The sequence below is a fragment of the Scyliorhinus canicula genome, chromosome 21 (genome assembly GCF_902713615.1).
Source record: "Scyliorhinus canicula chromosome 21, sScyCan1.1, whole genome shotgun sequence".
NCBI lineage: Eukaryota > Metazoa > Chordata > Chondrichthyes > Carcharhiniformes > Scyliorhinidae > Scyliorhinus > Scyliorhinus canicula.
The window spans coordinates 27,200,778-27,777,493 of record NC_052166.1 but is presented as its reverse complement, the minus strand read 5'-3'; the positions used below and the strand labels follow the sequence as shown (position 1 = coordinate 27,777,493).

At 46.0% G+C, this 576,716-nt stretch overlaps 1 protein-coding gene across 5 annotated transcripts; it reads right to left on the bottom strand.

Annotated features, from left to right (window-relative positions):
- Window positions 1–143,911: 143,911 nt before the first annotated feature.
- brinp1 (bone morphogenetic protein/retinoic acid inducible neural-specific 1) lies at window positions 143,912–549,205 on the bottom strand. 5 transcript variants are annotated; one of them, XM_038782649.1, is made up of 9 exons: window positions 548,751–549,205; window positions 435,256–435,523; window positions 287,902–288,092; window positions 264,728–264,784; window positions 257,958–258,070; window positions 216,153–216,258; window positions 170,794–171,030; window positions 166,593–166,815; window positions 143,912–149,648 (listed from the first exon to the last, which is right to left on the bottom strand). In XM_038782649.1, the coding sequence occupies exons 2-9, from the start codon at window positions 435,471–435,473 to the stop codon at window positions 148,508–148,510; spliced, it is 2,286 nt and encodes a 761-aa protein (XP_038638577.1). In that variant the 5' UTR covers window positions 435,474–435,523; window positions 548,751–549,205; the 3' UTR covers window positions 143,912–148,507. The 5 variants fall into 5 exon arrangements, with proteins under 5 accessions (XP_038638577.1, XP_038638578.1, XP_038638574.1 ...); XM_038782646.1 differs by lacking the exon at window positions 548,751–549,205 and adding an exon at window positions 546,394–546,620 and having other exon boundaries at window positions 148,508–149,648; XM_038782647.1 differs by lacking the exon at window positions 548,751–549,205 and adding an exon at window positions 544,249–544,434 and having other exon boundaries at window positions 148,508–149,648.
- Window positions 549,206–576,716: the final 27,511 nt, after the last annotated feature.

Below are 576,716 nucleotides of genomic sequence, written 5' to 3'. Positions count from 1 at the left end.
TTTGCAGCGGAAGATCGGTGGAAGACAAAATTCAAATAGTCAACCAATAAAGAGGCTCAAATCACACAGCATCATAAAAGTGAGGAGTGATTCAAATAGGGTTATTCAGCATCACACTAATACCAGCACTAAACATAAAGGTACCTCAAGTCCTTTACTCTCAAAAACCACAAGGGCCACATGCCAGTTGTTTCCAATTGAATCCTGTCATTATGCTACTCAAATTACAAAACAGACAAGACTAATAGAAGTAGGCATTTATATTTAGGAATTAGAGTCACAAAGAAGCTTTGTTGCTGCAATTATATTATGTTTATGATACAATTCATGATTTGGCACAGAATCTTATTTATTTCACAAACAAACCAGATACACTCCCTGACTTGCAATATAATCACAGCTCAATCATGGTGCATTTTGAAAGCTAATTATGATGTTGCTCAATGCATTAAATTGTTACTAACCTATGCCCCCTCCGCATATATCTTGGTATTTGAGGGGCTCATTAAATGGTGAATTGTCAATTTGATCAGTCCACATGTTATGATAATATAATTCATGCTACTAATCAAACCTCAAAAAGCAAACTGTATCCTTGAGGAAGAAATGAGACAAAGGGAAACTTTAGATAGAAGATGAGATTGTCAGAAATAGAAGCAGGAGAAGACCGGAAACACCCGTCAAACCTGAGCTGCCCATTTATTATGATCATGGCTGATTTTGGGCTTCAACTTGACTTTCCTATTGCAGTCGCTCATCATGGGACAACCCTTTCACAGAGACTAAACCACTGATGCTTCACTGCACAGTCATAACTATGGGTATCAAAATTACACACACCATTCCAGGTGTCATCTCAGCAAAGCCCCATACAATTACAGCAATACTTTCTAATTTGTGCTCTCCAATCCTCTTCCAATAAAGGCCAACATGATACATGCCTTCCTAATTGCTTGCTATATCTTCATGCTTGTTTTTTTTGTCCTCTGTACAAGGATCCCCAAGTCTCTCTGAACATCAACATTTACAAGTTTCACATCTTAAAAACATCTGCTTTTAAATTCTTCCATCTAAAGTGAATAGATTCACATTTTCCCGCATATACTCCATCTTCCTTGTTGTTCATGCCCTTAATCTGTCTTTATCTGTTTGCAACCTCTTTTTGTCCTCCTCACAGCTTGCATTCCCACCTACCTTTATATTGTCTGCAAACTTAGATACATTGTGGGCAGCACGGTAGTATGGTGGTTAGCATAAATGCTTCACAGCTCCAGGGTCCCAGGTTCGATTCCCGGCTGGGTCACTGTCTGTGTGGAGTCTGCATGTCCTCCCCGTGTGTGCGTGGGTTTCCTCCGGGTGCTCTGGTTTCCTCCCACAGTCCAAAGATGTGCGGGTTAGGTGGATTGGCCATGCTAAATTGCCCTTAGTGTCCTAAAAAGTAAGGTTAAGGAATGGGTTACGGGTATAGGGTGGATACGTGGGTTTGAGTAGGGTGATCATTGCTCGGCACAACATCGAGGGCCGGAGGGCCTGTTCTGTGCTGTAATGTTCTATTCTATTACTCTCTGTCTCTTCATCAAAGGCATTAATGTAGATTGTAAATAGCTGAAACTTCAGCATGATCCATGCGGCACGCAGTAGTCAGCTTCCCAAATTGAGAATGCCCAATTTATCCCTTCACTCTGCTACTTGTCTATTAACCAATCATGTACCCCAGCTAATATGTCACCTCAACTCCATGAACACTTGCTCAATGTATTGACCTTTTGCATGGCACCTTTATATCACATCCACTAGTTCCCCTTTATCTCCCCTACTAATTTGATCCTCAAAAATCGTAACATAAATTTGTCAAACACGTTTCCATTTTGTAAAACTTGTTGCCTTGTTCCCATTGTACTATGATTTTCAAAGTGCATGGTTGAGACTTCCTTAATGATAGAAGGAATTCATTCCTTCTATGACTGATGTTGAGCTAACTAGTGTTTGGTTCTCGTCTTCTCTCTCCATCCTTTCTTGATTAGCGGTTAAATTATAATCTGCTGGGACTATTCCAAAATCTTGGGAATTTTGGAAGTTCACAGCCAGTGCATCCACTTTGCCTCCAACGATCTCACTTAGGACACCAGGATGTAGACCATTAGGTCTTAGGTATTTGTTACATTTTACTCCCTTGCATTTGTCCAGAACATTTTCTCTTCTGAGATGAATTATCATAATCTCCTCATTCTTATCAGCTCCTGGGTTACCCTCCATTTCTGGTATGTCTTCCACTGTGAAGGCAGTCGCAAATATTTGTTCAATTACTCTGTCATTTTTTCACTCCCTATGAAAATCACCCCTGTCTTTGCTCTGAAGGGGCCATTATTTCATGTAGCAACTCTCCTCTTTAGGAGGTCTTGTGGTTCAGTGGGTAGCGTCCCTACCTCTGAGGCAGAAGCTCTGGGGACTTTGAAGGTCAAGGAAGACACATTCATAACCCAGCCAACAGATTCTGTGTCCACATGCAAAATCCTTCCCACATGCCAAATGCAGTAAGAGTGGGAGAGATTCCTGGTCAGCCACGCTTGGTGTGGAGTGGAACCCCTCAAACTATAAGCCATTGGTGAAAGACTAGAAACATGTTCTTGCAGTGGAAACAAATGAAAGTTTGTTTTGTGAACCACTAGTTGCACGAAGAGTAACAACAACTCTTTTTTTTAATATACCTGCAGAAGTTCTTACAATCGGATTTGGATTTGTTTGTTTATTGTCACGTGTACCGAGGTACAGTGAAAAGTATTTTTCTACGAGCAGCTCAACAGAAAATTAAGTACATGGGAAGAAAAGGGAATAAAAGAAAATACATAACATGGGAAAATACATAATAGGAAACACATAATAGAAAATACATAATACACAATCTGTTTTTATATTCCTGGTAGTCTCCTCATATTCTTTTTTCTCCTCTTTTATCAATCTTTTAGAGAGTTTTTTTCTGGTTTCTAAAATGCTCCCAAATCTTAGACTTAACGCTATTTGTTGCAATATTATAAACCTCCAACTTTAATTTAATACGGTCCTTAACCTCTTGAATAAGCCATGGGTAGCTTTTTCTTGCTGAATTTTTGTTTTTCAATGGAATGTGTCATGTGAGTGTCCCTTTAAGAAAGGTTTGGTCTTACCACATGACTAGTAGCATGGCTTCGGTGATGTCATTGTGGGTGGAGCTGGGCTGTGGCTGTCAGGTGAGAGGGGATTTTAGCGTTTGGGTGTCAGTTGTGGTTTGTTGCTTTGGATTGCAGAAGAGAAGCACTGTTTCCTTGTTTTAATTTTAAAGCTGTTCCAGGGAACTGAAAGCACATTGGGCGTGGCAAACTGCCTTGGTAACTTTACTTTCTGGAATAAGTTTTAAACCTGCTGGTTGGAACTGGATCAGAATCTGAGGGGAAGGACCAGTCCCATTCAAGTGAGATTACAGTGTGCTGGGCCACATCCTTGAAAGGGGTTTTGGTTTATTGGATTTTGTATTGAATTGGAACAGCTACTAAGCAGGATTCATTAAGAGTTATATACATAGATTACTGTAGCTGTGGTGTTTTCTTAATGTTGATAACAAATCCTTGCTGTGTTTTACATATGGCAACTACATTCTTATAATAAACTTTGTTTTGATAAAAGCCCCTAGGATGTCTAATGAATTACACCTGGAGTTGGAGGTATTGTGCTCATCCTAGCCAAATTCAGCATACAAGTTATAGGTCAGGTGAACTTCATAATACACATTGGAGTTTCTCAGCCCTGGCCCAAAACAAAGGTCTTTTTGTTGAATCTTTTAAATTGTCCCTTTAAATCACAGCATCACTACTGTGCAGAAGGAGGCCATTCAGCCCATTGAGTCTGCACCAACCCTCCGGAAGAGCACCCTAGCTAGGCCCGCTCCCCCCCCTATCCTCATAACCCCACCTAACCTTTGGATATTAGAGAAAATTTAGCATGGCCTTTCCACCTCACCTCCATATCTTTGGACTGAGGGAGGAAGCCGGAGCAAAACATCTCTCACTGTTTTATTTATTGCCATGCATCTTTTCGTCCATTTACCTGATCAGTCTTAACCAGCTCTCCCCTCATACCTATGCAATTAGCTTTGGTTCGGTTTAAGAGCCTGGCTTGTGACTGCAGCATGTTTACAAGTGTATTGCTCAGTAGTTTGGTTGGGTGCCTCATAAGCTTGGAGATGGATCCACCACATGTCACATGCCCAGCTAATCAAGCAAAAGAAACCTTCAAAACACTGTCAAGCTAACATTGGAAAAACTCAATTTCCATGAAGCTAATGTTTATCATTTCTGTCTGTCAGCATCAATCACAAACCCATATTGTCTCTTTGTTGTCACCGACGTAATGGTGCGCTGATAAGAGACAATTAGAATCTAACATCTGCTCTCAAATATAACCCTTTTCTCACAAATTCCTCAGGTTGGTTTAACAGTGCATGTGCTTCAGATCTTAATACCTCAAGTCTCTGTGTGCTGTTCAGTATAATTGTCCTCATTTCCCACTAATAGATATGCTTTAAATTGCCTTTTACTGAAATAATAAGTGACCTTTAAACATAAAGAAAAGAGAATAGATGACTTTTTTGTGGCAGCTATGTTCAGGTAGTGACAAATGGTTCTATTTTTATCTTTTGACAGGTGAATGATTGCTTGCGTATTAACCCAATAATATTTACAGATGGCCTCCTAACAGATAAGGAAGGACCTTTGTGTTATTGAGGCTTTCAAGAAACATAATGAAGTACAATAAAAAAAGAACCACTGCCAGAGAATTTTTATATTACTCACAATTTTCATTTCCTCTTCCATTTAAATTATTTTTGAGGCCTTTATCCTCCACTGCAAACATTTATCAGCGTCTCGCCATGCTTCATAACCTTTAGTAGTGTCACACGTAGGCTTACATTAACAGTGAAATGAAGTTACTGTGAAAATCCCCTAGTCACCACACACCAATCCCTGTTCGGGTACATCTTTCGGGACTTGTGGGAGAAAACCAGAGCACCTGGAGGAAACCCCCGCAGACACAGGGAGAATGTACAGACTCCGCACAGACAGTGACCCAAGCCTGGAATCGAGTCCCGAGCCCTGGCGCTGTGAAGCAACAGTGCTAACCACTGTGGGAAGGTACACAAACAGGGTATGCTACTATACCTGGTACAAACCGATAGCATTGACAGGGTTTGGGCTGGCAAGTGGGAGGTGAAGGCCATAATATCCAAATTTGCCTAACTTTATGCCAGCCTGAAAAATGAGAATGTGAATGTACACCATTTTGCCATGCAGACAAAGATCTGAAAGAGCAGCAAATTAAATACTTGGTTCTCAGCAACCTGTTCTTGTGTACTGCCGAACACATCAAAGGGAGAGGGGCGATGATGAGGAACAATCGTGGCAGGAAGAAATTGAGGTCAAAAGGGAATGTTTCAAGGAGAATGAAATGCTGTTGGTAAGCAAATTACAAATTGTAAATTATCAGTCTCTAATAGCTGAAGGCTTGTGGAATGGGATAGATGATGGTGGATTGGGGGGTGAATTGAATGTGGGTGGTTGGGACAAGAGCTTCCATCACTCTGGGTTAGCACATATTCTGCATTGGAAGTGATGTAATAGAGCACCTCGAGAAAAAAAATGGAACCTGAACAAGTTGTTACAGTACCCAGAGCAGATCCCAATTTATATCAGGAAACCAGAGGAGCCCCCAATTTTTGTTACGATACCCAGACCAGACTCCAATTTATATTCGGAAACTGGAGAGACCCCAGCCATTTTTATTGTTGCAAATTGTGAGGAAAGGATACTTCACTCCAGGAATGATTCCACTGACAACCAGGGACCTTGGGCTGGATTTACCCAAAATGGGACTATGTCCCCACGCCGGCGTAAAAACGCTGATGTTTTACTCCAGAGATTCCTGTAAAAAGTACAGCTAATTCAATGCCCTGTAGGGGGCCAGCAAGGACCCAAAGCAAATCTCGCAGCTTTAGCTGTGGATCTGGGACCCCGCACTTCTGGTTTGGAGTCTGCGCATGCGCACGATGGTGGCCTCCAGCGGCTGCGCCGAGCTCCATGGCGGACTCAGACCATGAAGCCAGACGCAAAAATTAGACCCCCTCCCGATCGGTCGCACGCCCGAGCATCTAGAGAGCCCCCCTCCCTCGGTGTCCGATCCCCCTGACGCCCACCAGGGCGGCCGTGGACTGAGTTTGCAGCCGCCACGCCAGCATCCCGAATGGCAATAGCGGGTTATTTCCATGCCGTCGGGAACTCGGACGGTCAGGTGCGGAGGATCGCTGGGCAGGCCTCTGGCAATGGGCCCCCAGCCGCGTGGCGTACTCCGCGATTCCGACAATTCTCGGGTCCCTGAGAATCGCCTGACTGGCGCCGGGCCCTATTTTGGCGTGAAAGTGGATTCTCCGCCCCTGTGCCGAATGCGATTTCGGCACGGGGCTGCGGAGAATTCAGCCCATTTTATATTAAAACAAATTTTATTATGAATACAGGATTAACTCCATTAACATCCAAAAATAAAGCAGCTTTTCAATTAACAGTTAAACAGTTCTGAAACAAATGAAGGGCCGGGAGTCTCTGAAATCCTGGCCAAGTGTTGATGCCGGCGTCAAAAGCGAAGCGAGCGACGCCGGCGTCAACGAGCCTCCAGGCCCAGTCATTCTCCTCTTCCTCGGGGGCTAGAATGGCGCTGGAGTGCTGTACGCTGCTCCAGCATCGAAAGCCGGCTCTACACGGCCGGCTGTCTCTGCGCCGGTGCAAGCGAGTGGTTGCCACCTCCGCGCCGGCCCCCGGGCAACATGGCGGAGCCCTGTAGGGGCCCGGCGCGGAGGAACATTGGTCCCCCCCGGAATGTGCAGACACGCCGATCGATAGTCCCCGATCGCGGGCCTGGCCACTGTGGAGGCCCCCCCCACCACCCGGAGTTGGATCCCCCACCAGGACGGCGAGGTCCCACCGGGTGGGACCATATGTAAACCACGCGGGCGGGACTCAGCTGAACTCGGCGGGCACTCGGCCCGTCGAACACGGAGACTCACTGTGGGGTCCGCTTTCAACGGCCCCCGACCTGCGCCGCGGCGATCGAGAGGCGCAATTGGCGACCAGAGAATGAGCGGCCCGCCTTCGGAGCAGCGTGGACAGATTCTCGCCCCGGCGATTCTCCGACCCGGCGCGGGCTCGGAGAATCCCGACCAAGGTCTTTGAGTTTACTTTCCCATTTCGAAACTGTCCAATAAGCAAAATCCACACATATAACTCAAACCCCACTTAGTAATACACTTGACACTCAGTGGCTTTCAGATTTATACACAAAGTCCTTGGGAGAGAAGCTTTCAGAAGTCAGAATGAGAAACATACTTCCTTTCCTCAGAAACCAGAGAACTGTAAAAATGAAACTTAGAACAACAGACACGGGGCAGGGCTGAAAACAAAACTCAAAGCAGACCTAGCCCCTCCCATTAGTGACGTCACAGCAAGCCTAACTATTAACTCCCTTAATCACAGCTTTGGCAGACATATAGAGTGTGATTTAACTAAATGGGGACAAAGTCCCATAGCGTGCTGGTTCAGGCTTGTGTTTCCCTGCGCTCGCACTGTTTTCTAAGGAGCTTGGCTTGCGGAACTCCTCAGTGTAGCAAGGAATCGGGACGTCATTTTAAAATGGTATCCTGATTTCTGTGGCCCCCCAAAACGACCCCTGACCCCCCCAAGTCCCAAAGCACTATGGGAAGGTCCCCGGCAGCACCCCCCCCCCCCAAACCTCTGAACACCCACCTATGGCACCCCCAGCCCGATCGCAGCCGTGCAAAAAATGGCAACTTGGAACCTTGGCAGTGCCAACCTGGAACTCTGTCAGTACCCTTGAGAGCTAGGTGTGCCACCTGGGCATCTTGTCAGTGCCAGAATGGCACCTAGGCGCCACTGCCAGGGTGCCAGGATGGTAGATCTAGCATGCCCAGGTGACAGAAACTGTGCCCAGGGTATCACGCTGTCCAAATGACATACACGTGGGGCATCCAATCCCTTGGTACACCCCCACAAGCATTGTTCCATCTGGTCCCCGTTTCCAGAGACCAGTACTGACTGGCACTTGCCCGAGGTGCTTCTCGGAAGTGAAAGAGATTGATCCCACGCCCCGGTAACTCAGGAATCTGCACATTCAAGCGATACTTGCTGTCTCATTTTAATGTGCAGATTTGCTAAAGAGTGAGCCCGCCCACAGCGGGCGGGATTCACATTGCAACGTCTCACGAGATCGCGTTAGATCTCGGCAGGGATTGCGAGAGGGGTCTCCCGGCTCTTATTGGCCACACTGTGCCGCGGCGAGCTGCTTTTCAGCCTCAGCATGGCTGTTCAATCGTGTCCATAATCTGGATACCATAACCAAATTTCTTTTAATAACATGACCGCAACAGACACATATTACAATAAATATATATAAATGTCCTACATTCATCATACATTTTACGACAAAACAAACCATAATTTGAAAATGGAAGGCTCGGTGATTATGAATAATATTTAGGATCAGAGTACTGAATTATTCAACACTGAATATAACTCTAGGAATGAATACCTGATGGCTTGTTAATTTAACTATCATCTGATTGTAAAGTTGTATTTACCTTATGCCGGTTCTGATTCACATTAAAACAAAGGATACAAAAAGTGAAATCCGGTTGGTAATTTTCTCATTTGGGGCTCATTTGGTAAATTAGGTCATTTTAGTTTTTGGCATCCTCGTGGTGACACAGTAGCTCAGCTATTCAAACATTGACTGTTGGGTGTAAATCTTGCTTTTAACTTCTTTACTCTGGTTTCAATGAGAAAAACGTGAAACTCAAGATCCCAGAACATTGACAGTTTTGAGTCATTTTTCTGTTAACTACGTAATTTCAGCTCACAGGATTTAACTCCTGTTTACAAATACTCTAGGACTCCATCAAGCTTTCATATCTCCTAGCTAGATCTGAAACTGAAGTGTTTTTAAAAGATTTTTGAAAATGTCCCATCGCAGATTATTATTGCAGTATTTATAAAATATTTTGCAAAAAAGAACCTTTCAAATGCTGCATCTCCGAGGAGGTTCATTGTAAAAAAGCCTATATTTCCTGCATCAGTTTTTCAGCTGACGAACATTAAATGGTTGAACTTCCTCTGTGTGCTATTTTTGAACACTGAGAACCTCTTGCATCAGATTCCTTTATTAACATAAACCCATTTATTTGAACTTGATTAACTACTTCACAAATAGAATACATGGGAATTTGTCATAAACCAGTGTGTTAAAAGTAGCGGATGGAGGAATTTCAGCCTTCAGCCCCTTAAAATTTGGAAATGGTTGCACAGCGACAAAGGTTGCACATCTACCAAGGTTGCACAGCGACCAAGGTTGCACAGTGACCAAAGGTTTGGATTGGATTTGTTTATTGTCACGTGTACCGAGGTACAGTGAAAAGTACTTTTCTGCGAGCAGCTCAACAGATCATTAAGTACATGGGAAGAAAAGGGAATAAAAGAAAATACATAATAGGGCAACACAAGATATACAATGTAACTACATTAGCACTGGCATCGGATGAAGCATACAGGGTGTAGTGTTAATGAGGTCAGTCCATAAGAGGGTCATTTAGGAGTCTGGTGACAGTGGGGAAGAAGCTGTTTTTGAGTCTGTTCGTGCGTGTTCTCAGACTTCTGTATCTCCTGCCCGATGAAAGAAGTTGGAAGAGTGAGTAAGCCGGGTTGGAGGGATCTTTCATTCTGCTGCCCGCTTTCCCTAGGCAGCGGGAGGTGTAGATGGAGTCAATAGATGGGAGGCAGGTTCGTGTGATGGACTGGGCGGTATTCACGATTCTCTGAGGTTTCTTGCGGTCCTGGGCCGAGCAGTTGCCATACCAGGCTGTGATGCAGCCTGATAGGATGCTTTCTGTGGTGCATCTGTAAAAGTTGGTAAGGGTTAATGTGGACATGCCAAATTTCCTTAGTTTCCTGAGGAAGTATAGGCGCTGTTGTGCTTTCTTGGTGGGTGGACCAGGACAGATTTTTGGAGATATGCACCCCTAGGAATTTGAAACTGCTAACCATCTCCACCTTGGCTCTGTTGATGCTGATAGGGGTGTGTACAGCACTTTGCTTCCTGAAGTCAATGACCAGCTGTTTAGTTTTTCTGGCATTGAGGGAGAGATTGTTGTCGCTACACCACTCCACTAGGTTCTCTATATCCCTCCTGTATTCTGACTCATCGTTATTTGAGATCCAGCCCACTATAGTCGTATTGTCAGCAAACGTGTAGATGGAATTGGAACCAAATTTTGCCACGCAGTCGTGTCTGTACAGGGAGTAGAGTAGGGGGCTAAGTACGCAGCCTTGCGGGGCCCTGGTATTGTGGACTATTGTGGAGTAGGTGTTTTTGTTCATTCTTACTGATTGTGGTCTGTTGGTCAGAAAATCGAGGATCCAGTTGCAGAGTGGAGAGCCAAGTCCTAGGTTTCTGAGCTTTGATATGAGCTTGGCTGGGATCATGGTGTTGAAGGTTGCATATCGACCAAAGGTTGCACATGGACCAAGGTTACACATGTACCAAGGTTACACATCAACCAGTGTTGCACGACGTTGTGTTGAAAAGACGCGAAACAAATAATTTTCAAAAGAAGTCACATCAAATTGCCAGCACAATATTTGCGAAAAACATCATATAGTTTGCAGCCATGCAAAGAGAGTGAGTGGGAATGAAATTGGCTTCAGACAGTTGTTGATTGATAATGCTTAAATAACACGTAAAATTTCATTCCGCAGATTATTGAGTATTGAGCTCTGAAAAGTCAATATCTCGTATGCATCTCCTGTCCTATCCCAATATTAACAATCCCAGGGCGTATAATAATCCAATTGCTATCTAAGAATTGCTTGCTCAGAGATCAATACAATCATTTATACACAGGCCAGACAGACCTAATTGATCCATATTGGCATGAAATATTGAACTGAACTTTACTGACTTTCAATAAGTTCCCTTTGCCTGAAAGGAAAAGTAATGAATGTTTTCCTTTTGTGCATGAAAGCAAAAAGTGACATTTCAGAACATGCAGGTAACCTAATGGGCACAGAGTGGTCAGCATGTATATTATAGAATTTACAGTGCAGAAGGATGCCACCTGGCCCATCGAGTCTGCACTGGCCCCCGGAAAGAGTACCCCACAGACCACCCCCAACCCATCCCTCTAACCCAGCAACCCCAATTAATCTTTTTTTTACACTAAGGGCAATTTAGCAGGCTCAATCCATCTAACTCGCACATCTTTGGACTGTGGGAGGAAACCGGATCACCCAGAGGAAACCGACACCCACACGGGGAGAACATGCAGACTCCGCACAGACAGTGACCCAGGCCAGGAATCGAACCTGGGACCCTGGAGCTATGAAGCAACTGTGCTAACCACTATGCTGCCGTGTTGCCCTATATAAGAGGCAGGTTTTTCCTTTGTACTTCACAGTGACAGTATCAAAGGCATTACTGATTTTAAAGCAGTTATAGATATCAGCAGCATGGTGGTTAGCACAATTGCTTCACAGCTCCAGGGTCCAAGGTTCGATTCCCAGGCTTGGTTCACTGTCTGTGCGGAGTCTGCACATTCTCCCCGTGTGTGTGTGGGTTTCTTCCGGGTGCTCCGGTTTCCTTCCACAGTCCAAAGACGTGCAGGTTAGGTGGATTTGCCATGCTAAATTGCCCTTAGTGTTCAAAATTGCCCTTAGTATTGGATGGGGTTACTGGGTTATGGGGATAGGGTGGAGGTGTGGGCTTGGTTAGGGTGCTCTTTCCAAGAGCCAGTGCAGACTCGATGAGCCGAATGGCCTCCTTCTGCACTGTAAATTCTATGTTACAGTACACAATATTCTATGATAACACAATAACTTATATTTATACAGCACCTTCAACAAAATTAAACATCTCAAGGTGTTTCACAGAAGCATTAGAAAACAAAGTATGACACCAAACCATGCAAGCAGATATTAGGTCAGATGGCAAAAAAGCTTGGTCAAGATGATCGTTTTTAAGGAGTGTCAGAAAGGAGAAAAGTGAAAGATATTGGGGGTCGGGTTTACCGGAGTTTAGATAATGGAAGGCACGGTCACCAATACTGGAGTGATTAAATGGGGGATGCTGAAGAGGCCATGGTTAGACAAGTGCAAATATTTCAGAGGGTTGTGGGGCTGGAGGCGAATGGAGAGATAGGGACAGGCGGGGCCATGGAAAGATTTGAAAATAGGTCTGGGAATTTTAAAATAAAGACCTTGCTAAACTGGGAGCCAATCAGCAAGCACAGAAGTGACAGGTGGACAGGAATTGGTGTGAGTTAAAATGTATATATATATATTTTTTTTTTATTTTTTTATATTTCCAATCAAGGGGCAATTTAGCGTGGCCAATCCACCTACCCTGCACATCTTTGGGTTCTGGGGTGGTGAGACCCACAGAGACATGGGGAGAACGTGCAAACTCGACACAGACATTAACTGGGGCGGGGTTCGAACTTGGGTCCTTGGTGCCGTGAGGCAGCAGTGCTAACCACTGCGGCTCTGTGTCACTGTGCCACCTGGTGTGAGTTAAAATATGGGCAACAGAGCTTTGAATGATATTATGTCCACAAAAAGTAAGATATCGCAGACCAGCCAGGAGTACATTGGAATAGTTAAATCTAGAGGTAAAAAAGGCTTCAGATGAGTTTCAGCAGCAGAATTTAACCCTGAAACGTGTGGTGATGCATCATGGGAGGACTAACAAGGCAAGGGAGTGAACAGTAGGATACAAGGAAGTACGGAGGACCAGAGAGATATTGGGGTGCATGTCAAATTGGTGTGAATGTAAATGCTTGTGTTTTACCATGTCTCCGTACCTTTTTAGTAGTTAATAAACTTGCTCTGTTTTAATGCATGAAATACCTGGTTAAATTGGCTCATTTTTAAACAGAACTATTGTACCTGGAAAAGGTATCCAGGAAAAAGGGAACTTTGTTGGATTAAACCTTGTTGCTCCGAGCAGGGTTGAATGAAGATGTGGAGCCAGTCAGCTCTCATCACCTGGGTATGTCACAATTTAAGGTACCCCGGGCGGACAGTGACAAATTGAGGGGTCTTGCCTAGATCAATACATTTTGGGGAACGTCAACTGGGGTGGTCCTAACAATACATTACAAGTAAGTACAGTCACCATGGCCCCAGATGACCAAAGACAGCTTTCTCCTTTGAGGAGACGAGCTGACTTAGGCATTGCTAAAACTGACTCCACTTCCCAGGATGGGATCAGCCATGATCACATTGTGGGTTTTGGGCTCGGGAGGCTAAATTGCCTACTCCCGCTCCTAGTTCATGTGTTCCAGGGAGGAGATGCGCTGGCTGTTTCACAATCCAGCTCTTGGTCTGTAGCATTGTACGTAGCAGATGAGGAACATATCAGCCACGATAGAGTGGGGGAGCAGACCCGATTGGCCAAATAGTCTAATTCTGCGCCTATTTCTTACGAACTTATGAACATCACAAAGGCAGAACATGAGGCTTGTTCTTGGGGCTGACATTGTCAAGATAAGGCGGCAGCAATTCAGCCATTGGAGAGGGACCCTTGTGTCTACAGTTGAATTAATGTATTCCCAGAGTGCAAAATGCACCTCAACACTGTAATAATGTATTGACTGCGTCTCATAATCTCCACTACATTGTTCCTTATTGTCCTCAAATATGCAAAGTTGCACACCAGAAGTAAATAGCTTCCACCAGCTAATGATAATTATGTTAGTGCAGAGTAGGTAAAGTCAGGTACGCAGCATATCTTTGTAATTGTTTCATTACAATCAGTTAATGGACCACTGCTCCGTTTCTCCAATATTCAATATTGGATGGGCATCACTGTCCCCCAATTAAACGTTGGGAAGACTGAAGCCATTGTTTTTGGAGCTCATATTTCCCTTATAGTTACCAACACCTTCCATCTCCCTGGCCACTAAGGGAGTCTCATAAAGACCATTCAGAAACTTGGCATCAAACTTGAACCGGAGATGTAATTCCACTATTCTCCCCGTGTCTGCGTGTGTTTCCTCCGGGTGCTCCGGTTTCCTCCCACAGTCCAAAGATGTGCAGGTTAGGTGGATTGGCCATGCTAAATTGCCCCTTAGTTTCCAAAAGGTTAGGTTGGGTTAAGGGGATAGAGTGGAGGTGTGACCTTAAGTAGAATGCATTTTCCAAGGGCCAGAGCAGACTCAGTGGGCTGAATGGCCTCATCCTGTACTGTAGATTCTGTGCTTCTATGATAGTAGATTCAGTTTGAATTTCTTGATCTCACCAGGCAGTGTCTTCCTGGTAATTTTCACTGTCTTTAGTCATTCTGTAGATCCTGAGTGTGCATTTGGCTGCATTTGTGCGTTCACCCATCTTTGAGGTTTGAGAATTCTGGCCCAGCACTTCTATGCTGTGTGGCCTTTCTTGCAACAATTATGACATTTGTTTTCTTGATACTAACATTCCTGTGGAGAAAGTCCCACCTCGGCACACCTCTGGCATGCTTGCATGTTGAGGTATTTTCTCAGTATTCATTTTGTTTACTTTGGCGCCAGCTCCAATTTGGCAAGCTTCTTCAGCATAGACACTGCTCGCTCAACAGAATGTTTGACTGTTAGAGAGCTTTCTATTCACAATCGCAGTTGAATCGCCTCATTTCTGAATATGCCCACAACTTTTTGTCTGGCAGTGTGTCCTTAAATGTCATTCCAAACTCTCAACTGTTTGCTCATTTCCATAGCACGGCTACAAATTATTGAACATTTTCACCTTCTTCTTGGTGACGTTGATGAAATGATCAATGGTTTGGGCGAGAAGTATTCATTCAGGGTCGTAATCAATTCCTCATCAGTTTTTGTACCAGGCTTTACAGCATGGACAAGATTATGTAACAGGGTGAGGGTTTCCGTATTATTACACTCAAGAAAGTTGCCGCATTAATTTCATCCACTATTCTGTTTGCAACAAGGTATTTTGGAAATCTCTCTTCATAAGATGTCCAAGCTTCCACATTTTTACCACATTTTCCCACCATCACAGTTACCTGATCTTAAGTTGTAAGTTCTTTAACTTTTCCTCTTGGGCGGCACAGCAGCATAGTGGTTAGCACTGTTGCTTCACAGCACCAAGGCCCCAGGCTCGATTCCCGCTTGGGTCCCTGTCTGTGCAGAGTCTGCATGTTCTCCCCGTGTCCGCGTGGGTTTCCTCCGTGTGCTCCGGGTTCCGACCACAAGTCCCGAAAGATGTGCTGTTAGGGAATTTGGACATTCTGAATTCTCCCTCAGTGTACCCGAACAGGCATTGGAATGTGGCGACTAGGGAATTCTCAGTGACTTCATTGCAGTGTTAATGGAAGCCTACTTGTGACAATAATAAAGATTATTATTATTATTTGGACTGTGGCTTTAAGAAGAAGATTTTTTTATTTGCAAAATCTCCAAACCAATCTACTTCAAAACCAAAATATTTCAGCTGTAATTCTGCTTAACCTTGGTTATTTTTGCAGTTTTATTTTCATTCGAAGCTGTTTTTCCCAAAAGCAGAATTTCCTATCTCTGAGATTAAGGATCCGACTTGTGAGCTCACCACTTGCGAAGGCACGCAGCTGGAAAAGATTCCACATGCTTCAGCGACTAAGCTCATCTGTTGCACAGCCTTATTTTCTCTCTTTGCTCATTTTCCAGGAGGTTTTGAGTCCACCAATTGCTTGAATCTTCCAGTACCCTCACCCAACAATACCGTCGATGCGCTGACTGAGAAAAATGTTCTTTTCCCGCCACAAATCTCCAAGCGCTCCTGTGGTCACGTACACCAAAGTAAGGAATGGCCCGGAGTGCTTTCTGTCAATTTTAAAGTTAATGCACACCCTTAGCAAAGGCTAAAAACTGTTTCCAAAGGCCAGATTTACCGCACTTCAATCGATGGTGGAGTGGTCTCCTGAAAATCCATCCTTGACTCAAGGTTCAAGTCTGAGTTATTTCTTCAGACTATTTTTACTGGAAAACCATCCTCGACATCAGTTTTGGCTTCACTGTTGTATTTTGGGGTGTTCTGTTCTTCTTTACAGTAAACACAAAGGATAAAAAGGATGCTACACCGTTTATTGAACCAGCCAGTCAGACTTTATTGGAGAGGTGTTGCTTGCTCACAGTCCAGGTGAAAGAGAGGGGAAATATCCCAAGTGCCTCTGATGTTGTCACCACCTAATCATGTGACACGCTGCACAATGATGTATTGGTTTACAAAATATAACAACCAGCAATGTGCATTTGCATAAATAAAACTCATGTCAAATGTTTAATAACACCTCTGTGAAGTGCCTTGGGGCCTTTTCCTCTATCCCAGGCACTATATGAATGCAGGTTCTGGTTGGTTTGTCAGGCAACATTGTGCTTGATCTTTAGCAACACAGGAACCATTGTGGCCCATGGGTGAGTTCCAGTTCATTCCCAATGATCACCATTCCTGTTCAGCACCATCAGTCATGACTTTGGTAAGAATGTTAGACCAAGTCCTCTGAGAAGCTTTACACACAGCACCGAACCTGTACCTCGTTGCAGCTTATTTCCCAATGTCAGCCAGCATTTATTCCACTGGTAAAACTTGCTTTGCCAATTACAGTTGCATGTACTGATAATAGATTTTGTTTGTAGCTGTACCATCAAACCTATGTCAAGTATTTTTTCTCTGGCACTCGCCTTAGCACCTTTATGTTGTCGAAGCGTACGGATGAAACAAATTTGAGAGGTTGAGAGAATTTTACTCTATATTTAACTTTGATATCCCAGACCAGGAGGAGCTCTGTCATTGAGTTGAAATATTAACACTGTTCCCCACAGGTTGAGGCTGACCTGCTGAAAGTTTCTGGCATTTTCTGTTTATGTGCCGCAGAGTGCTTGACATTTGAAAGAACAAGAATAGCCCATGCGAAGGGATTGAAGGAAAAGAGACAACTTAAATGTGGTGAATTATAAACACTAATAATCCACACTGTATTGTACAACATGTGTTGAGCCTGTACCTTGTACGAGATCATGTGTAGTTGCGCGGCTCTACCCATAGGGGGAGATGAGGAGCTTGTACTGGGCTCCACCCTTGGCTCCGCCCATGGCTCCACCCATGGCTCCTCCCCCTAACCGAAAGTATAAAGGCTGCTGTTGTGAGCCTGCCTGCCAGTTCATCTAGCTCTATTGTAAGATGATTAAAACCACTGTTCGCTTCTAACCACGTGTCGCGTGAATTGATGGTCTCATCATTAAATTAATTCCAAGAAATGGAATGATTTTTCATTGTTTATTTTTGAAGCAAAGCAAAGCATAGAACATAGAACATAGAACAGTACAGCACAGAACAGGCCCTTCGGCCCTCAATGTTGTGCCGAGCCATGATCACCCCACCCACGTATCCACCCTATACCCGTAACCCAACAACCCCCCCCTTAACCTTACTTTTATTAGGACACTACGGGCAATTTAGCATGGCCAATCCACCTAACCCGCACATCTTTGGACTGTGGGAGGAAACCGGAGCACCCGGAGGAAACCCACGCACACAGGGGGAGGACGTGCAGACTCCACACAGACAGTGACCCAGCCGGGAATCGAACCTGGGACCCTGGAGCTGTGAAGCATTGTCTCATGTTTTTACCATTAGGACTGTGGATTGCATTCAAGTCCTGTGGCTCCAAGGTTTTGTGAAAGTAGGGATCTGAGTGAAGTAGCAAGGTCAGACTGACCGCACTCCAGACCTTAACTCTAAACTTCAATAACAAGATGATATCTTCTCATCACAATTTTTGTTCCCATTGCAAAGTTGAATTCTTTAATGCATCGATCCCATGCAAAAGCTAAACCGAGTAATTGAAATAGTTCATCATCTTCATGCTGCTCCTACCCTTCGAAATGCGAAAACTTCTTGCCAGCAAGTTTTGCATAACTTCCTCCTCGCCACTCTCATCAATCTCACAGTTCGACAGATGTTTTTGGTGTCATCTGCGACTTTCCGCACAGATAATTTGCTACAACCCACGATGTAACCCATCAAGTTTGGGCTGCGCTCCAGCTGAGGGGCATCATGTTTCCCGTCCTTTCCATAATAACACACTGCACACTTTTCACTCCCCAGCATGGTTTGAAACACTGCAGTCCATCAAAGAGCTAAGCAGCAGGATGACTGAAATATACTCTTGTTCCGCAGCAACCTCTGTATAAAACTAATTGGAGTCTTCCCCTTCCTCTTTCGCAGAGCAGATGATCGAACACACATGGAGCCCTGAAAATCGTGATGAATGGTGGAAAGACACAGAAAATGCCAGAAGGGTGGTTCCAGCAATATCAGCAAACAGAATTGTTCAGTTCATAAAGCGTGAAGGACAGTGAATGGTTCAACAGCGAAACCAATAGTGAGCATTTGTCAGCTAATACTTTGTTTGGTTACTTTGAGCTAACATTGGGAATTGGTGACCTTAGCACAATGATGGATTATCATTTACCTTTAGCTTTCCAAAGTGCTGCATGCAGTTTTACCTTCTGCTTTTGCGCGATAGCACAGTGGTTAGCACAGTTGCTTCACAGGTTCGATGACCACTTGGGTCACTGTCTGTGCGGAGTCTGCATGGGTTTCGTCCGGTGCTCCGGTTTCCTCCCATACCAAAAGATGTCCTATTAGATGAATTGGAAATTCTGAATTCTCCCTCTGTGTACCCGAACAGGCACCGGATTGTGGCGATGAGGGAATTTTTACAGTAACCATTGCAGTGTTAATGTAAGCCTACTAATGCATAAAGATGATGCAACATGATGTTCCAAGCATCCCCGTTTCTTAATACGGATTCTATCCCTGGTTGTAAATCTTATAAAACAACCAAAGTTATTTTGAGATATGATGCAGGTATTCCTGGATGAATGTCAAGGAAGTGGAAAGGAACAATCAGCATCAGGATGAACATGTCATGTTTTCATCTGCAACTCCTCTAGTAGCTCAGTTGGGAAAGAGTCAAACTCAGCCATGGGACGCGGGGTGCAGTGGTATCATCGCTGAACTGGTAACCCAGAGACCCAAGGTAATGTGCCTACCACAGCAGATGGCAAAACTTTAATTCAATAAAAATATGGAACTAAAAGTTTAATGACAATTATGAAACTGTTGTCGATTGTTGTAAAAGCGTATCTGCTTCACCAATGCCGTCCTTAGCTGGTCTAGCCTACTCCAACAATGTGGTTGACTCTTAAATGCCCTCTGTCATGGCCTCGCAAGCCACACAGTTGTACAAGCGTGGCACAGTGATCAGCTGTGCTGCCTCAGAATTCCAGGGTCCTGGGTCCAATTCCAGCCTCGGCTGACTGTGTGGAGTTTGCACTTTCTTCCCGTGTCGGCATGGGTTTCCTCCGGGTTCTCCGATTCCTCCCACAGTCCAAAGCGCAGGTTAGGTGGATTGGCCATGTTAAATTGCCTCTTAGTGTCCAAAAGGTTAGGTGGGGTTACTGGGTTACGGGGATAAGGTGGAGGCGTGGGCTTAAGTACGGTGCAGGATTGATGGGCCGAATGGCCTCCTTCTGCATTGTAAATTCTATGGGCGCGATTCTCCGTTCCCCAGGCCGGGTGGGAAAATCGCGGGAGGGCCGCTCTGGCACCCCCCCCCCCCCCCCCCCCCCCCCCCGTGATTCTCCCACCCCCCCCAAAAATGGTGAGTTTGGGGCCTGTGGGGGGGGGGGGGGGGGGGGGGGGGGGAGAGGGGATTGAGCACCACGGCCGTTCTCGGGAGGGGACTGGTCCGCGATCGGTGCCCATCGATCGTCGGGCCGGCGTCTCCAAGAGACGCATTCTTTCCCCTCCGCCGTCCCGCAAGATCAAGCCGCCACGTCTTGCGGGGCAGCGGAGGGAAAGACGGCAACCGCGCATGCGCGGGTTGGAGCCGGCCAACCTGTGCATGCGCGGCTGACGTCATTAGGCGCCGCTGGCCGTGTCATTCTTGGCGCGCTGCCTTGACGCCAGCATCAAGGCCCGGCGGCCAAGTTTGATGTGGCATATCATATCCCCTGTTCTTCCATTACTACCATGCCGGTGGATCAATCCTGGTTCAATGAAGAGTGTAAGAAGGCATGCCAGGAGCAGCCCCAGGGTTACCTCAAAATGAGGCACCAACCTGGTAAAGCTACAACACAGAACTACTGACCTGCCAAGCAACAGAAGTAGCATATGAGAGACGGAGCGAGGCGATCTGACAACCAGCGGATCTAAGCTCTGCAGTAGTGCCAAATCCCAGCCATGGATGGTGATGTCAGGCAATGACCATCTCCATGAAGTGAGAATCTGACCATCGTCCCTTGACATTCAATGACATTACCATTGCTGAATTCCCTACTATCAATATCCTGAGAGTTACCTTTGACCAGAAACTTAATTAAACCGGCCAAATAAATACTGTGTCTACAAAAGTAGGTCAGAGGCTAGGAATCCTGTGATGAGTAACCCACCTACTGACTCCCAAAGCCTGTCCCCAATCTACAAGGCACAGGAGTGTGATGGAATACTCCCCAGTTGCCTGGATGAATGGAGCTCCAACAACACTCAGAAGTTTGACACCAACCAGGACAAAGCATCCTGTTTGATTGTCATTGCTTGTACAAACACTCCTTCCCTCCACCACCTATACACAATAACAGGACTGTGTCCCATCCAGAAGATGCTCTTCAGGAATTTACCAAAGATCCTTAGACAGCACCTCCCAAACCCATGGCCACTACCATCTTGGAGGACAAGAATAGCAGATACCTGGGTACACACCACCTGGAGTTTCCCTCAAAGCTGCTCAATATCGGGACTTGTAAATATATCGCCGCCCGTTCACTGCCATCGGGTCAGAATCCCGGAACTCCCTCCCTATCAGCACTGTAGGTGCACCTACACCACATGGCTGCAGTGGTTCAAGAAGGCAGTGTGGTGACATGCATCACTGTAAATACACAAGGGGTTAATGTAAATACATGTAGACTCGCTGGACACTAGAGGGAGCAGCAGAGACATGACACACAGACACTCAACCAATAGAACAGTTAGATAGGACATGACCAATGGGCATTCACGATACACACAGAGGTGGCACGACCACAGGAGGGCATCACACCAACCCATATATAAAGGACACAACACACATGATGTTCCTCTTTCCAGTGGAGACAGTCAGTGAGTAGAGACACAGGGTTGATTCAATATTACACCCACCACGTGGATTGTAGCAGACTGCTTAGTCAGTCTGAGTAGCTATAGAAGGATTAACAGTAGTGGCGAACCCGAGCAGGAGAAGTGTAAATAGTTTAATAAACGTGTTGAAGTTATCTCCACGTCTGAACCTTCCTTTGTCAAGTGCACCACATGGAAGCCGCTTATGCTACTCCAAGAGCATAACACGACATGCAGCTCACCATCACCTTCTAATGAGCACTTAGCGATGGGCAATGAATGTTGCCTAGCCAGCAATGAAAAAAAAACAAAAATCAGGAATGTGTTAACCCATGTTGATTTCACTTATTTTGTGCTGTGGCAATGGTAACCAGTTGAACAGAGCACTGAGGGAGTGCTGTAATGCCAGGCATGCCCTCTTTTGTTCGAGGCAAGAACATCTCTTCCCTCTCAGGTGGATGTAAAAGATCCCGTGGCACCAGAGCATGGAGGTTCTCCCTGATGTCTGAACCAACATTGTTCTTCAACTAACATCCCCAAAAGAGATGATCTGATCATTTATCCCATTGGTATTGGCAGCTTGCTGTGGACAAATTGACTGCTCTTTTTCTTACATTGCAACTGTACATTCCCTCAACTTCAAACTTACTCCAATGACAGTAAAGTGTCCCATGTACTGGAACTGCATGTGTAAATAATAGAATCCCTTTAGTGGAGAAGGAGGCCATTTGGCCCATTGGGTCTGCACTGACATTTTGAAAGAGGACCCTACCTAGGCCTACTCCCCCACACGATCCATGTAACTCTGGACACGAAGGGGCAATTTAGCATGTCCAATCCGCCTAACCTGCACAACTTTGGACTGGGGGAGGAAGTAGGTGTGCCTAGAGGAAACCCACGCAGATAGAGGGAGAACATGCAAACACCACGCAGACACTCACCCAAGGCCAGAATTGAACTCTGGCGCTATGAGGCAGCAGTGCTAGCCACTGAGCCACCATGCCACCCATATATCAATGATTTGTTTCGAGGGCTGGACCGAATTAGCAGATGGTGCTAAAATAGGAGGCTGTGCAAATAAATCTGAGGGGCTAATTTAGCTGCAGGGGCATATTGATAAGATGGGGGAATAGGCAAAAAATATTGGGTGGAATTTGAAGTAATTACTTGTGGGTGATACATTGCAGTTATAGGAATGTAATGTGGGTGACTTGTTGGAGTAGGAGAGACGGTGGTAGATTCGTTAGAAGTGATGCGAATACAGGATTAAATTTAAAAATGTTAGGGCAGACTGCAGGAGAAAAGCTTTTTGGTTGTGAGGTTGTAAAATATTCTACCAGAGTAAGTGACTAAAGCAGAAACCTTAGCAATTTTCAGGACAACCTAAAGGGGTGGCTGGAGGAAAGTGGGCAAATGGGAAAAATGGATATGGTAACAGGGTTGACACGTGGAATTAAACTTTGTGGCATTCCGGACAGTTTCTCAAAAATGGTAGTTTTGATGGAGGACCACACGGTGCCAAAACCTGCTGACGTTATCTCCATATTTCATCCGACAAGAGTGGGACGAAGAGACTTTCAGCTGTTACTGAATTGTATTTGGGTCATGAATTGGTTTGAGTCATTCAGGTACTTCTGCATGTAGACAGGCATTGTACTAAAACTCATAAGTATTATTAATGTAATTGAATTATTTATTAAGTGCACAAAACTTAATTATTTGCCACATTGTTGCAGCAATGAACACAATTTTCCAATGTTCATTCTGCAACAGCCGAGTATTCTTCCCATTTTCGCTTCATTGTTTTTTTGCAAAAGCAGCTAGACTTTATCTGCTTGGAATGAAAACACGAGGGATGTCATTTATCTGCGCGTTGAGCGAATTGAAGCTGTTCTTCATATTGGACAAATATCTATAAGATCAAAACTTTCAAACCAGTTAATCGACTGTTATCAGCCATCTGAAAATGGAGGTCTAATTTACTTTGTAATTGGGATATGTAACTTGTGACTAATTAGCATAATTCATTAATATTAGCATAATAAATCTTATCTGGTTTGTAAAGATAGACATTATGGTTTCCGTTTTACAGCAAAAATCTATTGTGAAATTTCCATGACCTGTATGAGTATGTTGCATGAAATTAGTACCATTCAGTCATGCACAATTACATGATGCTGAGACAGTAAAAGTAGTGCAAAGAAAGCATGTGGTAGGTATATTTTGTTGGGGTTCGATGTACTCTACAATTAAATTAACATAACGGGTATATGAAACTGCAATCCTTTACTCCCAGTGGTGATCCACACTCACAGGAAGTGAGTGTTGGAGATTCGGCTATCATGTTGTAATGTTAACCATCTGGCCTGCGCTTACTGTGGACGGAGTTCTACAGTAGAGGCAGTACGGCCTTGAGGAAGTTTCCCTTTCATGTCTTCCTTTGAATTCCTGTTGTATATGCAGCACATCTTGAGGGTAGAATTTCCAGATCTCGGACGAAAGAACGATTCGCATTTACTTAGGCTTTCAGGGTCTTTGGATATTCCAAAGTGCTTTCCTGTCAATGGAGTAAGTTTGAATTGAACAGTTGCAATGTCGAAAAAAGAGCAGCCAATTTGTCCACAGCATGCTCCCACATATACCAATGGGATAAATGATCACATCATCTGTTTTGGGACGCTTCTACCAACTTCGGTCCACTCTGCAAGACTGCACTTAACTTGCACTTCCTGGGCGGGATTCTCTCTTCTGACAGCAGAGTGTTGATGCTGTTGTAAAAACTGGAGAATTTAACGACGGCATCATCGGACCGCTAAGTGTAGTGAACCTCTGCCCTACAGGAGGCCAGCACGGCACTGGAGCGATTTACGCCGCTCTAACTGCCGATACCGGTGTCAAATGGGCGCCACGGGTCTGCGCATGTGCACTGCGATCAGCGCAAGTGCCACATGCGCGGTAGCTTCCTTCTCCGCACTGGCCCCGACTCAACATAGCGTAGGGCTACATGGGCTGCGCGGAGCAAAAGAGGACGGCCCATCAATCAGTACACCCCAATTGCGGCCAGGTCACGGTAGAGGCCGCCATCGACAGGATAAGACGTGTAAGACCAGATGTGAACAGCGCCGGCGGGATGCGGGTTTTTTTGGCGGCCACTCGGCGCATCCTGGGCGGAGAATCGCCGGGGGGGACCGCGTAGAGCGGCCCCCGACCAGCACCACGCCAGCGCCAAGGGCGCCGATTCTCCGGTCACTGGAGAATCGGCGGACGGACGTCGGGGCGGCGTCACGCGAATCGCGCCCAGCCCGGCGTTTCTCCAAACCGGCGTGGGCTGAGAGAATCCCGCTGCCTAGTTCTACCTTGCTAACCAGTTCAGCCGATCCTTTTCCCTAATCCCATACTCCTTAAACATTCCCAAGAGTTTTCTGTACAGTGACTTAGTTGGAGCTAAAAGACCAATAGGATATCCAAAGCTCCACTTCAAAGAACATATGCAAACTTCTTGAAGGCTCTGGAGGTTGATTTTCATACTCGGGAGACATGAGCCAACAACAGAGGGAAACGGTGACATCATTTGTGGGCTTGCATGCACCAGTGACTACAACAACTTGAGTACAGGTGTCAACAACAAATATATTTTTCTTCTGGCTGTTGGCCCTGATGAAAAGTTAAGGAGAAAAATAAAAAGGCACAGTTTGCACATCCCTGCTGATGCATTTTCCAATGCGAAACCAAGTTAGAAACCCAAAGGATCTAAGCACAATCCCCAGGCTGTGCTCAGTTAGGTGACCTCTGGTGGAATGACTTTGGAGGTGATATAACAGGCCTGGTCAATGTGGGCCACAAGTCTGCTAGGACAAAGGACCCTGAACCCTCTTTTGAAATTCTTCATGGTTGAAACCATCTCAGGAATATGCATACTTTTCTTTTCTTTAAATCTGAAGTGTAGAGGTGGAAGTCACATACCCCTTTCCCTCAAACAGAAAAACTGGATCACCCAGATGAAACCCACACAGACACGGGGAGAATATGCAAACTCCACACAGAAAGTAAGCCAATGCCAGAATCAAACACGGATACCTGGTGCTGTGAGGCAGTAGGGTAACCATTGTGACACCGTGCCACCCTGGATCTTCTCAACCAGCGCCTACAAGACTAATTTGCCTCTGCTTGCCCATCGCATCATGGAATTCATCTCTATTGGAAGTAGATTATCCAGCATCAGTTTCAGCCTGCTGACCACTTTGAAGAAATACGCCATTTAACTTTTGATCCTGGACACTGGATTCACGTGAAACAATAATTCTTATTTTCTCTGCGGTCTTTGCCCTGTGCTTCTTTCTTTCTCTTATTCTTTATTTATTGTTTGAATATACCAGGGGCTACGTAGCAACACCCCCTCCCATATTTTGAGTGGGTGCAAAATAAACTAATCATTTTAGTTTACCCTATCTCGAGTTTGCTGTGGGGTTAGTAATAAAAATTGGATCACACCGAAACTAAGGGATTGGAAAATAAGCCACTGCTTATCAAGGGGGAAATAAAAATCAAAATATATCTCTGTTTAAAGAAGGTGGTGAGAGGAGAAATTAGCTTTGTCTAAGTTAAACCCTTTGTTTCCAGAACAGTATTTTTAACGGTCTTGTATTAGTTGTGAAAGCTCATAATTAAATCCCTCTGCCACTTCACAGCCCTCCCCTCCATAACTGCCCCCTCCCCCCTGCCTCTGTACAGCCACCCATTTGATCTAATTAACATCACCCCACCTTATCATTCCCACTTTTATTCAGTATTTCGTTTTCCCCAAGCTTTTCTGAAGTGCCCTTGGATACTTTTGTAGATTAATGCAAGTTGTTAGGCGAGAGCAGAATTGTCCTTGACTGCTGTCATCCATTATCCATCATCCAGTTCACCTTTGGAGCCTCAGAATCATAGAATTACTGAGTCATGGAGAAGATTCAACTCATTGTGCCTGTCTCAGTTTTTGAAAGAGCTATCCAATCAAGCCTATTCCGTTAACCCTGCCCGCAATCCTGTGTCTTAATCCCCTGCCAAGTGTTGATTGAAATCTCTTTTGAAAGCGACGATTGAATGTGCTTCCATGAAATCACTACAGTGCAGGAGGAGGCCTTTTGGTCCATCGAGTCTGCACTGACCATCCAAAAGAGAACTCCACCTAGGCTCAATTCCTCGTCCGAACTCCGTAACCCCATGCATTGTTCATGGCCAATTCACCTAACCTTCACATCTTCGGACACTAAAGGGCAAGTTAGCATGGCCAATCCACCTAACCTGTAAGAAACGGGAGCCTCCGGAGAAATACAATGCAGGTGCAAACTCCACACAGACCCACAGACCGGCACCCAAGGTCAGAATCGAACCCGGTTCCCGAGTGCTGTGAGGCAGCAGTGCTAACCACACCGCCACCGTGCCGCCCTTTCAGCCCATGTTCCAGATCAGAACGGGGCAGCAGGGTAGCATGATGGTTAGCATAAATGCTTCACAGCTCCAGGGTCCCAGGTTCGATTCCCGGCTGGGTCACTGTCTGTGTGGAGTCTGCACGTCCTCCCCCTGTATGCGTGGGTTTCCTCCGGGTGCTCCGGTTTCCTCCCACAGTCCAAAGATGTGCGGGTTAGGTGGATTGGCCATGCTAAATTGCCCGTAGTGTCCTAATAAAAGTAAGGTTAAGGGGGGGTTGTTGGGTTACGCGTATAGGGTGGATACGTGGGTTTGAGTAGGGTGATCATGGCTCGGCACAACATTGAGGGCCGAAGGGCCTGTTCTGTGCTGTACTGTTCTATGTTCTAACCCGCGGTGCAAATAATGTTCTCATATCACCATTGGTCCTTTATGCAGATACTTTACATTTGTGTCTGAATGTTCCAGTAACCATTCCATCTGTCACTGCAAACAGTTTCTCCCTATTCATGCTGCCAAACTCTTCCTGGTTTTGAACACCACAGTACAAAATTCCCATAACCTTATTTGCTTTAACGAGACCAATTCCAACTTTTATAGTCTGACCACGTCATTGAAGCTCCTGATGTCTGGTACCATTCTAGTCATTCTCTCCTTTTTCCATAAGGTTTTGATATCCTTCCTTAAGAGTAATTGGACACAATTCTCCACTTGAAACCATAATTGCTGGTATGGGATTGGCATAACCTCCTTCTTTTTGTACTTCATGCGTGGTTTTATAAAACTAGACCTCCTTTTCACAGGCCTTATAAACTTGTCACGCTGTCAATGATTTCTGTATGGACAACGCTTTTTCTGAACTCGTGTTTAAAATTTTCCCATTGAATTAACATTACCTTTCCTCATTCTTCCTCTGAAAAGGTATCACTTTACATTTTTCTGTACTAAACTGCATCCGCCATGTGTTTGCCCACTTCAGTCTCTGTCTTGCTAAATGTTTTCACTATCTTCCTCCCATTTATCGCATTTCAGAGTTTTCTGCCATCTGCAAATTTAGAAATTATATCCTGTATACCGAAGTCCATACCATTAATGAATATAAAATATAATAGCGGTTCTAATACCCAACACATGGGGACCACCACTGTACATTTTCCTGTTGTTCAAAAGGCTTCAGTGCTGTTATTTTGATCTCTGGGGATTCTGTACCATGTTGCCACTGCCCCTTTAATTACATGGGTTTCAATTTTGCTAACAAGCTTGAAATGTGGGATGTTAATCTAACACCTTCTGTGTGTGCAACATCAAAACCAGTCCTTCATTGCTCCTGTTCTTTACTCCTTACAAGCAGCAAGGTACTGAGGGACTATTGATGGCTGGGGAAATGTTAACCGGCAAAAGGCAACTTTGCAGGGGAGGACGATGGCCTCTTTCATTTCAAGTAAAGATGCTCAAAAGATAGAGAACTCCATGCAATTCATTAAAAAGAAATCTCTACTCCAAAGGGTGCTAAGAAATGCTTCTATGCCACGGAACAGAAGCAAAGTCAGATAATGGTCTTCATCATAGAATAGTTACAGCACAGCAGGAGGCCATATAGTCCAACGTGCCTGTGCTGGTCCTCTGCAAGAGCAATTGACCTATTGCCACACGCCTGCCTTTTCCCCATAGCCCTGCAAATATTTCCCAGTCAGATTTTAAAAAATGTATTCTTTCACAGGGTATGAGTGTCCCTAGGTACCCATGAAAACCATGATTGAATCTGCCTTAACCATACACTAAGAAAATCATCCCAGATCCTGACCATTTGTTTTGTTTTATTCCTAATGTCGGCGTTACTTCTTTTGCCAAACACCTTAAGTCGGTGTCTCCTGTCACTCAATCCTTCCTCCAATGGAAACTGCTTTCGCCCACCACCCCCATCTACTCTGACCAGACCCCTCGTAATTTTGAGCACCTTTATCAAATCTCTTCACAACCTCCTCTTGCCCAAGGAAAACAGACTTTCACCAATACATCAACGGAAAGGAAGTTCTTCATCCTTGCAAATATTCTCATGAACCTTTTCTGCATCCTTCTCTAATGTCTTTGTATTCTTCCCAAGTATTCGTATTAATGGCATTGGGAGTACGGTTTTAAAATTCCTGGGTTGTCTGCTTAAAAATTGCACTTGCCCGGACACCTGGACAAGAGCCAGATAATGAACAACCCTGGAATGCTGGAAAAAAAACTTCTCTTCAAGTTTCTCCTCGACAGGAAGAAACTCTTTCACAGCTAGTTATGAAACAGGAGAAACACTGTTTTTAAAAAAAAAATCTAGAAATAAATAGTTTCCACACTGGCCTTCACAAGTTTAAACTTGAATAATAAATTCTGACCTGATCCTTCTTTAGATCTTGGGCAAAAGCTACTGTAGGTGTACAGAAGTCCCATAATGTTGAGAAATAGACTGGAAAGGGTTCATTTTTCTTCCTCTTTCATCTGTGTTCGGACATATTTGTCCATGAACAGTTGTTCTCAGCAGACTCTGGTGACAGTGGAAGGTTTAATGAAAAAAATCTTGCGTATCTAGTCTTCTGAAGGGACAATAAAAGACAAATAGCAAGCAGTGCATTAGTGGAATTGGACTGGATGACACACATCCTTCATACCTTCAGCAAACAGCAGGCTCATCATATTACAGAAACTTCAGCATGTCGACTTCAGCAAAAGGATGACCTTACACTGCATCAGGAAAAGTTTCCCAAACCTACAATAACCTTTCCCGTTCTCGTGCTTGCTTTCTGTTTAATACAAAGTGCGGCTGAACCTGAGAAAATAAGGCTGTGTGCTTTCATCCCTACATTTGCGGTGTGTGATGCTTATAAATCATTTAAAGAGTGGAGGCAAAGATTTTTAATGCATAGTCTGTTGAATCGTACAGGGCTTTTTCAGAAATCCCCAGAAATGATTTCAAGTTTAAATCATTGCGGGGCGGCACGGTGGTCAGCATTGCTGCCTCACAGCACCAGGGACCCGGGTTCAATTCTGACCTTGCCCGGCTGTCTGTGTGGAGTTTGTACTTTCACCCCGTGTCTGTGTGTGTGTTTCCTCCGGGTGCTCTGATTTCCTCCAACTGTCCAAAGATGTTCAGGTGAAGTGGATTGGTCATGCTAAATTGCCCTTTATCGTCCAAAGGTGAGCAGGTTAGTTGGGGTTATAGGAATAGGGCAGGAGAGTGGGCCTAGGCAAGGTTCTCTTTCAGAGGGTCGGTGCAGACTCGATGAGCCGAACGGCCTCCATCTACACTGACCGGATTCTATGGTTCCATGAAGAGGGAAAATGATGAGTTCCCAGGTGATGTGCGGACCTGCACATTGTGGGGAGAGGTACTAGTGCAGACTTTGCTGGATAAGAGCATTTTGTGATGTATAAACACAATAGCTTGAAAATGTTTTGGCCCGTTTTGAGCTGTTAATGCTGTGATGAATGCAACATGGCTTCTGGGGCCTTGATAAGTGATGGGACCAACATTGCATCTCTTTAGCTAATGGGAATTAAGGATGGAGAAACAACCCGAGGAATGGCCAAAAAGGAAATGGGGTAAATTAAAGTCCAGTCAGGCACAGAAAGTGGACTTAGGAGAGGGACAAAAGATTGGATCAGATTAGAAAAAAGAGGTAGACAAAACAAAAAATAAAATAGTTTAGAAAGTCCTCATTTATAATTTCCCCGTTTAGCGTTTGTGGTATTATCGTAACTGTAGGAACTGCAAGAGCTAATGATGTGTCTCAAGTAGCCACTAGAGGGAGCTACAGTTACAACTATATAAGGAAGTGATGCTAAGCCTGTGGGAGAGTGTGTGCAGGAGTTAGCTAGAGAGAGTTAGAAGTACATAGTGTAAGTGAGAAGAGATCATAGTTCATATCAGTAGTGAGATTAGTTGTAGATGAATGTAGTTTAAATGTTATTAATCAACTGTGTATTCTTTAGGAGTATGTGTCGAATACAAGTTAGTAGTGTTAATAAATTTATAGCTTTGTTTAATTTGAAGCTATTTTGTGGTATTTATGAACACCACACCAACGATCCTGAAATAAGCAACACAAAGAACACCACAGTGTTGTTTTGCTTTCTTGTCAGTAGGTTAATGGGGCCTGCAATCTCATTGAGCATTACAAGATTCTTTTGAGTACATTTTCCCTCATGGCCCGCATGGTGCCATTTTGGAGCAACCTCTTCCTGCCCCCGGGTCCTCCTGGTTGCTGCAAATCCCCACACTTCCTAAAACTTGGAGGTTCCTCCCTCTCCCTCACCCACCGTAATTCCCACTCCCTGAATCACCCTACTCAACCTGTATTCCCAATTAAGGGCAAAATCGATCCGTTGTGAAAGCGTGATCCCGAGGTTTCAGAAATGCTGAGCTGAGGTTGGTGCAATCCATGTTTTATTTAAAATGTATTTCTGCCTCCCCTGCTCTCCTCCCGAGCCCATGTCCTCAGTGAGGGTTCAGGAGAGGGAAGCGGCGAGCAGGCATATTTAAAATAAAAACATGGATTGGAGCAACCTCAGCTCGGCACTTCTGTATCATTGGGACACGCCCTTCCATAACATCGGAGTTCTGGCTTCGGATCTGGATCGGGAACTTCAACAGGACCACAGGTTCAGAAGAGGGAGATGGTGAGAAGTATTGTTGAGGATTGGGAGATTCATAGAATTTACAGTGCAGAAGGAGGCCATTTGGCGCATCGAGTCTGCACCAACTCTTGGAAAGAGCACCCTACCCAAGCCCACACTTCCACCCTATCCCCATAACCCAGTAACTCACCCAACACCAAGGGCAATTTTGGACACTAAGGGCAATTTAGTATGGCCAATCCACCTAACCTGCACATCTTTGGACTGTGGGAGGGAACCGGGGCACCCAGAGGAGTCCCATGCACACACGGGGAGAACGTGCAGACTCCGCACAGACAGTGACCCAAGCCGAAAATTGAACCTGGGACCCTGGAGCTGTGAAGCAATTGTGCGAACCACAATGCTACCATGCTGCCAGCAAGAGGGTGGGTCAGGGAGCTGGGTAGGCCAAAATCTGGAGGTTGGGAAGGGGGAGAGACTACAACCCAGAGGAATGAAGAGGTGGAGGATCTGCAGCAATCAGGGAGCTGGAGATTCAGAAGCAGGATCTGTAGCAAGCAGGAGGGACTGTATGCAGAAATTTACATTTTTATTTTTATATTATTAAACTTACCGTACTTATTTTTAAAAAATCTACCAATGTAGGAATTTAACAATTTAAAATATTTCAACTTAGAGAATGTAATATTTTACTTTGTTTTTTGTTTTAAAAGGAAGGTGCTATTGAACCTAACTGTAGTTTTAACATTGATTCTATGAGGACCAATGTTTCACTTCAAGTCACTTCACTTAAAGTGGTAATTTTCTGGAATGCAACCATAATGCTTCTCTAACAACCTTTTGATCTGTGGACATGAGGTTCCGGAGTTTAAATCATCCCATTCCCGGACCAAAGAGGTTCAAGAAGCATTTCCATGAAGGTTTCCATAACAAGTTTCAATGCAACAACTTCATGAAACCCAAGGGGGCAAAATATTGACAGGCCAGAGTTTTATGTTCAAAGTTCAGCCCCTCTCTCAGAAACACTTCACATAACGCAAAAAGGTGTCTACCCCCCCGTCCCCCATGTCATTGCACACTCATGCGATAAACCCCATCAGCACGCAAGAGTCAGAACCACACCCAGTGACAATCAAGAAGCAAATTCAAATAAATTAACCACCCATTGAATGGAATTTTACCTTGCCCATCTGCCTTTATGGTTGGCAACTGGGCTGATTGGTCAGACGGCGTTTATGTTTCAACTGCAACCTCAGTCCAGGGCGTGATGAAAGGTCAAGCACCTAATATATATATATATTGTTTTTTTGGTTTTTTTATTATAAATTTAGAGTGCCCAATTATTTTTTTCCAATTAAGGGGCAATTTAGCATGGCCAATCCACCTAACCTGCACTTCTTTGCATTGTGGGGGTGAAACCCACGCAGACACGGGTAGAATGTGCAAACTCTACACGGACAGTGACCTAGGGCCGGGATTTAAATAAATAAAATAAATAATCGCTTATTGTCACAAGTAGGCTTCAATTAAGTTACTGTGAAAAGCCCCTAGTCGCCACATTCCGGCGCATGCCGGTACTGGAATTGAACCCACGCTGCTGCATTGTTCTGCATTACAAGCCAGCGGTTTAGCCCACTGTGCTAAACCAGCCCCAAACCAATGTTTCACGTAGTGTTCTAATAACCAATATTTCATTTGAACCCGGGTCCTCAGTGCCGTAGGCAGCAATGCTAACCATTGTGCCACGTGCCGCCCCTTGGGTCCTAATATATTGACACACATGTCTGGGGACTGAGGTCTATGTATGATTGTGCTGCCTGGACACTTACAGCATCGATTTTCCATTAATATTTGTTATTCATGGGTCTCCCTGAGGCAGCTCCACAGTAGCTGTCCCTTCCAGGGAAGAACACTGGAAGTGCCAGCCCACACCCTTCCTTTTATCATCGATCAGCCCTCCCCATCTCTGTTCAGCCTTTCACAGTGAGTGTTTCACCCCATCTGGTCATTAGTCAGCCATTCGGCATGAAATCGCACTCTGGGGCTGACCGCGAGCGTGTTTCGCGTCCACATCTGGGCCCTCCAAGTGCGCATGGCAGACGGGTGCAAAATTCACACCTGATTTCAAGAGGCTAACGGCAAAGTTTCCAGAAACCGTGGGGTGATTTGCAATTCCTGGGATGTTCCACCCCCCCCCCCCCCCCCCCCCCCCCCGCCCCACCCCCCTCCCGGACCAGGTGCTGCAGGATTTATGCAATAACAATGTTGAATACCATTAAACTCCCCCTTACTTTGGTTGCAAATTTTGGCCCATTATAGTAGGGCAAAGCAAGGAAATGGAATGGCCAACACCTCTCTGATATAGTGAGGCACCATCGTTACAAACCAGGCACGTTCTCGCTTTTCAGTTTTTTCCTAATCAAGGTTTTGTTTTATTGAGGTCAAAACTGTTCTGCTAATGATAAAAGGGAGAATCCTCCCAGGATGAAGGGAAGAACAGAGTCTGTCGAGAAAATGTCAAACCAAAGTAAATGACAAGGGCTATTCATCCTATTCTGTGATTGAGATTCATAATATAGAACAATATAATTTTCAAGATGAAGGTTTTAAGCAGGTCATTATCTATACTCTAGACAGAAGATGATTAAAGAGAGGCGGGGGGAAGCTGATCAAGGCCTATGAAATATTAAATGGTTTAAATAAGGCAGATCCAGAATATAGTTAAAAATTAAATAGGATCGGAGGATCAGAAGTCAGTGGAAATAAAATTCTAATGATGAAAAAGATGATAAATACTGAGAATAATTGGGTGGGCAGAGAAGTAAAGATTGGCTAAGGGAGTTGAAAAACTCAGAAGATGAACTTCAGTGGGGTAAATGATATCTAATTATTAACTTACCTTGTGCAGTTTTAGATGGACAGAAAAGGTTATGGTTTGATCATGAAAAGATATTTGGGATAATGAAGCCGCAGGAATGAATCTGAAATTGTCAAGCATTGCAAGGACGAGCTGCAAAGGTAATGTTTCTGTATGAACTGCCTGTAATTGGTCTACTCTGACTGCTTATTTTCAGCTCCATAACATCAGCACCTTCTGGCCAGCTGCTATTCGACTTACCCATGTCTTATTGCCTCCCTCCCATCCACCACACTCTGTGAACTACAACTCTGTTGCTCATGTCCTGTCCCGCATAAATATCATCCCTGCTCTTGCACACATGCACTGTCTTCCAATGTAACACTTTGTGTTCAAATCTCTCCATGGCCTCTTCTGTAGTATTTTGTAAAGGTAGGCTTGCAGTCCGTGAAGGTACAAGAGCTTTATTGGAAAGTTGTTTACGCTACAGGCCGTTAGGTTAAACTTTCTGTTTGCCCGCGCAAAATGTCGATGACATCATCGATGCATCATGTGATCAGACTCTTAAAGTGACCTTGTTCCAACAAGGAACAAAAATGTACACCAACACATCCCTCCCCCTTTACATTAGAGGTTCCTGAAATGAAACACAATATAACATTAACAAACCAAATCTACAATATGAACAATTAATAAACACAACAATCAGAAGACATCGATTTCTGTGTGGTTGTTGGCGAATCTCAGGTGCCTTCATCTTCGTGTTGACTGCAACCTCTGGAGTTGACGTCGCGTTCAGAGGTTGTCTTGGTTTTGAAGTGTCCTTAACTGGGCAATTTGGCAGTTTTTTGTGGACACGGTTGACTCTGTCTCTGGCAAAGGAGTTTTAATTGCTAGAAGTTGAACAGCGTGTCTTCTCCACACTATTTCGTCCCGAGTTTGAATGGTGCAGGAGACCAGTCGTGTCTCTGCCAAGCCAATGGCAGTCATCCACGTCTCGTATACTTCCTTGCCAATACTTCCTGACCCTTGTGAAAAACACAGCATTTAGTCCTGTCACAAAACCTGACTTTGCTGTTTCCTCTCATCAGATTATTTCGTCTTAGACAAATTCAACGAGTCAAACGTTGTGCTTAACTGATGTTTTACCACAAGTAATGCCAGAGAATGTTTTCTGTGGCATGGTGGCACAGTGGTTAGCAATGCTGCCTCACAGTGCCAGGAACCCGAGTTCGATTCCGACCTCGGCTTACTGTCTGCCTGGAGTTTGCACTTTCTCCCCGTGTCTGTGTGGGTTTCCTCCAGGTGCTCCGGTTTCCTCCCACAGTTCAAAGATCTGCTGATTGGGTGGATTGGCCATGCTAAATTGCCCCTTAGGGTGGGGTTGCAGGAACAGGGCGGAGGATTGGGCCTAGGTCGGCAGGTCTTTCGAAGGGTGGGTGCAAACTTGATGGGCCAAATGGCTTCCTTCTGTACTTTAGGGATTCTATGATTCTATGAGCTTTGGATGGCTAACTGTGTCATATTCCTGCATGTCATCAGGAATTGGCTTAGCCATTTAGACAATTATCCTTGCTCACGAGTTACCTTCAATAAATGGCAGGATGATAAAGAGCGAATCGGATATGTTGGAATCCGTTCTCCTTTAGATTATTTGTGAATTCTTGCAAAATGAACTGTGGCCCATTGTCGTCAACAAGTTGTTCATGAATCTTGCAACAATCTCACTCAATCTTTCGATTGTTCTCTCTGCGGACATAGCCTTCATAATGGTGACTTCAGGCCATTTTGAGTGCATGTCTAATACAATAAAAAAACATTCTCTTTCAAATAAATCTATATGAACTCTTTGCCATGGCCCTTCTGGCCATTCCCATGGATTTAATGGTGCTAGTGGCACCTTTGCACCAGCCAGTTTCCAACTTCTTTAGTTCTTGCCCCAGGCTGTTGATCTGTTCTTTTTTTGACAACTGTTGCACCTCCAAGCTGCATAGCAGGGCATGTCATCTGAATCTTGTGGCACAGCCTCCGCAGTGCCTTCTCCAGATTGTGCCATGCCTCTGTCAAACCATGCGCCTCTCTCTTCGAGCTTTCATTCTCACTTCATTCATCTTCGGTTTTTAGATCTTGTTTCTGGAATGTAACTTCTGAACTCTCCAGCAGAAGCTGTTGCTCTAGAGGATTTCCAAAAGGGTTTGAGCCCTTCTCATGATGCCGCTGTTTACGATCAGCAATCTTTTTGTTCTTGTTGACTCTTGATGCTTGCAGGGAGGCAGCAGCACATTTATTCCAATCTGAATGTTTTTTCCAATAAACTCAAGGGTTTCCTTATCGTCAGGGGGTTTGTTCACCCCCACAACCCAAAAATGTGCAAGCTAGGTGGATTGGCCATGCTAAATTGCCCCTTAATTGGAAAAAATGAATTGGGTACTCTAATTTATTTTTTAAAAATTATGTGCATCTTCCCTAAACGCTTCACCCTTTGTTTCTTGATCCTGAACTACATTTGTTCCAGTATTACTGTTCTTTGTTGTTTAGGGTTTTGACCAAGGTTGGTATCATGACCAGTACAGGCTTGGAGGGCTGAAGGGCCTGTTCCTGTGCTGTTCTGTTCTTTGTTCTTTGTACACTGAGATTTTGTCGTCTTGGTCCCAGCACTGCTAGTCTGAGCCTTGAACGCAGCTACTTTCAGAACTTTTTTAGCAGCTGCTACTTTCCGTTCCTTTAGGCTTTTGGTTGCGCCTGCTCCAGACTCCAATATGAGACTCACCTCACAGGGTTTAGCTTGATTCTCTTCAGCCAGGTTCTCCCCATTAGGGCTGGAGAGAATCAAAGTGCAGGGACAAGTCTGACATCAATGCAGCCTCTCAACAGCACTACTTCTCCAGTTTAAGTGTTATCTTTGAAGGCTTTAAGGCAATACATCCCTGCTTCTCTTGGTAAGCAGTTTCTGGTACCAATGAAATGGCTGCGCCTGTGTCAACTTCCATTTTCACCAGGTGTCTGTCCAGTAGTGGGACGGACCCATTAATGGTTCAGTGCACCTGCAATAACCAATATATTCGCCATCTGACTCTGATTCTAGTCTTTCTTTGCAACTTTTTTTGAATCACGTGGATTTCCTTCCCTCTATTCGGTCTATCACTTTATACAGTTGTTCCTTGCTTTTCATCATTCTTGTTTGGAGCTTGTTCTTCTCACCAGAATTTTTCAGTATTTTTTACCTTTGCACTAGCGGTCTGCTGCGCTGTGACCATTCGCGGCAATTGTGAACCTGTGTCTGTGTTCGGGGCCAAGCCAATGGATTTTCATACTCAAACATAATTATTGGATTTCTTTATCTGCTAATTCCATAGGGATCAAAACTTCTAAAGTCTTCTTTAGGTTTACCTTGCTGTTTGTTGACAAACTTTTTTGGACAGCTTCACTTCTTAAGCCACACACTAGTCGGTCTCTAATGGTGTCATTCATAACATTTTCAAATTCACATTATTCAGCTAACTTCTTCGCAGTAACGACAAATTGGGTGATTTATTCACTTTCTTGTTGGTTACGTTTATGGAACCTGAACCTCGCAGTGTTGACCAAAGGTTTAGGTGCAAAGTGGTGCTGCAATATCTTCACAATCTCATCACAGTGTTTCGAGCCTGGTTTTTCTGGCTGTCCCTGACTTTGTAGGAGGTTGAAGGTTTTTCTTCCCATTGCACTCAGGAACGTTGGGACTTGGGCAGCTCAATGGTGCAGTGGTTAGCACAGTTGCCTCACGGCGCCGAGGTCCCAGGTTCACTCCCAGCCCCGTGTCATTGTCCATGTGGAGTTTGCACATTCTCCCCGTGTTCGCGTGGGTTTTGTCCCCACAACCCAAAGATGTGCAGGGTAAGTGGATTGGCCACGCCAAATTGCCCCTTAATTGGAAAAATGAATTGGGGACTCTGAATTTATTTTAAAAAAAGGAAAGTTGGGACTACTAGATCCGACTCAATTCTGTTTGTTTGCACAAAATAATTGAATCATTTAGAACATGCGCCTAACCGCTAGGTGCTCTCAGCATATGGTCCCATGGCGCCAACGATCCCTGCCATTTTGACTATGGAAAGGGCTTGTGTAAGCACAATGTGCCACAAAATGTTTAGCACAACTTTGCTTTTCTTTTTTTCTTCAAACAATGTGTCCTCAAGCTCAGCCTACTTCCTTCTGAATTTGGAACACCCCCAGCTCTAAACTATTGCTGGTGGGTACATTACTACTCATAGTAGAAGGAACACTGTTTCAGAAATTTCCAGGCCCAGAACATGGTAAACTTCTTTCTGATCTTGTTTTCTCCAAAGTCTGTGTTTTAATTGCTGTTCCTTCGATAGCTGCTCCCAATATTTGGCACCCTTCCATTGCCAGCATTAGTGTCGCAAAGTTTCTTAGCTTCTTAATTCTTTTCAGATGTCTGCTCATGGATCAACCTTTTTTTAGATCAACTTTTCTTCTTCATGAGTTTGCCAATGTGGTTCCGGTCTCCTCGCCACTACTTTTCTTTGTGGTCATTTTAAAGGATGGGCTTGCAGACCACAAAGGTACAAATCCCGCCTACGGGTTTACCGGTGGCATGGAGTGGTCACAATGGGAAATCCCATTGACAAGCGGCCGAGAAACACGTGGCTTTCGGACTGGCAAATTCAGCACAAGAGCTTTATTGGAAAGGTATTTACTCAACAGGATGCAAAGATAGATTGCCCGTTTGCCCACACTAACAGTCAATTATGTCATCAATACCTGATCAGACTCTTAAAGTGACCTCATTCCAACTAGGAACAAACATGAATACACAACATTTTCCACCTCTCTTCCAGCCTGACAACACTCTCAGAATGCTCCATTCTTTAAACACTGACCTTGTGCACATCTTCCACCGGCAGCTATGCCTCAAGGTTCTAAGCTCTGCCATTCCCCCCTCAGCCTCCCTAACCCTCATGTCTTCTTTCAATACCTTTCGTGCTGCCAATCACACTCCACCTACTATTTGACTACATGAAAGGCAGTAGAACAGAAATCCTCATTACATTTTTTTGAAGAAAATACTTGGATACAAACTTGTACTCCTCTAATGTCCAGGGACACAGACCACGAGCTGGAAAGCGTGATTTAGCCAGATACCTTATTTCCAACTGACACAAATGCAATGGTCAAATGGCCTCCATTTGTGCCATTAAATATCCATATTTTAATCTCCCGTTGCTCAGCATCCAAATTTGTCTGATTACAAATCTGTGAACCACCCACAGAACATTATATATGTTAGAGATATGCTATGAATGCATGTTGCTATAATTGTTGCTACACAGTTTACAGCAATAAAACCTAGGTAACCACTGAAGTGTCCTTGTGTGCAAAGTAGTCAAAGTCACATTTAATGCTTCTTTCCCAGAGGAGTTTTGGCTCCACACTTATTTGGCTTACTGTACTCTCCAATCAATTTAATAAACAATACAGTGCTGGAAAGAAATATCATATCCTTGCTCAATTTAGTCATCCACCACAAGAGCATACATGGTTTGGGCAGCACGGTTGCATTGTGGATAGCACAATTGCTTCACAGCTCCAGGGTCCTAGGTTCGATTCCGGACTGGGTCACTGTCTGTGCGGAGTCTGCACATCCTCCCCGTGTGTGCGTCGGTTTCCTCCGGGTGCTCTGGTTTCCTCCCACAGTCCAAAGATGTGCAGGTTAGGTGGATTGGCCATGCTAAATTGCCCTTAGTGTCCAAAATTGCCCTTACTGTTGGGTGGGGTTACTGGGTTATGGGGATAGGTTGGAGGTGTTGACCTTGGGTAGGGTGCTCTTTCCAAGAGCCGGTGCAGGCTCGATGGGCCGAATGGCCTCCTTCTGCACTGTAAATTCAATGATAAGCATACAGACATAATTTGTGTAGCCAAAGAGAATTAGATGTTCAATGGTTATAAATTCTGCATGGGTTAAATGTACCTGTTGCTGATCTACGAATCAGATGATTTTATAATGATCAGCTGAGAATAATGAACAATTGCAGAATGTATTTATTGACATTGAACAGACATCAAATTAAAAGCCGGTCCAACAAATGCTCTCTCACTCCTTCGCTAGCGACAATTAAGTGACCTTGACAATTCCCTGTGATTCAGACCAGCAAAAGCAAAACAAATGCAAAGCAATGAAATCATTTTGGATTCCAGAAAATAAAAATACAGCTGGTGACAAATTAGTTATCTTATTTATTCAATTGAAATGAAATGAAATGAAAATCCCTTATTGTCACGAATAGGCTTCAATGAAGTTACTGTGAAAAGCCCCTAGTCGCCAGATCGAACCGTGCTGGTGGCCTACTTGGTCTGCTTTAAAAGCCAGCAATTTAGCCGAGTGAGCTAAACCAGCTCCCCCACAGATACACAGCGGCAGCAATGTGTACATGATGTACCACTGAAACTCACAAAGGCACCTTAGAGTGTGCCTTCCAAACTTGCGATCACTATCACATCAAAGGACAAGGGCAGCAGATGCTCAGAACCTCACAATGGGTGGAACGGTAGCACAGTGGTTAGCACAGTTGCTTCACAGCCCAGGGACTGAGGTTTGATTCCCTGCTCGGGTCACTCTCTGTGCGGAATCTGCACGTTCTCCTTGTGTCTGCATTGGTTTCCTTCAGGCTCCCGTTTCGCCCCACAAATCCCCAAAATGTGCTTGTTAGGTGAATTGGACATTCTGTATTTACAGTGTTAATGTAAGTCTACTTGTGGCACTAATAAAGATTATTATTATTAAAGAAGCTGCAATTTCTCCCCCAAGCCGCATACCATCCTGACTCGGAACTATATATTCATCCCTTTACTGCAGCAGGTTAAAACCTTGTAACTCCCTTCCTATCAGCAATGTGGGAACACCCCATTGACTGCAGTGGTTCTAGAAGGAAACTCACCAGCACCTTCTCAAGGACAATTTGCGATAGTCAATATATTCCTGCCTAACCAACGATTAATTTAATTTTGTTCTTTCATTTCCGTCCTCGGTGGATTTCGTACAGCTGCGCAAGCACCGATTCTGAACGAGACACTGAAGCACATCAACGACCAGGACTCTTAAAAAGCCACTGAAATGAATTCTGCCTCGTGTTTATTGGTGAAGGACAATGGGAGATATTTACCTCTAATTTGTTCTAGCTCCTCCTCCCAACCTAATTGGCTCTGAAAAGTCTATTGTCCCCTTCCATATGATCAGATTGGCCGTGGAGGTTGTCCGCATCAATCAACGAGTAGAAAAAGCGATTTTTTTTTCCCCTTCTGAAATGGAGGCAGATTGACACATGGGCTGAAAAGCTGTCCGCTTCAAAGGTTGACATCCATGAGGAAATCGATTTAATGTTGTGCCAGAATGGTCAATTTATCACCTCAAATTGCCCTCATCTATATTATTTCAGCCTCACTTGACACACTCCAACTGTATGCAGCACATATTTGAAAGGACAAAAATCTATAAACTAATTGGATGTTTTCCGATTCAGCGGACCTAGTTGAAGAGTTTTGCAAGTCCAACATCACTCAATAGGGAAAACCTTGTTTTAAAAATAAACGACGAATGGTGTGTGGTGAAAATTTCACAGGCCCAATGTTACACTCAACTAAATTGCTTGCAGCATGATTAACCTAAAAATTTCCCTTCCTGTGTCCAGCACTGATGTTTGAATGTGATGTTCGTTATTTTCAATATCTCCTTCAACACAGTGATGGAAAATTCTGGAACAGTCCAACTAGCAGTTCGGCCACATCTACAGTATGAAGAACTGTAAATATATTTAAGGTTTCTGCCCTTAATTACCAGTTATGCATCTGTTCAGGTGAGGTATTTTCTGGCGTAAGTGAATGATCCGGCCTTACCTGATGATTCTTACCAGAGCATCCATCAGAAACATTTGTTTCTCCCTTCACAATTGTTGTCCTGTTCAGGACAAAGCAACCCACTTGATTGCTACCCCTCACACAAACATTCAATCCCTCCACCACCGACGAACCATGGCAGCCGTGCGTACCATCTACAAGAAGCACTGCAGTAACTGGCAAGGTTCATTAGCCAGCACCTTCCAAACCTACGACCACTGCCATCTAGAAGGACAAGTGCAGCAGATACATGGGAACTTCACCATCTGCAGGTTCCCCTCTAGATCAATCACCACCCTAACTGGGAAATATATCGCCGTTCCTTCGCTGTCGCTGGGGCAAAATCCTGGAACAGCGCTGTGGGTGTACCTATACCTCAGGGACTGCAATGATTCAAGAAGACAGCTTACCCCACCTTCTGACGGGCAACTCGGGATGGGCAATAAATGCTGGCCTGGCAGCAATGCCCACATCTTGTAAAATAAATTTTAAACAATCTTCCAGTGTCCACAACAACAACCCTGATTTATATAGCGGGTTGACCTTCCCAGCTCTTTCTGTCGGCAGGATCTTCCGGTCCCATCAAAGGTGACATCCGTAGTGGGTCCCTCCAGTGGCAGGGTGGGCACACAACACAATGATATAGCCACTGGTGGGACTGGGGAATCCAGCTTGTAGCGAGCCAACTGCACCACCGGAACACATACTGCGGAGGGTGGGGGTGGCACCAGAATATCCCACCCAGTGTCTTTCACATAATGAAAAGTCCCAAGACGTTTTGTCACCTGCACTCCCAAATACCTCAAGTGGGTTGGCACCACCCAAAATGGCAACATCACCAGCCCTCCTCCCGCTCCCGGAGGAGACACTACAAAACACTCACTTTGCCCCAAATTTAGCTTGTACTCTCAAAAAAATCCCAAATCTCTTAACCAACCCCATTATATCCCCCACTGAAGCACCCGTATGGATAAATACAGCAGAAAATCATCCGCATTTAAGGACCACCAATGGTCTCCCCACCCCCCACCCCACCCCGCCTCCCAACTTATCCCCTTCCATTTTTATGAGCACCTCAGTGCAGTCGCCAAGGGCTCTGTTGTCAGCAGAGGGGACATTGGACACTCCTGCCTTATTCCCCAATACAAAGGAAAGTACCCTGAGTTCCTCTTGTTTGTACGCACTCTCCTCATCGGGTCCTTGTACAACAACCCCACCCACACCACAAACTTAGGCCCAATCCCAAACCTCTCCAATACCGCAAACAAATAGCTCCACTCCACGCAGTCAAACGCCTTCTCTGCATTCAATGCCACCAGCACTTCCACCTCCTTCCCTTCCACCAGTGAAAGCACCACATTCAACAAGCGCCACACAATAGACGACAACTGTCTTCCCTACACAAACCCCGTCTGTCCCTACCCAATCACTTTCAGGAGGCACCCCACCAACCTCACTACCAACACCTTTGCCAAAATCTTGGCATCCACGTTTAATAACAAAATCGGCCGATATGACCCACATTCTACTGGGTCCTTGTCCTTTCTCTAACAGCAAAGAGATGGATGCCTGTTCCATCGTCCCCGGCCAGTACCCGCTTCTCCACTGCATACTTAAACATCTCCACCAACAGTGGCGCCTACGTATAAGAACAAAGAAAAGTACAGCACAGGAACAGGCCCTTCAGCCCTCCGGGCCTGTGCCGATCATGATGCCCGGACTAAAAAATAACATTCTGCCCTTACTCGGTCCGTATCCCTCCATTTCCTCCCTATTCATGTATTCATCCAGATGCTTCTTAAATGTGCCTGCTTCACTTCATTCGCTGGCAGCGCGTTCCAGGCATCCACCACTTTCTGTGTGAAAAACCTACCCCGCACATCTCCCTTTAACTTTTCCTTTAACTTTTCCTCACTAACCTTGAACCTGAGCCCCCTTGTAATTTACACTTCCACCCTTGGAAAAGGCCTCTGACTATCCACCCTGTCTATGCCTCTCATAATTTTGTAGACCTCTATCAGGTCTCCCCTCAGCCTCCGTCTTTCCAGTGAAAACAATCCTAGTTTATTCAACCTCTCCTCATAGCCAACACCCTCGAGAACAGGCAACATTATGGTAAACCTTCTTTGCACTCTCAGCAAAGCGTCCACGTCCCTCTGATAATGTCTAAGAAATCCCTATAAAACTCCACCGGGAAGCCATCTGACCCCAGTGCCTTCCCAGTCTGCATCTTCCCTATCGCCACTCGCACTTCCTCCACCCCCACTGGCTCCTCCAGTCCTGATCCCTCCTCCTCTCCAACTGTCCCAGAAACTCCCTCATGTCTGACTCATCCTCCAAAGGGTCTGACTTATACAACTTCCTGTAAAACTCCTCAAAAATCTTATTCACCTCACTGGTGCAACCACCATCTCCCCGCCCTATCCCGAACCTGAACAATTTCTCTCGCGCCCACCAGCCGGTGGAGCTGGCCCGCCAACAAGTGACTGGCCTTTTTCCCATAATCATACCCAACACGATTTGCCCGCCTCAACTGCCAAATCGCCTTTCCCGCAGACAACAAGTCAAACCTCGCCCACAGCTCCTTCCTCCTCACCAGAAGCTCTGGTGTCGGATCCTCTGCATGCCTTCCATCCACCTGCAAAATTTCCTCTATCATCCATTCCCTCTCATCTATTACCTCCCTGTCCACCTGCGCCGTGAACGATATAACCTCATCCCTCACTGCAGCTTTCAAAGCTTCCCACACCACCGACAGCGACACCTGCCCCTGTCACAGTGTAATTCGCAATTACACTGCCCATTTTGGTGCAAAGGTTTGGGTCCACCAACAATCCTGCCTCCAGGCCAGTCTTTATACTGGCACCTTTCCCAGCACCACATCCACCCAATGTGGGGCATGGTCCGAGATTACAGTCACAAATCCTCTGCCTGTCTCACCTGCCCCAACAGCGCCTTTCCTATCACAAAAAAATCTATTATTGACTAGATGTTGCGCACCGGCGAAAGAACAAATAATCTCTTGGTTGTAAGGACCTCCACAGGTCCACCCCTCCCATCTCCTTCATAAATGGAGCCAACACCCTCCCTCCCCGCCCCCCCTCTCCCCCACCCCCAAGGGTTAAGGACCGAAGCGTAGACCTGTCAACCTTTGGGTTCAACACCGTATTCAGGTCCCCCTCTAAAATAAACTGGTGCACCTCCAAATCCAATATGGCCACCAACATCCTCATCATGAATCATACATCATCTTGATTCAGGATGTATACACTAACCAGCACCACAAACCTTCCTCCAGTGCACCTGTCACTATTATATTCCTAACCCATGACCCGCCACCACTTCCTCCATCTGAAACTTCACCCACCAAGATTACTGCCCGCCAGGCCCTGCTAGCAAAGTCCAAGTGAAATACCTAGCTCACCCAACCCTTCTGCTTGGTCCTTCACCCTGAAATGAGTCTCCTGCAGCAGCGCCACATCAGTTTCAAACTCTTCAGATGCGAGAAAACTGTCACTTGCTTCATCGGTCCCCGCAATGTTCTACGTCAGCAGCCCCCCACCCCGCCTCTCCTGTCAGTTATTTCTACTAAAGGCCCCATCCTACTCCTAGATGTCGCCATCCCCTACCCCTATCCGAAACCCACTTCCTCTCAAAACCACTTCTCCCCTACCCCCCACCCCTAATCATTGACACCTTCCAGGCCCAAGGAAACCTGTTGATGCAGGTTCCAACGATCGCCCCCCCCCCCCCTCCTCCCCCTCCCCCACCTTGCTCCCTTTCCTAGCCAGCCTGGGTTTACTGGCGCGGTGTCCGCTGCCAGAGCCCCCTTCCCCACACCAAAGAAACACACCAACATCAATGCCCCCTCCACCCAACCATTCCAAACTCCCAGCATACTTCAGTACAATAAGCCCCTAATCCCCAAAACCCCCCAGAAATACAAATAGAATAGAATAGAACAGTACAGCACAGAACAGGCCCTTCAGCCCTCGATGTTGTGCCGAGCAATGATCACCCTACTCAAGCCAACATATCCACCCTATACCAGTAAACCCCCCCCCATTAACCTTATTTTTTAAGACACTAAGGGCAATTTAGCATGGCCAATCCACCTAACCCGCACATCTTTGGACTGTGGGAGGAAACCGGAGCACCCGGAGGAAACCCACGCACCCACGGGGAGGACGTGCAGACTCCGCACAGACAGTGACCCAGCCAGGAATTGAACCTGGGACCCTGGAGCTGTGAAGCATTTATGCTAACCACCATGCTACCGTGCTGCCCTCAATCTCAACCAATGTCACAAAACCATCCCAACCCAAACACCCCTTACACAAAAACACATACAGATAAACCACCATAACGAGACAGAACAACATAACAGAAAAAGCGGAACAAAAACAGTCAAAGTCCAAATTCAGACCAGTTCCAAATGCTCATTTGCCTTGGTTTCGGCTGGAGTGGTCGGTGGACCTTATCCAAATCGTAGAGGGAGTGTTCCTCCCCCTCGCCCATCAGCTTGCCGAGCATCTCTGCAAAGGACTGTAAGCCTCTGGCCCTCCTGCCCCTAAGGTAAACCCACGTTCCTCAAATTCTGGCTTTGTTACCTGTTCTCCAGATCCTCCACTTTGACTCTCAGCTCTCTATTACTCGCCAGCACCCTCCGCAGCTCCTCACCCATCGAGTGCAACTGGTCACTATGCTGCAACAATGCCTCCTCCACCACCTTCATTTTCACTCCGTGCTCCTGCACCGCCATTGAGACTTTGTCAGAGCCTCCATCATCGGGGCAAGGATCTCACCCTACCACTCCTTGAGCGAGGTCATTATCTCCGCCCGCTGCCTGTTAAAATGTTTCAGAAACAGTAGCTCAAACTCCACAACTATCACCTCGGCCATCTTTTCCACTGTAATGGGCGTGGCTCCACCCGGTGAGTCTTCTCCAGCCATCTTTCATCCCACTGATCGCCTCACCACGCTCGACAGCGGACTCTCGCTCAATTCCTCTTTTCCCGGATTCTTTTTTCCGATCTTTGACATCCTGGAAGTGCTTCGGACTTTCCTGCAAATCTTCACATAAAACTTTCCCCTGGGTGCAAAGGGCTGAGTAACAACGACTCTGGCAGGAGCCAACATATGTGCGACCTCCACCTATATGCTGGCACTGGAAACCGTATCCTTTTTGTGTAAGTAAGGTGCAGGTTCCTCTTTAATTTTAATCCACGTTACCATGGCAAAAAGCAAAAGTTTGCCAAAATGGGGACGGGTTTAGGCATTACTCGAGGTAGTTTGCTTAAGGGGCGTAAATGCCTGACAAGGAAATATGCAGTGCCCGGTCTGGTGCTGTGTGGAGATGCATTATGAGTAAACTGTTATGAAAAGATCGAGATCACAGTCACCATAACAGGATGGTATGAATTGCATATCGAACCAAGACAATTGCTGCATTTAGTCCTGTTCTGAAACTGCTGGAGTAAAACAAAATATGTTGTCACAATTCGCCTGAAATCTATCAAGTCGGATATAAAAGCACCAAATGATCTTTAAGAAATTATCCGTGTCCAGTAGCAGTAGTAAATTAGCAATATTTAAACATGTGCCAGCACTATTCCATTGTTATGTGTGCTCTACATTGAGTCTTCATTCAAGATTATCTTTCTGACAGACTCTGAAAATGCATCAGCAAAAAGAGAGAAAACAAAGGCAACTGGCCAACAGGAAGATGACGATCGCATATTCCATTAGAAGCCAACGGACTCACACAACTCTGCCACATCGTTCTGATAGTACCATCTTGAAAGCCTGTGCTTTTAATGCATGTTGTGTTCAACTCAAAACTCCCCTTTCCTGTGATTGACAGGGGCCTTGACCATGCCCATTCTATTTGCTGGGCACCTCTTCCCTCTTTTCTGCCCTCCCAGAAATATGGGTTTCTCATGCCCACATCTACCACGTCACAACCATCCACATCCAACCAGCAACCCTCTGTCATTTCCACCAACTCCTGATGTTGCTTCCCCTTTCTGTCCCTTTTTCAGCATATTGATGAGAACATTCCCCTTGCAACACGCTGATCCAGTCCTCAGCCACCCCAAAATGCGTCCCAAACATTCCTTCCAGATGAAACAGTTATTTATCTTAACTTTTTTCAATTGAATGTACTGTACTCACTGCTCACAATGTGACCTCCTCTACAATGGGGAAACCATATGCTGGCAGTCTGATGGCTTTGCACAGCATGTCCTTCCAGTCCACCAGGATGACTCCAAATTTCCATCTGTCTGTCATTTTAATCCTTCACTCTCTTCTGCCCCTGACTTCTCTTTTCTTGGCCTCTTGCACTGCTCTAATGAAGCTCAATATAAGCTGAAGGAGCAGTGCCTCACTTTTCAATTAACAACTTTATAACGTTCTGGATAGAAGAGTAATCTCAACAATTTCAGATCATGACCAGCTGGCATTTTGTCAAACAATAACTAAAGTGATGCATAAGTTATTTCTATTTATTCCTTCACACTGCGCTACACACATCTTTTGTTTCTTTACTTGCCTGATTTCCAAATTTTATTCAATTAATTTCACCTTTTGTGCTTCCACTTGACATAGGCCTTGTTCCCGCCAATGCTACCTTTTCCCTGCCTTTGTATTTGCTCAGACCATAGGACCGTAAGACATAGGAGCAGAATTAAGCCATTTGGCCCATCGAGTATGCTCCACCATTCAATCATGGCTGATATGTTTCTCATCCCCTTTCTCCTGCCTTCTCCCCATAACCCCGATCCCCCTTAAAACCTGTCACATGGAATTACTGCAGTGCAGAAAGAGACCATTCAGCCCATCCTGCATCGACTTGCTGAAGGAACACCCCACCTAGGCCCACTCCTCCACCCTATCCCACGATTCCACCTAACCTGTCCATTCATGGACACTAAAGGGCAATTGAGCATGGCCAGTCCACCTAACCTGCACACCTTTGGACTGTGGGACGAAACCGGTGCACTAGAAGGAAACCAACGCAGACACGGGGAGAACGTCCATAAGCCACGCAGACAGTCACCCAAGGCCTGAAACCAAAGAGAAAATGCTGGAAAATCTCAGCAGCTGGCAGCATCTGTAGGGAGAGAAAAGAGCTAACGTTTCGAGTCCAGATGACCCTTTGTCAAAGCTTTGTAATTTGCTTTCACCCAAGGCCTGAATTGAACCCGGGTCCTTAGCGCTGTGAGGCAGCAGTCCTAATCATTGTGCCACTGCGCCGCCCATACCTCTAACCTCTTCCAATTCTGACAAAGGTAATCAACCTGAAACATGAACTCAGGGCCCGATTCTCCGCCCCCCACGACGGGTCGGAGAATAGTGGGAGGGCCTTCCCGACATTTTTCCCGCCCTCCCGCTATTCTCCCCCTCCCCCCCCCCCCCCGCCCAACTCCCGACACGAATCGCTGCCGCCGTTTTTTTACGGCCGGCAGCGATTCACAGCTGTTCGATGGGCCGAAGTCCCAGCCCTTTACGCTGTTTTTACGAACGGCAAACACACCTGGTCTGGCCGTTCGTAAAAACGGCGGGAACAACTCGCTTTTTATAACCATGGCACCGATTGGCAAGGCAGTACCACGGGCGTGCCAAGGGTGCCATGGGTCCGCGATCGGTGGGCACCGATCGCGGGCAGCGGGCCCGATGCCCGCGCACTATTTGTCCTTCCGCCGCCCCGCAGTATCCATTCGCGGGGCGGCTGAGGGGCATCCCGGCCCGCGCATGCGCGGGTTTCGCGCAAATATGCGATGACGTCATCCGTGCATGCGCGGGTTGGAGTCTTCCAATCCGCGCATGCGCGGCTGATGTCATATAATGCGTCAGCCAGCGCTAACTCCGGCAAGCGGGCTTAACGAAATTCGTTAAGCCCGTGATGCCGGAGCTTGCGGCGTCGGGCTGCTAGCCCCGACCGGGGACCAGAATCGGTTCCCGGTCGGGAAGGGGCGCGCTGGCGTCAAACCCGCCCGGGTTTGACGCCAGCCTTACGATTTCTCCCGTTTTGGGAGAATCGCGCCCTCAGTTTCTCCTTCCACAGATGCTGCCTGACCTGTGATTGTTTACTATTGAAGATAACCATCACTGTGAGATACTTGTTTAACATAAAATGCTGATAACTTGACATGACGCCTTATTAAAAATTCTATTTCAGCCCAAGAAAAGAAAGTGTGAGGAGAGACGTCAGCGAATGCCATCCAAAGTAATTTGGAACATTATGCGTTCGTCTGACAGCTAAGTCCTTGAAAACTTGAGAGCATGCTTATTCTAACATGTAAATCTCACATTTGTTCCTTACAGCAGTGGACTTACATGTCTGAACACTGGAATTAGCCCCAGTGAAGCTGATATTATTACAATTATCATCCTGGTACCAAACGAGAATTTTAATGTGCCCAGTGCTGGAGATTTATTATGGAAGTGATTGATGAGTGAGTGAAGAAATTAGACTGTTAATGATATTACCACTGTCTTTGTTATTCAAATGAATGTTGCACATTTCTGGCTCAACCTGTTACAATTCATTGATAAGACAGCTTTTAAAACATTCCTGTATTAAAGCCAATGCAACCATAACCTCTAATGACAACATACAGTGAATGAGGCTAAATGAATTGACAAGCAATTAAGGTGCAGGTTCTACAGGTCATTGATTTGAGTCGAATATTTTCCCTATCTTTGGGGAACTGAATTACCTTCATAGCTTTGAAAAAGAATGGATTTTGTTTTCCGTTCACAGAAAATCTAATTCTCTGTACATTCAAAATGCTTATTATAAAATACATTTTTTGACATTGGGTTTATGCTGGTTCGCAATGTTTGAAAAGGTACATCTAACCAAGCAGGTCTTTAAAGGTTTACACCAGTAACCACAGACGAACATGAGAAAGGTCAAATCCCTTCTGTCACATTGATCTCACTGCCACTTTTGAAAATGAACAAAGCCCTTTGTGGACATCACTGACCTGAGGTTCATTGGTACTACTGAGCTCAGCACAATGTTATTCACGGGGTGAAATCGTCTGCAGTGCAACAAAATATAAAAGAGTAGTAAATTCCGACAGCGTTATATGAAACTTCATGATTTATAAGACATTTATGGCGTATTTTATTGTGAGGCTTTCGGCACCAGACCATCATCTGTCTGCATGGTATGGAAGCAACCAGACTATTTAGAAGCGACGGGCGAATAAGAGGGAGACTGGTGGCACAGATTGCACCGAGAAGTGCAGATTCGTGAAATATCTCAAGGAACTGCAAGAAGTGATCCTACATGGCTTGAGTTTGTATTAATGTGTGCAATTCTGCGGGTCAGTTAGCTGCGGGCGTAGTGGCCGCAAAATAATGTGAGTGGCCAAAATCGGGATTTATGCTGCCAGGATTTTGGAACTCCATGTTCCCGGATCCTCCCGGATGAAGCGATCATGTTCATGCCCAGGAAGAACAAGAACTTGATTTGGAATTAACCTGAATGCATTTCAATTTAGTTACCCAAGTTATAGTTGTCTTTTCAGTCCTCTTTCAATCTTCTCGTCCAATAGCATGATGTCAGGTGGGCGCGAACCACTACTGCGTTTTAAAAATGGGACCAAGCGCTATGACCTCCGAGAGGGACGGAGGAGAGAACCTCTCTTCACCTTATACCGATGTGTACAAGGGAACAGTGTCTCTGGGCAACTGTAGAAGGCATGGTTGAGGGTGGGGAGGATGATGAAGAAGGGGTGGTTGGTTTCCTCCTCCAGGATGGGGGTGGCGGCTGCTGTGTGTTGTCCTGAAGAATTCTGGCAGTCTGCTTTATAAACTGTGCACAGTCATAAATGAGACTTCTGCCTGTGTGGTCAGGAAATGAAAATGAGTGTTTTGTTTACAACTGTTAGTGACATGGGTATGGGGCATCTGTGGGTGTGGGGCTCATGTAGAGGGAGGAAGAGTGCGATGAGGCCACAGGAGGCCAGATGAAGGGGCAGTTTGGATGAGACCCCAAAAGAGAAGGCAAGATGGTAACCAGCCTGGGGGAAGAAGGAGGAGGTGGGCAAGCATTTGGAGATTATGCAGGGATGCCCAGGAATCTTAACTGAAAAGGCATTACAGCAAAGAGATCACAGGATGACACAGGCTGCTTATGGACAGTGCCTATTAGTGTCGCCTATCTCAGCTACAGAGAATAATTATGCCCTCTAATGTTCCTGAGAGTCACACTCGACAAACTAATTGGCCATCAGCAGTTAATCCTCAGCAATGTTAACTGTCAGCATTCTCAAGGTCAAGGAGAGGGGGGAAACTCATGTATCAAGGAATAAACGGTGGGTGCAGTGAATTGAGAGGGAATGTGTGTGCATAATAGTAGGAATCCAGCACCTGCCACAGAGAAAACAATGGCCATCAGTGAATACATAGGGGTCCAGTTGAACCTGCCCATGAGGAATGGGAGACTATTGAAACAGCCTGTCAGAACTCCTTGTGATGCACATATTAGCAGAGAGAACAAACAGAACGAATTCCACAGGTGACTCCGGAGGGTAAGGTCATTGAATGGGGCTGGTCAAGCGATGAGTTTGGAAGGGCAACAGACATGTGAGTGAGCACTGGCCACTGGAGAAGTTGATGGAATGGCAGCTACCAGAACCAAGAAGGGAAGGGACATTGAAAAGGTTTGAAGACAATCGGCTGGATCACCAACCTGACTTTCTCTTTCTGTCTTTCATCCCTCAAGTTCCGACAGATCTCGGGATGGAACCGAGATTCTACTAATAACTGCGCTGGAGGAGCATAGGCTCCAACAGACATGAGTAGTCGCACCCAGGGAGAACCAAGCGGCAGGAGGCCAGGGGCATACAGGGCAGGCTCAAGGGTCGGCAGCAGTTTAGGTCGAAGGCGAAGGTGAAGGAGGCCGAGAATTTACAGGACCCAGGAATCGTTCATGGAGCTGTCGGACAACTTGTGTCGCCGGAGACTGAGCCTCACAAGGAAGACAGTACGGCACTTGTATGACATTCTTCCAAATGTGGCACCACGAGGAAGAGGAGGGAACCCACTCACTGTGGCAGTGATGGTCATGGCGGCCCTCAGCTATTATGCTGGAGGATCGTTGCTGCGCTCAGCTGGTGACCTTTGTGGCGTCGCGTAGTCATCCGCGCAGAAATGCACAAATACATCACAATCACACTGACATCACAAATACACTCTATGCCAGGTCATCAACTATTAATATTGACCTGGACCAGACCCATCAGAGCGAGAGGGCTGTGGCATTCATTTCCATTGCTGGTCTGCCACAGGGACAAGGAGCCATCAATGGCACTCAAGAAGCTTTTTCTCCCGTGGCATCAGGGACTCCTGTATATTAACAGAAAGAAGTTCCACTTCCTTAATGTGCAGCTGCTGTGTGACCACCAGATGAACATCATGCATGAGTGTGCATGTTTTCCAAGGAGTGTGCATTGTAGCTTCATCCTTGGTCAGTCTCCAATCCCTAGGATTTTTGAGGGTCACCCCGGGCTGCGGGGATACCCCGTTGCAGACAGGGGTACTCATTAAGATCTTGGCTGATGATGCCTGTGTGGAGGCCTGACACCGAGGCTGAGTCCAATTACCAGGCTCACAATGCCACCCAGTCTGTGATGGAGCGGTGCATCTGGCTGCTGAAGATGCATTTCTGCTGCCTTGACAAGTCTGGTGGAGCCCTGTTGTCCCGAGAGCGTCTCCCACTTCGTTGTTGGTTATGGTGCCCTTCATAACAGCGCAGCAGCGAGGAAATCTCCTCAATGAAGAAGACCAGGAGGAGCAGAAAGTCTCCCCTGATGTGGAGGAAGTCCAGGAGAGATTGGACGGAGAGGCCGAAGAGGAGCCACGGGATGAGGACTAGGTGGGGCCAAGGGCTTTTAGATTTAGATTTAGAATTTAGAACAGTACAGCACAGAACAGGCCCTTCAGCCCTCGATGTTGTGCCGAGCAATGATCACCCTACTCAAACTCACATATCCACCCTATACCCGTAACCCAACAACTCCCCCTTAACCTTACTTTTTAGGACACTACGGGCAATTTAGCATGGCCAATCCACCTAACCCGCACATCTTTGGACTGTGGGAGGAAACCGAAGCACCCGGAGGAAACCCACGCACACACGTGGAGGACGTGCAGACTCCGCACAGACAGTGACCCAGCCGGGAACCGAACCTGGGACCCTGGAGCTGTGAAGCATTGATGCTAACCACTATGCTACCGTGCTGCCCACGGTTCACACCTGAGGGCCATCATGTTGTCTGACAACTCTATAACCTCCCCCACCGAACCCCCCAGCCCCAAGACCTTCATGACCACCCCCCCCCCCCCCCCCCCCCCCCCCGCCCCCACTACCCTCCAGGACCAAGGGTGGAGGTGTGGAACAAAAACATCTGATTAGGCTGCTGGGCCTGTGGAGTTCTTGTGTCTCTTAGTATGTCAATGCAGGAGGGTGATGGCAACCCACAGTGGGGAAAGCTCTAACGCTCCTCAGCTTTTGCATGTGTCTGACTCCTGTCTGTCTGCTGCCAGCTTGTGTGTGAGTCATGGCCACTTCCCTTTGTCCTGTTGCTCTAGAGGGTGATAAGAGGGTTGAGTTTAGAGTTCACTGAGTAATGGTAAAGTCTGTCCTGGATGTATGTTATTCTCTGTTTGAGCGGACCTTACGATTTGCCTTACATTGACAGACTGAGAAAAGCTGCATCCACATGAGGTGAAGATCTAACCCAGAGGGAGGAGGTTAAAGATAGTGAGGCCCTAAACATGTGAACAACAAGCGTTTTAATAAAGTAACGTGTGCTTTTGAGACAAATGATTTTGACCTCATGCGCAATCAATAATTACTGAAACGAGGATGTAGTCCGAATTGAAGGCTTTAATCAACAAGATGTTTCCCCAGCAGCTCGAGTACAGAAAGAGGCTGGCTGCTGGGTAACACAGGTTCTTATACCCCGCCTCACTGGGCGGAGCTACCTTACATTCCGACCAATGAAATGCAAACACTTGGGCCAATGAGCAGCGAGCCTTCTCTACCAATGGTAGCTCACACTCCCAGGTACCGTAGTACCTCTAGTCATACCACCACATGACCCACAACTATCAGTGCCTTATTTCACCGGTATCCACTCTGTGCACCTAAAACTCCTTCATCTTGCAATCCCTTCCTTCTAGACTATGTCGAGGTGTATTCCCAGGATGCACATCGGTTGTGGAGACCTGTTGCCTTCCACACCCTGTTGCCTGAGATGCCCTTGGCGAGCATCGTCTGGAGGGCATTGACCTGGAGGGACTCGGTTGAGGTTCAGGTGACAATGATGTTGTTTCGTCACCGTGTGCTGCCCCTGAGAAGCACCAGTATCAGGAAGGGATGGATTTAGAAGGACTGGAGTATGTCAAAGTCTCCTGGGTGGAAGGGCCCAGAATGTGCTCCAGTGTTTCCTCCTCCCTTTGGGTTGGCCTGTGTGCCACACAACATTGGCAATATCTCCTGTGACTGAAGGCTTTGGGACTCCCCAATTTGGCCGTGCTGACAACCCCTTTTGCTATTAGAGCATAGAACATACAGTGCATTCGGCCCATCGAGTCTGCACCGACCACTTAAGCCCTCACTTCCACCCTATCCCCATAACCCAATAACCGTTCCTGAGTTAGTCTCAGCTCTGCCTTTGTATCTTACGTAGCTGAGGGATGAAGGTGTTCAGAGGTACAAGTCTCTGGCTGGGGCATAGCTGTGTTCTAGGAACGAGCAGAACTCTGACTGTCTGATCTTTGGGATGTTCCTGACATCTGATATGCATCAGAGGTGTGATTCTCACCAGATAATGACCCAGAGCTTGCCTGCTAAGTTCATCCACCGAGATGCTATTTAGGGTGGTGGTGGCGGGGGAGGTGGGGGGGGGGGGGTCTGCTCTGCTTGCAGATCGATGAGGCTCACCAGTTGATGTTCACCAGGGCATGGTTTTAATACAAGTCCTGATCTAGGGTTTGAACAATCAATATTTCCCTTGAGACTGGTCATCTGGATGAAGGTGCAACGGCACCTCACTTCCCTGTTGCAGGCCAACCTCACTCTTCTGGTCCTCCGCTGTGAGCTTTCTGGCCCTCTCCCCAAAAGGTGACAGCATCCTTAAATCTCACCGCTCGCTTTCTCTATTTGTCAGCGGTTATGGGCTATCTTTTCCTGCAGGGGCACAAAAGGGGCTTTTGTGAGCCAGACGCCTGGTGGGACAGACGTCAAGAACAACCTCTTTGACCAAGATTTGGCCAACTGTCCGAAACACTCCTGCTTTGGTTCTGTGATTGATAATACTCCGTGATGCATTTTGAGACCCCCTTGTATCAGTGAAGAAGTTGCTCAGATTGCCGCTGTTGTTGATCCAACATAAGAGTTACCATGGAGAGGCGGTGGCATAGTGGTATTGTCACTAGTCTAGTAAATCAGAGACCCAGAGTAATGCTCTGGGGACCCAGACTCAAATAGCGCCACTGCAGGTGGTGAAATATGAATTCAATAAGTCTAATGATGACCATAAAACAATTGTGGATTGTCGGGAAAACCCATATCTTTCACTAATGTCCTTTAGGGAAGTAAACCTTACCCCAGTCTGTCCTACATGTGACTCCAAACCCATACGGCAATGTGGCTGACTCTTAACTGTCCCCCCAAGAGCAATTAGGGATGGGCAATAAATGTTTGCACAGCTTGCGATGCCCACATCCCATGAACAAACAAAAAATAAATAAAAACTAACCTTGTTCAGATGAAGGTAGCACTGGTCAAGTTAAAATTTGAGTCGACTTTTCTCCCTATATTAGTGAACCTTTGCAACTTTTAAAAAGCACAAAGTATTTTTTTCCTGCACAATCCACAGGGCTTAATAACTGCACATTCAAATACTTAATATAAAGCAGTATTTAACACCTGTACAGGGCACTCATGGTTCCTACTGTAGCAAGAATAATTTGAACTTACCATTGTCACACTCTTTTGGGAGATATTTGCCAACATAGAATCAGACATTGCTCTCTGGTACAATATGTAATTATCCTGAAGGATCTGGAATTGCTTCTGAGAAATGTATAAAGTCAAGTCTTTACTCAACCCTCATGAATTACTCAGTGACATTTTTTAAAAATCAGATTGAATTTTTTATTTTATCAATGTGCTTGAGAATATTCCATCACAACAGTCTCAAACTTCTGCCATCCTTTGCATGCCGGGGTGTTTCCGAATATCTCGGCTGAAAGGCCTCTCATCTGAGGCTCCCAAACCAGCGGGAATATTTGGTCCCCTTGATATCTTGAAGACTAAACCGACCTTTAACCTTTTAAATTCTAGTGAAATGACTGCTTCTTTGTGTAACCTCTCCTTGCAAGCTCCTCATAAACTTGAAGCTCACGGCATAAAATAGGACCGTGGGGCAGAATGGATACAAAGTTGGCTGAGTGACAGGAAACAGAGAACAGTGAGACTGTTTTTCAGACAGGCGGAAGGTATATGAGGGCTCTCCCAGGCTTTAGTATTAGAAGGACTGCTTTTCTTGGTCCAGCACGGTAGCACAGTAGTTAGCACTGTTGCTTCACAGCGCCAGGGTCCCAGGTCCGATTCCTGACTTGGGTCACTGTCTGTGTGGAGTCTGCACGTTCTCCCTGTGTTTGCGTGGGTTTCCTCCGGGAGCTTCGGTTTTCTCCCACAAGTCCCGAAAGACGTGATGTCAGGTAATTTGGACATTCTGAATTCAGGCGCCAGAATGTGGCGACTAGGGGCTTTTCACATTAACTTCAGTGCAGTGTTAATATAAGCCTACTTGTGACAATCAAGATTATTGTTATTATACTAATGCCCGATAGTTGCGTGCACAAGACACAATTTCGAATTTGCAGGTGACTTGGGAGTATTGGCACATGATGTATTAACCTCCTGTTTGGAGGTTAGTAACAGGCTTAAAGAGAACATGGGTAGGTTTGTGTAATGGGTGACGAACAAGCAGCTGTTGAAATTTAATAGAGAAACATGAAGTGATAAATTTTAGCAGGGATGAAAAGGAAAGTCAATATTTCTAAAGGGGTTAAAGGGCCAGAGGGATCTGGGGATGTATGTGCACAAATCATTGATGGTTGCCACATCAAGCTGAGATTGGTTAGAAAGCATGTGGGATCATGGACTTTATAAATAGGGCCACCAAGTACCAAAATGAGGAAGTTACGGTGAACATTTATGAAACATTACTTCAGCCTCAATTGGAATATTGTGTCCAATTCTGTGCGCTACATTTGAGTGTGTCCCTTGGAGAGGGTGCAGAAAAGGTCCACAAGAATGCTTCCAGAGATGAAGGGCTGGATTCTCCGCTCCCTGATGCCGAAATCGCGTTCGGCGACGGGGCGGGGAATCCGTTTTGGCGCCGAAATCGGGAACAGCGGCGTTTTTATGATTCTCCACCCCCTGAAGATCGGTGTACTGGAGGAGTATGCTGCGCTTAGTATCCACCGTCTCAGGCCATTGCCTGAGGCTCGCTCTGCGATGCCCTATTGCCGACCAGCCGATTTCCCCACGGCGTGTGTCATGTGTGTTCTCACCATCCTGGATCCTTGCGTGGTGGCTGCGGACTCAGTCCGGCACCGCCACAGTCGGGGGAGGGCCGATCGGTGGGAGGGGGAGGCTTCATTTGGGGCTGGGGGCAATACAGGCGGGTGGTCCAGGGCATGTGAGCGGTCAGAGGGGGGCATTACTTTGGCAGTCCAGGTCTGTGGGCTGAGTCCGCCATGAAGCACGGTGCGGCCGCTGCAGGCCACCGCCGTGCGCATGGACGGCCTCTAAACCGGAAGTGCTGGGGACCGCATCGGCAGCTAGAGCTGCGCGCTCTCCTGCTAGCTCCCAGCAAAACGGGGATTCGGTGAGCTTTTGACGCCATTATCCTGGCGTAAAAAAACACCGTTTTCACAACGGCGTCAGCACGTAGTCTCAAAATCGGAGAATCCAGCCCAAGGGACATCAGCTGCACGGATAGATTGGGATTAGAAAAGGGAAAGATGAGGGGGAGATTAATAGAAATGTTCCATGACCCACAGCCCGCCTCTGATCTGTTAAGTGCCACAGGGTGCGGTGGGCCTTCCATTAAAAGGGTGACCCATGTGGAGGACTCGCTGGCTCCCTAGTGTTGCTCTGTTTACTTGCTATAAATATAGCAGTCAATGTGGTCTCCTTTCTTAATCGTAATTATGTGTACAGTTTCAGAGTCGCCAGGTATCGCTCGATACAGCCACAAGGTTCAACCTGAATACCGATCAAAGAGCCAATACACCAGTTAGTTAGTTCAAAGTCAATACTAATTATTTACACACACAGTGAGATCTACTCATGCACAACAGTACTACAAACTAAACTATCTCTATCGCTAACACTGATACTCAACTTCAGGTGCCCACTTAGTCAGAGGAACAATGGCCGTTGTTCGGATCTGAGGCTGTTGGGTTCGAAGAGGTAACAGGTGTACAGCTAAGGTCGTCCGTCTGGTAGCGAGCGTTGACCTTGAACTTACTTGCTTCTGGTGATGCTGGTGGATGGGTCTCCGCTTGAGAGCCGAATCCAAGAGGCTGAATCTCTGGTGGGGGTTCCTTCTTATACTTGGAGGGGCTTCGCGCACTTTTAGGCGGGCCTTAAACTTGGCCCCAATTAATTGGGCAGCTACTTGATCATTGCCATCGATCTAAACCAATAAAGGGGTTGGTGCCCTGATGGCTGGGCATGTCCTAGGTGGCCGTTGGCCTTGCTTTGTTTGTGTCTTTTGGTTGGGGTAGTGGTGCCAGAATGTCTGCAATAGTATCAGCTACCTGAGCATTAGTCCTTTGATCCTCGGAGATGGGCCGTCAATATATTAATCGACCGAGAGTTTTGATTCTGTCTGCTGACTGCTTCCCAAATATACATTCAGGCTTTGTGCCTGCTTGTTGTTTAGTCCTGTCCACATTTCCCTATAGTCTCTGTGAGTGTCCATTTTGTGTTCTGAAAGTGGCCATCCCAAATGGCTACACTAGCCAATGACCAAGATCCTCGTCACTTCCATAGGATTCTGCCTGAGTCGCTGAGATGGGCTTGAGCCTGCTTGCTTGCTGGACATATAGTATTATTGAAGGTTTGAAGTCATAAGTGTTTAATGATGATGCAAACTGCATTAGTAACGAGTAAAATGTTTGTTTTAGCTGAATGCACAAAATAAACTTCAGCATCGCCTTTAATGAATATAAGCTGTGGACAGTTAACATCTCACATCAGACCCCTGGGATCATCAGTTAGAAAAACAGTTGTAACTAATTTGCTGTTTCCTTGGATATTTTTCTGGTAAATGTAGCATAAAGGGTTAACACCTGTGTTTCTAATGTGACTAGAACTCAGAGACAGATGCTTCTGGAAGGAGCCTCATGCTCATCTGTTTCTGTACATAGGTGTAAATAGTTAATAAATGTTTGGAAGTTTCTGCACTCCTTGCTTCCAGCAGCCCATGTTTTTTTTACATTTTTTATATTCTCCTCTTTTTTCACATTTTCTCCCAAATTTACACCCAATAATAAACAATAATCAGTAACGAATGTAATGTCAATCTCCAAATCAATAACAACGATTCCACCCTCCCACCAAACCCCAGAAATTGGCCCGCATATTAACAGAAACAAATGACAAAAAGGAATCGGGAATCACCCATAGTCACCATTAACACATACAGTCCCCCTCCCCCCCATCCCTCCCAGCCCCCAATGTTCGATGTGATCCAATACTCGAAAGTGCATAATGAATAACGCCCTTGAATTGTAGAACCCCTCCATCCTTCCCCTCAGTTCAAATTTGACCTTTACAAGCGTAAAGAATTCCAGCAGATCCCCCCGCCATGCCAGAGCACAAGGTGGCGAGGTTCGCCAACCTAACAGGATCTGCCTTCGGGCGATCAACGAGGCGAAGGCTACAACATCTGTCTCCACACCCGTTTCCAACCCTGGCTGGTTCGATACCCCGAATATGGCCTCCAGAGGGCCCTGGCCCAGTTTCACATGCACCACCTTAGAGATTACACTAAACACATCCTTCCAGTAATCCTCCAGCTTTGGACAGGACCAAAACATATGAACGTGGTTTGTGGGACCTCCCCCGCAACGTTCACACACAACTTCTACCCCCTCAAAGAGCCGGCTCATCCTCGCCCTGGTCAGGTGCGCTCTGTACACCACCTTCAGCTATATCAGACCCAACCTCGCTCATGAGGTGGAGGCGTTCACACTCCGGAACACCTCACACCAGAACCCCTTCTCCATACCCTCTCCCAACTCTTCCTCCCATTTTGCCTTGATCCCTTCCAGTGGCGCCTTCTCCTCCAAAATAGCCCTGTAAACCGCTGATACTACCCCCTTCTCCAGTCCCCCTGTCATCAGCACCTCCTCCAGCAATGTGGAAGCCAGCTCTACTAGGAAGCTCTGTATCTCCTTTCTGGCAATGTCTGAAACCTGCAAGTATCTAAATATTTCCCCCTAATCCAGCCCATACTTCGCTCCCAGCTCCTTCTATCCCGCAAAACGACCCCCAAGGAATAAATCTTTCGGTGTTTTAATTCCTTTCTCCTCGGGGGCGGGATTCTCCGCCCCGGCCGGCCGCCGAAATTGCGCCGCGCCGGTCGGCGCCCCCCCCCCGGCAATTCTCCGGCCCACGTTGGGCCGAAGTCCCGCTGGTTCTCTGCCAGTCCCGCCATCGTAAATTGGACTAGGTCCCTTACCGGCAGGAGCTGGCAGCGCGGGCAGGCTCCGGGGTCCTGGGGGGGGGGGGCGATCTGGCCCCGGTGCGTGCCCCCACGGTGGCCTGGCCCGCGATCGGGGCCCACTCTTTTCCCACACTCCGGCCATGTCAGCCTCCGCCATGGCGGACGGGTAGGTGACCCCCTCCCCTGCGCATGCGTGGGGATGACGTCAGCAGCCGCTGACTTTCCCTTGCATACGCAGACCTGCGCTGGCCTGCGGAGTCCCTTCGGACCCGGCTGGCGAGGCGCCAAAGGCCTTCCACTCCAACCCGCCGGGGCCCCCCGCCCCGCTGGATATGGGAGAATCCCACCCCCCCCCTCTGAAAATTTGCATCCCACTTCCCTGGCTCAAATGTATGGTTCCCCCGAATCGGTATTTCCCTTGACCCTGCCCGCAACCCGAAGTGCTGTTGAAACTGTCACCAAATTCTCAACAAAGCTATTACTACCGGGCTCCCTGAGTATCTCCCCGGGGCCGTCGGGAGCGGCGCTATCGCTGGGGCCTTTAATCATGACCCTCTACACAAACCATCTTCCATTTTGACCCATTGGGAGTCAACCCCTCTGACCCAGCTCCGTACCTTCTCCACATTTGCCGCCCAGTAATAATACATCAGGTTCGGAAGACCCAAATCCCCTGCCTGCCTTCCTCTCTATAGTAACACCTTTTTAATTCTGGCCACCTTCCTTCCCCATATGAACGAGGTAATCATTTCTTCAATCTCTCTAAAAAATGCCTTTGGCAGGAAAATCGGCAGGTATTGAAAAATAAACAGGAATCACGGCAGCACATTCATTTTAATCGCCTGTACCCGACCCGCCAATGACAGAGGGAGACCATCCCAACTTGCCAGGTCAGCTTTCACTCTCCCCACCAAACTAGAAATGTTGTACCTACAGAGCCCCCCTCAATCCCAGGCAACCTGCACCCCCAAGTATCTAAAGTGAGTCCCTGCCTTACAGAATGGCAACCCCCCACCTCTGCCCCACCCCCGGCCGTGACACCACAAAATATTCACTCTTGTCTAGATTTAATTTGAACCCTGAGAAAGACCCAAACACCCGAAGCAACTCCAGTATTCCCCCTATTGACACACTTGGTTCCGACACATACAATAACAAGTCATCGGCACATAAGGACACCCTATCCACTAACCCCCCCCCCCCCGCATTACCCCTTTCCATACCCCCGAACTTCTTAATGCGATGGCCCATTTCTCAATCGCGAGTGCAAACAGCAGGGGGGACATCGGACATCCCTGCCTAGTCCCACGGTGGAGAGGAAAGTATCTCGAGCTGATGTTATTTGTGCAGACACTGGCCCTCGGCTCCTTATATAATAGCTTTACTCAGTCCACAAATCTAGGTCCAATTCCAAGCCGCTCTAAGCACTGCCATCAAGTACCCCCATTCTACCTGGTCAAATGCTTTCTTGGCGCCCCCTTCCCTATCGCCTCCTCAAACATCCCCACCATCAGAGGTACCAGCTTATTTTTGAATTTTTTTTACAATATTCCACCAGAAACCCATCCGGCCCTGCCACCTTCCTCAATTGCATCCTCCCAATCACATTTTTATCTCCTGCTCCATTATCGCCTTCTCTAATGTAGCCCTCCCCTAACCTCGGGTACTCCAGCCCATCTAGAAATTCCTGCATCTCCCGGCCTCCCCCAGGTGGGATCTGACCTGTACAATCTCTCTTAGAATTCCTTAAAGACTTTGTTAAACTGATCTGGAGCTACCACCAACTTCGCTGCCCTGTCCCGCACCTGGACGAGTTCCCGTGCCGCAGCCTCTCAACGGAGCTGACCCGCCAACATACGGCCCGGCTTCTCTCCATGGTCATAAACTCGCCTCAATTGAAGTGCTGATTTCCTGGTAGATATTCGGTCAAAGCTCACCTGGAGTTCCTTCCTCTTTTCCAACTGCGTTGGGTCCCTATCTTCTGCACACCTCCTGTCTACCTCCAGCATCTGATCTGTTACCCTCTGACATTCCAACCTCTCCTCTTTGTCTAGCCTAGCCTTGAACGAGATCACCTCACCCCTCACCACTGCCTTTGAAGACTCCCAGACAACCTTCTTTGACACCTCACCCCTGCAGTTAAAACGTACATATTCCTCGATGACTTTTTCAATTTTGTCACAAAACCTTCAGTCTCCCAACAGTCCCACTTCTAACTTCCACCCTGATCTCTGTACCAGCCTCTTCTTCAATACCATATCCACCCAATGCGGAACATGATCTGATGTTGCAATTGCTGAGTACTCCGATCCGTTTACCCCAGCCAGCAGCACCTTCCACACCATGAAAAAGTCAATCCGCGAGTACACCTTATGGACCACAGAGAAAAACGAGTACTCCTGCTCCCTTGGGTGCAGAAACCTCCAAGGGTCCACCCCTCCCATTTCCACCATTAGCCCAGCCAACGCTTTCGCCCTCCCTGACGGGGGCAGCGAGCGCGGCCGTGACCTGTTCAATTTTGGCTCCTGCACCAAGTTCCAGTCCCCTCCCACTATCAGTTTGTGTGTGTCCAAGTCAGGGATGGCCCCACACACTTTCTTTGTGAATCCCACATCTCCCAGTTGGGACCATAAACACTTACCAGAGCCACTAGCCTCCCCTCCAGCGCCCCTATCACAATCACGTACCTACCCCCCTGATCTGCAACCACCTTCTCCATCTGGAACCATACCATTTTGCTGACCATTACCGCTACCCCTTGAGCTCTTCCGTCAAATCCAGAATGAAACACCTGACTAACCCAGCCCTTTTGAAGTCTCACTTGGTTCTTCACGCTCAGGTGAGTCTCCTGCAGAATTGCTACATCTGCCTTCCAACATTTGAAATGCGCAAGCACCCTTGACCTCTTTGTTTTGTTATGCTCTTGACGTAGCATAAGCTGCTTCCTTGATGTGCACTCTGACAAAGGAAGGTTCAGACTTGGAGATAGCTTTAACACATTTATTAAACTGTTAACGATTCTCCTACTTGGATTCGACTCTCCTGTTAATCCTGCTGTAGCTACTCAGACTAACTAACCAGTCTGCCACAATCCATGTGGTGGGTGTGATATGTTTCAATCAACCCTCTCTGTATTCACTAAGTGTCTCCACTGGAAAGAGGAAGATCATGTGTGCTATGTCCTTATATATGGGTTGGTGTAATGCCGCCCTGTAGTAGTGCCACCTCTGTGTGTGGCTTGAATGCCCATTGGTTGTGTCCTATCTTACTGACCTATTGGTTGACTGTCTGTGTGTCATGATGTCTCTGGTGCTCCCTCTAGTGTTTATCTAGTCTAAGTGCATTTACATTAACCCCTTATGTACTTACAGTGATGCATATCACCACACTCTTGACTGGACCTCCCAGCCCCCTCACGTTCCACGTGACTATCCTAACTGGGGGGGTCTCTTGCCCGCCCCCCTCTCACCTACTTATCCACCATCATCATACCACTGGGCCCTGCCCCATGAGCCTGACCCGTCCCTTTTCATTATTAACATCAAACTCCCTCCCCCCCTCCCCGAATCCCCCCCCCTGCACTTCCCCTTGAGAAAATCTCCACCAGTATCGATCCTCACCCCCCCCCCCCCCCCCTCCCCCCCCCACCTACTCGCCTCGTAGGCCCATCGAAACCTGATAACCAGGCGCCAATGTCCGCAGCCCTCCTCTCTCCTCACCTCCATCCACTAGCCAAATTTAGTTAGCTAGTGCGGGTAGTCCCCCTCTCCCCCAAAAAAGCACACTGTCCCCTCCACCCAGTCCCAGAAGAAAAAGAAAAACAATCCAACCCATGCAATTTAATGAAATAACATAGCCGTTGCAACAAAACAAAGAGGAGCAAAAATGCCAATCAAACCAAACAAAAACTTAAACTCCATAACAATGTGAAGTCAAGTAATTTACAATTCAGGTCAGTGAAAAGAAAGTTATAAAATTTATACATTTTTCAGCTCCCCAATCATAGTCCACGATCTCTCTTCCAACTCCGCTCCTCACTTCTGTCCCAAGCCTTTACCTTCACGAATGCCTCAGCCACCTCCACCGTTTCAAATTTAAAATCTTTGGCGTTGTACGTCACCCTCAGCTTTGGTGGGTATACCATACCAAATCACAGCCCCTTGTTGGACAGTGCTGCCTTCACACGGCTGAACGCCACTCGTCTCTTTGCCAACTCCACCATCAAGTCCTGGTAAATCCAAACTCTAGCACCACCCCATTGCACTTCCTGCTTCTGCTTCGCCCAGTTTAACACCTTCTCCTTCATGTGGTATTAATGGAAGCAGATAATTACTTCTCTCGGAAGCTCATTTACTTTGGGTTTCGGCCTTAACAACCGATGAGCTCGCTCTAGTTCATACCGGGGGGGTCTTCACCCTCCCCCATCAACTCCGCCAGTCTCTTATCCTTTCCACTGAATACTTTATTCAGTTGGCCTTGAGCCCTCTGCCTCTTCAGGTAAGCCCACAATTCTCAGATTTTGCCACCTTAAGCGGTTCTCCAAGTCCTCGAGGTTTGCTCGGAGTCATCTGTTGACCTCCACCACCCACTGTAGTTCGTCTCCCATTGAGGTGAGGTGGTCGCTGTGCTGCAACATGGCCTCATCCAATTCCTTCATCTTTTCACCCTGTTCTCTCACCTCAGCAGATGTCTTTGCCACATCCACCCTCACAGGGGCGATTGCCTCCTTCACCAATGATCTCAGTGCGACCACCATCTCCTTCCTCAAAGCCTCCATGTGCCTCGCAAACTGCTTCTCCAGCTCCACAGCCTTCACCTCGTCATCCTTTCCACTGTAGGCAGTGCGGCCCCATCACGCGGTCCGACATGTTCCATCTTGTAAGCGCTTTTACTGGTCCTCTCCTTTGACGACGAGCCCGCGTTTCCTCCCTCCTTCACAGCTATATTTGGCATCCCTTAACCACTTAATGGGCGTGATTCTCCGAGCCCCGCGCCGGGCTGGAGAATCGCTGCAATCGCGCCACGCCGCCCCAACGCCGGTGCCCGATTCTCCGAGGTGCGGACAATCTGCGCCATTTGCGGCGGTGCATTTGGCATGGCGCCCGTCACAGGCCGCTGTCCTAGGCCGGGCCGCCGATTCTCTGGCCCGAACAGGCTGACCGGCTACGCGGAAACGGCAGAGTTCTGCCGGCGCCGTTCACCCCTGGTCGCTGCCGGCGGGAACTCTGCCTGAAGGGTTGGGGAAAAGTGCTCCTTCACCGGGTGGGGGGCTCCAATGGGGTCTGGCCCGCGATCGGGGCTCACCAATCGGCGGGCTAGCCTCCCCCCCCCCACCCCGGGCCAAATTTCTTCTGCTTCCGGCCCAAGAACCCCTGCGCCATGTTGCATCAGGGCCGGAGCATTGAAGAAGTCCCCCGTGCATGTGCGGGTTGGCGCGGCCCAACTGCGCATGCGCGTTTTTGCACGGCGCCCATTTGGTGCCGGGAAGGGAGCTGGAGCGGCGTGAACCGCTCTAACGCCGTGCTAGCCTCCTGTGGGGGACAGAATCAGTCGTCCCTGTGCCCGTTTTGCGACGTCGTGAAAAGCGGCTGCGTTCACGATGGCGCAAGCACTCAGTCTCCATTTTGGAAAATCGCCCCCAATCTTCTTCTTTCTTCAATCTCGAGATAAATAATAAAATAATATTTTTATTTTCTTCTTTCTTTGATCCCACTCCAGTAAACCCCAACTCAAAAATGTCAGTCTGGTAGTTGATTGCTGCAGCCTCCAGCAGCCCATATTAAACATGCCTAGGGACCATTTCTGATGATGCTTCAGTAAATAAGACTTATATTTTGGTTAAAATCTTTCCATTGTAATAAAACAATTCCAATTTATTGGATTGAGAAAATATGAAGCAGTCTGAATTTACCTACTTTCCATTCAGGGCAGATTTATGGCAGGACAAGGCTTAAGAAACTGCAAAAGGTTTCTATTTGTATATCACCTTTAATATAGCAAATGCGTAGGATCACATACCTGTCCTCCTAAATTCATCTTTAATTGAAACCTTGGGTGGGATTCTCCGGCCTCCCAGCCGTGTGTTTCTTGGCAGAACGCCATTCGCTGGCGGCGGGATTGTCTGCTCCCGACGCTGTCGATGGGATTTCTCATTGAAGCCCCCCATGCCGCCAGGAAACCTGCGGGTGGCAGTGCGCTGTCGACTTGATCGGAGAATCTCACCACTCGCGAACGGCCGTGGAATTCCGACGCTTGTTTGTGGATCTTCCCAAATGTCAGTTGCAGCATAATGGGGGCAGGGAGAAGAATTGAAGGTTTGACAAACATCAAGAGCTCAGTCTGGTCATAGCCAGGAAAACTGTACCAAATAACAACATCATTTATGTTTATCCTTGAAAGAGCACCTCATGGGGGACAACTCGCACTCCTTGGAGCAATTGTACCACCTCCAAGGTAGGTTATAATCAATCGGTCATCTTAAATTCAGACAAAAGCATTTATGTGCAATGAATTGGATGAACAATTTTAAGGAATAAATTTTGTGGTCAGGCGTTAAACTGATAAATGCTTTGGATAATAGAATGTGAAAGGGTGGGGAATCGCACCACTCGGTTTGTAACAAACTCTTAAATTTGGACTGTCTGAACAAAAATACTTAGCTATAAGGGTTCTTATCAAATTCATTTCATAGAATCCCTGAAGTGAAGAAGGAGGCCATTCTGCCCTTCGAGTCTGTACTAAATCTCTGAAAGTACACTCTATGTAGGCCCACTACTCGCCCTATCATTGTAACCTCACCTAACCTGCATGTCTTTGGACATTAAGGGGCAATTCATCATGGACAATCCACCTAATTTATACATCCTTGGACTGTGGGAAGAAACCGGAACACCCGGAGGAAACCCACGCAAACAAGGGGAGAATGTACAAGTTCTACACAGTCATCCAAGACTGGAATTGAACCAGGGTGCCTGTACTAACCACGGTGTCACTGTGCTGCTTTCATAAGACTGAAGTTGGGAATTGCTAAATAGACTAATAAAGATACACAGATTGTTTATAGAGTGAAAGAATAGGCTTGTGAGAATATTTAATCACCTGCCAGCTTTGATATCTCACATTTAAATGCTATGGATCTATGGCAAATGAATTGTTGAGTACTTCTGCAGCTTTTTACCACATGCTGTGCAGTAAATGGAGGAAATGAGATGATGGATTAATTGGCTCACGGTTTAAATTAGTTGCAGAATGAATGGAGAATGTTTGCACAGCAGATTAGTTTCTATGGTAGTAAATCAGCCAGACATTTAGTGGGGATGACCTCCTCTTGGACCAGTTGAATAGGATCTTTCAAACCTGGAGTCAAATAGGTCTGTGCAGACCTCTGTCCTCTCAAACACTGTTTCAATTGGAGTGGCCAAACACCACTTCCACACCAGTCCTGATAGGGAAGGAAGCGGAGATTTTCAATTGGTGGATTTGTGTCTCCAACATAGTAAAAATGTCCCTTTATGTGCGGTACCACAAGGCAGAGTGGTCTGAACTTTAGATAAAAATGTTCTTTCTGCACCAGTGTTCCATGTAAGCCAGAACGAACCATTTATAAATTAATCCCATGCTATCTTGTAATCAATCACCAGGATGTTACCAGCTCAGCTTCATCCTCTGAGGCCCCTAAAAGATCTTTTTTTAAAGATGAATTTTATCTAATTTATGGTCAAAGAAACATACTATGCAGAATTTACATTACGAGGTTGCAGGGTAAAAGAGCAATAGCCAATACTTTTCAGTAAAGTGATGGATGGGGTCTTCAACAATGCTAAATAGTACTCTATGATGAATGTGGAAATTTTAGATATATTGTATTATAGGAATTTGGTGTAGTAAGGGTTGAATGCCTGGGTTAGAATATGGTTGACTGCCGCAGTCATTTTTTTCAGAGAAATCCTAATTTTAAATGCAAGTATATTTCAGGAGCCAGAGGTGCAATTAACCATCAAAAAAGCTTATGTTAATGCAATTTTGTTTTGATTAAGGGAATTCCCTGGGGAGTTAAATAGTTTTCAGTTTGGTGAAATGATGTTATTGCTGGGTGGAGCTAAGGTATCAGGTTTTTTTGAGAAAGCAGTTCAGTTCTGGATGAATCTGGGACCACAAGTCATGCTTTGCTCTCTGCAGCTTAGTTAAAAAGAGATTAGTGGCAGCATGGTGGCACAGTGGTTAGCATTGTTGCCTCATGTCACCGAGGTCCCAGGTTCGACCTCGGCTCTGGGCCACTGTCTGTGTGGAGTTTGCACATTCTCCCCGTGTTTGGGTGGATTGCATCCCCACAACCCAAAGTTGTGCAGGGTAGGTGGATTGGCCTCGATAAATTGCCACTTAATTGGAAAAAAGTGAATTGGCTACTCGAAATTTATTTTAAAAACGCGAGATTAGCAGTATTTAAAGCAGTGCAGACCTGTCTGAGGACGTGGGAGCTGAAACAAGCTTTTGAAGGCAGACATCCAGAGTTTTCACATGGGTCTGACCAGAGTTAGATCTGTTCTGTAAAACAATGTCAAAAGGCCTCTTTCCCATAGGATAACTCTGTAAAGCAAGTATTCATCCGTGCCATTGGTATTTAAGGTGGATTGAGAGCTGAGATGGATGTTTTCTTATTGTTTCAGTGGAATAAAGATAGCATTTAATGTATTGTATTCACTGTATTGAGTAGTACTGTTTAAGGGATGATTATAAACTATTTTCAGCTATGATCCTAAGGATATTCCAATACTTTATTCGTAATAAAGTTTGTTTGGGGCGGCATGGTGGGGCAGTGGTTAGCACTGCTACCTCACAGCGTCGAGGACCTGGGTTCAATCCCAACCCCGGGTCACTGTCCGTGTGAAGTTTGCACATTCTCCCCATGTCTACATTGTTCTCTCCTCCCCCCCCTCCTCCACAATCCAAAGATGTGCAGGGTAGGTGGATTGGCCACACTAAATTGCCCCTTAATAGGAAAAAAAGAATTGGGTACTGTACATTTATTTTTAAAAAGTAATAAAGTTTGTTTTAAAATATCACATCCTTATTTCTTCATGCATTCACTCCTGGAGTGACGTATCCCTTACTCACAGTCTTTCAAAATTAAAATAACTTCCTGGGGTTTCAATCAAGTATCCCAGCCACTGTTGGGGTTTGGTCTTAGATCGTAATAATTCGCCCATTACTGCCTCACGGCACCGAGGACCTAGGTTCGATCCCGGCCCCGGGTCACTGTCCATGTGTACTTTGCACATTCTCCCCATGTCTGCGTGGGTCTCACCCCGACAACCCAAAGATGTGCAGGATAGGTGGATTGGCTACGCTAAATTGTTCCTTAATTGGAAAAAAAGAATTGGGTACTCTAAATTTATATTTAAAAAGTATTAACTCACCAGCAATAACCTGCTCACTGATACTCAGATTGGGCTCTGCCAGGTCATGCATCTCCTGACCTCAGTACAGCCTTGGTTCATACATGAACAAAAGAGTTGAATTCAAGAACTGAGGCGAAAGTGATTCTTCTTTACATCAAGGCAGCTTTTGACTGAAAGGGTCATCAAAAAGCTCCAAGAAGATTGAAGTCCATGGGGATCTGGAGAAAATTCTCCATTGATTGGAGTCACAGATGGCGCAAAGGAAGATGGTTGTGGCTGTTGGAAGTTAATTGTGTCAGCCACAAGACAGCACTGCAGGGGTTCCTCAGCCCCGAACATATTCATCTGCTTCATCAATAACCTTCCCTTCATCGAAGGTCAGAAGCGGGGATGTTTGCTGATCATTGCACAAGGTTTTGCGAGTCTTCGGATACTGAAGCAGTCTGTGTGCATATGCAGCGAGACCTGGCCAATATTCAAGCTTGGGCTGTTAATTGGCAAATAACCTTCATGCCACACAAGTTCCAGTCAATGACCATCTCCAACAAGAGAGAATCCAACCATCTCTCCTTGACATTCAATGTCAGTAACAACATCAATATCCTCGGAGTTACCATTCACCCAAAACAGAACAACCATATAGATATTACGGCTACAAGAGCAAGTAAGAGGCTATAAATTCTGCAGTGAGTAACTCACCTGATTCCCCTAAACCTGTCCACCATCTACAAGTATGATGGAATACTCTCCATTTGCAACTCCAACAACACTCAAAATGCTTGACACTCTCTGAGACTAAGCTACACGTTTGATTGGCAGCCCATCCACCAGCTTAGACATTCACTCCATCTATCATCAAAGCACAGTAGCAGTAGGGTGCACCATATACAAAATGCAACATGCCATGGCTCCTTCGACAGCACTTTCCAAACCTGTGGCCACTGCCATCTGGAAGGACAAGGGCAACAGATGCATGGGAACTTCACCACCTGCGAGCCTCCCCCCGCCCACCCCGCCTTCCAAAATCACACACCATCCTGACTTGGAAATATATCACTGTTCCTTCACTGTCACTGAGTCAAAACTAATGAAACACCCTCTCTAACGGCACTGTGGGTGTTCCTACACCACAGGGACCACAGCGATTCGGGAAGATGGTACCTCACCACCTTCGCAAGAGCAGTTAAGGATGGGCAGAAAGTGCTGGTCTAGCCAGTGGTGCCTGACACCCCCTAAGCTAATAAATTAAAAAAGTATGAAATAGTCTAGGCAGCACTTTAGATTTCTTCACTATTAATCATCAAGATGGATGGTTTAATATCTGTATCCACTGCACAAAATGAAGCTTCAAGGTTTATGCTAAGGTCACTCAGTCCTGATTATTGAAGAAATGTTAATGAGGAATATTTAAGAAGAATCACGTCTTTAAAAAAAAGGGGCATGATTTCAGCTCTTGAAATAACTTTTTTTTTTAAATGAACAGTAATTTTAAGTGCTAGATGCACTGTGCAATGCTGACACAGGATGAGGTTACTGATTCCATCACTACAGTCACCTCCATTTATTAGCCTGTTTTTTTTTGCAAGATAAATAGGGTTGCGTTAAAGTTTGATTGAATTGCCGGAATGGTCACGTGTTCACACTGTAGGCTGTAATTGAGAATAGGTTTTTTAATTGAAGTTGTCAACCCCCAATTCTGCCCTTCAATCAAGCTGTGAGTCTTCAATTATAAGCCTCTGGAGTCCCACTTGTCCATTATTGCTTGAGCATTAGCCTTTGCCAATATTCAAATATTCCATCTATCCCAGAAAACTTTTGCATACATGCACTTCATCATTATTTCTTGTCAGGCCTGTTAGCTGCAAGTATTCCCACCACTTCATATTTGAGCAATGCAATCAAAATTTACACATATTTAAAACAGCAGTCACTTCAGGAGCTTTATCGTTGTTTTATTGCAAAACAAAATCATGTAATTTTATTGCGCTCAGTTCATTCATTTGGATTCCATAGTTATGATGCAGTGGCATTGTAATCCCTGACAGATTTCATGTGTCCTTGGTTCATGTAAGGGACACTGCTCACCACACTGCTCACTGGTGGGGGGAGCGTGGGTAAGGGAATCTGTGAAGTTTTTTACCGCAGAGGGCTGTAAAGGGTCGTTAAGTATGTTGAAGGCTGAGACAGGCAGATTTTCAATCAGTAACGGACTCAAGGATTATGGAGATAAGGTGGGAAAGTAGAGTTAAGGAGTAGCATATATGATTTCATTGAATAGCGGAGTAGACTTGATGGGCCAAACGGCCTACTTCGTACTATGTCTTATGGAGAACCACAGATAGGTGTAATGGAATTCAATATCACACCTTTTTTCTTCCCTGCATGGAAAGGAACTATGTTGACGAGATTACGCCTTCCCTCAAAGAAAAGCACTAGTGAGACTCTGATGGAGACTGAAGTCTAAATTCACCTGTTGACATTATGGCTTTTCGATTTGAAAAGTGCATCTGCAAACACTGCGATCCTTGCTGGGAGAGGGTTGATCAACCATGATCCTATTGATAGGTGGAGCAAGCTCGGGAGCTGAACAGCCTACTCCTGTTTATGTTTCTTATGGTCTTAGGAGAGTGGGGAACATTAGCAACAAAGCAGCCTCAATGAGGTCAGAGACAACTTCATCATCACTTCAAAAGAGTCACACAGAGGGCAGCACGGTGGTTCAGTGGTTAGCATTACTGCCTCATGGCACCTAGGTCCCAAGTTCGATCCCAGCTCTGGGTCACTGCCTGTGTGGAATTTGCACATTCTCCCCGTGTTTGCGTGGGTTTCACCCCCACAACCCAAAGATGTGCAGGCTAGGCGGATTGGCCACGCTAAATTGCCCCTTAATTGGAAAAAATTAATAGGGTACTCTAAATTTATTTTTAAAAAGGTTCACACAGTATACCTATTGAGGCTGATATGCAAATAACCACACTGGCCAAGATGAGTTAACAACGCAGACTGTGCATTGAACAAGTATAATGCCTTGCCCATCACAGTATTGGCGAAGACCAAATGTTTAATACAGATTACAGCTTAACAACAATCTAGAAACATCATTATTATTGTTACCTCCAGATGGGCAGAAGATTTTTTTTAGTGAAACTGGACCTTTAGGAGTGAAGCAAAAAACAACCCTATTCTACAGCACAGATGCCTGGAGGAGGCAACAGAAAAGGGATAACGATACCACTTGGGGAAAAAGGGCTTTTTTTTCAATATAATATTACATAAAGGACATTTCTAACTTAAAAAAGCAGAATGAACCCAAGTTTCCAGTGGCCCGCAATTTTACTTTTCCAACATGTGCTCATGCTGTCATCACTATCCTTGGCCTGCTGCAAGGCTCTGTTAAGATCAATTTCAGCTGGAGGAAGTGCCTCTTATGTCAATCGGGCACTTTACAGCCTCAACGCCAAAGTTCAACAATTTCAGACCCCCATCCCCCACCATTTTATTTCCTCCAATATGCATATTTCATTTTTTCTTTTTGTTTTCTTTCACACAGCAGCAAGCTCACTCCAAGTGCACCTTGGGTTTCTTTTCCTGTCCCATCACCATTCCCATGGCCCAAGACCATAAGAAATGAAAGAGAGCCGTGATCACAAACCAGCCCATCACGCGAACCCGCCTCCCTCCATTGACTCTCCCGCTGCCTTGGGAAAGCGGGCAGCATAATCAAAGACCCCTCCTACCCAGGTTATTCTTTCCTCCAACCTCTTCCATTGGGCAGGAGATACAAAAGTCTGAGAACACGCACTAACAGATTCAAAATTAGCTTTTTCCCCGCTGTTACCAGACTCATGAATGACTCTCTTATAGGCTGAACTGATCTCTCTACATCTTGCTATACTCCATATGTTTCATCCGATATCTATGCCTGTAAACATACATTGTCAATTTATGGTATGTCCTATGTTTTACATGCATGGAATGATCTACCTGGTCTGTGTGCAGAACAATAATTTTTACTGTACCTCGGTACATGGGACAATAAATGTATATCTAATCTTGAAGACCAGATTTTCTGCCACTCAATCTCACCTGTCTTCCATTCTATCTCAAAGCTTCCTTTTGTCCTTGCCCCGCTCACCCCTTCCTCAAAGCCTGCAACATCTCTTGCTTTACCCAGTTTCGATGAAAGGTCATTGACCCAGAACATTAACTCCTGCTTCCCTCTCCACAGGTGCAGCCTGACCAGCTGAGTATTTCCAGCTTTTTTTATTTTTTTTATTTCAGATTTGCCGAATCCCCAGCATTCTGCTCTCCAGTACAGCAAAATAATTCCATTTCAACAAACGCCGTGGAGAGTAGGCAGCTAAAAATAAATGAGTGTTCTCTGTCACCTTAACCTAATGCCTTATCTGAACCATTGTAATGCATTAAGCAGCAGGTTGTACCAGCTTACAAAGGACACATGCCAAGGACTCTCCCAGAGGGTTCTGCAATCTTCTATCGAGAACACGAGGACAAAAGAAAAAGCATTATTTATTCTTAATTCATATGTACTGCATCAAAATCCTTTGCATCACTTCCCCAAAACAGCAGGAGTGCTTTCAACTTATGTCAAAGACCAGTTTGCCTGTTAGATGTCTGTTTACAAGTTTTATTTGTGCTAAATTCAATTTGCACCATAAAGTTTACAATTTAACTCATAACCACTTTTGAATACTGCTATAACCTGCACAGGTCTTATTGTGGGGGAATGATTAACAACCCCATGGACCGTGTAGAATACAAGTTCACCCAATAAGGGGGCTGGGGACCTCAAGCAATACCTGGCTATGTATAAATAGAGTTGGGCAGTAAGGCACCGTCTATAAATAAAGTAAGAGTTTGTTTCTACAAACTCGGTGTGGAGTCTTTGTGGCTTTATAAAAGTTGAGATAAGGATACAGACGGGATAGCTGTTGCCGCTGCTAAGCCAGCTCCCCGCCTCTATCGGATACATGTTAGAAATTTTATTTCACCATGCCTCTTTTCGGACATTTAGACGTATTTGATGTCGATAGGAAGATTGGAATCAGTACGCACAGAGGATATGTTCCTTTTTACGATCCAACAATATTACATAAGTTTGTAGCCTTCGATGAGCTTGTAGCCTTATTAGGCCAGCACTTGTATCTGACCCTGCAGCAAGCCACTCAAATTGCACTGTGCCAGGAAAGTACAGGGCGAGAGGATGGAGGTGAAAGCCCTAGGGCCAAGGTGCCCCTCCCCAGACTGTCACTGTGCCCTGGACTGAGCAGCGTAAAAGCCCAACATGTTGGCCGAAGGAAAGGTCTTCCTGGCGGGAGACTTCCCGGAGTCCATTGAAGGGGAACCTGGTTGATGTGGGGGGCTTCTGGTCGCCGACCATGGTGTGAGTACAGGCCACGAGTGACTAAGACACCCAGACACCCCAGTAGAGGTAGATGTCAGGCCAGGGCCTAGATCTTAAATCTGGATGAACCGGGAGAGGAGAATGATTGCATGCAATTGCATTGCATGGCAACCACTCTAGTGGCCCCCCATAAAGATTACATCGGAAATAAATGGGCACTTGCTCAGTATGGAATTAGACACCGGTGCAGCGGTCTCTGTGGTCAGTCTGTCGACGTTTGACCAAATAAAGCGGGGCATTCAGAAATTATAATGAACAGATACCCAGGCCAGACTGGCCATCCACATGGGAGAACTATTGGTTATCACTGGCATTATTATGACCCTGGTGGTTTCTGGGCATCATTCAGTGCATCTCCCACTTATTGTGGTCAAGGGCCAAGGCCCAAACCAGTTGGGCCTTAACTGATTGCGCCATTTGCAATTGCATTGGCAACACATCCTCCATATGGAGTCAGGAGGCCTGGGTTAGGTGCTGGGCAAGGACCCCAAAGTGTTTCAACCCGCTCTTGGGAAGATAAAAGGGGGCCGTAGCTCCCACACAGGTTGTACTGAAAGCCCCGCCACAGTATTTCAGGGCTCCCCCAGTTCCCTATGCCCTGCTGGAAAAGGTGGAAACCAAGGTCAATCAATTGGAGACCATGGGTATCCTTCGGCCAGTATGGTTCACTGATTGGGCAGTGCCAGTGGTACCGGTAATGAAGCTGGACAAAACGGTCTACTGATGCGGGTATTACAAGTTGCCGGTAAACACAGCCTTGCAGTTGGACCATTATCCCATGCCCCGCAGTGAGGATATCTACACAAAGCTTGCAGGTGCCCATTCGTCCGCGAAACTAGAAATGAGCCATGCACATTTGCAACTCGAGTTGGATCCGGCTTCCTGCAAATATACAGTGGGCTAAACAGCTGGCTTGTAATGCAGAACAAGGCAGCAGCGCGGGTTCAATTCCCGTACCAGCCTCCCCGAACAGGCGCCGGACGGTGGCGACTAGGGGCTTTTCACAGTAACTTCACTGAAGCCTACTTGTAACAATAAGCGATTATTATTATTATTAAGTTACCATCAATGTATCAATGTGTACAGGGGCTTATATGAGTTATCACGGATGCCTTTTGGAGTGTCCTGTTCCTGCGCAATACTTCAGTGTGTAATGGAAAACATACTGCGAGGGCTGCCACATGTGGCAGTTTACTTAGACGGTGGTCACTGGTCACTACGATCTCAGAGCAGGATCACTTGGGCAACCTGGAAGCAGTGTTGAAAAGGTTTTCTGAAGCTGCTGTCTGCCTATGATCATCGGAAGGGGTGGGCTACCGCCGCTATTGAGTGGGCTGCGAAGGTTTGCACCCCTTCGCGGAGAAGGTACGTGCCATCCAGCAGGCCCCCACCCCAACGGACACCACAGAACTTTTCTTTTCTTGGACTCATTAACTATTACGGCAAGTTTATCTTGAATATTGCAACCACATTGGCCTCCTTGCACCTCCTTCTGAAGAACAATCATTTGTGGCCATGGGGCCAGCTGCAGGAAACAGCTTTATGCCAGGTGAAGAAACAGTTGTTGTCTTCCAGGTTACTGACCCATTACCATCCCGCCAAACCCTTGCTCATCCATGTGTTGCTTCCCCCTATGGGATTAGGGCCATTTTGTCCCATTGGATAGAGGATGGAAGGGTCGTCCAATCGCTTTTGCCTCATTGGCTGCAGTGGAACAAAAGTATGCGCAGATCAAGAAGGAAGGTCTGGCAGTGTTCTTCATAGTAAAATTTTCACCAATACGTCGACTGCCACCGCTTCACTATTATTATGGACTACAAACCTTTGCTTGGAATTTTCAAGGAGGGTTCCACCATTGCCTCCCTGCGGATCCAGCACAGGGCCCTGTTATCAACTGCCTTCCTTCGAACATGGGCGCGAATGCTGACACGCTGAACCGTTTGCCTTTACCGACACCAGGATGGTCGCAACTCTGAAATTCACAGACTCCTTGCCTGTCACTCCTTGCTGTTTGCATGAATGGCCCCAGACAGATCCGATCCTATCAAAGATTCGGCACGTGGTGATATACCAGGCAGCACCGACAGCTTCTCGGCGAGTTTTCCGTCCAAGCTGTCCAAGTTCAGCGTGGAGGATTGTATCCTGCAGTGGGGTACTCGCATCACCATCCCTGTCAGATGTCAGGAGTTGATTTTAAAGGACCTACACAATGGGCATCCAGGCATGTCCAAGATGAAAATGCTGGCACAACGTTACGCATGGTGGCTGCATCTAGATGCAGACATTGAGAAAATGGTCAAACAATGCTCTGTTTGCCAGGAGCATCAAAGCTCCCACCAGCCAGGCCCTTTCCTCATTGGAAAGGGCCAGGACGGCCATAGGCATGGCTGAATGCTGCTTTTGCCGGTCCTCTTGTTCCTTTTTAGATTGACATCTATTCAAATGACCAGAGGTGCACAGGATGGCAACAACCAAATCCCGGCCAAACATTGAGAAGTTAAGAACATCGTTTTGCACTCATGGCATCCCTGAAGAACTTGACACAGGTAATGACACTCCATTTACAAGTACAGAGTTCACCGGGTTTCAGAAAACAAATGGGATGTAGCATATTCGGACTGCCCTGTACTACCCAGCTTCTAATGGCCAAACATAGCGAGCAGTGCAGATGTTTCAATGGGGCCTTAAAAAAGTCTTCTGGTTTGATGAACATTAGGCTGACTTGCTTTTTCTTTTACTGGACTAGCCACACATTAACTGAAGTGGCCCCCGCTGAAACGCCAATAGGCTGGAGACTTTGTAGCTGCCTTAGCATGTTCGTCACAGATATAGGTGCGAAAGTGTGTCACAACCAGGAGCAGTAAAGGCGTTACCCCATTCGACATCGACAGTCCAGACACTTTGTACCAGGTGACTCAGTGATTGTTCAAAACTTTGCTTACAGCGCCCAGGACATTATCCTCTGCCAAACTGGGCTGATTTCTTATCAGGTGATTAAAGCCAAGGGCGGAGCATGCAAAAGCACCTTTACATATTTGGTCTAGGTGACCACTTCTTTGCAGTATTCCTCATACCCGGAAGCTTCTTCTCAAACGTATTTGCTGCCTAATGAGGCTACAAGGGTGCCCCAAGGGTGTCAAGATTCTGACATGACTGAGGACGTTGGCTTGTTCTGCGAGATGCAGGAGCCTCTGATGAGCAGCCTTCGGAGTCGCAGCCTCAGGCATTGTGACAATCAGAAACGGCATTCACCTTCTAGAAGCACACTGCCTGACCCAGTATCTCAGGTGCACGATGGCCAGCCATCCGCCAAGAGAGTCCGACGCCCTCCTTCACCATGGTCTTCGGAGGATTCTTCGGACTTTGGGGGGAGAGATGTTATAACCGGGCTACGAGGTGGGAATCATTAACACCCCCATGGGCCTTGCAGAATATGAGCTCCCCCGATAAGCGAGTGGGAAGGGGATGTCTAACAATGTCTGGCCATGGATAAATAGAGTCGGCTAGTAAGGCACCGACTAGTGAAGACCCAGTGGGGAGCTGCTGGAGCTGTATGTAATAGTAGTTGTAAAATAAATTAAGTTTTCATTTCTATAAACTCGGTGTGGATTTTTCGTGGCCTTAAATAAAAAACTGTGTAGTATTCAATCCATTCCAACTCATAAATTAATTGCAAATGAGGCAGATCATTCAACCCATCCTAGTTCACGCCTTCACAAAAATCTTATATTCGCGCCCATTATATAATTTATGTAACCTGGAAATGCACCAATTTCTGGACCCACTTGCACAATTTGTTCGAGGTGTCAGAGCTCTATTTTTTGCAGGCTCTACTGCAGCCAAACCAGCAGTCCTGTGGATACTGAAAGCCCACACTTGTCCCCCTCTCAATCACCTTCTTTGTAGAACTGACCTGTAGACATCAGATGACGCTCTTGCATCCCAAAATTTGTCAGATCCTGACCAGCAGGCTTGGGTTGTGAGGGAGTCACCTGCAAGTGGCATTAAATGTTTGATGATTGACTTTGCATCTAAGAAACTCAAGTCAGTGCACCTTCCAAAATGATGAGAGTAGAAACTGTGGGAGAGGGAAGTGATTTGGTCTTCCCGGTGCACAGGTCACTAAATGCTTGCTAACAGGTACAAACATTCAAAGCATCTTCATCTCAAGGGGATTGGAATACAAAAGGACAGAAGTTATGATTTAGTTATACAAGTCTCTGGTCAGATCTTAGGACATAGAACATACAGTGCAGAAGGAGGCCATTCGGCCCATCGAGTCTGCACCGACAAACTTTAAGCCTTCACTTCCACCTTGTTGGACACTGAGGGCAATTCAGCATGTTCAATCCACCTAACCTGCACGTATTTAGACTGTGGGAGGAAACCGGAGCACCCGGAAGAAAACCACGCAGACACGGGAAGAATGTGCAGACTCCGCACAGATAGTGACCCAGCAGGGAATTGAAGCTGGGACCCTGGCGCTTTGAAGCCACAGTGCTAACCACTGTGCTACCATGCTGCCCATCTTATTATAGAATTATAGAATCCCTACAGTACAGAAGAAAACCTATCTGCCATCAATTCTGCACCGAACTTCTAAAAGAGCACTGTACCTCGGCCCACGCCCCACCCTATCCCCGTAACCCCACTTAAACTTTTTGGACACTAAGGGGCAATTTAGCATGGCCAATTCACCTAACCTGCACTTCTTTGTGATTGTGAGAGGAAACAGGTGCACCCGGAGGAAACCCACGTAGTCATGGGGAGAACGTGCAAACTCCACAGAGTCACCCAAGTTTGGAATCGAATTCGGGCCCCAGGTGCTGTGAGACAACTGTGTTAACCACTGTGCCACCCCTCGTCTGGATTCAAAGAGACTTTTGGATTTAATAGCTTTGAAAGTAGATTAGCCATGGCAATATGCCTTAAATTATTAAATGATGAGAATGGGTTGCATAAAATTGACTTGTGTTTAGGACAACAACATGCATTTATACAATAGAAGCAACACACTATGGACGCTGGAAATCTGAAACAAGAAGAAAAAATGATGGAAAATCGCGGCAGGTCCAACTTGGTTGGTTTCCACTAGAGTGAGAAGTGACATGATTACAGTATATAAAATACTGAATAATCTTGACAAGGTGGACATGGAGAGGATGTTTTCTCTTGTGGGTGAGTGCAGAATTTGGGAGCATTGTTTAAAAATTAGGGGTCACCCTTTAAAGACAGACGAGGAGAATTTATTTTCTCTCAGAGGGGTTGTGTGACTTTGGAACTCACTGCCTCAGAAGGCAGTGGAAGTGGTAGCACTGGGTAATTTTTAGGCAGAGCCAGATAGATTCCTGATAGGCAAAGGAAGAAAACATTATTGGGTGTAGATGGGACTGCGGACTTGAAAAAACAAACTGATTGAATGGGGGAGCAGGCTCGAGGGGCCGAATAGCCTACCGCTCCTATTTCATGAGAGAGATCAAACCATAAAGGGATTATTAACATGATGTGAATTATAAATTTGACCTGTTGAGGGACTCAGTGCCAATGTAGGTTGGCGAACATAATGGCTGATCGATGAGCTGACTTGGTTTGGGAAAGAATAGGGGCAGCACAGTTTGGATGAGGTTAAACTTTGTTTTCCTAGAATGGGAAATCAGAGAGAAGCACGTTGAAATGATCGAGTCTAGAGACTAAAAGGACAGGGTTGAGAGGATAAGGTATTTGCAGCATTCTGAAGTTTCATGCCATGCTTAAATTTACAACTATTTAACCATAGTACTCAATCAGCCAAACAAATTGCAAGATGTTCACCGATCTCTCTTGTGGGAGAAGGATGTACATAATCAGATGCACCAAAAGAGGAGAGGGGAGAAACAGGTTTGGCTAGATGTCCAAGTCCTCTTGAAGGAGCTAGTGATTGCCATTACAGTAGTCCCCAGTTATACCGCGCTCCACAATACCGTGGTTCGCGATATACGACGGGGGGGGGCTTATGGACCCCAACTGTCAGCTTCCCTCTCCGGATCAAAGTGAGCCGGCCACTGAAGTTGACACTGCCGGCTGATTGGAGGGAGATTCAGTGAGAGAGGAGCAGCTCACACAGCGTCCGGAAGTGGATAGTGCAGAGCTACAGCTGCCTCAACCCTGCACAGCAGACAGGTTCTTTAAACCGGTGGCGGTCAGAACATATTTTGAAATCCTTTCCTCCAGTTTGGTGAAACCCACCAGAGTTCCTGTGGGTTTCCCTCTGGAATAACTCCTCATTCTGTGGCAACCAGGGAGCTTGTTTTAATTAGATCCACGATGGGGGTTTTAAATTTATTTAAAAATCTATGCATGCGCTTCCCATTGTGAGTCTACGGGGGTCTGACCTCTCCCCCCACCCCCGTAGACTCACAATGGGAAGCGCATGCATAGATTTTTAAATAAATTTAAAACCCCCATCGTGGATATCCGCGGCTCGGATGCAACGCGGGTGGCTGTCTTGGACCCCAACACCCGCGTTATAACGGGGGACTACTGTATTAGAAAAGCCAGCACATACACACACACTCTTGTCTCAGCAGCACGATAGCATAGTGGTTAGCACAGTTGCTTCACAGCTCCAGGGTCCCAGGTTCGATTCTCGACTGGGTCACTGTCTATGCAGAGTCGGCACGTTCTCCCCGTGTCTGCGTGGGTTTCCTCAGGGTGCTCTGCTTTCCTCCCACAGTCCAAAGATGTATGGATTAGGTGGATTGGCCATGCTGAAATTGCCCTTAGTGTCCACAAAATAGTTAAGTGAGGGTTACTGGGTTACGGGGATAGGCTAGATACGTGGGCTTCAATTGGGTGCTCTTTGTAAGGGCTGGTGCAGGCTCGATGGGCTGAATGGTCTTCTTCTGCACTGTAAATTCTATGAACCTCTCGGGTTTCCAAATACAGGCACATCCCACTGGGATGAGGATTCCTTGTTGGATATCGATAACCAGACTGTATTTCAGGCAAAGCAAGAGTGCGCGAACTGGACAGCTTCATCCTTCTTGGTTTGTTCCCAACGGAAACCAAAAAATAATAAGCTCAAAATGAAAAGCTCATCTTCGTCGGGTGATTGTCAGTAAATCACCAGGGCCTTTGCTTTCTACCCAACATTTAAAGTACTTACAGTTCAAATAAGTACATAGCGCCCCTCCTCGTGTATTGCTGTTCATTTAGTTGCAGTCATGTGATTTCCTGGGGCAAGCATGCTTGCTCACAATTTGAATTTATAACCTTTAAAAATACATCCAGATCAGTTCCCAAATAAATGTCCTGACCTTCCAATGTCTTTCCTTTTTTGTTTGGAAAACACTTGTAGTTCTTAGGGATGTGGACTTCTAACACATTTCAGCTACCCAGGAAGAGCAATGTGGCCAGGCTGTGGACAAACAGCAAGAAGAGTTTCATGGTGAAGGAAAAGCATCATCAATTGATATCAGACTCGCAACCAGCCGTGATCACTAATGACAAACATCTTCAGCTCGGAGGGACAGATGCATAAATGTTCATCACCACAGTCAGTTTCACCGCCATTAGCAAGGTGCTCCCTGCCCGACTTTGAGATTGCAGATGGCTGCAGCAGGTGGCAAATTTCAGTAAGGACCTACTTACTGAAGCACAGGTGTCTCAGATGTTGTTCCTTGCTCAGGGCCAGGTCGGAGAATTGCCGCCTCGACATCGTGAGTGAATACGGCCTGCTGTTGAGAGCTCTTTAATCCCTTCCTCCTCCTTCCAATACCCGCCCTGCTCTGCATGGCCTCTACTCAATCCCCCAGTCATGCTGTATTGTAAGAGGAATGCCTGCTGATGTACCAATTACTGAGGGCAACTGGTTTGTGCGAAAAACCTTGAAGTCAGAAAGAAGTCTTTCAGTCCTTCAGACTTCTGAAACCTGAAAAGATTGTGGAAAGTAGCCAATACTTGTCGAAGGCAGTCAGAAGAATTAATCAGCAACTAACTTGTAAGTATTTGATTATCCCTTAAAATGACATTGGTTGAGGTGTTGGGTGGGGTGGAGGTGGGGGAGGTTTTCTTGCTGCTTAGCGCATGTTTAGTTGTTGCATGAAAACATGTTGAGAAGGTGTTTCCACTTGTGAGAGAGCCTAGAACTAAGGGACATTATTTATAAATCAGGGGTCTCCCATTTAAATTGAGATGACTATTTTCTTTTCTCTCAAAGAGTTGTTAGTCTATTGAGTTCTTGACAGCAGTGGAGGCTGGGTCATTTGAATATCTTTAAGGCTGAGTTAGACAGATTTTTGATTAACAAGGGAGAGAAGAGCTATGGGGCTGCAGACAGAAAAGTGGAGTTGAGGCCACAATCTTATTGAATGGTAGAGCAGGCATGAGGGGCAAACTGACCTACTCTTGTTCCCAATTCTCATAGTCTGTTTTAAAGTTAAGGGAGGTTGTCAGCTGGAGTTCTAGGCTCAAAATTGGCATTGCTGAATCAAATCAGTCTTTCATGCTGAGTGATTTTGCGATCTACCTGCTCTGTATTTCAGGCAGACATTAGTTCCACACACATACACCCTCTCACCAAGATGGTATCTGGTGCCATTCACAGCAGAAATAGGCACACTTGCATCCAATGCGAGTTGGATCGCTGAATAGCTGCTACTGAGTCCACTTTCATGCTCATCTTGTCCACATGTTGTGATAAACACCGAGTGAGTTTTGTGACAACGAAACTTTGCAAGGAGGTGACCTGGAAGCAGCTGACTAAGGAAGAGACTGCCATTAAAGGCTTGGATTTTCATCCCTGAAGCGGGTAGGAGGAGTTGCGAAATTTCCCAGCTCAGCACACCCACCTCAGGGGTAAGTGCCCAATATACATTGCAGGGTTCATTGATTCTAGAATGAGTGCGGTGGGTCAAAGGACATCGAAGTGTCACACCTAGCGGCACGTGGCACAGTGTTTGGCACTGCTGCCTATGGCGCTGAGGACCCGGGTTCGGATCCCGACCCTGGGTCACTGTTCGTATGGAGTTTGCACATTCTCCCCGTGTCTGCGTGGGTTTCACCCACACAACCAAAAGATGTGCAGGTTAGATGGATTGGACAGGCTAAATTGCCACTTAATTGGGAAAAAAAATAATTGGGTACTCTAAATTTAAAAAAAAAAGGAAGTGTCATACCTTCACAGAGGGACCATGAGGGACCAAAGGGAGTGCGTGGAAGGGCAGAGCTTGGCATAAAGAGGCATGAGGAGGACGATTTGAACTTATCTTTTATAAGGTCCCGTCGCTCATGCAGACTCTGGCTCATGTTAACTCTGTGGGGCCATGGGCGACAAATCTTTAAGAACCTGGCCCGACTTTCGGAGTCTTTGGTCAGAAAGGTTTCACCACACACTGTGGAACATTAACTCCACAGCATTAGACTCCTTTTTTGCCCCACAATATTTTCCTGCCCAGAAGCCAGCCTGTTTGAAAGACCTGGGGCGGGATTCTCCAATAATGAGGCTAAGTGCTGACGCCATCGTAAACGCCGGAGCGTTTTAAGACGGTGCCATCTGGACGCTAGGAGCAGTGATCCTGCGCCACACAAGGGGCCAGCACAGCACTGGTGCACTTCACGCAGCTCCAGCTGCTGATACGTGCCCCAGCATGGCCGGCCCGGGTCCGCGCATGCGTGTGGGTTGCCGTCTCCACGCCGGCCCCCGGGCAACATGGCAGAGCCCTACAGGTGTATGGCGCAGAGGAACATTTCCCCAACCCCGGAATTAGCCTGCCCACCAATCGGTAGCCTCCGATCGCGGGCCTAGCCACCATGGAGGCCGCTCCCTGGAGTCGGATCCCCCCTGACCCCCACCAGGATGGCCCCAGCAGCCAGAACGCCGAGGTCTTGCCGGATAGGATCACATGCGATCGACGGCGGCGGGACTCAGCCAAACTCAACGGACACTTGGCCCGTCGAGTGCAGAGAACCACCGGCCGGCGCCATGCGACCAGAGAATTGGCAGCCCGAGATCGTGGGATTCGCACCCCCCCCCCTCCCGGCGATTCTCCAACCCAGCGCGGGATCAGAGAATCCCGCCCGAGGCTCCCGTTGGTCAGAGAATGCTTCAGAGGAGGCCATATGAGCGCAAGCAGGTGAAGCAGGGACAAGTTCTGCCAAAGGGCCTGTTTTCACGCTGTAAATCTCGATTACTCTATGACTCTAAAGCGATTGTGTTGGGGGAGATACGATTCACATTTCTCAGGAGGCGGGGTGAGGAATGGTGCTTTCTTTGGATACTCCAGTGTCAGTCAGCCCAAAGGTGTTCGGGTGTTAGCAGTTTTCAACAGAAGCTGATCGTTTGTTCTTCAGTAATAACATGCAACAGGCGTTCACACTTCAGAAAATTCCATGAAAGATATTTTGATCTTCTGTCACTCAGCAAGATTAATTGTGCTCATTATGTTCCCAAGATCAGGAGATTGATGGGAGATATCCACTTTTTGCAATAAATATTAAAGACTTTGAGCGATCTCCTAAAGGTTGCCTAATCTATTCGGACGTTGGAATAAAGAATGATAGGAAATGATATGCCCTCCTCCGCAGACCCAGTTCATCAGCTTTCAAACTCAATGAGTAACAGTAGGGAGCATATAGCAAACAAAGAAAATTTATGATGTGGAGATGTCGGCGTTGGACTGGGGTGGGCACAGTAAGAAGTCTTACAACACCAGGTTAAAGCCCAACAGGTTTGTTTTGAATCACTAGCTTTTGGAATATAGCTCCTTCCTCAGGTGAATGAAGATGTTCCAGAAACATATATATATATATAGACAAAGTCAAAGATGCAAGATGATACTTTGAACGTGAGTCTTTGCAGGTAATTAGGTCTTTACAGTTCGGAGCAACTGGAGCGAGGGATAATCACAGGTTAAAGAGCTGTGAATTGTCTCAGGCCAGGACAGTTGGTAGGATTTCAAAAGCCCAGGCCAGATGGTGGAGGGTGAATGTAATGCGACATGAATCCAAGGTCCCGTTGTGGCAGTACTCATGTGTGCGGAACTTGGCCATGAGTTTCTGCTCGGCGATTCTGCGTTGTCGCGCGTCCTGAAGGCTGCCTTGGAGAACGCTTACCCGGGGATCAGAGGCTGAATGCCTTTGACTGCTGAAGTGTTCCCCGACTGGAAGGGAACGTTCCTGATTGGCGATTGTCTGCGCGAGGTCCGAAGATTTATGGCACTGCAGGTGGTTATATGACTAATCCTGTCCGTACTAGTTGAAAATGAGCTATTGAGCCTAATCCCACTTTACAACCCTTGTTCTGTAGCCCAGTTAAGGCACTTCAAGTGCACATCCAAGTATTTTTTTTAAATGCCCAAAGGGTTTCTGCCTCAAAGGCCCTTTCATGCAATTCATTCCAGACCCCTGTCACCCATGGGTGAAAACATTTCTCAGATTGCCTCGAATCCTTTGATTGATTATTTTTACCCCCTGATTATTGACCTCTTTGGTAATAGATCCTTCCTTTCCTCTCTACCTAGGCCCCTCTTAATTTTACAGTCCTCGATTAAATCTCCTCTCAGTCTCCTCCAAGAACAATCCCGATCCATCCATTCTTTCCTCATTGCAAAAATATTTCCAGTCCTAAGCGACATCATTATAAATCACCTTTGTACCCACTTTAGTGCAAATACATCCTTCCTGTAATGACTAGAACTCTAGACATTGCTCTTGCTGTAGTCTAACTACTATTTTATACAGTCTGTATTAACCTCCTTGCTCGTAACTTTATGACACAGTCAATAAAGTAAAGTATCCCGTATGCCTCAATTTATCTACTTGTACTGCTACCATCAGGAATCCTTGGATATGCATTCCAATGTCCCTCTCTATCTCAGCACCTCAGTATCCTGCGATTTTTTTTTCTCCCTTGCATTGTTTGTCCTTACGTACCCTCACACTTCCCCAGATTGAATTCCATTTGCCACCTTTTTTCCCACCTAACCAGCCACTGATATCTCCCTATAGCCTTTGCAGTTTCTTTCCTTCGCTATCAACCAATTTTTGTATCGTCTGCAAACTTCTAAACGTGCTCCATCCATTTGAGTCTAAATCATTCACACACAAAAGGGGATCCAGTGCTGAGCCCTGTAGATCTTCACTGGAAACAGCATTCCTTCAAATAAACACCCACCCACGATTATTCCTTTGCTCCCTGCTCCTGAGACAAGTTCAGATTATTTTGCCGTTTGCACTTGGATCCCATGAGCTCATAGATTTCTGACCAACCTGCCACATGGAACCTTGCTATGCTCCATGTAAATTACACGACCCTCACTGAACCGCCTTGTTAGCTCCATATAACACTCAATCAAGTTGGTTTGACATGACCTTCCCTTAACAAATCCATGCTGGCTGACCTTGATTGATTCAAGCCTCTCTGAAGGACAATTTGTACCGTTATTCAGAATGTTTTTCAATAGCGACTGGCCTATAATCACTCTGGCTTTCGCGCCCTCCCTTTGTAAACAACACGATTCAGCGGACAAAAGTTAAAATCCGCTTTTGGGCGCGTTTGACAGGATGTTTCTCGGCGGTCTCGTTGGTGAGATCATGGCCTGCATTCTACAGCACTTCGTGCCAAATGTGAGCACCCACATGAATCTCACCATTCCTGGATCCATGGCTGTCTGATTGACCCAACTCAGCTGCTTACCACTAACAAGGGGGAGCTGCTTTTAAGTGCTCCCTCACCACTCTCCCCCAGTCTACACACAAGCATGGCAGACCTGCTCTTCACTTTGATGATGCTGACCTGATCAGCCTTCTCAGCACCATAGAGGGGGGGAGAGGCTGTTCCCCAGAGGAGGTCAGAGTACCAACATCAGAGTCAGCAATGCCATCTGGTAGGCAGTGACAGCTGCAGTGAATTCGGGCAGCATGACCAGGAGGACCGCCTTCCAATATGGGAAGAAGACAAACAACCTCTAATGAGCTGCAAGGGTAGCTTACCACCTCTCTCCTGGCATCAGTTCCGCCTGCCACCCCTACAATTTTCAACCCCTTCCTACCTCCTACTCAATCAACTAGCTGACACTTCGCACCCTCCCCATATCCAATTTTCAGGCTTGTTCCTCAGAACCCCCTGGCACCCACCAGCACAAACTCTTTATGCCTAGGTGTGGTACTACACATGCTACCTGCTGGAGATCTCCAACCCATCAAGTGTGAGAGCTTACATCCCGGGACCATCAGATCCTCCAAACGTTCCCCACCTTTTCTTTGACTGTCCCACCTTCTCTCAGAGTGCCATCTAGCAATCCAATTCTTTTGGCAAACCTTTCTCTGCATACTCATCTCTGGCCACCACAGGAGTCCTTCGACTCCAGACTCTGTGAGCAACATTAGGAGGGTTGGGGCCAGCTGCCCTCCGCTCATCCTGACACTTACCCTTTGGACGCGAAAGTATCTGCAGTGGTGAAGTCCTGCTCTTTACCGTTTTTTTGTTGGCAGCTGTTGCTACGGTGCTGACAATCATTGAGTTCAGGTACATTGTTCAGGCATCAAGATTTGCTGGACATGCAGTTCATTAATCATCCTCTGAGCCATAGCACCTGTGCCTTTGAGGATGCACTTGAGAGTTCAGGAGCATGAAGTGCTCTCACAATTCACAAGGCTAATTCCTCATTTGAAATAGCCTCCAGCTGTGAAGCTAGAGGCTACTCACGGTCAAAAGGGGTGAAATTGACTTTCAGGAGAGACACTCTAGCAGAGCTGTTTGTTTGTTCAGACAAACAGGCTGCAGCTGTGGTTGCCTGTTATGGGTCTCCAAAATATTTTTTCTTTTTTTAATAAATTTGGAGTACCCAATAAATTTTTTCCAATTAAGGGGTAATTTGGCATGGCCAGTCTATCTAGCCTGCACATCTCAGGGTTATGGGGGCGAAACCCACGCAAACACAGGGAGAATCTGCAAATTCCACACGGACAGTGACCCAGAGCCGGGATCGAACCTGGGACCTTGGCGCCGTGAGGCAGCAGTGCTAACCACTGCGCCACCGTGTTGCCCGGCTCTTCAAAATATTTGAAGATGGCTTGGAGGTCTCACAATGCAAAGCCCCTCACCTCCCCCCCCACCCCCGATCCAGGAGCGACCTCTGACCTGTACACTTCCAGCCCCTTCAACTCCCCCTAAAGTATTCCCCACGCACCTGAGCAGTGGTGCAGCAGCTCCAGTGCCCTTGATCTGCATATCGGAAAATGGAAAAGGCTGTTCACCTCCTCACTTCTCCTCAGTAGTTATTGTGCCAGCTTCACGTTTTTAAAAGTAGTGCAAAACGATATTTGCCTGACTTCCCACTGGGGAGCCGAGACATTCCTGGGAGGTCGCTGCATTTGACTTCAAACTCATTCATGAGATTGAAATGAATGCAAATTAGGGTTAAAGATATTGTCGCCATTTTTGGACGAGATTGGAACTCACAATTGGGAGCAGGCCGTGTGAATGACAAAATGATTCGCACCTGGTGCAAATCTCCAATTTGCTCTCTTCGACTATTCACCCGGATGGCTGAAGGGCTCGGACCGGGCCAGGCGCAACGAGATCTCTGAATCGCATCCGACAGCATTAACAGTTCTCCAATCCTATGACACCATGCCTGTAGGCAGAGAGGATTGAAAATAATGTTAATTTCTTCCCTTGCTTCTATTAGTTGCCTGACATTTCATCCCAGACCTGATGATTTATCCACTTTCAAGGATGATAAACCCCTTAATATTCCTTCCTCGTTTTGCATAACCCATTCAATATTTCACTCCTCCTCCTTAACTACAATTCTTAACCCTCTAGCTTAACCCTCTTCTGGAAATACAGGTGTAAAGTATTCCTCAAGGAACATGCCCACATCTACCGCCTCCATATTGAAGTTACCATTTTGGACACTAATCAACCCTACTCTTTCCTCAGTTATCTTCTCATATTTATATGTTCATCAAACATCAGTTCTTTTCATAGAATCATAGAATTTACAGTGCAGAAGGAGGCCACCCCGGCCCATTGAGTCTGCACCGGCCCCTGGAAAGAGCACCCCACCCAAGGTCAACACCTCCACCCCATCCCCACAACCCAGCAAGCCCACCCAACACCAAGGGCAATCCTTGCCAGTGTGTTTTTCAAACCTTCTCTTTGCTACTGAATGTCCCTCCTGAAACCACACTTGCATTTTTTATACTCCTCTTGGCTTTCTGCAGTATTGAAATAATGGCATCCGACATGAGCTTTCTGTCTTTTTATCTTTACCCTACTCAGAATACTCTTTGGCATCTATGGGTCTGGGGAGGGGTGGGAGGGCGGGGAGGGGGAGGGGGGGCGGTGGAGTGGGGTGCAGGTTGTGGGGGTGGGGTGGTGGAGCACAGGGGTTCACATTTGGGTGTGCCGACACTTAGTGGGAACATATTTGTTCTGAATTCACTCTGTCTCCTCAAATGCCTGCTTCTCACTGCTCGCACATTGATTTACCTTCTGGTAGCAGTTTCACTGCATCTTTGACAATAAAAAGCATCTCTGCTGAGTAAAATTGGCCTTTCCCCAATTTTAAACATTTACTCTGACTGTCTGTACTGTAGTGAGGACCGAAAAACTCGTACCAAGCTTTGGACCTTACCTATTGAAGCTTATGGTTTGGTTCAGTCAGAGATGAGGAGCGTGGTTGATGAAAATTCGCTTGTTGTTGTGCGTCTACCACCTGGTTTCTCCTCAAGAATTTCATGTTATTTTTGAAATGTAATCAGGCATATTCTTCTCTAAACATCAGAACTAATCTTTTGTGATATAATGGTGTGAACAACTCCATTTGTTTAACTCCAGAGTCAGAAAAAGCACTCAGGTTTTCTGTGGTCAGGAGACTTAGCGGTTAATGGAATTATTTTTATTTGTGAGGAACTGATTCCTATCTACATAATTCAAGGTGCAAATTAATTTATGAGTTCCAGGCATGAAGGGAACAGGGGAAATAAATGAATTATTTAGAATTGCCTGGCCCAACTCCACTGTGTACTAAAGACAAATGAGGATTTGTTTTTGTAAACTGACCTTTGTTCAACTTGACTTTGCATTGTGTGAGCATCCACACAGGTCTGGAGCTTCTTTGATTTATTGCCAAGTTAAAAAGAGGATTGACTCAAAATGAGCTAAAGCCCAGCAGGAAATATCTACAGTTGGAACTGGACATCAGGCAAAGCCGACGCCTCGACATTTGTTCTCAACTATGAGCCAGAGCTGGTGAACCATCCCGACAGCGGTGTTCAAGGTATTCTGTGCATAAATTAAAGGGCTGTTTAATGATACAATGTACTTCTACATGGCTCCTTTATCTGCTGCATGCAGGTTCAAGAGTAACTTGAGAAAAAGAGAGGTGTCTTATCCCTGTGCCAGATGCAAGGACCTTAAATGTTGGGCATTCTCAGCTGAGTTCCAAGATGACAAAATTATACTGAGCCATAAAACTGGCCATAATTCAGTGCCAGTTTAGTCTTGTTTGAAGAATCCATGAAAGTAATTTACTTAAAGGAAGCAAGATAGCTATGGGGAACTATGAGCTCAAATAGAAATTGCTGCACACTATATTAGAGATGTGCAATTAATTATACCATTATAACCGGAAAGATTGTTATCAAGGAACTGACTTGACCAATCGTCCTCCCCTTATGAGCACCTCCGAAACAGATTAACTGATCAAGCATTCATTGCTATTTGAGTAGTTGCACTGGGGGACCTCCCTGGGTGCTGTTTCAAATGGTCCAAGGCTCATTTAAATATGTTGATCCGGATCACAGCCAGTGAGGGCGCAATCCAGTTTGCGACGTCTTGCGAGACGCCATTATAGTCTTGAGACATTTCGAGCATCATGAATCACGTGAGAGGCCTCTCGAGACAATCAATGGCCTCATCCCGACTCTAAGTCTGCTGCGACAGGGCCATTGAGTCGCGCTCATTGACACGCACTCATTGACTAGAATGGGCGCCGCTGTGCTGTATGTTCTATGTAATTCTAGATAAAGAAACATAATTTTTTCTTTGCAAAGAATAGCATTCAGACGCCTCATTGAGAAACTGGAGAGCTAGCTGCATCCTGCAGCAAATTTATGGTAGATCTGACCAGAGAAATTAAATGGATAATGTCAATGAACGGTGCACCAACCATCAGCCTGACCCGCTCTCAGTTCACCCCCGATTTTCTCTCTCCACTGATGCTACCATACCTGCTGAATATTCCCAACATTTTCTGTCTGTGTTTCGAATCTAATTTGAGTTCTGTGATATCTGTGATTCATGTTGGAGCAGGGCAAATATGTACTAGATAATTGGAGCACCTGGATTTTGACTTTGTAAGTAATTGAAATTCTTCATGCACCCCTCAGATCAGGAAACTACCAGGTCAGAGAATGCCGTTACATTTCATCCAGTACAGAGAATAATCAGCACAGCAAGAGGACATTGAGTCCAATCTGACCAACCACGCAGGCAATGTTGCTGGGGTAGGCCTCTTGCACTGGAGTACATTCATTAACTGCTGCAGCACCTTTTGCATGAAAGGGATAAATGTTAATTGCACATGGGAAAATAATTGCAATCGCCAGTGAGTTTATGTGCCTCATAAATATTAACATTCAGTTTGTCGTGTCACAGAGCCAGGTCAAAGGTTGAAATGAGGGTCGAGATTTTGTGTTGCGAGTCCGCCCTGCTACCGCTTCAAGCGAGGACGGTAAATCTGGTGCACTGTTTGCTGATGGCAAAATTCTCTGCTCCCACTGCTGTTAATGGAAATTCCCATTGAAGCCACGCTGCACCGCCAGGAATCCCGCAAGCAGGGGTACGAGAGAATCCTGCCACCAGCGAATGGCCGGAGGATTCCAGCTGAGGTCCAGCGCTGTTCCAATCTGTGTCTCTTGTTCGGTCAGTTACTGCGTTCTGACCAGGTGAGAAGTAGTGAACTGGTTCCCCTCTATTCAACCTCCTCTGTTGTTCACAACAGAGGTTTAAGTCCATTTTTCTCGAGGATATGCCTTTTTCCAATCCAAATGTGCTTAACTATTTAAGCTGTGAGCGATTCATATCCAATCAAACAATAGCCGTGATTTCCCGGACCCATTGTGGCTGGACCCCGCCCCGTGAAGTTCAGTAGCCTAGCCAATATCCCAGTGCCTTTCGACAGGACCAGACGATCATTGCGGTGGGCGGGGCTGGAAATTTCCAGCCCATGTGTTCTTGAGTTGAAGAAAATGTAAATCTATAAATCGCGAAAAATATAGCAAAATGTGACATCAAGTATTCGGCCTTCATGCAGCCAATCGCACACATGTGAGACACACGTACACTCATCAGAGCAAAGAGAAGGGAGAGTTCAAAAGCAAAAAAGTAAAAGAATCTATAGCAAAGTGTTTTTTGATTGTCCTTGAGGTGTCGATTTTTAAACACTGCCTCCAGTTTGGATTTGTTTGTTTCATAGTTCGGTCACATATAAAATATGTCATTACGCGATCTCGGTTCACTGGTAGATTTTTAGTAACAGTGGCTTCTGCATCAGGTAATACACTTATTCCAACGGGAGGGAGGGAGGGAGAGAGAGAGGGAGGCCAAAACTGTGACCATCACTGTTAATGCAAGCAGTGTCACGATGTGAAGATGGATACAATGTAGGAAGACATTAAATTACCTTACTTGTGGTGGGATGGGCAGTGGCCTGCGATGGAGTGGAAGGCAGTCGTCATCACATGGTAAAAATTATGAAGGAAATGAATAACAATAAGGCACATTTGGAAAGGAAAAGCTGGACCCAGTGGAATTGTAAATGGTTACAACAGAATGGTGGAGGAGGGAAGAATGAAAAATCCAGCAAAGCAGAATAGGTTGCTTTGTACCGGGAATGTCAGGGAAGAACGGTAGGTAGACACCATGGGTGCCAAGCCCCTTTGGCCATGTACCTGTAGGGGATCCTAAAATAATAGCCCACAACATCTTTCACTTCAACTAACTCTGCTGCAGTGAATTCCCAATGAGCAGCTCCTGTAGTCTGAAAAGGAAAGGGAGTGGTGGTGAAAATCTAAAGTTGCTGGAAGGTTGTAAAATTGTTTTGTTCGAGACAATGAGGCATCCTTCTGACTTTGCAGTAGAAGGAGAGATACCATCAGGGTTCCGTGACTGAATATTTCATTTTAATAGAGTAACTGCATTCTTTCATTCAGTGCACTTGTATTCCATTTATAACCTGTTGTGGATGCAGCAGGAATCTCACAGGAGTCCAAGCTGTGCGCAAGATTTATGAAACAATCTGATAATAACATCTGCGAGGTGACTGGTGCAGTCTTTGGGGAATGTGTCACATGCACTTTATGGAGAGTTGGAAAATGAGATTTCATTAAAAGCAAATCAGTCAACTGCACAACTATTAACTATTGCTATATATTTTTTTTTCAAAATCTGCACTCAAATGTCATTCTATTGGCACATTAGGGAATTCAGAAGCCATAGGCTGTATCTTCAATTGTTGCACTCAAAGTTGTATCCAAACAATCACCACAGTGGAGAAGGAGACTATTCATCTTATTGAGTATGCACTGACGCTCTGAAAAAGCATTTTATGTAGGCCGTCTCTCCCGCTCTATCCTCGTAACCCCACCTAACCTGCACATCTTTGGACACTAAGGACAGTTTTATCATGGCCAATCCACCTAACTTGCACATCTTTCCACTGTGGGAGGAATCCAGAGCACCCGGAAGAAACCCACGCATACACGGGGAGAAAGTGCAAACTCCACAGAGGCAGTCAACCAAGGCCAGAATCAAAACCGGGTCCCTTGTCCTGAGGGTCAGCAGTGCTAACCACTGTGTTACCGTGCCGTCATGTACATGACATCAAACTTGTGAAAAATAAGTGATCAAAAAAAAAAAATTACCTTGAACATTGAAGGACTAGTTAGTTCAATTTTAAATTTAAACATAATGGGATTCTCTGAGCCTTCGTGCCAAAATCGCATTTGGCGAGGGGCGGAGAATGGGGTCTCAGACCCGCGATTGGCTCCGACTCCGGGACGCGATTCTCCGGCAACCAGAGAATCGCCGCCAATGGCGCACACGTGTTCGACGCGGCACCGGTCGGTAGCCGTTGAAACAGGCCCCACGCGATTCTCCGTGGTCAACCGGCCGCGTTCCCGCTGAGTTCCGCCAGTGTGGTTTCCGTATGGTTTCACCCAGCAGGAGCTCGGACTCGCGTCCGCGGTGGCCATCCTGGGGGGGGAGGGGGGGGGGCGGGGGGGATCAAACTCCGGGGACAGCCTCCACTACGGCCAGGCTACTGATCGCCAGCCGCGTGATCCAGGGGGGCCTATCTTCTTCCGCGCTGGCCCGCTGTGTGGCACTGCCATGTTGGGCGGGGCCGGCGTGAAAACGGCTGGCGGAACATGTGTGGAACCGCGGCCAGAAGTGCAGGGCCCCGTATTGGCAGCAGGAGCTGCGCAGTGCACGCCGGGGCCCTGCCATCCCTCTTGAAGTCGGAGAATCACTCCTTTTTGACAAAAATCTGGAGTGATTCGTGCCCGTTTTCCGGCAGCTGTGGGGACATAGCCCCATTTTCAGAGAATCCCGCTCCATGTTACTGAGGAGCCATAAGAGAAAAATATTTAGAAGATGCACTTTATAGTCACACATCCTTCAAGTTCAGTCCTTTTGGTTTGGGAAACATAAAAAATACAATTCAGGTTTCTTAAAATTAATTCTGTTGGTTAAATTTACATCACATTACACTTAGCAAAAATGATTGTTCTTTGAAAATGAGATGGTGCAATCAAATTGAGACTGCAGTAACTGGGGAAAAAATAGCATCTTCCAATAACAAATCTTTGAATCATACCAGATGAATGAACACATCCATAGCACCTTGTAATATTGAGATATCCCAGTGCACTTTACGCAGTAAATTATTATTGAAGTGTAGTGTCTGCTGTTATACGATCAAGTGGGGTACCATTAATGGTTCACAAAATCCTACAAACAGTAATGAGATGACTGGTCGGTTCATGGGTTTTTTATTTGCAATCTGGAATAATGTGGCCCAGATGAACAACAAAGGTTTTCTTTCCATTACTAAATGTAACAGGATGACTTTCATTAAGTATTGCTACGCCACCATGGTCTAGTGCGGGATCAATTCCACCCCTACTTGATCCAGAGTCACAGCACAAGTGAATTAAAAAAAAATAAGTTTAGAGCACCCAATTATTTTTTCCAATTAAGGGGCAATTTAGCGTGGCCATTTTTGGGTTGTGGGGGTGAAACCCACGCAGACACGGGGAGAATGTGCAAACTCCACACGCACAGTGGCCCAGAGCCAGGATTGAGCCTGGGACCTCAGCGCCATGAGGCAGCTGTGCTAACCACTAGGCCACCGTGCTGCCCACAGCACAAGTGAATTAACCAATAATTCTTTTAAAAATTACCAAAGCCCTTGGCTGCCCAATAATTTCACTCACCAGGTTTGTAAATGTGGACGCAAAGTTGTTTGTATATACAAGAACTGTAATGAAATAGGCAGCAAAAAGAACTAGATAACTATTACCAAATCCCACGTCCCTCTTTATCTTCCCCCCCCCCCCCCCCCAACCCTCTACATACAAGACAGACAAATACAGAGGGGTGGAAAGGAGTAAAAAATAAAACAGAAATAAAAGGAAAAAATGGTCTTTGTTTCAGATGGTGGTTTCTTTACTCCTCTTCAAACCTTGCGTTCAGTTTGTGGTTTTATTGTAGGTTCATTCAGCTGTCTGTAGTTTCAGAAATACCGCACTTACAGAGCCTTCTGGAGAGAGAGAGAGAGAGCAGGTTCTGGTCTATTTTTTCAGCCTGTAATGGTTTTCCTGCAGATAGATTAATTCACGTCCTTTGACAATTCAGAAATACAGCCCTCACTGCTGTTGTGGCGAAATCACAGAAGGGGAGAGAATCATAGGACTTTTCTCTGTGCTGCCAGGATCATACTGAAACTCCTTGGGACTCTGAAAATCATTCCACTGGGATATCCATTTGTTAACGGACAGAGTACGACCTCTGGGCCAATTTATTGGCCACCAGCCAATCAAGTAATTCGAGTTCCACCCTTTCTCTCTCTGCTGCCAACAAGTCTGGATCTCCTGTTTAAATCAGCAAAGACTAACAGTGTTCTCTCCTGTAACCTGAATTCTGCTGCTTGCATTAAAGGTACATGTTTATTAATCATCCATGGATCAAAAATAAAAACGGCCAAATAAAAGAAAGGGGAAATAACAGTCTGGACCCTTACTGTGGGAAGATAATTTCCATCGGGTTCTCTGGAATTCCCAATGCAAATTCAATGAAAGGCCCTTGGAGAAAGTGTAAATGAATTATTTTAGTCATTAACATAGTTTCTCCGGATGGAAACCTGTCAACCTTCCACTTGAGATTTCCATTCCCTACAGAAATTCCTGGAAAACGTCACTTTAGAAAATGATCAATGTCAGCTATTCCAGCTGATTTTGCATCCTATGATAGCAGTCATGAAACTGGTGAATTTGTGGTTTGTGGGCTAGCGACAGGAAAAGTGACCATTAAAGCTTCCAGGTTCTTTTCCAAATCCTGGTTCACCCGTACATTTCAGGGAAGGGAACAGGCCATTTTTGCATGTTCCCAGTGGTGGGAATATTGAGAACCAGATGTTCCTGGTGGACTGTGATTGCAACGAGGAGAACCAAAAGCAACAATGGGGGGCAAACATATTATCAGCAGCGATTGGTAAGGATCTGAAGCGTACAGCCTGAGAGTGTGGCTGTGTGGTGCAGTAAGGTTAATTGTGGCTTTCAAAAGCCAATTGGATAATGATGTGAAGAGAAACATTTGCACGGTTACAGAGAAAACTCAGGAGAGTGAGGCTAGCTAAACCTCTGTTGCAGAGAGCTGAGATGGACACGACAGGCCAAATGACTTCAGTCTGTGCTGTAACCATTCTACAGTTCTGATCTGCATGTAACTCCAGCCGTACATGATCAATGTTATTTTCACTTTCACTGCTTGGAGGGTAATCCAACAAATGATCTATTATTAATATGACCTTTATCATTTCCATTTATTTCAATAAAAATGTAATATCATGAAATGGACGCACAGCCAAGTTTACAAGTCAAGCACTGAGTTTGAAAATGACTCTCTATATGGGTGACTTTGATCGTTATATTAGCTGCTCTTGTAAGCCATTCAATTGTTAGGATACTTAGGAAGGCAGATAAAGCCGCTATCCCAGTGTTGCTTACATTCTGGAAACAAGCAGAAACATACTACAGAGAATCTGTACCCGAAATTCCTGTTCCATATTTCTTCCTTACGGAAACATCCTCCCTCCAAATCCTGGTCTTACAACTTGCAAGAACCTCAAACCTGTCAGAAAAGCGCAAGAGCTGCTGCTCTTCCAGTGCTATTTCCAAACCTGCCTCACTCACTGCTGAACCTTCCTGTCCGTAACCACAGATCAAACCTGAAGTACTAAATGATGTGACTGTTTCCTCGAAGAAAATTTACAGGTCATTCTCCTCCTCCCTTATGCATTGCCTTGTCCGCAGCTTGGAATCCAGCTCAATCAACTCTGAGCCAATGTTCTTTGAGATGCAGAACCTTCCTGTGGATGTGGTTACTTTGGAATCCCACATACTGCAGCTGCAACACACCATCAAGTGTTGAGGCTGGAAGGCTGTGAAGTGCCTGGTCAGAAGGTGAGATGATGTCCGCATGGTATTGCAATGTGCTTCAGTGAAGAAATGTTGGACGGCAAGGACAGAGAGGCCAAAGTAGATGGGAATGAAAAATTTTAGTGGCGAGTCTAAGGAAGCTTGGAGTCACACACACAAAATGAAAGTGGATACATGGCTAAACGATGGTTGAAATGGTACTTGGTCTCCCCAATATACCCGAGTCCCCATGTGAGTAGGGAATGCACTCTGCTACGTTAGATGTTTCACCAGGAAGGAATGTTTGGGGCACAGAACAATGGAAGGGAGGAGGGACCTTAAAGGCTAGTTGTTTATTCATATAATTAATTCAAATATTGACACAGGTGCCAAAAAGGGCACAGGATGAAGTGTGTCGCCAGATAGTATCCCAGACACTGGGCGGGATTCTCCGACCCCCCCGCCGGGTTGGAGAATCGCCGGGGGGTGGCGTGAATCCTGCCCCGCCGCTCCAAAGCCGGCTGCCGAATTCTCCAGTGCCGGTTTTTGGGCAGGGGCGGGAATTATGCCGCGCCGTCGGGGGCCATTGGCAGCGCCCCCCCCCCCCCCCCCCCCCCACCCCAGCAATTCTCCGGGCTCCAATGGACCTATTGGCCGCCCGTTTTGGCCAGTCCCACTGGCATGGATTAGACATGGTCCATACCGATGGGACCTGTCTTGGAGGGCGGCTAGCGGAGCCCTCGGGGGGCGCCACAATCTGCGGTGGGCCTGAGCTGTGGGAGCACTCTTTCGCTGCGCGCCAGCCTGTGTAAGTCTCCGCGATAGCCAGCGCGGAGAAGAAACCCCCTGTGCATGCACCAGAACACGCTGGCGGTCCTGTGCATGTGCCAACTCGCGCCGGCCAGTGGAGGCCCTTCGGTGCGATTGGCACCGCGCCGACCTCTCCAGCGCCGGCCTAGCCCCCGGAAGTGCGGAGGATTCCGCAACTTCCGGGCGGCCAGATGCCGGAGTGGTTCATGCCGCCCTTTGGAACCGGTATGGGTCGCCCCGCCGATTGTGGGAGAATCCCGGCCACTATCTGCAGCACGCAGCATCAGTCAAAACACATTCAAGGATACAGGAAAGGAGATGCCATCACTATTCTTTCCATTAATTCTCAGACTATGGATATTGCTTGTGGGGCTGATGTTTATTGATCATCCCTAGCTGTTCGTGAGAAGTTTTGATGCAACTGAGTGACTTGCTCTGGCTGATCAGAGGGCAGGGAAGAGTCAACCATATAGTTATGTAAGTGGAGTCAGATATGGAGCAGACCAGGTAAGGAGAGCAGGCTGCCTGGCAACAACCTGAAAATCAGTCAATTATTTTTAAATAACCGGTACCAGCAGATCGTCTGTCCATATTCCTGAACTTGCAGGGTGGCATTTGAACCCATTTTATATGGATTATTAGTTCAGGACTTTGGATAACTTATTTATTACCACACTTATTTACTACACTTATCATAGCCATCATAAAATATTTACAAAACAAATTCTCAGGACATTTGCATTGATCAAGTAAATGTCAAGCAAACCAAACGCTAATTACAATTGAGCTACTTTGATGATAGGACCGGACATCCTTTAATTTAAAGTTCTACAGATTGAGCAAGCCTCATCTGAAATTCCGAAAACCAAAAAATTCCAAAACCGCACTTTTTTGTGCGCTGACGTGGCATCAGGAATGGGAAATCCCACAAGGCTCCTGGTGAGCAGTTCCCAACACGTGTGGCACATGCACAGTTCCCAACGCGCGCCGCACCTGTGCAATATATTCCGAAAGCCCCAAAAATTCCAAAATCCAATACACACTCGGCCCCAAGCATTTCGGATAAGGCATGCCCAATCTATAATTCATAATCCTAAACTAATAACACTGACAGGATCAGGTACTAACAAGCTAAGTTCAGAGGCATTTTTCCACAAATAGTTTAATATTGTTTTAACTAACTCAAACTGGACATCCCATTTTATATTATGGCACTCTTCAAAATTCAACTATTTTGACAGGTTATTTAGGAAAGCCACCAACAGACCTTCAATCATGAAATAATACATTTGCATACGCTAAAGATGTAATATTAATGCCTTGCTCCAGGGGGTCTTGAGATTTTGCGGAATTGTATTCTTGAACTGTATGTATAATCGCAACTCAAATTATAGCCTTGTCTGACAACTGCTTCTGGGCTTTTTCTGAGTCGTGTTAATTTTACTGATGATGGCCAAGTCATCAAGGGAAAGAAGGAAAGCTGGCCAGAGAATGAATCAGTTCAAATTTGTCTTGAGCAGTCAGTCACGAGACAGCAGTAATGTTGTCCGTGGAAATTCATTCTTGGATTTTGTAGTATTGGTGGGGAATATTACCTGAGGGCGAGGGATCTAACCCAGGGCAAAATATAAAGCAATTAGTGAGGGAACATAACCAATTTGCTGTGAAAGGCAGGACCAGCCTTATCATAGAAACTCATTAGGGCTAAAATTGATCTAATAGTGCCTGTTGTTTGGCCTAATACTGTGGTGAAATAGAATATCTTGGCAGTGGGATCACTTGTGCCAAACCGGAACAGGCTTTGGACCTGCTGCCAATTCTGTGTAGCTTTTTATTGATGTCATCCCAGTTGCTAAATCTAACTTTGAACCTGTTGTAGACCTATTATACGCCTCAACTACCCAGTATTACCTCACTTCCTAAAGGTGTTGATTCCATTCTGGGTACAATTCCAAGGTTGCTGGTTACCTTCCAACAAGCCATTACATGTTGATTACTCAGTCTGGGGACTCTCACAATCTATATTTTTATAGATGGTGATTCCATGGAAGTTTAAAAGCTGGACGAAGACCCTTTTAACCTATGGCTGTCTGTGACCCTCGAACAAAAAAACGGCGCCATGGCAGTATCGGAGAAAGTGCCACCTCGTTATCTCTGAAGAGACCCAAACAACCCCTTGTGGCCTGAGACCAAATTTAAAGAGAATGATACAAAGGCCATCTGCATTTCCTAATCCCGGCCTGACCAATCAGAGCCAGTTCATCTTCCAAAACAAAAGACCCTGCAACTTTCCACTCAAGATTTAATGTTTGGGACATTAACAAGCTCGGGGACCCCAGACAAAGGGATACACACCCTTTGTCAAAGCAAAGTGGACAGGTGGGAGTAATGTGACATGAGCCCCTAGCTGAGGGAACCATTAAATTGTCTCGTGGTACTGCGAAACCTCAGTCTGCCATTTTTCTATCTACCTAGCAGCAGCACAGAAGAAAGGATTTGATCAGGCTGAACATCTGGCCCCATCTGCACAGTACCATTGTGTGCCATTGCCTCCAAGACTGATTCATCTCTGAGGCCTATCTCATCATGGAAGTCAGCTCCAATGGAAAAGCCTGCTGACCTCTGTGAAGGCTTTGATTCTGGACACGTGTGAAACAATAATTATTTTCTCTGTGATCTTTGCCCTGTAAATCTCTCTTCATCTAGCTCTCTTTTCCTGTATGAATGCCCAAGGGTTTATGCAATGACTCACCCCACTCCTGTAATTTGAGTCTGTACAAATAAACTAACCCTCTGAATTCATCTAATCTCAACTTTTCTGGGGTTCTTACTCGAAAATTGAATCGAACCAAAACTGAGGTGTTGGGAAATACACCATTGCTTAAAATGGATAAACGAACCAAAACACCTTTCTGTTGATGAGCAGGTAATGAGACAGAAATTGGGACTTTTTAAATTTAGCCTCCTCCTGTCCGTGACATTTCTCCCCATTAAATCTTTCCCACCTAAAGCTCCTCACATTGACAGTGGAATGAGAATGTTGCTGAATGGAGATCTGGAGATCTGACTGGTTTTGCCTTCTTTAATGTGGGTCTTTGAGATTATCTATAGCAACTCCTTTCAAATCAGAGAATTGGCCATTGTTGCCTTGCTGAAATTTAGACAGCACCTGATCAGCTTCTCCGACACCTTCTCGCAGCTCAAGCGAGGGCTATCAATCGGAGTGGAGTAATTGCAGATGGTGTGTGTGGGGTGGTGGTGGTCGAGATGGTGGGTTGGTGAGGAGCTCTTTGCCTGTGTAACCATACTCAGTGAGCTTTGGGTACTGGGCTTTCAGCCCTCACAGTCCTCTGTCCTCCTCCTGTAGTAATGTAAATCCGAGAGAAATGGCACGAGCTGTGTCATTTCAATTTGTGTTACAAAGGATTCAAAGGATAGCCACCATGGAAGCTATGAAACAGGATCCTGCATCCCAATGGCATCAAAACTTTATAAAAATTAATGGAAAGTCTTAGCTCAGACAAATAATTGCTTTACTGTGGAACCTCACAGCTGGCACTCCATTCACGGGGATACTGCTGAGAGCTTAACTAGCTCCTGGTCTCTAATCAGCTGATTAGAAAATGAAAAATTTTAGTGGCGAGTCTAAGGAAGCTTGGAGTCACACACACAAAATGAAAGTGGATACATGGCTCCAGATATGAAGGAGCTCTTCCTTTCCTCGTGGCTTCTTGAACTCTGGGGTGCTGTCCAGATAGTCCGCATGTCTTCTGTGGCAATTCACCAACTCCACTGCCACTTTCCTGTCCAGACCGCAACTTCTGTTAGGTTACCAAATGAGAACACCAAACATTTTGTTCAATTAGTAAACCTGTGAGAAAAAGAAACTTCACCACTGTAGTGATGAATCTGACCAATGGGTATCTTTTATGTTGAATCAAACTATAATTTAAACACAGAATTAACCACATTAACATCAAAGAAATAGCTTTTCAATTAACAGTTAAACAGTTCTTAAATAAAAGGAAAAACCCATTTACAACTGCCACTAATTCCAATTAAGCAACCCAATGCACTTCAAATACCACTAAAAAATAAAGTTATCAAAACAGGCTACTTGCTTATCTGCATAGATACTTTTGGAGATAGACCCTTTCAAGACCCAATCCAGGAAACTTTTGCTCAACCTAATGCATTTGTCAAAACCGCTGTTCAACTTAAAATTCTATAACAGACTATAAAACTACAGACAGATCTAGCTCCTCCCATTAATGACATTATCTGTATCCCACTAAGTTCCATGACCTGCTTATCTAGGATTAAATACAAACCCTCATAAATTATCTACACTCCAGGGAATCTCCAGCAATTGTAGTGCTTTTCCATTCGCCTTTTATCTATAATCAAGTAAGTGGTTGGAATAAATGATTACCTCACCATCAATTACAGTTTTAGTAGGCACATTGCCTTGATGTATTTCAAACCAAGGTATTTAATAACATTACTGTCACATATATGAAATGTAATTCATCACAATTTCTAGCTTCATCACGTATGGCCTCGGCATTGTGGAAGAAAACAACTTGTCAGCAAGGCAGACGCAAAACGCCCTTTGGCCTCACAATTCAGTGACAGCTTCCTGCATTTTCTCTCCCAGGTTTCTGAGAAAATGTGAGAGCTTTTCTTCCTCAGGACTGAGGGAGACCATCTACACGTCTACCCGAGCATGCCTGGATGGAGGTCACAAAGGAAGTCAGTAATTGTGGGGTCGGCCTGAAAACCTAGCTGCAGTGTCGCAAGCGGCTTAAAGACACACTGCTCTCAGCCAAGATGAGAACCACATTTTGTGTCACCGAGGGAGTCAGCAGCTGGATAAAGTGTGAGAGTACAGCAGCTGGGGACGGAGAGCCCATCAAGTCATTAGCAATGGGTGAGGAGTGAAGCAATTCCTCTGGAAAGCAATGACTGCAGCTCTGCCGGTGGATGCGAGCCTGGCACTGCCAACCTTCGCAACGTTGCTAAACAAGGTGTGACTCGATGCAATGTGCATGCCATTGGCTATAGATGCAACAGCAAATATGCAAAGTGATTTGGGCTGGAATTATTTTACAGCTTCCTGGACGTGGGATGAAGACAGAAAGTATCTGTACAATTCCCATGGCATTTGCACAATGTCTGCTGCACCCTGGCTGTTATTATAACAAGAATCATTTCAAACTTCTGGGAACCACAAAGCACAAGTCATTCTGGAAACGTGACCAGAGTCTTCACATGGCTTGCCATCTGCCAATCGTAAAACTAAGGCCCAGTCTGATGACAGCGGGTGCATGATCCAATGGGTATCTCATTTGATTTTACCATGCCCACGCCACCTCCAATGCTGTCAGCTTCTACACTGTAAAAACCCAGCTTTTCAATTGGCTATGTGGCTATGAATTAAATGCACAGTTAATCACAACAAAAATAGACACAGCACATGTTCAAGTTGACAAGAATGCAGAATAAAGCAGAGAAGGAGCTGTCATGTGATAAATAGATTCAGTCATGGCCTGGAAAAATACAGTGGCTAGATTTCAAACTATTCTGCAAACAATTGTAGATTCCAAAGCTGCAGGAGATTTATGTTGCTTTATTTGTTGACACCGCAGCAAGTGTGGCACTCACCCTCTTCTGTAAATCACTTCAGAGATACACAGAGCCCCATTCATCACAGCAATGCAAGCAAAGTCATCTAACAAACCCCCGGAATGAAAAACAGCTCAGGCAGCTGAGTAGCTGCACGGCCAGGCATGAAAACTAATTTAGAACATTTCATCGCGATACGTTCTCCCACGAATTGGAATTCATTTGCAAAAGGCTCTGAAGGCATTGGTCACTGAGATTTAACTTTTTCAGGAATTGACCCAGTCTAATTTCCAAACCAATTGTTTTTGCTTTGCATGATGTGTGCAACTTGAACCCTCATGAGATATATGTTGGCTACATGATGGTTGGAAAAGCATTGTTGGGTGACAAATGGTGAAATGGACAGCTTGGGGCTGTTGCACACAGATACAAAGTGGAAGAAGTATAGGCAAAGAATTTAGCTTACTGGTGGAGAGTGTGATCAGAGCATGTCTCATTAGTTTGTGGAGCTTATATACAGATACAAGCAGAGCTTGCATTTATTATATATAAATGGTAATTAACAGAACTATTCAGGAAATAGTGTCCAAATATTAACTTTATTAGGAATACCACAGCAAATCAGCATGTGACAAATATATTGAGGCTGTTTCCTGGGACGTGTACTACTTCTTTGTAATAGCCATTAAAAAGATTTATTATGGTCCCAGACCAGGCCTGGCAGTTTCTATGACACTGGACAGAAATCCCAATGTTTTATTTAATTTGCAAGACTATGAGGAAAGGAAACTTTGCTCCAGGAGTAATTCCTGCAGAAATAGGGATATGGGGCGCGATTCTCCGACCCCCATGCCAGGTGGGAGAATCGCAGGAGTGCTGGGCGATTCCCACCACGCTGCCCTGGTACCCGCACGCGATTCTCCCACCCCTCCCCCCCCCCCAAAACGGCGTGCCGCGTTTTACGACAGGCCGCTCGGAGTGTCGCCGCTCACCGTTTCTAACAGTCAAGCGGAGATTCTCTGGCCCGGATGCACCGAGCGGCCTGCCCAATACGACAGGTTCACGCCGGCGCCAACCACACCTGGTCGCTGCCAGCGGGAACAGCGCGCGAACGCTGCGTGTGCGGCCTGGGGGGGAGGGAGGATCGAGCACCGGGGGGGTGCTCAGTGGGGGTCTGGCCCGCGATCGGTTCCCACCGATCGGCGGGCCAGCGTCTCTAAAAGACGCACTCTTTTCACTCTGCCGCCCCGCAAGATCAATCCTCCATGTCTTGCGGGGCGCCCGCGGGGAGGACGGCAACCGCGCATACGCGGGTTGGTGCCGGCCAATCTGCACATGCGCGGGTGACGCCATTTAAGTGCTGCCGGCCACGTCATTTACGCGGCGCCGCTTTGACGCAGGCGCCAAGGCCCGGCGCGCGTAATTGAAGTGGCGCCGCTCCTAGCCCCCTATGGGTGGGACAATAGGAGGCGAGGAGTGGCCTCCGACGCCGGAGTGAAACACTATGGTTTTCACTATGGCGTCGGCACTTCGTCTCCCGTTGGAGGAATTGCACACATGGTATATTAACCTTTTTACTCACACAGTATTACTATCTTTAACCTCATAAAGAAAATAGCTGACAATTACCAGTTAAACAATGTTTAAAAGTTAAATTAAATACTAATTCCTGACTGTTATATGTTAGCTCCACTCAAGCACAACCCATCTCAGGTCAGAATCTACTTTTAAATCTTGTTGACCAACCCAGAAATACTTGCTGTAAAGAGATGTTGTGGATAAATTGCTGTGAGAGAGAGATCCGTCAAGAAACCAACTTGCAGATTCTTGCTTGAGTCAAACCATTGTTTAACCTGCCAGCCATTTCAGGTACTGCTATTCTATTCACAGGCATTGTACTGCTTTAGCGAAAGATTCATCCGTAGCTCATCATCAAGGATGTAGATGATGGAAGACCATCCTGCACAAACCACACAAACAATATACACCACCCCCCTTTCTCCGTCCCGGAATGGCAGGTCTTCCCCTAATGCAAAATGCAGTTAATAGCAGGAAAGTCTGACACTTAGTGCTTTCCAATTCAATAGGTCTGACAGGTAGTACCACTGCAGTTGGCCTCAGTGCATTTGGGCAGGGGGAGAGAAATGCTTCTACTTATTGCAAGCTCTACAGTGGCTCCTGCTGCAAGGGGTGAATGCCATATTTGCACATGATCAGAGCAGAAAAGCAACAGACTGGTGAAACCAGACTCAAAAACTATTGCCATTTTCTAAGTATCAAGCTTGGCATTATTTTTTGCGCAGTCCTAGATGAAAAAGAAACCCTTTCTGGCTTCCCCTTCTCTCAACTTCTACTGGGACAAGACACAAAGGAGGATTTCTCAAAGCATTTCAAGGTGACTGTCATTTACTGGAAAATAGCCACTTGGTAACTGGTTTTCAACCTGATGATTGGTATTCAGAGCAAAAACTGTCCGAGAGCTCCATGCTGTCAGGGTTACTCAGGGTCACCGCCAGCCAAATGTATTGGAAGGAAGCAGCTCATGAAATTGGCTGCTTAATAACGGGATTCAGGTCTTGTTGTTAACCTGAAGGCAGGCAAACACAAGAAGTCAAGTCAATCCATAGTGGTCCTGTCCAAATGATAACAGCCCTCTCAATGCTAATGATAGACTGCTTGTTCTTCTGCTTGAGCACGGTTTCAATTTAATAATAATAATCGCTTATTGTCACAAGTAGGCTTCAATTAAGTTACTGTGAAAAACCCCTAGTTGCCACATTCTGGCGCCTGTTCGTCAAGGCCGGTACAGGAATTGAACCTGTGCTGCTGGCCTTGTTCTGAATTAAAAGCCAGCAGTTTAGCCCACTGTGCTAAACCAGCCCCAATTTTACCCAGGCTGTCAACATACCAAAGGCCAAAAATCATTACTGTGCTCAAATCAAGGATACTGCCTCGGAGGCCATTCAGCACATTGTGCCTCTGCTGACTCTTTGCTAGTCGATTAATCCCCCCTATGCTCTACTTTTACCAAAAGGCATCGTTTTAATTTTATATTCAAGTATTTGGGGCAACACAGGTGGAGAAGGTAGTCAAGAAGGCATTCGGCATGCTTGCCTTCATTGGCCGAGGCATTGAGTATAAAAATTGTCAAGTGATGCTGTAGCTGTATAGAACCATAGTTAGGCCACACTTGGAGTATACTGTTTAATTCTGGTCACCACATTACCAGAGGGATGTGGAAGCTTTAGAGAGGGTGCAGAAGAGATTTACCAGGATTTTGTCTAGTACGGAGGACATTATCCATGAGGAGAAGTTGAATAAACTCGGTTTGTTTTCACTGGAACAAAGGAGGCTGAGGGGCGACCTGATAGAGGTCTACAAAATTATGAGGGGCATAGACAAGGTGGATAGTCAGAGACTTTTTCCTAGGGTCGAGGGGTCAATTACTAGGGGGCATAGCTTTAAAGTGCAAGGGGAAAGGTTTAGATTTGACGTACGAGGCAAGTTTTTTACACAGAGGGTCGTGGGTGCCTGGAACTCGCTGCCGGAGGAGGGGTGGAAGCAGGGACGATCGTGAAATTTAAGGGGCATCTTGACAAATACATGAATAGGATGGGACTCGAGGGATACGGACTCCGGAAATGTAGGAGATTTTAGTTTAGACGGGCAGCATGGTTGGCACAGGCTTGGAGGGCTGAAGGGACTGTTCCTCTGCTGTGCTTTTCTTTGTTCTTTGTTTGTTCTTTATCCAAATCTCATTCAAAAGTTATTCCTCCTATGAGATTTTCTCCCAGACAATGATCTCCTTACCGTGGGAGTTCCCGAGGGCCTTCAAAATGAGATCTCACCTCCAACAGTTGCTGGCTGGAGGCTGGCAACCCTTAAGATCCATCAGCCCCATCTGAAACTGTGGCCACTGCTGGTTCTGCAGGCAGTCCGGGTAAAAGGCCAGCCATGGAGACCCAGGAGGAGAGGGAGTGGGGCTCTTTTCCCTGAATAGTCAGGCAGAACCTAGTGAGGGGAATCAATTTGGAAGGCAGGAATTGTCTTTCCGTGTGGGGTGACCTTTACCATTGCTGGTGCCTTTTGGTAGTTGCAGGGTCCTTGAGCACCACTCACGAAGACATGATTGTCAGAAATATGAGTCAGCTTGCCCATTTTATAAAGGACTTTCAAGCAGCAGCATCGCTTGTGCTTTGAGGAGGCAACAACTTCAAAAGGTTAAATGACTGGTTTACTTCTGATATCTCGCTTTTCAGCAATCTCCGTGTCAGGGAGAAATCAGTTTTGTTGAGGTTGCAAGTCCAGGATAGTTGTGTATTGGAAATAATTTTGCTCCTGCCAAACAATTCCACTTTTCTTGTGTGTTCTCCAGCCTCCTGACCCAGCTGAAGAAAAATCTGTTTATGACCATTGCAATACGATGCAGCTTCTATCAATTTTACCTAGCTATTGTGACATTATGAGAAATGTGCAGAACTGTAAGGGTTAATGTTATGTCCAAATAAACCACTAGTGGGAGCTAGATGCATAACTGTACAAAGCATCGTGCTAAGCCTTCTGGGAGAATGTTGAAAAGAAGGCTAGAAGAAAGACTAGGACAGCTAGTGTGAGTGAGAGCAGATCGTAGTTATTGTATTAGTGGAGAAATTAGTGGTAGGTGAGTGTAGGTTGTATTTTTATTGTCAATTGTTTATTATATAGAAGCAAGAGGTCGAATTCAATTAAGTGGTGTAAATAAATCTTTAGCTTTGTTTAATACAACAGCTAGTTGTGGTCTTTGTGAACACTATGCCAAGAGCTTTGGTCTTACAATACATTTTACATCGCATTTGGCCGCAAGGAGGGGTTTCAGGCTGTCTGGGCTCTTGGGGTGCATGAGTGGTCATTACCACATATAGGAAACTGGTGGCACTTTCTGTTATACAGAGACATCGCGCCATGAAGGATGAAACTTAATGTGATGAATCAGGAGCGTTATGGAAACTTTTAAGTTCTTCCAGAGTTTCAAAAACTTATCCACGAACTGGAGAGTAAATTACTGCTTTTGAAGGTCAAATTATAATTTGACTGCACATCTGGGACTGAACAGTTGCATCATTTTCTGCCCGTAAAGAACTTACCTACAGTCACAAATTGGATCAAAATAAATGTAAAAGCGAAAGCAGAGAGGCTGGATACAAAGCAACTTGAGAATGAAACATTGTACACAGAAAAACTGTATATATTACATCAATAAATCGGTTACATTTTAAAATATGTAATAGACATAGAATTTACAGTGCAGAAGGAGGCCATTTGGCCCATCGAGTCTGCACCGGCTCTTGGAAAGAGCACCCCACCCAAGGTCAACACCTCCACCCTATCTCCATAACCCAGTAACCCCACCCAACACGAAGGGCGATTTTGGACACTATGGGCAATTTAGCATGGCCAATCCACCTAACCTGCACATCTTTGGAATGTGGGAGGAAACTGGAGCACCCGGAGGAAACCCACGAACACACGGGCAGGATGTGCAGACTCTGCACAGACAGTGCCCCAATCCAGAATCGAACCTGGGACCCTGGAGCTGTGAAGCAATTGTGCTATCCACAATGCTACCGTGCTGCCCTAATAGTGAATAGTAATAGTGAAACGTTCATTTGTTTGTTTTCACCATAGCCTGAGTTGAACTTTGGTTTTGTCTGGCTTCATCTCTGGCTTTCTTCAAATCTCCTCAGTTAACATCTCATCGTTATACACGCATCTGATTTTTCTCCTTCCTGTACTGTTTTTCCCCTCAATTTATCCTTCAATCGTTTCCAGGACAAGGCTGTTTGTTGGATTTTCGTTTCCAATAACTGTACTTAATTCTCTTTCTCCTTCCAGCAGTACTTAACAACTCTTTTAATTCTTTAACTCTTGATCTAACCCACTCATTTGTCTTTCCATCCGATCAGCTGATTGAACATACAACACTAAATCCATATCCATCCTTCTCTGAGCATCTCCATTATACACATATCCATTCTCCTCTGAGCAACGTCCAATGTACCCATATTCTCCTCCTTTGAGAATCTCCACGATACCTATATCCATTCACCTCTGACCATCCTCCACTGTACTCATATCCATCCACCTCTGACCATCCTCCACTGTATCCACATCCATCCTCATCTGACCATCCTCCACTGTATCCTATCCATCCTCCTCTGAGTATCCTCCACCGTACCCATATCCATCCTCATCTGACCATCCTCCATTGTACCCATATGCATCATCTGTTGAGCACACTCCACGGTACCCATATCAATCTTTGCCTGAGATTCCTTTCTCAAACTGAAATTGGTTTATATACCCATCATATTTTATGGAGACATCCACTCTTGGCAGTGTAGATATGGCACAATAATTCTCAAGACGATCTCAAGTAAGCTGATATTCGGGCCTTTCCTAAGGGTAAGAGTGGAATATCAGGATAGAACAAATGGCTTGCATTCTGCATTACCCACTCAAGTGATGCACCATAGAAAGCATCCTATTTGGCTGCATCCCAGCCTGGTATGGCAACTGCTCGCCCCAAGACCACAAGAAACTTCAGATTCGTGAACACAACCCAGTCCATCACACAAACCTGCCTCCCATCCATTGACTCCATCTACATCTCATGCTGCCTGGGAAAAGTGGGCAGCATAATCAAAGACCCCTCCCACCCGGCTTACTCACTCTTCCAACTTATTCCATCAGGCAGGACATACAAAAGTCTGAGAACATGCATGAACAGACTCAAAAACAGCTTCTTCCCCGCTGTTACCAGACTCCTAAACGGCCTTTAATGGACTGACCTCATTAACACTACACCCCTTTATGCTTCACCCAATGCTGGTGTTTGTGAAATTACCTTGTGTTGCCCTATTATATATTTATTTTATTTTATTTTCATGTACTTAATGATCTGTTGAGCGGCTCGCATAAAAATACTTTTCACTGTACCTCGGTACACGTGATAATAAACAAAATCCAATCCAAGTGGAATGCTCCAATTTTCAGTACAGCACTGGCAGTCAATTCATAGGAAATCGACCAAGGTCCAATGTATTAGGTACCATGGAGGTTGAAAGAGCATAAAAGAAAATGGAAGACTTGCATGTGTATGGAACCTTTCACAATCTCAAGATGTCCCAAAGCATTTTACAGCCAATGAAAAGTGCAGTTATTGTTTTAATGTCGGAGGCATGGCAGCAGTTTGGCGCCTCCCCTCACAACCTGCAAAGAGATAGTTGCTGCGTTTTTGATGTTGGTCACGGGATTCACAATGGACAAGGATTTGACCATTCTACTTGACCTTCTTCAGCAGTATAGAAAGAACATATACACGCTTTGTACCATTGCAGGAGTACTAATGTGAATTAAAGGCATATAGGGGGAATGCGTGAAGGTGGAATTGAGGTAGAAGGCCAACATGATGGCGGAGCAGGCTTGAGAATTTAAATAACCTATTCCTAGTTCCAATGTTCTGATGCTAGGTGTAGACTATTCAGACACTTGAGTACATTTTTCCATTTAAGGAGACTTTAGTTGATATCTATCCGAGCTCCATCCACCCAACATAGCTCCATATTCCCGTATACCCTTCCCCAATAACAAAAAACAAATCACTGAGGTTTAAAATTAATTGATGTCGGGGAAGAGTTGAATAATTATGTTCCCTGATCTTGGTGCCACAGTTAACTTTAAAGGTATTCCATGGTCATTTGTACTTGTATGTGACTGTGCGTACGTCTTACCCTTGGGAGTCAATTTTAAGTGACCCAGCAACAAGCCTATCATTTTTAGGAAGGAAACAGTTCATTTTTTAATACTCTTGGGCTGCTGGTTACTTAAGAAACTATGTATCACTCGTACTCTCAAAATCAGACCACAACTAGATAGAGAAGATAAAAGCAAAATTTATAGAAATAGTTGTTGGTAACTTAAGCATTGCTGGAAATGGAACATTTTTTATGCTTTTCATCTTACTGTCATCAGGACACTTTCAAGAGTACAATGCAAGGAAAATCAGCAAACCTATATTGTAGGAGAGGAGGTTGGCAAGTGGATTCTGATGGGTATAGGCATTTCCATTGAGAATGCACCAGTTGATGCTGATAGACAATTAACTGGCAATAATTTGTTTGGAATTTAAACCAGGCAGCGTGGCTCTGATTGGTTGAGGTATTACCCTGTGGAATGAACCTAAAATGGCTGTCACTTCTGTCTAGCTGAAGCAGATGCAATGTGTGCACATGTTCTTTCTGTCTGTAGAAAAAAAGACCCTGTTTGTAATTTTTTTAGCTTGCAGTACATGCAAATTCACCACACTGCAAGCCCCATTGACAATCATAAATTGGTTGTTGGCATAATTGTTTTCAATAGGAGGATTATTCAGCAAATGTTGTCAAATCACAGAATCACATCTAATGCTGACACTGTTTTGGGTTTTGCAAGCATGGGTTGATAAGGTACAATCTGTACCTTACCCATTGTAAACAGTGAAAGGGGCATGCTGTTTTATACAATCTGCAAGTCTTTGCGATGTACGGCCTACATACTTAGCTATATTACACTTGTGATAGCAGAACGTTTTGGCTTGATGATGGCATCCTATATGAATACCACTTGCGCTGCAATATGAAACAGCTAACGTTACCTGTTTCTCACACTTTTGAGATACCCTCCCCTTCTAGAGTAGTTGGAGATAGACTGAATACTTTTCAGGGCCGAAAGCGACAGCCTTAGGCATGTTAGCGAGCTTGTGCAATATACAGTGCAAAATAATTTGATCAGAATGTCCATTATCCCATAGGATTTCTTTGATATGCTCTATTTTAGCATCAAGGTTGCATGGTGAGCAATTGGCTTGAACCCTATTTACGATGCTGCCAATAAGATCAATATTTATAGCGTGTGGAACTGTAAAAATCTTAATGCATATACTGACCAATGAAGGTAGACTCTTGGTATTGAACCCCATGGCAAATTTCTCAACTATTATGTCAAAGAAAGGGAGTTCATTTGACTGCTCCATTTCAAAGGTGAATTTGAGGGCAGGACGGAACCCACAGACATATGTAAGGAAATTATGTGTAGCTGCAGATTTACATACAGCAAATGTATCATCCACATATGGGCGGCAAGGTTGCACAGTGGCTAGCACTGCTGCCTCACAGCACCAGGGACCTGGGTTCAATAACAGGGTTGGGTGACTGTCTGTGTAGAGTTTGGACTTTCTCCCCATGTCTGCGTGGTTTTCCTTCGGGCTCTCCAGTTTTCTCTCACATTCCCCAAAAAATGTGCAAGGTAGGTGGATTGGCCATGCTAAACATTAGCTTTAGCGTCCAAAGATGTGCAGTAGGTGGGCTTATGGGGTGACAGGGATCAGGGAGGGGGAGTGGGCCTAGGTAGGATGCTCTTTCAGAGGGTCGGTGCAGACACAAAGATGTAAACGGTCTCCTTCTGCACTGTGAAGTACATGCCCAATATGTTAATATGACCCTGGCATCGGGAATATTTAATCAAGAAGTGAATCAACGCAGCAGCTCATCACATCAGCAACGTTCGGCATCTCCTGCTGTCCCATAAATCTCACATCTTCACATGAAATAAAACTTTCTGTAATTGAAGAATCACATGCTATTCACGTCATTTTTAATCGTCAGGATTATCATAGATGTCAATTTAAGGTCAGTATCAAGGACAATCCTTTGTGTGATCAGATGCGTATTGAATTTTATTTTGTTTCACATTAATTCGAAAATAAAATTACCTCGAGAAAATACTTCTTTGAGCAATTTATTTGGGAAACGCTGGTTTAAAAAAATGCAAGAAAATGATGTTTATAAAACCTAAACTTTGATTGATGATAACTGTTTCCAAACTGATGTAGCTCTGCTGCTCAATGCATAATTAAAGAATGATTACAGGGCACTATATATACACATTCACTGAATGCAAATCACCATGCACAGTTAATTGTTGCAGACAGCTACTGCACAAGAAAGAGATTCCTCATCATACTTACTGGGTCTAAATTGGCAAATGATCTACCAGTTTACTTGGTTTTATTGTAAATGAGTTCTGAGCCTCGCTCACTGAATGATCAGTGAACTCAAAACTTGTCACTGCCAAATTGGCCAATGGCAGGTTGCATTCTTGAGTCAGAAGGTCATAAGTTCAAGTCCCACACCACAAGCTTGAAAGCATAATTCAGGCTGATGTATTGCTACAGCACTGAGAGAATGTTGCACTTTTAGAGGTGCTGGCCGTATTTAACCAAAAGGTTGCTAAGCGTTGATGTGTTAGGCAGGCTGGTTCGATGTGGACTGCACTCGATGCAGGGAAGCTGGAAGCAGACGTCTAACACTGGAGAAAATCCAACACTGTTTTATTCAACGATAGAACTGATATACATGTTGAGCTGTGGGTCGACACAATACTGAAGTGACTGGAGACCTTGTACTACCCTGACCAGACTTACCGCATGGTGTTTGCACTGGCTAGCTCGTGGACTCTGTCTGTCTCAGTGGCTGGGTCCAGAAAGAGCGGGAAACCTAGTGCCCTCTGGCTTTATAGTGGTAGTGTCCTGTCTGGTGATTGGCTGCACTGTGTTGTGTGCTTACTGATCGTCCTGTGTGTCAATCACAGCCTGTCTGCACCTCATTATATACATGAGTGGATATTATGACAAGCGTCACTTTGGGCGAGTTTGGCGTAGTGTTTCCATTGGTGTTTTACTGAGATCCACACTGCTATTCAACAACACTTAGTCATTTTCTGGACCTTGGGGAATTTTTCCCCAGTCAAGCCCACATCTAGAAATTTTTTCAACACTGGGGAGATGAACTCACCAGTGAGATCGGCTCCTCAGAGATCGGGCCACCATTTTGAAAGGGTGTCCCAATCTCTAAGGGCGGGACTCTCCGGCATAGTCGGCCCAGAGACTCGCTCGGGGTTAATGGATTTCTCCATTGTCGGCGCCTCACCCGTGGTGTTCTTGCAGCTGGCAGGACAGAGCTCACTTAGGGTTCCCCTATACCCTCCACCCATCGGTAATATCACCCCCCTCACAGCAGTTGCACCACCCACCCCTCCCAAGTGAGGAAACCCCGCTGTGGGGTCACTGAGGGTCACCCTTTTCAGACCTCCCTGCCCCACCTTTTGGTCTCCCCCTTTCAGGACCCCCACCCTTAACCCCTCAACCTTTATGAGGCCCCTTGATACCCACCCTTAAATCCACTCACCCTTCATACCCCCACAAATCCCTCCTTTCATGGGGCATGGCCTCGATCAGGCCCAGACCCTTGGCAGTGCCTCCCTGGCACCTGTTGCCTGGTACCTGGACACCAGGGTGGTAGTACTAATGTGTCAGGCTGGCAGTGCCAAGGTGCCAGCGGGAAAGCCAAAGGGCCATCCTACCCTGTCTCTGACCATCTAGGGGATTTCAATGGCCTGGGAAACACCCTAGATGCCATTACACCTGGTCCACATTTGTGTGGACCAGTACCAAACTGGTCCAGGCATCGTTGGAGGCTGTTATTTCCTGGGCTTCGGGAGAATCTGGCGCAGACATATTTACATTAGCTCTATTGCTCATTTAAATAAGCTGATCTGGAACTTGCCCAGCGAGGGGGAGATCCAGATCGTAACTTCTCGTGAGGTTTAGATGACTCTCGCGAGACATCTCAAACATGGCAAATCTCGCGAGATTGAGCGGCCTGCTCGCGTGACCAATGTCGAGCGCGACAAGGCCAGTAAATTGCGCCCGCTGTCTTTCAAACATTGCGCCCAATGTCCAATTTGTCCTCTCACATTGCTGTAAAAAGATCCCATGCTACTGGTTGAAAAATTTAAAATGCAGGGAAGTTGCCAGCTAAGAATGAAAAAATGCTGGAAACACAGAGCAGGTTGAGGCAGTGTCTGTGGGGAAACGAACATGAGCTTACATTTCAGGCTGCTGATCTTGCATCAGAAGTGGAAAAAGTTAGGCGTGAATAGGTTTTCTACAGTCGAAAGAGGGGAGTTTAAGAAAAGAAAAAAGGGAAAGTAATTCGGTAAGGTGGAAATCAGGAGAGATTAAATGACAGAAAGGTTGGGTGTGCAAAGGGCAAGCAAAATGGGGGCACGGGTTACAGCAGTGTTTTTCAAACTTTTTTGCCCGGGACCCATTTTTACCAACCAGCCGACCTTCGCGACCCACCATTTCCGCTTACCTTTAATTTGCTGGTGAGTCTGCTTGGTCCTCACAATCTCACTTGCTTTGTTATTCAATGTTACATTTTTGATAATGACTTCAGCTGATGATTTAAGATCTCACTGCTCCGTTGAAAAAAATAAAGAGGTTTGTCCATGAACTTGTCATGTTTAGTCTTCAAATGTCTTTGAAGTTTTGAGGGTTTTAAACTTTCATTTGCCGATGCTTCCCTGCATATAACAGACATGAACTGGTCAGCAGTGGGACAATTAATAAACCTACATCTCAAGTAATTATCTTTATACTGCTTTGTTCCTGTTTTCAGCTTCTTCGTGGGTTGTTCATCAGAGGCACTGGAGTTCACACCAGCACTGCTGGCAGTTAAAAAATGGAGGAATCTCTCTCGCACCCAGAACACATGACATCACACGGGGCGCGTGACCTGCTCTCTGCCGCCGCTTCCGGTGAGAGGACTCCATTGTTTGCTGCAAAAACCTGGCCCTGGACAGCCCACTCGTGTCAGGAGGAGGCAGTCAATCCGCTGGGCTCCAGCCCTGTGCACGCATGTATGGGAAGGCCAGTAATCTCAAAGTCCATCCCAGCCGGCATTTTTAAAAGCGTTTGGGATACCACAACCCTCCCGAAGCCTGGCTCACCATCCGTGGGTCATGATCCTGAGTTTGAAAACCCCTGTCTAAAACAGTCGAACGTAATGTTGAGTCTAGAAGCCTTTAAAGTGCCAAATCAAAAGATGAGGTACTCTCTACCTTACGTCAAGCTTCATTGGAACACTCCAGGAGGCTGAGGGCAGAGAATTCCGAGTGGGAGTAAGGTGTGTGGTGGTACATGCATATCTGTATACAGCTGTATAAATGTATAAAGATGTTTATCAATATATGTAATCATGGGTATGACTTCCTGCCAGCGGGTGGCACCAGACATGCATCACTTGACTGAAGTGACTCAGAAGTTGGTAGTAGGACAGTCACACTTAGAGTTGCTCCCTAGGAACTTGAGTAACTTTATTTGTATATAGATCTCTTTGTTATCTTTCCACGTGTTTGACAATAAATCATTGTTCTGGTTGAATACGTATGTGTTCTGTATGTGTCTTCATCATCGGGGGAACCACGGAACACAACAAGGTGCAGAATTAAATTGACAGGTGACTGGAAGCTTGGTTGCGGCATGTTCCAAAAGCAGTTACTCAATCTGCGCTTTGTCTTCCCAAGGTAGAGGAGACCACATTGCGAGCAACATATGCAGAATACTAAATTTAAAGCCCAACATATAAATCACAGTTTCTCCTGGAAGAAATGTTTGGAAATCTTGGACCTGAAGGAGGGAGGAGGTAAAGCTGAAACTCCTGTACCTGATGAAAAGTCCTGAAAGACGCGTTTGTTAGGCAATGTGGACATTCTGAATTCTCCCTCCGTGTATCCGAATAGATGCCGGAATGTGGCGACTCGGGGCATTTCACAGTAACTTCATTGCGGTGTTAATGTAAGCCTACTTGTGACAATAAAGATTATAACAAAAGGTGTCAGAGTAGAGACAGGATATGTTGGGGGTACTGAGCAGTGGACCAGGTTGCCATGGAGGGAATGGTCCCATCAGAATGGTCCCATAGTTTTGGTGATGGGATCATGTTGGGAGGTAACAGAAAAGGCAGAGGATCATCCATTGAATCCGGAGGTTGGTGAGAGGAAGATGAGGACAAGGGAAGCTTTGTTCAGTATACGTATCTTATTCAATACAATTAAGACTGGACACATGCTAATGTCTGAGCAGTAGTAAGAAAGTGCAACAGTATTACCATAAAACTCTGGGTTGAAGTGTCACCAGGTAAATACTCTGTAGTCAACCCCCAAGTACCATAGCATCAGTCAATGTAAATCATAAAACCGCAGCAAACTTTTGTGCTCCGGGATTCCCTTGTTATAATTTCTTCAGACAGAAAGTCTAAAGAGACAGGTTTACCTAGTCATTACTTTTCTATAATTGAATAGACCAATTATGAAAGACATCATTGAACCATCTGTGCCCACTCTAGCCACAACAATTTTGGCTCCCATGCCAAGCAGTGAAAACATGGTGCCCTCAACATCTTCTGTCATCCAGGACACATGCAGTGTGGTTCTCTCTGTCCTCTGTTGTTTTGCTGTTCCCACCCAGCAGGTTGTCTGTTCCAACACTTGTTGGACTACTACTGAAGGTTGCTTTCTTTAAAAATCATTTGACCCCATTAAACACATTTCAGGCCAGTGAAGACGCAAATTCCCATCCAGTCACCGCTCATCTATTTCTATTCACAGTGTGATAAAACAGGATAATGAATATGTTTCAGCATTGAAATTAAACAGGTATAGTGGCCTGAATTCTCCGACCATTGGATTTCACTTTTCCTGTCGGCAGAGCACACCTGTTCACTGGTTTCACAATGCCACGGGGTGGCTTTAAGGGGAAATCCCACTGATAAGTGTTGGGTTCTACACTCTCGCTGGCAACATATGGCACATCACCGAGAAGCACGTGACTGGGGGACCAGAGAATCCCATCCATAATTAAGTTAGCTCCCATTAATTGGCAAGGATGTTGGGATTTCCCAGAATTCTTACAAGTGAGCATCTTCATTTTGGTGGATTTTAAATAAATTATAAAAGATATGTCTGCTGACTGAAGAGTTGTGCGGTTGGAAAGGTGAACAAACTAGCTGAAACAATTTCTGAAGAAATACAGCCAAGGTTTCTGCATGGGTCTGACAGGAGTCAGATCTTTTCTTTGAAGAAGTGTCAAAAGGTCTTTCTTTCTCAGAGAGCATCTCAATACAGCAGGGTTTCCTGAATGCTAGCTGAGATGGAGGTTTTTCTTGTTGTTTAAGTGGGAGTAAAGATAACAGTTAAGGATATTGTCAAGGAGGAGCGCAACAGACACCTACAGATGCTGAAAGATGCCCTCGTACGAACGGGATATGGCGCTCGACTCATTGATCGACAGTTCCACCGCGCCACAGCAAAAAACCGCACCGACCTCCTCAGAAGACAAACACGGGACACCACTGACAGAGTACCCTTCGTCGTCCAGTACTTTCCTGGGGCGGAGAAACTACGACATCTTCTTCGCAGCCTCCAACACATCATCAGCGAGGATGGACATCTTGCCAAGGTCATCCCCACACCCCCACTACTGGCCTTCAAACAACCGCGCAACCTCAAACAAACCATTGTTTGCAGCAAATTACCCAGCCTTCAGAACAGCAACCACAACACCACAAAACCCTGCCAGGGTAATCTCTGCAAGACATGCCAGATCATCGACATGGACACCACCATTACACGTGGAAACACCACCCACCAGGTACGCGGCGCATACTCGTGCGACTCGACCAATGTAGTCTACCTCATACGCTGCAGGAAAGGATGTCCCGAAGCGTGGTACATTGGCGAGACCATGCAGACACTGCGACAACGAATAAACGGGCATCGTGCGACTATCAACAGGCAGGACTGTTCCCTTCCAGTTGGGGAACACTTCAGCAGTCAAGGACATTCAGCCTCTGATCTCCGGGTCAGCATTCTACAAGGAGGCCTTCAGGAGACGCGACAACGCAAAATTGCTGAGCAAAAACTTATAGCTAAGTTCCGCACGCATGAATGCGGACTCAACCGGGATCTGGGATTCATGTCGCATTACATTCGGCCCCAACCAACAAGCCTGGACTTGCAGAGGCCTACCGACTGAACTGGCTTGGGACAATTCACACCTCTTTAACCTGGAGTTACCTCTCTCTCTGCATCTTTGATGATTTGATTGCCTGCAGGTGCTCGCATTCCGGGGCATCTCTGACTGTGTCTATATAAACATTTCTGGAACAAGCCTTTCCATTCACCTGAAGAAGGAGCCGTGCTCCGAAAGCTCGTGTTTGAAACAAACCTGTTGGACTTTAACCTGGTGTTGTAAGACTTCTTACTGTGCTCACCCCAGTCCAACGCCGGCATCTCCACATCAAGGATATTGTATTCACTGTATTTAGTAACATTTTTTAAGGGATATTTCAAAGTTATTTTCTGGCGGGGTGTTAAAGATATTTTAATACTATGTTATAATAGTTTGTACTAATATACTATATCCCTATTTTTTCATGAAATCACTCCTGGAGCGAGGTATCCCTTCTGCATCATCTTACAAAATTAAATTACATTTTGGAGTGTCTGTCCAGTATTCTAGCCACTGTTGGGGGTCTGGTCTGTGATGGTAATAGTTTGTAATTATTAACAGCACTTTTTTAACCTGAAAGTCGAGCATTTGGTCAAAAGGAACAATGCAAGAAACGTACAGTCCAAATGTAGTGTGGAAGTCATTCAGGATGTAAAGTAACAGCACAGTGAAATGAAAGCAAATATTGCAGATGCTGGTGATCTGAAATAAGAAAAGAAAATACTGCAAAACCTCAGCAGCAACTGTGGAGAGAGAAACAGAGCTAACATTTCATGTCCAACATGACTTTATGACTCCTTTAACTCATCCCATTTTCTCCAAAATTTAACTCACCCCATTTTCTCCAAATCAAAGGTGTTGCAATGGGCCCTAGCTATACCTGCCTTTTTAGGGGTATGTGGAACATTCCTTGTTCCAGGCCCACTCGGGTCCCCTCCCAGAACTCCTTTACCGATACATTGATGACTATTTTGGTGCTGCTTCATGCTCTCGTCCAGACCTGGAAAAATTCATCAACTTTGCTTCTAGTTTCTACCCCTCCATCACTTACACCTGGTCCATCTCAAACATTTCCCTTCCCTTCCTTGATCTTTCTGTCTCCATTTCCGGCAATAAACTATCTACTGATATCCACTGCAAGCCCACTGACTCCCACAGCTATCTGGACGACAGCTCTTTGCACCTTCGACCCTGTAAGGACTTCATCCTAGCTCCTGCGCCTCCGTCACATTTGTTCCGATGGTGCCACTTTCCAAAATGGTGCTTCGAAAATGTGTTCCTTCTTCGTCAACCGTGATTTCCTACCTCCAGTTGTTGACAGGGCCCTCAACAATGTGCGGTCCATCCCCTGTGCCACTACCCTCGCCACCTCCCCTCCCTCCCAGAACAAGGATAGTGTGCCCCTCGTTCTCACATTTCATCCCACCAGCCTCCGTATTCAAAGCATAATCCTCCGCCATTCCCGCCAACTCCAGCGTGATACCACCACCAAACACATCTTCCCTTCACTCCCTCTGTCAGTATTCCGCAGAGACCGTTCCCTCCGAGATAATCTAGTCCACTCCTCCACCATCTCCAACTCCTCTCCCATCACCCAAGGCACCTTCCCATGCAATTGCAGAAGATGTAACACCCGTCCCTTTACCTCTTCCATGCTTAACATCCCAAGCCTAAAACGTTCATTCCAGGTTAAGTAATGTTTCACTTGCACCCCTTTTAATTTGGGCTGTTTCATTCACTGCCCCCAGTGTGGTCTCCTCTATATCGGAGAAACCAAACGTAGGCTGGGTGATCGCTTTGCTGAGCATCTTCAGTCTGACCTTCTCGTTGCTTGCCATTTTAACACAAGACCCTGCTCCCACGCCCACATGCCTGTCCTTGACCTGCTGCAATGTTCCAGTAAAGCTCAAAGCAAACTGGAGGAACAACATCTCGTCTTCCGGAAGGGCACACTACAGCCTTCCAGTCTCAACATCGAACTCAACAACTTCAGATGATTAGCTCCACCCCACCTCAACCCATTTGTTTTCATCCCATTTCATTTTAACTGTCTTTTACTATTTCTTTCTCTCTTGTCTTTCCTTATCAATATTTACCCTCCTTTTTATCCATCTTTCCTTACCCTTTCACCCCTTTGCTTCCCCCTTCCCCTCCCCCCAAATCTATATCTGTCGCAGTTTACCCTCTGATGTTAGTTTCTCTGCTGTTTGGCCTTTCACATCCTTTGTTCTCTCTGGGGACTGCCATTAGCACTCTTTCCCCTTGGTTGCTGTGGCCATTAGCACCCCGTTTCCCTAGGTTTCTGTGGCTATGTCTCATCTTTCATTCTCACTCCACAGTATAAATATTTCCCACTTTCTCTGTCTTATAGCTTTGACAAAGGGTCATCTGGACTGGAAACGTTACCTTCTTTCTCTCCCTACAGATGCTGCCAGACCTGCTGAGATTTTCCAGCATTTTCTCTTTGATGACTTTATGACTGTTTTTCAAGCTAGTCATGAATTTATTTAAGGCTAAGCAGAGTTAGATAGTTTTTTGTGAGGCGAGGCAGTCAGGAGTTACTGGGAGGTGGGTGAGGGGTTGGGAGAGGGAGCGGGTGGGTGGTGGTGGCGTGGCCGACAGGAAAGTGATGCTGAGACCACACCCACATTGGCCATGATCTTACTGATTGGTGGAACAGGTTCATTGGCCCAAATGGCCCACTCCAGTTCCACAGGCGTTTTCTGCTTTTCTAATAGCACAGTGAGTTATTCAGGCATGGGTCGTAAAGACATTGTCAGATCCTCAGTTAATTTGCTACGGATTGGATTGTTAGCCTTTGTTGAACAAATCTTCTTTTCCTAAATCGGAAATGAGAAAGAAAGGCTCATGGGCGCCATTAAATGGAAATGAAACAGATTCCAGTGTTGGGCGCGTTTATCCAGATTTTTCCAAGCACTGGCAGTGCAGACAATGACCCTGCTATTAAATGCGACTTTGCTTCATTTCTGGACCTCAGCGAGGAATGGCACGCTGTAGCCGCATTTATCCGGCACTAACGAGCTCCACTCGCCAGTGCAAGAATGGTGCCCCTATCTCTGAACGCCCCCCCCCCCCGGCCGCCCCCCACCACCACCGCAGCCTCCAGACCCCTAATGATCCAACTTACTAATGAAGGGGTCCTCGCACCTCCCGTGTCCCACCTCGTAGGGGTAGGGCACCTCCTGACCTGACCCTCAGAATGGGAAAGATGCCACATGAGCACCTTGACACTTCCAGTTGGCACCCTGGCAGTGCCACATGGACAAACTTGCAGTACAAAGGTGGCACCCAGGTGGCACTTTCAGGGCACATGGCTGGAACTGCAAGGGTGCCAAGCTGGCTGTGCCACTGTGCCCAGGTAACATGTGGGATGACAGGGTACCACACTGTCCAGAGCCTGACCACAGAGGGGACCCCTAACATCTTGGAGGCTCCCCCAGGAGCCAGAATGCCTAGTTTACATTGGTGATCAGGGCTAAATGGCGTTCATTCTGGCTCTCCGAGGCACGGGCATTAAGTCCACGCCTTGGGTGTATCTGGTATGAACATATTCAAGTGAGCCTGACGGCACACTTGAATATGGAAGTATGGATCCCGCCCATCTTGTTAGACCTTGCGAGGCGTAACAAGGCCATTACATCTCTCAAGAGGCTTCTAGCGACATTTAACAGCCTCATCATGCCCGACTCGGGACCGATAGATTGTGGCCTATGTGTTTCAATGAGCTCAACTCTTTGATTGACCTGAACCAACCCACTTTCTAAAAAAGTCAGACCTTCTCGAAAAACAAATTAAATGGACTCAATCATTTTCTGTGGTTTATTTATGGGCGGCACGGTGGCACAGTGGTCAGCACTGCTGCCTCACAGTTCCAGGGGCCCAAGTTCAATTCCGGCCTTAAGCGTTTGTCTGCGTGGAATTTTCACTTTCTCCCCATGTCTGTGTGGTTTTCTCCAGGTGCTCTGGTTACCTCCCACAGCCCAAAGATGTGCAGATTAGGTGGATTGGCCATGCTAAATTGCCCCTTAGTGTCCAAAAAGATAGGTGAGGTTACTGGGTTACCGGGATAGGGTGGAGGTGTCGGTTTAAGTAGTGTGCTCTTTCCAAGGTCAGTTGCAAACTCGATGGACCGAATGGCCACCTTCTGCACTGTAAATTCTATGATTCTATTTCAATGGGCCTGCTCAATAGTTGATTCTACATGACTAATTTGCCTTTCTAATTATTAGTTCCAGCTTATCTGGAGTGTCACATCCAATAGGTGCACTGTAACATTCTTTTAACAATGCTACGGATTGGATTGTTAGCCTTTGTTGAACAACTCTTCTTTTCCTAAATCGGAAATGAGAAAGAAAGGCTCATAGGTGCTGTTCAATGGAAATGAAACAGATTCCAGTGTTGGGCGCGTTTAGCCAGATTTTTCCAAGCAGTGAGTAGCACTGCTGCCTCACGGCACCGAGGTCCCAGGTTCGATCCCGGCTCTGGGTCACTGGGGAGTTTGCACATTCTCCCCATGTTTGTGTGGGTTTCACCCCCACAACCCAAAGATGTGCAGGGTAGGTGGATTGGCCATGCTAAATTGCCCCTTAATTGGAAAAAATGAATTGGGTAATCTAAATTTATAAAATAAAAAGTAAACAATGCCTTCAAACCCAAAGGCTCTACCATCTAGAAGAGGAAAGCAGCAGGTACAGGAGAACACTACTACTTTTAAATTCCCTCAACTCATGCTTCGCCCTCACCTGGAAATATATTGTTGCTTCATCATTTGTAGGGTTGGAAAGTCCCTCCCTAATGCCATTGTGGATGCATCTAAACTACACAGACCCTACTGGTTCACATTGGTGCCTCGCCATCAACAAGGGCATTAAATGCTGGCCTTGTCAGAACACCTACATCCCATGAATGAATTTTTAAAAATGCAGCTTTCTTTGTTTTTCAGTTTCGTATTTGTGAATCCCCTTCACAGTCTCAAAATTTTCCGTTGAGATTTCAGTTGAGTAAAATCTTATTTTTCCCAAGACGATTTGCTTAACTGTCTCCCATTTGAAAAAGAATGATTTCCATGTACAGATGGCAGACAGCCAACATGCTGCCAGCCACTAACAACCATTGCCAATTGTTAGGGAGTGCCCAAGAATGGCTTTGTGGTGCATCGCTCCTTGATTCTTCTCTTCTGATGTGGGTGTATTTGGCTTCCAGTCAGAACATCTCAGTCTGTTGGCAGAGCCACAATTGTAAATATGGGAATCCATTACTGGCACAGTTTACTGGAGTACTGGCTTGTGAGGGAGTTTTGTATTTGCTTCTCTTCCCTGTACACCGGACACGCATATCTCTCACAGTTTATTAATTTGTCTTTTGAATTCTCAAGTTGATCCAATTATCACAGCTACTCATTAATAAGCACACAATAACCATACTTCGATCTGTATATTTGTCCTGTTCAATCAGGAGTTCATTTCTAATATTCTGAAGCCATACGATACTCAAACTGCTTACCCAGACACCAAACATGAAGAGTCATGAAAAAGAAAGGCTTACATTTCTATAGAAGGTTTCACAAGCCCAGTGTGTCCCAAAGTGCTCACAGCCATGGATGGGGGCTGGTTTAGCTAAGTTGGCTGGACAGCTGGTTCATGATGCAGAGCGGCTGGGATTATTCATCAAGGCCCCATCTTCTAAATCTTGTCCCTCACCTGAGGTGTGGTGATCCTCAGGTTAAATCACCAACAGTCAGCTCTCCCCCTCAAAGGGGAAAGTAACCTATGGTCATCTGGGAGTCTAGCGACTTTACATTTACAGCCATTGAAATCGCTGATGGAATGTCATCATCAATTACAAACCTAGGCCAAGATACAAGCATCATTGACCGATTTAGCTCAGTTAACTGGATAGCGGGTTTGTGATGCAGAGTGAAGCCAACAGCACAGATTCAATTCCTGTACTGGTTAAGGTTATTCATGAAGGTCCACCTTCTCAACTTTTCCCCTTCACCTGAGGTGCGATGATCTTCAAGTCAATTCTCCCCCTCAAAGGTGGAAGCAGCTTACCGTCATCTGGGCCAATGGTGACTTGACATTTTTTTATTTTTAAATTTCCTTTATACTTTTCTGTTCCCTTCTCCTGAACATTCTAGCTCTTCATTATTGCAACCCAATTCCATTTATCCCATTCAGTGCCCTCATCTGCAAACCGCACAACCTGTTTAATATAAGAGCCATCACAATGATGCGAAAACATGCATGAACGTCCCGGCAAAGCTCATAGACTAATGATGAGAAGCTGGTTATTATCCTTCCTTTTTAAAAATAAATTTACAGTACCCAATTCTATTTTTTTCCCAATAAAGGGGCAATCCACCTACCCTGCACATCTTTTGGGTTGTGGGGGTGTGACCCATGCAGGCACAGGAAAAATGTGGAAACTCCACAAGGGCAGTGACCCGGGCCGTGATCGAACCCGGGTCGTCAGCGCCATGAGGCAGCAGTGCTACCCACTGTGCCACCCCGATAATTATCCTTCCTGGTTTCTGGGTAAGTGCTGAAATGAGCCAGCTCAACAAATGTGAGGCATCAGTTGGAAGCTTCCTGATACGAAATGCTCAATATCTCATTGACTGTTGGATTTATTGGACCTTGTTCCCACCATCTGTCTAATTTGTCCGCCTTCTTCATGTACATTTACTCTTCAGCCATACATCCTTAATGTAAGCAATGGGGCGGAACTGAACCATCTATAGCTGAGAACCGCAAACTCTTATTTCATTGTGATGTCTAGGTTAATGTCTGAGAGTATTGAATTTTCTAATCGCCTCCATTATTCTTACTCTTAATATTTTTTTTATGGGCCCATACCATCTGCAACAGGTGTTCATCCCTAGTTTTCTGTTGTTCACTTGTTGCCTGCATGAGTTAAAAATTGCTTTAAGACTAATCAGAGCAAGATGATTTCAGTGGAAAGTGTATTCTAATGATTGGTGCATTTGAGGGAAAGCTAGTTCAGTGTAAAATGAGGTCTATCTGCAATCCTAACAGACTAAAATCAAACCTCATCCACTCAGTTTACAATTGACTCTTTCATTGTATTTAGATTGCTTAGAACACAATATTATGTGCATTACTTGATATCAGATTGAACCCCACCTGTCTGACCTGCATCAGGTGATCATACTCAAGGTAAGTTGAGGTGCTAGGTTTGCCTTCACCCAACCTGAGGGGAAAAGAAAGACAAAAGATGTACCAGTCAGAGTTCCTGCATAAAGAAGGGTTCGGATTAAGGAAGACTTGTCTTTACCTTGGTAAAAGAGGTAATGAAGGAACAGATCCAAGTCATTTAGTCATTCGGGCAGCACAGTAGCACAAGTGGATAGCACTGTGGCTTCACAGTGCCAGGGTCCCAGGTTCGATTCCCGGCTTGGGTCACTGTCTGGGTGGAGTCTGCACGTTCTCCCCATGTCTGCGTGGGTTTCCTCCGGGTGCTCTGGTTTCCTCCCACAGTCCAAAGACATGCAGGTTTGGTGGATTGGCCATAATAAATTGCCCTTAGTGACCAAAAAGGTTAGGAGGGGTTATTGGGTTACAGGGATAGGGTGGAAATGCAGACTTTAGTAGGTCGGTGCAGACTCGATGGGCCGAATGGCCTCCTTCTCCACTGTATGTTCTATTTCTGTAGATCATGTGAAAAACAAACGCATCAAATTGGTTGGATATTTTCTGAACACATTGGGCATGTGTTGTAGTGTGGCCTCTTTAAGGGGTGATCCTTTGTGGGCCATGTAACGAGCCCAGAGCCCATGGGGACTGAGTTTGCGATTGTTACCTTATCTAGTGTTTAGGGGTTTGGTACGCGTATGCTTGGGAGGCGAGGGAACAAGACCTGTGTAGTAGTTGTACTGCTCTGCACATAAAGTTCTTCTCAAATAAATAAATCACAGTTGTGATTTAACATGGCATTGTTGCTTACAACATACATCTGAAGCAGAGAAAGAGCGAAAACAAGTTTTGTTTTCCCAGCTGTTTCAGAGGACAGTAAAGAGTCAACCACATTGCAGTGGGTCTAGTGTCACCCATGGGTCAACAGATCTTTCCGAAAGCAGAATGATTTTCAGACCAATTGATGATAGTTTCATGGTTATCCTTACTGAGGCTAGTTTTCAATTCTCTCATATGTATTCCACCATCATGGGATTTGAACCTATGTCCACAGTGCATCAACCTGGGATGCTGATTACATTACCACCACCCTCAGCAAAGAACCAGTACTAATAAGAAGGACTGAATGGCTGCCTTCTATACTTTCATTAATACTGAGGAACACTTGACGTAGTGCAGTTTTGTTTCAATGTAATTGCTCCAATTATATAACAAAAAAATTAGAACTACAAAACATTGGGCAGAGAAGTTGGGGTGAAGGTTTCTCATATTTTCTCAATCTCAGCCTGGTATGGGAATGTGGCAAATTATGGTTGGGTGGCACATTTGTAAAATGTGAGACCTGAAACTTTATTCTTGTATCTTCTACCATCTCAAGAAAGCGTGGTATTGTCAGAGCATTATGGGGTAGGTTGTTTGTCATTTGCAGTGGATGGTTAATGTGGAGAGATAATGGGACACACTCCATAGGTTGGCAAAGTGGTTGTGTTGTCATGGCTGGTTTACCAAATTTTCGAATGAAACACCTGGATAAAGGTTGGTCTGGAGAAAGTAGACACTGCCTTGTATGCATTTTAAACCAGAATTTTTAATAATATTACTACCACAGGGCACGTATTGTGGTGTGACTTCTCATTGGGGTTCTTCCAACGAGTGAATTATAATTGAAATATGTGATTAGTTACATTATTACATTATTAAATCTACAAATGTTATGTTATGCCTTTTATGTTATAAAATATATATTCAATTCCAGGTTACAGTTCTCTCCTCTCCAAAGTTGGACTATTTAGTCCATGCTGGACGGCTGACAACTTCTGTAATGATAGGAATATCTGTCAAGCAGTAAGTTAAATGAGGAGACCAAGATGTTGGTCTCAAGATTCTAGAAAATGACTTTTCTCATGACACTCAAATGCTATAGTCATAACACTGAGAGGTATAGATTAAGGTGTCTAAAATATCTCTTACAAGCATTATTTTACACCTATAACTGATTAATGTAGAAAATTATATGTATTATATTTGTGGCAGTAATGTTATTTAAAACAACTGGTTAAAATACGTACAGGCAATGTGTCGATGAAAGCTGTAATTAGAGAGTTGTAAAAGGTGAGATAATCATTCATTCCTACCACTTACTTGGTTACAGATAATGGGCAAATTGAATAGTGTTGTGATTGCTGGAGATTCCCTGGACTGCAGGTAATATGTGAGGGATTGTATTTAGTCCTAGCTAAGCAGGTCATGGAACTTAGTGGGATACAAGTGATGTAATTAAGGGGAGGAGCCAGGTATGTCTGTAGTTTTGCAGTCTGTTATAAGATTTTAAGTTGAACAGCAGTTTTTGCGAAATGCTGTTGAATTGAGAAGAAGTGTACTTGACCTGCTCTTCTAAGGAACTCTCTCCAAATGTCTCTGCACAGATAACCAGTTTTATTAACTTTATTCGTAAGAGGCATTTGAACTTAATTGGGTTGCTTAATTGGAATTAGTGGCAGGTGTGGATCGTAAATTCAGATTGTAAAACTATTTTCTTTTATGTTAATATGCTTAATTCTGTGTTTAAATTAAAGTTTGTTTCAACATGAAAGATACCTGTTGGTAAAAGTCATCATTCTTGGGGTGAAGTATCCTATACACACAGTGTTCTCATCCGGTATCCTAACAAAAGTTGGGGTCTGGTCCGATATCCTAACAATAACCCTTGATCAATGCACAACATACTCATCCCCCTCTTCCGAATCCATGCCGCTTTCTTCAAAGGCTAAAGCATTAATAAACGATCAAACATTTGAACTGAAATTCTAACTACTGTATAATTGGATATTTGAACCTTGTGAATGAGATCTTTGTTAGGTTAAATTATTGCAAAGGAACATGATTTTTAATTTTATTTGACCCTGCTTAATAGTTGGGAGTTGCATTTTCTTCCACTTTCAAAGGTGGAGGAAAGAGTTGCCTTTTAACACCCCCCCCCCTCCACCACACCTCCCAAGGAATGCTAAATATGTCCAACATGTATTTATTGTCTACCTATTTGTTTCCTTCTGCACAAATAATTATATTACAGTTTTTCAATTTTTCAACAAGGTAAATAAAGGTTCTGGACAGAAAGACTATCATGGTAAGGTGGACTGAAACTTTAACTGCTAACTCTGCAAATAAAGGATATATATTAAACATCGCACTTCCCTGGAATTTATTTCACACATAATTCTGTATTTATTAACAGTTTAAAACTGATTTCCATTAAACAGAATGATGAACAGGCTTGATCTATTTTTTATTCAGTCATTATTGGTAGGAGACTGCCTCCTTGTTTAACTGGAGTTTAATAATGATTCAAGGAAGCAAGAAAAAAAACCAATAACATTAAAACACCAGGGCCTATCGTGATATCAGAATTTACAGTGCAGAAGGAGGCCATTCGGCCCATCGAGTCTGCACCGGCTCTTGGAAAGAGCACCCTACCCAAGGTCAACACTTCCACCCTATCCCCATAACCCAGTAACCCACCCAACATGTGCACACTGAGGCAACAGCAATGATTGGGTGGATCATGGAGGGGTTGGGGGTTGTTATGTCCGGGGAGCATTAATAGACTCAGAGTGGCACTTCCGCCCTCATGTGGGAGGAAGTTCCACTGTAGAGGCACTGGTCAATCTAATTGGCCAGCAACTCTGTAGTCCCAGCAGCACCAGGATAGAATAGCGGCCACTTTTGGGACTACCAGGGGTCACTGAAGATGAAGAAAGCCAATGGATCCTGGACTTCAGCTAAGTCTGGGGATTTTTGATGCACTGGGAGACACCAGTGAGGGGGGAAGGGGTTGGAACTGTATTTCAGAGGCTAGGGGTGGCTTAAAGGAGGGGTATGATCTATTGGTGCCTCCAATGTGCACAAGGCCACCCCACAGCTCCTCCCTGACAGCAGTCTGCGCATTGAAAGCTGTCCGGCTCATTTCTGCCTTCTAATGCATCTGTGTTACTGTGCGGGCGTGGAATAAGGCCCTTAAGTAGCCAAGAGGCCCAAGGATAGTTAGGCTGCCTCCCCTGCCCACTGTAATATTGCAGACAAGTGGGAGAAAGTGGCATAGTGGTATTACCACTGGGTGAGTAATCCAAAGCCCAGGGAATATTCAGGGGACCCAGGTTTGAATCCCACAATGGTAGAATAAAACACTGTAACTAAAAGTCTAAAGATGACCATGAAACAATTGACAACTGTTGCAAAAACTCATCTGCTTCACTAATATAGGGAAGGAGATCTGCCGTCCTTACATGGTCTGGCCCACATGTGACTCCGGATCCACAGCAATGTGGTTAACTCATAACTGCCCTCAAACTTCCCACGGAGTTAAAGGGTCAATTAGGGATGGGCAATAAATGCTGGCCCAGCCAGTGATGCCTGCACGCCATAAATGAATATTTTTAAAGGTTAAGGTTAGGTGGGTTGGCTGCTCTATTTTGTAAGCCCCCGACGTTGAAAAACACTGGCATTTGGCTGTAAAATTTAGCCCAGTGTATTCCCAGCTGCTCACAACTTGAAATCATCTCTCAGAAAGGACAGGCTGCATGGACAATAAGGGCAGATCTTAATGCGCATTAATCCTGAACTTGGTTGAAGGAACAGTCTGTATTTCATACAAACACAGTTTATGCTTGGAGAAACAGTTTTTCATATAATAAGGAAGACTTGTTGGAGTTTGTCAAACATAATCATTTAATTGATGGTATTTATATTAAATATTGTTTCTGATCTGAGGATGGTGCCTTCGATAAGACAGAGTCGATCGGGGCCATTAGTTTGGATAAAGCTATTAAGGTTTCAATTCTTGAGGTATATTTTCTTCAGACTCCATTTATTTTTTGCCTTCTCAAATGTGTTGGCACCCGTGTACCACGTTGACAATCAACGAGATACGGGATCACGGAGGGGCATTGTATACATCGCCTGAAAGGATTAATTCCACAGTTGGCTTTTACAGAGCCAGCCCTGATAACCTCTTTCACAAAAGTCACAGGAAGGACTCTACGTGGATCATATACTGACACTTGTCATGGGGCAACTCCAATGTATTTCTCCCTCAGAGGAAAGGAAAAGCCATTGAAGAATTATCAACCTGAACTAGACTCACTGCAACCGTTAGACCCGGACGACAGATTGCAACCAAACCTGAAACCTTGCAGAGTCCCGAATAAATATTTCTGAACCACTCCAGCCAACATCATTTGTCGATCCAGGAAAGAAAGGTTTGTGACATTCCAAACATCAGGAAAAGTGAATGAGATATTGGATGGATATCATTGTGGAGCGAGCGACCCGAAGGAGTGGTCAGAGTGCCAAAGCAGGCAGACATGGCCCTGGCAAGCAGCTTGCAGTTTGTGCATCATTTTAATGCTTGGACTAACTATAGGGGGTATTATTTATCATGGAGTGCCTAATTAAATATGCACACATGTCTCAAAGGATTTAGTCAGGATTGCTGATTGTCCATTCATTGTAATCAGTGTACATGAGGAGAATTGGACACGATTTTCAATAGACTGATTTGAAAACCTTCTCAATTTCTGAAATGATTTTTCCTTGAAAGTGGATTGTATATTAATCCGGATATTGAGGGCTTAAGCCTGTACAACAATCACATCTCCCCATATATTGTCTTTTTCATTCAAAATATCATCACATGCCTGTTGGTATAGTGTGGTTTTGGTGCATAGTTACATTAAAATTAGCAGCATAAGGATTCTGGTCGTGACACATTTGTTTGACAAGTACTGAAGCCACATGAGGTCAGCATGGACAAAGGCAAGAGTCTAATGATTGGCATTTTGAGGCCAGCTTCAGGTAAGTGGGCAACACGGTAGCATAGTGGTTAGCACAATTGCTTCACAGCTCCAGGGTCCTAGGTTCGATTCCCGGCTTGGGTCACTGTCTGTGCGGAGTCTGCACGTTCTCCCCGTGTGTGCGTGGGTTTCTTCCGGGTGCTCCGGTTTCCTCCCACAGTCCAAAGATGTGCAGGTTAGGTGGGTTTGTCATGCTAAATTGCCCTTAGTGTCCAAAATAGCCCTTAGAGTTGGGTGGGGTTACTGGGTTATGGGGATAGGGTGGAGGTGTGGGTTTGGGTAGGGTGCTCTTTCCAAGAGCCGGTGCAGTCTCGATGGGCTGAATGGCCTCCTTCTGCACTGTAAATTCTATGAAAAAGTGACAGGGGTATGCCTGCAGCCTTATAGCCTGTTTACACATCAACTTTAGTGCCTCAGTGAAATGATTTATACTCTGTTCAGATCAGTAAGTTGCTTTTTAGAATGTCAGCACAATGAGGCCATTTAACCCATCATGCACATGCTGGCTCTTTAAAAGAACTATCCAAACAGTTGTGCTCTTTCAACATAGGCTGTAATTTTTTTTAACCACTTCAGGTATTGATCCTATTCCCTTTTGAATGTCATTATTGAATCAGCTTTTATTACCCTTTCGGGCAGTGCATTCCAGATCACAACTCATTTTGTAAAGAAAATGTATCTTTGTTTTAGAATCATACCAAAGTTACAGTACCAAAGGAGGCCATTTGGTCCATCTTGTTCATGCCAGCCCGAGGACACCAAGGTGCCCATGCTAATCCCACCTTCCTGCACCTGGCCCATAGCCCTGCAGCTCAGAGCACTTAAGGTGCAGATCCAGGTACTTTCTAAAAAGGTTTAGGGTCTCTGCCTCCGTCACCAACTCGGGCAGTTAATTACAGACACCCAGTACCCTCTGGGCAAAAAAAGTCCTTCCTCGTGTCCCCTCTGCATCTTCTGCCACTTATCTTGAATCTATGCCCCTTGTTCTAGAATTCTCCTCCGAGGGAAACAATTTTATCCTGTCCCCTCTATTTCTTCCCCTCATAATTTTGTACACCTTAATTGAGTCACCCCTCAGCCTATCACACTTTAAATCTGCTTTCTCTGATTAACCTATCATTCTCCATAGTTATTCGATCAAAACCTTTCATAACTTTGAATAAGGAGAACAATCCTAGCTTCATCAGTCATGTCCACAAAATTAAAGTCCCTCCTCACCCTGGTACCAATCTGGTAAAATGTTTTAGCATTCTCAATAAGCATAATGAGTCAAAAGTGAAACGCCCAGCAGATCCCTTCCTCCAGTGTTGTTAACTGCCTGGACACTGTGTGTTATAATTAGGCCATTAAATATTGCCATACGCAAAGCAGGTTACTTAAGTCAAATGTGTTTAGCCAACAGCTTGATCGACCAAACATTATTGGTCCCCAATAGGTAGGGGATGGAAATACAATATTGGCCCAGTTTCAATCATGAATGTGTACTCCATAAACAAGATGTAAGGTTATTGTTCAGAGAATGTGGAGATGAGAAGTGTAAGGATGTGTGCCTCCGCCAGTTCTTGGGCTACAGAGGTCTACCAATGTGAAACAGGAAGAGTGATGTGAACACATAAAATTGTTTTTTTTTGTTTGCTACAGAACATCACGAGAAAGATGCAATTATCAACCTTAAGAGATAGCCAAGAACAGAAGGTGTAAATCTGTTAGCAGTCACTGGAGCTATGTTCTGCAATGGCTCTCCATAATCTACAATGTAATGGACCACACCAGCTGTGTGATTTGGGTGTGGAAATATAAAATAATCCCAATGCCAGCTCTGCACCTCCCCGCAAAAATAACGTTTTAAGCAAAATAAGTTCTTGCATAAACACAACGCATCAGCGAAAGGATTAATAAATACTCTTTCTCTTTTATTTAGTGTTTACTGTTCTGGTACTGCTGTGACATGATGAGAGGTCAATCTCTATATATTTAGTACGTACACTGTAACACACTGCCAGCTATTAGAAAACAGTTTATTGAAGCATACACATCATCTTAATTGTTGCCATTTTCATTTTTTTTTTCACATATTAACAGCACTGTGGAAAGTCTCAAGTTTGCTACATTAAAAGATACAAACACGTCACACCTCCACAGGATAAGAATTAAAAAGGCAAGTTGACGGACAGACAACATCCACAGGCAGTTTTTTTTTTGTATTCAAACAGGTTAAATGATATCGAGTGATGTCATATACCAGTTCTAAGACATTCAAAAGCTCTTCACTCCTCTGTTATCCAAAAAAACAAATCACTGATTTATTCAGGACACAGTTTTAATTCTCTCCAAATTATTTTGTCCAGCGACAAGTGAAGGGGTTAATAAACAGTAATTAAGGGTGTCTGGAAAAGGTGGTTGTTCGTGTTAAGTTAGCAATGATTGAATAAAGCCGGATTTTTTAAAAAATGGTTAAGTATGGAATTGTGAACAGTAGTTTCATTTTGTATTGTTAATGTTCTCTCCCTAGCCCCTCTCTTCTTGCCCATCCCCCTGTTTCTGAATGAAACTTATCCAATATCATCGACTTTGTAGGTCAGGTCAACCATGAGAGAATTATCTAGAGTTCAACAGGGTATTAAAACTCGTTGATGTGCTGATTAACAGGCCATGCATGTATGTTTTCAAGCTCCTGCCAACACTGCAACCCTTGCTGATGCTGGGTTCCTTTTGCGTTTCAAGATTATCCATTTAGCCGTACAATTACAATAAACACAGTATTTGTTTTGCGGTAATGTTGCTGTGAACAGTTGCACACTGGTTATCTGTTCAGACGGAGGCCAGGCTTAAACTCTGAGCCTGAGTTCCTTCTTTTGATGACTATTTTTCTGGAAGCTTGGCCAACACAGGAAAACTGTCATGACACATCATTTGTTACAGAGTAATTTATTATTAATGCTCCTATCTTACACTTTGAAAATGTAACATTTTCCCCTTAAGACCTGTGACCCTCCATCCAACTTTTTCATCACTGAAATGCTCAGGTGTGCGTAGACTGCACAGCAATGATGGGATTTTGTGTGGCGTTGTTGCTAAAATGAAAGAAAGGCATTCGCAACAGGTTATATATTTGGGACATAAATATAAAATAGTTACTGAGAGGGAATTCAGGAGCAGCTTCTTTATCCAGTGGTCATGAGATGTGGAATACGTCACCAAAAGGTATCGTTAAGCACAATATCACATGTGCATTTAAGGGGAAGCGAGGTAAACATGAGGGAGAAAGGTGTGGGAGGATATGATCACAGGATTGATTGTAAAGGAGTGGGAGGATTCTCGTGTGGAATAGAAACACCAGCATGGTCTATTTAGGCCAGATGGCCTGTCTCTGCACTAAATTTGACTAATTCTATTGAGAATTTAGCACAATAGCCAGAGCTGACAAATGTGTCAGCAATCTTCCACTCGTTGCTCCAGACCCATTTCTGAGATAGATCACGTGTGGCTCCTGTTTCACTGTGCATCAAAGCCAAACAGTTAACGGGTTGCTACAGGTACAATGGCTTCAGGTGATCAACTTTGAGTTGTTGAGAGACTGCACTGTTCAATTAACAATCCATTTCTTAATGTCTCCAGGCTAGTTCTTTCAAGAATCATGTTCGGCAACCGTTTCGAATCACGGTTCTGTTCTGACTTACCAAATGAGCTAATAGGAGGTTAATAAATGCAAGTCAAATTTCAGACATTGAACAAAGTTTCAAAAAGGGAAGAGTGCCTATTAAAATTGCTATGTCATTCTCATTAATAGGCAATAGATAGTAAGCACGGTAGCACAGTGGTTAGCACAGTTGCTTCACAGCTCCAGGGTCCCAGGTTCGATTCCCGGTTTGGGTCACTGTCTGTGCGGAGTCTGCACGTTCTCCCCATGTCACCCGTGTCCGGGTGCTCCGGTTTCCTCCCACAGTCCAAAGATGTGCAGGTTAGGTGAATTGGCCACACAAAATTGCCCACAGTGTTCAAAAAGATCAGGTTGGATAACTGGGCTGTGAGGATAGGGTGGAGGTGTGGGCTTAGGTGCGTTTCTCTTTCCGGTGCGGACTCGATGGGCCAAATGGCCTCCTTCTGCACTGTAAATTCTATGTCATTGATATGAAATGAGAAATTTGAACACTGGATGGTGTCTCTCAATGCCCCTTTCAGAACAATGGCGAGGGTGGTACGGTGGTGCAGTGATTAGCACTGCTGGCTCACGGCGCTGAGGACCCGGGTTCAATCCCGGCCCCGGGTCACTGTCCGTGTGGAGTTTGCACATTCTCCCTTGTCGGTGTGCGTCTCACCCCCGCAACCCAAAGATGTGCAGGGCAGGTGAATTGGTCACGTTAAATTGCTCCTTAATTAAAAGGAATTGGGCATTTTAAATTATTTTAAAAAAAAGAATAATGGCAAGAGCAATTATTGGCAGGAGATATTTTGTGTGGATACTTCAAACAGCTTACTGCTCTCTCCATGCAAACATATTGTGAATGCTGATACCCTTGAGCCAACTAAACAATATTGTGGGCAAACTGTCCACCTCCAGCATGAACACGAGACAGCCATTGCGGAGGAAACTGCAACAACAATTTTTAATTATATGGCACATTTAACGTAATGAAACATCGCAAAGCACCTGACAAGCATTATCAAAACAAAAAAATTGACACTGAGCGAGGTAAGAAAGTATTAAGCCAGACAATCAAAAGCTCGGTCAAAGAGGTAGATTGTAAGGAGCATTGCAAAGGTGGAAAGAGAGGTAAAGAGGCAGAAAGATTTGGAGAGGGGATTCCAGAGCCCTGAGCCTTGGCAGTTGAAGGCACGGCTGCTAATGGTGGGGCGATTGCTATCAGGGATGCTAAAAAGGAGGCTACAATTGACACAGTGGAGAAATCTCAGAGTTGAGGTGGAGAGAGAGGGTTGGGGGGTGGAGCTGTTTGGCTGGAGAAGGTTTCAGCGAGAGGGAGCAGCATTCTTGGATTTGAAAACAAGGATGCAGGTTTTAAAATGGAGGCGTTACTTAGCTGGGAGCCAGTGTAAACCAGCGAGCACAGCAATGATGGCGAAGTGAGGTTAAATGCACGAGCCGAGTTTAAATGACCTCGAGTTCGTGTAGAGCGGACTCGGGAGGTCTCTCTTCAGTTAAACAACTCTTGACCTCTCCATCCCTGCAAACTACCGCCCAATCTGAAACCTCCCTTTCCTCAGTAAAGGTTTTAAACTTGTTGCTGCCGCCTAAATTGCTGTCTATCTTTTGTCAGAACCTCCTGATTGAATCTCTCCAACCAGTGTTCGGCAACTAGAACAGAGAAACAGCCCATTGGATTCCACTGTTAATGGCTGTTCTCTAGAGGTCAGATTATGTGCCCTTAGATGCAAAGTGGTGATGTAAAGGAGGCAGCGTGCAGGCATCGAGAGGCAAAGGTTGTCACTTCTGCAGCGATGGATGTTTAGTGGTAACTCTGGCTTTCGAATTTGCCGCACCATATAAATGGGGTGACCTTGCAAAACCAGCAATCACTGTACATGACTAGTGACGTTCCACTTGAAGTTACACCGCAATACCGGAGTTGAACAAGAGACACCATCAAAAGCCTGCGTCCTTCTTTCTCTACTGTTCTGAATTAGATAATCCCTTGAAGTAAAGCTTTTCTTTCAAATTAATCTTTGAAGATGAAAATCGTCACAGCAATCCCTCAACGTCTCTCATTTCGGCTCTGCACAAAATATAAAAATTTCCCTTGACAGTCGTTAAACATTCTCTTGCAGATTGGCAGTTTCAAATCTTGTCAATCAGCAGATTTTTGTTTTAAAGAGTGCACACTATTTTAAATAACATAGTGAATGACTGATATCTGGTGACTCGTTTCACTACGTGTGATCTTCAAGTGATAATTAGCTTCCAACAAAGTACTTGACTTGTTCAAATGTGCAATGGCAGAGAACACACCATCAATAATTTAACAATGACAGTGCCTACTTTTAATATAACTTAAAGTGATCGCCTCAACGTGAGTTATTATCGACTGAAAAATAATTTTTGCCATGACAAATTACACCCCTCATCTTCACTAATATCAGGAGGAACGGACCCTTTTGCCAGTATAAATTGGGGCTTCTATGAAATGCTTCCAATCATGGAAAGAAAAGAAAGACTTGCATTTTTTGTATAGCATTTTGTACGACCTTATGACATCCCAAAGATTTACAGCCAATTAAGTATTTTTGATGTGCAATCGCTGTTGGAACTTGGCAATCAATTTGCACACAGTAAAGTCTCACAAACAACATTGACTAATTTGTTTTTACTAATCTTGTTTGAAGGATAGATGTCGGCCAGCAGAGTGGAAGTAACTTCTCACCCACCCTCCCTCTTCGAAATCATGCCTCGACATCTCTACGTCCGCCTGAGAAGGCAGATAGAACCTTGGTTTAAAATCTCCTCTGAAAGGCCTTCCCAAGGGCAATTATGGATGGACAATAAATGCTGACCTTGCCAGCGATGCTCACTGGATTAAAAAAAAATCCAACTGTGCAGCCCTCCCTCAGCACAGCTGTAAGTTCAGATTTTCAGCTGAAATATCCGGGGATTCTCTGTCGACGGGATCCTCGGGGCTGTCGACAGCACACCCACGACTGCGAGCTTCCCAACAGCATGGGGTGGCCAAAATGGGGAAACCCCATTGGCCTGCTGCAGGAATGGAGAATCCCACTGCTGACGGGGGATGCGCTGCACTGGAAATGTGGCTGGTGGTGCAGAGAATCCTGTCAGGAGTTGGATTTGAACCCATGACATTCTGACATGCAGGCAAAAGCCATGCTACCTGCTAAGCCGCAGCTGAAGCGTGCTCTACTTGAAAATGTTGCCCCCAAATTAGTTTTACTATTCCAACATGTGAAAAAAAAAGTGGACGATATACTCAGCAGTTTTGGCAGCATCTGTGGAAAGGGGAACAGAATTAACTCTTCTGGAGTGGTCATGTCTGACTCAAAGCGTTAACTCGCTTTCTCCTTCCTAGATGCTGTCAGGCCTGTTGAGTCTTCTGTTTTTATTTTGGTTTTCCAGCATCTGCAATATTTCGCTTTTATTATAGTTCTACTATTCCACTGATTGAACATTTGTACAGGGCCACCATCCTTTGACTGGCAAATTATTTTAATTCATGCACGAAAGAGAATGTCCTGAAAACTTGGGGGCTTGAGGGAGAAAATCAGGTACCATAATAGAGATCCCATCATCACTGCTGCACAGGTTGGCAATGCTCGATTATTTGGTTAAACGTTGAAATTAATTTATGAGTCGATCAAGTGGCAGAGGACATGACACAGTCACAGGTGACGGCTGACGTGACACACAATTCTGCTTATGAGGCATCACGTTGGATATCTGAGCCCTCGAGGAGAATGTTGCTCAAGTACTGAATCAATGCCAGGTTCCCCAGATAAGTCACCGTGTGGGTAGAACTTAAGATTTTCCTTCTTGCCGAGGCACCGAGGCAGCCAAGTTCTACCGCTGAGTCTGGTAAATTCACACCGTATTTATTTTACATCGACACCACCACCTTTCAAATACATGGCTGCAATATGAGGGAGGCGACAGCCGTGTCTCAAAACACAAAGATCGGCACTTTGCTCAGTAGTGCTGCCCATAGACTAGGAGATAATCTGCTGCCTTGGGGCAAACATAATTGGCTGCCAAGTTGATTCAACATTGGGGAATGTTGGTGGCTGAAAGTGGGGCATATGAGTAAATGGGATTGCATAAATAATCTTGCATCTTCAGTCATTACTGTGTTACCCAAGTCCTCGAATCTGACAACAGGCGGAGTTTACAACACAGGCACAAGCACTGGCAATCCTGTGTATAAAATGGGGACGAAAGAACAGAGAAACTGTTAACATTCTATAGCAAGTTTCTTGCCAGCAGTTGCTTTGTAAGTTTCCACTGTTCAACCCTCTCGTTTTTAGCAGTTTATTTTATATTTATTAATAATAATCTTTATTGTCACAGTAGGCTTACATTGCAATGAAGTTACTGTGAAAAGCCCCTAGTCGCCACATTCCGGGGCCTGTTCGGGTACACAGAGGGAGAATTTAGAATGTCCAAATTACCTAATAGCATGTCTTTCGGGACTTGTGGGAGGAAACCAGAGCACATGGAGGAAAGCCACGCATACACGGGAGAACATGCAGACTCCGCACAGACAGTGATCCAAGCTGGGAATTCGAACCTGGGACCCTGGCGCTGTGAAGCAACAGTGCTAACCACTGTGCTACCGTGCAGCCCATTAGTTAAACTAATCCCAGGTTTTAGACTCAGCCTTCAGCCACAGCTGCTGATAATTATTATTTGTGGGCTGTCAATGGAGACTATTCAACAATGGAAATAGTTGGACTGAGAAAGCAAGGACAGGCAGGTCTTTCAGGGGGAAATTAAAGAGATTCAAAATTTGAACATTTTTGACAGTGTTTTCCATATCTTGCTGAATATAGAGACATGTTGCTGAGGCTTTTCCTCTTGCACACGTCGGGACAAATGCGAGAATGCCAAATTTCAAATGATCACAACAATTTAGACTACAGGAGAAAAGTGTGCTGATTGGTTGGCAAGTCAACTCTGATTGGACGAGGTGTTGCCATGGAGAAAGCAACATGGAACGCTGTTCAAGCCTCGAGTATTTTTTGAATTACCCGGTAGTTTTGGGAGCCACACTTTCAATATGCGAAAGCAAAATACTGCAGATGCTGGAAATCTGAAGTAAAAACAAAAAATGCTGAATAAACTCAACAGGTCTGGCAGCTTCTGTGAAGAGAAACTGAGTTAACGTTTTGAGTCCAAATGGCTTCTCCTACAAAACTCTTCTGTAGAAAGATCACTTGGACTCGAACTGTTAACTTTTTTCCCCATCTTTCATATTTAAGTTTGGTTTAATTGTATAGTATATCAATTGTATCCTGTGTAGCTATCAATCTGGCTGATTCTCCTGAAAAGGCTACACTCATACGATCATTGAAGGGCATGTTTAATGTGCAAACGTCCATTGTTGATCGGATTAGGTAGAAGATAATAAAATTGGAACTGAAAAGCATAAAATTGTGAGCACATAACCGATGTTTAATCGTTGTGTACTGGATTTGGAAACTTCAAGAAGTTAGAGAGATAAACACTACAATCAGAGACTAAGGAGAGGATCAGTACTGCCCAAGCTGACTTATCAAATGTTATTGATGTTATACTGAGCATCTCTCAAAGGTTAGCAAGCACATTGAGCAAGTCCTATATTTCAATATTTACAAAGCCTACTAAGAATATGGAGGAGATGAGCAATTTCAAAACAGATTCCTCACCACTTTGACTCCAAGAACCATTCCTTGAAGCCCTTCAGAACAGACATAGGCCCTGAATGGTCTTCAAGAGTCAGAATTTGAAATTCAGCAGTGTCCCTGTTGAAATAATCCCCTCAGTGTACCCCAAAGAATAGTTGGATAAATGAGGAATGAAAACAGAGAATGAAGCCCCTTGCGTCAATCTTATTATTCTATTTCTTCCATCTCATCTCTGGTGTAAAGCGATGGAGTTTACTGCTCCACTTGGACAAGATCAAGGGACCTAGTTGAATGTTATTCTCAGAATGATAGGCAAAACAATAGATTCATAGGATTCATAAATGCTGTGTTTAGGTCTGTCCATTTGTTTGTTGCTTCTCACCTGCCAATGCCACCTGATGCCGAGAAAGCATAAATCAGTGAGACAAACCATATGCAACCAAACCCAGACACAGACAGATCCTAATATGGAGCGGAAAATAAGAAAACAGTGATTAACATTAATTATATTACCAAAGGCACTGAGTCTCACTGCAGGGGAACTAGTTGCGGAGGGTGGGGGAGGAGAGGAGGGGTTGGGGGGGGTTGAATTCCACAGTTACCTTGCTAATAGCTCATCCAAATGTCGTGAATGGCAGGGCTGCCCCATCCTGGGGTAGGGGTCGGAGGTCAAGGAAAGAGAACATGATATCAAAGACAATGCCTTTCGCCACTGCACAAACATCATCTGCGGGATTCTCTGTTAGCAGGATCCTCCGCATCGCTGGCAGCCCACCCATGGCCGCAGGTTTCCCAACAACATGGGATGGCCACAATGGAAAATCCCATTGGCCGGATTCCGGAACGGAAGATCCTGCTGCCGGCGGTGGCGTGCCGCACCGGAAAACGGAGCTGGCGGGATGGAGAATCCCCTCGCCCCATGCCTTTCCAATCATACATGGCGGTTGGAACCATTTCCTCCTTCCAAATGCACAGGGGGCTGGTGTGAATTGAGAATATCCCAATCAGTGCTTGAACCCGGCACAGAGAGTGTCAGTTTTACATTTGAGATAACCAGACTCCGTTGGAGAAACACTGGCACTATTGTGCTCAGGTCGGCAACTGGAGGGGTGGGAAACTCTGAGATTAACAGTAAGGACACGATTCACTGCAAAGAATGGGAACGACTGTTACATAAGCAAATGTTCAGCTTTTACTTTCCTTATATTTCTTAAAGGACAAGGAAAGTAAATTGTTCACAACAACAATCTTCATAAGGATTCATTAAATAGGTTTGAAGGATTGGTAGAATCATGATTACAAGTGATGATTAATAATGATAATTGAAATGGGAGCCACAAACTAAGATCTGTGGTCGGAATACCCCGCCCGTTGGGATTCTCTTTTCCCGCTGGCAGAGCTCCCTCCGCCCGCGGATTTCCCGGTGACGTCAATGGGAAATCCCATTCATAAATGGTGGGAGGGGCGAATCTCGCCACCAGCTAACGGCATGCATGAGAAACACGCGGATGGGTGACTGGAGAATCCCGTCCTGTGAATCACAACTGCTGGCTGCTCAGTATTTAAAATGAGTAAGCTTCCAAACATCAAGGCGAGGATGACCAATGCACAGAAACAAGACCGAGGACAGATGTGACACTATACTTCATCAATTATGATGAGTTATTTCTCCAATTTAAAGCCCGTGGATACAGAAGGATAAGATCTGGGATTATTATCTGTTGTGCATCAGGCCCTAGAAAAATAGCAACATCTTAAATCTAATCCCATCAATTACAATTTCACACCCAATTTGGTGTTAACTGTTTCATATTTTCCCGGTTGATCATTGTTTGGGGTGAGAGGAGAGGTGGTGGATGAGGAGAATAAATGGCTGCTTCACTTGGACCATCTATTTTCCCCAATGAAAACTGCCTGGAAACTAGAATCCAACATCAAGCGACAAAGTTCACCATTCTTGAGGCTCGAGGACCAAGGTTAGACCCCAGATGGGAGAAAATAAACATAAGAAAGCACAGAACTCTCACCATAGAAGTGCACTTACAGAAGGATTTGAGCGGTCTGCAACCAAAAATAAAATTCCCTCAGGCAAACAGGAGGATCGCAAGAGTAAAAGACATAATGTTAGAAATAAAATAATTGAGCAAAAATAAAATCAATACTGGAAATCTGAAGTCTAAATGAAAAGAAAATGGTGGAAATGCACAGGTTGGCCAGCATCTGACAGAGTAAAATTGAGTATCTTATGACAGGAGGAAGGGTCTCCAACACAAATACTAGCCAGTCTTTTCCTTGTGTTGTTCAGATGCTGCCTGGTCCACTCTGCGTTTTCAGCATTTTCCCTTTTTAATTGAGAGGAAGTAAAACAATGTCAGCTCCCTCCGAGCACTTTCTACCGATGATGAAGAGAACAGTGCCCGTGCTGAATTATTAAGTTAGCAGACAGCCCTCAAACATCTGGAAGTCATTAATCAAACAGTGAGGGGTAAACACTGTCAAATTATGAATCTTTATTTCTCAATTTACCAGCTGACCTGTGGCCACTCTTGAGTGTTTTTCCAATTAGGTTTTTTGGCGAAGTGTCGAGTGCTTGGTCGTTAACCAATGCTGAGTCAATACCATTGGAGGCATTTGATTCTTGATCGGAATGCCTGACAGAAAGTGCAACATTTGTCGCACTGTTTTTTTTGGCTGCAAAATTCAACTCAGCCCATCGTGTGTGGGAAAACCCGCTGGGTCCCTTTGATTATGAATTTGTTGCAGGTATCTAATTAATTAGATGCTGGTGAAGAACAGTGCCTTAAGGAGACAGTTGTTCAGCTATATGGAGTGAGATTGTTGTGACAAATATTTGGTGCTATGGTGGGGTACTCCCTGGGTCCAACTGCTGCTGAACATGGCCAATAGACTTGATGAAATTTCTCTTAATCTTTCAAACCCCCCCACCACCTCAAAAACCTCTTACGTTTCTAACATATAGCTCCACATGTGCTCATACTTAACATCTCAATATTCCTTAATTTTGTTTTTAAAATGCCTTATTTGCCCCAGTGGAACTTATTTTTCTGTTAAATTTTCTGTACAAATTCACGCTAGGTACCAGCTAGCATGTGCACCTGTGGAAATCATAAGAATGTTAATAATATATTGGATTGGCAGTAGTTCACAACGAGTACTTCTGACCGCTTTACGGGTCCTCAAAGGCCTCCCCTTGCTTAAGGTGGGAACGAGAAAAGGTGTTCTTGTCTGAAGAGTTAAGAAACATGCTTGGACAAATCGATTTGGTGAGTCCCCGTGGATTCCTCGTGCTTCGTCAAGAAACCACTCCATGGTGTGCGAATGTGTGTGTGTGTGTGTGTGTGTGCGTGTGTGTGTTCGCTTTTTGTCTGTTTTTTTTTTTGCTACTGTACATCTTACAAATCCCATGGGAAAATGTCAACAAAGTTTTGTTGTCAGCAGATCTGCCTGTTTTAGAATCTCCGAGTTGTACATGTCCAGGGCGTGGTTGACACGCATGACCTCACTACTATTGAGCTTGAGACGATGCTTGAGCATACAGGAGAAGAGGTCCAGAGGCGCCTTACCAGCAGCCACTGGAGGGGCCAGTCGGTTGATGCGCTCCCGGATGTCCAGGAGCAGCAGCATGACGGAGGACGAGGAGTGGAACTGCGTCCCCTGCGTATACGACTGGTTGACCTGTTGGACCGCGCTGCGCAGCAGGTCGGTGTTGAAGCGCAGGCTGTAGCCGTACACTTGCACGTCCGAGATCTTGATGTAGATCTGCCGCTTGTTGGGGTCCGAGAGATCCACAGGGCCCTGGGCCGTCTCGTTGCGCAGGGAGGCTGGCAGCTTGGCGCGGCTTCGCAGGTAGACATGCACAGTCTCGAAGACTGTTTTCCACCTGTTGCCCAGCAGCAAGGTCCAGTTGTAGCAGGGCGAGTCGTGCAGTCTCGTTTTCTCCCAGGTGGGGTAACCGTGCTCGCCGATCGGCGTATTCCAGCCCTCTGAATGGCTGCCACTGAAGGGGTTAATGTAAACAAAAAACACCGGGTCCAGGCTGCTGTTCCTCATCTGACAGATTTTCATGGAGAGGCCCACCACCATGTGGATAAAATCCACACGGTTCTTGTTGCTTTTGAGGGTCAGCGACATCCGCTTCCGCCATCGAGGGTCAAAAAAGGTGTCCAGGCGGATCTCGTTGCTGATGAACATGGTCTGGATGGACAATCGGGAGTCCTTTTTTGCCAGGAGGTAATTCAGCTCCAGGTCGTGGAAGTCCAGCTCTGTCTCGAAGCTGACGAACTGCTCGCTGCGCTCCGAGTCCACGTTCTGGGGCTCACAGCGGCCCCGGTACAGCTTGAAGCCTCGGTTGCAGGAGCCGCACAGGGAGATGTTGGCCAGGCTGCACATGGCGCAGCTGCTGTTGCTGCCGATGTTGCAGGGGATGGACCGCTGGCACACATTAGCCACCGTATGGCACACGCAGCTCTTCTGGCTCTCGAGGAAGGTGCCCCAGTAACCGTTTTCACTGCAGTAGAGGAAGGACTGTACCCGGTTCAGCCACTGATGGACGGACCTGCGAACAAAACAAACAGGCACATTAATCAAAATCAACTGAGCTCCACTAAAAAGAGGTGGACAGGCAAATACACCTGTCAACTCGAAAACCCCTTATTAATGAGGAGATAAAAGCAGCAATATTGTCGGAACACCATCACCGCCAAGGAACATCCTATCCTGACTTGGTACACATCTCCATTCTTCACAGAATATCAAAATCCTGGAATTCCCTATCACGCGGAAACACCTTCACCACAAGGACTTGCAGCGAGCTAAGAAGATGGTCGACCAAAGCCTCTGTGCGAAACGAGGGATGGGAAACAGGTTGCAAGAGGCAATTGTTTTTTTTCGGAAATGTTTTTATTTTATTTTTTAACCATTTTTAGACAAAACACGAATAACACAGAATAAAAACCAAACAGTAAGAACCCCCTCCCGCCCCTTACAACACTATAAACTCATCAATAAACCCTCCCCACCCATCCTATCCCCTCTCGCTCCCTATGAGTGATCAACTCTCTACATTATAAATGGCCGCCATTTACAGTAAAACCTTTCCACCGCTCCTTTCACGGTAAACTTGACCTTCTCGAGGTGCAAAGACTTCATCAAGTCACCCAGTCAGGCTGAGGCACTTGGTGGTGTAATCGACCTCCAACCCTTGAGGATCTGCCTCCTTGCCACAATCGAGGCAAAGGCCAGGATGTCTGCACCCGCTGCTGTCTGGAGCTCCGGCACATCCAAAATTCGCCACCAGTGGGCAAGGTTCCAACTCAATGCCCGGGATTGTGGTCATCGTCTCAAAAAAGGACCTCCAGAAGCCCACCAGCTTCGAGAACAACCAGAAAAAGTGCGAATGGTGCACCGGCCAACTCGAAACTGAATCCTTCTGCGTCCCTACCTTTGATTCCATCTAAAAACCGACTTATTCTAACCTTCGTGTGGTGTGCTCAAAACACTACCTTTAGCTGGATAAGATGCAGCATCGCACAGGACGAGGTCGCGTTCACCCTCCTCTGTACCTCGCTCCAAACCTCCTCTTCCAAGGTTAGCCCCAGTTCCTCTGCCCACTTTGCTTTCACACCTTCAATTGAGCACCTCTCTTCCCCCACTGTCCGTTGGTATATGCCCGACCTATTGGTCATCTCTGACCCTGAGCAGGATAAAACCCGCTCGAGCAGATAGAAAGCTGCTTCAACGGGAAGGCTGGAAACTGCCTTTTGACCCAGCTATGCACATAAAGATACCTGAACCCAGCAGCATCTGTAAGCTCGTATTTCTCATTCAGTTCCCCTGGGCTAGCAAATCGACCCTCCAAAAACAAATCTCCCACCTTCTCCAACACCTTTTCCTGCCACTCCCTAAACTTCACATCTGACCTACGAGGCTCGAATAACTGGTTTACACAGACGGGAGCTACCCTCGAGGCAGCCTTCAAATTAAAATGTTGACAGAATCACCTCCAAATACTTAACGTGGCTGTTACCACCGGGTTAGTCGAGTGCTTCTTCGGTACCACCAGGAGCGGAGTAGTAACCAACGCCCCCAGACTTGCCCCTCTCACAGACTCTGCTCCCACCCACCCACAGCTCCTCCGAATCTCCGCGCTACTCCAGCACTTTTTCAGCATCGGCTGCCTAATAGTAATATTGAACGTTTGGCAACGCCAAGCCCCCTACTTGTCTCTCCCTCTGGAGCACCATTCCCCTGATCCTTGGGCCCTTGGCACCATTCCCCTGATCCTTGGGCCCTTGGCACCATTCCCCTGATCCTTGGGCCCTTGGCACCATTCCCCTGATCCTTGGGCCCTTGGCACTATTCCCCTGATCCTTGGGCCCTTGGCACCATTCCCCTGATCCTTGGGCGACTGCCAGCCCAAATAAACCCAGTCACAAGACGGTCGATCTCTCTGAAGAGTGCATTCGGCACGAACACTGGGAGGCACTGAAGTAAAAATAAAAATTTTGGCAAGGTATTCACCTTAACCGATTGCACTCGGCCTGCCAGGTGTAGTGGGAAACTATCCCACATTTGTACGTCTGCTTTAACCTTCCCCACTAGACTAGTGTAGTTCATCCTCCGGAGTTTCCCCTCGTCCTTTGCTCTCTGGATCCCCAAATACTGAAAATGACGTACTGCTGGCCGGAGCACAATCTACCAAGCTCTCCCTCTCCACCTCAGTGCTCCAACCACCAAGTATTCGCTCTGTCCTACATTGAGTGTATAGCCAGAGAAGGCCCCAAAGTGCTGCAAAATCCCCATAATGCTTCCCACTGATGTCTCCAGATCCCTAACATATAACAGCAAATTATTTGTTTATAGCAGGACCCATGCTCCACTGCTCCTCTGACGATTCATTCACAAGCTTTTGAAGTCCTCAGCACCTTGGCTAGTGGCTCTATTGCTAACACAAACAGCAAAGTGGACATCGGACATCCCTGCCTGGTGCTCCTGTATAAAGGCCTCAGTATTTATGACCTTAGTGCTCACATTATGGAGCCTCATACAACAGCTGCACCCACAAAGCCTGGTCCAAACCCAAATTTCTCTGGTATCACAAATGGACAGTCTCATTCTAACTGGTCAAACTCTTTCGCCATATCAAACAAAATTATGGGGCAGGATTCTCCAACCCCCCACTTAGGAGGCGGCATGAATCCCGTCCCGCTGCTCCGGCACCAGTTTTCGGGCAAGGGCGGGGATCACGCCGCACCAGTTGGGGACCTTTGGGGAGGATTCCGCAACTTCTGGCCGTCCCGACGCCGGAGTGGTTCGCGCCGCTCCTGCCGCCGGCGTCGGGCCATCCGGCCAGTTGCGGGAGAATCCCACCCATGATATCTGGAACTCAGCCCTTCCCCAGGGTAAATACCATGTTCAACAGCTACCTCACGTTTGCCATTAACTTCCGTCCCTTTACAAATCCCATTTGGTCTTACTCCACCACCTTCAGGAAACAAGGCTCTAATCTTACCGCTGACACGTTAGCTAGAAGCTTTACATCCACATTTAGCAGGGAGATCGGATGATATGACCCGCAGTCTGTGGGGTCTTTGTCCTTCTTCAGGAGCAAGGAAATCAACGCCTGCCCCAGCATCTGTGGCAGAGTACCTCTCTCCAAGGAAATTCTGAACATACCCAAAAATAAAGGGGGCAGCTGGTCTATAACATTTTTATAAAATTCCACTGGGTACTCTACGGCCCTGGTGCCCTTTCCAAATGCGTCAATTTCAGCACCTGCCTGATCTTTTCCAACTCTAATGGAGTGTCTAGTTCTTCCCATAACTTCTCTTCCACTGGGAAACTCAAGCTCCCTCACAAACCCCACCATACCCCTCCCATCCTGCAGTGGGTCGGACCCGTATAACATTTTGAAGAAGGCCCTAAATATCTCATTCACTTCTCCTGAGTCGAGACCAGGCCCCCATTCCTTACCCTAATCTGGACAATCTCACTCTCTGACCTCCCGTTTCCTCAATTGATATGCTAGGAGCTGACCTGCCTTCTGCCCACCCGTCCGCCTTAACTGTTGCACCATCCGTAGAGATCAAATCAAACTGCGGTTGTAGTTTTTCACTCTCCGCTAATAGCTCGGCGATGGACTGTTTGCTTACTTGCGATCAACCTCTATAATACAATCTACTAGCTTTTCCCACTCTGTCCTTGCCTCCGCATCTACATTTGCCTTGGAAGATATAGGGGATTCTCCTTAGGCTGACGCCGAAATCGCGTTCGGCGATCAGGCGGAGAATGGAATCCTACAGCGAAAACGGGGCCGTGCCGGTTTGACGCGGGTCTGCCATGTTCCACCCCCTCCAAAATGGCATCATCGTGAAGCACGCCATGTGCCGTTTCAGCGTCGTTGCCTTGTCATCTGCCAGCCCACCCACGATGCTCTGCCCCCGATGGGCCGCATTCCCGATACGTGTGGTCTGAGCCGACGTGCCGGCTGTGCATTGCCAGGATCAATGCCGCTAGTCAACAGGGCATTTGCTGGGGCTGGGGGGAACTGGTGGCAGTGGGCTGTGGGGTCACGGTTTGTGGGTTAGGTTATGCGCATGGCTGGCCTCATGTTATATGGAGCGACTGGTGCAGGTCAACCGTGCACATGCGCGGCACGGAACCCGGCCATTCTTGGGCTGTGCAATACGAGGCCATTTCACCTCACCAGCACTGGAATTGGTGAGCGTTCATCCCGATTTGCCGGTCGTGAAACACCACGGGTCCCACGCCGTCTTGCCCAGCTGCTCCTTTACTGGGCCCAGGGCCTCTTCCATCATAACTTTAAATGATGCCCTCATCTCCAGGCCATGCCTCAGAAATCGCTTCTCTATCACCCCACCAAACTTCTCCAGTTCTTTCGCCATCACCCCCTCCACATATCGAGAGTGATGGTGGTGGCCACTTGCTCCACCATCTTTGTTGACTCCTTGCTTGGGGCTTGGCTCTTGTAATCCCCCCCCCCCCCCCCCCCCCCCCCCCCGGGCCTTTCTTCGATGTCAACATTGATATCACCTGATTCACTGGGCCCTCGGGTTAGAACCCAAAATTGTGGCGCAAAAAGGGCAGCAAAGCAAAGAGTACTGGGCCTGTGCGGGACCACCTAATGTGCGTCCGGCTGTTACATACCACTGCACTGGAAGCCACAAGGCACAATGACAACATCGTTCTAAAATCTAGAAATATTGTAAATCTGAACAAAAGAATAATGGATAATCCTAGGACATGACGGTGAAAAGAGTTTCTACCGGAATCATTGACCTATTGCCTTTTTTCTTGCTTGAGCTGCACCTTTCCACTATTCTCTGTTCTGAGATGGAATTGTTGACACATTATAGCTGGACATACACATCTAAAGATAGACTTCTAGTGGTTGAAGCAAAGTAACTGCTCCAGAATGGATTAAACCAATTGACTGTAGCACATCAGAAACAATTCTAATCATTCCACGAGTCACAGTCTGGAGATAATAGACCATTTAGGCCTTTTCTCATTAGAACGGAGAAGGATGAGGGGCGACTTGATAGAGGTTTATAAGATGATCAGGGGAATAGATAGAGTAGACAGTCAGAGACTTTTTCCCCGGGTGGAACACACCATTACAAGGGGACATAAATTTAAGATAAATGGTGGAAGATATAGAGGGGATGTCAGAGGTAGGTTCTTTACCCAGAGAGTAGTGGGGGCATGGAATGCACTGCCTGTGGAAGTAGTTGAGTCGGAAAAGTTAGGGACCTTCAAGTGGCTATTGGATAGGTACTTGGATTAGGGTAGAATAATGGAGTGTAGGTTAACTTCTTAAGGGCGGCACGGTAGCATTGTGGATAGCACAATTGCTTCACAGCTCCAGGGTCCCAAGTTCGATTTCGACTTGGGTTACTGTCTGTGCGGAGGCTGCACATCCTCCCCATGACTGCGTGGGTTTCCTCCGGGTACTCCGGTTTCCTCCCACAGTCCAAAGATGTGCAGGTTGGGTGGATTGGCCATGAAAAATTGTCCAAAATTCTATGATTAACCTAGGACAAAAGTTCGGCGCAACATCGTGGGCCGAAGGGCCTGTTCTCTGCTGTATTTCTCTATCTATCTATTTACTTTATTCAACTCAAGGTTGTTCAGAGGACCTCACATAGCCATGTTTTCCACTCACATAGTCATGATTTCAAGTGTGCGAATGTGCAAACAGATGGCAGTTACGTTAATGTTGTATAAAGCTAGGTAAGATGTACTGTGTCCAGTTTGCGGCACAACACTTCAGAAAAAATACATTGCCCTTGGTGGGAGAGAAATGCAGATTCTAATGGATGGCATTAGGACTACAAGGGTTAAATTCTGCAAAATGGCTGCCTTCACTATTCCCTTAAGTATAAAAGATTAAGAAGCGATACAGTAGAGCTATCAAAGGTGATTGAGAGTTTCATATTTCCTCTGGTGGAGGAGTCCAGGGGAAATGGGCTGATCGGGGGGGTTGATGTTAGAAAGGATCTCTTCACACAAAGGATGATGGGCGTATTGAGCATTTTTAAAGCCGTGCTTGATGGATTTGCACAGTATGGGCAGCACGCTAGCATTGTGGATAGCACAATTGCTTCACAGCTCCGGGGTCCCAGGTTCGATTCCGGCTTGGGTCACTGTCTGTGCGGAGTCTGCATATCCTCCCCGTGTGTGCGTGGGTTTCCTCCGGGTGCTCCGGTTTCCTCCCACAGTCCAAAGATGTGCAGGCTCGGTGGATTGCCCATGATAAATTGCCCTTAGTGTCCAAAATTGCCCTTAGTGTTGCATCGTCTATTTTTTTTAGAATTTTTCCTAGCAAGGGGCAATTTAGTGTGGCCAATCCATCTACCCTGCACATGTGGGGTGAGTCTCACGAAGACACTGGGAGAATGTTCAAACTCCACGTGGACAGTGACCCGGGGCTGGGATCAAACCTGGGTCCTTGGCGCCATGAGGCAGCAGTGCTAACCACTGTGCCACCATGCCATCCTTGTAATGTCCATTATGATTCACACCAAAGCTCGTGAATCACTAAGCACTTTTTCTTCTTCACTGGGCTGAGATCATGCTAATAACAGATAAAATATTACCAAAGTACAGGGAGCAATTTCCTCCACCAGTCCTGCTCGTGTTTTAACAGGATTAATCAATCATGTAACTGCAGTAAACCTATTAATGTGATTTTGATTACACACTCTTGCTTTTTTAATAAAGTTGTCCTACTTAAATTATTTCCCATCAGCCATTCATTCTCTTTCTGTTTCTTCCCTCATCCATAGCCAATTCTTTTTCCCTCCCTCCCTGACTCCAGACTGAAGCGCAAGAGGCTTTCTAATTACAAATGAGCCCCCGGCATCTCCCCAAAATGGCGATTACCTTGTGCGTGCCTCGTCAAGCAAACAAAGCAGTTCATTTGACCTCATGGGCTTTCACGGCCTAGTAGGATTACATACTTTACTATATTTTTCATTCAGAGTATCCAATTATTTTTTTCCAATTAAGAGGCAATTTAGCATGGCCAATCCACCTAGCCTGCACATCTTTGGGTTGTGGGAGCAAAACCCACGCAAACACGGGGAGAATGTGCAAACTCCACACGGACAGTGACCCAGACTCGGGATCGAACCTGGGATCTCGGCGCCATGAGGCAGCAGGGCTAACCCATTGCACCACTGTGCTGCCCCAATTACGTACTTTCCTGCCGTTCATACACACAAACATTCTCAGGAGCGGGCACTGACTATGACTGAGAGCGAAGACTCTGGACTTTAGAAGACTGAGGGCAGCTTAGAGAGGGATTTAATTGGGGCATTTTGAACAATTCAACAAGGAATCCAAAAACTAAATTGTTTCCGTTGGTGGGTGGGGGGGGGGGGGAAGGGAATGCAAAACAAGGGCATCTAACCTTCGAATTAGGGTTAGGTCATTTCGGAGTGGAATCGGTAAACATATTTCCACATAAAAAGCAGCAGAAATCTGGAGTTCACTCACCAACAAAGGTTATGAATGCTGTGCCAATTGAATATTTTCAAGATTGAGCCTAACAGATTGTTATTAAGTTAGAATATCAAGGAATATGGAGAGAGGGTAAGTTAATGGAGGTGAGGTACAGGTGATCCATGGTCCAACTGAATGGTGGAGCATTGCCAAATGGCTGAGTGACTGACTCCTGGTTCATGAAATCACACCTGACAGAAGATGTAAATGAAAAAGATAGAGAATCTCCTGCAGTCCATTGTGTTTTTGAAGTCTCAAATGGCTGACGTTCATTTAATGCAGTGGCAAACCCAGACATTTTCCTCACTATTGTTCCTTGGTACTCAGGCATAGCTCAGAGCACTGACTCAAAAGAGCACTGTTGACACAGGAAGATTGCGCTGTGTGCTGTAATTTCATGTTGCAAATGATATCTCGCCATACCGCAGTGCAGCTCAAACCTTTCTGCTCTGGAACAGGCTGCTTGACGAGATGGTAGGTCGTTTTCAACGTCCAAATTTGTTGCATTCAGGCCGGGCTAACTCCCAGAAAGTGCCACATTCTGCAAACTCTCCCAGGAAGATTCGGCAGAAGTTTAGCACGTGCCAGGGTTCATGACCAGATAACTGGTTAATCATGTCACAGCATAAGTATCTTATGCCCATGCTCCTGTACATAGACTAGCAGATGTCCTATGGCAATATCTGAGGGGGAACCGAGAGAGGGGATCCAGTTCTGCGGCAGGAAAAGCACAATCATATTTTGTCCATTGCTCAAATGCAGTAAATGTACTGAAGCCTGTTATATGACTAGCAATATGCAATATATTTCATATCTTACTGCAAACATCATAGAATCGTAGAGTTTACAGTGCAGAAGGAGGCCATTCGGCCCATCGAGTCTGTACCGGCCCTTGTAAAGAGCACCCTACTCAAGCCCACATCTCCACCCTATCCCCGTAACCTCGCTTAACCTTTTTGGGACACTCAGGGCAATTTAGCATGGCCAATCTACCTAACCCGCACACCTTTGACTGTGGAAGGAAACCGGAACACCGGGAGGAAGCCAACGGAGACACGGGGAGAACGTACAGACTCCGCACAGTGACCCAAGCGGGGAATCGAACCTGGGACCCTGGAGCTGTGAAGCAACTGTGCTAACCATGTGCTACTGTGCTGCTCAGTGAGAGAAGATTTGAGATCAAAAGGTCAAGGTGCAGAATTAGTTTTGGTACAGCTAAGGAACAAATAAAGAAATGGCGGAGAATCGAAACAACTACTTTGTACCTGTCTTCACGGAGGAAAATACAAAAAGCCCTCCCAGGAACACTTGAAAACAAAGGACCAGTGGAGAATGGGTGAAGAACGGAAAGAAATTAGCATTAGTGAAAAGGGAATACTGGAGACATTAATGGGGCCAAAAGTTGGTAAATCTACTGGACTTGAGGATCTGTATTTGAGAGCATTTAAATAAGTGACTGTAGAAATGGTAGATGTGTTTGTGATCATCTTCCAAAATTCTATACATTCTGGAATGTCTCCTGCAGATTGGAAGATTGTAACTCCACTGTTTAAGAATGCAGTGAGAGCAAAAATGCAAAACACTGTTTGCCTAACATGAATGGTGGGGACAATGCTAGAATCTATTGTGAAGGATGTACTAACTGGACACTTAGAAAATGGTAGGATTGTGCACAGTCGCCATCGATTTGTGAAAGCAAAATCATGTCTTACAAACATGTTTGGGTGTTCTAAGGGTTTAATTAGCAGAATAGGTAAAGGGGAAACAGTGCATGTAGTGTATTTGGATTTTCAGAAACCTTTTGACAAAATCTGACACAAGAGGTTATTAAGAAAAATTAAAGCACATTGGATTTGGAATAATATACTGGCAAGGGTTGAGAATTGCTTAACGGACAGAAAACTGAGAGTAGGGATAAATGGATCATTCCCAGAATGGCAGACTGTGGCTAGTGTAGAACAACAAGGATCAGTGTTTTACCCCAGCTATTCACAGGTATAATAGAGCTCAGACCTCCCAATATATTTTGATGAAATAAACTACTTCATAATTTTTTGAAGACTGGATAAAGATTTTAAAAAGGCTCAAGCTATATTTACCTGTAAACTTGAACAATAGTTGATCAAGAAATTTGTGCCTCATTATCTGAAGACATGTTAATGACCCTGCAGAATGTAGAGACCAAATTCAAAAGGGAATTATACAAAGGTCACCCACATTTCATCAGCCAGACCTGGCCAAGGAAATGATTAGACTGCTAGGACAAAGGACCCTGGAACATCCTTTCAAATTCTTCATGGTTGAAACATTAACAATCTCAAGAATTCAGACAAAGAAAGATGCATTCTTTGTCAAAGCCAAAGTGGAAGGGTAGGAGTCGCATGACCTCCTAGTGAGAAGACCAAGTTACACTGTCTTGCTGTACTGCCAATCAGTCTACCATCTTCCATCTCGCAAGCAGCAGCTCAGAGCAACGGCTTGTTCCAGGTGGATGCTTACTCCCTATCTACAATGTTTCTACTGAAACTTCTCAACTTCTCAATTTGCAGTACCTGCAAGACTAATTCATCTCTACGTGCCTATGCCATCATGGGATTCATCGAGATTGGTAAAGTGAAATATCCAGTATCCATTTTAAGCCTGCTAATCTCTATGAAAGAACACATCACTGAACTTTGATTCTAGAATCTGTGCTCGCATTAAATAATAATTCTTTATTATGTGGTCTTTGTAATGTAAATCTTTCTTACTCTGACCTTTTCATGTACGAGTGAAATGGAGGCTACCTTGCAGCCTTCCTCATGTTTGAATGTATGCTCATAAACTAACCCTCTGAGTTTACCTTATCTCAAGATTGCTGTGGAGTTATTATATAAATACTGGACCACCCCAAAGCTGAGGGGTTAAGAAAAAGGGGGAAATCACAATCAAACACTTTCTGTTCATGGTAACATTCAATTAGATCATGGTTGATGTGTTTGTGTTTTGAGTTCCACATTCCCATCTACCCCCGATGAACTTTGATTCCATTCCCTGACAAGAATCTATCTACCATAAAAACATCCACCTCTTTAGGCAGAGTTTCAGAGACCCACAGCCCTCTGTGAGAAAAAAAGCTTATTTTTCTCCGTCCCAAAAGGACACCCCTAGTTTTAAAACAACGCCCCTGGTTCTGAACTCACCCACCAGAGGAAACATCCCTTCCACATTAACCTTGTCAAGATCGTTCAGGATCTTATATACATCAATTAAATCACCCCTCGTTCTCCTGAACTCCAATAAAAACAAAGCCCAGTCTGTCAAATCTTTCATAAGACAACCCACTCATTTCAAGTATGAACCATCTCCAATGCAGTTACATCCTTCTTTAAATAATGAGACCAAAACGGTGAATCCCAACCCGCTGCCCCGACGCCGGCTGCCGGATTCTTGAACGCCGGTTTTTCGGCGGCGGCGGTAATCGCTGGTCGGGGGCTGTTGGCAGTGCCCCCCCCTCCCCCCCCCCCCCAGTGATCCTCTGCTCCGCGATGGGCCGAGTGGCCGCCCATTCTCGGCCAGTCCCGCCGGTGTAGATCAAACAAGGTCCTTACCGGTGGGACCTGACTCTGTGGGCGGCCTGCGGAGTCCTCGGGGGTGGGGATCTGGCTCCGGGGGGGTGCCCCCATGGTGGGCTGGCCCGCGATCGGGGCCCACCGATCCGCGGGCGGGCCTGTGCCGTGGGGGCACTCTTTCCCTCTGCGCCGCTGCTGTAAACGTTCGCCATGACCGGCGCGGAGAACAACTCCCGTGCGCATGCGCTGGGATCACGCCAGCACATGCCGACGCTTCTGCGCATGCGCCAACTTGTGCCAGCCGGCGGAGGCTCTTCGGCACTGGTTTGCGCGTGCCAAGCCCTTCGGCGCCAGTTGCCGCCAACCCACCAGCGCTGGCCTATCCCCCAAAGGTGCAGAGGATTCCGCAACTTCTGGGCGGCTTGACGTCAGAGTGGTTCACGCCACTCCTCGCCGATGGTACGGCCCATCCCACCGGTTAGGAGAGAATCCGGCCTTGGTATCAACAATTCCGTTTATAACTAAAGCTTATCACCTTTGTTGCATTTCTGGAAATCTAAGTACAATACACCAACAGCGCATGTTACTCTTTCAAAGAACTCCATGAATTGCTTAAACATGATTTTCCTTTCACAACGTCATGCTAGCTCTTCCCAATTTTCTTTAGTTTTTCTACGTACCCAGCTATAACTTCCTGAATGATTAATTCTTCCCCACGACAGAGGTCAAGCAAACTGGCCTATAGTTTCCTGTTTTCTGTCTCCCTCCCTTCTTGAATATAGGGGTTAGATTTGCTACATTCCAGTTTCAGAGAACCTTTCCAGAATCTTGGGAATTTTGGAAAATTAACACCAACGCATCTACTATCTCATTAGCCACCTCTTTTCAGAAACTAGGATGAAATCCATGTGGACCAGGAGACTGGTCAGCCTACAACTGCATAAGTTTGCTCTGTGCCGTCTCCCTAATGATTGCAATTGCATCAAGTTCCTCTCTCCTTTCCACCTCTTCATTTACAGCTATTACTCAAATATTTTTTGTACTTTCTGTAGTTTTAAAAAAGTCTTCTAATTTTCCAATTGTATTTTCTGTAGTGAGGACAGATTCAAAATATTTGTTCATTTCATCCGCCATTTCCCTATTATCAAATATAAACGGGGCAGCAAGGTGGCGCAGTGGTTAGCACTGGGACTACGGTGTTGAGGGCCCGGGTTCGTATGGTGTTTGCACATTCTCCCGTGTTTGCGTGGGTATCATCCCCACTACCAAAAGATGTGCAGGTTAGGTCAAGGGTGGGCAAACTACGGCCCGCCAAAGGTCTTTACGCGGCCCACCAAGTCATAAAAAAAAAATTAAATTTTTGGGTTACTTACTGGTATAGGGTGGATACGTTGACTTGAGTAGGGTGATCATTGCTCGGCACAACGTCGGGGGCCGAAGGGCCTGTTCTGTGTTGTACTGTTCTATGTTCTATATGAAGCGCCGAGAATCATAACCGGGTGAAGTAATTATTTTACTTAATATACTATGCGGCCCTTTAAAATTGTGAATTTCTGAATGTGACCCTTGCACGGAAAAGTTTGCCCACCCCTGGGTTAGGTGGATTGGCCATGCTAAATTGCCCCTTAAATTGGAAAAAAAAATAATTGGGTACTCTAAATTTAAAAACAAAAAATTATCTACTATAAACTCCCCATTGTCATTCCCTACAGGACCAACACTCACATCATTTAATCCTGTCCTATTTCAATACCAGTAGAAATGTTTGCTATTTGATTTTATATTTCTAGCTCGTTCCCTCTGGTAATCTAATTTATTTCTCCTGATCAAAGTTTTAATCATTCTCTCCCGTTCTTTATATTCTGACTAATCATCTGAACTGCCACTCATCTTTGTGCAGTTATATGCTTTTCCTTAAGTTTGATGCTTTCCTTAACTTACTTTGTTAACCACAGATGAGGGATTGCGCCCCCCTAGATATGTTCTTTGTCGCATGAATGTATTTATTTTAAGTATTCTGAAATATCCCCTTAAACGTCTGCCACTGCTTCTCGAACTGATCTATCCTCCAGCCTAGTATCCCAGTTCATTTCAGCTCGCTCAGCTTTCATGCCCACATAGTTGCCTTTACTTAAATTTAAAATATTAGTCTTGGACGCAGTCTTCTTCCTTTAAATTTGAACGAAAAATTCAATCATGTTTTAGCCGCTACTAACTAGGGGGGCATTTACTCTGAGTTATCAATTAATGCTGTCACAATACATAATACAACCTGCTCTCTGGTTAGTTCCAGAACGTGCTGCTCTAGGAAACTATCTCAAAAGCATTCGATGGTCACCTCATCCAGGCTTCCATCTGTCAATCTGATTTTTCCAGTTTATATGGAAATGAAACTCACCCATGATTATTGCCGTTCCTTTATCGCACACACTCAATGGGCGGGATTCTCCGACCCCCCCCGCTGGATCAGAGAATCTCCGGGGGCCAGCGTCAATCCCGCCCCCGCCGTGTCCTGAAGTCTCCGGCACTGGAGATTCGCCGGGGGCGGGAATCGCGCTGCGCCGGTCGGTGGGCGCCCCCCGGCGATTCTCCGGTCCACGATGGGCCGAAGTCACGCCGCGTTCATGCCTCTCCCGCCGGCGTGGATCAAACCACCTATCTTACTGGCAGGACCAGGCGGCACGGGCGGCCTCCGGGGTCTTGTGGGGGGGCGCGGGGCGATCTGGCCCCGGGGGGTGCCCCTACGGTGGCCTGACCCACGATCGGGGCCCACCGATCGCCGGGCGGGCCTTTGCCCTGAGGGCACTCTTTTCCTTCCGCCTTCACCATGGCAGAGACGGAAGTGATCCCCTCCCCTACGCATGTGCGGGGATGACGTCAGCAGCTTCTGACGCTCCGGTGCATGCGCGGACTTCCGCCGGCCGTCGAAGTCCCTTCGGCCCCGGCTGGAGTGGCGCCAAAAGCCGTTCCCGCCAGCCGGCGGGGCGCCAACCACTCTGGCGCGGGCCTAGCCCCTCAATGTTAGGGCTTGGCCCCTAAAGGTGCGGAGATTCCGCACCTTTGGGGCGGCCCAACGCTGGAGTGGTTCACGCCACTCCATCCCGCCGGGACCCCCCGCCCCGTCGGGTAGGGGAGAATCCCGGCCAATATTTCTACTTGAATGCTTTGTCCAACATGGTGGTTACTGTTAGGTGCCCTGTAGAACATTTCACAAGTGACTTCTTTCCTCCATTATTCTTCATTTCCACCCAAACCGCTTCTGCATCCTGATCTTAATTAAGGTAATCTTTCTTTTTTTTTAAATTCAGAGTACCAAATCATTTTTTTCCAATTGTGCAGCAATTTTAGTGTGGCCAATCCACCTACCCTGCACATCTTTGGGTTGTGGGGTGAAACCACGCAAACACAGGGAGAATGTGCAAACTCCACACAGACAGTGACCCAGAGCTGGGATCGAACCTGGGACCTCAGCGCTGTGAGGCAGCAATGCGAACCACTGTACCACTGTGCTGCCTGGTAATCTCTAACCAATGACTTCTGTAATTAACAGTGCTACCCCTTTACCTAACTTGCTATTTTTCTTGAATGTCACATACCCCTCAATATTCAAGACCCAATCCTTGTCATCCTGCAGCCAGATTTCCCTAATGGCTGACAGATCTTTATGTTAACTCAATGTGCCTATCAATTTGTTTATTTTGTTATGAATACCATAAGACTATAGGAGCAGAATTAGGCCATTTGGCCCATCGTGTCTGATCGGCCACTCAATCATGGCTGATAATTTTCTCTATGCACATATACTATACACATTCAGATACAGAGCTTTTAATTTTGTCTTATTTGTTATCTTTGTAACATCTAGTCTCGACTGTTGGTGTATTCTTAAGAGTAAAGAAGTCTTGATGCAATTGCGTACAACGTTAATGAGACGGCACCTGGAGTATTGTGTAAAGCTTTGGACTCCTTAACTAAGGAAGCATATACTTGTCATAGAGGGTATACAATATAGGTTCACAAGGCTGATCACTGGGAGGTGGGATTATCCTTTGCGGAGAGATTGTGGAAGCTTGACCGATATTCGCCGGAGGTTGGAAGACTGAGGGGTGATCACACTGAAGCATGCAAAATTATTTTGGTGTTGGACGGGGTGGATGGAAGGATGTGCGAGGACCTTTTTTATCTTTGGATGGGGCGATCTAAAATCAGTGGACACAGTGGTCAGTGGGTATCTGGCCTAACATCTTATATAGCTCGCATCATATTATGTTTTAGAATGCCTTGGTGAAGCACCTAGGGATGTTTTATTGCTTTAAAGACATTAAAAATTAAAAGCGGTTATTGTTGTTCATTGCTATAAAAGACAAAAATAAAGGAAATCTTGAATTCTGACGGTTTCTTCAAAGTCCCTCAGTTGCTCTGCTAATTTTCTGCCTGGATTATAAAATTCATGGATTATTATACCACCAATAATGAGACATAGTATTGAGGAAGCAAGGGGGCTGCAGAAGGACTTGGACAAGCTAGGAGAGTGGGCAATGAAGTGGCAAATGAAATACAATGTGGAAAAGTGTGAGGTTATTCACTTTGGAAGGAGGAAATGTTTCGGAAAGCAGAAGCACAAAGGGATTTAGGAGTCCTTGTTCACGATTCTCTTAAGATTAATGTGCAGATTCAGTCAGCGGTTAAGAAGGCAAATGCAATGTTAGCATTCATGTCAAAAGCACTGGAATACAAGACCAGGGATGTACTTCTGAGGCTGTCCAAGGCTCTGGTCAGACCCCGTTTGGAATATTGTGAGCTGGTTTGGGCCCGTATCTAAGGAAGGATGTGCTGGCATTGGAAAGGGACCAGAGAAGGTTCACAAGAATGGTCCCTGGGATGAAGAACTTGTCGTATGAGGAACATTTGAGGACTCTGGATCTGTACTCGTTGGAGTTTAGAAGGATGAGAGGGGATCTTATTGAAACTTACAAGATACTGCGAGGCCTGGATAGAGTGGACGTGGAGAGGATGTTTCCACTTGTAGGAAAAACTAGAACCAGAGGACACCATCTCAGACTAAAGGGACGATCCTTTAAAACAGAGATGAGGAGGAATTTCTTCAGAAGAGGGTGGTGAATCTGTGGAACTCTTTGCCGTAGAAGGCTGTGGAGGCCAATTCACTAAGTGTCTTTAAGACAGAGATAGATAGGTTCTTGATTAATAAAGGGATCGGGGGTTATGGGGAGAAGGCTAGAGAATGGGGTTGAGAAAATATCAGCCATGATTGAATGGCGGAGCAGACTCGATGGGCCAAGTGGCCTAATTTTGCTCCTATGGTCTTATATCCATTACGAGTACACAAAGGAGAACATTTTCTGAGAGCTTCTCATGTGCTGTACTGCACTAACCTCAATGGTAGTTTACTAAGGACATGGAGAGACCACACAGAGTAAAATAAAGAACTTTGATTTATTTACAATACGGGATATTCTCGGTAGATCCCTTCCGGGTCTCATTATAGTCCGTACCTTACAGGTCGACTTTTTAAACAATGCTACATGAAGTTCCCCCGCCACTCTGCGGGGGAACCCTTACTCCGCGAGAACCACGGGGAAGATAATCAGCCCAACCCATAAGTCCCGTGTGGGATATTAGAGGTCGCTCAGCAAATATTCTGTTCAGTTGTCCATTTGGACGTCAAAATGAAATTCTGGTGACATATTCTGAATTTCTGGTGAAGGTAAGAACATTCTTGTCAGTCACAGAAGCCCTGAGGAAATCAAGAGGCACAATCTCACCCGTCTGTTTCCTGGTAGGCTTTTCAAGGGTTATTATCATGGCACACTCTGGTTACTGCATGGAAACATCAATGCCTCGCCGTGGATAAAAGACATTGCACTCCTTGACACAACTCCACCTTCATTTCACATTTCTCTTACCTTTCTCGAGGCATCTGGTGGTTGGGGTTGTGACGGCAGCGAATGCTGAGGCTGAAGAGCTTGCGGGCTGTGCGTTGGATTTTTAGCTTCAGTGTCTCCACAGAGCTCTGTAGCATTTTGTACCGTGCTTGGAGATCCCAGTCGTTGCCCCAGAGTTGATGGACACTCCCCACCATCAGAAAATGCGTGGTGGGCAAACGTTTCAAGAACGACTTGAACTCATCTAGAAGAAATGGGACAGGCGGACATTAAATGGAAAGTTCTTCAGTGACCCACGAGAATGTCTATCTTATGTACGGGATTTTGCACACGCCAAACGCACCCCCCCTGGTCTCTCCAGCAGCACCCACCATTGGCCAGCAGCAGGATCTTCTGGTCCCGCAGTTGTCAACCAGTTTTCCTGCTGTATGCACAGTCCACCCATCCCTCCACCACGGGGCTTTGCCGTTGTCAGGACTGGAAGGTCCTGCCGGCAGGAACGGCTGGAACACTCTGGCCTACTTTTCTAATTCTGAAATGTGTTGATTTTAAACACAGTGCTGAGGATGTTGCCTTACTCAGGAATTGGCATTTTCATGCTGTGACTTTTTGCTGCAAAGCTATGGTGTCGGAATGCAAATCAAGGTTACGTCGTAAATGTAGCCAATTTCTAGAATTTGTCATAGCATGTTAACATCATGCCAATCATAGGAGTGGCACATATTCCAGGCTTATTTTAAAACCTTATCATCATGCCAAAGCAACTGCAAGTGTTAAGTGCAATCTCTATGTTGCGGCAGATATACGATTATCACAACGCGTTACAAAATAATGAATATTTATTGACAATTTGCTGAGGTGGACTTAATCAAGACTCCATTAGAACCTTCAACCCTCATTATCTGACATCACTTACAGTGAACTGCAGCAATAGGCATAATAGCTGTTCACCCTGGTAGAGGTCTGTCTTCACTGGCAGCCACCTTCCAATGCGAAATCTCAAATGCTATGATGTATGTTGACAATTTAAGACGTAAGACACAAATTCCAACTGGCTTGTTGCAGAGCCAGTAGTTTCAGCTATTTTGTTTCTCTCCAAGGTTTGCCTGACACGAGCCATGACTGGGCATTTAGGAGCACAGACTATCAGTGTCCTAAAACCGGTCACCTTGGGACTGAGGCCATGCTGGATTTCAGATCTTGCCAGATTTTGGGTCAGGCCATTTGGGTTAAGTTGGGTGGGTCAAGGATCACTCAAAGCTTGCGAATAGGTCAACTTGCAAGTGACGAAGGGGATAATTGGTCTGGCGCCACACTGTGTAAATGCAGCACCTAGCCAAATTGTCCAGGTAATTTTTTATTTTATTTTACACTATTAAAATTGACGTATGGCATACTCTAAATATGTCCAGTTTTCCGACAGCTGGATATACTATACTGTGCTTCCAGATTTCGATCATCCTTTGTCTGCAATTAGAGAGCATGAGAGCATTCATGGCCGGGCACTTCATCACAGAACCATAGAATTATAGAATCAGTGCAGAAGGAGGCCATTCGGTCCATCGAGTCTGCACCGGCCCTTGTAAAGAGCACCCTACTTAAGCCGACACTTCCACTCTATCCCCGTTACCCAGTAACCACACCCAACCTTTTTTGGACACTAAGGCCAATTTAGCATGCCCAATCCACCTAACCTGCACATCTTTGGATGCCTGCACTTCCCTTGCCATCTTTCTGGGACTATCAGTCTCTTGCTGATCAGCTCAACCGCAGCTTTCACTGGTGTCAACTGTGGCTTGAGGAGGGGGTAGCTCCTGTTAGGAGGTTGAGTCAAGATCCACTCCGGAGGCGTGAGCGCACAATGCAGGCTGATATTTCAGTGTAATACCGAGAGAGTGCTGGACTGTCTGAAGTGTCATATTTGAGATGAGACTTTAAGCCATGGCAATTGATTTTAATGTAGATGTAGTTTTAGAGCTGGGGAAGACGGTCCAGTGGCCTAACCAGTCCTTATCCCTGAACCAACACTCACTACATACAGAGTTCTGAGTGATTGACCGACGGAATCTCCCAGTCCCGCCCCAGCAGTGTGGGATGCATTTGAGGGGAAAACCCTTTGATAATGACTTGACCAGAAGATCCCGACCCCAGCCAATGACCGATCGGCTCCACTATCATGAAACGTAAGGCGGGTTGCTTGGAAAATCCTGCATATTTTGGGTGGGAATCTACGGCCGCGCCTGCCGGCGACACAAAATTCCCACCCAAGGTCAATGCACCTTTACATGGTCCGCGTCCCACCGTAGCGATCCTGCGGCAGGTGGCGCGGAATAATCCAGACCATTATCTCTTTTTTAGGATCCAGCTGCATGCACACAGAGTCACAGCAGTAATGACTTGTCCAAAGTATTTAATTGACTGCAGAGTGTTTTGAAATATTCCAAGATCATGAAAGGCTACACATAATTGCAAGTTTCTTCTTTACTCTATTTACAGTGTGTTTTTCTTTGAACACTAATAATCCCAAGGAAGAAAATGGCAACAGCTTGCGGAAGTGAATACAGGCATCGAATCCCTACAGTGCAGAAGGAGGCCATTCGACCCATTCGAGTCTGCGCCAATCCTCCGATAGAGAATCCTATAGAGGCCCACTCCCCCACCCTATTCCCGTAGTGCCACCTAACCTTTGGATGCTAAGGCGTAATTTAGCATGGCCAATCCACCTAACCTGCAACCTTTGGACTGTGGGAGGAAACTAGGGCACCCGGAGGAAACCCATGCAGACACGAGGAAAAAGTGCAAAATCCACACAGCAAAATCCACAGAGACCGTCACCCAAGGCCGGAAGCGAACCCTTTCTGACGCTGTGAAGCAGCAGTGCTAACCATTGTTCCACCGTGCCACATGTGTAAAGAAGTGGATTTTGAGGAGAATTGATGAAGCTTTTGGGGACAAGTGAAAAGTAGACAAGGTGGTTATAAAGAAACACTCATGTCCGAGGCCAAGCCCAGGTGGGGAACTAACCATGGGTAGGTTTTCCTGTCCCACCACGGTTCACAATGCAGGGTATCAAATGTTTGGATTTATTCTGCTTACAATTTCTGAATTCATTGTTGAACAAAAAAGCTGTCAGAACAAGTGACCTGCGGCATCAGAATCTATTCATAACTCTGTAGTTGCAGTAAAATAATCATCAAATTCGTAACTGCCTAATGGGACACCACACCTCTGCACAATAAAGAATATGAATGTAAGATGCCAATGAATTATCAGCATTGATGACATAAGCGACTTATGTCAACGTTATCCATAATGGAAATAAAATGAGATGCCTCTCTCGTTTTCTTATCTTGCTCTCCTTCACATGGAGGAGTTATGGCCAGTCCGTTCCCCTTCCAAATACCCATGAGTATGTAATGCATGTTGGCAAGATATACAAATACGGAAGAGGACATCAAAGGCAGGTCCCATCCCATACAAGCCTGATAACTGCATTGGTGCCCTGTTAATGGTATGTTATTACGATCTACATTGTTAAATTAAATACATAGAGCACTTATAGAGCGAGGCTGAGGCACTGGGTTCGTGGGCAGGGGGCAGACATATAGAACACTATATAATGGCTTGGGATCCATTTAATGCACCCTTTCTAGGGGATCACGGGATGATGGCCGGGCAGGAAACATGGCTGATTATTCCCGCCACTGAATAGAGTGTCATGATCAACTGTGGGATTTCAATTGCTGCCCCAAGTCCAATCAGGATAGACAAGGGATTGAACTTGGTGCATTTACTACCAAGTCACGAGGGAACGTCAGCCTTTGCTCAATTTGTGAACTGCACTTTGAAGCCAATACATCATTTGAAACGGAACAAAAAGACAAAAATCAATCACAGTGGTCATTAAATGAAAGGCTCTGCCACTTACTTAGAGATTTTTTTTCTTGCAAAGGCTTGTTTCTTGGAACGAATCCAGAAATGTCACAGCTTCCACACCTTTCTGTCTGCTGGCTACTGTGACATTAGTGAGATTACTGTGACATTCAAGTAAGTGAGGTGCAAAAGCAAACTCTTGCAGCAAATGCAGAAAGAATTGCCAGTGTGAGAATCTGGAAAGTGTCTTCGTTCGACTAGCTCTTGCCCCTCTGAGATGTGCGACATGCAGTTTTTCAAAATGTGCATTTTGTATCCTAGGCAGGCTCTCACTATTTGTTTCATTTACCTGAAGTTTCAAAACCTTTATAAGCCGCGTTCCAGGCGTCGGAAAGTCCTGCCAGTGTATTTTCCATGAGCTTTATGTCAGTGATAGGACAGTTGCACTGTGGAAATTCCATTGCACATTGACAAGCGCACTGGCTGTTCCTGCAGATGTATTCACCCTCTCCATTGCACATAATGTAGCTCAGAGCTGACTGCACAAACTTCTCCCTCAGGTAATCAGGAAGAACAACCTGGAGACCTGCAGAAACAGAAAGCACAGGGAAAGCTTTATTGATTTTATTTAAATTCAGTCCCCATCACCAGAATACAAATGCGCAGGTCAGCTTCGCGATGCAAGGCTTGCAGTGCAGCACTCAAAAACAATACTTCATCTTCTTTCACAGCACAATTCTTCAGAGCAATTAGGTTCCACAAAAGGACTGAGTATTTCAGGAAACAAATGGCTGCAGAACAGGGAAATTAAATCTGCACAAGATTAATTTGAGCTCGCAGGAAGACGGCGCTTGGTAAGGGGGCGCTTATTTATGTTTGTAAAAATCTGGCTCGTGATTGGAGCACTATTACAGTTTGAGTTCCTGCAGTGCTTTCTCCTGTTAGCGTGCTGTATTCAGAAGGACTAAACAACTGGGAAATTTTAATATGTCGCATTAATCTCTCTCTCGCTCAAAGATAGTTTGAACAAGATGCATATGTTGCGACAAAACTAAGAAGCTGCAGGTGTGGGAAGGAATGGCCAGTTGCCTCAATAATGGAGGAATGGTCGGCAACAAGAATTTGCTGTGTTAAGGCTGATGAGGATGACAGTAAACTCTCTTTGTTAGCTGCTCCCAGAAGCGTAAACAATGTGCAGCAACCTCCAGTGAGGCATGAGAAGGAACAGCCTTTGCTGATTTTGGGATCTATGTGTCTTCACTAGGGGCTGGTTTAGCTCACTCAGCTAAATCGCTGGCTTTTAAAGCAGACCAAGCAGGCCAGCAGCACGGTTCGATTCCCGTACCAGCCTCCTCGGACAGGCGCCGGAATGTGGCGACTAGGGGCTTTTCACAGTAACTTCATTGAAGCCTACTCGTGACAATAAGTGACTTTCATTTTCATTTAACTGTATCCTCCAATGTTTCTTCCATTCTTATCACCCATTCCTTAAAATGTAATTCTCAACTCACCCAACAATGACAACCAAATGCTGCTGAAGATCAGAAAGAACTTAATCTGAGAGAAATGTAAGAATTGTGGTTGAACCGTACAGGTTAATCTGGACACACTCACTGGACACTTTGATACAATGGGCAGGTCCCCTCCTCCCACTCTCCCCCCCTCTGCAGAGGGTTCCCCGGTGGCGGAACGGCTTACCTTTGGCCGTCGGACGGGTCTTCCGATCCCACCGATGTCCACAATGTTTTGCGAGGTACCCCGTCCCGCTACCAGTGAACCTGAAGCAGGGGTTCTCCTTCAGCGGGGACCAGAAGATCTCACCAGCAGGAAGGGTCAGCAAATCCAATGAGTTGGATATTACTGTGCAGTATCATTTATTTAGGTTTTCAGGTAATGTTTGGAGTTTGCTTGACCCAGGTCTGCAATACGCTGGGTAGGCTGCCTTTTTTTTCCTTAGAGCAGAGAAGGCTGAAGGAGGACCTGATTGAGGTGTACAAAATGATGAGGGGCATATGGAGGGTAGATGGGGAGAAACATTCCCCCTGAGAAGTGCGGTCAATCACCAGGCAGCATAAATTTAAGGAAAGGGGCAGGAGATTTGGAGGGGTTTTAAGGCACGATCCTCATAATATCAGATATCGGCATTGGATTGAATTAGATTGGGCAGTCAGCATTCGAGTCGAGAAGCCGGTGGGTGGTTTGAGCATCCAAACCAGCATACAAGTCTCTGGTACTAACCATAAATAGCATGGTGCCACAAACATCATTTGGTTCCTTGGTTAAATAAGAAGTAAGGGATAATTGTAATTGTTTCCAGGGTAAAATGAAGTACTGAGGAAAATCGGTGTGTTAAAACGGGATTGACCATTTCCTCGTGTCTAATGTAGTGAGAAAAACCAGCGCAGTGAAACAGTATTGTCCGTTTCCCAGTGTAGTGAGAAAAACCAGTGCAGTGAAATAGTATTGGCCGTTTCCCAGTGTAGTGAGAAAAATCAGGGCAGTGAAATAGTATTGGCCGTTTCCCAGAGTAGTGAGACAAATCAGGGCAGTGAAATAGTATTGACTGTTTCCAAGTGTAGTGAGAAAACCAGCGCAGTAAAAAAAGGTTGACCGTTTCCCAGTGCAGTGAGAAAAGCCAGTGACTGTAATTGGCACAAATTCAATAAGGTGATCATGGCCAGACAGAGGGCTGGATTCTCTGGTCCCCCAGCCGCATATTACTCAGCAGCGCAGCATTCGCTGGGAGTGGGTTTCTCTACTCTTCCCACTTGTCAGTGGGATTTCCCATTGAAGTCACACCTGTGCTGCCATGAAAGCCAGGGGCGCGGGCATGCTGCCAGTGGGAAAAAAAGAATTGCAATGGCCGGAGAATTCATTAACATAAAGTTCAAGGAGGACAGAAAGAAAATGTAACAACAATTCACTGCAAGATGGATTCAGGTAAATGGAGAATTGGGAAAAGCATGGGAGGATGCGTTAGTGACTATATTAATGCGTCTGTGAGCTACATGACCACAGGAGTAATGCAACAACCACATACAGAGTTGTGCGTCTCACAAGGGAACTGCCTGGGAATGAAGATATTGGGCCATTGAAAGATAGGATAAGAAGATGTGGTGTACAGTTGTGTGGACAGCTTAAGGAATTGAGGTCTGAGTTGGGGTCGAACCAGGGGGGTTGCAGACTGCGAAAGAAGTGAGGGGGAGAGGTTCCCCCAGGGCATGCCAGAAGTAAGGGATAATGGTTATGGGAGCAGTAGAATGATCTGGTTCTACCCATCGATGGAAAGTAGCTTACTGGGTGATAATGACTCATGACACATGTGGAGATTTGGAAGCTGTAGTCACAGGTGAACCTTATCTCACAGAATGTTCCTGCCATCCATGTGTTCTGCAGATGCGGAGGGCAGGCCTCCAGTGGCTGGCGGCAGGATCGTTTGGTCCCCTCGTGTTTCCCACTGAACGCACCCCTCGACGCTGCGCAAACTGCGGCAGACCATAAGACCCCGCCAGAGTGAATGGCCAAAAAACAGCCACCCTATTTTTCTGTCAGCAGGAAAGCAGCCAGCATCTCCATTAACCATTTTGCTTCAGATAAATCCTGAGAGCAATGAAAATCTGGAGGACAGCAGCAGCAGTCAATAATAACAGCAGCTGGGTAAGCGCCAACCATGAACATCAGTAAAGCCACCTGTCTGCATCCAGGACAGTATCTGCAGCTCCATAAAGGAGGGAGTAGAGAATGGATAAAGAAACCAAGCGTTGGAATTTCTGACAGGTTTTTTTATTTAGAGTTCCCAATTCTTTTTTTTCCCAATTAAAGGGCAATTTAGCGTGGCCAATTCATCTACCCTGCAAATCTTTTTGAGTTATGGGGGTGAGACCCATGCAGACACAGAGAGAAGCAAACTCCGCACGGTCAGTGTCCCGGGGCCGGGACCAAATCCGGGACCTCGATGCTGTGAGGCAGCACAGATCATAGATCATAGAACTTAGAGTTCAGAAGGAGGCTATTCGACCCATCGAGTCTGCACCGGCTCTTGGAAAGAGCACCCGACCCAAGCCCACAACTCCACCCTATCCCCATAACCCAGTAACCCCACTCGACACAAAGGGCAATTTTGGACACTAAGGGCAATTTAGCATGGCCAATCCACCTAACCTGCACATCTTTGGACTGTGGGAGGAAACATGAGCACTCGGAGGAAACCCACGCAGACACGGGGAGAACGTGCAGACTCCACACAGATAGTGACGTAAGCCAGGAATCGAACCTCGGACCCTGGAGCTGTGAAGCAATTGTGCTAACCACTATGCTACCGTGCTGCCCTGCAATGCAAACTACTGTGCCATCCTGTTGCCCCTAGAATTTCTGACAGAAATTACTACCTGTAGTTATCGTGTTACTCAGGTTATATTATCTAAAAGGGGACATGCTGACTCAGGTAACATTGTTCCAATCTTTCACGCAAATGACACGGCTGGAAATGTGGACACAAAAGGTTGGGCGTGGGGTCAATTCTGTCATCTGTGGCCAACATTATGAGAACATTATGACAGGATGGATTAATTTACCCCCATTTATCTGGGAAATGTGAGCAGAGGGGTAACATTATCAAGAGCATTGTACAGATGTTATTAAACTTGGTTACAGCAGTACAAATTTAATTTGTCAACTTGCAGCTCTCAGAAACCAGCTCTGTGCCCAGCCACCATGTCACAGCCCCCGAATGGGATAATTTGTAGTGGGAAACTCAAAGTGATATTACATGATGTTACCAATGGTTATGCTGCAGGCGACCTACAATTGCACCAACTTCATCCTGACCTTACTGACTGGTTGGGGAAAAATGTAAGATTTTCATGCCTGAGAAGCCGGTGGACTGCGATTCACAATAGAGGGAACCAAAGAAAGTTGCAGTGATAGAAGATCAGGGGAAGTTAAAGTAGAGGGGTTAAAAATCATTAATATGATTGACTCACAACTTAGGGGGAGAGCCGGTGACACGTGGGTTCAGGGCTTGATAGATGACATTAAGAAAGTTATTGAAAATATGGGGCAGGATTCACCGGTCAGCGACGCGAAATCGGGTTTGCGATTGGCCGGGGATCCCAGTTTGCACCAAAATCGCGGACGGGGCTGTTTTCCCGATGCTCCGCCCCCTTAAAACCTCCCCCGATGCTCCGCCCCTGATGGGCCAAGTTATCGATGGCGCGGATCACATATGTTTTTTTTTCGTGAACCCCACGTGGCGGCGGGGGAATGAGTCCAATGCCGCCACAGTCAGAGGGGGAGGCCTTCCGTTGGCAGGGGGGGCTTTATTTGGCAGGCTGGGTCCGCGTGCGGCCAGCACCATGTTGTATGGCACGGCCGCCGCAGGCTATCAGTGTGCGCATGTGCGGCCACTGACCCGGCAATTCTCCAGCAGGTATTCGCTGCTTTATGTTGTGCGGCTGCTAACCCCCCACCAGGCGGAGGATCGGTGCAGCTGTTGCATCGTTTATTCGGGTGTCAAACGGCACTGTCCCCACGCTGGATGCAGCACTTAGTCTGCCCATGAGATTTGGTACTACACCTTAACACGTATCAGGCTTTAGAGAAATTAGACCATATCAATATACAGGAAATGACAGGAATTAGTAACAAAAACAGAGAGAATGCTGGAAAAACACAGCAGGTCTGGCAGCATTGGTAAGGTGACAGAAAAAGAGTTAACAGACGGGATTTACTGGCTGTTCAAGTCGGTGGGAAATTCCGGTCCCACGCCAGGCGCACGGGTTTCCCTGCAACGAGGGGTGCTGTCAATGGGAAATCCCATTGTGATTAGTGAGAGCTTTGAGAGATTGGGGAAAATTTAAGAGACAGCTGGCCTGGAAGGGAGTGGAGTGAGGTGGCAAAGCGGGGGAAGGGTTTATTGAGACAACAAAACCCATGACATAAACGTTTAAAAAGGAGATTGAAATGGAGGAGAAAGGTCACAGTCTAAAGTTGTTGAACTCAACGTTGAGTCCTGAGGGAGGATGAGATGCTGCCCCTCCAGCTTGCTTCGGGCTTCACTGGAAAACTTTGAATTTTTTTCTAGTCCAACCCACGTTCTATGGGGAGGTTGGTCACCCAGCTTATTTACAAACGGGAGTGGGCAGGTGGAGATGAGTTTGTCTCAAGTTTGAGGAATTTAAAAATTCAACCTCTCGCCTACCTCCACAAACCTCCCTCTCCCGCCGCCCCTCCAAATTAACTCAGTTTTTCTTTCCTGATATTTTTTTTACCTGACTTGCTGAGTATTTTCGAGCATTCTCTATTTTTAGTTCAGATTTGCAATACCCATTTCCTTTTGCCAATTGAATATTGGGAAGACTGAAGTCATTTTGGTCCACGCCACAAACTCGCCTCCTTCACTGCTGACTCCTGCCAACCCCCCACCCCCCCAACCTGACTCAATTACCTCTGATATACCTATGACATCACTAAGACCACCTATTTCCACCCCTGCAATGTTGTATGGCATTGCTCAATTCTTCTGTTGCTGAGACCCTCATTTATTCCATTTGTTGCCCCCAGACCCAACTAACCTGATGCACTCCTGGTTTCTCTCTCACATTCTACTTTTGTAAGCTGGAGGTCATCCAAAGCTCCCTTGTCCATGTCCCAACTCGTATCAAGTCCCGTTCATTCACCACCTCATGTGCTCACTGACTCACAGTGGGCTCCAATTAAGTAATGCTTCCGTTTTGAAATCCTTCTTCTCAGTCACCTCCTTGGCCCTTCCCCCCCCCCTCCCCCGCCTCTCTGTAATCTTCTCCAGCCCCACCCACCCGCTAAGGTATCAACATACATTCAATTCTGGCTTTTTGAGCATGCCAATTTTAATTGCTCCACATTTGTGCTTGTTCTTTCAGCTGCCTGGTCCCAAAGCTTGGTATTTCTTTCCCTCAACCCCTCCATTTTGTCTTAATTCACATTCCTCCTTTGAGACAATCTCTAAAATGGTATTTTGGAAGGGTGAGAATCAATGGCCGACTTGCTTTCTTCATCCAAATATACCTCATCGGAGGTATATTTCCCATAACATCGGAATTCAGAAACTTCTGTACAGTTCCACTGGGTTGTGAATAGAGGAAGGATAGGCTGATGTGTTATGTTCAGACCCTTTGCCAGAACTGGATTGATTCGGCAGTCCTGAGCTAAGGGTCTACTCTATACTAAAAAATGTTTCCGATGATGTCAGGGAAAATAACTGAGACAAAGAACCTGACGTCTCATCAAATAATCTCTGGCACACACCTTGCCTGATAGCTTGCCATCTAGTAAGTGAGTGAGCCATCCATTATGTACTGAGTCTTGCCTCAGATTTTAGTCGCATTTTGTCCGATTCCACTCGCCTGAAGTGCCTTGGGATGTTTGACGACGTTCAAGGTGCTTTTTAAATGCAACTTGTTGTTGTTGTTGAAACCTAGCTTTTTGACTAAGCTTTTGGTCACTTGTCCTATGTGGCTCAATGCCAAAATGTTGGCGACGGTGCAACAGTAGGGCCTCTGCATCTATCATCAACCATCCTCGATTGTGTATGGGTGGGGAGTCGGGTTGGGCAAGGGGTGGAGTTGGAAACACGGACTAGATTACTGTTGCAGATCACTACTTAATGATACACACTGGACAGTTTCAGGAAAGGGAAGAGCTCAGCACAGCTCTTGTGCTGAACACCAGGATGATCATTTCTAATAATAATAATCTTTATTGTCACAAGTCATCTTACATTAACACTGCAATGAAGTTACTGTGAAAATCCCCTCGTCGCCACCTTCCGCCGCCTGTTCGGGTGCACAGAGGGAGAATTCAGAATGTCCAAATTTACATAAAAACACATCTTTTGGGACTTGTGGGAGGGAACCGGAGCACCCGGAGGAAACCCATCTCATTTACATGAGATAATGAAGGAGTGTTGGTTGGAAAATTGTACCTCAGTGGAAATCAGTTTCTTCAGGGAGGGAACTCTGGGGGAAAGAGAAACCTTTCCTTTGTTTCATCGTGGATTTGAACTGTGGGTTTTGAGTGAATTAAAATGTTGCCCTCTCATGTCAGCAGAACCCATGTTTGAGGTCACAGCCATGTAGTCTATCTTGGGTGGCGGTACTTTTTCTTTGCAAATTACTTTCCTGAGTGTTAAACACTCTGTATGCATTAGAACTTTTGAAGAAATAGAGTAGCTGGAAGCTTGTAGGAAAATATAATTATTTTGATTTGCCAGAAGGGCAGCATTGGAGTGCTTTTATTTTTCAGGCTCACATAGTGAACAGTTCGGCCAAGAAATGAAACATGAGATTACTTCAAAAGGCCTCGGGTTTTAAATGATTCTATATTTTTCCGCTTTTTGTTTGTTAACTCTTATATCCCTGGCAGGTTTCGGGAAACTCGAGGAGCGCTAAAGAAGTGTCTGATTCGATTTCAAACGTTAACTCTATTTCTCTCTCTCCCCGAGATGCTGCCATATCTGCTGGGTACTTTCAGCACTCTGTTTTTCATTTCAGGGAGGTCTATGCCTTGCAACAACTGGGTTACTATAATGGTGACATAGGGCGAGGTTTACTGCCCCTGACATCGGCGGGCTTCGTTATGGGGTGGGTCGGGAAAATTTGGAGAGTCATTAAAACCCAAAGGCTCTCCAAATTTTCTCATGCTCACTGCTAGCAGGAAAGGCAAATCCTAGCCTTGAGCATGAATGTCACTGTAATAAAGTTACTCAACACCAATAGATGAACTCAATGCTTAAACCCAGGTACCAAACCTGAGACCTTTCAGTACTGCATGGCTTCAAAGTTTGTTTTCTAATTTGGTAGGCGGCATTCTCTGGTCCACCAGCTGCGTTTTCCGTTGCAGCGCGCATCCGCCGGCAGCGGGATTCTCCGTTCCCTCAGCCGACCAATGGGGTTTCCCATTGTGGTCACCTCATGCTGTCGGGAAACCCGTGGGCTTGGGTGCGCTGCCGGCATACCGGAGGATCTCGCTGACAAAGAATTCCGCTGGGTGTTTTTGAATTGGCATCCCATAGGCCCTGTTTCCAGTGCACTTTAAAACAGTAATACCATAAGACCATAAGACATAGGAGCAGAATTAGGCCATTTGGCCAATTGAGTCTGCTCTGCCATTCAATCATAGCTGATATGTTTCTCATCCCCATTCTCCCTCCTTCTCCCTATAACCCCTGATCCCCTTATTCATCAAGAACCTATCTATCTCAAAGACACAGTGGCTTGGCCTCCACGGCCTTCTGCAGCCATGAGTTCCATAGATTCACCAGCCCCTGGCTGAAGAAATTCCTCTACATCTCAGTTTCAAAGGATCGTCCCTTCAGTCTGAGGCTATGCCCTCGGGTTCTAGTTTTTCCTACTAGTAACAATTTGATGCTTAAACCCAGGGAGAAAACCTGAGTATTTTCTGTCCTACATGACTTCAGAGATCTTTTTGCTTTAACTTGGTGTTTTTGAATTGGCACCCCATAGACCCTGTTTTCCAGTGCACCTCAAAATATTACCAACAGAGTTCCTTCTTTTCTAATTTATGTTCAGTATCATTTGTCCTCCTGCTCTGTTACTTTCAATTCCTCAGTTCCACACAGAAGGGAAGTGGTGGCACAGTGATTTTGTCACAGGACTGGTAATCCAGAGATGCACAATAATGTTCTTGGGGCATGGGTTCAAATCCTGGCATGGCAGATGGTGAAATTTGAAGTCAATAACTAAAAGTCTGGAATTAATTAAACCATTGCTGATTGTTGTAAAAACCCATCTGATTTACTTAAGGAAGGAAATATAATAACAATAATCTTTATTAGTGTCACAAGTAGGCTTACATTCACACCGCAATGAAGTTACTGTGAAAATCCCCCAGTCGCCACACTGTGCCCACTGGCTATTGACCCCTCTATTAAGAGGAAAAAATTCTTCCTCTCTACCCTACCTATGTCTCTTTTGTACACATCGATCAGGACCCCCCTCAGCCTTCTCTGCTCTAAGGAAAATAACCCCTGCCTAACCATTTATGGATTGAAGACAGGAGGTGACCTAGGGGACACTTAATAGAGGTTTTCCAAAGAATGAAGACTAAATAGAGGAAGCTCTTTGCACTGGCTGGAAGGTTGGTGACCAGAGAGCACAGATTTAAGGTAATTGGTGAATGAGCAAGAGTCGAGTGAGAATTTTATGCAGAGTTGTAATTAACTAGTTAAAGAGTGCTGAAAGCAGATTCAATTGGGCCTTTGTGAAGTGAATGGGATAAATACTTTAAAAAGGAAAAAAAATGTAGGGTTACGGGAAATAGCAGCAGAGTGGGATTAATTGGAAGGAAAGACGTGATACCGAAACAATGGCCTTCTTCTGAGCTGCACGATTCTACAATTCAATGATTTTAACTTGTAATTATATAACTTTTATAATATAATAATCTCAATTGTCACAAGTAGGCTTACGTTAACACTGCAATGAAGTTAATGTGAAAATCCCCGAGTCGCCACATTCCGGCGCCTGTTCAGGTACACAGAGGGAGAATTCAGAATGTCCAATTCACCTAACAGTACGTCTTTCGGGACTTGTGGGAGGAAACCGGAGCACCCGGAGGAAACCCACACAGACACAGGGAGAACGTGCAGACTCCTCACAGACAGTGACCCAAGCCGGGAATTAAACCTAGGACCCTCGAGCTGTGAAGCAACTGTGCTAAACACTGCGCTACCATCATCGTCACTTCATTTGACCAACAGTGAACTTGGAAAGCTGGATTCTTTGCACTATATTAAACATAGAGCAATGATAAGAGACATCCGATAATGATCTCCAATTTTGAAGTAGGAGGTTGCTCCAACAAGTGTTCAAAATAAATCCAACAGTTTCCAAACAAGTAATAACTTATTTTAATGCTGTTTATTTATTTGTGCTTATTTCATTACTTAATTTCCTCCTTTTAAAAATAAATTTAAAGTACCCAATTCTTTTTTTCTTGGCAATTAAGGGGCAACTTAGAATGGCCAATCCACCTACCCTGCATATCTTTGGGTTATGGAGGTGAGACCCACACAGGCATGGGAAAATACTGCCTGTTTGTGATTTTTTACATTTCATGATTACCTTTATCCATTCTGCCATTGTCAATTCAGAACTGATTTCTTAGGAAGAGCTCTGGGACGAGTCAGCTTAATTATGAGGAATCTGCAAAGCACAGCAGATAGACAGACTTCGGGGTGTTTTCCGTTCAAATTCTTGTGCTAATACGGTTTCCCCCAAATATTCTGAGTCAGCAAGTTCTCTGAATTCCCTGCTTAAATAAAACAACTGCCCAATAAGCATTGCCCAGAAGAAAGGCTGAACTTAATAAAAGAATGTGCAAGTTAATTAAATTCTCTACATGTTGGAAAATTGCCTGCGGTGTGCAGATTGTTAGTTGCTGAATAGTATCTTACTTATAAACAGTATATATGTTATACATGATAGTGACTAAGGAGTTGTTGCCTATTTCAGAAACTCATTGTATAGATTTACCTAGCTACCAAAGGGTACGAACATGCTGTGACAAGTGACCTATGAAAATTGAATAGTATATATTGATATCACATTTTGCATGGTGGCACAGTGGTTAGTCCTGCTGCCTCACAGGGCCAGTGACCCGGGTTCGATTCCGACTTTGGGTGGCTGTGTGGAGTTTGCACGATCTCCCCATGACTGCATAGGTATCCTCCGGGTGCTCCGGTTTCCTCCCACAGACCAAAGATGTGCATCTTAGGTGGATTGGCCATGCTAAATTTCCCCTTAATGTCCAAAGATGTGCAGGTTCGCTGGGGTTATGGGATTACGAGGATGGGTAAGGGGATTGGGCCTAGTTAGGGTGCCCTTTAGAGGGTTGGTGCAAACTCAATGGGCTTTATGGCCTCCTTCTGCACTGTAGGGATTCAATGGAAAGCAGGGGTAAAAATCATGACATGTAAGCAAAACTTTGGAGTGGAGGTTTGTCCCCTGCAAAGGATTATTTTATAAAACACAGACATTTTAAAAGAGGGGGTAATGCATCTCCATGATAAGTCAGTCGTTCAGTGCAAACTTTTCTAAACATCCATCCATGAGACGTAAGCGTCGCTATCTGAGCCCCCATATCAGGGGGTATTGAAGAGTCAACCGCATTGTGGGTCTGGAGTGGGCAGCACGGTGGCCTAGTGATTAGTACAACCGCCTCGCAGCGCTGAGGTCCCAGGTTCGATCCCGGCTCTGGGTCACTGTCCGTGTGGAGTTTGCATATTCTCCCTGTGTCTGCGTGGGTTTCGCCCCCACAACCCAAAAATGTGCAGAGTAGGTGGATTGGCTACGCTAAATTGCCCTTAATTGGAAAAAATAATTGGGTAATCTAAATTTATATATAATATTTTAAAAAAATTGTGGGTCTGGAGTCACATGTAGGCCTGACCAGGTATAAACGGCATATTTTCTTCCTCAAATGACCAGTGGTGAACCAGATGGGCTCTTTATGACAATCCACAATAGTTTCCACGTCATTATTAGAGTTTTAATTCCAGATTTCCTTCATGAATTCATCTTGTCATGGTGGGATTCGAACTTGGGTCCCCAGAAGTTTACCCTGGGTCTCTGGATTACTACAACAAAGACAGAAAATGCTGCAAAATCTCAGCACGTCTGACAGCAGCTCTGGAGAGAGAACAGAATTAATGTTTCAAGTCTGGATGACTCTGCCAGAGCGCGGGAGAACTGGAAATAGGTGGTGGGGGGGCTGGTTAGCTCAAATGTTGGGGTCTGGTCCGATATCCTAACAATGCAATTCCAGCTTAATATCCCTGTTCTGATGATCTGTGCCATGGTCGATAAAAATATTCTTTCTTGACCATTTTATCTACCTGTCTTTCTACCTTCAGGGGACTGTGGTCAGACACCTCAAATTTCTCTTCATTTTGCATTGTGTCTTCCCTTGCCTTGCTTGTCCTCCCCAAATGCAATTCATCACACCTCTCCAGTTCAAAGTTCATTTACCAGTTTTTTGCTCATGTATTCGGTCCATTGATATCTTTCTCCACTCTATAGCCTTCTTCCTGATAATCAACCACATGGCCAATTTTCATGTAATTTGCAAACATTTTAGTTATACCTGCTACATTTAAGTCTAAATTATTGATATAATGAACAATCGGTATTGGAACCAGTACTGAGCCCAGTGTAAGCAGCCTTCCAGTCACAAAAACACCAGTCGAATATTGCTTCCTGTCATGGAGACAATTTTCGGCCAACCTGACAACTTGCCTTGGAACCAGCGAGCTTCCCATTTTCTGACCACTCTGCCATGTGCGATCTTATCAAAGGCGTTGATAAATTTGCAGCAGCCTACATCAAATGCACATTCCTTAATGACCCTCCTTGTTGCCTTCTCAAAAATTCAATCAAGTTAGTCACAAGCCTCCCTTACCAAATCTATTCTGACTATCCTTATTTAATCCATGCCTCTTTAAATGGCAATTTATATTGGGGTGAATTCTCTATCTCCCCTGCAACATGCTTCTCGGCAGCGCCGTCGCTGGCAGCATTTTTTTCCCTTCCCGTCGCTGGCCAATGTGATTTCCCGTAGTCGCCACTCCCGTGGGTGGGATCTGCTGCTGGTGGAAGGGAGAATCCTGCCGGAGCCCAATTCACCCCATTGTCTCAGAACCATTTCCAATATAATGGAACTTAGGCCGATTGGTTTGTGCTATCCCCTCCTTTTTTAAACAACAGGACAACCCCAGTCTCCTGGCACCATACCTGTCTCCAGAAAGGATTGGAAAATGTGGATCAGAGCTTCCGCCATTCCTTTCGCAACCTGGGATACATTCCTTTTGAGGATACAAAATACGTTAAGGTTTCCTCCCTCGTCACATTTATCTCATCCATTATTTCACACTCCTCCTTAGCTATGATGTCTGCTTCAGACTTCTCGTTTGTGAAAGCCAAAGTATGCTTCAACCTAGCCCACAGCCTCTGTCTCCCCCGACAAGTTACATTTTTTGGTTTCTAATAGGTTCTACTCTTTCCTCAGTTTTCATTTTGCTCTTTATGTATTTATCAAACACTTTTAAGTTTTCCTTGATATTATTTGTCAATGTTTTTCACACTCTCCCTTTGCAATCCTAATTTTCTTTTTAATCTCATCCCAGCGCTTTCAGTACTCCTCTAGGCATTTTGGAGTGTTGAACTATTGACATCTAACATAAGCTTACAGTTTTTGACTTAACCATCTCTTCGACACCCCGGAGGTCTAGACTTGTGAGTCCCACCCTTTATTTTGTCGCAGCACATTCGTTTTGAATGCTTTCTGGCTCCACTGTCAATGCCTCCCGGTGTTCTGACACTGACTTAACTTCAAGTAGCCGTTTCCAGTTCACTTCTGCTAAAGCAGGTGTCACCATAATAAAACTGGCTTTTCCCCAACTTAAAACTTTTCTGCTTGATGTATCTTTACCCTTATCTCTGAATATTTAAATCCAACTGATTTATGATCATTGCCACTAACATGCTAAAATAGTTTGCCAAGACTACACAAACATTGTGATCCTCCACAAATAATTTATTCAGATTACATCTGTTTTAGTTAATTTAATTGAGATGATTATGGGACATTGGATACCTCTACAATGGCAGTCTCTATATTATAGAATCACTACAGTGCAGAAGGAGGCCATTCGGCCCATCGGGTCTGCACCAACCCTGCGCCCTACCAAGGCCCATACCCTGCCCCACCTCCATCCCCGTAACCCTGTAACCCCATCTAACCTTTTTGGACACACAGGGGCAATTTATCATGGCTGATCCACCTAACCTGCACATCTTTGGACTGTGGAAGGACACCAGAGGAAACTCACGCAGACACGGGGCAAACCTGCAGACTCCGCACAATCACTCAAGGCTGGAATTGAACCCGGGTCCTTGGAGCTGTGAGGCAGCAGTGCTAACTATTGTGCCACCATGCCGTCCACCGTGCGTGATACTGTTTGATTCATTTGAAGCCTAGAATGTGACAATTAGCTTTGGCAGATCCCAGTAGTTGCAAATCTACCGATCAGTAGCCTGTGATTTGATATCTCAAAATTGGCATTTGTCTCTGAGAGGTACAAAGGTGAAAGATGCAGCAATAGCTGCCGTTGTTAGATTGCTACTAAGGTGTATTGTTGGGTCAAAGAGTTTAGTGAATTTGAGGTCAACAAAAACTCTGCTACCCGTGTCAGCAAATCCCATTCCCTTATCACCCCTGTGCTTGCTGACCTACAGAGTCTCCCAGTCAGACCATACTTTGACTTTAACATTCATCTCCTTGTTTTCAGAACCCTCTGTGGCCTTGCCCCTCACAATCCCTGTAATCTCCGCCCATTCCTCAACTCTCTGAGATATCTGTGCTCTGCTAGCTCTGGCCGTTTACGCATTCCCAATTCTATTTTGCTCTGCCATTAATGGTCAGTTGTCTTGGCTCCAATTTCCGGAATCTCCTTTTAATAACAATACGGGGAGTCAACACCAAATAAATTAAGAAACAACTTTTATTTACAAGAATGATATGTATGCTACCCAGCAGATCCCTACCGGGTTCTCTTTTGGTCGGTGCCTTACCGACTGACCTTTTATACAGTAATTAACTAGATACCCAGCACCAAGCGAAATAACTCATACTCTGCAAGGAACACGGGGAAAAAAAGCATTCCCACCCCTTAGGCCCCGTGCAGATATTACACTCCTCTCTACACCTCTCCAGCTCTCTGCCTCCTTTCCTCGTTTGAGAAACCCTTTTGACCAACGTTTGGTCCTCTTCTTCAGTGTCACACTTTGTTTTATTTGCTCATATGAAGCACCTTGGGGCATTTCATTCCATTAAATATATAAATATAAGTACGATATTCATAAATATAGATTGTTGTTGTCGTTGACGACACTGGGGAAAGTAATTCGCATTACATCATGATCAAAACGCAGAAAATGGTAATCCATTGCAAAAATCACAAATCATGAAATTATTTTTGAACACACATGGCCAGGTTTGGAATAGCAGCTGGGTTCACCTCATTTGACCACTTCAGCTCAGGTCATCTCAAATCATCACTGAAGATGAAGCAAGCCATAATGAACTGTTGACATGTGTCAACAAATTGAATCAATCCCAATGAAGAGCAAAGTGAGCATTGCGCGCTATATTCATAGGATGCAGCACGCAACAAAAAGGACTTGAAACCCATTCAGTCACATCGGGTTCTGGCTGCCAATTCAGATATTTATTTTTCTTCATTCTTTCATGTGATGTAGACGTCGCTGGCAAGGCTAACCTTTGTTGTTCATCCCTAATTGCCCTTGAACTGAATGATTTTCTCGGCCATTTCAGAGGACAGTTAAGAGTCAACCACATTGCTGTAAGCCAGACTGGGTGAGGCCGGAAGACTGCCCTGAAGGACCAGATGGGCTTTTACAACAATTGGAGGTAGTTTCAAGGTCACCATTTCTGAGATTCACTTTAAGTACATTTCAAATTTATTAACTGAATTTAAATTTTACCAGCTGCCATTGTGAGATTTAAACCTACATCACCAGAGTGTTAGCCTGGGCCTGTGAATTACTAGTCCAGCGACATTACCACTATGACACTGTCATAACCCCACGAGGACCACTGGGAAACCATTGTCGATCTCCCCGTGGGACTCGTGGAGTATGAGTTTCCCAGGTAGGGGCGGAGGCTCCCCCCATGTGGAGCTTGTTATAAGGCCTACACATAAGAGCCGGCCCAAGCAGGGCCTGGAGTTGTTGGTGTACCAACAAGGACTGGATTGGTCAGAGTATGATATATAGATCAATAAATCCTTGTTCCACTACCACTGATTTCATCAAGTTACTAAACTGGAAATGAGGACAAAGGAGACTCCGGACTCACTTGTGGAGCTGCCTAGCTGCACTGGATGATTACTATCCCGAAACGTGTGGACATAAAGATCAAGATGCTGCTGTTCTAAAAGCTGGAAGCCTTCGCTACAGGCCTGGAAGACTGGGGCCAGTATGCTGAAAAGATGGGGTACTTCATCAAGTCATTTTGGGGGAAGACCTTCAGAAAGTCATCATCCTGACCGCCTACAGGGCCCTAACTTTTGGAGTTACCCGGCTGCACCCCCCAAACTCCAAATCATTTAGTGGCAGTAGCATTGGTAGTCGAACATTATGACCCTAAACCTTCCGTTATCATGCAGTGGTATTGGTTTAATATGGCGATGCAGTCTCCAGGTGCATTGGTCACTGACGTCTTGACCCGCCTTAGGCGACTGGCAGATCATTGCAAGTTTGGGCTGTCCAGCTCTGAAATGTTGAGAGATAGGCTGGTCACAAACCAACAGATACCTCCCCTGAGGACGAGAGCCAACCACGTTAGGGCCTTGCACATGGCCCTTCTGGATGAGGAGGGCTGTTTGATGCAGCTGAATTGCATCACAACCCTGAAGGTAGCACCGACCCGGGTCATATTACAAGTAAATGGTCATCCTGTAGTGATGGAAATGGACACTGAAGCTGCCAACTCCAACGTGGACAATCAGACATTTCGACAACTTTGCACAGGGTTCATGATGCTGATGTTGAGTGACAGCAAGGCAAGGTTGGCATCCTCTACCAAAGAGCCATTGAGTATCATGGGGACCACAGTAACTCAGGTAACACATGGGAAACTGTTGGTCCGTCTTCCCTAGGTTGTGGTATGTGACCGGGGCCTAATTAACTGCTGAAGAATCTACACAATGGTCACCCCAGCTGCTCTGAGATGAAGATGTTGGTCTGTAGTTAGGTCTGGTGACCCAGATGGGGACATTGAGAGGGCCGTAGGCAGCTGCCCGGCATGTCAAGTGCATCAGAAGCTCCCGCCGGCGGCCTCACTTCATCCATGGGAATAGCGGGAAGGCCAGGAGTGCGACTGCATGCGGAATTCACAGGGTCTTTGATGGGATCCTTATCATCGTGGATGCCCACTTGAAGTGGCTTGACGTGTACAAGATGACCTCAATGACATCCAGGGCTACTGTAGAAAAGCTCAGGTGCTCATTCAGCACCCATGGGATCCTCGAGGTCCTGGAGATAGATAATGGGACGCCCTTCACGAGTGATGTTAGCCACATTTGTGGGATGGAACAGCATCTGACTTACCACCCTGTACCATCCGACGTACCATTCCTCATCTAATTGCCTGGCAGAAAGGGCATTCCAAACTTTTAAAAGGGCATTAGAAAGCAAACCACGGGCTCCATGGATGCGTGACTGGCATGACTGGCACCATGACAGGAGCATGCCAGGGCGGCAATTTCACTCGGAGGATGCGGTCTATGCCCACAACTTTGGGGCATGGCACGTTAGCTCCCAGGGGTCGTGCTGAAGAGAACAGGACCTGTCTCCTACAAAGTTAGGATTCAGGGGGGGGGAGTTCAGCGGAAGCATTTGGACCACCTCAGGAAGCAAGTGCCCACACTACATGACGCCCAACCGACAGTATTGACGTCCCCCGTGCAAAAAAACCATCCCTCAGCCAGGGGACACAGCCATCTGTCTCCCGTGCTCGATCCAGCAAGAAGAGGATGACTCCGGCTCGCAAATGGGCATGGAACTATCCTTGTAAACGGACAGTATCTCGAACGGTCCAAAGTCCTGGCAATAACACTTTGGAGTTTGGCCAGGAAAAGGCAGGCGGCGAACTGAAATACACCGCCTGACCCAGAACCACCGTAAGCTGAAGCAAAGCCCAGGATGAAGCAGCACAGAGGTCCCCACCATTGGCGGCTGAAGGGGGGCTTTCGGACTTTGCAGGGGTCGGGGGTGTCATATCCCGACAAGAACCACGGGGAACCCACTGTCGATCTCCCCGTGGGACCCGCGGAGTACGAGCTTCCCAGTTTGTGGGGGGGGTGGGCTGTGAAGGTCACCCAGCTGGAGCTCATGAAAGACTTACACATGAAAGATAGCCCAAGCAGGGCCCGGAGTTGTTGTTTGTCCCAAAAAAGGACTGGATTTGGAGAGAGTTACTGCCGTGGGTAGAGTATCAAACATAGTCCAATAAATCCTTGTTCCACTACCGCTGGCTTCCTCAAGTTACTAAAGCCAGCATCTCTCCTAAGATATGCAATCCGACCAAGCAGGAGTAAGTCGTAACAAATAATGGGATTTAGTCACAGCGGTGAAAATTATTGTTTTACTGCATACCAGTGATTAATACTGGTGAAACCTTTATGTTACTCAGAGGCACCACAACATCAGCATGGGCAGAATAGCCATGTTGTTGAAATTCTCCTTCATGATTTTATACTGGGGTATTTCGAGCATGGAAGCTGCAACACAGCTTGTACAATTTTTGGCTAAGGACACTTTACGCATGGATAGCTCGAATGATCGTTGCTTTGGGTTTCAATGAATGTTTCAGGGTATTGATCATCCAGTCAATGTACCACCTTGACCTTTCCAGGTTTCACTGGATGCTCGTGATATTTTTCAACAATTAGCTCTGCATTAAGCACCAGGAATTTAAATTTTGTCTTAACATCAATAGCAGTTTCTCACAATTAAACTGCATCTAAACAATACGCTGCCCAAAGAAATAATAGGCTGATTGTCCCAAAAACCAGAGCTCAGCCTAGTTCCAATCATACCAAGCTACCAATTGACTAAACGGCTGATTGTTAACCTCGTAAATGATTCCACCGCCTAATATGAGCAAGGAAAAAGCCATTTTCTTTCCATGTCACCTTTGGCTAGTTTGCAAAAGTCATGTAACTTAATTTTACCCCCTCCATACTTCATTAAAATTGATTTGGTTCTCTGAAACTGAATACCCATGAAACGGTGTAAAATGTTGCAAAGTATTTTTGGTCTTAAATTGCCACCAGTTTTGACACATTATTCTGCTCTCAGGTGACCAAAGGTCGTAAAATAGATCATGTTTTGAGAAATAGTGAAGAGACTGATGTGTGTCGGTCTGATTTCCAAAGACTCAACCTGCGTAGCCCATTGATGGACGCTCTCTATAATTGGATAGGTATGTTGTGGAGGAAGAACCCATTGAAACTAGATTTGTACTTAAATGATATTCCTTTTACCTTTTGTTGCTTTTGAGTTGATGTACTTCCCTGGAAACCATGCAAAGACATGTCTCTTGAGTAATTTTGGAATTGTAAAGTTTTGTTCTCTCTTCATAACTCTATACATGGAATCAAACAGCACTGAGCCAGGTGGCATGGCCCATTGTGCCTCTGCCGGCTCTCCTAAAGAACTATCCAATTAGTTCAACTACTACACTTTTCTCTTTGGTTCTTTATCACATTCCCTTACAGCAGAATCCTTTCATTCTGGCCGTCCTGTTTGTGGAAATGTTGATCCCATATTTCCTCCATCTTAGTTTCCTTCTTCCTAATGTTGAACTGCTCCATTAAACTTACCTTGAACCTTCCCTTCCCTAAGGGAACCTAACCTAGCTGGTTTAGCACAATAGGCTAAACAGCTGACTTGTAATGCAGACCAAGGCCAGCAGCGCGGGTTCAATTCCCGTACCGGCCTCCCTGAACAGGCACCAGAATGTGGCGACCAGGGGCTTTTCACAATAGCTTCATTGAAGCCTACTTGTGACAATAAGCGATTATTATTATTGGCTCCTCTTGTCTCTCCACATAACTGAAGTCCCTCATCCCTGGGAAATTTTTCTGCACCTTCGGCCAGGCCTTGATGAATATCCACATCTGTACTTTCCAGAATTGGGCACATGAGGAATATTTTAACTAATGTTTGTTCATAATTCACAACACTGAGATGAGGAGCTGGTTAGTAAAAGCTAACTTAGCTTATCCAGCATGCTTCAGCAATGTGTAACAATTAACAAATGCATGCCTTGCTCAGAGAAGCGGACAATATGCTGTTCATGGTCATTATCCAATTATGCTTGCTGAAAGCAGATGTTTGGTTATTCTGCGGAGCTAGGATTAGGCTTAACTGTCTAAGCACTTAGCTGTGGTAGGTGGCTCCAATATGGGCAGTGGAAACACTTTTGGGGATGTCCTCAAAGCATCCCTGAAGAGTCAAACATACTGGTCCACTCATGAGACTCTGGCTAATGGCTGATCAAAAGGGGATCGGCTCGTTCAGAAAGACACCGAGGTCATGAAGAGATTTTGTCGCGAATGTTCAGGGATGAAGTCAAGGAGTCGGAGGGAGCACACAAACCCATCTACCCCTTCAAGACCCACCTGCACACGTGGCAGGGTCTGCAGCTGGAGCAATGTCAGCCATTTCAAAGCCCATCGGAGTTTAAGTAAGTCAGCCTCGATTCTGAGGGGTTAAGAAGTAAAAAGGAGGCTTAACTGCCATGTCAAAGTAACTGAATGTCTAATGACACTCAATAGCAACTTTGAGGTGTTGACTGTAGTGATCTGTACATCTGTACATATATCTGCACATACACCAGGGACTGCAGCTCAGATGTAATAGCCACAGCACCACTAGAGGGCAGCATCAGAGACGAGTATAAAGGGTCGAGCCCGAGGGAGGATCTGCCTCTTTGAGAAGCACAGAGCGAGTGGGCAGCAGCAGACAGAGACAGCTCAGCATAGGCAGTTTACCTTAGTTTCACTGGTCATACCTCTTGACTGTTTTACATCTAGTTAACATAGAACATAGAACATAGAACAGTACAGCACAGAACAGGCCCTTCGGCCCTCGATGTTGTGCCGAGCAATGATCACCCTACTCAAACCCACGTATCCACCCTATACCCGTAACCCGACAACCCCCCCCCCCCCCTTAACCTTACTTTTTAAGGACACTATGGGCAATTTATCATGGCCAATCCACCTAACCCGCACATCTTTGGACTGTGGGAGGAAACCGGAGCACCCGGAGGAAACCCACGCACACACGGAGATTACGTGCAGACTCCGCACAGACAGTGACCCAGCCGGGAATCGAACCTGGGACCCTGGAGCTGTGAAGCATTTGTGCTAACCACCATGCTACCGTGCTGCCCTAGTTAAGCTCTGGAAGCAGAACGAACCCTTTGAATAAAGTGTTTGTGTTAACTGTAAGTCTCCAGTCTTCATTCAGACTTAGAGAATAACATATTGACAGACTGGTATTATCACTGGAGCAGTAATTCAGAGACCCAGCTCTTATCCCACTGTGGCCGATGGTGAAATATGAATTCAGTTTAAAAGAAAATATGGAATTAAAAGTCTAACGATGACCGTGAAACCATTGTCACTTCTCATAAATCACAGCTGGTTCACTAACGTCCTATCGGGAAGAAAATCTGCCGTCCTTACCCGGTCTGGCCTACATGCGACTCCAGATCCACAGCAACATGGTAAATGCTGGTCCAGCTAGTGACGCCCACATCCCATGAATTCGTTAAAAAAATTACAAATTATATAGTTTCAGAAATGTGGTAATATATCTTAAGTCATTGCGTAGGAATGTTATCAGATAAAAAGTGACACTGAGCAATTGTTTTGACTGCTTGGTCTTGGATACGAGTGTTCGGTAGGTCTTAAAAGATGCAGAAAGCGAAGTTGGATGAGTTATGGATGGGCCTAGTGCCTCAGTAGCTGAATGCACAGCCACCAATGCTTCTGTGAAGGGAATGGGGAGGATGGAGGAGAGGCCGGAGCTGGAGGAATGCAGAGATCTCAAGGGGGCGGGGATGTTCAGTCAGAATTCACTGTCGACTAATGGCCAGAAGATGTTGGGGGTGTCCAATAGAATGACGTAAAAACACAAATTCGACATGCCAGAGAGGGAGGGATGATCGTCAAGTTGGCAAAGGTATGGGGGTGGCACGTGGCACAGTGCTTAGCACTGGGACTGCAGCGCTGAGGACCCGCCTCCGAATCCCGTCCCTGGGTCACCCCCACAACCCAAAGAGGTGCAGGTTAGGTGGATTGGCCGAGCTAAATAGCTCCTTAACTGGAAAAAAATAAAAATAAATAAATAATCGGGTATTGTAAATTTATAAAATAAAAAAAAGTTGGAAAGGGTATACGGCTGGATTGCCTGCCTGTCTCTTGGGTGATGAATACTGGTTTTCCGGCATGGGGGTATTAACCAATTAACACATTATTCCAAAAGGAAAGAGGCTGGCAACGCAGAGCAATGTTATTATCAAACAAATAGGGCGCCAAAACGTATATTAAATTATTCTGAGAAGTAAACCACTAACTGCAGGCCAATTACAGTATGATTTTTCAAAGTATTTTCCCTGCGGCAAATGTACTTCTTTTTGAGACGTAGCTGTTAAATGTATTACCCCAGTGCTGATTTGTGCACTATTGGCAGCAGCACTGAGGCACTGCTTTGAAAACAAGCTATTTAAAACTGCACCATAAACACTGCATAATACATTCAATCACGTCTTTTCACTGAATTATTCTTGTAATCTGTTCTTGAAGGAGTAAGTGCCTCAAAGATTCATCACCTCATTCCGGGAGGATGGAAAACATTTCTCGGAGCTGGACACCTTTTCACTGCTCATGGACCAAAATGATGGTTCAGATTCTACGGTAGAGAAAGTGGTGAGATGAACAGAGCTTGTCACCGTGTAAAGTGGACAGTAATAGCCAGTGACGACAAGTATGCAGTTAAATCTGTAAATCAGGAAGTTACTCTCTGAGGTGCAACACTCCTCCAAAAGCTCTGAGGGAAAGAGACTCACAATTGAGGTGCATGGACCGGTATGAATTTACTGAACTTGCCTCACGTATACATATTAAACTTTCCAGAAAAAGTTAAAAGCTGTCCATTCCAGTGTATATATGTAAATGTTTAATGGTTTAATCATTGCCAATTAACCTCCCTAGTATTTAGAATTAAAAAGTGTGGAGACTCATTCCATCAGACCTGACTTATTGCTGGAGATTTATAAAAGGCCATAAGGTGTCGGAGCAGAGCTTGGTCATTTGGCCATCGAGTCTGCTCCGCCATTGAATGTGATAATGACTTTTCTTTTATCTCTCTCTGAGTACAATCTTCCTTTTGTCTGCTTTCTGTGCCTTGTTTGAAACAAACGGAACATTCAAATTCAATGGTTCCCATATTGGGGGGGTTTTGCATTCCACCCAGACTTTCCAGGAGTCTGTGAAACAGTGTGAATTGCAAGCTAAGGAAAAGGTCCAGAATGTGGGCAGAATGGCTTGGCTGTCTCACCTCAGAGGGCAGTGCACAGGGATAGAGAGATTCTGCCGGGAGAAACAGGCTCACGTATCTTGTGTAATCTCCGAGTAAGTATCAATTTTTAAAAAAATATATCAAAGCACTCTTCACATCAGCTGTTCCCAAACCTTGGATCGCGGAAACACATTTGGAGCCATGAACTCCTCCCTCCTCTGAGGCGGCAATGGCGACTGTCTGGGGACAACTTTGGCAAAACAGCCGTGGACCAACTGGAATGTTTCCACCGAATAATAAAAAGGTGGCCAGTCATCCCCAAAGTACACTTTAACTTTAGGGAGTGCCAAATGGGTCAGGATGTTTGTGTGCTGACTTCAGGCAGTCAGAGGCAGGCAAGTGAAACTAAGTAACTGACTGAGTGCGAAAAGAAATCGGGTGGTCATGTGGCTGAGTCAGGAAGGTGTGTGGCAGCTTCAAACTGCTCCTGTGCTTCTGCTCCTGGCTGCCTGGGCCTGTTGTACAGGCTTCTTCCCTCGACTAACAGCTCTGCTTTGTGCGGTGAGCCACGTATGGCTGTTGCATTTATTGTATTTACTCACGGCTGTTGTATATATTATTGTATTTACTTACTGTTACTGTTCTTGTGTTGATGTTGTTGTTGGCTCCGCCCCTCTGAGAAGGTATTTAACCCATCGATCCGGGACAGCCTCTCAGTGCGGGAGAAGCTACTAGTGGGCACATTCTAGCTGATTAAAACCACAGTTCTTGGTAACTAGCGTTTCGACTGGATTGATTGGTATCTCTTTGCAAGTACCAGCAACTAGACTGAAAAGAGGGTGGTGCGGCCGAGGAGGGTGGTGCGGACGGCTGGGCGGGAGGGGGTTTGGTTTGGCTGGTGGAGAGGGGCAGTGGTGGACAAAGATGGGCTGATGGGAGGGGGAATGGAATGAAGAGGGGCTGATTTCTGTGTGTCTGTGGAGAAGAAGCGAATGAGACGGTCTTGTTACTGGATGTCTGTGGAGTGGGGGGGAAGGAGCTTATTACTGCATGTAGGGTAAAAAGGGGAGAGGGGGTGAATACAGCCTAAGCGGGATGGGGAATGTTTCCCTGAGTCTTCTCTCACCACGGAATCATAGATCATCAAACTTACAGTGCAGAAGGAGGCCATTCGGCCCATCGAGTCTGCACCGTCTCCTGGAAAGAGCACCCTAGCCAAGGTTAACACCTCCACCCTATCCCCATAACCCAGTAACCCCACCCAACATTAAGGGCAATTTTGGACAGTAAGGGCAATTTATCATGTCCAATCCACCTAACTTGCACATCTTTGGACTGTGGGAGGAAACTGGAGCACCTGGAGGAAACCCACAAACACACGGGGAGGATGTGCAGACTCCGCACAGACAGTGACCCAAGCCGGAATCGAACCTGGGACCCTGGAGCTGTGAAGCGATTGTGCTATCCACAATGCTACCGTGCTGCCCATGTATTTGTATTTTAGAAGCACAGATTTTCATATTTATATGGTTGATATACTGAACTATAACACATTAATTTCAATGCACTGAGTGTTACTGAGCTGCTTTATGGCGATTTTATGGCGCCTGGGATCACTTTAATATTTAAACAAATTCCAATAAGGGCCAATTCACCAACCTGCACATCACGGGGAGCATGTGTAAACTCCACACGGACAATGACCTGGGGCCGGGATTGAACCGGGGTCCTTGGCGCCGTGAGGCAGCAGTGCTAACCACTATGCCACCCTGCTGCCCTACTTTCATTTTTAAGTGTTAAAATGGGGCCATGCTTAAAAAGTGTTGCTTCACATGTTGCACTTTCATATTGTATTATACCAAAGGTCCCAGATTACCTGTAGATGGAGTCACTTTTCTTTCAACTGCTGGCTGACTAGATCTTTCAGTGCAAAAGCCCACAAGTAATCTATGGTTGAATGCCAAGAAGCTCAAAGGATTTGCTGATTTTCATTTCATTTTTCATTTCATTAGAACAAAATCCGAACCTAATTTTTTGTTTGGCTTGGCCGTGTAACTGACTCAATGTTCCCTATTTGTGAACCAAAATGAAAGTAATTTCCAATAACTTCAATAGGGGAATTATGCCCTTTAATTACCAACGGTAATGAGTCTAAGGATGTGCAGGTTAGGTGGGGGTTACAGGGATAGAATTGGGGAGTGGGCCTGGGCCGGGTGCTCTTTTGGACGGTTGGTGCAGACTCAATGGGCCAAATGGCCTCTTCCTGTACTGTAGGAATTCTATGGGAACCTTAAGGTACCAGCTTTCAAATCAGTTCTACTCTTGTAACGGAGTATTGATTTAGGTTCACTGCTCTGGGGGTGATGAATGAAGAAATTCAGGGCATAGATGCAGCCACTGAATTACATTTAACGATTGCGAATTGTAAAGTAACAACCTCTGGAAACAGAAAGATTATGCAATGTCATAATTGGTAACAAGAAGAAAAATGAGATTTCCATTATTCAGTGCCTTTAACATAGAATAATCCTTCAAGGTGCTTCATCGAGAAGCAGGAAAAACAGTTATGTGCCAAAGCAGGAAATGTTATGAGGCCGGTCAGAGAGGTGGATTTTTAAGGACATTATAAAAGAAAGAGAGGGATGTGGAGAGGTTTTGGAGTTTAAAGAGGGAATCCTAACGTTGAGGTACTGAGGGAGCTGAAGGCATGGTTGAAAATTGGAGTGGTGTAGGAAGGCAGGGGGACAAGAAAGAGAATGAGATGAGCACTGTTTTTGGACCCACTGGGAGGTATTGGGGGAATTATGAGTATTTTGGAGGAGTTTGGCCTGTTTTCCGGATATAAGCTAAACATGGAAAAGAGTAAGGTGTTCCCAATCGATGCCAGTGGGCAGGAGAGGAGGTTGGGAGAGCTGCTGTTCAAGATGGTGGGGATGAGCTTCAGAATCTTGGGCATCCAGGTGGCACAGGAATGGGAGGAGCTGCATAAGTTACATTTGGTTGTGTGGTGGAACAGATGAAGGGAGATTTTAAGAGGTGGGATGTGCTACCACTGTCGCTGATGGGGCAGGTGCAGACAGTGGAAATGACGATGCTGCCAAGGCTCTTTGAGGCTGGTTTAGCACTGTGGGCTAAACAGGTGGCTTGTAATGCAGAACAAGGCAGCAGAGTGGGTTCAATTCCCATACCGACCTCCCCAAACAGGCGGCGGAATGTGGCGACTAAGGGCTTTTCACAGTAACTTCATTGAAGTCTACTTGTGACAAGTGATTATTATTATTATTTGCCTTTCACAATCTCCTGATCTTCGTCCCCAAATCATTCTTTAAGAAAGTCAATACTTTGATCTCGGGTTTTGTGTGGGCAGGGAAAACCCCACAGGTTAAGATGCTGTTGGAAAGGGGCCAAGGTGGGGGCCGGGTTAGCATTGCCAAATATAATGAATTATTACTGAGCAGCAAATATCACTATGGTGAGGAAGTAGGGGGAGGGATCGGGTGGGGGCGGATGGAGGTGTCCTATTGCAGGGGTACAATTTTACGGACATTGTTGATGGTGCATATGCCGTTCTCGCCAGCCAAGTACTCAACGAGCCCAGTGGTGCTGGCGGCCCTGTGGGTATGGGGGCAGTAGCGGCAGCATCTGAGGTTGGAAGGTGCCTCGGTTTGGGCACCGATTTGTGACAACCACAAGGGGGACGGGGGGGGGGATGCAAGGGGGTGGCGACAGGCAGGTATCAAGCGGTTTGCAGACCTGCTTATGGGGAGCAGCTTTGCTGGAGGAGGAGGAATATGAGCTGCCCTGCAGGAAAGGGTTCAGGTGCCAGGTTCGAGAGTTTGTGAGGAAGCACGTGCCGTCCTTTCTCGGTTTGCCGCCCACGGAATTGCAGGATAAGATGCTATCGAGGGAAGGACTGGGTGAGAGTAGGGTATCCGAGATCTATAAGGAGCTAATGGACTGGGAGGGAGCCCCGATAGGGGAAGTCAAACGGAAATGGGAGGAGGAACTTGGGAGGGGGTGGTAGGGGGGGGGGGGGGGGGGGGGGGAGGGGGGGGGGGTGAATGGAGGCCAGGTTGTGGGACGAGGCCCTGAGGAGGGTGAATGCATCCTCGTCATGTGCGAAGCTCAGCCTTATCCAGTTTAAGGTAGTTCATGGGATGCACATGACGACGGCAGGATGAACAGGTTTTTTGAGGGGGTAGAGGACAGGTGTGGGCGGTGGGTGGGGAGGCCCGCAAACCATGTTCACATGTTTTGGGCATGTTGAAACTCAAGAGGTTCTCGCAGGGGTTCGTGGAGCTAATGTCGAACCATTGAGGGGGAAGGTAGCCACGAGTCCAGAACTAGTGATATTTGGAGTGTCGGAAGACCTGGGAGTCCAGGGGGCGAGGGAGGCCAATGTCTTGGCCTTTGCCTCCCTGGTAGGCCGGAGACGGATTTTGGAGTGGAGTGACCCGGAGCCATCGAAACAGGGGGAGTGGGTGAGCAACCTGGTGGAGTTCCTACGGTTGGAGAAAGTCAAATTCGTCTTAAGAGGGTCAGTTGAAGGGTTTTCCTGGAGATGGAAGCCCTTCATCAACTTCTTCAAGGAGAATTGAGGCATCGGCGGGGAGGGGAGTGGGGGGTAGATAAAGGAGTTAAAATGGCGAAGGCAGGCAGGGAGGAGGAGAATGGCAGGGGTGTTGGGGTGTGTCAGCAAGTTAATTATTTAATCTGATGTTTGTTTTTGTTCTTGCTCTTGTTTTTGCTTGTATTTATTGGTTATATAAATGCCTTAATAATAATATATTTTTTAAAAGACATAAGCACTGCCGTCTCACAGAGCCAGAGACCTAGGTTCGATTCTGGCCTTGGGTGACTGTGTGGAGTTTGCACTTTTTCCTGTGTCTGAATGGGTTTCCTCTTGGTGCTCCGATTTCCTTCCACAGTCTAAAGATGTGCAGGTTAGATTGATTTGCCAGGATAAAGTATCCCTCGGTGGGGTTAGGGGGATAGGATGGGAGATTGGGTCTAGGTAAGGTGCACTTTTAGAGGGTCGGTGTAGACTCAATGGGCTGAATTACCTCCTTCTGCACTGTAGGGATTCTACGATAACCATAAAGTTGAACTTCAAATTGATGGCATTGGGGGACTGGGGAGCAAATTTCAGTCAGTAAGGTTAACTCGGACTTGGTTTGGGATAGGATTCAGAAGGCAAGGTTTTGGATGAGCTGAAGTTTGTGGAAAGTGAAGGAAGGGAGATCAGCCGGGGATAATATTGAAAAATTGAAGTTCAGAAGTCACTTAGGCAGGGTGAGGGTTTCATTCTCACAAGGGTTGGGGTGGAGACAGAGGCAAATGTGGACCTTGTGACAATAGAAGTTGAAAATGTTTGTGATGGTAAAGATTTAGGGTCAGAAACTCCAATCCAGGTCAAACAGATTCCAAAATTACCAGCAGTCTGATTCAGTGTGATACAGTGGTGAGGAAGGGGAATAGAGGAGGTCGCCAGGGCATTGAGCTTGTAGCTGTATGGCCCCATTGAAATTCACAATGTCAAGCTGCACATTGGATAAGCATTGTGTCCAGTACACAAGAAACAGGGAAAATTCAACCCAGCCATTTACCCCACCATTACTCTATTCTCCATCATCAGCAAAGTGATTGAAGGAGTGATCAACAGTGTTATCAAGCGGCACTTACTCAGCAATGACCTGCTCACTGACGCTCAGTTTGTGTTCCTCCAGGGTCACTCAGCTCCTGACCTCATTACAGCCTTGGTTCAAACATGGTTCAAACATGGACAAAAGAGCTGAATGCCAGAGGTGAGGTGAGTGTGACTGCCCTTGACATCAAGGCAGCATTTGACCGAATATGGCATCAAGGTGACCTAAGTAAACTGGAGTCAATGGGAATCAGAGCAAAACTCTCTGCTGGTTGGAGTCATACCTGGCACAAAGGAAGATTAGTGATGGAGATAGTGAAAAATGAGGGCAGGCAGCTTCAATAAAGGACAATGTTTCAGGTGATAACAATGACAATCCCCATGTACTGAAAAATATCAGTGTGCTTACAGATTGAAGTAAAGAGGCAGGTGCCTAAATTAAAGGAAGTCAAAGAGAGCTGCATTGAAAGCACAGATTAAAAAGGAGACTTTTTAGGAGGCTTCGGAATGTAGGGAGGAGGTATTGGGAGCACAGCAGGGCAAAGGGCTGGAATGGCTTAAAAGGTCTGCCATTAATGGAGCAGAAGACAAGCGAAGATTGATTGGAGGAATTCAGAGTGCATGTCATCAAGATTGGAAAGAGGGATCTGAAATGAAAGAAAAGGGTCTTACATTAATTTACTTTGAGATCACGAGACAGTGGAGCTCAAGGATTGGGGGTAATGGGAGTACAAGGCTGTGTGTGTGTGGACGAGCATGTGGATTCCAGCGTTAGGTTGCACTGCTTCATTATCCGGGGATAAATCAAGTTGAACCTCTTTCTATGCTGGACTAACAGCACCGACTGAGAAACAGGGTCTGAAGGAAAAATAAACTTCAGAAATAACCATAAACGTCAAAGGAATCTGAACCTTTCAATGATAAACAGTGGGTTGGATTTTGCACAGGGTGGGGGTGGGAGACAGTGGTTGTTTGGGGGGGGGGGGGGGGGGAGGGGGGAGATGGTGAAGATGGATTTGGAATCCCTGACCCCAATGTAAAGGTCAATGATGAGCCTGTCTTTACTTGCCTGTCCTGCCCAGCACCCACCCCAACCAATTTAGAGCCTTTCGGCCATTAATTTGGGATCACATAATAATCCAAAGGGAAGACACTATGGATCTTCATTTTCAAAATCGTCATGTGCCTTGCCAGGGCCAGGTTGGTCGATCATGGCGAGGGTGTTGAAGAGTTAGGATCAACAGAACTAGGCGTGGTGGGATAACAAGGTAGGGGTGGGATTGGCACTGAACACTTTACCAGCAGGCAAATGCCACTAACTTAGCCATGATGCCAGGTAGCATGGACATGGGACCAGCCTCCTCTGCTGTGGGTAGAATGCCAACAGTGGCCAGAAGGAGCTCTGAAATGACTATTAATTGGTCATTTAAGGGTCTCAATTAGCCCACAGGCGGGTGGGTGGATTGCCTGACAGCTCCCATATCAAAGGTAAAATGTCCATGCGCATGGGTGGACAAGTGGCGGGAGAGGGGCCGCTGCAATCTCATGCTACCCCCATCCTTCCTCCGCGAGGGATGGGGTGCGGGGCGAGGACGGCGCAGTGGTTTTAAAATTCACCCCTATATCTCCAACTGAGCATTATTCATTTCTGAACTTCCTGTTCTTGTATTGGTTTACATGAGTCACTCATGATAATCCTGAGATTTCTAACCTGAAGTCTATCATTTAACTCTTGCAACCTTTTGTTCAACATGACCTGAATAATTTGCTTCGCAAAGTCATCAAAACAAACCATACATTCTGGCTGATCACCTGTCTCTCCAAGAATTTGTGCACCAACCCTGCTATGTGTTTGTTCTGGCAGTTGGAAGGCAGCAAACAATTTGGGATCTTTGTTGACGTTGATTGAACTGATTTTTTTGGAAAAATTTTATCAGAGTTTTTCATTTTATGAATTACAAAATGAACAAACCTATACAAACTAAATACAATTTACATTAAAAAGACATTAAAAGTAACATTAACACAACTCCCTTCACCCCTCCCCCCTCCTCCAACAACTGACAGTGATCAATTCCTTAAAATTACTGTAAAAGGCTGCCACCTCCAATAGAATTCCTCGACCGAACCCCTCATGGTGTACTTGACCTTCTCGAGGTACAAAAACGTCATCAAGTTTCCCAACCATGCTGAGGCACTGGACAGAGACGTAGAGCTCCACCCAGCGGAACCCACCTCCGGGCAACCAACGAGGTGAAGACAAGAATATTCATCTCCATGCCCATCTGCAGCCCTGAATATGGTAATTAGTGGACAGGGCTCCAGTTCAGTATTCAAAATAGCCGACATGGTGCCATAGAAGGAGACCCAAAATCTCACAAGCTTGGGACAAGACCAGAACATGGACACATGGTTGGCCAGACTCCCCGGAACAGTTCTCGCACCTACCATTCACCTCTGAGAAGAAACAACTCATTCTGGACTTGGTCAGGTGTGCCTTAGTCACTACTTTAAGCTGGATCAAACGCAGTCTCACACATGAAGACGTGAAGCTCACCCTGCAAAGGGCCTCACACCTCATCATGCATTATGGGCCCCAACTCCTCCTCCCACCCAGCCTTTACTCCTTCCACTGCAACTGAATCTAGAAAAGAAACAAAATCTGTGGAAGAATGTTCATCTTAATTGATTGGACTACTGCCAAGGACAGGGGAAAATTATCCCATATTTGCAGGTCGTTCCTTTTTTTAAAAAAAAACGTTTTTTAAATAAATTTAGAGTAGCCAATTTTTTTTTCCCAATTAAGGGGCAATTTAGCTTGGCCAATCAACCACCTCCCAGCGCAAAGTTTAGTGCTTGTACCATTTGTTTTTTGTAGAAATGCGTTGTGAACTGTTTTAATAATCAGAGTTTCCACCCCCACTCCCCGAACATTGGTACTGAGCAGAGGGTACCCTGTTTCTCCAACACAAAATTAGCGTTTTTACAGTTTGACCTTGTATATATTTTTTACTGTTTTAATAAAAAGATATGGCCAATCCACCTAACCTGCACACCTTTGGGTTGTGGGGGTGAAACCCACGCAGACATGAGGAGAACGTACAAACGCCACACGGACAGTGACCCAGGGCTGGGATTCGAACACGGGTCCTCAGCGCTGCAGCCCAGTGCTATCCATTGTGTCACATGCTGCCCTCTCAGATCAGTCTTGACCTTACTCCCCAGCCTTATATAATTCAGTTTACGGAGCTGGACCCAAACCTGAGTCACCCGGACCCCCAAATACCTGATGCTAGATCTGGCAAGGCAAAAAGGAGGCACCCCAGGTTGGCTCCCCTCCCCGAGGTTGGGGGGGGGGGGGGGGGGATTTAACCGGAAAATACTCACTATTTTCAAGATTAAATTTATATAAAGAGCCTAAGCTATTCAGTCGCTCTATTATATCATCGGGTCCAAAACGTAAAACAAAATATTGTCAGCATACAGGGCCAACCTGTGCCCGACCCCCCTTAATCCCCTTCCACTTATCTGTAGCCCCCAAAGCGATGGTCGAAGGCTCGATTGCCAATGCGAACAGGAAGTGGGGGGGGCGGGGGGGGAGGGGACATACATCGGACACCCTTTTCTCAATCTCTTGTTTAACTGAAAGTACAATGGTGGTGCGAACACTAGCCAAGGGAGCTTTATATAGCAAATGCACCCACACCATGAACATTGGTCTCAACTTGAACCTCTCTAAAACCACAGAGGTACCTCCATTCTACTCTGTTGAATGACTTTTCGGCATCTCAGGATATGATCGCCTCTGAGACTGGCCCAGCAGGGAGGGGTGGGGGCTAAGAATTACATTTAACAATTGCCGCACATTAGAGGACAGCTGCAGACCCTTAACAAATCGTGTCTGATCTTCGCCTATCAGCTCAGAAGACAGGGCTCCAAACTCAGTGTCAACACCTTAGCCAACAACCTAGCATTCACATTCAGCAACGATGTAAGACGGTATGGCGTGTGGGTATGACCCACACGCCACAGGATCCTTATCCTATTCCAGGAGAAGGGAAATCGATGTCTGCCCGGGCATTGCGTGAAGGGAGCCCTGTGCCAAAGAGTCATTAAACATCTCTACTAGTAACGGAACCAAGTGCCCAGCAAACATAGAACATAGAACAGTACAGCACAGAACAGGCCCTTCGGCCCTCGATGTTGTGCCGAGCAATGATCACCCTACTCAAACCCACGTATCCACCCTCTACCCGTAACCCAACAACCCCCCCCCTTAACCTTACTTTTTAGGACACTACGGGCAATTTAGCATGGCCAATCCACCTAACCTGCACATCTTTGGACCTTTTGTAAAATCCCACTGGGAACACATCCGGCCCAGGGGTCTTACCTGTTTGCAGCTGCCCTTACACTGCCAGGACCTCCTCCGCAACTAACAGTGCCTCCAACTCTCTGCGCCTTCTCTCGTCCACCATGGGGAAATTTAAGCAGTCTAAGAACTCCAACATATCTGACCCCACCGCCCCCGCAGCCCCTCCTCCACCCCTCTTAGGCGGTTCCAACCAGTAGCATTTCACACAGAAAGTTTTAAATGATTTGTTAACTTTCTCCAGGGTGGACACAAGCCCATCACTGGAGTCCTTGAGCTAAATAATCTCCCGAGTGGCCACCGGCCACCTGCCACCTTAGCTGGTGAGCTAAAAGATGGCTGTTTTTTCCCCCATATTTGCAAATAACGCCCCCTTGAGCGCCGCAGCTGGCGAACCTCCTTATCCGATGACAATAGACCAAACTATGTCTGCAGCTCTTCCTGCTTGCCAGGAGCCCATTTTAGGCCGGTCCCGTAGCCTTAATTACAACAGGTACTTACCAGCGGGACCTGGCTCCGCGAGCAGCCTCCAGGGTCCTCGGTGGGGCACGGGGGGATCTGGCCCCCGGGAGCTGCCCTCACGGTGGCGTCGGCTGCTGTAACAGTCTGCGATGGCCGACGCAGAGATGAACCCCCTCTGCGCATGCGCTGGGATGACGCCAGCACATGCTGTGCTTCCGCGCATGTGCCAAATCGCGCCGGCCGGCAAAGGCCGTTCAACACTGATTGGCATGGCACCAAGCCCGTCCCACGCCGGCCTGCGTGGTGCAAACCACTAGGCGCCGGCCTAGTCCCTTCTGGACGGCCCGACGCTGGAGTGGTTCACACCACTCCTTCACGCCGGAGTTGCCCGCCCCGTCGGTTCACGGAGAATCCCGCCCATGGTTTTGGGTCCCTTTGGCCCTCGTACACGCACCTCCAATAGAACCTGTTGGATGAAGGTGAAGCCTTCTGGTGTTGGAAAGTATGGAGTCGCCAACTGTCTAAAGTTTTGAATTATCTTTGCTGTACAATTTTCGCAAATAAACCCCCCCCGAACTTATAAAATAAATAAAAATAAAATAAATGAAAAAATATAAGAATAAAATGATTAAAAACCCCCTCAACTTGTAAAACAAAAAGCTGCGACCGTTTAAAAAAACATAGTTTTGCATGCGCGCCAATGATCTGGCACGCATGCGCAGTGTGACTGCATTTCTTTTACATGTTCGTGGCCATTTTGAAGGCCACTTGCAGCCGGGGTTCTTAACAGCCGGCTGCTGCGGCTGTTGCACGGAGATTTGCGCGATCGGGATCTGCGACCCTCCCGACACCCCGTGTTTGACAATGCCTGCCCGAGAATATACCTTATGCACTGGGAAAAAGAATGAGAGTTATTTATTCCTGAGGTGTATGAACCACCATGAATCTGCCCCACCTGCCTCCTCCATACACGTCAATCATGCCTTCACCACCCCCAAAGGGGCCAACGACTTGGGTTTAGAACGGTCAACTCTTGGGTCTAATACGCAATTTCAATCCTCCCTAAATCAGATGATGCATGTCCAAGTCTGGTATTTAAGCCAACAGCTTCCTGCTCTCCAGGTCATGTACCTTTGCCCAGGTTCTTGTTCTTCTCCTCCACTGGGAGTTTCCAATGAGACAATTTTTTATAATCTTTATTATTGTCACAAGTAGGCTTACATTAACACTGCAATGAAGTTACTGTGAAAATAAAGGCCGCCTCTACACCCTTCATTACCTCTCAATGTTCCTTCACATTCGCCAAGGATTTTCCCAGCTTCTCCCGAATCAGGCCAAGTGCCTCCTCGATTGACTTTTTGAAGGTTTCCATCATCACCTTTCCTTGCTGATCAGCATTTCCAATGTAGTAGGAGCATCCACACACCGAGGCCTTCTCTGCCATCTCCCTCCCAAGGGGCCTTGTGAACTTTCTGGCTCCGTCGAGGGATTGCCACCCATAGCCTTCTTGCTACCAACCTTTTTTGTTAACTTTCAACACACTTTCGTTGACAGATGCCCAGTACAATTAGATGGGTCGAGTTTGATCACCAAAATCCCCGGGAACCGGGCAAGTAGGAGTAAGAATCAACAACCCTGGTGAGAGCTACCTTTTGCATGGCCTTCTCCTACATGCTACCACCGGAAGTCCATGAACTGATTGCCTGCGCTCAGCTCATTTTGCTGATGCCATGTTGCTGATTCAGCAATGCTGGTTCAATATTAGCTTGAAAGCGTAATTGCCAAAACAATGCCGGAAGAGGATACGAACCTTCTTCCAACTGAACCTTGCAAACCTCCATCACTTGTGTCCCAGATGCCCCTTCCACCTCCCGTGTGTGACCAACTGGTGTCTCCTGCTGTCCCTAAAGCTCACTAACCGTGATCTGGAGTCAGGCAGGCTGGAAATACTTGCTGCGAGTGCATCCAAACTGCAAGTTCAAGCCATTCTGGGACTCCGTAATTCAGCAAGATTTTCACAACACAAGACACAGGTGTTCATGAGGGCCTGCCTTGATGGTGAACCTGAATTTGACATGTACCGTCCAGCTCATTACTTTCATCTTTTGAAGCATAATATCTGATAACAACATACTCTTTTGTCACTTTTCTACAGATCTGTTCACATTCTATGACCATTCAAGGCATACATTATGTGCATTAAGTATGTGTAGATTTGTTTTTGTGTGTATGTGTGTGTGTAAGTGTGTGTGTGTGTGTGTGTGTGCGTGAGTGATCAGCTGCCTGTCATAAGTAGCCAATGGAAAGAGATACAACTTCCTGGCCTTGTTCACATGCCAGAGGAAGAAAATATTATTTGGTGACGTGTCAGCAGAAAATACAGATTCAGTGTTAATTTTAACTCTGTTTCTCTCTTGATAGATGTTGCCAGACCTTAATTAATCATCTTTATTGTCACAAGTAGGCTTACATCAACATTGCAAAGAGGTTACAGTGAAAACCCCCTAGTCGCCACATTCTGGCACCTGCTCGGGAACACAGAGGGAGAATTCAGAATGTCCAAATTACCTAACAGCACGTGTTTCGGGACTTGTGGGAGGTAACCGGAGCACCCGGAGGAAACCCACGCAGACACGGGAAGAACGTGCAGACTCCACACAGACAGTGACCCAAGCCGGGTATCGAATCTGGGACCCTGGAGCTATGAAGAAACAGTGCTACCCACTGTGCTACTGTGCTGCTGAGGTTTTCCAGGGTTCTCCATTCTTGTATCAGATTCCAGCTTCCGCAGTATTTTGCCTATTTTTTTTTTTACCTGGCTTGTAAGCACCTGGTCTTCCTCATAGTTTGCTGAAGCAGTGTGCCCATGGTTTTAGCACAGTCAATGCAGGAAGCGGCGAAACCTCGTTTCATCATTTTAATTGAAATATCCATCACAAGCAGACGAGCCTCTTAACTAATTGAACACAGGCACTGTGTTATTAAGTCCTCTTTTGCCAGTGCCCCAACATTAACAAATTAGATGGTGACCTTTTAAATAACCTTTCATCAATTCTGCAGTCACAGCACAATTACCAGAATAGAAGTGAAACTGAAAAGAGTTCAAAGAATAATAACTACCATCTATTTTTGGATCAGCATCGATGATGGACTGTAGAATTTTTACCCTTTCTCCATTCTCATGCACCATTCTAATTCAGAAACAAACCTGGCTGGATTCTTTTGGCTGTTTTATAATTTCAAATTCCTTAAGGAGGGTAATTATATACTGAACTGGATTCAAAATGATGATGCAGTCTGTTGCCTTTCAGTTACCTTTCGAAAATTGTGGAGAGAGCAAAGCCCGGACCCTGAAGTTCACCAATCACAATTCTTCCAATCTCACTGCATTTGTTACTGGCTCCTGAGAAAACTTGGCTCACCCAAATTATTCCGGCTGATCAGTGATTGATGCTCTCCTTTCAGTTAGAGGAGTTTGTTATTTTGAGTTAATGTTGTCATTGATGTGTTTCGTTTCTGAACATGAAACATTTTCAAGGCTATCTGTCAGTTCTGCTTTCACATGAGAAACTATATGGGCCCAGATTTTCACCACATTGATGTACAGATTGTGTCGCAAAGTCTCCCGGCTTGGTAGCCCTCCATTTTGGTTAATAGTGGCTCTGTTAGATCCAATCTTTTCTCTTGGGAAGCGGAGACATGATTGACTTTGGCCCACTGATCTGGGAAGATGGTTGGAGATGGCTTTGTGCCAAGTCGGGCTGGATAGAAGGCCTGCTTCGGTTCTCTGGGATTTTGTCCCAGTTGTTGTTGAAGTTATTAGGACTTCTTAACCCCATCTGTCATATCCCCTCGCTCCACATCCACCCCTCCCACACCCCCGTGGCCTCTCCATGACAACATGCTCTCACCCACCACCCATGTCCCCTCACACCTACATGGCCCCTTCATGCCAACTCATGCCCCCATCCACCACCCAAGTGTACAAGCTGCTATAAAAACAAACTAGCTGATATTAAGTCCCCTCATCAGACAGCTAATCCTTTAATTGCCTCTTTAAATTTTCTAAATGTAAATTCATCCCCTTTCGGAGATAATGCTTATAGAGAATTTGAAATTCAGCTTAGCGCTCTATTGAAACTATGGAGCAGGCGTTTAAGTTTTCTATAACCTAAACAAGGTGGCCTGTCAAACAAAACAATCTCACAGATATTTCATTTTTAATACTCACTGACAGCTTCAGCCTGTTTTACTCTCAAATTCAAAGCGCCGGGGTTTCAAAAAACATGATGCTTAAACAAACTATCCACCTTTCACAAGCATTTCAATTTACACCATCAATGAATAACTCCCAGTCTGTGAATTAAGACTTTTGGAACAGGGAAAAAGGGATCTGTTTGACCGCAGCACTAATTTCAAATGTGCTGCTGAGATCTGGTTTCCTGTCTGAGTGAATCATGTCTACTTCCCTTTCTCCTGCAGGCAAAAATGGTATCTGTCAAAAATAGTGGAGGCATTCTGCATTGGGATCCCTCCACCATTTTAAAGTCTCCGGCATCAGCTCAACTCTGAAAAAATCAGGTTCAATGTTTTTCTAAAGTTGTTTAACCAATTACAATAGTGCCGACACGTCTAAAATTACTTCATGCATATGTACATATGAATTAGGAGCAGGAATAGGCCACGGCCCCTCGGGCCTGCTCCACCATTCAATAAGATCATGGCTGATCTAATTGTAACCTCAACTCCACATTCCTGCCAGACCCCAACTTCAAGGCATTTTTGGGACATCCTGTGGTCCTGGATGGAGCTATGTAAACTCACGCATTTCTTTCTTTTCAATTGAAAGCCTTGCCATTGTATTAATCACATGCGTGCTGTGCGTGTGCGCATGATTGTGTGTGTGCGCACGTGTGTTTGTGTGTGTGTGTATGGGCTATCAAGGCTGGGGAGGCAGTTATATGTGCTGTTTGGGGAGATTTAGGAAGTGTAAAATGGAGTCAATCCACATTAATTCTAAGTATTTGACGGGGGCAGAACGGTGGTGCCGTGGATAGCATTGCTGCCTCACGGAGCCGAGATCTCAGGTTCGATCCCGACTCTGGGTCGCTGTCCATGTGGAGTTTGCACATTCACCCCGTGTTTGTGTGGGTTTTGCCCTCACAACCCAAAGATGTGAGCACAGTAAGAAGTCTTACAACACCAGGTTAAAGTCCAACAGGTTTGTTTCAAACACGAGCTTTCGGAGCACGGCTCCTTCTTCGGAGCCGTGCTCCGAAAGCTCGTGTTTGAAACAAACCTGTTGGACTTTAACCTGGTGTTGTAAGACTTCTTACTGTGCTCACCCCAGTCCAACGCCGGCATCTCCACATCATAACCCAAAGATGTGCAGGGTAGGTGGATTGGCCACGCTAAATTACCCCTTAATTGGAAAAGAAAATGATTGGGCACTCTAAATTTATAAAAAAACAAAATATAAAAACAAATTTGAAGTATTCAACTAATGTAAGTAGGGTCATTGTTGATCTTTAGCAATGTACTATTAAAATAACTCAGAAAGAAAAGTCAGAAAAATACAGCTTACAGAGTCTGACAGAAGAATAGCCATTGGATCATTAACAAAATAAAATCTTCTTAAAACCATGGCTCGACTGTAATATCAAAAAACGGTAAAAACTGTTGTCACTACTAACTATATCACTTGCCGATATTCATTCTGGTGTTTCTCTTTCTAACAATATAACACAGGAATATGTCCTACAGCTGTAGCGAGTGGGTGTGTGATATTACACGTAGCCACATGATACTAATGCATCAAAAAATAGACCAGTTCATCGGATTCTTTGAATTAAACTTCCAGACATTTTTTTTTGTTCTTTTCTATCATGAATGAAATGTTTTAAGGAGGATGGCATGTCCAATTCCCCAAGAATCTTCACGATAAAATGCTTTGCCATGTTTGCCACGTTCTGAACCAAGAAGGTTGACTTGGAGATCATAATAGACTTGACAAAAGCAGCAGGAGATTCAAGGCTTCTTGTTTCTGGTATAGACTTACAAAATCAACTCCAACATGCAGTCGATCAGTCTGGTCACCACTAGCTCGGGAATATCACCAATAGCGAAGTGTGCCAATGTGGTTCCACTGAAAACTAGCCGGAGAGCCAACCTCAAGTTGCTCCCCTCACAAGATACCAGTTGCCCTTTGTCACGATGATGGGAAAGTGTGACTGGGTGAGACCTACCTATAACTTCACCAGCTAACCAGAAACATATTGAACTGTTTAAGGAAGACCAAAGATGGAGACACAGGGAGGGGAACATGCACACCACACTGACAGTCACCTAAGGCTTGTACTGAACCCAGGTTCCAGGCACTGTGAGGCAGCAGAGCTAACCACTGTGCCACCCTATATTAATTAAATTCCTTTCTTGGAATATACAGGCAGAAAGTTTAGAAACTGTTTTTTGCCAAGCAAACCGCAGAGAAAAGTCATTAAAGTCATCTGGAAAAACAACTTATCATAGAATTTACAGTGCAGAAGGAGGTCATTCAGCCCATTGAGTTGCACCGGCTCTTGGAAAAAGCACCCTACCCAAGTCCACACCACCCTATCCCCATAACCCAGTAATACCACTCAACCAACACTAGGGGCAATTTTGGACACTAAGGGCAATTTAGCATGGCCAATCCACCTAACCTGCACATCTTTGAACTGAAGAAGCAAAACCCTGGGCTGAATTTTCCGAGCTCGCGCCAGGTCGGAGGATCGCGGGGGGGGGGGCGAGAATCCCATCACGCCGCTCCGATGCTGGGCCGCCGATACTCTGGCGACCGGAGAATCGACGCTAATGGCGTCAGCACAGTTGACGTGGCGCCGGGCGGGGGCCGTTAAGAGCGGCCTCCGTGGCGATTCTCTGCCCTCGCAGGGCCGGGTGCCCGCCGAGTCCCACCGCCGTCGTTCGCGTATGGTCCTACCCGGCAGGACCACGGCGTTCTGACTGCGGGGACCATCCTGGTGGGGGGAGGGGTATCTGACTCTGGGGGAGGGGGTGTGAGGGCTCCACGGTGGCCAGACCCGCAATCGGGGGCAACCGATCGGCGGGCCGGCTAATTCTGGGTGCCCTATGTTCCTCTGCGCCGGACCCTGTAAGTCTCTGCCATGTTGCATGGGGGCTGGCGTGGAGACTGCAACCCATGCGCATGTGTGGACCTGCGCCGACAGTGGCGTGCATGCGCGGACCGGCGCCGGCCGTGCTGGGGCCCGTGTCGGCAGCTGGAGCTGCGTGAAGCGCTCCAGTGCCCTGCTGGCCCTCTGTGGGTTGGGAGATCACTGCTCCTAGTGGCCAGATGACGCCGTCGTAAAAAGCTCCGCCGTTTACGACGGCGTCAACACTGCCGCTAAAATGGAGCATCCCGTCCCCTGTCTCTTAACAACAATTCACAGAGATAGTGACTGGCTATTGGAAAGAACGTCAGGAGAAACCCATTGATTTCTGGGAAATGGATCACAGAATTAAAATCAAGGAAATTGTCTCCAGTGAAGTGCAATTAAACTCAAGTCAAACTCCTTGATTTTAAAATAAACTAGCTAACTTCAAACAACCCCAATATTCAACAATCTTTTTTTTCTTTGTTATTTCAAGGGATGTGGCAAGGCCAGCACTTGTTTCCCTTCCCTAATTGCCCTTGAATGGAGAGGGTAGTTAACCATATTGCTGTGGGTCTGGAGTCACATGCAGGCCAGATCTGTGAAGGGTGGTAGATTTTCTTCCCTAAAGGATATTTGTGAACCAAATGGGTTTTTACACCAATTGATAATGGTTTCATGATCAGCGCTAGACCTTTAATTCCTGACCTTTAAATCCAGATGCCTTGATATTTTTACATACATTTAAGCCACTCTGGGTGGAATCTTACTAGTGTGCAGCTCTCCAGTTGCACAGACCTGGGGTGGGATTCTCCCCTACCCGGCGGGGCGGGGGGGGGTCCCGGCGTATTGGAGCGGCGTCAACCACTCCGGCATCGGGCCTCCCCAAAGGTGCGGAATTCTCCGCACTTTTAGGGGCTAGGCCCTTGTCGGAGTGGTTCCGACTATGCCGGCTGGCGTGAACGGCCTTTGGCGCCACGCCAGCCGGGGCCGAAAGGACTTCGCTGGCCAGCGTAAGTCTGCTCATGCGCCGGAGTGTCAGCGGCTGCGGACGTCATACCGGCGCATGCGCAAGGGAGGGGGTCTCTTCCGCTTCACCATGGCGGTGGCGGAAGAAAAAGAGTGCCCCCACAGAACAGACCCGCCCGCCGATCGGTGGGCCCCAATCGCGGGCCAGGCCACCGTGGGGGCTCCCCCTGGGGTCAGATCGCCCCGCACCCACCCCAGGACCCCGGAGCCCGCCCGCGCCGTCAATCCCGCTGGTCAGGTAGGTGATTTAAACCATGCCGGCGGGAGAGGCCTGTCAGCGCTGGGACTTCGGCCCATGGCGGGCCGGAAAATCGCCGCGGGGGGCCCGCCGAACGGCGAGGCACGATTCCCGCCCACACCGATTCTCGGGTGGCGGTAATTCAGTACACGGCGGGGGCGGGTTTGACGCTGGCCCCGGGCGATTCTCCGACCCCCGGAGGTCGGAGAATCCCGCCCCAGGTTTCTCTCCAGACCTTGAGCACCTCTGAATAAAATAATGAGTGGGTGGTTTTATACCATCACTCTGGTGGGGTGATAGAACTGGCTCCACAGAGATTGCGATGCTATCTTAAAAGGGTGTCCCAATCAGCACTGAAGTTGAACTCCCCCAACACCCCACCCCCATCAAGTAACAGGGGTCTCTGATTCCCGTCTTCCCACCGCCCCCCCCCCCCCCCCCCCCCCCCCCCACCCCGACACCCCCTGGACCCCAGCAAACAATCGTCGGGGGGCTCTCCTACCCCAACAGAAGTATCGCCAGTGTTCCCGCTCCCCCCTCCCCATGCCTGCAAGTTCCCCCTTAGTGCCCGCTCTTCCACCCCATCCCACCCCCCACTACCACATAACTGGAAACATTACCAGTGCCAACCTGTGCTGGGTAAAACCCTATCTCCCCCCAGGGGCTGTACTTACCTTGTGACTGGTAGGTATTCCCTCAATTGAATCTTGTCATTGAAAACCTGTTGTAAACCTGGCTGACATGATGTTATGTCACCGCGGTTTGAATATTCAGTGAAGGGGGGACCATGCATGGGGGGGCAGGGTGGGGGGCTGGCTAATGACATTTAAATGTATTGAGATCCATTAAAATCAGGTTCTCGTCCATTGTGGGCGCGAACGCAGTGATGTCACCAGCGAGGGACGGGGAAAATCGGGAATCGTAATCTCTCCGGGGAAAATCATGTTTCGAGTTTCCATCCAGATTTTCCGACCGCCTCGCCGTTCTCGCTGATGTTAAATGAGGCTGACAATCTCCCCCGATATAAATACTTGCATTTTAAAAATTCACAATGGGGTGTGGGCGTCTCTGGCTCGGCCAGCATTTATTGCCAATCTCTTATTATCATTGAACTGAGTGGCTTACTAGGCCACTTCAGTGGGCGATTGAGAGTCAGCCCCATTGCCGTGGGTCTGGAAACACGTGTAGGCCGGACCAGGTAAGGACGGCAGATTTCCTCCCTCAAGGACATTAGTGAACCAGATGGGTTTTTAGAACAAGTGACAATGGTTTCATCATTCGACTTTTAACTACAGATTTTTAAAAAATGTAATTCAAATGTCACCATTTGCCATGGTGGCGTTCAAAGTCACCATGTGTGTGTGTGTCGTTGCACCTTTCAGTATTTTTATTCTCCGGTTTAGTGACAAATACATTTGTTCTTTCTTTAACTCAAGAAGATCTGCATTGATTAGCTCCTTATTAAAAAAGGAACTACATTTTGATTGAGAAAGGCGTTTTCGGAGAAAAGAAAGAAGAAAAAAAATCTTCCTTGCAACCAAACGAGGAAACTGACTGCAGGGGAGTCAGTTCACTCCTCCTCACCCCATCGTATTTATGTTTGTGCCTTTTCCGTATCAGCTGGTTCTAGATCAGATTGGTGATCCTTTATCCCCAACGGAAGTTGATGGTTGCACTTCCAGTGAAATGCACTGCCCATAAATACACCTTAATCTTAATGTCGGTGCTTGTGATCTCAGGCGTTTTGAGCCGAATCAATTCTTATTGATGTAAACCTTGAAAGCAGAAAATCTGGAGATCTTTTCATGAGAACACAGAAGGTTGCGGGGTAATTCACGAGTAAAATTGAAAATTTTGAGGAGCTTGAATAAGCCACAAAGGGAAAAGCTCTTTGGATTGGATGGGGATAAATGTTTGGTATGGAAGACAAAGTTTGGTATGGAAACCAATATAAATTTTGCCATAACTGTGGTGATATGCATTACTGAAAATGCACAAGGGGTTAATGTAGATGCACTAGAACTAAATAAACACTAGAGGGAGCACCAGAGACATCATGACATGCAGACATTCAACCAATAGGTCAGTAAGATAGGACACGACCAATGGGCAGTCAAGACACACCCAGAGGTGACACTACCACAAAGGGGCTACCCATATAAAAGGACAGGGCACACATGCTCTTTCTGATTTCCATAGGTGACACTCAGAGAGACAGAGGCAGATCGGAAGCATCACACCCACCGTATGGCTTAGAGCAGACTGGTTAGTTAGATTGAGTTACTATAGTAAGATTAGCAGGAGAGTCAAACTCAAGTAAGAGAATTGTTAACTGTTCAATAAATGTGTTAAACCTATCTCCAAGTCTGATTGTTCCTTTGTCAGAATATACATCAAGGAAGCAGCTTATGCTGCATGAAGAAGCATAACACAACAATAACCAGCTGAATCTCAGCAAATGTCAGGCTGCTGTTCGCCTTCCAACAGCTCTCACAGGACGTAGCCACTTTTTTGAACACTGCTGTCAAATGTCAGAAGCCAGACATGCCACATAAATGCATCATATAAACACTGAAGCATATTTGAAATTCACCTCGCCCCCCCCTCCCCCCACCTCACTTCCCTTCTCCCCTCGAACTCACCTTGCAAATGAAGTCTGCTCTCAGGACTCTGCAGTAGAACGGAACTCACGGAGTCAAGGTTCTCATAACTGCTGCATCCCAAAGGTCCAGTCCGAGTCTCTGTCACCTGAAACATCGAAACGTTTTACATTAAAAAAACAGAACAATTTGAAATTCTAAATTCAAGCTATTCGTTTGTGGGCCAAAGAATCTCTACCGACTCTGGTTGAATATGAAGGCTTTTTCCACACCATCTGTTCCTGACACCTGCCCCACCCTTATGCTTTCACCACTGATTACCGTGCATGTCCATCCTCTCAGAGGAATGCCTTCCATATGTCAACTGGAAAACAAAAACACTCTTTCCTTATTAATTTACTGATGCTTGACTTGCAGTGAATTGGCCCATTTCTCATTGTCAGTATTTTAAAACTAATAATCAGGCTTTTCAATGAAAATGGGGAAAACACCAAATTGTTTATTATTCTTCAAATCTCATAAATTCCAAGGCCCCCAATCCTGGAGGGTTGACAATCCTACTCCCAGGTTGGGATCATTGACTTGGCGGATTTGATTACAAGTAGTTGTGAGGAAAGCACATTTTGCAGAATTTTCAGTCGAATAGGCCTTTTAAACTCACCAGTCATCATTTGACAGCAGCTTCTGTGAGTGCTCTTGCACATCAATGTCAGGAGACATTTTGTCTACTCTGGTTATTTTAGGTTATCGGATCATACCTTGAAATACTTGGGTGTCTATCTCTAACTATTTCAGAATATTAGGATACTGCTTGACTTGAGGAAATATTGAAATGAATTGACATCCAGTCAGAAAAGCATGCGCAACTTCCCGAAATATAATGGGTGATTTAATGTATGTAAGACATGCATAAAGCATCTAATGCACGATTATTCTTTCTCCAAATTGGACACACTCCGATCACAAGGCCACTCAAGATTAGTCACTTCAAAATCTTATAAAAGTTGACAGGTTGTATCTCTCTTGTTTTACTATGCCATAAATATTACCTTTGAATTTTAACTCTTTATGTATTGTGACTTATTTTATAACAACAATAAAATATTTGTACACTGTATGAGGCTCACTCTTATCTTTGAGCCTGGAAGAATAAATTTATGATAATTTACCGATAAATCAAGCCTTTGAAGGCCAACATAGATAATTTCTATTGTAGAGGCTGCATTAATCTTTGGAAATGAATGAATAATCCAAGGTCTTGGCTCAGGATTCGACTTGCCTAGCTATGATGGAAATTGTTTAAATCTCGGCTAATAGTCCTAACCACATCCAAGGATGAGTTTCATTACACTGACACTACAGGTTAAATCACACTTCTCCTACTTGGCTGAATGTGGATGAAGGACCAAAGTGCTTGAACCTATGCCCTGTCAATCGAACTACAGGCAACAATTAAGCAATTGTGTCTTGATGAATGTTCTGAAGACTCATTTCAATGTCAGTTTGACCAATCTAATCGGAACCTTTTTGCACCTGATTCAGTCTTTTTTTAGCATGTACGGAGAGGTCGGAAGAGAACAAAACTCTTTAACTTCTTTAACCCCGGTAATCAGTGTGGTTTTTGGAGAGGAAAATACTTGAGTTTCTTAACCCCTGCAGTGTGTAGTCAACTTAAATAACAGCCGCATGTTTTTGTGGGTTTAACTAAAGAGGATTATTTATTCAGGTATTCACTGAATAATTTATTCAGGTAAACACTATGTCCATCACTTACCATTCACATACACACATAAATACAAAAACACACATTATATGCTTAATAAAAAATACAGATAGGGTGAATAGTACACTTTTGCAAGTTGTAAATAAAATAATAGTTCTTAGTTCATAGATTACGTAGGAGAACACTTGTTACAGGCACAGTAAAGAAACAGGCCTTCTCCATTCCTGAATTGCAGTTTGGAAGAGTTCAAGTAGCCAAAGTTTGATATCAGATTATTGCAGGATTTTCTCAAAGAAGTAAACATTCAGCAGGTTGCAAAGCTAGATATTTGTGGTTTTCATATCAGGAGGTTGTATTTCTTTTCAGGCGGAATTGGATTTAAAAATCAGGTTGCAAGTCGTTATTAAACCTTTACAAGGAGGTTCTTAAATACAAGGATGACACAGCTTTTCCCTGCAACTGCTGTTTCTTGGAGTATTTTCTGAAGACTGTCTAGGTCTTTCCGGGTCTTCAGATAAAAGCCCATTATCTCCAGCTAGTTTCATTCATGTGACCAATTTGTCCAGCCAAAATGACTCAAAGCTGAAAGTTATTGCTTTACAATGCAGACGATGGATGAGTCCTACACACTTACTCAGGATGAATTGTTTTTTGCCCAGCCCTCATTTTTTTTGATTTATTATTGTCACATGTATTAGTGTTGAAAAGTATTGTTTCTTGCATGCTACACAGACAACGCATACCGTACATAGGGAAGGAAGGAAAGACTACAGTCATAACTAGGGTGCAGAGAAAATATCAACTTAATACGAGGTAGGTCCATTCAAAAGTCTGATGGCAGCAAGGAAGAAGCTGTTCTTGAGTCGGTTGGTACATGACCTCAAACTTTTGTATCTTTTTCCTGACCGAAGAAGGTGAAAGAGAGTATGTCCGGGGTGCGTGGGGTCCTTAATTATGCTGGTTGCCTTTCCGAGGCAGCGGGAATTATAGACAGAGTCAATGGATGGGAGGCTGGTTTGCATGATGGGTTGGGCTACATTCACAACCTTTTGTAGTTTCCTACGGCCTTGGGCAGAGCAGGAACCATGCCAAGCTGTGATACAACCAGAAAGAATGCTTTCAATGTGCATCTGTAAATGTTGGTGAGAGTCGTAGCTGACATGCCAAATTTCCTTAGTCTTCTGAGAAAGTGGCGTCGGTGGGCTTTCTTAACTAGAGTGTCGGCATGGGGGGACCAGGACAGGTTGTTGGTAATTTGGATGCCGAAAAACTTGAAGCTCTTGACCCTTTCTACTTTGTTTCCATTAATTTTGACAGGGGCATTTTCTCCTCTACTCTTCCTAAAGTCGGTGACAATCTCCTTTGTATTGTTGACATTGAGGTTGAGATGATTGTCGTTGCACCAGTTCACCAGATTCACCAGGGTTACAACACAGAGACATAGAGTCTGGAGATATGCTTTGGGTAAAACAACAGCAAGTGTAAATCCCACAGGCCGTATTTGTCTCGGTTTGCCCATTCCAAGTGGAGGATCCCACCCAGAGTGATTCATTCAGAATATTTCAGAAGCTGTAGGTAGTTTATGTTGAAGTTGAAAAGATCACCGTTGCCCATCAAGGGATGGGCAATACGTGCTGGCCTAACCATCAACGCCCACATCTCATGAATGAATCTTTAAAGTCCATGATATGAATAGGACATGCCTTCACTGCGTATGCAGGCAACTCTGCAAAGCATTTTGTTTAATTTACTTACGGGATGTGGGCTTTGCTGGTTAGGCCAGCATTTATTGCCCATCCCTAGTTGGCCTTCAGAATGTGGTGGTGAGTTGCCTTCTTCAACCGCTACTGTCCTTGAGGTATGGGTACGCCCACTGTGCTGTCAGGGAAGGAGGTCCAGGATTTTGCCCCAGCCACAGTGAAGGAACGGCGATATATTTCCAAGTCAGGGCAGCACGGTGGCGCAGTGGTTAGCATTGCTGCCTCATGGCGCCAAAGTCTCAGGTTCGATCCCGGCTTTGGGTCACAGTTCCTGTGGAGTTTGCACGTTCTCCCCATGTCTGCATGGGTTTTTCCCCACAACCCAAAGATGTGCGGGGTAGGTGGATTGGCCTCGATAAATTGCCCCTTAATTGGTAGAAATTAATTGGGAACTCTAAATTTATTTTACAAAATTCCAAGTCAGAATAGTAAGTGACTTGGAAGGGAACCCCTGGTGATGGGGTTCCCAGGTACCTGCTGCTCTTGTCCTTCTAGATGGTAGTGGTTGCAGGTTTGAAAGGTGCTGTCTAAGGAACCTTGGTGAGTTACTGCAGTGCATCTTGTAGATTGCTCTGGGAGCCACAGTATTAATATGGCTAGTCCAGTTGAATTTCTGATCAACGCTAACCCCCAGAATGTTAATTGTGGGTGATTCTGCAATAGTCGTGCCATTGAATGTCAAGGGGCTATAGATTACTGTAATAAAACTATGGATTGCTGTTTGTTTGGAATAGGTCCGGAAAAACTAATCAAAGAATTCATGCACGACTGAGATAATGCTCTTTTATATTTTCTCTCACTTTCAATGTAGGCTTCAATAATTTTGAACAGAAAAGCAGAAAAATAGATCGAGTCTCATTAAGCACGAGTTCACCTTCTAATCCATGTAGCAAAGATCAAGACACAGATTTTCCCTTGGCAGTTCAAAGCACATAGACAAATCTACTATCATCTTGCATTCATTCAAAATTGCAGAGAAACTGCAGTGCCTCTCCCCTCACTATAACATTGTGCAGCAAACTCATTCTGGTAAGGAATATTCTATAATGAGGGTGTTCTATGTGCTACCTTCATTAATGGAGCAGCTGAGAGCAGCGTGTTATCCTAGAGGCTGCTGTGTATTGGAGATGTTAACACAAGGGTTGCACATTATTACGGAACTTGGGAATAACATGAACAGTGTGACTGCCAATAAGAGCTTTTTTTCTTTCACGACACAACAGTACATTACTGCAAAATCCCTCCTGAGGCTATCACTTCACTGCAACGAAATGGTACGCAAATGCCAAGATTTTATTCAAATCCCACCCCACAACCTTCCCTCAGGTTTCACAGCACATTTGTCTGTGATGTTTGGTTGAGTTGTTTAACCGTTGCTGAGCTACAGTTGTGATTCACTTAGGCTTTCTCCAGTACTCAGCAATATGAAATGGACCCATGCAAACAGTTCTCACTCGATTAACAGGGATATTTTCACATTCAGTCAGTTGATTAACTCACAAACCAGGTATAAATCTGGGGTTATGAATTGGCCTTTCCTTTATATAAAAATTTAGAGTACCCAATTCTCTCTTTTTTTTCAATTAAGGGGCAATTTAGTGTGACCAATCCACCTACCCTGCACATCTTTTTGGGTTGTGTGGGTGAGACCCACGCACATACGGGGAGAATGTGCAAACTCCACATGGACGGTGACCCGGGGCTTTCCTTTATATAATAATGGCTCACATTAGTGGAACAAATCGCAGTAATGATGAATATTGCAAAATAATTATGGCGGTGGTTCCTTCATAACCCTATCATATTAATACAAAGGGTCATCTGGACTCAAAACGTTAGCTCTTTTCTCTCCCTACAGGTGCTGCCAGACCTGCTGAGATTTCCCAGCATTTTCGTTTTGGTTCCTGTCATATTAATGTCGACTCAATGGCATTTTCATAAATGATTGACTCAGGGTTTATTCATCACGGTTATCATGGCAGGGGCTGGATTGGCACAGGCTACATCGCTGGCTTTGAAAGCAGACCAAGGCAGGCCAGCAGCACGGTTCAATTCCCGTACCAGCCTCCCTGAACAGGCGCTGGAATGTGGTGACTAGGGGCTTTTCACAGTAACTTAATTTGAAGCCTACTTGTGACAATAAGCGGTTTTCATTTCATTTCATTAGCAATGATTTTATATAATGGAAAACCTATCCACAGCTCTATTTCTATGTACAGGTGGGAAGTTATAATATTTACCCAAGGTGCCTCAATCTGGAATGTCCCCAGACCAGACAGTGCAAAAAACAAAAAAATATTGCTTCACTTCATTTCGACCAAAGTTTAATATCACTGGACTAGGCTTTGCATACCTGTATGGGAAATACAGCCCTGTCACATCATAATTTAAGTGTCAGCCTGTACTGAGGCTTTGCATTATTGAGTGCCCACCCACTGATAACTGGGTGAAAACTCTTTTCCTCAAGAAACTAACAGCTAGAAAAGAGGACGACTTCACCCTGACCTTAGTTTCAAACACAGTTTTCAGTGGTGAATCCATTGCACCATTGGATAGTTTTAAAGCTGGCACCATTTCTCCAATTTGTATTTTCTCTCAATTATGCTGCATTGCGAACAATATTGAAAATACACGCTAGTCCGGTAAAGGTTAAACTAATCAATCTCAAATCTTCCAGGTGAGATTTTAAACTGAGGCTCCAACTGCCCTCTCAGTGGGATGTAGAAGACACCATCTGATTATTTTGAAAGGGAGCAGGTTCTCCCTCGTGTCAACATTGATCCCTCAACAAGGACCATGAAAACAAACCATTTATTTCACGAGTTGGGCCTGGGGTGGGGGGCGGTGGGGGGGATTGCTGATGAAGCTTGCTTGCTGTGCACAAACTGATAACTGTATTCCTCCCAGCAAAAGTGACGACACTTCAAAAGTACTCCATTGGCTGTAAACTGTTCAGGGTTGTCCTGAAGTCTTGCAAGGTGCTACATGAATGGAAGCCTTCCTTTCTTTCAAGTTGCTGTCAGAAGAGTAGAAAAAGTGACTGACCCATTTCAGATTCACCGACACATGAATTGCGAAATAGACAATTAAAACCCAGAGTGAGTTTGGCGCCTTAATATGATCAAATGGGAGAGTAAGGGTAAGATTTTATTGAAACTACGATGTCCCAAAATCAATGTAGATTGATAAATAGTTATTGAACCAAAGACATTCTAGGTATGAATTGTTGAGAATAGGCCGTGAGCTTAATTTTGTCTTAGAAATTTACAACAAAGAAATAATACAAGCTTTCTGATTATTACTGCCAGTGCAAGTGGTGTAGCTCCATATGATTCCAATTCAATGGCATTTTTGTTTTAAACACAGTCTACAAGTTCCTCTTACCTTGAGTTTTGAGGCAGTTCAGTCTTAAAATCATTATCAAAGGAAGACAATAAAAAGAAAGAAAGCTTTTTACACAACTTATGCCTTACTGACGAGGAGCATAAGATCAACGATTTCAACATAGTACATTGTGTTAATGCAAGAAAATTATTAGGTACTACGCCAGAACAGACCATTATGTAGGTGGAATCAGATTTAATACAAAGTATTCAACCGCGTTCCCCCACACTTCTAACAATGTGAAATTATTGTTCAGAAATCACGAAAGATTATTGCAGATTCTTCTCTTGATAGTGACAATGCTGTTTCAGGTCTCTCCTCTCCATTGGGAGCCATTCAGATGATGATAGTTAGGGGAGTATCAAGCTCAAGTGAAAATCCCAGACAAAGGAATTTTACGATGGTGGGATTTTACGCTCCTGCCAAAGCCAATGGAATTCTGAATGGCTCGCTGGATTTTATGGCCCTACCCCCGCTGCGGAGCAGCTGTATAACTCTGCCCAAAGAGTAGAAATGACCTTTGGTCACCATGTGATAAGGTTAAACACGGTTTTCTGCACATGGCCCTTAATGGGTGTATTAATGAACATGCACCGAGCAAATGGATCCCATGTGAGGCTTTACATAGCGTGAATTAAACACTACTGTAATTAAGAACGTTTCCCATTGGGGCTACCCTGCTACTTCCTGGTCAGTGATAGTAGACAATTCTAGTCCATAGACTCCCATAGAATTCCTACCGTGCAGAAGGAGGCCACTCAGCCCATTAGGTCGGCACCAACCCTCTGAAAGAGCACCCTACCTCAGCCCACACCCCAACCCTATACCAGTAACCCCACCTAACCTGCACATCTCTGGACACTAGGGGAAATTTAGCATGGCCAATCCACCTAACCTGCACATCTTTGGACTGTGGGTGGAAACTGGAGCACCCTGGAGAAAGCCCACGCAGACACGAGGAGAACGTGCAAACTTCACACAAACAGTTACCTGGGTCCCTGGGTCTGTAAGGTTAACATGCTGGTTCAGTTGGCAGTTAGGAAGGCAAATGCAATGTTAGCATTCATGTCCAAAGGGATAGAATACAAGACCAGGGATGTACTTCTGAGGCTGTATAAGGCTCTGGTCAGACCTCATTTTGAGTACCGTGAGCAGTTTTGGGCCCCGTATCTAAGGAAAGATGTGCTGGCTTTGGAAAGGGTTCAGAGGAGGTTCACAAGAATGATCCCTGGAATGAACAGCTTGTCATATGAGGAGTGGTTGAGGACTCTGGGTCTGTACTCATTGAGTTTAGAAGGATGAGGGGGGATCTTATTGAAACTTCTAGGATACTGCGCAGTCTGGATAGAGTGGACATGGAAAGGATGTTTCCAGTGGGAAAAACTAGAAGCAGAGGACACAATCTCAGACTAAAGGGACGATCCTTTAAAACACAGATGAGGAGGAATGTTTTCTGCCAGAGGGTGGTGAATCTGTGGAACTCTTTGCCACAAAAGGCTGTGGAGGCCAAATCATTGAATGTCTTTAAGACAGAATAGATAGGTTCTTGATTAATAAGGGGATCAGGGATTATGGGGAGAAGGCAGGAGAATGGGGATGAGAAAAATATCAGCCATGGTTGAATGGTGGAGCAGACTCGATGGGCCGAGTGGCCTCATTCTGCTTCTATGTCTTTTGGTGAGGCAGCAGTGTTAACCACTGTGCCACTATGCTGCTCCTCAATTTATACAACTTGAGTGAAGTTCAGTGGCAGCAACAGACGTGTTTAGCACAGTGCATTTATGAAACCCCTCTTGTGCTGCCTCACTTGACCATGAAACTTGTTCCAGCAATTAGTTACTGTGTATGGGGTGTTGTTACAACCATCTGTCACCAGCTGCTTCCATTGCTGGCAAGGGTATCATTACTCAGGTCACCTTCACAAACAGTGGTTATTTAAATATACATTCAGGGCATTCTCCCAGCACCCAGGACCTAAATGCCGCACCTGGGAGAACATGCCAGGGTGGTGTTTGGTTATGGTATTCACAAACGTGGGCCAGTTGTAATGGCACCTGTGGGGTCACCCACGTAATTAGTGACCCTCGGATAGTTGGAAACAGGGCAGGGTGCCACCTTGGCACTTCCTCTGGCACCTGGGCATCTTGCCACTGCCACCCTGCCAGTGCCACCCTGGCACCAGGATGGCAGGTTGATAGTGCCAGGGATTCGGCCCGGGGGGCCTTACCAGTTTGGGGGGGTTAGAGAGTTTTCCCGGGGGCCTCCCCGAGGTTGGGGGAGGGTGGAAAAGTGCATTGGGAGCTGAAAGTGGAGGCGGGAAAGAGAGATTAGGACAGCCAGACAAAATGGCGCCCCGATCTACAAGGAGCCTTTCCTGTTGGGCTTGCCAGCAGGAAATGACTCAAATGCAGCCTCGACAGAGAGAAATTGGCCAAGGTTAAAAACAGCAAAAAAGTGCCATTGAAGGGGCAGCATGGTAGCACAACGGTTAGCACAGTTGCTTCACAGTTCTAGGGTCCCAGGTTCGATTCCCGGCTTGGGTCACGGTCTGAACGGAGTCTGCACATTCTCCCTGTGTCTGTGTGGGTTTCCTCCGGGTGCTCCAGTTTCTTCCCACAGTCTAAAGATATGCAGGTTAGGTGGATTGGCCATGATAAATTGCCCTTAGTTTCCAAAAAAAAGTTAGGTGGGGTTACTGGGCTACGGGGATAGGGTGGAGGCGTGGACTTTCCAAGAGTCAGTGCGGACTCGATGGGCCGAATGTCCTCCTTCTGCACTGTAAATTCTATGAATCTATAAATAATGGGGTGTTTCCTGGTGTTGCAGCCGCCGAGAGGGTGCAGAGGAGGTTCACCAGGATGTTGCCTGGTATGGAGGGTGCTAGCTATGAAGAAAGGTTGAGTAGAATAGGATTGTTTTCGTTGGAAAGACGGAGGTTGAGGGGGGACCTGATTGAGGTCTACAAAATTATGAGAGGTATGGACAGGGTGGATAGCAACAAGCTTTTCCCAAGAGTGGGGATGTCAGTTACAAGGGGTCACGATTTCAAGATGAGAGGGGGAAAGTTTAAGGGAGATGTGCGTGGAAAGTTTTTTACGCAGAGGGTGGTGGGTGCCTGGAATGCTTTACCAGCGGAGGTGGTAGAGGCGGGCACGATAGCATAATTTAAGATGCATCTGGACAGGTATATGAACGGGCTGGAACAGAGGGAAGTAGACCTTGGAAAATAGGAGACAGGTTTAGATAAACGATCTGGATCGGCGCAGGCTGGGAGGGCCGAAAGGCCTGTTCCTGTGCGGTAATTTGCGGACACCCTGCTAAATGACCCTAAAACTGGACATAGACATTTTTCCATTGAATTACGCCCATATATGCTACTTTTCAATCCCACTCGCCCCAGTGGAAATCTAGCAGCTTTGCTCTTGGATACATCTTCCCCCAACTCTTTGCAAAGAGCAGCAAATCCCGATCAGCAGCTCAACCCCGGTGTAAAGATCACATGCACAGCATTGACAATCCGAAGCCTTGGTCACTCTTCTCTCCCTCAAGCACCAACCACATTTTATCAGACATGGATTACAACCACCCTCCCCTCGGTCTCTGTTTCTGTGCATATCCACTGACCAGATGAGTACAGTGCCTGCTATTCTGCATACCCAGAGTTTAGAAGATATTTCGGCACATTCTTTCCTTTTTTTTCATAAAACCCTGGTCCTCGGCACAGTGAGGCAGCACTGCTAACCACTGCACCACCATGCTGCCCTTGGGTATACTCAGTTCTAAAGGGATGGTGAGACTAGTTATTGTTTGCTGTTTTCAGACAAATCTGCTCATTACCCAACGTTGATAGTGCCTGCCAAAACTTTAAATGCAGGATTGCAGGACTCACGCAACCTATCTCGCAAGCCGTGCCTGTCCAACAGAACCTCAATTGCAATAGAATCTTTGTGGCCGAGACATCTTGCGATTGTAAGAGTGTTCACGATTCTGAAATGTCAGTAATTGTGAAGTGTCTAAAATATTAAAATAATGAAAAATATACCATTGCAACCCATGAACATTATGCAAACCCTCAACTACGAGGTACAGTCTATCGCCTACTGCAAGCCTCACGTCCTTCAATTCTATGGGGGAACAAGACAATGGCGCACAACTGTTGAGGAATCATCATAAGTCCACAATCACCAATGGTTTTCTGTAGAAAGGCAGTCAGGGTTTGGAAATTGCAATTAAATCGCTTCTCCCTATCCATTATCCAATAATATGAAAGTGCATGTCGATTCAACGTTTTTATTGGATAAGGCAGAACTGACACACAAGATTGAGCAGTAAACAAAAGCAATGTGACAATCCCTTGCCCCCCCCCCCCCCCCCAAAGGGTGTTTCTATGATAGTTGTTTAATTGATGATTTACGCATATTATCCCAAATGCATAATGTACCTAGGAAACATTTCCTTCAACAACAACTTCTACTTAGGCAGTGCCGTTAAAATAATAAGCAGCTTTGCAAGAGTGTCATTAATGTGCGGCCTGAATTGGAGGAGCGCAGAGGGTTTCAGAGAGTTGGAGAAGGTCACAGAGCTGAAGAGAAGCAAGGCCACGGGGCGGTAGGGGGGAGGGGTGGATTTGAAAACAAGGATGAGAATGTTAAATTTGAGGTGTAGCCAGACTGGGAGCCAATGTAGGTCAGTAAGCACACCCATTAGCCTTGCATTCTAGATACAGAGTGGCACTGCTAATGAAAAGTTTGGACATTTCCAAATGAAATGAAAGCTGTGTCCATTCTGCATTCTATTTATGTCATCCATTTTTCAAATTTATAATTTCCAAGTAATGAATAATTGACTCCCTCCCACTCACAAAAACTACACCATGTCCAGTGTTTAGCTTCAGTAGTTATTAACGATTGACCTTTCATTTTTGCTTCATGTATTGTGTAAATATGACCTTAACTTTAATTAAATACCATTGTGTTGTAAAACATTAACAGTGCTACTGCAGAATAGATATCAATGGGCAATGTACCAAAGGGTTGACATAGTAGATATTTTTCATAGAATCACAGAGCACGGATAGTGGTCCTTCGGCCCATCGTGCTGGAACCAGCTCATTGGAAGACTTATCCATTTGGTACCATTTTGTTGCACTTTCCCCAAAGCCATAGAATTATAGAATCCCTTCAGTGCAGAAGGTGACCATTTAGACAATCAATTCTGCATTGACCCTCTGAAAGACCCATGTCCACTCCCACACCCTATCCCTGCAACCCCGTAACCTAACCTAGACATCTTTGGATACTATGGAGCAATTTTGCATGGCTAATCCACCTAAGCTACACTGTGGGAGGAAACCAGAGCACCCGGAGGAATCCACGCGTACACGGGGAGAACGTGCAAACTCCATACAATCAACCAAGGTCGGAATCAGACTCGGGTCCCTGCCGCTGTGAGGCAGCAGTGCTAACCAGTGTGCCACCGTGCCGCCATCTGCAACTAGTACTGCAACGATTTTTCCCTTCATGCATTTAGTCAATTCCTGTTTAAACAATGATGTGGAGATGCCGGCGTTAGACTGGGGTGAGCACAGTAAGAAGTCTTACAACACCAGGTTAAAGTCCAACAGGTTTGTTTCAAACACGAGCTTTCGGAGCGCAGCTCCTTCCTCAGGTGAATGGCGAGGTATGGCGAGGGAACATGCCTCGCCATTCACCTGAGGAAGGGGCTGCGCTCCGAAAGCTCGTGTTTGAAACAAACCTGTTGGACTTTAACCTGGTGTTGTAAGACTTCTTACTGTTTAAACAATAATCTTCAATCTGCTTCATCTCGCTCTTAATTAGTGTATTCCAGTTCATAGCAAATCACAGTGTAAAAAAAATATTCTCCTAATGCCTTCATTTATTGTACTAACTCCCTTAAATCTGTGATCCCTGGTTACTGGCCTACCTGAGTGGGCCAATAATCCTCTGTTTGCTCAATCAAAACCTCTCACACTTTTGAACGCTGCTACTTAAACCTCATCTCTCTGCTCAAAGGAAAACAATCCCAGTTTATCTAATGCCCCCAAATAACTGAAATCCCTTATCTTGTGTACAATATTTTTGTTCACTCTTTCTCAAGTAGGTTTGAAAAAATGAAGACTGTCAATCATTTTTTATATAATATGCCCCAGGCTCTCATACGCAAGACAATATATCAATTTGTAGAAACACCTTGGTTAATAAGGGGATCAGGTCATGGGGAGAAGGCAGGAGAATGGGGATGAGAAACATATCAGCCATGATTGAATGGCGGAGTAGACTTGATGGGCCGAAGGGCCTAATTCGGCTCCTATGACTAACGGTCATATGGTCTTGTGGTTACTTGCTTTGACTGAGAGGTCTGATCTGAATGAATGGATGAGGGACTGAAAGAATTTAGACAGTTCCAAGTGAATATCCTTTTCCACTATTTCACTTTACCGACAGTCAAAAGCTTTTTATTAAGTTTGCTTCATGCGATTCCTTTGCCAGAAGAAAGAAAAACAGGCAATCATTGAACTGGTCCTACTAATCCGAGACTCATTGCAAGGAGTTAATGATTCTTAGAAGTTCTTTCCTGCTGTGCAGGAGAGCACTGAAATTGTACTGAAAGAAGATGTTATGAATCCTGGCCTTCAGCAAAACTTGAGTCTGCTAAATCTTTATGAGCTTATTTTGCGGCATCCCAGATGGGATTATATCCATTTCAGCGAGTGAACACAACTGTAGCCACAAAATGAGAAAGCAGACTTCACCATTTGTCACACAAGAGAAGACTGACAGCCATAGGCAAGGGAAGAAGTGCCAGAGCAATACAGGAGACAATTAAACTATTTCACCTATAGATGGCAGCCCAATTCAACTATCAAATCAACCCAGAAGTCAAATTTGAGCTTTAAATTCATGTTCAATGCTCTTCTGTTCCAAAGAATGATTTAATTTTTAAGAACTAATCTTCTGTCCCAAACTCATCACCAGCAGAGAATCGTTATGCTAATTGGTGCCATCCAGCGTAGGTTTGGAGTTTCAGTCTAAATAATTCGATCCCATATTCTCATGAAGATATTCTTGAGGGGGGGAAGGTTCTTCCAGGTGGGTTTAAAGTAAGTAGGATTTTCAAACCTGATCAAATTTCTCACAAAATGTAGGAGGGCATAGTTCTAACTGCGGCTACAAACCAGCAGCAGGTTGAGATAACAAGTATGTGCCAACAAGCATATTATGAAGCAGATGCTATCCCAAGCGCTAGGATTCAGGACATGTATATTGACACTGCAGGCTGTAGTTTCCTGGAAGGGACCAATGACACAGTGGCCGAGTCAGAATCCTAGAATAGTGAAGCAGCTCCATGTTTATCCAACGCAGAAGAGAAGCCCCGTTGGGTCCAAGAAAGAGTATCTTTTCATTCTTTTTTGGTTCCATTGAGGTCCCCTGGGGGTGGCATGGGTGAAGTTCTCAGAATTGTCTTGAGATGCTTTCCAGATACATCACCTGGACATGCATAGTGCACAGTTGTTAGCACTGCTGCCCCACAGCTCCAGGGACCCAGGTTTGATTCTGAGCTTGGGTGATTGCCTATGTGGGGTCTGAGCATTCTCCACTTGTCTGGGTGGCTTTCCTCTGTTTCCTCCCAAAGTCCAAAATGAGCAGGTCAGGTGGATGGGGTTTTGGGAGAAGGGTGGAGGTGTGGGCCCAGTTCAGGTGCTCCTTCAGAGGGTCGGTGCAGACTTGATGGGCCAAATGGCCTCCTACGGCACTGCAGGAATTCTATCATCCATTCTATGACAGAGGATAAATCCCAGCCTTCTCACTGAAATACATTTTAGCGGCAAAATGAGGACAAGATCTAGTTTCCACACCAATTTCTACTGCCTTAACCAAAGATCCAGCCCACTTATACCATAGCCACAAGCACAAATTCAAATCCTGAACTAACGGTCGCTGAACTAAGGAATGCTTAATGTGCAAATCAATCGATATATTCTTGGTGCCAAAATAATTTCCCATTCCAATTAATTTTAATGATAAGTGAGACTTGCATCTGCTACACGAGAAGTTACTCATGCAAACAACTCTATCGGCATGGACTGAAGGCCTCAGATTCCATTAGTCCTTTTTGTTTCTTAGACTGAGCATGTGTGTTGCTGGTAACCCTTTGAAGTGATGTTACATAAAAAAGGTGGGGGAGGTGACAGGGGATGGAATTCAAATCTTGTACGATGCATGATTGATGCCTATGACTGCCACCCATCATTGCCTTCCAGTACATTCGGGCATTCAGGCAGACCTGCCTCATACTGGAGAGACCAGGATCATTATCTTGACCCTGTGCTTTGGGAGATCATAAAAACACTACAAGCAACTTCCTGTAATTATTGCCAGACACGAAACATGGACATGCAACATCCAAAATAATCACATTTGGCTCAGGCTAGGTTGCAACTGAAAGTATTCTCTGTCTCAAAGGCTTGAGTTCCACCCTATTTTTTGAACAATTTCCCAGACTGGGAGTAACATAATTGATTGTTTGCTCTGATCTCATCAACGGCTGAACATTACAGTGAGGTGCCATCTGGCACAGAACTATTCAAAGAGCAGCAGGGAGAATGGGCAATGATCTGACCAGCAGTACCCAAAACAAGTGAGTTGGCCAAAAATAATCTCTTTTGTTGCCATGACATCTTGCAGGGTATGAACTGGCAACTTCATTTTCCTGCATCAATGGTTCCCAAAATGGATTCTCCAACTTCTTGGGCGTCTCTCGAGACACTCCGTAAGACCATAAGACACAGGAGCAAAATTTGGCCACTCGGTCCATTGAGTCCGCTCCTCCATTCAAACATGGCTGATATTTTTCTCACCCCATTCTCCTGCCTTCTCCCCATAACCCATGATCCCCTTATTAATTAAGAATCTGGGCAGGATTCTCCATCCCGCCGCACCAGTTTTCTGGTGCTGCGCGCCCCCGCCATTCTCCATCCCGCCAGCCAGCCAATGGGGTTTCCCATTGTGGGCAGCCCCACACCGTCGAGAAATTCCCGGGCGTGGGTGTGCTGTTGGCGTAACGGATAACCCCGACAGGGGAGAATCCAACCCCATGTCTATCTCTGTCTTAAAGACGCTCAGTGATTTGGCCTCCACAGCCTTCTGCGGCAAAGAGTTCCACAGATTCACCACCCTCTGGCCTCCAGGAGGTTTGTGAATGTGAAAGCGCTGATGGAGCAGGGCTGGTCTTATGGTTGAGCAACTGCCCAGGACACCATGGTCGGTGGCAAGGAGAAGGTGCTGTGGTCAAGAATAAACACATGAACAATGGTGGAAGATAGGCTTTGATGGACTAAGGTGCAATCACCACATGTACAGTGCAGATGGGCCTGGTCAGCTCACTTAGGAGCAGAGTGTTCATGCCGGAGCACTGAGTAGCTCAACAGTAAACAATTGTTTTCTTAAAATAAATATTAAAACCCTCTTTGTATGCAGCACAATTGAGGATTATAGTTTGGTGGGGGATGCTCTGTAATCTATAATCCCACAAAAATGTTTGAAACCACTGGTCTGCATGATTAGAGTCACTGGATATTTCAGTAACTTCTTGTATGTGAATCGCCTTTGAGACATTAGGGAGAGATGCGATGAGTTGCAGCATTAATGCGTTTATTACCAAAACAGGATTTTCCATCAATTGGCAGTGTCCCTTCAGTTCTAGGGGGCCTGCGGATACATGCCCTCGAACATTCTTACCATGCTGACTCAGAATACAGAGTTGTTATTCTGTGTTTAATAAACTGCCTGCTCCATTTGCCATCAATCTCCTTGGACAGAATACTTTCTCATTGTTAACACAGGCCAGCCAACAAGGCTGTGCAAGATCTGTGCCTGCACATTCTCACAAAAATCTACTGGTTGTAACCATCAATCACCAGTATTTAATTTATGTGTAATTCTCGAGCCTTTACATTTCTAATTACAATCAGCTAGCAATATCCTGGATTCTGATATTGAAGCTTCATAAAACAGTACCTGTTTTCAATTTACAGTTTCTTCAAGTCACATATAATTTAATGGCCTACCAAATAAGGATTAATTCCATGTGGCTTTGCGTAGATTGAAGACGAGGGGTGTTATTGCTGAGGCATTAAACAGTTTTTATTTCTGTCATGCAGAATCAGCATCAGCCACACTTAAAAGGCTTGACAGACATACATTCTAAATTCCCTATCCTCTGGACCAACAATGGACAAAGATTTCTGCTGCGTCTGTGTCCTTTTGTCTCTTCAGGAGTGCTGTTATCATCACCCTGCCAACTTTACTTAAAAAAAACTCTTGACTCCATTGTCAATTAAAAATCTGTCTACCTTTTGAGATGAATATCTTGTCGAGATATTTCCTACTTTTCTTCCCTTAAGTTTCTTAAATTTTTTTTTTTTTTTATATAATTTTTATTGGAATTTTTTACAGAAAATATAAAACATAACGACAAACAATGAAATGCAACAAAATAACCCATAATAACTGTGACACCCCCAGACCGTATCGGCGCATGTATCACATCCCCCCACCCCCCCCAACCCAAATGAACAACAAAAGAACTTTAAAAAATATTAAAATTAAATAAACAAACAGTCATTGTCGGCCCCCCCCCTTTTCCCTCCCCTTTTCCCTCCCCTTTTCCCTCCCCGGGTTGCTGCTGCTACTGTCCCAGTACCCTATCGTTGAGCCAGAAAGTCGAGAAAAGGTTGCCACCGCCTAAAGAACCCTTTGCCGCTCACCCTGCCCACCTCTCTGTGAAAACCCAACTAATCCAATTTTTACCATTCTCAATAGGGCAACACATCCACTGCTTAGATCATGAACAACATCTATTGTGGGTCAGTATGGCCAGTCATTGTGACACCTGCTAACCTCAGAGCACATTGTCTTGCCTTGTTTCCTCAACCTTCCCTCAATGTTCAATACCGCTGCTCACTCTATCCTTCCCTAGTGCCGCAGTTCTGATGATCAACTCCATGGGACAGTTTTTGCATGGTTCCATTGCTACCTATCTGATTTCTAGTATTGGCTTATTCTCTCTCCTTCCGCACTAATGCCTCTAGGGTCTTCATGGATACACACTGATCTTCTCTTCCTTATCTGCAGACTGCTCCTTAGTGATACATCCATAAGCCCTGCGTCAGTGTCCAAAATGTATGTTGTGTCACTCAACTGTAGCATTCCAATATTTCTCTAAACCTTATTGACAATGCCTATATCTCTCCCATTCACTCCACCAATCCTCGGTCGTTCTCCAGAATCCTAATCATGCTGATCTACCCGCCCCTAGGATAAGCTTTAAATTATTCCCAATTATTGAATAATTACTTAATTATTAATCATCGAGACCAATTCTTTCCAACCCTGCAACAGCAATGCCATTGCCACCCTTTGTTAACCTTTGTTAACTCTTTGTTAACTCTTCTTGATTATTTCAATGATCTCATCCATATGTGCCAATAGCTTAAATTCGGGTCCCGCTCACCCATAACCTCGTCCCCTTTGATCCACATGAGCTGCCCACCCAACATTGAAAATTAGTCATTCTCGCCTGCAAATCCCCACATGCCCTTACCCCACCTCGTTGCAGTGATTTCCTTCAGCTCTTTGTGCCCTTCCAAATACCCCATTCCTCTACCTTTTTCATCTCTCACCTTCGAGGGTAGAGAGCTCTTTGCTGCCTCAACCTACCCGTTGAATCTAAGAGCATAAAAAGTAGGATCAGGAGTCAGTCATTTGACTCCTCGGCCCAGCTCCGCCAGTCACTAGAATCATGCCTGATCTGATGTGGCCTTGATTCCACTTTTTTTTTTTATAAATTTAGATTACCCAATTATTTTTTCCAATTAAGGGGCAATTTAGCGTGTCCAATCCACCTACTGTGCACATTTTTGGGTTGTGGGGGTGAAACCCATGCAGACACGGGGAGAATGTGCAAACTCCACACGGACAGTGACCCAGAGCCGGGATCGAACCTGGGACCTCAGCGCCGTGAGGCGGTTGTGCTAACCACTAGGCCACCGTGCTGCCCTCTTGATTCCACTTTTATGCTCTTCCCCTTAAACCTTGACTCTTGGTGAAGGCGGATGTCCTTGCCTTCGTCTCGTCAAAGCCTGGAAGCACGTTCTGCTTGGGTGGAGGTCTCCTACTCCTGCCAATACCTCAGCCTGGTTGGGTGACCTCATGGAGTTCCTACATTTGGAGAAAGTTAAGCAAACCATTCAGGGGTTGGCAGAAGGGTTCTACCTAAGATGGCAGCCAATCGTTTCCTTTTTTAAAGAGTTCGTCAATGTCAGTTGGTAAGAGGGTTTTAGTTTAATGTTGGGGGATTAGGATTGGATGTGCTCTTGATTGTTGATTGTGTTCTTTTTACATTGTAACTTGATGCATCTGTCTTATATTATATTATCTTATTTTGTTCAAATGTAAACGTTTTCAATGAAAATACTTCAAAAAAAACTCTTGACTCCATTGTCATTCAAAAATCTGTCTACCTGTTAAGATGAATATCGTGCTGTGATTTTTGTTTTTATTTCAGCGAGATCGACCAGCTTGTGACTGGGTTTATTTGAAATGATAATCTTTATTAGTGTCACAAATAGGCTTACATTAACACTGCAATGAAGTTACTGTGAAAATTGCCTAGTCGCCACACTCCAGTGGCTGTTCGGGTACACTGACGAAGAATTCAGAATGCCTAATTCATATGTCAAGCACATCTTTTTCGGGACTTGTGGGAGGAAACTGGAGCACCCGGAGGAAACCCACGCAGACACGGGGAAAACATACGGTCTCCGCACAGACAGTGACCCAAGCCGGGAATCGAACCGGGGTTTCTGGCGCTGTGAAGCAACAATACTAACCACTGTGATACCATGCCACATACTTTAGGTGGATAAGGGCCGGAGGATCAGGAGGACAGTGTTCCAGAGGAGGCCAACATCTTCTCAGTAATCATTTCAAAATTAGACTGACCAACATACAACAGAAATGATCCTCTGAGAAAAGAGATTCCTTCGACATAACCCTATGTAGATCATGTTTTGGTTGATGGCATTTCATGATTAGGGGTTTCACGGTTCGAACCATAATGTCCGCCATTCCATTGGGTCTGGGGAATGCGATGAAATGGTATGGTTACTTCTCACAGATCAACAATTTGTATCTGGATCCATTGAGGTGCCCCAAGCAGTTTGAAGATCATACTCAACATGTCTGTAATGGTTACACTAGGTGCACCATGTAATTGATGGATAATGGGAGATTTGGAGGAGTAATTGTGACAATCAAGAAACCGTCGCCATGGATGCTAAAGAGGTCAGTAGCAAGAGTGATCCATGGATATGTGGATACATCATGTGAAGGTGTAGTGGCTCTTTCTGGTTGCTAGGCATGAAGGTTTGCCATGCCTCATATTCCCTCCTGTCTTGGTGGATTCTTGGCCAAAATCTCTTGCCCAACATCTGATTTGATTAATTCTAACTGTACTGAGGGCATCTGGCAAAGGATATCAGGTCACATGGATCTTGGGCTGAAGACTTGCTTTCGCTCAAAGATGACTCTGTGAGATATTCTGAGTTCATCTCCACAGGGCTGAAATTGTTTTACGGCCTGTGGAATATCCTGGAAAAACTCTGGTATTCCATTAGTCACTGTCTTCCATTGTTGCTGCAGAGCGGGGGTCACTGGAGGATTCCTGTTTGCAGAAACTTGACTCTTAGATTGGTCATAATTCATAAGGTCAATGAGTGGAAAATCTTTTGTTTCAATGTCCACACGATATACTTGCAGGTCTAGGGATATGTCTGCAGTTTTTGAAGGATTAAGCAGATGGCTTTGAGTGTTAGATGTGAATTACCCAGCTTCTAATGTACATCATAATGGTAGCCTTGTATTTTGACCAGTCAGTGCAAAATGTTGGTCGTACACAAATTAGGGATTTGTGTCAGGTAATTTCAAATGGCTTCTGACTGCTTTCCACAATGAACGTCTTCTCAATTAAGTAGGTGTGCAACTTGCTGGATACCAGTGCCAAGATTTTGGGTTCTATGTTTGAATAACTAGCCTGGGCAGTGATCAAACACTTGGAGGCAAAAAGCAATTGGCTTCCCTGACTGGAAAAGGCATCCTCTAAGTCCTTTGTGTGTTGCACCAACCTCACGCTTAATCTCCTCTGTCAGGTCATAAAACTAAAGAGTTGACGGCTAATTTCTTTCCAATTAACAACATTTTGATAGTCCTCCTCCTGCCAAACAAAAGGTACTCTTTTCTTCAGAAGTTCACAAAGAGATGAGGCTTTCTTGGCAATATTAGGTCTACGGGCTGAGAGGAAATTAAACAAGCTGAGGCAATGTTGCAGATCACTTTAATCTTGTGAAGTGGACGTTGCACTGACATCGTCTCGCTTGTTTAGGTCAGGATAGGTGCCTCTATCAGAACAGATGCATCAAAAAAGTTGATCTGTGTCATTCCTTCACAATATTTAAGAAGCAGTTAGATGAGCACTTGAAATGCCATAACATGCAGCTGTGGTCCAAGTGTTGGAAAATGGGATGAGAATAAATAGGTGATTGATGGCCGGTACAGACATGATGGGCTTAAGAGCCATGTTTTGTGCTGTAATAACTGATGACTCTGTGCTGATATTGCATTTCTGACTATTAATTTAAAAAAAAAAAATTTAGAGTACCCAATTCATTTTTTCCAATTAAGGGGCAATTTAGCGTGTCCAATCCACCTAACCTGCACATCTTTGGGTTGTGGGGGCGAAACCCACGCAAACACAGGGAGAATGTGCAAACTCCACACAGACAGTGACCCAGAGCCGGGATCGAACCTGGGACCTCGGTGCCGTGAGGCAGCAATGCTAACCACTGTGCCACCGTGCTGCCCGTTTCTGACTATTAAAACACAGGACCTTCCCTCCATGTCCAGAGATGTGCAGATTAGATGGATTGGCTATCTTAAATTTCCCCTCAGTGTCCAAAGGCTAATTAGGGTGATGGGGATAGGGCAGGGATGGGGCCTAGGTGGGATGCTCGTTCAGTACATTGGTGCTGACTCAATAGGCCAAATAGCCTCCTTCTGCCCTACTGGGATTCTATGATTCTATGTAACTTCCATCAGAAGTTGCAAGTTTCGATCGTGCTCCTGTTTCATTGTGTCAAGAACCTCAACATCTTCTGCAATGCATTTTCATCCTGGGATTTTGTCGGTGATCCTGTCTATATGTTGCTGGAAAATATCCTCACCTACGGAAAGCCCGAATGGGAACCTTTGGAAACAGTGGGCCGCATTGGGAAGTGCGCTCCCGGCAGAGAGTGGCGGAAGGTCCAGCATCAGGCAGAAAACGAGATAGGCGCCAGTTCATTAAGACCCATTTACATCCGATTAAGGGCTGGACACTATGTTCTCCGGGCCTGCGTGATTCTCTGGTCCTATGGGCAGAAAATCACGTGGGCGACAATTGGTACGTCTTGACATTTAGGCCCTGATGCAGAGGACCTCTTTAAGGGAGTTGCCCCCAATGTCCATTGGAGGACCACTCTCTCCCCCCCACAATGCAAGACCTGCCCACCCCAGCTCCAAACCAGCCACTGCTTCCACCCCCCCCCCCCCATCAGAGAGCCCCCTCGAATTAGAGAGACCCCATCGCAGTTCCCCCAATTAGAGAGAACCCTTCCTGGAACCCCCCATAAAAGAGACCCCTTCCTGGAACCCCTCTGTAAGAGAGACCCCTGTCTGGATGCCCCCCAGAAGAGAGACCCCTGCCTGGAAGCCCCCCAGAAGAGAGACCCCTGCCTGGAAGCTAGAGAGCAGTGCAGACAGAGGCAGTGAAAAAAAAATCACAGCTTTAAACTCATCTCTGCAATACACCCATTGGCTCAGACACAGGAAGCAGCACCTGTGAATTCCTTGAAAGAGAAACAGTCAGCTGGGTTTAAACATCTTCAGATCTTTTGATCTGCAGACCTTTCATTCATCTGTCTGTGAAATTGCTTTCCCTAGGCTGTGATTGACAGCTTCCACACACACCCAGTTGTCTGCATTGTTTATTCATCTCCCTTCACACTTGAGGTGCCTTGAAGCATCCAGCTGTGAAACTAACAGAAAGCACTTAACTGTCTTTGATGTGGTCCAGGAGCTATCAATCATAACTAACACCGGGATCGTGCCGAGCACCAGATCCATTGCAATGCTCTGCTGCCCATCGCCGGTCTCAGAAAACTACCCGCCCAGCACTGGCAGCACTATGCATATTTAAATCTGATGAACAGGCTGGAAGCTGGAATCACCATGCCCCCCCCCCCCCCCCCCAGTCCACAATACTTCAGCTCTCACAACCGGGAGTCACATGGACATAATTTGGTGCAGGTTTTTACAAGCGGGAACAAGCACCATGGCTGTTAAGGGGAAACAAGGAGGTAAGCAAACTTTTGAAACTTTTCAGGTTGGCTGGGGGATGGATACCTGGACCTCAGGGAAGAGCCAGCAACGTCTTGGTGGCAAGTGTGTGAACTCGGGTGTCCCCCTCGGGATCCGAGTGCACTGACTGAGATACCCATTGCTGCACAAATTAATTTAAACACCCCCTAGCTGTAACTTACAGGCTCCTGGCCGTTGAGACTGCTGACAGTATCCTGCAGAAGCTCTGAATGCTTCTGGTATTGCGGCAACCCCTTCACAGCACCCCCATCAGTCCCCCCTCATGGCATAGATTTTAGTTGAGTCATTTCCTGGCCCCTCCACAATCTCTACTGTCAGGTAACTTGGCTGTTAGTTGGCAGCCGATGATATATTTGCCACGGATTATAACTTTCAATCCTCTGCAGGGAGGGGGTATTGTTTTTAGGATAATTTATGCTGTGATATGATGAACCTTTTAGGGTGCATATCTTAAACTATTGCCAATCATGACTATCTCAACAAGGCATGGTGCATTAGTCCCATGACTTGTACACAATCAGCAAACAGGAATCTGGAATCCAAGTGCACAACAGCAGAGAATCAGGACTGGTCTCCATAGTACGAGGAGTGCTGTCCAAGTGTGAGCCTCACTCTTGTACCATGCAAATTTATTCATGGCAGAGGGCTTGCCAGATTCCACCAGAATTCTGGTATTGGGCCGTCCAGTCGAAATGGATCCCCAAGGGGGTCAGGGCACTGATAATGTGAGGCGTGCTCCCCAATGGTTCTGTCAGTTGAGTGGGCTCAGGATCCACTCATCCCCCTTTCCCCCTGGATGGAGGTCCCATGTCTGGCCTGCCCCTTCCAGCCCTTAGCATGGTGATCTCAGGAGTGGGTTTCATGGTGCCAAGGGTCAGTAAAGTTTCCAAAGTTTGCTTATCTGCTTGCTCCCCATGGCTCCTGGGCCCCACTTGTAGGGTTCCTTTTGAACAGAGATTCATCCAAATCATCCACTGCATGTCACGGTTTACAGTTTTGAGGGTTCAACACTGGAATGGTATGGCAGACAGGATGAAGCAGCTGGTTGTTATCGATACTCAGCAGCTTTATACTCTCTAGTGTAATTCAAGTTTGGAAAACCATGTACTTATGGTCTCCATGCTGTACTTTGGTGCAACTGCTGTGCTGGGGTTAGTTGGCTGAGATGGTGTTCTAAACATCAAAGCAAAACTGGCAATCTGGACTCGAGTGAAAAAAATTACTCCAAAAGTTGCTTAAAATCAGACTGCAATCATTTCACAAGCAGTACTCAAACCATTTCTTTCACTGACAATCAAGCCAATTCACTTTTTATGAAGTGTCAAATCATTTTCTTTCTTGCTTTTGGCATTTGTTGACTTTGAAAGTAGATATGGGATAAATACCTGGAAATTACTTAAACTTAAAATTACCTGACAAAAGGTTTCAGATCACGTGTTCCACTGGCTCTCTGAATTCAATACATGTCGATGCTATTCGAATATTGACACACACATTGATATTAACAAGATAAAGACATACCGCAGACTTGACCGAGTGCCAAATGACTCCAGCCACAGTGAAACACAGTGCAACTCCAAGTGATCCGATAAGCATTTCAGTAAGTTATTATGATGTAACTGCAAAGTACATATCCAGCCAATAGTAAATTATCATTGTCCACCTCCGCTGTCAAGATGTTGAAAGTAATTTTCATGTCCAGGTATCTGAACAATTACAAACAAATACTCGTGTATCGCTGAACTTTTCAGCAGATGCCACATCTGCAAATCACAGCATTGTTGGCATTGCACCCTGCATGCAACAGCCAGCATTTCTCGCACAGCAGCGGCTGAACAGAAACACCAAGAAGGTAAAATGGCAGCTGAAATAAGCAGACTTGCCAAGTTCAGCGCAAAATGAAGGAATTCCAATTACAATTGAAAATGAATTTCAATTACCGTTGGTACTTTCCGTATAAATAATTCAAATACTTTGGGCTGAGTATAAGTGGTAGGGGAGAGTTAATTGCATAATGAATCAAGGTACAGACAACAGCAGCGCTGACAGGCAACCAGGATGATGGAAGGTTTCCCTTTCACCTATGGGACCGGGTTCCAAATCCACCACCGATTGATCAGACTTCCACTCCCACAGGGTTTTAATTGAGCTACATGAAATTAAGATACAGATCAGATCTCAGATTCAGCCTCAGCACCTCCTGGACATTTGTTGCTTGTGCAATATCCACTGATAATTTGGTATACATTTACACCCGAGAGACTGTCTTACTCACACTGTACACCCAAATGGATGGTGCGGGCAATGGAATAATATCACAATACTAGATTTGGGATGCTTTTCTAAAATGTGGATTAAGGCACTTTTTGTATGAGATTAACTCCAGCGTTAAATATGGGTGGCATGGTAGCACAGTGGTTAGCACAGTTGCTTCACAGCTCCAGGGACTCAGGTTCGATTCCGGCTTGGGTCACTGTCTGTGCAGAGTCTGGACGTTCTCCCCATGTCTGCGTGTTTCCTCCCACAGTCCAAAGATGTGCAGGTTAGGTGAACTGGCCATTCTAAATTGTCCTCAATATCCAAAAGGTTTAGGTGGGGTTACGGGGTAGGGTGGAGGTGTGGGCTTAGGAGGGGTGCTCTTTCCAAGGGCTGGTGCAGACTCGATGGGCTCAATGGACTCCTTCTGCACTTCAAGCAAATCAGGTTATTTAGCAATCACACTTATTCCTTCTTTACCTGAAGGTAAGTTCACAACATTTAATTGGTTAATATGAATTAAACGCTGCAATGGACCTTACGACTCAAACAGCCTGGTTGGGACTGCTGGAAGTGTGAATTTACAATTCCAGCTGGCCAGGCCTCCGCCTGTAGTGATACGTATGACAAGTAAAGGGTTAATGATGCTGGCTCAGTGTAACACAACCACTAGAGGGCAGCACTAGATCTCACTATAAATATGAGAATTCAAAGGATCTTGGGTCTCTTCCAACCAGGCGTGACTAGGCAGCAGAGAGATTGAGAGACAGATCACAGCATAGTTAGCACATGTAGTTTAAATTAGTTAATGCTTTAATATAGATTACTTGATTACTAGTTATAGTTCTATTGTGCGGACTCAATATTAATCAATATTAATCAATTCGCTATTCAATAAATCTGTTTTGTTTTGTTGGAGATTGGTGGTTTCTTCAGAATCACACCATCACACCATTCTGGATATAAAAACAGAGAGTAACCATGTATTACCAAAGAGTTATATAACAAAGCTTGTATTCTACGAGGAGATCGATTGATGCATACCTCTGGGTCTTGTGAAGGCTTTTATACTTCAACACACTACAGTGGTTAACATTACAGCCTCACAGCGCCAGGGACCCAAGTTCATTTCCGGCCTTGGGTGGCTGTATGAAGTTTGTACCTTCTCCCTGTGTCTGCATGGGTTTCCTCTGGGTGCTCCGGTTTCCTCCCACAGCCCAAAGATATACGGGTTAGGCAGATTGGCTGTGCTAAAATTGCCCTTTTGTGTCCATGATCATGTAGGTTGGGTGGGGCTGCGGGGTTACGGGAATACAGTGGGGTGTGGACCTGGATAGGGTGCTCTTCAGAGGATCAGGGCAGACCTGATGGGCTGAATGGCCTCCTTCTGCATTGTCGTGATTCTATGGATTTAATCACATCGATGTTTGACTGTATAGTGAACATTCCTTACCTATTTTAACTTTTGAAAGGAAACATGCCGCATAAATATTCCCATGTGATAAGAGTCTTTTGGAAAAATACCAGAAAATGAATCTATTCTCACATCTCCACCATTCAAATCCACCCACTTCTGCAATCAAAATCACCTGAATACTTCAGGAAATCTCTTAACAGCTCGAATCCTGATTCCATATAGGTATTTTTGGACCAGGCAACTCTGGATGCTGTTGAAGTGAAAAAGCCTTGCATTCAATTTCACTGAAGTTGATGTGCTGAAAGCTCCAACTAAGCTAACCCCCCATCCCAACTTCCACCCACACATGCACAGTGAATCACCAGTCGTGAGCTCTTTGGAGGTTAATCTCAAAGGCAAAATGTTGTTGGGCAACATTTTCACAGTAACTTCACTGAAGCCTACTCGTGGCAATAAGCGATTTTCATTTTTCATTTTCATTTCATTTTCATTTCAGAATTGCAGTCTCTGTTTATGTGTGAAACACAAATGCAGTGATGGATCCTTAGTATCCCTACAGTGCAGAAGGAGGCCATTCTGCCTATCGAGTGTACTGACCCTTTGAAAGAGCACTCATCCCGAGCCCATGCCCCCCCCCCCCGCCATCCTGCAACCACGCTCATTGATATTGGGTTGCATTTCCAAAAATGCGCACTGTGAAAACTCTCCTACTGAAGTAAATGGCTGTGTTTAAGGCTTACGCTTCCTGAGGTACATACATGGCTATTTCTGCCTCTGGGGATCATTTAGGTCATTGCAAAAATCATTTCCATCATCTTCGGATTGGCAAAATCCCTGAAATTTAACAAAAACGAAAACCAGGCCTTTCCCTGGAAAATAGATGTCATCGCTGCAGAGTGTGACGCATGCCAAATATGTGAGGCCATAAGTGTGAAGATGCCATAAATACATTAGGCAAGAGTGATTATCAGCAACAAGCTCTGTCAATGGATTTTTGAACTGAATTTTGACTCGGGGCGTTGTAGCAGTGACAAGCTATGTTTGCCTGGTGTATGATTGTCTCTCCTTCTCCGCCAGCAATAATGAATGTGCACGGAAACTAAATTTACATTATTTAATAAAAAGAATTTGCAGCCCACTTGGCCAACTTCCAATTCTATTTATTGGCGTTCTCTCCCTGCCGCATCATTGAGGTGATGTGAATATTTTTGCAATTCATTAGCGACTATTTCTCACATAATAAAACAATTTTATGATATGCTGGAGGGCAGGAAAAAGAAGCTAAAAAGCTCCAATGCGGCAAAGCTGTGTTTTACCAAAATAACAGAGGTGGGTCTCCGCTTGGTTTCATAAAGTTCAAGACTAGTGACCTGGAAAAAGACTTTTGTGTTCTTGCCCAAAGCTGTGTCAACCCTCAGGGTTCCTTTTTTTCAATAAGGTAAAAGCTATCTTTCTCTCTGCACACTCTCACCCCAATTATTACTTACCTTGCACTCGGTGTTGTGGCACTGTGCTGTGCGCTGTGAGTGCTTATCTGGAATGCTGTTTATCGCTGAATCTCGTATGTATGGATGCAAGGCAGGCTTTAATACACTGAATATTTACTTATTATTGCGATTTGCTCAATAGATTTTCTGGCTTTTTGGAGTTAATCTTCACACCAACTGATGTTCTCCTAGTTTTTGAAATCAAAACTTCAACTTGAAACCCAAAAGGATTTAATTAACTTCATTTGTCAGGAAGAGCACCTTTCCAAATTCTTAGATGTTCACCATCTTGAAGAAATCTGACTAATTCTGGTCATCGAGAATGGGGAGTTAAATGTGGTCACAGAGGATTTTTAGTTGCACATGGGATCATGTCACAGCTGATCTGTCTTGCAGGAAGCGTGCATCGCGACGCGCGTGTCTTCAAATGGCTTCTTCTGTTTTTCCTCTGGTCAGGCTGTTGTCAAAGACCTGGTGCAACTGGTGACGGACGGGGTGGCCTACTGAACTCGGAGATTCCCACATTTTCCTGGTAGTGAACGAGTTTAGCATGCAGCTAGGCTGCGAGCATTCTACACAGAAGTCATGAAGAGCTTAGCTGAGGAGGGCAAAGGGAGTTGGACTAATATGCGCAGTGGGATCTGCAACCTTACTGAACTAACCGAGTGGATGACTATCTCTCGGCTGATAATATTTCCACTGCTTCTCATTGTCGGAGTCAGGAGCCCCACCAAGCCAGTTTCCTTGATGTGGTCATTCCTCATCAGCACATCACTCACTAATTAAAAAAAACATATTGTCATTCCCGTTGTTTGTTTAATTATCCATCTGTAGTATCTCTAAAAGGTACATATTTAAAGCAGCAATATGTCCTGTCGAAAGCCTTTGCTCTATTATGGCAGCTTTGCCGGAGTTGTTCATTCTGTGTGAGCATTGCTCATGATTTTAATGGTACCTGAGGCATTGCCTTGTGCTGTCGTATGCATACTGCACCCACTTAAATTTGTGACTCCAGCCACATGTGGGTTATCCACCATTAGCTGGGGTTCAGCTCTCACAGACAGTTTGTTTGAGCAACATTAGTGAAATTAAAGTGGATTGTGTCTGCTCTAGGATTAAATCTCAACCATTGTTTGCATTTTTATTAATTGCAGTACTATCATGTGAACAGATTCAATTTTACAGATTCGGTCATCATATCCTGTGCCACCGGGGAAACTGAAATGTCGTAATTATTTTATCACATTTGAGAAAATGAACTTCAAATTGTCCGACCTGTTTTCTTGATCTTCATTATCTGCAACCTATTGCAAGGTTTATGACTTTTACTCTGGACTCTCTCCTATCGTTAGATCATAAGAAATAGGAGCATGAGTAGGCCATTCGACCCAGCGAGCCAGCTTCAACCTTTCAATAAGATCAGGGCTAGTTTGATTATGCCCTTATTTCCATTTTACTGCATGCCTGCTGCAACCTTTGTCTCAGCTGTACATCAACAATCTGCCCAATTCAGCCTTAAATATATTGCATAACCCAACATCCACTATACTCTGTGGAAAATAATTTCAAACACTGATTAGCCAATTTGAGAGCAGAAATAATTCCTAATTTCCACCTTAAATGGAAGACTTGTTATTTTGAATCTGTGCCCTTTGATCTAGATTCCTCCATGATGGGAAACATGCTCACAGCATCTATGCTGTCAAGTCCCCCTCACAATGTTATAGATTTCAAGAAGATTACTTCTCATTCTTTGAAATTCCAATGAGTACAAGGCCAATTTGCTCAATCTTCCCTCATAACATGAGCACTTCATCCCAGGAATCAGCCTTGTGAACCCTCCCTGAACTGTTTCCAATGTATATACCTCCTTAAGTAAGGATACCAAAACTGTACACAGTACTGTTGCTATGGTCACACTATAATGTTCTGTAGCTGTAGCATGGTTTCCTTCCAAATGACTTGCTGTACCTGCATGCGAGTACTTTATGATCCATGTACAAGGACACCGAGGACACCGAGATCTTTCTACAACACAGCACTCTAGAGTGTCTTTCCAGTTACATAATAGAATAGAACATTACAGCGCATTACAGGTCCTTGATGTTGCGCCGACCTGTGAAACCAATACTCCACTCCTCCATTCTTCCTGCCAAAGTGAACAACTTCACATTGTCACACATTATGCTTTATCTGCTACATTTCTGTTTGCTCAGTTAATCTATCCATAACTCCGTACCGACACTATCCTCCTAACAATTTGCTTTTCTACCTATCTTTGCAAAATCAGCAAATTTAGCTCCAACACAGCCAGTCGCTTCAAACAACAAAGAAAGGTACAGCAAAGGAACAGGCCCTTCGGCCCTCCAAGCCTGCGCTGACCATGCTGCCCGTCTAACCTAAAATCTTCTGCACTTCCAGGATCCATATCCCTCTATTCCCAATCTATTCGTCCAAGTCATTAATATAGAATGTAAATAGTTGAGGCCCCAGCACTGATCCCTGTGGCACTCCACTCATTACAGTTCGCCAGCCTGAGAAGTATCCATTCATCCTGGCTCTCTGTTGTCTGTTAGTTAGCCAATTCTGTACGATTCTGATAATCTAGAATTTTATATTAATTGGAACAAACATTTAGGAATCTCATGTTAGCCACTCTGCTAGCAAGTTGCAACTATGAAACAGCATAAGACAACTTGAGGCTGTAGGTAATGTGAAGAATTGTCTTGCTGATAAGACTTAGGCACCCCTTTGTTTTAAAGTTACAAAAAAGAAAAAGCTCAAGGCCTTTTAAAAGAATAACTGTTTTGCTCTCAGCAATAATTCCTCCCTTTTGTGATATGAGCTAGTACAACACACATAACTCTTTCTTACAATAGTCTTCTAACATATTGATCATTTAAGAGTATCTTAGGGTAAGCCATTTAAGACACCTTCATTGCTTATCTTTCCTGTTTCACCAAGAGAAACAATGCTCACCATCTGGCACTAATGGCTGTCAGGATAGCTATGATTAGTTTTTGCTGCATGTGAATGCAATTTCAGGAGGCCAAATAGCTATATATTTTGATAAAGATGGCACATGGTTTATGGGAATGTCATTTGGATTTCTAGTTAATGTAAGATCTCGAGGTAGCATGGAGTACAAAGAATACACATCTGCCTTCAGTTACTGGTCACATGACTTGAGCCATGTCAGTCGGGATAAAGCTAGCAAACTCTCTTTTAATCAATTAAAGCTTTTTCCAAGGGGGATGCATGGACCCTCAGAATGAAGGTCAAATATCAAAGGTTTCACAATATCGTTGGCACAGTCATATCGTCACACAAAGTGACAGTTTTCCTTCAGCTCAACGTTAATTAGAAAAAAGACGATGCGGGGATTCTTCGCCCTGCCACACCAGTTTTCTGGTGCGCCGTGCCCCTGTCAGCGGCAGGGTTCTCCGTCTCGCCAGCCAGCCAATGAGGTTTCCCATTGGAGGCAGCCCCATGCTGTCGGGAAGACCCCAGGCGTAGGTGCATTGCTGACGCAACGAGAATCTCGACAGCGGAGAATCCAGCCCAAAGACCTAGGGCGGGTTTCTCAGTTCGGCCGCACCACATTTCTGCTGCGGCACACCGGCGTGGTTCTTCATTTCGCCGGCTAGTCAATGGGGTTTCCCATTGTGGGGCAGCCCCAGGCCGTCGGGAAACCCCCGGGGCTGCCAGCAAAATGGAGAATCCCGATGGCAGAACATTCAGCTCTTCATCTGTGCTGGCAGCATTCAAAGGATCCACGGCCTTTGAGAATGTATCCATGCTGTCTCCACTGTCTTATGTTAAGTATATTTGCCGAATAAATTCCACTTTGATTCATTGACCAGATACCAGCAGTCCTAAATTTTAATCAGCTCCAATTTCTTGCACCTCTATTTATGCTAATACTTCACTCCCAACACCATAAGCTCTTACCTTGTGCAGTAAACTTTTCACTTGGGAACTTACTGAATGCCTGTTGGGAACCCAAATAGGCCACATCTACTGTTTCTTCTTTATCCACCTTATTTACTACATCTTCAAAGAACTCTTAATAAATTTGTCAAACATGATTTCCCTTTCACAAAGCCATACTGACACTGCCTGATTCTCTGAATGTCTTGCTGCTACATAAGAACATAAGAACTAAGGGCAGGTGTTGACAATTCAGCCCCTCGAGCCCGCTCTGCCATTCAATACGATTATAGCTGATCTCATCTTGGCCGAACTCACCCATTCTCCATAACCCTTCAACACATTACTAATTAAAAATCTGTCTATCTCCTCCTTAAATTTGCTCAATGTCCTTGTATCCACTGCACTCTGGGATAGTGAATTCCACGACCGTGACCTTTCACTCTAGATTGTCCCACAAGAGGAAGCATCTGTACAATGGCTGCTTTGTCAACATTCACAATCCAGTGAATCTCCTCTCAACTGCCTCTATTGTGACTACCCTCCTCAAATAAGAGAAACAAAACTGTACGGAGGAGCGGTCTCACCAATGCTCTTGTGTTGCCCTATTATGTATTTTCTTGTATTTCCTTGAATTTTGTTTATTCCCTTTTCTTCCCATGTACTTAATGATCTGTTGAGCTGCTTGCAGAAAAATACTTTTCACTGTACCTCGGTACACGTGACAATAAACAAATCTAATCCAATCCAATCTGTACAGCTGCAGGAACACTTCCCTCCTTTAATACTCTATTACTTCAGCTATAAATAACAAAATTCCATTCTAAATGGCGAGAATTTGCAGAATACAGATGTCCAAAGGGACCTTGCCGTCCTTGTTCATGATTCACTAAAAGCCAGCATGCAGGTGCAGCAAGCAACTAGGAAGGCAAATAGTATGTTGGCCTCCCCGGACAGGCGCCGTAATGTGGCGAATAGGGGCTTTTCACAGTAACTTCATTGAAGCCTACTCGTGACAATAAGCGATTTTCATTTCATTTTTCAAGGGGATTTGAGGAGTAAAGATTTCTTGCTGCGGTTATACAGAGCCTTGGTGAGACCTCACCTGGAGTATTGTGCAGAGTTTTGGTCCCCTTATGTAAGGAAGGATATACTTGCCACAAAGGGAGTGAAATGGTGGTTCACCAGATGAACCCCTAGGGTGTCAGGATTGTTTTATGAGGAGAGATTGAGGGGAATAGGTCTGTGTTCCCTAGGGGTTTGAAGAATGAGGCCCTGACCTAATTGAGACTTACAAAACTCTTACCGAGCTTGATAGGCTGGATGCAGATAAGATGTTCCCTCTGGCTGGTGAGACTAAAACTAGGGGACGTAATCTCAGAGCATTTGGTGGACTATTTAAGAGAAAGAATTTCGACACTGAGCATGGTGAATTTTTGGAATTCTTTAGCCCAGAGGGCTGCGGAAGCTCAATTATTTAGCATGTTCAAGACAGAAATCAATAGATTTGTGGAGATTAATGGCACCAAGGGCTATGGAGTTGGTGTGGGGAAACGACATCAAGGTAGGTGATCAGCCACAATCTAACTGAATGGTGGAACAGGCTTGACAGGTCAAATGGCCTACAACTGCTCCTCTGTTCCTATCTTTCCTCCCATCTTGCGTCTGGTGTCCTATTTCTTATATATATGTCGCTCCACAGTAACATCATTCAAAAGCACAATTTCAGTTTCCATATGTACACTGCTGACAGTCAGCTTTACATCACCATTACTTAGCTTGATCCTACAACTGTCTCTAATTTTGAAGGCTGTTTGACATCCTAGGCAAGCTTTTGTTCATCTGTCCCCTATCCTTATGTGACTCAGTGTTATAATTTTTTTTGTAAAGGTGCTGCGAAACACCTGGAGATGTTTTATTATGTGAAAGGTGCTGGACAAGAACAAGTTGTTGTTCTTCCTGTTATAAAGATTCTGAGGATGTTGATAATTTCTTGGACCACTCAGCTTTTCTTCAATTATCAAACCTGAGGACTTTGCCTTAAAATCCGGAAGTTTTTTAATTGCTCAGTGTCTAATGGTTCCGCAGTCAAGGGACCGGATTTTCCCCATGGCCTTCGGGGTCCTGGCATCGGGATCAAATGGAAAACCCGAGACTGCACTCATCCAGAGCCAATCAGGGGTGGGGAGGACGGTCCATTTTCCTGGAGATCCAGAGTCATTGTCCAGTCAAGGACAGTGGATGGGCCTTTGATGCTGATGGCCCAATCACAGTGCTGACAGCTCGTGTCTCAAACGTTCCACTGGTAGAGGCAGACGTCTTCAGGAGCAAAAAAAAAAATGATTTTAGGGCGTGAGGGTAAACCCCTCCAAATAGTTCGTTGGATGGAGCATCTGGCTCCGAATGCCCCCTCCCTGGAGAGAGGCTGCCTCATGGTTTTAACGATGACAGGGAGCTGCTCTGCTGTTGGCAAGCCCTCCAAATGGTCCTTATTCAAAATTATCCGTCTGCCTCTGTGACCCAGGCAGCCCATTAGAATTTCTGCCCGCTAACCGCCCCCCCCCCCCCCCCCCCCCACTGAGCCAAGTTCCTTGCTTTCAAGCCCCCGAGCCAAGTTCCTTGCCTTCAAGCCTGCCACCGCTGGGGCCTGGGAAAAATCTGCCCAACATTCCATTTTAATTTTATGACCACTGCTCAGTCCCGCATACATTTGCACTCACATCCCATCATTGCAAAAGGTGGTCAATGACTGCAGAAAAGGATTGTGCAACTTTTGTGAACTGGAGATATGCCAGGGATCAGCAGGCCTGGGGATGCACCTGGTTGCTAAGGGTAACTCAACTGCATGCCTCCAATGTGGGGTTGAGCGGAGGGTAGTGTGGGAATGTGCCGACAGAGGGAGACATCAACATTGGCTTTCAGCTGGCCGGATGTGCTGGTCACATGAGGCCACCTTTGCTTAAATCTCAGCTGCAACCCTCAACTATAGTAAGCTTTTCAGTCCTGGGGTCCTGAAGGCACAAGGAGCATTGCCCTTGACCTCAATGAAGGAATTCCTCTTTTCTCGGTGCATCTGATCAAAAGGGATTGACAACTGATTAGCTGTAGAAACATTAATGGAGAAGTTTGCTCTTGGCAATTCTTGGCCACAGTCAGGCCCCTTTGCCAACTTCTGAATATTGAAAGTTGAGGTGTAACAAACAGCCCAGCATTTTGTGCCGTGCAAATGGGAATCAACTTGATAGCAGATATGTTTGCCTTGCCTACATGTGCCATGTCATATGTGGATCCACGTGGCTTATGCTGTTGCAGCTGGCTCGCAGGAAGAAGGCAAAAGTCCAACTTGCTCTAAGTTGCTGTCCAGTGTGGTTTTCTCCAAATGCACTGAAAAATTGGCAGGGTGAGGTGGAAAGCCCGGCCCCGTGAATCTGAATAGGTCTTTCAGTTTCCCATTTCTTACAGTTGTCATTAACCTGCTAGCAATAGGTTTGTTGGCAAAATCAAACATGTGGCAATATAAATCGCTATGAGTCAATCTTCGTAGACTTCAGGGTGAACTCCCTTGCTTTTCTTTGCATAGTCCCCCGCCAAACTTTGTCTGCAACAGAAAGTTTGGTTGAACTTTTGCATTCAAGTTGCAGTGCTCTTGAAAGTGCAATGGCACTGAGGTGGCAGCTTAGATTGTTTGTTTAGGTCTTCAAAATCAGACTTGAACTCAAAATCGCCCAATCTAGAGGCAAACGTGTTACCACTGAGTCAAGACTAAGGCAAGGCACATAATCTGAAGAGTGAAAAAGAAAAAATCGGAGACTCAAGGAGCCTTGAAATCACTGCAATGTGTTTTCTTTTCTTTCTTGCTTTCCTTCCTCTTCCAGGGATGTTTTGCCCAACAGAGATCCCAGTCCAATATATTTCCCTCCTCCCATGTTCCCCAAACCCAGTCCTCCAGCACCCTCCTCTTCTCCCATCCGCAGGCAGGGCCTGCCAGACGAGCCACAGCAAAACTTACTCCTCACTTTTGAATCTGGACCATCAGTGTGGTGCACTGCCTGCAGTGGCCATCTCTCCCAATGTTGCTATTGGGACTAGAGAGGTACTGATCATCTAATTGACAGGTGGCTCTCAGATGCAAATTTCCTCCCAGATTGAGGGGGTGTGTGGTGGAGGGTTTGGGGGGGGGGGGGGGGGGGGGGGGGGAGATAAGTTGCACCTTGAGCCAATTAATGGGCCAATGGTCATAAAATCAGCCGGGGTTTCCCAACCAAGCTGAGCTCACCTGCAACATTTAAGCCATGGAGATGTTCAAGATCAGCCCCTCCACGTAAAATCCAGTCTACTAAGGCACATCCTTGGTATGATTCCATGGACACCAGTCATTCTCCAGTAACTTTTCGAATTTGCCTTAATTTTTTGATGCCTCTAAGGTGAGAATTTACACGATAGCCACATTCAGGAATATCACGAGTGTTCCAAATCTCTCCTTTGAAATATTTATTAAAACCTAACTCTTTAGATTAGAACATAAGATATCAATCCTAATTTATCCTTCTCAACGCCAAAAGTTCACTAACTATTCTTCAGTGAAGTGTCTGAAGACATTTACCAAAGTTAGGGGTGCTGTGTAAAAGTGAATTATTGCTTTCAGATCAACTCAGAGTTGAATGGGGGCAGCACGGTGGCCTAGTGGTTAGCACAACCGCCTCACGGCGCTGAGGTCCCAGGTTCGATCCCGGCCCTGGGTCACTGTCCGTGTAGAGTTTGCACATTCTCCCCGTGTCTGCGTGGGTTTCACCCCCACAACCCAAAAATGTGCAGAGTAGGTGGATTGGCCACGCTAAATTGCCCCTTAATTGGAAAAAATAATTGGGTAATCTAAATTTATAAAAAAAAAAGAAAAAACTCAGAGTTGAATGTGTCCAATAAAATAATTTAACTAGCTGGTTCACCGGTGTCACATATAGGGGTACCCCAATGATGCGCCGAGGAATCCATCTCGGACGTTCCCACGTGAAGGTTTACCCAGCAATTGCCCAGAAATTCTAACTTCCTCTGGACAGTTGTGCCGGGCTGGGAACCATCCGACAGAAGCGTTTTAATCGCCGAATTCGGATAGTTCTGCCAGTTTTACTGTGATAGGTACTCTGAAACTGTTAGGAGGAAAAAAAATCACTTCAAGCTCTAGAGTAACTACTTAAAACACCCAGATCCAGCCTTGCACGGACAAACACACACACACAGCCTTCCAGGGGACCCACCACACCTTCTCCAGCCCCAACCCGACCACCCCCCCACTATCCCCAGGGCGACCTGGTCTGACCCCGCTTTCAAGTGCGACCCAATCCAAGCCATTCCACCCCCCTCCTGGATTGAACCACCCCCCCCCCCCCCCCCCCCTCCTTCTCCCCTGCAACCTGACCCAACCCGGTCAGAGCTGACATCACCCCATCCCATTGTCTGAACCACTTGCCTTTTAATTGCCCCTTTAAACACCTCCTTTACGGAAGCGAAGCAGTAAAAGGGAGCGTTTCTTACCACTCTGTACCCTAGTTACTCCACACCGATGCAGCCAGGGGCACACATCACTGCTCCTGTTTCACTCAGCCTGAGTGAGGAAGGTTGGGCATGACAGGGACTTTGGAATCATCGCGTGGGTCAGTCCGTTGAGAGTGGCAATCTGCCAGAGTTTGTCATCTGAGGAAGTTACGGGTCAATAATTATTCATCGTGATTCTGTGGAGCTAATTTACTCCGATAGTTTCAAAATATTCAATGATCGACTTTTGCCACTTGAATGTGATAAGTACAGTAAAACCATTAAGAATGGGACGATCACACCAGGGTCGCTTGCCACGACAACCACAATCTGAGTTAGCATATGCTAAGTGGATGTTTCCCCTCGTGGAAGAATCGAGAACTATGGGACACAGTTTAAAAATTAGGCATCTCCCATCTAAGATCTAAGACTGAGAGGGGGAAGTTTATTATTCTCTCAGATGGTTATTAGTGTGTGGCATTCTCTCTCCCAGAGAGCAGTGGAGGCTGAGTCACTGAATTCATTCAAAAATTCAAAGCAGAGTCAGACAGATTTTTGATTGATAATAAAGTTGAGGGTTATTGGGGTGGTCTGGGGGAGGGCTGGATAGGGGTGTGCAGACAGCAAAGTGGAATTGAGGCCACAGTTAGTCTTGAGGGTTCAATTTGCCTACTCCTGCTCTTAATGCTCATGTTCCTATGCCTGAATTCGCAGCTCAAATAGAACTGGGGGGTGGGGGGGGGGGGGGTTGTGCGGGGGGGGGGGGGGGGGGGGAGAGAGTGTTGGATAATCATTGATGCATTGATGAGGACAATGAAAGCTATTCAATTAATGTGTGAAATTTTGACAATGCAAAAAATTCTTTCTTGTTAGGCAATAAAACACAGTCATTTAGCAGACAGTACAGCTTGTAAATTAATTTTGAGTCTCGCACAAATTCACAGTGATGACATATTCTTATCAACTTCCTCATCAGTAATGTCACTCTTAGAGCAGTGACTACCAACACTCTCAATATTTCATTACATATCTCAAACGGGAAACTTCATTTTCAATGCGTTGAATGTGGCTGAGTGAGAAAACCGCCCCCTCACACAAAAGAACATCCAATCACTGTTCAATATCTCCACAGAGTTAAGCTTTTAAGTCAACTACTTACTCATGCCAGACACAGTGGGACATTTAGACATAGGAGCTGTTCACTTACAGATCCTCTCGTTTCTAACTTTCATTTTCCAAATAACTTGTTCTTATGCATCCAGCATAAGATTAGATTACTTGGGAACAATCACTTCATGAATTGTGGAGGAGATCCTTCAAGGTGAGCTTCTGGCAATTCCGTCTCTCTTGTTGAGGGGGTGGTATCTCTTCCCGACAGAACATTGGAAAGCAAGCAGCACACTCATGTCATCTCAATGCACTACACCGGTGAACTGTGGGAGTTCCACTTGAGACCCCTATGCCCCTCCAACTCTCTTTCGGCTCCTTGGAAGGTCTCATTAAAATGTACATCTTTGATCAATCGTTTGTTTGTACGCCCTAATGACTCTTTGACTCATGATCAATTTTTTGTCAGGTATCTTGGATGGGATTCTCTATCCCACGGCAGAAGGTCCACGCCATCGTGTTTTACGACAGCGTGAACGGGCCGACCCGACAACTAATTCTGGCCGCAAAAGGGGCCAGCAATGCACTGGAGCGGTTCATGCCACTCCAGCTGCTGATCCCAGCATGAACTGGGCGCTGCGGGATCCGTGCATGCGCAGTTGCACCGGCGCCAACGCACACATGCACAGTGGCACTGGCGCCAATGCGCGCATGCACAGTGCCTTCCTTCAACGCGCCGGCCCCGGTGCAACATGGCACAGGGCTACTGGGGCCAGTGCGGAAGAACGGAGGCCGCCAGCCAGAGAGGCTGGCCCGCCGATTGGTGTGCCCCAATTGCGGGCCAGGCCACATCGGAGGCCCCCCCCCCCCCGGGTCGGACCCCCCTCGCCTCCCCACAGGCCGCTTCCCAACCCTTCCACGCCGAGGCCCGCTGGCTGAGCAGGTATGGATGGCACTGGCGGGACTCGGCATTTTTACAATGGCCGCTTGGCCTATCCTGGCCCGCGTAGAGCGGCCCCCGACCGGCGGCGTGTCAACCACACTGGTGCCAATGGCGCCGATTCTCCGCTCTGCAGAGATTCGCGTGCCGGCGGCGTGGCGGCGTGGCGCGATTTGCGCCGATCGCGGGAATTTTCCGGGCTGGCACCGGGCTGATAGAATCCCGCACCCTGACCTGTAAAAATGCCTGGGATCATATTACCATGTGAAAGGTGCTCTATTGAGGTTCTTGGTGCAACCGGGACTAAACGTTCAAAAAAATATCTTGTTGACTTTTGGGATGTCCTGTGTTCATGGAAGGTAAGGATCTCAATGCAAGATTTTCTTATCACATTTTGATCCGAACATCACTGTCCTTTCAAAGTATCAGAAGCTTTATGAAGGGAGAAAGAAACTCAATCCCCTTTCCAACCTCCCTCCACCCCGCCCCACTCCTGACCGACATCCCGCCATCGAAGCCAGACATTAACAACCAGCTCTCAGAGATTGCATTTCCTACACTGAACAGCAATTCAACTCTGGCTGAACTCAAGTACCTCTTTATTTCCCACCACCTCCCCGTAAGGGGACGCTTAATTCGAACTTTGCCAACTTGGCACAGACTGGCTTCTGACCCTGGTAATTACACTTCTGAATCGGCCAGATCAAAATGTCACCTTAAAAATTATTCATCTGCACTTTCAGAGTTTTTTTGGAAGGAAAGCTGAAATCCTCCGTCAAGCCACACCACTGTGTATTAAAGATGTTCATATTCTGGGGTGCGGGTGTTCACATCACTGAAAGGAGTATTCACTTCCACTCAGACTGGGTGCCAATAAAACCCTTGTGCAAACTGTCCTTCAAAGCTGCGGGAGAGCAGGAAGCTCCTGATACTTTGCAGATTTTGAAGCGCTTCCTGAAATTTAAGTTCACAAACAATGCTTATATTTGTTTTTAACAATCTACAAGCTGATCTCCAAGGGCGTTGTTCACAGTATGGTGTGGGCTCTGTCACACAGTTGTACAGTTTAGCTGTTCACCTGATCTGACCTTTTCAGGCTATCATTCGAGTGGTTACTCAGGGAATGACAACAGCTTGTAAATTGTGGAGGGTGTTACCAGGTGAATAAATTACTGGTCCACTTCAGTCTTCAGGTCAATTGGCATCATTTAACATGATGGGTGGCCCGTGGAGTGTGAACAATGCATGCAACATACAAAGCTTTTATACAATATAAATCTGCCAAGTGAATCCCTGATTGGAATGGCATTCGGCCAAACTCTCTCAGGTGGACAGGTACGCAAGAACAAATCTCTTTGTCCATGCTTCTTTCTCTCTCCTTCTGTCATTTTGGGAACTATGGATATGAATCCTGAGGTACTGGCCTCCTGTGACATTGTACCATCTTGATTCCCCCTGAAGCTACCTAATTCAGGATGGAAAGCAGTCTGAATTCCAAGCCAATGTAATACTGACACATATGGAATTGTTACAAAACCATGCAACTTGAATTTGCACAGCAACTGATGGCTGAAGAGCACGAGGACAAATTCCTTTTGGGGGGATATACCTAACGGGCACACTTCAATGACAGTTTTTATGTGCCCTGTTCAATAGGACTGATGATGGGACATCTAATAAGAAACCATTGCACACTTCTGCTCTCTTTGTGCTACCGTCTATGGTGATTTTTCTACCTCTGACACCCTGATGAGTGATCATTGTCATAGCCATTCTACAGGGATCACATTTGTCTTGTAAAAGATGGAGGATAAGTACCTTGATTGCTCCAGTAGAGATTTGTATTTCATGAAGTCGGCGCATGGTCCCGTCGCGATCGATGAAGTAGGATGAGGCTAGTTGATGGAGGGCCTCCACACTTTGACTGGCATTTGCTGACTTTCAGCAAATATAGCCCCCGAGCCAAGTTCCTTGCCTTCAAGCCTGCCACCGCTCGGAAAAATCTGCCCAACATTCCATTTTAATTTTATGACCACTGCTCAGTCCCGCATACATTTGCACTCACATCCCATCATTGCAAAAGGTGGTCAATGACTGCAGAAAAGGATTGTGCAACTTTTGTGAACTGGAGATATGCCAGGGATCAGCAGACCTGGGGATGCACCTGGTTGCTAAGGGTAACTCAACTGCATGCCTCCAATGTGGGGTTGAGCGGAGGGTAGTGTGGGAATGTGCCGACAGAGGGAGACATCAACATTGGCTTTCAGCTGGCCGGATGTGCTGGTCACATGAGGCCACCTTTGCTTAAATCTCAGCTGCAACCCTCAACTATAGTAAGCTTTCCAGTCCTGGGGTCCTGAAGACACAAGGAGCATTGCCCTTGACCTCAATGAAGGAATTCCTGTTTCTCGGTGCATCCGATCAAAAGGGATTGACAACTGATTAGCTGTAGAAACATTAATGGAGAAGTTTGCTCTTGGCTGCGCACAGTGGCATTCTTGGCCACGGTCAGGCCCCTTTGCCAACTTCTGAATATTGAAAGTTGAGGTGCAACAAACAGCCCAGCATTTTGTGCCGTGCAAATGGGAATCAACTTGATAGCAGATATGTCTGCCTTGCCTACATGTGCCATGTCATATGTGGATGCACGTGGCTTATGCTGTTGCAGCTGGCTCGCAGGAAGAAGGCAAATTCCAACTTGCTCTAAGTTCCTGTCCAGCGTGGTTTTCTCCAAAAGCACTGAAAAATTGGCAAGGTGAGGCGGAAAGCCCGGCCCCGTGAATCTGAATAGGTCTTTCAGTTTCCCATTTCTTACAGTTGTCATTAACCTGCTAGCAATAGGTTTGTTGGCAAAATCAAACATGTGGCAATATAAATCGCTGTGCGTGAATCTTCGTAGACTTCAGGGTGAACTCCCTTGCTTTTCTTTGCATAGTCCCCCGCCAAACTTTGTCTGCAACAGAAAGTTTGGTTGAACTTTTGCATTCAAGTTGCAGTGCTCTTGAAAGTGCAATGGCACTGAGGTGGCAGCTTAGATTGTTTGTTTAGGTCTTCAAAATCAGACTTGAACTCAAAATCGCCCAATCTAGAGGCAAACATGTTACCACTGAGTCAAGACTAAGGCAAGGCACATAATCTGAAGAGTGAAAAAGAAACAATCGGAGACTCAAGGAGCCTTGAAATCACTGCAATGTGTTTTCTTTTCTTTCTTGCTTTCCTTCCTCTTCCAGGGATGTTTTGCCCAACAGAGATCCCAGTCCAATATATTTCCCTCCTCCCATGTTCCCCAAACCCAGTCCTCCAGCACCCTCCTCTTCTCCCATCCGCAGGCAGGGCCTGCCAGATGAGCCACAGCATAACTTACTCCTCACTTTTGAATCTGGACCATCAGTGTGGTGCACTGCCTGCAGTGGCCATCTCTCCCAATGCTGCTATAGGGACTAGAGAGGTACTGATCATCTAATTGACAGGTGGCTCTCAGATGCAAACTTCCTCCCAGATTGAGGGGGGTGTGGTGGAGGGTTTGGGGGGGGGGGGGGGGGAATAATTTGCACCCTGAGCCAATTAATGGGCTAATGGTCATAAAATCAGCCGGGGTTTCCCAACCAAGCTGAGCTCACCTGCAACATTTAAGCCATGGAGATGTTCAAGATCAGCCTCTCCACGTAAAATCCAGTCTACTAAGGCACATCCTTGGTATGATTCCATGGACACCAGTCATTCTCCAGTAACTTTTCGAATTTGCCTTAATTTTTTGATGCCTCTAAGGTGAGAATTTACACGATAGCCACATTCAGGAATATCACGAGTGTTCCAAATCTCTCCTTTGAAATATTTATTAAAACCTAACTCTTTAGATTAGAACATAAGATATCAATCCTAATTTATCCTTCTCAACGCCAAAAGTTCACTAACTATTCTTCAGTGAAGTGTCTGAAGACATTTACCAAAGTTAGGGGTGCTGTGTAAAAGTGAATTATTGCTTTCAGATCAACTCAGAGTTGAATGTGTCCAATAAAATCATTTAACTAGCTGGTTCACCGGTGTCGCATATAGGGGTACCCCAATGATGCGCTGAGGAATCCATCTCGGACGTTCCCACGTGAAGGTTACCCAGCAATTGCCCAGAAATTCTAACTTCCTCTGGACAGTTGTGCCGGGCTGGGAACCATCCGACTGAAGCGTTTTAATCGCTGAATTTGGATAGTTCTGCCAGTTTTACTGTGATAGGTACTCTGAAACTGTTAGGAGGAAAAAAAATCACTTCAAGCTCTAGAGTAACTACTTAAAACACCCAGATCCAGCCTTGCACGGACAAACACACACACACAGCCTTCCAGGGGACCCACCACCCCTTCTCCAGCCCCAACCCGACCACCCCCCCACTATCGCCCAGGGCGACCTGGTCTGACCCCGCTTTCAAGTGCGACCCAATCCAATCCATTCCACCCCCCTCCTGGATTGAACCCCCCCCCCACCCCTTCTTCCCTGCAAACTGACCCAACCCGGCCAGAGCTGACATCACCCCATCCCATTGTCTGAACCACTTGCCTTTTAATTGCCCCTTTAAACACCTCCTTTACGGCAGCGAAGCAGTAAAAAGGAGCGTTTCTTACCACTCTGTACCCTAGTTACTCCACACCGATGCAGCCAGGGGCACACATCACTGCTCCTGTTTCACTCAGCCTGAGTGAGGAAGGTTGGGCATGACAGGGACTTTGGAAATATCGCGTGGGTCAGTCCGTTGAGAGTGGCAATCTGCCAGAGTTTGTCATCTGAGGAAGTTACGGGTCAATAATTATTTATCGTGATTCTGTGGAGCTAATTTACTCCGATAGTTTCAAAATATTCAATGATCGACTTTTGCCACTTGAATGTGATAAGTACAGTGAAACCATTAAGAATGGGACGATCACACCAGGGTCACTTGCCACGACAACCACAATCTGAGTTAGCATATGCTAAGTGGATGTTTCCCCTCGTGGAAGAATCGAGAACTATGGGACACAGTTTAAAAATTAGGTATCTCCCATCTAAGATCTAAGACTGAGGGGGAGAAGTTTATTATTCTCTCAGATGGTTATTAGTGTGTGGCATTCTCTCTCCCAGAGAGCAGTGGAGGCTGAGTCACTGAATTCATTCAAAAATTCAAAGCAGAGTCAGACAGATTTTTGATTGATAATAAAGTTGAGGGTTATTGGGGTGGTCTGGGGGAGGGCTGGATAGGGGTGTGCAGACAGCAAAGTGGAATTGAGGCCACAGTTAGTCTTGAGGGTTCAATTTGCCTACTCCTGCTCTTAATGCTCATGTTCCTATGCCTGAATTCGCAGCTCAAATAGAACTGGGGGGTGGGGGGAGGGGGGGTGGGGGGGTTGTGCGGGGGGGGGGGGGGGGGGGGGAGAGTGTTGGATAATCATTGATGCATTGATGAGGACAATGAAAGCTATTCAATTAATGTGTGAAATTTTGACAATGCAAAAAATTCTTTCTTGTTAGGCAATAAAACACAGTCATTTAGCAGACAGTACAGCTTGTAAATTAATTTTGAGTCTCGCACAAATTCACAGTGATGACATATTCTTATCAACTTCCTCATCAGTAATGTCACTCTTAGAGCAGTGACTACCAACACTCTCAATATTTCATTACATATCTCAAACGGGAAACTTCATTTTCAATGCGTTGAATGTGGCTGAGTGAGAAAACCGCCCCCTCACACAAAAGAACATCCAATCACTGTTCAATATCTCCACAGAGGTAAGCTTTTAAGTCAACTACTTACTCATGCCAGACACAGTGGGACATTTAGACATAGGAGCTGTTCACTTACAGATCCTCTCGTTTCTAACTTTCATTTTCCAAATAACTTGTTCTTATGCATCCAGCATAAGATTAGATTACTTGGGAACAATCACTTCATGAATTGTGGAGGAGATCCTTCAAGGTGAGCTTCTGGCAATTCCGTCTCTCTTGTTGAGGGGGTGGTATCTCTTCCCGACAGAACATTGGAAAGCAAGCAGCACACTCATGTCATCTCAATGCACTACACCGGTGAACTGTGGGAGTTCCACTTGAGACCCCTATGCCCCTCCAACTCTCTTTCGGCTCCTTGGAAGGTCTCATTAAAATCTACATCTTTGATCAATCGTTTGTTTGTACGCCCTAATGACTCTTTGACTCATGATCAATTTTTTGTCAGGTATCTTGGATGGGATTCTCTATCCCACGGCAGAAGGTCCACGCCATCGTGTTTTACGACAGCGTGAACGGGCCGACCCGACAACTAATTCTGGCCGCAAAAGGGGCCAGCAATGCACTGGAGCGGTTCATGCCGCTCCAGCTGCTGATCCCAGCATGAACTGGGCGCTGCGGGATCTGTGCATGCACAGTTGCACCGGCGCCAACGCACACATGCACAGTGGCACTGGCGCCAATGCGCGCATGCACAGTGCCTTCCTTCAACGCGCCAGCCCCGGTGCAACATGGCACAGGGCTACTGGGGCCAGTGCGGAAGAACGGAGGCCGCCAGCCAGAGAGGCTGGCCCGCCGATTGGTGTGCCCCGATTGCGGGCCAGGCCACATCGGAGGCCCCCCCTGGGTCGGACCCCCCTCGCCTCCCCACAGGCCGCTTCCCAACCCTTCCACGCCGAGGCCCGCTGGCTGAGCAGGTGTGGATGGCACTGGCTGGACTCGGCATTTTTACAATGGCCGCTTGGCCTATCCTGGCCCGCGTAGAGCGGCCCCCGACCGGCAGCGTGTCAACCACACTGGTGCCAATGGCGCCGATTCTCCGCTCGGCAGAGATTCGCGTGCCGGCGACGGGGCGGCGTGGCGCGATTCGCGCCGGTCGTGGGAATTTTCCAGGCTGGCACCGGGCTGATAGAATCCCGCACCCTAACCTGTAAAAATGCCTGGGACCATATTACCATGTGAAAGGTGCTCTATTGAGGTTCTTGGTGCAACCGGGACTAAACTTTCAAAAAAATATCTTGTTGACTTTTGGGATGTCCTGTGTTCATGGAAGGTAAGGATCTCAATGCAAGATTTTCTTACCACATTTTGATCCAAACATCACTGTCCTTTCAAAGTATCAGAAGCTTTATGAAGGGAGAAAGAAACTCAATCCCCTTTCCAACCTCCTTCCACCCCGCCCCACTCCTGACCGACATCCCGCCATCGAAGCCAGACATTAACAACCAGCTCTCAGAGATTGCATTTCCTACACTGAACAGCAATTCAACTCTGGCTGAACTCAAGTACCTCCTTATTTCCCACCACCTTCCCGTAAGGGGACGCTTAATTCGAACTTTTCCAACTTGGCACAGACTGGCTTCTGACCCTGGTAATTACACTTCTGAATCGGCCGGATCAAAATGTCACCTTAAAAATTATTCATCTGCACTTTCAGAGTTTTTTTGGAAGGAAAGCTGAAATCCTCCGTCAAGCCACACCACTGTGTATTAAAGATGTTCATATTCTGGGGTGCGGGTGTTCACATCACTGAAAGGAGTATTCACTTCCACTGGGTGCCAATAAAACCCTTGTGCAAACTGTCCTTCAAAGCTGCGGGAGAGCAGGAAGCTCCTGATACTTTTCAGATTTTGAAGTGCTTCCTGAAATTTAAGTTCACAAACAATGCTTATATTTGTTTTTAACAATCTACAAGCTGATCTCCAAGGGCGTTGTTCACAGTATGATGTGGGCTCTGTCACACAGTTGTACAGTTTAGCTGTTCACCTGATCTGACCTTTTCAGGCTATCATTCGAGTGGTTACTCAGGGAATGACAACAGCTTGTAAATTGTGGAGGGTGTTACCAGGTGAATAAATTACTGGTCCACTTCAGTCTTCAGGTCAATTGGCATCATTTAACATGATGGGTGGCCCGTGGAATGTGAACAATGCATGCAACATACAAAGCTTTTATACAATATAAATCTGCCAAGTGAATCCCTGATTGGAATGGCATTCGGCCAAACTCTCTCAGGTGGACAGGTACGCAAGAACAAATCTTTGTCCATGCTTCTTTCTCTCTCCTTCTGTCATTTTGGGAACTATGGATATGAATCCTGAGGTACTGGCCTCCTGTGACATTGTACCATCTTGATTCCCCCTGAAGCTACCTGATTCAGGATGGAAAGCAGTCTGAATTCCAAGCCAATGTAATACTGACACATATGGAATTGTTACAAAACCATGCAACTTGAATTTGCACAGCAACTGATGGCTGAAGAGCACGAGTACAAATTCCTTTTGGGGGGATATACCTAACGAGCACACTTCAATAACCGTTTTTATGTGCCCTGTTCAATAGGACTGATGATGGGACATCTAATAAGAAACCATTGCACATTTCTGCTCTTTTTGTTCTACCGTCCATGGTGATTTTTCTACCTCTGACACCCTGATGAGTGATCACTGTCATAGCCATTCTACAGGGATCACATTTGTCTTGTAAAAGATGGAGGATAAGTACCTTGATTGCTCCAGTAGAGATTTGTATTTCATGAAGTCGGCGCATGGTCCCGTCGCGGTCGATGAAGTAGGATGAGGCTAGTTGATGGAGGGCCTCCACACTTTGACTGGCATTTGCTGACTTTCTATCTAACTTGCTTTTGTCCATGTACATGGTAAGAGCTTCTTCACCTGCAGGAAGAAGAAAATGAACAGCTCAGTGAAAGTAACTGGAAAACCACAAGGAGAGTGATACCATGGGGGCCACCTCACAAAATGCAGGACATGATGGATGACTGGAGTAAAACTTACACTTGACCTGTTTCTGGTTTTTTACACTCTGATTCTGAAATCAATGCTTTACTGAATGCATCAAAGTACTGTTTTGTTTTTCACCTTACTAACTGAAAACACTTCAGCTCTCAGTGCAAGGACTAAACTTATGAGAAAGCTACACCCTGCCTCCAACAGAAGTGATTGTGGGACATTTGACAGTGGAAAGGATAATATGCAAACTGCTCCTCAAACTCTGTAGATACCAGGCAGGCTGAGATCCCAGTCTGGAATGTTACTTGAGCCGGAAATCCTCTCTCCTCGCTGAGGTTTTTCTCAGGTCGCTGAGAAGAGCAACTTATAAAACGTCACACACTAGCAAAGCATTTCCCTGACTGACTCGGACGCTCCTCAGAGTGTGACAACCCAATTGCCAGTGTCCTCTCAATGTCAACATAACTTTCCGCTTCACCCTGGCCTGGCCAAGCTTAAGTGGCCCCAGCACCTGACCTGATTCAGGCACAATAACAGAAGCAGGCCCTGGAAGTAAGGCTGGAAAAAACTCCTTCATGGCCTAATGGAATCCTTTGACGTGCTCAGCTGTGCCAGTTCCATGATAGAGCTCTAGAATTAGGCTCACTGCCTTGCCCCTATGGCCCTGAAAATGTTCTACCTTTTCTATTGTATATGTGCAATTCCCTTCTGAAGGTAACTGTTGAATCTGATTCTATCATCCTTTCAGGCAGTGCGATCCAGTTCATAATAACTTGCTGTGTTAAAAACATTCCCCGCATCTCCCCTGTCGGTATTTGCGCCAATTACCTTAAACATGGATTCCCTGGCTACTGAGTCTTCTCGTAAAATATATAAGTGCACTTTTTTACTTCTGGTTAATAAAACAATGAAGATATTAATAAGATTCTTGCTGCACTGCAGTGGTCAAAATGGTTGCATAGCAACAAAATTCAACCGGCTGGTCATTCCAGTAACTAATTAATTACTTAGCTTAAGATTGATTGGTGGCTCAATCCTGCAAAAAGGTTTTAGGAGATATGTTCAGTACATTCTGAAAGCTCGGACAGGTGAAAATGGTTTCATATCTTTTCGCTCATCTGCCAGAACATCCTTAACACTGCACACTCTCAGTGCAAAGACCTGCTGCTCAAAACATGACACTGGTTCTACTTGTTTCTAAAAGGCTCTTGATTCTTATTGTAAGGCCCATCCATTGCTGCTGAAAAGGTTGAGCCATGACTTATCCGAACGTCTCAATTGTTTAACATAAATGTCACATCTATGGTGTGTGCCTCTTCACTGAGCTTGTTTGTGTCATTTCGTTTCTTTGAAAAACAACATTTGTTTAATGGGTAGATTATGCATCTGGAGCTTTGCCAAACCTTTGGCCACAATAGAGGAGGAAGATATGAGGCAAGGGCCTGGGCGGGGGCGGGAGCTGGGAATCATTCCGGATGATCTATGCTCCCGTCATGCAACAGTCTTCCGTGATAGCAGGTGCTAATTCAAACACATCAGGGTCCACATTAGGAAAACTGGAATGTGGCGCAGAGTTACAAGTAACTGCTTAAGTAAATCAGAAGTGGGTTGCAAATTGTTTCACTGTTTTTTAAAGTGAGTATGAGGTGAGGTATTGTCCCACAGGCACGAGTTTGGTTTTGTCGGGTAGATTTTGGTGTGTGATGCAGATAACACCAGCCATGGGGGAGTTGATCAGCTGATCATGTTGCCTCCCCATTGTAAGCAGTAGGAAGCTTGAACTATTTCAATGACTGGGCCCCATATGAATGTCTTGTGGGATATGCCCATGTTGTTTTCCATATTGATTGCCAGCTTCGTGATCTGGCTTGCTCAGACTATTTAAAGCATGCTTTGCATCCCCTTAAAGTAAGATGTCAACCACTTCTTTTTATTTTTTTTGCTGTAGGATCTCAATTATAAACACCACAATCTGTCCATTCCTCCATAGAACTCAGTACTGGAACCTGAAGTTGCTTTCTGGTATTTGTCTCTCTTCTGAATTAAAAGTTCAGATAGAACTACTTTACATTGTGTTGGCTAAAGGCTGATAGTTGTAGCCTTCTCCACATATTGCCTGCAAACCACAGTTCACCATATTGTGAATCTTGTTGATGGCTCAGTAATTAAAAGGAATATATGCTGAAGATCATAAGAACATGATATCAGAGTCAGCCAATTGGCCCTTCAAGTCTGCTCCACCATTCAACAGTAGGACGTAAATCATCGAGTCTAAGAGATTTGTTGCCACTTAATCCCATTACTTTCGTCAGCACTTTTTTTTTATTATGCTGATTTCATTTGTGAGGAAATAGATACAGTTTCAGGTAATTTATATTTGCATTTGTGAGTGGTAGGAACAAGGTACAGCAATACGTTTAAGCTTAATTTATATTTCTGCAGTTGTGTGCAATCAAGACTTGAGTTTCACTAAACAATGCCTGCATTTTAATGAGGATTTACGACTCTAAAGCAAACACAGGGTATAAAAAATCTGGGCTGTTGCCGAGCAATATAGAGGCCACAGGGGGTCAGAAGGCAGCTTGAGGTTCAGTTAGTGATTATGCTGAAAGGTGAAGGGAGCAATTTAAGTCTTTCTCCGGCAGGACTTGAAGGGAGACCGTAGAAAGCAGAACTGAAAGTAAAGAACAGAAAGGTCCCAAAATCAGGGAGAGGGACAGAAGGAAGTTCTAAGAAGATCTAGACAAAGAGAAAGAGCAGGAATCTGGAAAAGATCCTGTTCAGTAAAGTTAAGCGTGAGGAACAGATGCTCCAAGTTAAAATTCAGGGCTTAAAGGAGCAGATCTGGGATAACATGACTTGTCTAGTAGTAATATTAGCTGGGATAGTAAGACTTTAAGCTCCTGATTTTTCGATCAAGGTCTTTGGTTTTTCATTATTTTTGGAATATGCTTTGTGCCTTCCACTGTGAAGACAGATACAATGGGCTGGATTCTCCATTTCAGCGCTTAAGTGCCGGCTGAAAAAGAGAATTTCCGGGCGTTTTACGACACCAAAATTGGCGGCGAATCCTCACCGATTCCGGGGCCTGGCTAGCAGCAGCGCCGGGTGAAACTCCCATCTCCCGCGCCGAAAGTGGCCGGAGAATGCAGCGATCACGCCATACAACATGACACCGGCCAGCCATGCGCGGACCCGACCTGTCATCCACGACCTCACAGGACACCTCCTGGCCACCGCCTGCCCACCCGCCACCAGTCCCCCCAGCCTTAGCGGAAGCCCACTCGACCAGCGGCACAGAACCCGGCCAAATGTGGCGGCAATGGATACAGTCCGCAGCCGCCACGCCAGGTTCCCGACTGCACAGACTACATGTCAGCAGTGCGGTCGGGAACTCGGCCCATCGGGGGCAGAGCATTGCGGGAGGGCCTGCCGATGATGCACCAATGCCGTTGCAATGGCGTGCAGCACGCGACGCAATAATGTCATTTTGGTGGGAGCGGAGACTCGAAAACTGGCGAGTCATACTGGCGACGACCCCGATTTGGGCATCGGAATGGATTCTCCAACCAATCGCCGATTGCGATAGCGGCCTCGGGCAATGGAGAATCCTGTGCAATGTATTTGTTTAATGCCTCTGACATTTATTTAGTCCCCATCATAACTTCCCCTTCATCTGTCTCATAATCACTTTCACAAATCCTTTATTTCCATCCTTATATCATTGCTTATAATCTGGTTTCATGGTGGGATATTCCATCCAATGGCCAGCATGTTTCATGGCAGCCGAAGTGGCGTCAGGATATTCAGGTCCTACCAATGTCGATGAGATTTCCCATTGAATGCACCCCTCACTGTCGGGAAACCCGCAGCGGGGGGGTGCTGTCGGTGGGATTGGAAAACCCCACTGGCCTGAGCGACTTGAAAATTCCAGTCAAATATTTTGCAAGTTGGCTCTCACGCTTTTTTCTCCTTCCTCATCAATTTCCAGGTCCTCTTTCTCTGAATTCTAAAATCCTCCAAGCCTCCAAACACAATCCGCTTTGTGGCAAAATTACACATTTATTCCTTTGATCTAATGCTATCATTGTTGGTGATATGTTTGGACAATTTTTTCTGTGAGGAATTTGTGGATATATGTTTCAAATTATGTACTTATTCTTTAAATGCGAGCCATTGCCTGTCTGTCTTCATATGACACTACATTAAAAGTAATGTTGCGTTCCACTCTAGCTGCAATCCAGATTGTCTGTCAAGATGCTGATACTGTCAAATGTAAATCTGTGCCTCCACAATTGACGGAAAATATATTGTTGTTCATAAGTGTCCCTGTGTCAGAGAAGCTATCTTTGATTTTGTGTGTTAGTCAGGTGGGCATGTCCCATTTTGAGCACATTATATTTAAAACAATGGAATAAAAGAGTAAAACTCTCTTCAAGTCACAAAAGAGATGAAATAACAAAAAAAGATATAAAAATTAGATGATATCCCTCATAAGGCTTTGCCTTGGGAAGATTCTGGCAAATAATTGGGCAGTCGTTTGTGGAGAGTGAACAATTAGGGCAGCACATTAGCACAGACGTTAGAACTGTGACTTCACAGCGCCTGGGTCCCAGGTTCAATTCCCGGCTTGGGTCACTGTCTGTTCAGAGTCTGCACGTTCTCCCCGTGTCTGCATGGGTTTCCTCCGGGTGCTCCCGTTTCCTCCCAGAAGTCCCGGAAGATGTTCTGTTCGGTAATTTGGACATTCTGAATTCTCCCTCAATGGACCCGAACAGGCTGTGGTGACTGGAGGATTTTCACTGTAACTTCATTGCAGTGTTAATGTAAGCCTACTTGTGACAATAATAAAGATTATTATAAAAGAGGTTATGGGAAATTATAGTATGTAGAGGTTCTTTCAAGTTGACTCATTGGTAAACTCAAGAGATTTGGAATGGTTGTGTGCAGTGTGAGGGTTTGGGAAATTTGATTTTAGGTTTCAGGACTGCCGAAGGCGTATGACAAATTTCTATGAGAATAAGGATTCATTAGAGATTTCAAACTCCTCACTATTTCAGGGTCTTCCTGGAATGCAAAGATAACGCTGGCATCTTTTCTCCACTGCAAGCCATCTTTTTGAACCTCTTATTCCATTTCCCCTCCATCCTTACATTCAACATCAAGTGTGAGGAGCTCTTGGGCTTCTTCATCACCAAGATCGACATTCTTCTGAAAATACATCACGGTCAATTGGTAATAGGGAAATGCAGAACAACAGCTCGGCAGCAATCTGGTGGCCAGGCATCAGACACTCCATTGGAGTTAAGGATGATTTGCCTTATATGGGCAGTGAATAGCCAATAACAGAGCTAAATGCTTGTACTCTCTACTTCTACAACACCAGGGGAATGAAGTTCAAAGGCAAAGATTCCAGCATCAACAGTGATCACTGCTCCAGATGGTTTGAAGCGAGCAGACTGCATCGTGCCACGGCAGAGGGAGTCATAAGGAGAATCTTCGTGACACATGGCACTCCGGATATGGTGTTGCCAGCCAACAGTCCTCAGTTTGCTAACAAGTCGTTCTACAACTTTGCACAGGAATATGGGGCGAGATTCTCCGCAATCCCGACGGTGCGGAGAATAGCGTGGCTCGTAAAATTTTACGGCCACGCTGTTCCGACTCCCTCCCGCTATTCTCCCCCCCCCCCCCCACGCCCGACTCCCGATACGAATCGCTGCCGCCGTTTTTTTACGGCCGGCAGCGATTCTCAGCTGGTCGATGGGCCAAGTTCCCAGCCCTTTACGGCTGTTTTTACGAACGGCAAACACACCTGGTCTGGCCGTTCGTAAAAACGGCCGTAAACTCTCAATTTTTAAAACCATGGCACCGATTGGCACGGCAGTACCACGGCCGTGCCAAGGGTGCCATGGGCCCGCGATCGGTGGGCACTGATCGCGGGCAGCGGGCCTGATGCCCGCGCACTCTTTGTCCTTCCGCCGCCCCGCAGTATCCATTCGCGGGGCGGCTGAGGGGCATCCCGGCCCGCGCATGCGTGGGTTTCGCGCAAATGCGCGATGACGTCATCCGCGTATGCGCGGGTTGGAGTCTTCCAATCCGCGCATGCGCGGCTGACGTCATATGACGCGTCAGCCGGCGCTAACTCTGGCAAGTGGGCTTAACGAAATTCGTTAAGCCCGCGATGCCGGAGTTTACGGCGTCGGGATGCTAGCCAGAATCGGTTCCCGGTCGGGAAGGGGGGGGCTGGCGTCAAACACGCCCGGATTTGACGCCAGCCTTACGATTTCTCCCCATATGGGAGAATCTCGCCCATGGTTTCATGCTTCGAACTATTTCACCTAGATACCCTCGGTCAAATGCAGAAGCTGAAGGAGGAGTTCAAACAATCAAGGAATTGCTGAAACAGATGAAAGAGAATTATCATAAAATTGACAGTGCAGAAAGAGGCTGTTTGGCCCATCGAGTCTGCACCGGCCCTTGGCTCACACCTCTACCAAATCCCCGTAACCCAACCTTTTTTGACACTAAGGAGCAATTTAGCATGGCCAATCCACCTAACCTGCACATCTTCGGACAGTGGGAGGAAACCGGAGGAAGCTCACGCAGACACGGGAAGAACGTGCAGACTCCGCACAGACAATGACCCAAGCCAGGAATCAAATCTGGGACCCTGGAGCTGAGGCAATGGTGCTAACCACTGTGCCCCCCCTTCTTACGGAAACCCACTTCTGAAAAATGGATTCTCATCACCTTTTAAAAAAAATGTAGAGTACGCAATTCATTTTTTCCAATTAAGGGGCAATTTAGCGTGGCCAATCCACCTATCCTGCACATCTTTGTGTTATGGGGCTGAAACCCACACAAACACGGGGAGAATGTGCAAACTCCGCACGGACAGTGACCCAGAGCCGGAATCGACCCAGTGATCTCGGCGCCGTGCTAACCGCTGCGCTACTGTGCTGCCCACATCACCTTAAATATAGAGGGGAAGATTGATGTGAACTCAACTACTAGCTGTACAAGGATCATAGAATTTACAGTGCAGAAGGAGGCCATTCGGCCCATCGAGTCAGCACCAGCTCTTGGAAAGAGCACCCTACCCAAGGTCAACACCTCCACCCTATCCCCATAACTCAGTAACCCCACCCAACACCATGGGCAATTTTGGACACTAAGGGCAATTTATCATAAGGACTGTGGGAGAAAACCAGAGGAAACTCACGCAGACACCGGAAGAACGTGCAGACTCTGCACAGACAATAACAATTGTGCTATCCACAATGCTACCATGCTGCCCAGAAAGAAAAACAAAACAAAGAAAAACAAAAACGTAACAGTACCTCAGATGTTCGTCAGAGAGTTGGGAAGTGTGAAGGGCCACAAAAAGTCAGTCAAGCCCGTAATATGAATTTCAGACACAGCGCACAAAGTTTGAAAGTGCTATAGTTCGGGGAGAGAGTGTGGAAAAGTGATCAACAGAAACAAGGCATTGTAATAGAAAGAGCTCAACAGTCAAGATGTTATAGAATTAATATGGACCAAGGAAATATTGGCAGAAACTGAATGTCTTTGAGATCATTGGGAAGGAAACCAATCGAACCTTAGACACACCATTTAAATCTGGAAGAAGCCAGTGAACCGGAAACAAGTAGAAACTCTCCAAACACCCAAGTGGACAACATTCCTTTTGAATGAGATTGTCACCATCCAAGATGTCAGTTTTTACCCAATTCGATTCACTCCGCATGATATCAGGAACAACTAAAGGCATTGAATACTACAAAGGCTATAGACCCTGACAATATTCGAGCAATATTCCAAAAGACTTGCGCTCCAGAATTAACCCACGCAGGCACGGGGAAAATGTGCTGTCTCCGCACAGACCGTGATTCAAGCTGGTAATTAAACCCGGGACCATGGCGCAATGAAGCAACAGTGCTAACCGCTATGAGATGTAACTAGTAGATCTCGTAGTGTTTTCCGGGTCCTTAAGGGGGAGGGGGAGCAGCCCCAAGTCGTAGTCCACATTGGCACTAACGACATAGGTAGGAAAGGGGACAAGGATGTCAGGCAGGCCTTTAGAGAGCTAGGATGGAAGCTCAGAGCGAGAACAAACAGAGTTGTTATCTCTGGGTTGTTGCCCGTGCCACGTGATAGTGAGATGAGGAATAGGGAGAGAGAGCAATTAAACACGTGGCTACAGGGATGGTGCAGGCGGGAGGGATTCAGATTTCTGGATAACTGGGGCTCTTTCTGGGGAAGGTGGGACCTCTATAGACAGGATGGTCTACATCTGAACCTGAGGGGCACCAATATCCTGGGGGGGAGGTTTGTTAGTGCTCTTTGGGGGGGGTTTAAACTAATTCAGCAGGGGCATGGGAACCTGGATTGTAGTTTTGGGATACGGGAGATTGAGAGTATAGAGGTCAGGAGCACAGATTTAACTTCGCAGGAGGGTGCCAGTGTTCAGGTAGGTGGTTTGAAGTGTGTCTACTTCAATGCCAGGAGTATACAAAATAAGGTAGGGGAACTGGCAGCATGGGTTGGTACCTGGGACTTCGATGTTGTGGCCATTTCAGAGACATGGATAGAGCAGGGAGAGGAATGGTTGTTGCAGGTTCCGAGGTTTAGGTGTTTTAGTAAGCTCAGAGAAGGGGGCAAAAGAGGGGGAGGTGTGGCGCTGCTAGTCAAGGACAGTATTACGGTGGCGGAAAGGATGCTAGATGGGGACTCTTCTTCCGAGGCAGTATGGGCTGAGGTTGGAAACAGGAAAGGAGAGGTCACCCTGTTGGGAGTTTTCTATAGGCCACCTAATAGTTCTAGGGATGTAGAGGAAAGGATGGCAAAGATGATTCTGGAAAAGAGCGAAAGTAACAGGGTAGTTGTTATGGGAGACTTTAACTTTCCAAATATTGACTGGAAAATATATAGTTCGAGTACATTAGATGGGTTGTTCTTTGTACAATGTGTGCAGGAGGGTTTCCTGACACAATATGTTGACAGGCCAACAAGAGGCGAGGCCACATTGGATTTGGTTTTGGGTAATGAACCAGGCCAGGTGTTAGATCTGGAGGTAGGTGAGCACTTTGGAAACAGTGACCACAGTTCGGTGACCTTTACGTTAGTGATGGAAAGGGATAAGTATACCCCGCAGGGCAAGAGTTATAGCTGGGGGAAGGGCAATTATGATGCCATTAGACATGACTTAGGATGTGTAGGTTGGAGAAGTAGGCTGCAAGGGTTGGGCACACCGGATATGTGGAGCTTGTTCAAGGAACAGCTATTGCATGTTCTTGATAAGTACGTACCAGTCAGGCAGGGAGTAAGGGGTCGAGCGAGGGAACAGTGGTTAACCAAAGAAGTGGAATCTCTTGTTAAGAGGAAGAAGGAGGCCTATGTAAAGATGAGGCGTGAAGTTTCAATTGGGGCGCTTGATAGTTACAAGGAAGCGAGGAAGGATCTAAAGAGAGAGCTGAGACGAGCAAGGAGGGGACATGAGAAGTCTTTGGCAGGTAGGATCAAGGAAAACCCAAAAGCTTTCTATAGGTATGTCAGGAATAAAAGAATGACTAGGGTAAGAGTAGGGCCAGTCAAGGACAGTGGTGGGAAGTTGTGTGTGGAGGCTGAGGAGATAAGCGAGATACTAAATGAATACTTTTCGTCAGTATTCACTCAAGAAAAAGATAATATTGTGGAGGAGAATGCTGAGACACAGGCTATTAGAATAGATGGCATTGAGGTGCGTAGGGAAGAAGTGTTGGCAATTCTGGACAAGGTGAAAATAGAAAAGTCCCCGGGGCCTGATGGGATTTATCCTAGGATTCTCTGGGAAGCCAGGGAAGAGATTGCTGAGCCTTTGGCTTTGATTTTTAGGTCATCATTGGCTACAGGAATAGTGCCAGAGGACTGGAGGATAGCAAATGTGGTCCCTTTGTTCAACAAGGGGAGTAGAGATAACCCCGGTAACTATAGGCCGGTGAGCCTAACGTCTGTGGTGGGTAAAGTCTTGGAGAGGATTATAAAAGATAAGATTTATAATCATCTAGATAGGAATAATATGATTAGGGATAGTCAGCATGGTTTTGTGAAGGGTAGGTCATGCCTCACAAACCTTATCGAGTTCTTTGAGAAGGTGACTGAACAGGTAGACGAGGGTAGAGCAGTTGATGTGGTGTATATGGATTTCAGTAAAGCGTTTGATAAGGTTCCCCACGGTCGGCTATTGCAGAAAATACGGAGGCTGGGGATTGAGGGTGATTTAGAGATGTGGATCAGAAATTGGCTAGTTGAAAGAAGACTGAGAGTGGTAGTTGATGGGAAATGTTCAGAATGGAGTTCAGTTACGAGTGGCGTACCACAAGGATCTGTTCTGGGGCCGTTGCTGTTTGTCATTTTTATAAATGACCTAGAGGAGGGCGCAGAAGGATGGGTGAGTAAATTTGCAGACGACACTAAAGTCGGTGGAGTTGTAGACAGTGCGGAAGGATGTTGCAGGTTACAGAGGGACATAGATAAGCTGCAGAGCTGGGCTGAGAGGTGGCAAATGGAGTTTAATGTGGAGAAGTGTGAGGTGATTCACTTTGGAAAGAATAACAGGAATGCGGAATATTTGGCTAATGGTAAAATTCTTGGTAGTGTGGATGAGCAGAGGGATCTCGGTGTCCATGTACATAGATCCCTGAAAGTTGCCACCCAGGTTGATAGGGTTGTGAAGAAGGCCTATGGTGTGTTGGCCTTTATTGGTAGAGGGATTGAGTTCCGGAGCCATGCGGTCATGTTACAGTTGTACAAAACTCTAGTACGGCCGCATTTGGAGTATTGCGTACAGTTCTGGTCGCCTCATTATAGGAAGGACGTGGAAGCTTTGGAACGGGTGCAGAGGAGATTTACCAGGATGTTGCCTGGTATGGAGGGAAAATCTTATGAGGAAAGGCTGATAGATTTGAGGTTGTTTTCGTTAGAGAGAAGAAGGTTAAGAGGTGACTTAATAGAGGCATACAAAATGATCAGAGGGTTAGATAGGGTGGACAGCGAGAGCCTTCTCCCGCGGATGGAGGTGGCTAGCACGAGGGGACATAGCCTTAAATTGAGGGGCAATAGATATAGGACAGAGGTCAGAGGTGGGTTTTTTACGCAAAGAGTGGTGAGGCCATGGAATGCCCTACCTGCAACAGTAGTGAACTCGCCAACATTGAGGGCATTTAAAAGTTTATTGGATAAGCATATGGATGATAAGGGCATAGTGTAGGTTAGATGGCCTTTAGTTTTTTTCCATGTCGGTGCAACATCGAGGGCCGAAGGGCCTGTACTGTACTGTATTGTTCTATGTTCTATGTCTATGTAGTAGAGTTGACCAGGGAGAACTGTTGGATTTTGTTTATTTAGACTGCAGTAGGCTTTCAACGAGGTCTCACATAGCAGATTAATATGTAAAGTTCAAGCGCATGGGATTACAGGTAGTGTCTTGAGATGAATAGAAAGCTGGTGAGCAGACAAGAAGCAAAAAAGTTGGAAAAAATGTGTGTTTTTCAAATTGGTGGGCAGTGACAGCGGGACCCCAACTGTTCACATTAAGGGGGCGATCCTCCAAAATGGAGCCCAAGTGTTCGCGCTGTCGTGAATGCCGTCGCTTTTCATGATGGCGTGAAACGGGCACGGGGACGACCGAGTCTGTCCCCCACAGGGGGCCAGAAAGGCACTGGAGGGGTTCACGTCGCTCCAGCCTCCCTTCCCGGCGCCAATTGGGCGCTGCGCCAACTCGCGCATGCGCAGTTGGGCCGCGCCAACCTGCGCATGTGTGGGGGACATCTTCAGCGCGCCGGCCCCGACTCAACATGGCGCCGGTGTTCAGGGGCCGGTCACGCTGGAAAGTAGGCCCAGGGGGGGAGAGGCCGGCCCGCTGATTGGTGGGCCCCGATCGCAGGCCAGACCCCACCGGAGCCCCCCCCGGTGAAGGATCGCTTTCCCCCGCCCCACAGGCAGCGCCCTGATCCTTCGTGCAGAGTTCCCGCCGGCAGCGACCAGGGGTGAACAGCACCGGCGGGACTCTATCGTATCCACGCGGCCGCTCGGCCCAGAGAATCGGCGGCCACGCCGATTCCAGAGGCCCGAGCCGCGTCAAATGCCCCGGTGCAAATGGCGCCGATTCTCCGCACCTCAGAGAATCGTGCGCCGGCGTCGTGAGTGCAGCTCCAACAACACTCAAAAACCTTGATACCATCCAGGACAAAGCAGCCCACTTTAGTCATACCCCATCCACCAACTTAAACATTCATTCCGTCCACTTTGGTGCTCACACAATACTGCGGCATGTAAGGTATGAAGCAACTCCCCAAGGCTCCTTCAACAGCACCTTTCAAAGCTGCGACCTTTACCGCCTGGAAGGACAAGGGCAGCAGGTCCTTGGGGATGTCACCACCTGTAAGTTCCCCTCCAAGCTGCAGACCATCTGACTCGGAACTGAGTTGTTCCTTCACTATTTCTCGATAAACCTTCGATTCCCTTTCTGACAGCACTGTGGGTGGGTCTGCACCACATGCACCGCAGTATTTCAAGAGGGAGACTCATCATCACTTTCTCAAGGGCAATTTAGGACAACAAATGCTAGCTTACTTAGCTTGCTTCTCGTGAAAGAATAAAAAAATATTCAGAGGAGAAATAGATAAAATATTTGACAGGGAAAAAAAAACATAGTGGATGTTGGGGAAGGGGCAGCATTATGAAATTGATTGGCTGGTCGTTTCAAAGAACCCGCACAGGCACAATCAGCTGAATGGTCTCCTCATATATTGGTCGCTGAAGGGTATATTTTCTCCAGTTGATAATATTAGATTAGACATCAACCTGAGCATGAATCAGCTCTGCCTGACTTTCCAATCGCATTGATTTCCATCAACATGAGAGAGCTCTAACTTGCCATGCAGTTTTATCATCGAAAATGATCCATAAATAAAGCTGAAAAATGTAATGGGTGGGTGGTACCGACTACAGAGAAAATTATTCTAGCGCTGAATTCAAATGGCAATGATCCATGAATTATCTGAATCCCTTGCGAAGATGATCATCACTCCCACCCACTTCTTTGCATATAATAATTTTCTGTCAGTGGCACTTATGAACAAAGGGAAACCAAACCTTTGTGCTTAATGAATAAGATGGTAGAAAGGGTTTTTTCAGCATGTTCCTCTGCACATCTCTTTGTTTTATAATTACAGATGCAGCAGGTAATGAAACGCAGTGTCAAATAAAGTTAGTGCAGCTTTCTTGATGCTAATTTTTGCTCCATATGATTACCATTCTTTTTCCAGTCATTGTGCTTCCTTCAAGACTGGCTCTATTGTACTAGGTTATCAAAATAAATTACTTGACGCCTTCCCCAATGATGGGTAAATATATGGAACTGAGCCCCAGCAGTCAGAGTCCATAGAAGCTATTTTGATCTTCATTGAGTTAGCTAAATGAGTCAAACAAACGTGAGGTTGAGTCAAGAAGCAGTGGCCAGTGATCTTTTGGTGACTTGTTTAGGTGATTAAGATTCAGAAGATGCACTCCTGAAAGCACTTGGCTGTGAAGGTGGTGGCGTAATCCAGAGACCCAGAAAAATGCTCTGGAGACCTGGGTTCAAATCCCACAATGACAGACGGTGGAATTAAAGCTCAATAAAACATCTGGACTCAAAAAATCTGATGATGGCCTTGATACCACTGTCGATTGTCGTTAAAATCCAACTAATGCTCTTTAGGAAAGGAAACCTGCTGTCCTTATCACTGGCCAACATGTGACTCTAGATCCACTGCAATCTCTAATGGCAAGCCACTCAATTAATAGAATGATAGAATGCCTGTGGTGAAGAAGGAGGCCATTTGGCCCATTGAGTCTGCACCGACCCTTGGGAAGAGCACCCTACCTAGGCCCACACCTCCACCCTATCTCCATAACCCAATAACCCAAACTAACCTTTTAGACACTAAGGGGCAATTTAACATGGCCAATCCACCTAACCTGCAAATCTTTGGAAACTGGAGCATCCACAGGAAACCCAGGTGGACACGGGGAGAACGTGCAAACTCCACACAGACAGTCACCCGAGGCCGGAATTGAACCCCGGTCCCTGGAGCTGTGAGGCAGCAGTGCTAACCACCATGCCACCCTGAGGAAGATGTTATTAAAAGCCTGGGTTATATGTATATATATATATATGCTGCAGTAAAATTATGAAAGAACCCCGATTAAGGTATCCAGACTGTCCGTCTGCTGAATCTACAATTAAGATGTCACGAATGTGAGATAATCATTCATTCCAACCATATATGGGGTTGATGGAAAATTATGGGTGGGATTCTCTAACTCCGGGCCAGGCCGGAGAATTGCCGGGGGGGGGGGGGGGGGGGGGGGGAGAATCCACGTGATTCTCTGCCGATTCTCCGCACGGGATGGGCCGAGTGGCCGCCGAGATAGGACGAGTCCCGCCGGCGCCGTTCACATGTGGTCCTACCCGGCGGGACCGCGGCGTTCATCCTGCAGGGGGCGGCCTGGTTGGGGGGGGGGGGGGGAGCGGTCCGACCCTGGGAGGGCCTCCACCGTGGCCTGGCCCGCAATCGGGGCGGTCCGGCTTCTCCTGGTGGGGGCCTCTTTTACTTCGTGCCGGGCCCCTGTAGCTCTATGCCACGTTGCGTCGGGGCTGGCGCGGAGAAAGAAACTAACGCACATGCGCGAGTTCACGCCGGTCGTAAGGTGCATGCACAGACCCGCCGTGCCCATTTGACGGCGGTATCGGCAGCTGGAGCTGCATGAATCGCTCCAGTGCCGTGCTGGCCCCTGTAGGGCGCAGGATTGCTGATCCTGGGGGCCTGTTGACGCCGTTGTACTATGTGATGCCGTTTATGATGGCGTCAACACTTAGTCTCAGGATCAGAGAATCCCGCCCTATTTATTTTGGATGGTTCCCTGAGACATTGGGTGAGAATCTCCGTTTGCAAGACTCTGTTCTCTCATCGAAGGTGAATTCCAACTGATTGCCGCTCAGGTGCAAGGTCTGAAGGAGTTGCAGGCCTTGACTCTTAAATTGCAGAGGAATTTTTCTGGTTTGTAGCCATTCTTCTTTAACGGCGTGTTTACTTGAAAACAACCCTTTCTGCCCCTTCCATGGGGTTCCACCAGGCTCCCACTAGAGTTGCAACAGGCTTCTGGCATGGAAGAATCCTAATGGAGTTTCTGGGTTGAAATGTTTTGATGACTATGAGTAAACATATAGTGATGAATATGCGAGCTGGGGAATGTATTGGCTAGAATTCTCGGAGCATCAGTCACGCTTTGCTTCACATAACTTGTGCTGGTCTGTAATTCTCATAGTGATGGGTCATAGGTTATTTTAACCACCGTTGATCCTATCCATGGCTCAGGAACCGAATCAGAGGGTGGAAACCCAACCATTGCTGCCGGTTGTGGGGCTTTTGGACTGCATGCAGACAGTCTCCCAAGGATGGAATTGAACCCGGGTCCCAGGCGCTCTGAGGTAGCAATGCTAACTAAACACTGCACCACCATACTGATCAACAAATGCCACCAACACCACACTTCAATTAAGACAAAGATTTGACCAAGGCTGGTGCATCATTAGACATTATCAATGCTCATGACCAAATCAGCAGATTCAAATGTTGCATTTTGAAGGAAGCCACCACGGGGCAAAATTAAATTCACCAGAATTTCTTAACTCTTCACACACGCAGCAGGCGGGATGTCAATTCTGTCAGAACGCCGGTGAAGCCAGGATGGGTTCTGGATCCCAATATGAGGAATTGCACGGCAACGTGTATAGCATCTAACTGGCCAGCAGTTGTTTGGCTGTCCAAGTAGCAGCGGGGGTGGTTGCAGGAAGGAGTCAGGTCCAAGCCAGATGCAGGTCTGAGTTAACGGGGATGAGGCAGCCATGGAAGTAGCTGCCATCCACCCACAAAATGGATGCATAACTTTGAGAAAAAGGCAATGGGCTGTAAGGGCCTGCCCCTGCTAAAAATAGGCAGTTGGTTCATAAACGTGCAAAAAAGGAAAGGACAGATGAACATCGGGAATATAAACATCGCCAGTTCTAATAGTGCCAAAAGCTTCCATTTACGTACGACCTTTAATGTAGAAAAATCTCCTGAACAGAGACATGAAGGAAATCCAATACAAATCGAAAGGAGGAGAGACAAGGAAAGGTGGTTAGAAGGGGGCGCCACGGTGGCACAGTGGTTAGCACTGCTGCCTTACGGCGCCGAGAACCAGGGTTCGATCCCGGCCCCGGGTCACTTGCTGTGTGGAGTTTTCAGTCTCCCCGTGTTTGCATGTGTCTCACCCCCACAACCAAAAGACACGCAGGGTAGGTGGATTGGCCACGCTGAATTGCCCCTTAGAAAAAAAAGAAGTCTTCATTTTAGCTATTAGCCTTGCTGCATTTTCAGCTCCTTTCTGCAAACTCACTAATCACACACACAAGATTGCGAAACAATAAATACGTTCTATTTAAATGAAAACTGGAATGAATATATATATATGTATGTATCCATATTACAGGGGAGCTCAACAAACAGGCCCACCCTGGGGATTCAGCACACACAGCAATTATTACCAACATGAACATCATCGCAGCCTTCGGGTCACATGCTGCTCTACACCCTGATTCTGCGATGAGACGTGCACATATTCTCTTCAAGGGTTATCGCAACAAGCCTGTCCTTTCTCTCTCTAATGCCACCTTTCATATCTGCATTTGCAATCATTCCACACTATGTCCACCATCTCCTCCTCCTCTTCCTGGCACTTGAAGCTGATCCCATGAAAAGAAAATGTGGTTCTGCCCCCGAGTGTGCTAGCAAGCTGGTTTATGGGTAGAAGTGGCCATTTCAGGAATTCAGGTGAGCTGCCTGTTCCGGTTACTTCCAAAATCTGTATATACCAGTCTCGGGAAACCAATACTTTGACCCATGGGATGTGTTTAAGCAACCACCGTCTGCAAACTGGTTACTGCAACAAAGCAAAATCCCGTTCACTGTGCCTCTGAATTGGTTCCCCAATAACGTGCCCTCCATGTAAACAGCAGCAATACTACTAGACATAGAACGTAGAACATACTGTGCAGAAGGGGGCCATTCGGCCCATTGGGTCTGCACCGACCCACATTTAGCCCTCACTTCCACCCTATCCCCGTAACCCAATTACCCCTCCTAACCTTTTTTGGACACGAAGGGCAATTTATCATGGCCAATCCACCTAACCTGCATGCCTTTGGACTGTGGGAGGAAACCGGAGCACATGGGGGAAACCCACACACACAGGGAGAGACTCCTCACAGACAGCGCTCCCCAGCGGGGAATCGGACCTGGGACCCTGGTGCTGTGAAGCCACAGTGCTATCCACTTGTACTACATGCTGCCCCAAAGTGGGGTGTGCCCATGAAACCAGTCCCGAGCACCAACCAATTTCTTCAAGATTCAAGGACGAGAAGGGAGAAAGGTATTTGGACAGAGACAGAAAATCCCATATGTACACCATGAGTCTGCCGACAGAGTTCATTTGTTCAAGAAGAAATTAAAGAATTACATTTACTTAGCGCCCTTCATGACCCATGGGTATCCCAGAATGCTTTACGGCCAAGTAAATACTTTTGAAGTCGAGTCACTTTTATTCTGTAGGAAATGCAGCAGCCAATTTGTACACAGCAAGATCCCACAAATGCAATATAATAATTCTGGTGCCAATACCAGCAATAAATCCCCTTAAACAGGCAAAGGAATAGTTGATTACTAAACTAGGCAGGTTTTGTGATGTCATAAATCATATCTTGGCATTCTCTACACGTTTAAAATAATATGAAAATGAAAATCGCTTATTGTCACGAGTAGGCTTCAATGAAGTTACTGTGAAAAGCCCCTAGTCGCCACATTCCGGCGCCTGTCCGGGGAGGCTGGTACGGAAATCGAACCGTACTGCTGGCCTGCTTGGTCTGCTTTAAAAGCCAGCGATTTAGCCTTGTGAGCTAAACCAGCCCATATTCCCCAGTATTTTCTTTTTGGCTTCTGTACACATTTGATGAGTACATTCCGAAGGTATGAAAGGAAGTAAATTACAAAAAAAAAATCAATTTCCTCTGTGATGTGTTATTTGCAGTTTGAATGTTTGAGTTCAAACCCTGCTACATTATCCATGCATATGATTAAACGAGAGATCAAACTGGGGTGCTGTAGCAAACTCTAGCATGGCAGTGAAACAGCAATTTATGTTTTCGGAATAGAGGTCAACTGTGATCTCAATCACCAGTTGGTGTCCAACAACAGAAATGGCATAATTAACACACTCTGTCATCCCAATGATAGTCATTATGCGTCACCTCGCTACTTTTCTCTTACACGCAATATGTGTTTGCTGGCGCCAACTACACTCACAACTTCGTTCCAGGTCCCTCCAATTTGCAGAAGGTCTTGTGGCACTTGCACAACACATGAACAGCTTCGCGGGCAACTTTCCACATTGAACGTCCCCACGTGAATTCCAGGTCTTCCGAACCTCAACAAAGCAGCACGTGCAAATATCGGACGGGATTCTCCGATCCACCAGTCGCGTATTCCTCGGCAGTGCGCCCTCACCGGCAGCGGGTTTCTCCGTTCCTGCCACCTGCCAATTTGATTTCCCATTGTGGTCACCCCACCCCGTCGGGAAACCCGCGGGCGAGGGCGTGCTGCTGGCGGAACGGAGAATCCCGCCAGCGGAGAATTCCACCTGTTGTATTTTACACTTCCAATTTCATGTGAAAAATGAAATGAAAATGAAAATCGCTAATTGTCACAAGTAGGCTTCAAATGAAGTTACAGTGAAAGGCCGCTAGTCACCACATTTCGGTGCCTGTTCGGGGAGGCTGATACGGGAATTGAACCATGCTGCTGGCCAGTGCTTCAGTGTTGCACTGTCGCATTGCAAGAAACAAACAAATGCCAATTTGTAGATTGTGGCACGACTACCTTTTCATGGAAAATGAAAAGTTTCAAGGTGTATGATCAGATAAATTTACAGGTTGAAGAGAAGGGGGAACTGCCAAAACAACTACTGGATTTGGACTGTGTTAACATATTAAATATGCATTTACGGTGACTGGTAAATAAGTCAGACATGGGATGACAACAATTTTATTAATGCTGCAATTTATGATTATCTGTAATGCACTGCCTGAATTAGGAAGCATATTCATTAAGAACTTCCTAAAGGGAATTGGGTAATGCTGAAATGGGAGAACAGTTTAGTATTATGGGAAAAGAGCAGGGAGTTGGAATAATTGTGAAGTTCCATCCAAGAGCTGGTGTAAGCATGATCGCGGAGTACTTGGAAGCGCATGATGAAATAGGGCTGCGTCAGCACGGCTTCGTCAAGGGGAGGTCATGTCTGACAAATCTGTTAGAGTTCTTTGAAGAAGTAACATGGATGTTAGACAAAGGAGAACCAGTGGACATGATTTATTTAGATTTCCAGAAGGCCTTTGACAAGGTGCCGCATAGGAGACTGTTAAATAAGTTAAGAGCCCATGGTGTTAAGTGTAAGATCCTGGCATGGATAGAGGATAGGCTGACTGGAAGAAGGCAGCGAATGGGGATAAAGGGGTTTTGTTTAAAAGTCCTTGAGATAGAAGCACATGTTTTCGCATTTGCTGATGGACCACTCACATAAATCCAGATTCAAACTTGATCAATGCATCGTCTGACTCAAGGCAGAGAACATTAATCTTTGAACCCAAAGTGATCAGCGGTGACCCCTACAGGCGTACCTGACTGAATTGCTCCTGACGTTACAGATGAACCCTTCTTAATGCTGCTGGAGAATTGCTTAAAAGGTAAGGATGAGGACTGCAAAGTCTGCTAGCCTGTTAAAACTGTAGAAAATGTTGAATCTAAGAGATGAACAAAGATCTCGCCTCACAGTGCCAGGGACCCAAGTTTGAATGCAGCCTTGGGTGACTGTCTGTGTGGAGTTTTCACTTTCTCCCCTGTCTGCGTGGGTTTCCTCCGAGTGCTCTGGTTCCCTCCCACAGTCCAAAGATGTGTCGGTTAGGTGGACCGGCCATGCTAAATTGCCCCTTAATGTCCAAAGGTATGCAGGTTAGGTGGATTGGCCATTGTCAATGCGTAGGTTTACGGGGATGGGGCGGGGGTGGACCTAGGTAGAGGGTCACTGGGTCTAAGTAGAGGGGTGGTGCAGACACATAGTGCCGAATCATCTCCTTCTGCATTGAAGTGATTCTAAGTTAAGCTTTTATTGAAGCTGATTTTGAAGCATATGAAATTTATGTCAAGTCACAGCTGAAGGGGTAACATGTTACTGTCAGCTCGACTGTTCTATTCAACTAACTGCTCTTTCATTATTCACCTGCTGTCGCTGATATTGTTTCTTCAATAAAATGTTGCTGTCAAGCGATACAGCGAAATTGCCTTTTTTAATAGCGATCAAAGGCCTAACCTAAATGAACATAATAACGGACGTGTCAAAATGTCAGCTGCACAGTGTATATCGCCTGTTCTCTTTGCAAGAAATAACAAAATAAAGCAAGTGTCTCTCTGGGTGCTGCCGCCTGCATGTTTTGAAGTTTCCGGTTATTGCTTTGCATTTACCTCTGAGGAGCCTCTCCAACTACTTTCTGTTAACATTTCTTTCCTGTTCAAGGACTCTTCCTGAATCTTGTCAGCATTCTTCTCTCAATATTTCCCTTTAGTTGCTTGCCATCCACCATCTCATTCAGAATATCTCTCCCAAATTAGATGCTTTCATTTTGAATTTGGATACAAACATATGCAGAATCATGAATATATTCAAAGAAATGCAAAATGTAATTCTAAAACTGGTATGAGGCACTAACTCAACAGGACAGGATTAAACTAAAGCACCAACAGAGCTCACCCACCCTATAGAGGCAGGTATCCATCTCAAATATTTCCTTCTTTAAATTCAAGAAACACATTCAGAAAGAACAGTAATAATGTCCTTTAAATTATCATGCAACTCTGTCAGAACAGTGTATTTTATTCATTCATGGGATATGGTCATCAAAAGTAGCTTGGTAGTACAGTTGATGTAAGAAATTGGTATATATATTTTACTTTATATCCTTTGCAGTAATGTTTTTTAATGCCTGAGTTCAGGTATATATATCTGCTGCAGTAATATTATTAAGTAATCTCGGCTAAGGTATCCAGACTCTGTAACTTCAGAAGGTGCAATTAAGATGCCATAAAGTTGAGATCATCGTTCATTCCAAACTATGTGTGTCCTTACAAAAAGAGACTTCATGTAATTATGTTATGATTGCTGAAGATTCCCTGGGGAACAGATAGTTTGAGGTATTTTATTTAGACTTAGGTAAGCAGATGATGAGATCTGAGTAGGATAAAGATGATCTATGTAATGGGAATAACCAGGTCTGTAGTAGGCAGTTTAGTTTTTAGTTTTTCTCGGAGCTTTGAGCTGAGCAGTAGCTTTTGCGAAAGGCTGTCAGGTCAAGCAGTAGTCTGACACAGCCAATGGTCTACAGGTTGTTTCCTGACAGGATCTCGCTCTCTCTTCAAGCAGTATTTCCAAAAAATATCTATTCAAGTGTCCAGCAATGTTTTATCACTGTATTTACAAGTGGAATTTGATCTGTGATGGGTTTTGCTTGATTGGAGATAGCAAAGCTATTCGTCAGAAGTTAAAGTGTTTCCTTCTATTGTTAAGAATTGTTTAACTGCTAATTGTAAGCTATTTTCAATGATGTTATTGCAGTTTAATCCTGTGTTCATAATAAAGTTTGTTTTAATATACCGACCGGCACGAATCGCGCCACGCAGCCGGCTGCGGAGAATCGGCACCATTGGCGCGGTGTGATTGGCGTGGCGCCGGTTGGGGAAGCGCTCTACGCGGCCAGTCGGCCGATTCTCAGACCGGTAAATACGCCGAGTCCCACCAGCGCCGTCCACACCTGCTCTCAGCCGGCGTGAACTCGGCGTGGAAGGGTCGGGGGGTGGCCTGTGGGGGATGGGGTCCGATGTGGCCTGGCCAGTGATTGGGGCCCACCAATTGGCGGACCAGCCTCTCTGGCTGTGGGCCTTGTTTCTTCTGCGCCGGCCCCTGTAGCCCTGCGCCAAGTTGCGTTGGGGCCGGCGTGTTGAAGGAAGCCACTGCGCATGCACACGTCGGCGCCGGTGCCACTGCGCATGTGCGGATTCCGCGGCGCCCAGTTTGCGCCAGGATCAGCAGCTGGAGCAGTGTGAACTGCTACAGTCCCATGCTTGCCCCCTGTAAGGGCCAGAATTGCTGATCCTGAGGCAGTGTTGACGCCATTGAGACTTAGACTCAGGAGCACAGAATCTTGTCCCATATCCCTATTTGTCAGTGAAAGTACCCCTGGAGCAAAGTATCCTTTCCTCATAATTTTACAAAATAACAAAAAGTGTTTGAGGCTCTTGTCCAATATCCGAACAAGTGTTGGGTTCTGGTCCTGGATTGTAACACAGAACATGAATATTGCTGACGATGTCGAAGATTTAATCTTGCACTCATCAGTACAGATGCAGGAATGCCAAATTTCAAAGGGAGCAACAATTTATACCACATGAGAAAAGGGTGTTGATCGGTTGGCAAGCCAACTCTGACTGCTTGCTAGAAGCTGCACATTGGCAGGTAAAAGAAACATGGTGCAGCATTTCACCTTCTTTGAATTAAACAAAATATAAGGGACAATAGTTCCCATGTGCATTCTCCAGGACAATACCTCAATCAATTTGGCATTCTTATCTCTGTTGGGCAGAAAGTATCAAGATTTTAACTCAGGAATAATGAAGAAGTGATAGTGTACGCCCAAGTTACAATGGTGCATGATTTGGAGAAACATGCAAACCCAGAGATACACAAACTCTGCACGGGAATTCAAAATGATAGGTACCATGCTTAACCTCATTTAACAGAGTGTCCAAAATGACAGGACTCTCCCTCATTAAACAGCATTTGACTAGCACCATTGGAGAACTGCAGAAGCTTACCTCCAAGAACTGCAGATGACAGGACATGTGTTCCGTATTTCCGGATGACGGTGTCAATCACCTGCTGGGTTGAGGGCCTCCTTCCAAGCAAGCGTATGCTTCTCTGGAATTCTGGCATTAGTGGGATAGGGTTCCGGATCAAGTCCCTCCTTTCGACTGCAGTATTTCTCACCTTCCAACGTGCAAATTCTCTGCAATGATAATGGTCAAAATGGTCAAAACAAATGATGTGCGTAAGGACAGAGTGATGAAAACTGAACGTGTGACTTGTCCAGATAGTCTACTTCAAGCAAACATTTTCACCCAGGCTGTCTGGGTAAAATCTAAATTATGCTTCTTTCTCCATTTCCATATCCACCCCTTCCCACCAGCCCTCCGGCAGCGACCCCCCCACCCCATCCTCCTCCCCTCCCACCTCCCAACACATCAATATCCCCTGGGTTTTGAAATGTTGAAGATTGCTACGTCCTGTCTTTCTGGTTCCGACTCACATATCATGGGCAGAACTTTGTGCCCTCCCCCAATCACATTTGGTAGTGAGGAATATAATCAGGCAGGAGAATGCCAGGTGGAGACCCCAGTCCCTGATTAAATCTGTGGTGGGAAGGACCTGGACAAAATTTCCAACCTGCACCCAACTGAGATCCTTAAGTGGGCAATGAATTCCCACTTAGGACCTCAGCTCACCAGCGCTGCAATTAACCTGGCAATAAGTGGGGACCCGCCCTAAGGGGAGCACCATAAGCGAACCCATGCAGGGTTGCTTATAGGCTACTGGGAGTGGACGCCTGTCAAGTGCCTGAATCGTATGTGGCAGGCTTTCTCAAAAAGAGATGCAAGGCTCTCATTGGCTCCCTAACCAGTAGCTGGTTTCTCATTGCCTCTACAGGATTCCAGCACATCTTTTCCTCATCCTCAATGACAAGGTACTTGTGGTGTAACACATGGTCAAACGCAGTGTTTTGTACAGTTACTGTGATTGTGTGGACTCCTGTAACGGTTTTTGATTATGGGTGCGCATGTCCTATCTGCCCTCAGACAGACTTTAGTCATACTCTGGCACTTGCTTTCTACCAGTTTGTTAACACCACCTCTAAACAGGTTACAGGGTAGGTATGTTGCTGCTGAACATAATGTGTTCATCCCGCTCGAAAGAGAGAGTCTAGCACATGACTACTGATGTTGGTGATGCACCATCATTCTACAAGGCTCACGTACACTCCACTCTATTAACCCATTGCAGTATTTTCAGTTTGCTCCTTGTACATCTCTGATCTTCAATCCACACTGATGGGCTGCCTGGCCATAGGATTTGAATGGAACATGCAGTTCTCTTCCTTTTCCTGTTTCTTATAGCAGAGGACAGGGGAGAGAGGTAAAGTAAACCATTTTTCTCCTCATATGTCCTTAAGCAGAGGTTTTAAAGTTTTGAAACAGGCTGTGCTGTGTGTCCCCATATCCTCTGCTGTTTGTGAGGTCAATTTTAAACTGGCTAGCAGCAAACTTTCTTTCGGGTTAAATCAGAAGCAAGATTTGTTCTGTTTTGATCACAGCTGATCTTAATACAGGACAAGCCAGATCAGAGTGAAACCTGGCTTGATACATTCTAACTTAATTTTCTTTAGAAACCAGAGGAAAGTCACTGAAAAAAATTGGAGGACGTTTAACAAAAAGTGCGATACAGATCATGTAATTAATGGGAGGATCCAAGTCTGTCTATAGTTTTGCAATCTGTTATAAGATTTTAAGTTGAATAGCAATTTTGCCAAATGCTGTTAAGTTAAGCAGAAGCATACTGGTTCTGCTCTTGAAAGGTACTCTCTCTAAAAGTATCTCCACAGAAGATCACAAGTAAGCCTGTTGTGTTAACTTTATTTATAAGTGACATTTGAACTGTATTGGACTGCGTAATTGGAATTAGTGGCAGGTGTAAATAGTGGCCAGGATTCTCTGAGCCTCTGCGCTGCAATCGTGCCTGGCGCGGGGGTGGAGAATGGGGCATCGGACCCATGATGCCTTCCTGTGATTCTATGGCGACCGAAGAATCGGCGGCAGTTGCACGCGCGCGGTTGATGCGGCGCTGGTCCAGATCCGTTGAAAGAGGCCCCCGTGGCGATTCTCCACGGACGACAAGCCAAGTTCCCACCGTCGTGATTCACGTATGGTTACACCCGGCGGGAGCTCGGAGTTGCGGCTGCGGTGGCCATCCTGGTGGGGGGGACGGGGGATCCATCACCAGGGGGGCCTCCATGATGGCCAGGCCCGCGAACCAAGCGCCACTGATCGGTGGGCGCGTATGATCTGGGAGGGGGCCTACTTCTTTGGCGCCGGCCGCTGTGTGGGTCCGCCATGTCACGTGGGACTGGTGCAGCTGGCGGCCTCTGCACACATGCACGGACCTGTGACCGGAGGTTCAGGGTCCCGTATCGGCAGCCGGAGCTCCATGGACTACTCCGGGGCACTCACTTAAAAATTTGTAGAAAAAGGTCCGGAGTGATTCGCGCCCATTTTCTCGCGGGTGTGGGGACATAGCCCGATTATTGGATAATCCTGCCCAATAAGTTACCAAATTTTTCCTTTTATCTGAGAACTTCCAGGTGCTGGTGTTCCCACAGAAGATTCTATGGATTTCGAAACAATCCATCCAGGCACTTGTCACTTCATGAGCCAACCGGTTTCATCTTTATCATGAGAGTTTCCAATCCAGATCATCTGCTGCTCCCTGGTTTCATTGAATGTGATAGGTCCGGACCAGTGTTTCTTTCTTTCCGGGGACCCATTTTTACCAACTGGTCAACCTTCGGGACCCAACCCGTCCGATCTTCGGGACCCACGTCGGCCGACCTTCGCGAGCCACACCGGCCAACCTTCGCGACCCACGACGGTCGACCTTCGCGACCCACGCCGGCTGACCTTCGTGACCCACCATTTTTTCTGACCTTGTTTGCTGCTGACAAAATGGAGGAATCCCAATTGCAGACAAAGCACATGATGTCAATGTTCGGGGGGCGCAACCTGCTCTCTGCCTCCCTTCAGGCAGGAAGATTACATAGAATTTTTTTTTTGAAATCTTCTGCGTCTCCAACTGCGCAAATTCGCGGGCAACAACCGCAGCAGCCAGCTTTATTCTTACAAGTTCGGGGGGAGGGTTTATTTGATAAAGTTTAACAGGAAAAAAATGCAGAAACTGAAAATGTTTTCATCCTCTAGAAAATGGAGGTTCACCACATTTCACTTAAGAATCAATTAATTGATAAAGCTTCAAAATACGACCTGCAGACACTTTGTTTTGCAATGTTTAAAAATCAAGATAAAAAAAGTTGACAATTCTTGTTTTTTTTAAAATTGCGAGCAGCCAATTATTTTTTCCAATGAAGGGGCAATTTGGCGTGGCCAATCCACCTAACCTGCACATCTTTGGGTTGTGGGGGTGAAACCCACGCAGACACGGGGAGAACGTGCACACTTCACACAGACAGTGACCAGGGCCGGGATTTGAACCAAGGTCCTCAGCGCCATAGGCAGCAATGCTAACCACTGTGCCCTCGACATCTCTTGGTTGAAATTACAGCTGCAGTGAAACCATCGTTGGATCACTCACCATTCCTGGAGTAAGAGACTTCCACTTCATCAGCATCAAAGTTCAGAAAGCAACCAATCACATCATTCTCCCCGAACCTTTTGCAGCCGGCTTTTAACAATGCAGGTTGAGAACGGCCTTCAAAAAGGCTCGCGACCAGATTTTTAAAAACTCTTGCACACGCGCACCAATGATCGGGTACACATGTGTAGTGCGGTCGCATTTTTTTATATGTCCGTGGCCATTTTGAAGGCCGCTTGCAGCCAGTATTATTAAAAGCCGGCTGCTGCGGCTGTTGCCCGCGGATCTGTGCGATTGGGGGCGCCACGGCGGACGGCTCCACGATCCTCCTGACACTTGCCCACCCACGGGTCGCCCCCGACTTTGACAATGCCTGGTCCAGAGAATGATAGGTGCGAGATTCTACAAAGATAAGGGTTGAGGTATGTCCTGCAATCAGTACTGGAAGATTCCAGAACTGTAGCCAATTTACAAATCACGTGATCTGTAGCTGCCCTGATTTTTGGTCCAACAAAGTCCATTTATAAAATCATAATGTAAGGTTTGATTTAAACAGTTTTTGATTTGTTTCATGTCTTCGGGATGTGACAAGCTGCCATATAGCAAGTGTTGTCACCTGATGGAAATGCAAGCATTTTACATTGAAGAACAATGTAAAAGAACAATGAAATTCGGGACTCCTGGGGGATATTTTGACTCAGGGCAACAGAGTAAACAGACAGCCCATTTTACATCATCCATTATTTTTATTTCCATTGACTTCTGATTCAATATTATTCACACAAAGTCAAAATCTACCCCATTGTGGAATCCTAGTAACATTAATTACTCTAATGCAGTGTTCCTGATACTTGCTCTCAAGGACAACTTTAATAGTAATTGGGGTGTTTGACAGGAAGTTAGCAGGCAACGTCTTTGTACTCTTAAGCTGTATCCGCTGGGAACTTAATGTGAGAATGGCTGTTGGAGCCTGTAGCCACATGACTAGAAAATGTCTTTAATTAGGGGAGATTTGAAAGTGTCTTTTTTGGCGGGGTTGTAATTTGCTTGACTTATTATTTATTTACAGGATGTGGGCATTGCCGGCTGGGCTAGTTTTTATTGACCATCCATAACTACCCTCCATTTCAGAGGGTATTTGAGAAACAACCACATTGCTTTGGGTCTGAAGTTACATATAGGTCAGATCGTGTAAGAACAGCAGATTTCCTTCCCTAAAGTATATTAGTGGTTTTTAGGACAATCGACAATGGTGTGAAGGTCATCGTTAGACTTTTAATTCAAAGTTTTTAAAAAATGGAATTCTAATTTGAACCTGGGTCCCCAGATCTTTTCATGGGTCATTAGATGACTAGTCTCATGAAAATACCACTGCACAACATCTCCCCTTAAATTGCTGTGAGGTAAACATAGCGAATATTGGCATTGTAGAACAAAAGGTAAAGGGCAGAACAGATAATCGAGTCACCATAACTAAAGTTACTTATTATTTTGTGACTCACTTTATAGTCACAGAACACAGAATTGCAATACTATATGTACTGAATATATAATGATAAACTTGAGAACATTATTTATTGTGCTATACAGAAGAGACTGCATGGGACAGGTCTATTATCAACGACCTGGGTAATAGCGGTCATCACGTAAATGAGGCTTAAAGTGCTTATGAATAAAATGAAATGAAAATTGCTTATTGTCACAAGTAGGCTTCAAATGAAGTTACTGTGAAAAGCCCCCAGTCGCCACATTTCAGCGTCTGTTCGGGGAGGCCGGTGCGGGAATTGAACCCGCGCCGCTGGCCGTGTTCTGCTTCACAAGCCAGCTGTTTAGCCCACTGAAAGGGATAAGAAAAATACAAATTGAAAATGCCCAATTGGAAAAGTGATTTGAGCGATTTGAGCAGGGATCTCGCACAGTTGGACTGCAAACAAAGATTAGACAGGAAAACAGTAAATTACGCAGATCTTTGGGCCTTTGTGTTTGATTAGAGTCAAAGCATATTCCCTATTCCCATAAGTAAGGAAGATGGGGCACCCAAAGGACGACCTCACTGAGTGACAAAGAAATTAAAGGTTAAATCAAAATAAAGAGGGGGAAGTAAAAAAGTTTCTGCCAAATGTAAGGCAGTAAATAAGATGGAAAACCAGCCAGGGCACACTGGGTATAGAGGAAAATTCAAAAAGAAGAGCAAAGAGTGAGAATGGGAAAACATTTGTTTGTAACGTATAATAATAATATTAATAATCTCTTATTGTCACAAGTAGGCTTCAATGAAGTTACTGTGAAAAGGCCCTAGTCGCCACATTCCGGCGCCTGTTCAGGGAGGCCAGTATGGGAATTGAACCCGCGCTGCTGGCCTTGTTCTGCATTACAAGCCAGCTGTTGAGCCCACTGTGCTCAGCCAGCTCCTAATTGACCATCCTGTGGGACAATGTGGGATATGAGCTTCCCCGCTAATGGGCGGAGGAACACAAAAACATATATAAAGGATAGTTAAGGGAATGGTGGGGTCCATAGGGACAAATAAAGGAAATCTTCTTGGATAGGCAGATTACATGACCGAGGATCTCAAAGAGTACCTTGTGTATCTGTCTTCGTAATGGAAGAGGGTGCAGTTAATATTGCAGTTGAGCAGGAGGGAGAGATATAAAACAGATAGAAAGCAGATCTTAAATATGTTGACAACACTCAAAGTTAATATGTTATCTGGTCCCAGGTTGGATGCATTTCAGGTTTCGGAGGGATACTCGAGGTGGAATGAGGGATGCTTTCTTTCACAGAGGTTGGAAGTTCTTGTCACATTACCTGAAACTGTGATGAAACTAGGTCTATCAAAACTTTCAACAGACTTATGAAGTGAACAAATTTTGCTAGGTTATTGAGAAAATGTTGGGTGGTGGGACTGGATTGGTCAGCTCTTCCAAAGGCTGAATGGTCTCCAATTGTGCTGGAAGATTCAATCATTCCCTAATTCTTTGATCAATGCTTCTTACCAAAATACCACTTCCAATATCACAACAAATGAACCTGACTCTTTCTGCCGCCCAATAAATTCATACTGCTATGTCAGTCCAAATTGCAAACTACCACACAACATTAGGATGGAAGGAAATTCCAGCTGACATAAAGATGGAAAAAGAGGAAATGCTTGGAGGGGAAATAAAATAATTAAATCTTCAAAAATTTCTGTCAACTCAGTAGGTAATTGGTTAATGCTTTGCTGCAGTATCCAATAAGGTGGCAAGTTTAATTCCTGGTGTTGGTCTAAAAGGTTTGCTCTTGGATGACCTAAATATTCATGAGCTCAGTAGAGGAATAAGACAGATATTTCTACAGCTCTTACATTGCAATCCAATGATCCCCTTGTGCTGAGTGAAACTCAGATGACATCGGAATCTGACTCTGAAATCATACCTCACTATCAAATAGCAGTCCATGTGCAAATGCAACAATACCTGGACAATATCCACACTTGGGCTGACAAGTGGCAAACAACATTCGCGCCACACAAGTGGCAGGCAATGTGCATCTTCAATAAGAGAGAATTAACCCGTCGCCCCTTGACATTCAATGGTGTTACTATCACTGAATCCCACACTCTCACCCTGGAGGGGGTTACCATGATCAGAAACTGAACTGGACTAGCCATACAAATACTGTGATTACAAGAGCAGGTCAGAGGCTAGGAATCCTGTGGTGAATAACTTGTCTCTTGACTGCCAAAGCCTGTCCACTACCCACAAGGCACAAGTCAGGAGTATGATGGAATACTCCCTACTTGCCTGGATGAGTGTATCCCCAACAATACTCAAGAAGCTCAACACCATTCAGGACAAAGCAGCCGGCTTGATTGGCACCCCTTCCACAAACATTCACTCCTTACACCACCGACATACAGTATCAGCGTGTGTACTGTCTACAAGATGCACTGCAGGAACTTACCAAGGCTCCTTATGCATCATCTTTCAAACTCTCGACCTCTACCACCTACAGGGGCACGGGTAGCAGATACATGGGAACACCACCACCTGGAAGTTCCCCTCCAAGTCTTTCACCATGCTGACCTGTAAATATATCACCGTTCCTTCACTGTCGCTGGGTCAAAATCCTGGAACACCCTCCCTAATAGCACATTGGGTGTACCTACACCAAAGGGACTGCAGCAGTTCAAGAGGCAGCTCATCACCACCTTCTCAAGGGCAATTGGGGATGGATAACAAATACCGGCCTAGCCAGCATTGATCCAAAATTTAACAGTCACATCCCGTAACAATGAATAACAGCATTCCAATGCTCACAGTTTAATATCAAATGTTATGAATAACCATCCATATGGTCAGTGTTGGGGGACTGGCAGTGTTTGTGGTCTATTTCTTACTAAAGGCCTCACACCTACCCTTGACATTCAATGGCAGTACCATTATCACATCCCTCACCAATCATATCCTGGAGGCTTACCATTGACTGGAAACTTAACTCAGCAAGCCACATAAATACGAGAACAGCTCAGAGGCTGGGAATTCAGTGGCTCCAGACTCCCCAAAAGACTTGACACCATCTACAAGGCAAAAGTCTGGAGTGTGGTAGACTACTCTCCACTTGCCTTGATGAGTGCAGTTCGAACAACGCTCAAGTATCTCAAAACCATCCAGCATAAGGCAGTGTCCTTGACTGGCACCCCATCCAACTCCTTTTACCTTCATTCCTTCCACTGCCTCCACACTCTGTCAGCAGTGTGCACATTCCAACTCAGCAGCAACTCACCAAGGCTTCTTCAGCAGCACCTCCTGAACCCTGACCTTCAATTTATTACCTAGGTGAAGAATGGTGGCAGGGAAATAGTAACATGAGCAACTGCAAATTCCCCTTCAAATCACATACCGTACCATTCTAACTTGGCAATATATCACCATTCCTATTGCATGTTCAGTAGGCCTCAGAAAAAGGTTCTGAGTCTTTCCTGGTTGAAGATTAATTGTTTATTGATGACACATAACTATGTACATCTATACAGCGAATAGTCCACGCTATGAACTAACTCCATGCTTGTTTCTCACAGGTCTCTATCACTTTACATCAGACTGTGGGCAGTAATGTTTCCCAGTCGCACATTAACCCTTTGCTATGCCAGGCACCCTCATCCTACATTCTTCAAAGACCTTTCTCACAGCACTGTGGGTGGACCTTCAACACAAGGACTGCAGTCATGGAAGAAGGCAGCTCACCACCACCTTCTCAAGGGTAGTTTGGAATGGGTTACACATGCTGGGCTAGCCAGCAATGTTCACATCTCAAAATGTTACGGACTTCAGAAAAGGAGAGAAGAACGAACTGGGAAAGGAAAACTTAAAATTGGTGCTCGCTCCTCAATCAGAAAGAGACAGGAAAGGCACTAGAAGTTTGATGAAAAAAAGATCTGACTGTGCAATCCTTTTTAGTGCAGTATTTGAATGTGTACCCCTTTCACCTATCAAAGAAAAAGGAGGATTATGTGAATAAATATTGTTTGCGTTTCTAGCCAATGTTAACAAATTTATGCAATGATCTTTAAGAACATAGAAATACGAGCAGGCCATTCAGCCCCTCAATATTGCTCCATTATTCTATGGACTGGATTCTCCCCCCCCCCCCCCCCCCCCCCCCCCCCCGGCCCGCCCGGTGTGTTTCAGGCTACGCCGGCTTTGGCAACACCAGAAGATCCCGCTGACAGGGAGCGCTTGAAAATCCTGCCCTGTACCTTTGATGATCTGTATCTTGACTCCATCTGTGGCTTAGGAAGGATTGAGGTGATCAGTGAGCGTGAAACAATATATTTTACCAAATTAGTGAGCTAGAGGCGCACATTAATGTAACTAATGACAGATGGTTGTCACAATTTCCAACTTTATAACAGCATTAAAAATGTGACTTGAGGAAGAGACGGTTGGTTTCATTCTAACTATTAGAATGTTGTCCTTTCACCTCACGCACAAGCAATCTTATTTGCAGACTTTTTTTTTCTGTAAGAATAGGTTATAATATGTAGTATTTCACTTCAAGTTCCTGTGTGAATGAGGGCGAGAATGTGTGAGAGAGGAGAGTGTCTGGGGTAAGGGAGTTAAGCACAAACAATTACGACTCTATTTTTGTCATACTTCATGTCACACAACTGTGGAGCAATTGTGCGCACAAAATTCCTCAGGGGGGCTTGGAATTCAGCACTTCCCAGTCATGATGGGAGATTTCTATCCTATACATTGACTCAAAGCTGGACTCTCACATTCCCGATGACAATGCAGAGCACAGGCATCATTAAACATATGCAGAATAAGCAATTGAGAAATTAAACACAAATGGCACAATGCTTCATTAATGGCTGTTGCTGAACTACACATAAATATCCCTAATGACACATTATGATCAGCAGTGATTTCAGTGATATCTTGGAGTTTACTTTCAAATTGCCGCATTTGTTGCATACTATATAGTTAAGAACATAAGAACATTTGACATGCAGGCAGTACTAGGGCATCAGGTTCCTCGGGGCAGCTCCACCATTTAATAGACTCATGACTGATCTAATCTTGGCCTCAGCTCCATTTTTCTGCCAGCTCTCCATAATCCTTACCTCCAATAGTGATCAAAAATTTACCTCAGCCTCAAATATATTCAATGATGGCGTATCCACAAACCTGTGGGTTAGAGAATTCCAAAGATTCACAAGCCTCTGAATGAAGAGTTTCTCCCAACCCCAATCCTAAATGGGAGATCCCATTTATTAAGAAATTATCCCCCCCCCCGCCCCTCCCTCTCCCACAACTCATAATTCTAGATTCCCCAAAAAATGGCAAGCATCCTCTCAACATATATCCTGCCAAGCGCCCTCGGAATCTTAAATGTTTCAATCAGGTCAGTTTCCATTGTTCTAAATTCCGATGATGAGAGGCCCAAGCAGCTCATCTTTTGCTCATAACACAACTCCTTCATCTTAGGATCAACTTAGTGAATCTTTTCTAAGCTGCCGAATGTCAGTATATCCATCTTTAAAAAGGAAACCAAATCTACCCGGCGTGATGGAGGGTCCCGGCGTAGGGGAGTGGCGCCAACCACTCAGGGGTCGGGCCTCCCCAAAGGTGGGGAATTCTCCACACCTTTGGGGGCCAGCCCCGCGCCGGAGCGGTTGGCACCAGAAGACTGGCGCAAAAGACCGGTGCCCCCGGCAACGGGGCTGGCCGAAAGGCTTTCGCCGGTCGGCGCGTGCGCCGGCAGTGACGTCACTGCCGGCGCATGCGCGATGTGGGGTTCTCTTCCGCTTCCACCATGGTGAAGGCCGTGGCGGCCGCGGAGCAGAAATAGTGCACCCAGGGCACTGGCCCGGAGTCTGAGTGGAGGGCCCCGATCGCGGGCCAGGCCACCGTGGGGGCGCCCCCCGCCCCCCCAGGACCCGCTCGCGCCACTGATCCCGCCGTTCCAGAGGTGGTTCAAACCTCGGCGGCGGGAGAGGCCTCCCAGCGGCGGGACTTCGGCCCATCCGGGCCGGAGAATCACCACAGGGACCTCTCCGATCGGAGTAGCGAGATTCCCACCACCGCAACTTCCCGGGTGGCAGAAAATCTCTGCCACGGCGGGGGCGGGATTTTCGGCGGCCCCAGGCGATTCTCCGACCCTGCTGGGGGTCGGAGAATTTCGCCCGAGGACTCTAACTGTGGTTTCATCAATACCTTGTAAAGTTGTAGCAGGACATCCCAACTTCTACACTCATCTCCATCATAAGAAAGACCATGGGCGGGATTGTCTGACCCCCCCACCGGGTGGGAGAGTCGCCGGGGGGGGGGGGGGGGGGGGGGTGGCGTGAATCCCGCCCCCACCGTCCTCCCAATTCTCTCCCCCCCAAAAAAACCGTCCTAGCGTGAGTCGCGCCGCCCACCTCGGAGAATGGCGGGGTCTGGCGCGACTCAATGGGCTCCGGGGCCGTCCAAATTCTCTGGCCCATGATGGGCCGAAGTCCCGCCCGCCTGTAGCCGGTCCCACTGGCGTAAATTGGAGTAGGTCCCTTACCGGCGGGACCTGGCGGCCCGGGCAGGCTCCGGGGATTCTGGGGGCCACGGGGGCATCTGGCCCTGGGAGGTGCCCCCACGGTGACCTGGCCCACGGTCGGGACCCACCGATCCGCGGGCGGGCCTGTGCCGTGGGGGCACTCGATTTTCCGCATCGGCCGTTGTGGTCCTCCGCGATGGCCGATGCGGAGACGAAGCCTCACGTGCATGCGCGGGGATGACACCAGCTTGCGCTGGCGCTCCCGCACATGCGCCGACACATGCCGGCCGGCAGAGGCCCTTCGGCGCTGGTTGGTGTGGCGCCAGGCTCCTATCCCACCAGCCGGCGATGTGCAAACCACTCCGGGGCGGGCCTAGCCCCTTAACGTGCGGAGGATTCCGCACCTTTGGGGCGGCCCAACGCCGGAGTGGTTCACACCAATCCATCCCGCAGGGACCACTCGCCCCGCCGGGTATGGGAGAATCCCGCCCCATCGCTCCATTTGCCTTCTTAATTACCTACGTATTTTGTACGACAGTATGCTGCTGCCCCACTCTATTCAAATAAAATTTTGGTTTTCTATTTCTCCTACCAAAGTGGATAATGGCATATGTTTTGCACATTATGCTTCATTTACAATTTTTTTACCCATCACTTAACCTGTTTATATCCTTTTTCAGTTTCCTTGGGCAGGAATTCTCTTTCCGTCCACGGCAGTGGGATTCTCCGGTCCTGCTACAGTGAACAGGAGATTTGGCTTCGCATCAAATTCTCCATCCTCATGTGCAGCAGTAGTGGGGTGGACCCACAACAGAGAATATTGGCCCGGGTCCTCCTCACAGCTCATTTTCACACCTATCTTTGCATTGTCAATAAATGTAGCTATAATATACACAGCTCAAGTCACTAAAATACATTTAAAGATACAAAGAATTGAAATAAGGCTTGATTTCATTTTGGACCCTGGCTGCTAACATAAAGAACAAGGCCCACTGTTGGAATCTTCCCATCCAACCAAGGTCAAAAAAGTCAATGGACTTTTAGCTGGCTTGCCATATCTACTATGGCAGTTCCAGAAAATACCAGCCTTTATTTCGCTGACAGTTATGGTTCAGTTAGTAGCTCTCCTTCTTCTGAATCAAATGGTTGTGGGTTGCAGTCCCATTCCATGACCAGGGCCCCAAACTCAATGCTTACTACACTCCAGTGCAGTACTGAGGGAGTGCTGCACAGGAGTAAATTTATGATTTACTTTGTTCGCAAATCAAAGCTAGTGAACCTAGTGAAGTGGCGCAGCGACAACAATCTATTCCTCAATGCCAGCAAAACTAAAGAGCTAATCATTGACTGCAGAAAGCAAAGTACTATGCACACCCCTGTCAGCATCAATGGGGCCGAGGTGGAGATGGTTAGCAGTTTCAAATTCCTTGGGGTACACATCTCCAAACATCTGTCCTGGTCCACCCACTTTGACGCTACCACCAAGAAAGCACAACAGCACCTATTCTTCCTCAGGAAACTAAGGAAATTCAGCATGTCCACATTAACTCTTACCAACTTTTACAGATGCACCACAGAAAGCATCTGGTTGCATCCCAGCCTGGTATGGCAACTGCTTGGCCCAAGAGCGCAAGAAACTGTAGAGAGTCGTGAACACAGCCCAGCCCATTACACACACCTGCCTTCCATCCATTGACTCCATTTACACCTCCCGCTGCCTGGGGAAAGCAGGCAGTGTAATCAAAGACCCCTCCCACCCGGCTTACTCACTCTCTTCCAACTTCTTCCATCGGGCAGGTGATACAAAAGTCTGAGAACACGCACGAACAGACTCAAAAACAGCTTCTTCCCCGCTGTTACCAGACTCCTAAATGACCCTCTTATGGACTGACCTCATCAACACTACACCCCTGTATGCTTCACCCGATGCCTGTTTTGTGCAGTTACATTGTGTACCTTGTGTTGCCCTATTATGTATTTTCTTTTATTTCCTTTTCTTTTCATGTACTTAATGATCTGTTGAGCTGCTCGCAGAAAAATACTTTTCACTGTATCTTGATACATGTGACAATAAACAAAATCCAATCCAATAAACAAAATCCAGCAGAAGATTCAAAGTTGAAGCAGCCTGATAGGCAGGACACTGTGGGCGAGATTCTCCGCAAATGCGGAGGATCATAAAGGCTGCCGTGAAACTGGCCGTGTTTGACGGCAGCCTCCGCGCCCCCTCCCGGGACCCGATTCTCCCCCCGGGCGGGGCTAGCAGCGGGGCCCCGTGAAGCACGGCATCGTGGCCTTAGTGACCGTTGCTAAGTCCGCGCGCCAAGCGTCACGCCGGCTGACGCGCACGATGACATGTTGCGGCCGTTTTTACGACGGCAGCAAGCAGGTGTGTTTGCTGCCATAAAAACGGCCGTAAAGGCCTGGGCACTCGGCCCATCGGCCTGGGAAGAATCGCTGTTCGCCGTAAAAAACGGCGAGTAGCGATTTGTGTCGTGGGGCGGCCATGGGGGGGGGGGGGGGGGGGGGGGGGGGAATAGCGGGAGGGCGTGAAAATTGTTGGGGACACCCTCCCGCTATTCTCCGACCCGTCGTGGGCAGCGAAGAATCGCGCCCTGTGTTTTCAGATTTTCTATTTTGGAAGGGAGTGGCTGAGTGGATCTTAGAAACCAGCTTTTGAGGGACAGAGTTTAATTGGTTAACTGGCAACCGGTGTGTTGGCCAGGGACAGTATTCGGCCTGGTTCCTGTATGGTGCTTTCTGTGAGTTCATACCAGAATTGTGTTTCGACCTTGGAAACAAATGGAATTCTCTCTCTCGCTCTCTCTCCTGCTTGCTGAAGTGAAAGAGCTGCTCTGTTGTTCTGAAAACAGTGAGTGCCTGACACACCCTTTGCTGTAAACCTGAAATGATGCTGAGACTGCAGAGAAAGTAGACGACCTTGCCAGAGAAAACCATCTAAAGCCGAGAAGAAGTACCAAAACAGCCAACTTCAGAAAGACATTGAGGTGAATTCTCCACCTCTCAGCCACGTGTTCCTTGGTGACGTGCCATTGCCGACAGCAGGATTCGCCGTTCCTGCTGCTGGACAATGGGATTTCCCATTGTGGCGACCCCACTCCACCAGGAAATCGGTTGGTGGGGATGCATTGCTGACGGAAAGGAGGATCCTGCCAGCAGAGAATTCACCTCACTGACTGAAAACCATCCATGAGCATCAGTGCCTTATCCTTTTATTTTATTTTTTCCCACCATCCTTTCCCCTCTGTGTTGTCTGTGTGTGTGTGGGGGGAGTGAGGTGAGTTAGGAAAGGTGTTGGGAAAGGGGTAGTAGGTAGTTGGTTACAATTTCTGTCTGTTTAATTATAATACTGTACATAATAAATTGTATTTTAAAGTTACAAACCTATAGTTTATTGGGCTCAACAAAGGATCTCGGATATTTTTAATAAAATCTAATTTCACCTGTGTTGCGACCCCGGGGCAAGTGGGGCTGGAATTGACCCTGCATTCGTCCAGAGTGTTGTGACAAAATCAAACGATCCCATTGCTGTTTGTGGGAGCTTACTGTGCACAAATTGGCTGCTGTATTTCCAACATGACAACAATGACAACCCTTAAGAAAGACATGATTGGCTGCATTGCGACTTTTGTAGACCACAAATGAGTCCGAATCGAGTTCGTACAAAAGCAATTTTGGTTCATTGCAATGTGAAGGTATTTAAAATGTAGATCAGATCCCAGCTGGGTCTGCAGTGTTGGTTACCTGTCCGACTTCATACTGAACTTAATCATGAATGATCCTGGGCTCCCCTCCCCCTTTTGTGGGGGGAGCTCATATTCGGCGAAACACACGGGGAAAGTGACTGCTCTCACCCTGTAGGTCTTGTGCGGGTTATAGCCGGGACATTAGGTTATTCTGAGGTTGTGAAAGGTGCCAGAAAAAAGCTCGGGCGCGATTCTCCGTTTCTGCGGCTAAGTGCCGGCTTGAACGGAGAATCAACGGAAGTTTCATGACAGGACAATTGGTGCCGACCCCTCACCAATTCTGGTACTGGTGACGGACTAGCGCCATAGCAGAGCGAAACTCCCACAAATTGTGCCGAAATCAGCCGGGGAATGGCCGGGTCCCGTGCCGCGGATGCGCATGGCTGACGACCTGCATGGTTGCACCGTACAATATGGCACCAGCAATGCCCGAAACCTAATGCGCCAACCGCAACCCCACAGCCCATCCCTTGGCCACCCCCCCACCAGTTCTCCCAGCCCTCGCATAAGCCCCCCCAGCCAGCATCAGGGATCCTGGCCAAATGTAGCGGAGCTGGACACAGTCCACAGCCTGCTCGCCGGCTGTTACCACACATGTCCCGCGCCGTCAGGAACTCGGCCCATTGGGGGTGGAGCATCGTGTGTGGGCCAGCCTAAGACATGCCAACGGCCTTGCGACTGCGCGTGGTGTGCGTCACGATGATGCCGGTTTGGAGGGGTCGGAGAATCGTAAACCGGCGGCGACCACGATTCCGGTTTCGTAGTCCATTCTCCGCCCGATCGCCGTTCACGATTTTGCCGTCGGCCAACGGAGAATTGCTCCTCAAGTCTTTCTTTCTGACATGGACAGACATGTCCTAGTGATGAGTCGGGGCTTGGACTTCCATAATCAATTAAAAATATGTTTAAAGCTGTTCATGACAATTCTACAGCATGTCACATTGCATGTCGTCATTCTGCTCTGATACCACTTGGGAATGCGATATGTACCACAATGTGTCTATTCACCTCACTCAACTTACAGCACAGCAGTTACATTATTGGACTAATAAGGTGGAGGACTTGAGTGCATATCCCATCAATGCAGATGAATAATTTAAATTCAGTTAATTAGATAAATCTGGTGTAAAAAACTAATAAAAGTAATGATGTGCTGGAAACTACTGGATTGTTGGAAAAATCCAACTGCTACACTAATATTCTCTAGGGAATGAAACCAGCTGACCTCCATAACTTAACTTTGTCCTTGTTGCAGCTCATCTGCTACTGAAGCCCTCACCTATATCTTTGTTACCTCTTGATTTGAATATTCCAACGTACCCTTAGCTGGTCTCCCACATTCTGCCCTCTGTAGTATCGAGGGCTTCAAAACCCTGCTGCTTTTGTCTTAACTTGCAGCAAATCCTATTCTCCTATCAGCCAATGCTCACTGACCTACAGAATCATCGATCTCGATTTTAAAATTCCCATCCGGGTTTTCAAATTCCTCCACTGCCTAATGTTTCTAATCTCCTCCAACCCCCCTGAAGAATCTGCTTTTCTAATTGTGGTCTCTTGTGCATCCCCAATTTTGATCGCTCCACCATTGGTGGCCGTGGCCTTCAGTCGATTCGGCCGTAAGCTTTGGAACTCGCTCCTCACAGCTCTTGGCCTCTCTCCCTCAACGTCTTCCATGAAAACATCTCGTAATACCCATCTATCTCTTTGGCCAAGCCTCTGGCCTAATATCCGATCGTGTGTCTGGGTGTCTTACTTTATTTTACAATTTATGAAGCATCTTGGGATGTTTCATTTTGGTCTTCAAATGTAAGTCGTCATTGCCCCAACCCAGTCCAGTGTTTATTTGAATCCAGCTCCACCGCAACACATTTCACTGAACTACCTGTTTAAATGACCCGACAAGGCACCCAGCTATCAACGGCCCCTCCTGTGGGGATGGACAATGATTATTCACTTTGCCAGTGTTGCCCACATCCCATGAATGCATAACTAAAAGAGAAATCGATTGTATCCCAATAGCAGTGTGTGTTAATGCTCTTTGTTCTGACTAAAGTTAATCTTCAGGATGCAGTAGTCTTTTCTTTGTACATTGCTTTTAAAGTTCTCGCTAAAAATCAATATGAAAAATACATTGGCCCCATTTGACCTGTTGTAATTACTTCATCCCAGGCTCTTTTTAAGGACAATTGCATCTTATTATCATTAAACACTGATGCACTATCTTTGCTTCTCGATCAGCCCCTGTGCAACCCTTGGCTTATTTGAAGTTTATGAAAGTGACCCCATACATTGACTGTGGGATTAATGCAAATGGATGTTGCAGCTTTCACTCAAATTCTTATTGCTTTCTTTATCTCGGAGATAAAACAATTCAAATGAAGAGAGTAATTTTAACTTAACTCACCCAGCAGCAATAGAGCAGATTTAGATTTCACTCTCTCCCATTTTACACCCCAATTAATTTTGAAAATGCTTTGCAGAGTATCCATTTTCCCATACGATAAGTTAGGCTAAATTTACATGCACACACAGAACACATAGAAACAAACAACAGACACACTCACAAACACGCACAGCTACATGTACACAACACACACACAAACACAACACACATAAACAAAAAACACACCACACAACACCATGAACAAACACGCACAACCACACACACACAAACACAACACACAAACACGCCACACACACACACACATGAACACACCATACAAACACAACACATAAACACACACCACACACAGAAAAACACACACACACCTAATTCTGTTAACTCTTGCTAGCATTACTGTCACAATGTGCTGCACAGCAACTCAAATGTAAGTAAAATGAAGATATGTTCAAAAGTGATATTTGCATCTGTTTTGGGATGTTTTGGTTATTTTGGTCGTTCCTGGTGGTAAAGCTTTAACCTGTGTGTCAATCTTATTTTGTTTCAAGCAGATCCTACCACAAACATCCGCAGCATTGTGTTGCAAGGGGGTGTAAGGCTTCCTCATGGAGGTAGGGTCACACTGTTCAGTGTTTGCAACCATAATGGCAGTACACTTTTATTCCACATTGAATAGATCGCTGGTGATTTATTTGATCTTGCACTCCAATTAGCTCTCTGGGATATGTTCGTCACACTTGCCCAGCAATACTGATAAAATCAGTGATATTTGTGGCCACTGGCTGCACATCACACTCTTGACGTATTGTTTTTACACAGCAGTTCAAGTGGCTCCTGAAGTAACAGTGTTACGTAGAAAGTACAAAAGCCTCTCCCTCTCTTTTCCTCTTGTGTAGGTTGCATATAATGTTCTTGCGCAACTTAAGGTTTTGATAATTCAATAAATTTGGACAAATAAATTAGAATTAGAATTAGAATAGTACAGCACAGAACAGGCCCTTCGGCCCTCAATGTTGTGCCGAGCAATGATCACCCTACCCAAGCCCACGCATCCACCCTATACCAGTAACCCAACAACCCCCATTAACATTATTTTTTTTTAGGACACTAAGGGCAATTTAGCCTGGCCAATCCACCTAACCCGCACATCTTTGGACTGTGGGAGGAAACCGGAGCACCCGGAGGAAACCCACGCACACACGGGGAGGACGTGCAGACTCCACACAGACAGTGCCCCAGCCGGGAATCGAACCTGGGACCCTGGAGCTGTGAAGCATTGATGCTAACCACCATGCTACCATGCTGCAAATGATAGACGCATCATTCATAAAGTTTTCTTTTTAATCTTAATGATGTGTTTACATTTAATTACGTTGTTTAAAATGCTGAAACTAAAAACGGAGGCAGGTGAAGCAAAAGGAAACAGCTGGATAATTGGTTTCATCCATATACAGGATTTTCCGAAAAAGCTCATCCCCCGTACAGAAATTCCCGCTAAATGGTCCGTCAAATTTTCCGTCCCGGCCGGGTCGATTACTGCTGCAGACGGGACCAGAAACCTGACCCCCGCTAATCCTGAGCTTGGTTATTTAAAAAAATTGTTTTCATGGGATGTGGACGTCACAACTTGACATATCTAAGTGCATGGAGATCTATTTGAAAATGTATATATCGAGATACACTCAACACCAGGTTCGATTCCCGGCTTGGGTCACTGTCTGTCCAGAGTCTGCATGTTCTTGTTGTCCCATTCTTAAATGCCGTTGCACTGATTTTCTTGCTCGGCCATTTCAGAGGGCAATTAAGAGTCAACCACATTGCTGTGTGGGTTTGGACTCATACATAGGCCAGACCAAGTAGGGATGGCAGATTTCCTTCCCTAATGGACATCAGTGACCCAGGCAGGCCTTTGCGATAATGGATGATAATTTCAGACTAACTTTCCGTGTGAGATTTTTATCTGTTACTGGAATTAAAATCATGTAATCTGCTGTGGTGGGATTTGCACCCATGTCCCCAGAACATTAGTCTGGGCTCCTGCATTGCTAATCCAGTGGCATTGCCACTGTGCTACCATCTCTGCTTGAAGTCTGGAAACTGGCACAATGTTAGATTAATCGTTTATAATTTGCTTCTGTCCCGTGCACTTCCAAAGTCAAAGAGCTTTATAAGCATCAGATAACTTGACATATCTAAGTGCATGTAGATCCATTTGAAAATGTACATATCGAGATATACACAGTGCCAGGTTTGATTTCCGGCTTGAGTCACTGTCTGTGCGGAGTCTACATGTCCTCCCTGTGTCTGCGTGGGTTTCCTCTGGGTGCTCCGGTTTCCTCCCACAAGTCCTGAAACATGTGCTGTTAGGTAATGTGGAAATTCTGAATTCTGCCTCTGAACAGGCGGCGGAATGTGGCGACTGGGGGATTTTCACAGTAAATTCATTGCAGTGCTAATATAAGCCTATTTGTGACAATATAGATAATAAAGATAAACACACACACATGTATATGTACACATTCTCTCTCGTACTCTCTCTCTTCCCATGTTCGACTGACCGTGATGGAAATAGGTTTGATAAGATTAGAAAGCAAGGATTTAATGTACAGAAAATAAGGGAGTTGTAGTGTGGGTTTCAATTGGTTTCAATGGCATACAAGAAATAATATTTATTTCTATCAGTATTGCGCTGGTAATATTTGCGTCACTCAAAAACAACAGAACTGCTGTGAACATATAATTAAACATAATGGGGTTCTTTGCTGCATATACAATGCACTTTTAATTTCTTGTTTAAAGAGTCTATATCTAGTATTGTGCTTATAGTTGTAGTAATCTAATTGCAGCACAGGTCACAGTGTGCACGTACATGATGCTGCTCATTCTGGCACATCAAGTGAAGACTGAAGAATGACAGAGTGTGCTCTCTACATTTCAAGTGCTATAGGAATGCAAGCTGCTGCTGTTATTATACAGCTTGGAAGAAAAGGAAATAATGAGATTTTTTACATCTCATCTCCATAATTAATTTTGAAATCACAACAAATGAAGAATGAAGTATGAAGTATGGTTGGAAGTGGATGAGCTAGAGAGAGAGTCTGAGGGACGATCAAGCTACAGGCCAAAAGAGGTCAGAGCGGCAGTGGGTCAATCGGCAGGGATTCGGCTCATTTAAATGCCAGGACACTGGACTCGCCTGGCGCACGGGACTCGCTGTCTGTACCTTGGATACTTTGCCAACGTGCCATTTAGTACTGATTAACACAAATGTGGACCAGTTGTAATGGCACCTGGGGGCGGGGGGAGGAGGGTGGGGGGGATGCAGGGGCTCCCAAACCATTGGAGACCCCCAGACGGCTGTGGAAAGGACAGGGTGACACCTTTTCACTCTCGCAGCCGAAAACCTAGGCACTGCCAGCCAGGTTGGCAATGCCAGGGGTCGAACCCCGGGAGACCTTGCGATTTCGAGAGGGCATGGGTGGGGGGGTTCTCGGGAGATTCTCCAAGGTTTAGCAGGGTCAGTACGAGGACCACTGCTCTCCTCGATACATATTACTGCCGAGCTTTGAGTTTACAGGGCACAGTTTCAAAATTTGCCGACGACACAAAATGTGGAAGTATTGGGGACCGAAGGAAGATGCAGGCTGATGGAATTGGTGAACATGTGGCAGATGAAACATAATGCAGAGAAGTAATAATAATAATAATCTTTTATTGTCACAAGTATGAAGTTACTGTGAAAAACCCCAGGTCGCCACATTCCGGCGCCTGTTCGGGCAAGCTGGTATGGGAATTCAACCCGTTCTGCTGGCCTTGTTCTGCATTATAAACCAGCTGTATAGCCCACTGAGCTAAACCAGTGTGCTGTGATACATTTTGGTAGGGGGAATGAGGAGAGGCAATATTAAATAAAGAATACAATTCTAAAGGAGGTACAGGAACAGAGAAACCTGTGGTTATCTGTACACCGATCATTGAAGGTGACAGATGGTTGAGAAAGTGGTTAAAAAAAAACATACGGGAACCTGAGCTTGATAAATATCGGTATTGAGTGCAAACACAAGGAAGCAATAGTGAACCTTACAAAAACATTGATTCAGCCTCAACTAGAATATTGTGTCCAAGTTTGGGCACTGCACTTTAGGAAGGATGTGAAGGTGTGAAAGATGTAGACAAGATTTATTGAAATGGTTCCAGGGATGAGAGCCATCAGCTATGTGGATAGATTGGAGAAGCTAGGGCTGTTCTCCCTGGAGATTAGAATGTTTGGAGGACATTTGATAGAAGTGTTCTTCACCATGAAGGGGCCGTGACAAAGTAATTAGAGATAAACTGTTTCCATTGAGAGAAATGTTGAGAACCAGAGGGCACTGGTGGTTTCCAAAAGAACCAATGGTGATGTGAGGAAAAGCAAGTCATTAAGATGCGGAATGCATTGCCTTGGTGGAGGACTTACAGAAAGCAAATTCAATAATCAGCTGATGAGAAAACAAAATTTCAGGATTATTGGGAAAGGGCTCGGATTAGCTGAGTTACTCTTGACAAAAGCTGGCACAGACCAAAGGGCCTCCTCTTGTGCTCCAACCATTTTATGATTCTATGAGGAGACAGATAATTAGCAGGGTTCCCCCACCTCCCCCCACTCCACGCTCACCCAGGAAGTAGCTGAGTTGTAGACTGCTCAAATGAACAAAGGGAGTAGCTGACAATAGACTGGAGAAGTGGGCGGACAAACATTGAAGCAAATTTGACGCAGTGTCATCCGTGGCTCAGCCGCAGCACTCTCACCTCTGAGTCGAAGGGTTAAGAGTTTATTAAGTCCTACATTTGGGCACACAGTCTGGACTGACACTCCAGTGCAGTACTGAGCGAGTGCTGCACAGTCAGAACGGCTACAAAGGCATTAAGCTGAGGCAACATCTGACCTCTCAGGTAGACGTGAAAGATCCAAAGGCACTATCTCAAAGAGTAGGACAATTCTTTCGGTGTTTCTGTTCATACATCTCAAATTGGGGACCACATTTCATAGTATCATAAAACAGCACACAAAGTATATTTCTTATGTTACAATGGTCAATATGGTTGAAAATAAATCAATTGGTTGTAAAGTGCTTTGATATGTCTGGAGGGCATGAAAGATGCTATATAAAGAAAAGCATTTTTCAATCTTTCTTTGAATGGACAGATAGTGGGCAGATGGCTAGCCGTTTTGCATGAAGTATGGCTGAATGTGAAGAAGCGACAAATAATGCCTGAAAAGCTGGCACTGTAGACTTAGAATGGTGAAAACTCCTGATAGGGAAGTCAAATGGCCATAAAATGGATCAGCAACCAAGTGACAGTTGCAAAAACAGAAGCAAACATGGCTTAAAGAAACACATCAGAATAGAGTTCATTATTGTATTTTGTTAACTTTTGGCTGTGAGACTATCTATTGTTACTCCAAGTTTGTGCACTAAGACCTCATCAGTGGGAGAATAAAGCACAGTGGAACATGGCTTTCCATGGCATGGCATGGCCTAACAAGGTCTGCCCAAAGGAGTCTGGATCTGAAGGGAATTTTCTCGAGAAGGCCAGGCCCTGATGAATTTGCTCAAGAGAGCTCAAATCCAAAAAGAGGCTCACCTGAGAGACCAAATAATATTCATCAAGTTCCATGAGGAATCTTCCTCGGAATAAGAGGATAAGAGAATATGTCAGCAGAAACCTTCACGAGAAAGATGTACCTTGAGAACCCACAATTTTGAGCAAATCTCATGCAGGGAAATGTTCCCAAATTCATCCTAAATTTAGCTAAATTACAAAATTATGAACCTTACTGCTATATGCATGTAGATCCTTGACCGTGGTACTCGTCGACATTATGTGGCCTGGTCCTTCGGTTGCTAACATGCATGTTCATTGCTGTAGATTAAGACTATCAAGCAGGCTCCTGCCTTCTCCTAAAATGCAAATGCATTCTCTCAGATAATCAAAAGCTCCAATTTAAAAAAGATATACACTTCAAACCAATTTCTTTATTCCAAATGTAATTTATCTGGGCCGGGATTCTCCCCGGTTCTCCCCAGTGCAGCACTCGCTCAGTACTGCACTGGAGTGTCAGTCCAGACTGTGTTCTCCCCTACCCAGCGGGGCGGGGGGTCCCGGCGTACCGGAGTGGCGAGAACTACACCGGCGCCGGGCCTCCCCAAATGTGCGGAATTCTCCGCACCTTTAGGGGCTAGGCCTCTGCCATGGTGGAGGCCGTGGCGGCGGCGAAGAAAAAGAGTGCCCCCACGGCACAGGCCCGCCCGCCGATCGGTGCTCCCCGATCACAGGCCAGGCCACCGTGGGGGGACCCCCCCGGGGTCAGATCGCCCCGTGCCCCCCCCAGGACCCCGGGGCCCGCTCGCGCCGCCTGCTCCCGCCGTCACCAAAGGTGCTCTGATTCCCGCCGGCGGGAGAGGCCTGACAGCGGCGGGACTTCGGCCCATCGCGGGCCGGAGAATCGCCGGGGGGGCACACCGACCGGCGCGCCGTGATTCCTGCCCCTGCTGATTCCTGGGTGGCGGAGAATTCCGGCCACGGCAGGGGCAGGATTTACGCCGGCCCCGGGCGATTCTCCGACCCTGCGGGGGGTCGGAGAATACCGCCCCTTGTCTTTAAACAGAATGGTCCAGTATTGATATTGATTTCTAAGCAAATGGCATGCTTCCATCTCCCGCTTCTTGTACTTCTCAGTTTCCTGTGAGTGGGTAACCTGAACCCCACATTAATTCAGCCATTAGGAATACAAGAGGCGCCTTTTCTATTCCCCTGTACAATTCAACTGCGTCTAACCAACCTATCAGGCAACTTCCTCCATTCTTGCAGCGCTTCCTGATGCTTGGTTTACATTTAACATTCACAACCAGATACCAGGAAGCTGAGTGAGCAATTTTAACTTGGGTTTTCTTCTGCTATCCTCATTCATTGGATGTCAGCAACACTAGTAGGACCAGCATACATTGCCCATCACTAATTGCCCTTGAAAGGGTGGTGATGAGTCACCTTCTTGATGGGCTGCAGTCCATGTGGTGTATGTAGGGAGGGAGTTCCAGTGACTGTGAGTTCCAGCGACTGTAAAAAAATGGTTATATATTGGCTGGTTTAGCACAGTGGGCTAAACAGCTGGCTTGTAATGCAGAACAAGACCAGCAGTGCGGGTTCAATTCCCGTACCAGCCTCCCCGAACAGGCGGCGGAATGTGGCAACTAGGGGCTTTTCACAGTAACTTCATTGAAGCCTACTTGTGACAATAAGCGATTATTATTATTAGTAGTAGTATGTCAGGATGGTGTGCAGCTTAAAACAGTGCATAATGGTAAATAGTTCTCTGTTGACAGAATGGTCGCAAAAGTTTATTTTGTTAAAATTTGATGGGATGTTGGGGCATCATTGGCAAGGTCAACATTTGTTGCCCATCCTGAATTGTCATAGAATTATAGAATCTCTACAGTGCAGAAGGAGGCCATTCAGCCATCAAGTCTACACCGACCCTTTGAAAGAGCACCGTACATAGACCCACTCCTCCACCCTATCCCTGTAATCCCACCAAGGGGCAACTTCATATAGCCAATCCACCTAACCTGCACAACTTTGGACTGTGGGAGGAAGCCGGAGCACCCGGAGGAAAGCCACGCAGACACGGGGAGAAAGTGCAAACTCCACACAGTCACCCAAGGTCGGATTCGAACCCGAGTTCCTGGCACTGTGAGACAGCAGTGCACAGTGTCCACCGTGAAGCCCCACAATTTAGAATACCCAATTTTTAAAATTCTAATTAAGGGGCAATTTAGCATTGCCAATCCATCTACTCTGGGGGTGATACCCATACAGACAAGGGGAGAATATGCAAACTCCAAACAGATAGTGACCTGGGGCCAGAATCAAACCCGGTCTTCAGTGCCATGAGGCAGAAGTGCTAACCACTGCGCCACTGTGCTGCCCTGAAACTGTCCTTGAACTGAGTGGCTTACTGGGTCATTTTAGATGACACATAATAGTCAACCACTTTGCTGCAGGTTTGGAGTCACATGTAGGCCAAGCCAGCTAAGGATAGCAGATTCCCTTCCCTCGAGGACATTGGTGAACCAGATGAATTTTTACGACAATCGAGAATGGTCACCATTACTGAGGTTGGCTTGCAATTCCAGATTCTATTAATTGAATTGAAGTTGCACCAGTTGCCATGGTGGGATAAATGGAATGCAATTTTGAGGCAGTAAGCATTTAAAATTGCATTTCAATTGCTTCCTGCAAGTTAGCATGTCAAAAGAAACCTTACAAAAAATAAAAAGTTGATGGGTAATATGCAGAAAAACAGAAATGAAACACAGAAATGTTATAACTGCAAAAAAGAGGCCATTCATCCCATCTTTTCTGTACTGGTGATATGGCATTAGACTAAGATATGGCAGAGCAGGCTGTGTGGCTTGATTGCTGCTTGTGAGATTTGTTGAGTTTGACACTTTCCCAGGTGAGCACCCTGCGGTAGATTTCTCGGCCTTGAATCTCTCTGGAGTGTAAGTTGCAGACACTGACATAATAAACCTAGATTATGTGTATCTGGGCAGTTTGCTCTCGATCCTGATCATACCTTATGGAGAATTACAGGATCCGAAGTGTGTTGGTATGAAAGAAGAATCCAGGTGAGATGGAGACAATGATTCTGGCAACGGAAATAAGGAAATGGGGGCACATTGAACAATTGCTTAACATCAGTACTGATAATAGAGGCAGAGGTTGGATTTTTGGACATTCCAAAATAAAAAATGGTATGTTGAAGGGGACACAGCAGAATTAATGGAAATAAAACAACAGGTTATAAATATCAGGGCAATAAAGAGTTACAGAGCCCCAGAACAAGATGGTTTCCTTCACAGGGATTTAAAGGAAGTTGGTGGGTGAGAGTCTCCATTTGGGAGATTATGGGCTGGATTCACCGTTTTTGAGCCTGTGGAGGATCTGTGGCGTTTTACGTCAAAACAACCGGTGCCGATTCCTCACCGATCCTGCCAGCGAATGGTGCACTGCCTGGAAACAGGCGGCTGGGGGATTGGAGAATCCAGCCCAAGGTTAATCACTTTGGCCCTAAATGAATAGACTATGACACTTCTGAAATGGTGAAAATCTGGAAACAATGAAGGCCCAAAGAGAACGTGGGCCTTCAGGTATGTAGATCATTAAAATGTCATGGAACAGAAAATTATCCAGAAAGGAATGCTGGCCTTTATATCTAGAGGACTAGAAGAAAGGGGATCAAATTGTGCTTCAGCACATCGCCTTTGGAAAAAGAAATATTGGCCTTGCAGGCAATGTAGCAAAGGTTTACCAGATTGATACCTGGATTCCGAGGGTCAAAGTACAAGGAGAGATTGCACAGACATGGCTTGGATTACTTGGAATTTAGAAAGTTACAGAGTGATTTGATCAAAATTTCCAATATATTAAGGGGAACAGATAGGATAGATATAAACCACGTTTACTGGTTGGAGAATTGGGGACTTGGGGGCATACCCTAAAAATTAAAGCCAAACGTTTCAGGGGTGAAATTGGAAAGCACCTTCACGCACTGAAAGCTGGTAGAAGTTTGGAACCTCTGTTCCACAAATGGCAATCGATGCTAGGTCAATTGTTAACTTAACATCTGAAATTAATAGATGTTTGTTAACTGAAGGGTATCAACAGATATGGGGCATCAGTGGGTCTTTGAAGTGAGGTCGGAAATCAGCCATGATCTCACTGAGTGGCATGGAACAATCTCAAGGGGTTAAATGGCCTCCTTCTCTTTCTATCTCCCTGAGCCACATGCAGTAGGTTCCTCCATATTTACCTTCAGGAACTGTTCTTGGTTTGGAAAGCAGGTTGCTGTCCTTGGTGCTGCACTGGCTCAGCCCCCCCCCCCCCCCCCCCCCCCCCCCACCACTGCCTCTTCCACATGATTCCCCTGATATATTTTAAAAGGCCTGCTCCCCTACTGTCTATTCTTTCTGACTTACTTCAGTGCTTACAATGGCCTTCAGGAAAACAAGATCAATCAATTTTGTAGTGTTGTTCTTTGCATTGGTATCATGCTGTCGCTTCTTTTCAATCAGTTTACAACAGCTCTGAGTCCCGGTAATGTGTCAAAGCATAAGTTTGTTTGCAGTAGGGATTCAATCCAATCTGTGTCGCATTGATCTCAGTTGAATTCAATTTTCCTACTTTTTTTTAAACTCTATATCAGATTCACAAACCGGTTCTAAGGTTTTACTGAGTTGACCTGTAGTGTGAAGAATACGGTGACAATTACTGTGGCGCAAGAAAATGGAGATTTGAATCAGACCATTTCCACTCATGCCAAACCCAATATCTGCAAAAAAAAACACTCATAAGTGATTCTTGTCTTGATCGCCGTGGACACTGAACAATCAGAGTGGTCATGCATCATTTTTGTTGCAATCAAGTTTTGCTCAAAGGAAGCATAATATCTGACAAACATATTCATTTATAACGATGACTCATGTCAGTATAGTGTCATGGGTATGTGAACTGAAAATTGAGTGCTATTTACAGGGAAAATCTTAGCTCAAAACAAAAAGGTTTTCCATATCCTCCATCTTGGAGATAATATGCCTATAATAGTGGTGCAGTTGGATTAACTAGCCCACAGTCTTAGCTCATAACTGCTGTCAATCAGCATTCGCAAAACTGCAATAATATCCGTGGTACCAGAAATGTATCAGTTGATTATCATTTTAAGTAATCAAACCATCCCTGATTCATTTTCTTTGCATTTGATTCTATTTCAAATCAGCCTGTGGAGTTGTACCCCTGTTGCTTTTCCTTGGGAAATCTTAAATAACTGGACAATATTTTGTATTACATAATTGCCTTTGCCTCCTCCATTTCTCTTCTTTCTGCTCTCTTTGTTTCAAAGTCCTGCCAAGGTTGCTCTTGATCTGACACGAGAAGCCTCACGTGGGATGACTCACCGACCAACTGTTGCAGTCTTTCTGTTTCTCCCTCCCTTATGACACTCCAGGACAGTACAATACCCTAAACCGCTTTGCAACTAATTACTATAGGAATACAGAATATAGAAACATCTGTGCACACTGTAAGGCCCCACCAATAGCAAATGACTGTTAATGTGAGATCTTATTTTCTGGAGGGAGGAATGTTGGCTTGGACACTGGGAGAATGCCCTGTTCTTCAAATGGTATGGCAATATATTTTGCAATCAGATACAACAGGACCTCCTCTGAAAGGAAGCACCTTTAATAATGTTGCTTGAACGTTTCAGTTTAAATAATATGCTAAACCTGAGAGGAACATCCAATCTAGTGGCTTGGGAGAAGAATGCGTGCTACCTGCTAATCCCACCTTGGTTCAAGGCAAACTAAAAGTGCATAGAACATAGAGAAATACAGCACAGAACAGGCCCTTTGGCCCACGATGTTGTGCCGAACTTTTGTCCTAGGTTAATCATAGATCATAGAATTTTGGACACTAAGGGTAAATTATCATGGCCAATCCACCCAACATGCACATCTTTGGACTGTGGGAGGAAACCGGAGCACCCGGAGGAAACCCACGCACACACAGGGAAGATGTGCAGACTCCACACAGACAGTGACCCAAGCCGAAATCGAACCTGGGACCCTGGAGCTGTGAAGCAATTGTGCTATCCACAATGCTACCATGCTGCCCTTAAGAACAAATTAATCTACACTCCATTATTCTACCATAATCCATGTACCTATCCAATAGCCGCTTGAAGGTCCCTAATGTTTCCAACTCAACTACTTCCACAGGCAGTGCATTCCATGCCCCCACTACTCTCTGGGGAAAGAACCTACCTCTGACAGAACCTATATCTTCCACCATTTACCTTAAATTTATGTCCCCTTGTAATGGTTTGTTCCACCCGGGGATAAAAGTCTCTGACTGTCTACTCTATCTATTCCCCTGATCATCTTATAAACCTCTATCAAGTCGCCCCTCATCCTTCTCCATTCTAATGAGAAAAGGCCTGCAAATAAAATTTAAAAGTGCACATATAATCTGTCTCAGCCATCAATGAGACACATTATGACCGACTACTTTTGACTTCCGCAAGATCACAATGCAGCATGATAGCACCTGGATCACAGTGTGTTATATTTCCATTATCAACTCATTGACTGAGCAAATATAAAGGCTCAAAAGGACAAGAACAAAGAACAAAGAAAATTACAGCACATGAACAGGACCTTGGGCCCTCCCAGCCTGCATTGATCCAGATCCTTTATCTAAACCTGTCGCCTATTTTCCAAGGATCTACTTCCCTCTGTACCCCACCCGTTCATTTTTCTGTCTAGATGCATCTTAAATAATGCTATGGTGCCCGCCTCTACCACCTCCACTGGCAAAGTGTTCCAGACACCCACCACCCTCTTCGTAAAAAACTTTCCATGCACATCCCCTTAAACTTTCCCCCTCTCACCTTGAAATCATGACCCCTTGTAATTGACACCCCCACTCTTGGAAAAAGCTTGTTGCTATCCACCCTGTCCATACCTCTCGTAGTTTTGTGGACTTCAATCAGGTCCCCCCTCAACCTCCGTCTTTCCAACGAAAACAATCCTAATCTACTCAACATTTCTTCATAGCCAGCACCCTCCATACCAGGCAACATCCTGGTTAACTTCCTCTGCACTCTCTCTAAAGCATCCATATCCTTCTAGTAATGTGGCGACCAGAGCTCAGAGTCCTCTGGTGAGTAACTCACCTTCAGACCTCCCCACCCCCAAAGCTTGTCCTCCATCTATAAGGCACAAGTCAGGAGTGTACTGGAATACTACTACTAATAATATTAATCTTTATTAGTTCACAAATAGGTTTACATCATCACTGCAATGAAGTTACTGTGAAAATCCCTTTCGCCACACTTTTGCATCTGTTCGGGTACACAGAGGTAGAACTCAGAATGTCCAAGTCACTTAACAAGCACGTCTTTCGGGACTTGTGGGTGGAAACTAGAGCACCCGGAGAAAACCACGCTGACACAGGGAGAACATGCAGACTCCGCACAGACAGTGGCCCAACCAGGGGATCGAACCTGGGTCTCTGGCGCTGTGATGCAATAGTGCTAACCGCTGTGCCACCGTGCTTCCCTCAATGCCACCGTGCTGCCCTTAAAGAACTGTGACAGAACACAGGGCAAAGCAAACTTCAAAGTCGGTGTTACAGAGATTTTGCCAACATTTTCTGCTTTCACCATGAAATTGCTAGCATTTTTTCTTGAGGCAGCTGCTTTGACTTAAAGGTGTGAAGGCACCGCTGAGATCAACAACATTCAAGAAGCTCAGCACCATCCAGGAAAGAGCAGCCTGCTTGATTGCTCCCCCTTCCACAAACATTGAATCCCTCCACAACCGATGAACAGTGGCAGCCGTGCGTACCATCTACAAGATGCACTGCAGTGACTCGCCAAAGGTTCCTTAGGCAGCACCTTCCAAACCCACACCACTACTATCTAGGAGGACAAGAAGCAGCAGATTCCTGGGAACCCCACCACATGGAGGTTCCCCTCCGAGTCACTCACCACCCTGACTGGGAAATATCTCCAACATTCATTCGCTGTCGCTGGGTCAAAACCCTGGAACTCCCTCCCTAACAGTACTGTGGGTGTATCTACTCCCCAGGGACTGCAGCAGTTCAAGGCAGCTCAATGAAGGGCAGGTGGGGATGGACAATAAATGCTGTCCGAGCCAGCAAAACCCACATCCCATAAATTAATTTTTTTTAAACTCAAACTATTGCTGGTTGACTTCCAACTTTTAGCAAATTTTTCACACTGATCGTTCTTAGTCACATTCCTATATTTCACCCAATAGCTTGGCAATAATCTGATCGATTTTGACAGACCGTATCCGCTAGCTCACTGGAAACAGATGTCAAGAGGTGTGACGAATGTTCACCTTGAGTAGGGAGAATATTACGCAAGCTACTTATGAATGAAATGAAAATGAAAATCGCTTATTGTCACAAGTAGGCTTCAAATGAAGTTACTGTGAAAAGCCCCTAGTCGCCACATTCCGGTGCCTGTTCAGGGAGGCTGTTACCGGAATTGAACCGTGCTGCTGGCCTGCCTTAGTCTGCTTTCAAAGCCAGCATTTTAGCCCTGTGCTAAACAGCACTAATTAAAAAATTACCAGTCAGCCGCGAATTGGAAATTGGTTAATAATCCACAGTGATTGTGAGCATCACAACAAGACGAATCTAGTAACTTCTGGTCCACTTGCAGATTTTCCATTTACTGCCATGTTTGTAGTGTTGAAAGAAACATATCTTTGTTAGAAAAAAAAGTAATCCACATCAGGCATCTGAATAAAGACCTGTGCATTTAACAAAATAAAGGAACTGGAATCCACATAAGATGAACAGGTTCCAAAGAGGGAGATTCTCAACCATTGTATCCTTTGAAGACAGCATCGTACTGTCAGTGCTCCCTTTAATGAGGACATCTTTCCACTGCCACCCATCCAGTGAGATGCGTCACCACCATTACTGCTGTTCAAAAGGACATCTCATTGTCAGTGTACATTTTAAAGCTGCAATTTTCCCATATTTAGCAGGAGATTTACTATTGCAGTGTGAAATTTTTATCGACGCCAACAGATGAATGTTATATAGGCCAATTTACAATAGCTCTCTTATACCATGACCTTGTTTCCCTTTTTAGAGATAAATTTAAAAACAAACACATTTCTAAATGGATCAACTGCACAGATGTGTTCCCACACTGAGCATTGCACCAAACGCTTGTCAGAATCATTTTCACCTCAACAAAGTTTTCAGCTAAAGTCTTTTTTCATAGAGTCGGAGAGTCATACAGTTCAAAAGAGGCCTTTCAGCCCATCGAATCTGCATCAACAAACCTACACTAATTCTACACTCATCTCACTTTCCAGCACTTGGCCGATGGCATTGAATGTTATGACATTTCAAGTGCTCATCCAGATACTTTTTGAAGGTTGTGAGGTTTCCTGCCTCTACTGCCCTCCTAGGCAGTTCGTTCCCAATCCCACCACGCTCTGGGTGAAAAATGTTTGCCTCAAATCCCCTCTTAACCTCCTTTTACTCACCTTAAAATTATGCTCCCTCTTTATTGACCCTTCAACTCAGGGGAATAGCTGGGTACTATCCACCCTCCCAAGCCACTCATAATGTTATACAGCTCAATTAGATCCCCCCCTCAACCTTCTCTGCTCGAAATGAAACATCGCGAGCCTATCCAGCCTCTCCACATAGCTCAAATGCTCCATCCCAGGTAACACCCTGCTGAATCTCCCCTGCATGCTCTCCAGTGCACTCCCATCCTTCCTAGAGTGAGGCAACCAGAACTGCACACAATATTCAAGCTGTGGCCTAACCAAAGTTTTGTACAGCTCCAACATTACTTTCCTGTTCTTATAATCTCTGCCATGACTGATAAAAGCAAGTGTCCTTTGTGCCTTCTGGACTGCCTTATTAACCTGTCCTGCTGCCTTCAGGGATCTATGGACAAGCACCCCAAGATTCCTCTGTTCCTCTGAGCTTCTTAGTGTCCTGCCATTCATTGAGTACTCCCTTGTCGTGTTACTCTTTCCCAAATGCATCACCTTGCACTTTTCAGGGTTAAATTCCATCTGTTACTGATCGGCCCATCTGGCCAACCCATCTACATCTTCCTGCAATCTAAGACCTTCTTCCTCATTATTAACCACCCTGTCAATCTTGGCATCATCTGCAAACTTACTTATCCTCTCCCCACATTTACATCTATATGGCTAATATACATCATGAACAATAAGGGACCCAACACAGATCCCTTTGGTATGCCACTGGCCTCCAGTTACACAAACAACCTTCTACCACCACCCTCAGTCACCGACCACAAAGCCAATTTTGGATCCAACTTGCCAAGTTACATTGGAACCCATGTGCTTTTACTTTCTTTTGACGGTCTCCCATGTAGAATCTTGTCAAAAGCTTTGCTGAAATCCACAAAAACTACATTCACTGCACGACCCTCATCTACACAGCTGGTCACTTCCTCGTAAAATTCAATCAGATTTGTAAGGCATGACCTCCCTCGGACAAAGCCATGCTGACTCTCCATGATCAAACCTTGCCTCTCAAAGCGCAGATTAATTTTCTCGATCAGAATGGTCTCGAATAGTTTCCCTACCACTGAGGTGAGAGTCACAGGTCTGCAATTCCCTGGTTTATCTCTACCACTCTTCTTGAAAACTGGAACCACATCAGCTGTCCTCCAAACCTCTGTCACCTCCCCTGTGGTCAGAGAAAATTAAAAATTTGGGTCAGAGTCCATGTAATTTCCTTTCTTGCCTCCCAGAGCAGCCTGGGATACAACTCATCTGGATCTTGGGATTTGTCCACTTTTAAGCCCACCAAAATCTCTAATACATCATCACTCCCAATGTCGAACAGTTCACAGTCCCTCTCCCTAAATTCTGTACCTAGATCCTCCTTCTCTCGAGTAAAGACAGATGTGAAACACTCATTTAACAACCTACCAATGTCCTCCGACTCCATGCACAATTGCCCCCTTGGTCCCTAAAGGGCCTTGCTCTTTTCCTGGTTATTCTCTTCCTCTTAATATACTGATCGAATATCTTGGGGTTCTCCCGAATCCTACCCGCCAGTGCTTTTCCATGCCACTCTTTGCTCTCCTAATTGCTTCAAGTGTTTTCTAGAAACAGTTAGGCCTCTGTTGATTTGCTCCCTTTGTATCTGCTAAAATCCTTTTTTCTTTCTTATCCAGTCCTGAATATTCCTCAACATTCAGGGTTCTCTGGGCTTGTTGTTCCTACATTTTCATCCTAAAGGAAACATGTTGGGCCTGTACTCTCCCCACTTCCAGTTTTGAAGGAACCCCACTGTCATGGGAATGTCACTTTAGAAATGTTTGTCTTCTCAAGTGGCTGCAGTGATGTCATTGTGTGGGTGGAGCTGGGCTCTGGCTGTGCTTTTTACTTTCGTTTTGAGCTGGAGGTTTTGTGGCTCTGAGTTATATTTTTGGTTTTCAGTTGGGGAACTGCATCCAAACTATGAAGGTGTATTTTGGTCTCTTTCTCTGCCTGCTAAAGAATGTCTCCAGATCACTTCATAATTTCAAAGTAATACCTGTTTCTGTAAGGAATGCAAACCTACTGTTTTCGTAGGAAAAAGGGGTGTTTGGCTTATGGATGTTGTTTGGAAAGTTACTAAGGGTTACCTATAGAGTACTGTATCTTGGGGAGGGAGTATTTGTGTTGGTGGTTGATAATATGTTTACTGTGTGTTTATAAAATGTTAACTGGATTCATACAATAAACATTGTTTTGTTTAAAAATACTTAAGATTTCTGTTGCACACACCTGTAAAGTGGGCCCTTGTGCTCCCCATAACCAAAGTCTATTAAAGGTTGTAGGTCAGGTGAACGCCATGACATACTTTGGTGTTCTCTAAACTCTGGCCCATAACATCACTCCCAGCTCGGTTTTCCTTGCACGAAGAGCTGAGGGTGCTCTCAGTGTTGTTAAATAGCTTCTCTTAAAATAATCACATTTTTGGATTCTGTGCTTTGCTGGACCATAGGGCAAAATATAGAGGTTAGAGGTAAAGGTACAAAGTAATAATACTATCTTATTGTCACAAGTAGGCTTCAATTAAGTTACTGTGAAAAGCCCCTAGTCGCCACATTCCGGCGCCTGTTCGAATTTAACCCGTGCTGCTGGCAATGTTCTGCACTGTAAGCCAGCTATTTGACCCACTGTGCTAAACCTACATGACTCTAACCTAAAACTACATAAAAGATATTCACTTTCTTGATCTCTTTATACTGGAGGGCCCAGAGAATAGGCGACCCCTGTGGAACCAGTGTCAGCCTGAGGCAGCAGACTTAGGACCAGAGGTCTTTTGCGACCAGTGGGCCCTGCAGGGGCTGGAGTACACCATCAGCCCAGGAACGGCATTTTAAGTTAAATTTCCTTTAAAGTTTTATCCTTTGCTGCAGTGACCCTTTAATGGGTTGTCGCTTTGTCAACTTGTTTATTTATTGGTTAAGTGAAAGAGCATGTAAATACGGTTAGACTCAAGTCAGGATGGTGTGTGACACAAAGGGGAAACTGAAATGGTGACCTTCCCATCTGCTTGCTATCCTTGTCCTTGTAGCTTTCAAAATTGCGACTTAGGAATTGCTGTTGAATAAGCCTGAGCGAGTTCCTGGCAGTGTATCTTGCAAATGGTTCCCACTGCTGCCAGTATGCAGCAGCGTTTGAAGAAATTAATGGCTAAAGTGGTGGAGAGGGTGCCAATCAAGTGGCTGCTTTGCCTTGGACACTGTTGAGCTTCTCAAGTGTTGTTGTACCTGTCATCATCCAGACAAGTTGAGAGCATTCCGTCACACTCCTGACTTGCGCATTATAGAATCCATAGAATCCCTACAGTGCATACAGAGGCTATTTGGCCATTGAGTCTGAACTGACATTCTGAAAGAGCACCCTACCTAGGCCCACTCCCCCAACCTATCCCCATCTAACCTTTGGACACCATGGAGTAATTTAGCATGCCTCATCCATCCTCATCCCGTAACAGCCTCCCCGAACAGGCGCCGGAATGTGGCGACTAGGAGCTTTTCACAGTAACTTCATTTGAAGCCTACTCGTGACAATAAGCGATTTTCATTTAATTTCATCTCTGGACTGTAGGAGGAAACTGGAACACCTAAAGGAAACCCACACAGACACGGGCGGGGAGAATGTGCAAACTCCATACAGTCGCCCAAGGTCAGAATCAAACCCGAGTCCCTGACGCTGTGAGGCAGCAGTGCGAACCACTGTACCACCATGTCACCAACAGTGCTGAAAAAGCTTTGGGAAGAAAGGAGATGAGTCATTCATCGCAAATTACCAAGCCTCTGATTTGTTCATTCAGCCACAATATTTATGTGCCTTATCCACTTAGGTTCCTGGTCAATGGTGATGCCCACTGCTCTCAGGATGTTTCCAATGAGGGATTTGATAATCATAAAGCCTTATGGGTGGGATTCTCCATTTCTGCCAACACAGAATTTGTGGACTTTCACGATAGAAAAACTGGTGCCACACTGGACCGATTCTACTACTATTGAGAGGCTAGCACCTGTGCCGTGTGGAACACTATCTATGCCAATGAAAAATGTTGCGGGATTCGCCGGGTGCTTTATCAAATGGCTGAGTGATGTCATTGTGTGGTGGAGCTGGAATGTGATTCTGCTTTTTACTTTCATTTTGAGCTGCAAGTTTTTGGCTCTGTGTTTTAGTTTCTCTTTCAGTTGGAGAGCTGCACTCAAACCAAGCAGATGTATACTTGTGTCGCTGTATGTTAAAAAAGGTGTTTCGATCACGATAATTTAAAAGTGATAACTGTTCTCTGTAGAGAATTCAAAACTACTGTCTTTGCTAAAAAGTGTTTTGGCTTATGGATGTTGTTAGGAAAGTTACTAAGGGTTACCTATAAAGTACTGTATCTTTTTGGGGGGTTATCAGTGTTAGTAGTTGGTAAGATGTTTACTGTGTGTTTATAAAATGTTAACTGGATTCATAGAATAAACATTGTTTTTGTTTCAAAATAATTTTAGATCTCTGTTACATCACACCTGTAAAGTGGGCCCTTGTACTCCCCATAACCAAAATCTATTCAAAGTTGTGGGTCAGGTGAACTCCATGATATACTTTGGTGCTCTCTAAACCCTGGCCTATAACACGCCTGCAGAGTTTAATTCCTTCACAAGTATATTCAATCTTGTTGGAGATTAGCATTGTCTGGCACATATCAACCCAAGCCTAAATGTTGTCTGTGTCTACACAGTCATGGTCATTGGCCGAGGACTTGAGAGTAAAACTGAACATTGTGCAATCATCAATAAACACCTGAATTTCTGGATATATGTTGATGGGAGGATCGATGATGAAGCAGCCAAAGGTGGTTTGGGGTTGGAGAGAAGGTGGTTTGGGGTAGGAAAGTGCTCTGAGGAATTCCGCCAGCAATGTTTTGGGACTGAGATAATTGTGGTTATTTGAAGACATCTTGCTCGGAGTAATGAAGCCAGTGGAATTTTCTCAATTGCAATGCATGCTAAAGGATTTTGACTGCAATAGTAAACCAAGATATGAATTTTTTCCTCCGTTGAGTAGACAAACCCAAAACAAGCTCATTTAAAGGGCACTATGCAATTATGGCCGTGCAGGTTAGGTGGATTGGCCATGGTAAATTGACCCTCCATGTCCAAAGGTCAGGTGGGGTTATGGGGATAGGGCAGACGGTGGGGGGAAGTGGGTCTGGGTGGAGGAAGGATCATTTCTCCGGGAATGTTCAATACTGAAGCAACAATTCCTCACAAATTGAGCCCGGAGTTTAAAAGGTTTTGGTGCCACCAACCCTGCTTGTCACAAATAATGTTAACCGCATTGAGGCAAAATTAGAAAGGGATTCATGGAGTTCCACCTCCTATGGATGGAGCATCTGTGATAATTCAAATGTGCCGCATTGACCAATGTGGTTTTCACCACAGACATTAAATTAACAGCACTGCATTATCAATCATGGTCGAGTGCTGCATCTCGAATTTTAAACTGCTCCAACTCCAGTCTGAATGGCAACATTGCTAACTGTTTGAAACAGAATTTGTTTCCACGGTTACTTGGTTGGATTAAGGTTTCTTCATAAAGGGATATTTTGAAAACCACACCAGCAAAACAGAGAAAGGGTTTCACCGGCGTCTTGTCTTGAAGTTCCACCAAATGAGTCCCAGCAGCAGCCTCCTACTGAAAAGGAGACCGAATGTTGATTTATTGCACCAAACCTTTCTTCCCCCCGCCCCTTCCCCCACCAAGTTCATTTCTGTTTCGAGCAATTACAAGCCGTGCGATATAACCTGAGGAATAACTTGGGAGGAGTTGCTGTCCCTGTCAGTATGAGGGAATTGAGTTACAGCTATAATTACATAGTTCCTTTCTTCTTTTCAGCAGACTCCAGTACATGACTGTTCTCCTGTCTCTGTTGACTCAGCCCCTTCAAACCTCCCCTCAGCCTCTAGCTCGAGGCTCCCATTGATACTTGTTCCAGCAATGTTCCAAAAAGCAATAAAACCTCACAGACGAGAGATGTCAATCGGAGATCTGCAGATCAATTTAACATTTGATCAGGAGCGATGATATCGACCCACCCTCTTCGAGTAATCAAGTATTTACCATAAGACTTCTCTCCAAAGTTTGCAGTGCACTTAATTCATTTCCAGTCACTTTTCCATTGACCAAGTGCCTCGGACTACATGCAGCAGATTTTGTTTGCACAGTTAACTGCAGTCTTATATATAAATAACGCGGTTTCCATACTTCCAGTGACACAATAAACCCATTTATTTCGGAGAGCTCACCATCTGCCATTGGAACACTGACCTTCTTTGCCAGCCAACTGAAGATGCCAAGCTATTATGCTTCACTTTCCTTCTGTAATGACCAAGCTAGTAGGTGAGCAGGATCAGCTTTCTGTCACGACTCAAAAGGTGCTTCATTATGTGAGGACAGTCAATTCAGGCAAACACACAAAAGAATCAATAGCTTTCTACCCAATCAGCCTTGAATGGGGCCCCACAGAGGACTGGAGAATACTTCATTGCAACAAGATCGGTTCAGTGTCACCCTTCTCAAAATAGAAACATAAAAGAGTTTTAAAGCCGTGTGATAGTAAAGTGTGCGGCAGGCTCAAAGCCCTGAGCCACCATTTTGCTTCTGAAAATTTACAGCAACCCCAATAACGTCCCCTTCAATAATCTCCACAACAGGATGGCGCTTCACCTTTAAGGGATTCAATTTTTCTTTACTTTTCACGTTTATTCCATCTCTTTCAAAGCTCGTAAGCAAGTGGCAAGCCATTTACAGAAGCTTCCTCAGCTGTCTGCCTGTTAGAATCAGGGGCAGCATGGTAGCATAGTGGCTCGCACAATTGCTTCACAGCTCCAGGGTCCCTTTTTCGATTCCCGGCTTGGGTCACTGTGTGGAGTCTGCACGTTCTCCCCGTGTGTGCATGGGTTTCCTCCGGATGCTCCGGTTTCCTCCCACAGTCCAAAGATGTGCAGGTTAGGTGGATTGGACATGCTAAATTGCCCTTAGTGTCCAAAATTGCCCTTAGTGTTGCGTGGGGCTACTGTGTTACGGGGATAGGGTGGAGGTGTGGGCTTGGGTCGGGTGCTCTTTCCAAGAGCCGGTGCAGACTCGATGGGCCGAATGGCCTCCTTCTGCACTGTAAATTCCATGACGTATGACAACATCACAGTATCATAGGTGTCCTGACGAGTCCTCTGCTGTGTACCATTGGAAATCTGTCGATGTCACCTCAACGAACGTACCTTGGTGCTCCTGACTGAGATACAATTGAGTAATAAGTCACAGGTTGTGAAGTGCCAGCGAGTCCTGCTCTTTTAACATTTAGGATTTATTGAGAATTCAAATGCCAACGATGTCTTGGCCATGTCACATCTCACAAAATATCTTCAAGCAACCTTGCCAATCTGCGCTTCACAGGTGATGTATTTTCACCAAGTTGGAACAAGGAAAGGTCAGTTGCTCCATCAAATCTGTTCATTCCACAAACCATGGTGCAATTTATCCTTTAAACAGCTCAGCACAATTAATTGCATCTCCACTTGAGAACGTTGCGAAATGAAGTCTCGACCTTCACAACAACCCCCCCAGCCTCCAACCCGACAGTGAAGGTGACCAGAATATGTTTTCATCTTTACTTTTGATGCTAGTCTCTTGTCCTCCACCTTAAATAAAATTCGTTTTTTGCAAAGCAGGCAACTGTTGTGCCATGTACAGTGACTGATTGTTTCAAGTTATTAGCTGCAGCAGAATTCTATTCAACCACAATCTGTAACCTCATGGCCTGGCATATCCCCCAATCTCGTATTCCCACCAGGGGGATCAACCCTGGTCCATTCTAGATGGAGGAGGTAATGCCAGGAAGAAAACCATGTGATCCTAAAGATGAAGGCCTGAATTTTCCATTGTCGGGATGCTCTGTTTTGCCGGCAGCCCGGGGGTTTCCCAATGGCGTGGGGCTGCCCCACAATGGGAAACCCCATTGATCAGCCGGCGAAACGGAGAATCCCGACGGCGTGCTGAACCAGAAATCTGGCGCAGCGGGACGGAGAAACCCATCCCATGTGTCAGTCTGGTTAAGCTGCAATTTAAGATTAATTGCAGGCCAAACAGCAGAAGCAGCAGGTAACGCACAGAGTTAAGCAGACCGACAACCAAAGAGTAAGATTGAAGCTCAGCAATCCTGCCACATTTGGTCATGTATGGCAGTGGATAAGTAAACGTGACAGGAGGAGGAGGCTCCACAAATATGAAGCCCAGCACATCAGTGCAAGAGATAAGGCAGAAGTGTTGAGTGGATGATTCACCTTGGCCTCCACTGGAGGTTTCCAACATCACAGATGCCACACCAGCCAGTTTGGCCGGGGTCACTCAGCTTCTCAACTTCATCCCAGCCTTGTGGCAAACATGGACAAAAGAGCTGAACTCAATCGGGGAGGTTAGATTGACTTCCCTAGATATCTGGGCAGCGTTTGACTGAGTATGGCATCAAGGATCTCTAGCAAAGCTCAAGTCAATTGGAATCAGGAAGCAGTCTCTCCACTGGTTAGAGTCAAACCTAGCATAAAGGAAGATGTTTGAGGCTGTTGGAGGCGAATCATCTCAGAGCCAGGGCTCACTGCAGCAGTTCCTCAGGGTAGTATTCTAGGCCCAACTATCTTCAGCTGTTTCAGCAATAATCTTTCTTCCATCAGAAGTGAGGTTGTTCACTGATGATTGCACCATGTTCCGCAACATTCATGACTCCTCTGATACTGAAGCGGTCTGTGTCCAAATGCAATAAGAGCTGGACAACATTCATACTCAGACTGATCAGTGGCAAGTAGCATTTGTGCCACACAAATGATGGACAATGACCATATTCTCCAAAAGAATCTAACCATTTCCTCTTGGCATTCAAAACCATTGCCATCACTGAACCCTCACTGTCAACATCCTGGGGGCTTATCATTGACCAGAAACTGAACTGGACCAGCCACATAACACAAAAATATAATTATAACAATATAAATACGATGGCTACGAGCAGGTTAGTCGCTGGGAATTTTGTGGTGAGTAATTCACCTCCTAACTCCTCAAAGCCTGCCCACCATTTACATGGGGCAAGACAGGAGTGTGATGGGATACTCTTCACTTGCTTGGATGAGTGCATTTCCACCTTCCAGGATAAATAAGCCCGCTTGATTGACACCCCACCCACTACCTTCTTCATTCACGCCCTCCATCAGTGACACACTGTGGCGGCAGTGTGTACTATCTACAAGATGGACAGCAACAACTCACCAGGGCTCCTTCAACAACACCTTCCAAGCCCTTGAATCTGTCACATAGAAGAACAAGGGAAGCAGATAGCTGTAAACACCACCACTTGCAAGTTCTCCTCCAAGCCCCTCAGCATCCTGAATTGAAATATAATGCTGTACCTTCATTGTCACTGGGTCAAAAGCCTGAAACTCCCTAACAGCACTGTGGATATATCTACACCACATGGACAGTAGAGGTTCAAGATGGTGGCTCACCACCAATTTCTCACGGGCAATTCGGGATGGGCAATACATACTGGCATTGCCAACAACACCCACACTCTATGAAATAATTTTTAAAATACTGATGATTTGCCCAATTTACACCATTCTGCAAAATGAAGGGGTGGGATTCTGCGGGAATTGGTAGGGCGGGCATCTCCGGCATCAAGGAGTGGCGTGAACCACTCTGGTGTCGGGCCGCCCCAAAGGTGCGGAACCCTCCGCACCTTCAGGGGCTAGGTCGGCGCCGGGGTGGTTTGCGCTGCCCCGGCCAGCGGGGAAGGGGCTTGGCGCCACACCAACTGGCATCGAAAGGCCTCCGCCAGCCAGCACGAGTTGGCGCATGCTCAGGACCGCCAGCGTGTGCTGGAGTCATCCCAGCGCATGCGCAGAGGGGTTCATCTCCGCACCGGCAATGGCGGACCGGTACAGCCGCCGGTGCGGAGGAATAGAGTGCCCCACGGCACAGGCCCGCCCACGGATCGGTGGGCCCTGATTGCGGGTCAGGCCACCGTGGGGGCATCTCCCGGTGCCAGATCCCCCACGCTCCCCCAAGGACCCCGGAGGCCGCTCGCGCAGCCAGGTCCCGCCGGTAAGTACCTACTCTAATTTACTCTGGCGGGACTGGCCGAAAACGGGCTGCCACTTGCCCCATCGCGGGCCGGAGAATCGCTGGGGTGCCACTGCCAGCGGCCGCCGACCGGCGCAGCGCAATTCCCGCCCCAACCAAATCCCCGGCGCCGGAGAATTCGGCAGCCGGCGGGGGCGGGAATCACGCCCAAGATATCCGTAGTGTTTGGTTTTGGATAGATAACTGGCCCTGGACAACAATAGAATCTAGGATAATGGTTGAGATTATTAATGCAGCGACATCAAAAACAATTTGACGTTGATTACTGGGATATTTCCAAGGGATTTGTGGTGTCCATTGTTATTGTGGCTGTATTGATGCCAGGCACAGAACAACTCTCTCACCGAAATAAGTAACACATTCCAGTGTTAGGACGACCGCATTCAATTACTCAATCAAGCAACGCAGTTTAGTTCAGTGGCGTGGAACTTGCTTTCTCTAATCATGTTTTGCACCATGTAAGCTTGCAGACTTTGACATTACCAAAGGCCATTACTAAAAAGTCAGCCTTCTGTTTCAGCACGCCCCTCGCGTCTGTGGTAATAGCATGAAACATAACCCTTACAGTGAACAGATGGTGGTAACTACGACACTGACAGAAACAGTGAAGCAATGGTCCAACCTCCTCAGCTCTGCGACACTCTTTGTTGACTGCATGCGATTTTATTAAACTTTCAAAAGAAGCAAGTGCAAAACTCATTGTGAACCCACCTCCTCTTTCCAACAAATAAAAACACCCACTTTCCAAAATGTTTGGAGAGGTCGGACAGGGTTGACTCATATCGGATTTGATGAGGAGCAGAAGGGGTTTGAAGGAAATAAGTTGGATGCTGGGAAAGCAAGAGCAACAAAAAATAAATAAGCAATCATTTTTCATGATCAACGGACGTATACATTTGGAATGTAATTTTAGTAAATATGGTGCTTGAACCAGCTCCATATCTGCTCCTTATTCTTTCTCCTTGGTGAGTATACCCAGGATGTGTGAATGAATGAATGACCTTGGGATAGGCATCCATCACAGTCAAACTCTCATCGAAACATTCTTCATCTTCAGCCACAGCAGTGTGAGCTCCACCACAGGTAGGGCAAGGACACAGCTCCCAAATCGACACCAGCCAGAACAGGGAATGAACCCCATGCAGTTGGCACCAACCTGATCCACACTGACCACCCAGTGAACTGAGCCAACCAGCCCGACAGAATCCGAGTAGCTGTGGAAACATTCACATTGTTGTCTAGAGCTATGTCCATCACTCCTGGTCTTATCACTAGCCTTTGTTGTGTGTTGGAAGGATTTATTGGTTAACCACTCAACCCGTTTGGCCATGGTATGAATTCACCTTTCTTGGCCATCAAATCCAGGAGTGGGACTTGAACCCATAGCTTCTGGCTAAAAATCAGAATGCTACGCATTGCGCCACAAGACCTCAAACTAAAAATGAAAGGGGGGGTTCAATTAGGCTGTTTGCCACTAATTCATTTGGGTTGTTTGAAGGGATTCTCTGCTGGTGGGATTCTCCGTTGCGCCGGCAGTGCACCTACACCCAAAATTTCCCGATGACGTGGGGCGCGCTGCTCAGGATAGAGAATCCCGCCCACAAAAACCCACAGCAAGATAAAGCCCGCCCCTGGGGATTCACAACAGTTCCAGGCCTTTAATAGTCTCAAAACAAAATGTGCTCCTGCAAAAATCATGAGGTCTCTGCAGTTGTAAAATGAAATGGTGAAGAACGCTCCCAGTTGCTAATGGCTAGATCTCAACCATAAACCTTTACAATTGCAGTCACACATTATTTTAGTGTGTTCCAAAGAAAACAATCTGTCATTGTCATAAGTGAATCTCTGGCTACAAGCCCTAATTGCACTGATGGTCAGCAGAAGCCTCTTCAACTCGGCTTACAACCTCACATATATTCTCACAGAATGCAGTCTCATATTTCATATTTTAAAACTACCAGATAATCCATCAAATATGATTTTTTCCAACTGTTCTTTTTTCTCCATCGCAAATCTTTCTCTGGTGGAGCATTATTGTTCGTGGCCCAACACTGGTTAGTGAACAACATTTAAAGAAAACACTTGGGGACGTTGGAATTTCCTATTGAGACAACTGGAAAGCAGGACCCTTTTGGGGAAAAAGTCAAGAGATGCAGACTATTGCGTTTCCACTGGCCCTAACTCAGTTACCTCACAGATGATGAGAGATGGGAAATAGAATGCATTCATACAAGTGGTCATTGTTGGTTAGGTTTTGAAAGCATTTGAAAATGAGCAGGGTAATCCTCTTGTCGTTGAATTCAAAATTTTAGAATTCACCATGGGGATTAATAATCAATGGGCAGTGAAATCATCAGCAACACCCATGGAGTGTAGGCATTTAATATCTTGACTGACTTCCTCTCCAGCGAAATGCAGGACTAGTTCATGGTACATTGCAACTGTTGACATGCCGACTTTTGAATCTCCTTTTACATGTTAACAGTTCTGTCGAAACAGTGGTGTCACTTCAGCTGAAGTAACTTTAGAGGCATTTTACTGAACAAATGAAGAAAACATCAGGATGGAATTGGTGAGGTGAAACCCATCAGTGAAGGAACTGATGAAATCTATGCAGTCGCAGCATCTGCAAGGGGAGAGGTGCTGGGGTGGAATTAACAGCATACTTTTCTTAGAGGTGATTCAAATTGTCACGAATGCATCAACATTAATCATCTAAAACTGAGTTCTGAGTAGTTCAGTTGGTTATGGCACTGTTTGGTTTGAACTGGGCTGAATAGTAAGTGAGAAAACATGACGTGCATTTATATTGTGTCATTAGCGTCCAGAGATCCCAATAGCTCTTTTCATTCGAAGACTTATCCTTGAAATGTAATCACTGTTGATTTGCAAGCAAATCTGGCAGACTATTTGCGAACAGCAAGGTCTCACAAACCGCAATAAAATAGATCTCCAACTAATTTGCTTTTGGTAGTGTTGGTTGAGGGATAAAGGATGTCCAGAACTGTAAGAAAGCCTCTGCTCTCCTCCTGAAGTTGATATCTCATCTTGAAGGTGTCACACCTCAAATAATGAAGCTTTCCTATTGTACTGCACCATAGCATTGGCCTATATTACATGGTCAAGTCCTACAGTGGGGTGTGAATCTAGGACTGAACTGTTGGGTACACCCAAAGCCACCAGAAAGAAAAAAAAGGATAAAGTTCCAGAAAATCAACTCCACCAGTTCATGAGAGTGTTAACAAGTTGAGGAAACAGTCTGGTTGCCAAGGAGGTAACTGCATAAAGGAATTTGAGGCATGTAACAGTCATGATCGGATTTAATGGCAGAACAGTCTCGAGGACTGAATGGCCTATTCCTGTTCCTATGACCAGCTTTTCCACATCCAAGTTAATTAAGTGATACATAGCACAAGATATCATACACAGTTTCAGTTGTTTGAGTTTTAAGAGAAATTTCCGGCCCGCGAAATAGTCCTCCCCTTCGGCCGGCTCGCGCCCCCCGGACCGCCCTACCACAGTGCCCCCATTCCCAAATATGTCCACCCCTGCCCGTGGATCGGCCCTCCACTGACTGTGGCACCGCTGGACTGGGTCCACAGCTGTCACGCAGAGTTCCCGATGGGTGAGACCACATGTGTCCCACGCCATCGGGAACTCGTCCGGTTGGGGACAGAGCATTGGGGGGGTAGCCTCAGCCAACATATTGATGCCATGGATATGCCATATGTCGTCTGCAAGCACGCCGCTTTTCAGAGGGTGGGGCATCGCAAAAGTGGCACCGCCCCTGATTTCGGGGATTCTCCGCCCCGTCACCAATTGCATCGTGTACAGGGCAGGGACGGTCATTGTTAACACCAACGCATTGAGTCGCCTCCGTTTAGCAAATTTGTAAACCTAGATATTGTGTCCTCCCGAGATGATTTCCTTACTCGAGAGACTTGTCCAATCTCGCGTGAGTGTTCAACTAGTGGTTTCCAGCCAGTAAATTCAAAGTCATTTTTATAAATCATGGTTTCGCAACAATCATGATAAAAGCAAGTGACCTGGTCTCAAATCACCCGAACGAACATTGAAAAGCTGCACAGAACCACTTATTAGTTTCGCGGTCCAAACTAATTGGTTTTAGCAAATTAAAGATGTTTTATACATGTCCTCATGTATGAAATAAAGTTTAGCTTCAAGAGCTTTCTTGAAGGGCCGCAAATGGGCAAAATTAGTGGAATCTCACCAGAGTAATTAATTGGATTTGGGGACATGACTAGTTTTGTCAGTATGGCTGGCTTCCAGAGTGATTTTTAAAAAAAAATATAGCATAAAGAATTGTAGAAACTCGATTTGTGCTGGACCTCACTTGTGTTTGATCCCCCCCCCCCCCACCCCCTACCCCCCTTTTGCACTGTTTTGGACAATTTGGGGCAGACTGTGCACCTTGTGGAAGCTTTACCCCACTAGTATATTTATAGCACTGTAAGAGGCAGGCAAATATAGGTGATTATTCTAATAGAATTCACCAAGTAGAAGCGATGAATGAACCATCACTGGTATTTATATTGATCTTTCAGGTTGATGCTGCCCACAGTCGTGCAGATTCAGGATCTTTCCTGTTCCTGACACATGGATAAAATTAATCTATCGCAACCAGCAGTGCTGCTCCAAGCAAGGTTTCGGGCACTTCATAGGTTAACCTCATCTGATCCAACGGTCACATTGATTTGGATAGCAGGAACACCAGCCTGCCCACCAGCTGCAGAATATCACTGGGAAAGTCGAGGTACAACATATTCCTCTCTGTGAAACACAACAGCTGGACATTCTTGAGTCCTGTACTTTATCCAGCGTTTTCAACCATCTCATTATTTATTTTCCTCCAGATAGTTTGAATGTAATTACCAAGCAGCTGGATATTTGTTGGCAAAGCGAGCACGTTGATGGGTTGACTTCCCTTGACAGCTATCGATTTGGTTTTCACTGTACTGGAAATAATGAACTATCCATCAATGCACTGTCCAATTCTGTCTATATCAGATGACAATGATTCAGTATCTGCTGATTTGGTCGAGAGGGGCAAATTAACCCTCTCGATAAAAAGGCACCGTCCTCGGCGAGAAGGGCCTCGCTTGCCTCCCTCAAAGGTATCCCGCCAGGTAACTAAGGTGAAGAACCCCAGCCTGAGACCAAGCAAGCTTCCCTTCCCGAGGAACCTCTGCATGGTTATGTTCAGTGTCCATTTATAATAGCAGGAAATGCAGGAGAAACATCAGACAACGTCAGCGGAGAGATGAGCATAAATCTCCGGTCCTTCGCTGGCAGCGGGATTCTCGTCGGCAGTGCACACCCGCCGATGGGTTTCCCGGTGGTGTGGGGGGGGAATTCCCACTGACAGCGACTGGAACAGAGAATCCTACCACCAGTGAGCAACCTGCTGCCTCTCGCCGCCAGGAAACATGTGACAGGAAGATCGAAGAATCCCACCCAAAATTAACTCTGTTTTGCCCCACAGATGCTATCTGACCGTCTGAGTATTGCCAGCATTTTCTATTTTATTTCAAATTTCCAGCATCTGCTGTATTTTTCTTTTGCCTAATTATTGTGATGAGTGTTTTGTATTCCCCGTGGAAATCCAGGATCCATTTCAGCCACTCGCCGGGGACAGCGCAACATGCACAATGTTTTCAAGCAGATGTTCCATCTGATCAAAACGTTCCGCAAATGATGGCAGCTACTGGGTTTTGATTTTGTGCAGAGCACGACATTACCTTCACTCCCCAGGAACTAACACAACAGTGAACAACGATTCAGCAAGATATTAATCAACATTGATTGCTCAAATAATGAGAACAACAGCATAGATCTTCCTGATTTTGTGAAGCACTATTGTATGAACACAAATCATTTTAAATTAAAGGTTCGTGAAATCAATAGTAATTACACTCGCCTCCATCTCTCCCTATTCCTTACCACTCTCTGAAAATTGGAAGGTTGTACATCCATTTTTAACCTCCTATGGGATTGTTTGTTCCTGGATGCACCACCTCACTGATCACTATTCTTCGAGTTGAACCACACACTTACATATGGCAAGATTTCACCTGCTTGGTATGTGCAATGCTCTGATGCTAATGCTTTAAGAATATCTTCTATGTCCTTGGGTGGGATTCTCCGGCCTCCCAGCCGCATGGTTCCTAGTGGCGGGTGGTAGTGCGGCGTTCTCTGCTCTTGCCGCTGTCAGTTGGGAATTCACATTCAAGCCATCCCACACCGCGTTGCCGGTGGGATCGGAGGATTCTTTCGCTGGCGACTGGCCGGAGATGTTTGAGGTCAGGTTTTTACAAGGTACAAATCGGTCTACAAAATAAATCAGTCTGGATGCCCTAGGAAATTGATAATGGCCCTCTGAATCATAGGAAATAGATGTTCAGAAATTCTTATCAAGATTCAGCATCATCTGAAGCTGTTACAATCTCAAAACTCACTGGTAAGTGTGTTTATTGCAGATAATGTACATATGGGTGTTCCGGAGAGGATATTTTATGCCAGATAGCACAATATGCTGGCACACCAACCGTAGAGTGGTACCACATCTGCTGAATCCACCTCCCGCTGACTCCTGGATCTCAGCCTTACTCCTATGGGGAGGTGCCAGGTGGTGCTTGACTTGGGCATTGGCCAGCTGGGCAAGAGAGCAGTAAGGAAAAGGCATGTATGTGTTGTGTTTTTTGAGGTCTGGAGATGGAACCCCGCGCTAAATTCCCTCTTTCATTATAATTTCCATGACCCTGCGCAAATTGGCCAAATGGTCATTTGCAGGCCTTGACAGTGAGCATTAGTAGCCTGTTCAAATAGATGGGAGGATCAAGCCTCATCCTGTCCACGGCCACTCCTCTCAACCACCCTTCAAAGAATCATGGACATTTGTTTTATGCTCCTCCCACGAATGGGTGGCATGGTGGCACTGTGGTCAGCACTACTGCCTCAGAGCACCAAGGACCCAGGTTCAATTCCGGCCTTGGATGACTGGATGTGTGGAGTTTGCACATTCTCCCCGCGTCTGTGTGGATTTCCTCCAGGTGCTCCGGTTTTCTCCCACAGCCTAAAAATGTGCAGGTTAGATGGATGGGCAATGCTAAATTTGCCTCTTGGTATCCAAACATGTGCAGATTGTAGGGAAAGGGCGGGGGAGTGAGGCTTAGGTACGGTAGGGTGCTCATTCACAGGGTCTGTGCAGACTCGATGGGCCAAGTGGCCTCTTTATGCACTGTAGGGATTCTATGGATAAGGAACTTAGGTCAATTGTCACACATACAGCCCAAATCGCTGACCTGTAAGACCATAAGGTATAGGAGCAGAATTAGGCCATTCTGCCCATCGAGTGCCGCCCGTCATTCAATCATGACTGATATAGTTCTGATGTAATCACGAAGCTATCTATCTCTGTCTTAAAGACACTTAGTGGCTTAGCCTCCATAGCCTTCTGTGGCAATGAGTTCCACAGATCTACCATCCTCTGGCTGAAAAAGTTCCTCCTCATCTCTGTTTTAAAGGATCGTCCCTTCAGTCTAAGGCTGTGCCCTCAGGTTCTAGTTTCTCCTTGTAGTAGATACATTCTCTCCACATTCACTCTATCTAGACCTCTCAGTATTGTGTAAGTTTCAATGAGATCCCCCCCGCATTGTTCTGAACTCCATCGATTACAGACCCAGAGTCCTCAACCGTTCCTCACGATTCTGCTCCTTATATGATTCCGCTCCTCATGTAGCCCCCTGGGGTGGCCACGTCCCGATTACAAAATGGACACATGCAGAGAATGAAGGGAAAATTGGACAATGCTAAGAAAGCAAGCAAGTGCAAGGTTTGTCTGTGGATTGGAGTTTGCAGCTCCCAGACAAGACCGATACTGCAAAGCAATTAGCATACTAATGGGCTATCTCCGGGGACAAAAGAGAAACATTTAAGCAAACGATACTAAAGCAGACACCCCGGCGCCAGTGGAGACTAAAACAAAAGCAGGCCAACGGTCACGTAGGGCCCGCCCAGCGATCAGGCAGCCACCCCTTTATTGGAGAAAATCAATACCGATGATTAGGATATGGTCCAATTAATTGGGGCCAAGTTCAAGTTCCGCCCAAAAGCGCACAAAGCCCCTTTGGGTTATAAAGGAAGTCCCCCAAGCAAGAATCGTTCTTCTTGGCCATGGTTCTCAGCGATGAGAGACCTGCCCAGCTTCTTGGCCTTGGCTCTCAGCAGCGAGAGACCTGCCTAGCAGCTGCACCAGACAAGTAAGTCCAAAGTCAACGCACGCTATGAGATAGACGCTCCTAGCTACTATTCTATACAAGTTCGATGCTAGCAGCCTCAGAACCGGACAACGGCCATTGTTCCTCTGACTGAGTGGGCACCCGAAGCTAAGTATAGGCTTATAGTGGTAGTGATAGATTAGTTAGTAGAGTTTGTGCATGAGTATAATTGACTGTGTGGAAATAAATGAGTATTAAATTTGAACTTACTAACTGGTGTTTCGAGTCATTGATCAGTCTTCTGTTTTGAACCTTGTGGCGGTATCAAAAGGATACCTGGCGACTCTTGAGCAGACATAATTAGAATTAAGGACGGTGACCATATTAACAGAGCCAATTAAGGAGAGAGCATAACGAGCAACACTCATATGGTTCTGAATAGAATGATAAATTCAAGGTAAGTTCCACTTAGGTGCATAAAGTTTATTGGCAGTTGTATGATCCAAAAAGAATGTGACTTGTGATTCCCTGAGGGAGATCCTGTAAAACTTTGGCGAGCTTCTCCTAATGCAAATTCTTGGAGAACAAGCACAACAAACCTTTTATTCAATACTGTCAGCCAGCATTTTGTTTTATCAGGTTGGTTACAAATAAAGTTCCCTTTTACGATGAATAATGCTGAGGTTGCAGCGATGGCAATTTACACTTGACGAGAGGAAGGTTATGTCAGGGGAAACCTAAGGGTCAGCATGCAATTGGACTAATGAACTTCACCTCCATTATTATGCTCTGGGCTTCCCCAAGGTTATAATCAAACTTTTGTTGACTTATGGCTCATTTGATGGGAGAGGGTGGAGTTAATAATAGTACATGGAGATAGGGGCAGGACATACAAAGTAAGAACAAATGGTAAACACCCCCTCCTGTCACACGTTCTGGCCAAGCAGTGTGGTACGGCACGGGTGGCACGGTATCACAGTGGTTAGCACTGCTGCATCACAGGGCCAGAGGCCCAGGATTCGATTCTGATCTCGGGTGACTGCCTGTGTGAAGTTTCCACTTTCTCCCCACGTCAGCGTGGGTTTCCTCCGGGTGCTCCGGTTTCTTCCCACAGTCCAAAGATGTGAAGGTTGGGTGGATTGGCCATGTTAAATTGCGCAGGAATAGGGCAGGGAATTGAACCCAAGTGGGATGGCCTTTCAAAGGGTCTGTGCAGATTTGAAATGATAATGAAAATCGCTTATTGTCACGAGTAGGCTTCAATGAAGTTACTGCGAAAAGCCCCTAGTCACCACATTCCGGCGCCTGTTCAGGGATGCTGTTACGGGAATCGAACCGCGCTGCTGGCCTGCCTTGGTCTGCTTTCAAAGCCAGCGATTTAGCCCAGTGTGCTAAACAGCCCCTGATGGGCTGAATGGCCTCCTTCTGCACTATAGGGGTTCTATGAGTACTAGGAGTGCCATATTTTTATTCTTCCTGGTTTTGCATCTGTGATGAGCAGAATTTAGCAATAATCACAGCAGTGCAGCAGGCTGCCATGAGCATGTGCCTATGTATTTCCAAAGATTCTATTGTGCTTGTGAGCCTGCAGTTCGATGTGCAAAGATTTTACATTTGATAAAGTTGAATTATTGAAAGTCCATGAACAGAAAAATAAATGGGTCAAATGGCACCGTTTGGTTCCCCCCCCCCCCCCCCCCCCCCCCCCGCCCCCCCCCCCCCCCCAACCACCACTCCAACACTGATAACCCTGTTAGTGAAGGCAGTCTGAACCATAAATAGAAGATCAGTACATACAAAGACTCAAAACGTTAGCTCCCTTCTCTCTCCACAGATGCTGTCAGATGTGCTGTGATTGTCCAGTGTTTTCTATTTTCATTTCAGATTCCAGCATCCGCAGATCAGATTCTGTCCATTGCTGGGTTTGCTTACATCAGCCAAGGTGGTAGCAAAGACATAACTGGCTTTAACCTTTCTGCGACAGGGAAAGGAAATCAGCTCCAGCCCCCATGGCAGGATGTGCACTTGAGTGGACATCAGATAAAGGCTGAATCAGGCTCCTGTGCCCGGCCACCCTCCAGCCAAAGAGTCCGCCGACACTGTGCCTCTATGCTCATGGGTGCATGCGGTTTCAGAGCACCCTCAGCACAGTAGAACGTTTCAAAGAAAGCTGCCTGAGGAATCCTAGTCGAGTTTCGAGAGTGATGGGAGAAAAGAAAAATGACAGAAAAAGACAGGGCAAAAGTAACATGAGCAAATTGGTGCCCACAACACTTTTAATAAGTGGCAAGATTGATGCTTCTGTGCGTTTGCCTTTCAAAAAGAAACTCTGATGTGTCAAACAATCTGTCTCATGTAAACATTAAGCAGAGAAAAACATTAAACATTGCCAAAGAATCAAGTACTCTGGTTTTTACACTATGAAATATTGCATAATCTTACAATGTAAAATATTCTTCTGTTACAGTCCTGTTTGAGGAATCTGGTCTGGTTAGCAACATGCCATATTTTTTAGAAATGTAGCTATTTCTATTTGGAAATTAACAGTGTGTTTGAGTGTGCCGAAATGTGGGAATTGGCTGACAGTAACAGCATGTTCTCGTGGTGAGATAGCACTCCGATAGTGAGTACTCTAAAGAGTTACTTAATTTAGTTGTTTTATATAAACAAGAAATTCCATTACTTTTAGAACAAGTTCTTTCCGATATATTTTCAGGTGCAATTCACCATTTTCTTCCCCCCCCCAGCCAACCTTCCTGGGAAAGCTTGCTACTGCACACAGCTCATGTCGGCAGCAACAAATTGCAGCTACTTAACGCCTTTCTTGTCAGAAAACCTTCGGAAGGTGCTTCAAAGGAGGAGAATTAGATGCAAATTGCTAACAGATCAAATGAGTTATTTGGACAGATGTCTAAAAGCTTGGTCAAAGGAGGGAGATAGAAAACCTAGTGGCATGATATAATGACAACAATCTCTCTCTCAATGTCAGCAACACAAAGGAGCTGGTCACTGACTTCAGAAGCAAAGTATTGTACACACCCCTGTCAGCATCAACGGGGTCAAGGTGGAGATGGTTAGCAGCTTCAAATTCCTAGGTGTTCACATCACAAAAATCTGTCCGGGTTCACCCACTTCGACGCTACGACCAAAGAAGCACAACAGCACCTATAATTCCTCAGGAAACGAAGGAAATTTGGCATGTCCACATTGACTCATCAATTTTTACAGATGCACCATAGGAAGCATCCTACTTAGCTGCATCACAGCCTGGTATGGCAACTGCTTGGCCAAAGACGGTAAGAAACTACAGAGTCGTGAACACAGCCAAGTCCATCACGCGAACCTGCCTCCCATCCATTGACTCTGTCAACACCTCCCGCTGCCTTGGAAAAGCAGGCAGCATAATCAAAGACCCCTCCCACCAATGTTATTCTCTCTTTCACCCTCTTCCATTGGGCAGAAGATACAGAAGTCTGAGAACAGAGGGGCAGCACGGTAGCATTGTGGATAGCACAATCGCTTCACAGCTCCAGGGTCCCAGGTTCGATTCCGGCTTGGGTCACTGTCTGTGCGGAGTCTGCACATCCTCCCCGTGTGTGCGTGGGTTTCCTCCAGGTGCTCCGGTTTCCTCCCACAGTCCAAAGATGGGCAGGTTAGGTGGATTGACCATGATAAATTTCCCTTAGTGTCCAAAATTGCCTTTAGTGTTGGGTGGGGTTGCTGGGTTATGGGGATAGGGTGGAGCTGTTAACCTTGGGTACGGTGCTATTTCCGGGAGCCGGTGGAGACTCGATGGGTCGAATGGCCTCCTTCTGCACTGTAAATTCTATGTAAATCTATGTAAAAATAGCTTCTTCTCCGCTGTTACCAGACTCTGAATGACCTTCTTATTGACTGAACTGATCTCTCCACATATCTCCTCTATTGAGTAGTACTACACGTCCATATGCTTACCCATTGTCTGTGTCTATGTATTTACATTGTGTATCTATCTTATGTCCTTTATTTTTTCATGTATTGAACAATCTGCTTGGACTGTACGCAGAACAATACTTTTCACAGTACCTCGATACACGTGACAGTAAACCCAAATCCAAACTTTTAAAGTGGGTTTTAAAGGAGCGATACAGGGTCATAAAAGGTTTTTCCAGAGTTTAGAGCCTAGCTGACTGAAGGCCCAGAGGCCGATGGTGGACATCTGTTCCTGGGCATCAGCTGCTCAATGTTGTCCAATCTCCCAGCTTCCCTCTTGGCCGAGACTATGAGCGCTGGAAGTAAACGCAGCCGAGCCCCACTCCTCATCTCCATTCTCACACATATTCCCTTGTAGCATCAAAGGAAGGCAATCAGGTTTGAGAACCCTGGCTGATTCCATCCTTACTTAAATCAAGGAACAATGGTGGACAGTTCCCACCTGCTGTCCAGGTTCTGATGATCTGACTCAGTCCAGGTCAGGAATGAAAGTTGTGGCCTTCTCACCTGTTCAGCTTGAATCTTCAGCTTTCCTAGCCAGGAGAAGAGCTTCCATTTCTACATTTAGTATTATTACATTTTTTCACTGTCTCTTATGGCACCAGTAAACAAATGAGCAAATAGCAAATGACTCCAAAAAAACAATCATCCAATATTCAAAGAACAGAGAGCAACCTAAAGTATATATAGCACAGGAACTGGCCCTTTGGCCTCCCAAGCCTGTGCCGATCTCCTTGGATATTCAGTAGGACGTATGCGAGATTTACAAATTTTCAATTCTCTCTAATGTTCTTAAGAGTAAGCATCACACCGACACACAATAACATTCCCTTGCCTCAGTTACACAATTCAATCAGAACCAGTATTTCATTAAGAGGACAACAAGCGAACAAATGGCCTATCATCCCATGGTATTCAAGAACCACCTTGATGTAACAACACTTGGCTTGTAATATTTGCATTCCAAATATGTTGCAATCCATGATTGACAGTGTAACTGCTATAACTACATTTTCCCATCAGAAATTGGACCATGATCCACCTAAACAAACATGGTCTGCACCTCAGTGATTATAATATTAACAAAAGAACCATCAAAGGTCCTCCTGAAAAATGCTCATGAACTATGCAATTTGAATTGAAAAAATATTTCAAGGGAAAAGAGAGGAAACATTTGCCAGATCAAATTTGAAGGAGCGTGTTCAGTTTTGGCTCCAGCACCCAGGAAGGAACCTTGGAGGTGATACAATACAGATTCACGTGTGTGGTACCAAGGCTAAAGCAGCTCAATCATAAGGCAAGGTTACAGAAATATGATTTATCACAATTATACTAGGAGGTTGTGGATTGATCTAGTTCGCGGTTTTTCAAAGAACAGGTTGCGACCTGCAGGGTGGTTCGGGGGTGTTTGTTGAAAGGGTCGCGGAGCAATCAGTCGCGGTGTTTCCGTGGGAGAAGCGCCCAACAGTCGTTACCGGATTTTACATTGAGAATGGCGACTGCTGCCGCCTTTTAAATGAAAATAAATGAGGCTGTGTAGAGTCTTCTGGCCAAAAGCGGCAGTAGTGAGCAGGTCACATGACCTCCAGACACACTTCCCTTCATGTACCTGCTTTTGGCACAAAATCATGCAGCAGAGTTGTATCTATTTCCCAACTGCTGGCAAGAGGACTGTGAGGATGGGTCATTTTCTTTTTTTTTAAATTTAGAGCACCCAATTCATTTTTTCCAATTAAGGGGCAATTTAGTGTAGCCAATCCACCTACCCTGCACATCTTTGGGTTGTGGGGGCGAAACCACAAACACGGAGAGAATGTGGAAACTCCACATGGACAGTGACCCAAAGCCGGGATCAAACCTGGGACCTCGGCGCCGTGAGGCAGCACTGCTAACCACTGTGCCACCGTGCTGCCCTTATATGGGTCATTTTCTTAAAAGTAAGAGATTACCAGAGTCTTAAATAGGCAGTGTACCTACTGGACAGCATCTCACAACAGAATATGCTGGAGAGAGCTGTTCAGGAGTCTCTAAGGCAGGACAGAGCAGTGCTAGTGTTAGCTCTGTACAGAGCTCCAGAGCCTCTGTTTAACAATGTCCAAAAAAGCAACTTAACTCGGGAACAAAGCAGTATAAAGATGATTTCTTGAGGTATGGTTTTGTCAATTGTTCCAATGCAAATAAGGATGTAAAGCCCATATTAAATGCAGAAAAGTACTGGCAAATGAGAGGAGAAATTTTAGATTTTGATGCAGAAGTGGTGGGTGAAAAAGTCCTTTTGATGTGAACGCCCCAGAGTCAGTTATTAACTTACAGCTGACTCCAAATTAAAAGACTATGCTGCTGTAGCTGATCTGTGATACCACATGAAAAACACTCCAAAAGCCAAGGAGGCTGCCAGCATTTTGGAGCAGCATTTCCCAGGAGTATCCAGTGCTGAATAAAACAAGCATTGTGTTGCTATTGTCCGTCATGATGACCTACTTGTGCGAGGTTGGATTTTCCAATTTCGTAAAGATGAAAATGGCATGAAGAAATGGGCGGAAGTCGGCACCTGATGTGCGCATTACCCTCACCTCTTTTGAATAAATGTTGGAGAAATTTAGTTGAGGTGCAGATCAGCCACGATCTAACTGAATGAACAGGATAGAGGGGCTGAATGGCCTCCATCTGTTCCTACATTGCCACATTAAGTGCCAAAGTGCCTGCTTGAATTATTTTGTAGCTCAGAACGCTTTAATTTGGCATTCAGTGATTCATATTTCTCTTGATTTGGAAACATAAATATGGAGTACATTGGACGCATTTGATAATCTATCCACACCCCATGATAATGCATCAAAATGTACGAACAATGGATCGGATTCAATAACAGTAAAATTTGATATTTCAACTCCCACTTACAGTCGACACATTAATTGCACAATCATACAAGTTGTTAATCTCAACTGAGTTTTCTTGATTGCTATTGTGGCAGAAAGGCTGTATCTGTGTTGCAGCCAGCATTGCACTCCAAAAGTCATTGTGAGATATTTCAATGGGATAAGGTACTGCAAAGGTGCAAATTGTTCGGACAGAGAACAAAAATCAGTGAATTGCTACCAGAGAGAATAGACAGATAAAAGTGTTACATTTGGTGAATAGATGTATCTCGCTCAGCACAGGGGCATATTTTTAATGTTTGTCAGATATATGCGGCAAAACACCTTGCATAAAAGCAAGCACACATCTTCAGCACTTTTCTGTAGGGCTTCTAGTAAACATTTTAAAAATCGTAATCAAATAATTGACACAAGCCTTATTGCGCCCTATCTGTCGGTCATTCTTTTCCGCTATCTATTTTCTCAACAGTTGCAATTAAGTTCAAAACAAAGTAAAATCCAGCATGTTTGGCATACATGCAAGAAAGCTGGAAATGCTTAACTGTGCCTTGGTTTAAGACAATTTATACTTCCAACATCCTTTTCTTCCAGAGATAAAGCAATCTTCAACTCTGTTTCAGCTTGTCCTTTTTTGCAGAGCATACCAGTCGCACACAGTTTGCTATTTAATTGACCTGTCAAGCAGAGGGGTCTGATCGGCAGGTTAGCCTATAACTGACTCCGACATGCATGAAGAAAGCAAAACGCTTTTGGCATTTAACACTGCCCCCCCTCCCCACCCCCACCCCATCAAAATTCTGTGTTGGTGGTATTAACTCCTCGCTTACCCCACAAGAGATCTGGCTCTGCTTCGTGAAACCATCCTGTACAGTTAACAAGATTTGAAGTTTTATCTGCAGGACATGGGGAACAAGAGTCGTCCGACAGTTTGTGTTTAGTTACAGAGCCAGTACAGGCAGTGATGGGAGTGTAATGTGTGATATGATGCAACCGGGTTGTGGACGGGAAGTACTGCACTGAAATCCTCTTGATGACTAAATCCAGAACGAAATCATGTGCCAAGCTTCAAATCAGGACAGTGGTCACTGGCCTCCAACCCACCAAGGAAACACATTAATAAAGCCCAAGGACAAGTTGCCTGTCCACCACGAAACCCACCAACTGAGGATGACACAGAGAGCAGGGGAGAGGTGGTCAATAATGAAATAACTTGAATGCCAATAGATAGATCGCCAATACTGGAATCTTTGGTTTACCTCATTCCCAGTCACAAGGAAATAGCACTGTTGACAATCTTTGTCTGAATTGCGCTTTGCCCTAAATCACTTGTGAACCGTACTCCACAGGGGACAATGAACCAGTACAAGTGAAAAATATTGGCTCACTTTAGAATTGGAAAAAAACACATTTCAGTAGAAGTGGTTAGGAAAAGGCTGTAAATTTTAACTCGCGAGTACAGACTGTGCTGCAGACCGATCACCACCTCAGCGGAGCTCCTCAACTCAATTAATTCCTTCAAAAGTACTATCTACTGTCCATCATCCACCAGATAATAGGGAAATGCATTCAAAGGGAGGGAAATCATTTGCCAATATTTTTTGAAACACAACATATATAATTTGATGGACTATGAGAGAAGAGCATGAGAGCGGGATTTATTTGATAGTTCGATCCAAGAACTGGCATCGGAACAATGGATCAAATGACCTCCCTGTCTATGCTGCGTGATTCACAACTTGATGACAGGAATCTTATTAAAGCATGCCAAGTGATGTAGCAGCATCGTGATAAAAATGATGAATGCTACTTCTCCAGCCCCAAACAATTGCAAACCACTTGTTTCAGAAAGACATAAAGACTCCTTTAACAGATTCTGATTTAAAAGATACATATACTTGGTAATTCCACTTCATGTATAAGTGCAATGCACTAATATTGACAGCACTTGGGGCCCATTCCAGCAAATTACCACCTGGAGAGATTACGAGCGTTTGAGCACCGGTGTGTGCTATCACATGCTCAGGGTCACATCTTTGACTTGATGGCCAATATTACATCGCTCAAAGCCAGAGGATTCTGTCAATACTTATGAGACCCATGGGATAAGCTCAACAAAATTGGATTACGGCTTTCAATTATTTGCGGCAGCCTTCAAAACTCCAAATACTTTCCACCATGGGACATCGACTGGAGATGTCAGGCAGCAACAGCCTTTGAATTATTGCCTTCCCACATCACTGACAGAATAATACACTCCACTGAAGTAAAATGCCAAGCAATGGTGAAAACTGGTTGTTATCCTCTTGAGCCACTTATGTTTAGGATATTTTTGCCCAGGGGTTACCAGTGTTATTTAATCCAAGCTTTGGGGTACATTAATTATTTTACAAAAAGAATGCTTTGAATGATATCGCAGACAAACACAATGAATTTTTCTAACCGCCTTAAGTATGAGAGCAAGAACCCAATTAGCTGCCTGTCTTTCTCACGGTGATAATTACACTCATAACCGATAATGTAAGGATTGTGATTTTTATGTTCTTTTGTGCTGCTGGTCATATATTGATGCACAGCCATGACTCGGACAGAATCACTGAGGCACCATTTTTTCTCTGGAGAAAGATTATTACAGGTGGACCAACTCCCAAAACTTAAGTCAATGCCACTTAAATGGTTCAGTGGCTTTATTCAGTGTCGTTGAAATGTCCTCAACAACTAAATCCCCGCTCAAATTTTTACTCCCAGGTCAAGTGCACAGAGTCAGAAGAAGTTTTGGGCCTGGTGGGTGTCAGATGTCAGTGGAGGGGTCGGTGGGTGACCCCAGAAAGAACTGAGGCGGATGCCAGGTGCAGGGCTAAACAGCGTGCCTGCTTCGGGAATCGAGCACTGTGTCCAAAGTTAAAAAGAGTAAAGCATGCAATATCCCTCCAGTCTTTATTCAGCAACCCTCCTCAGCCCAACACACATTGCGCATGCCCCTACCCATGCCACCGCATGCCCCCATTCATCCCCCATAACCCTCCATACCCTGATATCAACCTTTTCCCCCACCCATATCCCTTGTTTCTTTGCAGTCACTATGCCACCATATGCCTTCCACCCACCCCGATGGCTCTCAATAGCCCCCATGTCAACTTAGTGCCAACCCATGCCCCTCACCACTCCCATTGCTCATATACCTACCAAGCCAGTTCACCTCACATGCACCATGCGAAGGCCTCAGGAACGACTCAGAGTTAGAATAAAATAAAGTTCTGTAAAATAAAATTTCTAAAGAGGGAATTTTGAACTCGGTTTTTCAGCTGTGGGATCAGTGGTGGGGCAGACAGTCCCATGGGAATTTCAAAATGGGTTTTACACCAGTGGGGAGTCCCGCTGTGATTGACCCCACCCCCACCGAAGATGTTATGGGAATCCTGTTGAATGTCGGTGTTATTATGACCATGAAGGACACAGGAGGTCGCCGTTAGACCTTTCCATGGGGTTTGTAGAATATTAGTTCCCCTATTGAGCGCGGAGAGGCTCACCCAATAGGAATCACCCGGCAGGAGTTTAAAACCTGTAGCCTCAGACTCGGGCCGGTGTTCCCGATGGTCCCCGGGCTGGGACGCAAACATTGTACATTGTGGAAGCGTTTCTTTCCACTGTTCAAATAAACAGGAGTCTTGTATGAAGCATGGTATTGATGGAACCAGCTGAATATGTTCAAACATCATGAGCAGGTCTTTACGCTTGATAGTCCTTCCAATCCTCCCCTCCCCCCCCTCCCCCACCTCCCCCACCACCACCCGCCAACATTCTCCGTTCATGTCGTTGTGAGGGCATGCCAAAGTGAGTCATGACATGAACCTGGTGAGGAGAATCCGCCAGAATAAATTCCCTGGGGGGGGGGGGAGGGTCATGCCCAGCCACTACCCTGGCATGCCCCCTGGAGTAGTGCCGGGGTGTTCCATGGAGGGAGGGGGGCATTCCATGTCTTTGGGGGCTCCATGGGGGAGGGGGTGTGGGGGAAATGTACCATGTCTGGGGAGGAAGCTCCACGGAGGCGGTGGTCGGAGGGAGTTTTGTGGGGGTAATGCCAGGTGGGGGGGGGTCCATGGGGGGAGGGGGGGGGTAGTGGGGGAAGGTCCATTTGACAAGCGCTTTTGACAGTTTTGACAGCTGATTTTGATAAATATGTTGACAGTTCAAATGAACTTGACAGTCATGAGGAAATGTAAATTTAATGCAAATTTATGCCTACTTTTTACAATTTCAAAGGGCACCTGACCTTAAAGATTCCAAAGAGGTACCTTTCCAAAGATGTATTCTGGTTACCCAAATGAATCCATAAAGTTCATATCAGCTCTTAACTAATTTGCGCACATTAGGTTTCACGCTCTGGTCTACCACAATACCACTTCAGTGGAGACAGCGGATTAATAAAATGGTCAGCTGCCCCCGTAAACCACACATTGGCAAAATGCTACCTGTCCCCATTCTCGCTCCCCTGAAAATGCCAAGTGCTGCGGTCGGGGCTTTTACATGGCGAAAATCTAGGTCCCAATCGGATTTTCAGTCGGTGCTCAAATAGTTGATCTTAGTCAAGGTAACAGATGAGTCCTTAGTCAAGGTAACGGAAGAGACCTGAAGGAATACCTTTTGAATGATAAAATGCATGGATCAACAAAGATTGTCAATCTTATTACAAACCATTGAGCTCTGACATAAGTATATGGCAGCAAAATACAGCTCCATGGTGCTTGTTATTTCAGTGCTATTAGTGCCACCTTGGCTCTGAAATGATGGCCATGGAATGTACGAACAGATACCCATGTGCGTCTTGTCAGATGCCATTTTGCTAGAGGCATTAGTGAGGGCTCAGGGCGCGTCTTCTGAAAGTATGCTGAGTAGGGCAGATTTAACAGTGATCTGATTCCAGCACTGCCATGTTAAAGCTTAACATTCCAGCTAATAATAATAATCTTTATTGTCACAAGTAGGCTTACATTAACACTGCAATGAAGTTACTGTGTGAAAAGCCCCTTGTCGCCACATTTCGGTACTGTTCGGGTACACAGAGGGAGAATTCAGAATGTCCAAATTACCTAACAGCACGTCTTTCAGGACTTAACATAGAACATAGAAAAATACAGCACAGAACAGGCCCTTTGGCCCACGTTGTTGTGCCGAACTTTTGTCCTAGATTAAGAACAAATTAATCTACACCCCATCATTCTACCGTAATCCATGTACCTATCCAATAGCCGCTTGAAGGTCCCTAATGTTTCAGACTCAACTACTTCCACAGGCAGTGCATTCCATGCCCCCACTACTCTCTGGGTAAAGAACCTACCTCTGACATCCCCCCTTATATCTTCCACCATTCACCTGAAATTTATGTCCCCTTGTAATGGTTTGTTCCACCCGGGGAAAAAGTCTCTGACTGTCTACTCTATCTATTCCCCTGATCATCTTATAAACCTCCATCAAGTCGCCCCTCATCCTTCTCCGTTCTAATGAGAAAAGGCCGAGCACCCTCAACCTTTCCCCATAAGACCTACTCTCCATTCCAGGCAACATCCTGGTAAATCTCCTTTGCACCTTTTCCAAAGCTTCCACGTCCTTCCTAAAATGAGGCGACCAGAACTGCACAGAATTCCAAATGTGGCCTTACCAAGGTTTTGCACAGCTGCATCATCACCTCACGGCTCTTAAATTCAATCCCTCTGCTAATGAACGTTAGCACACCATAGGCCTTCTTCACAGCTCTATCCACTTGAGTGGCAACTTTCAAAGATCTATGAACATAGACCCCAAGATCTCTCTGCTCCTCCACATTGCCAAGAACCCTACCGTTAACCTTCTATTTCGCGTTCATATTTGTCCTTCCAAAATGGACAACCTCACACACAACTCCATCTGCCACTTCTCAGCCCAGCTCTGCATCCTATCTTTGTCTCTTTGCAGCCAACAACAGCCCTCCTCACTATCCACAACCCCACCAATCTTCGTATTGTGGGAGGAAACCGGAGCACCCAGAGGAAACCCACGTAAACACAGGGAAGACTCCACACATCCACCCAAGCCGGGAATCGAACATGGGACCCTGGAGCTGTGAAGCAACAGTGCTACCCACTGTGCTACCGTGCTGCCCTCGACCTCCCTTAACCTCATGCAGCTGAACCTGTGCTGTGTAAGCAACCAATTCACTACACTTCGGTTAGTTGCTGACAGATTTCTACTCAGACTTGCTACAAGTTTCAGAGTGCTTGGTTCCTCCTGGAGTCCTCGAAAGTCTTCAGGGAGTGGTGTGGCCCACGCTGAAGCACTTGGTCCTGATTTTAAAGGGTTCTGCACAAACCTTTCATTCTCAGACATTGGTGCAGTTCTGTACTTTCCTCTTGGGCTACAGCACAACAGTGATTATGAGCAAAGGTGACAAGGATCAGGATAAATTACTGGAAGAGGGAGACGCAGGCGAAGGAGAGCTCTCAGCCCGAAGCCATATTCACACAGTTCTTCTACCTGGAGCTCAGTGAGGAACAATGGGCGGGATTCTCCAACCCCCCGCCGGTCGGAGAATCGCCAGGGGGTGCGTGAATCCCGCCCCTGCCGGCCGCCGAATTCTCCGGCACTGGAGATTCGGCAGGGGCGGGAATTGCGCCGCGCCAGTCGGCGGGCTCCCTCCGGCGATTCTCTGGCCCGCGATGGGCCGAAGTCAAGCTGCTGTAATGCCGGTCCCGCTGGGGTGAATTAAACCACTTCCCTTACCGGCGGGACCAGGCGGCGTGGGTCGGCTCCGGGGTCTTGGGGGGAGCACGGGGCAATCTGGTCCCACCATGGCCTGGCTTGCGATCGGGGCCCACCGATCCGCGGGCGGGCCTGTGCCGTGGGGGCACTCTTTCCCCTCCGCGTCGGCCATCAACCTCCGTGATGATCGACGTGGAGGTGACCCCACCCTGCGCATGCACGGGGATGGCGTCAGCAGCCGCTGACGCTCCCACGCATGCGCGGACATCCGCCAGCCGGCGAAGTCCCTTCTGCCCCGGCTGGCGTGGCGCCAAAGGCCTCTCCCACCGTCCGGCAGCGTGTCAACAACTCCGGCGCGGGCCTAGCCCCTAAAGGTGAGGGCTCGGCCCCGAAATGTGCGGAGGATTCCGCACCTTTGGGGCGGCTCGACGCCGGAGTGGTTCACGCCACTCCATCCCGCCGAGACCCCCCTGCCGGGTAGGGGAGAAGTCAGCCCGTGGCTCCAGTATGCGTCTCATCAGACATGCAAGGACTCATAGACCCCACAATCAGTTTCTCGGGTGGGCAGTCATACTCGTTCAGTGATTGATCACTGATGGAGAAGAAGACTGCACTGAAAAGCACTTCAGGACAAAAAAGTCCTCATCTTAAATCAACATCCTTACCATAAATAAACTATTATGAATCTGTCCTTTTCATGTCCGGGTAAAAAGGCTGGAACATAAGGTGAGAAGTAGAGTGACAGATAGTAAAATGGCGCAGGCAGATTTTGAAACACTCCGTGGTTCAGTTTTTAACTATGATATCAAAAGGGAAAAGCCTAACTTCCATCTCTCGCTTTATATAACTACTTCTTAATATCTCTGGATCAATCTCCCTACATACCTTTGTAACTCAAATTCTGCTTTAATATATGCGAGTGCTGAAGTAATTGAGACAGACATGATGGTGGGGGAAGAAAAACAAAATTGGCAGTCACAATTGAAAGAGTTGTTTGGAAACACGAAAAATAGAGGAATGTGAACATGCAGAGAGGGAGTGATTGGGCCAGATAGGAACAGAAAGAGAAACTAGGAATACAAATTAATTCCTGGTGATAAAGGGAAAAACGGGGACAAGAGTCATGTATTAGGAGAAACCCAGGAGAAAATAGAGTTGCAGTGCACAGGAGAGTAATTAAAAAATAGAAACAATGACACAGGCATGGAGATAAAGAGATGTTGGGAGATGCAGAGCAACATATAGGGCAGGGGTGGGCAAACTACGGCCCGCGGGCCGCATGCGGCCCGCCAAAGGTATTTCTGCGGCCCACCAAGTCATTAAAAAAAAAAAAAAAAATTTTTTTTTTTTTTTAAATTTTTTTTTTTTTTTTAATTTTTTTTTAAAGGTTAATGGGTGGGGGGGCTGTTGGGTTACTTACTGGCATAGGGTGGATACGTTGATTTGAGTAGGGTGATCATTGCTTGGCACAACGTCGAGGGCCGAAGGGCCTGTTCTGTGCTGTACTGTTCTATGTTCTATATGAGGCGCCCAGAATCATAACCGGGTGAAGTAATTATTTTACTTAATATACTATGCGGCCCTTTGTGAATTGTGAATTTCTGAATGCGGCCCTTGCACGGAAAAGTTTGCCCACCCCTGATATAGGGAGATGAAACAAACACAGAAAATACTGCACAATCTCAGCAGGTCTGACAGTCTGTGGACAGAGAAGGGAGCTAACTGGCTTATTTTATGTTTTTGTTTCAGATTCCAGCACCCGCAGTAATTTGCTTTTATTGGTAGGGAGATGAAAATTGATAGGGAGGGAAACTAAAATGATTATGGATAGCCCAGACATAGGGAGGAGGGGTGCGGCGAGAGAGAGAAAGAGAGAGCGAGAGAGATGGAGAGGGCATGTCTTTCTTCTATGCTCCCCAGTCACTCTGCACTGATGCAGCCTGAGAGAGGAAGGTTGGACGAGACAGGATGCAAAGCCCATGGAGTGAGAGCAAACAAATGTGACGCGAGTCCCGAAGGTCGGCCGGTGTGGTTCCAGAAGGTCAGACAGTTGCCAAAAGTGGTCCCAGGAAAAACATGTTGAGAAGCACAGCTTTAATGTATCTGGCTGCTTCCAGGCTGCAGGAGGATATATTTACAACGCCTCTGAATTTCCCATCCCTTGCTGCATAAGGAATGTTGGGGAAGTTCTGTATTCAAAGACCATTGCTGGAGAGAAGCAGGTGCTGCATGCACACAGTTTTGCAAGGATTACAATCTCCTCTATCATGCAAGGTGCCATTTACTACACACACCTTGCTTCTCAGGTGCAGCTAGTATTGTAAATGGAAGGAATTTGACTCACTGAACATTCAGCTGGTGTGTGACCACACACAGCATTATATGCAGATCCATGACCAGTATCCTGGCAGCAGTCACGATGTCTTCATTATCTGAGGGAACCAAATGTAATAGCGCCAAGTTTGCTGATGACATGAAACTTGGTGCGGAAGAAGTAAAGAGGCTTCAATGTGATTTAGAAAAGTTGAGTGAATGCGCAGATGCATGGCAGGTACAGTGTCACATGGGTAAATGCAAAGTTATCCACTTTGACTGAACACACTTCACGCAATTAGCTAAGTATTTACGTCACACAACTGAAGAGCGAGAGGCAGCTATGGGAATTCAGACTTCAGATCATCCTGTATGTCAGACAAGTCTAATCAATGGTCAAATAGCTGTGTGATTAGATTATTCACTCATCCTGTCCTGGAAATATCGAGTGCACTGCATCTGTATAATGGTCATTTAAATATTCCCAACATAACACAGTTGGGACTTGTTAATAATCAAATCCTAGTTATTTTCAACACTTTGAATTCCAATTTTGTATAATTGAAACACAACAGAATTTTGCATTATTATATCAAAGCTTTTGAGTTATAGTACTCAACCTCATCAAAAACATTTCAAGTCAATGAGTCGAGTGAACCGCAAAGAATTAAAACACCTTTGAAATCCATTTTTGTCGAGTTATCCCCCAGGAAAATTAACTTTTTTACAGACAGAAAACAATTCTGTTTGGCACAGCGCCAGGGACCCAGTTTCGATTCCAACCTTGGATGACTCTCTGTGTGGAGTTTGCACGTTCTCCCCATGTCTGCATGGGTTTCTTCCGGGTGCTCCGGTTTCCTCCCACAGTCCAATATGTGTAGGTTAGGTGGATTGGCCGTGCTAAATTGCCTTTCGTGTCGAAAGACTAGGTGGGGTTGCAGGGATAGGGGGAGTGGGCTTAGATAGGGTGCTCTTTCAGAGGGTTGGTGCAGACTCAATGGGCCAAATGCCTCCTTCTGCACTGTAGGTATTCTATGATTCTAATTGCTTTGACATGTGGCATTGGGTAATTGATGGGGGAGTCTGAGGGTGGCGTTGAGTCACCCTCGATTTGCATCATGGGAGAGGGGGAGCAAGCCAGCGGACCTCGATAATGGCGGCCTGATAGCGGGATTCCTGATGGAATCGCTCCTGATCCCCGCCAGGCAGAAATTTGCAAGGCAAGGATCAGGAAATCACTCTGGGAACTGCTCCTAGTGCCAGCACAAACCAGAAGCAATTCAGCCCCAGTGGAAGAGCATAGGGCGGGATTCTCTCAGCCCAGGCCGGGCCGGTGAATCGCCGGGCCAGCTGCGATCGTGCGATGCCGCCCTGACGCCAACCGCCAATTATCCGGAGTGGAGAATCACCGCCATTGGCACCGGCGCGATCAGGCCGACGCCCTTCGGGGGCCGCTCTCTGCCTGGGATGGGCTGAGCATCCGTAAAAACAATCCGAGTCACGCCGGCGCCGTCCACGTGTGGTTTTACCCAGCGGGACCTCGCCGTGCATTTGGGGGCGGCCTGGTGGGGGAGAGGGGATCCGATCCCCGGGGGGGGGCTCCACTGTGGCCTGGCGCGAGATCTGGGCCTACCAATCGGCTGGCCAGCCTCTCGGGCTGGGGCCTCTTTTGTTCCACGCCGGCCCCTGTAGCCCTACGCCATGTTGCATCGGGGCTGGCGCGTAGAAGGGAGCCACCACGCATGCGCGCATTGGCGCCGGTCGCACTGCACATTCGCAGACGCGCTGCACGCATCTGATGCCGGTATTGGCAGCTGAAGCGGCATGGGTCGCTCCAGTGCCGTGCTGGCCCCTTGTAGAGGTCAGAATCGCGGCTCCTGAGGGCACGTTGACGCCGTCGAAAAATGCGACGGCGTTTACGACAGCATCAACACTTAGTCTCAGGATCAGAGAATGCCGACCATATTCTCTCAAAGTAGAACCCTGTCCCATATTTGTTTCACTTTGATCACTCTTATCTATATTGCCGTGATGTGATCTCCCATCCTTTACCCTCCTTTAGTATGAGGTCACCTAAAATGTTTGTGACTGCATCCAATTCCATACCAAGTCTTTATTATCCATTTCTACATCTTTTCAAACCTGCATGATTCCTATCTCCCAACAGCTCAATCTTAAAATATTCACCCATGTGTTTAACATTCATTAATTCCCCCCCTTCCCTACCAGTCTAAGGTCATCCAGTACCTCCCTAATTTTTCTATTCCTCTGACTCCAGCCTTTTTCACATTTCTCCCCCTGCATCACCCCAATCCTTGATTGTTGTGCCTTTGGTTACCTTGGCCCTCTTTTCTCTCTTCCTTATATCCTCTTTAAAATCCACTTCTTTGAACATGTCTTTGGCACCCTTTCTAATCTTCCTTTAGTTCAGAGTCTATTTGTCTGATAACTATGAAACACCTTGAGATTTCCTTTTACATTAAAGGCATTGTTCTTAAGACACTGCATAAAGTAACCTCTTGTGACGTAATTCTCACAGGTCACCATTGACGTACTTTATTGTATTGCATTTGAACACAATGATACATAGCTTCATAGATGTTTACAGCACGGAATGAGGCCATTCGGCCCATTACGTCCATACCAGTCATCAAATATCTGGGGCAGGATTCTCCCATCGGGCGGCCAAGTGCCGACGCCGGAGTAAAAATGGGAGTATTTTACTCCGCCGGCGGCGCCTGTTCCGAGACCCGACTCTCCGAGCCACAGTGGGGTAGCACGGCGTTGGAGCTGCCCACTCCGCTCCAGCTGCCAATCCCAGCCTGAACCCGGCGCCGCGGGGTCAGCACATGCACAGTTGGGTTGGCGGTAACTAGCACATGCGCAGTGGCGTTCTTCCCCACGTGGCCCCGACGCCAAATGGCGCAGGGCTACAGGAGCCGGCGCGGAGGAAAGGAGGACCCCCGACAGAGTGGCCGGCCCGCCGATTGGTGGGCCCCGATCGCAGGCCAGGCCACTATGGAAGCCCCTCCCCGGGGTCGGACCCCCGTCCTTCCCCCCAGGCCGCCCCTGGACCCTTCAACACCGAGGTCTCGCCGGCTCAGAGGATGTTAGAATGGCGCCGGCGGGACTCGGCTTTATGTTGACGGCCCCTCGGCCCATCCGAGCCGGAGAATCGGCGCGCCGGCCTGTGCCAGCGAGTCACCGCATACCCCGACCGGCGCCGTGTCGACCACACTAGCCCCAGTGAAACCGATTCCCCGCTCTCCGGAGAATCGCGTCCCGGCATCGGGGTGGCATGGCGCGATTCGCGCGGCCCACCGGGGATTCTCTGACCCGGCGGGGGGGTCGGATAATTCCGACCCTGACTTCACTCATCCCATTTTCCAACGATTGGCCCATAGCCCTGGGGGTTATGGCTGCGAAGTGAATATCAAAATACTTCTCAAACGTTACAAGAGGTTCTGACTCAACCACCCTTTTAGGCAGTGGGTTCGAGATTCCCATCACCCTCAGGGTGAAAAGGTTTCTCCTCAACTCCCCTCTTGGCCTTCTACATTTTGCCTTAAATCTATGCTCCTTTGTTATTGACCGTTCTACTCATGGAAAAAGTAAAGTGACTTCATATCCAGCTTATCTATGCCCATCATAATCTTATACACCTCTACCAGATCCCCTCTTAATGTTCGCTGCTCCAAGGAAAACAGTCCCAGCCTATCGAATCTTTCCCAATAGTCCAGGCACTCCAGCCCAGGCAGGCAGTCTGGAAAATCTCCTCTGCACCCTCTCCAGTGCAATGATATCCTTCCTATAATGTGACCAGAATTGCACATAGTACTCTGATTATGGCCTAGCCAGCATTTTACACAGTTCCAGCATGACTTACGAGCTCTCGTATGTAATGCCTAGGCAAATAAAGGCAAGTAGCCCATTTGCCTTCTGAGCCACCTCATCGACCTTCCCTCTCACCTTCAGGTGTCTGTGTATATCCATGTAAGGTCCCTCTGATCTTCAGTGCCTTCCAGGGCCCGACCATTCATAGTGTAATCTTGTGCCTTATTAGTCCTGCCCAAGTGCATTACCTCAAACTTTATATTGGTTAATTTCTATTATCTTCAGCATGATCTAAAATTATATATAAATAACCCAAGTTTCACTTCATTTTCAAATAATTTTGAAAACTCACATCATCATCTAGTAGGGGCATTTTATAAATCTCTAATACTGTGCTACATCACTGTCTATAAATAATGTGAAAAAAAAGAGGATAAACCTGGAAATAGGAAGGGTGCTCTTTTGGAGGGTCAGTGGTGACTCAATGGGCTGAATGGCCTCCTTCTGCACTGTAGGGATTCTATGACATGCAGGCATGAGTCATAATAATGCTTCATTCACATTGGTGCCCCGGATAATTATATATTGAGCCTTTGCCTTGAGTTTGAATATTGTAACAGCATCCCACATCTTTTTACAGGGAAGTGTTGCGTTTAGAGCGAATGAGGATATCACACCGAAAATATTTTTCAGCAAGACCACATCTGAGAAACCCAGTAATGACAGAATGCAATAGAGAGCAGAGGGCAACACAAAGTACCCATTATCTCATTCCTGTTTGTGTGACTTGCAGTGTGCAAATTATCTGACACATTTCCCACGTTAAAACCAATACTAAAACAGATGATCTGGTCATTTATTTTCATGACTGTCTGTGGGAGTTTGTTGTGCAGAAATCAATTGCTGCATTTCCTGCATTATAGCAATGTCTACACTTCAGAAGCACCCCATTGGTTGTAAAGCACCGTGAGGTCCTGAAAGTTGCGATGCCAATGCAATTCTTTCTTTTTCTCATTACAACACTTTGAAAATAATTTATTGGACATAAAGCACTACATTGCGATATTGACACAGGGGTAGTCCTCTTGGGTCTGGTTTCCCATTCAGTGAGATTGTGGCTCACCTGCGAACTAACTCCAGATTGCTCTATATCAAAGAACAAAGAACGAAGAGAAGGACAGCACAGGAACAGGCCGTTCGGCCCTCTAAGCCTGTGCAAATCATGATGCCCTAACTGAAAAAGAAAACCTTTTGGTCTTAATTGGTCCGTATCCCTCTATTTCCTCCCTATTCAAAAACCCATCCAGATTCCTCTTAAACGTTGCTAATGTCCCGACTTCCACCACATCCTCTGGCAGCGCGTTCCAGGCACCCACCACTCTCTATGTGAAAAACGTACCCTGCACATCTCCCTTAAACTTTCCCCCTCTCGCCTTGAACCTGTGCCCCCTTGCAATTTACACTTCCACCCTCGGAATAAACTTCTGACTATCCACCCTCCTTTGATGTTTTTGCATTACAAAAATCTATCAATCTCAGATTTAAAATTTGCAACATATAAATGCAAGTCTTGCTTTCGCCGCCATCCTGTTCAGACCTGTCTGGGTAAAATGGTTTAACTTGAGGGATTTGGAAATGCTATACTCCTGGCACTCCGATAAATTACAGACCAAGAGTAAATTCCTAATACATGACGGCACAGGTGTAAAACACGGCTGGCTCCTGAGTAGCATATATACGTTAGCTGAGTATCAGGAAGATGACGGGAGCAGAAGCCACATTAAAGAGAGTTGAAAAAAAGGGGGAGGAGTAAAGGACATGGATGGCTAAATTGCATTATCCCCACAAATGGAATGATCATGTTAATCTAGACGCACAGATTTCGAGGCTTCCACTGATGTGCTGAATTGCTGAATCAAGTGTAGTAAATGAGGCAAAAAGTTGAATTAAGGTAACCATATGGGTAGAGAGATGGTTGAAGAGAAGTTTGTTGAACTAGGGAGGGACAGCATGTAGTATTCCACAGCGATCTGTGTTTGGGCCACTCTTATGTCAAGTATTTATGACATATTAAAATTGCTGAGCTGATCACAACATTCTATTTCCATAACTCTCATGTTGGAGCTTGTCAATAGCGTAACTCATTGTAAAATTGAGCATTTAACTGCAGTACCTAAGACACCATAGAAGGGTTTTGCAATATTAATATCATGTCATATTAGTTGCTAAAACAACTCATTCCACATAAAATATTGGGAAAGAAATATTCTGAATTTACTTCCAGTTCCAGCCTTTTTCAAAAATTCATTCATGAGACGTGGACATCACGCTGTGCCAGCATTTATTGCCCATCCCTAATTGCCCTTGCGGGGGAAGTTAAGAGTCACTCACATTGCTGTGGGTCTGGAGGTACATGTAGGCCAGACCAGGTAAGGACGACAGATTTCCTTCCCTAAAGGACATTAGTAAACCAGATGTTTTTCTACGACAATCGACAACGGTTTCATGGTCATCATTAGACTTTAAATAGCAGATTTTTATTGAATTGAAATTTCACCATCAGCAGTGTCGGGATTTGAACCTGGGCCTCTGTTCAGTACTAGTCCAGTGACAACATCACTATGCCACTGCATCACCTATTTGGCTATTGAAGACAGTGCAATCTATCAAATCCAGTTGTCCAAAAGTCAGAGTTATCTGAAAACTGGACAGTTTTTGACCTGAACTGTCCAAGGCCCGAACTACCTGACCCAAAATCTGGCAAGATTTGAAATCCGGGGTGACCTCGATCCCAAGGTTTGAGATTTAATTCCCTGTACCTGTGCCACTTTCTCTCAATCAACAGCTATCATCATAAAATAAGATACAATATAAAGTCTGCAAGTAACTTAACAAATTATAGACAAGATCCATACTTCCGTACAGCTGTCCCATCCAACGCCATAAGCAGCGCCTCCTGCAATCCACTCGGTCACTGATCTCGAAACAAATGATTACACAATCAATCGTCTTGACCCAAAAATGGGCAACTGCCCAGTCTTTGCATATTTATTTTCTTCATCAGTGACCACTGACATGTCCAAACACTACCCCCCACACATAATTTTACCCCAAAGGCACAAGTTGTCTCTCTCCTGAGAAATACGCTGCTCCACAAAAACTAAAATCGACGTCACAATTGGATCATGTTCCCCCATCACATTTTCTTCACAATAAACTTTTGCTGACCTGAATCCATGAAGTTGCCCAAGGAAGACTCTTGATCCGGGCAGCTCACCACTTTGATCTGAATGAGGCTTGTGTATCTCAGTTGGTCAAATGTAATTTAAAATCTATTCAACTGTGGCTCACTTACTTTATTAGTTCATGGGATGTGAGCATCGCTGGCTTGGTCAGCATTTATTGCCCATTCCTAGGGGAATGTAAGAGTCAACCACATTGCTGTGGATCTGGAGTCAAATGTCGGCCAGACCGTGCAAGGGTGATTGTTTCCTTCCTTTAAGAACATTAGTTAACCAGATAGGTTTTTACGACAATCAACAATAGTTTCCTGGTTATCATTCGACTTTTAATTCCAGATTTGTTTTTACTGAATTCAAATTCCACCATCTGACCTGGTAGGATTTGAACCCAGGTCCCATAGCATTTTCTTGGGGCTCTGGATTACTAGTCCAGCGACAACACCACTACGCCACTGTCTCAAGGATATCAGTTGAATCCCCACTCGAGCACAAAATCAAAAATGACACTCCGGTGTAGCACTGAGTGAGTGCCACGCTGCTGCTGGTGCCACCTTTCAGATGAAACTTAAACTGAGACACCGACTAATCTCTCAGGTGGATGTAATAGAACCTATGGCATTACTTCAGAGAAGAAGAGAGACGTTAGCCCCTGTGTCCTGGCCAATATCCACCCCCCCCCCCCTTTCATCTCCGGTTCTATTGTTCTCACACCTCTTTGAAACTCATAGCCTTCCAAATATAAAATCTTTCATGTTTCTATTTTGTCTCTGCTTTTAGATCAATAAAATGTATCGTCTTTTGTTTATCCACAAAACGCCTGCAAAATACAGAATGTTTCATGTCACCTCTGACTTCCCTTTGATTCTCATCAACTCAACTTATCGAACATGCAAATATTAGATCCAACCTATTTACTTGTGCCTCAAACCCATCATAATATTTAATTACAAATGCACAAATTCAACACCTGTATCCTTTTGTGTCTTAAACCTCACAGACCATGTCAAATAACCTTTCCCTGGCTTAATTAAATCATTTATACACACACACGCAGACACACACACACATATATATATGCAGATACACAATCTTCTTCACAGAATAACGCAATATTCGCTTCTCACAATCATTACATTATTTGGGTCGACAAAATTACCATTGGGTGTAATGTTGTGCCCAGCTTTGTTGCTGACTCCAAACCATCTCTTCTTAAACAGGATATTTGACACTTTCATTCATGTTGAGGAACCCAAATAATTTAGCATTCAGGACAACAGTGTCCTGCAACCAAGTCTTCAACGTGTTGTTGCTGTCATAATGTGCCTCTGCGAGTCCTGTTCATTCACTGAATCAGTCAACTAGTTCATCAGTTTAGGAGTTTGTACTGTCACAGGCAAGTATGGTTCACAGTCAATGCATTTAATCCTCCAATCAACTGGATGACGCCACTTAACTTCAAATGAAAATATAGTCACGGTGAGCGGAACTTTCTTACCGCTGTCAGTTATTATGAGCTGGAATGCAGTGCCTGAGAGGGTAGTGGAAGAAAGTTTAATAGTGACTTCCAAATGAGAACTGGATACACAAGAGGGGTGGGGGTGGGGGGTGGTGCGCGGAATGCAGGGCAATGGAATGAAAGAAGGAATGAGACTAATGGAATACCTCTTCCACAAAGCTGCAAAATCATGATTAGAAATGGTGCTTTGGTTAGAAGACATTCTTTGCGATGGCGTGGACGATAGTACTTGAAATAGTAACTGCAGCATTTATTTCCACCCTCCGGAAGGTTCTGAAGAAAGGGTTAAAGTTGTCGTGTTTCACGAGATTGTGTTTAAAATAGAAAACAGGAGCGGAGCATAAAGATTGATTTAACATTTTGCAGTCTCGTCATGTCATGTAATCCAGTTCAAGGAGGATTGAGTTCTATGATTCATAGACCAGCTGCCTTGTTCACACAGGAAAGGTGTGTGGCAGCAGCAGCCAAAAGTGGAAGGGGGAAGGAGAACATAAATTTTAACATTAATATGATATATAGCTCCGAGTGATTTACTGCACCGTAAATCAATTGTGTGTTCTGGCTAGCTCCTGAAACTCCCTCAGTGAAAATCAGCAGAATCACAGGAGCAGAACTGCAGCCTTACCTAAGCTGACAAGCTGGAGTTGGATCAAAATGGAGGAGCATCTGGCTGAAAAGTTTTGCAAAAGCTCAAATTATGAGCTTTTATTAGGCTCCTAATTAGGGCAGCACGGTAGCATGGTGGTTAGCATAAATGCTTCACAGCTCCAGGGTCCTAGGTTCAGTTCTCGGCTGGGTCACTGCCTGTGCGGAGTCTGCACGTCCTCCCCGTGTGTGCGTGGGTTTCCTCCAGGTGCTCCGGTTTCCTCCCACAGTCTAAAGATGTGCGGGTTAGGTGGATTGGCCATGCTAAATTGCCCGTAGTGTCCTAAAAAGTAAGGTTAAGGGGGGGGGGGGTTGGGGTTGGGTTACGGGTATAGGGTGGATACGTGGGTTTGAGTAGGGTGATCATTGCTCGGCACAACATCGAGGGCCGAAGGGCCTGTTCTGTGCTGTACTGTTCTATGTTCTATGAATCAATTATACATCTTCATCACACTGTCCACTGACACTGCTTATTAATCAACTCATGAAATTAAGGTGCCAGTGAAAACGGTCCATTTCACATGCCAGCCATATTGAGGCGTAGAGATTCCAAGGCTGTCCATCTAAGTTCCTTCCTTTGATGTCACCACGAGTAATCTATTCCCAGAGTACGGAGTCAATCCATTTGAAACATGGCCATTCAGCCCTGGACAAAGGGCTCAAAGAAGCTTTGATAGAACATAAGAACATAAGAACTAGGAGCAGGAGTAAGCCATCTGGCCCCTCGAGCCTGATAGGTGTGTTCAAAATTCTGATTGGGTCTTGATGGAGTAATTAGGGAGAAAATGCCTCCACAGGCAGGAGAGCCAGTGACCAGAGAACATGGATTTCAAATAATTGACAAAAGAACCAGAAGGGATCGGTGGAGAAATGTCTTTATTCAGCATGTTTTAATGACCTGCAGTGCTCTGCCTAAAAGGGTGCTGGAAGCAGGTTCATTAATAACTTGCAAAAGGGAATTGCAAAGATGCTTGAAAAATGTGCAGGTCTGTGTGAAAAGACTATGGCAGTGGGACTAATTAGATACCCGTCTCAAAGAGCTCTCACAGCGCAATGGGCCAAATAGTTTCCTGCAATGCTGTATAAATCTGCAGCTCTACAAAAGTATGTGTGCATTTTGATACTTCATTTTTAATTGCATGTTTATTAAATTTGGGTTGTGCTTCTTTCGGCTGAGCCTTCCTATCTTAGATTGGTCCAGCACATTTAGCATTATTATTATTTTTTTAACTTTTCCAATTAAAGGGCAATTTAGCGTGGTCCATCCACCTACCCTGCGCATTAGGTTGTGGGGGTGAGACCCACAAAGCATCGTTATTTTAAGGGAGTTCCATTCATCCTCCACTTAAGTTGCCAAATATCCTACTTTGATTAGTCTGCCTGCTTATGGGTTGAACATTTCATGCAGCCCGTCATGCCGAGGAGGACTGTTATTAGCTGATGGCAGCATCTTATGGTCCCATTGTTGTCAACAGGGTTTCCCATTGAATGCGCCCCTCACAGCCAGAAGTTCAGACGTTTATACGATATAGGAGCAGAATTAGGCCATTCGGCCCATCGAGTCTGCTCCGCCATTCGATCATGGCTGATATGTTCCTCATCTGTTACCTGCAATGCTACTGACCAAGAGCTGGATGGCGAAATCAGCCAGAGCATCTCCTCCCGAGAACACATGAAATAGTTGCAGGAGCCCAAACACCTTCAATGTGTTCATGGTTGATCCCATCCTGGCCTCAACTCCGCTGTCCTGTGTGTTCTCCATAACCCTTCAACCCATTGCCAATTAAAAGTCTGTCTAATGCCTCTTTAAATGTACTCACTGAAACCTGTGGTGGGGGTCTGAACGGCCGAAAGGTTTTTGCTCATCTCTTTGTATTTATCTCTCTTAAAGTTGCACACTTAAGGCACTTTCTTTCGTAAATTCCTGATCACAATTAAGCTTTATCTTTCTGTGAATGTAGGTGCCACAATTTCCTGTGAATCAACTATAAATACACGGTCAGGATGAGGGCTGACTCTTTACGAACTGAGATGTGAAGCAGTCATGCGTCACGCTAACCAACTCTGACTCGAGCACTTTGGGCTTTTGGTCCCTTGAAGCCTCTCACTAAAGCAACTTTTTCTGTTCTTAGACATTGTTCACAGAGAAAACTGCCCTCCTCGTGCCAACTTGCCAGCCGTGTAACATAGCCCGTATTTGAGATGTCTAACCAGAGTAGCTATTTTATCCCCAAACCCTTTCCGCTGAATCAGCTGCATTGAGCTCCCAGCTGCCCCTGATACACAAGACTACAATCACCTTCCTTTTCTGAAAAGAAAACTGTGAGAACACTCAATACCTTTTCTACGTTTCCACATCTTTCATATCTATCCATTTCTATATGATGGGTTGAGCCTTGGTTCTGCTATCCGCAGTGCATCATAGCTCTCCATTGCTATAGCGGCTCTCATTTTGTGCATTTTATTTTTAATGCTTCAAGCGTTTATGTATAAATATTTTATTGCTGATTTGCTGTCAATATTTCAATATTTTCCCTTTCCCCTTAGCCAGTGTGTTTCTCTCAGTTTCTGTGCCATTCTTCATCTACTGATTATCGTTTACACCATGATACAGTCTATCTGGAATCCAGGTGTCTCCCTGCACACCTCCCTCCCCCCCACCCACCCCCGCCAGCCCCCCGCCACCTCGTGCAAACTATTTTCACTTTTGCCTCAAAATCCTTGATAAGTTTCTGAGCATTATAAAATAATGCCAACTTGAATGAGCTATCGAATTTGTCCAACTACCTTGCTCTTTTTTGATAGCCATGCAGACTTTGCGCCTTTCAAGTGTTAATCCAATTCTCTTCTAAAAGTTACTGAACCTGCTTTCACTACCCTTTCAGGCAGTGCATTCCACATCATAAAATCTAATTGTGGAAGAACTTTGTTTTCCTACTTACGTTGCCTCAGGTTCTATTGGCAATGACATAAAATCTATGTCCTCTGGTTACTTGACCCACTTTGCAGCTGGGAATAGTTTCTCCTTATTTACTCCATTAGAACATACAGTGCAGTGCAGAAGGAGGCCATTCGGCCCATCGAGTCTGCACCGACCCACTTAAGCCCTATCCCCATAACCCCTGCCAACCTTTTTTGGACACCAAGGGTAATTTATCATGGCCAATCCACCTAACCTGCACGTCTTTGGAGGGTGAGAGGAAACCGGAGCACCCGGAGGAAACCCGCGCAGACATGGGGAGAAAGTGCAGACTCCGCACAGACAGTGACCCAGCAGGGAATCGAACCTGGGACCCTGGTGCTGTGAAGCCACAGTGCTATTCCCTTTTGCTACCGTGCCCTGTTTAGATGAGGTTTGATTAGTTTGTTTGGTGAGGGAATCGGGATAGTGAGGAGGGAGCATTGTTCTCTGGAAGGTGATCAGCCGGTTCGGGGGAGGAGGTGTGGTGGGAAGAGGGGAATGGAGGTAGGGGGAGGGGTATTTCTCTGATGGTGACCATGGCTCAACCTTTGGGTGTCATCTTGGGTAGGCCTTGAGCCTAAGTATGTGGTGTGGCTGCGCAATAATTCTTCATGGTGTAACTGGCTGATTCCGGGTTGGCGGGGTGGTTGGTTAGAGACTCCTGATCGGGTTGGTCATATGGAACGTGTGGGGTTCGCTGGTGACAGCTATTTACAATATATATTAATGATTTAGATGAGGGAACAAAATGTAATATCTTCAAATTTGCAGATGACACAAATTGTGTGAGGATAAGCTGTGAGGAGGATGCAGAGATCCTTCAGTGTGATTTGGACAAGTTGAGTGAGCGGGCCCATGAATGGCAGATGCAGTATAATTTGGAGAAATGTGATGTTATCCACTTTGGTAGCAAAAATGAGAAGGCAGACTATTATCTGAATGGCCATAAATTAGGAGATGGAATGTGCAGCTAGACCTGGGTATCCTTGTACACCAGTCACTGAAGGTAAGTGTGCAGGAACAGCAGGTGGTAAAGAAGACAACCGGTATAATGGCCTTCATAGTGAGAGGATTCAAGTAAAGGAGCAGGGATGTCTTGCTGCAATTATACAGACAGGACGTTCTTGCTCTAGAGCGAGTGCGGCGAAGGTTTACCAGATTGAATCCTGGGATGATGGGTCTGACATATGAGGAGAGATTGAATCCGTTAGGATTGTATTCGCTGGAGTTCAAAACAATGAGGGGCGATCTCAAGAGAAACTTATGAAATTCTAACAGGATTAGACAGGGTGGATGCAGGAAGGACGAGGGGTCGCAGTCTGAAGATATGGGGAAGACCATTTAGGGCATAAATGAGGAGAAATTTCTTCATCTGGAGAGTGGTGACCCTGTGGAATTTGTTACCACAGGAAATAATGAGGCCAAAACATTATGGGCTGTCACGGGTGGAACGCAGACCATGCAAAGGTTCATTGACCTCGGGCGGGAATTTCTGGTCAGCAAGTGGGCGTGGCCAGAGAATCCCACCCTGTGTTTTCAAAGGCAGTTAGGGAGACAGCACTTAGGGTGAAGGGGATCAAAGGGTATGGGGTAAAGCAGGATTAGGCTATTGAATTGGATGATCAGCCATGATCATAATGAATAGTGGAGCAGGCTTGAAGGGACCAAATGGTCTTTTCCTGCTCCTATTTTCTAAGTTTCTAAGTTTATGAATGCCATTTGCCATGCATTCACCCACTTTACCAATTTCTCTTTGTCCTCCTGATGTCTGTTATATTTTCTTCACTGTTCAGTACAATTCCAACTTTTGGAACAAATGGAAATCTTGAAACTGTTGAAATTGTGTACTGTGTATCCATGTCGATATTAATATATCTATGTGAATATAGATCAGAAAATTGTGGTGCTTACGAAATTCTGAGGGAACAACACTACACACTTCTGTCCTGACTGAAAAAGCAACCTTTCACCATTTCCCTCGATGTTCTGTCCCTGGATCAACATTGTCCATGCACTTGCCCAATCCCACGGGTTTCAGATTTGTTAACAAGTGTATTATAGAACATAGAACGATACAGCGCAGTACAGGCCCTTCGGCCCTCGATGTTGCACCGACATGGAAAAAATCTAAAGGCCATCTAACCTACACTATGCCCTTATCATCTATATGCTTATCCAATAAATTTTTAAATGCCCTCAATGTTGGCGTGTTCACTACTGTTGCAGGTAGGGCATTCCACGGCCTCACCACTCTTTGCGTAAAAAACCCACCTCTGACCTCTGTCCTATATCTATTACCCCACAATTTAAGGCTATGTCCCCTCGTGCTAGCCACCTCCATCCGCGGGAGAAGGCTCTCGCTGTCCACCCTATCTAACCCTCTGATCATTTTGTATGCCTCTATTAAGTCACCTCTTAACCTTCTTCTCTCTAACGAAAACAACCTCAAGTCCATCAGCCTTTCCTCATAAGATTTTCCCGCCATACCAGGCAACATCCTGGTAAATCTCCTCTGCACCCGTTCCAAAGCTTCCACGTCCTTCCTATAATGAGGCGACCAGAACTGTACGCAATACTCCAAATGCGGCCGTACTAGAGTTTTGTACAACTGCAACATGACTTCATGGCTCCGGAACTCAATCCCTCTACCAATAAAGGCCAACACACCATAGGCCTTCTTCACAACCCTATCAACCTGGGTGGCAACTTTCAGGGATCTATGTACATGGACACCGAGATCCCTCTGCTCATCCACACTACCAAGAATTTTACCATTAGCCAAATATTCCGCATTTCTGTTATTCTTTCCAAAGTGAATCACCTCACACTTCTCCACATTAAACTCCATTTGCCACCTCTCAGCCCAGCTCTGCAGCTTATCTATGTCCCTCTGTAACCTGCAACATCCTTCCGCACTGTCTACAACTCCACCGACTTTAGTGTCGTCTGCAAATTTACTCACCCATCCTTCTGCGCCCTCCTCTAGGTCATTTATAAAAATGACAAACAGCAACGGCCCCAGAACAGATCCTTGTGGTACGCCACTCGTAACTGAACGCCATTCTGAACATTTCCCATCAACTACCACTCTCTGTCTTCTTTCAACTAGCCAATTTCTGATCCACATCTCTAAAACACCCTCAATCCCCAGCCTCCGTATTTTCTGCAATAGCCGACCGTGGGGAACCTTATCAAACGCTTTACTGAAATCCATATACACCACATCAACTGCTCTACCCTCGTCTACCTGTTCAGTCACCTTCTCAAAGAACTCGATAAGGTTTGTGAGGCATGACCTACCCTTCACAAAACCATGCTGACTATGGGGCTGGTTTAGCTCACTGGGCTAAATCACTGGCTTTTAAAGCAGACCAAGGCAGGACAGCAGCACGGTTCGATTCCCGTACCAGTCTCCCCGGACAGGCGCCGGAATGTGGCAACGAGGGGCTTTTCACAGTAACTTCATTGAAGCCTACTCGTGACAATAAGCGATTTTCATTTTTTTTCATTTCATGTGGTATTTTATCAAATGTCTTTTGAAAATCTATGTGCACAATATCAACCACGTTACTTTCAACAACAAAAACTCAATCAAGTTAATCAAACAAGATTTGCTTTTCACAAATCCACGTTGGCTTTTATTTTATTTATTAACTCATATTTCTTCAATTATCAAGTAACTTTGTTCCAGATTACATCTCTATTTCCTCACCATTGGTATTGGCGGGGATTTTCTGACTCCCCCCCCCCCCCCCCCCCCCCCCACCCGCTGCATGGTGTCTTCTGCAGATAGAGCCAATCCCGCCAAAGTCTATGAAATTTTGTATGGCTCGCTCACCCTGCTGTGGGGGAACCCATCACAGAGGGTCACCTTCGGAGGGATTGGAAAATCCCACTGGTGGGAAGGGCCCAAAAATTCCACTTGTTAGGTTGACTAGTTTGAAATTACCTGGTTAATCCATCTCCCCTTTTCTCTTCCCTTCATTTACATCCGAGTTAGATCCAGCCCATTTTTTATTGTGCTGAAAATCTTCAAGACATCTATGAAAGTTACAATTCTTGTAAATATTGTGATTGGGTGAGGGTTCTCACTTGGAACCTGCCAAATACAATTTCCATTTTACTGCTCCCTGTTTCAGGCTAAAAACATTCATCGGCCCTGAAAATATTTGTCTCCGCAGCAATCTTTAGCGAATGGAAACAGATTTACGCAGTCTCAAGAAAAACTGCACTCAACTACCTTTTGGGCAGTTGGTTCGTGATGCAGAGTGAGGCCAACAGTGTGGGTTCAATTCCAGTGCCTGCTGAGGTTATTCATGAAGGCCACACCTTCTCAACCTTGCCGCTAGCCTGAGGTGCGGTGATCTTCAGGTTAAATCATCACCAGTCAGCTGTCCCCCTCAAAAGGGGAAAGCAATCGATGGTCATCTGGGACTATGGCGACTTTACTTTATTCATTCCCAGAAAGCAGCCATAAGCTTAGTTATCTGCTTGGCAGGAAGTGGTGATTCACTTCAGGGTAATTGTTTGGTGAACGGGAGCTAGAATTCCAATTGGGTTGAGACCTAAAACTTTCCAGCTGAGGTAAGAATGATGCCAAGTGATCGAAGCCAACAGTCATGAATTCAAACATTGACTGCAAAGCTCGGTGAAAATATAATTCCCAAAGTAAGAGGACCACCAACAAAAACAAAATACCACAGCCGTGTCCAATTTGTCTGCTGCCACAGGCATCTTGCCCCAAGTTATTCAGGCTGACTTCTCAAAATAAAAACATGTTGTTGACAGTCTCGTAAGAATACACTGAGTCCTGCCGCATTCTTGGCTGCTGCTGTCAACTAGAGCTTAAAATGTCCCTGAAATTGCTGACACTATTACAGGGAGGCTGAGTGGAGCGGACATTTGCTACTTTGCCTTTTGCAGAACAATAAAATTATATGGAGCACTGGGCAGGCCAACTAACAAGCACAATTGCCTTGCATTTGTTGTTGAGAGCGAGTTTCCACAGTAAGCCTGAGAGTGAGAAAATAAATAAAGAGAGTTTGACAGTATCGCAACAGAAAAAGCAGATGCAGTTGCCTCAGTAAAGTTGTATTTATGTGGACTTGCTGGGTTCATCATTGAAGGTGTGAAATACAGAAGTAAAAACCTAGGATTATTTTCTCAGCCATCCTCAACATTCGTTTAAAGTGTGTTAGTGTATTGTTTGTTAGGAAAGAGTTAGCGTTCCCGAGTAGTTAAGTTGGAATTGGTGTTGTAATTGTTTAATAGTCTACACTTGTTGTTGAATAGGCTGCACCATATATAAAGGGGATACAGGTGGCACTGTTTTGCTGTTGGAGAAGAACACAATAAACTTGGCGTGGGAGACTTGCTTTCTCGTTATTATTATAGAGTTACCATTGGAGCTTAACAATTAAAAAAAAAAAAATTTAGAGTTTCCAATTATTTTTTTCCAATTAAGGGGCAATTTAGCATGGCCAATCCACCTACCCTGAACATCTTTGTGTTGTGGGCGGTGAAACCCATGCAGACACGGGGAGAATGTGCAAACTCCACACAGACAGTGACCCAGGGCCGGGATATGAACCCGGTTCCTCAGCGGGGTAGGAGCTTAACACTGTGAAGCAACAAGACAGAAATAGAGATGAAAAACTTAAGGCTACTTTACGGTGGAGCTGGCGAGGAGGAGGGCTACTTTCAACCGGGTGAAGAGGGCACTGTACATTAGCAAGGTGCAGTGCGACATTGTATATCCAGCAAAGCTGAGGGTGACTTACAAGCTCGAGAACTTTTATTTTGGAACGGCGGAGGCAACGGAGGAGTTTGCGAAGGCAGAAGGACTGTGGCAGAACTGAGAAATTGAGAAATGGCCATGTACTGATGTAACCTCATGACTGAATTTTCTTTTTTTTTGTTTTTTTGTTTCACTGCGTGCGGGTGTATGGGCTAAAGGAGCCGATGTTGTATATATTTGGACAAGGGAAGTGATAGGACTTTCACTCGAAGTGAGGGCTCTTTGGGGTGGATATGCGGGGTTTGTGTGCTAAAAGGGGATTTTTGAGCTTTCCTAGGGTCGGGCAAGAGGGAAAGGGACCCGGGCGGGGGCCTCCACGCTGGCCGATCTAAGCTGGCCAGTGAACGGGAGGTGGGGGGAGGGGCTTCGGCCATCGGAGCCTGGCAGAACAGGGGTCTAGCCGGAGTGGAAAGTTGGGGGGAAGGAACCGAGGTTGGGGGAAGGAGTTTTACAAGAGGCAGTGGACGGGACGAGTTGGGGAAGCGTGGGGGTGGGGGAGTTTACAACTCTTGGGTATCATGTACGGCACTCTTTCAGAGGTTGGACGGCGTTGAGTGTGTGTGTGTGGGGGGGGGGGGGGGGGGGTGGAGGGGGGGTGCGGGGGGGGGGGGGGGGGGGGGCGGAGTGGACTCTATGGTGACCATGGGCGGTTCCGGACTTCTTTTTTTCTTTTTCTTTTTTCTTTTTTGTTTCCACCGTGGAAGGGTTTGTTTTATTGGATGCATATATTGACAGGTGGGCCGTTGTTTGGGGTGGTGGGAGGATGGGATCGTTGTTATTGATAAGTGGATTGATTTTGGATTTGTTACCGTTTACTGTCTGTGGGTGGGATGTAAATTTTGAAGGAAAGTGTGAAAATGTAGAATAAAAACATTTATAAAAAAAAAGAAAAACTTAGGGCTATGTACCCACAACAGTTTCTTTGTAAATAGCATCTAGAAAAATCAAGTGAACTATGACAGTGGGTGATTCTTCCAATTAGACAATTTCAGATCAGTGTACTAGAGTTGTATGCCTCTGTTGTATTTTATCTCAATTGACGTAAATGAAAAGAAGAATGAGGGGATGAGGTGTGGGGGAGGAATGTACAATGGCAGTTGATTCACTATCACCACTTTTACAATTGCACCTCAAATTATAAATAACCCCAGAGACTTACTTGTTGGGGGATTTATTCAACTGCGCTGATTGGATTCGTTTTATGAGCAGTAGCTTCAAGAACATAAAATATATAAGAAACATGAGTAGGCCATTTTGGTCCTTTGGATCTGGTATCGTAAAAGAGGCAGAATTAAAGTAAAGAGGGAGAAGCATCAGGGAGAGTTTAGAGAGGAAAAGAAGGAAGGGCATTGCTGAGACACGTTCGGTTTAGACACCGCAGTCCTAGAAAACTCAAGTCAGCTTCAACTAAACTGTATAGAACCTTGGTTAGGTCACACTTGGAGTATAGTGTTCAATTCTGGTCGCCACACTACCAGAAGGATGTGGAGGCTTTAGAGAGGGTGCAGAAGAGATTTACCAGGATGTTGCTTGGTATGGAGGGCATTAGCTATGAGGAGATGTTGAATAAACTCAATTTGTTCTCACAGGAATGAAGGACGTTGGTGGCGACCTGATGAAAGTCTACAAAATGATGAGGGGCATAGACAGAGTGGATAGTCAGAGAGGCTTTTTCCCAGGGTAGAGGGGTCAATTACTGGGGACATAGGTTTAAGATGCGCGGGACAAGGTTTAGAGGAGATGTACGAGGCAAGTTTTTTTACACAGAGGGTCGTGGGTGCCTGGAACTCGCTAGCGGAAGAGGTGGTGGAAGCAGGAACCATAGTGACGTTTCAGGGGCATCTTGACAAATACATGAATAGGATGGGAATAGAGGGATACGGACCCTGGAAGTGTAGAAGATTTTAGTTTAATGGGAAGTATGGTCAGCGCAGTCTTGGAGGGCCGAAGGGCCTGTTGCTGTGCTGTACTTTTCTTTGTTCTTTGTTCTGAAGCAACATGTTGATCAGAACCAGAACTGCAAGGGAAATTTGCGATTTTTTGACAATGTCTGTGAGATCCATAATTGCTTTCAAGATTATTTGAAAGGGACTTTTAAAAGTTTGCATTGATTGCAATGGGATAACTGTTATCGGTTGGTCGGTTGAAAGGAACCCTGGAAAGCTGGACTGCGACCACTGCCATAACTCAAGAGTGAGAGAGGGTTTGTAGAAGTGTGCAGCTACATGGTGCCACATATCTGTGCGGAGTTATGTAATTGCTTGTGGGTGTGTGACATGCATCTTTGTTGTATCGGCTATAGGTAAAATGTATTCTTTCATTCCAAGTATCATTTGCCTGTTAATTCAAATTTAATTTATGTCGGTTGTGTTTCAAGTTAAAGTAAATGTCACGGAAGTGAAATCTTTCTGCTGATTTCTGTACTTGGATGTTATCGGTCATTTTGGTTTACATTTCCCTCACGGGAATCACAGCAAAATGTTCTCAAGCTTACCACTGGAGATAGACTCGCCATTTTACCCTCTCCATTTCACCTTCCCTGTACTGCTTCCCGTTTTATCTCCGCAATTTTATGATCAAGTTGTCATTTGATGTATTTCCAAAAAAAGCAACTCACTGATCCTGTGGCCCGCAACAGTGAGAATGAGCTTCATCAAAGGAACAGGTGATGTGGATTTACACCAACTCACCATCACACCCACAAATTGGTTGCTGGGGGCCTAAATGCAGATGATCTACTCAACATGAATGCTTTACATTCGTGAGATTTGTGCAATTAGACTTCTTGCTCGGGCAGAGGGTGAACATTGGCGTGGATGTTTACATGTCACAACCTTTAACATGTACAAATGAAGAAAGAAAAAGCTCACATTTTGTGGTAGTCACCACTGTTTGTATATATTACACATATGAGGTGTAATACGGTAAAGCTCCTGTGCTACAGTTACGGAGGTAGATCCCTGCCTTCTGGCTCCACCCAGTAGGCGGAGTATAAATGTGTGTGCTCACCAAGCTGCAGCCATTTCGGCAGCAGCTGTAGGAGGCAACACATCACTGCGTAATAAAGCCTTGATTACTCTCTACTCTCGTCTCGTCGTAATTGATAGTGCATCACATTTATAAATTGCTTTAACAATGTACTGTAATGTAGAAAACCAGACGGCCAATTTGCCCGGCAAGATCCCAGAAACAGCAACAAAATAATGGTAATGACCAGGTAATTCTCTGCAATGCTAGGTGAGGGATGAATATTGGTCCAGGGAGTATTTCCCTGCTCTTCTAAAAATAGTGCTGTGAAATGTTTTACATTATCCTGAGAACGTTTGACAGGCTCCAACCTTCTCACCCAGAGGTGAGAGTGCTACCAAGGAGCCACAGCTGGAAGCCCAAGCAACTTTGAATGGTGACTTGAGCCATATGCAAATAATGCTGCATGTTAAAAAAAAAATTCAGCGCACTTTATACATGTCCTTGAAAATTGTGGCATAAATCATAACCAAGTCATCTCTCTTTCCATCGCCACACTATGTTAAATGTTGCCTCCCCGTCTCTGATATTTTCTTCAATCTTTAACAGAATAATGTTCTCCAAGAGGGGGATGGGCGAGCTGGCAGGCATGACGCCTTGAATTTCATGCGAAGAACATGTACTGAAAGCCTGAGGGGAAGAAAAGTGACTGGAGGGAAGTTGACACAATGCACACCTGATTTGTGAATTCACTTTTCATCAGGAAACAATGCGTGAATTCATGAAACTTGCATAGAATCTAGAGCCTCGAACCTGGCCATTCTGCCCAACTGATGTATGCTAGTGTTTCTGGTCTGCATGAGGCACCTCTCCTTTGTAGTACCTGTTCCCTAGTAATCCCCTATTCCTTTCTTTCCTGTGTATATATCAAACTTCTCCTTAAATATGTTTCCACTTCCTGTGGCACCGGGTTCCACATCCAAGTCACTCTCTGTGTAAGGAAATTCCTCCTCAGTTCTTGATTAAATCTGTTGGCAGGTACCGTATGTTTCTGCTTTTTATTTAACATACCCACAAGTGCAATAAATTCCTCAACATATACCTAACTGAACCCTTTCATGATCTTAAAGACCTCTATCAGGTGTCCTTTTGGTCTTCTCTCTTCAAAGCTTCACGTTGATTTACGTGTTCTGATAAATAAATAACTTCAATTAGTTTCAGAAACAGCAACTCAGCCAAACTCCATCTCACAGAGTCAAGGGCGTATTGGATCTCGCCAGTTGGCCAACTGAAACATTTTCAGGTGCTGCTAAATATATTCAAACTAACTGCAAATCAATGATAGTGAAGTAAAGGGACAGCTCAAAATGCAATTGCATCGCCACCTTCTATCGGGTCCGACACTCGCGAGAAGGTAGCAGGAAGGTGTCACATCAATAGGAGCCAGGACGGCAAGCAAAGAAAACAAGCAAATTTGCAGCAGCGCAACGGCATTAGTAAGTCAAATGGTCAATGAGCAAACCACTGAAAACCTCAGCCTTTGTACAGAAGTTTGTGCGTTTCCTTAATAAATGCAATCTTGATCTTGGAGATGGAATAAAATATGTTCAGTGCGTTTATTAATGTAAATAGACGTGAAAAATTGAGACCTCTTCAAGAGGTTTGCTCATCGCTGTGACCTTGCATTATGCTTCATCTTAATTAACAGTTGGATGTTTGATTATGATCAGTAGAAAAAGCATGAAAGTGGATGAATGAATGCCATACAGTGGCGGCAGAGTACACCCAAGGGACAAAATCTAAAAAAAAATTGTCTCCCAAAGTAAAGATTACTAACCTAGCATGACATAAATAAAAGGAGATTTGGAAACTATTTAAGATATTAATATGTCTGCCCACTTTGACACAGCAATGCTTCAAAATCCAGCGGACTCCTTTTCCATTTTCTCATGAACATTGGCGTGACAAGATTATCAAACTATGCTAAATGATGCTTTCTCCTTTCCATTTGTCACACTGTCACATTGCATATCAATTATACTAATGAGATACTCATTCATATTGTGTAATAAAATGAAAGCACAGCACAGGTCAAGGAAAAGGCCGAACGAATGCAGGAATAGATAGAATTGCTAATACCATTGGCCAACCATGTTGCAATATTTACACAGGGACAAAGGAAGATAAATGCCCACTTTGTATTACATGGCTGATTCTACTGGTAATCTGGGTCCTCCAGGGGCCTCTGGTCGTAAAGTGTTGCCAACAGTAAATGGAAATGGGAATGTTGGCATGCTGCCAGCCTCCATTTTGTTGGACCGGCTAACGAGCTAAGCTCTTACCTCCCCTTGATAAGCTAACAAAACAGTTGAAGCTAAGTGTCAACCTGCACATGCTAAAGTGCAGTTGCATTCAATCAGATCAAATTTTCGCAAATAGAATGTCCAAAACATGCCATGTGTACTTTGAACCTTTATCATAGAATTTACAGTGCAGAAGGAGGCCATTCGGCCCATCAAGTCTGCACCCTATCCCCATAACCCAGTAACCCCACCCATCACCAAGGGCAATTTTGGACACTAAGGGCAATTTATCATGGCCAATCCACCTAACCTGCACATCTTTGGACTGTGGGAGGAAACCAGAGCACCCGATGGAAACCCACGCACACAGTGGGAGGATGTGCAGACTCCGCACAGACAGTGACCCAAGCCAGAATCGAACCTGGGACCCTGGAGCTGTGAAGCAATTGTGCTATCCACAATGCTACCGTACTGCCCACTTTAAGGGGAAGGTCGAAAAATAGCAGAATTCTTTTTTTTTTAAGAAGAGGCAGGGTATACTTTCAGAGAGGCAGAAAGTCCATTTGTATAGTTCCAAGAACATCTTTGGGAGATGTCCTTTTGAACAGGTAAGTTGTCCTTTAGGACATGTCAAGTGTCCTTTGTTAAAAGTCGACAAGAAAATGTGTGAAAAGTGAAATTCATTGGAAGTGTCAAACTGTCAATGGACTGCGAGGGAAGCTAATTAGACTAATTAAAGGTCTATTGAGGCCTGATGGCGAAGGCCAACTTGAATTTTCCAGGCAGCCTCCAGGTATCTGCAGTGGGAAGTCAACAAGACAGCTAACTGGAGGCACCCTGTTAGTTGTAGATGTGGTGGTCCCTGGCTCCCTGTGTTCAGCTGCAGGTTGCCCTGTGGAGGGGTTATCTCCCACCCACACCTCCTACCATGTGTGTCCAACTACAAAGGCCTTTTTAGAATTTTAGATTTCAAAAGATTGGAGACAGGGTGGCTCCCTTTTGCGGGTGACCTGTCCCTTATTTACCAGCCATGACATTCTGATCCTGTTGCTGCTCTCACGCTGGAAGGCCTCCTTATAGCCCTTTAGCTTTATGCATCCATATTCGCTTTCCTTAATTGAACAATGAGCCCAACCTCTCATCATTAGTTGACACATTTGGGGAAATTCACAGTTGAGTGGCTATGTCACACATTGCGGGCTTCCTATCTCAATTTGAGCCTGATGCCGGGGTACAGCTGCCTGTGCATAAACCATCCCTTCTTCTTCCCTGACATTGTTCCAGTCGGGATGGTGAGAGAGAAACACTGGACAGGATCTATAGAACATAGAACATAGAACAGTACAGCACAGAACAGGCCCTTCGGCCCTCGATGTTGTGCCGAACAATGATCACCCTACTTAAACCCACGTAACCCGTATACCCATAACCCAACATACCTCCCATTAACCTTACACTACGGGCAATTTAGCATGGCCAATCCACCTAACCCGCACATCTTTGGACTGTGGGAGGAAATCGGAGCACCCGGAGGAAACCCACGCACACACGGGGAGGACGTGCAGACTCCACACAGACAGTGACCCAGCCGGGAATCGAACCTGGGACCCTGGAGCTGTGAAGCATTGATGCTAACCACCATGCTACCGTGAGGCCCCACGGCAGGGCATGGCAGGGTTTTGCCCCCTCGCCATCAAAAGAGTTGTCGGAGATTTAGCCCCACTGACACAGCCTGATCCGCAGCCATTTAACACTCCAATAAGTGTCAATCGACTGGAGACGAGACTTCCAGCCCTCACCCGGGAGGAAGGCCCACCTGAGAGAGTTGCCGGCCAGTCAGATTGGCCAGCAGCTCTCTAGTCTGTGCAGCACCTGAAGCCGTAGTAGCCAGGACAATAAAGCTGTCCTGAATTCTGGCAACAGGTAGGTTTTGGGAGTTTCAGTGTAGGGAGGGTAGGTAAGGGTTGGGGCGAGCAGCTGGGTTCGACATCAAGGCCGGGGAGGGAGAGTGAGGTCCTGTGTTAACCGGACTTTAAGGTGGGAAGCGCCGAATGTTAAAATGGGCGACTGATAGAAGCACTGCCTCCCCACCCTCGCTTCTCACACAATGCCTAATGCTGATTATTTTTGGGCTTCCCACATACCATGAAGCACTCTCCCGCTGCCAGCCTGAAAATTAAGGGTGTGGGAAATAGCCAATAACTATTCACTTAAAGGCCACAATTGGGGCAAATGCAGGCAGACCAGCTGAGGTCTCGCTAGCCTCTGCCCAAAATTGCAAAGAGGTCAGGGTAGATGAAATGAAAAAATGAAATGAAAATTGCTTATTGTCACGAGTAGGCTTCAATGGTTACTGTGAAAAGCCCCTATTCGCCACATTCCGCCGTCTGTCCGGGAAGGCTGGTACGGGAGATGGGGAGCCAGCAGGAAGCCCATCCGAGGAATTCTATTCTCCACCCACCACCCAACCTCCAAAAGCTCCACCAGTGGAAAAGGATGATAGTCTGCCAAATGGCTGGAACTCATCCCTGAATCGTTCCTTTCTGTTTAAAGACAGATGGAGAGAACGATTAAGTCAAGCCAGAAATCACATCTTGAAGGGCAGCACGGTGGCGCAGTAGCTAAGCACTGCTTGCATAACCACTGCACTACAGCGCTGAGGATGCAGGTTCTATCCCGGCCCCGGGTCACTGTCCGTGTGGAGTTTGCACATTCTCCCCGTGTCTGCATGGGTTTCAACCCCGCAACCCAAAGATGTGCAGTTTAAGTGGATTGGCCATGCTAAATTGCCCTTAATTGGAAAAAAAATAATTGGGTACTCTAAATTTATTAAAAAGAAAGAAATGACCTCTTGAAGCAGACAAATTGCCCATCAATTTGCTAATTTTTCCTCTTCATAGAACCTTAGATTTCCCTGTTGGGTGCAGGGATAATCCTAATCAATCAAACACTGGTTTATTAGCTTCAAGTGCACATTCTCAAATCTCCAGCTGATGTTTGGAAAGTTTCTACCTTCTTCAAACAATAAAATGTTAACAATTATGTCATATATGTGGGCAGCATGGTAGCACAGTGGTCAGCACTGTTGCTTCACAGCGCTAGGGTCCAAAGGTTTGATTCCCGGCTTGGGTCACTGTCTGTGCGGAGTCTGCACATTCTCGCCGTGTCCGCGTGGAGTTTCTCCGGGTGCTCCGTAGTGTCCTCCCATGAGTCCCAAAAGACGTGCTGTTAGGTAATTTGGACATTCTGAATTCTCCTGTGTATCGAACAGGCGCCTGAATGTGGCGACTAGGGGCTTTTCACAGTAACTTCATTGCAGTGTTAATGTAAGCCTACTTGTAACAATAAAGATTATAATATATATTTACTGAGAAACATTTTACTTTTGTCCATGCTTGAGTTTAGGCCTCTTCAATTATGGCCACATCCCAAATAAATATCTGTCTTCAGAGACAAAGCTCTGTCATAAAAACTACTGAATGGAGGATTTTTATTAAAGGGATTTATTTCAATGGAATCTGAGCTTGGATTGGCATTAGAATGAACTCCATGCCTCTCTTTGCATCCCTGTCTGCCCAACAAAATGTGTGGAAATAATGTTTGAGCTCGAGGGATGTCATGATGCAAACCAAAGCTCAGTCAATCTTCCAAACATGTTGAGCGAGATGAAAAAAGTAGTAATTTGAGACAAATGTCAGGGAGCTTTACACTACTTAGGGAGGATATTTCTTCAATTATGCTTCCGCATCTGAATTCAGCTGGAAGTATCAGTTAACAAGCAGTCATGCCAGGCAATGCATTTGTATAACCCAAAATATTTGAATTGTTTTTGAGCATTTAAGTGTCAAAAAAATGTCATTTTTCACCACAGTTCATCAAATTCCAATGTATTTTAATGGGCCAAGGCAAGTTAAACACGAGTAATGATGGTTGCAACTGAGAGGAAAGATGTTTGTGGTGTAATTCTCTGAGCAATTTGGTTGTGCACTTTGAGAAGTCTCATTAATCGGAAGTGCCATGAATATGGTAGTTAAGCAACCTTTTTGATCCAGACAGTTTAATCAGTCTGTTAGTTAACTGAGGCGAAGTTAGTAGCATAACAGAATTTGTTTTAAGTATTTTTATTCCACAAATTTTCGAAACATTTACAATTTACTTCAATCTACAAAACCCCCCAAACTTCCAAATCCGCCCCCCCCCCCCCAAACAGTGCATGATTAACAAACCCCACCAATTGTAGAAGCCCTCGCTCATTCCCCCCCCCCCTCCCGAAAGAGCAAATGTCACTTTTTCCAGGGTCAAAAACTTCCGCAGATCTCCTGCCACACCGAGGAACAGGGTGGAGAAGCTGACCTCCACCCCAAAAAGACCCGCCTGTGATCAGTCACGAGGCGAAGGTTAAAACATCTGCCCGCGCAAACGCCTGCAGCTCCGGCTGGTCCAACACCCCGAATATGGCTGCCAGGAGACCGGGCTCCAAGTTCACATGTAAGACCCCCAAGATGGTGCTGAGCACCATCCTTCAAAACCTTTCCAGCTTCAGGCAGGACCAAAGCATATGCACATGGTTCACAGGGCCCCTCCCACATCGCTCACAGACATCCTCCACCCCCTCAAACAGCTGGCTCCTACTAAACTTTGTAAGGTGCGCCCAGTGCCATGGCAGAATGATACATTTTATGTTCAGAAGGAATTATCAGGTCATTTGTCGTGGATCACTGCCAGTCTTCATTTCCCAGTGATGTGTCTTTGTCTGCACTGGTCATTTGTGTTGACAAAGATTGTTTGGTGCTTTTCCAGTAGAGTACTGTATTGCAATGAGAGTGTGTTCAATGTATTACCTGAGTCAAGAGAATGAACTACTCCCCTCAGGCATAAAACTTTCTTTATTGAAAACCATTTATTTTGCAATTTTCCCTCTCCTTTCCAGAAAGTATTACGCGGCTGCTTCGGCACATTTCCATGGATACAAAGATTCCTCCATGACGACAATCATTCATCATACAAGAACTTACACAATGAGTGTTGACTGTACTGCATGGGACAACTGAACCCAATGTTTTCCCCACCTCATGCAGGCTTTACTGCCAAATACTGTTCAGCGGGAATCATTGAAAAGCCCCGTCACATTCCAATTGCTGTCACTGTCGATCAGCTGAATGGGCGATTCACTTGCATCAAACCAGACAACTTACGGCTTCCAGTAGCTACACTCAGGCCCCATTGGGTTCCTCAGAAAACTCAAATGTTATGTTTGGTGTGAATACACAGAACATCGGAGTCCTGTAATGCAAGCATGCAGTTAGAGAGGGATTGCTGAAGTAAGACTCTGTTTTGGCAATTACCGTAGGGTTCTTTCTCCGAACATTTGCTGACATTGAATTTGCAAAAGCATATGAAGGATAAGAGGATTCTGCTCTGTTAGCTGCAGGGAGAGGCTGAATAATCTAAATCCCTGCACACAGAAAATAAAGTAAAAAAGGTAATACAGATTTTAGCTGCAAAAACTGGACCGATGGGTCGAAGATACTTTTGCGCAAAATCAAAGAAGTCATAGCTGAACTATTCCGAAGAGGAAATACATACTTAGCTTAACAGCTTAAGCAAATTGGTGCTGCCTGCTTTGGCAAATATTAACTCGGTTGAAGCATTCCACGGAAATTGGATTGATGGCGGAATAGGAATGCAATGGTGTTTGCAATAAGACAAATTGCAGTGAGACCTGTGGCAATTCTGGCACTGTATATCAAAGCAAATCAGTTTCATTGATGGCCTTTTGTGAAAATTATTCCAATTGTGGAGCAGCGTATTTCTCAGGCGAGAGACAACTTGTGCCTTTGGGGTAAAATTATGTGTGAGGGGTGTTGTTTGGAAATGTCAGTGGTCACTGATGAAGAAAATAAATATGCAAAGACTGGGCAGTTGCCCATTTTTGGGTCAAGACAATTGATTGTGTAATCATTTGTTTCGAGATCAGTGACCGAGTGGATTGCAGGAGGTGCTGCTTATGGCGTTGGATGGGACAGCTGTACGGAAGTATGCATCTTCTCTATAATTTAAGTTACTTACAGACTTTATATTGTATCTTATTTTATGACGATAGCTGTTGATTGAGAGAAAGTGGCATAGGTACAGGGAATTAAAATCTCAAACCTTGGGATCGAGGTCACCCCGAATTTCAAATCTTGCCAGATTTTGGGTCAGATAGTTCGGGCCTTGGACAGTTCAGGTCAAAAACTGTCCTGTTTTCAGATAACTCTGGCTTTTGGACAACTGGATTTGATAGATTGCACTGTCTTCAATAGCCAAATAGGTGATGCAGTGGCATAGTGATGTTGTCACTGGACTAGTAAAACAGAGGCCCAGGTTCAAATCCTGACACTGCTGATGGTGTAATTCTAATTCAATAAAAATCTGCTATTTAAAGTCTAATGATGACCATGAAACCGTTGTCGATTGTCGTAGAAAAACATTTGGTTTACTAATGTCCTTTCGGGAAGGAAATCTGTCGTCCTTACCTGGTCTGGCCTACATGTACCTCCAGACCCACAGCAATGTGAGTGACTCTTAATTACCCCCGGAAGGGCAATTAGGGATGGGCAATAAATGCTGGCACAGCGTGATGTCCAAGTCTCATGAATGAATTTTTGAAAAAGGCTGGAACTGGAAGTAAATTCAGAATGTTTCTTTCCCAATATTTTATGTGGAATGAGTTGTTTTAGCAACTAATATGACATGATATTAATATTGCAAAACCCTTCCATGGTGTCTTAGGTACTGCAGTTAAATGCTCAGTTTTACAATGAGTTACGCTATTGACAAGCCCCAACATGAGAGTTATGGAAATAGAATGTTGTGATCAGCTCAGCAATTTTAATATGTCATAAATTCTTGACATAAGAGTGGCCCAAACACAGATCGCTGTGGAATACTACATGCTGTCCCTCCCTAGTTCAACAAACTTCTCTTCAACCATCTCTCTACCCATATGGTCACCTTTCTCTTAATTCAATCTTTTGCCTCATGTACTGCACTTGATTCAGCAATTCAGCACATCAGTGGAAGCCTTGAAATCCATGCGTCTAGATTAACATGAACATTCCCTTTATGGGGATAATACAATTTGGCCATCCATGTCCTTTACTCTCCCCCCTTTTTTTTCAACTCTCTTCAATGTCTCTTCTGGTCCCGTCATCTTCCTGATACTCGGCTAACGTATTTATGCTACTCAGGAGCCAGCCGTGTTTTTCATCTGTGCCGTCATGTATTAGGAATTTACTCTTGGTCTGTAATTTATCGGAGTGCCAGGAGTATAGCATTTCCAAATCCCACAAGTTAAACCATTTTACCCAGACAGGTCTGAACAGGATGGCGGCGAAAGCAAGACTTGCATTTATATGTTGCAAATTTTAAATCTGAGATTGATAGATTTTTGTAATGCAAAAACATCAAAGGAGGGTGGATAGTCAGAAGTTTATTCCGAGGGTGGAAGTGTAAATTGCAAGGGGGCACAGGTTCAAGGCGAGAGGGGGAAAGTTTAAGGGAGATGTGCAGGGTACGTTTTTCACACAGAGAGTGGTGGGTGCCTGGAACGCGCTGCCAGAGGATGTGGTGGAAGTCGGGACATTAGCAACGTTCAAGAGGAATCTGGATGGGTAGATGAATAGGGAGGAAATAGAGGGATATGGACCAAGTAAGGCCAAAAGGTTTTCTTTTTCAGTTAGGGCATCATGATTTGCACAGGCTAAGAGGGCCGAAGGGCCTGTTCCTGTGCTTCACTTCTCTTTGTTCTTTGTTGTTCTAATTAAGTTACAGTCAAACTTCAAGGCAGAATAACCATAACCGTGTTCGAGTTCCACCATCATAGATGGTGAAATTTTAATTCAATTTTTAAAAATCTGGAACTGACTGTCGAAAAGGTGACCATGAAACCATTGTCGGTTGTCGTAAAAAACACGAAACGGTAGCACAGTGGTTAGCATTGTTGGTTCACAGCGCTAGGGTCCCAGGTTCGATTCCCCGCTTGAGTTTCTGTCTGTGCGAAGTCTGCACATTCTCTCAGTGTCTGCGTGGGTTTCCTCCGGGTGCTCCGGCTTCCTGCCACAAGTTCCGAAAGACGTGCTGTTACGTAATTCGTACATTCTGAATTCTCCCTCCGTGTACCCGAACGGGCGATGGAATGTGGCAACCAGGGGCTTTTCACAATAACTTGATTGCAATGTTAATGTAAGCCTACTTGTGACAATAAAGATTATTATAAAAAAATATATTATTAAAAGAAAATATGGTTCCCTCATGTCCTTTAGGGAAGAAAATCTGTCATCCTTCCTGGTCTGGCCTACATGTGACTCCAGGCCCACAGCAATGTGGTTGACTCTTAGATGCTCTCAAGGATGGGCAATAAATGCTGGTCCAGCCAGCGACGCCCACATTCCATGAATGGATATAAAAACAGGCTGCACAATGACACTGATTTTGCCACATTAACAATTGTGAAGGCATCAGCGCTTGCTATTATTAAGTACAAATGTAAATTATGCAGCAACTTCCAGTGACCCCACATACTTAAACACAGAAATCATGGAGATGTCATCTGAGTCGCCCTGCTCCTTAAAAGGCCTCATTCTGACAGTATTTTATTGAGAGTATTATGACATTGAGGTACTTGCGTGACAGGTACCCGCCAAAACAAATCACAGAAAAATGTTGGGATTTGTCCATCAGTTATAATTGAACTTTCAATCTCGAATGAACCATAACTACTGCTAATCACCCTCTCACTACTGCTGAAAATTACATCTTAAAAGTGTGGAAGTGTGCAATCTTGTTCCTACACGTCTAAAGTATTGGACATTTGGAGTAATTGGAAATTTTAACATAATGGGTTTTCCTTTATTTTTCTTACTCTTGTATTTTTTTGGCCCTTACTCCCATCTTTCTCTTTTGCTCTTTATTTTGCTCTCTGTATATTAATTGGTAAAGATTCCACAAGTTTAACTCAGATTTGCTGTTTCAGGAACTGTGACCTGGATTTTACCTGTTCCATGCAGGCACGCCATTGGGAAGGACATCTTTCCTGAATGGAGTCCTACAATATTTTTTTCCTCTGCGTCCTTGCCTACAGGCAGCCAGACTGACCGGTTGTAGACTTTTCGTCCAGGAAGCCTGCTTTCAGAAGGCACGCGCCTACCAAAGCCCGGGGGGGGGGGGGGGGGGGGGGGGGGGGGGGAGAGAGATGTGTGGGGAGAGGGGTGGTAGAGAAAAGCGATTGTGGGGCGGGTCCACATTGAGAGTAGGGTAGCCAATTCATGGAGGAGGGAGGGTGGTCTAGATGGCTTCATATGTAGCTAGTTCTTGGTCTCTAAAATTCAACCAACCAAAGTCACAAAAATAGAACAAAGTCACTAAAATGAAAGCTGTATTATAATATCATTATAATATTTAAATGATCAGCCTGCTTCAGGGGATCAGGGGTTATGGGGAGAAGGCAAGCGAATCGGGATGAGAAAAAATATCAGCCATGGTTGAATCGCGGAGCAGACTCAATGAGCCGAGTGGCCGAATTCTGCTCCCATGTCTTGTGGTCTTATGGTCCGACGATGCATGTTTCAGTAAGAACTCTTCACTCTGATTTGTTACGCAGGCACCTATCTGCTTGGCTTCTTCGCACAACTCCCGGATGCTCTATAGGTGGTGCGCTATACTGTTCTGAATTTGTAATCACTGCAAATTGTAGTGCAAATGCTGCTGGAAAACCTCTGGGTAAGTGCAAGAAAAGTGTAAATATAATGATTTCAATTCACCCACTTCAGCTTTTAACGGAGGCATGGAGTGGGGAAATGGGGGTGATGTGTAACCAGTCAATGCTCAGGAAAAGCTTTTAAGGAAGCTGAGTTCCTCCATTTTAACAGGATTTTTATTTTTAAACCATGTTGGGTTTCCAGAGTCTGGGAATCTCTGCAGTCAAAAGGAGGTGAGAAGGGCTGGCTCCATTTACAACAGTCTTCGAAAGCAGGAGGAGCAAGTTGCGTTTCCCTCCCTATAGTCAGACAACACCACTGCACCCCTCCACTTCACCCCCCACAACCTCATGTGATTCTTTAAAAATTATTTTTATTCAACAAATTTTCAACATTTTCACAACACAAAAATGACCCCAAACAAACAAACCCCCCCCCCCCCCCCTCCCCCACGGACAGCCCCTCCCAATAGTCAACAGTAACCAAATCCCAAAAGTGCACGATGAACAAATCCCAACAATTGTACAGCCCCTCCTTCACACCCCCCTCAGCTCAAACTTCACCTTCTCCAGGGTCAGAAACTCCCATCAGGTCTCCCCACCGCGTCGAGGCACCGTGTGCGAAGCTGATCCACTCCAACAGGACCCGCCTACGAGCGAACAGTGAGGCAAAGCCTAAAACATCTGCCCCTGCACCCGCCTGCAGATTGGCCGAACCTCATGTGATCTTTAACATCCCCTCCCTCTGCCACCAAGTTTAAAAAAAAATCAAAATCTCTGACCCCCCCCCATCATCAATGTGGTTACCTCTCCTCCTCCCAACCCATGTGGTCACCAACACCTCTAATGTTCTGATATCTAACACCCCCTCCTCGCACCTTTGATCGCCAACTCCTTCCCATCCCCTGCAATATGCCACTAACCTGGCATCAGTTTTCCAGCTGTTTTCCCACCTGACAGGCAGGCTGTTGTCCTGAAGTTGATTTCTGCTGGACATTTAGGAATGCTGTTTAATCAGGGTCTGGTATCTGGGAACCCTGAGCCCTCTCGATTAAACACTGGAAGCTCAAGGTTCTTAAAGTCCTCCTCCTCCTCCTGACTCTCTGTTATCACTATGAATTGTTTACATTGGAAAGATGGAGGTTGAGGGGTGACCTGATAGTGGTCTACAAGATTATGAGGGGAGTGGTGGACAGGCACTCTGTCCCAGGGTGGAGGGGTCAGTCACCAGGGGCATAGGTTTAAGGTCCGTGGGGCAAAGTTTAGAGGAGATGTACGAGGCAGGTTTTTTACACAGAGGATGGTGAGTGCCTGGAACCCGTTGCCAGGGGAGGATGTGGAAGCAGATACATTAACGCCATTAAAAAGCCATCTTGACAACACATGGATAGGATGGGTATAGAGGAAACGGCACAAGAAAGTGCTGAGGGTTTTAGCAGGTTGGTATCATGAACTGGTACAGCCTTGGAGGGCCGAAGGGCTGTTCCTGTGCTAAATTATTCTTTGTTCTTTGAATATATTTTCCAGAAGCAAAGGTCACACTTATTGTCCATTCCTAAGAAGATGATGGGAGCCTTTCTCCCTGAAAATTTAGCAGTGCCTATGGCAGCAGCACTTTTGAAAATGTGTTAGCGAATCCCTGCATTCTGGATCAGGAATAATAAGAAAAAAATGATGGTGCTTCTTTTTCTACGTGAGGAGAGTGTGACATTCAGGGGAATGTGGGGACTGTGGTGTATGGCATGATGTCTCTGCTCGTTTCCCTCACTGTAATGGAAGTCAGAGTGGTTGGACATAGTCTGCGGGATTGTCCATCAGCGGGATCTTTCGCTTAACAGGACGCGCACCCACGCCCGCGGGTTTCCTGACGGTGTGGGGTGGCCACAATGGGAAACCCCATTGGCTGGCTGCGGGAACGGAGAATCCTGCTGCCGGCGAAGACATGCACTGTTGGAAAAGGAGACTGGCGGGACAGACAATCCCACCTACTAGCTTTAAGTCTCTACCCAATTTGCAGACCAGTAAAGACTTTGGGGCATTGGCCAGAATTTTAACTGCTGAATGTACAGAGGTCCTAATCTGCTATTAAGTTTTTATCTGGTAACTCCAAGACATTGAAGTTCTGGATTCAAATCCAACACCAGGGCTTGTTGGCCATTGAAGGAGTGTTCATAATTCTGTTCAATGGGCTGATAATTAGACTGAGAATCATTCCAGCACTTTCCCAAAGGAAAGAAAAGTGTGTGAAGGCTTTTAAAAAAAACTGAAGCTGCGAGCCCTTATCGTAAATAGAATTTTCATAAGAAATTCATCCAGTGCCAATCCAGCTAGAAACTCAGTGTATTTAAGAAAAACCCCAGCAGGGTAAAAGTGATTCATCTTGAATTTCAACAGAGTGAGGAGACTCTATAAACAATTCAGAAAACGATGAGCTAAGTCTACAAATCTGATTTGCGTGTCCCTTCGGTTCTTAAAACTTCAAAGGAGCTGAAAAAAAAATTGAAAACAGCGGGTCACGGAGATCTGGATTTCACTGAGGCAATGCAAAATTTGAAAGGTTTTATTCCCATTGCTGGGGGGCGGTGGTGAAAGATATACCGAGTCTGATTTTGAATGCTTAAAAGCTGACAAATCACTAATGCCAGCTACTATCTAGCTCACGGGATACACAACCGGAGGAAACGAATCAGTGTCTCGGAGGAGATCATAATATTAGTGATGGAGAGATTATCAGGCAGAAAATGTGACTTGGAATCATCTTTCTTTCTGTGCACAGGTGAGAGTTAGCCAGAGGACAAAAGTTAGCAGCGAATAATTGATTTTATGCAACGGCAAAAGCAAAGGATATATTAAGTTCATAAATTAAGTTAAGCCTCAAATGAATAAAAAATAATTTAGTGTTTTATTCCTGTTATGTTCCTTGTTGCAGTAGAAAACAGAAAGAATCAGAGGTGGCACATTTGTATAACATAGTGAATGGGATTTATTTACAAGATGCTGTTCCAACAGGGTACAATGGTGAACTCTACAAAAGTCCGCAAAATGCTCCGATGAGGTCATTGCCTAACAAATGACATTACACCTTCCAGTGATGTTACTCTGATATATAACACCCCTTCATCTTACTCCTTCAGTGTCCCCGGCATTTCTACTTAGTCAAACACTTCAACATAGATCCAAAAATAATGCCATAACTAACATTGTTAAGGATACATATGTAGATTAGTAAAACAGTCTCTTGGGGAGAATTCTGTCTCGTACTGGCAGAACGCAACTAGAAACTGGTTCGTAGGCATACTAGGAATGTCTTCCTGTATACTGGTTGGTGTTACATCTGGCAAAACCAACTCAGGAACTGTCTCTAGTTGTATGGATGATTATGTCGTAACAGATCCCATAATTTTGTAGCAGTCACTGTTCATACTCTCTATGGTGAAGACATCTGGGCCGGGATTCTCCCCTACCCGGCGGGGCGGGGGGTCCCAACGGGATGGAGTGGCGTGAACCACTCAGGCATCGGGCTGCCCCAAAGGTGCGGATTTCTCCGCACCTTTATGGGCCAAGCCCTAACCTTGAGGGGTTAGGCCCGTGCCGGAGTGGTTGGCGCCCCGCCAGCTGGCGGGAAAGGCCTTTGGCGCCACGCTAACCTGGGCCCAAGGGACTTCGCCAGCTGGCATGCGCCGGAGCGTCAGCTGCTGCTGATGTCATCCCCGCACATGTGCAGGGGAGGGGGTCACTTCCGCATCCGCCATCATGAAGACTATGGCAAACGCGGAAGGAAAAGAGTGCCCCAAAGGCACTGGCCCACCCGCCGATCGGTGGGCACCCATCTTGGGCCAGGCCACCGTGGGGGCACCCCCTGAGGCCAGATCGTCCCGTGCCCCTCCCCAGGACCCCGGAGCCCGCTCGCGCCGCCTGGCCCCGCCGGTAAGGTAGGTTCTTTGATTCCCGCCGGTGGGACCGGCATGTCAGCAGCGGGACTTCGGCCCATTGCGGGCCGGAAAATCGCCCGGGGGGGGGGGGGGGGGCGCCGATAGGCACGGCGCTATTCCTGCCCCCGCCGAATCTCTGGTGCCGGAGACTTCGGGAGACAGCTGGGACGGGATTCACGCTGGCCCCCGGCGTTTCTCCGACCCGGCAGGGGGTTGGAGAATCCTGCCCCTGATATAGATTCTGTAATTTCACTCCATGCAGACATATATTGGTCAGCGTACCAACAACAATCATGTCCAACACCTTCCCCATTTCCGGACCTGTTCAAGTAACGTTTTTCAACTGAGAAGACGTTACCGAAAAAGTTTCCACATGAGAAAGATAGACTGCGGGATTCTCCATAAGCGGGACCCACTGCTTAGCCGGCAAAACACCCACGCCTGCAGGTTTCCAGAAGGTGTGCGGGTGGGCACTATCGGAAACCCCATTGGCCGGCTGCAGGAACGGAGAATCCCACTGCCGGCGGGAGCACACCATGCCGGAAAAAGGGGCTGGCAGAACAGAGAATCCCACTCAGAGTATGTTGTTTAATCGTTATCAGGTTCGTGCTTGTATCTTGGTCTTGTTGTCTTGCAGTCTAGACAAAGATCCGCTTTCATATGCTGATCAGACCTGCAATATTCGATTACATAATCGTTTGCCGACAAGATTAATGCCCAACGTAATCAACTAGCAACAAGCGAAGGGATCTTCTTGTATTGCCTAAAATTGTTAAGAGACGATGGTCGGTCATTAGAGTAAATTGACAGCCAAGTAAAGAATGGTGAAGACTTTGAATCCCAAAAATGATGCTGTGAGATTCTTTCTCAAGATGAGCACAATTGGACTCAGTGGTAGTCAACGTCGTGGAAGCAAATGCTATTGGTTGCTCTTCACCTGAAGGCATTATATGCGAGACAACTTCTCCAACCCCTAGAGTGATGCATCACAAGCAATTTGCAGCTGCAGCTTTGGGTTATAGTGGGACAATAACTCCAATTCTTGTAATTTCATTTGACATTTTGCTCAGTATTCTCACAATCTTGTGTCCAGAGCCAAGTTTGTTACAAAGCAATGTGTGCAAAGAGTTCAACCTTGTTGCTAAGTGCAGTACGAACTTTCCATAGTAATTTAATAATTCCACATTCAACTTAACTGAGTCACAGTTGTGGAGAATTCAGGATCTCCAACATCTTCTTAGGTTCTTTGTGAAGACCATCTTGGTCAATGATGTGCCCAAGACAGTGAATAAAAGATTTTAAAATTTTGCATTTCTCTTTCTTGACCCTGAGATATGTCGTTACAGCCTTGCAAGAGTAGCTTCTAGGTTCTAGATGCTCTACGTCATTCAAACCTGTAATCGGAATGTTCCCACTCAAGATCTGATCCATAGATCGTTGGAAGAGAGCCAATGCTGACGTTATGGTGAACGGAAGCCTATAATACCGAAACAGACCCTTGTGTGTTACTATGGTCAGTTATGGTTGAGACTCAATTGCCATGCAGATAGGATTGGGAGAGATCAAATTTGCTAAACCTCTGGCCGTCTGAGAGACCTGCAAAAAGATCTCCAATAAGTTGTAGAGGATATCAATGAGTACATAGTACAGGGTTGATAATTGTTTTCACCCCCCCCCCCCCCCCCCCACCCCCCCACCACTAATTAATGCTGAACCATCCTTCTTTAAGACTGGGATGATTGGGATTGCCCATTTTGGTGGTAACAAGCTTATTGACTCCTGTCTTTAGTATCCTCCAAGGTTTTTCTTCCATTTTTAGGTTGAATAACATAACATACAGACACGCATCCAGTGTCCTGTCTGCCTTTATCTTTTTTTAAAAATAAATTTAGAGTACCCAATTATTTTTTCTAATTAAGGGGCAATTTAGCGTGGCCAACCCACCTACTCTGCACATTTTGTTTTTGAGTTGTGGGGGCGAAACCCACGCAGACACGGGGAGAATGTTCAAACTCCACACGGACAGTGACCCAGAGCCGGGATCGAACCTGGGACCTCAGCGCTGTGAGGCAGCTGTGCTAACCACTAGGCCACCGTGCTGTCCTATCTGTCTTTATCTTGAGTTTCACTTCAACTCTATTCATGGTTCAAAGGGAATCTTCGAATATCTTTGCATACTTTCTAGGAAGTGGATGAAGATCGTTCATAGAATCAACAAGTTGGTTCACGTCAGCCCAGGTTAGCTTAATTTTCCTGAACCAAGATGTCGCAAACAATGTTGGAAAGTTTCCTTGAACAATTTGAGGCAACTCCACTTCCTGCTCATTAACTTCCACAGTCACCTTGACAAAGCTCTTCAGTGGCACAACCTCCTCGGTATATGTCCTCAAGTCCACATCAGGTGGTTATATTGGAAGATACTTCAATTTCTGACGGTATATCAATTCAGGTATAAGTGATGCTGCAGCACCCATACCTATTTCCGTCTTAACAGTGTTCCCATTTCATTTTCGTAGACCCAAAATTATTTCTGGTCTCTCTGTACTATGAGAATACCGAGCTTACATTCATTGACTTGACACTTTTGGACTCAGTGAGTCTTCAGTTGGATCACCTAAGTGGTAAGCACGCCCTGTAGACTTTGCAGTGTTTTTCTTGGTACACTTTATTTGAGCTAATGAAGGTTGGTGTGACCAACATGCCTTAGCAATGTGACCAACTTTCCCACAATTTTTGCATTTGTTCTCCCAGCTTCAACAATCTCCAGCCTTACACCCTACATGGTTGTAGCAATGACTTGGTAGGTTCTTGGTGGACCTGCTTCTCACAGACTCCATCTTATGGACTTTATCACAAGCTCCAATCAGTGAAGCTTCTCTCAAAGAAGTTGTGATTTCTACAGCAGATTTGGGGGTTAATGCACCTGCAGTCAACAATTTCCTTTGGATTACTACATTCCTGAAGCCGCAAACTAATCGGTCATGAAGTGTACCATCCAAAGTCTGGCCAAAGCTGCAATGTTTTCATAACTTTCGTAGCAATGCAACAAATTGCAAAATGTTTTCCCCTTTCTTCTGTCCACGGCGGTGAAAGTGGAATCTTACAGCTATTAATAGCGGGTAGGGAGAGGAATGTTCTTACAAGACAGTCATTAACTCATCGTATAACTGTCTCTACGTTTAACCGGGCGTACTAAATTCTGCAGCAACATGAATGTTTCCTTCCAACTGAACTGAGAAAGATTGCAGTGTGCAGGTTTGCTGGTGTCTGATTGGCTTTAAGGAATGACCGGAACCTTTCCTCATAAGAATTCCATGCCTCCTCCTCACCAAACACATCCATGGCGACTTTTCTTCCAGCAATTTTTGGATTGCAGCTCCCTAATCTGTGCTACTTAGCCTTTAGCCTGTCTTTCCTGCTGTTTATTTTCTTTCTGTTTAAAGCAGATACACTCACAGCGCACAAGCAGACTAGCTGTTTCTGTGCCGTGCTATTGATTCGTGGGCAGTAGGTTGTAGAGTTGGCTGCCTTATAGGTTCATGTTCCCGCGGCCTGTTTCAATGCCTCGTGCCCGGCCTCCGTTGCATCCACTGTAACGGTAAGTGTACTGAAAACTTTGATCTGCCATTTGAAGTAAGTCCCCTGTAATTCGCAGTCGTCTGATTGTATTTTTAAAAAAAACTTATACCTGCAATAATGTCTGGCGTGATCGTCCTCATGATTCGCCGATGCCCCGCTACAAACAGTGCGGTGTCCAATTATTTACTTGAGTTATTTTTACTTGCAACAATGATCATTTCACCTTGGAGGTTGACGATATTGCTCCCGATGGCGTTTGCGTCGGGGGCTCCGTCGATGATTCTTTCTTCTGGCTCGCAAAATTGTCGTCGAATGTTGTTTTTCTCCCATTTTTCCTTTCACCGCAAAGATCCTGTCGCCAGTTTCTCATTTGTTATGTTCTTTGTTGTAGCAGCAAAGAGAATCAGAGGTGGCACACATCGTGTTCACATAACATAGTTCTAGGGGTTTATTTACAAGATGCTGTTCAAACAGGGTTCAATGGTGAACTCAACAAAAGCCCGATTATGCCATTGCGCAACATGTGGCATTATACCAGCCAATGGCGTCACTCTGATGAATAACAATTCCCTTTTCTCCTATAACCACCTGTGCTCCCAAAATATACATAGGTGGAAATAGAAGTAGGAAATTCAGTAAAAAAGAGTGAAGAAAATTGTTTCTAATGTTGTGGTAGTTATTGATTACATACGTAATTATGTTTGTAGTTAATTATGATTCAGGGGTGATGGGAGATGAGGATGATTGTACCATTGCTCCTGTAATAATTGGCCGACAGATAATTGGCTCATGGGACCCAATTCTGGAATTTCCAATCCTCACTGTCAGGGTTTCCAATTTTTGCCAGTATGGGTTATGGGTGTGGCCTGTTGTGGGTCGTGAGATCGCAACCTGCATTCTCAACCTGACCGGCTCCATAGCAGAGATAAGTATAGAATTTTACGGCGTCCTTACACTGATGGGAACTTCTGGTCCGGCCAACGTCAATGGAACTTTGAACTGCTCGCTGCATTTTCTGGCCCGCCCCTTCCACGACGGATCTGTATAAACTCCACCTCATAATTGAAAGATGAATCTTGTGGTTTGGATTCAACACACATTGCTCGCTTGTGCTATCCCGCATATCAATCTGACAAACTCCATCCACTCAGCTTAGTGATTGCAATATGGGAGTCCTCTCGCAGTCACATCCTGATTACCTAGATTGGACTGGTCAAGTTCTACAAGCTGAGCTCCCAGGTCAACCCCTATCCATTTTATTTCAGGATGTGAAGATGCCGGCATTGGTTTGGGGTGGACACAGTATGAAGTCTTACAACACCAGGTTGAAGTCCAACAGGTTTGTTTCGAATCACTAGCTTTCGGAGCACAGCTCCTTCCTCCTTCCTTCCTTCACCTGAGGAAGGAGCAGTGCTCCAAAAGCGAGTGATTCAAAACAAACCTGTTGGACTTTAACCTGGTGTTGTAAGACTTCTTACCATTTTATTTCCGTGATGAAAAATAAAATGGTGTATTGTTTCTTGGGATGTATTGGTCCCAGGCACGCATGATTCTTATAACTGGAGGCCAATGTGCAGCACGAAAGCAAAATATTGCAAATGCTGCAAATCTGAAATACAGGCAATTCTGGGAAAACTCAGCAGATCCGGCCACATCTATGGAGATAGAGACACACACAAAGGTAATGGGCTGGATTTTCATGGAATCGTAGAAACTCTGTGAAGGAGTGAAAAGGGCTCATGGGACCGAAATCTGGAATTTCCAATCCCCACTGCCAGGGTTTCCAATTTTCGCCAGTATGGGTTATGGGTGTGGCCTGTTGTGGGTCATGAGATCGCAACCTGCATTCCCAACCTGACCGGCTCCATAGCAGAAATAAGCATAGCCTAGTCCTCTGTAATTTTGGTGGAGTCAGGATAACTTTTAAAGGACTAGTGGTTCACGTCACCTCTGAGGTATTGTGAACTACAGTCTCGATGAGGGAACCTTTTGAAAGACCAGTTCAAAACGTCTTCCCACTAATCCACCCCCTACTTATTCTAACCTATATCCCACAGCATCCCCCCACTCTAAGGGCCCTATACTGTCAATGCCAATCTACACACCTCCACGCAGACCGCATGGACTTTAATACATAATCTCCATGCCAAGACATGGCAATTCCTTGCCCATTCACCCACTATATACTCTGTATAGAGCCAATTAACCTTGTGGTGACAATAGGGTGATTTTAAGAAAAAAAATAAACACAAGTCATTCATTTGTAACTTTGCACCTCCTTAAAAAAATTCACAACATTCCAATAAAGTATCAATTATCCAGACCCTTCCATGTATCAATAGCAGAAACTGCAAGCACTCCTGAAAATAAACATTGTGTAATTGTCAAAATAGATTGTCACCCAGTCTAATAGAGGTCTAGGCTCTCGTCCAAGGATGTATAATGAAGTTTGTCTGAGACCTCAGACATGCTTTCACATGTTTAAGCAATTGCGCTCCATGGAAAACATTGCTTCGGTGACAATTCGGTCTCTCTGATCTATTCTGTCAATTACACCATATATATCTATTTAAGATAAAGATGCTTTAATTGCTTGCAGATTTTAAGAAAGTGGAAAATTTAGAATGAATTACCTTTTAATCATCAAAAAAATGCATTCTATTCTTATTATAGGATTCATTGGTTCTGTTCAGAATATATTGTGAGTGAATGTTTATGGACGTGCCAGAGCTTGGCATGGAGGGTATGAGGGGTCATAGGGATTGCATGGAGGATGTTCAGTAAAGGACATCATGTGGCATGAATTGGACATGGGTAATGTGAGGTGGCTGAGGGGGTGGGAGGGCTGAGATTTAGAGAGCTTTATCGTTTTTATTACAACTGTGATGAAGTCCCAGAACACTGAGACCTCTGAAACAGCCTGTCTTGGCACTCAGCAGCCCCTGTGGCTGCTTTCAATCTCTTTCTGGGCAGTCCTCTGTCCTTAGCACCTTCCCCCCCCCCCTCTCTCTCTCCCCCCCCCCCCCCCCCCACCTCACATTGCAGCAGGCCAAGGATGGACATCTGGGCATCAGCACGGTGCTAAAGTGAAGAGGTGAGGCAGAGGTGTGGGAGGTTTCCCTTCCACTGTGGTTAATACGGCACTCAATTGGGTTCGAAACATTTCCCGCACCTCTGCCCTAACCGCTTCTCCTCACCCAGAACCACCTTTCACTCCACAAGCTTCCGCTTTCAAAGGATCATCCTCCGCCATTTCCATCAGATCCAACATGATGCCCCCACTAAACGCCTCTTCCCCTCACCCTCCTGTCAGCATTCTGAAGGGACTGTTCTCTCAATGACACCCTGGTCTACTCCTCCATTGCCCCAAACACTATCTTGTTCCCACAGCACCTTCCCATGCAATTGCAGAAGGTGCAACACCTGCCCCTAACTTCCTTCCACCTCACTGTTCAAGGCGTCCAACTCTCTTTTCAGGTTAAGCAGCGTTTTGCTTATACTTCCTTCAACTTGGTGTATTGTAATGGCTGCTCCCAATACGGTCTCCTCTACATTGGGGAGTCTAAACACAGACTGGATGACCGTTTTGCAGAACACATTCACTCAGTTCACAAGAATGACCCCAACCTTCCTGGTGTTTGCCATTTCAACTCAGCACCTTGCTCCCATGCCCACAGGTCAGTCCTGGGCCTACTGTAATGGTCCAATGAAGCAAGCTGGAGGAGCAGCATCTCATCTTCTGGTTGGGCATATTGCAGCCCTTGGGACTCAACATTGAGTTCGGAAACTTTAGATTTTGACCTTTCCCCTCCATCTTAAACCTTCCCCCTTTAAAAAAAAATATGCCACACATGTATTGCCTCAAACCAAAACACCCTATTCCCTTCTCACACCAGGCCATCTGTCATTTGGTTTTAAAGTTGCTACTTTTTGTTGCAGTCCCTTTTGCTCTAACATTCTCCCTCCTTTCAGTTCTGAGGAAGGACTAATGACTCAAAACGCTACCTCTGTTTCTCTCCTGATAGATGCCGGCAGACCTGCTGATTCCATCGCACCATTTCATAGCGATGGCCTTTTGTTAGAATTTCACATTCTGATGATAGCCCATTGACCTGAAACATTAACTCTCTCTCTCTCGTGCAGATGCTGCCTTGTCTGATTAACATTTTTTGCCAATGGACAGCAAAATATTTCTGATCGACACAGATGCTGATTGCAACCTGGAATGTTTCATCACACTTTAGGATTAAGGCAGAGATTAAAGCAGCATTTGAAAGTGAACTGGATAAGTATTTTCAAATCAAGCGTGATATGTGAATGCGACACAGAAATGAGATTCAATGAAACAACTCCATCTAAAGTGCTAGAACTATCACCAGCTGTAATTTCTACGATTTACTGTGATGTAAATCTCGGCCGCAGAAACAATGAAGTGCAACATTAAGCATTTTACAACCATTGAGATCAATGCAAGGCACATAGATCATGCTTTCCTATCTCTAAAGACTGCAGAGCATTTCTAGTGCTTTTGTACTTTGCGGGATCTATATTAAAATCAGTACTTCATGATGCACCAGTCCCTACAACCTGAACGTCAATCAGCTAAGATTCATCAAGGTTGATGGTCAAGGTGTCCTCTATTTTTGAGGCACTCTAGAATTCTGTTTGCCAAATCATCCTCGCATTGTATGTGAGCAAGGTTTGGCCTTATTTTGTGCCACTGCAAGTTGCAGTATTCCTTGCCCGTGGGTTTTATTCTGTTCAATTCTCTGCTGAGCTGAATGTTTCCATATTCGTCAATGTCTCCTGTAAGCTGTGAGGAGACATAGCCATGCGGCAATTTGAATGGTACTGCATAGTGCATCAGCCGGGCCACGCAGAATCAATGGACCCTTTAATATGCATCTGTCTGTAGCTGGGCGGCCATCTTAATGGGACTGCAACAAACACACAGCGTACAACAAAATAAGATCATAGGGAACACCCACAGCCACTGTTTATAAAGTTTTTCCCTATTTTCTGCCAACTATTCCTCCGGTTTATTAATTGGAACCTGACATGGCCATACTTGCTTCTATGTTAAGGTGGCGCATAAACTGACAGGGCAGCTTTGAACATCCATCAGAAACTTCGCATTTCCCACACTATTTAATCTCTCTCAATCTTCCTTTGAGTAACTGAAGACTCATGCAATTATAACTCTTTAATTAGTATGTGTCCTTCCAACTTGTCTATCAACTTCACCTGCAACATTCTGACTGTCCAGTGAGATGCCAATCATATTTAAGAGGCTGATCTCTCGTGATTCCTGAGCCCAACCCAACAGAAAGTCCAATTTGGTCACTTACTGATTTGAATATAAGTGTTCCAGTGCTACAATTTTGGGGTGAATTTTCACAAAGTCTGGATAATACGGGACCCCTTTAAAAATGGTGTGTTTCAATTCCCGGAATCCCAACTCCGTTCTCCGGTTATCTGGTTGTTTGAGATTGGTTTTTAAAGGTGTGGTCTTGTTCCTGTCAAAAGCCCACCCCGGCTCCACTGCGGAGATAGGTATTTCCCACTTCTCTGCGACATGCATAGTCAGGTTATTTTTTTAAGAGTCGTGGCTCACAGCCCCTCAGAGAAGTAATGACGCTATTCTGCTTAAGGTGAACTTTTAAAAGGTGAGTTACAAAAGTCCCTACAATAAGCTATTCCCTTCCATCCACTCCTTATAGCCCCCTTATTCCCCTATGCCAATCTATGCTACTCCACCCACCTGAGGCTGCTCATTCCCCCTATGCCGTTATATCCTCCACCCACATCCCCATTGCCCTTCATATCCCCTATGCCAAGCTATGGCCTTTCCATATCCATTTACCACACTGCCCACCCACCACTGAACACTCTAGAACCAGTAAACCATGCAGTGACAGGAGAATGTTTGAAAAAATGCTTTATAAAAGTCACTGATTAATTCATAACTTTCCATTATATTAAAAAAAAATTTACCGCTAGGTGAGTTATCAAGTGTCAATCATCAGGCCCTTTAAATAAACCACATAACCTTGTGTGAATAAGCATTGTGAAAATAGCCACAGAGATCCGAGGGCCTGAGCTGTAAATCAAATATTCTTCTTCCTGGGTACAGGTGTTTCAACAAGACTAATGGATTTCTGGACACTCAGCCAAGTATACATAATGAGCAGGATTCTCCCATGCCCCACCACTCATTTCAATGGCTGACAAAACTTCTCACATTGAAGAACTCCCTCACCACTGTGCTAAGCTGTCACACTGCATTAGTTCTGAAGCAGAGCTTAAATCCACCCCTTTCTGATTCATAAGCCGACTGCTACCACTGAGCAAAGCTGATGGAAGTACATTCCGTTCCTCGACTATTAAAATGTCTGCTTGGCCAGCTTGTCACTTTTACAAATGTTAAAGTGGAATGGTTCAATATTTCTGCCAATCCTCCTCATTGTACAAATCCCTACAATTTGGACAGAAATCTACCCTGGTTTCAGGAAACATTCTTTCATCTCCCATCCTCCAGAATCTTTCCATCAATCTCTGGTCCTTAGTAATTTTCCTCCTCTGACGTATTTCCTTGTCCCGGATCTTGCTCACAGAGTTCAGACCAGCCGTGCCAAACACTGAAAATTTCAGATGTTACTGACTGATGGATCTCACATGTTACCGAAAGCAAGTCTCACTGATGCCTGTGCCTGATTATTCTGCAACATTTGTCCCACACCTCTCTTCCAGCTTCACACTGCGTCCACTTACAATTAAAGGTTTTCGAACTGGCCACAACCTTTGATCATAAAGGAAAAGTCGCACTGGGACTATGGCAATGAGGACCCGGGTTCGAATCCCAGCCCTGTGTCACTGTCCGTGTGGAGTTTGCACATTCTCCCCAAGTCTGCTTGGGTTTCACCCCCACAACCCAAAGATGTGCAGCGTAGGTGGATTGGGTACGCTAAATTTCCCCTTAATTGGAAAAGAATAATTGGGTACTCTAAATTTCTTGTGCACAAATGACATTCAACACGCTCTCTTTGTATGGCAATTAAAGAATTTTGTGGGAAGGAACGTTGAAAAGTGACTTAAGGTCCTTGAATACAATTCTTTTGTGCTATGCAGGACTTATGTTTGCTCTGGTGTCGCCTAGGTTTTTTTGGTAACATCTGATTGCAACTCAGATATCTGCAACAAGAGGTTTAGCCTCTGATCAGATTTTTATTCGCTGGAGCTACTTAAAAGCAACAAACTAAGAAGGATTTGCAAGCCATGCGTTTGGTTAGAGCTAACTTTGAGCTTCACTACTTAAACCAATTACCCATCTAGACTTCCAAAATATTTTTGTGCAGCAACATTTTTATTTGTGCAAGATTCAATAACCCTTGAGGGGTAAAGTGATTTAACTGCCCACAAGGTAGAACGAAGGACCTGCTGAGGCTGGAAGCATTAGGCTTCAATGTGTCATGCACAGTTTCCTCAGCTCTACAGTATTTCGAGACACCTGAACAAAACGAACCGCAACAACTACTTGTATTTATGCAGCACTTTTAATATGACATAACATTCCAAGGCATATCGCAGGAAAGTTGGCAAAACAAATTTGATGGTGTCAGATAAGCAGATGTCGTGGGAGGTGATCAAAAGCTCGATTTAAGAAGGCGTTTTTAAGAAGCATTTTAATAGGGGGTAGAGAGTGAAATGGAGAGATTCTGAAAGGAATACGAGAACTAAGGGCCTTGGGAGCTGAAGGTAAGGCCACCAAAAGTGAAGTAATGAATGCTGGGGATGGGCAGGAGGGCCAAATTGCATATGGGAGAACTGCAGGACTTGGAGGAGGAGTTAGCGTAGGGCAGCAGGCAATGTGGGGTGATGGGCGAACAAACATGGTGCAAATTAGGACACAGCCAGCAGAGTTTTGGAACCAGCTCAAATCCATGTGTAAAGTGGCAGGCCAGCCCGTGAAGCATCGGCATAGCTACGTCTAAAGATAAAATTGGCATGGATGAGAGTTACAAGATGCAGGGGGAGCTGAGACAGATGTGGACATGTGCGATGTTACAGAGGTGGAGGTATAAGCGGTCTGGATGATGGACAATTGTTAGGATTGGAAGCTCAACTCAGTCTCAATAGGAAGCCAATAAAGCTGTGAATAGTCTGGTTCGGCCTAAGGCCGAAGCCAGGGAGCAGGCAGAATATTACAGCCGGAGGAATGTGGAGAAGTAGATAAAAAAAACTCAGAGTGAAAAACAGAGATAAGTGAGTCAAATAACAGGAGCATCAGCACACCACTCTGAGGTAATTGTCCTTCAAGGAGACATTACAATGCTGAACAGTTCAGTTCTGATAAAGAAACCAGTTAGCAGCTAAATCTCAAACTGAGAGGCACATACTTTTCCTGCATTGATATTGCATTCATATTACATTGATCTAGCAATCGAAATTTAGCATTTAATGTTTCAAAATGAGAATGTTGAAGTTCAGCCTGATGTTTATAAACGCTGATTTTGCTCTCGTGAATTCCAATCTTCAATTGGCTGTGCTCTTGCCCTGCATAATTGTTTTATGTGTCTCTAATTCTCCAGCCAATATATGGTATCAATAAGAAGAGGTTCTCCAGGTAATAACACTGATTTTTATGTCTTTCTTCTGTACACCCAGCTGCACTGCAACTCCATTTACTGGGCTGTGAAATAGAAATAGAAATATACGAAGGGCAATATAAGTTCTCACAAAAATGGAGAAGAAATTACTTCAGCATCTTGGGAGCTTTCCGAGTGGATACCTAATCCTCTTTCAATTGACAATAAAAATTGCAAAGCCACAGTATCTTATTCCACTTGTCCACATCAGCTGCTTTCTCGACTGCCAAAAGTGTTTTACATAAAACCTGTTTGAAACACATCATCCAGTTTTTCTGTTATGACTAAAACTCTGTGTTGACGTATTAAATTCTATAGATGACAAACGTCTCGGTGGATAATGGCTTGTTTGTCTTCAAGGTCCTTAATAAGATGTGCATATTCCGTGACAATGCATTGAAAGGGGGAAAGGAAAGTTTCTCCACAAAAGGATTTGTGTAAATGTGGCTTATTATGTACGTAGATAGAGGCACTTATAACATTATTATTTCTTAAGACATTTTCTCCTCACAAAGGTTGACCACGTTTCATCTCTTCATCGCGAGGGGGTCCTTGCATGCCAGTGGTGCAGGGAACTCCCCAAATGTGCCAAAACCACTTTGCTGGTTGCTGGGTGGGTCACAGTTGCCAGCTGATGACACATTGTATTGTCCTTCCCATCAACGGAGAAGATCATTCGCAAGGCGAATAACTATGATTTTTGTAGACTGGGATGAATTGGTAGCCAAGCCTTTCTTTCTGTCAGTATATTTTGAATACGTCAAGAGAACACTCAAGAATAAAAAAAATGCTTACTCTGGACTCTTCTCGTTCTTCTATGACCTTGACTATTATTAGAGTGGGGACAACCAAACCAATGTGAATAAATGCTGCTGCATGTCCTTGTAAAATAATGCTTTTGCATGTCCCTTAGATCCTAGAAATGGTCTCTATTCATCTTCAAACTTCAACGAACATCAAAGAGATAAGATTATGACAAATTCAAAGGGAAAATATTATTTTTGAGAAAAACATATCTTTCCAGTGCATGTCTCAGTCGTTAGTTGAAAAAAAAACTGAAGGAAGTAATCCAAACCCATCCAAGGCCCCTTGCTTCCATGTAAAGCAGGGTCGTCCTTGTACTTTTTCCAGTTTAGTAGATGGCATTTGCTGCTGATGCTGAGTTCTCCTTTACAGCAGGGAGAATAATTGCAGATGGGATGACTGCTTTCAGGAACAGCTTGCAAATTGATCCCGAGATTCTGGTCACTTGCTGTTACAATTCTCCACCTTTCTCCCACTCTGTGCTCTCTGCTGCCAGCCTCCTACAGTGTTCCAGTAAAGCTCAATGTCATTGGAGGCTTAGCACTTTATCTTTCAACTGGGCACTTTACAGATTTTTACAGCAGAGTTCAACAGTTTTATATCAAAATTTAGTGGAATTTCGAGGACATTACCAGTGCAGTAGATAACGGGGAGCCAATGGATGTGGTATATCTGGATTTCCAGAAAGCCTTTGACAACGTGCCACACAAAGGGTTGCTGCGTAAGATAAATATGCATGGCATTAAGGGTAAAGTAGTAGCATGGATAGAGGATTGCTTAATTAATAGAAAGCAAAGAGTGGGAATTAATGGGTGTTTCTCTGGTTGGCAATCAGTAGCTAGTGGTGTCCCTCAGGGATCCGTGTTGGGCCCACAATTGTTTACAATTTACATAGATGATTTGGAGTTGGGGACCAAGGGCAATGTGTCCAAGTTTGCAGATGACACAAAGATGAGTGGTAAAGCAAAAAGTGCAGAGGATACTGGAAGTCTGCAGAGGGATATGGATAGGTTAAGTGCATGGGCTAGGGTCTGGCAGATGGAATACAATGTTGACAAATGTGAGGTTATCCATTTTGGTAGGAATAACAGCAAACGGGATTATTATTTAAACAATAAAATATTAAAGCATGCCGCTGTGCAGAGAGACCTGGGTGTGCTAGTGCATGAGTCACAGAAAGTTGGTTTACAGGTGCAACAGGTGATTAAGAAGGCAAATGGAATTCTGTCCTTCATTGCTAGAGGGATGGAGTTTAAGATTAGGGAGGTTATGTTGCAATGGTATAAGGTGTTAGTGAGGCCACACCTGGAGTATTGTGTTCAGTTTTGGTCTCCTTATTTGAGAAAGGACATACTGGCACTGGAGGGTGTGCAGAGGAGATTCTCTAGGTTAATCCCAGAGCTGAAGGGGTTGGATTATGAGGAGAGGTTGAGTAGACTGGGACTGTACTCATTGGAATTTAGAAGGATGAGGGGGGATCGTTTAGAAACATTTAAAATTATGAAGGGAATAGATAGGATAGATGCGGGCAGGTTGTTTCCACTGGTGGGTGAAAGCAGAACTAGGGGATATAGCCTCAAAATAAGGCGAAGTAGATTTAGGAATGAGTTTAGGAGGAACTTCTTCACCCAAAGGGTTGTGAATCTATGGAATTCCTTGCCCAGTGAAGCAGTTGAGGCTCCTTCATTAAATGTTTTTAAGGTAAAGATAGATAGTTTTTTGAAGAATAAAGGGATTAAGGGTTATGGTGTTCGGGCCGGAAAGTGGAGCTGAGTCCACAAAAGATTAGCCATGATCTCATTGAATGGCGGAGCATGCTCAAGGGGCCAGGTGGTCTACTCCTGCTCTTAGTTCTTATGTTCTTATGTTCTTATAACTTTTGCCCCTGTCTAGTTTTTTGTTTCCCCACTGTTTTTCAAAAAAACCTCTCACTATTGTTTCTGTCCTTTTTCCTTTGCTTTCCGATAGCAGCTATTCATGACCCTGCCATTCACACCTCCCCCAGTTACACCTTATGCCGAACCTTTCCGACATTCCCACCGGTGGGATCTTCTGGTCCCACCGATGGTGATCTCCTGCCCAGCGATAGGGTGTGCGAACCAAAGAAATACCGATGACAGCACTGGGACTGAAAGATCCCACTGCCTGTCAATACGGGGCCGCCTCCAGTTCTGCAAAGCACACCGGGCGGTTGGGGGGGGGAGAGCGAGATGTGAGCGAGAGGCTTAAGATTCCGCCCGTTGTTTCTATTGCCATACCCTTATGGCACTGAACTATGATTCATATTGTCCTTTAACCTATTGTGTCCCCCACCCTCCCTTTTGTTCCCTTTCCTTTTGTTCTTTTCTTCCCTGGCTCCCTCCTTTCACTTGTTGACAGCCTACTGCAAGTGCACCTTTTCCCCAGTTTTGATGAAAGCTCACAGGCCTGAAATGTTCACACTTTTCCTCTCCACAGATGCTGGCAGTGCAGTTAAGAATTTCCAGCATGATTTGTTTTCATATAAGATTTCCAGCATCCGCAGCATTTCGCTTTTGTGTCAGAAAAAAAATCCAATTTGAACGTCCAAAGACTGAGCCTGTGAACTCAAACTTGAACGTGGTAAGGGGAGCAGTTTCATTCCTCTGGTAGAGTAAAACCTTGTGACCACTTGGGCATAATTGGAGTGAAGTTTACATTGGGATCTGCTGATTTACTACTGCCCATTTAGCATTATCAGGTGTGATCCACTCTGAACCCTCTGCCCCCCTCCCACTGAGCCGGTGCCAATTCTTTGCCCAATCAATCTGAAATGAATATCACTGGCTTGTGGACTCTCTCTGCTTCAACTGTTTTGAACAAATTTTCCTCAATCTACCTCAAGCGCTTCCCGCAACAAAGCATTCCACATTCCAACAACTCTCTGGCTGAAGAGATTTTCCTGCCCGTTAACAGACTTCCCTTTTCCCCTCATCAAAACCCTTCATAATTTCAAGAAGCTTCACAAGATCACTCCTCAGTCATTTGTGCTCCAGTGGAAATAGTCCCAGAATCTCAAAACTTCCTCATAATGAGAGTTCCCCATCTCCGACAGTATTCTATACTGTACAGGTTGAATGTCCTTTCTATAATGTAACATTCAAAACTGTGCATCTTTCCTTAACTGGGATGTACTCATTTTCTTGCACAATGTCACTTGTTTACTCTTTGGCCAGACTGCGCCTCGTTTTTCTCGCTTCCAGGTATCTATTGTCATAATTGAAACAGCTGAACTGTTCTCTTCAATGGCTGCCTTGTGGTCACTCCTGGATGTTTCATTCTCTCGGTATGAGCCTAATCATTCTTTTTGTTCCTCTCATTAGGACTGCCCATCCTCCAGGATTGTCTCTGGAAGCACTGCAGCTTACTCCCCAGGACACTACTGGCAGTAGTCCAGGAGAAAAGTCAAAGGAGCATTTGCGACAGGTTTCTCATTCAATTTTAAAAATATGTTTAATTACTCGTTGTAAAAATATAAGAAATGGTAGTGAAAAACTGTTTGACTGGATATAAACAATTGGAGGCAAGAGGGCATGGATGAAACCTCCAGGAATGTGTCCAATCAGAATAGGTGGGTGGTATCCCCACCCCGCCCACTGGCATGTTTCTTACCAGAGGAGGCAGCCCATTATTGGACGGCAGTGGGATCCCACTGCTGTCGACAGGGTTCCTGTTCTATGCACTGCAGACCCCCCCCCAAACCCGGACCAGGAAACCCACGGTAGGGGTTCACCATCGACAGGACCGGAAGATCACACCAGCGAGAACGGCCACGGAAAGTTCCGGCTGATAGCTCTACATGAAAAGGCTGCCAGGTATCTCGCCTTGTCCAACCATCTGACTCAACAACTGAGTAACTGCCATGGCATTCACTTATGTATAGGTGTGCATTATACAGTAAACATTGTGTCATCCAGCACTCCAGAATTTCTCCTGATACAAAGCATGACTTTGCCGAACAGAAGCAATGGCGAAGTTATCCGGAGCCTGTACCTGCGAACTGCATGATTTGATTCTTTCATTTGTATTTTAATGTACTGTTGATGATGAGAAGTAAAAGGATTAATGTTCTTTACATTGTGATTACTTGCATTTCAGTTCATGCAATGATTATTACGCTGCATCCCATCGGTAAATAGAATATTCCGTTAACCGACACTCCCCACTGCCGGTCGTGCTAGATAATAAAGATTTTACCGTATTAAAGGTCAAATGATGTCCAGACTACACCAAAAAACTCCAAAATTAGATGCAACTGTGAAAAAAAGGACAGCTTTTATTTTGTTAGAAGATTATGAGCTTGGTTCTGTTCCACGTTTGGGTCTATTATTTGCCAACAGCTTGCATTAGGGAAGATGCCAACAGCCAGTGAGCTCAGTTTAGTTGATGGAAGATGACATCCATGCTGAAGAATTAAATATCACAGAGTAATTACTGTTCATGTATAATTGAGGAATACAAGAGTCTGGAGAACTGGCAGAGCAGAGCTACTGATCAGCTGTTCTGGGGAAATTTGCATACGTGCAGTGCGGTCAGCCTAAGTTGAAGGTGAACCTGCGAAGAAGACCCAAGGAGTTTGAGTAAAGGCAAGCAACCAGCAGAGGGCAGCAGAGCAGAGCTACTGATCAGCTGTTCTGGGGAAATTTGCATACGTGCAGTGCGGTCAGCCTAAGTTGAAGGTGAACCTGCGAAGAAGACCCAAGGAGTTTGAGTAAAGGCAAGCAACCAGCAGAGGGCAGCAGAGCAGAGCTACTGATCAGCTGTTCTGGGGAAATTTGCATACGTGCAGTGCGGTCAGCCTAAGTTGAAGGTGGTTTGTGGAGGGGCTGTTGGCAAGTGACAGTTAAACCCGAAACACTTTGTGAGTGTTTCCCACCCTACCTCCTCCTCTAACCAACCCCCCCACCCCACGGTGGTTGGGAAGCGGGAGCAGGGGCCTGTCGTGAAGGTGAGTGAGTGCCTTTAAATTTGCTTACCTTTCAGCGGGATCAGGGTTTGAGGTAATATCAGGTAAGCTCTTCCTTTCTTTTTCTTTTTCTTGTTTTTTTTTTAATCTAGAGGGGATGTCAGGGAAGGCAGTACAATGCTCCTCCTGCAGAATGTTTGAGGTGAGGGACGCCGTCAGTGTCCCTGCTGATTTCATCTGTGGGAAGTGCACCCAACTCCAGCTCCTCAAAAACCGTGTTAGGGACCTGGAGCTTGAGCTGGATGAACTTCGGATCATTCGGGAGGCAGAGGGGGTCATAGATAGGAGCTTTAGGGAAGTAGTTACACCAAAGACTGGAGATAGATGGGTAACTGTAAGAGGGACTGGGAAGAAGCAGTCAGTGCAGGGACCCCCTGCGGTCGTTCCCCTGAGTAACAAGTATACCGTTTTGGATACTTGTGGGGGGGACGACTTACCAGGGGTAAGCCATGGGGTACGGGCCTCTGGCACGGAGTCTGTCCCTGTTGCTCAGAAGGGAAGGGGGGAAAGGAGTAGAACATTAGTAATTGGGGACTCAATAGTCAGGGGCACAGATAGGAGATTTTGTGGGAGCGAGAGAGACTCACGTTTGGTATGTTGCCTCCCAGGTGCAAGGGTACGTGATGTCTCGGATCGTGTTTTCCGGGTCCTTAAGGGGGAGGGGGAGCAGCCCCAAGTCGTAGTCCACATTGGCACTAACGACATAGGTAGGAAAGGGGACAAGGATGTCAGGCAGGCCTTTAGGGAGCTAGGATGGAAGCTCAGAGCGAGAACAAACAGAGTTGTTATCTCTGGGTTGTTGCCCGTGCCACGTGATAGTGAGATGAGGAATAGGGAGAGAGAGCAATTAAACACATGGCTACAGGGATGGTGCAGGCGGGAGGGATTCAGATTTCTGGATAACTGGGGCTCTTTCTGGGGAAGGTGGGACCTCTATAGACAGGATGGTCTACATCTGAACCTGAGGGGCACCAATATCCTGGGGGGGAGATTTGTTAGTACTCTTTGGGGGGGTTTAAACTAATTCAGCAGGGGCATGGGAACCTGGATTGTAGTTTTGGGGTGCGAGAGATTGAGAGTAGAGAGGTCAGGAGCACAGTTTTGACTTCGCAGGAGGGCGGCAGTGTTCAGGTCTGTGGTTTGAAGTGTGTCTATTTCAATGCTAGGAGTATACGAAATAAGGTAGGGGAACTGGCAGCATGGGTTGGTACCTGGGACTTCGATGTTGTGGCCATTTCAGAGACATGGATAGAGCAGGGACAGGAATGGTTGTTGCAGGTTCCGGGGTTTAGGTGCTTTAGTAAGGTCAGAGAAGGGGGCAAAAGAGGGGGAGGTGTGGCGCTGCTAGTCAAGGACAGTATTACGGTGGTAGAAAGGATGCAAGATGGGGACTCTTCTTCCGAGGTAGTATGGGCTGAGGTTAGAAACAGGAAAGGAGAGGTCACCCTGTTGGGAGTTTTCTATAGGCCACCTAATAGTTCTAGAGATGTAGAGGAAAGGATGGCGAAGATGATTCTGGAAAAGAGCGAAAGTAACAGGGTAGTTGTTATGGGAGACTTTAACTTTCCTAATATTGACTGGAAAAGATATAGTTCGAGTACATTGGATGGGTCGTTCTTTGTACAATGTGTGCAGGAGGGTTTTCTGACACAATATGTTGACAGGCCAACAAGAGGTGAGGCCACTTTGGATTTGGTTTTGGGTAATGAACCAGGCCAGGTGTTAGATCTAGAGGTAGGTGAACACTTTGGAGACAGTGACCACAATTCGGTGACCTTTACGTTAGTGATGGAAAGGGATAAGTATACCCCGCAGAGCAAGAGTTATAGCTGGGGGAAGGGCAATTATGATGCCATTAGACATGACTTAGGATGTGTTGGTTGGAGAAGTAGGCTGCAAGGGTTGGGCACACTGGATATGTGGAGCTTGTTCAAGGAACAGCTATTGCATGTTCTTGATAAGTACGTACCAGTCAGGCAGGGAGGAAGGGGTCGAGCGAGGGAACCGTGGTTTACCAAAGAAGTGGAATCTCTTGTTAAGAGGAAGAAGGAGGCCTATGTGAAGATGAGGCGTGAAGTTTCAGTTGGGGCGCTTGATAGTTACAAGGAAGCGAGGAAGGATCTAAAGAGAGAGCTGAGACGAGCAAGGAGGGGACATGAGAAGTCTTTGGCAGGTAGGATCAAGGAAAACCCAAAAGCTTTCTATAGGTATGTCAGGAATAAAAGAATGACTAGGGTAAGAGTAGGGCCAGTCAAGGACAGTGGTGGGAAGTTGTGTGTGGAGGCTGAGGAGGTAAGCGAGATACTAAATGAATACTTTTCGTCAGTATTCACTCAAGAAAAAGATAATATTGTGGAGGAGAATGCTGAGACCCAGGCTATTAGAATAGATGGCATTGAGGTACGTAGGGAAGAAGTGTTGGCAATTCTGGACAAGGTGAAAATAGATAAGTCCCCGGGGCCGGATGGGATTTATCCTAGGATTCTCTGGGAAGCCAGGGAAGAGATTGCTGAGCCTTTGGCTTTGATTTTTAGGTCATCATTGGCTACAGGAATAGTGCCAGAGGACTGGAGGATAGCAAATGTGGTCCCTTTGTTCAAGAAGGGGAATAGAGATAACCCCGGTAACTATAGGCCGGTGAGCCTAACGTCTGTGGTGGGTAAAGTCTTGGAGAGGATTATAAAAGATACGATTTATAATCATCTAGATAGGAATAATATGATTAGGGATAGTCAGCATGGTTTTGTGAAGGGTAGGTCATGCCTTACAAACCTTATCGAGTTCTTTGAGAAGGTGACTGAACAGGTAGACGAGGGTAGAGCAGTTGATGTGGTGTATATGGATTTCAGTAAAGCGTTTGATAAGGTTCCCCACGGTCGGCTATTGCAGAAAATACGGAGGCTGGGGATTGAGGGTGATTTAGAGATGTGGATCAGAAATTGGCTAGTTGAAAGAAGACAGAGAGTGGTAGTTGATGGGAAATGTTCAGAATGGAGTTCAGTTACGAGTGGCGTACCACAAGGATCTGTTCTGGGGCCGTTGCTGTTTGTCATTTTTATAAATGACCTAGAGGAGGGCGCAGAAGGATGGGTGAGTAAATTTGCAGACGACACTAAAGTCGGTGGAGTTGTAGACAGTGCGGAAGGATGTTGCAGGTTACAGAGGGACATAGATAAGCTGCAGAGCTGGGCTGAGAGGTGGCAAATGGAGTTTAATGTGGAGAAGTGTGAGGTGATTCACTTTGGAAAGAATAACAGGAATGCGGAATATTTGGCTAATGGTAAAATTCTTGGTAGTGTGGATGAGCAGAGGGATCTCGGTGTCCATGTACATAGATCCCTGAAAGTTGCCACCCAGGTTAATAGGGTTGTGAAGAAGGCCTATGGTGTGTTGGCCTTTATTGGTAGAGGGATTGAGTTCCGGAGCCATGAGGTCATGATGCAGCTGTACCAAACTCTGGTACGGCCGCATTTGGAGTATTGCGTACAGTTCTGGTCGCCTCATTATAGGAAGGACGTGGAAGCTTTGGAACGGGTGCAGAGGAGATTTACCAGGATGTTGCCTGGTATGGAGGGAAAATCTTATGAGGAAAGGCTGATGGACTTGAGGTTGTTTTCGTTAGAGAGAAGAAGGTTAAGAGGTGACTTAATAGAGGCATACAAAATGATCAGAGGGTTAGATAGGGTGGACAGCGAGAGCCTTCTCCCGCGGATGGAGGTGGCTAGCACGAGGGGACATAGCCTTAAATTGAGGGGTAATAGATATAGGACAGAGGTCAGAGGTGGGTTTTTTACGCAAAGAGTGGTGAGGCCGTGGAATGCCCTACCTGCAACAGTAGTGAACTCGCCAACATTGAGGGCATTTAAAAATTTATTGGATAAGCATATGGATGATAAGGGCATAGTGTAGGTTAGATGGCCTTTAGTTTTTTTTTCCATGTCGGTGCAACATCGAGGGCCGAAGGGCCTGTACTGCGCTGTATCGTTCTATGTTCTATGTTCTATGTTCTATGAAAGTTCACAACATGATTACTTTGATTAAGTAACTGGTGTCATGGAAGAATAACCTCCCTAAGTTTCATGCCAAGTTTTCGTTCTTTGCAACATCCTCACCCTTGCAACATTTCAATGACGCTTGCATGCTGGAAGCTTCGTACCTTTCCCTCACAACCTTCGCAGCTGTTGTCCTTGGAGCAGGACAGATAACATGGGAAAATGGAGGGAAGACTGGTTTGACATCTCAAGTGCGAACAAATGGAACCGAGTACTTCCCCTTGGACTGGGAATGCTGCGCCAGATACTTTTTCATAACCTATTTCACTCCAACAAGGTCAATGGAACCTGTGCTGACAGAAAAACGAAAGGAACGGAAACCTAAGAGGCATGTTTCAGAGAAAGGGAGACTCATAAACCCCACCAGGACCACGGAGAAACCTCCATTGATCTCAGCGTGGGACCTGTGGAGTACGTGCTCCTCAGGGAGGGGGCAGTGTCGTTATGAACAAGGTTAAGAGCAGATCCAGATCAGGGCCTGGGGAGATATGTCCTCCCAGCTAGGATTGCACTGGGAGCAAGCTGCTGTGTTATGCAGACTCTTGTAAATACTTGTGAATAAATCTATATTACGTTTACCTTCAGCCTCCTCTGTGTCAGTATAGGGAGGAAGACAACAATGGAATAAAGATTGAACAAACAAAAGACAATTGGAATGTTTGCCTGAGGCGGAGGAGGTGGAAGCTGGTTGGACCAGTGGAAAAAAAAACTGAAGCTAACCGGGTGGATTCCCTCACCAGTCAAATCGCATAACAGCTCCAAAACTGAAACGTTCTGAGAAATCCTACAGGGATATTTTAATGCCTGCACTTTCCTGAAAATCCAGTAAAGCATGGATTAAAATGCAAGAATAAAAATCTTTGATTTCCTAATCAGCTCCATGATCTCAGAATATTTGCTATGGCAACACACATATATAAAAAGAGATAGAACGTATGTGTCTGGGACATATGGGATTAGGAAGTGAGCAAGAGATGCAGAGGAATAGACAGCAGTCTGGACAGATTAGGATCAGATACTCGTTCCCGATTACCCACCACTGATATGTGAGATGACAGATGGCTGGTAGGAGGTTATGAAGGAATAATTCAAACGTGCATCTTATGAATGTTTGCAGATTTCTGAGATTGAAGTATTGCTACAATTCTCCCCTACACATGTTCTTGTTTATGATATATTTACAGATTTAATTTATTTTAAAATCCAAGGACTTGATGAGACATTGAGAGTGAGGCTCCCAGCACAACGTTTGAGGGTGAGCCCACCTCCATTTGGCCTGCCCTGTTTTAATTTTTCGATCCACAGTCCTTCAATTAGTATGAGGCAGGACTTCCTACTGCCTCATAGAGCTGCCAGCCATCAGCTCCGCGCCACAACAGAATCGCTGGCCACTGATTGTATTGCAAGGCGCCCGAGTGCTCCCAAACCCAGATAATTCCGGGATCTCGCCGGGGCCAGGCTGGCAAGTGATGGGGGGGAATGCTGGTTACGGCAAGGGGAAGAGTGGATGCAGAGAGTCAAACCCTTGGGAGGAGGGCTGGGAAATCCTGATTGGCATAGTGGGCCCAGGAAGGAGGCACCCCACCCCCCTCTCACTGATGAGATTCTATAGAATACATAGAATCCCTACAGTGCATAAGGGGGCCATTCGGCCCATTGAGTCTGCACTGATCCTCTGGAAAAGCACCCGATCTAGGCCGAATCCCCGCCCTATCCTCGTAACCCCACATCTTTGGACAAGAAGGGGAAATGTAGCATGGCCAATCCACCTCACCTGCACATCTATGGACTGTGGGAGGAAAAGGGAGCAACCAGAGGAAACCCAGACAGACACGGGTGGAACGTGTAAATTCCTCACAGAGAGTTACACAGGGTCAGAATGAACCCAGGGCCCTGATGCCGTGAATCAGCAGTGCCAATTATTGTGCCAGCGTGCCGCCCTCAGGTTTAAACCTGCCATAGACTCACAGAATTTACAGTGCAGAAGGAGACCATTCAGCCCAGCGGGTCTGCACCGGCCCTTGGAAAGAGCATCCTACTTAAGCCCACGCCTCCACCCTATCCCCGTAACCTACCGAGGGGCAATTTAGCATTGCTCACTAAGGGGCAATTTAGCACGGCCAATCCACCTAACCTGCACATCTTTGGACTGTGAGAGGAAACCGGAACTCCCAGCAGAAACCTACGCAGACACGGGAAGAAAGTGCAGACTCCGCACAGGTCAGCACCCAAGGCCAGAATTGAACCAGGGAATCTGGAACTGTGAGGCAGCAGTGCTAACCACTGTGCCACCGTGCCACCCCTCTAAACAAGACTTTGCAGTTATGATCAATGCTCTGGAAACATGACATAAAATGATGTTGAAAGTTCTGCCACGTATTGACATCCCTTCCTATTTAGAAAAAAATGTTTATCTTTGTGATGTACTGACTCAGAACGAAACATAACTTCTTGCGTTGCAAGGCCTCGGAGAGGGTGCGGAGGAGATTTCCCATGGTGTGGTCTCCAGCAGATGAGGAGCTTCACGTGGAGAGTCCAGCGAAAGCTGTTGTTCAAGGGTTGTGGTAGTCACCACTGTTGTATATATTAGGTGATTTGTGGTAAGGCCCTGTACTACAGGTACGGGGGTAGTTCCCTGCCTGCTGGCTCTACCCAGTAGGCGAAGTATAAATATGTGTGGTCCCCGTACAGCAGCCATTTCGCCAGCTGCTGTAGGAGGCCACACATCTTAGTGTATTAAAGCTTTGATTGCATTCAACTCTCGTCTTTCTCATTCTCCCATTCTCCCGCTCGACCTGCCCGTTACCCCGAGGGTTATAGCTGGTCGTCGTGCTAGAGGCAATGCCCCTGTTGAGCAGGAATTGACGCAGCTCGTCGCTCATAAATGAGGACCCCCGATCGCTGTGTATGTACGTGGGGTAGCCGAACAGGGAGAAGATGGAGAGGAGGGCCTTAATGACGGTCGATGTGGTCATTTTGGGTCAAGGAATGGCGAAGGGGAAGCGGGAGTATTCGTCGATTACCACCAGGAAGTAAATGTTGCGGTTGTTCGAGGGAAGGGGCCCCTTGAAGGCAATGCTGAGACGTTCGAAGGGGCGGGGTGTTCTGATCAGATGTGCGTGCTCGGGGCGATAGAAGTGCGGTTTGCACTCTGCGCAGATGTGGCAGTCACGGGTTACTGTCCTGACTTCCACAATGGAGAAAGGCAGGTTGCGGGCCTTAATGAAATGGTAGAGACGGGTCACCCCTGGATGGCAGAGGTCCGCGTGGAGGGAGCGGAGGCGGTCTATCTGCGCGCTGGCGCAGGTACCGCGGGACAGGGCATCAGGAGGCACATTGAGCTTCCCACGACGATACAAGATCTCATAGTTGTAGTGGACAACTCGATCCGCCACCGTAAGATCCTGTCATTCTTAAGCATGGCCGCATTGTAATCTTTCTCTTCCCTGATCATCGCGTAGGCTGCCGTGCCCACGCTGGAGTGGAGGATGTGAAGCTTCTGTGCCATGGTGGGGGGGCTGTTTGCAGATGCCAGGGATCCTTCGAGACATGCCAGCCAATGTTGAAAATTTCTGAAGCATTCTGAGTTTGCGGGCTGATGCGGAGGCATTCGGGCTTGATCCGGAGCTCCATCTTCAATATTCTAGCTTATTAAATTGATGAACCATCAATCGAACGCGAGACGAGTTGCTGTACAAAGGTTAGGCTTTAATAAGCTAGAAGTTAGCCCTGCGATCGACTACAGTAAATGGACGACCGCCGGGCATTCTGACTATTTCTATCTCGGTATGGAGGCGTGGTTAACTCAGCCTCTCGACCAATCGGAGAGCCGTCACATGACTGGTCTCAACCAATCGGTCGAGAGGCACATGACCGACCAGGGCCAATGGTAAGCCGGTGTTTTGCACCAATGGCAGACAGCTATGCAAATTATACCACCACAAGTAGATATATTAAATTCTCATCATTGTTTTTCAGTTCTTCATGTCTTTACCCCTCCCTGTCTCTGTAATCTACAGCCCTTCTTTTGAACCTTCTACACTTCTTCAATTCTGACCCTTTCAGCATCCACAATTTTAAGTGCTCCATCATTAACAACTTTGCCTTTAGCTGCCTATAATCTAAATCCGGAAAGTCCCTCCCTAAACCTCTCTATCTATCTTTGGTCCTTGAAGACACTTGTTAAAACTAACCACTTTGACCAAGCTTTTGATTCTCTGTCCTACTGATATCTCCTACATGGCTCAATATCAAAATTTGTTCAACAACAGGTGGCATACTCCCATCTAGGACTCAGTCCCTTGGCAGCATCGAGGGGCGGAAGGGGGAGCGTTATCCACTGCAGAGTTCAGCAAGAAACCACACCATATCTTCCAGCCTTGACCTCATTAATTATGCACCTGGGGGAGGGGGCAGGGGGGGGCGGAGTTACCACCATATTCCATGGCAGGGCGGGCGTGAATATGCATGTCCTGTCATCATATCTGGGCACCGTATTGATAAGACGTCTAACATTGTTGACCGACCACTGAAGAAAGAAGAAGTATCTTCACAAGAATGATCCCTGGAATGAAGAACTTGTCATATGAGGAGCGGTTGAGGACTCTGGGTCTGTACTCGTTGGAGTTTAGGAGGATGAGGTAGGATCTTATTGAAACTTACAGGATACTTTGAGGCCTGGATAGAGTTGACGTAGAGAGGATGTTTCCACTTGTAGGAAAAAGTAGAACCAAACGACACCATCTCAGACTAACTGGACTAACCCTTAAAACAGAGATGAGGAGGAATTTCTTCAGCCGAAGGGTGGTGAATCTGTGGAACTCTTTGCCACAGGAGGTTGTGGAAGCCAAATCACTGAGTGTCTTTAAGACAGAGATAGATAGGTTCTTGATTAATAAGGGGATCAGGGGTTATGGGGAGAAGGCAGGAGAATGGGCATGAGAAAACATCAGCCACGATTGAATGGTGGAGCAGACTCGATGGGCCAAGTGGCCTAATTCTGTTCCTACGTCTTATGGCTTTATGGTCTTATAGATCTCCCGAAAAAGAAGGTGGATATCCGGGAACACTCCGAGGTTGGAAGATGGACCTCCTCAATGACACTGAATCTGGAAGATCAATTTGATTGATGCTTCCCCGATCCACTGCTCAGGGGGTCCGAGGTCCACAGTCGCTGGCGATCTCCATCCTGATTTCCGGAGACAGTCCAAGCAATGTTCATGTAAATCCTGACTTCTGCACGCCACGTTGTTCCAGACGCATTCAGGACCAGCATGTTTTCCCGCGGATTGCGGAGAATCAGGCATGGATGGACGATTCTATTGGGGACTTCACCTGCAGCCCATTAGTGGGATAAAAATAAGTTCCACTCTGGCTGCCAGCAGAACATCTGTGGGAAATTCACGCCAACTTAAATCCCATATTTGGACTCTAGCCATCTTCTACCCGCCCCCACACCTTCCCCACCCCACCCCTCCCGCCTGCAATTGAATCCACCAACAGTGCCATGGGAGAAATCCACCCTACCTGACCGTGAAGCACCATGGGATATTTTACTAGATTAAAGACACTATCCAAAATAGTTGTTGTTATGAATGGTAATAATGATTCTCTACAAGAATGGCAGATCATGTGATAATGTCCGGCCTACCTGAAGGTGATGAAAACAGCCCTGGAAGATTAATAATACATTGCATGCTAAAACCATCAGAACCTGCTCCAATGGAGAACATCCCACTGTCACCTCTCCTCCCACCATTGTCCTTTCATACTAATGGAGACAGGTGACTGACCAAGGCAGAATAGTCTTTAGCAGATGTCTAAAGTTAAGAGGCACAATAAATTGTGCAGCAAGTTGTCAAGGGACATGGACAGATTAAACAAATGGGGAAAAAAGTGGCAAATCTAGTTCATGCGTGGGTCTGTGAGGTCATCCACTCTGGATCCAAGAAAAATACATTGTTCATAGCGAGTTAACAGGACCCTGAGGGGAACAAAGAGATCTGGATGCTCCGGTACAAAAGGCCACAATTCTCCAGTCATTGTGAGTCACTTTTCCTCCCAGCAGCGCACCACTGCCCCGGGATTTCCGGTGGTGTGGCGTGGTTACAATGGGAAATCCAATTGAGAAGTGGCAGGAAGATAGAATCCTGCTGCCAGCGAACAGCACGCAGCCAAGCAACACACGACTGTCGAACCGGAGAATCCAATCCAAAATCACTAAAAGCTCATAGTCAGCTACAAAATGTCATCAAAGAGGCAAATACAATATTCACCTTCAACTGTGGCTGAACAGCAAATGCCCAATTGGGCTAAATGGCCAATTCCTCTTTTGATATTCCTCAGTATTACCAACATACCTGGGCCTTGAAAATCCAGGTGCACTACTTTCACCCGTCACATCAGGAGAGTGAATGCCTGTGTCCTCCAGTTGTTACCCTGCCAGATGTTGTGAGAGTGCACATTATAGACAAAGAATGCCTGTCCCGCTATGGGTGCATAACCAAAGCCTTGAACACAGAAATATCCCAGGGCTAGCAGCAGATTAAATCACCAGATAATCTGTTTTCAGTGATCTTGGCTGAGGGATAAATATTCACTGGGATACCAGGGAGATCTACGCTCCTCGTCTTTGAATCGTGCCTTAGGACCATTTATGTTCACTTGAGAAGGTAGAGGCTGTGCACATTTCCTGCATTGCCAAGTGTCAAAAGTACAGTCTGGGCTATAAACCATTCTAAAGATATCCTGAGGTTGTGAAAGGTGCTATATAAATGCATGTCCTTTCTGTCAATGTTTTTAACCTATTTTTCTTCTCATTCATTTTTCTCCCTTTTCACCCTGGATGTGTTGTCTTCATTTTGGGGTAGACCTCTGCATGTCCCAGGTAACCTCAGGTACCGTCCAAAGGGCCATTATTTAGGAGTCTTGACAGTGAATATTGGCACAGTCGTTTACTGAGGCGAACATGATAACCAAGTGCAAACTCATCTTCTCCCATTGTCCTCAGGCGTAAAGTTCAGAAAGGATCACTGGATAGCAATCAGAAGCCGGAACATCGAGCAGATTATCCCTGCCTAAACTTTCAAAGGTGCCAAGGACAATTTTAGCATCACCAATTGTACCACAATACAGCCAACAACTGCAGCAAAACCTTGAATCAAACCCTTTCTGTACAGTGCAGCTCTTCACCGGATTGACTGGCTGAGTCAGGGTTATTTTTAATCACACATAAAACAAATGGTTTTGTTACGAGCTAAAGGAAGAACAGCTAAATGTGTTTTTTCTTTGAAAGCACAGCTGTTGACAGCCCACAAAGAAGCTGTTCTGCTTCCTTTCTTCACACACTCGGGGGCAAGCTAAAAATGAAACCTTCACAACGTGAAGGCAGACATCCTGATCGCATCAAATACTAGCGCCGATAGGAATAGTTCATTTCAATGGCGCTGAAAAACTCTTGGGTCACGTGCACATCGAAAATAAGAACCCTCCATTTCACTCCAGCTTCTCTTCCATCAATCTTTGTTTGACTCAGACTGCTGTGCGTCAGTTAAATAGATTAAATAATGACATATAGTTATGTGCCTACTCACCAGATGTGATGATGTTCTAAACCCAGCTCCAAACTCTTAAAACTTGCATTCAAAATGTTATCACTGTTGCCCCCTGGAATGTCCCTTACAGCTTTGAAAAACCTCGAAAAAGCTCCGCAGAACTCGCATTTTGGACCTTTCCCACAACCTCACCAACTATTCCTTTTTTCCTCCATGATGTGATTCTTTTGTATCGTATATTTGTCTGCATGTTGAATACAACAGAAATAAAAATTGTTGTTCCTCTGAAGGTGGCAGTTTGCATTTCACACACAGACTAGTTTGCAACCTCTCAGCAAAGATTTGCCCCGGGAGTCCAGATGTGAACACTGGGCATGGCTGGGATGCTGACCCTGAACTCTATGCCCCATGAGAACGCCACAGGTAGCCCTTCCAGATTGCAGAAAAGGAAAGTCAGTTTTAGCACTGATATCAATTGGCAGCTCAACAAAACTTTCAGCTAAATGATAATAATGTATGGACAAGGTCCTTTTATTAAGAAAATGTATTAACGGGCTATTCATGTTTTAATTGACACCATCCCTTTTTTATTGACCCTCATTTACATACAGGAAATCAAGCCATTTGTTAACACATACTGGATTTCTCTTATGGAATAGACAATATTTAGGCCTTGATATCAAATGGGGTTTCAGGCTGGAGAAAGGCATTGAGCGCCATTTAATGACCTTGTCGCGTCTGACTTGGTGATCCGACGAGGATGTTAAATCATGCATTGCCAGCCTGGTTCGCACCTCGGCACTGCCATCCAAGCACTGCCAGACTGCCAGTGCCAAGTTGCCCATGTACCAGTTTGCCCGTGACATGGATCGGACCATGGGGTGCCTTGCCCTTTAGAGGTGGGATGTGGGGGTCTCGAGAACCCTCTTAGAAATATGTTGGGTGCAGTGGGGGGCAGGGGTCAGGAGGCCATGATGCGATGGCTGAGGGGGGTTGAAAGATAATTTTAAACTGGCACGCCGATCCATGAGTCGAGTTGAGCTCGTCAATGCAGCAAATGAGGTAAGTGCGGTTTTAACGTGGTGTTTCCCTGAGGTCACAGGAACCGGCAAAGACCCGTTAAATAGCTGTGTTATTCTCGGTGCTGCAGCACCGAGCAACACCCAGTGAAGTGCACCCAAAATGGAACACTGTTTTTGTCCCATTAAATCAAGCCCATTATGTTCTGCAAACTTTTAACTCCATGGTATCGCTAGTTTTTTTTTTAAACAGATTGTCCGAACGGGAAGCCAGCTTAATTGACAGGTTTGACTTTTTGTAAGGTGAAGAACACTCAAGCCAAGGACCTGCAAGACTTAATGGTTACTGGCGGGGGTAGGGAGGGTGGTGGTTGGAGATCATGGTGGCTGGAGCAAGGTTGGAGGTGTCTAGATCATTAGGGTTGGAAGATCATGGGATGTCAGGAAGAGGCAAGTCGGAGGGGGGGCGGAGTAATCAATCGCCAGATGGGCTGGGGGTCAACAGTTTAGGATGGTGGATGTGTGGGTAGTCAGTGACAGGGTGGGCCAGGGATGATCTGGGTGCTTACAGATATTTTTCTTGGGTGTGGAGGAAATAAACCAACAATTCATGGCCCACAAGTATTTAAATGAACCTTCCTCCGAGATTCATCCCTTCCCTTCTCTTTTACCTGCTGGGTTTCCTGATCCATGGGAAGCCAGCCAACATGGGGGAAAAGCAGAGATCTTGTTGAACTGAAGGCACTCAACCTCTTTGAAGGATTTAATCTGCATTTGAAGAACAATTCTCCCTCTTGATCGCCCACCTCTTGTCACGTCGCCAGTAAAATCAGAAGTGCATGAATTTTAAATGGGGTTGGATTGCGGTTTCAGGATTTATTTATTATTTTAGCTTCCCACTGGACCCAATCCCAGCTGTTTTTTTAGCATCAGAACCATCCTGCCCTTACATGCGATCCACAAGCACATGAAGCCAAGAGTAGGGCAGCCACTACTTTGCTGGGATGGTGAAAGGATTGAGGGTTGCTGGTGGTGAGGCAGGGATTGAACAGAATAATGAGTGGTGATTTTACTGAAAAATATAGGATTCCCAGGTTGTCTGACAGGGTAGATACTGAGGAGATGTTTTCTCTTGTGGCAGAGTCTAGGACCAGAGGACATAATCAAAGAGTAAGGGGTCGCCCATTTAAGAGAGAGATGAGGAGGAATCTCTTCTCTCAGAGGGTAGTGAATCTGTGGAATTCTTTACGACAGAGAGCCAGGGTGAGATAGAGAGATTTTTAATCAGTAAGGGAATCAAGGGTTATGGAGATAAGGCGGGAAAGTGAGTTGAGGATTATATCAGATCAGCCATGATCACATTGAATGGCGGAGAGACTCGGTGGGCCGAGTGACCTACTTCTGCTCCTACATTTTATGGTCTTAACCATCAGCACAAACTCTTTTGACCAGTTAAAGGTTGGGCCTGGGACTTTCAGGCAAGTTCTGCTGGAGTGGTTAGCTTCTCCACTCAGTGCCTCGGTGTGGCTGGGGGACCTCCTGGAATTTTTGTATTTGGAGAAAGTTAAATTCACGCTGAGGGGTCGATTGGGAGGTTCTATATAAGATGTCAACCGCTTGTTATATATTTTAAAGAGATGGTCAGTGTTAGCTGTTAGGAGGGGTCGGGGGTTTGGAGGGGTAGGGGGTTTGGGGAGCTGTTCCCGTTTTTGTGCTATGTTTTTGTATTAGTATAAAATTTAAAAATATTCAATTAAAATATTTACCAAAAAAAAGTCGGGCCTGGAGGTTATCAGAGCCAATGAGATCAGCTGTAAAGTGGAACTAGAAATTGTTGATTTTTTTGAAAGGCAGTCAATGAGAGACTACTTTCTGCTGCTGGTGACAGAAGAATCTGAGGCAGAATGCTGTTAAAATGTCAAGCGAGTCACAGTTATGGATATATGAATTTAGTATTAAGTTCGAAAGAAGGTATTAAAATGCACCTTTTGAAAACCTCCTCCTTTCCTGAAGGAATCCATTGGGAACTGCCTGGTGGCTGCAAGGGCTAATACATCTGCTCATTTAAGGTGGATGTTTCCCTAAGGTGAAGGTTTTATACTTGAGCTTTTCATAACTGCACTTGTGGAATTTTCAAGGTTAAACAGGGTCAGTTGAAGTGTCGATGAGTTTGACTTCATTCAAGAAAATGGATTCCCCGACTTCGAATTTCGGTGAGGCAAATGACGTGAAGTATGTGAATCAAACTGTTTTCCAATTCCTGGGGACATTGCCAAGTCCAAGTTGTGTTTCGCTTCTTTGAAGTTTGTTTATGCAAACCTCATTCTGAAGGCAGTCAAAGTGGAACTGAGCAACACTTTCAGCCATCGTTTTTTTGCACTTCACATTTCTTTTCCCCAAAGGAAGTTATTGCAGCAGGTCATGATACTTATTGCCAGTGAAAATAAGTATTTGTGACAGGGTTAAAAGTGAGGTACAGAGATACAAATTAACCTTGTTGATATTGTAGACAAAGAGCTTTGCCTCAGGAAAGGGTTGGGATTATTAGGGGTGGGTGTCTGAAAAGGAGTCAGTCCAGAAGTCAACGTGACATATCTGAGATTAGACTCCCACTGAAAGAATGTAGATCCTGTTAAATTAGCCTGAAGTCTTTTCATATTTAGAATAACTAGGGACCATCTCGGATTCTAATAATTACAGTAGGTTCTAAAATGCCAGAAAATGTGCTGATTGGTCAAGATTCTAAATTTTGTGGAGGGGCAGGCACTCAGTTAAAATCTCAAACCTCAAAAGTTATTTTCCCCTCAACAATTTCCATCGTAGTGATAGTTTCAAACTCCACTCTTGAGTATAGAATCCATAGAATTTTTACAGTGTGGAAAGAATCCATTCGGCCTATCAAATCTGCACAGATCCTCTGAAAGAGCACCCAACCAAGGCCCACTTCCACGGCCGTATCCCCGTAATGCCATACCTCAACCTAACCTGCTCATCTTTGGACCCTGAGGGACAATTTTAGCATTGCCAATCTACCTAACCTGCACATCTTTGGAATGTGGGAGGAAACTGGAACACCCGGAGGAAACCCACGCAGACACGGGGAGAGAAAGTGCAAACTCCACCCAGTCAGTGACCCAAGGCCGGAATTGACCCCGGGTCCCTGGCGCTGTGAGGCAGCAGTGCCACTGTGTCACTGGGTACATTCTCTTTCTTTTAGCCGATCAAAATGGGCGAATCTCGTGCACACGAGCAACCAAAGTTATAATAATTCGACATGCGATTGTACTTTCAGTGAAATCACAATTCTCCCCGTGCAGAGATGTCCTCAGCTGCCAGCTTCTTCATAACTGTTGGTCAGATTTTGTTTTTCAAGTTAGCAGGTCTGCAGACACTAAACTGCTGCACTCAGTGAGTGCACTCTGCTGCATCTAAATCCAATTTAGAAACGAATGAATCACAATAATGCGTGTCTTCACGTTCTTAATTATGACTGTGCATTGCCTCAGAGTATTTAACATTGATTCGACGAGAAAAATTGAAGTGCATAATGGAGTAACATTAATGAATGTCCAGCAGGTACGAATTTATAACTATGAAAATGTCAGGATGTAATTATCACTCCATTACTTTATTGGTAAGTGGCTCTTAAGCCACTTCTTTGGCACTGCAAATCTCAAAGTTTTGCCCTCTTTGTGAACAAGTTAGATCGGAAGATGACAGCTTTGTAGTTTTGAGCAATTTCCGTAAAGTCTACATTGCGGTTTCAGCTTCATTTACCACTGGCACTCTGACACAGTATTACCATCATCAACACTGTCTGACATTAGATATAACATAAACCCAAGAGGGTCCTGAATTACTTCGCCCTAAAAACTGGTGCGGCATTTACAATGTGGAATGAACTTGATCTCTTTGATTGCAGACTGCACATGAACGTTCTGCTGTCTGCTCAGGATAATTATGAATTCATGCAGCCACATCTAGCATTCACTGCATACATTAACAGAGGTGCAAAACTGTAACTTCCGAGCACCACTTAGAGGCTGCATCCCTTTAAAAGTACTGAGAGTGCAAGGTGTAAATCTGTGGTGAGAAATGGTACGAGATGGGAGAGAGTGAATTCTAAGCTTCTCAGACACTGCACCGGGGATCTTGAGGGGAGAAATGGAAAGGTGAAATAATGTTCGTTTCCTCCAGGTTTGAGGGGGAGGGGGATGTGAAGAGGGTAGGATGCCCCCCCAGGCATATGGGCCAGAACTTCCGAGGAGTGGCAGCCACTGTTAGATTGTCCTTGGTTGAATGGTAGAGGGTCAGTGGGGGCAGTTGTGTGGGCGAGTGGGGAGTAGATCAGATGTGGATGTTCTGTTGGGGGTGGGGGTCATCAGGATGTAGTTGGGATCAGGAGGGTAGTTGGAGGGGTGGGGGGGCTCGTCAAGAGGCCCAGTCAGATGAGACATAATGTGAATGAGATAAATAACAGGAAACCAAAGCATTTCTTAAATGGTGAGAGGTTGAGAAGTGAGGTGTCCAAAGGGACTTGCTTGTCCTTGCTCATGAGTGACTGTAAGCTACTATGCCAGTGCTGTAATCCATCAAGAAGGCATGCTGTAATCCATCAAGAACAGTTTGTTGGCCTCAATCCCCTCCAGGGGATTTGAGTACAGCAGTAAAGATGTCTTGCTGCAATTGTATAGATCCTTGGTGAGACCAGATTTGGAGTACTGTGTAAAGTTTCAGTCTCCTTATCTAAAGAAGGATATACTTATCATAGAGAGAATGCAATGGAGGTTCACCGGACTATTCCATGTGTGGTATTCTTTGTGTTGCTTAATGGAGGATGGTTGGCATAGTGTTCACAAAGGCCACAAAATAGCTTGAACTTAACAAAGCTATAAATTTATTGACACTACTAATTTGGATTCAACACATACTTCTAAATAGTAGTTGATTGTTCACACGTCAACTGCACTCATCTACCACTAATCTTAACACTGGTTTAAACTATGATCTGCTCTAGCTCACACTAATAATACTTCTGACTGTCTCTAGCTAACTCCTGGACTACTCTCACCCATAAAGCTCAGCATCAATGCCTTATATAGTTGTATCTGTAGCTCCCTCTAGTGACTACTCTAGACAATTCACTAACCATTGCAGTTCTTACAGTTATGATAATACCTGTAAGACCCTAGGATGGTGGGACTGTCCAATGAGGAAAGATTGAGGGAACTGGGCCTGTATTCTCTGAGTTTTGAAGAATGAGAGGTGGTCTCATTAAAACTTGTGAAATTAGAAATGGGTGTGACAGTGTGGATGTTTCCCCTGATTGGTGAGTCTAAAATCATGCAACACAATCTCAGAATATGGGGCAGGTCATTTAGGACTGGGATGAGGAGGAATTTCTTCACTCAGAGGGTGATGACTCTTTGGAATTCTGCATTGCAAAGTCCTGTGGAAGCTCAATCACTGAGCATGTGTCAGATAGAAATCGCTAGTTTTCTCGATACTCAAACCCAAGGACACAGCCTCAGACTGGAGGGATAAACCTTTAAAACAAGAGATAAGGAGAAATTTCTTCAGCCAGAGGGTGGTGAATCTGTGGAACTCATTCCCGCAGAAGGCTGTGGAAGCCAAATCACTGAGCGTCTTTAAGACATAGATAGATAGATTCTTGATTAATAAAGGGATCGGGGTTATGGGGAGAAGGCAGGGGAATGGGGAAGAAAAACATATCAGCCATGATTGAATGGCGGAGCAGACTCGATCGGCCAAATGTAAAAGACCTAACACACCAACAGGTTCAAAAACAGCTTCTTCCCCGCTGTTACCAAAATTCACGGCTCTGGGGTGGTCCCGGTGGATTGGAAATTAGCAAACGTGACACCACTGTTTAAAAACGGAGGTAGGCAGAAAGCGGGTAATTATAGGCCAGTTAGCTTAACTTTGGTAGTAGGGAAGATGCTGGAATCTATCATCAAGGAAGAAATAGTGAGGCATCAGGATGGAAATTTTCCCATTGGGCAGACGCAGCATGGGTTCATAAAGGCCAGGTCGTGCCTAACTAATTTTGTGGAATTTTTTGAGGACATTACCAGAGCGGTAGATAATGGGGAGTCAATGGATGTGGTATATCTGGATTTCCAGAAAGCCTTTGACAAAGTGCCACACAAAAGGTTGCTGCATAAGAAAAAGATGCATGGCATTAATGGTAAAGTAGTAGCATGGATAGAGGATTGGTTATTTAATATAAAGCAAAGAGTGGGGATTAATGGGTGTTTCTCTGATTAGCAATCAGTAGCTAGTGGTGTCCCTCAGGGATCAGAGTTGGGCCCACAATTCTTCACAATCTACACAGATGATTTGGAGTTGGGGACCAAGGGCAATGTGTCCAAGTTTGCAGATGACACTAAGATGAGTGGTAAAGCAAAAAGTGCAGAGGATACCGGAAGTCTGCAGAGGGATTTGGATAGGTTAAGTGAATGGGCTCTGGTCTGGCAGCTGGAATACAATGTTGACAAATGTGAGGTTATCCATTTTGGTAGGAATAACAGCAAAAGAGATTATTGTTTAAATGATAAAATATTATAACATGCTGCTGTGTAGAGACCTGGGTGTGCTAGTGCATGAGTCGCAAAAAGTTGGTTTACAGGTGCAACAGGTGATTAAGAAGGCAAATGGAATTTTGTCCTTCATTGCTAGAGGGATGGAGTTTAAGACGAGGGAGGTTATGCTGCAATTGTATACGGTGTTAGTGAGGCCACATCTGGAGTACTGTGTTCAGTTTTGGTCTCCTTATCTGCGAAAGAACGTACTGGTGCTGGAGGATGTGCAGAGGAGCTTCACTAGGTTAATCCCAGACCTGAAGTGGTTGGATTACGAGGAGAGGTTGAGTAGACTGGGACAGTACTTGTTGGAATTTAGAAGGATGAGGGGGGAATCTTATAGAAACATATAAAATTATGAAGGAAATAGATAGGATAGATGCGGGCAGGTTGTTACCACTGGCGGGTGAAATCAGAACTAGGGGGCATAGCCTCAAAATAAGGGGAAGTAGATTTGGGCTGAGTTTAGGAGGAACTTCTTAACCCAAAGGGTTGTGAATCTATGGAATTCCTTGCCCAGTGAAGCAGTAGAGGCTCCTTCATTAAATGTTTTTAAGATAATGATAGATAGTTTTCTGTAGGATAAAGGGATTAAGGGTTATGGTGCTCGGGCCGGAAAGTGGAGCTGAGTCCACAAAAGATCAGCCATGATCTAATTGAATGGCGGAGCAGGCTCGAGGGGCCAGATGGCCTACTCCTGCTCCTAGTTCTTATGTTCTTATGTTCTTATATTACCAGACTCCTGAAAGACCCTCTTATGGACTGAACTGATCACTTTACACATTTTCTCTACCGAGTTGTACTGCATTCCTTATGTTTCACCCGATGCCAGTGTCTATATATTTACATTATTTATTTATGTATGTCCTCTGTTCTTTCAAGCATGGAACCATCTGTCACGACTGCAGCAGAACAATACTTTTCACTGTACCTCGGTACACGTGACAATAAATCAAATGCAATCCAATATAATTCTTCTCCTTATGGTCTTATGGTTTTATAGTCTGACGACATCGTCGGATATGGGAATAGTCGGGAAAAATGGCACAAGAGGTAGATAATCAGCTATGATCTGTTTGAACGCCTGACCAGGCTCAATGGGCCTAATGGCCATCTCCTGCTGCTATGTTCCTATAGCTGTGGCAGTGTAAGATTGAAGAATGAGTTTTATGAATGAATGTGGACCTTTTGAACAACACTGTAACAAAATGCTAGTTGAGCAACATTCCATTCTGGCTGGGGGGAAGCTTTGCAAAGCCATGTTTTGTATCAAAAATAGCTTTATGTATTTACCAGTTGAAAACCAATGATTTCATTTTTTAAAAGACAAAGATAACATTCCTGCACCTTCAAACTGCAGTTCCAAAAGTGACTTAACAACTGCCTCACTATACATGAAATATTCCAAAACTATCAAGGAGAGCCAACCTCCCTCAATGAAAGAATCATGTGAGAAAGAATCATGTTCTGTGCTGTACTGTTCTATGTTCTATGTTCTAAGAATATGAATGAACCACATCTACTGAGCGATTCACAGGAAATTGAGACTCAACTGGGTTGGAAAAAGCATCAGGTGGAATTACTTCAGGCAAAGGATTCTGGCTGAGACAGAAATTCAGCCAGCCATAATCTAGCCAAGTTCAAATCTGGCACTTTGAATCCAGCAGTTGTGACCATATTTGGGTCACCGGTCAGTTGATGAGAGAGGATCACGTGACAAGCCAGCTTATTTAAAGAAATCAACCCAGCATCTGCTCTCCCTGGATGAAAAGATAAATCGACCAGCAACATCTTTAAACTTCCTTGACGCCAAATCCCGAGTGACCACCAAACTCATCCTGGATCAACCAACGTCAGTAACCTACAAGATTTGTATATCTTTACTGGATGTTAAAATTTCACTTTTTTTTTAAAAGAAATTACATTTTGTGTCAATTAATGGGAAATTTAGCATGGCCAATCCACTTACCCTGCACATCTTTGGGTTGTGGGATGAAACCCACGCAAACACGGGAAGAATGTGCAAACTCCACACGGACAGTGGCCCAGAGCCGGGATGGAACCTGGGACCTCAACGCTGTGAGACAGCAGTGCTAACCAATGCAACACCATGCTGACTTTAAAATGTCACATAATCTATCCTTTCACTTTGTAATATTTACTTGTGCATGCAAGCCTGAGTGTGTGTGTGCATCAAAATTAGAGCATTTCTATTATTTTACTTAGATTGGGTTGATTACAATAACGCAATCCTCTCTTCTTTTTTAAAACTCAAGGGAACCTGTCTGTTTGTGCACTTTATAGTCACAGCACGTAAACAGTCAAACACTCACTGAATTGGCACACATATTCTTTTAGAAAAAAAGAGTTGCACTCAAACAAGGAGTGGGATAAGAGGGGAGCCTCCTCCCCCTCCTCCCATGATCATAACAACACCTCAGTTCATTAGTTGCAAATTATTTGAAAATGGAAGAACGAGGATGTTTGACTGTGTTAGGTAGTTGGAGGGAAGAAGTCTTGTGATGAAGCTTCAAGGTATAGGTCAAGTGTTATGAGCATGTGCTTTTTTTTTAAAGATGCAGGAGTAAATCTTTCTGCCCCATGTGCCACGGGAATCATTGCGGACTCGGTGAACAGTTTGACGGACCATTTTAAGGCCTGTTGACCTTGTGCAGCAATGTCCGGTCTCGAGGCAGGAGTACCAGAGTATCACACACACAATAACCGACGCCGAAATCGCGTTCAGCGAACGGCCGGAGAATCCAAGTTCCCGACCAAATCAGGGTCGGCACCACTTTTGCGATGCTCTGCCCTCTCCAAAGCGGCGTACACTAGGAGTATGCCGCGCCACGTATCAACGACCTCAGGGCATTGCCTGAGACCCGCCACCCGTTGCTCCGCCCCCGACCGGCCGTTTTTTTCCGTCGGGAAGTCGGCATGGCGGCTGCCAACTCAGTCCAGCGCCGCCACAGCCAGGGGAGGTCCAATCGCGGGCAGTAGGTGACATTGTTCGGGGCTGAGGGCACTTATGTAGGGCAGTCCAGGGCACGCTAGCCAACCGAAGCGGGGCGGTCTATTTCGCGGGCCGGGTCTGCGAGCAGCCGCCACCATGTTGCACAGCACGGCCGCAGTAGGCCGTGCACGTGCGCATGCGCGCCCACGGACCCGGCAATTCATGGAGCGGATCGGCAGCTAGAGCCGGGTGCTCAACCTTACCGTCCTGCTCGCCTCCAGCAAAACAGGGAATCAGTGCCCGTTTTGGGCCATTTTGTCTGGTGTAAAATGTCACCGTTCCCATGCCGGCGTGAGGACACAGCCCCAGAATCGGAGAATCCAGCCCCACATCTCCTGAAACTTGTAAAATATACCTGAGGTGAGACATTAAAATGCAATTACCTGTTCTAAAACAATAGCTACAACATTAATGGATTAATAGAATTCCTCGAGAATATACAGCCAGCTGGGCCCTTTATGATGTTGCACGGGATTCTCCGTTCCATCATGCCAGCGGGATTCTCCGGTACCGCTACACTGAATGGAGATTTGGCTGAGCGCCAAATTCTTCATTCTCGCTGGCAGCGGTAGCGAGGCAGAATCACTACGGAGAATCCCACCTATGGTTTAGCAACCAAGAGGGAGATCAAGACCATGCTGTACTGAAATAGGCGGATGCGGTTTGCTCTCTGATGCTCTTGGAAGTATTGTGCCTGGATTTGCAAAGTAACCAATCTGAGAAGAAAAATCTACTGTAAACTGAGATCTTTTGGGAATAAAATATGAACATCTTCTCCATACAATTATACCCAGGAAGATAATTGAACAAATCAGGTGCAAAGTGGAATCACCATATTGAGACCAACCAAAGAGCAGCTAACCATATACTCCTGTTTTATCTTCTTCACAAACTGTACACAATTTTTTTAGCCCATTCTCTTCTTCTGCCATCTGCACTGTTGTGTATGTGTGTATATGTGTGTGTCGTAGTCATTTTTCTTTTAATTCAGCAAATAGTTTCAATAAACCTATCTTGTTCTTTGTTAGCCGTAAGAAAACCTGTCTGACTAGTTCTTTACTATCAGGAAGCATAAATAGAGAGATTCCTGCAGCATTGGCAAGCATGTTCTGCCGAAATTCACACTAAAAAAAAAGTGGCAATCAAACTTGGAAAGGGTGAACAGGGGAACCATTTCACCCCGTACGTGGCTGCAACAACAGATATATTTGGCAATCCTACACTTTGATATGTGACCAAGGGCCAGCATTTTCTTTTAGCACATATAAGCTAAAGGTTCACTGCTTCCCTCTGTGTTTTGCGGCTGTCATATTGAATCTAAACTGCTTAAGGTACTCAATGAACTTTCTTCTGAAGTAGAGCATTAGAACTCAAGCTGTGATCCAGAGGGTTGCTCCGTCCCAGTATTTGAGGGAACAGGCTGCCTTCAGGCTGAAATGGAATGTTCTCATTTGCTCTCTCACCCTCATCGCTACTTCCCAAATCCAAAGGCCCCAAATTATCCCTTTGAAAAGAGGAGCAATTGTGCTCAGAAATACTTAATGCAAAAACCCATTGCCAGAACTCAGACCTGGAATATCCATTGTTTCCTGACTATTAGGTTTGCTCAAACAAAAAAAAATGTTACACGCATATCCACATGCACCATAATTGACAATATTTCCCAGAGAGTGTTTAGTTTTCTACCCGATGATTCAATTGTATGTTCCTCTGTAAACACTGACTTCCATTCAGAAAGTAATGATTCAGGGATATGTGACTCAAAACAACTGAATTATAAGCAAATCATGAAGCAGTGTGCACAGCAAGTGAAAACTAAAACAGGCAGCAGGTTTCAACATAGATGTGCGACACACAAAAGAAAGCATTCTGCACAAGGCTGATGAGTACTCCACCTAATGGTTATACTGGCATTATGGCACCATCCACATCTCAACGCACTGAATTACAGCAGAAATGACAAAATTAGCTGTTGTCCGATCTTGTCCCATTCCCTCACTCAATCTGGCACTCAAATAACAGGAAGGCCTGGAATACCAACCTCTGACAGAGGATTGGTAAGCTTGCATCCCATTTTAGGTTTGTAGATTAGTAAGGTTAGAATTGACAAAATCTTGAGTGAACATCAGCACCCAGTAAATACACAATTCGACTCACATTTCCTTTGTTTACATAATACTGTCAACAATTGAAAGCCTCAATGTCTGAAGTGAATTCAAAGAGTCATGTTCACTGGAGCATCAAAAGTTAAGGGTCGCTAAATTCATGTCAAATGAAAAATAGGCGGGGTGGCACGGTGCCGCAGTGGTTAGCACTGCTGCCGCACGGTGCCGAGGACCCAGATTTGATCCCGGCCTGGGTCCCTGTCCATGTGGAGTTTGCACATTCTCCCTGTGTCTGCGTGGGCCTCAGCCCCACAACCCAAAGATGCGCAGGGTAGGTGGATTGGCCACGCTAAATTGCTCCTTAATCGGAAAGAAAATGAATTGGGAACCCTAAATTTAATTTTTAAAAATGAAAGACAGGCTTATGGGCCTTTTGGCTGAGGAATGCTAATAGTTGAAGAGGGGAGGCAACAGAGAGTCATCTGTTAAAGCCATGTCTAACAGAGAGTAACAGTTTATTCGTAAGATTTTGCTTGTAAGCAAATTATATTTTGTCCCTTTTACAAACAAAGAAAAATAGGAAGTTACGGTACCAAACCAAAAAGCAGGGTGGGAAAGCTGCAGTCAAAACTTTAAAATGGTGGGTTTTTTTGCAATATTAAAAATAATAACGAGAGTCTGTTTATACGGTGCCTGCATATCCCATTTACAAAACTGCAGGATGGATGTTAAATGGATGCCTCTCAGGCACTGCATGGCAAACAAAAACACACCCACACAATATAATTAATAAAATTGTAAAAAATTACCTATATATTTTATATCTGGTTGTAAATCCTTGACGATATCTTTCCACAAAGGATAAATATCCCCTTGAGTTGTGGAAAGGACCCCTGTCCGATATAAGCCAATCAAACTGCTTGGTGACATGGTTCTGGGTGGCTGTAGGATCCTGGTGGGAAGGTTTTACTGTTATATGGTCCCATATAAACAGTAAGTAGATGAATTCAATAAACCTCCAGTTCATGCTTTTCTTTCAGCCACTTTCTGTTCATTCTTGCTCCATTCTGTGGAGTCCTGGAGGGGAATAACAGGAGGTGTTTTTAGCACATTTCTTAAAGCATGAACAACACAAAAGAAAAGATGAGGATGAGGAACGGTCATTAACATCAAGTTTACCTGGACTCTTCAAGCTTAGCAACCAACTGCATTTGAACTCACTCAGGCTCCTTCTAGACTCTGTACCCTTTGTTGTCATCTAGGTTTGCTTTACCTTGATCATTCAATATTTTAATAACCTCAATAACCTCTCCCCTTTTACTTTTTCTCTGACTGTAGAACATGAGTGTCTCAATTCCTCAGCACATTTCACTCAGGGAGGGCCCATGACAATTAGCTGGTCCAGAAAGGGAAAGATAAGAATATTTAAAAATTACCATGGAACCTTGATGTGTTATAAGGAAAGGCCTCAATCACTCACTCCATTATTTCTTAGAAACAGCAATTTTTAGGTTTTTTAAAAATAAATTTAGAGTACCCAATTCTTTTTTTTTCCAATTAAGGGGCAATTTAACATGGCCAATCCATCTACCTTGCACATCTTTTGGTTGTGGAAGTGAGACCCACGTGGACAAAGGGAGAATGTGCAAACTCCCCACAGACAGTGACCTGTGGCTGGATGGAACCTATGCTAAACACTGCACCACCATGCCTCCCTTCTTAGAAACAGTAATGGTGTGTCACAGAGACACATCTTCACTACGGTGCAAGTGCATGGTCCATTGTGCAAGTGGCACTCTAAGCCCACCATCCAAACAGGATATATATAAGTGCACCTTTGAGTTCCAATGGACCACCAGTTTTCCAGGGTGAAGCAGCTCCTGGCTGGTCACGATGTGCTTTTCCTGAAAAGATCTTATTTGACCATCCAGGAAGACCCAGTGGTTAGGAGTGAACATCACAAATCATAGGCTTGAAAGCAACTGCGCATTGTAAACTCCCACATGGAGTATGAAATAATGGAGGTGTGTGAGAATATGGACTGTTTCCCGTGAATCAGAATGGGCCAAGTGGAGATTGAACACAGGTTTCTAACACAATGAAAGATTGGATTTCAAGGAAAAGACAGATTCCTCCAGTTTGGGAATCAGTGATGAGGGGCCATCAATTTAAATATTGACAAAGAGAATGAAGAGGAAGGTCAGGAATAACCTTGTTATGCACGGTCTATCTGTTCCCCACTCCAAGTTGTCCTTTGACACACTGCTTACCTCTGTTCTGCCATTAACATATTCTGATATCTTCCTGTGCCACAATCAGCACCCTTCTTTGTCATTTGCAGTCCATTTGTCTTTTAGTCTGTGGTATAATTGTCAATCTCCACCTGTCGCTGGCCCTCTATCCATCCCCATTACTCCACACCCCACGACCCCCACAGCAGTATAAATCCCATCCTATTTCCAGTTCTCTCAGATTTGACAGAAAAAAGTCATCCAGACTCGAAACGTCAGCTCCGTTCTCTCTCCACAGATGCTGTCAGACCTGCTGAGATTGCGCAGCACGTTCTGCTTTTATTATGCAGAAGCTTGTTAAAAACATAGAACACTTTGCCACACAGCAACTGAGTGAGAACATTGCTGGATAAGTATTTCTTACAGAGAAATTCGTTGAGACCAAGGCAGTGAGATCATTTCTGGATTTCTCCAGAGTGCGCAGCTATGAGCTAGTAGCAGGCAGCACGGTAGCACAAGTGGATAGCGCTGTGGCTTCACAGTGAGTGCCAGGGTCCCAGGTTCAATTCCCAGCTTGGATCACTGTCTGTGTGGAGTCTGCACGTTCTCCCCGTGTCTGCGTGAGTTTCCTCCGGGTGCTCCGGTTTCCTCCCAGAGTTCAAAGACGTGCAGGTGAGGTGGATTGGCCATGCTAAATTGCCCTTAGTGCCCAAAAAGGTTAGGAGCAGTTATGAGTTACGGGGTTAGGGTGCAGTGAGGGCTAAAGTGGGTCAGTGCAGACTCAATGGGCCGAATGGCCTCCTTCTGCACTGTATGTTCCATGTATGTAATCTTTGTATGATGGGTTGATTGGGCTTTTTCTGTGATGAATTTCAGAATGAAAAGAGAATAGCTTCTAATGCAAGCAGGTTTGTAATCCTTATATCTGGATGGATATCATTATTTCATGGGAATTGGGCATTGCTGGCAAAGCCAATATTAGTTGCCCATCCCTGATTGCCCTTGAACTGAGTGGCTTGCTAGGCCATTTCAGAGGGCAGTTAAGAGTGAACCAGTTAGATGGCGGGCGGGAGGCAGGCGCACAATGGAGGCCTCCCGTTCGGGAACGGCATTTTCGGGGCTTTAAGCCCGGTCCCAGGGTCCACGGAGGTGGCAAAAGCAGGAAGAAGGCACAGAGGAGGCAGAGTGAAGGTACAGTAAAGACAAATGTCAAGGGTGAGCAAAAAAAGGCCGTTAAAAAAAACAGCTGGTCCGTCAGGGAGTGGAAAGGTCACCATGGGGTCACCAAGGAAAATGGAGGCTGGAGCACGGGAGGCCACATTGCTTATGGCTGAAGAAATGACTAAGGTAATGGCTGCAGAATTCGAAAGGCAGTTTACAAAATACATGGAGACAATGAGGAAGGAGATGAGGGAGATTTTCAGCTGCTGGAGGAGGCGATTTCCCCGGTGACGACGGCGGTGGCGAGCGCAGTGGCGGAGGTGCGGGAGCAAGGGGAAGCACTGAAGGATGTGGAGGAGACATTATTGCAGCACGGTGATTAACTTACCTCGATGGGGAAGGAGATGCGGAAGGTGATGGAGATTAACAAGGATCTGCGAGGAAAAATGGAAGACCTGGAAAGCAGATTTGGGCGTCAGAATTTGAGGATTGTGGGGCTGCCTGAAGGTGTTGAAGGACCGAGGCCAACTGAGTATTTTGCCACGATGCTGGCAAAACTATTGGGGGAGGGGGAGGATCCCTCCCGCTATGAACTGGATCGGGCTCATCGGTCGTGGAGGCCTGGAGGCCTGTACCAAAGGCGAGTGAGCCCCAAGGGTAGTGACTCTGTGCTTCTGTAGGTACAGTGCGAAGGAGAAGGTCCTGTGTTGGGCCAAGCAGAAGCAGTTGGTGCAGTGGGCTGGAGCTGGTATATGTGTATGCCAGGACTTTACGGTGGAGCTGGCGAGGAGGCGGGCTGCCTTCAACCGGGTGAAGAGGGCACCGTACATTAGCAAGGTGCAGTGCGGCATTGTATATCCAGCGAAGCTGAGAGTGACTTACAAGTTCAAGGACTTTTATTTTGGAACGGCGGAAGCAGCGGAAGAGTTTGCGAAGGCAGAAGGATAGTGGCAGAACTGAGAAATTGAGAAACGTCCATGTGTCGATGTAACCTCATGACTGTATTTTCTTCTTTTTTGTTTCACTGCGTGCGGGTGTATGGGCTAAAGGAGCCAATGTTGTATATATTTGGACAAGGGAAGTGATGGGACTTTCACTCGAAAGGAGGGCTCTTTGGGGGGTAGGTGGATATGCGGGGTTTGTGTGCTAAAAGGGGATTTCTAGGTTTTCCTAGGGCCGGCAAAGGGGGAAAGGGACCCGAGCGGGGGACTCCATGTTGGCTGGTTTAAGCCGGCCAGTGAACGGGAGTGAGGTGGGGGGTGGGGCTGCGGCCATCGGAGTCTGGAAGAACAAGGTCCGAGGGGTCTAGCTGGGATGGAAAGTTGGGGGGAAGGAACCGAGGTTGGGGGGAGGAGTTTTACAAGAGGCAGTGGAGGGGAGGAGCTGTGGGGGAGGGGGGGGGGGTGCTTACAACTCTTGGGTATTATGCACGGTACTCTTTCAGAGGTTAGATGGCATTTAGTGTAATGGGGGAGGGGGGGAGTGGACTCTATAGGTTAATGGTGACCATGGGCGGTCCCGGACTCCTTTTTTTTTTCTCCTTTGTTTTTTGTTTCCACCGTGGGAGGGTTTGTTTTATTGGATGCATATATTGACAGGTGGGCCGTTGTTTGGGGTGGTGGGAGGATGGGATCGTTGTTATTGTTTAGGGGATTGATTTTGTATTTGTTCCCGTTTATTGTCTGTGTAAATTTTGAAGGAAAATGTGAAAATGGAGAATAAAAACATTTAAATAAAAAAAGTGAACCAGTTAAAAACAGTAAAGAGTCTGGAGTCTCAGGGAGGCCAGACCAGGTAAGGATGGCAGATTTCTTTCGCTCGAGAGACATTAGTAAACAAGAGGTTTTTTTTTAATGACAATAGGTGATAATTTCCCGGTCACCATTTCTACGACCAGCTTTCCAGATTGATTAATTCAATTTACGTTCTACCAGCAACCATGGTGGTATTTGAACACATGCTCGCAGAGCAGTAACCTGGGCCTCTGTTAGATTACTAATCTAGTGACTTTACCATCACAGCACCACCTCCCTCGAAATCTACAGATAAAATGTCTAATATGTCTTGTATAGAAATAAAACAATAATTTTTGACACATTTAACATGCTCGTAGTACATCCCAAAATAAGCTGCAAGCAGCAACCAGATATTCAATCCCTGTCCTGCCCTACCAACCCCTACAGAGATTACCCCTGACCAAGAACAAGGGTATGTTGTTTTGGAGACGTAGTCCAACCACTTGTCCCTAGAACAGTCAAACCTTAACCCCTCAAACAAGTATAAACATCAAAATCACCTTTTGTTGCATTCCAATAACATGTGCAATCTCAAATTATGTCATTGAGTCATGTGTCGGGAAAGCCAAGGAAAAGTCTGGCCAAGAATTTCACACATTGACAATGTACGCTTTCACGAGCAGAGCAAACAGCTCTGATAACAGATTAGACACCCGTTGGGTTTATTAACTTTGACTGTCGAATAGAGATCCCAACAGTCTCATTAGATCTTGTTTCCACATCAGGACATTATAGCTTTCAAGTCACACAGTGAACTATGATTAGTTGTGCACAAAAAAATAAGTGGCTTTTCACTGAGTGATCGGTGATTTACAAGTAGCTCAGTACAAAATGCCACTGCAGCCAGGTAAGGAACAGATGCGAGCAGACAAAGCAAGAGTTCACGGATTGACTGCATGACACAGTACAATAACATTTTAAATAGGTCTGCGGAACGCAGCTAGCTAAACAAAAGCTAGAAAGAAAGAAATTAAAACAACATCCACAAGTTATCCACATCCCCAATGAACAATAACTGCTATCTATGCCTGGCATTTTATCATTGTTGTAAAATTTCTCTCCACCTTGACATTTTCTGCCCTACTTTCCTCTTCTGGGAAGATTTGGTGTGGGGTTCTCCGACCCCCCCCCCCCCCCCCCCCCCCCCCCCCGGTCACAGAATCGCCGGGGGGGGGGGGGGGGGGGGCGTGAATCCCACCCCTGGCGGCCGCCAAATTCTCCGGCACTGGAGGTTCGGCAGGGGCGGGAATCGCGGTGTGCTGGTCTGCGGGCCCCCCGCCGGCGATTCTCCGGCCCGCGATGGGCCGAAATCCAGCTGGTCCTATGCCAGTCCCGCTGGCGTAAATTGGACGAGGCCCCTTATTGGCGGGACCTGGCGCCGCGGGCGGGCCCCAGGGTCCTGTAGGGGGCGCGGGGCGATCTGGCCCCGGGGGGGTGCCCCCACGGTGGCCTGGCCCGTGATTGGGACCAACTGATCCGCGGGCAGGCCTGTGCCTGCGCGCCGGCCATGTCAGCCTCCGCCATGGCCGACGCGTAGGTGAACCCATTTTATCATATGCGGGGATGATGTCGACGCTCCCGCGCATGCGCGGATCAGCGCCGGCCGGCGGAGTCCCTTCGGCCCCCGCTGGCGTGGCGCCAAAGGCCTTCCATGCCAGCCGGCGGAGCGCCAACCACTCCGGGGCAAGCCTAGCCCATAATCCTCCACACCTTTGGGGCGGCCCGACGCCAGAGTTGTTCACGTCACTCCGTCCCGCCGGGACCCCCGCCCCACCGGGTACGGAGGAATCCCGCCCACGGTGTCTGAATAATGTACACCAGGCGATGATTCAACCATATGGAGGATCATAGTCAAATCCAATCTCGTCAACACCTGATCAAGGGACCCTGCATCGGGAAGGGCAGGACCCTCTAAGACCCAGCCCCCCCAGTGCATTTTCTATAGACCCCCTCGACCTTCTACTCAGCCAACAACCTCCTCCCTGCGAACCCATCCCACCTTCACTCACCTGTGGCCTGGGTCCCTTCTTGACCTCACACTTCTGGTGAGTGAAAATGGACAAGAGATCAATCTCAGGGACGGTAATAAAAGCTTTGTGGAGTTACATCCCGGAGAAGACCTAATGATGGCCACGTAACTAGTGAGCCTTCCTCAGTGGAGGTGCATTGGGGCTCCTGCCAATTCTGCAGCCGGCAGGCGAAGACCCACACCTCCAACATTCCATTCCGCCTGGTTTTGGGACAAGTTTGGCCAGAAATTTGCCCACAAACACCTAACAGAAATACAATCAGAGAGAAAATCTTGTGCTCTGGAAGTGCATTGATCCTACTCACTTCTGTCTCAAAGATGACAACTGAGCCAAGATAACACCTTTATAAGTATTATGTTAAGAGTTTCAAAGCACCATTGAAAAGATTCCTTGGAGTTTAGCCAAAGAGAATATGAAATGTTGTGACTTAACATAGTATCATACAACATGGAAGGGAGCCATTCCACCGATCATGTTTGTGCCAGGAACTGAATGAGGGATCAAACTAATCCTATTCGTTCACTCCTTCCTTACAGCCCAGATATGTTTTTCTTTTTAAATTTATTCTGGTAAAGATGGGAAGGAAAATATAAATACATATCCACATCGACCTGGCTACTCCTTAAAATTATCAGTTTAGTTTTAGAGATGGACAAGGCTATACTCTGCCAAACCAATACTCTAACCTTCAGAAAAACCAGCAGAGTATTGTTTTCCTTAATAAAGGCACTGATGGCCCTTCCTGGATTGGCACAAAGTTTATTTGCATTTCTAAAAAGAACATTGGTCACCAGAGACATAGGCCGGGATTTTCCGACCCCCCCTGCCGGGTCGGAGAATCCCAGGGGGGAGGCGCAGATCCCGCCCCGCTGCCCCGATACCGGCTTTCCTATTCTCCAACGCCATTTTCGGGCAGCGGCGGGATTCCCGCCACGCCGGTCGGAGCCGTTGACAGCGCCCCCCCCCGCGATTATCCGGGCCCTGATGGGCCGAGTGGCCGTCCAGTTTTGGCCAGTCCCGCCGGTGTGAATTACTCACCTCATTCACAGCGGTACCTGGCAGGTAAGTGTGCGGGGGCGGTCCTCGAGGGGCAGTGGGAGGGGGGGGGGAAGATCCGACCCCGGGAGTGCCCCCACGGTGGTGTGGCATGCGATAGGGGCCTACCGATCTGCGGGCGGGTTTGTTCCGTGGGGGCACTTCTTTCCTCCGCGCGGGCCCCTGTCGGGCTCCACCCTATTGCCCAGGGGCCGGCGCGGAGAAGAGAAACCCCCCCCGCACATGTGCGGAAATATGCCAGCCGGTCTGTGCATGCACGGAAATATGCCGGCCGGTTCACGCATGCGCGAGATAACGCCGGCCGTTCCATGCATGTGCGAACTCACGCCATCCCTTCACCATCCACCTCCCAAAAGGGAGAATCCTGGCCATTGTATCTCCAAAGACACAGGTAACTGTTTGTGACTCCACTGTCATGTTAATAGCCTGACTGTTACCTGCTCCAAAACACAATGGATTCCAAGCACGTGCTTCGTTAATCAACCTGAAACCACGCTGTAGCAAGACTGATACTTGAGCTGTCTGAATTCCTTTAACTAATAAGCTGTTTGATCTCATCGTCGGTCACTGTTTGACCTCCAAAGAGAACAGGGCTCCAGGCAACCAGCCTGCATCTGCCTATCATTGTACCTTCAAACAGGTAACAACAGAATAAGCTCTGTCCAGGTATAATTGTCTGGCCCTCATTTCTGGGACATTGGAGCTGGTGCCTTCAAGACTAACTCAACTCATGCCTACTCACTTCGTGGATGTCCCCACTTCTGGAAAGATGGATCACTCGGGTAAAACCATGACTTGTAATAATAATAATAATCTTTATTGTCACAAATAGGCTGACATTAACACTGCAATGAAGTTACGGTGAAAAGCCCCTAGTCGCCGCATTTCAACGCCTGTTCGGGTACACAGAGGGCAAATTCAGAATATTCAATTCACCTCACAGCACGTCTTTCAGTACTTGTGCGAGGAAACTGGAGTACCCGAGGGAACCCACGCAAACACAGGGAGAACGTGCAGACTGCACACAGTGACCCAAGCCAGGAATCGAACCTGGGACCCTGGAGCTGTGAAGCAAAATTGTTACCCATTGTGCTACCGTATTTTATTGTCACCTGGCCCTTTACCTCTTTCTTTCCCTTATCCCTCTTTTATTGTATGAGTGCAAAAGGGGCAGACATTGCAAAACCCACTTTCCCATGTTTTGTGAGCATGTGAGAAATAAACCAACTCTTTTATTTTTATTTAATCTCAGGTTTTTTGTGCGAGTGATTCACAGAGAATCAGCACGCACCAAATTCAAGGATTGAGGAAAGTGTGCCACCATTTCTAAAGGGAGAAATCAAAAATCAAGAGCACTTTTCTGTTTCTGGATGCAGACTGAGAGGAGGAATCAGGGCTGTTTAAATTAATCACCCTCCCGCCCTTCACAACTGGTAAACAAATTGCGATGGCAGCCGCCTTTCAAGTTTCAGCTTCTTCAGTCCACTCATCGTTATGGAATCTCTCAGATTTAAAAAAAATAATAAACAAGAGTCTCAGCTTCACAGAGCAATGAGATTAAACTAAGATTCAGATATGCAGCCTCACAAACCCCTCAGCGCCAGCAACATAGCAAACTGGAAATGTATTTTTGCTTCAAGTTTTCTATTCTGGGAAACAAGATTGCAGGGTTTCAAAATAAAGGTTGGAACAGTGTTTTTAGATGCATCAAGAAGCAAGTACTGCGTGAATGCTGTGAAGGGCAAGTTTTGGACAGATGGTTCAGGAATATCCCTTTACCCAGAGGATGACCAACAACTCAAATAGGTTAACAGGAAGGAGTAGTTAAGATCAAGGCTCTGGATCTTCAACTGGTGCTTACTTAAAGATTTAAATCAAAAGGACCTGCGGTGGTATGGAGTTTCGAGCACAATTCCAATTGCAAGAACGTTTATATAGTTTATTATATATGGACTGTCACTTTAAATTTATTTTTGATGAATGTGCTTATTTGGGTGATCTGGAGAAAGCACAGAGCAATATATTCTACCGAACCTCGCTGAGTTATTTTAACAATTGAAATGCTCTGCTAGTTACTACATTCAATGTCCACATTGTTGCCCCACCCTGGGCAAGTGCGCGGTCAATTCCAGCCCCACATGCCCCAGAGTCTTCAGCGAATTAACTAATAATTCTTATAAATTAGTGTTTGGCTGCCCAATAATTACAGTCACCAGAAACAGACATTGAAACCCAATTACTGCTTACTTATACCAAGAACTGTCATGAAATATGCACTAAATAAAACTGGATAATAACAACTTTAACTGCCCCACCCTTTGCCTACGCACACAAGACAGACAAACGCAGAGGGGGAAGAAAAAGGGTGAAAAATAATAAGGATAAAGATAAAGGGTAAGATTCCTTGCTTCAGCTGGTGAGTCCTTAGCAGGCTTTCGCCACAGCAGCTTGAGAAGCATAGTCTTTGCTTTATAGCCTATACATAGAATTTAGCCCCTGTTTTGTCAGATTTTGCTCCAGTTTGTTGGTTGCCTTCAGGCCCTGTTTTCAGGAATCCAAACCCACAGGCTTATTGAAGAGACAGAGTTAACTGGATCTTTTTTGGAGAGGCTTAGCAGCCATTTTCAGGAGAGGATTTTGTTGGATCTTTTCCCTCTGCTGCCAGAACCAGAAGTGAATGAAAATGGAACATTGTGGCTCTGAGAAACATTCCAGTGGGTTAATATCCAATCACCACCTGTTATTGAGCAGAGCACAGCCTTTTGGGCCAATTAATTGATCATCAGCCACATCAATCAAACTGAGTCATTACTGAGGCCAGCCAATCTCCAACCTCTGCTCTAAAACAGCACAGCCTTCTCGACCCCACTGTTTGTATTAAAGACAAAGGCCACAGCTTCCTTCTGCTTGAATGAAAATGACAGGGTGCCTTCAAGACACATATCCATCAATCATCCATGGATCAAAATGGTAATGGCAACAATAAAAGAAAGGGGAAACAAGGGAATAAATAAGAAGAAACAGGAAGAACCCATGACTAAAGGGGCGGGGTTCTCCGGTTCCCTAGCTCCATGTTTGAACATTGAACATAGAACCTAAAACATACAGTGCAGAAGGCGGCCATTCGGCCCATCAAGTCTGCACCGATCCATTTAAGCCCTCACTTCCACCCTATCCCCGTAACCCAATAACCCCTTCTAACCTTTTTGGACACGAAGGGCAATTTATCATGGCCAATCCACCTAACCTGCAGTTCTTTGGACTGTGGGAGGAAACCGGAGCACCCAGAGGAAACCCACGTGGACACGGGGAGAACGTGCAGACTCCGCTCAGACAGTGACCCAGCGGGGAATCAAACCCTGGACCCTGCCGCTGTGAAGCCACAGTGCTAATCACTTGTGCTACCGTGCTGCCCACCAGTGAGCAGCCTTCTACTCTCAATTAGTGGTGTTAATGCCTCCTAGTTTCTCAGTCGTGCACCATTCGTTGGTGCAGGATTCTGTCTTCCCGCCGTTTGGCAATGGGATTTCCCATTGTAACCACCCCTTGCTACCAGGAAACCCGAGGGCGGGGGCTGCACTGTCTGCGGTAAAACTGAATTGCCACGACCGGATAATTCAGGTCATGGTGTACAATGACCCTGAACTTGCCAGTCCCTGTCATTACATTTTATCCCTTAAGCTTGGCCCAGTCGGATCTGTCCAAAAATCTCTTACTGTTTTTAATTGAATGTTTGAAATACCTGCACTTCAAAGAAAGGGGGATAAAATCAGCTAATATTTGTTCCAAATAACGACTCTTACAATTTCAATAGGGCAAGCATCTGCAGATCGGATTGTACGGCATGCAAATGGTTACGCTGCACTCTCGGCCTGTCTGAACACATCGGCAAGTAATAAAATGCCTCTTCCCTGTTAGCACATTTAAAGCTGGCAAAGTCAAACAACAGCTGATTGCATCCACACGCTGAAAGGCTTTATCCCTGATTACACAAATCACTGAGTTAAGTACACCTAGTGTCTGTACATATAGACACATCGATTTAAATAAAACTTATCTTCAAACTCCCAACCAGAATGGACTCCTTTGATCGAACTCCCATATCCAGAGCAGTCGAGTGCTAAAGGGGTGTTACCTGGGTCATGTTAAATATTCAACAGATTGCCAAATGATCCATCAGGAGAACGTAGATGATGAATTTCAGAAAAGTATCAGTATTGATATCCTGCTTTTGGAATTTTCAGAACGCCCCACAGTATTTCAAAGTCAATGTATTGCCTTCTGAATTGCAGTTGCTGTTAAATAGGCAAATGAGCAGGAGCGTTGCCCTCAGCAAGGTCTCACAAAAAGCCTTAAAATAAATGACCAGTCAGTCAATCTGCTGGTTGTGGAATGAACTTCATCTGCCTCCTCTTCAATTAGTGCCTTGAGGTCTTTTCTGTTCACTTGCAGGGGAGGACAGAGCCACGATATAACCTCAGTTCTGAAATAACATCTGCAACAATGTTTGACTTTCTCAAAACTGATTATCGACAGTCCCTCAAACTCGAGGATGGCGGCCGTCAGGCTTGCTGAATCTTCAGCTGACTGACGAGCCTGGTTCAAGATCCACAAGTTCTTCCACATTGGAGGCACGGTGTTGTGCAGAGGGAGTGGAACTCACGGCCCAGGCCGGCTTCCCTCTCTTTTCTCTACTGCTGCCATTCTGCCTTGGTGTCCAAGTCGCTGAACCTCGAAGTGGCTTGCGCTATGATGGTCTAGTGGAGCCATGTCGAGCGGTGTGCAGCCTTCTATTCTCAGTTAGTGGTGTTAATGCCTCCTTGCTTTAGGGTGGCCTTGAGCATATCCTTACAACTCTTCCTCTGGCTTCCCTGAGAGCATTGGCCAACAAAGAGCTGGGAGAAGAGAACCTGCCAAGGGAGGTGGTTTCTGGGCATCCGGACACACTAGCCCACCCATCGGAGTTGGTTCCGCATGACAGTCCTGTATGCTTCACCCGATGCCTGTGTCTATGTATTTATTTTGTATACTTTATGTTTGTTTGAGTATGTCTTTTCTTTTCCGGAATGATCTGTTTGAGCTGCGCGCAGAACAATACTTTTCATTGTACCTCGATACATGTGACAATAAGCCAATCCAATCCAAGTACAGGGTGTCAATGCTGCTAGACGTAGCTTTATGGAGGATGCTAGCATTGGCCGTACAGTTCTCCCATTTGACCCCCCAGCATCCAGTACTGTCTGGACGGGGATTGTTTCAATCTTGGTCACCCAGGCAAAACAAAATTGACCACCATGGACATCCACAACCTTCAGTTTGCAGATAGCTGACTCAGCACAAGTCATGCAAAGGTCACTTGACCTCTTCAACACCTTTGTCAGAAGCCTGGAATATCTTTAGACAACGCCAAGATTAAGGACTTTTATCAGTCTTCTCTTGGCCAGATAAGCATCCCCTGCGCCATCCACATAGATGGGGTGGCTCTGGGGTGCATCCAGAGCTTCCCTTATATCAATAGGCACCTCTCCCAAGGGGCTACCACCGATGAAGAAGTCCACAACCGAGTCAACTGTGCCAGAACTGCTTCTTCAAGCAGTGCCAATTTGTCCATGACACCAGGGGCCTTTGGAAATCACCAAAAGTCCAGGTTTAAAAAGCCCACCCCTATTCTACTGCAGCAAAACCTGGACTGTCTATCTCAATATAGAACTGAAATGTTAGCCGACATTATGCACTTCAAGACTTTGGGCGGGATTCTCCGACCCCCCACCAGGTCGGAGAATCGCCGGGGCCCCCCGTCATGTCCCGAAGTCTCCGCCCACGATGGGCCGAAGTCCCGCCGCTGTCATGCTGGTCCCACCGGCATGGATCAAGCCACCTACCTTACCGGCGGGACCAGGCGGCGCGAGCGGGCTCCAGATCCTGGGGGGACGGGGGGGGGGGGCGTCACAATATGGCCCCCAGGGGGTGCCCCCACAGTGACTTGGCCCACGATCAGAGCCCACCGATCGGCGGGCTGGCCTGTGCCGTGGTGGCACACTTTTCCTTCCGCCTTCACCATGGTCTTCACGATGGCGGTGGCGGAAGTGACCCCCTCCCCTGCGCATGTGCGGGGATGACGTCAGCAGCCGCTGATGCTCCGGCGCATGCGCGGACTTCTACCGGCCGGCGAACTCCCTTCGGCCCCGGCTGGCCTGGCGCAAAGGGCCGTTCCCGTCAGCCGGCGGAGCGCCAACCACTCTGGCGCAGGTCTAGCCCCTCAATGTTAGGGCTTGGCCCCTAAAGGTGCGGAGACGTCCGCACCTTTGGGGCTGCCCGACACCGGAGTGGTTCACACCACTTCATCACGCCGGGACCCCCCGCCCCGCCGGGTAGGGGAGAATCCCAGCCCTAGAGTTAGGGTTTCAATTGAGGACCATCATTAGGTCAATCTTTCACAATAGAAATGAAAAGGCCCTGCTTTCATTACTTTATGTCTTTCAGAGAGATCTCATGGTTAATGCCCTTCAATTAGAAAATGTGCGAGAGGTTCCTATTTGCAAATAACAGCATGCCATGGCAGGAATTACAGCAGGATCCCAGCCTGTGTGGGTGCTTGTGAATCAACTGGAGATCTGGGGTGAAATTCTCCGACCCCCAGCAGGGTCGGAGAATCGTCTGGGGCCGCCGAAAATCCAGCCCCCGCCGTGGCAGAGATTCTCCGCCACCCGGGAAGTGGCGGTGGCGGGAATCTCGCCACTCCGATCGGCGAGGCCTCTGCGGTGATTCCGGCCTGGATGGGCCGAAGTCCCGCCGCTGGGAGGCCTCTCCCGCCGCCGAGGTTTGAACCACCTCTGTAACGGTGGGATCAGCGGCGCAAGCGGGCCCTCGGGGTCCTGGGGGGGTGATCGGACCCCGGGGGTGCCCCCACGGTGGTCTGGCCCGCGATCGGGGCCCCCCGCTCAGGCTCCGGGCCAGTGCCCTGGGTGCACTATTTCTCTTCCGCGGCCGCCACGGCCTCCGCCATGGCGGAAGCGGAAGAGAAACCCACATCGCGCATGCGCCGACTGGCGAAAGCCTTTCGGCCAGCCCCACTGCCGGGGGCGCCGGTTTTTTGCACCAGTCTTCTGGTGCCAACTGCTCCGGCGCGGGGCTGGCCCCCAAAGGTGGGGAGAATTCCCCACCTTTGGGGAGGCCCAACCCCTGAGTGGTTGGCGCCACTCCCCTACTCCGGGACCCTCCGTCACGCCGGGTAGGGGAGAATCCAGCCCCTGACCTCCTGACCTGAAACTGTAGGTTAACGTGCAGTCGAACTGTAAAACAGGCGGTGTCAAAATATATCTGAATTTTGCTACCTGTTCTAACTAAGAACATGAGAGGTTCTCCTCAAATCTAGGCAGCGTTCCAGGAGGTTAGGTCTGAGTCTTTTGCAAAGGATGTTTTTTTTTCTCAGCTTCAGTATCACTGATTGTCCTGCAGGCGAACGCTTAGCTGTTTATAGAACATAGAACAGTACAGCACAGACCCTTCGGCCCTCGATGTTGTGCCGAGCCATGATCACCCTACTCAAACCCACGTATCCACCCTATACCCGTAACCCAACAACCCCCCCCCCAACCTTACTTTTTAGGACACTATGGGCAATTTAGCATGGCCAATCCACCTATCCGCACATCTTTGGACTGTGGGAGGAAAACGGAGCACCCGGAGGAAACCCACGCACACACGGGGAGGACGTGCAGACTCCGCACAGACAGTGACCCAGCCGGGAATCGAACCTGGGACCCTGGAGCTGTGAAGCATTTATGCTAACCACCATGCTACCGTGCTGCCCCTCCCCCTATGAGTGTGTTTAAATTAGCACCATAACTGGTTAACTGTTATGGACCCAAGAGTTGAACAGTAAACTCCTGTCTTTAAATTTTGGCTCACATGCCACCATTTGCTTTTTTACAATTGAGGAGGCTTTGAAGTAAACGTTGTCATGATATGCAGACACGCACATAATGAGTTACAGACAGGCAGCTAATGAACACAGAGAACAGGACATAACCAATCAGCAGGCAGAACACTTGGGGGTGGTTTCCCACTATTAAAGGCAAGAGGCACTCACACTCTGCCTCTTTCCACTGGGGACATCCATAGAGTGAGTCAGGTGTATATATCACATAACGCTTACAGCACGTGGTTAAGAGCTAGTCTGGTTCTGTCAGACAGAATAATCACACTTAGGTTAGCAGAGAGTCAAACTCAGAGAACTGAGCTAACTGTGTGATAGGTTCAATAAATCAAGTTGAACTAACTTCAAGGTCTGGAGTATATTTCAGTCATAGCGGCATCCAGTTGCAGCCCATGTTATCTCAGTTTGCTTAACATGACAAACATCATCAGACTGTGACTTAAAAAGTACCAGACCAAAATATTGAGAAAATAAACCGATATTAAACGCTGACAAAGAAAAGATTTACAATAATCAAAAACATAATTGTGCCACCTCCTTCTCTTGCGCGAGAATGCTGAATACAAAAGATTTAACTCAAATAAGGTCCCCAGCTGCCGTTACGTAATGTTTAGCTGCTGTTTTATAACAGAGTCACGGGTCTTTCCTCAACTCTGATGGTTTCAAATTGACTGCTGGTTGCAGCACGTCAATCTGAGGTGATAAATTAACAATTGTTCAAATTTAGACTGTCGCACAGGTGATTTTTTAAAAACTGTCAAAAAGTTAGGCTGAAACAGTCACTCAAACACTTACTTTTGTAAAAAGAGTCAGAGCATATTTGTATTTGAATCATTAAATCTATCGCAAGCATTTTAGATGATCTATGAGATGTGCTATCCCAGGACAGGAGCAACAAGGGAGCACGAGATTAGGGGGTGTAGTACGGGAGGGAAGACTGTGATCATTCTTGGTTGTCGAGGTGGGGAGGGATAGGGGGGAGGGGAGGAGGGGATGGGAGAGGTCAGAACAATAGAAGAGAGGCCAAAGGCTTCTTTTGGGGGAGTGAGGTTAGCAAGCTCCTTTTTCGACAAACCCCTCTGCCCTTCAACAAGGCTGTAAATAAAGAGGCCTACATCTCTGTCATGACTAACTTATTGCCAGATTGGCCCCTTCTCTGCAAGTGAGCCTGAGACTTTACCCCTTATGTACTGGAAACAGAAACAAACCAGAAATATTAAACATCAGTTAGAAGCATCTCATGATTGCTTATTCAGAAACATGGGAGTATACTTGCCACAATCTCAAATTTTAGGCCTAATATCTGCTGAGACACCGACATCTCTGATCTGGCTTTTTTATGTGGCTGAACTTTGATTACTTCTAATTGATAAAATCATTATTCTGCAGCAAACAGGACTAGTGATGTGACAACGCTATCTTTCGTTCCTGTCTTTATGACCTGGCAGCCTGCCCCTTTGATTGATCCTGGCGTCCAGGGAGACGCAGGCTGTCTAACGTTGTGTTTCGACAAAACAGCTTGGTTTGGTTTGGCAGGGACATTTGGGTTTTCAATGAAGATCGATTGCTGCCAGAGATAAGCATGAACAATGTATAATCATTTTCTTTTAATCCTTTAAAGAACTGGAAATTAGAATGCGATAAATAATTAGAGATCACATGATAAAGCTGGGATTTTTCAGTAAATGGGATTTAGAAGAACAGGACAGTTCAAAGTAACCCTCTCTTGAATTTACAAACTGAGAACAATATTAATGTCTACATTGAGATTGCCTGTCGCTTTGGCTCCTTAATCAGTTCGAACACTCTTCTTCCAATCCACAGATTTTGCAGGATCGTTTCCGATCCAATGCCAAAGCCGATGGGAGTGCCTGACATTGACAGATTTCCATGCATTCTGCTGATTATCTGGGAATCTGCAAAGTTATCAATTGCTAGCAACCTGGGTCGCATCGTTTGTGATTATTCCCCCAGAATTGCTGATCTTGTTGGATCAAACAGTGCAGCTAAAGGCAGCTCGACTGTCAAAAAAGGACAGCTGATTCTCCTTTGGTGTTTAAGGAAAACACACATATTTGATTAATCCTTTCTCTGCTGATTACCCCATCAAGGTATTCACTCCTTTTTTAGAATATAATTCTGCAAATCCCTCCCTGGTTCAAAGCTTGGCTCAATGTATGTAAGCCGAAACAGAGAGGGATTATTTTTTTATAGATTTAGAGTACACAATTATTTTTTTTTCAATTAAGGGGCAATTTACCGTGACCAATCCACCTAACCTGCACATCTTTGGGTTGTGGGGGTGAAACCCACGCAGACATGGGGAGAATGTGCAAACTCCACACAGACAATGACCCAGGGCCGGGATTTGAGAGAGGGATTATTTTTAACCCAATTTACCAGGTGGGAAATCCATGGGATTTACTTCCCACCCAATATTGCTCTCCACTGACTGCAGAGACAAATAGGGTGACCTGGTCCTGTTGGATTCACGTCTGGAAATTCAGATAAAGTTTCCTCAGCTGTCAAGAAGCTACATAACCATGGGGAAATTGAGAGATGAGCAAAGCTAATCAGAAAGGCAATCAAGGTTTATGGGGATAAAGTGGTAAAGTGGGATTGAGGATGTCTACCCCCCCCCCCCCCCCCCCCACACACCACCCCCCTCCTCACTGCCAAAGCGATGTCATATCTGTGGGAAACACTACTGGTTTCCAAAAACAGAAACCAATCATGATGACCTTGCCAGGAAAATAAGAACAAAGAACAAATCATATATACACTACCCAGTAGGTCCCTACCAGGTTCCTCTCTGATCAGTGCCTTACTGGCTCACCTTATATATCTTACAACATTGGTTAAGTGAGATACCCTGCCCCTAGCGGGGCAAGCTCGTACTCTACAAGCACAGGAAAGACAAACATTCCCACTCCATAGAATCCGTGCGGGATATTACAAAAGCGACAAAGGATCCATCTCAGGAAGGCCATATACAACTCAGAAAATAAGTGTGCAAATTAAGTAAAGGAGCTGAGGGCATCTTGAATCTGGGAGGAAAGATTCACAATCATTAAAAGTAGTGACAACAGGTTAATGGGCCATAAAAATACCTACAAAGCCCTGGGTTTCAGTTCTAGAGGGGCAGAATTGAAAAAAGAAAACCTATGCTAAACTTGCAAAGAACTTTTTAGACCACACATGAAGTACTGTGAGCAATTCTGTTTATATTATATTACATATAAACAAATATAAAAGCACCTGAGGAGGAAGAAAAAATGTTTAACAGGGTGATATTAGACTGAGAGATTATACCTATCAAGAACGATGAAAAAATGCATGGGCATTGAACTAAGTGTGTGCATTGTCAATGAGTCAACACACTCAATGGGCTGAATGGCAACTTACCATGCCAGAACCTTATGTGGGCAGAATTTAATCCAGGTGACGGGTGCCTTTGCTGATTAACTGACCCCACCCCAATCTTCTGCCCTGTTAGCCTTCATCTCGCTCCCTCACCCCAATCCCATCGAATCCCATTTACAGTCACCCTAGCTGGGGGCAGACTCCCGACAACGGCTGGAGTGTGTGTGTTATTAGGCACCGATACATGGGGATGTGAACGTGGTGGAATGGAGTGTGTGGCTGTGGCGGGAACTTTGAAGCACTGTCAATAGCAGTCCCTGAGGAAATTCATATTTAACTCCAGGAGGTGCCCGAACAATTTTGAACGGTTGTCTGTCCTATTTGACTCCTGCTATGACATGGCAAATTTTAAGGGGCATTTTTCCAACATGACACCAGAGAAGCAAAGCAGGGGAGGGACTGAGAATCACAAATAACACTGCTGTCTGAAGACAGGCTATCTCAGCATTAATTAGTGAGAATTGATTTGTACACAGCAACAAAAGCTTGAATTGAAATAGCACCTTTGACAAAGTCAAACACCTTGTGTTGTTTTGCAGGAACATACCTGGGCATAACTTGACACCGAGGCAAAGAAGGAGACACTCAAATAGATGACCAAAGGCTGGATAAAGAGGGGGGGGGGGGTATTAATGAAAGTATTACAATCCCAGACCAGGCCCCAACATTTGTGAGGATGCCAAACAGAAACCACAACACTTGTTTTTAATTTACCAAATGGTGAGGAGAGGATAGTTCACTCCAGGAGTGATTCCATGCACAAATGGGGATCCGGTGCAGTGAAACAAACTATTATTAACACAGTATTAAAACTACCCTAACATCACAGAAATATAGCTTACAATTACCAGTAAAGTAATGCTTCACAAAAAGAAACACTTTAGCTGATGTCTTCTTTATCCCCAATCAAGCAAAACCCATCACAGGTCAAAACACACTTTTAAATAGGAGTAGGAAAACATTGGATTATTTGCCAAACATTGGATAGAGATGTTTTGACACACTGTTTGAGAAAAGAGACCTTGCCCTTCGCTCACCTTCCAGCCAAATAAAATATCTGCCAGCTTGCTTGAGACTTGGTACAGACCTGGTTCCTCCTATTACAACATCATCTTTATCCAACCCAAATTCCATGACCTAATTACTTAAGTTCAATCACAACTGTCTCTCACTATCTACTCCCCAGGGAATCCCCAGAAATTGTAATAAAATCCCCTCAGGTCCCCTTGTAAACATAAACAAGGTTTAAAAAAAGGACAGTCTTACTTTTATAACATCTTAATTGCAGTTTCTGCAGCCACAGTGTCTGTCTTTCTTTTAAACCATTACTGCGGAAGATACATATAATACAACATATATTTGAAATTCCTACATTCATCACAAATGTCTTAAAGGAGGAAAAGCAGAGAGCTTTGAGAAGGGAATTGATCTTGATTAATAAGGCGATCAGGGGTTATGGGGAGAAGGCTGGAGAATGGGGATGAGAAAATATTAGCCATGATTGAATGGCGGAGCAGACTTGATGGGCCAAGTGGCCTAATTCTGCTCCTATGTCTTGTGGTCTTATAGAATTCCGGAGTGTAATGTTGAGATGGCTGAAGACACGGTTGCATGAAGGAAGTTGAGCTGCAAAAATAAGGCCAAAATTCAGAGGAGGAAAGTACAGAACAGGAGAAAGATATGGAAGGAAATGCTTCACAAATCTTCTCATCAATGCCTTGCCTTGTGCTGCCATTGTCCCTGTCAGATTATTAAAGCATTGACAAGATCTTGAGGCTCCATTACATGAAACACATATTTTCCCAGCCCCATATCAGAATGGGCACTAGGCAGCACAGAGAGGGAGAAAAAGATTGTGGTGAAAGATGCAAAAGATTATTTCTGAATTCATGCACAAATGCGCAAGCAGAAAATATTTCTATTAAACCTTGTGGCAGTGCAACCCATTGGAGCACTAACACTTTGTACTGTGTAGTGGAGAGCTGTTAGATTTCCTCCTCCAGTCCTCAGTACTCCTGACTGTAATGCTGAGGGGGTAAATTATCTCAGGGATTCTCGCTCATTTACCACTTGGAAAAGCATCGACAGATAATTTGATGTTAGGCTTGAAGCTATAGTTACTAAATGGTATTTTTGTTGGGCGGGAGGGGGTGGGGGCAAGAGAATTGGACATGATAATAATAATTATTATTTATTATCACAAGTAGGCTTCAGTGAAGTTACTGTGAAAAGCCCCTCGTCGCCAAATTCCGGTGCCTGTTCGGGGAGGCTGGTACGGGAATTGAACCCGCGTTGCTGCCTTGTTCTGCATTACAAGCCAGCTGTTTAGCCCGCTGTGCTAAACCAGCCCCATACATAGAAGGATTTAATTTCCAAAATACAAAGATGGCCACCCAGGACCAATTCCTGGCTTGGGTCACTGTCTGTGCGGAGTCTGCACCTTCTCCCCTTGTCTTTGTGTGGTTACTCCAGGTGCTCTGATTTCCTCCCACAAGTCCCGAAAGACGTGCTTGTTAGGTGAATTGAACATTCTGAATTCTCCCTCAGTGTACCCGAACAGGCGCCTGAGTGTGGTGACGAGGGGATATTCACAGTAACTTAATTGCAGTGTTAATGCAGTACAGTTTACACAGATTGCATAAGGAAGTCGCATGGGATGCAATTTAAAACCCACTCACAGCAATGGTGCATATGAGGTCAGGCTACTAATGGCATGTAAAATCACATCCCATGAGTCGTTATAATGCTTTTATACCATTTTTTACAGCACCAGCTCTCATGTTAGTTCTGAGGTATTCTTTTCACTCATTCAACTGAATTTCATGAGTGAGTATTCCTTGTTTTTACCAGTGACTCTTGGCTGCCCGTCGTATTCTGGTGCAAGGCTGAGGAAGGATTGCAGTTGTTGTCATCAGAAAGGGCCCTTTCTGCCTCTTGAGGTAAACATAAAAACATTCTCTGGCACTCCCCTCAATCTATTAAGTTTTAATGTTTCTGAAAGAAGAACAAGTGTTTTCTCAAAATCCCGGCAAACATTTGTCCCTCAATCGACTCGAGCACAGTAGCACAGTGGTTAGCACTGCTGCTTCACAGTGCCAGGGACCCGGGACCGTTTCCTGGCTTGGGTAACTGTCTTTGCGGAGTCTGCACCTTCTCCCCGTATCTTCGTGGCGTTACTCCAGGTGCTCTGATTTCCTCCCACAAGTCCCGAAAGACATGCTTGTTAGGTGAATTGGACATTCTGAATTCTCCCTCAGTGTACCCGAACAGGCGCCTGAGTGTGGCGACTAGGGGATATTCACAGTAACTTCATTGCAGTGTTAATGCAAGCCTACTCGTGACACTAATAAAGATTATAAAACAACGTATCCACTGTTTATCTGGTTTGCGGCGTATGGGACATTGCTCTGCACAAACAGGCCGTTACATTTGTCTCCATGACTAACACTAACAACACTGGATAAGAAATTTACTGCCTGCGACACACTTTTCGATGGCCAGCTGTCGCTGTGAAAGAGGTTGAATGAATGGAAATCTTGTTAATTCGCTCAACGGTCGAACGCTTACCTCGTAAAACACTGCTTTTCCCTTCCCCTGCCTAATTAAAAGGCTGCTACTTTTTCTCCCCCACAAGCAAGAGAGGGAATTGGATATGTTTTGGAACGGGAAAAAACTCAAGGGTGTTGAGGAAAGACCACAGCAGTAGGATTAATTGGCGGGCTCCTTCAAAGAGCTGGCACTTCAATGCCCCAATGGCCTCCATCTTTGCTGTAAAAACTCTTTGATTGTATGAATTAGAGCCCAGGTTCTCTTGCGCTGGCTGAAATCAGCCAATACAGCTCAGGCCAGAGCAAGAGAGCCTTGAATAATCCATCTCAGCATAGATAAAACATCCCACTGAATAAACTCAGTAAGGGTAAAAAGAATCAGAAGAGAGTGGCACGGTGGCGCAGTAGTTAGCACTGCTGCATCATGGCGCTGAGGACCGGGTTTCGATCCCAGCCCCGAATCACTGTCCGTGTGAAATTTACGCATTCTCCCAGTGTCTGCGTGGACCTCAAGCCCACAACCCAAAGATGTGCAGGGTAGGTGGATTGACCAAGCTAAAATTTACCTTTAATTGGAAAAAAAATCAATTGGGTACGAAGAACAAAAAATAGTACAGCACAGGAACAGGCCCTTCGACCCTCCAACCTGTACTTTACATTTATAGAACAAAAAAATAAAAGAATCGGAAGTCAGGAAGTTGAGCTCTCTGGTGAAGAGTGGCACTTCGGGAACATTCCGAGAAAGAGGAGCATTGCCAGTGTTTCCTGAACTTGCATTACATAAAGCAGACCCCAGGAACAATTATTAGTATAACTGGCATGCATGGTGCATGCTGAAAGGCTTGCCAGTGTGACAATGCCCTTTCCTGACAAGGTTAAGGGTGTTCGGGTCAGATCAGCCGAATAATGTTTGTTCATTCTCAACTATAGGTTTGCAAATAAACAGAGCAAATATAAACAGACGTGCTCAGAAATTCATCTCCTGAGAAACGGCACAACAGAGGGAGAGCAAACAGTTATCAAACCAAATTTATTTTGTGAGCTCAACTGATTAGCAAACTGCATTATTACTCCAAACAGAAACTACCTTGGGAGATCATAAACCATGTGCTATAGAAAAGCTGGAGCTCTTAAACTAAATTGAAATGTTTCCTATGTGCGAGCTTCCAGCTGTGGGTGGGAATTGTCTGAAGAAAATCCTGACACTTATCACAATCTGTTTTAGTTTTGTGTCACTGCAGTCCCTGCCTCGAGTTGTACATTAGTCTTTGCAGTAAACAATGACACATACAAGAGGCTCAACTCCACAAAACGCTTGAGCATTTTTGATTGCTTGGAAAATCAAATTCAAATGTGTACTTGAAAATATGGCAGGTAACTAAAGGGGAAGGGAGAGCTTCTGATTATAGTGTCATCTGGAATTTAACATTTTCAAAATATTTTGTGATTTGAATTGATATCCTTTAAACCTGACATCTTTAGCCCTCTCCACGTGATCGCCCACCTCCTCCCCTCTGAAATATCCTTGCAAGCTATCTTCAATCCCCAATGTTCCTCTTCTCTCCAAAGTCCTTGAATGTGTTGTCGCATCCCAAATCCATTCCCATCCTTCCTGGAACTCCACATTCAAGTGCGTCCAATTAGGTTCCTTCCACTGCTCTTTAGGAATGTCACAACACCTTATACGACACTGACAAATGTAAGTGTTCCTCCTTCACCCTTCTTGACTTGTCTGTAGCCTTTGACATGGCTGCCAACACCAACCTCCTGCAACACCATACTGTTCGGCTGGGTGGATTACACTCACCTGTTTCTACTCTGAGCTATCCAATTGTTGCCAGAGTCACTTGTAATGAACATAGAACATACAGTGCAGAAGGAGGCCATTCGGCCCATGGAGTCTGCACCAACCCACTTAAGCCGTTAATTCCACCCTATCCCTGTAACCCAATAACCCCTCCTATCCTTTTCGGTCACTAAGGGCAATTTATCATGGCCAATCCACCTAACCTGCAAGTCTTTGGATTGTGGAAGGAAACCAGAGCACCCAGAGGAAACTCACCCAGGCATGGGGAGAACATGCAGGCTCCGCACTGATAGTGACCCAGCGGGAATCGAACCTGGGATCCTGGCGCTGTGAAGCAACGTGCTATCCACGTGCTACCGTGCTGCTCTTCTCTTCCTGCTCCTGGCTTCTCTTCCTGCTCCTGTAGCCATTATCAATGGTGCCCAACAAGGATTTATCCCTGGTCCTCTCATATTTCTCATCTGGACGCTGCTCCTTGATGTTATCAGCCGGAGTTTTCAGTTTTCACATGTACACTGAGGACACCCAGCTCTACCTCCCTCACCACTACTTCGCTCAACTCCTCCACTGCTGCTGCATTGTCAGCTGCTTATCTACCATCTAGTACTGGGTGAGCAGAAATTTCCATCATTTAAATGCTGGTAAGGCTGAAACTATTGATTTTTGTTTGCACACTCCAAACTCCATTCCCTAACTGCCTACTCCATCCCGCTCCATGGTGACAGTCTGAGATCAAGCCAGTTTGTTCACAACTTTGAGGTCGAACTTGATCCCAACATGAGCTTCCGACCCCATATTCATGCCATTGCCAATACCACCTAATTCGACCTCCCTAACACCACCTGGTTTCGTCCCTGTCTCAGCTCATCCGCTGGTGAAGCTTTCATTTTGGCTTCTGTTACTTCTGGACTTGACCAAGAACTACAGAATCTGTACAGCTCAAAAGGAGCCAATTTGGCCCATCGAGTCTTCACCAACCCTCTGAAGGAGTACCCTACCTGGGCCCACTCCCCCACCCTGCCTGTGTAACCTAACCCCACCTAATCTACACATCCTTGGACACTATGAGGCAATTTAGCATGGCCTAACCACCTCACCTGCGTATCTTTCGATTGTGGGAGGAAACTGAACCACCCGGGGAAACCCACAAAGACACAGCGAGAACGTGCAAACTCCACACAGTCAGCCAAGGCCAGACTTGAACCCGGGTCCCTGGCACTGTAAGGCAGCAGTTCTAACCACTGTGCCACTGTGCCCCACCACGATGACACCATGCCACCCATTGACTATTTCAATGCACTCCTGGCTGACCGCCACATTAACTCTCTGTGAATTTGAAGTTATTCTGAACTCTGCTGTGGGGGCAATTCCCCTTCCGCCCCTGTGCTTGCTGAGCTAAATTGGTTCCCATGCAAGTAATGACTTTTAAAATTCCTATCCTTGCTCTCAAACCCCTGCATGGCCTCATCTTTCCCGATCTCTGTAATCTCCTCCAGACCCACAACCCTCCAAAATATCTGCACTTTGGCCTTTGTGCATCCCTAGTTTTAACTGCTTCACCATTGGTGGCTACGCATTCAGTTGCCTTAGCTCCAACCTTTTGTTCACCTGACTTAATGGGTGGCATCTTGTGCAGGTATGGGATGGGGAGGTCTCAACTGCCAGCTGAAGTGTTGATACAAAACCACTGCACTTCTTTTCCAGAAGACATGCCGCATCTGGTGTTACCCAAGTGCTTAACAGGCCAGCTGCGGTCTTTCCCCAAAATAAAGAAACCTGGGGGATGCAGGTCTCGCCCGTTGTGAGCTGCAGCTAGTCAGAGACCAGCAGTAGCTGATGCTGGCACAATGCCATCCCAGGGCCTCGGATTGAACAGAGACAGAGGAACAGGCGAGTGATGGCAGAAAGGCAGTCATTGGAAGGAAGTCAAAGTGAAAGGGTGGAAAGGCAGCAAGAACATGGGGTGCCTCACAGCACCCCACCCCTAACTCCACTTTGCCAATGCTGGCCCCCTCAATCAGGCACTAAGTCCACAAGCACCAAACCAGGGTTTGCTTGCAATGCTATAGTCATATAATTTGTCACAATCTGGGTGTTCCTCGTGATGAGAGCACTCCAGTGATGGGGGCCCTCAGTACGTCTCCTGAAGTAGTGCTGCAGAAACCGAGCAGTGTCTTCACATTAATTCCCCATCACAGGCCTCGGGAAGTCATCCCAACAACAGGGGTTGCAGGCAAGGAAAAAGACCCGAATTTACGTCGGATCTTTCACAGCTTCAGCATATCCCAAAGTGCATTACAATCAATCAGAATGTGGTCCCTGTTTTATCGTGGCAAACGTGTAACCAATTTCTACCCGGGGGAGATGGTGGATGGGTGATCCAAAGGCTCAATGTGCTCTGATAACATCCCACCAGAGCAGCTATTGGAATTTAAATTCAATTAATAAATCTGGAACTGAAAGCACAGCTCAGGAAAGGTGACATTGGACCTATCATCAATTGCTGTAAAACCCATCTGGTTTGTTCCTGTCCTCCAGGGTAGCAAATCTACCATCCTTACCTGGCCTGGTCTACATGTGATCCAGATCCACAGTAGATGGTTGACCCTTAACTGGGCGAAGGAGCCACTCACTTCCAGGGCAATTAGGGGTGGCACAAAATGCTGGCTTTGTCAGTGATGCTCATACTCCAAGAAATCAAGTTCCCACTAATATCAATGAAATAAGTGACCAGATAATTAGTGATAGTGGTTAAACAATAAATATCAGCCAGGGGGCATCAGAGAACTCCCCTGCACTTCAAAATGGTGCCTTCAGTAGGTCGTGACATCCAAAAGATATCAAGGCTTGCTTCCCTTCTCACCCTGCAGCGCCAGAGGCAGATCGCCCTTGGTCATTGGTGGGATCTTCTGGTCCCGATGCCGATTTGCGTGGCTTGGCCTATTTGAAAATGAAATGAAAATGAAAATCGCTTATTGTCACGAGTAGGCTTCAATGAAGCTACTGTGAAAAGCCCCTAGTCGCCACATTCCGGCGCCTGTCCGGGGAGGCTGGTACGGGAATTTGCCACTGGGGGCACCATCGGCGGGATCAGAAGGTCCCACTGGCGGAAAGGACTGGAAAGTCTGGCCCATCATCTGCAACATCATCTCCTTGGCTGTGGAGCAGAAAGTCTTCTCGTCTCCTTTTCACTGTCCATGGGCTGTAGTTGGTGGTTGGATGGGGGCTCCAGGAAAGAACGAGTGAATCCCACTATTTCACAACTTGATAGCTGCCCAGTGAGCTCGACTGTAAATTTCTAAAGCTCTACTGTAAAGGGGCTGGTTTAGCACAGTGGGCTAAATAGCTGGCTTGCAATGCAGAACAATGCCAGCAGCGCGGGTTCAATTCCTGTACCAGCCTCCCCGAACGGGCGCCAGAATGTGGCGACTAGGGGAGCAGAAAGGCCAATTGCACTGGTGGAACTGTGTCCAGAACCAGTCACTGGGTGGGGCCAGGAGAATTTAAAAGTATAAATGAAAACTTGACAGGATTAAAAAGAATACCAAGAGTGGAAAACAAGTGCTGTTTATCCCTGGTTTGCCATCATTGGTGCTAAATCTCGAAAATCCTTTCTGCAGACATTACATTGAGGAAGACATTCTTGACCTGTAAAGGATTACTGGAATTATTTTACCCTTAGTTTTTCTTTCCCAGTTTAGTAACTTATGTTCGAGTAATCTGTTCGCTTGCTGACCTGATTTTGAGGAGGCCATCCACCTCTGTGCTGTAAAACTCTCTGACACGATGACATTTACAGCTCTCAAGAAGAGTCATATTCATAGATACATAGGAGCTGGCCCTTTGAGCCTGCTCCACCATTCATCACGATCATGGCTGATCATCCAACTCAATAGCCTAATCCTGCTTTCTCTGCGTAGCCTTTGATCCCATTTGATCCCATTCTCCCCAAGTGCTATATCCAGCCTCCTCTTGAATATATTCAAAGTTTTAGCATCAACTACTTCCTGTGGCAATGAATTCCACAGGCTGTGGCCACCGAAGTTGGCCATTCCCTCAATACAAAATGGAGGAACGCAAAGCTTGCAGGTTAAAATGGAAAAAGTTTACAGCACAAGCAGGCTGCACCAAGCCAATGTGTATTCTGTCTGCTAAGAGAGCAGACAGCACCAAAACAACATTCCGCATACTAATGAGTCAATCTCCGGGATAGTTAACATAGTAATGGAACGATCCCAGGGACAATGGACACAAATAGAGAAGTGATTGCAGCAGTGTATGGGAAACCAGACACCCCGGCACCAGCGGGGTTCGAAAACAAAGCACCTGAAGGCCCGCCCAGTAGCCGAGGAACAGCCTCAGTATTGGGGGGATTCAAACAAATCGATTGGGAAGAGACCCATTCGATTCCCAGCAGGTAGAGGGTCCGCCCAAAAGGGCGCGAAGCCCTAGGACCTGTAAAAGACGTCCTAAACTTAGTTTGTTCTTCTTGACCAGCCCTCCTCTCTGGACCAGCCCCTCGACCAGCTTTTACCAAAGAAGATCTTGACCGAGAGAGAGGAGAGGTTTGGGACAGCAGCCGCCAGCAAATAAGTGTCTCACAACGATCGCTACCAGAGATAGGCACGCCTGACCCCTTTTTCACCCGTACCAACCTGAAGTCTGCGGACCAGTGCAGAGCAAGAGACCTTGTCCCCTGATCAGGCATCTCCCTTTAAGATAAGTATTGGTTTATTTAGTGGTAGGAATAGTTTAGTCATCTTAGCGTGTGCATGAGTAGATTATAATTGTATTATAATAAACTCCTTTGTTTGAACTTACTAATTGGTGTATGGTTTTATTTCTTTTAACTTGACCTTGAAACTTGTGGCGGTATCTTAACGATACCTGGCGACTCCAGAGCTAAGTAACGAAACAGAGCCAAATTGAGTGTTAAGCACACTCACCCAGAACAAGCAATAAGGCTCACCACTCTTTGTGTGAAGAAGTGTCTCCTTATCTCTGTCCGACATGGTTTATCCTGAATCCTCAGGCTGTGACCACTGGTTCTGGACACACCTATCATTGGTAACATCTTCCCTGCATCTACTCTGTCTAGTCCCGTTAGAATGTTATAAGTCTCTATGAGGTCCCCCTCATTCTTCTGAACTCCAGCGAGAACAATCCCAACCTAGTCAATCTCCCCTCATGTGACAGTCCCACCATCTCTAGAATCAGTCTGGTAAACCTTCGCTGTACTCCCTCAACAGCAAGAACATCCTTCCTCAGAGATGAAGACCAAAACTGCACACAATACTCCAAGTGTGGCCTCGCCAAGGCCCTGTACAATTGCAGCAACACATCCCTGCTTCTATATTCAAAACCTCTTGCAATGAAGGCCAACAAACCATTAGCCTTCTTTACGAAATGTTAACTCTGTTTCTCTCTCTCCATATATGCTGCTTCTGATGCCCGATCCAAGCTGTTGGACTGTGCAGCTGTTTAATCAGAATCAAAAGCTCAAGGAGGGTGGCAGGACAGGGGATTTCAATGGCGTTTAAAACTGATGAACCAGCTTAACTACTGCGCCAGCTAGGTGAGGTAACTCAAGTCTACATTAGCAACACTAACTTATGGGCAGCAGGGTAGCATGGTGGTTAGCATAAATGCTTCACAGCTCCAGGGTCCCAGGTTCGATTCCCGGCTGGGTCACTTTCTGTGTGCAGTCTGCACGTCCTCCCCCTGTGTGCGTGGGTTTCCTCCGGGTACTCCGGTTTCCTCCCACAGTCCAAAGATGTGCGGGTTAGGTGGATTGGCCATGCTAAATTGCCCGTAGTGTCCTAATAAAAAGTAAGGTTAAGGGGGGGGGTTGTTGGGTTACGGGTATAGGGTGGATACGTGGGTTTGAGTAGGGTGATCATGGCTCGGCACAACATTGAGGGCCGAAGGGCCTGTTCTGTGCTGTACTGTTCTATGTTCTAACTGTGTGAACTAACTATAGAAGGTGCCACTCTTTGAAACTAAGCAAGGTCCAAAAACAACGGGCAGTTTTATTCTCGTGGATTCCCAATCTGTTCAGCTGCCCGTTTGCTTCCCAAGTTCTCACCACTGACAGTGGCCTGACCTCAGTAACCAAAGGATACTGAGGCTCGTCAGGCATCAGTGCACTCGTATTAGCATAACCTGAAGTCAGCGCTCACTAGCCTGATCAGCAGGGAGTGCTTGCAAATGAGATGATTCTCCATGCTTGGATTACCAAAGCAAGGTTATCAGTTTAACGCCAACAAAAGTCTCCACTTAGCAGCTAACACTAACCAGCACAATGCACATACTTGTTAATGATATGGCTGAAACCCTGGACTTTCAATCAGAAAGATGGGCGGAAATATTTAACACTGCACCAGCAAGCCAGGTGTATTATTTATTCTGTATCTTCTACAGTTACATTCACTGCCCTTGAATTATGATATTATTCTAATCACACTGTACACCTTACGGCAGCACGATGGTGCAGTGGTTAGCACTGCTGCTTCACAGAGAAGGGACCGGGGTTCAATGCCGGCCTTGGGTGACTGTTTTGTGAGGAATTTGTACTTTCACCCCGTGTTTGTGTGGGTTTCCTCCCACAGTCCAAAGATATGCAGGTTAGATGGGGTTAAGGATGGGGAGTGGGTCGAGGTAGGGTGCCCTTTCAGAATGTCGGTGCGGACCCGATGGGCTGAATGGCCTCCTTCTGCACTGTAGGAATTCTATGGTTCTGTTGACACAACAAAACTTCAATTTATATTTGAACACAACGTAGTAAAACATCCTAAGCACTTAATATGACAGCAATCAGACGGAATAATTGACAAATAGCCACAGAGTTAGTGTTCTATGAAGCATCCTTTAAGCAGGATCTTCAAAGGGTGAGAGAGATGAAGGTGAAGGTTTAAGAAGAAATGCTAGAGTTTAGTCTCTAGGCTTCTTAAGGCCCTGCTGCCAATTGTGGAATCAAGGTTGGTGGAGATGTGTAAGAGATCAATGTTGGATGCTTTGTTCTTTGTTCTTTGAGTGTCAAGTGTGCAGGTGGATGTAGGAGAGGAGGAGGTTACAGAGACCTGGGAGGGATGATTTTCACAGTTGAAATTTGAACTGAAAATTTTGAATTAAAATCCATTTTCAGAATCGCAGAAAATCCTGAATCTGTAACAATAAAAACTTGGATTTCTTTAGGATCTTCAACAGAGGGAAACATCCCAAGGAGCTTCACAGGATCATTATCAAACAAAACTTGACACCAAACCACATAAGGATGCGACTTAACAGAAAGAGGACTGTATTTGGCATGAATAGCAGGGTGTTTATTCGGAGCCTACAGTGTCGCGCATGATCCCGCTATCAAAAAGGACTCGATTTCTTTGGAGGGCTCTGTGGGGAATGTCCCACCAAGGCCGCATTTACCTCAGTTCCTGCACTGACAAGGTCAGCCATTTTTAAATGGGGAAGAGGAGGAAATTATAGAGATAGGGATTTTTATAGAAATTATAGGGAGAGAACGGATTTGAAACAACGATGGGAATTTCAAAAACAAGTCATGAAAATTTCATTGAGTTTTCACTTGCTTGCTAGTCTGATAAAAACTGTTTGAAAACTGCTCAAAATCACTCATTACCTTGATGACGATCTGCCCAGTGTGACACTAAACAGCGGTATAAAACAGCAAAGTTGCTGGGATACGAACTCCAGGCCTGAGGAGGTATCTCAACTGGGGTAGTTGCGATACAATAACAACCTCAGTGTGCCTGGGCTAGGGCAAGAAAGACAGGGAAGGGCACCTCTCCTTTGCATTATTGCTCCCATGCATGTGGGCGTTGAGTGAGGGCGAGATCAAGACCAGGGCTCCCGTTGTCAAAACATCGACGAGAAAAGGAACCCCAGCCTTTTAGATATTCGAGTAAACTGAAGCTTATAAAATACTTCTTTCTGAGGTAGCAAGCAATTCATAATTAACCGCTTGGACTTGGATTTGCCTTGTCTCTGTACAAGTGGTGCGCAGAAATAAGATTTGATCAAGGAGCCCATGCACCACCACCCCCCCCCCCCCCCCCCCGCCAAATTTGAAATGGGATTAACTTGCTTACAAGAGGGGAGAAAAGAGGCACTTGATGGGTTAATTTTCTGCAGCCTTTTATTGTCATGGCAACAGCAAATGACCTATTTTGACACTCATCAAAAGCAACAGTGAATTAATACAGATGGCTTGATGTAATTTTGCTCTAATTTGCTGAAAATTATTCTTTGGTGTTAGTTTGAAAAAAGGAAATTAACAGCTTCCTATAAAGCTGGGGGCAGCACGGTAGCATGGTGGTTAGCGTAAATGCTTCACAGCTCCAGGGTCCCCGGTTCGGTTCCCGGCTGGGTCACTGTCTGTGCGGAGTCTGCACGTCCTCCCCGTGTGTGCGTGGGTTTCCTCCGGGTGCTCCGGTTTCCTCCCACAGTCCAAAGATGTGCGGGTTAGGTGGATTGGCCACGCTAAATTGCCCTTAAAAAAATAAGGTTCATTGGGGGGGGGGGGTTGTTGTGTTACGGGTATAGGGTGGATACGTTGGCTTGAGTAGGGTTATCATTGCTCGGCACAACATCGAGGGCCGAAGGGCCTGTTCTGTGCTGTACTGTTCTATGTTCTAAATGTTGAACATTTGGAACAATGGGGCACTAAACTTTTCATCGGGGTGAAAAGCAGTGGGCTGAGTATAAACTCAAGAGGTGGGCAGGGAGCAGGGAGCTGATTTGAGGTTGAGAAGCAGGGCGATCAGGATTCCCACAGGTCCCGGCAAATATAACTACGGGACTAAATTTTTATTTTATGCCTGCATAACCCAGGAACAGGAGGAATGTCAAGCTAATCGCGCAGTGGGTCAGTGCATTCTTGCTCCTGGACAATCTGACTGGATGCAGTTCAGCATTGGCAGAAACTACTCAACCAGCAGTGTTAGTAGCCAATCGGCACAATCATATATATGGATTGACTGGGGTCACCGCTTGTATCGGTCTGGCAGCAGATTAGCATGCCAGAATTTAAGACGTGATAACGAGGACAAAAATATTCAGTGAACTCCTCATGATGCTTGGTCCCTTGTCCTGGTTATCATCAATACATTTTCCATTAAATTGTCCAAGGAGTTCAGTTCCAGACAGCTGGGCCAGAACAATATTCATTGCACTTCACTACGTTAACCCCCACAACCCCGGAAACCCTGATCTTCTATGGCTGCTCCTCTCTGCTCAACAAAGGGTTATCTGTCCAACAGCTAGCCTCTCAATCCACCTGGGGCACGATCATGGAGGTGGCTAATGTGGAGGCCATCTTCAGGTCCAACGTCCCTCCAGATCCCTGAGAATGGCAGCCCAACAGCTCAAGGTAGGCACTGCCACTGTGGGAGGGGAAAGTGGATGCCTCCATCTTGAGGCAACCATTGATGAAGTCAGAGTTTATCAATATAAGCACAGGTCACCGTGATTGTGTTAATGTTCTTATCGTATGGTCTGATTTATATTACAAGAACACTTGTAGCTAAAGCTATAATCAATTTATTAACATTAACTGTGGGTCAGATATAGACAAAACAGATCAATGACAGTATGAACATGCACAAACCACTATCTCTCTCCCAGCTCCCTCGTCAGTCTGAGATCACCTGACTCAAACATTCACTTATATACTAATGAGACTCCTACGGGTCAGTCAATGAATTACAACACAACCATGATATCACTGCAGTCACAGCTGCGTAGTCACACTTGGGGGAATGGCTTCCAGGAATAGTCAACGACAACAGTTGTGGGCCACCAATGGCTGCTGCTTGGTGAAGGGGTTAAAATAGGAGGTCCCATGGATCCCGCTCGACCTACCACGGGCAAGCCACCTCCAGGCACCTGTCAGGCCTGGGCCCCCCGTGTGGGGATGGGCCTGTCCGCTGACAACAAGATTCCAGCGGCATCCCTAATCAGCTCATATTGAGCCCATCACTGCCAGGTGAGTACCCTCGGTGAATGCTGAGCCACCTCCTGGAAGATTGCCTGGAGGCTGGAATAGAACATAGAACAGTACAGCACAGAACAGGCCCTTCGGCCCTCAATGTTGTGCCGAGCCATGATCACCCTACTCAAACCTACATATCCACCCTATACCCGTAACCCAACAACCCCCCCCTTAACCTTACATTTATTAGGACACTACGGGCAATTTAGCATGGCCAATCCACCTAACCCGCACATCTTTGGACTGTGGGAGGAAACCGGAGCACCCGGAGGAAACCCACGCACACAGGGGGAGGACGTGCAGACTCCACACAGACAGTGACCCAGCCGGGAATCGAACCTGGGACCCTGGAGCTGTGAAGCATTTATGCTAACCACCATACTACCCTGCTGCCCCTGTGCAGTGCCAGTGTGCAATTTTATGACACTCCTCTTATTCCTGTCTTGAAGTTGACTGACTGGGTAGATTTGGACACCAGTCAACATTTACTGTGCTGTCCATGAGTTAGAGTTTAACTTGGGGTATTGCTAAGTGTAGCAGTTCTGATTGACAATAATCAGCTGGATACCTTTATTCTGGAAGACGGAATGTTGTCATTTAACCCTGAAAATATGTTCTCTTCGAATACATGTTCAATTACCTTTTGAAACCATTAAGACCCAGGAAGCTGAGAAGTAAGATGAATGTTGTTTTATTATGGTCACAGAAAATCTGCTTTTGGCAGCGAATATATTTACAGAGTACAGTTCCGTTGGGACAACAAACATGTTGGTCCCTGTCTGGGTCGACCTTCATAGTGAGATCTTATGAACCTCAGCTAAGTGGGCTTCCACCCACTATCAGGGAAGCTCATATTCCATGCTTCCGGGGAGATCAATCAGAGTATCCCAGTGGGCCTCGTGGGGTTATTACAGAAACCTTATATTGAACCTGCTTCTGCCCTTTGAGTCGTGTGTACCAGACATTAACCTTTAGGTCCTTCCATTTCTCATTTTTCCCTTCTATATCCCTCTTCAATACATTGTTTAGTTTCCATTCCTGCCCATGTTTAAGATGGAGGCCCCGTGCTGCAGTGGGTAGCGTGCTCTGAGCCAGCAGCTCCAGGTTCAAGTCCTACCCCAGGACTTGATAGCCAAGGAAAGTGCGTTCATAACATAGCTAAGCTGGCTGATTATCAACCTGCAAATCCTTCCAACACATGCCAATGGCAGGTAGTAAGAGCGGGAACAATGCCTGATCAGCCATGTGACGGAAAGAACATTGGAGCCTCTGCCCTCACTATCCATCGCTCCACTCCAAAATGTGCATGTCAATGCGTATGTCGTCGCAGCAACTTGGACTCCGAGTGACATGCAAACACCACCCTGTTTAAGCTAATTCTCCAATGGCACCATCATACATAACTCCGTTGGCACCTTGTGTCTTCTACTCATCAACATTTTGTCTTGTTACTAACAAAGAGCTCCCTTAAGTTAACTGTGCTAAACTGTGTCTGAGATATTTTTCACAGGGAAAGCTTGGGAGAAAGAAAATTCTGATGCAGCATACCATCCACAACTGGATTTTTGCCTTCCCTTGAGCACGGCCCAGAGACACCGAGGCCGCCTCCAACTCTCGCTGAGGGAAATTTTACTTTATGCCTGTCCCGATCTGCCCTGAGTGGTGATTACCTTTATTTACCAGAGGAAAAGAAGGAGGAAGAACTAAAATCCTTAGAAATATAAAAAGTTTAGATAGAGTAGGCACAGAGGCTCAGATTGTCATCGTCGGGGTGGGAGGCTGGAGTCAAGAACATGCCCAGCTCAGCCCACTGGAGAAAGTTCCCACAAGGACAGGATTTTCATTGCATGGGGGAGGAGACCCGGGAATACATTTGGAGGGGGACACCGGGGCCAGTGCCGTGGAACTGTGTCCAAGTGAAAATAAAAACAAAGAGGCGCGCCAGCCCTCACCTAACCTATTCCCTCCCCATGCCCCATCTATGCCACCTTGTGCACTCACGAACACCTGCTATGACTCCTCATGCCCTCCCCCACACTAAGTTATGCCGCACACCCCTATGGTCACTGATGTCAGGTTAGGTTATAATAATAATCTTTATTGTCACAAGTTGGCTTACATTAACACTGCAATGAAGTTACTGTGAAGAGCCCCTAGTCGCCACATTATGGCTCCTGTTCGGGTACACAGAGGGAGAATTCAGAATGTCCAATTCAGCTAACAGTTATGTCAGGTTATGCCCTCACCCACCTCCTAAGACCCCTCATACCCCCATACCAAGGTATGCCCCCTCAAATAACCCATATGGCCCGTCATATTCCCATGTCAACTTCTGCTTTAACCCACTCCCTATGACCATTCATGCCTCCTATACTGAGGTATGCTCCCCCAATAACCCATATTACCCCTCTCCCCATGCCAAACTATGGCATTTCCAATGCCCACTGACCCATAACACACTGTCTGGAAGCAATGAGCCCGACAGAGTGTGTAAATTATGATCCTCTACTCTTTAAAAAGCTAGCCTAAAAGTTGCTGAGGTGTAGTAATATTAATTGCTGGAAGAGTGGGTGGTGTTATGATATCCAATGGAAAATGATCAATAACCAAATTTATTGAATGAGCTCCAGATGAATAAATGACCACCAAGGTTTTACTTTTTACAACTTTTAAGTGATAACAAATTTCACTTAACCAATGTAATTTCAATATCAGTTAACAGGCAAATTATACTTCACAAAAAAGGGTAAATTTTACCTTAAAACAGTTGAGATAACTAAAATACGTCTTACACAACCTCAAGCAGGGTAGGTCAAGAGCCCTGTCCAAGAACAACTTTCACCTTTGAGTTTCACGAGAATGATTATCATCAACATCCCACACTACATTGAACACCGCTCTCTCATGTCATGAAAGCCTGATGGTGTAGCTTTCCAAAGTCCTTATCAATCAACCAATCCCCTGGCCACTTCTGGTTTAGTACAGTGGGCTAAACAGCTGGGATATAATGCAGAACAAGGCCAGCAGCGCGGGCTCAATTCCCGTACCGGCCTCCCCGAACAGGCACCGGAATGTGGCGACTAGGGGCTTTTCACAGTAACTTCATTGAACCCTACTTGTGACAATAAGCTATTATTATTATGATTAAAACACCCAGCTCTTTTGCATCTCCAAGCTATTCACACAGCTTTCTAGTTTTGATCAGCTTGCACACTGCATCTAAGAGTTCCCGTCTCCTTTTCCACACAGAAATGCTGGCCTCTTCCTGAGATTGATTCACTTCTTCTCCTCACCTTAGTCTGCTTTCTTTTTGGGAGGGATTTTCTGGCCCTTACCACCAGTAGGATCTGCCAGTCCTGCCAAAGTTAATCCCCCATGCTGGGTTCCTTGGCCATGTGACAGGCGAGCCATGCAAAAGAACATTAACTTTGATGGGACCGAAGATCCCTCCTGCGGCCAGTGGCTTGCTGCATCCACCGCGGGACAATCCTATCTCCATATCTCATAGAATCATTACAGTGCAGAAGTCAAAGAGTCATAGAGATTTTCGGCATGGAAACATGCTCTTCGGCCCAACTTGTCCATGCCACACAGTTTTTATCACTAAGATAGTCCCAACTGCCCCCATTTGGCCCATATCCCTCTATACCCATATAACTGTCCAAATGCTTTTTAAAAGACACAATTGTACCCGCCTCTACTTCTGCCTCTGACAGCACGTTCCAGACACTCACCACCCTCTGTGTGAAAAAATTGACCCTCTGGACCCTTTTTGTATCTCTCTCCTATCAGCTTAAACCTAAGCCCTCTAGTTTTAGACACCATACCTTTGGGAAAAGATGTTGACTATCTACCTTATCTGTGCCCCTCGTTATTTTATAGACCTCTATAAGTTCCCCCCTAAGCCTCCTACGCTCCAGGGAAAAGAGTCCCAGTCTATCCAGCCATTTGAGTCTGCACTGAAGGGAACCCTACCTAGGGTCAGGGTTCCACCATATCCACTTAACCCAGTAACCCCACCAAACCTTTTGGACACTAAGGGGCAATTGATCACGGCCAATCCATCTAACCTGCACATCTTTGGACTATGGGAGGAAACCGGAGCAGCCAAAGGAAACCTACGCAGGCACGGGGAGAAAGTGTAAACTCCACAGTCACCTGAGGCCAGAATTGAACCCATGTCCCAGGAGCTGAGAGGCAGCAGTGTTAGCCACTGTGCCACCATGCCGCCCCAATGGCTGATCTGTACCTTCATACTGTATTGTGTTCCACAGGGATCCATGCTCAGACCACTGTTGTTTGTGATATACATAAATGATCTGGACGAAGGTATAGGTGGTCTGATTAGCAAGTTTGCAGATGATTCTAAGATTGGTGGAGTTGCAGATAGCGAGGAGGACTGTCAGAGAACAGCAAAATATAGATGGATTGGAGAGTTGGGCAGAGAAATGGCAGATGGGGTTCAATCCAGACAAATGCGAGGTGATGCATTTTGGAAGATCTAATTCAAGAGCCTATGGTCAATGGAAGAGTCCTGGGGAAAATTAATGGACAGAGAGATCTGGGAGTTCAGGTCCATTGTACCCTGAAGGTGGCAACGCAGGTTGATAGAGTGGTCAAGAAGGCATACAGCATGCTTGCCTTCATTGGACGGGGTATTGAGTACAAGAGTTGGCAGGTCATGTTACAGTTGTATAGGACTTTGGTTAGGCCACATTTGGAATAGTGCGTGCAGTTCTGGTCGCCACATTACCAGAAGGATGTGGATGCTTTAGAGAGGGTGCAGAGGAGGTTCACCAGGATGTTGCCTGGTAGCTATGAAGAAAGGTTGAGTAGATTAGCATTGTTTTCATTGGAAAGACGGAGGTTGAGGGGGGATCTGATTGAGGTCTACAGAATTATGAGAGGTATGGACAGAGTGGATAGCAACAAGCTTTTTCCAAGAGTGGGTGTGTCAATTACAAGGGGTGACGATTTCAACGTGAAAGGGGGAAAGTTTAAGGGAGATGTGCGTGGAAAGATTTTTATGCAGAGGGTGGTGGGTGCCTGGAATGCTTTGCCAGCAGAGGTGGTAGAGGCTGGCACGATAGCATAATTTAAGATGCATCTAGACAGATACATGAACGGGCGGGGAATAGAGGGAAGTAGATCCTTGGAAAATAGGTGATAGGTTTAGATAAAAGATCTGGATCGGCGCAGGCTGGGAGGGCCGAAGGGCCTGTTCCTGTGCTGTAATTTTCTTTGTTCTTGTTCTTCAACCTCCAGCTCCTTTGCTTGTAGCTCTCCTCATGTCTACAGCTTTCCTTTATGTCTGCCAACCACACAGCGTCTTTGTAAGTTAACGTCGTTCCTGTTAATGCTGCTTCCAGGTCAAGGGTCACAAAGTCACATGAACAAGTATTTCTCATTATCCATGAAAATTGCGATTGATCCCTTTACAATCGAATTGACTTAAAAGTAATTTTCAAACATTCTTTAAAAACGATGATAGGTCTTTTCAAGAAATTACAAATTTTCCTTACTGTATTGCTTTTAGATCAAAGGTTATCACAACGGACCATGATTCCATCTGGATAAGTGCTGAATTCTCTCCATAGATATCTCCACCTCATTTACAATGTTTCTTAAAACAATGCACTTTGACCAAGCACTTAGACATCTGACCCATCTTGTTCGGTGTCAGGTTTTGGTGATAATGCTCCTGGGAAGCAGCTTGGGATGTTTTATGGAGATAAAGGCATAATACAAATGCAAGAAGTTGTTGCTGTTCCATATTAAGTTAGGATAGAGCACAAAAGTCTTCTGAGTTCTAAACTCAGTGTAAAGGTTTCTCCTTTAGCACACCAGGCACAGATCTCTCGCTTTGCGATCCTTAAATCATCCTGCAAAATTCCCCTGCGGATATCAATTGTTCACTCATCTCCTTTGGTTGTCTTTGCTAACCATCCGGCCAAGCTTTGTGAAAATGGTGTGGTCGACATACAATCATTTGCTCTGGTGTTTAGGTTCACTAATCGCACCCATCTGTACTGGTGTGCAGGTCGGTTACTTTGGAAGAAAGCAACGCCGTGCCTGAGACATTTCAAATCCTTGGTTTGTTGTGTTTTAGTAAGAACAGTAGTTTACCATTAAATGAGAAGCTACTAAACTCAGAAGCTGTAAAACCTAATGCAGCTAATCTTGGAGTTTAGCTGCTGAAATAAATGCCTGAAGGAATGACTACTTAGCAGCTTTAATAACCCCTCTGCGAGAGATGCAACACAAATCAGAATTTTAGAGTCTTTGATTTGTAGATCCCTGATTTTACCTCTGGAAGAAAAATTAAACATGGTTGAAACATTTGCTTAAAACAAATTGGCCTTTACAAGTCCTCCTTTTGCCCAACTCAGCCTTCATGAAATATGGGTGGTTTTAATCAGTCTCTTGAGGCTCGGCAGTTTATTTGACATACATCTCCATGCCAACCTTCAAACAGAGACTCTCCTTGGAGATGTCTTGCTTATCTCTTGCTGTGCTGCCACCTCTACAGCAAGAATATTTTTGTTCTCATTAAGATGCCCACAGGCTCTTCCTCCCCACCCACCCACCAATCCCCAGTGCTACGCTTGCAATGCATATCAGGGCTGATCATTCCTGAAATCATTGCCTTCCCACTGGCTGCTTCTGGTTCCCTTCTGGGGAAATCAGCATTGGTATAAATGTGAAACACATGGAGCTGTTCAAGAAAAAGACCTGGCTGCAGACGTCTGGCCAATTTTCAACTGCATCACCATTGATTCTCAGCTTTGATTAAGGCAGCAAATTAAAATGAACAAGCTTTTGCTCATTAACCAACAGTTCCCAATATCCAACAGAACTGTGGGGGAGCTCGCCATTTGAGAATTTCCCAAGGCGGGAAGTAATTGGATGCATGGTGATGAGTAATTGCTCCTATTACAACCCACAGCTCCAGATGGATGAACTGGGCTGTTACAATGGCTTACTGAGTCCAACTCAAGGAGTTCCAAATTACCAGCACAACAACGATATGAATATGATCAGGCCATTTCTACCTTTAGCATCGAATTCCTACAGTGCAGAAGGAGGCCATTCAGCCTATCGGGTCTGCAACCACCATTCGAAAGAGCACTCTACCTAGGCCCACTCCCCTTCCCTATTTCTGTAACCCCACTTAACTTGCACACCTATGGACACTCCCGACACTATGTTGCCCCCTCACTCCCTCCCGGAATCTGGCACATCATAATTGAAGGTTCTTTTGTTTTTCTGCGTCCGTAGATAATTCAGGCAGTGTTCAATTGCCCCCCCCCCCCCGCCAACAACCCGACTCCATCCCTCCCCACCACCCTCATTTCCCCTCTCTCCCCACCACCCCCTTCCTTGCCCTTCTGTTGGTACAGAGGCAGGGGTATCTGATCTCTCCAGTGCAAAGTTTAGTACTTGTACTGTTTGTTTTTTGTACAACTGTGTTGTGAAGTGTTTTAATAATCAGAGTATCCTATCCCTTCCCCGTATTTTGGTACAGACGGGAGGGTACCCTGATTCTCCAACACAAAATTAGTGTTTGTACCGTTTGTCCTTGCATATATTTTTTACTGTTTTAATAAAAAAATATGGCCAATCCATCTAACCTGCACATATTTTCACTGTGGGAGGAAACTGGAGTAACCAGAGGAAACCCACGCAAATACAGGGAGAATGTGCAAACCCCACACAGATAGTCACCCAAGCTCAACCCAAAGTGGGAATTGAACCAGTGCCCCTGGCACTGTGAGGCAGCAGAGCTAACCACTGGGCCACCATGCCGATATCTCCAGATGTGTGAAGGATGAAAACATCAGGGTTTTCTGCCTTTTACCATCACATTGATTTATCTCTTATTCTGATTCACCACTAGCTTAAAATGGTGATGTAAACTCAGGCAAAATGTTAAAGGAACACCCTGCTGATTGTTGGAAAACATAGTGATGAACAGAAGCAAACACATTCATGTGGTACAAATATAAAAATTCAGGGAAGTTCTGGACTGGTCCCGATGCCAAAGACCTCTGGTTAGATCATGCACTGGTACTTTGGCTTATTATTCTTTTCCTAGAACAGGCATTGAGAACAATTGTTCAGAACGCACTGTAGCCATCTGGGATGGCCACTGGGATGGCCACTTACAACCAGGAATAGGGAAGGTCGCAAAGCATGGTGGGAAAAATGGACAATGTGAGATTCAGGCAGGCTCAGATCCTGAATGTATATTTGCGAGTGAGGAATCCAGACGCTATCGAAGCACCCAACCAATTAGCATTTTGATCGCCCATCTCCGCCAGACAAAGGACTGATACTTGAGCGGCCGATACAACCCCAGACATTTCGGCGCCACCCCTTGTCCCCGGGAAGCGTAAACAACAGGGTCAATGACCGTTTGGGACATGCCCAGCCATCAAGGCACCCACCCATTTATTGGTTTGAATCGAACATAGTGATCAAGAATCACCTAATTAGTGGAGTCCAAATGGAGGGTCCGCCCAAAAGGGCGCGAAAACTCCCAAAAATAAAAAGAGACACCACCATGTGTCCGGCCTCTCTTGGACCTGGCGCTCCGGCAACGTCCACTTCCAAGTGCAGCACCACCAGAAGCAAGTTCAAGTTCAACGCCCGCTCCCAGACGGATGAGCCTAGCTGAACAGCAGTTACTTCTACAGACCAGGTAGATATATATCCGAACAACGGCCACTGTCCCTCTGATCTAAGTCGGGTGCCTGAAGTCAAGTGCAGGTTGTCATAGTCGATATGTGTAGTTTAACTAGTAGTGTCTATATTGCATGACTAATTGTGTGTGTAAATAAAGTTCCCTTGACCTTGAACTAACTAACTGGTGTTTGGTCTTTGATCGATAGCCGGTTGAACCTTGTGGTGGTATTATTTGATCCCTGGCGACTCTGAGCAATAGAATATTGATATCCAAAGGAAGGAGAGCAACCTCACTGACTGCCATAGTTACAGTAGGTAAAAAAAGCAACAGCATTAACTGAAAACAACAAACCCAAGCCAATGGGGGATGCAGGAAGATGGTAGAGTAATCACCATGTTTTTCAGGCAATAACACAGGGGCTCAGTTTGATACTCTGAGTTACATGGATTTGAATCCCAGCGCGGCAGCTGACTGAGTTTAAATTAAATTCTTTAATAAAATCTGGAAGTGAAGTCTCATCTGAGGAATTGTTGATTGTTAGAAAGACACATCTGGTTCACGAATACTGCTTTAATGGAAGGAAATCTGATGTCTTAGCTGGGCTGGCCTACACATGACTACAGGCCCACAACAATGTGAATCAGCCATGCTAAATGTCGCTTAGCTTCCAAAGGTATGCAGGTTAGGTGGGGTGACAAGGATTGGAGGGGGGAGTGGGTCTCGGTAAGGTGCTCTTTTGGAGGGTGGGTGCAGACTCGATGGCCTCCATCAGCACTGTCGGGATTCAATGGATTCTAAGAATGCAGTTGACTCTTAACTGCCCTCTGAAATGATTTAGCAAGCCACCCGATTGTAGCAATTAAGCAGAGGCAACAAGTGATGCCCAGATGTGTTGTACCTGCGCATTGCGTCCCCAAGACTCTTTTTATCCAATCGATTATTTCATGTCACACTTGTAACGGAAATGGGAGCCAGCTGATGCTCAGTAAGATCCCATAAACAGCGAACCAATGAATTACTCCATTTATTTTGGGTGCTTCGCTTTGAGGGAGAAATGTTAGCCAGAAAACCAAGAAGACTCTTTGTCCTTCAAAGCTCAATATGGGATCATGTATATGCATTACCGCAGGGAGATGAAATGAAAAATGAAAATGAAAATTGCTTATTGTCACAAGTAGGCTTCAAATGAAGTTACTGTGAAAAGCCCCTAGTCGCCACATTCCGGCGCCTGTTCGGGGAGGCTGGTACGGGAATTGAACCGTGCTGCTGGCCTGCCTTGGTCTGCTTTAAAAGCCAGCTCTTTAGCCCTGTGCTAAACCAGCCCCAGTTGTGCTAAACCAGCCCCAGTCAGATAATGTCTGTTTAACATCATATCCATAATGATACACCCTACAACAAGGAACTCACTCAGGCCTACATTGAACCATAGAATCATGGCAGTGCAGAGGGAGATCATTCGGCGCATTGAATCTGCACTGACCCTCTGAAAGAGCACCCTACCTGGGCCAACTCTCCCACCCTATCCATGTAACCCCTCGTAAACTTTGGACACTCAGGGGCAATTTAGCATGGCAAAAGGACCTAACAGCTGGACTGTGGGAGGAAATCAGAGCACCCGGAGGAAACCCACGCAGACATAGGGAGAACGTACAAACACCACAGTCACCCAAAGCCAAAATTGAATCTGGGTACCTGACACTGTGAGGCAGCAGTGCTGACCACTGTGCCATCATGCCGCCCCTGGAGTACCAGCTGAAATCGTCTGTTGAAGTCCAAAATTGGCCTGAACCCACAAACCTCTGACTTCAGTACAAAGTGCTACAAACTGATGTAAGTGAAAGATTTGTTTGCTGACATTGAAAAATTGTAATAGGATCTCCACAATAGAAAACTCCAGCTGAAAGCTTGATTGAGACTGCGTGCTATTGCAACATGTAATCAGAATGTAAGAGGATAGTTTAGCAGCATTATTAAAATAGAAGCCCAAATGAATGTCTAATCCATTCATTAGCTCATTGTCTGTCCCACCACAGATATGTATAAATATAGCCCAATAAGAGGGAAAAAACTCATGTATGCTGGAGTTATGCTAATAATTTGAATGAATTCAAAGCGCTACTAGATTTAAGAGACCACCATTACTAACTGCAGGTCTTCTTAAATTGACAATTAATATTTTAACATAATTAAATAAACCTTAAGATTGTTTATTGGAAATGTAATTAGATGTGATTAACATGGCAGCAGAGCGAGGGAGAGTTTGGTGGTGGGCCTCTTACAAGGGAGGTGGTCATTGCCTCCTCCCCCACCCTCCAGGGAAACTGAAAGTGGGCAGGTTCAAGGTGGGATGGGGTGAGGTTTGAGTTATTTTTTAATTTTGGAAAAATAATTATTATCTGATCCACTAGGGCAGCACGGTGGCCTAGTGGTTAGCACAACCGCCTCACGGCGCTGAGGTCCCAGGTTCAATCCTGGCTCTGGGTCACTGTCCGTGTGGAGTTTGCACATTCTCCCCGTGTCTGCGTGGGTTTCGCCCCCACAACCCAAAAATGTGCAGAGTAGGTGGATTGGCCATGCTAAATTGCCCCTTAATTGGAAAAAATAATTGGGTAATCTAAATTTTAAAAAAAAATTATCTGATCCACTTTTCAATTAAAGGCTGTTGTTCCCTCATGAAGCTCTTTTTCTTTGAAGACCAGCCTCATCAAATCACTAAAAAGGAATGATTGAGTTGCACTGGAACATAAATGTGTCACTGTCTAGATTTTGTTGGCTTTTTAAGAATTAATTAGGACTGCATCAATGAATCAGTCAGTAAAAGCATTACCTAATATTCCACTGAACCCAAAGAGATCGGGTTCCCTGGTTTACTTTCTACTCTGTGCTAAGGTCGTGAATCTCAAAGGAGTTTCCTGTGGGTGTGCTGAAATGACCCTCTTGGAGGTAGACAATCTCTTCATTACAATCCATTGATCCCCACTGGAAAAATGTACATGCAAGGACATCAGTTCAGGTTCAGATTGAGCTCAGCTGTGAAGGTCTGGATACCGTGGGTCGAAATTATTAAACTGTTCTATCAAGAATCAGTGAGGGTTGCGACATTTTAGTGAGGGTTGGAACAGGTGCTAAATAGGTGCAGTGCTAAGAAGGCATGCCTGTCTGAAAGATTGATTTTAGACAATGATTTTGACCCCTGTTGTTGATGACCATACTTTGTACTTGTCTGGGGGTATGTTCAACTGGCACCTGCATGTCCAGCCCTCAAGTTCCGGGTAAAGCAATTTTCATGGAACATATACATCTGCTGCCCTCATCCTCCGCCGCTGAAGGTGTGGACTGTGCTGGTTGGGATAAAAGCCACAGGTATCAGGATGGCCCGGGGACCAAAGTGAGGGGGAATACTGGCTCAAAAGTGGCCCCAGAGATGTAGGTGGAAGAAGTCCAGAGGAAAAGGAACGTACCGGCAAAGGGAGGGGGAGGGCGGGGGAGCGGGTGCAGGAGGCCACCTCGCTCTCCTTTCCCTGAGTCCTGCAGCTGGTGCTGCCCTGCTTGGCGTCAGGTCCTCCTCCTGCCGACCAAGGGAAACAGGGAGTAAGATACTGAGGCCCAAGCATTCCCTTTCACCTGGTGGCCCTGAAAATGTGCCCAATAAAGACAGAATAGTTCAAGACTAATTCCTTTTGGGGAGGGGTGGGGACAGTGCATAATGGTATTGTCGCTGGACCAGTAATCCAGAGACCCAGAGTCAGGTTCTGGGGACCCAGGTTCGAATCCCGCAATGACAGATGATGAAATTTGAATACACAAAAAGATGCACAACATCTGCAATTAAGTTGAAAGCTGACCATGAAACCATTGTCGTGAAAACCCATCTGCTTCACCAATGTCCTTTAGGGGAGGAAATCTGCCATCCTTATTTGGTCTGGCCTACATGTGACTCCAGACACGCAGCAATTGTGGTTGACTCTTAAATGCCTTCAGGGATGGGCAATAAATGCTGGCTCAGCCAGCGACGCCCACATCCCATGAACAAATAAGAAAAAAGTCCTCTGAGACTTGCCAGAATTAAAGTTGATAGTGATGGTGGATTCTGAGTGTCCCAACGAGTTGCAAAAGCCCTTTTTAAATCGCCAGTGGAAAAGGTGATACAAGCAGTGCTCAAAATCCCCAATAATAACTAGTTTACTCCAAATTTGCTGATAGGTGAGAGTGTTAGGTCATTCTCCACTTACATGCAGCCTCCCAAAGAAGCAGGGGAAGGCAATTTTAGTGACATTCAGACCCTCAACAGTTCACCACGTGACCATTTCTCATGTAAGCTTTAACTTCCTTACTAGAATGATGTCTTATGTGAAATGTGGGTTCAGCCAATGTTTTAGCTTAAGATGCCATCTTGGACACTTCACAGGCTCTTTGGTGCTTGAAGCAGCCAACGTCGTCCAGAGGTTCAGAACAGGGTGAGACAAAGTCAAGGTAACAAATTAGGTAAAAAGAAAATGTGTAGCAGTATAGTTAGCGATCTGAAATCAATTTATAATTGATCACACGGCTCTGAAAAAATGTGTGTCATCCTACAGTGAAATCACTTCAATCTTGTTGGAGTTTGAGACACTTGACAGGGGACAAACTTAACTCCAAACTGGGAACCATACTTCCCCAAGAGCTATTTAAACAGCAATTTGAGTCCAACCTTGATGCAGGAGGAATAGAATCATAGAATTTGTAGTGCAGAAGGAGGCTATTTGGCCCATCGAGCCTGTACCGGCTCTTGGAAAGAGCACCCTACTTAAGCCCATGCCGCCGCCCTATCCCCGTAACCCAGTAACCCCACCTAAATGTTTGAGACACTAAGGGCAATTTATCATGGCCAATCCACCTAACCTGTGCATCTTTAGGCTGTGGAAGGAAACCGGAGCACCCGGAGGAAACCCATTCAGACCCGGGGAGAACATGCAGACTCTGCACAGTCATTGACCCAAGCCGGGAATCGAACCTGGGACCCTGGAGCTGTGAAGCCACTGTGCTGCCCCAAATGAGGGACAGATGAAGGAGGTGGAGAAGGAGAGTAACTGAGGGGTTCTGCAGATTCCATTTTGATATTACTAAGTCACTCAGAGAAAGAGATGGTACCAGATGTCTAATAAGGCTGCTCAAGGCCCTGAAAGTAGATTGGGCCATAAAAATCCTTATCTCAAGGTGTGCTATTGATTGGCTCATTTAGTTTGGATGTTCCTGAAGCAAAATTCGCTTTAATGTCTTGCATTGTTATAGCACCTTTATTGAAGCAAAAGCCCATTGCTGAATTTGCGAATGGGATTTCTGCTTGGGCTCCAGGTTTTTTGGATGCCAGTCTCAATAGAATGCTGACGTAAACAACTGCACTGATGGCAGCTCGGATCAAATTCAACCTGGTATATCCCATTAGCACAATAAGCACAGCATTTGTGCAGAGTGCCCAGAGGCAAGTCAAGCTTTCACTCAGCCAAGTGCATGTTTTAACAGTTCGTGCTTAGCAATAATTGCTGACTGTGACTAAATCTCTCCCTGGAAGATACACTTTTCAAATCCATGACATGTTGTGTACAAACTTCAGTTGATGATATTCCACGTGGGGTGTTTTTTGATCGACAGAAAGTCACGGGGTGGGTTGTAAAAAGCTTGATTGCCTGACTCATCAGTGAAGGCCTTGCTTGAGCACCAGCCTCTCCTGCAGTGTTACTTTAGTTATTGTGGCAACCCTGACAGCCTGACCACATCTTGATCAATTCCGAGAGGGAGGAGGACAGCAATACTTGGCCAATGCAGTGAACATACCCACTGTTGCGAACCAGTTTCGACAGGCACAAACAACATGTCTGTATTAATGAATCCTACATATTCCACAGCAATAGGCACATTTTGGGAGAGGGTGACTAATGAGAGAAAGGATTATTCTAGATTTTATAAAATGGACCTTTGATATCTTGACATGGAAAAACCGAGGAATCGATTTACTAAGATACATGAAGATCAAAGAATGTGAAAATAGTTAGTAAGAAGCTGAGTCTAAAATTTGCTTCCAGTTTTCAGTATGCCTTGAACATATTACAGTGAGCTGCATGAGAGTTATTCAGACCCTGAAGCTGAGCGGTAGGGTGAAGTCGGTTGTATTAACGATTGTGAAACGTTTGCCTATGGCAGCAAATATATACAGGGCAAAGTCCCATTGGGACAATCACCATGCACGGCGGGCAGGTCTATATTCTTATAAGCCCAGGTGGGTGGGCCTCTGCCCATTAGTGCAGAAGCTCCAATTCCATGAGTTCCATGGGTACGTCAATTAGGGTATCCTCGTGGGTCTCGTGGGGTTATTACAAGTATTTTTTTATTGATTTTCATTTGTGTTTATAACAAAAGGAAAAGATTGTAAAACACAGGGAAAATGTACAGGAACACGAGGCCTAATAACAGTGAAATCCAGCTGATTGACTCCAACATATCACAAACTATATACATGATATCCCATTGTATAAAAACATACTAGGGGTATGATTGAGGTAACAAAGGAGTAACCCATTAGATGCCCTGGTGGCCTAAATAGGTCTTTCCCTTTGCACTCTTAATCATTCTGTGCTTGTTTCCTCTATATTCTGGGTGTTGCCTCCTCTCCTCCCCATCATTTCAACTCACCCTCATTTTCCCCTGTCTAGTTCGCCCTCCCCCTAACATCACCCTTCCCATGCCTTAGTTGCTGGTCACGAACAGATCCTCAAAGAGCCTGGTGAATTGCCTCCCTGTATTGTGGAAGCCTTCTTCCAACCCTCTGATGACAAATCTTCTTTTCTCCAATTGGAGGAATACCGCTCAGTTGGACAGCCAGTTTTGAGTGTTGCTGCTGATCTTCAGCTGACCAGGGAGGCAAAAGCTAGGGCATCTACCCCTCTCCCCGTAAAGAGCCCTGGCTGTTCCGACACCCAGAAGTCCACCATTAGCGGGCATGGCTCCAACTTCACCCCACCAACCCTGGACATGGCTTCAAGAGTGAAACTCCATTTATAGTGGGGGGAAATCTCATTGTGCTAGATCTTAAATATTGGGGAAGAACACTGGAAGTTGGAGTCGATGCCTGGACATCAGGGTCCTCAGGATTGGAAAGACAGCGCTAGCTCTAGAATTCTTTTTGATGGAAGTGATATTGAGGGTTGGCTACCTCAGGACAAACTAATGTTGCAGCAGGGATACGAATAAAGTGTTCGACCTCTTACTTTAATAAAGAAAGGCTCTAAAGCTGGCTTCAAATATTGATAAAGGATGCCTTTTGTTTTGACCCTGCCCAAAGATTTCTGGTCTAAAGTGCAGTGCGTACATCTTGCAAAAACAAGGACCTTTTGTAGTTTGAAGAACAGGCAGCTCAGTTTAACCTCCACTATTGGGGCAACATCTACGGTCCCCAGTTGTGAACTGGATTTCCTATTGAAAGCGGCCCTCGCCGCTGGGAAACCCATGCGCCGGTGTGGGACCGGAATTTCCTTGCGGCGTAAGCAGCCAGTAAATCCTGCCGAAGGAGTGTTAATGGTAATATGAAGGACTAATGAAATGCTAATAGTGGCATAAAATATTTCCCATTGTGTCCAATTATGCCTTCAACATACAATGCCATTTGAGTGGCATACTGTTTTTGATATCTTCGCATTTTAGGTATTTAGGGGTGTAGGTAGCGCAAAATTGTACTGGCTCCGGAAATTATACTTTACGAATCTGGTGGGTTGCATTAAGACTGACCTACAGAGGTGGGGTAGCCTCCCTCTGTCCTTGGCGGGCCGAGTGTAGTCCATTAAGATGAACATTTTGCCTCCGTTTCTGTTCTTATTCCAATGCTTCCAGGTTTTCTTTGCAAAAAGCGATTTTTGTGGGTGTGGAAAGACTGATTTTGTCCTTTCTATGGATGGCTAAGGTTTCTAGGATTCGGCTGGTATCAACCCCACTTCCATTCTCCCAGGGATGTTGTTGAGTAACCCGGTGCTATCGCAACATTGAAAATATGGCGGCAATTCCGGCACCACTTTAAAATTAGATAGGATGTCTAAGTTAGCGCTGATCTGTGATAACCACACGTTTGAGCCGGCACGATTGGATGCCAGGTTTCGAGGCTGGGCGGATAAGGGGGTGGATGGTTTGCAGGACTTGTTTCTGGAGAGGCCATTCGTGAGTCCAGAGAAGCTAGCAGAGAAGTTTAGGCTTTCACAGTCGGAGAGCATTAGATGTCTGCAGGTGAAGGACTTTGCAAGGAAGGTCATCCCATCGTTTCCAGTAGTGCCACCGGTCAGATTGTTGGAGAGGGTTCGGCCGCTCACAGAGGTGAGGAGGAGGGGAGCAGCTCTGGAATTTCCGAGAGGATAATTGCAGTGGATACTGAGTCCCTGGTGGGGACTAAGGCCAAATGAGAGGAGGAGTTGGGGGTGGCATCAGGTGAGGGAGTGGGTGTGAAGCCTGACTAGGGTGAACGCTTCTTCATCGTGCACGAGACTGGGGCTGATACGGTTGAAGGTGGTGCACCGACCGCACTTAACTCGGGCTAGGATCAGTTGATTGTTTGAGGCCATAGAAGATACATGTAAGTGTTGTGTGCGTGGTCTGGCAAATCACGATCATATATTCTGGGCATGTCCTGAGCTGGTGAGATTTTGGATTTCGTTCTTCAGCACCATGTCGGCTGAAGTTGGAAATTGGGGCCCAGGACCCTGGAGGTGCAGACGGGTGCGGAGGACGATATATTAGCCTTCACCTGGCAGGTGAGTGCTGTTGGAGTGAAGGTCACTGATGCACTATCAATTATGACGAGACGAAAGGAGAGAGTAATCAAGGCTTTATTACGCAGAGATGTGGAACCTCCTGCAGCTGCTGCCAAAATGGCTGCAGCTCGGAGAGCCCACACATTTATACTCCGCCTACTGGGCGGAGCCAGAAGGCTGGAATCTACCGCCATACCTGTAGTTCCGGGGCCTTACCTTAATACCCTCTTACACAGTATATAATACAAATGTGGTGACTACCACATTCACCCCCTGTTGAAAAAGAGTCCAGCGGGGGTGGTGGAAACTATTTACATACAGGTTTTTGGAAACTATTTACATACAGGTTGTCAAAAAAAATTTTTTAAAGTCTATAAATTTAGACGGTCAGGCGCCTTGATCCGCCGTTGCAAGCGCCGCAGGTGTGGTGTTGATGCCAGCGTTGATTCAGTCGTCTGTGACTCCGGGAGCGTGTTGACCTCATCTTCATCCACGGGTGGGACCAAGGGGAGGGTGGATCGTCCTGGAGCGGGGGCTGTGGTACGGTGTGCCGGGGGGAGGGAGGGTGGTGCCGGGGCAGATAGGGGGGATGTGCAGGGACCCAGCTGGTGCCAGGTCCCGAAGACAGACTGTGTCTTGGCAGCCATCAGGGTACGCTACATAGGTGTACTGCGGGTTCGCGTGGAGTAGCTGTACCCTCTCAACCAACGGGTCGCCTTGTGTAGCCGCACGTGCTTATGGAGGAGAACAGGTCCTGGAGCTGCCAGCCACGTCCGGAGCAAAACTCCGGAGGTGGACTTCCTAGGGAAGGCAAAGAGGCGTTCCTGGGGAGTTCCGTTAGTCGCGGTCCAAAAGAGCGACCGAAAGGAGTAAAGGCCGTTGGGGAGGAGGCCGGGAGATATCTGGACCGTAGGGCCAGCTGGACGGCCTTCCAGACCGTCCCATTCTCCCGCTCCACCTGCCCGTTTCCCCAGGGGTTGCAGCGGGTCGTCCTGCTCGAGGCAATGCCGCTGTTGAGCAGGTACTGGCGCAGCTCATCGCTCATAAATGAGGATCCCCGATCGCTGTGGACATAGACGGGGAGACCGAACAGAGGGAAGGTGGTGTTAAGGGCTTTGATGACGGTGGCAGACGTCATGTCGGGGCATGGGATGGCGAAGGGGAATCTCGAGTACTTGTTGACCACATTGAGGAATTACGTGTTGCGGTCGGTGGAGGGGAGGGGCCCTTTAAAGTCCACGCTGAGGCATTCAAAGGGGCGGAGAGGCCTTCACCAGGCACGCACGGTCTGGCCGGTATAAGTGGGGTTCACACCGCGCGGACCTGGCAGTCTCTGGTGATAGCTCTGACTTCCTTGATTGAGTAGGGCAGATTGCAGGCCTTTATGAAGTGATAAAAGCGGGTGACCCCTGGGTGACAGAGATTGTCGTGCAGGGTGCGGAGTCGGTCCACTTGTGCGCTGGCACATGTACCTCGGGACAGGGCATCGGGGGGTTCGTTTAGCTTACCGGGGCGATACAAAATGTCGTAATTTTGGGTGGAGAGCTCAATCATTTTTGATTTTACCCCGCTGTGTTGTTAAACATGAAGGCAGCCGACCGTTGGTCAGTGGGGAGTGTGAATCTCCTGCCGTATCAGATATGCGAGGGAGGGGGTACGCGTCGAGCTGCGTGTACCGATTGATCGTCTGACTGTAGTCCACAACCATCCTGTTTTTCTCCCCAGTTTTTACCACTACCACTTGGGCTCTCCAGGGGCTGTTGCTGGCCTCGATAATACCTACCCGCAGCAGCCGCTGGAGCTCAGATCTGATGAAGGTCCTGTCGTGGGCACTGTACCGTCTGCTCCTGGTGGCGACGGGTTTGCAATCCAGGGTGAGGTTCGCAAACAGGGAAGGTGGGTCGACCTTAAGTGTCGTGAGGCCGCATACTGTAAGGGGTGGTAGGGGCCCGCCAAATTTCAAGGTTAGGCTCTGGAGGTTGCACTGGAAGTCCAGGCCGAGTAGCAAGGCAGCGCAGAGGTTGGGGAGGACATAGAGTCGGAAGCCACTGAACTCTATGCCCTGGATGGTGAGGGTGGCGATGCAGTAACCCCGGATCGCCACGGAGTGGGATCCGGAGGCCAGGGAGATTCTCTGGTTGGTGGGGTGGACCGTGAGGGACCAGCGCCTTACCATATCGGGAGGGATAAAGGTCTCAGTGCTCCCGGAGTCCAGAAGGCAGGAAACCTTGTGCCCGTCGATCTTCACCGTCGTTGACGCGGTCGCGAGCTGTGCGGTCGTGTCTGGTTGATCGTAATGGAGGTCAGGCATGGCTGGTCGGCGGCGGTTGCAGGTGTTGAGCGGCCCGATGAGGTGTCCGACGAGCAGGGATCCTGAGGCGGGGAAGATGGCGGCACCCACAAGCCACACATATCCTGGGCGGGCAAGATGGCGGCGCCCATGGGTCGCACGTGTGAGGCGAGCAAGATGGCGAGTAAGATGGCGTACGCACGTGTTGTGAGGGGAGCAAGATGGCAGCGCCCACGGCCGCACAAGGTCTGCGGGGAGGAAGATGGCGGCAACCAGGGATCGCACATGGGGAGGCGCGGCGCAATGGCGGCGACCGAGCGGGCATGTAACACAGCAGCAAAATGTCCTTTCTTACGGCAGGTCTTGAAGACCGCGCTCCGTCCTGGGCAGTGTTGCCGGGGGCGCTTTGACTGTCCGCAGAAGTAGCACTTGGGTCCCCCGGGGTTGTGTGATTGCCGCGCGGTGCAGGCCTGGGGTTGGCTGGGGGTGGTCGATGACGGGGTGCACGGTAGGGCATTCGCTGGCGGGGTCCACGATGTCCAGGAGGGGTGGGCCACGCGGTTCGTGGCGACCGTGAGCGAGAGCGCTGGTTTCTTGGTAGCCGCGAGGTCGAGGGTAGCCTCTTCTAAGAGTCGCTGGCGGATGTAGGCCGACTCTATGCCTGTAACGAACGCGTCTCTAAGTAACAGATCTGAATGTTCAGCGGCTGAAATGGGCTGGCAATCGCAGTCTCTCACTAGGAGTTGCAGGGCATGCCAGAAATCCTCCACAGACTCACCGGGGAGTTGATGCCGCTTGGAGAGGAGGTGCCTGGCGTAAATCTTGGTGGTCTGCTACGTGCAGTTCTCCTTCAGTTGCGCCATAGCCTCAGCGTAAGTCGGCGCATCCCGGATGAGGGGGAAGATGTCCGAGCTCAGGCGCATGTCGAGGATCTGGAGCTTCTGTGCCTCTGAGGGTGGCTCAGTCGCAGATCCTATGTATGCCTTGAAACAGGCGCTGTCTGCTTGAGGGTGCAGCTGCAGGCGATCAGGCTTGATGCGGAGATCCATCGTATTAAAATCTCTGCGTAATAAATTGATGCACCATCAATTATGAGATGAGAGTAGAGAGTAATTGAGGCTTTATTAAGCAGAGATGTGTAGCCTCCTGCAGCTGCTGCCGAAATGGCTGCAGCTTGGAGAGCACACACATTTATACTCCGCCTACTGGGCAGAGCCAGCAGGCAGGGATCTACCCCCGTACCTGTAGTACAGGGGCCTTACCGTAATACCCTCGTATGCAGTATATAATACAACAGTGGTGACTACCACAGTCACCTTCTCCACTGTGTGCCTCAGCATGGCTCGGAGATCGAATGGGATTTTGGTATCTTCAGAAATTAAGTAGACGTTAAGGGGCTCAATTGAAGGGTTTGATAAACGATGGCGTCCTTTCCTTGTTTTTTAAGGAGCTAGTCTATTGTTCTGTGTTCATCAAAAAACATCAAAAAAGAGGGAGGGATTGACAAGATTGAAGTATATAAAATCCTGAACTCTATTGACAAGGGGGATGTGGAAAGGATGCACCCTCTTCTGGGAGATTCCAGAACCAGGGGCAGTGCCTTAAAATTAGGGGTCACCCTTTTAGGACATGAGATGAGGAGAACTCTTTTCTCTCTCAGACGGTTGTGTGAATTTGGAACTCTGCATCAGATGGCGATGAAAGCGGGATCACTGATTTATTTAAAAAGCGGAGGTAGGTAGTTTCTCGACAGGCAAGTAAAACAAAGGTTATCGGGTAGATGGGAATATAGAACTCGAAACAAACAGCTCAGCCATAATCTTATTGAATGGTAAAGCAGACTGAAGGGATCGAATGGTCGAGTTCTGTTGTATGCTTGTATGTATTAGTTTTATTGCACTGCATATGTGGTTCCAGCGAAGTCATTTTTAGCACATCTTCTTTACCTATCTTCTTTGAGACTACCTTGGGCCTCAGGTTGCTCTTCCAGTGTCAAAATACACAGACACTTTGGAATTCTAATCAAACATGTCTGCCTTTTGCACAAAACAAATCACGCTCTCATTTTTGCTGTTTATCACGACCAAAATAAATCGCATCAGTCACATTTCAAATCTTTCTGAGAAACACACTGCAAAAAATGGTAGTCAGCAGCAACCAGCAGGTGAAAACAAGCTTCACTGAAAAGTATAAATATTATAGAACATAGAACAGTACAGCACAGAACAGGCCCTTCGGCCCTCGATGTTGTGCCGAGCAATGATCACCCTACTTAAACCCACGTAACCCGTATACCCGTAACCCAACAATCCCCCCATTAACCTTACACTACGGGCAATTTAGCATGGCCAATCCACCTAACCCGCACATCTTTGGACTGTGGGAGGAAACCGGAGCACCCGGAGGAAACCCACGCACACACGGGGAGGACGTGCAGACTCCACACAGACAGTGACCCAGCCGGGAATCGAACCTGGGACCACTGGAGCTGTGAAGCATTTATGCTAACCACCATGCTACCGTGAGGCCCCTAATATCTCCTGATAGTCTGAAAATTATACGACAAAGAAAAGCTGAGTGGGACACACGGTGAATCATTGAGTCACACGGTGCTGGAAACAGCAACAAAGCTATCAGACCCTCTCAATTACAAATTGTATCTCCCTGCCAGCCATCTGCTATTCTATCTCTAAACACCTCCTTCAAAATCCAATGAACCCAGAAAGACATCCTGCTCAAATATGATTCAACAGCAAAAGCTGACTGTCCATAAAAGTCAATATAGGAGGTCTCTAATGCAGACACTGCCCATGTATATTAACCCAATAACACAAATAAATTTACTTGACCATCAAAATAACTTTCGCCAGAACCCTGCGGCATGAGTTCAGTGAAGAGCTGGTCGAAGGTTGATGGTAGGTGAATCAATTTTCATAGATCTAATAGCAGGAATAAACAAAAGCCCAACCAAACCACAAACTCCAATCGATGGAAACTTAAATTGGGTCCAATTTAGATTCAGATGTCCTGACAAGTAAGCTATGTTCTTCTTGTGTATTATGCCTCAGAGTTGTGCAGAAACGGCACGCTAGTTTCTATGTCTAAACAAAAATTTATTTACAATGCTTCAAGCTGCCTGCACTCCAATTCTTCTGGCTGCTTCTCACAGTTTAGTTTGTTTCGCTGTAACCACTCGCTGCATCCAGAACAGTAAACAGGAACACATAATCAAACACCGAACAGTCGAATACTCCATTGTTTCCCACCCCTTGTAAAATTAAAAGACCTCATTTTAAATTAAGCTAACAAACACATGTACATTACTTCATTTCTTACAGTTCAGCATGTCAATTTTCTCTCAATACAGAAATAGTCCACATGATAGAGGATGATCAACTTCATGGTCACTCGTTCCAGAAGAAAATATGTATCCCCATAATCTCTATCCTCGAAATATCCTGGTCTGCTCAGGTGTCTCATGTTCACTTTTGTGTTGTCATCCAACAGCCTGATCAAATTTGGTCCCGATACAGATGATACGGGCTGGTGAATTAATTGTTCGATGCAAAGAACAATCTTCAACTAAAAACAATTTTCAACTTGTTGAAGTGGCTTTGATTTCCGATCAGAGTGTGAAACATAGGAATTATTAATATAAATAGGCAATTCAGCCCTTCGAGCCAGCTTCGCCGTTCAATCAGATCATGGCTAATCGCTTCTGGTCTGAGATCAACCTTCCTGCCTGTCCCCAATATCCCTTAACCTATTTTTAAAAATCAGAAATATGTCTATCTCCTTCTTGAAACCAATTAATGATTCAGTCTCCACCTCACTATGAGGCAGCAAGTTCTACAAATTCACCACGCTCTGCAGTAGTTCCTCCTCATCTCAGTTTTAAATCTACCACCTCTCAACTTATATCTGTGATCGCTCGTTCCAGATTGCCCGCCAAGGGGGACCATTTGGTCTATGTTTACTTTCTCAGTCCCTCTTAGTATTTTATATACCGCGATCAGATCCCCTCTCATTCTTCTAACTCCAGCAAGTATAAGCCCAAACTGTTCAATCTCTCTTCATACGTCAACCCTTCCACCCCCCCCCCGAATCAATAACTCCGTCTGAATTGCCTCCAATGCCATCACATCCTTCCTCAAATAAGGAGATCAAAACTGGACACAAAACTCCAGATGTCATCTCACCAACACTCTATACAATTACAACAACGGGCAGGATTCTCCGACGCCCCGCCGGGTCGGACAATCGCCGGGCGGCGGCGTGAATCCAACCCCTGCCGGCTGCCGAATTCTCCGGCGCCAGGGTTTTACCGGGGTTTGGATTCCCCGGCACGCGATGGGCTGAGTGGCCACCTGTTTTTGGGCGGGTCCCGCCGGCGTAAATCACAACAGGTCCTTGCCGGGGTGACCTGGCTCCAGGGGTGGCCTGTAGAGTCCTCGGGGGGGCGCAGGGGGATCTGGTCATGGGGGGGGGGAGTGCCCCCATGGTGGCTTGGTCCATAATCGGAGCCCACTGATCAGCGGGCGGGTCTGTGCCGTGGGGGCACTCTTTCCCTCCGCACCGGCCGCTGTCAACCTACGCCATGGCCGGTGCGGAGAAGAACCCCCGTGTGCATGCGTTGAGATGACGCCAGCACACGCTGGCGCTCTCATGCATGCGCCAACTCGCGCCAGCCGGCGAGGCCCTTCAAGGGCAGTCGTTGATTGGTGTGGGTATAAGCAGGGGGCTGCAGCGGAGAGGGTAATTGTGTCATGGGTGGGGGTTTGGAATGGGAGGGTCAGTCGAGTTGTGGGGATATGGAGCAGTCGAGGGGGGGGGTGGGTCAGGAAGGTAGCCGGGGGGCCCAGTGACTGCTTGGGTAGGGAGTCAGTACCAGAGTAACGCAGAGTTAGAAGTAGTTTTGATCCTTCTAACTTTTCCCAGGTAATTATTCTACTAAGAGAGGTCTTAACTATTCTAAGTCTCCGACCTTACATCAGAGATTCGGATGGTTCCAAGCACAGGGTAATTGACCAACGGAGGTTAAAACTACCCTTGCAATTCATGTGCAGCACTCCTTCAGGGACTTCCGGGGGCTCCCCCCAGTGCACCTCCAATGTACAGCCCTCTGAGACATCGACCATAGTCAGGATAGAAGATACAAGATAAACATGCAGAATGGACAATTGACAAGTGAATTATACAAAGGTAGGTGTGAAGTATTGCATTTTGCCAAGAATTGATAGACGGTGACACTACTTGGAAAATAAGAATTTAAATCAGGAAGAGGAGTAAATAAATTATTGAAGGTTGTGGATCAAGTTTATAAGGCCATTGCAGAAGCAAACTAAGCAAGAGGATTTATTTTGAGAGGGGTACAATTGAACAGTAGAGAAATTATACTTGTGCCACGTCTTGGTTAGATTATTGGGTACAGTTTAGGTCACAATATTGTGAAAAGGATGTGGAGGTACTGGAGAGGGTGTAAAGAAGATTTATAAGGATGACATCAGTAGAGGGTGAACATGGAGGTATTATGGTGTAGAGGGTAGCATCCCTGCCTCTAAACCAGGGGCTTGAGGTTTGAGTCCCTCTCCCACACCTGATGACCATGAAACGTGTGTTCATAACACAGCAAAACAGGTTGATTATCAACCTGTCAATCGTGCCAAAATACCTTTTGGGAGATGGTGAGAACAGGAGAATCTGTTGGTCAGCAATGCTTGATGCAGAGAGATGTTCCTCAAAGCTATAGCCTCTGGTGACTAGCTATAGAGAAGCACATTATTTGTCTACCTCAAGCAATCAATGGATGCTGTGATGAATGCAGAAATTTTAGATATGTTCCATATGTATTTGATGAAGGGGAAAAGCCTGGTTAGAGTGAGTTTACTGACAGTCAATGTTTCGAAAATAATGTTAGCAGGTCTCCATTCCTCTAGCATCACCCCTGAGTTTAAGATAGACTGAAAAATTATGTCCAGAGCCCTTTCAACTTCCACGCCAGTTTCCTTCAGTATCCTTGGATATACAATTTTATCCGACCTTGGTGCCTTGTTCACTTTAAGTGCAGTGAGCCTATCCAATACTTTCTCCTGATCAATTTTAAGCCATTCTAGCCATTACATTTCTTCCTCTTTCACCATAGCCTGAGTAGAATCCTCTTCCCTCGCAAAGACAGGTGCAAAGTATTCATTTAACACCCCAGACATGGCCCCACCTCCACCTTTGGACTGTGGGAGAAAACCGGAGCACCCTGAGGAAACTCACACAGACACAGGGAGAACGTGCAGACTCCGCACAGACAGTGACCCATGCAGACATGGAGAGAATACACAAACACCTCATGGACAGTGACCCGGTCGGGATCAAACTCGGGTCCTCTGAGCCGTGAGGCAGTAATGCTAACCACTGCGCCACGGTGACATCCCCCACGGTCACGTATCCTAGCCACATGTTGGAGTTTGGGCTGGGATCATAATAATGCATGAAGCTTTAATATCTTTTCATTGGAAAAGAGAGGCGTGAGGAAGTGGCCTGAGGTCTGAAAAATTGTGAAAGGGTTTGACAGAGCAGGCAGAGCGAGTGGATGCTTCCACTTATTGGGAAGTGCCTGACTAGAGACCATCAATAGAAGATAGTCACTAAGAAAGGAAAAGGGAATTCAGAAGAAATCTCCTTACACAGTGAGTGATGAGAATGTGGAACTCACTGGCACAGGAAGTAGTTGAGCTGAATTGTATCGATGTATTTGAGGAAAAATTGGATAAGTATATGAGGCAGAGGGTTTTGCGGGTAGAATTTGATGAGGAAGGATGGGAGGAGGCTGGAGTGGAGCATAAATGCTGACATCGACTTTGTGGGCCTAAGGGCCTGGTCCTGTGCTCTGTTTCTTGTATAAATCTATGAAATGCAGGTCAAGGGAACATAACATGAAATTAAACTGTACGAAAGCAAACTGTAATACACAAATGCAGCAAGCATTAAAAAAAAGGAATACACTGTCCAGAAAATCAGATCCAGAACTGTCTAAGGGGTCCAAAAATGACATTAGATCATTATTTGGGAAGTAAGGATGATATGGAATATAGAGAAAGAATGGGGATTAGGATTAAACACAATGCCAAGACTAAAAAAAAATGAACATCTAAAGTGCTTTTCCTTGAAATCTCCACAGTGAAACAGCAGTCAAAGCTCGGACAATTAGAACTGAATACAAATCTAGAAGAAAGCAAGATTAGGGAGTACGGATTGTTGGCAGAGATGATCACCCACTTCAAAGGAAATAATTGTGCTGTTGGTGAAATGGGTTAGAGGGAAGGGTAGAAGAGTTGCCTGGAGCAGGGTATTTCAAATTGCACGTCGCGACCCTCCCGCCATGTGGAGGGAGGGTCACGGCGTTCCTGATTGTGGGAGAAGTGCCCAATGGCCGCGACCTTTTGAACTGAGCATGTGGGCCACGACCGGCTTTTAAATTGAGAATGCCGGCCACAACAAGCTTTTAAATGGAACAGTGAAGTCTTCCAGCCAAAAGCAGTGGCAGAGAGCGCGCCCTATATGTCTGTGCTTCTGGCACAAAGTCACAGAGGAGAGATTCCTCCATTTTCTAGCTGCAAGCAAGCAAAGCAACAGGACTGTGAAGAACTGAATATGGATCATTTTGTCATAAGGAAGAGCGGGCCAGAGACACAAACAGGCCAGGATCTCACAATTGAATCTGCTGGTGACAGTCGCTCAGGAGTTTCCACAGGACAAAGCAGTGCTGGTGTGAGCTGTATCCATGGCCTCTGGTGAACAGCCAACAGAGAAACAACTCAACATGGGAACAAACCAGTATCAAGGTGATTTTTTGAGGTATGGTTTTGTTAATTGTGTCAATGGAAACCAGGATGCAAAGCCCATGTGTGGTATATGCAAGGAAGTAGTGGCAAATGAGAGTTTAAAACCCTCAAAACTTTAAAGGCATTTGAAGACTAGGCATGGCGAGCTCAAGAACAAGCCTCTTGATTTTTTTCAAAGGATGGAGCGAGAACTTAAATCATCAGCTAAAGACCTCAGCAGAAATGTCACATGGAATGACAAAGTAAATAAGGTCGTGGGGACCAAGCAAGCTCACCTGTCATATTAAATGTAAGCGGAAAAGGTGTGTCATGAAGAATGGCCGGCGAGAGTCCCAAAGGTCAGCCGGTTGGTATAAGTGGGTCCTGGGGGAAAAACGTTTGAAAAGCACTGGTCTGGTGAATAACATGCCGGGCTCAACTGTATGAGGTGAGGAAGGATCGATATGCCAGGGCTGCACTGTTAAAGTATTGACACTATGGTACTGGAAACAGGCTGACAAGACCTATAGACTCGGAACAGAAACTGCCAAATGAGGCCCTGGTTGGAATTGATACTGGCCGTCTGCAGGGGAATTAAGTCAATATATACACTCATTATCACTAAATGGACTTGACGATTACCCACACACAATTACATAAAAGAACAAGACCATGCGATGAATATGTAATGAACTTGCAGACACATATGTTCAACTTTGTAGGACAAAGAAACAGGCCATCAGACTTGAAAATGGGCTAATAGTTGGTCAGACAAGAATGTTTCAGAGAACAATGGATTTTGATTTAATCACCCTGGCTGAACAGAAGCATCCTGTTTATTCCCATTAACAAGTTTAAGCCTGGGTGGGACAATAGAACTCAGGCCTGGTGTGGCTGTATACCTATGACTATGCTAGCAGAAGGTATAAAAGAAGGATCATTGGAACAATCTTCGGTGATAAACTGAGAGTCGACCAGGGAAAACCATCAGAAGAAGAAGTCTTGGATTCCCAGCCCAGAAAAGTTATCTACATCAAGTGATCATAGCCTGGCCAGCCTCCTTCACTAAGTGCGGGTAATACCTACAGCTCGCTGTGAGTCTGTCATATTTTGTCCGAATGGAAGAATTGTGAATAAAAGAGGGTTAAACTGTGAACCCGTGTTGATTATTTGTTCATCATGCGAACAAGGGCACCTCGCTAAAACATTTTAGTAATAAACTGGTCGAAGTGTCCAACGTTTTACGGACAACACCAATCATTCAATACAGATATCCATCTGCCTCAAACTGAAAATAATTTGTAAAGTACCAATACCTTAAGGAAAACATGCTTGACGAAAGCTTTTACAGTGCCATTGCGGCAGCATTCACAGAGGAATTTTTCACCTTGGCCTAAAGCTTCATCCTGCCCATGAAAAATGGTTTCACACGCTTTTTCTTATAAAAGCAGTGGCCTTTTTAAGTGGAGAAGGTTTTATTTACTCCTGGAATGTAAATGAGGGGATTTTAGTAACAAGGCTGCTATGTAATGTTGCAGCCTTAGATGCCCACAAGCCAACTACAGCAAGGTCTGCTCACCTACAACAGATATAGAACATAGAACATACAGTGCAGAAGGAGGCCATTTGGCCCATCGAGTCTGCACCCCTCACTTCCACCCTATCCCCGTAACCCAATAACCCCATCAAACCTTTTTTAGCCACTAAGGGGCAATTTATCATGGCCAATCTAACTAACCTGCACATCTTTGGACTGTGGGAGGAAACCGGAGCACCCAGAGGAAACCCACGCAGACATGGGGAGAATGGGCAGACTCCGCACAGACAGTGACGTAGCGGGGAATCGAACCTGGTACACTGGCGTTGTGAAGCCACAGTGCTATCCACTTGTGCTACCGTGCTGTTGATTCTCTCCCCCCCCCCCCCCCCCCCCCCCCCACCCGCATTATTAGCATTTCATTTGCACATATTCATCTTGGAATGTGGACTTCAATACCCTCCCGTCTATGCCGGTGAAACACACAGGGGTGGGGTGTGTAATTATAACCTAACTCACTTGTCAGGAAGGGGGTCAAATGTCCATTTCATACTTCACCTGAATTTGCTTTCCATTTATTTGAACTGAACATAAATTAGGTGCGGTGTAAATCTAGCATCCAATCAAAGGCTGCTTCATTCCCCTCAGAAAGGTTAGGTTCAAATGGACTTTGGAGCTAAGGGTCAATGGATACCCTGTGTCCATTAATTTTCCCTGTTAATTTTCACTGTGTCCATGTGTACAATGAGACAGAGTCACAAGTGGCCATAGATTCACAGCGTGAGCCTGTGTCCAAATTAGCAGAGTCAAAGTTATCATGGAATGGTTACAGAATGAAAGTGACATGTGGGCAGGTTGAGGAAAAGCCCCTGGGATATAAATCGTAGGAAATTGTTCCACTGCCGACCATTGAGAGCTTCGAGGCCATTAAAATAATTTTAAGAATATTAATATCATTACTTGTGGACAGCCAATCAAAGGAAGTTGCCCTTTATACATACAATCTTCATAAATATGGACGTTTACTGACTGAACAATCTGATTTCATTAGCTGCATCCCAGCCCGATGGCTCAGTGAGTTCAAACGCATTATATGATGTTACACATGACTGAATTTACCAGGAAGATCTTTTCAAACATTAAGTAGCTTTTTTTTTAAATTATGTAACTCCCAAGTTTGGATGGGCATGTTTTTGAAAAATCATTTCCATCAACTCTCCAAGACGTTATTGGTAAAACAGTGAATGAGAAACAGTTCTTCTGTGTTTATCCCTGTCACTGCTCTTCGCACAGTCGGAATATGTGGTGAGCGGAAGGACTTGTTAAATAGCATTGTCTATCCACATCGCTATGGTCTTTGCACTGTTGTATCATGGTGGGATGCAATAGTGGAGTTGGCCTCAGTTCCTTGAGAAATGTTTCATAACCTGCAAGAGGCTTATGGGGTTAGAGCAATCAATCTCCCCATGACTCTTGCCGAATATGAGCTCCCCTGCTGAAGGGGCAGGGAATCCTAAATCATCCATAGTTAACAGCTGCATAAAGTCAGCGAGGTATCGTAGCGACAGCTCAGACACGATTGGGATCTGGTGTATATTGTAAATACTGAAGTGAAGTCGCCATAGTTTCAGGTGACCATAGGCTGCTTTCCCCTTTGAGGGGGACAGCTGACTGGTGGTGGTTTGACTTGAGGATCACCACACCTCAGGTGAGGGGCAAGGTTCAAAAGGCGGGCCTTCATGAATAGCCTCAGCCGATACAGGAATTGCACCCGTGCTACTGGCCTTGCTCTGCATCGCAAACTAGCTGCCCAGCCAACTGAACTCCTCGTGTAAATACTAGTGTGTTGCACTGAACCAAGTTTTCTTTAACCTACTCAGTCCGGACTTGTTCATGGTCCACAAAATAGTTACTCCAGCGTTGTCACTGGGATATCAGATATGTTGGCAATTATGCGAGATTGTCATACAAATGGTGCATTCACAGCATAATGACTTCAGCATCGCTGTGCAGTGGTTTCAGCCATCAGTCAATTAGTGTGGTTCCAATTAATGTTCAGGTCTGCACTGACCCCAAAGTGTATGTAGAATGCCAAGAATCTGTCCTCAAAGGGAGCTCAGTGCACTTCATTTTCTGTCAGTTCGAAATCTGGTTCCTATTGCACTGAAGGGTAGTTGCTAACACAGGATGGAGTGGAACACTTTTTGCATTGATGTTCCAGTTGCACCCAAAGGCAATGAATATGACAACAGTGTCTATCGTTCAAAAATGTTTCTTTAACACTAATGTGTTTTGGGACATCCTGATGTTGTGAAAGACACTGGAGTAAAAGTTCTTCCTGTAACCTGGAAAACCCATGACTGTTTGGAAGTGGAATGTCAGCATTGGCACCATTTTCCACAACCTATGCACACGTGTATGCACATGCACAGAGACACGCATGCACAGACACATGCATGCATAGTCATAGGGTGGAATTTAATGTATGTGCCTTCCCCCAACCCAAACCCCGGCCCTACCACCATTACTGGGAGAACTGATGGAAACCTACACCTTTTCTCTTTGCGAGGCCCTAAGCCTCCGGGTTGGGAATAATTAACTTCCCCATCGACCTTGCAGAGTACGAGCTCCCCCGCTTGGGGTGGGGAATCTCCATTAATATGTGTATAAATGATCGGCCAGTGAGGCATTGAACAGAACCCCATAGGGATCTATGGGGTAGTGTATATATTGTGTTGTAAATAAAACTATGTTTCTTTATTTTACTCGGAATGGACTCCCCATGTCCTTATTAAAGAGTGTCAGGATCCCAACATAGAGGTAAGTCTGGGTTGGATGGGAGTCACAGGGAGGGGGTTGCCAGCGAGATGGATGGTTTCCAGCAAAATCCCTCTTCCCGATTTTGGGTCCCTCGATCAGGGATAGCCTCAGGGGTTGGTTAAGAACCTTAAGTGACTTTTAAGGGCTTCAATTGCCCTCCACCATTTCTGCCCTGAGCTTGGTTGGGGTGGGGGTTTGGTAGTAGCAGTAAGACAGCAAGGTCTCCAACCCAGCATCGCCTTGCCTGACCAAATATCTCCCACCTCCAAACGTGCTTCAAGGTCTGGAGCATACAATTCCACATCTAGAATCATTATTGCACAGCAGGAGTCCAATTCAGTTCATCGAGGCCCTGTTATTTTCTTGTGGAGAAATCTACTCAGTTCCGTTCCCATGCTCTATCCCCATAGCCCTCAAGTGCCTATCCAATTTTCTTTTGAAATTATTCATCAATTCTGCTTCCCCACCCTCTTGGGCAGCGTGATCCAGGTCATTACAACTCACTGCGTAAAATTGTTCTTCCTCACACATACCCTCGCATCCTTACACGCACAGTTACACAAACCCAGCAATGCAGACCCAGACGTGCATGCACAAGTACACCGCCTCACACATATAGACAGACATATTCATACACACTCACAATGCTATTGTCAAACTTGGATGACCTAATTGGGCTGGCTGCAACCTCAGCGCTTAATTAGCAGTACCAAGCACTGCCTGATGGTGGGAGCTGCCTGTTGAACCTGAGAAGCAAATGCAGATGGCTGTCATAACAGGGCCTAACTTTGACTTGTAGAATGGAGGAGAGAGTGCAATCGAAAGCCAGTAACCTCACTGGCGAGAGAAGTGGGTAAATAGCCAATTAAAGGGCATTGCATCTGATCTGAACCAAAAACTCAGTGGCAAAACATACTTCAACATCAAAAAAAATTACCAAATTATTCCCTGCATCCCCACCTGATAGCTGTACACTAACATGCACCAGGCTGCTCTGGTTTGGCAATTTGGGCACTGGGAAATCAATTTCTGGCCTGCTCTGGGAACATTAACAAGCTCCTCAAGGAACTTAATGAACATTTAATTGGATATGAACAGGGTCCCAGTTCGCCACACCTTGTCTCACCCTCCAAACCCCTCAGCCCTGGCTTTGAAAAGGCCAGTGTGTCCCGGAGGTATCGAGCCATTGACATGCCATCTGGGAGCATGCCTGCTTGCATTCTCACCTCCGATTGAAAAGTGCAGCTGCAGACATGAACGCAGACGTGCACACACAGACATGTACACACACATACACATACATACACAAACAAACACATCTGCATGTATAGACACACACACTCCCTTCAGGTGCTCTTTCAAAACCCTTTTGCACAAAGCCTACATTTATTACCCACCCTTAATTGTCCTTGGGAAGCTCATCACCTTGAACTGCTACAGTCCATCTAGTCCACCCACACCTACACCTAACTGTGATCTGACTGTGGCCGTAGACCACTTGCTTACCTGCCTCCTGTAACTTTTGACTCCCTTGTGAACCAGAATTCTGTCTAACTCAGCTTTGAATGTTGAAATTAAATTAAATTAAAATTGGTTATTGCAACAAGTAGGCTTCAATGAAGTTACTGTGAAAAGCCCCGAGTCACCACATTCCGGCGCCTGTTCGGGGAGGCTAGTACGGGAATTGAACTGTGCTACTGGCCTGCCTGGGTTTGCTTTAAAAGCCAGCGATTTAGCCCAGTGTGCTAACCAGCCCCTGTTATGTTATTGAACAACCCAGCTTCCACTGCCATCTGTGGAAATTCCAAATTTCTTGAGTTTACAGGCATAGATGAGATGAGGCAAACCAAAAAAGTATTGTTAAGGAGGTGGAAAGCGGGCTGTCTGGGTGATGGCACGAGCACACGATTGAAAGCTTATCTCAGGGTCAAATGCAACCCTAATGTTATGAACGGTTCATCCTCAGAGAATTTCTGGGAGGTGAGGTGAGGTTCAGTGGCTGGTAAAGAGTCTCTAGAAAACCAAAGACAGTGGGCTGGATTCTCCGTCGGCACCCATGCCCGCGGATGTCCCGATGGCGTGGGGGTGCCCATAATGGGAAACCCCAGTGGCCGGCTGATGGGATGAGGGATCCCAATGCCGGCGGGAGCGCACCACACCCCGGGATAGAGAATCCCGCCCAGTGACGTCAAACTTCTAATATTTGGTTGGAAGAAATTTCTGCTCATCCATTTACCATTGACAGCAAGCATAGCTTCTGTCTGTGATGTGAAACTCACTCCCAGACATGAGAGCTCAGCAGAAATGAGCTTAGACCTTTAATAAGTGTCTCGTCCAAAACGTTCACGACAGGCATGACTTGCTGAACAACTAGCATCTTGTACATGAAGCTAGTTAATGCAATCCTGAGTCCTGCAAATCAAAGTCCATCACTGGCAAATCAGTTTACCATTGTGCTAACTGGACAGTGCCGCTAATGAAATTGAGACACCGAATACCTGAAGCCCTAGAATTATTTAAACATGGAAGTCAGGTTGACATTCTTCATCATTGAATGCAGCTAATTTCATCCAAACTCCATTAGTGTCAACCCCTATAGATTCTGACAGGGCCGAGATTATCAGAATGTTGTGCATCAAGATTCTGGTAAGTGCTCTGCTTCTTAGATCTTGACGGGTAATTGTCAGTTAAATGCTTCATTTTATTTTTGTGCACTATCCAACTGGTGACTCATTGGGGCTAGTATCCATCTGCTTTGGTCTGTTATCAATAATTAATGCTGAGTTGATGTCAATACAAACTTAGAGTGATGCAAGAATAAAGAGAGTTTTGCTTATACTTTTCCAAGTCTTTCCTCTTTTTTAAAAATTCATATGTTTGTTTTCAAATCCCTCCATAGTCTCACTGCTCCCTGCCACAACCCTTTGGGAATTCTGCATTGCTCCAGTTCTGCGTTTCTTGCACATCCTGGGGTGGTACGGTGGATCAGTGGTTAGCACTGCTGCCTCACAGCGCCAGGGACACAGTTTCAATTCCGGCCTTGGTTTACTATTGGTGTGGAGTTTGCATGTTCTCCCCATGTCTATGTGGGTTTCCTCCGGGCGCTCCGGTTTCCTCCCACAGTCCAAAGATGTGCAGGTTAGTCAGATTGATCATGCTAAATGGCCCCTTAGTATCCAAAGATGTGCAGGTTGGGTGGGCTTACAGGGATGGGGTGGGGGTGGACCGAGATAGGGTGCTCTTTCAAAGGGTCGGTAGAGACTCGTTGGGCCGAATGGCCTCCTTCTGCACTGTGGGCTTTCTATCCTTAATTTCACCATTTGTAGCCATGCCTTTAACCAGTTAGCCTCTCAGCACTGGAGTTCTCTCCCTCAACCTCTACCTGTTTCCTCTCTCTGCTCTTGGCACCCCTTTCCCCAAGCTATTATCCACCAGCCTCAATACTTCTTAATGTTGTTCAGTGCCAAATTATATCTGATACCTTCCGGTAAAAGCAGCTTTGGACATTTTGCATTATAAATGGTGGTATGTAAATACAAGCTCTCGTTGTACTCGTACATTCTTCTGGCCAGTGTGAAGGGATGATTAGGGGTGATGATCTCTTCATCACCGAACATAAAGCACTTCGAAATATGCATTGGATTCTGGGCCTACAGATGAACAAAGGGGAAAGGAAAAATACAGAGCAGCGATTAAAATTCATCCTTGTGTTATAGGTGTCATGTAAGGAGATAAAGAATTGAAAGCTCCCATCTGCAATACAATTATTTTTCATCTTATGTTTTAGCCACATAACAGGAACTGCACTTCACGATAATTTGTTGCGTAAGAAAGCCATATAGATGTTTCTGGAAGACATGATAAGCCGCGATGTAAAGAAACAACCTCTGTCACACATTCTGTAGACAATCGAAAGGGTGTCACATCTAATAAATTACATTTTGAAATTCAATCAATGTCATGATGAGGGCTAATTTGCAGCTAATCTCTATACAGCAATGTCCAACGAGCAACAAATCAGATGACAGACCAGTTAATTTGTTTATGGTAATATCGGTTGTGGGGCAAGAGGGGAGAGTATTGACAAGCTCACCAGAGAACTTCCATGTTCTTCAAAAAAATACCATGGGATCTTCAGCATTCACTCAAGCCCTCAAGGTTGACAGATAGGGCCCTGATTTATTGTCTGATTGAAAGCTCTTTTGTTCTTTTAATCAATGCCAATTCAAAATTGTTCTTCATGTTCTCCTATTTGCAACAGTCCTCAATGAAGGAAATCTAGATTTTTGTCCTCTCTCCTGTTCGTTAGCACCCCAATTACTTCATTGCACAAACATGCAATACTAATAAGCTGCTAGATATTTCAGGCAGGAGAAAAACACCCCGGGCGGGATTCTGTGAAAACTGGCAGGGCGGACAACTCCGGCACGAAGTAGTGGCGTCAAGCACTCCGGCGTTGGGCCGCCCCGAAGGTGCGGAATCCTTCGCACCTTCAGGGGCTAGGCTGGCCCCGGAGTGGTTTGACCGTGCCAGCCGGCACGGAAGTGGCTTGGCACCACGCCAACCGGCGCCAAAGGGCCTCCGCTGGCCGGCGCGAGTTAGCACATGCGTGGGAGCACCAGCGTGTACTGGCGTCATCCCAGCGCATGCGCAGGGGGGTGTTCATCTCCGCGTCGGCCATCGCTAACTGTTACAGTAGCCCACGTGGAGGAATAGAGTGCCCCCATGGCACAGGCCAGCCCACGGACTGGTGGGCCCCGAGGGAGGGCCAGGCCACCGTGGGGGCACCTCCTGGGGCCAGATCCCCCTGCGCTCTCCCGAGGACCTCGGAGGCCGCCCGTGGAGCGAGGACCCACCGGTAAGTACCAGTTGTAAATTACGCCGGCGGGACCAGCCAAAAACGGGCGGCCCATCGTGGCCCGGAGAATCGCCAGGGGGGCCGCTGCCAATTGCCCCCGACCGGCACAGCGCGATTCTCGCCCCCGCTAAATCCCCGGAGCCGGAGAATTCGGCAGCAGGCGGGTGCGGGATTCACGCCCCCCCCCCCCCCCCCCCCCCCCCCCCCACCCCCGGCGATTCTCCGACCCGGCAGGGGGTCAGAGAATCCCGCCCACCATGACCATCTGATCTGTACATCTAACTGCCTAATATATTATTTATATCATTTAACAATCTTGAATTGCTTCAAATGGAGAATTCATCTATTTTCCTTTTGGATCATTTAACGTTCTTCACTTCAATCACCCACAGCTTCTATATCAATAACCTTTCCGCTGAAGGGATTTTTGCCTACATTCCGCATTCATTGTACATTTCCCCATCTTCAATCTCCAGATATTGCGATTCTATAAGTGCAGAATAACCTATTTGTTCCCAATTTAACAAACCGCTTTGTGATCTTAAATCTCAAATCTTCTCTCCTGAGAAGAAGTCCCAGGGTGCTCAATCACATTTTACAGCTCATAAGCTTTTATGTCTGGCATCGGCCTTGAAACCCCTCTGTGGAATCTTCCTTTTAAAGTATCATTCTGTATTTGCCTTATCTGAGGTAATTAATATTTTATAACCTTCAATGAGCTCCTCCATTGCCAGCCTCTCTTTATGCGGCAGCGATGGCGGTTTATCAGCTTTGCTGTTTGCACTCACCTGTGCACTGATCCTCTACATGAGCCAGATGGTGTCAAATTAAATTAACCTGTGTGACACGTGGGCTCCAGCATTCAACAGCAGGCTCAGAGTCAGTTGCCCTTCACATCTGATTATTCACACCAGATCAGTTTCCAACACATTAACCTTGTTGAAGCTCCAGATACATTTGGTTGCTGCTGCCATGGGACAATTGCTAAAGTGCACTGCGTTAAAGCTCCAAATGGGAATGGGCCTATGTCAGCTGGAGCGTATTCATTACTTACTGTTGAGGCTTGTATCTGGATAATAGTGGTGGGTGATGTGGGTGAGGGAGGGCGGGAGGATGTCGAAAGTTCTGACAGAAAACCCAAAAGTTTATATTTCCCCAGAAACATATGGAGCTTTAGCCTTGTGGCATGGGTCATGCGTGACTTCCAGTTGGGCGGAAAGTACTCTGCAAAAAGCAGCATGAGCACCGGAGTTTGATCCTCTATCCCTGATCCCAAGTGCCTTTGGGTGGGGCCAGGGTGGGGACTGGGGGGAAGACTGATGTCCGGTGGGGGGGACACTAATTTTCCCAAAGCAGTTCTATAAAGGCACCTACTCTCTCCTGGAGCTGTCTCCATCTTGCTTGAGCTGTTGGGTTTCCAAAGGTCTGAACCTGAAAATCAAAGGCCTTTTGTATTGAGGCTGATTGCCTCAAATTTATATAGCCAACTGGTAGCTGGCTGGCTGACTCCCCCATTTTTTTATATTTGTTGAAGATGAAAGATAAATATTAACCAGGACAGTGAGGAGAACACACTTGTTTCTTCCCTTCATATTAGTACCAATGAATATTCTCTGTCACCTGAGAAGATCAACAGGACCTTTAATAATTCAGCACGCCACAGCATTGGTCTGCATTTTCATAGATCATAGAATTTACAGTTCAGAAGGAGGCCATTCGGCCCATCGAGTCTGCACCGGCTCCTGGAAAGAGCACCCTACCTAAGGTTAACACCTCCACCCTATAACCCAGTAACCCCACCCAACACTAAGGGCAATTTTGGACACTAAGGGCAATTTATCATGTCCAATCCACCTAACTTGCACATCTTTGGACTGTGGGAGGAAACCGGAGCATCCAGAGGAAACCCACTCACAGACGGGGAGGATGTGCAGACTCAGACACAGACAGTGACCCAAGCCGGAATCGAACCTGGGACCCTAGAGCTGTGAAGCGATTGTGCTATCCACAATGCTACCGTAGGATGGGGGACTTCAACCCACATCCTTCTAATCAGAGGCAAGCGATTCTTTCCAATGCTTTGCCGCTGACACAACCTCAGCAATGGCCATTTACATGAAGCAAATCTTCTGTCCCAAGGTCAGTGGAAACCAGCCCAAGTACAGTTTACACACTCCTGATGCCTCCAGGTTAGGGACAGGATCGTTCTGGGTTTCTCAGCTGTGGAAACTGACAATAAGCAGGTCATTGTCCGTGAAGCAGGTTCAAACCACAGCTGAGCTGATCAGCAGCACTAAGTGGAACCAATCCATCACAACAGGCATCCGAGATAATTGTGAACAAACAAGATGTTAGATACATTTGTAATTTTGCACGTCGTAAACTAACCCTTTGATCTTCTTCCCTGGCACCAGATCAAAGCATCAGATATTAGTCCACATCTAACTTTTAAAATGTCACCAGTTAATAAATTCCAACCCGGTAATGCTCTGCATCACTGTTTGTCCAATGCCCATCCAGAATTCCTTAAAGGGGTAGGTACATCCTGACCAGGTACTTTGAACAAACTGTACTCCAGCTCTTTGACTTACCTTTCCCTTTAAGAGATTTGACTCAATTGTTTTTTCAACTTGAAAGTTGTGCTCTGCTCAATATATTATGAAATGAAATGAAATGAAAATCGCTTATTGTCACAAGTAGGCTTCAAATGAAGTTACTGTGAAAAGCCCCTAGTCACCACATTCCGGCGCCTGTTCGGGACCATTAGGCAGGATTCTCCTTCCTGGGGACTAAGTCCCCACGCCGTCGCAAACCACTCCGGTGTCAACAGCACCCGAAAGTGCAGAATTCTGCCGCATGCGCAGGGGGGTTGTCTTCTCCGCGCCAGTCATGGCGGAGCCCTACAGCGGCCGGCGCGGAAAGAAAGAGTGCCCCCCACAGCACAGGCCCGCCCACAGATCGGAGGGCCCCGATCGCGGGCCAGGCCACCACGGGGGTCCCCCTGAGTTTCGATCCCCCCACGCCGCCCCTATCCCCCCCCCACCCACTGAGGACAGCCTCAGCCGATTTACCTGACAGGTCCTGCCGTGTGGGACCATGTATAATCCACGCCGGCGGGATTGGCAAAAAACGGACGGCCGTTCGGCCCATCGGGGCCCGGAGAATTGCCGGGGGTCCGCTGCCAAAGGCTCCCGACCGGCGTGGCGTGAACCGCACTCGACAACCGGCGCCAGAGAATACAGCAGCCGCCGGCGGGGCACCGGGGTGGAATTCGTGCCGCCTCCGGGGGATTCTCCGACCTGGCCGGGGGGCTGGAGAATTGTGCTGATTATTTTGGGAAGTGTTTGACACCACATGCCACTGAAGACAAGGACACATGGAAGTTTTTATATCACCCGGTCCCTCCCTCCACTTTCTGATCATGTCTCCTTGCTTTTCCCCAGAGCTCCTTGAGGGGAGGGAAAGGCTGCATCTTGGCCATTGGCTTCTTGGTGACATGGAGGCGCGTCCTGCGTGAATGGAGGTCGGTGGAGCCACCCAGGGTCTCGGTATGGTTGAGTGACCTGGCAGAATTCCCGCGATTGGAAATGATTAAAAAGATTCTGAGAAGGTCGGAAGAAAGGTGCTATTCCAGGCGGATGCATCATTTTCCTTCAGGACCTGTTTTTTGCGGCCAGCAGTTAGGGGATGGGGCGGGGGGGGGGGGGGGGGGGGGGGGGTTTAGGAGGGGATGGGGTAAGGGAGAGAGGATAGCCAGGCTGAGGGGGGATAGGGGATTTGAAGTTGTTGTTACTTCATTAAAATAAAAATGATGAACTGTTTGTATGATATAGCTAAGCCTTTGTAAGCAAGAGTTCGATAAAAACATTTTAAAAAATATGCTTCTTTATATTCCTGTCCTTTATTCTGAGCTGCATCTCCTACAGATACCGCAAAAACAAAAGGCCTACAGGTTCCCTTCCACAAGACAATACATCACCATATCTTTCGTTGTGTCAGGTCTAAACCAATTGCTGGAGGTTTGTCTCTGCTCAGCCTTTCATGTATTAAGCTGACTGTGCGCAATGCAACATAATGCCTGATTCAAAATACTAAATCCAGCAACTCAGCACGAAGTTATTGATGGGGAGATCAGTGTTTGTGACCGAGATTTCCACCTCAGCCGCCTTAACACGACAGAATTTAACACATACCCACGAGGAGCAGGCTGGGAGGTGTAAAATTCAGTGGGTTGGCAAGGGGGTGCTGTACCCATCACCCATCCACCTCCACTGGTGCCCACCCCTAATTGCGCTGATTGATGGCCACTTAAAGGTCCCTTCCAACTGTTGGTGATACTTTACCAGCACATGGTGGGGTCCATGCCATGTCATGTGGAGCTCAGAGTAGGAGGGCCCTCCTGTTCACGCACACTGCATCCAACAGAAGGATCCCCATAGCAGCAAGGGCCACCCCCTATTTACAGAAACCCTCCCTCACCACCCCCAGCCGGGATCTGCCGAACAGACTCCACCTCTGGGGCCCCAGGGCTGCAGTCCGGCAGTGACCAACGCTCCTGTGGTGTTCCTGTGTTTCAGATTCCAGCATCCGCAGTAATTTGCTTTTATCTGCTATGGGGCTTCTGGGAATGAAGAGCTGCCGGCCGCCTGATTGGCTGGCATCTCTTAGTGATGCAACAACCTATCCCAGCGGTGATTTGAGGTGGTTGGGGGGGGGGGGGGGGGTTGTAGCAGTCAGAAGCCACAACTGCAGGCAATGATTATCTTGAAAACCACTCATAATTTTCAGGGCCAACACTTTCACATTAGATCCCAACCTATGTATCAAACAAAGGGTGCGGAATTCTCTCTCCTCGTCTCACTATTCCATCTTCGCAGTAAATGGCGCCAGATTATTTATCTTTCCCAGCCATGGGGCAAGGAGACAAATTCAACCCACCACTGGCCCATGGTCCCTTATGTCCAACCCAGTTTGCGAGATCCATATGACGCCTGAGGCTCTTGCCCTCTATTTTTATTTATATATTCACGGGACAGACGCATCATTGGTAATTGCCCATCTCTAATTGGCCTTCAGAAAGCGGTGGCACATTTCTTTCAGAACATTAAAAAAACCAGGAGTGGTTTACTCAAATACCACTGAGTGGCTTGCTAGCCCATTTTGGGAGAATTGAAGGTTCCCCTTACTGCTGTGGTCTTGAATCACACATCGGCCAGGCTTCCCCAAGAACACCAGTCAACCGGATGGGTTTTCACACCTATTTGGTACTTTCATGGTCGCCATCACGAGCGTTAATTAGCTTTTCATTTCCAGACTTCATTTAATTGAATTTACATTCCCACAAGGCTGCAATGGGATTTGAACTTAAGTCACTGGATTGCTAGTTCAATGAGATAACTCTGCTTCCCTGTGCCCTCAGTTATCAAAGGAGTGAAAGTAAGGTTTTAGAAACACAAGGTTGAGACTCCATTGTAATGCATCTCCATTGTAATGCATCTAGCCAGCCAAAGGGACTTTTTAACAAGCCAAGGATACAAGCCAAGGAAATGGTTGCGTGTACAGTGTCGTTGGCATATAGGGATTTGATAATTGGAAAAGTTAAGTTGCTGCCAGAAACAAATTCAAGTACCAGTTATTTTGCGCAGACCTACTTGTAAGCAGAAACAAAAAAATGCTGGGAGCAACAATTCCATCTTGCTTTGCTTGGAAATATGTTCAAAGGCCTGTTATTGATTTCCGAGTTATCCCTCTATCAACTGTTCAACCATAGATTTACCCTTCGTGACCATTTTACTTCAGTTGGCTGAGTTCAGTTTTAACAGTAGGCCTCTCTATGCTGAGTGCCCATCTTTTGAGAACTGGCAGATCTCCAGCCTTCTCCTGGGAGCAGATAACCGAGTTTAAACAGCGATTCAGGTTGAAATCTAAACCCCGTGACTCGGGAGGGCTGTCAATCGCTTCAACTAAACTGCACTCTATTGAATATTTTCAAACAGCGAGTTCTGCACTGCAATGCAGCAAAAAGAAAGAAGATATCTGAAAAGGCCAGCATCGTTCCAATGAGCTCTGTGTAACTGAATCTTGCTGTTGGGGGAAGGAATGAAAAAAAATACCCCTTACATTCGGAATCTGCTGGTTGCCCAAGTCCATGGGATATTTGCAGTCCTGACATTAAAACTTTTTGCATAAAGAACGGACAAGCTGTTAAAGGTGTTTTTATTATATCTTCCTCATCTCTCAATGTAGTTTGCAATGAGCCATTATTATTTTTTGAATTAATGTCACTGTCATAAAGGACTCTTGGTTGTGGAAAGCTAATTCCCATGAATGAGCTCGGTGGCATTGGTGGGGCAACAGCCAGACCAGTTGACTAAGAGCGTGGCACAGACTAATGCCAACTTTAATCCCGGAGCTGGCTGAGGTAAGTTCTTCGGGGCACCACCAGCACCAAACCACGCCACCCCCCCCCCCCCCAACCCACCCCCCCCCCCCCCCCCCCCCCCCCCAGCCCCCATCCCACCCACGCTTAGCCATGCCCTACAGTCATACTGCGGCAATGAGTCATGATTAACAAGATTTGATAGACTACAACAGAGGCCGAGAGCAGAGAAAACACCATATACCGGTCATCCATTGAAGCTCCCAAGCCATCCACATCACAGAAGCTCTACAGTGCAGAAGGAGGCCATCCAGCCCATCGGGTCTGCATGCACCCTTCAAATGGGCCCTCAACCGATGTCCACTCCCCCATCCACTGTGCCCTATCCCTGTAACCCCATAACCTAACCTGACATCCCTGAACACTGAGGGGCAATTTATCATGGCCAATCCACCTAACCAGCACATCTTTGGACTGTCAGATGAAACCGGAGCTCCCGGAGGGAACCCAGGAGAAGGCTGGAAGTCAGCCAGTGCTCAAAAGATGGGCACTCAGCATAGAGAAGCCTAATGTTAAAACGGAACTCAGGAGATACAGGGAGAATGTACAAACACCACACAGAGAGTAACCCAAGGCTGGAATTGAACCCAGGTCCCTGGTGCTAACCACTGTGCCACCCCTTGGATTCTCATGCAATAGCCGTTGTGAGAATGGGGACAGCAACATGTACCCTTCTCCATGTCACAGACGACCCTTCTCCCACTATATCAAATTCCTTAGTGTGGGATTTAGCCATAAATTTTGGGACCATTGAAATCACTTGCAGCTCGTGCTTACTTGAAGAATGAGGAGTCGATCACCGCCACTGTTTGAAGGAAGACCATTGTCAGCGACAATGGAAAAATATTTTTGTTCTTCAAACAACATCGAGGAATTTTTTAATGTTCCACTCGAAGGGGAAGAGGAGTCTTCTTTTAAGAGCTTTCCAAAAACTTGCTGCCCAACATTCCTTCAGTTCCCTGGAGTAGTGTCAGACCAGAACATGATGAGCTTTACCAAGTTTCCAACAGCGGTTTTGTCACTAAATCAACTTGTTTGGAAGTTTTGCCTCTGTGACAAATTCCCTTTTGTTTGACCCAAGTTGGTCAAAGCAATTCTTCAAATTTTAATGCTTGCTTCTGTACAATTTCATTTTCCCCAAGTTATTTCCAAGACTCCTCTGAAAAGGTGACAGAGACTTCATATAGTGCATCAACCAACTGGAAAGATGAATCATCCTCTGGGGCCTCAAGCTTCAAGAGATCACTCTGTGATTCAAGGGCTTTTTCCTCAGCACTTTCTTTCAGGAAGAGTCAGATCAGGCGCAGGATGTCTTCATGGAGATATCATAGAATTTACAGTGCAGAATGAGGCCATTCGGCCCATCGAGTCTGCACCGGCTCTTGGAAAGAGCACCCTACCCAAGGTCAACACCTCAACCCTATCCCCATAACCCAGCAACCCCACCCAACACTAAGGGCAATTTTGGACACTAAGGGCAATGTATCATGGCCAATCCACCTAACCTGCACATCTTTGGACTGTGGGAGGAAACCGGAGCACCCGGAGGAAACCCACGCACACACGGGGAGGATGTGCAGACTCCGCACAGACAGTGACCCAAGCCGGAATCGAACCTGGGACCCTGGAGCTGTGAAGCAATTGTGCTATCCACAAGGCTACCGTGCTGCCCTTGGTCAGCGTCAGCGTCTGCTGAAGTCTCTTCTGTATCCATCACCTCTGACCGAACTTGATGAAGAACTGAGAGATTCATAACTTCAATCTCTGTGGAAGGTGACCCTGTGAATGAATTAAAGGAACTTAACAGTTGATTGAATCAACTTCCTCAGCTGCGGAAGGCTGTAGTTCCATTAGTTCTCAATAAAATTTGAGGATTGTTGCATGGATCATGATGGTTCATTCAAAGACTCGTTCCCCTAGTATTTTGTGAAGTGTGCCAACATCGCTACTCAATAAAGATGTGAATTGATTGTGAATGATGTGGAAAGAATCTGATGGTGCCTGTAGTGAAGAGGAGCATGAATCCCACCTTTGATTGGGTCTGCGCTGCCTGGACCTTGACATTTGATGTCTGATGGATGAATGGACACTGGTTGAAAGTGGGATCATTTTCAGTATATAAGCAGCAGCTTCATTATCAATTTGAAAGGTGGTATCGAAACCTTGGACTGGCACTGTAACCAGCTAATAATCTGTACTAAGACTTCCCCAGGAACTCTGTAATTTCATCTCTGTCTTGATTTTCCATTTATTGGGTGAAGTGTGTCTTGTAGATATTTTCTTGTCTTCTACCTCGCTGAAAGGATTTGCTTGAGCATTCAACACTCCCTGCTGCGCAGTCCTGATATGTATCTTGGTTTTTCTTCCACATCCTTCTGCCCGATCAGTGAATTTTCTTGTGGATGGGGTCACTGTCCACGTCTAATAAATGGAGCCCTGCAAAGCCTTGGCGTTGCTTTGGATTATACACCGATTCGACACTCACGTGTTTGACCTCTGCTACATACCGAACCGCTTGCTCATGAAGGAAGTTCTGTGGCAGCTTAAAGTACGTGTCAAAGGCTTTGAATACAATCTCAAAGTCTGCAGTGGATTCCTCCACACCGTGGCTCAGGAGAGCATTGTCTGCTACTGGACTCAGAGCATAAAGTGTGTAACCGATATGATGCTTCTGCTCTTTAGATTGAAGGCCTGATGCTGCTCAATGCTAGAGAAAATGTTGTTTCCATAACTCCCACTGTTGGCCTCTCTGTCGGCCCTTGAAGCATTCAAATGGGTTGGGTAGGGACAGAGACTCCTCACCAGGTAGTCATCATTACCTCTCTCCAGTGTGCCTTTTCCTTCTGCTGAACTGCTACAAACTGCTGTCAAGATTTTCTTCACTCTTTGGTTCCTTCGATAACACCAATGCATTTTTTACATTGATGTCTTCACTTGCCGCCATGTTCTGTGATGTGAAGTACAGGTGTGGTACTTAGTAGACACACTGTATTCATTCATATTCCGATATATGCTCAACACATGCTTATGAGTAATACATCGAAACAGGCTACAGAGTAGGCATATTCCCGTAACAGCCTCCCCGAACAGGCGCCGGAATGTGGCGACTAGAGGCTTTTCACAGTAACTTCATTTGAAGCCTACTCGTGACAATAAGCGATTTTCATTTTCATTTCATTTTCATATGAAATGAATGAAATGAAAATCGCTTATTGTCACGAGTAGGCTTCAATGAAGTTACTGTGAAAAGCCCCTAGTCGCCACATTCCGGCGCCTGTTCGGGGAGGCTGTTATGCTTCGATGCATGGTATTCCAAACTCTCTCTCTCTCTTTTGCTAGAGAAAAAGAAAGAGAGAGAGAGAGAGAGACATTCTATCCCTAGACTGACTGATGTCAGTGAAAATCATCAACTACATCATATATTAGCATATTCCTCGAGGACACCAGGGCAGGCGTCCTCTGGTCTTTTTCATATTTGTGAGACTGGTAAGTGGTGAGTAACATTAATGTCACACAAGTGCTGGGCAATGAGCATCTCCAATAAGAGAGAGTCTCAACATTTCCCCTTGGCATTATTACCATTGCTGAATTCCTCACTATTGCCATCCTAGGAGTGATCATTGATCAGGAACAGAACCGGGGTAGCCATATAAATTCTGTGGCTGCTGCGAGGTGAATTATCCCAACTTCTCCAGTCTTCCTGCAAAACTGGAGTTCTTCAGCTCGGACAGTATAAACCACTTCTGCACCCTCTCCAAGGTCATGAAATATTCCAGCTGAGTGATTAAATGTAATTATATTTACAGCAACATTTTTTTTGATTATTGATAGAACTGCCACTTTGGATGTGGGTTGCATGCAGTTTGACCTCTTCACCGATATTTTGGGCAGCACAATTAAAATTACATTGCAACGAAATGCCGCTGGTTCATCAAGCAGTTTTAAAATGATATCAGCCCATTTTCCAGCATTCCCTGTGAACATCGGGGTGTCAGCATAGAATTCATAGAATTTACAGTGCAGAAGGCCATTCGACCCATCTCGTCTGCACCGGCTCTTGGAAAGAGCACCCTAGCCAAGGTCAACACCTCCACCCTATCCCATAACCCAGTAACCCCACCCAACACTAAGGGCAATTTTGGACACGAAGGACGATTTATCATGGTCAATCCACCTAACCTGCACATCTTTGGACTGTGGGAGGAAACCGGAGCACCCGGAGGAAACCCACGCACACACGGGGAGGATGTGCAGACTCCACACAGACAGTGACCCAAGCCGGAATTGAACCTGGGATCCTGGAGCTGTGAAGCAATTGTGCTAACCACTATGCTACCGTGCTGCCCATAAGCAGTCTGCTGTACAACCAGATGCATCCATTCATTCCATAGATTTTATGAAGGATTTTGGAGAAGAGGTGATTGCTTTATGTGCTGTTTATCCGAGGTCTCCCGCTGAAGGTTAGACTGGGAATTCTGAATAACCCTTGCAGGACGTTCAGGTGAAGAACTCAGCCGTTGGATCCTGCCATGTAGAAGAGGACCACGGGGTAGTGGTAAAGTCACTGGCTAGAAATCCAGAGGCATACGCTCTGGGGATGCAGGTTCAAATTCCACCATGGCAGCTGGAAGGATTAAAATTCATTTAATATATCTGGAATCAAAAGTTAAATGGCGATCATGAAACGACTGTTGCAAAATAACATATGTTGCCCTTTAAGGAAGGATCTGCTGTTCTTATCTAGTCTGGCTGGCCACTGTCAGCCCTGCAAAGTCCTCCTTAATCATTTCTGGGGGCTTGTGGGAGAGGAAAAGCTGTCCCACAAGTCAAACAGCAGTCTGACATAGTCGTACATGCAGACTGTAAAAATAATGTCACGTTCAGCATCATGCCTGGGTATGTCCTGTTCCACGAGCAGGACAGATCCACCAGGGATGGTGGTACAGTGGTATGCGGTGAGGAGCTGCCCTAGAAGTCCTCAACAGTGTCTCTGGAACCCATGAAGGCATCGGGTCGGACACGGGCGAGTGCATCCCAACAACACTTCACAAACCTGACACCATGCAGGACAAAGAAACCCACTTGATTTGTCACCCCATTCACCGCCTTCAAAATTAATTCCCTCCACCACCGACTCAAGTGGCAGCTGTGTGTACGATCTACAAGATGAACAGTAGTATCTCACCAAGTCTCCTTTGGCAAAAGCTTCTAAACAAAGACCTGTATCACTTAAAAGGGCCGCAGATGCATAGGAATACCACCACCTGTAAGTTCCCCTCCAAGCCACACGCCATCCTGACTTGGAAGTATATCGCCGTCCTTCACTGACAGTGGGTTAAAATCCTGGAATACCCTCCCTAACAGCACTGTAAGTGTACCCACATCTCATGGACTGAAGGGGCTCAAGAATGTGGCTCACTACCACCTTCTCAAAGGCAATTCATGATCAGAAATAAATGCTGGTGTGCCAGCGACACCCACTTCTTTTAAACGAACAAAAAGAACTATCCTTTCCTTTTTCTGTCTGTATGAACCTGGAGCAAGGTGATAATCCTATTGTTGCGTTATGCTTCTTCATGTGGCATAAGCTGCTTCCTTGATGTTTGCTCTGAAAAAGGAAGGTTCAGACTTGGAGATAGGTTTAACACATTTATTGAACAGTGAACAATTCTACTTGAGTTTGACTCTCCTGCTAATCTTACTATAGTAACTCAGTCTAACTAACCAGTCTGCTCTAAGCCATGCGGTGGGTGTGATGCTTCTGATCTGCCCCTGTGCTTCTCTCTGAGTGTCGCCTGTGGAAAGAGAAAGAGCATTTGTGCCTTGTCCTTTTGTATGGGTTGCCCCCTTGTTGTAGTGTCACCTCTGGGTGTCTTGACTGCCCATTGGTCGTGTCCTATTCCATGTGTTCATTAGCTGTATGTCTGCATGTCATGATGTCTCTGGTGCTCCCTCTAGTGTTTACTTAGTCTTAGTGTATTTACATTAACCTCTTGTGTATTTAGATTGATGCATATCACCCCACCTATTGGTCAGGAAGGACCAAAAGAAAGAATTAGCATTTCTACAGCACCTATGATGACCCCAGAACATCCCAAAATGCGCTGCAACCACGTAAGTACATTTAAAAAATAGTCACCATTGCACTGCAGCAAATATGATAGTCAATTTTCACAAAGTAACCTCTCAGAAACAGCAATGGATGAAACTGTTTAGATGTTGGTTTAAAGACAAATGCCAGCCAGGAGACAGGGAAAACTCCTCAGCTCTTCTTTGAATAGTATTGTGCAGTATTTTCCATCCGCCTGAGAGGGCAGATAGGGCCTTGGTTTACTGTCGTATCTGAAATCAAAGGAACCTCACGGCAGTGGAGCAGTCCCTCTGTGCTGCACTGGAGTGTCAGCCTCCCATTATGTGCTCAGGTCTCCGGAGGCAGAAATGAACTCATTTGGCCTTTTGACAAAAGGGTAACAGGTGCTAGCAACAGGGTCACTGCGTACAATCAAGTTCTTGCTATGGAGGGAGTGCAGCGAAGGTTTACTAGGCTGATTCCTGAGATGACGGGACTGTCATATGGGACTAAATCGGTTAGGATTATATTCAATAGTGTTTAGAAGAGTGAGAGGGGATCTCATAGAAACTTATAAAATTCTAACAGGATTAGACAGGGTAGATTCAGGAAGAACGTTTCTGATGGTGAGAGATTCCAGAACTAGGGGTCATAGTTTGAGGATAAGGAGTAAACCTTTTGGGACAGAGGTGAGGAGAATTTTCTACACCCAGCGTGGTGATTCTGTGGAATTCACTCCCACAGAAAGTAGCTGAGACCAAAATCTTGCATAATTTGTAGAAGGAATTAGATATGGCTCTTGGGGCAAAAGGGATCAAGGGATATGGAGGGAGGACACGATCAGGTATTGAACTCGATGACCAGCCATGATCATAATGAATGGTGGAGCAGGCTTGAAGGGGCAAATGACCTCCTCCTGCTTCTATTTTCTATGGATAATTCAATGCAACCATTTCAAATCATGATGGTCCACTGCATAATCAATGAAGCCTCCAAAAATCCATAGATAGGTTTTGTTGCTGACTATTGAAAGAGCTGAAGTTACCCTGACTATTTTTGATGAAACCTCACGTTTTTCCCAAAACTAATATCACATCAGAAAGCTTATTCTGTGATTCCTGTGGCGAACACAGTGAGCATTTTATTCACAGCACCCCAAAGTATTACTAATTTAGGCCAAATCTCAGACGCCTTTCAGTGCACAACGTGCTGTTGCTAGGAAACCCAGATATCACTAATTTAGTGATAATCAGTCTTACTCATGCATTTGAGTTTGTGCCGAGATTAGTCTTCAACGACCGTCAGAGGTTGGCAAACTGCATTGAGGCAGATCCTGCGTGCGCCTCCAAGGGCACTTGAATCATAACCAGCGGGAGAGGGATCAAATGCCCGTGCCCATCGGAAAATCACAAGGCAAAGCAATTTGATGCAGTACAAAATCCCACGATGCGACCTGCACAGTTCTGCACATTAATGTAAGGCTGGATTTCACAACTTTCCATTGCAAGTCCCCAGACAAAGAACACCCCAGTTTCTGGGTGGATCTCAGTGCAACAAATCACTTGCCCTAATTATCGGTCCTTGGAACATCTGTCTGCTAATGACAGCTCTTGATGTTAACAGTGAATGATTATGTGTCAGACTGTAAATTGTCGCTCTATTTGCCAATTTGATGAATAAGCCTCAGTATAATTTTTCAAGCAAAATCAACAAGTCACTGTACGATGTTCACTTTTTTTTTGCAGTCAGTTTAGAGCTATCCAAATTCTCTGACATGTATGGCAATGAAACAACAATACATTTTTTTGTGAGATTTTCAATTAATGATATAACCATCGTATATATTTGGAACATTGATTTTGAAGGAGATGCAACACAGTTTTACGACAATGATGGTGGGCTTCATGGACCAAATTGAGAACAGGTAGCAGAAACCTCGCTTTGTATTCCCTCGAGTATAGGGGCCGGTAAGATTTTCCTTCCGAGATGTTTGAATGCTGAAAGGATTCGATAGGATAGATGCAGAGAAATGAATTGCTCAGGTGGGGGATCAAGAATAAAGGCACATAAACATTCAGGAGTGTAATCAGAAAACGCTTCTTCATACAAAGTGCTGAAATTCTCTGCTTCAAAAAGCTGTCACTGCTGGGGCAATTTTAGATTTCCAAACAGAGGTCAACTAGATTTTTTTTAGGTATGGATATGAAGGAATATGAAGCAAAGGCAGGTATGCATTTGAGATATGGATCAATCACAGTCCAGCTGAATAGCACATTAGGTTCAGCAGCTGAGTGGCCTATCTTGTCTGTAATGTTCCATGCTGTTGCTATTCTCTCATCAATATTCCCTCATTAATTTAGATTTTGATTTAGTTTCATTGTCAAGTGTATTGAGGTACAGTGAAAAGTATCATTCTGCATACAGTTCAGGCAGATCATTTCATACATGAAGAAACATAGGACATACGATAAATACACGACGTAGACGATGTAAATACATAAACATAGACATTTTGTGCAGCATATGGGGTATAATGCTACAACTGTAGAGAAGATGCAAAGAGAAATCAGTTCAGTCCAAAAGAAGGCCATTCAGGAGTCTGGTAACAATGGGGATGAATCTATTGGTGTGCGTTATCAAACTTTTGTATCTTCTGCCTGATGGAAGAGTTGGGAGAGAGAATAGCCTGGGTGGGAGGCGTCTTTGGTTATGCTGCCCAATTTCCCAAGGCAGCGGGGGGGGTGTAGACAGAGTCAATGGATGGGAGGTGGCCACGGGTGATGGACAGGGCTGTGTTTTGACTGTGTAGTTACTTACAGTCTTGGGCTGAGCAATTGCCATACCAGCAAGATAGAATGTTTTCTATGGGACATCTGTAAACATTGGTAAGAGTTATTGTGTACATGCCGAATTTCCTTAATTTACTGAGGAAGTAAAGGCGATGTTGTGCTTCCTTGGTCGTAGAATGGACGTGGGTGAACCCACGTTATAAGCATCTTATCACTCTCTCTCACTCTCTCATCTCTAATTTCTCCTTGTTATAACCTGTTCTTTATCCATTCTACTGTGGTCAGTGTTCCCTTGTGTCTAAGACCCAGAAGGAATCCAGCACCACTAATTTTTCTTCCTGACTACAGAACTACTGTCTCGAAATACATTCTTCCTTAATACCTTGAAACTTTGGACCTCCTCACATCCATCAGGTTCTCCTACTCACTGCCGATGAACATATGGCAGGGTATCACCGTCGGCGGGACCGGAAGATCCTACCAGCGGGAACGGCAGCAAAATCCCACCCCTATCATACACCATGGGGCGAAATTCTCCCATCGGGAGACGCCGGAGTGAAAACCGCAGTGTTTCACTCCGGCGTCAGAGGCCACTCCCCGCCCCCTATTCTCCCACCCCCGGGGGGGGGGGGGGGGGCTAGGAGCGGCGCTGTGTCATTTACACGCGCCGGACCTTGGCGGCGTGCAAAAGCGGCGCCGCGTAAATTACACGGCCAGCGCCGCGTAAATGACGTCACCCGGGCATGCTGTATGCGCGGTTGCCATCCTCCCCGCGGCCGCCCCGCAAGAAATGTCTCGGATGGATCTTGCGGGGCGGCGGAGGAAAGGAGGTCCTCCTTCAGAGAGGCCGGCCCGCCGATCGGTGGGCACCAATCGCGGGCCAGACCCGTTTTGAGGCCCCCCCCCCCCCCCCCCCCGGTACAATTTCCCCCCTCCCCCCCCGAGCAGCCAGCTGTGAATCTCGCCGCGCCGGTTTGGGTGCGGGTGCCGGGACAGTGTGGCGGGACTCGCTCTGCGCCCAGCTTTTCTCTCACCCGGCGTGGGGGGGAGAGGGGGGGGGAGAATTCCCTCCCATTTCGCCCTAATCATGGGCGAAATTCTCCGACCCCCATCCGGGCTGGAGAATCGCCTGGGGCCGCCTAAAATCCCGCCCCCGCCGTGGCAGAGATTCTCTGCCACCCGGAAAGTGGCGGGGGCAGGAATCTCGCCCCGCCGATCAAAGAGGCCCCTGCGCCGATTCTCCAGCCCGGATGGGCCGAGGTCCCGCCGCCGGGAGGCCTCTCCTGCCGCCGAGGTTTAAACCACCTCAGGAACAGCGGGCTCAGCGGCGCGAGCAGGCCCCCGGGGTCCTGGGGGCAGGGGGCGATCGGACTCCGGGGGGTGCCCCCACGGTGGCCCGGCCCGTGATCGGAGCCCCCCGATCAGGGGCCGGGCCAGTGCCCTGGGTGCACTATGTTCCTCCGCGACCGCCACGGCCTCCACCATGGCGGAGGCGGAAGGGAACACCACATCCCGCATGCGCCGGCAGTGACGTCAGCGGCCAGCTGCCGCTGACGTCACAGCCGGCGCATGCGCCGACCGGCAAAAGCCTTTCGGCCAGCTCTGCTGCTGGGGGCGCCGGGTGTTTGCGCCAGTCTTCTGGTGCAAACCGCTCTGGCACGGGGCTGGCCCCCAAAGGTGGGGAGAATTCCCCACCTTTGGAGAGGTGCGACCCTTGAGTGGTTGGCGGCACTCCCCTACTCCGGGACCCTCCGTCACGCCGGGTAGGGGAGAATGCCGCCCCATGTTTCTGCAGCACACACTTCTTCAGTTCTCTGTCCAAAGGTAGTCCAGTTCAAAATGCTAGTACCTCCACCACAGCTAGGGCAAGGAGGCAGGCCCCAAAACCAACCCAGCCCAGAACGGGGATTAAACTCCATGCTGTTGGCATCAATCTCATCCACACCAGCCATCCAGCCAACTACAGCAACAGCAGTCAAGGCTGAGATCGATAGGTTTTTAATCAGTCGGGGAATTAACAGAGATAAGGTGTGGAAAGTGGATTAGTATGAGTTAGATCAGTCATGATCGTATTAAATAGTGGAGCAGGCTAGAGGGGCTGAATAGCCTATTCCTGCATCTATTTCCGATGGTCTTATGCTCTTCCTTATTGCACCACAAGTTCTCCAGATTGTACACACTATTTACCTACACTTAGGTTTGCATTCATATGGAGATTCCAAAGCACTTTGTTGCCAGATTTTATCAAGTGCAGTCACTGGGTAGAGAAAAGCAGAAACCCTGTTACAAAGCCTCTGCAATGCCTCTGGGGATATCAAGACATGCAGTCGGATTGATTCAACCGACAGAGGCAATCATCTCCAAAAGAGAACAACATCCATGTGGCCTTCAGTGACACTGTCAACAAATGGAGCTACGTGCACATGACAAATGGTACCACATGATTCAAATGCTTTGTACAAAGCATTAGCAGACTATGTGCCCTTATTTTTGAAAATATGGGCGGGATTCTTCACGAACCGGCGAGACGGGCAACTCCAGCGCGAAGGAGTGGCGTGAACCACTCCGGAATCAGGTCGCCCTGAATATGCAGAATCCTCCACACCTTCAGGAGCTCGGCTGAGAGTTGGAGGGTCATCCCAGTGCATGCGCAGGGGGGGGTTCATCTCTGCGTCGGCCATTTAGGACTGTCACAGCGGCCGACGCGGAGGAATAAAGTGCCCCCACGCACTGGCCCGTCAGTGGGCTCCGATCGCGGGCCAGGCCACCGTGGGGGGCACCCCCCGGGGCCAGATCCTCCCTGCGCACCCCCCACCCCCCTCCCCCCCCCCTACCCCTCCAGAGGACCCCAGAGGCCGCCCGCGGAGCCAGATCCTGCCGGTAAGTATCTGTTGTAATTTATGCCGGCGGGACCAGCCGTAAACGGGCAGCCACTTGGCCCATCGTGGGCTGGAGAATCACCGGGGGGCCACTGCCAGCGGCTGCCAACTGGCGCGGCGTGATTCCTGCCCCGCCAAATCCCCGGCGCCGGAGAATTCTGCAACCGGCGGAGGCCGGATTCACGCCGCCCCCTGGCGATTCTTCGACCCGGCGGGGGGTCGGAGAATCCCGCCCATGATTCTTGAACTTTGAACTTACTGTAACCTCTGCAATTTAAACTGAGACATATCAAACTGGTTAAAATGAAAGGCCACATTCCAAGGTGAAGCTGAGAAACAAATACATCACCCTCAAGGGAGTGTGAAGAGAGAGACATTTCCTATAATCCAGACACCCATCAAAACTCGCAACTGACTCAGGAAGAGACATTAAAAATGCAAATTGCTGGAGATTGGAATAATGGCCAAATCCTCTGAGAAATACACAATAGGTGAAGTATTTCAAGGTAAGGCTGCCAGCCACAACAGAGAGATTGATGGGTGGTGTCCAGAAAGCCTTTAACAAGAGGACACACATCTTCTGCGCATCTTTTACATCTAACCACATCCAAGAAACCAGTTAACCTAAATCAGTCGCAGCTGTTAAAATCTATGCTTCAAGGACAATAAATGATCCTTGACCGTATATTATTTTGCATTATTCATTGTACTCTAACTCCTCTTATCTCTGATACAAGAGTGTTTGTGTATGGATACATTGGACCGAATGGTTAAATGAGGTCCAAATGCTTGACGTGTTTTTACTATTTTCTTGGCTTTTGTGGTTCATAAATTTACTTTTACTTTGACTCCAGAAAGTGGTGTTTTTTTGGCTCCTCATTGCCCACAGCTTAAATAGTTAAATGCATCTGGAAATGGCATACATATCCTCACAAAATAAAATTTCGCCCTGCCCTTTGCAAGAACGCCACTAGCGAGCCGCAGACAATGGAGATGCCTATTGACCTCGGGCGGGATTCTCCGGTCTCCGGGCCAGATGAGGTTGGATGGAGAGAAGCCAGTTCACTTCCAGCTCTCTTGATCGTAACTAACTTGACAGTAGAGGTAGAAAGGACAACTTATATTTCTCAGTTGCCTTCTTTTCCTATCCTTCCTACCATCCTCCAGAACTTTAACTAATTAACAAAATCTCCATGTCAGCACAGTGTTTCTCTAGATTAATCACAAAGCTGTTGTTCCTAACGGTTTTGGATGCCTGTCGGGATTGCTAATTAGCATTGGGTCCAATCCCAAATTAAATTGTTATAAACGTCAATCACAGACTAAATTAGGGGAAATTCTACTTTTCTTCACTTAAGGGTTATTAAATGAGTCAGATCACATCATTGTCTGATCCGTGCAACCAGAATTTACAAACAGCACACAGCGAGATTCCAGCTGTCCCCCGATGGGCCAAAAATGTGGCAGCTTTTTCTGCGCAGGCCATGTGTGCAAAAAGAAAGATTAGCATTTATATAGCACCTGATCAAATCATTGAAACATACCCAAGTGCTTTGCACAACAAATGAAATGTTCTTGAGCTTCCTGCTGCTCTGAGGGCCAAATTCAGCAGCCATTTTGGAACAACGAGATTGTGCAAGCAGTCACATTGCTGCTATAAAGTTGTCAGCTGATGGAGAATGTTGGCCAGTGCCCTGGGAGGACTCCTCTTTGAACATTAACAATTGAGGAATAATTTATATTACTACAGTGTTTTTCACAGCCTCAGGATGTCCCAAAGGGCTTCACGCCAAATAAAGTGGGCGCACCTGTCCGACCCCCATGCCGGGTGGGAGAATCATGGGAGTGCCGGGGCGATTCCCGCCACGCCGCCCTGGCACCCGCACGCGATTCTCCCACCACCCCCCCCAAATCGGCGTGCCGCGTTTCACGACACGACGCTCGAAGAATCGCAGCTTGCCGTTTGTAGCAGGCGAGCGGCGATTCTCCGGCCCAAATGGGCCGAGCGGCCTGCCCAATCCGACGGGTTCACGCCGGCGCCAACCGCACCTGGTCGCTGCCGGCGTGAACAGCGCGCGAACGCTGCGTGTGCGGCCTGTGGGGGGAGGGGGCGGGAGGATCGAGCACCACGCTCAGTAGGGGTCTGGCCCACGATCGGTTCCCACCGATTGGCGGGCCGGCGTCTCTAAAGGACGTGCTCCTTTCCTCCGCCGCCCCGCAAGATCAATCCTCCATGTTTTGCGGGCGCCTGCGGGGAGGATTGCAACCGCGCATGCGCGGGTTGGCGCCGGCCAACCTGCACATGCGCGGGTGATGTCACTTACGCAACGCCGGCCGTGTAATCTATGCGGCGCCGCATGCCCGGCATGTGTAATTGACGCTGCGCCGCTCCTAGCCCCCTGGGGGTGGGAGAATAGGGGGCGGGGAGCGGCCTCCGACGCCAGAGTGAAACACTCCAGTTTTCACTCCGGCATTGGCACTTCATCTCCCGATGGGAGAATTTCGCCCAGTGTTTTTCGAAATACAATCACTGTTGTACTGCAGAAAATGTGGCAATTTACTTAAAATGCTAGTTTTATTAATAATGATTTCAAAACGGCTGGATTGTTACAGAAATCTATCTGGTTCACTGATGTCTTTCAGTATAGGAGATTGGCTGCCATTCCCTGGTCCTGCCTATACTGATTCCAGGTCCACACTAATGTGGTTGACTGTGAACTGCCCTCTGAAATGACCTAGCAAGCAACTCAGAGAGTAATAACGGTCACATCCCAAGATTGAATCAACAAAAAAAATATGGACAGAGAAAGCTCCTACAAACAGCAAAAGAATGTTATTTTGTGGAGTTGCTTGAGGGGTAACAGGACACTAAAGGGTAGATGCAGGAAGGATGTTACAGATGGCTGGGCAGTCCAGAACCAGGGGTCACAGTCGAAGGATAGTGGGTAAACCATTAAGGACTGAGATGAGGAAAACTATCTTCACCCAGACAGTTTTGAGGCTGTGGAATTCACTACCACAGAAAGTAGTTGGGGCCAAAACATTGTGTGGTTTCAGGAAGGAGTTTGATATGGCTCTTGGGGCTAAAGAGATCAAAGGAAATGGGGGGAAAGTAGGAAAAGGTTACTGAGTTGAATGATCAGCAATGATCATAATGAATGGCAGAGCAGGCTCGAAGGGCCGAATGGCCTCCTCCTGCTCCTACTTTCCATGTTTCTAAATGTTGGCCATGACATCAGGCGAATTGCCATCAAATTAGTGACTACATCTGATGGAACAAACAGTTTCTTGGTTTAACTCAAGTCCAGCCAAGAAGTGGAGTAAAGTGCACATAAATCCGCTGAGAATCACATTATTCCATGCATTGATAGCCTGTGGGCATAGGTATAAAAGCCACGTCATAGCTCAGTTGCCTGTGGACATGGAGGCCATGCGGGAGCTCAGGCCTGGACAGCCATGTGACGGAAGCTGGCGCTTACTCGATAAGCTCAACTTCTTTTTACAAGGAAGTGGGCGGGCCACTTCTGGGCCGGGATTCTCCCCTACCCGGCGGTACTGGTGAACCACTTCTGCGTCGGGCTGCCCCAAATGGTGCGGAGAATGGGCCAAGCCCTCACATTGAGGGGCTAGGCTCGCGCCGGAGTGGTTCCCATTCCGTCGGCTGGCGTGAACGGCCTTTGGTGCCATGCCAGACGGGGCCGAAAGGACTTCGCCGGCCAGCGTAAGTCCGCGCATGCGCCGGAGCGTCAGCGGCTGCTGACGTCATCCCGACACATGCGCAGGGGAGGGGGTCTCTCCTGCCTCCGCCATGGTGAAGGCCATGGTGGAGGCATAAGAAAGAGAGTGCCCCCACGGCACAGGCCCACCCGCCGATCAGTGGGCCCCGATCGCGGGCCAGGCCACCGTGGGGGCACCCCCTGGGGTCAGATCGCCACGCCTCCCCCCAGGATCCCGCAGCCCGCACGCGCCGCCAATCCCGCCGGTCAGGTAGATAGTTTAAACCACGCTGGCGGGAGAGGCCTGTCAGCGGCGGGACTTTGGCCCATCGCGGGCCGGAGAATCGCTGCGGGGGCCCCCGACAGGCACGGGGGGGGCCCGCTGACCGGCGCGGCGTGATTCCCGCCCCTGCCGAATCTCGGGGGGGCGGAGAATTCGGGACACGACGGGGGCGGGATTGACACCGGCCCCGGGCGATTGTGGGGTCGGAGAATTCCGCCCCTGATCTCGTGCTGAGGCCGGGACAGGGAAAGGACCTTGGCCGGGCCAAGACTGGAGCCGGAGCCAGAGTTTTTAAAAATTGAATTGAGTGCACCCGATTCAGTTTTTCCAATTCAGCGTGGCTAATTAGGGCAGCAGGGTAGCATGGTGGTTAGCATAAATGCTTCACAGCTCCAGGGTCCCAGGTTCAATTCCCGGCTGGGTCACTGTCTGTGTGGAGTCTGCACGTCCTCCCCGTGTGTGCGTGGGTTTCCTCCGGGTGCTCCGGTTTCCTCCCACAGTCCAAAGATGTGCGGGTTAGGTGGATTGGCCATGCTAAATTGCCCATAGTGTCCTAATAAAAGTAAGGTTAAGGGGGGGGTTGTTGGGTTATGGGTATAGGGTGGATACGTGGGTTTGAGTAGGGTGATCATGGCTCGGCACAACATTGAGGGCCGAAGGGCCTGTTCTGTGCTGTACTGTTCTATGTTCTATGTTCTAATCCACCTAGCCTGCACATCTTTGGGTTGTGGGGGTGAAATCCATGCAAACATGGGGAGAATGTGCAAACTCCACACTGACAGTGACCCAGTGCCGGGATGGAACCTGGGCACTGTGAGGCAGCAGGGCTAACCCACTGCGCCACCGTGCTGCCACCAGACTTGAGCTGAAACTAGGACTGCCAATCATCACTGCTTCTCCCATTACTTCCTCCGTCCCTCTCACTGAACGAGCTCACTGCAGCATACAAATGCACCCATAAGAGTCTGGGTTCCCGACAGTTTTATCAAAATGATGGAAACATTCTCTGATCCCAGCATTCCATCAGTATCAATGACAGAGGCTCCTGGCTGATGAGACCCTCTGTTAAACTGGGATTTCTGACCTTTGCATCTGCAGCTGTCGCCTAATTTATTTAGAAAATGAGTTGTTTAAGTGCAGTACAACCTTCCCTGATGTATGTGCAGGAATTTCTGTGAACCTGCCAAAATACTTTACCGTCTAGAAAATGGTTGAATTCTTTGCAATATGAGCATGTGAAAATGATGGTCAGGATGAAGACAAATTGGTCTGTCAAGCGTGTCCACACTTATAGTGGTTCAAGCACCATGTCTAGACACTTGAGCTGAAAATTCATTGGTTTCTCATATTGAACCCTCTTAGACACAGTAATGAAAGCTAAATGAGTAACACAATCTGGAACGAAATTATAGTATTTGTAATACATAACGATGATTATTCACAGCATCGTTAAAATGCTCTCACAGCTCATGAACAGCATAAATTATGAACGTGAATCGTCACAAGCTTTGGCAATATCTCCACAATGCTTCAGGCAGATACAGAGAAGGGGACAGATAAGTGCGGTGTATGGGGTATAGTGTATGCGGATGGGCAATCTCTAAAATACTTCAAGAGGTAATAAAGGGGATGAAATAGGCCGACAGCAAAGGGCATGAATCAATGCTGTGATAAAGGCTTTGACTGAATGGAGAGGTGGTATGTAGCATTATAACTTGAACCCAAACCCCTCAGCATCCACCATCGAGAAACACAAGGGCTACAGGTACAGTAGCATTGAAGTTATGTTGCTGGACTAGGGACGAGTAATCCAGAGGCCTCGATTTATAACCCGAAGACTATGGACCCGATTTTAACTCAGTGTAAGTGAATTGAGTGATTTTGAAGGTTGAGTGAGTTAGAATTGGACCCAGTGTGAATAAATCCGAGCACAGCAGCAGGGGGGTTTAAATTCAATTAATTATATAAGTCTGGAATAAAAAGTTAGTATCAATAATGGTGGCCCTTAATCACCTGGATTGTTGTAAAATCCCATCTGGTTCACTGATGTTCTTCCGATAAGGCAATCTGTCGTCCTTACCCTGTCTGGCCTAAATATGAATCCAGACCAACAGCAAGTGCTTGACTCGTCTATGCACTGAATGGTTCAGCAAGCCACTCGTCTATGCACTGAATGGTTCATTAAGCCACTCGTCTATGCACTGAATGGTTCAGCAAGCCACTCGTCTATGCACTGAATGGTTCAGCAAGCCACTCGTCTATGCACTGAATGGTTCAGCAAGCCACTCGTCTATGCACTGAATGGTTCAGCAAGCCACTCAGTCACATTCATTAAGGTAGTTCACCATCACCTTCTCGAGGGCAATTAGGAATGGGCACCAGGTTTTGACATTGCCTGTGACATAGCAAGTCCAGTCAATGAATTCAAAAGTGAGTGGGATGACCATCAACTGCAAATTTCCACCCAAGTTACACATCCTGACAACTTGGGCATGTATTGCTATTCCTTTATTGTCTCTGGGACAAAAGCCTGAAACTCTCTACTGTGGAAGTACCATCACCACACAGACTGCAGCAGTTCAAGAAGAAAGTTCGCCACCACCTTCATGGAGAAAATAGGAGCAGGAGTAGGTCATTCCGCACCTTAATTGGGAAAAAAAATGAATTGGGTACTTCAAATTAAAAAAAACAGAGTGGTGGGCAATGAGAAAAATGCAGAGCACTCAGGCTGACAGTGTGGGATGGGACTCTGCAAAGGGAAAGAGTAAGTTGAACTAATCAAGGTAACGATAAACTCCAAGTTCGGCCTCCAGGAAACAATCACAGACAAAACAACATATCAAAGGCAAAGGTTCTCACACAAACCCTACAACGTATAGTTACGCTCACAAAGGAATATTTCCCCACAGAACAGCACCATTATCCCAGATTTAAAAATACCTAAGCTATGCAATTCTGTTCTACACCAGGAACAGTGCTAGAGGTCTGCCTTATATACCTCTCCTGTGCTTCTGAACGTAGTCCGATAAATATATTATCGGTGCCAGATGAAAACTAACAGACTACCTCTGTATTCCATTTTACATAAAACACATGAGTGAACAGCGTACCATTTTTACAGTAACTGTTATCACTGTGCTGGTGCTATCCATAACATCACAAATAATAATTGATGCAATCTTTACTCTTAATATGGTTCTATCTAATTTTACAGTATTAGTGAGAGGCACGCATTTAAAAGTAAAGCCTTTGGCTCAAAACGTCCTGCAGTGTGGGTTTGAAGACATCAAGCCAAGTGTTAAGAAACTGACTCCTTGGGCTGGATTCTCCACCATTGGGATTCTCCATTTTGCCGGCAGCCCGGGGATTTCTCAACGGCATGGGACTGCCCCAAAATGGGAAACCCCATTCACCAGCCGGCGGAACTGAGCATCCTGCCGTCATGCTGAATCAAATCTGGCGCTGAACCAAATCTGCCGTGCCGGGACGAATAATCCATTCCCATAACTTCGGAAAATATGGGTATGACTTCTCCGGTCGTTGAGATTCACTTTTCCCGCCAGCAGCATGTCTCCACCTGTGGGTTTCCCGGTGACATGAAGTGAGTTTTCAATGGGAAATCCCATTGACAAGCGGCGGGGAGGAAGAATCCCGGCACCAGCGAACGGCGCACCGCCATGAATCAACCAGAGTATCCCGCCATGACCAGGAGTAGGCCATTCAGCCTCCTGAACGTTGCCCCTTCAATTAGATCATGGCTGATCTGTATCTGAACTCCATTTTCCTACTTTGTTTTCAAACCCTCCATTACCCTGACCAAGTAAAAATCTATCGATTGCAGTTTTGGCATTCCACCGACAGGGATGGCCGGAAAATACCTCCCGACATTTTGAGAGCGGAATTCCAGATTTCCACTTCTCTTTAAGTGAAAATGCTCTTTCTCACATGACTGCTGAAGACCCTGGCTCTAATTGTAAAGTAATGCCTCCTTGTTCTGGATGTCACCACTGGTGGAAATAGTTTTGGAAATAGTGGCCGTCGCTGACAAAGCTGGCATTTGCTGCCTGTCCCTCATCGCCCTTGAACTGGGTGGCTTTGCATTTCTGAGGGCAGTTAAGAGTCATCCACATTGCTGTGGGTCCGGAGTCACATGTCGGCCAGACTGGGTACAAACAGCAGATTTCCTTCCCGAAAGAGCACTAATGAACCAAACGGGCTTTTACAACAACAGTTTCATGGCACCATTTCTGGCACTTGCTCTATAATTCCAGATTTATTAATTGAATTTAAATTCCGCCAGCTCCCAGGGTGAGATTTGAACACTTGTCACCCGAGCCTGGTTCTTTTGATTACTATTCAGTGACATTAATACAACAAAATCATCTCGCCTTTAATCTACACCATCAAATTCTTTAATAACTTTAAACACCTCAAATAGAGCACTCCTTAATCTTCTATTCGCAAAGGAGTACAAACCACAGTATGTAGGGAAGAACAAAATGGTTGGGCCTGGTGATCATCGGGTAAGCCTGCAGGGAGGCAGGAGGAGATTGTGGTGTTGGAGCCCGGCTGGCTCTATTGAGGCAAGAAGCATTGGAACCAGTTGATAACAGTTCTCTCTATCAGAGGAAGCAGAGGAGGGAGGAGGGAGGAGGGATTGATCAAGTTGAATGCTGTGGAAGATTTGAAGGGGACATGGATGAATGGTGCACGACAGCCAATTTTAAGGTGCGTGAATAAATTCTCTGAGCTGATTGGTTGAAGGAACTCGGCAAACTCTACATTACAAGAATACATACCACTTTTTTTGGCATACGTCTGGGTTTGTTTTTACCCGCCGAGAAAGGTGTGCAAGAAAATAGCATTGAATCTGAATGAACTGCGAACCTGAATAATTAACTCACTGGATAGCTGCCATCCTCTTGATTTCAAAGCACTACATAATGCCAACCCAGTGACGGTAGGCCCACTGAACCCAGGGCTATTTTAAGTCTGGCAACGTTCCACAGTAACAGCCTGGCTCCGATGCCATTACCCATCAAGGTGGTTTCTCATTTCATCTCCACGGAAGTAACCACTGATGCAAAAAAATGATTTGAGGACAAAACACAAACAAAAAAAACTAGCGGTCAAATCACCTCAGTAGCACTCGACTAGATAGAATCTCGTTTGCATTGACACTGACTGCATTTTGCTTTGAAGTATGAAAATGTGGCATAAAGGACATGAATGTAAAGATTCCCTTTTACTGAATGTACTAATCAGGCAATATTCTCTGTCACTGCAAGGAAAGCCAAGATTTTCATAATGTGTTGAGAGCAAGCAGGTTTACCTGAGGAAAGTTGTATTGCAGACGGAACAAGACCAGGTTCTCCGATTATTACAGCTATTGAAATACAAAGATCCTACTGTGGGTATCGTCTTTGCTCATGCCTGCTCTGCAGAGACGTTGCAGGTTCAAGCAGCCACTGCAAATGCTTGAACACAAATGTTAGGTTGACACTGTGCGTCATGACACAGATAATGGAATTTGTTTTTTATTAAGCTCCCTTATCGCACTTAACATTATGATGTTGATATAGGAATCAAACCATGCATACGGAATCTAACAACAGACAATTTCACCCCAACGCCTTTCATTGGAAAAGGAGTAGCCCTGGGGTGGGCAAACTACGGCCCGCGGGCCGCATGCGGCCCGACAATGGTTTTTATGCAGCCCGTCAATGAGGTGCCCGGAATCATAACCGGCATTTTTGAAACACCGCCGGGGGAAAGCCGCTGAAGTAAATGCGCTTATTCAATAAGCGCATTTACTTCAGCGGCTTTTCCCCAGCGGCTTTTCAAAAATGCTGGTTATGATTCCGGGCACCTCATTGACGGGCCGCATAAAAACGTGCTTAGTGGGGTGGATGTGTGGGGCTGTCTCATTGGTCGGTTTAGTTGGGTGTGCGACCAATAGGAGTCCAGGTTACAAACAATAAGCCTTATTATTGTTTGTAACCTGGACTCCTATTGGTCTCACACCCAACTAAGCCGACCAATAAGGCAGCCCCACATCCACCCCACTATGCGCGTTTTTATCGTTGACTCGGCTAGGCTGTGCTTCTGTCAGTGTTAAGGATCAGCACAAGCAACTTGACACCTGATTTCAACAAACTGGTAAATGACTGCAGTCAGATGCATCATTCTCATTGACATTGTTCTGTTACTTACTGAGTTACTTTGTTTTTCAAATAAATGTGCTTTTTTTTCATTAAAGACCTTTTATTTTGGCTATTTAAAATATTAATTATTTCACTTAATATACTATGCGGCCCTTTAAAATTGTGAATTTCTGAATGTGGCCCTTGCACGGAAAAGTTTGCCCACCCCTGGAGTAGCCCATTCAGTCCATCCAGCAGGCTCTCCACCATTCACTTACATCATCTACCTCAATGCCACATTTTGCATGTTACTTCCTATCCCTTGGTGTCACTCATCTCCAGAAATCGCGTGATTTCTGTCTGGAACATGCTGAATGATTCAGCTTCTACAGGAGAGAATTCCAATGATTCGCGACCCTGTGAGTAAAGAAATTCCTCCTCACCTCAGTCTTAAATGATCTGTCTCTTACTCTGAGACCTGGTCCCTTGGTTCTAGACTCAAGGGAAACATCTTACCTCCATTCATCATAGAACATACAATGCAAAAGGAGGCCATTCGGCCCATTGAGTCTGCACCGACCCACTTCCACCCCATCCCCGAAACCCAATAACCCAACCTTTTTGGTCACTAAGGGCAATTTATCATGGCCAGTCCACCTAACCTGCATGCCTTTGGACTGAGGGAGGGAACCGGAGCACCCGGAGGAAACCCACGCAGACACGGGGAGAACGTGCAGACTCTGCACATCCTTTCACACACTGTAAGAATTATGTAAGTGTCAATGAGATCACCTCGCATTCTTTGAAACTCAATACTCAATACAGAGACAAATACAGGCTCACTTTCCTCAATCTCTCTTTATAAGACTATCCTGCCATCCCAGTGATTGGTTTTGTGAACCTCTGCCGCATGCCCTCTATGGCAAGTATATCCTTCCTTAGATAAGGAGACCAAAACTGTACACACTACTCCAGGTGAGGCCTCACCAAGGCTCAGTACAATTGCAGCAAGACATCTTTATTCTTATATTCAAATCCCCTTGCGATGAAGGCCAAAATATCACTGGCTTTCCCACTTATTGGCTAGACCAGCAATCTAGCTTTTAGTAACGCACGAAAAAGGACATCCAAGTCCCTTTGGATACCAATGCATCGGTCCCCTTGACAAAAACACATGAGCCAAAATCCTGCAGGCAAGTTCACACTTCCAGTAAAGCAATCTCCTAATGCCCGTCGTTCCTCATGCTGGGAGCTTTGGCACATGATGTAAACTTGGTGTACTCCAAATTTCCAGCATGGTTCAGCCAGGTTGAAATTTTGGTTTATTAGTTTTTCACCTCTGTTTTTGCCCGAGCACAGAATCCAGAAATAAAAAAGTTCGGGAATTCTGAAGGATTCTTGGAGGTACCATCTCTTGGATGAGACGTTAAACCGAGGCCCATTCCTGCCCTCTCCAGTGGGTGCAAAAGCCCCCACGGTACAATTTCAAAGAACAGCAATGGAGGCATTCCCAGGGTCCTGTCCAATATTTATAGCTCAATCAACATCCCAAAAACTTATCTAATCGTTATCAGTTGCTGTTTGTGGGAGCTTGCTGTGCACAAATTGGCTGAACTACAACAGTGACTACACTTCAAAAGTATTTAATTGGCTGTAAAGTGCTTTGAGATAACTGGTTCTGAAAGTGCTATATAAATGCAAGCCCTTTTTTTTCCCCTACATTTTGTGCTTGGGCAAATATTGGGGGTGAAAAAAATGATCGATCAGAATTTCAACCAGGTCTAATCACGTTCAAATTTCCAGGGTTAGCCCTATTTGCCTGACACGCAGAAGCTCCCACCATTTGTTGGGAAATCGCCTTGTGGGAGTGGACACTTGCTTGCAGAATTCAAAAGCCTGCATCAGATTGGAGGGCTTTCCTTGCCCAAGTCAGGCACTGGAAACAAATTTTGAGAGGAAGATGTCATCAAGGAAAGCAATGAACAATGTGGGTATGTCACAGCATCACTACTCCATTGGGCTCGGTGGATAGGAAAATCAGGGATTGCTGATAATGGTGACCATTTTCACCCCACCCATTATGCAAAGTTCAAGTTACACCCAATCCAGCCCCCCAAATTCTTAGACATTCATAAGTTATTGCAAAATACAGAAAAGAAAATATTAACATCAAGATGGTCTGTGCAACTCTACATGGATCATAATTCACCATGGAGCTCCCTTATTCCGCTTTTTTAATAGGTGTCAGAATCTGGTAATCGGATATCTCATTGTGTCTAATTTGCCATTTTTCTTTAATTGGTGTTTTACTTAACGTCACCTCTGCATGATTATTTAACAGGAACTCTCCTGATCTAAATTTGCTGGAACTATTAGTGGGCAAACAGCTTTTGTCAGATGTCAGCCCTATCCATTTTAATTATTTAGCAGAGCAGAATTTAGATCACCCAGACTTGGGAGGACAACCAATGACAATGCAAACAGGTTGAGCTAGCTGTAGTTGCACGTTTAATGGTGGCCTTATATTTTGGAATTATTTTCCCCTCGGTTCTCCACTTCCCAATCCTCCTTCAAAGACATTCCTTAAAAATCACCTGTTTGACTAAGCTTTTAATCACCCCTTGCAATGTCTCTTTTGGCTGGGGGCCCACTTTCAGTCTGATTACGCTTTTGTGAAACACAGTGGGGCATTTTATTCCAAGTTTTAAATGTGCCATATAAATACCAAATGTGGAATGATCTCAGCCCATTGCAACCTGCGGATAAGAAAGAGATGTGGTACCCTCGTGTCACTTAAAATAACTGGCTGTAGCTGTCTAAGAGATGAAGGTGGGAGCATAAAATAGAACAGTCAGTGCAGCTTTGTCGTTACTTGCATTCCAAGAACACTTTTCCAAAACATAAGACACAGTGATACTCTTTCTAGAGGACGAATGGCTATTAAAACTAAACAGAGAACTAAACGGATACTAAAACTGGTGCAATATGGCGGGATAGCTGTACCACGGTAGTCACGGTGATTGGAGGTGGCCCATGCAGACTGTGCGGCCTCAGTTGTGAAAATTATACTGGTTATCTGCTATCTAATGTTAACTAAACATAATTGTCCAAGCTGAAATTGCCAACACCACAGCAGCAGCAGTACCATGCTTGGAGTACTTGGCGAAGGACATCTGGAAATTTTCAGCTCTTTTTGCGGAGTTGTAAGCCAGGAGTAAGTGAAGGTTATAAGGATTCCCTTTGAAAGAAATTAAGTCTTAACATTGCTGTTTGAGTGACCTTCCTCTGCATAAGCTATCTGCTGTGTTTTCTACATTACATCAATGATTGCGCTCAAAGTGCTTCATTGCATATAAAGTGCTTTGGGATGTCTAATGTCTAATCTCCCCATATCCTTTAATATTCTTCTTTTTACAGCCAAGGATCTAATTCTCTTTCAAAATAACAATTAAACTCCACTTCGTATTGGAACCATCCTCCGTATGAAGAATTGTTCAAGACTGCACCTTCAATCGTTTTTTGCACTGATCTTTGCCCCTGCACTCCCACCATCTTCCCAGGTAGGAAAAACAGTCAATCACTATTTACCTCATCGTGTTGGATTATACCCTGGATTTTGGGGCCCCCTTCATGATTGGTTCAGTGATTGGACCGCAGGTGGCTTCCTAATTGGTCAGCCTGCCATCCAATTAAGGACCGAATGGTGTGGGTTGCGGGTGGGGGGAGGGGAGGGGGCGGTTGGTAGGGCTGTTGAGACTTCCCTCTCTTTGTGCCATGAAGTCTCTGGCTCCTAGTGGGCAGCACAGTAGCACAGTGGTTAGCATTGTGGCTTCACAGCACCAAGGTCCCAGGTTAGCATTGTGGCTACACAGCTCCACGGTCCGAAGTTCGATTCCCCGCTGGGTCACTGTCTGTGCGGAGTCTGCACATTCTTCCCGTGCCTGCGTGGGTTTCCTGTGAGTGCTCTGGTTTGCTCCCACAGTCCAAAGACGTGCAGGGTAGGTGGATTGAACATGCAAAATTGCCCTTAGTGTCCAAAAAGGTTAGAAAAGGTAATTGGGTTACGGGGATAGGGTGAAAGTGAGGGCTTAAGTGGGTCGGTGGTGACTCGATAGGCCGAATGGCCTCCTTCTGCACTGTATGTTCTATGTTCTATCCCCTCCCCCTTCTCCCCATGACGGCCACAGGGGAGGCTTTCTTCATGAAGATGGTGGCCTCCGCACACGCCGAGAGCTCGTAAAATGTCTCCTAATTATTTTTAATTTGTTAATGGAGGCTGTGCCAGTGTTTGTTGCCCTTTCCTAATTGCTAACATTCCTAACAGTTAGGAGTCAACCACATTTCTGTGGGTCTGGAGTCACATGTAGGTCAGAGCAGGTAAGAAGGTCAGATTTCCTTCCCTAAAGGATATTAGTGAACCAGGGTTTTTCCAACAATCAACAATGGTTCATTAGACTTTGTTAATTCCAGGTTTTTATTAAATTCAAATTTCAAAGATGTGCAGGTTAGGTGGATTGGCCATGCTAAAAATTGCCCTTAGTGTCCAAGGAGGTTGGGTAGGGTTCCTGGGTTACGGGGACAGGATGGAGGTGTGTGCTTGGCTGGGTTCTAAGGGTCAGTGCACACTCGATGGGCGGAATGCCCTCCTTCTATGATTCCATGATTCACCATCTGCAGTGGTGGGATTTGAACCTGGGTCCCCAGAGCATTACTCTAGGTCTCTGGTTTACTAGTCAAGTGATAATATCACAACTCCACCGCCTCCCATAACAGGACCCTTGATTATGCAAACCAGCTGGCTGTCTCCTTGGAGTGGGCCGCTCACCCACCTTGCAGCCTGACTTTGAGAAAGTTTCCGGGCAGTGGGACTACATTGGGCGGAGGGGTCTCGATGCGCCTCCCCACCATTTAACCTGCCCCACATCCCCCAGTCTCCATTCCCACCTCCCGAGAGCCAATTAAATTCTTCCCATCATCATGAAGGGTTCCATCAAGCTGAGCCATCACCTTCTCGCTTAAAATCCCTGACTTGATTCATCTAGCTTCATTAATATAGCCTCATCCAAGCCAACATCGGGGTGAATATAAGCTGCAGCTTGTCAATCTCTCTTGTTCCTTGCAACTCTGCAGTGACTGACACTAATACACATTGACACGTTTCATTTTCCCTGACTCCTCGAATATACCAACGGGAACGTAGAATAACAAAATAATTTCTGATGGCGGAGGACTGACTTTTGTGGGCTTTTTAATTGTCTGATCAAACTAGCGAGCAGTCACTTGGTGCATATTCCTCCTCTGGCGCCATTGAACAGTTTAGGAATTGGTAGCTTACGTTTTAAAAGGGGGAAAATAGGTTTACGGTCCTCAGATTATCTTTGGTGGAGGTTAAAAAAATGCAGATCAGGCAAAAGGTTAGGAAATGCAACAAACTGTTTTGTCAGGTCACTTCTTTGCCAGGACAAAGAAGGTCCGTCAAACCCATTTGATCTGGCCCTGCAAACACCAAGGGCAGGATGATCCGACCCTTCTGGCCATCTGTTTTTCATTTGTTGGTGACGGGATTCTATACTCCCGCTGCTTGTCAATGGGATTTTCCATTGTAACCATCCCCACTGGGAAACTCGCGGGCGGGGGTCCGCTGCCGGCGGGAAAAGTGAATCGCAGCAACCGGAGAATTACGACCCAAATCTCCCATCTTCCAACTGCAATTAATAGCATTTTTTTTTAAATGACTCTAATGTCCTGACTTCAAGCACATTCCAACTGATGAACATCCTCTGCAGAAAAAGTGCCCTGATTACTGCAATTTTTCCCAACCTTGAAACAGCATTTTCATCTAACATTTCTCTTTGGTAACATTCATCAAACTAAAGGAATTCCAAATGGCAGAGTCATTTCATGGGAATTATCGATAAGAGGGATCTGTGGCAGGAGAAGCAGTGAACTTTCATTGCCTTCATCATGATTGCAGATTCAAAAGGCATATTGATATTATTTTCTGTCGTTTAAGACATTGCACAGAACCCTCGTCAAAGGAAAGGGTGCTTTTTTTTTCTTTTTTTTGATGTATGAATTTGTTGCAAAGATGACTTTCATCAGGCTCAAGTTCATTTCTACATCGACGTTCTGCCTCACACCTCAGCCATTGCTCAATATTATATTATCCAACCTGTTCCAGGTCCTCTCAATGTCACCTTTTGACCAACCAAAACTAATTAAAGAGCAGACACCTGGACTCCCTTCAGGAACAACTACAGCTTACATTCATGTAACATTTTTAACCTGGATAAACATCCCAAGACACTACCCAGGAGTGTTACCAAGCCACCTGAGTGAATATTAGGGTCCAGTAGTCAAAAGCTTGGTCAAAGAGGTAGGTTTTCAATTAGTGTCTGAAAAGTAGGGGAGAGGTAGAATGATAGATTGGTTTTGCGATGGGGTTTCAGAACTTAGGGCCTAAGCAATCGGAGGCATGGCCACCAATGAAAACTGGGAATGTGCAGCAGACCAGAATTGGAGCAGCACCAATATCTCAGAGGGTCATGGGGCTATGGGTAGTGACAGTGAAAGGGAGTGGTGAGGGATTTGAAATTGTTTTATGCTTTCAAATGACTGTTCAAACCAACTTCTCATGTTATCTTCCATGGGACTACGAACTCGGGATAAAATTATGACATGGGAGGTCAATGGCAGGGGAGGGTGACAGAACACATGACTGTCCCCAGCTGACTTTTAACTAGCAGTTCTAAAATGTGAAACAGATCGGCAAGTATTGACACCAGACTTTCGAATGGAAGGTTTGCCTTTCTCTCAAGAGGACACGGATATTCAGGGGTGGGCATTAAAAGACCATAAGACACAGGAGCAGAATTAGGCCACTAGGCCCATTGAGTCTGCTCCACCATTCAATCATGGTTGATATTTTTCTCATCCCCATTTTCCTGCATTCTCCCCATAACCCCTGATCCGCTTGCTAATCAAGAACCTAGCTATCTCTGTCTTCAAACACTCAGTGATTTGGCCTCCACAGCCTTCTGCGGCAAAGAATTCCACAGATTCACCACCCCCAGCTGAAGAAAATCCTTTTCAACTCTGTTTTAAAGGATCATCCCTTTTGTCTGAGATTGTGTCCTCTGGTTCTAGTTTTTCCTACAAGTGGAAATATCCTCTCCAGATACACTCTACCCAGGCCTTACAGTATCCTATGTTTCAATACGATCCCTCCTCATCCTTCTAAACTCCAATGAGTACAGACCCAGAGTCCTCAACCGTTCCTCATATGATAAGCTCTTCATTCCAGGGATCATTCTTGTCAACCTCCTCTGGACCTTTCCAATGCCAGCACTTCCTTCCTTAGATACGGGGCCTAAAACTGCTAACAATACCCCAAATAGGGTCTGACCAGAGCCTTATACAGCCTCAGAAGTACATCCCTGGTCTTGTATTCTAGCCCTCTCAACATGAATGCTAACATTGCATTTGCCTTCCTAACTGCCGACTGAACCTGAATGTTAACCTTAAGAGAATCATGAACAAGGACTCCCAAATCCCTTTGTGTTTCTGATTTCCTAAGCATTTACCCATTTAGAAAATAGTCTATGCCTCCATTCCCCCTTCTAAAGTGCATAACCTCACATTTTTTCACATTCTATTTCATCTGCTATTTCATTGCCCACTCTCCTAGCCTGTCCAAATCCTTCTGCAGTCCCTGCTTCCTCAATACTACCTGTCTCTCTGCTGATCTTTGTATCATCTGCAAACTTAGCAACAGTGCCTTCAGTTCCTTCTTCCAGATCATTAATGTATATTGTGAAAAGTTGTGGTCACAGCACAGACCCCTGAGGCACACCACCAGTCACCAGCTGCCATCCTGAAAAATATCCCTTTATCCCCACCCTCTGCTTTCTGCCAGTCAGCCAATCCACTATCCATGCCAGGATCTTACCCTTAACACTTATTTAACATTGTCAAAGGCCTTCTGAAAATCTAAATAAATCAAATCCACTGGTTCTCCTTTGTCTAACTTCCTTGTTATCTCCTCAAAGAACTCTAACAGATTTTTCAGATATGATCTCCCTTTGACAAAGCCGTGATGTCTCAGTCCTATTTTATCATGCGTTTCCAAGTACTCAGTGATCTCATCTTTAAAAATGGACTCTAAAATCTTACCAATGGCCAAAGTCAGGCTAACCGGCCTATAATTTCCCATCTTCTGCCACCCTCCCTTCTTAAACAGTGGTGTTACATTAACCTTTTTCCAGTCCTCTGGGCCCCTCCCAGTGATTCCTGAAAAATCACCACCAAGCCTCCACAATCTCCTCAGCTATCTCTTTTAGAATGCTGGAGTGTAGTCCATCCGGTCCAGGTGATTTATTAACCTTGTGCCCTTTCAGTTTCCCCAGAACCTTTTCCTTAGTGATGGCCACTGCACTCACCTCTGCCCCCAGATTCTCCTGGAGCTCTGGCATCCCACTGGTGTCTTCCACTGTGAAGACTGATGCAAAGTAACTATTCAGTTCCTCTGCCATTTCTTTGTTTCCCATTATTACTTCTCCAACCACATTTTCCTGTGATCTAATGTCTATTTTCTGCCTCTCTCTTACCAGCACGGTAGTACAAGTGGATAGCACCGTGGCTTCACAGCGCCAGAGTACAAGGTTCGATTCCCGACTTGGGTCACTGTGCGAAGTCTGCACGTTCTCCCCGTGTCTGCGTGGGTTTCTGCCGGGTGCTCCAGTTTCCTCCCACAGTCCAAAAACGTGCAGGTTAGGTGGATTGGCCTTAGTGACCAAAAAGGTTAGGAGGGGTTGTTGGGTTACCAGGGTAGTGTGGAAGTGAGGCTTAAGTGGGTCGGTGCAGACTTGATGGGCCGAATGGCCTCCTTCTGCACTGTATGTTCTATGAAAAACTCTTCCTATCTTCTTTTATATTACTAGCTAGCTTGCACTCATATTCCATCTTCTCTCCCCTTATTGCTTTTTTAGTTGTCCTCTGCTCGTTTTAAAAGAATTCCCAATCCTCTGGCTTCCCACTAATCCTCGCCACTTTGTATGCTTTTTCTTTTGCTTTTATGCTGTCCTTATATTATACAAAGCTCAGGTTGGACCCCATCTGGAGGACTGCAGAGATTGATCAGAATAATACTCGAGTTAAAAGAGTTAATTAATTAGGACGGACTGGGCATGCATTCCCCTGATTATAGAAGATCAAAGGATGATCTATTTGAGATGTTTTAAGATGATTAAAGGACTGGGTAAGATAGTTGGAGTGAAGCTATATCCTTTGGCTGGGCTGTAACCTTAAACTTAGAGCAACTTGTTCAGGGTTGATGCCAAGAATCATTTCTTCAAGCAAAGGGTGGTAAAGATTTGAATACTGTTTCAGTAAAAATCAGGAATTCTCCTGCACCTTTTGAGGTGAAGCCAAAAAAAGTTGTCGAGGCGAAAATTTCAAAATGTTTTTGTCAGGTAAGGGTATTATGGGTCACGGAACCAGGCAGGGAGTTGGAGTTAAGATGCAGACCAATAATTGAAGGGTAGAACATATAAGAGGGGCTGAGTGGCCTACATCTGTTCCTATGCTCCAGTCAGCCATCTTCAGTTACAATCCCGAGGATGACAGGGATTTACAGTCAAAGACACGTAGAACAGAATAAGCATCGGAAGAGGCAAGTCTTAGTTATTTCCTTTGAGGTGCACGAGGTGACTCACCAGTGCAAAAACAATGGCGTGACCTTCAATCCCACTTTTGAAGATTTACTGATATTTTGGCATCCTTTCTTAGAGACCTGTTCTTATCACCAGAGTCTAGGTGTGACATCAGCACGTCAACGTAAATCCATTAATTCACATGAAGCTCCTTTGTAGATCAGAGACGTTAGCCCAGCTCCAATAAGCAGGTTAATGTCTATGTTGAGCTAACAGGTATCTTCATTTCACCTGTGTTGGCAAAGAATCTATACACCATCGTTTTTGCAAGAGCTCTAGGTTTAACTCCTAACATTGCCAAGAGCTTATGCAATAATCTATTCAATCCATTTTGTACAGAAATGGGTCTAGCCAAATGTCTAATTGTGAAACATGTATTACTAGTGGGCAAACAAATTCCTTCTCTTATTTATTAAACTTCTCTTTACGTTTAAAATAGACCTGTGAGTATTCCTTCTCCCAGTCAGAATAATCAGAAAGAAACCACTTTTTTGTGGCGTTGATTATGTCACAGAAGCTCTGCAGGACTTGCAGCTCTGATCTTGCACTTGGCAGCTTGAACCGTGCTCTGTGGCATTTCCGAAAGATGCCAGTTGTACAAATATGCAGCTTTGCGATTCGCACTGTTGAAGAGCTCACTCGCTCCCGGCTCTCAGCCGCGTGGGCACACAGTGGGCACAGAGCCGCTGAGTGCCAGGAGCCTTCCGAGCTCTTCAACAGTGCCAATCCAAATGCATGGAGCCACTCAAACACACACGCAGGCACACACAATGAAACGCATACACAAACACCGACACACACACATTCACACACAAACACCGACACACACACAAACACATACACAGGCACAAACACATACATACAGACACACACACGCAACACATACACAGACACCGACACACACACACACACACAAACACCGACACACACAAACACATACACAGGCACAAACACACACACATATATACACAAACACATGCACAGGCACAGACAAACACACACACACAACACATAGACAGACACAAACACCGACACACAAACACACACGCAACACATACACAGACACAAACACCGACACACACAAACACATTCATAGGCACAAACACACACTTACAGACACAAACACAAACACACACACAAACACAGACACACATACAGACAAACACACACAAGTACACAGACACACACACACATACACACACAGACACACACATACAAACACAGACACACACACATACAAACACAGACACACACAAACACATACACATATAAACGGACAGACATGGGGAAATGAGAAACAAAGGGGCCTCACGGTAGCATGGTGGTTAGCATCAATGCTTCACAGCTCCAGGGTCCCAGGTTCGATTCCCGGCTGGGTCACTGTCTGTGTGGAGTCTGCACGTCCTCCCCGTGTGTACGTGGGTTTCCTCCGGGTGCTCCGGTTTCCTCCCACAGTCCAAAGATGTGCGGGTTAGGTGGATTGGCCATGCTAAATTGCCCGTAGTGTAAGGTTAATGGGGGGATTGTTGGGTTGCGGGTTACGTGGGTTTAAGTGGGGTGATCATGGCTCGGCACAACATTGAGGGCCGAAGGGCCTGTTCTGTGCTGTACTGTTCTATGTTCTATGTTCTAAAGGTCACAGTGATCTTCAATAAGACTTCTGTTTAAATTACTAAGGGAATAATTTGATGAGAGATGTGGATTGGGTGGGGGGTGGGGGGGGCACTGTAAGCTTATGTCATCCACTTTGAAAAAAAATACTAAACAATCGGACAATCAGCCAGCTAGGATTTAAACTGTTGGGAGTGAACTCACAACTGAATGCCCACTCGGGTTATTAATTGAGAGTGGAAAGAAAGGAATTTATTTTCCAAGACTATCTGCAGCAGCCACATTGAGCAGCTGCTACCTGAGTAAATACCCGCGGCTGTTTGCTCTGCTTGCCCCTGCACCGCCAGCCCTATCTCTGACTGGCACACATCACTGCCCTCAAGCCCTGTGCCCCCCTGCAAAGAGTAGGGGAGGCAAAAAGCAGATCTTCGGCAAGGCCTGCACCAAAAGTTCCCGTGGGGGGAGGGGGGATAAACCCAGCTTTGCATCCACAGTCCATCGCCCACCTACCCACACGTGAAACGGTATCAGACCCACCTCCAGTGTCCCAACGCTAGCTTCCGCAGCCCGGTTGGCGCGCGTCCTGGAACTGACATAAGGTGAAAGAACCGGAGGGTGAAATCGACCAAGAGCAGGAGGATTGGAGGACGGGATGTTGCAAATTTTATTCTTCTTCGCCCTTTTCTCTCGATCTATTCAGAAGACGAGCGAAACTTTACAGCTGCTGTGAAAGCACACACCTTGGTCAGCCGCCGTTGGTGAAGTGCTGCCAGACATTTTATTGAATGGGGGCGGGGGTCGCGGTTCACAACAACTGCATTTCAAGTCGGGATGAAACCCAAACACCTCGAAGCGCCGTCCCAGCCGGCCCCCCTCCCCTCTTCAGATACATGGGTCTAAGGCAGAAGCTGAAGTCAGCCCACACAGACCCAGGCAGATCAACTGCGTGCTGATTACAAATTGGACCAGGAGGGGACGGTGCCCAGCACAGACCCTGGGGTGTGATACATCTCACATGGGCGTCCTGCTCGCCTCCCCCATCCGTAACCCCAAAGTAATGAGGGGCAGAACCCAGTCCTTGGGTCGGGGGGCTCTTTCCAAGAGCCGGTGCAGACTCGATGGGCTGATTGGCCTCCTTCTGCACTGTAAATTCTATGAAGTGGGCTTTGAGTGGGAGACAGGACTACTTCAGTTCACAGGCTACCAGCCAGGGAAGAAGCAGGTGGAACATCTCCTCCAGGTTGGCGCTGGATGTCAAACGTTGGGGTTTTATTTTTTTTGCAATGGTCACTCGAGTGAATGTGGCAAAGTGTGTGTGTGTGTGTGTGTGTGCCCGGGCAGGGGGGAATACTGAGTAGAATAGGCTAGACCAGCATTCACCCCTGGGGTAACAATTCAATCTGAGCAACATCAACCCTCCTAATAATTCAATCTCCTCCAAATTGATCAGTTTTGTTCAGTCACGTCTGTGCACGGCAGCTGTTGTGTGTGTATATGTGGGTGGGTGTGTTGGGGGGGGGGGGGGGGTTGATAGGTGGTTACATATCCATCCATTCAATAATTAACTTTTTTAAAATCCTGACGCACACACACAGAGCTAAATGTGTCCACATCATCGGCCGTCATACAGAACTGTTGCCGGGATAAATCCTTGCTTTCACACGACGAGTCCAACAGAATAAACTAGAGGTGCGTTCTTTTAAAGAAAAGAGTTTGTCATTTAAATAGACATTGACTTGTTCGTCTGCTGCAACAGCCCAATGCACTCAAACAGGGTGGCTTGGATAGAGTCAGGGCTCCACCTAGCGGGGGAAAGGCACCACCTCTCTGCAGAACCCTGTCCCCTTTTCTTGTACCGTTGCATGCATGCATTCCAGAAAACTTTAAAAGGAATCTCAGATGCGTACAAAATAAAAGACCCCCGTAGCTCTGGCCACCACGAAAAGTGTGTGACTGCAGAATATCTCAACCAGATGCCCATTATTTTTTTTTAAAGAAACTAACAAAAACACACACACAATCTGCGTCGTCAAAACAGGCTACTCTCCTTCAAACTTCCAGCAGATTAATGAAAACGATAGCAGAAAAAGATTAAGTAGCAGAACTTCCCACTGAACTGCAATCCTTGCAGAAAATAATGAACAGCTCTTAATCGATCGTGGAGTTTACGCAAGCAAGTCGAGGGGACGGTTCAAATATCGTTGACCCCCCCCCCAACACACACACAGATTTTAAATCCCCATTAACCGCGGTTGCATTTTGCCATCTGTACAGTATGCATTTGCCTCTGCAGGTTCTTCTCTGCACCGGCCCCTCCATGCTCACTGTTCTTCCTCCTCATGCTTACAGCAGGTTTCTCTCACACACCCAACCCTTGGCCACCCTTCACACCTTGACATCCAACATCAAACACAAATGCACCAGGGTCGGTCCGAAATATGCAGCAACACACACACAGTGTGTGTGTGTGGGGGGGGGGGGGGGGGGGGGGAGGAGAGAGAGACAGAGATAATGTATTTCAGGTAGGACATGTATCAGAGGATCTGGGGATGTATTTACACAAACACACATCACAAACACACACTTCCACCCCCCCCCCCCCCCTCCACACACACACGCACACACTTTGGTGCTATCCTGGCAGACCATAGCTCCACCATACCCTCCCTGAAATCCAACTATGCATTAAGACTTGAAGGCAGCAGGGAGTACAGAGAGACATGTCAACACAGTTTTTTTAGCTGAAGCATCCGTCTGTTCTCAATCCCCGGGACTGACCCCCCCACCACCCCCGTCAAAATATTTATCCAGCACAATCCACACAGGTCATGTTAAATATCTGCACACCCCCCCCCCCCCCCTCCCTCTCCAGCACCACACACTCTCTCCCTCACCTTAGTGACGGTTCTCCTCGGCGGCTCAGCTGCGGGCAGATCTGGGCTGAAGGCTGCCGCTCGGCACAAAGTTACCGCGGACCCAGCTCCGGCTGTGGGCACTTTGCGGGCTCGATGAGGAGAGAGAGAGATCTCTTCTTTTCATGCCGGAGTGACAAGACTCGAGGTGGGCTTGGAGGGATTTGGATGGAGGGAGAGGGAGAAAGAGAGAGAGGGGGGAAGGAGAGAGAGAGAAGGAAGGAGGGAGGGAGGAGGAGGAGTGCTTGGTTCAATAAATATTTTTTTTTTAAAAGACAGGAAACGTCCGTTACCGACCGGCCGCAGAGTGAAGCAGCGGCAAGAACAGCGTCTGCGGCAACAACATGGTCAGGACTGTGGACGGACTGGTTGAGAAGGAGAGGGGGGTGGCTGCTGGGATTGGGTCTGAGCCTGTAAGGAGATCTATAGTGAATGAGAAAGTAGCTGGTGTTGGAGAGAGGGAGGGAGGGAGAGGAGGAGGGGGGAATTACACTGTACTGAAGATGGGCTGAATGAGAACAAGGAGCCAGAGAAGGGGGGGGGGGGGAGCAATTGATAGACTGAAGGAGCAAAGGAGATTTCAAGTCAAAGTCTTGGGAGCGGATGGGGAGAAGGAGAAAAAGGGGGTGGAGAGAAAAGGCGGAGAGGTTTCGTGCGGAGGGAGGGAGGGGGCGTTTGCCAATACAGGAGCTGGCAGCCGGGCTGATTGGCAGCAAGGCAGGGCTCAGGGGGTCAGCCAGTGAGCTGTGCCAGACCCAATTCGCATTTCTTTTTCCACCTGGCCGGAGGGGTTCAAATCCGGGGAGCGCCCGGGGTAAGAGAAAGGGAGGGAGAGAGAGAGAGTGTGAAAGTAAAGAGGTAAGGGCAGAGGAAACAGGAAGAGACAGCACGATTGGAGGGTTTGCAAAAAAAAAAAAATCAGAGGGGGTTTGGTTTAGATTTTTTAACTGGTGGGGAAGACGGGAGTGCGTGCGGTTGCAAGGGCGAAGGGAAAGAAGCGGTGTGGATGGAGAGGGAGGAGGAGGATGGGGAGAGAAAGCAGTCAAGGTGAGAGTGGCGGGGGGGGGGGGGGGTAGAGTTGGGATTCGGGGGCTCTCTCTGCGAAATTCCAAAGCAAAATAAAAACATCGCCGAGAAACGCCAGCGAGAGGTTGAAATTTGGATCAATTGTCTGAAAGTGGAAGCGATGCGGGGAGAGGGGTGAAAGCGGTCAGGAGGAGATCAGCAAATCGATGGCAGAAAGGGCGACGGGGACAAGTGTGGAAGCAGGATCAGGAAGAGCAGAAACTTGAGCAGGACAACTGGGGAGGGGGAAGGATTGAAGCAAAGGTCAGTCTGTGTGTGTGTGAAAGACTTGAGCTTCGAATGTCCCCTTTTCCAAAACATCAGCCCTCCCCTCCCTCCCCTGTGCTGCAAGAATAAACCTCGAGAGGAAATTCCCATTGTTGCCTCCCCCACAACAAAAGGTGGCGGAATTAGAACAGTACAGCACAGAACAGGCCCTTCGGCCCTCGATGTTGTGCCGAGCAATGATCACCCTACTCAAGCCCACGTATCCACCCTATACCTGTAACCCAACAACCCCCATTAAACTTATTTTTTAGGACACTATGGGCAATTTAGTCTGGCCAATCCACCTAACCCGCACATCTTTGGACTGTGGGAGGAAACCGGAGCACCCGGAGGAAACCCACGCACACACGGGGAGGACGTGCAGACTCCACACAGACAGTGACCCAGCCGGGAATCGAACCTGGGACCCTGGAGCTGTGAAGCATTGATGCTAACCACCATGCTACCGTGCTGCCAATTTTTTTTAAAAGGTGACCCGTAGTTGAGGTTGCTTTTTCCATTGGAAAAACCCTTTTCAGGAAGTGTAGGTGTGTGACCCCCCCCCCCCCCCCCCAACCCAACCCATCCTTATAAAGCTCTGGGATTGCTCTGCACACAGTTCAAGCTGCCAATTCAACCCCCTGTCCATTTCAGTCATTGAGGGACAGTCAGTACAGCGAACCGGGCCGAGCCCAGAGATGTCCCTCTGTTTCTGTAAGCTGCGACTTTGCAGGCAGCGGGGGGGGGGGGGGGGGGGGTGTGAGCCCCTCCTCCACCGCACCCGCCCTACTCTCCCCGGGGGCTGGAAGCACTCGAATCGCTGCTGGGAGCTCGAGCCCAAGCTTCATTCAACCGAGAGGCGTTCACAGACGCGGGGAGACGACTCTACCCTTGCGTTGAACGACTTGCATCCACATTCTTTGAAAATAAACACTTTTTTAAGATCGTCGCCCCCGTGTAACGTCCTGTCGACACTTGCTCGTGAACTTGTGTCACGAGTGGGAAATTGACATAGCTAGCTTTGCACACACACACACAAAAAACAGGCATGTGCCTTGATGTTTTCATTAAGCTCGGGCCGCCTTGCAATTGCATTCTGCTCACAGCAGCCGGAATACCTGTGCATGCACACAGCAGAAGTTCAACGTTGCTCCTTTCTGGATCTGTTTGCATACAGCTTGCTCTTTTACCCTGATCTTTCTCCCAGACGAGATCTAGCTGTGTGAGATACTGAATGGCCCAGATCCCCCTCCCTCCCTTTCACAGACACGAGATGTAATTGCTACAGTTTAATAAAAGATCACATTCACGGCGTTCTGATCAATTCTATTCGAAGTTGCATTGTTTTACTCGGCGACAAATAAATGCATTGAAAAGTCCTGTCCATTGAAGAACACACTTTAGTGCAAGTGCAGCAGGAGGTGCTGGGAACTGTACGGGGGACCGTAAGGTACAACTGACTGGTCAAACCACGCCGTGGAGCAGAGAAACAATTCTTCTCCTTTCGAATTTGAGAGCACTGGGTGGGGATTACATTCCACACAGCAGCTCTCACGCACAATCCGTCGGAACAGCTCCAACCTGCCAGTATCATTAAAGCGCAAGATAAAAGCAAAATAAGGCGGATGCTGGAATCTGAAACAAAAACGGAGAATAGTCTCATCCTATTTCCAGTTCTCTCCAACTTTGACAGGGTCACCCAGAAATGGACCCAGTTCTCTCTCCACAGATGCTGTCAGGTCTGCTGCGATTGTCCAGCATTTTCTGTTTTTGTGTCAGATTCCAGCATCGGCAGTCATTTGCTTTTTTACAACCATGTTGCAAGTCATTCTCTGGCTAGATAGATAAGAATGAAACCAGGCCAAACAATGGATGGAGAGGCATTGGAGGAGACTGATGTGCTCAACTGTGCCAAAGATTGAAGACAGACGAGAAAGATGAGGAAGAAAACTTTGGCCGGAATTCTCCATCTGTTTTTGTATTAAAACACAGCCTTGTGGGAAGGGTAAGATCTCACAGGGCCATGGAGGTGATGGGTTTAATCCAGGGCTGTCCATTGAGAGATGGAGTTGGCCATCTCACTGTGCCAACTTCCTGCCCTTACAATGATACTAGCCTTATCTAACGTCCAGATGGGCAGACAGACCCTCCTCTTAAAAGTTGTTACATAAACAAAATACCACACTGATAATGCACCTCTCGCTTATACTGTAGCACAGTGTGCCTTACTTATAGATCTGCCATTGGTCACTGTCTTGTTTTTGGTTTCACACAACATTCTGGACTACTTTCATTCCCACATATTGGGAAGCCATTTCTACATTGTGGCAAATTCCATACAATAAATGAGAATTGTTGGTTCAAAACCAGAATCCATTTGGTTCGAGCTAAGGAGCAGGAGGGGAGCTGATACATTACTGAATGTAGACCTATAGGAGGCCAGTTTTCTCAGTTGGCTGGGCCTGGTTCATGATGCAGAGCGAACCCAATAGCCTGGGTTCAATTTCTGTCCCAGCTGAGGTTATTCATGATGGCCCCGCCTTCTCAACCTTGCCCCTTCACCTGATTAGAGAGTGGTGATCCTCAGTTTAAATCACCACCAGTCAGCCCTCCCCCCAAGGGGAAAGCAGCCTATGGGTACCTGGGGCTATGGTGACATTGCTTACTATAAGCCTACAAACACCAGAACCAGAATCGGGAGAGGTTCAATGTTTCACGGAACCTTGATGTCATATTCTAAGTTTGACACTTGTATTATATTGTAATTTCTATTGTAAATACGTTCTAAAGAAGAGATCGAAGTTTGTGTGCTTCTTTTTAAATTGGGACACTTTTCACTCACTAATTTTAGACTAAAAAAAAAATTGAATGTACCAAAGCGTCAAGAATAAAGATTTGACAGTATTTGAAAAAAAGAAAAAATTAAGAAAAAAATTTGGGCAGCACGGTAGCATTGTGGATAGCACAATTGCTTCACAGCTCTAGGGTCCCAGGTTTGATTCCGGCTTGGGTCACTGTCTGTCCGGAGTCTGCACATCCTCCCCGTGTGTATGTGGGTTTCCTCCGGGTGCTCCAGTTTCCTCCCACAGTCCAAAGATGTGCAGGTTAGGTGGATTGGCCATGATAAATTGCCCTTAAGTCCAAAATTGCCCTTAGTGTTGGGTGGGGTTACTGGGTTATGGGGATAGGGTGGAGGTGTTGACCTTGGGTAGGGTGCTCTTTCCAAGAGCTGGTGCAGACTCGATGGGTTGAATGGCCTCCTTCTGCACTGTAAATTCTATGAATGAATGAAAAAAAACATTGAGAACAAAATATCGCCAAATTTCAGAGAAATGGAGAAATAATACAGCATATCACAATGTTGACTTGATAGATATTGGGGACACGAAGAATTCCTAAGGTGTCCACAGGATTCTTCTTCTTAATCAGTATGTTTTTAGCCCAATAAGCAGTGCTGGATCCTGTTTGGGGGATGAATCAGGACAAATGGAGTGGGTTGTAGTGGGGGAGCATCTTGATGATAGTGATCATAATGAAATTGACAGCAATTTTGGAAAGGATCAAAGAAAAAAACAAAAGGGAAAATAGTCTTCTAACAGAAAGCCAATTTATGAAGGCATTTTGCAGCAATGGAGTGGATTTAAAGTTTGAACAGGAAAACCAGAATTGAGCAATGGCCGGTTTCAAGATTGGGAAATGTACAAACCAAGCACATTACCACAAGGAGGAGAAACGGCAGAGCCAAAACCAGAGCTTTCTTGATGACAAATTAAAAAGTTGTTGAAATAAAACAGAAAATGTCAGGTAAAGAATTCAGTCCTGAACCAGGCAGAACATAGAGAATGAAGGGGGAAATTGATGAAAAATCAATATAAGACAGATAAAGATAGAATATGCGGAAAGTTGAGTCGGTAATATGAAAAAGCAAAGAAATGCTGATAGATCAATAAAAAGAAAAGTCAGTTTAAAGGAGTGGCAGGTCAATTAGGGACAACAATGACAATCTTTTAGTGGCACAGGACATGGATGACTTACACCATGAGTACTTTGCACCTGTGAAGTTAATGCTGCAGTCAAGTAGGAGGAGCGGAGATATTGGACAAGATAAAAAATAGGTAGAAAGGAGGTACTAAAGAGTAGTCAGTCCAAATGGGATATATCCTAGATTACAGAGGGAAGCTAGGGTAGGGATTGCTGAACATCTGATCTCAATCTCTCAGCCCTCCTTGGATAGGGGACTGGTGACAGAGGATTGCAAGTGTTGCATCCCTGTTTAAAAATTGATGAGGGATAAACCTTGTAACTATAGGCTAACCTGTTTAACTTTAGTGGTGGAAAAGCTACAAATACAAAATTAATCCTCACTTGGAGAAATATGAGTTTAATGAAGGATAGCCAGCATAGATTTCGTAAAGCCAGATAATGCTTGACAAACTTGATTGAGTTTCTTTTTGAGAATTAATGAAGACGGTTGATGTTACATAAATAGACAATACAAAGGAATTTGATAAAATACCACATGAGAGATTTGTTCATGAGAGAACATGGTAACAAATGAATGGCAAAAACTTTGCATTTGGCTAAGAGATGGGGAGAAGAGAAATTGTGAATGGATTTTATTTTCTGATTGGAGGGAAATATGTAATGGGGGTTTCCCAGGATTACATGCCATGTGTAGCGAGTATAGTTTTGACTATTGGAGATAACAACATTTAGCAACATAGTAAACAATAAACAAGTTAGCAGCAGACTTCAGGACGACATAGGGAAACTGGAGAAATGGGCAGACCCATTGCAGATGCAATTCAATGCCAATAAGTGTGAAGTGATATTCAAGTTGGAAGTTTAAAATCAATTTTTTATGGAGTGGTTCGGCCAACATTTATTGCCCACCCCTATGTGCCCTTGAGAAGGTGGCAGTGAGCTGCCTTGTTGAACTGCTGCCGTCCCTGAGGTGTAGGTACACTCTCAATGCTGTAAGGGAGAACATTTCAGTATTTTGACCCAGTGACAGTGAAGGAATGGTGATATAGTTCCAAGTCAGGATGGTGAGTGACTTGGAGGGGAACATCCAGGCGGTGGTGTTCCCAGTTAGCTACTGCCCTTGCCCTTCTAGATGGTAGTGTCAATATGAAGAGGCAGTGTAAGAAAAGTGGCACTAATGTGACAGGTCTACAGGAGCTGAAGCACCTAGGGAATAATCATAAGCCCTAAGGAAAGTTGATAAGGCGGTTCAGAAAGTGTATCAGGTACATTATAAATATAGACATTGGATACAAAGTGAGTTATTCATTTTAAACCTTTACAACCGCTGGTTAAGCCTCAGCTGGAAATTTGTTTACAATTCTGCGCACTTTAGGAAGGATGTCAAGGCCTGGGAGAGGGTGCAGAGAGGGTTGACCGGATGTTACCAAGGACAAGAAACTTTATTATGTGAGTTATGTGAGAGACTGGGGGAGCTGAGATTATTCTCCTTAAAGCATAAAAAAATAAGGGGGGGGGCGGAGTGGGTAAGTTGGAATGTCGCTTCTTTGTATTCTGTCTCTCTTTATTCTGGGCTCTCAGAAGACAGTGTGTGTGTCCTGAGGTCCTATGGATTGAGTCAGCCTTGCAAGTTAGTTATTATTAAATGATATGATACCTGCAAATCCATCTCAGATTTTATTGAATCTAGACTGACAGCAAATTAACCAGGAATCGACAACTGCATCAACAATCCAGAAGCCGGGTCGAATGCTCTGGGGACATAGGTTCAAATCCCAATTTAGCAGATGGTGCAATTTAAATTCAATGAACAAAATCTGGAATTGAAAACCAGCCTCAGTAATGGTGACCCTAAAACTATTATTGACTGTTGTAAGAACAGTCCACCTGATTCACAGATGCCCTTTGAGGAAGGAAATCTACCATCGTTACTTGGCCTGGCCCACAAGTGACTCCTGACCCTCTCCAATTTGGTGGATTTTTAACTGCCTTATGCCTAGCAAGCTATTCAGTTCAGGGGCAATTAGGAATGGGCAACAATTGTTAGATCTTGCCAGCGAATGCAAAGAATACATGATGTGGAGATGCCGGCGTTGGACTGGGGTGAGCACAGTAAGAAGTCTTACAACACCAGGTTAAAGTCCAACAGGTTTGTTTCAAACACGAGCTTTCGGAGCACGGCTCCTTCTTCAGGTGAATGGAAAGGCTTGTTCCAGAAATGTTTATATAGACACAGTCAGAGATGCCCCGGAATGCGAGCACCTGCAGGCAATCAAATCATCAAAGATGCAGAGAGAGAGGTAACTCCAGGTTAAAGAGGTGTGAATTGTCCCAAGCCAGTTCAGTCGGTAGGCCTCTGCAAGTCCAGGCTTGTTGGTGGGGGCCGAATGTAATGCGACATGAATCCCAGATCCCGGTTGAGTCCGCATTCATGCGTGCGGAACTTAGCTATAAGTTTTTGCTCAGCAATTTTGCGTTGTCGCGTCTCCTGAAGGCCTCCTTGTAGAATGCTGACCCGGAGATCAGAGGCTGAATGTCCTTGACTGCTGAAGTGTTCCCCAACTGGAAGGGAACAGTCCTGCCTGTTGATAGTCGCACGATGCCCGTTTATTCGTTGTCGCAGTGTCTGCATGGTCTCGCCAATGTACCACGCTTCGGGACATCCTTTCCTGCAGCGTATGAGGTAGACTACATTGGTCGAGTCGCACGAGTATGCGCCGCGTACCTGGTGGGTGGTGTTACCACGTGTAATGGTGGTATCCATGTCGATGATCTGGCATGTCTTGCAGAGATTACCCTGGCAGGGTTTTGTGGTGTTGTGGTTGCTGTTCTGAAGGCTGGGTAATTTGCTGCAAACAATGGTTTGTTTGAGGTTGCGCGGTTGTTTGAAGGCCAGTAGTGGGGGTGTGGGGATGACCTTGGCAAGATGTCCATCCTCGCTGATGATGTGTTGGAGGCTGCGAAGAAGATGTCGTAGTTTGTAGATGTCGTAGAATACATTGCAGGGATGAAAAACAGTAAACCATTTAAAATTCTGAAAGACCAAGTCAGGGGAACGTATTTCTTATGACGCGGGGGCAGTAACCAGAGGTCATAGATTTAAAAATAATTGTGAGATGAACCAGAGGGGAAATGAGACAATTCTTTGCACAGGGGGTGGTTAGGATTTGGAGCACACTTTATGATCGTGTGGTGGAATCAAATTCCACAGTAACTTTTGAAAGACAATTGGACACTTGCTTGAGGGGAACTCATTTGCAGTAATGTGGAACTAAATATGACAACTCTTTCAAAGAAGCACGATGGGCTAAATGGCCCTCTTCTTTCAGATTCTCTGATTATATGCTCTGGAGCATTGGGCTTATCTGCGTTATGATATATTTCAGGCAGTAATACACAGAAGTACAGTTACAATCTGTAATTTAGAAAATAAATGTCACATAACACTGCTGCATGTACAACGACAAGCACCCATCTAAGCAGATGGCCATCAAATCAGAGTGTGGGTTCATTCGTCAACCGGCTCCTGGCCCTGGTGATGGAGAAAGATGGTGATGATATATTTGACTGCTTCTTCCCCATTCGAGCAAAGAACTATGATATGTCTCACATTGTGTCAGCTAATCTTGGAGTAGCATTGTTGATGTTTTGTTGGCAACTCCAGAGCAGTGAGCAGTTCCTGCCAGGGGTTACAGAAAATACAGTTAAATATCGCGCACCAGATGCTGATGCATTCAGGATCAAACCATTCCTTCTCGTGCAACTTGAGAAAACGAGGATTAGGTAGTGCAGTTTTTTTGGTATTAAAAGATCTTTGAACCCTGTCCCTTCGATTGGAATCCAGCTTTGACTGGTAAAATGAAAATTATTTCCTCTCTCTGGCTGCTTTACAGCCTTTCATGAAATAAACTTGGATGATCTTTAGTCTAGTCTGAAATGATTTTAGGTCTACAATATTAAAAACTGCTCACATTATGGGTCAAACTGGCATTACATTTGTCAATCTCAGATGGATTGATAGAACGAGAATCTTCTAAAGTCAGAGTAAGGGTACAATGTTGTAACAGAGTAAACTGGGTATGATTGTAGCTGTCCGACCTGTGTTTTGGTGCTGATTCTGATTACCCAATGTAAAAGATTGCTATACTCCTCAGCACCCTCAACTCTCAACATTCTGAGAATAACAATTTATCCAAAAATACAAATTAGATTGCAAAAGTGTCCGACCTTAACATGTCCGGCGGATATTAGGACAAGGTGAGTTTCATCACATGTAATTGCTGGCAATATGGTAAAACTAAAGCATTTTTATTCCTGGAATGGACTGGACTTTTTCTTGGTGGCCACGGCGTACAAAGTTGATCTTAATTATCAGCAATCTGTTTTTGATAGCTGCAGCGAATATACATTATAATTTGGTACATCGGAGGCCTTAATAGGATTGGATCAATTATTGGCATGTCCTTTCTGAAACTTTGCAAATCATTCCAAGGGTTTGGAGTGGATCACTGGGTCAACCCATTTCATTCACTTATTAGTGCCCCATGGGCTTTTTATGGTAGCTGATACGTACATATAAATATATATAACAAATTCCCTTTGTACCATTTTTAAATTAATTGGTGGGATGTAGGCGTCACTGGCTAGGCCGCCATTAATTGACCTTCCCTAATTGCCCTTGAGCAGTTGGTGGTGAGTTGCCTTCTTGATCTACTGAAGTCTATGTAGTGTATGTAATCTTTATTGTTACAAGTTTTAGGCTTACATTTACACTGCAATGAAGTTACGTGAAAATCCCCTAATCGCCACACTCCAACGCCTGTTTGAGGGAACACTGAGGGAGAATTCAGAATGCCCAATTCACCTATTTTTTTGGGGACTTGTGGGAGGAAACCGGATCACCCGGAGGAAATCCACTTAGACACAGGGAGAACGTGCAGACTCCACACAGACAGTGACCCAAGCCGGGAATCGACCCTGAGACCCTGGCGCTGTGAAGCAACAGTGCTACCCACTGTGCTACTGTGCTGCCCACAATGCTATTATGGGAGTTCCGGAATTTTGACCCAGTCACTGAGTAACGGTGATATATTTCCAATTTATGGTGGTGTGTGTCTTGGAAGGGAACCTCCAGGTGTTGGTGTTCCCATGTGTCTGCCTCTCTTGTCCTCCTAGATGGTAGAGATTGTTAATTTGGAATGTGCTGCCTTAGGAGCCTTGGTGAGTTCTGACAGTGCATCTTGTACATGGTACACACTGCTGCCACTGTTTGCTGGTCATGAATGAGTGAATGTTTGTGGAAGGGGTACCAATCAAGAAGGCTACTTTGTCCTGGATGGTGTTGAGCTTCTCGAGTGTTGTTGGGGCTGCACTCATCCAGGCAAGTGGAAAGTATTCCATCACACTCCTAACTTGAGCCTTGTCGATGGTGGACAGCCTTTGGGAGTCAGGAGAGGAGTTATTCGCCATATGATTCCTAGCCTCTGACCTACTCTTCTAGCTTCAGTAATTATATGGCTAGTCTAATTCAGTTCCTGGTTAATGGTAACTCCCAGGATGTTGATATCTTGTGATCCAGTAGACCAAAATGTGTACATGACAAAGATATTTTTAAATGTCCTTTATTCTTAAATATTTTCATATGAACTTGAAGCTATATTTTGGACAGGACTGTATAAAGGCCAATTGATTTGATATTAGCTCTTCCTGGTCAAATCATTCTGAATGCTGATTTGCTACTTAAACAAAAACCTTTGTTTCTGAAAATAATACTGAAGTCTACATTTTCTGTAAATTTACTATAAATCAACAGTAATAAATAAATGTATCCATAAATTTATAGCCTGGTGAAGACCGATCTATCTCTTAAAGTGATAATGTGGCATTCCACAATATATTCTACTAAGTTAGAGTAAAAAGGGTTATTCATACATCCTTGGGTCTAACTACATATCTACAACTAGATTTTGGGGAGATAAAGACACAATCTGACTTGTGTTTTAGGGTGAGGGAGCTGGGTGTGGTGGTGATGGCATAATGGGTATTTGTATAAATGGTGAATGATCGATCCTGGGCCCAGGTCACTGTCCATATGGAGTTTGTACATTCACCCCATGTCTGCGTGGGTCTCACCCCACAACCCAAAGGTGTGCAGGGTAAGTGGATTGGCCACGCTAAATTGTCCCTTAATTGGAAGAAAAAGAGAATGGTCAATGAAATTGGGTGCAAAAAAGTATCAAACCTGTAATGTAACAGTCACATTGTTAAGTTGAGGCTGTAAATAAGCGTAGGAGATAACATCAGGTGAGAAAAAGGTCACGACCGAAGTGTGACATCAGAAATAATATCAGCCTTCGGAAAGAAAAAGGAAAGTCACAATCTGTAATGTCAGTGAATAATATTTTCAAGAGTTTTAACCAGCTCTTTCAAAATAAATGTTATTAGTGGTTGTCGAAACGTGTGAACTGATGTCCACGTAGCAACGTCTTGACAAGGTAAGATAGTGCTCAGGAGAGGAACACAGATGAAGCTGATCGCTTCACTCTTTCCTCAACAGACAGTGGTACTACAATGAAAGAGACTACTCTTGAAAAAAACTGAAGGAACTGTCTCTGAATGTGAACCTGATTTTAATGGGACTTCAAATATTGACTGAACCTACTGTCTTTGAAGAGGGTGTCATGGCACGGTGCGTTGCTTCCCTTCCTCCAAGCCAGAAGATCCAGGTTTGAGTCTCACCCCTGGACCTGAGCTGCATTCGCATCATGGACAAATAGCTTGATTCTCAACCCGCAAATCCTCCAACACACACCAATGGCAGATGGGTAAGAGTAGGAGACTCCTGGTGAGGCATGAGAAACTCAGAGCTTCCACTGTCACTATCCATACCTCCAGACCCCAACATGCATGTAAAAGTACATGTTCCACTAGCATCTCTGACCTTTTGTTGTATCTTTCAAACAAAAAAATGTCCCATAGTGCAGGCAAGTAATTGGTCTGGAAAGTCACCCAAGAGATGGAATGTTCCATAAAAATACAACCAGACAAGATGATCACCTCGATTTTGAGGTGAAGGCTTTTTGCTGGAGGAATTTAAAGAGAACACCGTGTAGCTATGCTTCAGAAATCCTGTACACATATGGGGCTGGATTCCCCGTTTCCCCAGGCGCGTGTTCACTGGCGGCAGGATTCTCTCTTCCAGCCGCTTGTCAATGGGATTTCCCATTGAAGCCACCTCCCCGCCGGGAAACCCACAGGTGGGAACAGAGAATTCCAACAGCTGGAGAATTGAGACTGCGATTTCTGAAATTTGCTGATTTTTATCCAAATTGGGAAGAGCCAATTGGAATTAGAGGAAATCTCAGAAATGCCTGAATGAGTTGTGTGAAATATGTAAGTGGGAAAATGAAATTGAATGCAGACAAGGCAGCAAAAGAAATGAACCCAGACTCTCTGAGACTAAAACTTTGTTGCCTTTGAAAATATTGCACCATTGCGCACATACGAGTCATGCCCAGCTGCGCTATCTTCCCTGAGGCAGCCAATTAGGCCATCCCCAGGAGCCCCATCCAGTCAGGGATGAAAGGCAGGCTCTGTAGTCAGGAGGATCAGTGTGAGCAGCTGAGACTGTGGGTGGCGGCAGCCCCACTGAGAAAGGTGGACACTGCTAATGCCTGAGGTAGATGGCAACAGCATCTTAAAATGGAGGCGTTCTCCTGAAAACTTAATAATATTTAAGAGCAAGCATGGCTACAGCTCCCACAGCACTTGAGGGGATTCCACCCTCTGACCTTCCGGGCTTTGAATAGCGAAAGACAAAGTTGAAAATGACCCAATAGTCTTTGTAATATAGTGTGATGCCCAGCGTAGCCAATTAATGAAAAGTTATAATCAAGAAAGGATGGCAGCAAAGTACCATCTGGCTGATTTTAACAGCCTGAGTGATGAGGAAAAATTGGAGCATTCTTGAAAGAAAACATGTGAGAATTGAACCTGAAGATTGACACAAGGCATTTAATGGTGAGGGAGGGTAAATAGCGAAATTAAGTTGCGAGAAAAAGGTAAAAGAACACAGTTTCCTAAGCAAAAGGCAAGTTTAGAGCTGATATCGGGAAATTCTTCACACAAAACTGACCAGCACGTAGAATGGACTCCTCGATAGAATCATGGAAAATAAAAGCTTGGAAACGTTTATGAACTAATTGGGTTGCGGTGGCACAATGGTTAGCACTGCTGCCTTCAGCACTGAGGACCTGGGTTTAAGCCTGGCCACTTTGTGTTTTGCACATTCTCCCATGTCTGCATGGGTTTCATCTCCATAACCCAAAGATGTGCAGGTTAGGTGGATTGGCCACACTAAATTTCCCCTTCATTGCAAAATAATTAATTGAGTACTGTAAATCGATTTTAAAAATGAACTAATTGGGTTGGTGGCTGTGGATGAGGAATTAAAAGGCTCACCTTGATTTGGTCAATGAAGGTGACTCCAAATGCTTCTCCGCGTCTGTAATTTCTCGTCTCCTGTGAAGTTTTAGCGACAGAGGGCAGTCATCAGGAAAATTAGGTAAGCTGCCATTGCCACATGGGAAAAGCAGCAGTTATTATGGAAGGTAACAGGATAATGGAAACCTTTCAGTACCACCTACACAGTTACTCAGCGTGGACGGTACAAGGATTAGAGAGAGATTAACAATGACGTTTTGGTGAATTAAGAAGAGGCAACTGGGCAGAGATAAAACCTGTCAACTGACACCTCATGTATCTATCTCACTGGGAAAATTGGATGAAAGTGATAAGCTGCAATTGCCATTTGCTGCCTGCCTGCCCTGTGTCAGTTTTCAGCACAAGAAGGGGTTTCCTTTGCTGCTTTAAGGAAGAACTTGTGACATAAACAATTTGAATATGAATATTACCTCAGATGAAGAAGGTGGAAACAAGTTGACTGTTGAAGACAACGATTTTACCACGGGCAAACCTTAATCAAATCACCTCACTAGCTTGAAGAGAGTGTGATTTTAAAAATGCGTTGGGCGTGATTCTCCAATCGGCAACGCCAAAATCACATTTGGCGATCGGCTGGAGAATCCACTTTTACGCTGGAATCGGAGGCAGTGGGGGAGAGGGAGTTCCAGGAGGGGACGCATGTGGTCGGGGTCGGGCCCGAGGACTCAATTTTCCACTACGTAGCCAAGGATGGCTGAACGGTTGGTGCGGAACACGCATTTCTCCTTATTGTATGTGAGATTAAGGAGTTTGGCGGTATGGAGGAATTTTTGGAGGTTTGCGTCGTGGCCACAGATGGTGACATTATCTAGGTACGGGAAGGTGGCCCGCAGTCCGTATCGGTCAACCATTCATAGAACAGTACAGCACAGAACAGGCCCTTCGGCCCTCGATGTTGTGCCGAACAATGATCACCCCACTTAAACCCACGTAACCCGTATACCCGTAACCCAACAATCCCCCCGTTAACCTTACACTACGGGCAATTTAGCATGGCCAATCCACCTAACCCGCACATCTTTGGACTGTGGGAGGAAACCGGAGCACCCGGAGGAAACCCACGCGCACACGGGGAGGACGTGCAGACTCCACACAGACAGTGACCCAGCCGGGATTCGAACCTGGGACCCTGGAGCTGTGAAGCATTGATGCTAACCACCATGCTACCGTGAGGCCCCATTCGGTCCATCTCTCGCTGGAAGACCGAGACCCCAAAAGTGAGGCCAAAGGGAACCCTAAGGAAGTGATAGAGGTGGCCATCTGCTTCGAACGCAGTGTATTGGCGGTCCTCTGGACGGATGGGGAGCTGGTGTTAGGCGGACGTCAAGTCTTCTGTGGAAAAGACTCGATACTCCGCAATCTGATTGACCATGTCAGATATGCGTGGGAGGGGTTACGAGTCGAGCTGCGTGTACCGATTGATGGTCTGACTGTAGTCAATGAGCATCCTGTGCTTCTCCCCAGTCTTCACTATTTGAGCTCTCCCGGGGCTGTTGCTGGCCTCAATGACCCCCTCCCGCAGAAGCCATTGGACCTCCGACCTGATGAAGGTCCTGTCCTGGGCACTGTATCGTCTGCTCCTCATGGCGACAGATTGCAGTCCAGGGTGAGGTTCGCAAACGGGGAAGGTGGATCGACCTTAAGGGTAGTGAGGCTGCAGACGGTGAAGGGAGGCAGGGGTCTGCCGAATTTCAAAGTCAGGCTTTGGAGGTGGCACCGAAAATCCAGGCCGAGCAACAGGGCAGCGCAGAGATGGGGGAGGACATAGAGCCGGAGGTTGCTGAACTCTACGCCCTGGATGGTGAAGGTCGCGATACAGTGCCCCTGCATTTCAACGGAATATGATCCGGAGGCCAGGGATATTTTCTGGGTGACGGGGCGTACCAGGAGGGAGCAGTGCCTTACTGTCGTGGGGTTGATGAAACTATGTGCTCCCAGAGTCAAAGAGGCAGTTTGTTTTGGGCCCTTGATCTTCACCGTCGTTGAAGAAGTCTCGAGGTTGCAGGGCCGAGACTGATCCAAGGTGACGGAGGCAAGCTGCGGAAGATGCTGGGAGGTCTCGGGCTGGTCAGCGGTGGTGGATGTAGTAGTAGGCGGCGAACGGCCAGATGAGCAGGGGTCCTGAGGCACAGTCCAAAATGGCACCAAACTTGGCGGCGCCCAAGGGCCGCATGTGGCTTGCGGTGGGGAAGATGGCGGATCCCACGGGCCACATGTGGCTTGTGGGGGGGGAGAAGATGGTGGCGCCCCTGGGTGGCACGTGTGGGGTGTAGAAATGCCGGGCCTGGAAACAGCGGCGGCCGACCGGGCCTGTCAAACGGAAACAAAGTGCCATTTCTTCCCACACCCATTGCAGGTCGCGCTCTGCGCTGGTCAGCGCTGCCTGGCACTTGGGGCCCCAGAGTTGCTGGCTGCCACGCGGCGCAGGCTTGCAGTGAGCTGGAGTCGGCAGCTGGTGGGGCCCACGATGCACATGAGGGTGCCATGCGGTCAGGGGCGCAAGACTGCATGTTATGGGAGACCACTTCTAATGAATTAGCGAGCTGCCTAGTCCCCGCAAGATCGACCATACCCCCTTCCAATAGCCGCTGGCTGACGCACGTAGATTTCATGCCCGTGACATAAGCGTCTCTAATTAAAAGTTCGGTGTGTTGTACTGCTGAAACTGCCTGGCAGTCACAGTTCCTTCCGAGGATCCGTAGGTCCCGCAAGAAATTGTCCAGAGTCTCCCCAGCGAGTCGCTGTCCAGTGGCCAGGAGGTGCCTGGCGTACACTTGATTTACCAGTTTAACATGATGTCCCTTCAGGAGCGTCATCGCTTCGGAGTAGGTGGGCGCATCCTGGATGAGGGGAAAATTGTCAGCGCTGACCCGTGAGTAGAGGACTTAGAGCTTCTGCGAGTCCAAGGGTTCTTCAGTGGCTGCTCTGAGGTAGCCTTTGAAGCAGGACGTGGCGTTGGCTGCTTGAGGGCTCAGCTGCAGGCGATCAGGCTTGATGAGGAGATCCAACTTGTAAAATCTTCTTCAATAAATTGATGTACCGTCAATTACCACGAGATGAGAATGATGGAACGATCAAGGCTTTATTGAACAAGTGGTTGTGCCTCCTGTAGCTGGAACCAGAATGGCTGCAGCGCAGGAGAGCACACACTTTTATACGCTGCCTGCTGGATAGAGCCAGCAGGCAGGGATTTACCATCGTACCTATAATATACGGGCAGCGCCGTAATACATATAATATTCCACTAGTAGTGTTTACCACACACCTCCTGACTTTGCCCCTGTCTCAGCTTATCTACTGGTGAAAACCTCATTCTTGCCAAGGCATGACCTCTAGGTTCTGCTGCTCCAACACACTCCTGGCAAGTCTCCCGCATTCTAGCCCCTACAAACTCGAGGTCATGCAAAACATTGCTGCCTGTTTCTTGACTTCCAGGAATACCCGTCCTGTGCCCCTCTGCCTCACTTCCCTTCTTTATGGCAGGCATTAAAGCCTACCTCTTTAACCAAGCCTTTAATCACCTATTCTCCCTTCTGATGGCAGAGTGTTGACGGCGTCGTAAAAAGTGGAGAGTTTAATGACGGCGTCATCGGACCGCTAAATGTAGCGATCCTCTGCCCTACAGGAGGCCAGCATGGCACAGGAACGACCCACACCTCTCCAGCTGCCGATACTGGCGTCAAATGGGCAAATGGGCGATGCGACCGGCGCGAATGCTCGCATGCGCCGTAGCCTCCTTCGCAACATGGCATAGGGCTACAGGGGCCGGTGCGGAGCAAAAGAGGCCCCCACCACGAGAGGCCAGCCCGCCAATTGGTAGGCCCCGATCGCCGGCCAGGCCATGGTGGAGGCCCCCCCGTGGTCGGAACCCCTTCCCCCCACTAAACCGCCCCGACAGGATGGATGCTGATGTCCCGCCTCGTAAGACCAGATGTGAACGGCACCGGTGTGACTCGGGCTTATTCGGGCGGCCACTCAGCCCATCCCGGGGGCAGAATCGCCGGCGGGGGCTGCGTAGAGCAGCCACCGACCAGCGCCGCACCGGTGCCAATGGTGCTGATTCTCCGGTCACCGGAGAATCGACGGATTGGTATCGGGGCGGTGTCGTACGAAAAAAGGTAACAAGCTGCTTCACCGAAACCTGATAAGACAAAAGCCTGACACTGAATCAAATTCAGAGATATAAGGAGGGGGATAAAACAGAAAAAGTGGGTGAGGAAGTGGCCAGTGAATTGTGCATAATGGCTGATGATAACCCAACAGTCCTTCTACTCACATCTAAAACCGTATTCGGGAAAATAATTGGCTGGACAACTGGTTTGTGATGCAGAGCAAAGCCAACAGCACGGGTTCAATTCCTTTGGTTATTCATGGCCCTGCCTGAGGTGCGGTGATCCTCTGGTTAAATCACTCACCAGTCAGCTCTCCTCCTCAAAGGAGAAGGCAGCTTATGGCCATCTGGAACTATTATAAATCTGTTGTCTCTGATGTTGATCGCATGGCTGTCAGTATTGTGGGTTTGAGCAAGAGCGACGCTGTTTTGGTGTGTCCGATGTCTGCAAGGTGTGCAGCTGATGGATCTGCTAGAATAACTCAATGGGTGATTCGTCTATTGTGAATCCTAAATAATGATGAAGTGAATCGTAATGCAGCCAAAGTGGTTGCTGAAGGTTGTTTAACTTCCCATTTGATATGCAAATTGCTTTATGTCGACAGACATTTTGAAGAAAAATAATATTAAGGATGGGGTAAAAAGAAACGCCAGAAGTTAAAAACTCAATGATGATGGAGCCATTGAGGTTGATGGAATGGTTAAAGTCTCTAACAATGGCTGAAGGTACAGGGAGCAAGATATGAAAATCCGCTTAAAAGGCAGAATTGCCACATTTTTAAATGGATAGTCTAATGGATGAATAAAAGATAAATGAGTCGGACCTTAGCCTATAGGTGCCTCTAGTTCTGGATTATAAAGTGCGCAAAAAGAATGAAAGCCAGCAGTAATTGAAATTATATGAGGATGTTTAAATTAAATATATCAGAATTTGGAGGAAAAGTGATCGAGAACAGCACTATTTTCAACTGCAGAAGCCTGCAAGAAATATTAATGCTGCTAACCTTTTGTTAAGACACAGTAAGTAACTAATTGACGGGATGTGCTACATGATTAGCACAGGCCATTACACTGTAAGAAATGGAGGTATCAGCATCTGACTCTCATGGATCAAGAACATTGCTGGAATAGGTGACAGCCAATGTTATTAGTGCAGACCAATCAAATCACTGACAGGTCACCTGGGGCTAAATGGCCCACTCAGATGGTCCGAAAAGAAGGCATACTCAATGTTTGTCATGATTGGATACGGTTTATTGTTAACTACCTTCAGCTATTTAAAGGTGTCAGCACATGACTTAAACTAATTAAATCTAAACATGAAGCACCCAAAGTAGAATTGGAACAAATGTACCCAACAACTTGCAATTGAATCATCCTTCTAATGTGTAACTTAGCTGGATCACACTTGTGCAATATTCTCATATCATGAAAAGAATAATATTGAGTTCGACTGGACATGCAAAAGAATGTTACAAGGATGGTTTCAGAACTGAGAGGTTGTGAATATGAGGGAACATCGAGCAATCTGGGGGTTCTTTTCTTTAAAAGCGAGAAGGCCAAAATGTGATCTGTTAGAAATCTTAGGTTCGGAAACAATTTTATGCAATGTTTGGGGCGGGGGCGTGGGGGGGGGGGGGGGGGGGGGTGATTGTTGGGAGACCAAAGCCGAAGACTACAATTGTAAGAAAGTCACTAATAAATCCAATAGGAGAAATTCACTTCCCAGCGAGTGTTTGGACTGTGGAAGTCACAAGCATGTGCGGCACAGTAGCACAGTTGGTTAGCACTGTAACACTAACAGTAGTTAGCACTGTTGCTTCACAGCTCCAGGTTTGATTCCCAGCTTGGGTCACTGTCTGTGCGGAGTCTACACATTCTCCCCCTGTCTGCATGGGTTTCCTCCGGGTGCTCTGGTTTCCTCCCACAGTCTAAAGATGTGCACGTTAGGTGGATTGTCCATGCTAAATTGTCCTTCGTGTCCAAAAGGTTAGGTGGGGTTACTGGGTTGCGGGGATAGGCTGGAAGTGTGGGGATAAGTGGAGTGCTCTTTCTGAGTGCTGGTGCAGACTCGATGGGCCAAATGGCCTCATCTTGCACTGTAAATTCTATGATTCTATGAACTGCATGCAATGCAATAGTTGAAGTAAGTAGCTCAGATGCATTCATCGATAAGCTCGATAAATACATGCGGGTTGGGCTGACTGTGTGAGCAATCGCTGTACAAGAAGGTGTGCACCATGTTACCATGTTTTTCATGGCTTTATCCTCTTCTCTTTCATTCTCTCATTTATCCGTTCACCGTCTTTCCTTGTGTAAGTGGAGGCACCAAGTTCAATGATTAAGTTGAACCAATTGTGTTGGTGTTCAGCTGTCATTTTCTGTATTTATGTGCGCAGAAACATTTGTACTGTACAGTTTTGAGGATTGGTTGGGTTATTTGTAAAATTTGAAAACGCTGACAAATATATATATATATACACAAATAAAAATAAACAAATAAATACATAAGGGAGAAAGGGCTAAATGTTTTTGTAGATACAGTTCGATGAATAGGGGCTTGGCGGAGGCGGGTCTGCAGCAGAATCATTGGTATGGACCAATTTCTCTGTTGTCCATTCTATGTGAACTTGTCACAAGGCACCTTACAGAGGCATAATTAAAAAAAAGCGTTTGAAAGATGATCTTAAAATATGCATAAAATTGTTGTGGAGATCAAAAAATGATACAGCATATTAATTTGAATTGCAAGAGTCGGACAAGCGGTGATATCTTCAATCTAGAAACCAAACAATATTAGCAACTTCTTTTCACGCAAAGGACGGGATTATCCAGTCCTTCCTGCCATTAGGATCTTCTTGTCCCACAAAAGGTGATGCACCCATGGTGGACTCCCAACAGCGGGATGGGTGAGCCATGCAAAATGCCATAGACATCAGTGGGACACCGGGTAGGATAGGGGGAAATCCCACCCAATGAATGTTTCTTTTTATTCATTCTTGGAATGTGGGCATCACTGGCTGGTCCAGCATTTGTTGCACATCCCGAATTTCCCTTGAACTGAATGGCTTGCTCGGTCATTTCAGTGGGGGACATTAAGGGTCAGCCGCATTGCTGTGTGGGTCTGGAGTCACATGATGATGGAGCCATTGAGGTTGATGGAATGGTTAAAGTCTCTAACAATGGCTAAAGGTACAGGGAGCAAGATATGAAAATCCGCTTAAAAGGACGGCAGATTTCCTTCCCTGAAGGACATTAGTAAACCAGATCGGTTTTTACAACAATCAACAGTGGTTTCACGGTCATCATTCGACTTTTAATTCCAGATTTTTATGGGATTTAAATTTCACCGTCTGCCATTGTGGGGTTTGAACCCAGGACCCCTGAGCACTTCCCTGGATCTCTGGACTATAGTACAGTGGCAATACCACTATGCCACCGCCTCCCCAAAAATATGTCAAGTAGTGGAATAGGTTTGCAGAATCAGTTGGAGGGACCATTTAATAAAGGATGGGACGCAACAGTGGGGTGAACACTACGATTTCTCCGGAGAAGTGAAGAAAGATGGGATAATGAATTGCACTTATTTTGTGATCCTCTATCCTACCTGGTGACAAAAAAAAATAATCTTTTCAACTCCCTTTCTTTATTTCCCTCACTTGCACTATCTACACACTCAATCCTAAGCATGTGACAAATTACTCAAGGTTTATGAAGTCTTGTAAATTCCATTGTTATGTTACTGGTTTACATCATCAGGACTCTTTAGGAAGGAATTCCTCTTAGTTTTGACTTGGAGTCAGATTGCACTCCATGGGCTGAATTCTGAGGTAGCCGACGGCGAAACTACGTTCGGTGACCGGCCGGAGAATCCGAGTTCCCAACCGAATCAGGGGCGGCGCCGATTTGAAATGCTCTGCCCCCTCCAAGGCACGCACCACGTTGCCTGAGGCCCACCCCCCAATTCTCCGTCCCTGACTAGCCGGGTTCCCGACGGCGTTGGTCTCTCATGCTCTCATGGATCTCGGCATGGCGGCTGCTGACTCAGTCCAGCACTGCTACAGTCGTGGGAGGATCGATCCGCGGGCAGGGGGGAGACATTATTCGGGTGTGGGGGTACTGTAGAGGGTTGCTCTGGGTGCACTAGCCGGCCGAAGGGGAGCTATTTCGCGGGTTGGGTCTGAGAGAGGCTGCCACCGAGCGCATGTGGCCACGGACCCAGCAATTCTCCAGGCCGCATCGGCAGCTAGAGCCAGAATTCGGTGGCCGTTTTGCGCCATTTCTTCAGGCATAAAACACAATCATTCCCACGCCGCTGTCGGGACATAGCCCCAGAATCGGGGACTCTAGCCCACTGTCTCCAAAGCCAAGGGATTGGAGACTAAACTTATACTGCAATTGGAAGATGACAGGTTCAGTGCTACCAACTTAGCGCAAGTATAACCTATTCCAGTAACAATTGATATATAGTATTGTGCTCGACACATCGACTAAGTATATCTTGCGCAACAGTGTAATTCCGCACTGGTGTCAAAAATCCAATTTCTTTGGAGTAAGTTTTTGAATGTACAACATCTGCAAAAAGGAAGCAAATTGATTTACATGACATCGGGCTAGGCGTCACAGAGTTAACTGTCTTAATAAGAGAACCAATTGCCAGGTTTCCCAAACTTTTCTCTTTGAGAAATGAGACCCACTGTTTTCGACAAATGAAAAATCAGTCAAGGTTCCTGTATTAAAAGGCTCTGCTGCTTGTGGAGCCAGTGTGGGGTGGGGGTGGAGGGTGGGGTGGGGAGGGGGGAGTGAGGAGTGAGGGGCGCAGAAACAGAGGGCTTGTTTTTTTCACAGAGCTTGAATGTGACAAATGCAAAAATTAAGGTGTGCAGCTTCCTGGATTGGATTTTATTTCGGGGGTCGGGGGTGGGAACCGGGGGGGGGGGGGGGGGTGGCGGTTACACCAAAGACATGCTGATTGATTGATTTGATTTATTATCCTGGGGAATCCCTCTCGGATGTTGCCAGGTAAGAGTTCACCTGGAAATTCTCCAGAAGCCTAACTTCTCCTGGGAAATTGCGCTGCACTGGAAAACATTCAATAAAGCGACTCGAATCGCTAACTTCGTCGGTTCTGCCAGTTTTACACTCATTGTTACACTGAAAGATTTAGAAGGGAAAAAAAAAAACACTTCTAACTTCTGAGTAACTATTTTAAAGACGCGCCTGCTTTACAGCAGCTGGTGTTGCAAAAAGGGGGCGTGTCCTCCTTTGCTCTGCCTCTTTTACACATCGGCCCTGGAGCCGGGACGCGCTTTGCTTCTTGAGTCTCACTTGGCCTGAGTCAGGAAAGTCAGGCACTTTTGAATTTAAATACAGGTACATGTGCTCGGTGTGCTAATCCGCCTCCCGTTGCAAGGGTTGCATGACTGGTAAGGATTGCTTGGCAGAGTAATCTTGAAACACAAAAGTTGGTCATATTTGACAATGAGGAGAAAAGATTTCGACTGCAGGAGGAGATAGAATGGAATTTCCCGTACCTGGGACTAAGTCCCTTGGGGGGGGGGGGGAGGATTGGAAGTGTTTCCTGCCGTGGTGGCTGGTGGACATTTGCACCGGATGATAGAATCATAGAATCCTTACAGTGCAGAAGGAGGCCGTTTGGCCAATCATGTTTGTACCAACCATCGGAAAGAGTACCCTATCCCCACAATCCAGTAACCCCACTGAAACTTTTGGCTACTAAGGGACAATTTAGCATGGCCAATCCACCTAACCTGCATATCTCTGGATAGTGGGCAGAAACCGCAGCAATTGGAGGAAACCAATGCAGACACAGAGAGAACGTGAAAATTCCACGCAGTTACCCGAGGTTGGAATTGAACTCAAAAACAGCTTGTTCCCTGCTGTTACCAGATTCCTAAACGAGCCTCTATTGACTGACCTCATTAACACTACACCCCTGTATGTTTCACCCAATGCCGGCACTTATGTAGTTACATTGTATACCTTGTGTTGCCCTATTATGTATTTTCTTTTATTTCCTTTTCATTTCATGTACTTAATCATCTGTTGAGGTGCTTGCAGAAAAATACTTTTCACTGTACCTCGGTTCACGTGACAATAAACCAATCCAATCCAATCCAATAATGCCAATTACAAAGAATTCCAATGGCCCCAATTACTTCCCCGTCATCCTTATTGCAGACAATTTCACCTGCAATCATCTGACATAAATACACAACTTGAACCAAAGTCTGTTTTTCATAATGCTTCTGAATTCTCCCTCTGTATACTTGAACAGGCACCGGAGTGTGGTGACTAGGGAATTTTCACAGTAACTTCATTGCAGTGTTAATGTAAGCCTACTTGCGACACTAATAAAGATTATTATTATAATTTCAGAAGTGCACATCCTACACTTTACTAATGAGTTGTTAATGCAGGAAAAAAGGCTGACAAACTCCTGCGTTTCCTCGGAGAAAGGAAATTCAACCCTTCGGTGTATTCCAAGTTGAAAACATTCCCTTTGAAATTCATTTCTTGTCCATTCTAAATCTGTATCTAGATAACAGGTTCTTTAGAAATCTAAATCACTCTTGTGTAAAATGTGTGTTTTTGTTATGTGTTATCTGTTTCTCTGTCGATTGAATTGCTGAAGCAATGAACAAATGGCTGTGGTACAAAGAGCTGCAAATTGGCTTTTTTTATCTGTAGTTTATAGAAATCCTTATCAAAGCATAATCCCGAATCAAGCACATTTGCCAGCAAAATACTAATGTGCTTATCAGGATTTGACAGTGCAGAATGATCACTGGGTGGTTTAGGAATTCAAGGTGTACACTTGTTGTTGTCCATACTAAAATGGTAACCTGGTCAGGGATTACTTAATAGCTCCTTTGTTGCAGGATTATTATTTCCTGGGTCATGGTTCCAAAGGTACCCCGTAGCTCTCTGAAGATGGTTATTTTGCATTTGGAAATCAAAACCATCGAACTATTCGACTGTCATTAAAATAACTCAAAATTGCACAACCACCTATACACACGGTAGCATTGCGGATAGCACAATCGCTTCACAGCTCCAGGGTCCCAGGTTCGATTCCCGGCTTGGGTCACTGTCTGTGCGGAGTCTGCACATCCACCCCGTGTGTGCGTGGGTTTCCTCCGGGTACTCCGGTTTCCTCCCACAGTCCAAAGATGTGCAGGTTAGGTGGATTGGCCACGCTAAATTGCCCTTAGTGTCCAAAATTGCCCTTAGTGTTGGGTGGGGTTACTGGGTTATTGGGGATAGGGTGGAGGTGTTGACCTTGGATAGGATGCTCTTTCCAAGAGCTGGTGCAGACTCGATGGGCCGAATGGCCTTCTTCTGCACTGTAAATTCTATGTAAATCACTAGATTGCGATTAGGAGTAAACATTTTGCTTGATTCTACACCCCCCCCCCCACCCCCCGCACCAACCAGTCACCCCACACACACACCATCGCCACCCCACACCCTCCCGCCCCCACCACACCGTGCACACCAACCAGTCCTTCATCAAGAGGATGTTGAGGACAATGTTAGTGCCTTTATTGGCTGATATAATTTGAAGAAGATTTTGGGACGGGAGGGCAGTGTGGGAGGTGAGAAGCAGCATTCATTGATGGCAGAATTAAAACGGCAAAACAGATTCAATAAATTGTATAAGAAGCTTAGTTATCTACACAGTATCTTCTGAAAATGAATACCGTGCAAATTGCAAATAATACTAATTCTTCATCTCAAATATCTTCAAAAGTTCTGGTATTTGAGTTTGAGTCCCCGCTAAGATTTTGAATGATGCAGTTCTGAAGGAAGATAACATAAACTTGGCAAAACATGAAATTATTAACAAAAACGTACCTCAACCAAACTAGAATTATGTTTGTGAATGCTTCATGTACTCTATACGGCTACATTGGTACACAAGGGGCTAGATTCACCAGCAGCCGACATCAAAATCGCGTTCAGCGATTGGCCGCAGAATCAGAGTTCCCGAACAAATTGGGGTTGGCGCTGCTTTCGCAATGCTCCTCCCCCTCCAAAGCGGCGTACTCTAGGACTAAGCCATGCCACATAACGACAGGCTCAGGACGTTTTCTGAGGCCCACCTCCGCAATTCTCCACCCCCGACCGGCCAATTTCCCGATGTCGTGGGACACGTATGGTCTCACCCGTTGGGAACTCGGCGTGGCTGCTGTGGATTCAGTCCAGCGCCGCCACAGTCGGGGGATGGCTGAACCACGGGCAGGGAGGGTGACACATTATTCAGGCCTGTGGGCACTGTGGGGGTTGGTCCAGGGCCCGCGAGCCGGCCGAAGGGGGAGCACTATTTCACGGGCCAGGTCCGCGAGTGGCTGGCGCCATGTAGCACAGCGCAGCCGCTGTAGGCTGCCACCGTGTGCATGTGCAGCCACGGATCCAGCAATTCTCCAGGGCATATCAGCAGCGAGAGCCAGGTGCTCTACGCTGCCTTCCTGCTAGCCCCCAGGAAAATGGGGAATCTGTGGCCGTTTTGCTCCATTTTCTTCTCGCGTACGCTGGCGTGGGGACCTCGCCCCAGAATCTGAGAATCCAGTTGAAGCTTTGCTTGTTTTCCACACTGTGAGAGAACATTTTGATAATCCAGGTGCAAATGTTTGGTTTGGGGGGGTGGAGGAGTTATTCAGGAGAGGCAGACTGCAACAGGCCAAAGGTCAAAGGTGAGACCTTATAGTGCACAGGGGTCTGTGGCAGGTTTGCCAGAGATGAGGTGGTTGTCAATCACGCCATGAATGGCATCAACTGATGGACACTGTCAATCTCTCATATAAGGGCCAACGTGATGGCAAGGGATTCATGGAGTAACATTGCATCAAATCCTAAAGCACAGAATGAAGTCACTTGGCTCATCTTGTCGACAGTGACTTGAAAGTGTTATTCAAATAGCTCTGTTCTCTTGCTCATCCTCATATCTGTGCAAACCATTCCCTTCTGTAAGTGTATATTCAGTTGCCGGGTTGAAACTTATTGGATTTGCTTTCATCACTCTTTCAGGTAGTATCTGACAGATCTTAACACCTTGGTGCCTTTAAAAAAAATGTTCACCTCGTTGTTGGTTCTCTTAACAATTTTAGAATCATAGAAGCCCTACAGTGAGAAGGAGACTATTCAGCACATCGGGTCTGCAACGACCCTTTAAAAGTGCACCCTACCCAGATCCATGCCTCTGCCCTATCCCCATAACCCCACCTAATCTTTTGGACACTAAGGGGCAATTTAGAATGGCCATTCCATCTAAGATGCACATCTTTGGACTGTGGTCAGGCAGCACGGTGGTGCAGTGGTTAGCACTGCTACATCACGGCACGTAGGTCCCAGGTTCGATCCCGGCTCTGGGTCACTGTCCACGTAAAGTTTGCACATTCTCCCCGTGTTTGTTTGGGTTTCACCCCCACAATCCAAAGATGTGCAGAGTAGGTGGATTGGCCATGCTAAATTGCCTCTTAATTGGAAAAAATGAATTAGGTAATCTAAATTTCAAAAATAAATCTTTGCTCTGTTGAAAGAAACCGGAGCACCCAGAGGAAATCCACACAGATACGGACAGTAACCCGAGGTCGGAATTGAACCCGGGCCCCTGGTGCTGTGAGTCAGCAGTGCTATCCACTGTGCAACCATGCCACCCTAATTGTATTAAGTTGGTGCACTCAGGATACCAATCCTAACCCAGTGGCAAAACATTTTCCTTAGTTTTTCTATCAAAACGCCTTATGCTTATGGGCACCTTTTTTTCCTTCAAAGGGACACCATCCTAATCCAAATCCGGCCGATTTATTTTTTCTCAAAATGCTTCATCAGAAATTATTCAAAAGATTTTTTTGTTTACCAGATCAAATGTGATTTTCTTTCTTATTTAGTTCAGTACTTACCTTTATTGCAAAGCAATTTCCATGTTTCAAGAAAAATAAAATCTATGCATGGGCTGACACAATGAGACAATTTATGAGTTTATATTTTCCTGA

What these genes read in the sequence shown, in the direction of transcription:
- brinp1 (XM_038782650.1), bottom strand. Translation starts at nt 435,473, where the DNA reads ATGAACTGGAGGTTTATTGAATTCATCTACTTACTGTTTATATGGGAC. An exon ending in ACCAGATATAAAATATATAG is followed by an intron (nt 288,093 to 435,255) that starts GTAATTTTTTAC and finishes TTATCATTGCAG; the next exon opens with AGAATTTGCACGTTGGAAGG. An exon ending in GAGCAGACTTCATTTGCAAG is followed by an intron (nt 171,031 to 216,152) that starts GTGAGTTCGAGG and finishes CTGTTTCTGCAG; the next exon opens with GTCTCCAGGTTGTTCTTCCT.